This window comes from Chiroxiphia lanceolata, chromosome 9 (genome assembly GCF_009829145.1).
Source record: "Chiroxiphia lanceolata isolate bChiLan1 chromosome 9, bChiLan1.pri, whole genome shotgun sequence".
Taxonomy (NCBI): Eukaryota; Metazoa; Chordata; class Aves; order Passeriformes; family Pipridae; genus Chiroxiphia; species Chiroxiphia lanceolata.
The window spans coordinates 25176325-25641033 of NC_045645.1; the positions used below are offsets into that span (position 1 = coordinate 25176325).

The following is a 464709-nucleotide window of genomic DNA, read 5'->3' on the forward strand; positions in this document are numbered from 1 at the left end:
GAAATCAAAGGCAATACACAACAGTTGAAAATAAAATGAAAAATAAGTAATGGAGAAGGCTTTGCATTTCAACCCCCTAGTACAGCTAATCAATATACACACACAGGGTCTTTTTGCCCTTTTCCAGCCCCACTGCAGAGAGGAGAAGGCTAGAAGCACACTCAGCTGAGGCACAACAAGGCAAGGACAAGACATAAACCAAGTTAAAAGATCCACTTGTGCAGGGGCTACTGACATCTGGAGCAGCAGTGGATGCCCATTCCTTCCGAACGCTGCCACTCCATTTCCCATGCAGGCTACCCAAGCACAGAGAAGTCCTGGGTTGCTGCTAGACCCTGAGTCAGCACTGGTCTTCAGCTCTACCCACTCAGCCCTCCTGCCTCCTCTCATCTCACTCCTCCAGGGCATGGAACCAGTATGGTGGTGGTGGTGGAAAAAGGGTTATTTTCTTTTATGTCTAATGGAAATGCCTACCTAGTACCTTATCTCACCAGATCAGCTTTCAGAGGGGAAGCACCTGTACTACGTTGCTTCTGATGAAACCACGCTGAGGGAGATTGAGACAAACTGCGTAGAAATGCCCCCCAACACCTCTCCTAGACTCAAACCATGTCAGGCACAGCACCCAACCCCACCTTGGAGCAGGAGCCCCTCCACGCTGTACAGCTGCAGAGTCCCTCTTCCCCCTTACCTCACATTGCAGAATCCACAGCCAGCTCCATCCAGTGCCTGCAGTTGCTCCACTCCAGCCCAGAGCATCCCCTTCTGCTCCAAGGGGTTCATGGCAGAAAAGCTGGGAACACTCCAGTCAAAGAGCCTGTGTTGGGGCACAGCCCTGCACCTGCCTGTTTAGTCACTTGGGCCCTTAAAAGTCAGGTAGCTGCCTGAGGGAGAGCCAGTGCTCAGAGGTGCAGAGAGGGAGCACAGATCATCAGGTAAAATCATCAAGAGTGATTTCTCGGGTGGCTTCCTTTCCTGTAAACACTGTTTGATCCCTGTGTGACTGTTGGTTAGTACAGTCTCACTCGCTCTCATGTGAGACTTAAAGTTCACATTTTGGTTTACGACCACAGAAGAACACCTTTGTGACTGTAGTCCTGAAGGTCTTGCTGTCCAAAGGCCTGCAAATAGGGTGATATGGAGCTGCACAGTAGCCAAGTCATGGGGGCACAGCTTTCACCATTTTTGCAGCCAGGCAGCACAGACAGGACTTGAGATTTTAAGAGCCAAGGTGCACCAATCCCTCTGCAGACCAGCTATCAGTGACACAGGAGGGAAACAGAACATTTCTTTCTGAATAGGATTTTGCTGCCTTTGCAATTTGTCCAGCCTTTGTATCACCAGCTGTCCCAAAGAACCACCAGAGACATCATTCCAAGCAATTACACAGAAAATGTGGTAACCACACAGCACACCACCAGCTCCTGGGTCAGACAAAAGGTTCCCACAGCCTCTGTCCACCCTCTAGCACTATCCAGAAACAGATGTTTGGTGGATTATTAAGAATCCAAGCCCCCTTTTGATGCACTTTCTCAGTAACCAGAGATGAATTAGCACAAAGTCAGACCAGTTTCAAAACACACACAGCAAAATCCAAGTCCATAAAACGCCCCAGGCCTGAACAGGAACATTAAGCCGCAGAATTTAAAGCACAAAGGTAAGAGAGCAAACAGCCTTACCTGCCAGCCAGCACAGCAGAGCACAATTGAACCAACCCCTGCTTCCTTTACCCTGCTTTAAGTAATTTGCCCAATTAGGACAATTAACTTTTTCTGTGCCTTGGTCTCCACACAGGTGTGGAGGATTCCACAAATCAGAATCTCTCAGGCTAACTAATCACCAGGTGTATCAGTTTTCAGCCAGATTAGCTTGTTTTCCACCACTGAGTCTCGGGCTTTTCTCTATTGAGTGTAAAACCTTTCTATATTTTTCCCCAAGAATGGTAGTTTTTAACACTTCAACACTAAGCTGCATTGTCACTACAAGGCAAATACTGCAAAAGTTGGCTAAGGAGTAGGAGAGATGAAAGTCACCCACTTCTACCTTTGGTCTCTGCTCCTCTGTCTATTCCAGCTCAAAGACTTTCCAGCTACCTGCCACGGGTGAGCCACAGGGAGTTGCCCAGAAAAATCCTTCTCTGGGGTCACTCCATCCCAGAAAGTGGTTTTGTATCATACAAATTCAAATTTCCTGCATACTTTACCTCCTCCCCCCAGCAGCATAGGGACAAAGGGAATGGGTGTTGTGCTTAATTAATCAAACATTGTCTCTGCTGCTTCTTTGTCCTCGGGAGTGGAACTCCTCACACGCTTCCCCTGCTCCAGCATGAGGTCCCTCCTATGGGAGACAGTCCTCAACAAGTTTCTCTAACATGAGTCCTTCCCATAGGCTGCAGTTCTTCACAAACTGCTTCAGCACTGGCCCCTTCCCCAGGGTGTAGTCCTTCAGGAACAGACTGCTCCCACAGGGTCACAAATCCTGCCAGCAAACCAGTTCCAGCAGGAGCTCCTCTCTCCCCAGGTCTACTGTCCTGCCAGGAGCTTACTCCAGTGAAGGTGACTCCTACTGGGTCACAGCCTCCTTTGGGCTTCCACCTGCCCCAGCACAGAGTCCTCCATGAGCTGCAGGTGGGTATCTGCTCCCTCCTGGACCTCCACAAGCTGCAGGGGAACAGGCTGAGTCACCATGGTCTGCACTCTGCTCCAGCACCTGGAGCACCTCCTCCCCTCCCTTCTTCACCAGGTTTGGTGCCTGCAGAGCTGTGTTTCTCACATACCCTCACTCCTGTCTTCTCCTGCTGCCAGGGTACAGGTTTTTCCCCTTCTGAAATGCATTGTCCCAGAGGCAGTGTCACTACTGGGCTGAGCTTTGGCCAGTGGTGGGTCCGTCTGGGAGCCAGCTGGCATTGGCTATATCAGAGATAAGGGAAACTTCTGGCATCTTCTCACAGCAACTACCCCTGTAGCCTCCCCGCTACCAAAACTTTGCTGTGTAAACCCAATACACTCTTCTCACTTCTTTCCACTTTCCCCAGCAACTCCTACTTACCCAAATAGTACAGTCCTTTCCAAGCCTAAGAAAATTTTGTTACAAATGTCTGACTTTGTTCAAGACCTTTTGCATGCTGAGCCACGAAGACAATAGTGTACCATCTCTTGGTAAGGATGTCTCAGTTAAACAGGTTACCAATGGCAGAGGAAGAACAATGGAAGGCTGCAAACTATATCCAGATATCAAAGGATTCCCTTCTGTACGCTCAGGCCCTTTGCTTTCACATAAAACCTGAGCACTTTGCTGATGAGCCAACCTAAAACTTTCAATTTGATACACTTCATCTCACAATCAGCCCACAATGGTCCCAAGAGAACCATGTGACAAATCTTCAAAAGAACTGGGAAAGCTCCAGTCCCAAAGAGATTCAATACCACCTTGTTTGTCTGAAGCTCTTCAGGGATACAGCTGGAAGTAACACTACTGTGCCTAGTTGGTGAATAGTCTCATTAACACAATACTGGCAATAGCCACCTCTAACATTTTTTAACTTATTAGGATCTTAATCTACTTTTAGGTCTCCTGGGGATTTTACTTTTAAGATTACTCTGAATTCAGCTTCCCGCTTAACATTCTAAAGCAATCCAGGTATGATTTTGCCAGAACCCACTTTGATATGGTTATACCTGATACCTGCATCCAGAAGTCACATATCAACAAGTCTGCAGGTCTGCATGTGTAAAGCAGGGTGTTAATTTCAATTGTGCCCTTTAAACTTCCCTGCCATAGCCTTTAAGACCTCCATATATTTCATCACAGTTAATAAGCTGTCCTGACTTAAGACCCTTCCCTGTAGAGCTGTTTCCCGAGAGTGCTCATCCAGCCATGGCTGGGAGGTGCAGGATGCACAGCAAAGCAGACTGTCTCTCAGGCTACAGACCTGACATCCCTGCTCCCCCTCACCAAAGCCCTTTGAAGCTCCTAAGACCCTATGAGAAAATTAAGGTGGAACAGCAGTGGATCAAGACCACCACCAGAAGCACACAACCCCCCCCCGGCTGTCCTGTCCCTGTTCTCAGTAACCTCCACTTCCTGCCCAAGGTGGCTTGATTTCCTGTAGCTCTTTCCACAAAATAAAGAAGAAATATTTTCTGTTTGTATCTGATGTTCTAATAAGCCCCGAGCTGTTTATCACAGTTGCTGCTGATCTGCTCCCTTCCAGGTGGCAGAGAGGCGTCACGGGGGACAGCCCACCACGAGCACCTACGGGTGGAACAAGCCTGTCACCCCAAAGGTGTCTGGAATGGGGGGAGCTGTTCATCCCCTCCTGCACATCCTCTCCTCCTCCCTGGATGCTGGAGGAGGGTTTCCCTGCGTGAGAATATCACCCTGAGTGCAGCTACAGCGCACAGAGAAAGGACAATTCTGGCTTGGGGCTGGGCTGGGATCTGGTGTCTAGTCACAGGATAAGAAGGTGGGAAAGGCTCTCTGGAGGGTTCCTGTCCAGTCTCCTGTACCAGGAAGAGCTAACACGTAGAGCAGGGTGCTGGCATGTGTCAGCCCACCCTGTAGTTCCCAGTCACTGAGTTCCTGGCCCATGAGGAGCCAGAACCTCTTCCAAAGAGTGTCTTCCTGAGCTCAGGGCTCGCCAAGGGATGCTGCAAGCTTTGGAGAGAACATGCAGCCTTGCAAAGGCCTCATCCAGCAGCCACAAGCCATGACTTCTGTGTCCCAGCCACGGGGAAGCCTCATTTCCGGGATTAAGATAAACCCACGGCAAGTCTGCCAGCCAGCCAGGCACCAGTACTATCCCTCTTCAGGCTCCCAGGGACTCACAAACCACCCAAGGCTAAACCCAGCAACTTCAGGGTAGAAGGTCTTGTCACAGTTTAGATCAGCAGCGCTTGCTGCCCCCACCACCACCAAGCATCAAGGAAACTCTGAGCATCACCTCCCCCACGGCTGGGAGGGCAGCACAGGCAGTCAACACGGCCCTGCAGGAGACATGGGACAGGAGATTACACTGGCCTGCAGCACCATGGAGAGAACCCAGTCCGTGGGTGCCAGACAGCACCGCTGGATGCTCTCAGCACCATCCAGAGCATTCACCTGGTCACAGGGAATAGGCACTGCTGCAGGATCGAGTGGGCACCTTTCTCAACACTGGGATGAAGGGAGCTTTCAAAAGGTCCTCAGCTCAGCACAGGCCATGGTGGTGCCAGAGCTCTTGGGCCAGGGAAGGCTCCACCATCCTTCGTGGAAGGACAGACCCAGTCTACCCCCAAGCCCTCACCACCACAGCTGTGACTCACCCGTCCCAGTGGAAGAGTCATCTGCAGAACGCAAGTGTTTATGATTCACTCGTGGGCCTCGCTGTCTCCAGGCTGTTTTGGAACACTGCTGTCTCACAATGTGCACTGCCTGGGCAGGTGGGGGTGCTGATGTCACAAACCACAAGTTCTCCTGGCAGCACTGTGTGGCAGAGCCAAGGAACACAGGCAGGACACCAGCTTATCTGAGGGTTAGTGGTGCATGTGCCAGGGAGCTGAATCCTGGAGCTGCCCTACCTACAGCCAGGACCTGTCGTGCAGCTTTCCTTGTGTCACCAAAGAACATATTGCTGGACCTGTGGCTTCACTGAGCATGGAGACCCCTGCCATTGGCCATCCAAATCCTAATCCTCTCCAAAGTCCCTGGCTCCAACCCCTTGTTTCAGCTTCCTCCTTTACTGCAGGGTTAATGTGTGTGGCCACACCTTTGCTCTGCTTCCCTTCAGGTGAAAATGTACCCACACCATCACAAACTGCACACTGAGAGTCAGTTCAGACCAGTGTCCCCAAAATACCAGACTCTGAGACAAAGGACACCATATCTGTGAATTTAATATCCTTATGAAGTGAAAGGATTGCACTCTTTGCTCATCCAGAGTTTGAAGTGCTCTAATATAGCTCCACCCTTCAGTCAGCCCTCATACTCATCCTTACCCAGGTCCAGTCTCAAGCGAGGCATTCAGGGCATTTCCCACTCCCCAGCACTTACTGTGGCACCTCTGTGTCCTAACTTCCCTCCCAAACACATTTCCTGGCTGCTCACCAAGTCACTTGTCTGCCAGGTCCAGAAATCTTGCAGACACTGCCAGACTTCATGGGGAGGGCAGGGTATGAGTCCTAGAGGAATCACAGTGCGAGTCTGTGGCAGAAGGGCAAGCCTTTGGGGTGACAGAGACTTCTCTGTTGCACCAAGAGTGTGTTGGTAGCTGGAGGCAAGGTCAGGCTGCAAGGACCAAGCACTGCAGAGAAGCCTGTTCTACTTCTCTTTTATTCTCCCTTCTTGCTCTGAGTTGTCTCTTACTAAAAAGAGGCATTTCTTAGTTTCTATTCAGGCTTTCCTTTCCAGTCACTAGCCAGTCAATTTAATTTTTAACAGACTTCAGACCACCATCCTTTCCCCAATACACATACAAGGATTGAGGGCAGTGTATCTCCAGCAGCTCAGGTAGCTCCAGCCAGACCCACAAAACAAACAGATGTTCCCCACGGGAGTCCTCCAGCCCTTCAGGTTTTAAGCTTGACATTAGGGAACTAGGTAACATTGAAAATAAAAGCATTACATCAACTACAATACGATTACATTCAGTTTCCTTACAGATGTAAACACAACACATTTCAAGGGTGCTGCCTAAAGTGCTGGCAGCTTTACCTGCTCCCTGGCTGGCTGGAGGTTGTATTACATGTGGGCTTGCTCCATTTAAGGGGTATAAATACCTGCCTACAGACACAGATAGTACTTATTAATTATTAATGACCTCCACTTCCCACACATCTCTAGCACACAGTTGTTTCTAATGCCTCAGTCCCACGTGGTTCGCTGTCCCTGCACAGCTAGAGGAGCTGGAAATGAAGGCACAAAGGGAAAAAACAAGGGTGGAGATGTGTGGAATGTGTTGCTTTGTCTTTGTTTCTCACCATCCAAACCTCCTTCAACTGGCAATAAATTAGTTTCCTCAAACTGAGTCTGTTTTGGTGTTGAGGGTAACTGGTAATTCATCTACCTGTATTTGTTCAACCATGAGCCTTTCCAGCTTATTTTCTCCCCTCTGTGCTGTTGAGGAGGGGGAGTGAGAGTGGCTGGGTGGCCACTGGGGAGCTGGTTGGGGTCAGCCCACCACAAGTACCCAGTAGTATTTAAATTTCAAGCACTGAAATGTGCGTATATATCCAGCAAGTATCACTTCTACAGCATATTCCAGGTGAGAGCCTGAGTACATCACACATGGCTCAGCCTTACTTGCCCCAGAGAGGCACATAAGCCACTGGCCGTGTTCAGCACACAGGGGTGCTGAGAGGGGAAAAAAGCATTTCTGTCTGCATGTCTGGCAAGAATATATTTACAGCTCTGGTAGAGACTTTGGAGACCACACAGTAGCATGGAAAAGGAGGAATTCCTGACAAACGTACTGCCCAGCTGACCCAGCAGCTCCCTGCAAGGCTGAGGGTTTCCTGGGAGTCGGTATGGAGCTTCTCTGCCTACCTGCTGCCTTTGACGTCAACAAGAGAGCACAGAGATACTTCAGGTTCGCATTTTTGTGTTCAACGTGCTCTTCAAGACCACAGGAAATAGCACAACACTTTTAAAAAGTAGGTCTGGGGGGTAGCATTTTTTTTCCACTTTTTTTTTTTTCCACGGAGGAAATCGGAAGAAAATAATGACATGATTAAAAAGCAGTTAAAGAAAGAGTGAATTTCCAAACCAATTGCGTGATACGTTCTGTTAATAGGTGATTCAATGGTTCTGCAAGAGGCTTTTCACACCCTAAAGACAAAAGCAAAGAGTTCAACAGTGGTAACAGACTTGTAGAGGGTACAAACCACTAGAAAACAGTTTCGAGAAAACAAAAGAGAGCAATTTGGTCACCAAAAAAGGTCAAACTTCCAAAGAAGGCTGTACAAAGAAGCAACACTTGCTAAGTGAAGTTCCTAGAGAGTCAATTGTTTAAGACAATGAACATGAATTTCTTTTCTCTAAACCATCTCCTTCTTTCATATAACATTTTTTTCTCTCTCCAGAGGGCTCGATGTCCTGATTGGACCTGGCTGTGGGCTGGTGGAGAGGAGAGGCTCATCACTGTCACCATTTCCATACCCACTTTCGATGCTGGTCATAACCCCACCACGAGCACTGCGTGAAATCAGCAGGTTTTTCTTTGGTGTCCCATAAGGCTGGGTGCTAGGCAGGGTTTACAGGCAATGACCTGAAACACAGAGAAACGAAAGCGCTGCTTAACCAAGTGCCAATTTTAGGCTTTTTTTTTTTTTCAAATAATTCAGTGGGGCTTGTATGGCTGCTGGTATGCTCTGCATTCAGCTCCAACACTCCCAAACAGCAATCGAGCATGGCAGCCTAGAAGCTGTCTGCTACCATACTCCCATGTTCTTTTACTTCATCCCCTCAGTGTATCCTCCAGTTTCCTTCAAGCAACAGGGCTGGATTTTTGCTTACTTTGCATGAAGACAAAGGATGGCCGTGGGGAGAACAATTTTGGCTGAAGTGCTGGTGAGCACTTTCAGGGTAGGGTCCCACAGGAGAGAGGAATCAGTACTTGGAGGCAGAAGCTCCCTGTTCCCAGTGCCACCCACAGCCACTGCAAAGAGCCTGGTCCCAGCAGGGAGCTGTGCAGTTGGTGCTCTGCTCCTTTCCAGGGGTCCTGTGCACAGCACTGGTACTTCTCTTGTAGCACTGCAATCCTACCAGCTCTGAAACATGTTTAATCTGAGGCTTGGAGGGCTTTAGGCACAGTGACTATGAGGATGGATAGACTGGCACATGGATTACACCATGTCTTGCCACTAAACATCCCCCTGTGCAGAATAAAATGGGTATGGTGACAAAATAAACACTTTGAGGCAGGGAGACAGTACCTAAGGACGGTTCCAACTGAATTAAGAAACTACCATCCCCTTCCATCCATCAACAGCCTTACCTGAGTCACATCCTCCAGCCCAGCAAGCAGGATTTCCACGGATTGTGAGGAGTTTTGAGTAAAACGTTTTCTGATCTTCCATGGTTTGGACTTCTCTTTCAGGACTTCAAGGAAAGCTAAATCTTGGATATCTGTTCTCCATGTAGAAACCTTATTAGGAGACACAAATGTTCCTCTCTGATGCCTTTTTGTTTGAAATCTTCTGCCTCTGTGTTGGCATAAACCTCACTTTAGTGAGGAGAGAGAGAAACATCAGGAGAAATGCATATCCCCAGCATGAGGCTCAGGAGGGCACACAGTCCAGTTTTGACAGTTATTCAGGTGGCTCAAAAGGCCAGCTACTCCCCTGCCAGTGCAGCTTTCCAAGCTGAAGGTCCCAGGGAATTAGCTGACCAGCTGTCTTTCACTCCCCAAGAACGACCTGACAAAAGGGGACTGAAGGAGTCACCCAACAACAGAAGAAAAATGGACAGGAGACTTTTTCAATTATTGCTGAAGGAAACTGGTTATGAAGTAAGGGGGAAAGAGAGAGAGATGTGAAATCTCTATGAGGGTTTGTAAGGGAGGAGAGAGCTGAGTAATAGAGAGCATGCTGAAGAATGGGGAAGCAACTGAGACAGAGGAAAGCACATTGGGTTTTGTTATTCCACCTGGAGTTTTAGTCTCTTTGCTACCCAGAGGAACGAGTAGCTGATTTTCAAAGCAAGTGAGCCTTTACAACAGAAACCTGTGTGCCTGTTCATGTGCCTGCTGATGTCTTGGCAGGGGTAACCAGCCAGGCCAGTGCCCACCAGTATGATCCTAAAGCAGCACTGCTGATCTCACCACAGGCAGGGGCTGGGGAGCTCAGCATGTCTTCACAGCTCTGCCTGGCAGGAGACACCACTGCCGTCACTGCCAGCCAACTCCTCCACCCCAGACTAAAGTCCCACATCTCCTGTAACAGGTTATGTGCAAGGAATGGAACATTTGACTCTCTGCATTACACCAAGAGATGAATCAGCAACAAGTTGTCAAGCTTTTCATCTTCTTTTTTTTTTAATTAATTAAAATCAACAAGAAATTCACACAACTTGCCTCACCTTGCAGCAAAATTTCTTCTCTCTTTACTCATCTCATGCTCTCTTTTGTGTTGAACCTCACTTAGATGCCTAAAATTACACTTTTGTAATCATGATGTAATATAGCCATGCCAGACCACTAAGAGAATAATAACAATATCTAAGTCTATATCTCTTCCTTTTTCTCCTCTCTCTAACCACTAGACAATGCTCCTTCACAACCTGGTAAAAATTTGCCAGAGTCTGTACAGCTCCTTGGGCTGGAAGATGTGACCCCACAGGACATTGTAACAGAAACTTAGAGAGCCCAAGTCTAGCTTAAGGTAAATGAAGGAGGTAAAAAAAAAAAGGGAAACAATAATCAACCTGTAAAAACCCACTAGAATTTGTCAGATCAAACAGAAGGTTACTGCCTGAACTCACAGAATTTGAGTGTCTTCAGATATATCAATTCTTCCATTCTTACTCATATTCTTCTCCCTGGGAGGGCTACAGAAACAGTTATACATAACACCTCTCACCAGTGACAGTTCCAGCTAACCATCTAAGCTCTGAGGTTTCCGAGCCAAGAGCTGGAGATCAGCAACTGTTCCTTTTGCTTTACCTTCACTGTGCATCAGTCACCTTCCTCCCCATCATGAGTAACCACAGACTGGTAAAAAGTCAGGATGCATGGATGAGGGATGCTGGTCATAGCTGTCCAGGGAATATTTCTCCTCTCTGACCAGGATTTTGTTTGCTTCCACTGCACTTCTGCTGTAGAAGCAGCAATGATCCAACCCATACAGTGCTTTCTATAATGCAGCCCCTTCTGCCACCTTGTTTACTGCACACACTGAGCCTGCACAATGTTTTCAAGACACTGGCATCCTGCTCTCCCTTTTCCTCCACCAAGGCAGGCAAATAGGGTGCAGCATCTGATACGCATCAACCACAAAAGGAGCCATATCTTTATCAAGCACCTCACTGTGCTCGGCCGCACAGCAGCACAAATGGTTGCTGTGCAGAGCCCTGAGTTGGCCAGCTGCACATCCAAACACACAGCCATCACCTGGGAAGGGTTCAGCTGCCCACAAGAGCTGTTTGTGGACACCTTGCACTATCCCAGGTTGCTCCAAGCCCCATCCAACCTGGCCTTGAACACTTCCAGGGATGGGACAGCCACAGCTTCTCTGGGCAATGTGTGCCAGTGCCTCACCACCCTCAGAGTAAAGAATTTCTTCCTAATATCCAATCTAACCCTGCCCCCTGTCAGTGTAAAGTCATTCCCTCTTGTTCTTTCATGCCATGCCCTTGTCACAAGTCCCTCTTCAGCTCTCTGGGAGCCCCTTTAGGCACTGGAATGGGCTCTAAGGTCCCCGTGGAGCCTTCTGTTCTCCAGGCTGAACAACCCCAATTCTCTTAGCTTGACAGAGCCTAATGTCAGCATTAAATATTCATTAGGTATTTAATGGTAACAATAAGCACTCATTTCACTAAATGAACAGCTCATTAGCTAGACAAACAGATGACTTTAATAAAGCCGTTGTGGCAAAAGCAGCCTAAGAACTGACTCTGTGCTGTTTGAAATTGCATAATCCCATCACGATCTTACTTGGAATCTTTAGTCAGAGCCCACAAGCTAAGTAGTGGATTTGCTGTGAGCAGTTTAGAGGGATATTTGAGGAAGGGATCACAAAGCAGAAACACGTCTTACTGGCATCTGTGCTGCTGACTTCGCACAGTCACAGCTGCTCTCTGATTCGGGAGCAAACCTAGCGGCACCGAGCTTTATCCTGCAGGGATAAGCCAGCTCTATCCACCTCAGGAGACCCCAGCACTACTCACATGTAACAAGGCTGTCCACTCCTCTGTGACACTGTCTCTGAAACGTGCAGGTCTCCATTGCCTTTAGCATTTCAGATAAAAAGACAAACAGATGCCTGTCCCCTCATGACGTGCAGCAATAGCAACCACTGCATCCTGCCCCAGAGGCAGCTACAGTCACAGTCTGGATGAATTACCAGGTGCTGACTGAGAGAAGCCTTTAGGAGCTTTCCAACCCTTCCAACACCACACTGGCAGAGAGCATAACCTCAGTAAGACTTCCTCTGTGCACAGAATACTCTGCCTTTCTCCAAGCTGTCGGAAGCACGTGATGTGCTCAGCTAGTTTTGCTACAGAAACAGCTGAAAAGCTTGCAGGCAGGAGTACATACAGATTCCCACTCCCCATTTGGGTGTCTCACCACTAGGAGAGCAACACAGCTCAAACAGCAATGGCAAGAGGATGGCAGGGTCTGGATCCAGCATCTCCATATCTGCGCTATGTGTTTTGCTCCTCTGATATTAGCGGGGTGGGGTAGTAAGAAAGAGTCAGTCAAGACAAAAGGCCCCTAAACTTCATCTGTTTGATGTATGTTCCATCCTGATAAATGCAGTGGAACCATCTGAGTGCACCAAGGGGTGTGTGAGCAGAGGTGCAGTGTTCCCTTCATACTGGACACACCAGTAGCCAGATCACTGACAAATTTCCAAGAAATAGGCTTACCTGAAGCAAGAAACAGCAAACCACAGGCCACACACCACCAAGCTGAGAGCAGCACGGCAGAAAAGTAAATAAATGCTGCAGACTGCTGAAGAGCAGACCAACATCAGAGCTGCAAGAAGGCACAACCACAGGCAAAAGTGATGATGCAACACAGCTGCAGCCTTTGGGTCCTGCCTGGTGGTAGCGTGACAGACAGCTCTGGGGATAGAACTGCACCGACCAGACACCAGAGTCAGCAAATAGGCTTTTTCTTTTTACACCACTTCCTTTCCTTGTCCTTCAGACTGCCCTGTGAGAAGTCACACAGAGGACCACGGTGTCTTTGGGGACAGCAGTGCTTCTGCTCAGCAAAAAGTGTCTGGCTCCACTCAAGCTCAAGCCTGTGTTTTGAAATCAGGCCTGATGGTCCATGGGCTTGGGCTGTCCGGTCTGTGCTGCCCACATCACACCTCCCCAAACCCCAAATACTGATGTTTGCATGCTGGAGCCGCAAAGCTCCATGGAAGGGATCCTGTGCAGTGCCAAGCAGGCAGTGAAGTGAGATAAGGCTCCCAGATTTCTGCCATGCTGCTGGAGAAGGAACAAGGTGCTGGACCCTGATCACAGAGGCCTTAAGTGTTTTGGCCATTGCAGAAGCCCATTGCACCAAATGAGGAGAGGACAGTGTCACTTACTAGAAAAATATATCTTTATTTACCATCTGTGTTTTGCGCAGGAGACAACATCTCATGACAAGGGGGGCAGCTGACACCATGCCACGGATAGATGCCAGCATGTCACCATATGCATCATGAAAGGGGTGGCAGACCAGCTCTCCACAGAGGATCCTCACATATTGAAAGGGCAGGAGGGGGCTTGGAAATGCTGCTTTTACCTTAAGCCTCACTGCCCTGCTGTTCAGATCCTGTCAGCACATGGCCTCCCCACCAGCAACCCCCCCCCCCCAGTGTGGTCATGGTGCCACTCCAGGGTCAGGACTCCCCTCATGCCACCATTGCTTCTAGCATGTTCCTTGCAAGACAGTTGGGATGAGTTAAATAAAGGGGTTGAGGAGCATTTTCTGGGATGGGAACAGTTCAATAACTAAACACAAAATGAACATACCAGCTGTAACAGCCCAGCTTGCAGGCAGGTGCCTGTCGGACAGCAGGCACAGAGCCCCGTGCCCAGGCAGGGTGGGCAGCCATGGTCCAGGGTGAGCAGTTGTTGGCACTACTCATTCCCACACCACTCCCTGCAGTATGGCACAACCCTTGTGGCACAACACTTGCAGTCCTGGCTCAAGGGACCTCCATAATGCCCACCAGCTGTCCCTGCTGGCCCAAGCTCACCAGGGCCATGACACCACATGAGGCTGCAGGCCCCAACCTCTTCTCAGGTAGCAAGTAGTGAGTTTCAATGGGGTCTTCAGCACATCACATTTTGAGTTTGTTGGGTGTTTCTTTGTAAGGAAAACATGTCCTGTTCTCTTCAGGTTGACACAATACAGCTCTGGTGCTTCCCAGGTGTCTGCTTTCAAGCCTTTGCCAGCGGCTTGAACTCTTTCACACTGAAGGCCAAAACATGGTTTCTTGGTGAGTTTCGTGGTGTGTGACCCCGGTTTGGCCACTGCACTCAGGTAGCCCTCACACTCTAGTGTGTGTGTGAGGGGGGGCTGCTGACCACACTCCATTTCAAAGCTTAAACAAGCCGAAGAAAGTCTTGGATTCCTCGAAATTAACCAGAGCGATTTTGGAGACGTTGACGTGCACACTGTCCATCTTCCTGAGACTGAATAGAGCCCCCAGGTTGCTTTTCCGGGCCCACGTCCTGTGACCCGTGCAGTAGTTGATGCCTTTGTCCTCCATCAGCACGTAGCTGCCCGGGGAGCTCGGGTTTCTCTTGTAGACAATGTGTGTGAGCACCTGGCTGTCGCAGACATTGCCCCGGAACAGCACGTTGGAGTACACGAAGTACAGCCCGGTCTCATTGATGACAAGCCCCCGGTCACGGTACTGAATGTCGCTGGTGTAGGCATGGCCAGAGATGGGCTCCCACTCTAGAGGGAGGCCCTGCTGGGATGGGCTCCCTGGAAGGCAAAACGAGAAGGAAAAAAAAGAGGTGGTAAAGTACAAGAGTTGTGTGGGTTTTTTTCCTCAAGTCACACCCCACGTCACAAGCCTACCATTCTCCAAGCCCTTGACTGCAGCCCACCCTGACCTGGCACCTCATCAACGCCAGCCCCTTGTGACAGCTTCTGCCCCACACACCCCAGAGGCAAGCCAAAAACAGGCCTCGCTGAGAAGTCTGAATGAGGGGGAGGTTTTATCTGTGGAGCAACTTTCCACCGTCAGAGCACATGTTTTCCAAGGAAAATAGGAAGGTCTGTGTGAGGTGGACTCCTCACAACTACAACCATGACACCCTCTCACCCCAGTCACATCTGCCCTAGTCCCTGTTCCCGAATCCTGCTGGTCCCTCAGCACATACCTGTTAAGTGTGCTGCCTTTCTTTCTTCTTTTTTCATTGACTCCTTCTGCCCTGCACAAAAATAGAGAAGACATTAGCCATGTGCCCATTAGCCACAAAGTTGTCACTTGAGACCCTGCAAAGCACCCCTCTGGCCAGGCAGACCCTGTCCTCAGGGAGGCAGAGCACAGCTGGGAAAACTCTGCCTTTCCTGGGGGCCTCGGCTTCCCTTGGACAGGTGGGCCAGTTACACCAACTCAGTATGTGGATCCCACCCACTCCATCCTTCCCTTCTTATTAGCATCTACTTCGTGTCCTCTAATTTTAGAAGCAGCCCATTCTTTCCTCAAGCAAATTAAATTTTTCTATCCTCTCCCTTTTCTTCTTTACACTATTTCCCTGTTTCTATTTATTTATCCATCCCCTCAAGAAATTCAGGGTTACTACTTTTGTTTGGCTTCTGCTAAAGAACCTTTTGATCAGAGCATTGAGCATCCAGTTAAAATGACAGTTTCTCTTCCCCTAAAGTGGAAAATTTATTGATATGGGAGTTGATGGGATTCAGAACTGCCCTTTCCAGAGAATTTTGCTATTTCCAAATGCGTTTGCATTCAGTATCAGAACAAATTTGGAAAGAAATTAACTTTTCTACTAACTAAAATCCTCAAAGGGAGAAAATAAAATAAAACCTTTCAAATCTAGCAAAAATTGTCAAGAGAGCTGAAAAGCTCTTAAAGACTTGGCCATTGTTAAGAAGGATATCCTCACTGACAACATTAGCATGGAATGCAAATGAAAAAAAAATAGTTTGGAAGTTCAAAATATGATTTTTAAATTGTTCCATTGAAATTGAAACTCCTTTTTTTCCTAAGTGAAATCTAGAAAGATTGTCAGGTTCTTGTGCAAAGTTTCAATTTCACTGAAATTACATTTCTAAGAGAAAAACTCTCTGCATACAATCAAACATTTCTCAACTAGCTTTGTACCAAAAGAATTCAGGAAAAAATGAGGTGTGTTTTCAAGGGTGGGAGTTAATTCCTCACTCCAAAGAAAACGGACCCCTCTACTTCCTCCCAGAATCTTCTAAGAGTAAGGAGAGAAAGAACTAACACGTCCAGTGCCCATTTCCTTTCTCCTCCTTCACTCATGTTGTTGCTCTGTGCCAGGGCAGCCAGAGTCTCCCTTTCACAGCAGAGTACTCCTAGTACCGTTGTCACACTGGGAATGGGAGGCCCCAGGATCTGTCCCAGGAACCTTGTGGCTGACACCTCTGAGCAGTCCAGCAGGGAGGTTGCAGGACCACATCCCCACAGCCCTGAGATAAAGCTCTTTGTCCAGCCAAGCCAGAGAAATCAGCACTCTCAGAACATCAAGCTGTGACCCCTGATGAGGAAAGAGTTTGACAGGAACACTCACACCTGCTAACACAGCAGTTCCTCCTCCAAGTACATCAACTCACCTATGAGTTTCTCCAGAGCTGGAGGGATGTGTTCAGCGCTGGCAGACTGTCAAAAGAGAAGAATGACATTATCTTAGAATGAGAGCATAAGCAGTCAAAGACTGTCTTTGACAGTGGCAAATTCTGGGTGCTCACTGGGAGCTGTAAAGTGCTAAGAAATATACAGGGAGAGACCTCACAGCACTCAGGAACACGAAGACATCCAGATACATCAGTCACCAACCAAGCAGTCCCTCACAGTAAAAAGCAACCTCACATACTCTGTCACGGCAGACACTGAAGTAGCACCATCCTGTCCCTTGGGGAGCTATGCACCACCTGAGCATTTCAGACACAATTTCAAGTTTTTCCTTTTCCCTCTTTCCCCAGGGACATGTGACCAGCCAGGCAAACCTCACCTCTCTGAGTTCAGCCAGTTCCTTCTCCAGGTGAAAAATTCGAAACATGCTCAGCCCCACTCCAGCGAAGGCCAGCAGGAGCAGCAAGTAGATCACCAGGAAGTCGAAGCCCCTCCTTTCCCTGTTTTTCCCTGGCTTTTTCCTCCGGTCCGGTACTGGTGGTGGGAAAGGAGCAACAGGGGGTGCCGAGGGGCAGGAAGTACTTGCTTCAGCACAGCCATCCACCCAAAAAATCTGGGGGTACCCGTAGTTCAAGTTCTGCTGCGTGGCCGGGAGCGGGATGGGCTGGACACGCTTGGTGTGGTCCTCCATATGGCAGCCAAAAACTGCCGGGCTTGTCCCAGCCTGAGCCCTGGGGGAGCACCCAGCTCTGCCTTTGTACGTCTGCATCCCTGCATCCGGTGAACCCCCGGCTCAGATGCTGCGACTCTCTGAAAGCCTCAAGCACCGACAGCAAACCCCAAAGAGCTTCCGCCCTCGGCTGCAGGCTCGGGACACGAACCTGCTCCTCCCCCGCGAGGCAGCGGGACCAGCCCGCGGGGCTCGGGAGCCGAACGCGCTCCCGCAGCCACGGGCTGGAGGTACGAGGGCTGCGCTGCCAGTCTGGGGCTGAGTGATAGCTCATACCCACCACCAGCCATTCTTTCCAGCAGCCCACTCGGACAGAGGTAGCTGCTTTTCCGCTGAGGTGTCCTAGACCACAAGCAGTGCAAAAGGAACGACAAAACCTCTGGCAGAGGGCAGAGACAGAGCTTATGACTTCTGCCGAGGGCAGAAGGATGAGGAACCAATGCCAAGTGCAGCTGTGAGTGCTGGGGAGTCACTTCATTTCACACAGGACAAATTCCTTACCACTGTGCGTTTTGCATCCGACCTTTTCCTTGGCTGCTTCACATGGATCCTGAGTCACAGAACACAGTCACAGACACCATCCCACTGTGATAAAAGCCAATCTATGTCAGAAGAGGAAGATACAGTGAGTGCTGCAGCCCAAACAGCCCCAGCATTACCAGACCAAGCAGAGCTCAGTGGGCTGCCCTCACCCCCACTGATCCACCAGAGCACCAGCCAGGCTGAATCAGGGGACTGCTGTAATGTGGGGAACACACAGTGCCTTGGGGCACAAGCAGGCTCTTCTGACAGCTTCTGCTGCCCCTCATACCTTTGCAAATACTATCTCCAATCTCACAGTCCTCTTCTAACCTGAAGAAGCCTCACAGAGGGAAGGGCTTTTTCATCATCTCTCCAGGTCAGTGCTGAGCAGTGCAGCAGGATTGAACCTGGCTGAGTATCTCATGACTAAAGCCAGGGGCAGAAACAGTGCCACTCATCTTAGTAGAATTTCTCTTGCCTTTCAAGAAATCATCCAGAATCCAGGCTATGTTGCAAGGACCAGCACTTATAAGAGCTCATTACAAAATCCTAATGAAGAGAGACAGGGACATTTCCATTCCTCAATTTCCATTCCTCATTGACCGCAGATTTCTAAGTGGTGACAATGAGATTTTCCTGAAGATTTACAGGGGCACACAAGTGATTATAAACAGTTTGTTCTGGCATTTTCCAGAAGTGTGTATTTGTATAGTAGTGTTAAAAAACTAAAATGTTTGATACAAGAACAAACTGGAGATTTGTGGCTGAAGGAAGCGATCCCAACATACAGGCTTTGATCTTGAACATCAAAACTGGGATCTGAGAAGAGCACACTTGAATAATGTATGTACACTTGTTTCTCCAAAACAAGGGCTCAGCTCTGCCTCCAACCACACCAATAAATCAAATGTGCTGTCAAAGCCATGCCTGCACCACCAGACACCCCACTGCTTTTTGAAGATGTTCACCACAGCCCTTTGCTGCAGCAGCGATGTGCAGCAAAAGAGGTTTCAACAACCCCAACTGGCTCTTCCTTGCACTTCTAGGTTTCTGACATAAAAGACACAAAGCAACATAAATCCAACTCCAACAGTTCAAGCTGGGTTATGCCTTCCCTCTCTCAGCCCCCCAGAGCAGCATTCCCCAGCCAGCCCAAGGACAGGTCCCTATCCACTCCCATGGCCATCACAAGAGAGTGTCACACAGTGGCTTTGCCTGGAGATGATCCATTCCCAAGTTTTTCCCTGACACCGTGTTTAATGCCAACATCTTATCCCAGTGGGATTGAGGGTACAGCAGCAATCTCCCTTAAATGTCAGAAGGGCTCTTATTTCTCACCCACTGCTTCCTATTTTCAGAGAGATGCTTTTTTTAATAGGTGGGTGAGAGGGACAGACAATGAAATCAGCTAAAGCCATTTCAGCTGCATCTTTGCTTTTGAATGCTCCAGTCAAGAGCCTGCTAATACCACGTCATGGCAAGCCAATGATCATGGATATTTTACCATCAAAGGACTGTGTTTGGTGCACAATATTCTTTCAGGGACCTCTCCCTTCCACACACTGTACTGTGCTGGTGCTGCTGTCACACTCCGTTTTCCCTGTCACCAGCTTCAGATATCACCAAGATGACAGAGTCACAGAGCAGTTGGCGTTGATTTAGACAAGGTTAAGCCCTCCTAAAATATGGGACAAGGACAGCTAAGCAGGAAAGGAGGGCATAAGGACAACAAAAAGGATATCAGATTTTTCCATCTGCCTCCCCATCCCCCTCTTCAGCCAGTCTGCAAGATGCATACTCTGTTTCCAGCAGCCTTATTATGTCATTTGAACAGAAAAGAGTATTTTCAAAGGGAAACACCTTCCAGAGGCTTTATCAGAGAATTTTCCCCCTTCGCCAAATCAACAAAAAACATGATATAGACTGAAGAAAAGAATTTGCTCAGAAGAACACTCTCCATCACCACTTCACTCCCAGAGGAGACATGGGAGCTTTTACTAACAATACACACAACTGTACTAAAGTTTATGTTGACAGCAGAGAATCAGCCAGCAGCTACAAGTTTGTATCAGCAGATTTAGGGACAAAAGGATGACTTGCCTGAAATATCCCAAAGAAAGCAGGACTTGAACAATGATCCAGATCTAACACTTGACAGAAGATAAAACAAAACAAACTTAAGTGTGAACCTCTGTGTAGGAGAGGCTCTCATCATGTTTTGGGCAGAGTCTGTCTGAAAGTGATTAACAAATGTTTCCTATTACGTTAATGACTAGTGGAAATGCCAAAAAGCAACTCCTAAAAGCCCACAGGCCTGCATAATTACACCCGAGAACTGAGGAAGTTGAGACTCATTCACATTCAAAAAACAGTATTCAAAACCATGAGGACAGGGAATTGTGTCAGAAGAAAAGCCTAGAAACAAAGACTTCAAATCAAGCTCTTTAGGTAGAAAATATGATGATGGGGTTAATAAAGACAATGTGATATTAGAAAGAAAATAGTTCTGAAACTGAGGCTCCTCAGATGGACATGAGCTCCCAGTAGGGAAAGCCCATGAGTTCCCTTAGGTACCCCCACAAGAGCTCACATACAGCACCAGACAGCTACAGACAGTCACAGACAGTCCTGGAACCCACTTCCAAGTCCATGTTCAACTTTGGAGAGGCTCTGGAAGAAGTTGCAGTAACTGCTGGACAGCAAAGGGATTCAACTCTGTGCATTGAAGAGCAGATGGGCAGGGAGGGATGGACAGTGTGGAGAACCTGTACAAACAGGGGCAATTTCCAGAGTGCTCTTGAATCTCACAGAATAAAAACCTTCCCAGGGAGCCACAGCTGAAGGAGTTCCAACAAAAAAAAAAAAAAAAAGGACATGGATTTTTGACTGAACATTAGCACGGATGCTTGTAAGAGCTGCCTCCAAAGGGAGACGATCTTCATCTACTGAAGCCTTGGGGAGGCATAGAAGACATTTGAACTCACTCAGCCTTTGCAGTTGGTGCTGATGTCTTCGGGTCGTTTCTTTATTACATGCTTTTTTAACAGTTTGGTTTCCCAAATGAGGGTGATGCTTTTCATTTCCTCAGTGACTGCTCTCCTTGCTAGAAGCATTTACAGCACATCTAAAGCCATGTCTTGGTGCCAAAAGCTCATATGGGGGACATTCAGATACTCACACTTGAGCAGGTTTCAAAATCCACTGCTAACAGCTCAGGACTGGTGTTGCAGTGCTTAATATGTCCCTCTTCCAGTGAGCAAGGGGCTTTGTCCTCTCTGTCACCATGATCCCAACAGACAGCAGCCCAGAATTCAGCAAAAGAGGTACAGGGCTCTGTCCTGAGGTGGGAGAGAATCCAAGGAGCCAAAGCAGCTGAGAAAAAGAGGAATAATTAAAATATTACTCTGCTGCTTTCATTTCTTTTGAACAAGGAAACGAGGTATAGTGGTTATGAGGTAACGGGATCTATTCTGAGAAACAGAAGCAGGTCGTTTCATATGATAAAATAGCTTAGTTATGGGAGAAAATGTAACGAGGTGCTGTAGTCACTTAGAGGTTGTGAGGAAGACCAAGGAGAACATGCAGATACTGATTTCCCGTCTCCTCCCCAGTGACAGCTGAGAACTGCATTCACAAGCTCTTTATCAGTGTCTGTGCCCTGCTCCAGGTTCTCAGCACAATGCCAGGCTTTGCCCTGGAAAACATCAGCTAGCTCTGCTGGCCAATGTGGCCTAGTTGGTATTTGACAATTTTGTTTTCTTGGGAGCAGCCTCAGCCCATAAAACAAACAAACAAAAACCCCAAACCAGCCAACCAGCAACAACAAAAAACCAACAAAATCCCCCAAGATCTACATTGAGATCTTTACTGAGTCCACCAGGATCACACCTCAGCTCCAGGTCACTCAGCAAATTCAGGTCCTCCAGCATTGGTTTCATGACAGAGAGCCCAGCAGCAGGTGTGCCCATCTCATTACACAGCATAGATATCAGCTGACTTCCCAAAACCCCGAGGGACCTTCAGCTGACTTTCCTGGGATTTAACTTTGAGCTTACAGGTGGTTTCATGAGCAGTCTACACAACCTTGATGTTCCAGCAGTAACTGTAACAGAAGATTCATTACCTGCTTTAAGTTATTTTTCTGGGAGAAAAGAAATAGGGATTCTTGTTTGCTGCGAGTTTGTGGAGGGCCTGGCAGCTGGATGTAGGCTCTGACCACATCTAACAAAGGAAAAACAAGCCTCAGATTGGCAAACATTTTCCATCTCTAGGTCCACAAAGTACAGAACTAACTTCCTCTCTATTCCCTACAAAAAGTTGTACTGCTGATATGGGAGTTACTGGGTGATGCCACTGGAAAGCAGCACAGGTGAGACCAGTTGCAGCTCCCAGGCCACGTGTTCAATGTGAGACAGCAGCAAGGCAGCAGAAAGCTCCTTGGAAACTTCCTTCGAAATTACTATCCTTAAATTAGAGAAGGGATAAGTAAGAAAGATTCATTTCAGCACCCTTTCCTAAACTGAAGCATTTTCTCTAGACAAGCTCTAGGGACAGAGATTATCTTTGAGCTCTCACAAACCACAGCGATGTCTCCTGCAGCACCCAGTGCTGTTTGACACTTCGGGTTTCCAGATGAGCCACCCAGTGCCTGCTCACAGCAGTTTGTGGTCAGGGCTCTACACTTTAATTGTTCCAGATCAAGTGGAACATGTCTGTACCCAGTAAAGCAAAGCATGCTAAGCTGTTCCATCTTGCTTCATCTCGTGCTGTAACTTGGCAAAAGCAGAAGCCACACAGAGACACCTGAGTTCTCTACTTACAACACCAAACCACTGGTAGAGTTTCCATATTTAAAAAATATTGGTTTTCCTCTCTTGATACTTAATGTATATAACCTAAATGCCTTCTTCTGGCAACCACAGCTGGTAATTCACTTACACAAGGTGCATGTTCGTGACTATCCATCCCCCTGAGGAAACCTCTGCATTCTGTAGATATTTTTTGACCACAGGCTCCAGACCTGCCCAAGGTCTGAAGGACACCATCCTCACTCAGCACACACACACTGGCTTCTTGGTATTTTACATCAGCAGCTGTCCAATCTCAGTATGTAATATCACAAGATGGACTAGGACCCCCCCATTTAAGTATCCACATCACCAGAGGAATTCATTCAGCTTTAAAGACTGCCTTCATTAGAAACTATTATTCCCTATATAAAGATTATAACCAATTTGAGAGACCTGATTCCACCAAAGAATCAGATTTTGAAAGCTAGATTGCATGACATTAATACAACTGAAAGTAAAAAATTACTCAAGAGCCCACATGAAAGGACAACATTAAGCAGTAAGAACGTGATGTTGAGAGTCCTTTTTTTAAAACAGTGGTTACAGATACTTAAAAGCAGGAAGTCAGCAGAAGGTGGAAGCTGTGGTTCAATCTCCAATCTCCTGCCAGAGCACACACTCTCGAGTCTGCAAAAGCACAATCAGCTCTGCAGGTTCCTTCAGATGAGTTATTCCCATGGCACATTTCCTGTTCATTACAGGACAAGCTTTATCCCTGATACTCTTCCACAGAATGCGGCAACTCCTTAGATCTAAGTCATGCCCAGTGCTTAAAATGTAAAGAGAGCACAGGGTATTAAAGGATTGGTTTAGAAGGCATTTGGTTTGACATCTGAAACTGTTAACTTGGAAATGTGAACATGTGCTTGGAATTTCAACATTGTCAGACTGAAATAGTCAATGGCCTAAACATTGTAAGATGTTTGGCTGTACCACCAGAAGACTTTTGTCCACTGTAGCAAACTGAAAAGAAACAGCTGCACAACCAGCAAAGCCTCCCCCTCCCTGAATGTGCTACTGCTACTGGGAAAGGACCTTCAGACAACTGAGTGCTATGGTCCAGCTACCCCCTACCTGAAGCTACAAACTGGATTGCCAGAAAAAAGAAGAGGCAAATCCTGCAGAAGCAGGATAATCCTTCTTATCATGCCAGTGTCCTCCCTTACATGATGGCTCTGCTGTGAAGATCCCTCTGGGGAGCATCCAAGACTCGTGACATGTCCCATGACATGATCCACTGAAAAACTCCCCACCCCAGAGGAAGTACAAGGCATTCCCACCTGAGCTTGAAATCTTTGAGGTTTGGGGGGGGGTGTGTGTGTCTTCCCCCAGCCCCAACGGATCAAGACCACCACTTCAACCAACAGACACGGAAGCTGCAATTACCAAGTTTCATTGCTGCATCCAGTGGGTGGTGACTACACAGGTATATATATCTTAGCACCCTTATCCTTTCTTTCTCTTTCTCTCCCTTACACATTTTCTTAAGTGTTATTTTTATGCCTTAATGTTGCTATGCTTTAATATTGTTGTATCACTATAGATGTTGGCACCCAAAATGGCAACACACTTGTTTACCTTTGAAACAAAACTGTTCTAAAATAAACCCTACATATATATATATATATGTTTACAAACACCAACTATTCAGTGTTATTTCACTCTAATCCACCCCAAAGGATTTATTAACAAGAACCTGGGTTACCCTCCTCTTCTGGGTGGGTCATAACAAATGTGGAGCCTCATTCAACATTTATCAGCCTAGTATATACCTGCCAGTCTTTGGTTCATAGCAGAGAGTAAAGATGGGCTGTTTTAAGAATTCAGACATGTCCAGTTTCAGGTGATTCTTACTGAAGAGAAGAGCCCAGTGGTTGCCTGGGCAATGAAGGTACACAGTTTCCTACAAGTGACATATCAAGAGAAAGGAGTAAATAAAAGAAGTCCACATCTTCCCCCCAAAAAACCAGCCACTCTCCCCACCCCCCCCGCCCCAGCAAAACCCACACTAAATTGCTTTTTAAATAACAGTGCTATGATGAAGCAGAGTCTTGAGATACTCAAGTGAAAAAAACAGTGCTGAAGAGCCTGTGAATTCAGCATTTGGCTGCACGCAGTGCTGCTGTGCTTGACAGAAATAAGTTAGGAGGGAGGGACCAGTAAGAAGCAAACAGAGCTGAAAACTCTGGTTTGAAATATTACGACTCCCTAACCTTTTCCTTTCAGGGTCTTTTGTATCTTTGACAAACCTTAGCTCTGAGTATCAAGAGGTCATTTCATGCAGTTGTTCTCACAGAAAGCCACCATGCCCAGGGATCCCCCCAGGCAAGGTGTGAACTGACCTGCTGGAAACTTATCCAGTAGTTTCACAGGGCCACAATTCCTGAACTTTCAGACAAAACACAACTTGGCCTTCAGAATTCACCTCCCCCTTTTCTTTCTTTAAATAGACAAATACATCTAAGCTGAGTTTATGAACTTCTTACCAGGGCCAAAGGACCCCAGTCCTAGTCCTAGACTGAAAATTAAAAGAACAGTCCTTCTCAGACAATTTAAGCCACAAGTTTCATTTTCAAAGGAAAATGCCAGTAAATGAAAGACAAAGTGTTCAGATTTATTTGGAAATTCACAGTTTCTAATGGCACTACAGCTCTGTAGTTACATACTCTTGTTCCACAACATTGGATGCTGCACTCTGGTGGTATGTATTTTCCTAATCCAGGTTTGACACCCTTCTGAATTCAGGTTCAACACGTCTGGTTCATGTGCTCTGACTGGCTAATTGTGCAGATCAACTCTGAAAGTACATCACTTTAAAGTATTCAAAAACTAACAAGAAAGCAGCAAAAAAAAACCAAAGTCTTTAAATAAGTCACATTACACACAATACCCAGGAAAGGCATTAGATCTGTTAAAAAGGGTACCACTAAAAGTGCTCAATAAGTTAACTTATTTTGTACAACGTGAACCTGTAACACCTGTCAAAAGGAATAACCTTTTGTTCCACTCATTCAGAATCACACAACATTTTAGCAACCACACATCCTATAGTATCCAAATATACAATCACAGTCAAAATAAAAAACACTTGAATATGAAATACCAACCATACCAACACTGCACATTTGTTAGCCAATACAAAAGCAAACGTTGTGGAAATACCCCCAGTGAACCAGCCCGACTGCTCAGACTCCAAGGCTTTGCAAACTCAGCGCACCCAGACGGGCTCAGAGAACGGCCCAGCTGTACCAGGCTCAGCCTCCTGTTCTTCAGCTGAGCTTTCACTGAACTGAGCACAACAACAGTGAGCATTCTTCATCCACTTCCTCCAGAGAACTGCAGCAGGCCACTAAGATGACAAATGCATTCATCAGCCTCAGGTTCCACTGCACATGGGAAATCCTGGAGAGCCACCGTCACCAATTTTGCAGACTACAGCTCATATTTGTGACTGAAGGTGCAAATAAACACAGCTACCAACCCTGCTGACATATTTTCCTCAGAGTTTGCAAAACCAGAATCTAGTCAGGCAAGTCCATCTATTGGTATTTTTACAGTATCCAGTCCACATTACCGAGTCCAGCTGAAGGCCAACACATGTCCCTTTACAGCACTGTAGTGTTGCATCTTCAAAAAAAGCTAGAGAAATTACAAAATAAATCAAATGACAAACAATTGTTTCTCCCCTCTTCCAGTGGCATTATAAATAGACAAAAGGCACATAAATATGGGAAGGTGCAAGAAATAGGAACAAAGCTAAAGGAAGAGGATTAGGCTTTTATCCCTATTCCACCCAACAAACTGGGTTTCAAAAAATCTCTGTCCCAGGAACTGTGAAAAAAAACCTTTATAAAATGAACCCTGCCCTCCCTCCCCCCAAGCTGTTCTCATAGGAAATTATCAGCCTTGTAAAGCTGCAGCTTATAGCCAAGATTGACACAATCCCATCTATTTTAAAAAGGCAGAAACCAAATTTCTGAATACTTTCCAATTGGTTGAGCTCTTTGTCTCCCACTATCCTCCCACAGAATACCACAGACTGTTCTCAAACGAACAAACACTCTCCTGTTTGAGAAGTTCAGCTAGTTTTAGATGTGTCCAGACACTGTCGTGACACCAAGTGTTCCCACTGTTATATCTTTGTTTCCTTTGATTATGTCATGCAGGCTTGGCATTGACCCCGACTTAGTCTGTATCAGAGTTTTTATGAGCTTCCCTTGGTCTGAAACTTTAGACCGTCTTCGCTTTATAGCCCTCTTCTCAGTTTTTGTCTTTTGGGTCTGTCCATTGCACAGACTCGTACACGCTGAAATGCCACAAAAATAAGACTCCTCAGACTGTGATGATGTTTCGGAGCTTCCTTCGGACGGGGGGCCCTTATAGGAAGAGTGATAAACTTCCCCAATGTTAGAGAAGTCCCTCTGGTTTGTGAAGGGCTTCCTTCCTTTGATTTCCCCGTTGGCTATGGGATGCACAGGCTCTGTTGTCGGCTTAACAGTCTCTGGCTTTTCACTTTTGTATTTGCAACGCTTTTTCTGAAATCACAAGTGAAAAAAAGAAACAGTGAGGTTCTGGAAGGGAAGTGGAGCAGCCAAGACACGCCTTCAATCACCTGCCAGCACAAGTACCTCAGCCCCACCAGCCCTCCCACCCCACCCCACAGTACCTTCTTCTCTGGGGAAAACTTCAGAGGTTCTACAATGTACAGATCCTCTGGATCCACTGTAAGAGAGGAAACACACATTTAGCACTCCTGACACTGCCAGCTCTAGAGCAACACAACAAAATATTCCACTTATCAGGCACATTTTTTTCTCCCTTTGTTGTAAGTTAAGGGGGCACAACACAAACACTGGAAGTGAGAGAGCACACAGAGGAATTCCACTGTGCTGTCATGGTAGCTGTCAGTGGCACACACTTGAAAGCAGGTGGCTTTCTGATAAATTAGGCCACGGGAGAGGAGCAGAGAACATCCTTTGGGGAAAAGGAGCAGGAGTCAGCAAAAGTTGAAGTCTAAGAGAACAAACCAGTATAACAGTGTTTAACAGGCAAGCTGACCCTGACAGGACAGAAGCACGTGCACCTATCAAGGACACAGATGTTCAGACAGACATGAGACCAGTCTGGCATTCTTCCACCAGTGCTCTGGTGGAAGCAAAATCATTCTTTCAAGATGAAGCAGGGGAGAATTCAGAAAAAGTGTGTTTTTTCAAAAAAGAAAATAAAATAGCATAGGCCTTAGCTAGTCTTTATTACAACACATTCCCAACTCAATTTACGAGTTTTCATGCACTTGCATTCACAGTACAAAAACCTGTGAGGCAAGTTTGCTGCATCCAAAGAACAGTGTCAGCTGCATACTCAGTAATTACTATAATCTGCAACACTTGGTTTTGCATGACAATGATGGCCTAAGAAATCAAAATTCAGTTGTCCCAAGTCTAACGTGAATACTGAAAAGACCAGATCATTCCTCATACTCAAGCCAAGATAAATGGTCTAAATTTCTTACCACAGTTGCTAAATTTGAATCCTAGATACCTGCCAAGTTTCAAACACAGACTATCAAGACTTCTGAAAAGTAGGGCACTCAGACTTCCCACGTCTGACACTTACAAGAAAAAAAAACTACTCTGCAAGCTTGACAGCTTTGCAGATCTGAGTGCCTGCATGGATTGCTACTAACCCCAAGAAAACATGTGCAGAGCAGAGCATAACTGATATAAAAACCTGCATTGAAGGTTTTAGCATAATCCAGCACACTTCTATGAATATCTGGTAATTTGTTCACAAACCACCTTGTCCTACAGAACACATATATGAACTATATGCACACTGTGTAGCACTAAGAGTAACACTAGAAACTAGATGTACAATATGAATAATACCTTCTTTACCAGCTAGCTGAAAAGACTGTGATCTGACCAGTGGAAGAGAAGTTCTTCTTTTCAGATTCATATCATCATAGGAGGAAAAACACCTAGAAAATTCCAGAAAGCTTTTTAACACATTTTTCTCAGTACTTTGTCATATGCATTTTGCATTAAAAAGCATTTTTGGTAGAAAGACAACTGAGGTGCCCAAGACAGCCTGGCAATCAGACACAGTACTGTGTCTGCAACATGTTATCAAGTGTAGTAGGCCCAAAATGCTTCTATGAGTGTTACTACAAAGCAGTAATGGCTCTTTGCCATCAATTTTGAGTGTGCAGAAAGACAACTCAGAATTAAAGAAGATATGTCAGTACCAGCAGACTGTGGAAATACCAAAAAAAGCTGCAATAACAATTAGTTTCAAATATAAATACATTACCTTTTGGGGCTAGGGTAGTGATTGCTTTTGGGAATTTTTGAGAGGTAATCATCACAGAACTGAGAAGGGCTCCTGCACCGCTGCACAAAAAGCACCAAGCCCAGAATGAGACAAAGAACGAGTGAAATCACCAGGTAAGTCTGTCGATCAGAAACCTGCAGGAATTAGATACAATTATTAAAGACAGAATAATTTCGTGACACTACTATTTTCGTGTTTTAAACTTTAAAAGACAAATGATGTGTTCTCAAGTCACTGTCCTTCAATTTCACTTAACACTTGTTCAAATTTGAGTAATTTTTCAGAGGTTTGACGCAGTCTATGGGCTGTGCAGCACTGAAGGAGTGAAGGCTGAATCCCACTACATGCTAACACAGAACAGTATTTTACTGTCTACAGTACCAGCATTACTAGAGAAGCTGCCACCCCTTGTAAAGAGCATTCAAACCTACCTGAAGCGATATACTTCCCACAAAAAAGCATGCTCAGAAGGTAACTTCTCTGGTTTACAACTGACATGGATGCAACACTATAGCAAATCTAAGTGAAGCTTTTCATCAGTTGACACCGAAGTACTTCATAGAACACCATTATAATCACTTGATTCAATGTGGTTTCACTAACCACAGCACTCGTGAACAGGAGCTTAGCCAGCCAGGTATCAAAGAAGGAGTCACACTAAGTGTTAGAAAACAGCTTAAGGGAGGTCTCTGGCAACAGGCACAAAATTAAAAAGGTCATGTTTATGATACTGCTTGAAATCCCAGGCAGGAGAACATAAACATTTGAGACAAGACATTCTCCGTATTGTTGCCAAGATCCCCCTAATCTCCAAAGATGACAATATCCAGTGAAGAAAGGAGAAAGCTGCCTTAGCTCAGAATACAGTCATGGGGTTGTAGGGCTGTAGTAATCATTACCAATTTTGCTGTGCACGAAACAGCTCAAGCTACTCAAACTTGTAGCTAGAAGTTTAGGATAAAGCAAGCTGAAAGCAACACTACAGACAACTTAAAGCTTCATTTAAAGACTCTGGTCTCTTCAAACAGAGATCTGTTTATGCATCTGTTTCCTCTGAGTCCTCGTGCCATACTGCTGAACTGTAATTACCTCCCGTTTGAGCTCCGCCACAGTCGCTGACAGATTGGAAGCCAGCTGGGTCATGTTGGTGAGCTGTGCTTGTAACAGCTGGATTGCTTCTGTCTGACGCTGATCCTGTGTTCAAGAGAGTCACAGTCATGTTAGTGCTTGTCAGGTTCCCACTGTCATATGCACTTGTGTACAGTTAGTGTTCTTTCTGTCTGACACAGCCAGGCACTCTGCAGCCACATGACCCATCCAGCATTGTTTTTAGCCCAGCTTTATGTAACATTTTGAGTTGTCAGATAACATTTCGTAAAATTATGCCAAGTGCATTTCATTACAGTGACTTGTGCTGCCCTCATTCCAGGCAGAGTGAGCAGCCAGCTCCAGGCAGTGGCTGTAAGGAGGCTGAGTACTGCCACGTCACAGAATACACATGCACACGACCAGGCACAGCTCCAGTCTCAGAGCTGACACAGAGCTCTTGTCCCAGGATAGGCAGCCAGTCACTTAATGACAGGAGCCAGGAACAACAACTTTGGAGCTGCTCCCCGGAAAGAGCCCTAACAGGATTCTTAACCCTATGAGAAATCAAGGAAGGTGAGCAGAATATCAGGGAGGTGTTAACCAAGAGGAGACTGAGCAGCATTGATACTCTTCAAAAACCAGAACAGAAAAGAGAACACATTTGAAGTTGCCATTTTCTTCACTGCTGATGGATGAGCAAACTACAGGCCTGGGACTGCACTTCAGAAACTTTGCAGGCTTGGTCCCAAACTGTCTCAATGCCACATGCACAGCTGCTTTAGGGAATATTCAGCAAAACTGTACAGACTGTATTCCACAGCTGCTCAGAAAAGTCATGATGGCAGAGCAGGGAAAACCCACATTTTAAAGAATCAACTAAAGCTTTTGTTACATGAATTACACTTTCAAATGCAAATTTCACTTAAGCCATAACTGTACACCTCTACCTTGCTATAGGCTAGGTCTCTTCAGCAGCAGCAGAGAATTTGTCTATCTATACTTAAATCAGATATGAAAAAATAACCAAGTTAAAAAAATTGGTTTAGCCATTAGCAGCTAATAACTTTTTTCTTCAAATGCAAAATCAGAAAACAGAGCTGGGAATGGCCTTACTCTAAAACAACTGGGAACATACATTAAAATTTTACTATGGAGAAAAAAACCAGGGAAGCATGGGATGGATGCTTGTAAAAGGCAGATATACAGCTGACTTGAAAGAGGATTTCTCCAACTCCTTGCAACTCTTCATTAAAAGTAAACTTTCTTAATTAGGAAAACACTTAAATACTCCAACAAGCCATACCTGCTCTTCTGCTATTCTTGAGGTGTTCTGAAGTTTTATTATTGTTTTATTGAAAGCCTTCTGCATTTCTTCCATTTGTTTTCGGTACCTAAAACAAAGAGCATGTAATTCTGAAATACTAGTGCATAAAATTCCTCAGCTTAGACTTGTCTTCAGAAACCATGACTATGCCAGTGAAAAAATTTCTCTTTGCCCAAAGTTTTATTTAAATATCAAGTGGCATTTGCTTTTTTAAGTTTTGCACATAAAACAGATGTGTCTTTCTGTTTTGTTTTGTTTGTTTGTTTTTTCCCCAAGGTTAAAATCAAATCTATTTCAACACCTTGGAATTTAGTGCCAATTTACTGAACTTCACTCTGGAAACACTGACTGCCAAGACAGACAACACAATGTAAGTATAATGAAGAGCCCCTTCCTTGGAACCAATTCTGAAATTGGTACATTTCCCATTTCTCCTGTCCTTAAGGAGCACCACAGATAAACACTAATATAGATACATCCCTCACAGAAAGCTCTTAGTTCCTTCTCCACACTCACTCATTCAACAGGAGTTATTACAGATGGATAACATAGTAATTTAAGTGGAAGTAACTCAATAAAGAAGGCATTGTAGGTCTGTGGCATTCAGTTTTAAAGCAACAGAAGGATGTGCCCTTTGGCTGAAAGGATTAGGGACAAGATTAGTGCCTACCTCCTGGCAACATTTTATCCTTTTAAAAAACCCACAGCAGTATTCCTCAGAACAAAATAAATGTGATTGTATCTGAAATACAAAGAGGGAACCTCTGCCACACACAGACATCTGGGTCTCCAGCAGCTACCCAGGCTTAGTTACTTTCCTCAGTGTTCCATAAAGCTTTATGCTGTGATTTACACTCTACCCAGCTACCCCCATGTTACTCTCCATATAGAGATGTTCCTCTGTGTCAATGGCTAAGACCATCCTCAGACTTACCTCTGACTGAGTTCTTCTAAATAACGGCTGCTGAGAGACATATTGACTTCCAGGGCTTTTATCCGATTATTCAAGCGCATGAAGACAGATTCCTTTTGATTGGATCCATGAACAAGATTCCCATTAGCATAGCCCAGATCTGTTGAATTCTGCAATTCAGCATAGAAATCTGTAGCTGTTCTCTGTGGTCCCCCTGAGACTGGAATCGCCATTAAAGCTTCTTCAGCTGCCTGATCGTCCTCCTTTGTTTCGGCAGGCACAGAAGCTTCGACAGGAGGCAAAACAGGTTTCTGCACTTCTGGAGTGCTCTCCTTTCCTTCCCCAGCAACACTGGCTACTACATCTGCTGTATTTTCAGGCTGCAGAACAGTCTTTGTAGGCTTTGAAATCACTGGAGTAGCCATAGTCTCTCTTGTGCTCATCTCCTTTACCTCAGTGACCACACTGGTCTCAGAAGCTACAGGGCTTTCTTCTACAACCGAGCTCTCAGCCTTTTCCATTTCAGCACTGATCTCAGGTACATCCACCTGAGGAGTCCCCCTCAGTGCTACCTGGCCTGCATCTTCTTTTGCAGGCTCCAACACCACGTCTGTTGTGGGTGATGGCTTAACTTGAGAAGTAACTTCCAAGAGGAGGGACTGAGAGACAGTTTGAGGATGGCTCGGCTCCAGTTCAATTGACTCTGTGGTCTCATTACTTATCTCCTCGTGGGCCACACTGCTCAAGACAACTGCAGCAATAGACCCAGATGGTCTCTCAGCTTTGCTGTCCGGTTGCTCGGGCGGAGGCTCATCTATCGATGCAGGGACAGACTCAGTCAGAGCTGCCTGTGGCTGCTGCACATCAGCAGGGTGAGCTGGCCCTTCCTTGCCTCCAGTTTTACTGTGCTGCCGACGCAGGGCTGCTGCCACTGAGCACCACTTAAACAGGTATTCCGAAAACGTGGAAATACAGCACACTGCTGCCATGTCACAGCAGTACTGCTCTGTCTCGAGTTCAAACCAGGTCGATGCTTCTTCTTCCTGATCATCACTGGACAGCAAGGTTACTGTGGACTGGCTTGTATCTTCTTCATACTCTTGTACAAGCTGAACAATAGGACTTTCTTTAGTCAAATCCACCGCTATTTGCTCTTTATCTATCTGTGGAATATCTGTAGTAACAAGTCTACAACAAAAGAGTTAAAGACAAGATGTTAATTCAACAGTTTTACATGCCTGCTCCGGAAGACTGCAAAAGTAGGATCTTTTAGAAAAATCAGCAAGGCTTCATCTGGTAACCAAAGGCCAATTTGGAGACAGTGAGAAATTCTCTAAGGTAGCATTTTCTCCAGTGTTCTTCAGTCTCAACTTGCAAACAAATTATTTCAAGCCTTGCTTCTGAAACAGAAGCCTTCTTAGTCAGATATTGCCCCTTCCCTCACCCCTGAAAAGAGTCACCATTTCAAATATGACTAAATTCTTCCAGAGCAAACATCTTACTCTGCTGCTGTAATCTTCAAACGCAAACACAAGAATCTCAGCCTTCCCACTGAACTTCCTCAGTCTCTCAACAACCAGAGTACTAGAAAACCATACAACCTCTAAATACAGCACAACTCATGTCTTAACATTTAAGAGGTAGAATCTTGGCTCTAAGTAGCCAAATCAATTCTCAACAATTGCAATCAAGTGAAAAAAAAAAAAACAACCACCCAGAATCTACATACAGCTCCTCTTTCCAACCTAATTCTGTGTATTTGCATAAAAATTTTCATTAAGGATAGTCTAGCAAAAATATTAAGCTTCTAAACACAAATTTTTGCCTGTATAATTTAGTTGAAGCTTCAACAATACAATTTAATGCCTAATTAGTCTCCCTTGCAGGAGACAACCACAAAACCTGGACCAATATTAAGTCAGTTGTTGTGCCAAAACAAAACATGTTATAATGTTTTATTATGGAAATACATATAAACAGTAACTAAACCGATAAATTCCCCTGGTTAGTAACATTACCCTACTACAGACTTGACCAAACACTTGCTTTTTCACTTGTTTATGTCTGTATGCCATACCTGAGCATTCTGGTACCAAAGATTCCAGACTAGTGCATGTTAGTCTCTGCTAGGAACATATTAGAGAAACCCCATCACCAATCACTTACTCTGGTGAAGGAACAGGCGTTGGTTCAGGTAGCCTTGGTGCAGCTGTTGAAGTTGCAGGAGTGGCAGTGACATTTTCAGACACACTTTTGTTCCCTGCTGCAGGAAGGAGGTAAAGGTGAACATTAGAAGTCAAGAACCATCTTTGTTTTCAAAGAATTTGAAGTTTGGGTTTGTTGCTGGGGTTTTCTTTGATTATTAACTGCTCTACCAAATAAATTGCAGATGTCATTCCAAGTTATTTGAATGAAAGTGCTACTGTCAGTTTATAAATATGATATTGTGGACAGCCTCAGAATACTTCCAGAAAGAAGCAGCAAATTAGACTTTACAACTTAACCTGGGTAACAAAGAGTAAAGATCTCTGAACAAAACTGAACAGGCCTATGTGTCATCTTTATATCAGCAAATCTGGCATCTTTGTTCCACTTTTCACAGTGTAAGATAAGAATTCCATGACACTAATCAGCTGTGCCATAAAATTTGGAAAAAGTCATTTCAACATAGGTCATCCAGTTCTTCACAGAAACATTAAACAAGACAACAAGGAGAAATTAAAACTTTACAGAATTTTCATTAAAGAAAACAACATCAATAAAATACCTTCTGCTTCAGTTGACTCCTCAGTTTTGGCTCCAAGCATATTAGCAGCAATGTTCACCATACTGAGGATTGCATCTAAAAGAGACAACAGCTACTCAACAAGGACACACTCAGAGGGCCCAGAGGTCAGCAGCACTGAGCAATCTGCTATTTTGCAATACTTGCTTGAAAGGAATCACAGTATAAAGACATAAAAAAAGCCTGGTCATTCTATTATGCAGGATGCAGCTGTTCCTTTTAAAGGGTAAGTTAATAAGCTAGAAACCTGTACCTAACCTTTACCAGCTGGACCTTCTAACAACAGCAAGAAGTACTTGCTGATCATCTGTCCACTGAAACCAAGGAATAGTAAAACAAACACAGTATTTAAGCATGGAATTTGCTGACAACTTGAGTATGTGAACCTCTGAGGAAGGTCCTAAGCCAGAAATTTAAAGCTTGAACACTCAAATAGAAAAGCTCTAATAAAGACAGGCTGGCTCCTTTCTCATAATAGAATTAAACTGAGTCGAGAAATGTCAAGACTAGTGGAAGGCTGCAGAATACTTCCTATGAGATTAAACGTCTGGGAATCCCTAAATCTCCCCCTCAGAGGACCCTCTTCCTCACTGCTTGTTTAAGACAACTGATGCAAAATGGAATCCTATCGCTTTTGTCTAAGCATGTACATATAAGAAAACCACCACAGAAAAACCCACAAGCTCTACTCCTTCCAAAAGAGGAACACTGACTACCCTGCCAGAGAGGAAAGGTCTCAACAACAAGATCCACTAAATAATGACTACTGCAATGTTTCAGTGCTTTAGGAAGACAGCTGAGCACGATCAGCAACAGAGGTTTCAAACCTTTTAATCTTTGCTTCAGTACTCTAAAAAACTAACAGACAAGTCATTGTATTTTTTAGACAGTGAACTTAAACTTGCAATACTGCCCTTACAGACAGATCATGTGAATATGCATCATCAGGACAGCTTGAAAGTAGAAAGTCTGAAAGCCACAGAGAACAGATAAGCAGCGGCAGGGAAGAATTTATTGCTTTCTCTCATCTGTGAGAGACTAACATTTAGAAAGAATCTGCCTTTTGCACTGCCTATTTCCCTTTTGAAAACTGTTCTAAGCTGTAAATATTCCTAGCCATGAACTTTTTATTCTCAGGAGACAACTATTTTCTAGGAAATAGTATCAGAGAATTCTGTAGCTTTGATCCACTATAGGATGAAAGGAAAGCCTGAGCCCAGACAATGCAGCATTAACTGAGTGCAAATCTACACTACAGGAACAAATCTTCATTAACTCAGACAGAAGGAAGAGCAGAACAGTGTAAGAGCTCCTTAGAAAAAGTTGTGTGGAGCTGACACTAGCCTGAATAATTCAGCAGTTAAGAATACCATTAAAACTAAATATTCACATATTCTTAGCAAACAAACCCTACACTGGAGGTTTTCCAAAGCAAAAAGTGAGAAGAGACAGTCAAGAGCTATTAGTTCCCTAAAAAAAACACAAAACCACAGCTCTTATGAAGAACATAAGTTACATTTACATAAAGCCTTCTCAGAAACAGTATTCTCCATTCCTCCCTTTCAAGCTGTACACAAAGTAAATCTTTATATTGTCTCCTATAAATAAAGCACATTAAACACAGATTTCCAAATAATTAAGGTTCTACAGCACGTTAGTACTGGCTACTTACAGCCCTATGCAAGGTTCACATTATCTTAAGTGCTCAGGATCTGTACATACAGAAAAAGTTTTCACAGAAGAGACATCCTTAAAAATTGAAAGTTCTATTTTTAGAACACTTTAAGATTGATATCCCAACTTGAAATTGTCATTTATTCCTATGAAACTAAATAGGAATCACAATACATTGCTGCAGTAGAGCATGAAATCTGTAGATGTTGCATGACAGAATGTCATTCTACTTTGAATTAACTCACCTTGTTTTAGCACAGCAATAGTGTTTCTAATAAATCATACTCACTTGTTGCAGAACCAAGAAGATTTTTTGAAGATTTTTCTTCTCCTGTGTTATAATCCAGCAGATAATCTATGTATAAAGAAGAACACTTGTGACTATCAAAATTAAATGTGTCATAGTCAGAGAATATAAACCTCAAGATTTAACATTTCATTCAATTATGTCAGTTTGACTGTGTGAAAATAAAACTGCAGAAATAAAGCTAGAGGTCAGATACAGGAGCTCGCCAGGATTCACAAGACAGATGCAGCAAACTCACTGAGCTTCACAGAGGCTGCAGGTAGATGGTTTCACATTTTTCAATTAAAACACCATGTCTGCAGCCAAAATAAGCTCCTTCCCAATTGCATGTAGCATTGATTATAAAAACAATCACAGGAAATGGGCTATGGACACTAAGTATAAATTTGTTTTGTGTGAGTTGCTTTGATTTTCTTAGTAATCCTTGACTACTGTCAGCAGACGAAGAAATTATTGTCTATTCTGCCAAGTGAAATAGAGACTTATTATGAGCATTTTAAAGCAACCTTTCACATAGTTACATTTAAACAAATTGTTTAAAACTTAAAAGGATTGTTGGAAGAGCCCAGAACACTGTCAACAAGACACACAGTAAATTTAACAGTCAAATCTTTTATCGTAATCAGGAAACAGTGAACCACCAGACTAGCACAGGAGATGTGTGAATGGCTGAAAATAATGCACAAAATATTTGTTTACCATAATCTTCATCAAAGAGTTCTTGTCGTTCAGACTGATACTGAGAATCAGCTATTTCTTCATATTCTTCAACCATGCTAGTACCAAATACCCTATGAACAAAATTTTAAAAGAAAACCTAATATTAGCCCATTAGTTATGTAATTGTGTTACCTAATTGATAAGCACTATTACTTTTATGTAGCAAGTTAATTAGAAACACAGTAGTTGCATTCAGTTAACCAAGATCAAGCTGGAGGTATGTTTATTTTTTCCAAGTTGTATCCGCAAAGTCCACTGCAGGCTTTTAAATGGTGAACCAAAACAAGATCCTGTTTTCCATTCTACTAATTCCAAAGAGTTTTTTCCTCCTTTTTAACTCTAACTCATGTCTAGACTTCCTTCTCTTAAGCTCTCCATGAGTTCTTACAGCTCCTCTTCAGCCTCACCTTTGACTAACTTTAGGAGTACCTATTCATAACTACTTCACTTTGCATACTATATTCTCTTTGACCTGTTCTGCCAAAACCATATCAAATCAATCCAATTTAAAGCAGTCTTGTTAACTGAAAATATGGTTTGACTTATACCACTACAGAGTTCCCAAGCTCAAGACCTGTTTTTTTAGGAGCAGTGCAGAGGCTGATGGTCCTCTGAACTACAAACACACAGGTGTTTCTACTTGGATATTCCAAGCATTACTAACTGCAAGCACCTGGGGTGCCAAAAAACACAGCAGCTTTTTCTAAAAGCACTCACCAAACCTGCTCTTTTTAGTTCACCACTTGTTCCCTATTTTGCTTGGTCAGCCTTGAACGCTCATGTCCTTCTCTAAAGCTGCTCCTGCTCCCTCATGCTCCCCCCTACAAATATAAACTATTCCTTGCATATTGGAGAACCAAATAAAAAGATTCAGAACTTCTTTAAACAGACATGAAGGAGTCTACACAGCAGGCAAGTTAGGTAACTACTTCAATTCAAAATATTTGCAGATAAGTTTAATTGAAAACTAGAATTTGTTGCTCAAATACTATTGAAAAAGGCTAGTCCTCACTGCAAGGAGGTAGAAAGACAAAGCAAAACAAAAAATATTACCTTATAAGACTTAAAGGACAAAAATGTTCTGATCCAAAATGTGATATCAACTCCACCTAAAGAATAAGAGGTACTTAAAAAAAAACTCCAAAGACCCACAGAGTCAAGAGTTCATTAACATACACATTCAACCTTGAAATTCCAAGTTTTGTTTATTCAAGGGATTTGCAGACTGCCCACAGCAGAAAAGACCAAGAGATTTATTCTTGCCATGCATTAAAGTGCTGAGTTGCAGCAGAGAACCCCCCAAGCCCCAAACAGTCACCATTCCAAAAGAAGAGGTTGCTAACCTTTATGTACTTGATGAACATCTGAAGCGAGAGAAGGGAAAGGAGAAAAAAAAAAAAAAAAAAGATGTCAGTACAAAGGCTGAACACACATGCCACAGGCAACTACAGAGTTTGGCTGGGTTTAATTCAGTACTATAAATGCCTAAAATGACAAGCTGTGGAGGATTAAGTTGCAATACTACATCTGCCTGGGGTAGCAAGATTTCTTTTAGCCCTTGTACCTTGCAGATTCGAAGGTTACATGCAACGAGTGTTTTATTAAGTTATAAGTTTAACTTAAGTTATTCAATTTTTCAAGGCAGCATGATTGAAGACAGAATACTGAAGCGTGTTAAATGTTCTAAGTGTATTTTTTTTTCCCTTAAAGAGCACAGACTACAGAAAGTGACTCAAGAGGAAAAATAACCCCACATAGCATGCATTTGTGTACTGCTGCTGCTTCAAATTCAGCATAACATGCTTCAGTTTATAGAAGCACGACTGGAGAAACAGAGCATCTGATGACAGACTTGGAAGCTTCAGTTGTCTGTGTATTTCTACTGCCACATTGACTACACACTGGTATTTATTTAATCTGAATTAATTTGCAAGTGTAGAATACATTTATGAAGCTATTACATAGACATGTAGACACTACCACTGAAGGACTGTAATGATCTAAAAGTGAGACCAACTATTCCCATAAAAGCACTCTTACAAAAAAATTTCAATTGTTTTTGATAAAAGTTCAGTAGGCCACATCAAAAAATTAAAACTTCTTTGAAAAATTTTTGGACTCTTCTGTAGACTACACCCTCAGAACTTGAACATTTTACCATGCTATGTTATTCAAGGCAGAGCACTGTATCCACCAAGGGATTAAGTGCTGAAGCATCTACTGGAATTCTGGATCTTCAGTGACAAGCAAGATTCCAGCTACCTTGAGGCATTAATTCAGCCAGAAAACAGAATTAAAAATAATTGAAATCTTTATTCTGTGACTCATGCAGAATTTCTGGGTATAGAAGTTAAACAACTATCATTCATAGCTGCTTCTTCAAGAAAGCACAAAGCGTAATTCAGTAGCAGAACTACATTTTTTTTTTGGCAGCACCATAATTGGCAGACAAACACATCACTGGAGAGGACCTAAAAGGTCTATATTTTATTTGAATGTAAACCTCCACTACATCCCCATATTTTCACAAAAGCTTTTATCCCTGTTCAAGTACCATATTAATTATTTATGGAGTTTTATTCTCTTTGAGTCTCCTGAATAAATGCAAGCTATTTTGAAGGTGGAGATATCACAGCAATGCCCCAGTAGCAGTGAGCTTAAATAATTTGCCTGAGTCAGAATTATGAGCAACTGCAAAACTGCACTTTGAATCTATTGATGAGAATCAAGATGCAAACATTTAGTTTTTCAGGTTCACTTAAAACTGTACAGCAGAATAAAATACAAAAATATCACGAAAGACACATATTCTGATCTGTGCTCCAGGGAGTGAGACAGTACATATGTACGTGTATAAAGCAGGTACAGCCAAGAGACAAAATAGGTTGAGATTCTTCTAATCTTGCATTCAGGGGACAGTTGGTTAAGTCAAATAGAATAGAACATTGTCTGGATTTTTCTTCATTCAGCTATCAGCTAAGTATGCACTCGGACACAAGGCAATAGGTGCCTCCCAAGATCCTCTCAGTTACCATTTTGAGGCAGGTCAGAGGCTTGTGACTGTACACAGCCCATACCACTGGGGCCACTAATGAACCCAGGGCAACTAATGGGAAGGCAGGCTTGGATAACACATTTCTCTGGATGCTGTTACACAGGGTAAGCCCAGCAAACCCTTCCATCCCTGACAAGCATGGATGCTTCTGCAGTATTAAGTTACCTTAACATATTTTGCATACATCTGTTCATCCAGAGGAAAGCTTTGGACATTTCTCTCATCTCTGGCATGGAAAGTACCTAATTTAATCCATTTGTTTGTTGGATACCTAGAAAGGAAACAATGAAGTCAGCTAATGAAATGCAAGAACACAGTGTTTACAGACATTTGCTGAGGTTTCCCCAAACGCCTTTCCAGAGAAGGAATAATTTTTTCTTTCCAGTTGCACAGTAACAGCAATGTGTTTTTTATGGAAGGAAGAGCTGCAAGATAAAGTAGTCCCAGCACAGAAACTCAGCAGCACCTCTTCACATACTTAAAACAGTGTGCAAGCCCCCGAAGGACAAAACCCTACACTTGATCCAATTACTGAAACTCAGCCAGTCTACAATAAAGTATCTGGAACTGAAAAAAAGCCACCTCACACGAACAGTGAAGAACACAACATCTAAGTGACAGGTTGTAAATACTGTTGTAAGCAAGCAGTAAAAACTGTGAGCAAAGCAGAGTTAGAACTACACAACAGACCAAGTGCTGAAAGTCCAAATCTATGTGCTTCAAGCACCCAAAAAGAAACTGAGTTTTTAATTTTTAAGTAGGCAAAGGAAAAAAAAATGCTAAATTGATAAAATATATACACACACGAAGAAAATCCATGTAATTTCACAAAACATTACACTTTGCATAATAACAGGCATGCACAGACCATGTTCTTTGAAGCCTTGTATCTAATAATTATTGCATTTTTCATTCAGAAGGGTAAATTTAGATAACATACCTGTCACTAATTGACACCAGAAAGTCTTTAGGAGTGGAAGAGAATAATTCATGATTTGCAATGTCAAACTGCTTTACTTGGACTGGTTCACAGAGCTCAACAACAAACCTTAAAGACAAAAAGGAAATATTCAAACAAAGGGGGGAAAAAAAAAAAAAAAAGACTTTTCCTTCCACAATTACAATTCTCAGCCCTTTACTCCATCACTGTTGCAAAGCCACAAAAATGCTGTAGAGTAAGAAGGTAACACTTGTTGCTCCCTTCAGAATCACTAGTGATATTTTCCTGAATATCCAGCTTAGTAGCTCTAGATAGCACCTGCAGCTAACAAGAGCTTCATCCATCTTGTACTCAAAGGCATCAAGTCACAGAACTAAAAACTAAGGACAGCAAATATAATTTAAATCACATCTGAAATACCAGCTAGTATATGGTAAATTCTGATCACCTCTCCTAGTTATTTGACAGCTGCAGAAAGAAACCAAAATCTCTACCTAAATACTCACTAACCTTCTGCAAGATTATAATTATGCAAAACCTACAAATAGGAAAGTAAATAAAAATACCACCTTAATATTACTTCTCAATAGCAGAGCTAGATTTCTATGGGAGGCACAATAGAGCATCTTGTGCTAATTCTGTCAAAGTTTCTTACACACCCATTTCAAGCAGCAACATACCAAGGTCAAGTCAGTCCCACAGGATAAACACATTGCCATCACAATGGAAAACTGTAATCATATGAGCAGTAACCTACCAGATTTTAGTACTGCAAGGATTGAGCATATAAAGGTCCATGTTTTCCATCAAAATAGCTGAAGTACTCTGTATAAAGAGGAGGATTAGTGTTTTAAATTGCATGGTAGATACCAACAGAGCACCAAGGATTTCTTCCCACTTTCCAAAAATAACTCTGATATTAGGTATGTGGACTAATAACCAAGTTTCATAACATTCTGAGCAAGATAATATACAGGACACAGTAAATCATACTAATGTGAAGCCATCACAGACTATTTACTATGGTGAGATGTTTAATACAACTTGGCTCAGTTGTTCATTTTCTGTAATAAGTAGACTCTGCTTCCCCTTCTGAATTCACTTAAAAAGACATCAAGTCCTCTATAGCAATCCCTCTTAAAAAAAAGCACAGATCACTATTCCCCTTTTTTATAAATCAAAATCCCAATAAACACAAACATAGGAATAAAAGATGACTTCACAAATCAGTGTTCAGTTTTAAGTGTACTTTGCAGTACTTCCTGCATAACAGTACATTAAAATAATGCACACTGATAATTAGTAAATGCCTACCTTTGCCTCTGGATTCGCTGCCAAGATTTTGGCACCGCACTCTACAGAGGCGTAGTTATTCCTATTTTTCTGGACCTTTTTAGTGGCATGCTGCCCACCAACAGCAGAGGGGTGCATTGACTGACCTAGGAACAAGAAAATATTGCTACTAGAACAAACCATGCAAACAAACAGTATTTTCACTGTCAGTGAGCTTCTGCTCACTGCTTTTATATAATGAAGGCCATTAATTATGTAATTCCAGCAGAAAAATGAAGTTCCAGGCTGCATTCCAAATTGAGACAGTTTCCCTATTCAAATCTAGTACAAGATGAAAGCAGTCTCTATTTAGACCAAACCAATGAATCCTGAACTTACTCTTTTCTTTCTCCACTTCCATGACTTTCTTCTTCCATTCATCAAATGTTGGAATGTCTCCAGGGTCTTTTGGAGTTATTACTGACGTAGGGTCAATTTCTCCTGTTTTCTTAAAGTCTTTCTGCAAAAGAAAGAGCCACCGATTGTGAATATTTTTCAGAACCAACAATGAAAACAAAAATGAACTTCAACAAACAAAGCAAGCTCTCATCAAGTCAAGAGCAGACACATCACTTGCACCCATGTTAACAACTTCGTGCCAAGGTAAGCAAGCTTACAAGCCAGAAAAAACACGGGATGATTTCCTCTTGGAATTACAGATTCTTTCACCAAGGTGATGGCAATTTTTGTGGCTAAAGTAATACATTTTAAGTAAAATTTAAGCATTCTGTCTCAAACACCTGCTTTTCCTTCAAAATTTTTGGCTTTCCTCCCCCTACTAATAAGGAAAGGTTTCCCTGCAGCAAAAATCTTCAAACATAAATTTTGGTCATTGCAGAATTCCAGAGGTCCCCTGGAATTTCTGAACATCTCAGAAGCAGCAGAATGAGATGTTTAAAAATAGTTTCTTTAACATTTAATCAAAGAAATAATATTTTGGATTTGCCTAACAAAGCAGCAACCCTGTTAAACTGAATTTCAAGTCAACTTCTCTGTACAAACACATTTGCAGCACCCCATCAGATGCACAAACAGCTTTGGCTTGACATTTCAAGTGTAGAGGCCATTTTGTAGAAAATGTTTTAAAGTTAGTTCCCAAGATATCAGTGACAGTTTAAATGTGATCCTAAAATAGCAAAAAGCCATGGCCTTGGTCGTTCTTTAGCTATTTAAAAAACATAAGCTTTAGAAAGTGCCTCACAGTAAGAGCATAAAAAAGTCACACAGCTGAGTATAAAAGACCTGTCTAGCTAAATATCCCACTTTAACAGGGGTCAAGTAAGATTCCTGGGACAGAATAAAAACACACCAAACATTCTGTATTTCCTGCAACTGTCATCTTTGCCTCTAGCCATCTGCTTGCTAGTAAGGAACTTCCTGACACTGTCAAGATTCAACCCTCAAGCTTCTTTTCTACAAGCTCACTTGGACCATGCAACTTCCCTACCTGTTTTCTTTTTCAGCCCATATAAAAAAAAAAATTCTGCATCCACAGTGTCCTGTGGGAAGTCCCAGCTTAACCACCTTTACATAAAGAACAGTTCTTCTGGATTCTCCTCCAGATAGTTTTACTTGATTTCCCCAAGTCTTGTATTTGGAAAGACTTGCTAGCTCAGAAAAACTGAGTGCCAGCAGATCAGCCTTGCTGCCCTTTTCTCTCTGTTTTATACAGTGGCAATCAGGAAAGCAATGGATATCACTCATCTTTATCAGTGATGATAACCTAGCAGAGGGCACTGGGCTCCTGTGTGTATTGAGTAAATATCAGCACTGCTTACCTCCCTTTTTAAGTTCTCCGAGGCATTCAGAGCAGATTTTTGCTCATCTGCCCCTTTTTCAGCTACTGAAACTTTCGACTCAAATTCAGATTTTGTCTTCTTTCCCTTGCCATGTGAAGATGATATATTCTCTATATGTTGACCTGCAAGGCTGAAAGTATAAAGAGTATAAGGACCCATAAAAGCAGTCATATGCAATACCACACACAAACACAAATATGTAGATAAGCAAGCACATGCAAATGTTTGCTGCAAGGCCAGGACAGAAAAGAACAACTACCTTTACACTATTCAGACTCACAACCTGTGTGGATACTCACCTCTCTGGTGGACTGACAAAAGAGGAAGGCTCACTCTGAGGGTCAGCCTCAAGTGTCCCACCAATATCACAGTCAGGTTCTGACTGCTCAGCTTCACTAGAGCTGACTACAGGGGTATCAGCACGGGAATTCTCTATTGCACTGAAGGGAAAGAAATAACATGCTTTTTAGCCTTCTGATGATATAAGTAACCCTGACAATCAACCACATAACTAAAGATATTAGAAAGTTTTCATAAAGCAACAGTCTCAGAAATAATTAAGAAATGGATGAAGTATGCTGTACTTAAGGAACTGCATTCTCAGCTGTACCCATGCAAGAAAAGAATTTCCATTTTAGCTTGTTTGTCCCAGAAAGAAACTCAAAACTAGCTTCTCATCTCCCAGAACTCTCATCTAACATTTTACCAAACACTGCAATGGACAATTCTTCCCATCATCATTACAACTAACAACAGGTTCATAGTTATCTGGCTGCCAGCAATTTTCTTTCCCCTTTCAACAAAGGAAAGAAACACAAGATTGAGTTCCCTCACTAATGTTCCCAAGTCAATGGGTGGAAGTCAGAACAGAAGTTGGCTAAAACCAGAGGAGAAAAGGGGTGCTGTAACAATATACAGTAAAGCCAGGCAGACTTCCTTTGCTCTAGGTTCCTTTATTTTTTTCTTCATTAGTGTAATAAAAATCAGGTAACCCAGCAGACCATTATCCAAGCTGTAACAACAGCCCAAACTAGTTGATCTGCCCATTGCTTCACATCCTCTCTCCCAGAAAGGCTCAACACACCACATCAGACAAATCCAGAGGCAAAGATTGGAACGAAAGTCTCCCCGTTTGCTCTTTCGGAATGACAATGGGTGGAGAGAAGAAGATGGACAACTAATAACTTCCAGTTCTGACTGTCCTCTCTTCTCCAGTACAGGAATGACTTTCATATTGCTTTATGCTATAGCCAGATATAAGTCAAAGTTTTATTCTGCCCTCTAAAATTCAACATAAGCTTTCCTTAATGTCAGCAGCAAAGTAGGTTAATCCAATATCATGACAGAGCTGCCAAAACACAAATAGCACGTCAGTGACTTAAAAGGGAATCTTTCTGGTTCTCTGGCTGCTACAATTATCAACAGAAGCAGCTGCAACCAACCCAGGGAGACAATTTTAGTACCTTTCATATGATAAAGTTCCTACAGCATAACACAAAAACCTCATAGACATTCAAGACTTTTTGCTTTGTAGCAAAATCTAACAAACATTATGAATACAAGAATTTATTAGCTACAAACAGGGAGTAGTTTCTCTGAACACCCCAAAAATACCTGCATCTGAGGTGCACAGTTTGGCTCTGCAGGTAAAGCTTCACTAACTGAATAAGGCTGACTACTATACTTAAAGCTGAAAGGCTCCACATATTCTCTGTCTCAGCAGGTAAGTGAAAGTATGAATAATTATCAACTGAATAAAATATGTAACAAGTATGAACTTAAAAATCCCCTGATCTCAGGATGTACCTGACTGGCCCGAGGTAACTAATTTTGGCAAAAGGTGAACCTAGAAGCTGTGGTGTTCCCTCTCCTTTGGATACCTTGATTTGTTAGTAGCTTTACCTTAACTTTTAAAATGCACTACCAAGCTCACTTTGCACAGCAGCTGTCTTTACTTGCAGCCAGAAGGAGCTCAGATAATTTTGCAAGAAGTTTTCCTCAGACTAGGCCCGAGTACAAAAGCTACAGTCAGTGTTGTCCTAAAAAAGGATCCATTACAAAGTAAAAATAGTTTGGAATAAAATTACTTTCAGAATATTTTGACTAAGAGGCTCTGCTGTATTATTAGACCAGTAACACCTGAGGGAGCTGGACTTTGTTACACTGACAGGCCTCAGCATCTAAAACAGGAAAAAATCTGTCTGAAGATAAAAAAATGCAACTGTGTCTTTTTAAAGATCTTGTTTAAATATGGGGTTGGACTACAGCTGTTTAGAATATTAATCTGTACAATAAGAGACCATCCATTACTATTTAAAGCTAAAGTGCAGTTTGAAATATGCATCTCTCCTATATTAATTCTGCCTTTTTTCCCTGAAAATGGTACTGGCATCAGAACACTGCCCAGCATTAACTAATCAATCAGGTGCTCCAAAACAAGTTTCCATTTTCATTCGTTTCATAGGTCAAGTCTTCAGAGTTCCTCACTCCAGTATCCTCAACTGTGACTAACAGTTTTGAACTGTTACCAGATACCAAGCTGAATGTTTAAAAGAAAAAAACATCCTGTCTCTACAACCTGACAACAGTAGGATTTACAACATGTTACAACAAGGAATCACTGCAGTAGTCAACAACAGCTATAAAAATGACAAGCTAAAATGATATTCCAGTTTTGCTTTATAAAAACTGCAAATTTTGGAAGACTTGCAATTAAAGACACTGATGAAGTACCAAAAGGTGCTTAAGCATTAGCCCTGGCAGACTAGGCAAGATCAGTCAGCAAACAAGACTTCCTCACCTTTTCTATGGTAAAGAAACTCAATTTGGTAAAGCAGAAAAACTAGACTCTTAAACCCAAAACACCAAAGACAAGTCTACTTAATTTTTGTCTACCAAAATATTTCATTTTTATCAGCAAATCAGAAGAATGTATTTCCCTCAGCACACATCAGAAAGCCCATCAGAACTCTGTGAAAGTATTGAGAAGTACACACACATGCATTTTCCTACTACAGTTCACATTTGATAGCACAGCATTCCACAAAAGAAGGGACACCACACAAACTCCAGAAGGCTTCCTGCAGCAGAGGTAGTTCTGCAGTACCCTGCTGAGTAGTAGAACTACAAGTGGTCTTGACTGCATTTATATAAAAATTTGCTATTTTGTCAAAAATCTCCTCATATCAGAACTTATTTCAGATTGCTCTGTTTTAAGTTCCAAAATAAAATTCTGCAGAGTTCTTCTTTAACTGAAAGCAGGGGCCATGGCTGAAGCAGTCTCGATGCTTGTTGTCACAGATGGGAAAGCACATTTGTGAAGGGCAGAAATCCTAACGGGAAAGACCTGAGGGCTTTTATAGTACAGATTATCTGAGCACATGGGCTTTTTCTCAAAGTAGCAGCTTAGAAACTGATAATGGCAATAGTATGTCACTTCATGCAAGTACACAACTGTTTATCCACACGCTGAGTAAATGATGACATACTCCATCAGCACTGACACCATAAACCAGCAAAACAATCACATGTAACAGTCTAGTTTTATCCCTACTAAACCTTTTAACAACATCAGAGTAAGTGATAGTCTTGAAGACAAAAACCAACAAAATTTGAAGGGCTTACTTAGGCTGTGAGACTGGAGGTATCTCTGAGGTAGGTGAACTGGAAGTGTTTTCAGTGCTTGCAACTATGCTGGAGGAAGCTTCATTTACATCTGCTGAGGGTGGGTTCACAACTTCGGGCTGGCTTGCTTCACTTATGTCAGTCGACTGTGAAAACATCACAGGTGAACACACATTTTTCAAAACCTGAACAGGAAAAGCATTCATGCAATAACATCTAGTATGGAGTTCTGAAAGTTCAGTAGTTCAGATTTGTCAGAAATAAATTTTCTTTCTTCCTTAAGTGGTGTTCTGTGGTGCTCTGGGATAGTTGCAACACTCTCCCATAGTCTGCAATAACATGTAAAAATATTAACTGAAGCAGGGATGTGCAATCCTGTAGAGATAGTCAGGAGAAAACCAGTTTGAATATTGCAGCAATGGAAATAAACAGTTCTATTTGCATGTTCTATTACAATAAAATCTACTGGTTTCATCCTAAACTAAATTTTGGAGAAGGCTTCCAATTTTATCACTCAAATGGAGGTCCCAAAGTCTTCAGAAGCCTATTCCATGCTGTAACTGAATAAAGAGATTAATCACTTATGGCTTCCAACAGCTTAGTAGTCTTGAGTCTCAGTTATTCTAGGTCTTCAGTTCTCATAAGCCTTTGCAGAGCACACTCAAAATAAGGCTTAGTAAATCTGAAAAAGCATATAACCACTGAAACAGGTCAGATTAAACTCTTGCAGCAACAGAAAATATTATTAAACAAGAGCCTCTTGTCAACTGCTAGATTACTTCAAGCCATCTAACTGAACATGAAGAGGTCTGAAGGCTTTATTATAGAATTACACATCGAAACCATGCATTATGTTTTCTGAAGTATGTCCTATGTATTGTCTTGTAATCTACAAACCAGAAATATATAATCAAATAAACCATCTTTAACAGTGAGCTTTATAACATTTAACACTGAGCACCGGCTTAATGGTATCAATGGCAGATACTACTGAAGCATAACCCTTTTTCCATTTTAAAAAAAGAAATCAAATTGACAGAAGCCAGGAAGGATCAAAGCTAAAATGGACTGCTATGATCACCAAGTCTGATCTCTATAAAAAATACCTCAGTGAGAAGGTTTTTCATATTTTATTTATAAAGAGACGTCTTGAACTGTAACATCCAATTTTAATTTATTTTGGAAAAAGTTTCATTTAGTCAGTACCTACAAGTACTAAATTACTCCTATTACTTATGCACACGGGAAATGCAAGGTCTGTTAGTTCACACATTTTGTCCTTCGCTGGAAACATGAGTCTAACAGCAGTCCTGTGTGCAGGTGAAATGTGATAGATGGTTACTGGGAGCTTTAGACAATCAAAATGAAAGGCTGAAATCCAAGAAGCATTTGAAGAGTGTATGGAGACAGCAAATGAGAGAAAAGTCTTGCCTGGTCAGATTTTGTAAAGTCATTGAGCAGCTCTTCCATAGAGTAACTCTGTGTACTTGAATCTGCCTGCTCAGGCTCCAGTCTGGGACCAGCCTCTTCCCCCTGGAATATCACAGGTACAACAGCTGTAAGTACACAGTAACACAGGCTGCCTATTCTCAGTAAGAGGAGCCACCTCTGATACAGACTGAGTAATACCACCTTTTCCATCATTAAAGTATCAAGAAGTTAAGCTACATTAATCTTCAGAGCTACTGCCCACATATGTTTAAAATCTCACCTGCACAAAGACTATGGCAAGTTAAAAAAACTCAGTTAAATCTTCACTGAAAAGACCATTTTAGCATCGTCTTATATCATTCAGTTTGTCTGCTAAGGAAAGCTCATCATTCTGCTATGACTTCCCATGCTGACAAATCCTCCCTATCTCCTTGCTGCCCAAAAGAGAAGGAATGAAAAATATATCCTAAGATGACTTGCAACCATTAAAAAAATAACACGTGGCACATTTCAGATGCAGGAATCCAATCAGCAGAACGAGAGTAACTGCACAAGTCTGCTGTACCCTTTTAAAGCAACCTTCTCTTTCACAACTAAAAATTTACAGTCAAGTGCAGTGAATTCACAAAGTAAAAAAATACACAGTTGAGGGGAAAAAGTCTTAAAGCCATGAGACTAAAACTAACAAGAATTTACACTTGCCCCTCAAATGTTTTTTTTAAGTTGACTACAAAATAGGAAAGTTATTTTTGAACAATACTTTAAAATACAGCAAGAAATCTGGTAGAAATTTACATCCCCCTTGTTTTATAAGGGCTGTCTAAAACCCTGTGGCCAAATGCTGTAAGTGCTGGAGTTCAGATCCAAAATGGGCTGCTGTGTTACACAACATTACATGACATTAATTTGAGAGAGTTAAGGCATCAAGTAGAAGAGCAGGAGCTACAAACCTGGGTGGGAAAATCTTAGAGACAACAGCTAAGCAATATTTTTCCCCAATCATTATTAGCTCACAGCCTAGTCCCTAAGATGAAATAGCATCAATGGCTTGAAGAGACAACTGATCTAAGGAAAACCAACCAAGGGCTGCAGAACTGCTCTTTTCTGAGCAGGGCAGCTCCAGCAGCCTAATTAGGAGTAACAGACACATGCTTAAGATTTCTCATACACCCCAGAGATTTTCTTTAATGAGTAAAAAGAACAGTGTAATGTATGAGTTTTCACATCTTTGGGTTTAGGTTCAGAAATGTGCTTAACAATGCAGCCACATTAATAGAATGAAAGGAAGAATGCTGGAAAAAAGTAGAAAACATATACCAGTGGCTTCCCAGTGTCAAAACTTACTTGATCTTTCCAGTTTTATTACATCAGTCATTAAACTAAAGCAGAACTTTTTTTTTTTCGGGCAGCCAGAAGAACAGGACTGAATGCTATTTGGCTGCACAAAATACAGCTACCCTAGTTGTTGAAATGCTTAAGAAACCTACAATAATTCAAGGGGTCTTTTTTTTATGGTCAGGCAGCTCCCCACCTGAGTCAACTAGAATGCTCAGCACATATTTTTCAATTTTGATGTGGCATATAAAAGCTTTCTTGGAATGAGGACCACGATTAGCACTACTACAGACTGCTGGAGGATAAAACCAATACATCAATACTACCCATTTTTATCATGGGACTGATTCTTTACCGACATAAGTAAAAAAAATGAAATTACCCTGACTTTCTGATGTGACTCAACAGCTTGGGAACTCACCACACAACTGCAATATGCAGAAATTTGTAATGACTTAATCAGGGTGGGACAATCACACTCAATTTAACCTAAAGTGCTGAGTAATGTAAAAAGGGATCATACCTTGTTTATTATATATTTCACACAAATATTTTAGCTTTGTTAATTATTATTAAACAGGAGGAAAACAAAGTGATAAATACTGACTTAAAACAATTAATCTTAAACCTTCTATTTTGGATAGCAAACATTTGTGCACTGTTTTTAACACAACAAAGAAGTTACTGGCATACCATGGCCTAGATTCATCCAGGCCACCATGTCTGATACTGGTTTCTACAGAGTCACATACTCTCCCTCATGCCCACTTCTTCTAACATCTGCCACCCAAATAAAAAATCTTAAGCCACCAAAACTAGCTTTACTATTTTCTTCCCCCTCCCATCTCAAACTGTTCACTTGTATTGTTGCATAACTGCAACAAACCTGAAGGAGAACAAAAACTTGGGAAGATAACATCCTGGTTCACAGAACAACTGAATACACTAAATATCCTGGCTAAGAAGACACTGTGAATCAATGTGCATGAATCATTTTTTAAAATTCAATATCAAGTCAGACTAAGTAACTAATATGATGTATTCAGCATACCTTTTCCTGGAAATTTTCATCATCATTGGCCAGGGCACAAGCATCACCTGAAGCATATTGCACTGCCGATGGGACACTGTCTTTACAAAAGACATTGCAAACAGGAAGCCTATTAAAAAAAAAAAAAGTCAAAAATCTTAATTGAAAATTAATAAATGACATTTTAGAATTTCCTCAGCATTGTCCACAACCTTTTTTTCAGCTGTTCCCACAATGTGGCTAAAAAATACGCATATACAGTTCATAGATACCCATAAAATCCATTGGAGGACTTCACTTCAAGAGAATAGCAAGAGAAACCACAACAAATGCAGCGCTTCCAAAACACAAAACTATCAGCAAAACAGTTACTGGGGTGTTACTATGTCACAAAGTGGAAGCTGACACAAATTAGTTAAGTTACTGAAAGTTAGAAACATTGAATCAACTTCATCCTTTGTCACACAGCAATGGGCTATTTCTAGCAATGATTACTGCTAAGAAAAAACTAAAACCACGGACTAAAAAAAAAAAAAAAGCTCCTTATTTCCCTGCACAGACCATACCTGAGAAAATTCTGCACACTCAGCATTATCAAGTACATTTAAAAAAATTAGAGAAAATAAGTACACTAAAGGCCTATGCAAAAACCAATGAAAATGTACAGACAAGAGGCAAACGAGGTGCTGGCTTCAGCTACAACCTCCAGAGACATTTGTTTTGAACCTGCAGTTCTGAACAGCTTTGCTGTGCAGTAGAAATGGATTTATTTCTGTAGAAAAGCAGCCATCATCTATACAAACACCTGTACCAGAACAGCATCTTTTGTTGCTTAGAGTACACGATCCTTTCACATCCTAAACCAGCATCTGAACAGCAGAACCACCAGGCTTGGAGGCCCAAAGGCCTTCATGCTGACTTCAGGGGAGGCCAGCAGAACACTGTGCAAACTGAGCTTTCAGTGGAGTTCTCATCAACACCTGAACATCAGTCACCTGCCACCTTAAAGACAAACATTTTTCATTCAGGAAATACTGTTCACATAACAGCCAGGTGAATTCACACAAACATCCTGGAAAAAAAGGACAGAGGAGGAGACAGGTCTATAGCATAGAAAAATCTGGATACAGCACCTTAGTTAGAACAGTAAGATCATTAGTAGGTCATGATTTGCTTACACAGCTGGGATCATTCTAGTGCTAAGAATTTGAACTACCACCTTTCTTAAGGGCTTGAATATTAACTTTATTGGGAAACATATGCAGCATAGACTCCTCCATCAAGGAGGAACCCATGCAGCAACAGACCACAGCCAAGTGCAAAATTTAAAAACAGTTTAATGCATATATACATATATGCACACACAGGGGGAGCACCACTTCTCCAGGTTACAATCACAAAAATCGAACTTTTCTTGTGGAGATACAACCCTATTGCTCCTCTTTCACCTGCATCAGCAAGGACTGTCAGCAGGTACCAGCCACTAAATGCACAGCTCTCACCATCAGGAGAGCAGAAGACAGACAAGGAATTTGTGGGATCTGACACACTATTCTGGAGGCAGGCAAATAAGGTGCCCAGGTCAGTCTCAGCCCCAGATCACCTCAGTAATTTCTCTTATCTTTGAGGCAGTAGCTTTCCTCTATGCTAAATGAAAGCCTTCGAGTCAGGCAGAAGCAGTTGCAGTTACCAGAAAATAAAGAACTGAATATAAGGGTTTGATATCGTAGCGGGTACAATGTCTCACATATCCACTGAGAATGACGTATATGCTTCTCACACATCAGCAAGACAAGAGGGCACGGTCTCAAGTTGTGCCAGGGGAGGTTTAGGTTAGATATTAGAAAGAATTTCTTTACAGAGAGGGTGGTCAGACATTGGAATGGGCTGCCCAGGGAAGTAGTGGATTCTCCATCCCCGGAGATTTTTAAAAAGAGACTGGATGTGGCATCAGTGCCATGGTCTGGTAACTGCAGCAGTAGTGGATCAAGGGTTGGACTTGATGATCTCGGAGGTCCCTTCCAACCCAGTTGATTCTATGATTCTATCTTAAATTCCCATCCCCTCATGTAGTTACTTGTTTGTATTAAGTTTTCCATCAAACCTCTGTCTTATCTTAAGCACAGGATGCACATTTAAGAGAAGGAAAGAAATGTTACCAGACTTTCACGGCCTTACTACCTAGCTCTCACTTGGAAAAATCAGTTATGCAAATACTTTGAGCCATTTATATTTCTAAAAATTAGTTTCCATCATTTCACGGCGAAATTTTCTCATGCTCTTCATTCCAGTACCTCTGATCTCTCCTTCCAGATATAACAACTCCTTGGTTCTTCATAAAAAATACAACAGAAAAATCAAAAATTACACAGGACATACTGCAGCTCATCCCACCCTGTCACTACACACACACACACATGCACATCCATTTCCTATTTTGCTTCCACTAAGGGGGGCATCTCCGGTGAGCTGCACAGAACAACATGAAGACCTTCAGTGCAGAAAAGGAAAGGTATCACTGCCTGTGAATCAGCATTTTCAAACACAAGGTATATTTTCACAAAAGCATGAATAACTACTTCAGTGCTTGTACTCACAAAAAGCACTCAGCACAAAAGACACACATTTCTTGCCTTAATATACAGAGAGTTTTTGTGCAACAAATCAGGCTTTATTAGGGCACACACACCGTTTTTAGAAGAATGCAGTTTGGCAGCTCAGATCTAAGCTATTCTGACAATCTGTGTCTAATGTCTGATTTGCTTACTTTCCAAAATTCTTCTTGGTCAACTCCCCAACTCCAACATGATGCCTCAAGTCTCCCCAGAGCCCTCTAAGCTAGGGAGGGGACTGACAACTCGTTATGTATGCGTGCAGGCACCCACAGGAAAACCTGAGCCCTACTGCACCAGAGGATATATCACTCAACTGCTGCCATCAAGCTCTGACAGAGCATTAAGAACACAAATTCACACAACACCAATGCCACATGAGACCAGCCAGTCTGTGAGAAGTCAAATTAATCATCTTACCAAGGCCACCACGAGTCTTCTTTTTCTTCAGACTTTCAGCATTCTGCATATTAATTCAACAGGCTTCTTTAGCCACAGGCTGGTAAAGGATACAGCCCATGATAAAAACAATTTGCCAAAGCAAGCATTACTCTAAATGCAGAAAGTCAAACACGAGAATCTAATTGTTAATTTACAGAGGAGAGAATTCCCCTCGAGTTTAATGAACTTGCAGTGTACATACAGTGGAAGCAGAGCAGCTTCTGCCTGCACATACTAATCCATCCTTCCCTTTCTCATGACCCACGAGTAGTATTTTAATGCTGACTCAGAAACAAGCAAACCTAATGCCCAAAGAGTGCTGGAGATTAGTCACCAGATATACTGTCTCAGGTACAAGGTAGATCTTCAAAGGAAGAGACTGTTCCAAACACATAACCCACAGTCAGTGACTTACATGGATACAGAGGTTTTCAAGAGTTCCATTTTTATATGTATGACTCAAAGTACCACCTGCTATTAAATCTCATAAAGAACAAAGAAACTTAAGCACGACTCTTAGTGCTACAATTAACTGCCGTTTAAAAGCTATTTTCTTTAATATGCCTTGAATTTTTCAGCTTGATATGCACAAACCCCAGAGCAAATGCTACAGGCTCAGACAAAGCAGCAGAGGGGCGGGGGGAATCTTTACTTTTCCCAGGGCAGGCACACACTGTGGTTGCCCACTGAAGCAGAAATGCTGCTCACCCCTATCTGAATGGTTCAGTACACTCATGGCTGTAAAACTGGCTCTGTTCTACTGAGGCTGTTCTGCTTTTGAAAAGGAACGCACTGAAATTCAACAGTGCAGGTGGTTTGGAAATTGCAGAGTAGGTTTCATGTGAAAGACTGTCCAGTTCTAATTTGGCTCCAACTCCCTAAGTAATTGTGAAGGAGGCTGCAGAAGACTATCAGAGATAGAGGAGCTATTGATAACTGTTTTGACAGGCATAACAATCAAGTAGAAAGCAAACAACTGGTAAGAAGAATTAATCATACAAGTTACAGGTGAAAAAAAAAACAATTTAGCAAAATATGAAGGCAAGAGGAGTTTTTCCACAATTTGATCTTCCCAGAGAAAAACAGCCCAGGCTTTCCAAGGACTTCATATAACACTGACACTTACACAGCTTCAGTTCAAACACATCTGTCCTCTAAACAATTAATTTCATAAATTCTCCCCAAGCAAGACCTATTTTTGGACACTGGAGAGTGATGCAGTTCAGAACAGTTTACATTTGACACCTGCAAGACAGAGTCATTTAAGCGAAGGGAAAATGAAAGGAAGCTATCACCAGCACATGAATTCCAAGCCCTCCTTGCAGGCACAGGGAAAAGTCTCTCTCCAGGGCAATCCCTGATGTTTTCTGCACCTCTCCAAAGGCTGTATTACCAACAGGTGCAGATGTGCCAGTGCCCAACAGCTACGAGGGAGAAGAAGATGTCATCGTTCCTGCCATGTGACAATTCTCTACTCAAAATACTCACAGGATCAGATAGGGCTGTGCAGAGGAGAAGGGTGGGTTTTGGACCCAGGGCAGAGCTGGCCTGTGAATGGGGAGAGGGTCCTGGTTGTTGGTGAAAGCTCACCTTCCTGATAACAGAGTAATTGATTTCAGATTATTCATGTTAAAATTGTAAAAATTAAAATTATAAAAGCTGTGAAAGGGCAAGGAAGACAGGAAATGCCTTTTGCTTTGAACAAGTCCTACAGGTCTGTGACTATCACTAATGAACTATCAAAGAGAAAAAATGCTCTGCAAGAACGAGGAGCTCAGCAGATCCACAACCAAACCCTCCAGTCAGCAGTAACCTGCCTTCCAGCCACTGACAACACAGGAAAAACAGGGGCAAGAATCCTCACCCTCTCCCCAGCAACTTAATGGAATCAATCTTTCTCTCGGAACAGTTCAGCCAGGGGACTTGTATTTAAAAGGGCCTGCAGAACAAAGTAAATCTCTTGGAAAATGAAGCCCAGGCTTTTAGGACAGCGACATTACTTCAACCAGTTAATTGCCAGGCACTGACTGCTGTAGCACAATCTCCCCATAAGCTTGTCTACACAACACTCGTTTCTGCATGTGAAGTGGAAATACATATTGATAAATGCAACGAAGAACCATTAATCTTCCTTAATACCAGTAAAAAATTCCAAACAACACAAAGCAGAAAACACACCACAGAAGAGCAGCATACATTACTAAGCTAATAGTAAAAGTTACGGTGGACCTTTAAGGGAGAAAAAAAAGCTGAAAACTAGAACTACAGACCTAGACTAAGCAAGGATAGTGCCAGCAAGGCACTGATATCACCTCATTTCCTACCACTAACTTGATTCACATGCTTAAAAAAAACAACCCCAAAACAACTGAAATTGGAGCTTTTTTGAAAATCCTTTACCAATCCATTGTATTTTGCAATTCAGTGTTTAATCTTGCCCACACATTTCGAAGAATGTGCTCCCCAAACAGTTATTTCACTTACTCAGAGGAGCCAAACACAAAGATACTTCTGACAACACTGAATTCCATAGCTTCAAACAATGAGATTCCAACCACTGGTTTAAAATAGGGTTTTCAGCGTTTTAAATGCATTGACATGCAAAGACTGCAAAGGGAGGTTCCAGCAGCACCAGATACTTCATCAGATTTAACTGATTTACTGCCTGAAGGGGTAGTCCAGCCTTCAGCCACACAGGTCTCTGCACACTCTGATCTGATCTTGAGAATATGAATACACACCAGTAAGTCCTGAGGGGGGAAAGAAAGTCAGCTTTGAGCCAGGGTAAACCCAGAGAGCAAATCCAAGAAGACAGAGGGAGAACATACTATTTGTTCATGACTGCCCACTGTTGTCCTAAGCCAAATAACGGAAATGAACTTCATTCCTTTCTTACAGTGCTACCAGTATTCCTCTCATCCTCTCCTAGGAAAGGCTGCTGAGATAAGACACCTTCACGGCATCTAATTGTGCATTGTTTTGATCCAGTACCCGTAAGAGACAACGACCTACATTAAATGCATGTTACAATGTAACTGAAACAAACACAACCCTCTTATTTCTTGAAAGGAGGATCCAGGTGCCCGATTTCAGGGACTTAAAGCAGGGCAGAAGTCCTTAGCCCCCAAAAGGTGTCCGTGTGGAAGCGTCCAAAGGAACAGGCAGTTCTGAGTGACTCCTGGGAACAGACTTGCGTAACACTGAAGATTGCAGCTGATGAGAACCTCGCTCTGTTGTCAAACTCTAGTTAATATCTTTAATGCAGGAGTTTGGGGAAAGGAATACATTGTATAAAAACACAATATAACCTGATACCAACCACAAAGACTACAGGGAAAGAGCAGAACAGCCACGCACAGTGATTAAACGTTAGGGCTCTTAGAGACTGTAGTAATGTGTAACTTAGACCTCTGAAGATTTCCCTCACTGCCTAAATTCATAAGCTTGTCTACACAGGCACAGTACTGCAAGAGCAGGCTCCAAACCACCAGCTGCTCTGCACCAACTCCCCATGCTAAAAACCCACAGTAAGTGCAACACAGACAGAGTGCCAAGGAGGGAATGTTACCCTAAGTTTAGCAACATGAATTTTGCCCTAGATCATTGTAAAGCCGCTACCACCTGACTCCCAGACATTGTATAATGTATTTTTAATAGGCTTCTCACCTTTAAAGGATTTCAGCAATATCCTGATTGCCATTCCAAACCCCAGGCAAGGGATTGCCATTCCTTTGAGCACCTAAGCTAATTCTTGAATTGTTGGAACCTTTTACTAATATTCCAACCCAGTTTGTCATTCACATGAACACTTTTACTCAACCAAGCAAAAGTTCTAGCTTTGGGATGAGTCTTTCTGTTATATCAGCTCAGTATTTTCAACAAGAATTACAAGAAAGTTTTTTAGATTTACAGCTCTAAGTTACCCTGTTCCTGGCCAAAGTTTTTCACGCACAGAAATAACACCCTCTCCGGGCAGAGGGCTGTAGCACCTCCAGAGTTAACTTTAAAAGACACTGTGTGTCTTCCTCTTGAAAGAAACACAGAATCTACCAAAAGCTAGATTAATAATGACAATTAAAGACAAGAAAAGCAAAATAGCTAAAAACTATTCTGTAAAAGCCTTGCAGTAATAAGAACATCAAAGTGAAAAAGAAGAGGTTAGAGAAAGACATTTCAGAAAAAGGTCAAATTAAGTGCTACGGGGAAGCGCATTTCACTGAAACATGCAGGGTCTTATAGGTCAACACAGCAACCTCATGATGGGATAGAGGCCACTTTAGTACACAATTTGCATAACAAACAACCAAACTTGAAGTTTCTAGGACAAATCTTTCAGAAGATACTGCATGAAAGCAGTTCACTGATTTTCAAGTAATTTTAGAAGGTAAATATTCAATAATTGATTGAGCCAAGCATTTGTTTGCATAAGACACCAGAGCCCCTGCTCGCACACACCACCTTCAACTTGAGCAGGTTACAAGCTGGGCAGATTCAAATTTCATTTTTAGGAGTCCAAGAGTTCCAATGCAGCTTTTGTACCAGCCTTAACCACAGAGCAATGACACTTCCAAACAAGATACTCCATACCTAGGAACATACTTTCCATGCTGAAATAAGATGCCTGGAACAACAGTTTTGATTATATGAACAGTGCCCAAATCACTAAATTTCTTGTTATAAAATGCACACACATGGTGCTTATTTAAATATCAGCCTTCTGAGGAGATTTAAGTAGAGGAGAGGAGAATCCCATATACAATTCTGAGTCCCACCACAAGCAAGTTACACTAACAGTCCTGTACAGATCATTAGGGCACCCTCCTGCAAACACACTCTGCTGAAGAGAGGATTTCTGTAAGAGGCACATCACCCTGGAACACAAGCCTCTCCTCCCCTACTCTACCACTCACACCTTTCTGCCCTTAACAGATGCAAGCTCCAGGTTTAAGCCAGAAGTCAATAATGAGGCCAATAAATGCTCAATTAGCAAAACCTCAACTCCTGTGATCCCTAATGTGGTTTGCACGGATTTCACCTGTGCAGGAGGAGCAGCACAATGAACCCCAGTGCTGTTGTCACGCTGCTTTTCAGAGCTCCTCTTGCATTACAGCTTTCAACACACACACCCTCAAAAATGGACAAGACTGTAATGCAAACCCAAACTAGAATTAGTTTATCTCATTAAAATTCACACGAATCTGCACATGAATAGGTGGGAATAAAGAACAGTATCGAGATCCACTCTGTTCCAATGTACTTGTACCAAGGCTTTACTCCTGGCTAAGCCACTGACCCAATGTGATCTTCCCAATTTTCAGGGTACACTCATTACGGATTCCAGAGTCAGAGCTACTAGGCCAGGGGTTTTCCATCAAACCCAGCACATCTTGCTGCTAAACCACTTTGACACAAGCTGTACTTTACTGATGCGATACTCACAGAGTAACAACACCTCAATAATCCTGAAGTGCACATGCACTTATCTCCATCTTCCATTTACTCACAGTTGTAAACCCAAGGATAAGAGCTCATAAAAGCTGAGTAGATGAGGATGTGGCAATGAATGTTCCGGGATAGAAAGACAAATTACTGTAGGATTTCTTCATTAAACTCACAGTTAACACCCAGCAAGTGCAGCAAAAGCTGAGGTCAGAACAATTTACACAGGTTACTCTTCAAACAACTGTCACAGCTGATCTCACTCCTGATAGTACTGGTATTCCTGTAAGCTCCTAAATCTTCTCCACTTATAGCTCTCTATATTGTCAAACTACAAAGCACTACAAGTTTTAAACGTATTTTTTACATTATGATCACCCACACAAAGGGATTAACTAAAGCATTAAGAAAATCTTTGTAAATTCGGGACAGCAGGAGTCATTTGTCAGGCACAGTCAAAGCTCCAATCTGCACAGATGCCTATTATTTTTAGAGCACTACATTCCTGAGCCATACCTCCATCAAAAGTATTTCCCTAAAGCCATGCAGGCATCCCACTCTTCTGGAACTTGGAACAATCTCGCTGGCTCAGGTCTGTCAGAGCTGTGTCTGCTCCAGCTTCAGAAAGCCTCCAGCAGAGACAACTCTGACCCTGCACTCCCAAACCAAAGAGCATCACGTGGCTTTTACTGAAGTGACACTGGCTAACAAACCCCTATGCTCAAGCTTCTGTGTTTTTTGTACACTTCCTAATACACAATCGCATTTTTAACTTACAGGATGGCATCTTCCAGTTAAAAAACCATGTCAAATCAATGGTTTTTTTCCCCACACACACCTGATTTTTACCAATTGGTACTTCCCCACTTAACCAACTTCTTTAGGTGAGCTTGAAAATGCGTGATGGGAGACTAAAAAGTTCCTGGTTTACGCTTAATTTCAAAGAGAGAAGCAACATTTACCCAAAAGTAAAATAAAGCCCAGGTCAAAAAAAAAAAAAAAAAGATAAGGGGGTCCAAGCAGCCCTGAGTGTTCTTTCAGCAATTGTTTTTTGTCTTCTGTTTTTTTCCCCTGCCTTTTTGGTTTTAATTTGATCATCTGTTGACCACTAGTCTCACCTGTAAGGAAAGAGGTTCTCTCCTAGTAGCACTAAACCCTTTGAAAATTACATTTCAAGACAAGTAAATTTAAAAAGCCAACATTTATAACACAAAGCCTTCCATTTGCTACTCGAAGGTTCTTAACTGCTTATGTGAACAAAGGTGCTGATTTTCATTTTAGTAAAAAGTTAAATACATCACAACTTATCACAATCCAGCAACAATGAAGGAATCAATAGACTTCAAGGTTTTCCAATTACAATTCCAACATGATCATAGTCACAATGACATCCTTGCAGAGGGGATTTTAGACTCTCTAATGCAAACTTATGTCTCCTAACCACACCCCAGAGGAACACAGAACTATCAGAGATTTACAAGACAGGTATATTATTCCAAACAAGTTAGCTGGATGTGATATTCCCTCACCAATATGGAATAGGTGCCTGAACTTTTCCTCAAACTAAAGAGTTCTGTTCAAACAGTAGACTAAGAACGCAGCAAGAAAAAAAAAAATCTCTCCTGCCCATCTGCTGATCATTAAGATGAGAACACCCTCCCCAACAAATTACCTGGAGGCAGGAACAGATTATCAGCCTTCAAGGTACTCCAAGCAAGAAAAAAAAACTGCTTTCCTAATAATTTCCTAATAAGAATCCTTGCTATACAAATAGAACCTTCTGTGAGAAGAAACCCAGTTGTCCAAGGAGTAAGAGCAAAGCTGCCTGGAGACAGTTTATGGGGCTCACAGCTCACTGGATCAAACCCTCGTGGCCAGAAGCCTTTTTGTTTTAATTGAGTTTTCAAGCACTTTTTAGACTCACTTTTGTCTCCTATAAACAAAAATGTGATGACATGAACCAAATTTGCTTCAGGACTGTTCAAATCCCATAACACAAGTGTCAGCACCAGATTTGCAACTAATTCTATACTGGGAGATGCCTGGGCTCCCTTTCTTCATCCAGCTGGAATCAATGGTGAGACAAGCCAGAACTTCAAGATTATTTCTTTTTTTAAGCAGCCTATCTGAACAACCTACAGGAACCATCCTAAAGTAGTACAGTTGTGGCTGTTCAGTTTTCAATATTTGCAGTTTGCTGCCTATCAGTTCTCAAACAGTGACTCACCAAGTTCAAAGAAGGCCAAAGTTTAAGAGGCCCAGAACTTACCACACACATAAATACAGTCTCCTAATATTTGTGTTCTGGTAAATATCATCTCTTAAGGAAGTTTGAAAACAAAGTAAACAGGAGATGCTGGAACAAAACCTAGCTGAGGTAATCACCATGAAACACACTGTCAGAGGCGTAATCAATGCAAAAATAAGAAGGTTCATTACGTTTAATTCAACACAGCTTCTGACAGACTCAGAAAAAGGGTTTCAAGAATAAAGCATCGTGATCTTTCAGAGAACAGTGCAAGAGTTCAGCCTGAAATTGGAAAGGCAAGGATACCTCCAGTAAAAGCACAGAGAGGGAACAACACACGTAGGTAACTCTGAACCCCGGTGTGCGGGTTCAACCCTCACCTGACGCCGCTTGTCCGCACCAGGTGACTACTGCAGCTCACGGGGGATCGCCCTCCCGACAGCCACCACCTGCCTCCGCGCTGCCAGCACAGCAGCGCATCCCTGTATTCCCACAAACAAACACCTTACCTTCCCAGGCTGCCCGGGGAGGGCGGCGCGTCTCCCTCTCCGGACACATTCAAAGCCCACCTGGACGCGTCCCTGTGTCACCTGCTCCCGGTGACCCTGCCTGGGTGGGGGTGGAGGGCACTGGCTGATCTCCAGAGCTCCCTTCCAACCCTCACAATCCTGTGATCCCCCAGGGCCCCATCCCCGCATCCCTCCCAGGGAGCGCTGCCCGGGGCGCGGCCCCGGGGATCTCCCCCGGCGGCTGCGGCGGGGGTGCTGAGGGGCCGGCACTCACCAGAGCAGGGCGCAGAGCAAGAGGCAGGAGCCCAGGGCCAGGGGCCGGCGGGGCGGCTCCCTCATGGTCTCCCGGCTCTCCCTGTGCGGGCCGTGCAGCGGCGGCGGCTCATCCTCCCTCAGCCCCGGCGGCTCCGTGAGGGCGGCGCGGGGCTCCGGCCGTTGTCGCGCGCGGCCCCTCCCTACGCGCGGCGCGAGCGGCGGCACGCGCTGCCTGCGGGGCAACGGCGACGCCTGCGCAAAACCCCTCCCGGCGCGCGAGCCCGGCCGTTACTGCCCCCCTTACACCCCGGCCCCGCCCCTTTTACCCCCTCACACGCTGAGCTGGAAGGATGCGCGTCACCCCCCGCTTCGCGCCCGTCAGCCAATGGCCTGAGCGTCCCGCGCGCTGGCCCCGCCTCCCGACCCCGCCGATTGGGCGGTGCCCTTGCCCCTCCAAGGACCCCCTCCGTGAGGTGTCCGAGTCAGGAGAGCCGTTAAAGGGAAATCGCCATAGTGATAAACGGCGGCTGGCGGCCAAACCCGAGGCCGCGAGGCTCGCTAAAACCGTCACTACCTCCATTCCAAGAGACATTTTAAGCAACGGCGCTCCGACACGACATCTTTAAATTGTTTGTTTAAAATTTTGATCAGGCTTCTCTGCCGTCTGCTAAGCGATGAGGCCCCCGCAGGGGGAAGGCGCGCGGGGGCTGCCGGGAGTTGTAGTTCCGGATAGGAGAGTGGCTGTACGCGGCCCCGGCCGCCATTTTGAAGGCGCCCTGAGGGGGCCCGTGGTGGGCAGCGGGGTCGGGCTCCACCCCCGCGTGTGTGAGGGGCGATTAAGATGGTTCGGTGCATATTTATGTCCACTGTGTGAGGGGGAGCCGAGCACAGCCAGGGGCCAGCTGGGGAGCGCTGCTGGGAGATGCTCAGGGAATACAGAGCAGTCTGAGGGTGATGGGGGACAGAAGGGAGGAGCCTTCCCTGGCACTGGCACGTTTGGGTGAACTGGTAGAAAAACACAGCAGTTATTATCAAAAACAACAGGCATTTTGCAGGTAACCAAGCCTAATTCTGGCCATCTACAGTGTGGCATGAGGTGGGCTTTACACCGAGCCAGGAACACCATCCTTGCGGCTCACACAGAGCCGGGGGTTGGGTTCCCAAGGACAGGAGACGCGGTGGGAGCAGCGAGGCAGGACACAGCAGGACACAGCAGGACACAGAGCTCTCCCCGCCCGCGGGGAGCCCGGGAAGGCGCAGGTGGATTAGTCACGGGGATGCCACGCTGGAAACGTGCACATGTCAGGACTCTGAACGAGGAAGGACGGCTCTGCCTGCTGGGCGGGGGTGACTCACGGCAACCCAGGCAGGATCAGGGCCCTGCCGGGTCACAGATACTGTTTTCCCCAGAGCAGCTCCAGCCCCATCACCCAGCCCTTAGAGCCTTCCTGGGTGCCTGCAGGGCTCAGCAAGCGGCTGCCGAGCTGCGGGATTGTGTGACTGGAGTCAGCCAGCACTGGAAACCTCTGGAGAGTCTCTGTTCTTTTCCTGATTTTTCACCCTGTAACTCTGCGCTTTTGTTAACACCCGGCATCCCTTGCTCTTCCAAGAGCTCCACGTGCCACAGACAGCAGGAGAACAGATGAGGAAGAAGCTCCAGCTTTGTGTCCCACAGGCTGGGGTTTTAATCCCCCTCCCAGCAAACGACAGACCATCCTGTGACAGAGACAGCCTGCCCTGCCGTGCCTGAGGAGGGGGCTGTCGCAGGAGGATCCTTGCTGCATCCCTGATATGTCTGTTTGTAAAATGGGGGGATAACAGCACAGCTGTGAGCCAGGGTGCCCTCTGCCCCACACCTTGCAGCTTAGTCAGAACCACAGAATCACTGGGGTTGGAAAAGAGCTCTGGAGAGCATCCAGTCCAACCCCCTTGCCAAGGCAGGGTCACCTGGAGCAGATGACACAGGGATACGTCCAGGTGGGTTTGGAATGTCTCCAGAGAGGGAGACTCCACAACCTCCCTGGCAGCCTGTTCCAGTGCTCTGCCACCTTCCATGGAAAGAAGTTCTTCCTCATGTTGAGGTGGAACTTCTTGTGTTTTAGTTTATGGCCGTTGCTCCTTGTACTGTCATGGACACCACTGAAAAGTCCGGCACCAACCTCTTGACACCAGCCTTGGAGATATGTACATGCACTAAGGAGAAACCTGGCTCTGAGCTGCTGGGAGGGGCTGGGACTCCACGGGGAATTCCTCTGCGAGTCATGGGTAAATTTCAAAGAAACCCTTGGGATTTAACACAGGCATCTCACAGAGGAAAACAGGCTCACTGAGCCACAGTAGGGGTTATACCAAGATGAAGGCAGCCAGGAGGGTGGCTCTGGCAGTGCCTGCTCCACGTCCCCAGAGCGAGTGCCCACTGGCAGCTCTCCCAGTGGGTCAGTGGGGAGCCCAGCTGTCCCAGCACCGCTCCCTCTACTACCTGGCTGGGTCCTGTTGCTCTGGGAGCGGGCCCAGACAGTTATGGGAGTGAGGCAAGTCCTGAAAAATGCTGAGAACCCACTTCACAGCACCAGTGAGGCATGAGACAGCATCTTTGCCATGAGGGTTTTTCCAGCCTTTTGTGGCACCAGAGCTGACATGGCACGGCATGGATCCGAGGCTGTGGGGGGGGTCTCTGGGGGAGGGTTATGAGCAGAGGTACACTGGGGAAGGCCCAGCTGCTCCCCCAGGGACCCAGAGCAGGGCCATGAAAATCCTCTGTGCCCAGGGACACGCCTCCATGCCGGCCACAGGGAGCTGCCACAGCGGTGGGAAATTCCCCGAGCTGTGGGAGCAGCGGTGCATGTCCCACCTGCAGCTGCTGTAACCACACCAGGGAGTGCCACAGCTCTCCCTGCGGGGCTGGAGGGGGCAAGGCAACGTGAGCTCCAGCTGCAGGTGCCTCCCTCTGCCTCCTGCCTGGACATGACCCCAGGGAGCTGTGTAGAACTTGTCTCGGTTGTGGATGCTGCCAGAGTTATGGCACCTTCCCTTGTGAGGGAGAGCAGTGTCGGCATAGGGAGGTGCCAGACGAGGGGCACACCTCTCCTGCCTCCAGCTGGAGGACTCACCCATGGACACCTCACCCAGCAGGCACAGAGCATTTCCCCATCCCACAAACTCTGCCTGTTGGGGATGGCCAGGACCAGAGCAGTAGAGAAATCTGTCCATGAAGCATTGGAAATTCAAACAACTGCTTAGCTGTCTGCTGGGAGGGATGGTAAGCATTTATTAACCCCTTGCCAAGACCTTCCAGCCAGAGCACTTCCGTCAGCACCGCCATGGCGTGTGGCTGGGACCGTGTCCATTGTCAGTCCTGCTCTCAGGACTGTAATTCCTCCAGCCTCATCTCCAGGAGGTTTTCCCAAGAGCTGTGAAGCCACACTTGCTCAGCCCGTGTGGCTGCTCTCCCCGGCACAGCTCCTGCATGCCACGATCCCGTTACCAGCGGGAGGTTGATCACACACAGCTCAGAGCAAAGGCAGCTGAAGAGCTGTCACAGAGCACAGACCATTTCAGGGGAACCACGGCAGTGACTGGTCAGGATCCTGGAGGAAAAGCCCCCTCAAGTCAGTCCCCACCAGGCATGAACCAAAAGAGCCTGGGTCAGCCAGAAGGGGTTTCAGTGCATCACCTGTGACACACCCACATACCACTGCTTGCTGAGCTTGTTTCTCAGCCGCTGATAAGCTGAGCAGTATAATGGTAAAAACAATTGCAGATCACCCAATCTCCCAATTAGAGCCCATAATTAACCCAAAACCCAATGGACTGTGGGGTTACCCGGGAGCAAGTATTTGCACGGGATTCTCAAAGTTGCTGCATGTTTGCAGTAAGGTTTTTTGGCTTGCTCTTGGCCAAATTCCTCATGGAAAACCCCAGGGTGAGGCAAGCTGGTGGTATTCCCACAAACAGTTGGCCCTTCTAGGGCTGAATTTGAACCACTACTCACCCTGCATCCACTGGGTGGGGAACACCCCCCTGCTGATGAGTTGTGGTGCTTGTACCCTGGCTAGGGAGAGCTGGAGGTGGCCACCCAAGGGGCACCTTCTGAGCGGGAGGAGAAAGAAGGTGCTGCTGTTTACCTGTGCAGTGATGGGGCAGTGCTTGTCCACTGCACTTAAACAGGCCCTGTGTGTCCTACTGGCTATGGAGTATCTCCCAGAGACTTGGGAACTGAGGCCGTGGAGCAGTGTTTGACTTCTGGAGGGACACCTGATCCTGGGGTACGCACTGGGCTTGTCCTTCTAGCACTTTCCAGCACTTGTTTGTTGCAGTGGCTAAGACTTCTCTCCCATTCATCCCTATCTGCTCTTTACAAAGGCTTCTTGTTTTACCAAGTGTTGGGGTTTTGTTTAGGTTTTTTTTTTCCACGTGTGATTTAATTCACACAAACTCCTTCCTATTCTGACTATTGATCTTGGCTCCTTACTGGTTAAAACAAAGTAAATCTTTCATAAGCAAGTTCTGACAACGCAACTTTTGTTCCTTCCAGACACAATTTCCTGTTTAATTTCCTGACTGTTTCTTACTTGGTAAAGGAAAAGTTGTAAATTGCAAGATTGCTTCAGAGACCTTCCTCTGACTTTAGATGAACCGTTAACCACTTGCAGGAGAGAATCCAGCAAACCAGCGTAAAACTTAAAAAAATCCTCGATTTCTTTTATTTCTTCTGCGATTCTCACCAAAAGGAAACAAGCTGGGGGGGGCGACAGAGGCAGGGAAAGAGGTTGGAATAATTTTCCTTGGAAAATCAAACAGGAGGAACTCTGCCTCCAGCTGAGTTGATAATTGCTCTTTCATCACTCAGCAAACTGTCTCTGATACATGGGCTGTGCCTCTGCGGTCCCAGATGTGGGTCCTCCTGCATGGACGCTGATTCCCGCTCCCACTCCTTTAAAATCCCGAGGGACGCCATGCCGGGCTGTGACCGCGGTCACAGTGACCAGCTGATCCAGCTGCAGATTCCCGGATCACCGAAGCGCTGGCTGTGCACGGAGCCGGAGCCTCGTTAGGGTTAATTAACGTGGGCTGGCGCCGAGCAGCATCTGGCAGGGAGGGACAACGGGACACGGTGACATCCAGCAGGGGCCGTGTGACCTGGTGCAGGAGAGCGACTGCTCAGATCTCCTGCCAGCCCCAATCCTGCCTGGAAGAGCCTTGAAATCTGGCACAGGTGGCACAGTGCCACAGCTCCAAAAAGCACGGATGGAGCCACAGCCAGGACCATCTAGGACAGCCCCTGGTGTGGCTCGTGGAGGGCACAGCCAGGTCCAGGTCTCCTCCACCTGGCTCAAACACTGAAAGTCCAAACTTTAAGTAAGATGAAGAAAATGAATTGAGATGGGAATGCCACTTTTGAAAACATTTGTATTTGATTTGCTCATTTCATGTGGCTTCATTCAAATTTCAACTTTGTCTAGAAACAGGAGATCCCTGCTGGGCTCCAGCAGGGATGCCCAGGCAGGGTACAGCGGGAAGCCTCAGCATCTCCCGACCCTGTTTCAGAACCACAAAGCCTCTGCATGGCAGAAAACACCATTTCCTACAGCCAGTGCTTGGGAATGGATGGAAAATGGCTTCAAGAAGGGACCCACCTTCTCCTAGCCCGGCTGGCAGGTGTTCTGGGTACCACCTTCAGCAGCATCTCGGCTCAGAGCTGTGACACCAGTGCAGAGGCCACTGCCTGCTGGAGAAGACAAACGTGGTCGGCAGCCCAGGAGCTTCTCCTGCCATCTGACAGGGCTGGCGGAACAGGGAAAGTCCAAACGCTCCTGGCAGCTGAGACACAGACAGTCAAAATTAACTCTTGATCACATGATGGAAATGTGGTGTGGGACGAGGGGCTTCCAGTGGGGTGAACAGAGGTGGTGGGTGCCTTGGTGCCCCCAGGTTCTTCCTGACAGCTGCTGTCTGAGCCCCCCTTGGGAAAAGAAAAAGCAAATTTCACTGTAGAAACTGAGAAACGGCAAAACTTCATGATGGAGGTGTAAAGCTTTTTTTGGCCCTCATTTCTGGGAGGACAGCGTGGGCTGAAGCTTCCCCTGCCCTCTTCACCCTCTCACCCGAGGGCTGGGAAAGCACCTGATGCAACCTAGTGCTGGGTTCCCTCCACGGCCACATGCAAACCAAGGCCAAAGCAGGTGATCCCACAGGTCAGCAGTGCCAGGAATGTGCCAGGAGAGCGGCACAGCCTCTGCAGGAGCAGGAGTACCTCCTCTAGATCCAAGTGGTGGGGATGAGAGATGAGAAGGCCAGCCAGGCATACACAGTGAATGCCACAGGCTCAGCTGTTTCCCTTCCCCTTTCTCCCAACTACTAAAATAAACTAAATTCCCACCTGGCTCCATCCCCTCCCTGGCAGATATTTAAAAACAGGGAGACGAGTGCAGGGGTGGCTGATAGCAGGAATGTCACTCCCAAGGGAACATGCATGTCTTGCAGGGCTGGGCCCAGGGACCCTCCTTCCCTGTGTTCCAGAGTAGGACAAGCTCACGTTGCAGGAAGAAGTGCTCAGCCCCAACATCACACTGCTCTTCCCAAGCACATGGGCTCCTGCTTGGAGGCTCATGGGGAGAGGGCAGGAAGGGCTCCTGGGATGAATACCTCCTGTGAAATCACAGTGTTTCCAGGCTGAGGGTTAGGGTTTGAACAAAGGCTTCTCTACCAAGCAAATGGGAAGGTGAGCAGAGAGAGGAGGATCCTCTCGCAGTGCACCAGGTAAAGCAGTGAGTTATAACCTCTTTTTGACCTGTGCACACCGAATTTTTCCCCAGCTACACTTCCTATAAAAGTGTTTCATCCCCACCCCCCTCCTCATTTACAGAACAAAAATATTCCCGGGGCAGGATCCTCTCCATAGGGCAGGTTGTGCCCTCGGACAGGGAGCTTGGATACTGATACCAGTGACATCCCCACCAGGAGCTTCCAGTGCTCCCATAATGTCCAGCCTTGAGATAAAAGACCCGTGTGGATCATGGCTGCACCACCAGCACTGCAGCATGTGGACAGACAGTGGGGCCTCCACTGAGCCTGTAGGAGACTCACCTGAGCTTGCAAGAAGGTTTCCTGGGTGGTGGAAGATGCTGTGGAGGACAGGAGGGCTCAGGGGGCTGGGTGGTGAGGCCGTGAGCGGGAGCTGTGCCGGAGGGGCCCAGGAGCATCCCTCGGTGTCATGGGCTGCCCACAGCAAGGACATCGCTGCACAGGGGATGCACCTCCTGGCTCACACACTGCTGGTGGCCCAGGATTCCCTGGGACCAGAACACAGACCTGATCCAGGGAATCTGACCTGCACACAAGGAAAGAAGAGGCCTGGGAGAGCTGGAGCAGCACTGGACTGCCCATGTCCAGGCACACCCCTGCAGGGTACCCCAGGGCAACCAGCCCCATCTGCTCCAGTATCCCACCATGGAGCTCAGCTCAGCTGCAAGGCACTGGGCTGGTATCATCCCACTTTGCATTGGGGACTGAATCCAAAAAATCCTTAAATAGGTGATTGCAGGAGAGCAGACACAGCCTGTATCATGGAGCCATTTAAGGCAGGAGACAGTCTCTGGACATGGAAAAACTCAGCAGCTGGAATTGTGCCAACCTCCCCCCCGAAAAACATTCCTGCAGAGGGAGGGTTCAGCTCCAGGGTCAGAGGGGGAGGCTGGGGGATCTCTTGGCAGAGAAACGAAGCCAGAGCCATAACTGTGCTATGTCACCCCTGTGGAGCGACATGGGAGGGATACAGGGGAAGAGCCCTACCCGAGGGACAGGATGAGGTGCAGGATCCATGTGCATCCTCACAGTCCCAGGCAAGCTCAAACCTGTAGCAGACTGTGCTGTTTAGTTATTCTGAAGCCTATTTCTGCGGCACAAGTGATGGTCCCACCCCACAGAGAATCAGACACACCTGGAGGCAGCCCCAAGCTGGCAGTGGGGGCGCAGTGCCCGGGATAGTTTGATATTCGAATATCTCCAGTGGAGGTCTAGATCAGTCCCAGCTATTTCAGTCCCAGCCTGTCACCTTTTCCAGCCTTCCTTCCAAAAAGCTTTAGCAGTGTATTCAAACATTCAGAGCCCAGCAGACACTAAACAAATCCCCAGTGGGGTCCTTTTGCAAACAGCAGGGGACAGCCAAGCCAACGAGTCCTCAGCATACCCAAAGCTGGTAGTGCCATGGCATCCAGCTCCTCATTCCTGCATTTCAGCACAGGGGCTCAAAGCATTCACCATCTTACAGCCTCTCCAGAGGCCAGTGGCACTTGAGAACACGTAATCATGAGGTGAGGGAGGTGTTTTGGCACGGAACCCAGAGGGGGAATTAAGACGCTCACAAACAGCTTTTGCATCCTTGACCTTAGCTACTACTTGTCCCTGCCAAGAGAGCTCCACTGGCCACATAGCCCCAGGAGGGCTAAGAGATGACCTGGGCAATGACTCCACAGCACATGTTCCCCTCTGTCCAGCAGGGACTGACAGTGACGTGGCAGGTCCCGTGGTGGGTCCTGCCTGTTTTGCAGGCAGAGGAGTCATTCATCTGCAGACAAAGTCTGGGCCACCTGGGCAGGACTCAGCTGCCCTTTGGACCGTGGGCGGTGCGTTCACACGTGGCTGAGCACACACTGTCCCCTCCCAGGGGACACAGGGCCAGCACAGCAGTGGCAGCTGCTCCTCCTCAGAGCGCATTTGGGTCCCCCAGGCACCAAGTGGGCTCTGGACCCTGGGGGTCTTGGCACTGGGTCAGCACTGCCAAGGGTGCGGAGCCAGTGCCAGGGTGATCCCCTTATCCAATGGCTGAGCACCCCATGGGGAACTACAGCTGCTGCTGTGGCAGCTCCTGGAGGGTTTTGCTTTGCTGCCACCATGGCTGGCATCGCCCAGCATGGCTCAGGGGTGCTGCCAGTCACCAACCAGAGGAGGCTCCCACCCCTCCCTGATTCCAAGGGGGACTTTGGTGGCCCACAGCAAAGACTTCAAGGGACACAAGGAGTACCCCTCACCTATATTCTTTCTCCCCCTTCCACTGGGGTTTCCAGATGGACCCGACCACATGGAAGCAGCCTTGTGCCCCAGCCCAGCCTGCTCTTCCTGGTCCCCAGAGCATCACGGATATGCACAAGACCCCAGGGCCAAATCACACCAAACCTGCTGTCACCACTCCCAGCGAGAGCACAGCACTGCCCTGCCAGTGCCCATGGGTGTCCCTCCTCCGCGGTGGCTGTGGCACTTCTCAGGGGACCAGGAGTGGCATACTGCCCTCCCAGATTTCCTTGTGTGTCCTAGCTTTACTCCATGACTTTAGGAGAAGGACATTTTGTTAAAATCTCAAGTTCCCAGGCCCTGGGCATCAAGGCAATGCCAGCAATCACAGGAGCTGGCAGAACTCCCTGTCCCTGTGGGCACCCACTTGTGCATATGGAGGCACGCACAGCTCTGTGCAAAGGATGGGGCTAAGGGCTTTTAGGTAGGGCAGCTAAAACTTACTCCAGCTCCATCCTGTCCTGGAAGCTGCTGGCATCACCCCTCAGCATGGAGTACCTGCACAGGGTGAGCAGCTTCTCCTACCCTGTGGAGGAAGTACAGGGATTTGGGGCTGGGAGGTGGCACATTTTAGATGTCACTGTGCTGTGGCTCAGTCTGAGGCCCTCCCGAAAGGCACACCAGGAGTGTGGGGGTTACCTGCTGCTCTGCACGTATCTGGATGAGGTGGGATCCTGTTTGGAGAATCCCCTGTGGCAGGCACTGGGGTGAAAACAACCTTCAGCTCTTTCGCCTGCTCCCACCGTGACAGGACAGCCACAAACGCCCCTTCCCGAAGCACAGACAGGGCAGTGTTTGGGGCTTCTTTACCCTGGGCTGAGGCCTCTCAGTTGAGGCCAAAGTAAGCAGCTCCTCGGCAGCAAGCACCTCTCCGGGGCTGGGAAGGCTCTGATCTGAGCACAAACAAACACAGAGTTAGAGAAGACACTTCTGGCCTCTGTGAAACCTCCCTGCATCCCTTATTATGCCCCTGCCCCCTTGCTACACATTAGCTCAGCCCCTTTGGCTCAGGAATGGACAGTGCAGGAGATGGATGTCCTTGTAGAGCTGCATCTCTCCAGCCCTGCTCAGCCACGACTTCTCCCTTCCCACGTCCTGCTCCACTCTCGAGGGTGCCGGCAGGCTCTGGGAGCACGACAAGACTGAGCTGTGAGCAGGCAGGAGTTTCAGGGAAGGACACCGTGTGCTCATACCATCACACCCAGACTCCCGACCTGGCTGCTGAAGTCTGGTTTGGCCAGAAAAGCAGGTGCCTCGCTGGGCTGGAATGGGGAGCGGGGCTTGCAGCACAGGCTGGGATCACGTACCCAGCAGCAAGGCTGGACAGGCAGAGGGATGTCCAAGCACACAGAGGACCCGGCCAAATCCCATCGGCCGGCTGTGCCCTTCTCCGTGGCCGCTTAAGAATGGCACGTTGGGGCTGCAGGAGGAGAGCCCTTCGCCATGGTGTGGGACCACGGCAGGAGCATCCCTCCTTCCCGCCGGGCCGTTTTGGGGGGGGGCAGGCAGGAGCGAGGCAGCGCCCAGCACCCCCCGGCAGCAGCCTGCGTGTGGGACACGGGCCGGGGCACTCGGGATGGGCAGCTCCCAGCAGGGACTGGGGTGTCCCGTGATCCCACCCGCAGCCGCCTGCGGTGAGCAGCAGCTCCCCGGGAGCGGGGAGCGCAGCCCGGGGCGGGGGTTCCCGGCGGGGGGTGACGGTGCCCGGCGCCGCCGGACCCGAGGCCTACCCGGCCCGGCCCGCCCCGTCCCGCGGCTCCGGCCGGCAGGGGGCGGCCCCGAGCGCCCGGCGGCCCCTGCGCGGCGCCGGCAGCGGCGGGGGCGGTGCGGCCCGAGCGGGGCCCGAGCGGGGCCCGAGCGGGGCCGTGTCTGCGGGGCCCCCCCGCCCGTCCCGGGGCCATGGAGCCGGGCCCCGCGCGGCGGTGGCAGAAGGTGCTGTACGAGCGACAGCCCTTCCCCGATAACTACGTGGACCAGCGGTTCCTGGAGGAGCTGCGGAAGAACGTGCACGCCCGGCAGTACCGCTACTGGGCCGTCGTCTTCCAGTCGGGAGCGGTGGTGCAGCAGCTGTGCAGCGTCTGCGTCTTCGTGCTCACCTGGTGGTACATGGACGCCGGGCTGCTGAGCCCGCAGGGGCTCTTTGGGGCGGCCCTGGTGTCCTCGCTGCTCGGCTACGTCCTGTTCGACGCCGTGGATGGCGGGGCTGGGCGGTGGGAGAGCGGACGGACGCGCTGGGCTGACCTCAAGAGCACGCTGGTGTTCGCTGCCTTCACCTACGGCTTCTCGCCCGTGCTGAAGACACTGACCGAGTCCATCAGCACGGACACCATCTACGCCATGTCGGCCCTCATGCTCCTGGGCCACCTCATCTTCTTCGACTATGGCGCCAACGCCGCCATCGTATCCAGCACGCTGTCCCTCAACATGGCCATCTTCGCCTCGGTGTGCCTGGCCTCGCGCCTTCCCCGTGCCCTCCACGCCTTCGTCATGGTCACCTTTGCCATGCAGATCTTCGCCCTCTGGCCCATGCTGCAGAAGAAGCTGAAGGCCCGGACGCCCCAGTGCTACGTGGGGGTGACGGTGCTGTTCGCGCTGGCGGCGCTGGCAGGACTGGCCACCATCTCCAGCGTGGGTGCCGTGCTCTTCGCCTCGCTGCTGCTCACCATCTCCTGCCTCTGCCCCTACTGCCTCATCCGCCTCCAGCTGCTCAAGGACAACATCCACGGGCCATGGGATGAGGCTGAAATCAAGGAGGACCTCTCCAGGTTCCTCATGTAGGCCTGGCCTGGAGGGACCCTCTGCTGTGAGCAGTACAAAGGTCCTTGCTACGGGACAGCCATGGGCAGGAGGAACACCTGACCCAATAAAGCCTCTCACACAGCAGCAAGGACCATGTTTATGTTCCCTTCAGCATCTTTTTCCAAACCTGACTTGCTTGGGTTTGGTGAGGAAAGGAGCTGAGCCCCACAGAGCAGCTGATCCCTGCAGCAGTTCGAGGTGCAGACGAGCAGGGTGGTGTCTGCTCTGGTCATGCAGACCCATACCTGAATTTAGGGGGGGGGTAACAGGGGGATGTGCATCCCCTGAGCAGAAACACCACTTGGAAATGCACATCTGGCTCAGATGTGCCCCACGGGCCCTCAGTGTGTGCACTGCGGACTGACAGCACTTCCCCCGGGGGCTGGAGGGGAAGGGGCTGGTGAGGGTCACTGTGGGCAGGGTGGAGGTGCAGGGTGGTGGGTGCTGAGGGACCTGCAGGACTGAGCACAAGGGCACCTGGGATGGGTGTGGTGCACAGCCCTGCTCACCTGCACCCCGACAGTCACTGGTGCCAGAATAGCCTCATGACACTGCCAGATGCCACACTATCCTAAATCCTTTGGGAGAGGAGGGGATGAGAGGGCATGATGCCTTCCTCTCTTCTCTTTTTCCAGAGGCTAATGAGACCTCGTTGCAGGACCAAACCCTGATCCAGAGGGATGGAGCTCAGCACAGCGCCCCATGGGTGCAATCCCAGCTGGTGAGATGCCACGCTGCTGGGACAGCAGGGGAGATCTAACAAGATCTCGTCTGGCACCGTCTGTCAGGTGTCCGTCTGTCTGTCACCGCTCACACCGCAACAGAGGGCGCTCCTGGCAAACAAGTCTCACTGGAGGCCAGGCCAGGACAGCCGGACCCGTGCCGGGAGGGCCTCCCTGGCACTTTCGCTTTCCCTGCTCCCATCCGGCACCTTCCCTCGGCAGCCCCAGCCCTGCTCCAGCCACCCAGGGGAGCAAAACCCTCCTGAGCCAGCACTGCCAGAGGGAAGGGATGCCCATACTGTGCCCCAGCCTCACTGCACAGGGATACATTTGGTATCACCCGGGTTTTTACGAAATTCTTCTCTTTTGGAAACCCAGCACTGCAGAAGTGCAACTTTCTGCTCGATTTACCCCAGCCCTGCGAGCACCAGGGGCTCATCCTATGGAGCAGGCGCTTGCCGCGTTCCTTGGGTTTTCTCGGAAATGAGCAACCCCCGGCGGAGTCCCCAACACCTCCAGTGCTTTGTTACAGCTCCTGCCAAGTGTTAAATGTTGCTGTTGTCGTCATGGTGACAACTACATCTCATTTTAGTTTTAATTAAAACCTGCAGCAGTTTGGAGCCCGTGCTCTGGTCTCACAGGGAACACAGAGTAGCCAGATGTCAGAGTCAAGATGACATTTTTTCAGATCTTTGGAAAGGAGACTGGTTTTTTTTTCACAGGGAGGTTTCCCAGATTGCTGCTCAGTGACCATTTGACCCCGGGATAATGCCAGTGTAACGCTGCCATCCAAAGCTGATTCACAGAGCCCACTGATAGGACACAGCTCGAGTGTAAATCAAAACTCAAATCTCACCTGCCCGGCCCCTGTCTATCACTGCAGAGGCTACAAGAAAGCAGAGTTTCTGCTGCACCCATTCCCTCAAGGATAAATATTTCCTCAAAAATACTTTTCCCAAATTCACATTCTAAAACCAGCTCCGGGTTAGGAAAAGCAAACCTTGACCACCCAGACATTCCAGGTGAAGATGGGCACAGGCTGCCATCACCTCAGCCAGAGCAGGAACCCAGTGGATCACCTGTGCAGATCCCTGGGCTTTGACTGATGCAGCAGGCCCCATCCACCCAGCTCTAGGTGGATGCAGGCTGTGTCCCATCCAGCCCAGCCCACCACAGACAGAGTCATCCCTGCCCACAGCCACAGGCCTCTCTGCTCTGCCCAGCTCCCTCCCTTCATTTCCTCCTTACAATCAGTAACAGAATTCTCGGATTAGACTAGCAGAGCCTCAGTGCTCGCCCAGAGATCAGCAGGGAAAGGCTTAGCCCTCCCCCTTGCTTGCCCACACAAATACCCTGCTCTCCCTAAGCTGGGGGATGAAAATATAAATCCAGTCCATGGCCTGGATGCACAGAGGGACACTGAAAGAGGAAAAAATGCGAGAGAGCCAGGGAGAGGAGAGGAGGAGACACAAAGGCCAGGCAGGGTTTCCCTGGGACTTCCCTGACCTTCTCCTGAGGACACATGCTCTGCAGTGCTGCTTAAGTTATTTAAGCTGCTGCATAAATGGCCATTATGGGTTTGTCTACATGCCTGAGGTCAGAGTATTCTCTACACAACAAAATTTTGCCATAACTCTACGCCCATCCAGTAAGGCTGGATGGCCTTTGGGCATTTGCTACCTGAGCAAAGCATTCTCTGACAAAAGCCTACACTGAGACCAAAAAAAATAGGTCCTCGGTTCATGATGCAACCAATGCATGGTAAGGAGTTAAATGTTGTTTTGCATTACAAGCAAGTTTCTTTCCCTTAAGTTTCTGAGTCCACTGAGATCAGTCCTTCAGTGGGACATTGCATTTGATTTGAAGCTGGCCAAATGTGTGTAACTGAAGTGGCTGGGGATAAGCCTCGCTCCTGGGGGAGCCGCTGACACGTGCAGTCTGGAATCCTCATCTACAGCCTCTGCTGCAAGGAAAGGCAAGTGTCAGCCACCCACACCATGCTGTCAGGGGGCCACATCCCTCCCCATGCTGGAGACTGGATCTGAGAAGCCTGGAAAGAGCAAAGCTTTAGTCTTTGAAGGTAAGATCCTTGTATCTCTTCAATTCCCACAGCAATCACTCAGTTGTTTTCAACTTTGTGATGTGAGAGGCAACAGCAACAACATAAATCATCAGGAAACCAAAACAGGATTCTGGTCCTAACCCACTCACTGAAAAGCAGCCTTGGACACATAATGGCACCAGCTGGTGCAGCACCCTTATCCTCCTCTACCTGGCCACAGAGCAAACACCAGTGAGAGCTGGAAACAGCACAGACAAGGTTAAACAGCTTCGTCAAAAAGTCTCTCCATGAGCTGATGCTAAAGAAGACTCCAGGGTTTCCCAGTACACCAGTACCTATCTCTTTCTACTTAGGATATTTTAGAAATGGCCACCATCAACCCATGAAGTTTGGAGTCCTATTTTCAACAATTTTTTTTATCAAATATTTCCTAAGAAGGTAAAGATCTGTGCCAAGGGTTTACCACCATAAAATGTCCTAAGAAACAAGTTTGTGCCTTCCAGCCTAATGCCTGGAGGCCCTCTGGCAGCCGGGTGCTGTAGGCAAGGCCATTCAGCTAAAATATCATCTACCTTTTATTCATTGTTGGTTCATCTGTTGGTACCATGTCATACCCCAGAAGGAATACAGTGAGAACTTCCCCCAGTGCAGAACAGACTTTTAAACAACCTGGAAAAAAAGCAGCTTGTGAGGTTCAGCCTGTTCCCATTCCCTCTTACCTGAAAAGCGAAGCATGGGCAGAACCTCCTTAGGAGCTTGCTGGGTACAAACACTGTTGCTTCTGTAGTAGTTCCCCAAAGTACACAATTCCTGAACGCTGCTGAGGTGCTTTTTGCCTCAGTACCTGATGGTGATGAGTTCCACAGATGAAAGATACAGCCCACCTGAGCAACTCCATTCCTGGGACAGTTGTGTTCCTGGGATTGTAGGAGCTTCCATTTCTGCCTTTCCCAGGGTGCACCCTGCCAATCACTGTACTCTCTCCAGCTCCCACAATTCCTAGTTTAGAACATGCAGTTCAAAGGTCTGGCAAAAATGATTATTTATCTCCCCCTCCTAAGAACTGCTGTACATGGATTTGGTTTTTTTTTTGGGGTTGGGGTTTTTTTCCCCCTTTTTGCTAATACCATTGCTGTTTCCTCTCTTCTGCTCTACCAAAAGACAAAGTCTAAGTAAGAAGAAAGAATAATCAGTGAAAGTCTACTACAACTCTCCAGGCTTGCACTCCCTTATAATTTGAGCAAACTCAGTGTCTGGCATTTACCAGCTCATGCAGCTGGTTTAGCAGCTCCCTGGATATTTGAGAAGTCAGCAGAGACCTAAATCAGCTGGAACAAGAGGAATTGCCCAAATTCAGCAAAGCTGTGTCAGACCCAGCTTGAAAATGAGCCTGTGTGTTGCCAGGCCCCTTCTACACGCACAGACCGATCTCCCCCACTCCCCTGCCCCCATCCCCTGAGCAGCCTGGCTGCAGCTCCCTCTCACCACCAACTCCCCACTACCCAGAAACATCTTTTTTGTGCTCTTGAAACAAAGGCTGGACTCTGATGCCCAGAGGTGCCTCCAGTCCCTACCTGTGCAGTGCCTCCTGATTTACCTCTGTGGTTTCTGAAATATCCCTTGTTTCTTTTCCTGTGAGAAAAAAAGCCAGTAAAGCCCATCAGTTTTCCCTTTTCTTTCCAGCCTTACTCTCCCATATACTTCTCTGGCACCCTAAACAAGCACATCTCCTAAATGTTAAATCCCTGATTTTATCTTTCCCATAGGGACAGACACATTTGGAACCCCAGAGGTAGCTACTTACAGCTGTTTGAGCTCAGATGCTCCAGTGAGGGCAGCTTGCAAGGAATTCAGAGGTTTAGCTTGAAAAAAATGCTCAGAGCAGCTGCACTTTATTTATAACTGTGGAGATTCATCCATCTAGAGACTGTTGCAATCTCCTCCTTTGAGTTTCTGCTCAGCCAGGTGCTGCTGCTGGTGCGTTAGACATGTTTGAGGCCCCTGTTGGCTATTCTTCCTGCTAATGCTAAGCCAAAGCCATTTCTATGAAGCAATCCTGGTGGTTAATGAATTCAGAAGCAGTGCTAGAATCCCAGCAGAATGTCCGTCCCTCCATCCACCACCTTGGAGGGTGGGAGCCTCCACAGAGCCCAGGCAATTTCTTCCACAAGGTGTGAATGGCTCCATTTGAGAAAGAGTGGGTAGACCCTTCAGTGTAAAACCACCACACATTCCTTTTGTAGTCAGAATTTTATTTGCTTTACATCCAGGCTTATCATTGACATCTGAAAATAAAATCTTTCATTTACAAGTAGGCTAGTGCAAATTAAAGGTAATTTTGGACAAAAAAAAAAAAAAAAAAAAAACCTTGCATGTAACACAAAAGAAATGTGTGTGTTAGGATGATCTTCCTGGAACAGCTCGTGGAGGTCGCCTAGGAAAAAAACAAAAAATAACCCAAAATTCACAGAGGGGGAGATTTAAAACAAAAGGTCAAGATATAATAAAAATACACAAAATTATCTTAATTAAATGAGTTAAGAGAAAAAGGCACAGAACATGTATACTAAGGAAAAGAGCAAGAGTGAGATTAGAATCAGCTGGCCACCAGCACAGCCTCAGCTTTCATCCTCACCACTTCCCATCTGACTTGCTGGCACCAGAGAACTGGGACAATCACATCACAGGTGTGGAGGTCGCTGGTCACAGGCTTTCTAATCTTGCAGCAAATAATATCCTCTGGAAGAGCTTTTTCCCAGCCAGCTTTAAAATTCTCACCACTATCTGCTTCAAACACTGTTCTTGGAGTAGAGATTCTGATGAAATGGGGAATGATCAAACAGGATGGCCTGCAGGGTGGATTGGGGTATCTGGAGGGGACGTTGGTGGGAAAGGTTAAAAACGTGGGTGATGGCACCTGCCAAGCATAGCAGGAGACCCTTGGCAGCGATGGCCCAGTGAAGTGGTTGGAGAGGAGCAGATGCTCCTCCTGTTACCCAGCACAGAGGACTCGGCTCTGACCAAAGCTGAACCAAACTCCAAATGCCTGTAACCAAACTCCTGTGGGGTACGTAAGGTACTCCAGCCAGAGGGGACACGTGTGACACTGCTGTTCACTGAGGGGGAGTGCACACACTGCCCTCAGGAACAGCCACTGATGACACACCTCCAAACATTACAGCAACCAAGGGAATACAACGAGGGTGTTCCTGCTTTGCTCATCCCACCTTTTGCTCATCCCACCTTTTGCTCCCTACTTTCCCAAAACCTAAGGACCAACTCAGCAACTGCAGTGCTCCCACAGGAAGCTTTTGTGCCATAGAGACCATCTCCAAGCACCGACTGCAGCTACTTGGCTCATACTGATCTGAAGGAGGAACTGAGTAATCAAGACATCTGCACATTCATACACAACCACTTTAGGGGGAAATCCCTTCCAGACATAACACATACACAGGCACATTTTAACTCCAGCTCCCGCTCTGGAGGACTCAGTCTAGCCTTCTGCTTAGCTCTGAATCTCCCCAAAACGTGCTTTCCCCAGCAATGAAGTGAATCCCAGGTACTGCTTGAAAAACATTCATCCATTTCCCAGCAAAACATCTCTGCAGCACTCCAAGCCCCTTGCAAGGGAACAGGCTGAATGTTTCCCAAAGGGTTACATCTTCCCTGTTTCCCCTTTAATGACATCTCCAGTGATCCAGATGCAACACACATCTCTGATAAATCCTCCCTGCAGTCCCGACCCTGGCAGAGTGTGGAATGCTGAGATGATGGTGCGAGAGACAGAAGACCACTCATGCACATCCAGAAAGTAATAATAAAAGCCCATCAAGAATTACAGTTTATTTCAGGTTCAGAAATGCAGCAGAACATTTTTACAGCAGGTGCATGTGATGCTCAGTAATGACCATGGTTTCGGGAATCGACTGGCTGTGCTCAAAGGTCAACACCAGGAACCATTTACAGATTATGAAACCAAAGGCAGATGTTTTGTCTCATAGGAAGTAGGGCATTAACACACAGAGCAAAAAAATCAGAAAGAAATTAAGCGTTTACTTCTTACAAAAAGAAGTCATCGTTTACCCCGTCCTGGAAAAGTAAAGAGACAGCAGTAAAGCAAACGGCCGGCAAGACGGGACAGATCATAGATCAAGCAAGAGTGGAGGACTGTCTGGACGGGAGGAGCCATCGGTATCAGCTCGCCTGCAGACAAAGCAAGAGGAAAGACAGGCAGAGTAACATTCATTTACACAAGGGAGCTGTTCTGCTGGAGCCCCAGGAGGATGTTCAGTGGCACAGTGGGAGGAGCTGTGCTGCAGGGGCACCAGCAGGCTGGATGCCTTCCGGTGGCACAGGAGCAAAGTAGGTCTGCCCTCAATTCAGGAGGTTTGGACTATTTTAAGACAGAAAGACAGAACTAGCCAGTAATCTCCATATGCTAAGTGCATCATGGTTAGTGTAGCTGTCTGCAACAGAGAGGATAGTATTTTCTATGTTATGCTTTAACATGAAATGCCATAATCTATAATGTATCTCCTTTAATATAATAAATAATCTACTTTTACGAGGCTTACTCAGAAAGTGCAACAAGATCAGCAATAAAATAAACACACATTAACTATGTACATAAGCTTTTTTGTGGAACATACAATCTTAACCCTAACATGAAATCCCTTGAGATCCAAGGCCGAGAGCTATTTATGGCATTCACAAGCTCCTCAGCTGTTGGTCAGCCATGGCAAGGTGAGGTGGAACATGTTCTCTACACACAGACCCAGGCTGAGCCTAATTGCAATACTAGAGGAACACCCTCCTGAAACTTAGCAACTACGTCATCCAGATCATTATTATGTACCTCACATAAGATCAGAAACGCCGCCGTTGCTTAATTAGTGCTCCACTCCTCCCTGACAGTCTTCTGAGCTTTGCCAGAGGGAATCAAAGAAAGGGAGAGCAACCTGTCCCTTCTCTGATAGAGAGTTCAGACCTGGCTCATCCTGTATAAGTGGGTCTGCAGAGGGGGCAATGGCCAGTGTGAGAAGCCAGTCCCTCTAGCAGATCCACAAGGTGCTCATCCTGCTGTCCTTTGGGCAGGGAGGGAGTTGCTGCCAAGGCTGCTCCTCCGAGAACAAGGGACAGGACTGGCACGATTCGTCAGCTTCAGGAGTGAGCGGGACAAACAAACCCATTCCAGGCACTGCAGAGCAGGAGGAAGTGGGCCAAGGTTGGAGGACAGTACTTACTCAATTGGATGTGGCAATTTCTTGAGAAGCTCTTAGTGTTTTTCCTAGAAACAATTCTACATAGTTTATTCTGAAAAGCATATACGCAAGAAGAGGTGAAATTATCGAACTCTGGATCTGTGCTCACAGTTATTTATTAACCTGCACACCTAAAAGTGTTGCATTTAGGGCACAGGGCCAAATTTAGATGTGATCTGGATGATGATGCAGAGGAAGGAGGGCTGTGCAGCTGTGTCCCATGACCTCGGCATTGAGCACAGAAGCAGATGGTGCTGGCACCTCACTGCCTCCTCCTCCTCTTTTGGGTAAATCCACCCTTGAGAGCTTAATTTACAATTCTACTGAGAAATACAGTTTCTTGGGGGGCAGAGTTAAGGACAGTGCTGAATTGTGCTACCTACTTCCTTATGCTTGGCAGAAACAGTCATTAAAGTAAATTAAGGAGTCTCAAGTACAGAGAATTTAAAAACATGTTTTTAGGCCAGGATCTCTGTCATCTAATTGAGGCATTACCACCCTCGAGTCTTGTGCAGCCACACTGGTCTGAATCACCTCCTGGCGGTGATGTCTCTTCTCACTGACCAAAGGGGACCTTGGACAACAAAGCTGAGTGTATGGGGTATGGTGGGATAAACCCAGACCATGGTCTTGCATCCACAGCATGGATTGAGTTGGAAGAGACCTTAAAGTTCATCTTGTTCCCCCCTGCCATGGGGGAACACCTTCCACTAGACCAGGTCACTCAGAGCCCCATCCAGCCTGGCCACGAACATTTCTATCACTGAATGAATATAAAAATTTGGGATTAAAGTCACTTTCTGTGGCTGAGGCACTATGCTTGGCTTTCCATCAGCAGGCAGCTGCCAGTCAGTAACAGAGATTTGATAAACTACATACAGGTTTGCTTGCAAGGCAGCAGCATGGACTGCTATGGCTATTTATAAAAATATATCCAACAGATGCATTACAGGTTACAGCAGAGAACACTAAGCAGTGAAAAACTGTGTAGAACACAAGAAAAATCATAAAAATATATGTTTTCTTTTTTGTAGTAAAAATCTCTATGACTGTAGTTGTGTTTGTAACCTTCTTCTTCCTTGAAAGCTGATTCTGTGCACTTGGTGTTGGAGATCTGAGCCTGTTCCCGAAACAAACACCAGCCACTTAAGCAGTTTCTGAGATCACCAAGATGCTGGTGCTCTGACAAACTCCATCTTCACTGTGCATCAGATGTGACCTCTACACTCCCCAGGCATGTCTCACAAGTATGAGGTTGACAGGAAATTAAAGTTAAGCTAACATACAAATCATCATGCTTTCCCAAGCTTGTCTCTGTTATGCAAGCTGAAACACAATTTGCTGCAGTGGTGAGCACAGCTAATCAGCAGCCTGGGAATACTTAATAGGCTAAATCCCCATTTGTTGTGGCTCTTTGATTGGATTCTTCCTAACCAAGGGGCTACAGCATACTGGAGCCCTACATGCAGTTTCAATAAATACATTTACTATACTGATTATACTGAGGGCCTTTGAAACCACCAATTGCTTTGCCTAGGGATCTGTAACCATAATTGCAATAGCAGCAATTCACATTTTCTGAAGGAACAAGGCCAAATTCCTCTCTAGTTTAATTCTCTTAACTCAGTAAATTTTAAGCTTTAAGGGTGACACTGACCCTAAGTGTTTAAAGTGAAGTAATGCAGTTAAGACAAAAGGTTTTTATAACACATTAATATGTAATGTGCAAAACAAGAGGCAGAGAGGACCTCTGCAAGTGAGCAGCTGCTAAAATAATCCATTGCCAGGATGCACAGCTGAGCACTTCCAAGAAGCTAGATGGATAAAGCAACCCTAAACCAAGGTGTGCAGGACCAAGTGATCCAAAAAGAAAATCTTCATACAGGGGGCACAGGGGAACTTTATCAACTGGCACGAGAAAATATCGCAAACATCTCAAATCCAAACCAGCCCCTTGGGAAGCTCAGCTGCCAGTCTAGGCCGGAGCTCTGTGAACTGGCTCACACAGTGGACAGAGGAGTGGTAGCCCATGTCCAGCTGTGCATATATGTATATATCTGTATCTATATCCCCTTCTGTTCCATAAAATGGCCAAAAGCAGCGCTCAGTTCCCAGGATCCTGCCACACAGCACATTTATATGCACTCACATACACCCAGGGCTTCCCTTGAGTGGGAGTGTAAGTGTGAGCAAACACTAGAGGAGGACAAAGCAAGCTAGGACACGCTGCTCTGTCATGTACTGGCTCTTCAAACCACCCTTTCCCATCCTTGCTGCAGGGTGAGGCAGCTCCACACCAAGCCCTGTGAGCTTGGGCAGCAGCCTGGTCCTTACCAACCCAACCAACCTGGCATGTCAGCTGCCAGTGTGGAAATAAAGTGAAACGTGCTGTCCCACACACACCCTTCTTGTTTAACAACATCCCTTCACACTAGACTTTGGATAAGGAGAATTTATAAGAGAAGCAAGCTGCTTTCAAGGGAGACATGGAAGTGTGGGGCCTTCAGAAGAGCTTGGTAAGAAATCACATGGCTTTTCTTTGCCCAGTTTATCCATTACAAGAGAAAATTGGCATAACTCTAATTCTAAATGATAGATAACTTGGAAGGTACAAGTAAAAGCAATATTCCTTTCAGATAAGAGGAAAAAAAGCAGGAGATCAAATCAACACATGCACAAACATACACAAAGTCAAGCCCTCCATTTGCTGTAGAGGACAGTGAGCACAGTTGCCTGGGTGAAGATACGTGTCAGTAAGTTAGCTAACACCAGTTATTGCAAAAGGAAAAGTCAAGGCAGCACAGACCTTCCCAAAACATTTAAGACCTCATAAACAATGCAGAATGGACAGAGAGTATATTGGTTACTTGCCTATAGATGTCCATACATGCGACTATACATTGGTTATTGCGACAGTTATCAAGCAATTTGTTCCACATATTTGGTTAACAATGAATGACATGCCAGAAACTCCTTTTAGTCTAACAGGGATGAGTCTAACGGACGAATTACAGTGGGCCGAGTAGGTGAAGGGGGTGGTCTTCGACTGGAGAGAAAGAGAGAAGAAACAATAAGCACAAACACTGAGAACAAAGCTGGCACCTTCCGCTGTTGTTACAGGAACATGCACATGCTCGTACACACGACCACCTTATTTCCACGTACACTGAAGCACAGTATCCACAAGCATCCACAATAAGGAAGGAGGCAACGGGTTTGCCAGGTGCCTACCATGCCTTAGCCCCCTCACCCACCAGACAGCTCTTCTTGCTGATCCACAGCCTGGGTGTTCTCCAAACATAGTTACCTTCTTGTGCCACGGAAACCATCCAGGGAGGATCATTATTCCCATTTTCTTAGGAGTCAGTCCCAGCCTGGACAGCCACACAGCAGACTTACAGGAACGTTTCAGAGCACAAAACAGGACTGAGGAAAACAGCCTGCAGTGACTTCAGCTGCTGTTTGCAGAAGCAGGAAAACCTGCAGCTTCTTGCACAGTTGGGCCAACTGGAGTCACGTCAATGTGCCTGAATTTGAGGCACAAATTTCAAGCTGTATATCAATGGCCAGTCATGAAAATGCCAGTTTTGGCTGGGGCTGCTGGACTCATTCATTTACCCCTAATGCATTCCTCTATCAACTTCAGTGCTAAGGAGTCACAGATTTTTTGGGAAGGCTTATGTGTCTTTTTTCCATTTTCCTGTGTACTGCAAACACCTACTTTTTAATTCAGACTGTGTCATCATTTGGTAAGAGTCAACAGTGCAAGAGTTGGCAGTAGTATGATCTCCAAGCGCATCCCACTTGGAGTCCAGGCTGAGACCTATCCCTCCTTCCCTCCCTCCCTTATCCAAGGATGACACACCAACTCTGCTCGAGTGGCAGACAGAGTCTCTCCAGTAGCTACTCAACACTTTACCTTTTTGTGTGCAGGTACACTGCTCATATCAGTGCTGTGTGGAGGCAACTCCATCAGCATAGTCACAAAGAGTATTTTGTTAATGCTCCATTCCACCTGGGATAAAACACCCCACCACTGAGCAAGGCCTATGCAGAGTCTGAGCTGACAATACCTGTTTGGCCTTCAGCGCCTGCACCGCTCACACAGTTCTGCTGGCACTGCAATCTGTATGTATAAATTGCCCAAAGAGACTGTTCCCTAGCCAGCTATCCAGCAGCATTCCGTTGCTGCAGTTATCCCAATCCATCTCTTACAGTGCTTTTGCTCCCCATTTTCTTTAGTGGGAAGTACCAACTTTATTCTTAACCCCAGCCCAAGTCACCACGAGAGCTCACAGCTGAACCCAGGCTCTCAACAAGGTCAGGAGCCCATGGCTCTTCAGTTCCCATCAGCTTCAGCAGAGCTCATTAATGGCCCACACAAACTGTGCAGCCCCTTCTAACCTGTCCTCCACCTGTGAAAGCAGGGACAGGTCTGGCTCTGAGGAATATTACAAAGGAAACATGTCTCATTCTTTTAAAAGCTAAACTGAAGATTAAAAGAATGTAATGTGTTAATCTTCTCTGAGCTGGAACAAAATATAGGAGACAAACTTATACTTGACAAAAAAAGTCTCACTCGGCTCAAAGTGTGTCTTGAGCCACAATATTCTCTTTTGGTGAAGAAATGAGAATTTTAATCCCTAACATACAACAAATACAAAATATGCCAACTGAAGCATTCAAGTAAATCAACAAGCTAAAAAAAAGGCAAAATATAATTTCTTCATGGTGTATTTTTCTTACAGGAAAAATGTTACTGTGTTAACCATTGTTTCTTGTGTTGCTCCAGTGTAGGTCTTCTGGACCCATTTCCAAAATTTGTAGTTTCATAAAGAACCACTTCTAAGGCTCTGCATTTCTGCTGGGTTGCATTAAATTATTCCTTTGTTGAAATGCCTCACATTGCATTGTTTAGAGCTTACTGAAAACATCGTATCATGTGTATACAATTTACAAACAAGGGAAAATGCATACAGCTGTCTTCATATCAAATTTAAAAGATGCAAGCCCAAACATGCATTTTAATACCAGGTTGAATGCAGCACACTGGATTCAAATAATGTAATTTAGCCAAATTACTATTTAACACAGCAGGATCAGAAACTGGAGAGCACAGTGGGAGGATTTCCTGGACATAATCAGTCAAACCAAACCTGAACCAAAATCAGGTCTGAGCCCCATTTCCTCCCTGAACTAGAGTTGGTATTGCACTCCGCCCACTGTTTTGAACTTTCATTCAAGCCCAGTGCAGACCTAAACAGAAAAATCCCCCATCAGCTCTCCTTCCCACTCCAGAGTACCACCAAGGAGAAGATGACATCCCCATGGGGACCCTCTGAAGAGAAGCTGCTGCCCAGCCACACCAGCCCTGTTCTCCCCACAGCACTGCCCGACAAGCAGGTCTGCTCAGCCAGGGGACCCTTCAGAGCCAGCCACGCTCTCTCCCCACACTTCAGATACCTCCCAGTGGAGACACACATGTATCTGGGATGCTCTGCATACATACGCTTGCATGTGTCTTCCCACTGGGCATGGATGTCCATGAGGAATGGGCAGACCTCTCCTTAGCTCCAGCCCCTCAACGGTGCTGCCTGCCTCCCAGCTCCTTAACCCACCACACTGTGACTAGGGGAGTGGGACCTCCACCTGGAGATCACAGGTGCCTTTCAGAGGAGTAGCAGATGTTTGGGAAAGGCAGCACCTGGGAGAAGACCTGCAAAAGCACCGTTCCCTCCAGCCATGCTGCTGACAGTCTCCTGGGCTCTGTGCAGTTCCCTGTGCTGGTACTGCAGTAAGGGGGACCGTGCTCCCGAGGCCCTGGGCAGAACACAGAGTGGAGCTCTCTTGCATCATCTCACCTTCCCTGGCCACTGGCACACAGGATCAACTGTGCATGAGCTGAAGCTCAAGTCCAGGTGAAGGAAAGAACAAGCCCAGAAGTTACAGAATATTCTGAGTGGGAAGGGACCCACAAGGATCATCAAGCCCAACTCTTAAGTGAATGGCCTGTTACTAGATTTCCCCGTCAATGTGTCAAGTCATTCTGTGACCGTTTCTACACTGGGAGTAGGATTCACACCTTTTTTTTGCCCCTAATAGGAATCTCAATCCCAAAGACAGGAGGAGATGCCAACCTGCACATCTCTTGCCTCTGCCCCGCTCCTTTACACCCTGAGCAGTGGCTGGGAGTGGACGTGCTCCACGGGATGCAGAGATGCAGGATTGGGCCACCTTGAGATAACAGAGCCAGCAACCAGCTTCTGGGCACCTACAGAAAGTGCAGCTCTGAGGGAAGCTCTGAGTGGTTTCGGCACCATCGCTTCCCGAGCAAAGGGTACCAAAGGAGCGCTGCCAGAGCCTCCCAGCGCGAAGAAAGGGAACTACAGAGCGGCAGGGGGAGCTCCAGCCTGTCCGGGGACCGAGCGAGGGGAAACCGGGGAAAAACAACCGCCCCCGGATCCCTGCTCCGCGCTAGCTGCCATCCCAGTGAGTAAATATGTGACTAAGCCCAGTTCAATGTTTAGTCTGAGGCCAGCACACGATAGCGGTGCAGACGGCCCGGGCCGCGGTCCCTCCGTGTTATCGGAGCGACTCCGACGGCCCGGGAAGCGCTCCCGGTGCGGAGCCGTTTGTTCCCAGGCCCCGAAAGGCGGCTCCCGCTTCATAGAAAGTTCATCATAAAAACGTCCCTGCTGCGGGAATTCCGATTTGGTTATTGTCTACAGCATTTCAGCGGGGGTTTCGAGTTCTGGGACCTAGCCCCGCTGCCTGGCCCCTTTAACTCAGCCTTCTTGTCTTGGGGGGAATTGAGGTGGTTGGTGTTTTGGTTTGCTTTTTTGGGGGGCGGGGAGAAAAAAAAGGGAAACAGAGTTTCTAAAAGTTAGTGCTAAAGGGGCAGGGGATCATAGGTCCCCCCGGGGTTGAGTGAACGAATCTGCAAAAAGAATCAGTACTTCTAACTAGCACACATTAAGCAGACGTAAAGAATTTACCAATGAAAATTGTGGACTAAGTATGTATTTAATAACTCCCTGATGTTGCTGCAGAGACTCCTCCTTTGAAGAGCTCAGTGGGGTTCTGAATGGAGGGTAGCTCTCAACCCCATGCAAAAACTTTTTTAAAAAAGGAAAAGTTTTACATTTATTTTTAACCTAAGCAGCACACCCAGCATTTCCAGTTTTAAAAGAACTCCTAAAAGCTTTAGCTAGGCAAACGCAGAGCAAAAGAAACTAAATAAAGCAAGTCTAGACTTAAAATTCGATCAGAAACATATGAGAGTTCTTCAAGCATTTGCTTTTTGAGAAGTGCTATCGCTCCCCACACAGAGTCCACAAAATATGCTTTGAGTAAAGCATGGCTGCAATTACCCGCTCAGAGAAGATGGCTTCTCACAGCACAGCCAGCGCACTGCTAAATAAAAGGCTTTCATTTCCACTTACATTTTACATTCTTGTTTGCTTGTGACCACCAGAGAACACTTGTGGAAGGCATGCACATAACTATATTTTACGATACATCCTATAGATCTGAAATTGTGAACAGAAGTCCATTATTCTCTCCCTTTTCCATGGTCCTGGTTTCCCTATAACGCAGCTCTCTCGGAGCACCCTGATATGTTACACTGTCTTTGCAGAATTTAAGAAGAAAATACTTACACAAAATTTCTAAGCGGCTTTAAGACTGACTGCAGGCAAATTTTATTTTAGGTGACAGTAGAAATCTGGATGTGAGGTAATCAGTAAGGGGATAAAAGAGTGACTTACTTTAGGTGAGGAATAAATCTAGTTTCCGGTTTGGGTGATTATTTAGAGAGACTAAGTAGCTTGGTCTTGGGATAGTTATAATGCCTTGACTGATTTTATATTTAAACTGTTTCTCAGGTTTTCTCTGTTTCAGCAAGATCCTGAGAGAGCCACACCCCCTGCTTCTCCTGGTTGTTACATCAACCTAACTTTTATACTGTACCTCTCAACCTCCATCAGCCTTTGGATTTGGAAGAAAATCCAAACCAGAAGTGAAACAACTCTAGCCATCATGGTTGAAGAGAGGCAAGACATGGTTTGTAGATCTAATTAGTCTTCAGTCTGTGCATGCATAAAACTCTTTTTGTCCTACAGCAGATGCAGAATGGCTACTGTGGAGCCTCCCATTAACTCAGGAGCCAGAATCTCGAGTGGGAAAACCAAAAGGAGGAAAGGCACTTGATACTAGTGTCACAGGTCATAACAAAGCAGGAAAAGCAGAAAAAGGATGATGACATTAGGAGGAGTAAAGCAGGAATTATGGACAAGAATCAGGAGGAGATGATGATTGCAGGAGAAATAAGAAACAGCACTCAGTAGTGATGAAAGGAAAAAGTAGCTGGGGAATATCTGTCTGAGACGGTCCCTTACCCGAATGTAATGGTCCAAGAGAGTGGAAATTTCTCAGATTTGTTTCTCTGCTGAAAAATGTCATTTTGTTAAACATTAAATGTCTCTAGTAAGTCCCACAGGACTACTGTCAGTGGGCAAGTCAGGAATGGAAGCCCTGAGCCACACAGCTCTTGAGGGGGCATGATAGTCCTGAAGTAGTTCTCCAGCTGAACACATGTGTCAGGCTTACAAATGCACAGAGGGCGTGCTGAGACTGTACTGGCTCAGTTGTACACACAGCTGAACCTCACTATTTCACACTACTTCAAATGACCCAGCTGCACAATGCTCTGTCAGTGGAAGAATTTTTGTGCTAAGTGTAAGCAAGTTAAAGTTATTAGATTATGCTGTTTTATCAGATACCTATTTCTTTCAAGTGAAAGAAACAAAAAATAAAAGTGAATGGGAAGAATGTGTCCTTCCACTAGCCACCACTACACTGCAACAATATAAATCTCCATTAATTCAAATGCTTATACTGTTTGAAAGCATTTGGGTTAATGAGGTTCCACTGTGCGTGATTTAACTTAATATAGATACTCCTTTAAGAGGCAGTGGTCCAAAATATGATGCTTCACCAGAATAATTTATTATTTACAACTCAAGCTACATTTTCTATATGACTATCATAAATTAATGTCCATCACACACACATACAAATATATTTGTATGTTTATGTGAGCGCTGCATTTTCATTAGTCATTTCAGGGAATTAATGTGTCATTTGGAAAACTCAGCTTGAGTAAACAAAAAAAAAATTAATTCAACAGAGCGACCAAGAGAGACTATTATTCTTAAGAAACTGCGTGTTCCTGTTTGCCCTTCAGCAGGGAACATGTCAAATAAGCAAGTGTGCAACACGTTCATGGAAGACTGGCTCGACCTTCCAGAAACCCGAGGTCAGGATGGTCAAGAGGATCAAAACTGCCCGTGGAGGAAGAGAAAGTTAGGAGTGGTGAGTGATATGTTCAGAATGCTGTTCTACTTTCTTCTGTCCACAGAAGATAACAACAGAAGGGCCACAAAATCAGCAGGAAGAACATCTGATCTTTTCACAGTAGCTCAAGTCCTGTGCACTGGTCTGTGTGTAGCTGCTCTGTTTGGCATCAGACTGAATCATGTACTGTATCCCTGAACACCACATGTACTGCTGCCCATGCTGCTATTCCTACTCAGATTTGGCCTTCCTCTGCCTTTTTGCCTCTCTCCTCTTTACTTACCTTGGTGCAAGAAGGGAGCAAATGTCGTGGTTGTCACCTCCAGCTGGAGTTGCACCTCTTCTTGTCCATGACAACAACTAACGTGATTATCAGTGTCACTGTTGTTAATGTAACCCTGGAGTGCCCTCATTCAATAATGATCCAATACAGCTTGCAGGGGACAGGAGGGTTTCAAGGACAGCCTTTCAAGATGCCTGCAGGTTCAAGAAGTTCAAATCATCAATGCTTTCTCTCCATTTACTGTCAGATGTTTTCTCTTCTAGCATAAGGAAGGCTAGAAATGCACTGCTATTCGCCCACTCTTTCAGACAAGGTAGAAATTTCCTGCTCAACACTCTCGCTCTAATCCTGCACAGCCCTCATGGCAACTGTTATTAAACTACTCCATTATGAGATTAAATAATTACTGGGGACAAAACACATGTTCAGGTTTCTGTATTTCTGTCAAACATTTGCTATTGTTTGACTCTACTTTCCTTTTTCAGCTTGAGAGATGCTAAAAATAAACATCACTTCCTTCTGCTACAGTATCTTGAAGACAAAAGCTGATGCTTCCAAAGCAGGCTTCCACTGTGATTGAGGACACTTCTTTTGACTTTTTTCAGGTTCCTCTTTTTCTGCCTTCCCCTCTCTTGCATTATTTTACTCACCCTTCCCCATCACATAGGACTGGTCTACACTAAGATCCAACCTGATCTTCTTTGCCGAATTTTGAAAGTAACTTGCAACAGTCCCAATCAAATGGATCTCTCCCAGTTCACCCTGTTTTAAAAAACTTTTTTTTGTTGAATAAGGCAGGAGCAAGTAGCTTAGGATCAATGCTAAGGATAATCACAACTACCTGAAGCGCGATAAATAAGATCAAACCTAAACTCCACATACAACCAGTGATTTTTCAGGTAATTTTGTTCAACTGCCACAGTGTACTGCCCAGCAGAAAATTCCTAGATCACTGAAGATACAGAGAGCCTGCCCCTGGCCGGTGAAAGAAGATGCTGATGGGAGTTAGAGTCAGTGGCAGCAGATGTGTGTGGCACATGCAGTGTGTGGCATCCCATGAACTTTGTTTTACTCCATCTTCAGGACAGTCATCTGGAGGAGATGTATATAAAGGAAGGCAGTAACAAAATCCTATTGCTAGTCTAAAAGAAAGTCGTCTTTTTGGGGGCAGCAGTCAGTGAAGCTCCTGGAGCAGAAATGGAGACCCTCCTGTATCTCTCACAGCATTACAGTTCAGGCAGCTGAAGAATCAGTCCTTCAGTGCAAATGCCATTCCAAATTTCTCATAAGTTCCATATTGCAGAATTACAATGAAACCACAAGAGTTGCTGTATTGTTACTTTTTACATGTTCTTACAACCTGCTGTGACCTCCCTCCAATATTTTTCCTTGTTCAGAATGCTACTACTTTCATTGCTTCTGTTGTCCCTGCTCATCGCAGGGAGGTTGGACTAGGTGACCTTTTAAAGGTCCCTTTCAAATCAAACTATTCTATAATTCTATTCTATGATTCTATTCCACGATTGAAGCTCTAAGATGACCCCACATAAGATGACTGGTATTCCTCAACTGGTTTTGCACATGGCAAAACATGGCCCCAAGTAGTGTAGCTCGTGTTTCTGATGGGTGTTACAGCTACTGCCGCCAGGCAGTTAAGAAAGATTGCCAAATATTGCATTTTATGGCTTGAAAACTTTAAAAGAAGACTGAAATGCAAGGAAGACAGATTTACAAAGGTGGCAGGGAAGGGAAGGGGTAAGCTGGAAAGAAACCAAGACAAGATGGTGAGAAGGAAAGGAGGGAATACATGGGGAAGGCAGACAAATGGACCAGGCAGGAAACCAAGTGAAGGAAAAAGGTGAAAGAGGAAGCAAACAGTATGGTCAAGAAAGGGGCAGCAAAGGAATGGCAGAAAAAAGGGAAAAGAAAATAGTGAAAAAGGAGCCAGTGGAGGAGGGGGAAATGCAGAGCTCCTTTCTAAGAGATAAGAGAAAATAAATGGAGGCTGCTGCTTGAAGCAGCCAGCAGCAAAGTAACATATTACTGGGTGTGCATTTCAACAAGAAATGTACATTAGACGGGTAACAAATTACAGAGGGTTGTCTCCCCCCTGGGCAGAAATCACAGAAAGAATAACCGATATTCTCATAAGTCTTGTGATTTTGGGATCTTTGGACAGGCAGAGTTGGAAACATATGGACTACAGAAGATCAGTATCCCCTCCTTGAGGGGCTCTGGCTTTGCCTCACCCATGTAGCTGTATATTCTTTTGATCACAGACATGAAATAAAGAATTAAATTAAATTATTCTTTGGCTTTATTTTCTCCTGAAATTCAGCAGGATTTTGGAATCCCTCCATATAACACTCTTGTCTCTTTGCTTGCATGAAAACACTCCTAATTGCTGATTATACTTTTTGAATATAACCTTCATTGAAGATAATCAGAGAGGACACATGGATGCTGGACAGAGCTGTGCTCTTCTATTTGAGTGTTCAGACTGAGATCATCCAAGTCAGCATGCAAATGCTCTAAGGTGGGCACTTACTCATCCTGCTAGAAGAGTTTGGTGCAATGGCTATTGGATTACTATTTATATTCCATTAAAAAACACAGCAGTAAGCTTTTAGGGCTGCAGGGTCAAACTTTGAGGAGAAAGAAGATTCCCAGGCTAAGGCAGGATAACTCTTCTGGTCTTATATGCCTATGCACTAGGACAGATTTTATTCAGAGGATCATGTGCAACATTTGCAAGGGATCCCCTTATCATTCAACGCATTGAAGGGTTAGACATTACATTAAACCTTTCCAAAGAACTCTAATCCATAAAAATCCATCACAGAAAACATACTGAATGGCTGATATTTGGCAATCAGGTGGCAGCCAGGCAGTAATGCTTTCTGCAGCACTCCTGACTTTGTCTGGAAATTTCTAACTGTAATACTGTGAGGTAAAAGTACTTCTTTGTGCTGGTTTGGCAGAAATATGTAATGATGGCTTACAATGTAGATTAGCTACCAATACGGCAGGTCATGTAATTAGCCTGGATGGCTTAATAAAAGGTAGTGCAGAGCCCCCATCAGCCCTTTCACGCTGGCTGGCTGTGGGTTGGAGGAGATTGTAGGGACAGCATGTGGCTGATCACAAACAGCACAACATGAATTCCCTCTCCACCACTTGCCTCACATGTAAAGACCACCCCCAGCCCTTGGGGACCAGCACCACATGCCTGAGGGTGACGTGCTCAGAGCACCCATCCCAGGGTTTCGCAGAGTGGGGTCATTTATGTTTTGATGACAAAGTGAGTAATGATCTTCAGGGCTTTGTTGGGAAAGCCTCTATGAATCCCCAGTAGCACTGCAGAGCAGAACACAGGGAGAAAAGGGGAGCACCCTCCCACCCCCACAAACATCATGGGCTCTGCTGCCAGGAGAAAAAAAAATTCCAATTCAATTGCCTTCCTCGTGGCAAAGCTGAGATTCACATTCAGGGCATTTAAAAGTTATAAATCAAAGCATCCACAGTAGAACTTCAATTGGTCAAGATCAGCCTTTCCACACAGGCAGGCAAACACCCATCATGGTAAGCTCTAGTGCCTGCTTAAAGCCATCTTACCAAAGCAAGCACACAGCTGCATTTTCTTTCAAAATACTACTGTAGCCTTTTAAGAGAGCGGGGGAATAATCTAAATTCTGGCAGTGGAGAATATTTCACAAATCATATATGCTTTGGCACCAAGCCCTTAAAGCCAGAGGCCTTTACTCACAGGCTTTGCTGGGAGAGATCCACCCACCTCAAGTGGGATTAATTAAAAGAGGCATGTATCATGCAAATAGTTTCTGTTTCCTTACAGAAATATTCAGAGCACATAACCCAAAACAGCTTTAGAATCAGAGCGAAGCAAGGAAGAAAATTATTTCCTGCTCCCCTAAGTCTTTCCCTTTCCCTGTACATTAAGGGAGGAACTGTGAGAAAACAGTGAGAGCTCGCTATTTCTGCACGACTCCTTTAAGTTGTATATTATTATTCAACTAATAAAGTTGAAGAAAAAAGTTGTTTTTAAAGACAGGGGCTGTATCTCACTAAAAGGTGCCAAATTTTCCACACCAAACGTGTGCTAAGCTGCTCATTGGAAAAGGACAGTCCCAAGTCATACCCCTTGAAAATGATCTTTTATCTTAAGGCAGAACAAGAGAAAATGGAAACCTTATATTTCTTCAGCATGTCAGGATTTTCAGCTCCACATGACAGGGCCTGCAAGAAAAAGCTCCTCTGGAGAGCAAGATAAACTTTAAAATACTACTTTCTTCACAGGAAGCTAAACTATTTCCCTAGATAGGAGTGATCCCGACACTTCAAGGAATCACTGCAGAAAATTGTGATGGAGCAGTTCAAGCACAAAGCCCCAGTTCAAAAGTAAGTCACAAAAAAGCACAAGTTTCTACAAGAACTCTTCCTCAAAACACTTTTTTCCCCCTTTTCATATCTCAGACCCATTTTCTGAGTCAATTTCCTATGATCCTGCAAAGGCTGTTATTAAAACCAGACCAAGTGTAGCTGAAATTCCAGGGCTTAAAAGAAACATTTAATAGGCACAGGAGCTGGCCACACTGTCCCCCTCAGGTGATTTCCCCTGCAGCCCCTTCCCTGGGATTTCCTCCCTCGCAGTTTAGTCAGCAGGAGAAACCTGAAGTTTGGGCAGACCAGCAAACCCTTCCTTCATTCTTCAGCAGCTGAGATTTTTTTTTGTCCAAGGCTTACATAGCTCTAAAAAAGAGAACTAGGATCCAGCCCAGAAATGCATATTGCAGATATTTTTTCCACAAAAATGTCAGGCAGTCACACATTCAATTATGTATCTAGCTACAGCATTTAAAAATCACTGACCTCCTTTATCCACCAGTGCTTTTCATGCCACCAGTGGCAGTCCCGAACTGAGTCATTCACAGGCTGCTTACCCACGTGTCTTTTGTGCGCCAGAAAATTCCTTTCTGGTCTCCATCCCACCTATCACTTTGGCATGAAAGAGATGATCATCAGACATGCTCTTGGCAAGCCACCTCAGGAAAGCAGTGTCCATGCAAAACCCCGGCCGGGCAGGATGAAGGAGCCGTGCTGGCTGGCAAGGCGAGGGGAGAGGAGCCATGGTTCTCTCCGGCAGCACAACTGGCAGAACACTGGACCCCATCTCTGTCTCTAATCTGTGATTTACCCTCTGATGGCACAGAGGAAGCACCGGGGCCAGAGCCCTCTGGCCCAGCCCCAGGCTCTCCCACGAGGGGATGATCCTTGGGCAAGTTCTTCCCTTCCAGCGCAAAGCTCAGAAAGGCAATTCCAGGTTTCTCCCCAATGGCCCCTACTGCAAGCTACAGGATATCCACTAAGATGAAAGAGTGTGTTTTGTGGTTGGGCATTGATGCAACAACACCCTTTTCATAGCAAATACATAAAAATACTCCATTCCTTTGATATACCTCATTTATTTATTCTTTCTATTATAAGGGGTAATTATATTTGAAACACTAAGCCTCAAGTTTAAGTTACTGACAACTACAACAGATCTCATCTATTTAAAATAAAGTTTTTCTCCAAAGGTTCTCCTCTCAATTACCATTTTTAAAATTGAAAATGTGCACATTTTATTTTTGTTTCTATTTAACTGGCGGGTTTGTTTTTTTTTCAAACCATGACTACTTTCAAAGTAACAGTTAATTTATCAAAAATGGAGAAACCCCTTTGTTCCAACATTGCCTAATCTGCCCAGCCCCTCATAATTTAAGAAGTTAATGAAGCCCTCGGAATCAGAGGTCTTCATATATATATATATATATATATATGTATATATGAGTGATTATGTGTATTACATCATTGTGAAAATAAACATTAAGGACATTTTATCCGTATAACCCATATAAAAAAACAGTTAATGCCACAGAAAATTATAAAATATGCAAAGCCCTGGGAAGAAAAGGAAACTATGTGCTGAAGAAAATCCTGTTCCTTAACTAATTGTTTTGTACCATATGATCTACACTATGGACTGTTTTCAACTGGCTGTAAATTACTGGTCCTACAGGACAAGAATCAGACTCCTACCAGTTTGTTCCACTGGTTCTGCAAGGATTGCTCCTGTTCTACCCCAGAAGAGCCATTACTTCCTCTGGTGAGGATTCAGAATGGCACATGGGAGGACCTGCACCCCGGCACCACTTCTGGTGAAGGGGTAGGTGACCTCTCTCTCTCTCTCTGAACCCCTGTGTGGGTACAACACAACCAGAACTGGGGGTCTTAACGTAAGGAAATCAGTGTCTTCCAACTGACTGACTGGAATTTTTTTTTAAATGAAAAAAAGTCTTCCTATCGTTTCAAAAAGTCATATTTGTGCTAAAAATTGGTTCCTCAAGACAGCTTTGACTCTCTGTAGGGAATGCCCAGTTTTGCTTTGCTACAAAATTCCCTCAACAATGGCACTCAGCTTTCCAACACAGCGCAGGGTCTGTCTGTTATGCCAGAGGGAGAGAACCATGCCACCACCAGGAAGATCACACATCTTACCTTGGGACACTGGGAGGAGCCCGGGTGGGCCGGGAGGGAACCTGGGGAGGTCCTCCATGGGCTTCTCCAGCACTTGGGAACGGAGGCAGTGGTCCTGGGCGGAACGGGACCGGGGGAGCCCCCGACTGAGGGCCTGGAGATGGGATTGCAGGAGCTGGTCCTCGGCCAGATAAAGGTCTGGTTGGGGGATTGTTTAATGTCGGTCTCCTTGGAGTTGAGGGACTTGGAGGAGGTGATCTAGTGAAATAACAGAGATTTTAAAAGTTCATTAAGGTGGGGGTTTGTTTGTTGTATTTTATTTTACTTTAAACAGAAGTTAAAACCTTTTTTATGCCTATGGCAACTGTTTTTTCTGGGCATTTTCCTTTGCTGTCAGTGTCAGAGGATCACATATAATTAAGTCCCACACTTTTCCTATTGACAACATACAAGCAAAGAGGTAAACGTAATAGATTTTATTATTCGAGTTCTAAGAATGTGCTGTTAAGTGGGTTTTCTAGGACATAGAGCCTGAGATACTGAATTATTGTAACAGCTTGCAAGAAAGAGGCCTTGTGGATGTAAAACTGGGGTGACAGAAGCGGCTGCTATTTGAAGCATCAGACAAGCTACAAATCCACTGTATGGTCTCCTACAAGGCAGCTATTCCTGTCTGGTGTCACATACATATCCACAGAAGATGTATATGTGGGAAAATGTTTTGATTTCCCTCACAGATGTCATTAAAGACCTGGAGGAGCATCTTCCCAAAAAGACAGGCAGGGAGGGAGCTACTGATGCTGACTCCGTCTGCCTGTCCTGAATTTCATGGCAATACAGATTGGAGGCTCCTCACCTGCGGGCCTGCTGAAGCCACGAGTCATCCACAGGAGGGGGAGCAGGGGTTGAGACAGTGCTAGTGCTGATGTCCCCAATGATTGCCAGGGCTTCCTTCAGTGCCTGGTACATGCGGAGCGTCTCATCCCGGTGCTGCGCCTGCTCAGCCGACTCCTCCATCAGAGTGTTTTGGTCCTCAGAAGAATACAAGTGAGCCAGGAGCTCTGCGTTGATAAATTCTTTTACCTATTTCATCAGAAAAAACAAAACAAAACAAAACAAAAAAACCCCAAACCACCAAAGAAATAAACAAACAAAATCTCTGCGGGAAATACAACACCGAACAAATACAGTGGAGACAGACATACCTCAATTTAACCAGTTTCTCCTAGTTTTCACCAATTCTACTGGTCATGCAGTTTTTGTTAGGTCACATCAGGGACTGAAAGATGCAGAGCTCAGACTGAGCTGATGGTGCAGCAGCCTGAAGTCTAGCTGTGTCCCAAGGAAAGGCTGGCACATGCAGCTGGGCCCCGCAGCTGGAAAAGGATGGACTGGACCTTTTAGCAGCTGCCTGGTGATGGGCTTATGGCAATTAGAGCCACATTCTGAGACAGCAATTCACATCTGACAATAAGATGGTTTTGTGCAGTCGCTCCACAGTGCACTGGGGCCTTTTTTTGGGTCTGTCTATGAAACACTAGACATGGCTGGAGCTAACACTGTTCTACATCTCTAAGGTGACACCTATGTTTACATTTCATTTCAAACAGGCTTCCCAACAGCTCCCAGGAGTCAGCTGGCATTTTGGTCCAATTCTAAATGGCTGAGAGGTAAATGACAGTACCATCAGATATAGATTCCCCATGGAATTAGAATTTTCAGGCTTTATAACATCTGTGTCACTCATTTTCTTAGCAACAATTTACCCTACTGTAGACACTGTCTTTCATTTCCAACAACTCTGTCAGATTCTGAATATCTCATCCACACACACTCCAACTGAAGGGAGAAGTCTCCAAGTAATCTAATTTACTATACTGATTTCCTGCTATGCCTGCCCTGGTTATGGAAACCTGGGCCACATTAAGAGACATAAAAAGCTAGAGGTACTCTGATTAAATAAGACTGTGGTAAATAGACCAACTGCTGACCTACTAAATCCTTGCATTTGAGACTTAGGTTGCTGTTCTGATCTATTTCTCATCTGGTGCTTTGCTCTATAAAACTTTTTTGAGCTGGAGATACTGACAATAATACATTCCCAGGATTCTGATTACATAAACCTGAGCTCCGTTTGTGCTAGTTTAGCAATGCTGATTTAAATCCTGACAGCGAGACTGAGGCACTGTTTGTGTTCAGGAGAGGTCAGTGAGAGCAGTCAGGCTGTTCAGGCCAGGGACCCTTTCTGGTCACCCAGCAATGAGAAGGCGGCCAGGACAGACCTCACAGGGAAACAAAACCATATTGCCTGGGCTTGGCTGTCATTCCCCATTCACGTATGACAGGAGATGCACAAATTATTAGCAAAGCCTGCAAAAATTTTCCATGAGTTTCATGCTGTTTTCCAGTAGATGGTACTGATCAAGAGCCAGAGTACACTACTTTCCTCATGATTGCCAAAAACTCCACATTAAAAACAGATATCATAGTTAAACAGCATCACATTCTGCTCGATGAAATGAGCATTTTAATGGCATCACTTCAAAAAAAGAAGAAGAAGAAGTCCTAAAATTAGATTAAGGCCAGAACTGATTGTAAAAGCATTGTTAAACCACAAATATCTGTTTGAAAAAAATCAGCCTGTGACAATTATCATGAGAGGTCCCTGTCTGTTACTAGCAGGGGACTCAAGTAACTGCCTGAACCCCTCTGGAAGGGGAAGACTGCTGTGCTAAGGATGGTTCTTGGGTCAGCCTCCTGCCCTCTACAATCAGATGTGCTGTACTAGACAGAGGAAGATCTTCCACAGTAGCCACTTTCTCCAGCTTGGAAATGGAAGGGAAAGTGATGCTTACTCACACCTTTGATCCTTTCTGGAAAACAGACTCACAGGAATGGTTTAAAACGTTTTCCTTCACAGACATGAGACCTGCAGTCAAAGTTGAACCACAGGAAGCATCCAAAAGGCCAGTGCCCCAAAACTTGCCCTGTCACTCTGAAGTGGGGTAAGGTAGGCTTGTAACTTCATCAGCGAGAAGATTACAACACACATCACTGCCTCAAATGCAAACACAACCCATTCCTCACCCTTCAGTTTGGTAGTAACAAGTACTTTGGAGTTTTTCTACTCAGCTGAGATCACTACCAGCACTGCTTATGGAGCATACACTGTCTACTCTGAGACCACCCCTCAGAGAGGATACCAAGGATACCTGGGGACCATGAAATACAAACTGGAAATGTGTGTTTTGTCTGGGCATGTTTGAATTGCTAATGGTAACTCAATCCAGTTTTGTGTGGTAAAAGTATTTTCTTTTAAGGTAATCAACATCCACCCTAAGGGAACAATAAGCAATGCATTTGGAATACAATAGTCTAGGTTTAGGCCTCAAAATATGCTCAGGGACAACATCTGATTATTTTCTGTACACTGAGTTTGAATCTGATACTTTCCTTGAATTTTAAGTGCTTGTTTACGGACCCACAAAGTGGAAAGGAAGTTCTAGGAAAACTTGGGAAGTTACAATTGTCATGGAAACAAACTCCTTGGGATCGATTTGTTTCCAGAGTTTTGGAGGCAACATGATGGGGCAGCAGAAAATACAGAGTATGCTCATTAGGGGGAAGGAGGGTGTTTTCACTTATCCTTGTGGATGTATTGGACTTCTGAAGACACCAAGGAACACATGCACAACTTAAAAGGACCCACCTTCCATCACAGCTCCACAGCTTTCCAGGTCTCTGCACAACCTTTTGGCATGGCTCAGCAGTCTTAATTCAACCATTTCTTTCTCTTTTTAATAGCCCTGATTTTTTTAAATTGACATTTTAGCTATTTTTAATATAGTATTTTATTGCCTATGCTGTACAGAAACAAGTTCATTAGTGCTTCTAGCCCCACTCTTCACAGTCCTTTAAAATGCTTTGATTCTTTGCCACCAATTTAAACTGCAGGATGGAGGGATAGGCCTGAGCTCACAAGGAAGCCCAAATGAGGCCAACTGAAAGGTAGCTGATGTTTTAAGCATGTTTTTTCTGCATGCCATAGCCAGCCAGCATGGCAGGCTCTATCAATGTCACTAACAGCTGATGAGATTGAAAGTATAAAATCTTACAGTAATCTACTTCTGAGTAACACACACACTTCAGAGACCCTTAAACGATTCCATATGAGGAGGTGAGTGGCAGAAAATTTAATGTAAGGTTTCAAAAGGAACTGCTCACCGAGCTCTGCTGTTGATGAAATGAGAGCTACAGTCCAGCCCTTTCAAAAGGCACTGGAGATGGGCTAAAGTCAAAGCAGCAGGTTGCTAGGGGTGATCTGGAAAGAGCAGTGAGAACACACTCACCTTAAAAAGTCAAGACTGTGGCTGATTTCTGGGAAAAAAAGGCAGTTCCATTATTCCCATGTTTTTTGTAAAAACTCACCCATGGTTAGACTTGCAGTCTGACTCCTCTAAACCTAAAGAAGTTAATGAAATATCTCTTGCCCTCATGCAAAAATTCTACTTGTATTATATGTACCAGAAAATCCCACTGAAATTTTCTGTCCAACCACCTAACTCTTAAATGCAACACAAAGTCCACAGGGCTAATGAAATCCATCAGATGAAGGCTAGAGGTGGCTCTGAGTCAAAAGTAAATGCTGCCTTCTAACCTGATTTGCCTCACAACATATTGTATTCCTAAAGACTGATTGGTTTGATGACCTCACAGAAGCAGTGCTACTCGTAACTAGAAGGAGCTGTGCTCCCCATTAGTAATTTATATGGCAGCAGTGGCACTAATACTAAGCTTAGTTTTCAACAAGGTCCATTCAGAACTCTGCCAGGCAGCAAAGGCTGAGATCGTACTGCAGTGGAATAACAACAGTATCTCAAAGACATTTCTTTAAGCAAATCTAAGAAAGACACACACAATAAATCAACCAACCACATCTGCTCATCTAAACAACACTGTTCAAGGTTTCTAGATTTATTCCTTTAAAATGGTAACCTGAAAATATAAAGAAACCCAAATAAAATAAGAACTACTTTACAAACTCATGACAAAAGGTTGTAGGTTGAAAATCAAGGAAGCACAACTCTGCTTTGCTGCTCTCACAGACTGCCTAGATGGAGCTCCCAGTTTTACTGTACGTTCTCCCTTTTTTGGGGGGCAACCCCCCTGCCCCAAAACAACGAACAAGCCAACCCCAAACCAAGTGTGATGTACCTTTAAATAATAACTTACATTCTGACTGAGATGTACATTAATTCAGTCTTTAGCATTTTGGGGTAAGCACTAAAGGCAGTGTGCCAGCCTTTGAGAAGGCTGCAGAACTTCCCAGTACTATGGAATACTGGAATATTTTGTCTAAGAGTGTGACATTTATGGGAGTGTGTTCTCTTCGGTACACGCTGTTGCTGCTGCTGCATCCAAGAGGTGTGCTTGAGAGTAAGGGATTTGACAGACATGTTGAAATAATTTAGAACCCTGGCTGCTACTTACGTTATTGATCATAAGATGCATGATTGTTTTCGGTATCAAATCTCGGATACATTTGTTGATAATAGACATGTAGGAGTCCACAAGGTTTCGAATTGTCTCCACCTGTCTCTCCAGCTGGGGGTCCATTGAAAAATTGTCTGCTTGGCCATTCTCCTCATTTTCAGTCTACACAAAAGAAAAATAAAAAGAAAAGTCAAGTCTTTCAGATTGCAGTAAACTGGAAATATACTGGGGGAAAAAAACCCTTGACTTAAACTGTAGTAATCCAGCAATGTAACTCATACAAAGACTACCCAGAGGTTAAAATATAAAGTACTGGACTTTAACATTAATGTTCAGCATCATGAAATTAGGACCTTTAAAGTTAATGCCATATGAGACCTTTTGCACAAAGTACATTATATATTTCCAAACAAATATTAAAGGAAGTGTTCAAACAAAGACTTGTGGTGGTAAATGACACACTAAAAAATTATCACCTCAGATCACGTACTGCAAAACTTACTAACAAATCTTTTACCGTTCAGATTCAGTCACTTGACCCATGCAAGAAAGCAGCACCCCAAGTCTGGATTTTGAATTGTACCCTCCTATGGGTAAAATCCACCTGTGTTACTTAAGGCTGACTTGTTTCTGACAAATTCCATAGTTCAGCCTCAAACCTGTTGGGTGAGAATAGCACCTATATAAACAAAGGATTTATGAAGGATAACAGCAAAAGCATCAGTGGTTCCAGTGCTCAAGGCTCAGCACAACATTTGCTGGATTATATATTAGAGGTCTCTTTTTCACTGGACAGAAAAACACTTCTTTGTATGTAAACAGCTGAGCTAATTAAAGAAAATACCAGGAACTTTAACTAGAAGCTAAAAAGCCTATACTTTGCTCCAGTCTGGCCTGTATAAATATAAGAAAACCTAAAAAAATAATAGTAGCCTTTTGGTGAAAAGCAAACTGCTTTCTGAGGTTCAAAGATGCCAAAAGAAAGGAATTTCTACCCAGAAAGTACAAAGAACAATGTTCCCCAAACTCTGACATATAATACTTCTCCCTGAAAACGACCGCCAGAGCCTTGGTACCTTGAACTATAAAATCTAAACCTGTTCTGTGGATACCTGGAAGCATAAAAATCATAGAATCCCAGAAGGGCTGGGGTTGGAAGGGATCTTAAAGCTCACCTCGTTCCTGCCACGGGCAGATTCCTGCAGGCACCCCCTTCCACTAGCCCAGGTTGCTCAGTGCCCCATCCAACCCAGCTTTGAACATGAAGAAAGAGAAAGTACTTGCAAAACTGAAGAACCCAATAAGGACAACTAGTTATGTATCAGCCAAAGCCCTACCAGCACAGCTCCATTTACAGCGGAGTGTTCAGCTAAAATCTGCATATCTCTGGTGCTTTAGAGAATCCTGGAGGAGCTGAAATGAGTACCTCACCCATCAGTGAAAGGCCACTAGAGCTAGATATGCAAACATCACCAAAGAGGCTTCTCCTTGCATGAAATGCCTTCTTACTAAGCCAAAAAGGGATTTCTGGTTTCATCTCCTAATGCAGGGCCAGTTTCTGCTCATTTAGCAGTTCGTATCTACTTCTTTTAAACTACATCTTGGTCAGTCCAGTCTAAATGAAATGGGATGCTTGTGCTTTGTTAAGTTAGAGTTTTGTACCATTTAGAAACAAAACCAAGTGATGGCAAAAGAAGTGAACTACTGAAAGAACAGCTAATCTTTAAAAATAATTAGCAATGCTTCCTAAAAATCTTGGGACTGTGGAGGACACTGAAAGAACTCTTGATGAAAATAGGGTTTTCTATGCTGTAATACCAGTAGACACATACCTAATAAACCTTAATAATTTTGTTAATAAACTGCATATGTCAAAAAGTCACAAAGTGCAGACTGAGTATCTTCCTCAGCCTCTGTGTCTGAAGAGTAACTAATGTTAAGTTTCCCTGTGACATATCAAATAAATGGAAAATCATACATCTGTCATATATCTGCAGATTTTAGCCAAGCAAACCAAAAATGGCCCCTTCCCAGTTCCCCTGAATTTGACTTCTATTCTCTTTCTTCTTCACTATATAAAGTGCAGTTTTTTCATGTATCTTTCTTCTTTTGTTTTTTTTTTTTTTCACTGTTTAAATTACAGATTGCAGTAAGATTTGTAGCTGGCTAAGCAGCAAAGTGACAGATGTTTATCATTATCCTCATCAAGAGAATGAAAAGTAAAAATAGTAATTTGTCTCTGATCTTTAAGGCAAAGGGTAATAGCCTCTTGTTTGAAACTGTAACAGAACTGACTTCATACTGTTGATTTATTTTCTCTGAAATCAAAAAAGATCAATCTTCCACGAGTTTACAGTAATTTATTATGAAAGTTTCTGGCCATAGTATTCCTAATGATTTGATGTCTCAACTGAAGGCTTTTCATGCCAGAAACCATCTTGTTTGCATCGCATCAAGCAGATGGAAATCTGCTTCCAACAGATTTCTGTGCCCTGCAGTACACCTACAGGCTTTCTTTGGTGAGCTGCCCCTGCATTGTGCCAACGGCAGCATCCATAAATGAGGTTGCTTAGTAAAGCCGGGCATCACAAGGGATAGAGACGCCCTATTCCACCTCCAGGCCATTCTTTGACAACAGCTGTTTTCTCACCAAGCACCACAGTGACTCCAGGTTCAGTGCAAGCCACCCCTCAGCCCAAGACCCTGTCCCTCTGCATTCCCAAAAGGCTCCTGCGAGTCTGCTGCAAGGGATAAACCCACACCAGAACCCATCAGCGACGTCCCACATCTCTCTGCCTGCAGCTGAACAGAATAGTCAAGCTGAGCAGGAAAGGAGAATGAAGAAGTGGAAACAGGTTTCTGTGCCTCCTTTCCCAACAGCCAGGGCAGCCCCAGTCCTTTCAGTGTTCCTCATCCTCCAGCCAGAACTTGCTAATTCCAACAGCAAGTGTTAAGTGACAGCATATGAATCTGGGCTAAGTTTTCAGTCAGTTGGCTCTTGCTTAACACTGCTATTAATTGTTGACAGGAATGGAATATTATCACTTCAAACGAACACAACTGCAATTACTTTAGGGACCTTTATAAGCCTCCAACAAAGAAACTACAGAAGAAGCTGGAGCACTAAAAAACAGGTGAATAAAATTAATTCATCTTGGAAAACCCAAGTTCAGAATATCCAAAGCTACAGAGAAGCAACAGGTGAAAACACCACAGACCAAGGGAAGGTAACCCGGGAGCCAGGACGGTGCTTCCATTTATGTACACACCCCCACAGAGAGAAGGTCCTTCCCTTCTGCTCTCTGCACTTCAGAAGACTGAAAATAATATCCATTCCTCGCACACTGCTGTGGGTCTCACCTGTCTTTCAGATCTGCTCTGTGCTCCCTGCATGGAAAGGACTGAAACCCCAAGTACACACCACTGCTACTCGGCTGCTTTCCTGCATTTACACACCTTCTGCACTAAGAACGTGCTAAGGATTAACTAACGTGTCATACAAGAGCAGACTAAAAACTGCATGTGAAATCCAAACCACTTAAGTTTGTGGGAATTTTACTGCTGGCTGCAGTGGAAATAGGATTTCACCCTACACATGCATTTCTACTGGAAAAGTTTTCGATCTTCTGAAGACTGTAAACTCTCTGCTGCAACAGGAATGATTTAGTGCAGTGCAAACGGATGTGGGCAGGAGGAATTATGTGCATTTCCAAACAAAGGAGCAGCATCTTAGAATATCAGGATAATTTTCCTGACTGTAGAAATTATAAGCGTGTTGAAGAACGTCCCAAGAAAACGTAATGAAAAGTGATTCCTTTTAAAATTCACAGCAAAGCTGGGTAACATAGTGAAAACAGTCCTGAGCTGGCCACACAGAGAGTGCAATACTTCTAATTTCCATGATTTCATTACATTCAGGGCAGCTGCCAGCATATTTAAGAATGTCTTGTATAACATTCCTGATGTCAGTTCCAAGAAGGAGCATTTGTCTAGCGTTTTCATTAGAGAAGTGTATCAAGCAATTTTCTGTAATCAAAAAGGCATTCTACTAGGAATGACCAAGAGGAAGCAGACTGGAAGGTGAGTGACTCCAGGGTAAAAGCCAGAGCAGCAGCAAAGCAATTCTCTGTACACTAAGGAATACGTCCATGGCTTCAGTAAAAAATTGCTCATTTAAGAGCTGCTTTCAGATCTTTCATTTACAGATGCAAGTTCATAACAACAACCACCACCTGAAAATTTATTGTTCCCTCCAGATTTTATTTATGTTTTAATTCACAGCTGCCGAATATAGAATCTATTTCATCTATTCCTGTCCAAGAAATATTTTCTTTAATGCACGAACACTCAGCACACTGCAGTTGTCTTAAACCCCCCTGCTTTTTCCTAAATCTTTACATTGACTCTCTCTCCACTGCAGTTTGATGCTGCTGTATATATAATTTAGCTAAGATTCTCTCAGCTGTACATAGCGTGCCTTTTGCCAGAGGACTGCTGAAACCACATGATGGCTTCACACAGTGAGGTTTTCTTATTGGAAGGAACCACAAGTAAATGACAATACATTACTTTTGTGTATTTACAACAAAGCAAGCAGCAGAGAAAGAACACTTCCCGGGTAGCTTGGAAGTTGTCCTTTTCCCTCACAGAGGGTGACTTTGCCACTCTCTTCCATGCTTTCAGCATCTTCTGACTTTGTATTGCTGTTCCCTTTACTGAGCCACCCACAGGCAGCCCCTTTCAGCTGTTAGGCTTTCATTAGCAGCATTGAACTCCTCTGAGCAGAGGTTATGATCCAGCTTTCCCCCACACACACGATCTCTCTCACTTCATAACCCCTGAGAAGAATGATACACCCTAGGCTCAATTTGATTCCCAAGTATTTAACTCTCTGGATTAGCTTAAACAATCATCTACTCAGATTCTTCTCTGTGGTTACAGACATTGCATAGTACAGACCATTAGCTAAATCCTCCTGCTGAATCCCCATACTGCTCCCCAAGTACTTACATGGCTTTAGCCATCCCAAACATTGAGAATCTATGTCAGGCTCTCTTCCTGCCTTCTTCAATCAAGAAGCTGATTTGAAACTATGAGACTGAAAGGAATGATGTATTACCAGAACTCGAACAATCTGGAGTTACTTTCATCTTACAGTTTTTAACAGGTTGACAACTAATCACGTCAAATCAATCCAATCTCATTTTAGAGCAGGGGTTCAGATCTTACGGGTAAGGTATTAACATGAGATATCACATATTTCAGACCTCAGTAAAGCTTTCTGACGCAATCTCATGTGACATTTTCATTAATGGAAGTGTGCTCTCCCTGCAGTTACTGGTTGGATACTCATTTCCATAGAAAAGCTGTCAAGCTGGAAAACTTTATGAGAGGGGACTTTCATATGGGCTGTGTTTTATAACATGCTTATTAAAGCTTTAAAGCTCAGGATGGTGGGTTATAGCCTGTGCTTATTATACTCACAGATAAGAAGAAACTGGAAGAGAATGGGAACAAGTTACATGACAGGAGTTCACAATGACCTAGAGAAACAGCTTAAAAATCTAGATGAATTCATTATGAACAGAAAATATTTGACTTGGGCAGGAATAAATCAGTTACAAACATACAGCCACTTAAGGAGCAGTTCAGCAGAAAAGGAACTGTATCCACTGTGCAATATAAACAGAATATTAGTCAACAGTGTCTTGCTATTATGAAATCAGTACAAGAATTGTGCATCCAGTGCTGATTATCACACTACCAGAAATTTATGGCACGTTTTGAGAGCGTTCAGAGGAAACCACTGAAAATTACATTCAGGGTTCTGTAAAATTTTACCTGAAAGGAAAAGTTAAGATAATTAGGACTGATGAGTTCAAAAGAAATCACTTGTGGAAGGGTAGAGAGGAGTGTCTTTGCAGATACAAAAAGATGCCAAATAAATATTTGGAAAGTGTTATATGGTAAGAACAGTGAAGCACAGAAATGGATGGACTAGAAAAGTTGCAAATCTCCCCCAAAGATCAGACCGACAGCCCTCAGAAATGGCCTAGGTACAGAGATCCTGCCTTGAGGGAAAGAACTAAGCAGCCTCTTACAGCCCATCCATCCAGTGGGTGATACTGGGTGCAAAGCAGCGTGAAATTATGAGCCCATAACACTGCAACAGGAAAAGGGATTTCTGAAAATGAAAAAAAAAAAAAATTACAATGTCCTGTATTTTTTATTCTATGCAAAAATCAAGTAAAAAAAATAAAACCTTACTGTGAATAGCCCTCTCCCCTGAAAGAATCTGCATTCCAGTTTCACCATTTGCTGCCATGTTCATCTCTCACACAAAGGACTTTTACATAACCCTCCCTGTGCTGCAAGTTTTGATTTGGGGCCAACAGCTGCTTCATGCCTTTCAGAACAGACTGCTGGACAAGCAAAAGCAGAAAGAGGCTGGCATAAGGAAAACAGCACCTTTGTTTATAAAACAAATACTACTCTGGAATTTGCAAACTTTTCAAAGAATTTCCTTGTCATAACAACACATGAAGTGCCCCATATTTATAAAAGCACATTAGAAAAAAAAAATCTAGGATGTGAGATACTATTGGCACGATATTTGCTCTTATTTCAGTGTAGAAGGAGGTCAGTGGATATTGGGAAGTCGCAAACAGTAGTGAGTTACTCTGGAATTCAAGTCATGATGATGAAGACTCGAAGTGCAATGATTAGCCCCGATGATGTTCAGGCTGACATTTATTGTGTATTTGTTACCAAGTGCATTAAACACATTTCCAGAGACAGCAGCCTGATCCAGCAGTGGACATTAACTGTGAGGGGAATAGGATCATTTGCTGTGAAGGGAGGTAATCAATGGGTGGAGGCATCAGCCGGACATCTGAGGATTACAGGATTAAAGCTACTGGCTGTGGTATGCAGTCCCCTAAGAACGAAAAAAAAATACAAATCTGGGAGCTTCTACAAAAGAAGCTGAAAACAGAAAGCAAGAAAATTAGTCATCCATGATGCTGACCAGAGAAATATTTAGAGTCATCACAAAGACTAAAATAACACCTTGCCTCTTATCTCTGTTATTTACCTCCTTACCAAAACCATTCTTAGAAGGGATGAAGGTCATACTGATCACTACTGAGGATTTTTACTTGGCAGCAACTATGCAAGAGAGGGTAGCTAAAAAATTTTCCTTATCCCAGAAACAGCACACAAGACTCAGCTTAAGGATTCCTTTAGGAACAAGGAATTGTCTTATTTTACAAGATAAAAGTGGGGTAACTTAGTGCTCAGTGCATGGACAGTGGTTGGGTGAAACACATTTCCCAAGATTACATGTTAGTATAGTTTAAGTAAGTATAGTTTATGACTTAATGTGTCTGTGTGCATGACATAAGAATTGCATGTTTCTCCTCAAATGTGATCATTTTAGAAGTAGGCACCCAGAATAATGAATAAAACTCACAATTCTGTTTTTCCTAGATTCTGTACTGAACTCCTATTCCATGGTCCCCTTTCATTTCTTCCAGCTGAGATGGTAACTTCTCAGCACCCACCAGCCTGGTTGCAATAACTGTGACTAGGGGAGGAGGAGGAGGAGGGCAGTGTGCAGATCCCTGCGCACGCCAGGAGGGACAGGCTCGGAGGGGCCTTGCACTGGGGGAGCTCTGTACAGCATCCAGGGCACGGGCTCTATAAATTACAGCCTTGTCTTTTATTTTTACTTGATCTAATGCAATGTGTCTCCTCCAACTCCACTCTTTTCTGTAATTAATGGTGTCTAGGAAAATATTCTGAAATTCCCCTCTGATAAGCACCTAGACAAACTTGATGTTTCCTCTCTGAGATGCAAAAGAGGACATTAAACTGTTTTCACCCCCACATCCCTCGAGCCATGAGAAGTACCAGATCTGTCTCTGCTGGGCCAGACTAAGCCCTCGTTCACCACAAACTCAGTGCAGGACCGACAAATGATCTCCATAGTAAATGATGCAAATAAGAAATGTCAGCATGTTCCAAAATTCCTCACTTAATCTTATTGCCAGTTGTATAGTCTGGATAATCAGTAAATAAATCCCTCTAACTTTGCTCAAATCCTTAGGGGTGGAATACACAGAGAACACTTTCTACTTCATCCTCGTTAACCTTCCCAGCTCTAAACAAAGTAATTTCCTACTCTTCTTAGCGTCTGATTTTTCCACTGGCCTCTGCAACACCTGATTTAGCAGCACTGATTTCTCACTTGTGATTTCTCTTTCGAACTGGCATTGTTCTTTCACCTCACACATGTGCTTGCTGGAATAGCACAAATCAGCAAGATTTTAAACCTCCCATTCTCAAGTTTGAAGCCCCTAAAGGCAAATTGCAGTTGTGATGCCAAGGAACACAGTCCTACGTTATTTGACTTTTCCTCGGCCAGGCTGACAGCAGAGGGGGAGGGAGGGAGGAAGGAAAGGGGAAGGGAGAGGAAGATGGCATTTTAATAGCACCCACACTGATTTCACACAGTTGGATCACTGTGCTCCGGAGCGGCACCATTTCCGTTCCTTTGCCTCCCATTCAGTCAGCACTGCTCACCCAGGTTCCATGGGAAGGATTCTCAATCTTCTTCTCCCAGCATGGACCCCATCCTAGCACAGAAATCTGTCTTGTGGACACCTCCCTAGCCCGCCTTTTACCCCGAATTTTGACAGACTATTACTAACTCAAGCCTTGCAGGGACCACCCTACCCCACATCGCAGATGTGACTAAATGAGCCAACAGTCCTGCCAGGACAAAAGGGATTATCCCCCCATCTCTTGCCCCAGTTCTCATACTTTCTGTAGCACCCACAGTAATTGCTTATCTGAAAAAAAATTCGTAACAGGAACGTATGTAATTTAATTTAGCAAGTGGACATACAAGAACCACCAGCATCTTATGTTGTTAAATCTGCCTTTCCCAGATGTTAGTCATATGCAAAACATATCTCAGCCAAAGTTCTCATCAAAACATTCATTTGATAATTCAGGTCCTAAGATTCAAAGCTCTCATACACATTATGGGTTTTCCATTAGCCCTTTGTCAGGCAGAGTCACAGCGGTCTACAAATTCTGGCAGGAACTCCTACCCCACCGATCAATGATCACCACTTCCATACTCCCCATCTAAGATCCCCTTTAACTTTGCAAGCAAGAAGTGATCTGCAACATTTCTGTAGCAAAATAGCCTCAAAACAGATCAGAGGAGGAGTCTGAAAACACCAAGCACTTTACTGAAGTGTAACAAATATATCTAAACAAAAGAAAATCATCCATCCAGAAGCATTTTGGATTCATGCCACAAGAACAGAAATTAAAAATTATTGGGCAAATTATTTTCAGGGTAAGAAATGAGTTGTGAGCACACAACATTTATGACATGGCTTCCATTTTGTATAAATATGCCAAACCCCTTCTACTTATTCTATAAAACCAGTAGAAAATGAAAGATTTTTTTTCACTCCCTAAAATAAATTTTAAGAGACAATGAGATTCTGGTAAGTTAATACACATCTGTAAGCAACAAACATAAACACTTCATGTTATAAGACCACATTCTTGTTGGCACAAACCACAATGAAACTAGAAAGTTTAAGTCACTCCAACCTCCCCTCTGTGAGCAAGCTAAAAAGGGCATTAGTGATTAGGACTCTCACCTGAGGTCCAAGCAGACACCACATGGAGTTTACCTCTGCAGTTAAGATCACTTGGCTTTACTGCTGCCACAAACAACCCTAACCTCGCCCTTCAGTTGGTGATTTCTGCAATTTAACTTTTTAAATGACCTATGGCATTCTCAGTTCAAAAGGATTGATTTTTCCCCCTCCTCCTGTTACTGATAAGCAGCAAAAGGTGAAGTCAAGACTCATCTGACATCTCTCATTTTGCAGCTCTTGCGTAACAATGTACAGCCAAGGAATCCCCGTCCTCGTGGCAGCACGAGGACAACACAAAGGTCTTTCAGGCAGGGAGCAGTAGCTCCCACACACACTCCCAAGGACTGAAACTGCTTCTGTCAAGAAGACAAAAAACTGCCACACCATTAGGGCTCCCCTGTCTCCCATTCCAGGGTGTATGCCTGCTGAGCAAAGCTGGGCAGGAGGAGCCGTGGCTTAACCTACTGTCCCAATGACTGAATGTCTCACAGTGCAGTTACAGACACAAGAGTTTCCCTCTTCTTCCCCTATGGTTCTATTCAAAAATGTTTTCTGCACTAAAATTACTGTGAGACAGCTAAATCCAAGGGCGGGCATGGAATTTGAACCCATGGCCTTCTGGCTTGGAGGTGAGACTATTCCTAACTGAGCCAAAGTGACACATACATAATATGCTTTCAAGGTTTTTAGAGAGCTCTGTCATGATTTAAAAACACTAAGTCTTTGTGGTACAAACCACAGGGCAGGAAAGAGCTGGGGCTCCCTTTTTACTGCTAATTTTAGCCGATGAATTGTTTATAATGTCCTGCAAAATACATAAAGCCTTATTCTGCCTTAAGCCAAGAGAGAACAGCCTTTCAAAACTGATTCTTAATTATAGTGTTCCCCTGCTAGATGGGATGGAGCAGGTTCCAAAATTGTGTCAGAGTATATGAAGTGATAAAATGAGGATGGGTGAGCTATTTTTAAACACACTCAAAGACTTTGAGGTCAAAATCCCTGAATTTATAGCCTTGTGACCATATTAATATTAATCCATTCACGGATTATTAAGACCTGCGTGGCAACATTCAAGTACTTAATTTGAGACACCTTCTGCTGCCAAACTCGGGCCCCCCAGGGAGCCACCTTTAAGCACAGGTTATATGCCTGCTGCAGACAGGCATTTGGGAGACAAAGGGGATGAGATGCTTCATTCTCAGCCTGTTCCCTCCTCCTCTCTTTTCCCAAGACATTTTGCAAGTGAGAGGCCTTTCCAGATGGGCAGGAAGTGAGTGCATTACAGAGAGTTTGAGGAGTCTTAGGCAAAAGCATCTTATTGCTCCTTACCCTGCCCAGTCTGGAAAGCTAATCCAGCCTCAGGTCCTGGTGATATTCCCTCATCACAGTCATGTTTCCATCTGAAGAGGGCAGCTGGGCACCTGCTGCTGGGACAGGATGGAGAGGAACATTCAGCTTGGTTTAAACAAAAGTGATCCTGTCCTCTCCTACACAGTTTGTTCTCCACCACAGGGAGAGAAGCTCCACAACAACTCCTGAAACACACCTTCAACTATTTAGAAAACCCAGATTTGTAACAAAATCATTGTTCTGCTCACGGAAATAAACCATGTACAGGCATCACCTGGGAAGGACTGGCCCTGCCTTTGCCCCCACAAGCTTTCCAGCACTGCTGAGTATCACTCCTGATCTCAGGCTTGACTCATGGCAGCATCTGGCTGTGTAAAAAAACTCTCACCTGCTACATACATACTGGTTTCTTTTCAGCCATGATCAACATATACCTTTTTATTTCAAACAGGAAAAAAGCTATAAATTGAGAAGAAACCAAGCAGACAGAATTTCCCTGCTTTACAAGTCAGAGTGGAAACAGACCCTTCTCCCTGTCGTTCTTTACAGCGTACATTACCTTTAGGTACATCTTTCTCTAGAGGTCAAACCAGTGGCAGCAAAGGCTTTAGGGCTCTGAGGACACTGCAAAATTATTTGCACCATTTACATTGTTAATTTTGTAACTGAGGTAAGGTAAGGTTTTATGGGAAGCCACTGCGCAGAGACGAGCCGCTATATTGGAAAAGACTAGACGGGAGTTAGAAATATCAGAGGAAAACAAAAGGCTTTAGAGCTGTTTTCAAGTGAGGGGATTTCTTTTTCCAGTTTTTGCAATTGCATTTACCTGGGCATCACTTAAACTTGTAATAATTTTTTTCCATTTGGATTTCCATGCAGTGACATGTAACGTAAAATACTAATGAACTGTAGATGGCCAAGGTAAAACCAAAAACTAGTCAAAACAAAACTCAAATCCTTTCCTTGATTGCTTATGGATTTATAAAGCCATAAAACCATGTAATAAGTACAAAACAAAAGCCTTGTAAAAAAAAGGTTTAGTATAAAAAAAGGCTAAGTGAGCAGTTAAAAAAAAAAAAATCCAGTGTTCTTGGTTCTGTTAGTAATTAAAGCACACTCAGGTTTTGATCAAAAGGAGTCCCTGGAATGGACTGTGCATTATATCTACCAGAAGATCACAATGCACTTATTAGCATGACAGGGTCTCCCACTTGGAGCAATGCTGAATGAATCCATGTTCCTACTTAGGCATTTTGCACATATTTTAAATTTTTACAAATCCATGGTATTAAACCACGAAGTCTCATTCTCTCAAAACTTCCCTGTCTTAGTCTGAAAATCTTTACTACTGTAAGACCAATGTGGTGAGTTCAGGGATGCCTTCTCTCCTTGAAGTCAAGAGCTGTCATTCCTGTATGGATACAGGCACCCATTACTTACTTGAGAATTGCTCCTTTCAGGAACTGGGCCCAATCCATCTCCAACCACAATCACTAGGAGTCTTCTTCCCAGTATCCACTGGCATTTACTCAGACTACAACAACCACTTCCTTACGCTTCAGAAGTGGCAAAGCCAGTTTTAATGCTTGTCCTACAGATGCCCTTCACGAGTTTGATTTTTGGCCACAAAGAACTCCTGAACTTCACTCTGCACCACAAATCATCCTTCAGCTACATCCTGTACTCCTGTATCCCACTCTGCTTGCAGCAAAGCCCCTGCCAAAATTCCCACCAAGTTTAATAGTGCTGTCCTATTCCCCTCAACTCCTAACTGAGGTTAATTTCTTTTCTCCAAGTATAAACAGAAACCAGCAGGTAAAAAAGTTTTGTCTAATGTGGCACTGAGGCTGTGGAATTTACTCCCATGTGAGAATGGCACAATAAAGTCATTTGTTTAAAAGTAAATTGAAAACATTCCAGTCCTCTCAGGCTTATGACTATTAGCTTTAGTTTCTGCACAGCACTGTAGAATGTCTGGCATCAAAGACACTTTGTACATTGCACTGAACTTGCACTGGACACTGTTAGTGGACCATTAATCACTGCAAACAAAGATCCTGTGCAAACACAAAAAAACACTGGTTTTTCACATGTTCAGCATGGCCCAGCAAAGGTTAACACTGCAGCTTGCTGGATACTGCACATTTTGAGACATGAAGTGTTGACAAGCCATTTGAGAGGGTGCAGATTTCTCAATTGATAATTACATATTCCACATTAAAGAATTCTTATTTGTGCCCAGTGCTGTCTAGAATTAGACATATACCTCAGCATAAACTGGCACAATTTAAATTCAGATGCCTAAAACTGCATGTACTCCTTTACACTCACATACAGATACCACATGTGAGTGCAGGGGCACAGGTTAGTGGCAAGAAAATCTACAAGGATTCATGTGATCCAAAGTTCACATGAACCACATCAACCACTGCTGAAGAAAATGAAGGTTTATGTGAGATGTGAACAAACAAATGAACTCACCCAAGGGAACATGCCTGCATGTTTAGGAGAGCTGGAAGAGGAATAGGAATTGAACCAGTAGAAAACCAAAAAGACCTGAAAACAAAAACCAGTCAGTGGCCAGGGAAGCAGTAAAGCAGGCACGGAGGAAGGACCCTGGTCTGAAATCGCAGGCTGGATTTCAGGGTGCAATTTACTGATAACATCAAAGGAGAAAGTGCTGGGTCACAGGAACATGCATTACTGCTTCCTCATGGCTGTCATGGGCAGCTTCTTGTCCTCCAGACCAGAGCAGGGGAAAACCTGAGTCATCAGCCCTGAAGCTTGCTATTTGACATGATGGTTTCCATTGGTTTTCTCAGAGCAAAGTATTTTGGCCACCAAGCTTTCACAGACAAAAGTTCTTGCACCAACTGCCCTCAGGTGCAACAAACCTTACTGTATCATCATCACTCTTTCCTAACCAGGGCAGGAGATGTGAAAGGAGGCAGTGAGGAAATAAATCGCTACCCTCAAAAAAAAAAAAATATAAACACTGTGCAGAATCTCCTAAAAGTATCATGGATATACACAAATATGCAGTCAGCAGCTCCACTCCATGGAGTGGGTGCAGAAACACAGCGTGAAGGCACCAGCATGGTACCTTCTGTGGAACAGCGAGTGCAGCGCCCACACTCAATAAAATGGCAAGAAAACAGATGCAAGTAGAGGCTTGTTAGTCAAACCATGACTGAATGCAAGGCTTTTGAACATACTTCTAAAGAAAGACTTCAAATAAAATTTAAAAAAAGAAAAAAAAAAAAAAAAAAGAAAAGAAAAAGATGGCAGAGCATGCCAAACTGATTTTTCTGACTAAGGGAAACTTGACAGGTATTTGGTTCAGCAAAGTGACACCCTTAGGAGACTGTCAAGTAAGTTTATAGAGATGAATATTAATGAAAGATGCAGTAAAGCAACTCTCTAACAGATAAATAAATTATAATCTAGGAAGAAGAACTAGCAGCCTCGAAGGATTTCAACAAAGTGTCAAAGGGATCAGTCTTACTGAAATAAAATAGTAAACTCTTGCCAGTTAAATTTGATTCTGCCCATAAGACAAAATTGTGAGGTAGTGTCAACACAACGGAAGATTGAACATTGTCCTGGAAGACACAGATAACTTCAAGGATTGGAAAACCAGAAAAATAATAGCTCTATGCTGACAGACTAATGACAGCTGCTGTGCTGGACTGGGAGTTCATCAGTTAGCAATAACAAGGGAAAAGAAAGCCCAAAGACATCTAACTAGACATCAGATAATTCTGAGACACTGGTATGATGTGGCCATGAAACGAGCACATGTCTTGGTAGTCTCTGTTAGGAGCAGTGCAGATCCAAGAGGGAACACCATTTTGTACAGTACTGGTGTGATCTTGTCTGAGTCATTGATGGAGGAGGCCACAGGCCTTCCAGTGAGAGACAGCACTTGACACTACCCTTGTTTCCAGGGCTGCTGCACTATTTCCTTAAGAGTCAAATGTAACTGCATGTCGAGAACAAGAAGATTTTATCATCATTGCAATGAAACTGCTTCTCAACCTCCACAGGGTAGATCAGTGCAGCCTTTGAGAGCTCGCGACAGTTAAACTGAAATAACTCTGCATCTTATATGAACTACATGGCTTTCTTCCTTCCTCCCCCACAAGATCCTTGTCCATATTCCAAACCATACTCCCCTGTTTCCGAGCTGGAAAGGCCTCTGCATCAGCTCTCACATTAAGCTTGGGAGTATACCCGGTAGGAAAGAGGGAAGATATTTGGGCAGTGGTCTCCAAAAACTCCCATGTGCTCACTGATTAACTCAAAGTTGCTTCTGCTGCTTAGTGGGCCTGGGAAAAGAGGAATATGGCCTTGGGAGAAGACTTCTCTTAAACCACTGGGCTTGGAGACTCTTGTTAGACCACTTTCTTCATGAGCCTGGAGAAGCACTGCATGTTCCACAGGTCTGTGCAGAGCGATTTAGGGAGCCTCGTCAGGCTAGAGGAGAGAAGCGGTGTAAGGAAACAATTCCTGCCTTTCCAAGCATGATTTTCCCATCACTGTCTCCAAACTGGAGGATCAGTGCTCTGAATTTTCACCTTGTGTGAGAAGAGCAGGCAGTTGAAAAGGCAGGTAATAGTTGACTACAGATCTTGATGGTCCCATGGGCTGCTGGTTACAGCTTCCAGGTAATGGAGAAGGAGAGGAAAAACTTCATCCGAGACCTTAAAATTAATATTTAAAGTGATAAAAGGAAGTTGAACTGGACTATCAGTACAAAAGACACTTGAGACAGTCACCATGTCAGAGACAAGTTTCATCCAACAGAATATTGCTTTAGAATTATTGGAGGATCAAATGACACACTTGAGGATCTGCTATTCCAGCTAAAACTCCATATCCATCTAATGAAAACTTTTGGGGTGTTTATCAGAAGGGAAATGTTAGAAAGGGGTGAGAGAGAGGTGAACTCTTTAAAATGTAATTTATTTTCCAACTACCTTCCTTTCATAAGAAAAAAACAAAAAAGAGTTCATCTTAAATTACAGGCAAGCTCTCTCAGCCCCAGAAATTCATCCTACATGTTGATTAATGGTCGAACTACTAGAACTTTAGCATGAAAAATGGGCTAGGCTTCGACTGAAAATTGCCTGTAGCTAATGATGCAGTGGAATGAACATTTTCATTCCAGCTAAACCATTCCTGTTCCTGTAAAAATAAAGAAATACAATCTTGGGTTATGAAAAAGACTCAAAGAACTCTGCATACTTATTGGCTTAAAATAATGCCAGGCATCTTAACAAATCTGTAAATACAGAATATATTACCTGTGAAGTCAAACATACATCTAACTACATACATGTACACGCAGACTATAAATACCCCTAAGTGAGGTCAGGGAGCAGAACAGAGGTTGGTGTCCACAGCCCAGAACTTCTCACATACAAGTGCATTACAGAGTTACTGGATTTTAACATAGCTCCTGACTCTGGCTCAAAAATTTAAAATGTAATAAAAAAACCCCACAAGGAAGTGCAGCATCTGCCTGGCGAGGCGGCCGACACAGGCAGGACTTGCCCGGAGATCTCCCTGTGGTTCAGCCCCTGGCGCCATCAAGTTGGGCTTGAAATCAAAAGCCATGGAAGGAGGTAATTAAAAGGGACTCTGCACCACTCTGCTGCAGCCACCAAAGAGGGTGGGAAAGGATTCAGAGGTACGTAAGAGCAGGATACATCTCTCCAGCTTTAGTGATTTCCATTATGGAAACACAGAACTTCACGGCTTTTAACCTTTACGCCACTGAAGTCAACTATCAACCTTTTTTAAAATTACAGTTTCAGCACATAAAATGCAAATCCAGTTTGCCTGATGTCAAGAGCACATCCTCCCTAAGCCACAAGTAAGGTGCAGAGTTGATAAAGCACCACAAGGTAGAAAGCTGAGTAGTGGACTTAACACACAGTGATTGCCACCAGCACTTCTGCTGGCCAGACCTGTGATTTTCAAGACTACAGAACTCAGTGAGAGTGCGGGGGGGAGGCCACGAGGTTCAAACCATCCTGCTGGCTGCAGGAACAACTATTAAAAGAAATTAAGAGAAAAGTCAGACCCCAGAAGGAGCACAAGACACTGTGTTCCAACTCTAACCAGCTGAAGGAAAGTTTATATAAAAACAATCACTTCGTTAGTGACTCATAAGGAAAGAATCCCTGAGCTTTCTTCAGGGAAACCCCAGTAAATAACATGTCTAAAAACACATGAAGATGGTGTTGCCTGTTCTGTTACAATACTCAGTCCACATGATAAAGCCTCTGGCTGCCTGCAAAGTCTGCCTCGTATTCCAGCTCTTATATGATATGTCTAATGCTAACTGGGGAGAAGTGGGAAAGTAATGGTTTTTGTTACAGCACTGGAAAGTGTTCCTTTGTTGACTACATGTAGGTGCACTCTAAAAATAGATAAATGCCTGGATTTCAATGCATTCTGCATTGTTTAAAACTAAATGTTAAGGACTCAAATATTCTGCCATACTACACCCAAAGACACTGAATGAAAAGCTCGCGGCATGCACAGCCTCTCAGGAATATGTTATCAGACACACAGCAGGCTGGGCAAGAAACAGTACTCTGTCCAAGTCTATGAGGAGGTTTTTTTCCTCCTCTTTTTTTTTTTTTTTTTAATTAGCACAACATTTTGGATGCATGTTGTGTGTTTTTAGGCATATCTTCCAACAAGAGACTTTAAACTCAGTACAGTAAGTTCATAAAAGTATGAGAAGTCACAGAGGTTTTCCAAAAAATGACCAGATCCGAACATTGTGACAGCTGAACTTGGACTGACTAAAAAACTCTGCTGTTGGAGATTCCATGTAGGAATATTAACAAAAACATTCTGTGTCAAGTCGAGTTTACGTTCTGTAGCAAAACTTCTTAGGTTCTGCAGATGTCTGGAAGGATAGAGTAGAAACTTGGGAGCAACTTCTTAGCAATTTTACCTCGCTCTCTGATGAGTTTTTAGCTTGTTAAGTGTGAAGGTGAACACAGGTTAATTTGCACTGGAAAACTCCCCATCCCAAAGTTATTCCTTTGCATACTGAACAGATCATGTTTTAGCTTATGCTGCTCCCCATATTCTCAGTTGCTGTAGAACCATAGCAGACTCCAGAAACTTTCCAGGATATAGCCAGAAATTTGTCAAGAAAAAAATAGAAGGTTGAAAGCATTGAATAGTCATTCCCAAGGGACTGTGAAGTTACCATAGTAAAGCAGTGTTTTTACCAAAATGCTCAGCAACAAAAGCAGTAGCATCACCAATATTTGAACTGTAAGTTTCCATTGTCAGTTGGGCGTTGAATTTGGAAGGAATGGTGTATTTGTCACAACCTCTCAGGTATTTGTGACTATAGCTTAATGCTCTTCTACAGATAATGAAACATGTTTTATAAAGAGCTATGAAACATAAGTCTAAAGGCCACTGATACTGAAGAAGCATGAGCTTCTCACATAAAATTGCAGCTACAAATAAGGTATAAGTAACTGCTTTAAAAAAGGAGCATTTTTTAGGTCAATTAAACCATTCCAAAATCCGAAATGTTGGAATTCAACCAGATTCAACCAGAAAGAGTGTAGGCAGGAAGACTTTGCCTGAAAATCAAAAAATGCACAAAAGACGAACAGGTCACTCTGAGAGCCTCACCAGAGAAAAGATGTGTATTTAAACACTTCATTGTAAATTTGAGTTTCCTTGCTTTACTGCTATGTTGCCCAAAGACAATTGCCTGAGAATCTGGCACTTCCAGGGACACACTGTCAATGAAGGGAGAGTGAAGTAGTCTAACAGCCAAGAGATCCAGACTTGGAAGGAATAATCACGGATTATTCCAGACACAGACTCCTAAAAATGCAATTCCCTAGTGGGAAATGCATCAGAAAAGATCTAAATTTTGATGAGAAAATGTTGATAGTTATGTACACTAAAGGAAACCCATCCAGCATCCCTGAGCAAAGACACCAACCAGGGTTCTTTGAAAACACACGCTCACTCAGCCTTGGGTACAGTCCTTTGAAACAAAAGGATGGAGAACTTCATATGCATGCTTATACCTAGGATAGTTCACAAGGATTACTGATTTAAATCACTTGAATAACTGACCCAACACACCCATCTGAGCAATTTTCAATCATACTCTAAGCTGAAGTGGTTCCACCAGGTAAGGACAGACACAAATGAACAAGTGTCAAATTTCAGAGAGGAATTGAAGAGAGTCTGGGAAATAATCAGAACAGGAGAATCCTTGAAGGACAGGTAGATACTTAAAAGATGTTGGAGTGAGGTATTTTTAGAGAACAAATGTCCTTTGCTGGTCAGACCAGTGACAAACAGGTAGTTTGCCCCAAAACCCTCTGTTTCCAGAAGCACTCAATGGCTACTGACAAACCTTTAACAAAACACTCAGGACACTGTCCTGTAATTATCCACTGATTCTCTCATGTCATTCTTCAACTGCAAGGAATGATGTTCTTACTCTCAGTTTGTAAAATGGGATCCTGGTCCTCAACTGTAGCTTCTAGACAAATAGTATCTGTTCACAATATTTAAACCAGCTGCTGGAATGGCATCATGCTGTGGCTTACAAAAGACACTGTACACAGACGATGGAACCAAATAAAAGAAAGAGGACATGGGCAGAAATCACAGCCCCAGTCAGACAATGCCAGGACTGCTTCTACAAAAGGGGAACTTTGTTTCAGCAGAACACTAATCAGAGTACAGAAAAAACCCAACAGTCCCCTATAAACACACAACGCTAAGGACAACACACCCAGTCACAACAGGTGAATGTCTCGCTCTTCTAGAAGCTGATGCCAGTGATTTCCCCATGCCCATCTTCCAGCCTTTCCATGACCTAGGCTGGCTGCAGTTAAACCATTTCTGAACACGTGCATTCACCCATCAGGTAAAGAGGTATTTCCTGCAGAGCAGTTAATAACAAAGAGCACAGGGAGTGTGTTCATGTTTTCAAACTTAAAAACAACCAAAGGTTGAGCTTCCTAAAGCAAGAGCCTTGATTTTTATCACACCAAGATGGTGTTAAGGACTGCAGACAATGCTGCATTTTGTTCTCGCTGTTAACCTGAGCTTTAACATATAAATCATTAGTGAGCCCATAACCAGAAGCCACTGCTCTAGAAGTAAAGTCTTACAAATGAGGGTAAGAATTTACCTTTATGTAAGACAGTGGTTACTTGTGTGTACATACATTGGTCCACATACAAATACACCAGCTTTGATTCATGTACAATCCCACAGCTCTAGGCACCAACACATTTGAGGCTGCCTGCTGGTGTCTTTGTTCAGAGTCAGACTGCTTGGTACATCAAAGCCCTCAGCTGAGGAACAGCAAGGAACTCTGCCCATAGAGCTCCTTGGTGCACAGAGCTGGTGTGAACACTTACCTCTTGAGTTTTTGCAGCTACATCTCAGGCCACAGGTGATGAGAAAGAGAGGTTGAGCTTTTTGAGGATGCCTGCCTGTTTGCAGCTGCAAGAGTGGATAAAAGGTGGCCTCTGCCATACTGTCACTGTCCTCACAGCAGAGCTAAAGACAATCTCGCTCACGGTACTTCTGAGAATTTGTTATCTGAGTCAGCCAGATAACCTTTAATAGTTAGAATTAGAATTATGGTACAGCAGTTGTTTCCAGGCCGTGGTTGTGAACAACTACATACTTCTACACAGTGCCAGCAACACACAGCTAGAGACAACTGGCCTGTGACTGGAAAGGCTTTTATTCACTACTACATGAAGGCTCCTGATTCCACTGGAATAATATCTAGATCTGCAAATCAAGCAGTATTAAACCAAACTAAAACTTAACACCAAATTACATTGCGTAAGACTAATTTTTTTCATGGACTTTTATATTCCATGCTCTGGGTTAGTTTCTTTAGTTGATTTCTCTAAATACATCTAGGTATGCTGCCACCCCAATTGTTGAACAGGTCAAGATAATACCATGCAACAAATGTGACCAGAAAGTTTGAACATCTGCAAGTAAAGGGTCTGATAGGGGCCTGACACCTCATGTTACAGGTCACAGTAATTTTGTACCTTCCCACTGTTGAGCTTATACCTACCCAAATAATTTGACACGTTATTTGAACTTAGTAGCACATACAATGACACAGAATTCTCTGAATTACAAATAACTTGATTATAAAAGAGGAACAGCAGAGGTTGAGTTTCAAAGAAAGGAAACAGAGTAAGACTACTCATTTCTCAACTGCAGGAACAGGGGTCTTAGGAACAAGAGTATGAAAGTCACCAAAGAATTGCACTGATCAGACACCACCACATGTCTGTAGACAGCTCTTCCCACTGGGAAATCACTGTTCTGCAAAACTGGCACACACTTGATATATCAAGCGTCATACAGCAAACAGAGGACAGGGAAGGCAACCAAAGGCCACAATGGGGCTGGGAAACAGGCGGGACAGGAGCTGAGGAGTGACTGCAGAACAGGAACACGTGACATCATGGAAGGAGAGTTACGTAAGTGGAGACTGCAGCTCCAGAATGGAGGGTTTTACACACACAACATGGGACTTGATTCTGACTTGGCACATGGAAAGTAGTTATAAACCTATCTCCACAAAACAACATAGGTAGGAAAAGTTAAGCAAATCCAGGATGAGTTATGTGCCAGACCAGACATCGCATATCTTCATTTTAGTCCAAAATGGAGTCAGGAAAAACAACTCTCAGTTTCTCCCCATCATCTTGTTTTCTCTTCTAAATGAGAAAAAGGAGTATCTGGCTCTTCACCAGCTGCTCTCCACCCTCATGTCCAATGACTACATTTCCTGTTACACTGTAAATGCTATGGAACGGTGAGCCTGGTGACATTTTTGGCACCAAAAATATGTTTTGAATATTTATTTACTCCTAATTACTATTCAGCAGTAGGTTTTTGTGCAATTACTGACTTGGAAGACAAGGAAGATATTTTAGGATTGTCCCAAAGGCTTGTGATACTTGTGTGTTTCCCCTACTGTTCAGTCTCTCTCGTGGGTGACCCTATTCTGTTATGCTAAAGGGGCAACCAGACCTTTCTGACTGTAACTATTCCAAGACCTGGAGACACAGGGACTCCAGCTCTTTGGAGTCCAAAGGACCTTTCTGGCAGAGATTTGTACAGCACAGCCCAGAAGCACCTTCCTCTCCGCCAGCCAACTCTCAGTGCTCATTGACCGGGGCTGGGAAAGCATCCTTACAGGTTGGACACCTTCACTGCACCTTCCCCAGGGCAAATCTCACAATGTCCAGAATGGGGCTGATACTCACACTCCATGATCTGAAACTTCACAACCAGAGAGCTTTCACATTCCTGTAGAGCTTCAACAAAATCCCTCATCAGAGTGGAAGTAGTACAAAAAGTAGCTGCACCATAAAGAATGAAGAATTTAAAAATATTTTCAATATGCAGATGCCTTGCCAAAAGCACAGTAAAGAGCCCACCGTGAATACATAACAGAAATAAAAAAATGTTTGCTCATTTCTAAATTTCCTGGAGTTTGCTTAATGTCAGCAGCCCCATTTAAGAGCAGAAACGTAAAACCCTGTGACAGCTCTTGAACCCCCAACCCTGATCAGCAGTTACCAGCTTCGCCAGGACTGGTTTTGAAATCTTTCCGTCTGTCAGCCTGCATCTTGTTACAGTCAGGGCAACTGATGCAATCCTATGAATCCTCTTTTTCCCTATACATTTTTAACTCTCTCGTGCCAGCAGTTATTTTACTTTGACAAGAACGTGAACCAGGGCTGCTCTGTTTCTCGAGGAACATTTGGGGAACAAGGTTTTCGTCTAGTTTTTGTTTGAACTAGTAAATATTTAGGAGAACAAGAAGATAGTTTTTATGTGAAACATGTTTTCACATCCTTGAAACAGTGAGGCAGCGAGGAAGGGACTGAAAAACAGCCTGCCATTTCCTTTCCTCCCTGTGTTTTGGACTGCTGTTGACCCAGCATGTGTGCGCATGCACGCTCAGCCCCTTGGGCTGCTCCTTTACACCGTGACTGCCTTGTAAAATCCAACTCATCTGTTCGAAGCAATGACTGAAACACTGTCTATAAAATTATGGCATTTTTCCCACCTGAAAAAAAAAATTAACACTTCATTTAAAAGTTATTTTTAAACCTAGTTGGCCTGAAACCAATTTTAGTCATAACTGAAGTGGATTCTTCTTTTCCTAGACTTCAATGCCTTCCTTTTCTAAAATACACTAGTTAAAAAAAGTAAACCCAGTAAATGCAGAGTTTACACTTCTGTCTACACTACCTTGCCCTCTGACATATCAGCAGTTTGCTTTTCAACAAACCCAAACAAGTCTTTATTTTTTCTAGTTTAGGAACTTCTCCCAAACACAGACTTGAGCAATCCCAGAGCAGAACCACTCACTTCCAGTTTGAGTCTGGCTGGGGCACTGACAAAGCATCATCACAGCCAGTAACTGGCTGAGTCAGAGTTTATGTCTGGGAGATAATTGAAGCCCCTTCAGAAACATGGCTGAATTTGGAAAAGAAAGCATCAGAGCTTTATTCCAATACTGATGGCTTCTGGCACTACATCTGCATTTACATGGCAATAGCCAAGCATGATATACATGAACTGAGAGCAATATTGTCATATATGTAGGTAAAATAGGAGTATCCTGACTTCATCACGTTCCCATTTTCTAGGACTGTCTCAAGAGACAGTAGGACATCTGGACTCCTTAATGAAGCAGCTGATCTGGAATCTGGGTTTAGTAAAACTAACTCCCCTAAAGAAAAAAAGAGAGGAAGAGAATGGCTTCAATCTAACCAATTAATATGTCACCAAGACGTATTTTAAGGAATAACAGGCAAACTGACCTGACAGGAAGAGTATTTTCCTTCTCTTTCCAAAGGGGACTCTGTTTTTCCTAAGAGAAAATTCAGACTAAATTACACTGACTTTATATTCAGTGAACATTTTAATGTGCAGCATTGTCTGCACTGTGACAACTCCTCTGAGATGTGAATATAGGACTTATGTACTTCAGTTCTGCACATCCTGCAAAGGGTATCAGCAAGCACAGCAATGCAAAATAATTAGAAGGTAAGAAATTCATAGTGACTTTAATCGTAAAAAGTAATTTAAAGAGATTTTCATTTTCCAAGTTGAAGTTCCTCAAGTTTGAGCTCAGCATTTAAGTGTTTGATCCTTCAAATCAAGCAGAAATGATTTGCTAACTCAGGACTTAATGATGCCAAAGGAAAGGTAACCTTTTATATTAAAAAGTGCCATTTTGGGGTTTTGATTTTTTTTTTGTTGCTGCTGTTTTACTGCTTGAGTGCCAAGAGATCTGGAATCAAAATTTCCTAAGGACACAGCATCCACCTAATCTTTTAACCTAACAAGGATAGAAGCTCACTGAAGATAGATTTCATGAGAATGGTACAAGTTGAGATGTTGTTTTCAAACAGCAGCATTTAGAGGGCTGTTTTGAAGGGATTCCTAAATTTTTTTGATAAATGAGGGTGAAGAAGATGCACGGGGGAAGCAGCAAATCCACAGTGGTGTCTTAAGACAGTCAGAAGCTCTCAGCTCCTCTGTCTCCAGTACCTGGACTGAAGCTACAATGCCCTGCATAACTCTGGACAATTCTTCCCTCTTCCCCTGCACAAGGCTGTGGAGTTCAGTGTTAATATTAGTGAGATGTGGCTTGCCAACATGTGCTTGCTGAATGAGGTAGGTCTCCATTACCTCATTCGACATGACCCTTTACAGATTTTATCCAACAAAGCTTTTGAAGATATATTTATCTTTAACCATGTGAGAAATCTCACAGTAATGATTGTGCAACAATAAAATGTAAAAATAAAAATTATTATTAGTCTACTGATGATTATAAACTCTCTTCACTTCCCTTCCTCCCCTTTTTCTTAGGGATTCATTACTCCAATGTTTATTTTTACTTTTGTAAATCCAAGAGTGCAAAGCTAAAGGCAGAAGTATAAAAGTAGCCACAGTCTGAATGGATGGGTGAGTACAGGATCTTGACAACTGTACATAGGACAGGATGCACAGTATGAATGCCCCACTGAGCAGCACTAGGAGGAGGGTTACAGCTCTGGCAGCAACCCAGGAAATCTGTACCAGGACAGTCTGGAAGGATTATGCAGCTTTGTAGTGTAAAGTTGCATAAGAAGCTGTGAGAAACCATCATCAACCTCAGTCAGCCATTCCTCTCTTCTCCTGACCTGTTCTCAAAAACTGTCTGGCCACCTCTCTGGTTTACCCATGTCATTTTCCATGCCACCAGTGCAGAAGACGACTGTGGGATTTGAGCCTCCACAGGCAGCTGCAGGTTAGTTCAATCTGTCTAATTGGGATATGTAACCTCCAGACTCCAGCATGAATGGCCTCTGTGAAAGAGAAGGGGAGGGTGGGGGGAGGCACAGATGAAGATACAAGAATCCTTACAAGGAAGGAACTGGGTCAAAGAGAAGGATCAGGATGGTTTCCTGGAGATTTCTTTTGGAGTTACCTTCTGGCTGACAGCCTGGGCCAGAGGGAGAATCTCTCTGAACCTACAGCAAGAAATGCCCTTCCTCAGAGTGAAAGAAGAGCCAAGAGCTCTCCAATCCTCACATCTCACAGGTTTGTCCTATACCTGCTTACAGGTAACCTGTCTTTTGCCAGCAGCTAATTCTGTCAGATGCAACAGATCCTGACCTCCCAGGGGTGCCCCATAGCTCAGGGCTCTGGAGAACAGAGCTGGTCCATACAACTCCCAACCTCCAGCCCCAAGAGCTCTCCAGTGTCCAATCCATCCCCATTTCCCTTGACAGAGCATCTACAGTCCAACCTCCCTCCTCTGAGATCAGACCAGCATCCACTGCAGCAGCAAAGCCTTAAGTCAGCATGTCGTAAAGAAACATTATAAACACTGCCTTGACGTTTTAGTGTACACAGTTAACATTTACATTTCACACCGCCTCCTATGTGAAGTCCCTCTATCCATGCCATCAATACACCAATTCTCTTAACCCCTCCCCATCCAACACTAAGAGTCCCTTTTCCCAGGCAGGCCAACAAAACAGAAGATTTTTGGTGCTTCTGAGCCCAGCCACTGTGGAGACAGACATCGTCAAAAACTGGTTAAAAATGCAAAAATTAAAAGCAGACAGAAATTACCAACCTTTAGAATATTTAAAACCCACCTGGGTCTATCCCAAATACCCCAACAGCTCACAATGAGATGCTATAGGCAATATTTCAAAGGCTACTTTTAACATTCGCTGTGAAGCATCTTTTGATGCTCCAGATTCATCTTCCTATGGGTTAGTACACCAAAAGAGGAAAGAGGGGGGGAAAAATGGCACAAAAGCTGTATAACTCCTTTCCGAGGTCTGACAAACTTTCTCTGCATCATATTCCAAAGTGTGAGATGTGCAATTTCCATTCTTAAGCTCAGTAAAAATGGCGTAAAAAATCCTGGGAACCGCAGTATTATTCGTTTATCAGATCAACATCAGCAAAACTGTCTTTTTATGTGCTGCTTACTTTCAAAAAAACCCCTACCATGCATATTTCAGTTCTCCCTCTCCACACCCCACACCCTTCTGCTGCTGTCCAGCTGGAACACATCAAGGGTCTAGAAGCCAAGTCAAATGTTGACCCCACCCTCCTCCATCCATTTTAAGGCACCTTCAAAGCCAGTACACTGATCTAGTTCAGCTTAGCCAACAACACCAGCAAATCTGTTATTTAAGACTTTAGTGCTGGGTTTTTATAACTGCCCATTAATACAAGCTTTGATGTATGGTCAAAAAACCCAGCTGTAATGAGTTTCACCAGACTGTAGTAACCTTTCCTCAGAAGGTCTTTATTACTATACCTTCATAATCTTTGGGCCCAACACTTTTATAGTATCATTCTTACTGAACCCCCTTAAAAAGCAACACTCAGCAACACTTAATACTTTTCCTTCCCCAAAATTAAAACAAAGAGCCCGTAATAGTTTTTGTAGAAGACACTTTTGCACTCCCATTTTTCATAGCAGTTTGCTGTTAAGAGCATGCAGGTAATAGCTGTGTGAACCACAAGACAAACCAATTTTCATGCCAAAACCCTTGTGACAGGATAGAGAAGTAGTTTGTAAAAGGACAAACAACTTACTTTGTTGCTCCCCTTTGCAGGATGCAGCAAGGAGGAAAGAGGGGGAAAAAAAGAAATATTAGATACATTTATTTTACATGCATTCAGCCTAACTTGTCCAGTTCTGGAATTGGCTCAAACCAAATGAGGAACTGACTCAGGGAACATTCACTGAATCCCGTAGTTAGAGGGCTTCCAGGGGAACACAGGACATTTGCAAGGGATTCAAAACATTCAAAATGTTTTCCTCTCCACACAAACATTCTGATCCCACTTTTGCTTCCTTCAGTGTCAGTCAGAACAGTGCCTGGGAAGTCAGTGGACACTAATATGAGAAAGAAGAAAACGAGGCCTGAAGTGATCTAGGGATGGGATGGAAGCCAGAGGGATTTTCGTGTGTTGGTAATACTGAGCTTCCAGTACGCAAAGCAACCCACTAAACATGTCTGCTGAGCCCTGCATGACAGCCACTCCCTACAACTTGCCAATGAATGGAAAGTTTCATGATCCAAAGCTTTTTAAAACGCAAATATTGAATTTTTAGATTAGTAATAAAAATAAGGAGGAGATGGCATTATGGGAGGGGGGAAGGAGGAATGGACAGTGCTAGCAAGGTAGAGCGTGCAGAGCAAGTTACGACAAACATCTGTGCTATTATTTTAGTTTAATTGTGAGTTTTGCCATGAGCTGGCATGAACAGTGTATATTTTACAGTGGGAAGCCAGCCAAAATAAACACCAGCCTACAGTTGAGAAATAGAGTCTGGAAAGGTTAGTCACAAAGTTGTAGTCATTTAAAAAAAAAAAAAAAAAAAAAAAAAAAAAGGAGGATTTTGGATGCATCAGTCCAGAAAGCCTGCAGTAAAGTCAGCTGGTAAATGGATATGCCGTTTCAAAGTGAATTGGCCACAGTGTGATTTATATCAAGAAAGCTGACTTGCATATGGGTTGGAAAAATAAAAACACTGATTCATTGCTATCCGGGTGGCTGTCAAAGCCCACGTCCTGACAAAAGTAAATTGACTGTGGCAAGGAGAGGTGACTTGGCAAACTGCAAAAGAATTCAGGGGCTCATGGAGCAACACTAAGGGGTGATCAGAGATAGTAAGCAAGAGAGTGAATATATGAACATGAGTGTGCATCACCGTGTGCACAGGCCAAGGAAGGCAGGCAAAATTAAGCAACGAAAAGGAGCAAAGGGGTGATATATGTCCTTTAATATATTAATGAGATTTGTTTAGGCAAAAATAAAAATTATACATCTGCAAGCCTGGACTTCGCTTACAGGATTAAATTAGCAGCTGAGACATCATATTAGTGGCAGCAAGTACTGAGCCCCATTACCACTGCAATCAATGCAGCACTGCTAAAAAAAACACAACCAACAAAAAACAGCAGAAAAATGAATATTCTTAGTTGAGAGATTTGCCCTTGGTGAGAATTTAGAACAAATCTCTCTAATTCAGTGACAAATTCCTACTCTTCTTGCCACTGCAGAAGGAACCCAGCTAGGGGCAATGGCTGTGGGTCTTACACCAGGTCCTTGTGGACGAGCAGCAGAGCTGCCAATGAAAGCATCCAGCTCCATTTTCCCGTTCCCGGCTGCGCACACGCTCCGGCAGCTCGAGGGAGCAGGCCAGCCCACGCTGCAGTGCTCCAGTTCCACAGCAATACCCATCTATTTTTCATTTCTGAGCAGCAATTTTTCTACTGCTGGTGCCAAAGCCTTGGATACTCAGAAGTTCCCAGATGTGCCTCACACACGAGAGCGAGCGAGAAGGTCAGTCTGGGAAGGGGCTTGGGCACCTCTTTGCCTTTTTACCTCCGGGATCACAAAGCTGTGGGGAAGCACTGGAGTAAAAAGTTGCTGCCAATTCCTGGCAGTCTCTCATACTTAAAAACACAGCCTCTAAATCTTCGAAGGCGAATAAAAGACTGAGGGTTGTCTTTAAACCTTTTTTGTATTGTCAGAGGAAAGTGTGAAACTGAGGAGCATGCATAGGACTTGAATGAAACGCTGCTCATTTTTATTTAGGTTCCACTGGAGCTTCTAAGGTACCTGTGGCCTTTTAGATTCTGCTTTGCAAAATTCAAAACCGTAACAGCAGACTCACAGTCCACATTTGGACCTCTAATCCTGTAGTAATAAAGCTCTGGAAGACTAGAGTAGCACTGAGCATCTCTCCTGAACAGCTTGATAGACTACTGAGTGAATTTCAAACTACAGGGGTTTGGAACAATAATATTCACTCTTTTTATAATGTAAAGATAATTCCAGCTCAAAGGAGAACTTTATTTTGACTTCTTTCTACTTCTGTCTTTCAAGGAAGTCTCTCATCTTGCATCTAAGACTCCTTTGACAGACCAACTTTAAACAAAACCAAGAATTCTTTGTAAACATATTTTGAATACCAAGTATTTTTAGGGGAAAGGGAGAGACAGGAAGACAGAAGAGAAGTTTAGAAATACAACTAGTCTGTCTTATTTAAGGATAAAGTAACAAATATATGAATTACGATACAACCATCACAGAATACAAGATTAAACCAGAGGCAGCAACAGGCTTTTTGACGTCATCAATAAAACTTGAGTAAGAAAACCCCAAAACAATACAGTAATTTGTTCCTAGTAATTAATTAGGTAACTTCTCACAACCAATCCTTGAAAAATTACTTCTGACAGTCTTAGGTAGGAACCAATCTACTGGAACAGGCAACATACTGAAAAGTCAGCAATGTTTAAAAATTTTTTTAAAGGTCTCAGATACCTGGTAGGTCTCCTGCTAAATGAGTATTTTCACTACTCCTTAAAAAAAATAAATCTATCATCATCATCATAATCACTGTTTATTTCTATAATAATTGGAAAATCCAGCAGTTCAAGGATTTCTTATTTATCTTCTGATGGTACCCATGAAACCTGGTATGAAGAGAGGAAGCTGAGGCTTGTTTGCTTAAATAGTAGGAGGAGATGCAGACAGAATTGTACTGGAAGCCATGCAGGCATCACAAGTATAAAGGAAATATGAGGAAGAGAAAGATGAACAGAGAAGACAGCAGAAGACCCTGAACACAAGGGACCATGGAAAACAACCAGAAAGAAGGACAAATTCCATCAGAACCAAAGCATCGTTTCTCCGAAATCTTCCACTGAAGGAATCCAGCAGAGCAGCAGCCTGACAGCAGAAAGGTGAACTGTGCAATAGAGAAACTCCAAAAGCTCCAACAACAGGATTTTCCTGTTAGTCAGTCTTCCCTCTGGACACATCTCCTCAAACCTTCACTTGATGTAAAGCATCAAGAAATCTAGGTCCAAAAAATATGAAATGGTAGCTGGACATGTTCCATTTCCCAACTTTCTGTCATTTCTGGTGAACTAATAGAGGCTTTTTTTACTGTATCCTGTTCAATTTGCTTCACATGATGATTAGCTGAGTAAAACAGCCCTTGGAAAGGTTTAGCATGTGTTTCATACACAAAAAACATGCAGTGAATCAGTAAAATAAATATACATGATTGCCTGGAATGCTTCTGTCAGTTCTGTAATACAGAGCTTGGGGGAATAAACTCTTCAAAGCACATCTTTACCTCTAGAAAACATTAATAGAAACAATGAAGCTCAGGAAACCCCAAATTGCTCAACGCTTTTACTACACAGATCCAATGAAAAACACGTTGGAAGGTTTGGTTTGTGGTTGCTTTTTTTTTCCTGCATTGAGGTTTGACGCACAAATTGATCTTAAAATATTTCATTATGAATATTTCGCAACTGCCACAGACCAGTAGGATGAAAAGGCTGCCCTTTCTTGAGATATCTGCAGACACAGTGTTTTCCCAGATGATACAATTGTGTTTTCTGACTCAAACAGAGCAGCTACTGGCAAACTAGTGAGCTGTTTAACTTACTGAGGATTTATCAGGATAGACACCGGCTCGTAGCAGAGATGCCTTCCAGCTATCCACCTCCTCTTGGGAGTCACAGGCTAGCTCAAGGAAACGGTAATCCTTGTAAACATTCCTAGAACAAAGAGCACCACATTGTAAAACTAGCATTTTACTACTCTGTATCATGCACACAGCATTTTAAATTAAAAATCCTTTGGGATCAGAAATTACTTGGTAATTGTTTTGGACAGCAGAGTTTATGAGACAGGTGCTTGTTTAATAATTACATGGAGCACTTAAAAATATCTTAGAACACTACAGCACAGCTCTGGAAATAATAATCATCTAAAAGCACCATGAAACTACTTAAAATCAATTTTCCTGCTTCTGCCAAAGCAGAGCATTTTTAGGGAAAAAAGGCTGTTGTGATGCAAAGGACAAACACATTAGACATGCCAAAGTAACTGCACAGCTTGTGACAGATTGTTGCTGTAACCAATAAATACCAAAATAATTACTGATACAACTTGTTCCCATGTTAAGTCCTCTGAGTGCATTATGTGCCCTTTTTAGCTTTTGGACATCATTAGTAAAAGAGAGAAAAAAAAAGTAATGATAATCAGATTTTTTAAACAAACAAAACAAACCTCTGATGTCTGTCATCATAGTAAGAAAATTGGGACACATTTAAATAATACCTCTTGCAGGTAATTCAGATAATGAGACAAATACAAGGAATCACTTAATGGAAGAAAAGAGAAAAGAGGAAAAATACGTATATAGCAAGGTGGTACTTGAAAATTCTCCAATAAACAGAACAAATTTTCCCCTTACGGTTTAGCCATTAGATTCTGAATTCAAATTCTATACACAGACCTGATCACCATAAATTTGTCAGCCAACAGTCTTTTTAGGAAAGGCTACAAGCTTAGCTGACAAACGTTAGGAAACCACAATTTGCTGGATCTTAAAAGTTGCACAAGAGTCAACCTTCCATTAAAACCAGACTGTTTTCTTCCCTTAGCAAACTATGGAGGAGAGGGTTGGTGGAGATCACCCTCAAAGACAGCAATGACAAGGGGATGCAACTACAGAGGTCATTTTTGCCACATATTTTGAGGGGCAAAGAAACTGAATATGCATAGAACCAGGAAATAAAGCTATTATTGTCACTACCTAGACAAATTTCTTTAGCATTTGGGGACTGGTGGGATTTCACTGTCACACTGCTGGAACACAACCGAGTTGATGTAATTCCCACTCACAGAAGTGCTTCTCCCTCACCAACAATGTCACCAGGCAGCTCGTAGCCTTGCTTTTTAGAGGGAGTTTCAGGAAACAGGTAAAAAAAGTGTAATTGAATCTGAGCACGAACCAGCCATGACACCTAATCATTAAATTATCAGCCATGAAACCACAGTACGGCAGCCAGAGCACACCCACCTCTGAAGAGAGAGACGTCAGGTATTTTTAGCAGGCTTATAAATTGCATTCAAAACTGCAAAACAATATAGGACATACTCAGATTTCCATATGTTGGTGATGTAATTCTCACCAGTTTCAATGGCTAAATCTGAGCAGTCAGCACCACGCTCGCACTACTGCCTTCAAGAATCTGGACTGGAGATGTCACCGAAGCAGGTTTCAGTGCTGGTCAGAGGAGCACACCCGCACTTCCTTCCCAGAGAAAACAGCCCACAAGGTCACAAAGAGACATTAAAGGGTCAGATCCCACAGTTTAGGCAAAACCACTGACTGTATGAATGACTGAAAGCTCTATGGATTTTTTTTTATTGATTAAGAAATTTAAAATTAATCCTTTTTCTTCCCTGACTCCGAAAGTACTAATCCTACCTTAAGGCAAGTAATAGCCTGGATGACCTCCTCAGATGTTATTACCTTAAACTGATGACAAAACACCCAAATTTTGTTCAATTTGCAATATTGTGAAACTCTGAGTCAACATTTACTGAACAATACAAAGAACTCAATTAAAAAAAAAAAAAGAAAAAGAGAGAAGCATAATGAAATTGCCAGAAAAAAAAAATGCTTTAATTTATTGTTAGAAGCTTGTACTGAGATAAGCTTTTTGGCTAAGTTAATGAAACAGCTATAACTTTGAAAAAATAGGAAGCTGAAATGGTGAAATGGTACTCTCAGAAAAGATGACTAAAAATAACAATAGAGCAAATAAAGGCTGTAAAACATAGTGATAGGGAAGTTCCAAAAACACTTATCTGCAAGAGCAAAACAACATGACACCAGCTTGTAAAAACATTGTCTCAGGACTGTCATGTCATATATTATACTTTTTGGCATTTTGTGACTTGCTACAACAAGCGTAGCTGTACGAGCAGGGATTTGAGGCAACCGCTTGGTACACGAGGAGCTGACAGTCCTGCATTCCTGCCTCTGTATCAAGACTTTTCCTAGGTCTAGAGACACCTCATGGCCAAGCAGCTGATGCCTCCAGCTGTCTAAGGCCCTTCTCCCTGTAGTATCTGAGAGCTCCACCACTTTAGTGGAGCTAATTCTACTCCACTGCCACAGGCACGACTTTCAGCACATGAGAGGAACCGAGGGGTGCACGCCCTGAGCCAGAACTCATAGGAATCTTACAGTAAGGGATGCTTGCCTCCCTTAGTAGGTTCCTTGCTACTGGACTTCCTCTGCCATTCTTTCTTCCAGAAAGGCTGATAGGCACAGGAACTTTTCAAATGAAAAAAAAAAAGCCAAAGTAACTTCTGAAAAAAGTGTGTCCTTTTTCTGTTACCAGTGGAATCTTACAAAAACACATTAACATGTTTTACTCATTAGGAATCCACTGGCATCTCATGGAAAGCTGTAAAAACGTTCTTGAAAACAATTCAGATTCTCTGTTTTCTTCTCTCTCCCACTTCTTAAAATTGCTGAAGATATCAGCACAGAAACAGTTACTACTCAGTCCTCACCTACCTACTCCATATGGAATACTGTGAAGTCATGTTCTCATTGTCATCTCTATAGCAGCTAAATGGGATGTTATACATCAAAGAGAATGATAGAACACAGGATACTAGAAACCAAAAGGATGAGATCTCAACAATACAAATCTTATTGATATTTATAACTTAAGGGACTTCAGAAACAAACCAGATACAATAAATGGGAACATGCCTAGAAGTATTATTTCCGTGTAATATTTCCCTTGAATATTTAACATTTTTTAAACGTGAACACAGAAATGGGAAAACTGTGCAAAGTTATATGAATACACCACATCGACCTACTCTGCCTCCTCCCGTAGAGCCTCACCACTGTAATTTAATATCATGCATGAATATGATATTTCATGATATACATGAAAATATATCTATAGTGGCACTACTGGAAACCAACATAATATTGCATTTTTTCAGACCAATAAGTGAATGATACACAACTGAAAATCACAAAGAGAGAACTTTCTAGTTGCCACAGTGGAGGCAATTCCAATGGGTTTCCCTCTACAGTGGTTGCACATCAGAACTGCTGCTCTCTGAGCACACACCACTGCTAGACATCAAGATGGATTGTATCTCTTGTAATTTCTTACTACTAAGATAAGGTTAAACAGTTATCTCCAACAAACCTGCAAAGATTTTAAGGGCAACCACTGCAGGCACATTACAAACCCAGTTGACACGTGTGCACATATATTAATTCATATCCACATATTAACCATATGCATAGACAGCTTTTAGATTGCATTGGATCTGCAACATTTCAGTAGACAGGGATGTAGTGTGTGTGCATTAAATTTCCTTTTATAGAGATAAAATACAAACCAAGATTAATTGAAAAATGTATTTATTCTTGTTAATATGGGAGGAGACAGAATAGCCATTACACAGCAAAGATACTGGTGAACTTTTTTAAAATTGGGCCTGTAAACTACTTTAATCCTCCAAAGAACACAAACCCACATTTAACTTCAGCAGTTGCACTGACACAAGTGAAGCTACTCACAGACTAAAAGATAAAGGAATATATTCTTTTACAGGGATTGCAAAAAGCTGTGCTTATCTCAAATGATTTTTTTGGGAGCATCTGATCTTTTTATTAGGATGGAAGCAGATTTGAAATCAACATTAGAAATCTAGAATCAAATGCAAATTGGCCCAATTTGATTCCATGAAAAACACAAAAAAATAAATTCTTAGGTATTTCTTATTTGATTTAAATTGAAATAATACAGAATATGGGTTTCATAAATAGTCACCTCAAATGAAAAAGGGAGAAGATAACAGAATCTAGATACTCCAACTATCAGCAAAGATAACCTTAGATGAAACTGTATGTTCTCTACTTATTCAATCTGCAACTCCACTTTGCACACTCTGCTTATTCAACCTTAGTCTACCATTTTAGACACCTATAATTTCACAATGGCTGGTTTGAATATATGCACTATTTTTCAAATAGAAAAGATCTACCAGAAGCTCTGCAAATCATATACTTTGAAGAAACAAAAATGGCCATCTGCTCTGAGTTAACAGCAATGACTAACATTTTCTATCAAGGCGTACCATTTCAGATCACTCCAGTGTGAATGCTAATTAAAATTAATTACATGTGTCTCTGAAGATCTTTTTTTCGTAATATCCCGAAGAGCCAATGAGACAATCTCTGAGACAATGCCATGAAATTAACATTTAAGGATTTTGCCACCTAACTCATGTGAGTGCTCTCCCAAAAGTATAAGGATCTTTTGAAGTTCATGCACCCAAAACACACACAAACCCACACAATTTTAAGGTGAAAATGAACAGAAGATATGCTGATCAGTATATAGACAAGCCTTGGCAATGAAGTATCTCAAGTCCTATATGTAACCCAGAACAGAAATGCAGCCAAAACTAACATCACATAGGCCAAAATCCGCAGTAGTAACAGTGACTGACACTAAAATATTCCATAACTCCCTGGAGAAGAAGGTTTGATGCCTTTCGTGGCGAGGAATGGAAGCCTGTTTGGGAAGCTGCCTTGGGGCCACACAGACACAAAAGCTGCCCACAGCTGTCAGTCCCTCCCATGGAGGGAGCTCAGCTCCTGCTCCAGTGCTGCCCTTTGCTGGATGGAGCAGTGGGACCCAGTCCTTGCTGGGTCACTGTCAGCAGGGAAGGTGAAGCTGTGCTGGGTCAGATTCCCCATCCACGGCTTAGCCCACGCTTACAACACCCGCGTGTCTGGAAGGCACCACTTCTGTTTCAGATCCCACACAATCACTTAGGGAATTTTCTTCAAGTACAGTGTAACTTCTGTGTTTAAGGTATGGGTTTGGCACTGCATCTTCCTTTCTCCAAGAACCCCTTTTTGCTCAGTAATACCAGTTTTAAACCTCAATACCTGCACCACCTATCCACCACACAATCCTTTATGTGTCATGCAAAGAACACTTGTCAATAATGGCAAAAGAAATACTCCAGAAAAAAAAAGACCCAACCTTTTTCTTTTTTCCTTTTTTTTTTTTCTTTTTTTAATGGAATGGACTTGAGGGGATAAAGGCTAGCTATTCCTTGGGTTTGTATATTTTTCCTGTTCTTAAATATTGTACTCTCCAGCATCTTAGAACTTTGTTTAGAAATGTTAGCAGCTTTTTTGCTGGATTAAGTTTGTGGGGCTTTTTAATTAAACAGATTCTCTTTCTTCCATTTCGAACAGAGAGGGCTCTGAATAGCTTACAGTCCAGCTCTTCCTGGGGCTTAGCTTTCTGAGTAATTCAAAAACAGTAACTAAACATACATCTCATTTTAGGCTTTATCCTTTAGCCTGGCTTCTATCCAACACCTCCTCTGACCCGGTCTCCTTTCACTAGTTGCCTTTATTTTGGCTCTTGCCCAATTTCCCTTATATATGAATAGCAGTTAACCAGTTGTTGTCCATAACAAGAAATCCAGGATTTAAAGCTTTAGTGCATTTGGAGTTCCAGAGACAATTTCTGCTCCATCCCCTTCTAGAGCAACACTCAGCCAACAACATGCACCCAAAATATAGTCCTCCCTTTCTCTTAGCAAACACAATGTACTTTCCTGGGTCCTATTAGACAATACAGTTTCTTGTGCAATATGATTCCTGACAGAGTGTACTCAGGAGTCAGTAGCTAAAACTCATCATCTGGCAGTTCTATTTTCAGTCCTATTGTGTGTCCTCAGAACTGCCTTTTGATCACTCTCCTCTGGATATTCATCTGTTTGTCACATTAAGGATCTGTTTCTACACCGAGCCTGTCCCAGACAGTCAGCTCTTGAGGAGGGGTGGTAGGTTTTTTCCCACTGCTTTATGATTAGTGAGGGGCATTTAGCTCTCAGGAACCTACTCTTGTGAGGACAGAAAGGAACAGCTCCATGCTTTGCATCTGCTCCTCACACCCTCCTACCACAGAGGTAAAGAAAGCAACACCGTTACTCCGTTTCATCTGAATCCTGGTTGGGCGGGAAAGTGAAAAATAGGAAGAGCTGGGGGGATCTTCCTCTGCAAGGAAGGGTGAATTTCACACACCAGTTCCACTTCTTTGGCTCTAAGGGAAGGAATGAGTCTGAAGAGGAACAGAGAAAGATCAGGGACTCTCCACCAGGTGACTCTTCCTCATTGTAGGGTTGCTACTCCCAGTATTGGTAGGAAAGGCTTGAAAATTCACCAACTGACAAACTCTTCAGCCAACTGCCATTTATAACCCCAAAAATCTTCACCTAGTAGAATCTCTTCTCCCATAAAAGAGAAAGAATTCATCTCTCCAGAGCTGGAGAAGAGGTGGAAAGGAAGCTTTTTCTCTGCTTGCAGCAAATGAAGACAGTTTTGCTTTCTTTTACTCATATCTTTGCTTTACTGAAAAGGGAAGTAGTATTTAGATAGAGTTGTAATACAGTAATACAATTTATTAACAAATAAATCAGCATAAAAGTGCAACTACTCTACTGCACCAACAAGAGATTACTTTAGAGAAACCGAGAATCTAGAAAAATAGTGCCATGTGGATCCTGTAGTCAGCAGGGCAAGATCATGAGAATAAATGACTGCTTGTCCTTCTTAATTAGGGAGAGATGGAACTGTTGCACAGATCTTAAAGGGAGGCACATTTAAGACCAGAGTTCCTGTCCCGGGTTACAGTATTTGGGTAACAGAAAAAGCAGCAATCGCTGAATAATTTTTACAGGAAATACATGGGAAATAGACAAAGCATTTGGAATGAAATCCTATAAGGAAAGTAAACTTTCTGGAATGGGCAGAATTTGTTTTGTTCGTTCTTGAACTCCGCACAAGAGTCTTATACACTCATCAATGAGGACATCACAGGTTAATGTGCTGACTGTGAGTAGAAACACTGAGAAAATCCTCCCTCCTCCATTTTTAGCTCTGCCTAAGTCCATCAGTGGCTACACCTACACAGTTTCACATTAATGTTCTACAGCAGTAATGCAAACTTTCTTTTTTTTCCTATAGTTTAATTATTTTAAAATACTTTTAATGTGTTTGATCTCTTTTCCAGTCTAAAAAAAAAAACTTGCCAGCAGTTTATTGTGTAGGAGAAAAGATGGTTAACAAAAAATAGCACTCTCTTGACAGCTTTAAGTTTAGACACACATTGCTTGAACCCACAGCTCAACTTCAGCTGCTTAAAGGCAGACTCATGTAGATGGACATGGCCAAAAATTACCCAGGAATCACAGGGCACTCACTCTACTTTACTTTGTTTTCGTATCTAGCACTTCTAAGGTAAGTAAACTAGAGGAATCCATCTGCAAAGGTCTTCCATGGTGTCTGTAAATTAAGTAGATAGACTACTAAAAAACTTTAAACATATTAATTATTTTTGCTGAAAAACAAACCTAACCTCCTATTCTTTAACCAATGCTGTATCTGTTTCAGGCCAAGAGCTTTCCTTTTCCCTCTCACTTTTTTTTTTTTTTAGGTTTAATTAGAAAGTAACAGGAAAATAATTTAATTATTTCACAACACAGCCTTTTCATAAACACACAATTATGTTCATTTCATGAGAATTTATCTTCACTGTGAAATCAATCATCACAGTCTCCATTTACTCTACATTACCCAGTCACATTTGATTCCTGTCAGAGAACTGTTGACTTCTGCAGTAAATCAAAATGACAGATACTGTTAAGTTTCCTTCTGCATCTATCCCCAGGTCTCAGCTAACTCAAGATGGTTTTTCCTTCTATGCAGTGAAAGGAGTATTTTCCTGGTAACTATATTTCAGAGCTGGAAAGGTTTTCATAAATGGAAAAAATGCAGTGCATAATCCAGGAAACTATTGAAATGTACAGTATCAGAAACATATGGCTGAAGCAAATACCTATGCAGTGAGGGGCTGGGAATGAAAAAGAGAACAAGCTTATTAAAATTCTTCTCCTAAAGGGATTTTACTTGGAAATTAAAATACCTTAATTGAACATTAAGAAAGTTTGCACAGTCAAGGAAAAAAAATGCTGCAAATTATGGGGGGGTGGGGGGGAGATACAGAATAATCTCCATGCCATCATGGAAGCTGGAACAGATGATTTTGCCTTTGTTCTTTAACAATCTACATCTTTAATAGCAAAATGGTTCCATAACCAGAACCCTCAGTGGGCAAACTCTGAAAGCTGATTTCTTTCTCAGTTGCTAAGGTTTTTTTAATTAAAAAAACAACCACTCCACCACCCCCCAACAAAAAAAAACCCAACCAGAAAATACATTACTTTTTTACATGAATTTCGAAAGGTAAACCAAATTCACACACACACCCCCATCAGAAACCAGGAATCAACAAGTTACCATAAAATAAAACAACAAGGCTCCTTATTGCAACATATCTTTATCGATTCCCTGTTTCAGTTTCCCTAAGAATCTGGGATAGGGGAGAGAGTCTCTACTCGAGAACCAATATTCCTGCTTCTACTGACACATCTGTGAATTGAGGAGACAGTGGAAAGTGATACTAATCATGTTTTGACCAATGTGAGCCAGCAGGCAGAGTTTTAGAAATATCAAAAATCAGCTGGTTTACAGTAACAGCGAAATTGTTGTTGTAATTGGAATTCAATAAATATTTCTTCAAAAACAACTTCTGCCTCCTTTCAAGCTGGAAGACTGTCTCCACGAACTGCCTTCTCCTAAGGCAAAGGTATTTTGTCATCATACTGCTGTGCTGTCATGTCTTAACATGCCCATGAAGATGTAAGGATGTTTTTAGAGCAGCTTGCAGAGGCTGCTACTCCAAGCCCAAAAGGGCAGGGTTATTGCAGACATGGCAAACATTTTAGACATCTGATTTTGAAATCCTTGCTGTCCAGTGTGTATAAAGATCAAGTGAAAATGTGAATGTCCAGCTATATAACACCCAAATAAATCCCAAACTTGCCAATGGAAATGCATGCTTCTCTTGGATTTTCACAGCAGTTCAATGATTAATATTTAAGACAACGACAATATTCAAAGCCATTAGCCAAATCAAAGGAGAAACAATGAACTAAAATTAACAAATTTCTCATGGAAGGAACTTAATATGTACAGCTGATATCAGGCCACGGGGGCAGTTACCTTTCTTGACTAATGTGTCTGCAACACCAGGGTGATTCACATGTATCTACAGCAGAATCAGAATCACATGCATTTCTGGCATCTGAAAATCATGTATGTTTTTTAAAAACATAACAAGTTTTTCAGAGCTTTTTTCTGTGCTTCAGAAATGCAAGTGGTCGAGTGTTTGAAATCTTATTCCCAGCTAGTATGTGTGTGACATACTTTCAAAGGGCATCTCCCAGCAGACCATGTCCCCATCCAGGCTGGCTGAGGTGTCAGCAGACACAGGCAGCGCCTCCATGGGTAGTTCAAAGCCAGACTCACATTGCACCCTCACGTTTCTGTGGCCAGCAGAAACCTAACAGCCCAGAAGCCTCGTGCTTTGCTTTTGCTTTGCAGGAGGGAGGGGCATTTCTTGCTTCTGCAAGTTCTGGCCACTATTTCTAGCCAGTTCAGGAGCAACAACAGCTGGCTCTGCAGGGACATCTAGCCCTCATCATCTTGAACACCTGAAGGTATTGCCAAGCTTTAGTGATGTGAGGGAGAAGCAGGTGTGAAGGGACACAGCAGAAGAGAAGAGGAAAACAAAGACATCTATCCATACTACCCCTACATTTCACTTTACCTATTTTCCCGAAAAAGAACTTAGCAAAAATGTCCCTTATCTGCTAAAATGCAATTCCACTGATACAGCTATACATGCAACTCTCCTCCTCAGTAAAACAAAAAAATTTACAGCTCACTTGCACGTCTTTTGTCACATTTCCTTGCCTTATTTGTGCACAGCAATCTGAATTGGCTGTGCATGAGGAGCAGGCTCCCACAGGGCACCCGCACTACAAAAATCAGAGGATGGAGTCTGAAAGCAAAAGTGCAGGGCAAAAACTACAAAACCAAAGATTCTATTAATTGGAGAAGTGGAGAAATCTCATTCAGCAGTGTTTAAACCCAAACAAACAATCAAGTGACTCCCCAGATTAAAGACAGGCAAGATTTTCCACTGGAGAAAGTGAAAAGCAATGATGCTTTTGTGATTTACTCCAGCTGAATCTGGTCACAAGGTACAGAAGTCATGAATGTTTTGGTAAGCCTAGGTGATTGCCAAAGAAAACAAAAATAGGATCAGGAGATGATTATTCAGCCATACGGAAGAATGACATGACTCATCATGGACTTGTTTCCCCCCACGAGTGGCTGGGAGGACACTAACCTTTCATCCCATGGTTATGCAACAGCAAAGAAGCAGATAAATCAGGAATATTGAGATGTATTCAACATGGTGGAAATACCAGAACTGCTCTTATAGTTATTAAAATGCTCAACTAGATAATAATTTCATAGAAGTGTCTCCAGAATAGCACATTTTCTTACCTCTGCTCCGTGTTAAACAATGCAAAGATATGTTTGCTCGACATGAAGCTCTTTTCAACATCTCGCACTTTCAAGTTGTCCAAAGGAAGCATATATTTCTTCTCTTTCTCCTAGAAAAGAATAGATTAAAACAACAATATGTGAGAAGTCTCAAAAAAGCCTGATCTCAGCAAGCTCTGTTTAATTGGTAATGACCTTGGTACATTTGCTATTATAAGAAAATACCCAAAATTTAAATATCTGCTTATCTTTCATAGACATACCTGCAAGAGAAATGAAACCTTAATTTCAGTTCTATTTTTTCACTGGCCCTTTTAAAACATTTCTTATTACAAAAATTCCACATCAAACACATAAGCATCTACATTTATTATTCTTCATTCCTCCGAATTCTAAAAAGGAAAGGGTCAGATTTTACTAAAATGTGTCTGATCAATAAAAAACTCTTCTATCATGCCTGCATAGCAACTGGAGTAACCAGTAACATAAAATCAATCTCTACTTTGAATTACTCTTATTAATTATTTACAGTGGCATTTGATGAGCCAACCAGTAAATTTTCATTCCTCCACTGAAAAATACAAAACCCATACAAATCAATCAAAATCATACTATTATCAAGGTTTTATATGTATAATCTACAAACAAGATCAGACCCTAATCTAACCATCTTATTTCTCCAAATAGGAACGATCTACTAACTCCTGCTGTAGCCAACTCCTTGGGCAGTTTCATCACAACCCTCATTTACAGCACAATCACTGTAATTTCACCTTTTCTAAGTTCCTTCCTTCCTGTCACTCCCAATTAAGGACTAGTAACACTCCTGAGCTAATGAATCATGTAAGAACAAAAAAGCCCTCAGATTATTAGCTGTTTCCATTATGGTAAACTTCCTTGATGTCCTTGCACTGATGGATAAACCAAAGCAAACTCCTCCATTTTGCTTTGCCAACACACCTGGATGCTAAATAGAAGCGATCCAAAGACAAGAGGGGTGACATTTGCACTCTCACTACCCTCATTCTGGTCTGTTGCAGACAAGGGTACAGTTTAACAGCTTTTAAAAGTCACTAAGGTACTGTTAAGGCTGGTGCCATTACCGTGGCAGCCATGGAGTGGGGAGAGGATTTATGCCCTGGAATTTGTGCTGTGGATACTAAATGGGGTTCCCGTGAATTTGGCTACCAAATGGCTCTACAGAATTTCAATAACTCACCAAAGCTGGAGACGTTTGGATTCCTTTACAGTCCCTTATCTGCCATCGTGAAGCAATGCAGACTCGTCCCTCCCAGCCACCAGCAGAGCCAGCTGTAAAGTCCAGCACCACTGCCCTTGCTGGAGTATTCTGCACTGGGATATCCCTTTTGGGGCTTGGCTCAAGTAAGAACTATGCATGGGATTACTGTTTATTGTCTGCCACAAAACAGGACAAAGGGACAATCCAAACTAGGATTAGTTCGTCTCAATACATGTTTCCCAGAAGAAATACACTGGAGTCACTTCCAGGGCACAGAACTGGAAGGAGGCCTCTCTAGGCTGTGTGTTCTGGGAGGGCAGATGCAATTCAACTTGGCAAAGCTTCAGCAGATTGCAAAACTAAACTGGATGAGAAAGGCCTTAAGAGTGAAACTATAAAAATACAGTGACATGTCCAATAACAGCTCACTTTCCTAGACAGCCTCATACCAGGCCTCAGTAGAGGAAAAAGCATATTTCAAAAGCCTTCTGGAAAAGCATGGCTTCTACTGTCTTGTTTTCTGAATCCAAAAGTTATCAAATTCAGTATATAACACAAAAAGTATCTGATGGATTTTCGAACTACTTCTGGCTTAGCCATCCTAGAAATTATTACTCACAAAAGCTCACACATACGTATATTCCTCACCCTCTCATCTAACAACAACTGCCATGAAGGAGTCTAGTTCTGTGCCACTCTACATCTGTTTATCACAGTTCATATCTATATTCTACTTCCAGGGAATATATGCTCTCTGAAGCTTGGGGGCTGTCCCTGAAAGGACACTGCACTGTCATCCATTCAGTGAGTATTACCACCGAGATAAATAAAACTAAGCAAAGTAAACTCATAACTTACCAATAAAAAATAAATAATAGCAAAAGACGCTAAATAAAGAACTTGCAGATCAGATATTTATGTATGAAAATTAGAAGTACACTGCCTTCTAATACTGATTTTTATTGACATGATTTTGCTGTTATTAACTTATGTCCTAAATAATGTTGACAGTATTTTAGTTTTGCTGCCTTGACAAAGTGACAAAACACTTGAAAAATATTCTAGTATATAAATTCATATATTAAACTTTGTATTATAAGCAAATATGTTTTTTCAGTTGAAAACTGGACTGCATGACAATGTAAGTTACTGTATTCTATTTCAAAAATTTAAGAGAAGTTACATACAAAAAGTACTTTTTCGTCAGAAATATTCCATTTGGGCTGATTTATTCCATCATAACTAAGAAAAAAAAAATCTAGATAAGCTTAATTTTTTGCTTTAAAACTTATCTTTTGGTATCACAGAATATGCTTATAATGATTTACTATTCAATTACAAAAAATTCAAGAAGTTTCTGATGAAGTGTTTGTTCTGACAGACATTATTTACTGGCAAACCAAGCAATCACAGATGAATAAAAATAGAAACTGATGAAAAAACTATACCAAGAATCTGATTGTCTAAACAAAAGTTCCACAAGCAAGAAAGTTATATAAATGTTTGATGCCAAACTGTGAGAAAGTGTTTCTTCTGCAGCCACCAGGAAAAAGGAAATGCCTACTGAAGGCTAAGAAGTGGTTGGTATTTATTTACATGGCCTCCTACCCACATGCTGAGACAGGGCAGTTTCCAAGAAAGGGAAATCATAGGGTGCCTGTGCTGGAGGCAAACAGAGACAGCATGTCACATATGAGAGATCAGAGCTAAATACTGCCTAATTCCAGGAGAAAGGTATTACTGTGACATTAAAGCGTGGCAGCAAAACTCATTGCAATTTTTTTGCACCCCTCCCCTCACCCCAAATGGGGGAAAATATAAGTAAATGGAGAACGAGCTAATTCAACAGCAGATGAGCCCAACAACATTTCAGCCTAAGCTCAATTAATATTATGTTGTGGTAGGGCAAAAAAAGCTTCAGTCAGGACTATCTGTGCATGTTTCCCCTCCTAAGAGGCTGACAGGGTAAGAAACAGGGAATGCATGAAGCCTGGAAGGAATGGGGCTAGGCACACTTCTATGAGTGACTACATGCACATAACTGTGGGTCCAGTTTGTCCCACTCAGCATTTGTTCTTTTTTATTTATAGATTTTTATTTTTATAATGGGGCAGAGAACTTCAGCGTGACATGAGGGGAAAAACCAGCACATGCTGATCCCACGTAGAGACTTTGCCTCTCTTTTTCCAGAGTAGAGGAGAAGAAGGAAAAAGTGGGAGGGAGCATGGCCCATTCCTGTTCCTGTGACATGAAAAAAAATTCCCCGTACTCCACCTTAGAAAAACAAACTAACCTGCTGGCCTGGGGAGCCTTCCTACCCTGGAGACGATGTTTTCACCACTCCTGGGCCTAAGTAGCACTCACATCCTTAATGGACTAGTTCTGTTCTCTGACAGGCAAGTAAGCTGCCAGGAACTGACAGCATGATGTAAATATGCCATATTACAACTGCCCCTTCCTTCTGCAGTGTTTAAATGTACTAAAAATAAATACTCCTGAAGTCCAAAATGGCACAAGGGATACAAAAAATACAACAGCAGCTCCCCTTCCCCCAGCAGGGACTCAGCCAGCACTTCCAGGCTAATGAACTCCATTGCATTTTCAGCCAGGGGCAGAAACCGCTTCAAAAATTATTCTCTGCTTTTGGAACTTTTAGGTTCAGCCAGAACAGCATAGAAACCTTGGACACAATGTCAGCTAACTTTGCTTCAAAGAAAAGAAATTGTTAAATTACTTCAACTTCTTCCAGTTATCAAAGGTGATTGTCATTTTTATTTGTCACTTCAGGATGGCTACAGTGCAGCACCAGCCACAGGACAGACTCTACTCCCCAAGAAAACAGCAGGAAAGTTCGTGCAGGACAATTCAAACACACGATACTCAGATTCTGAAAGGCAGGTCTGAGCCCGTGTTGGCCTAATAACACTTTCAGTTACGTCAAGGAGAATTGGGCTGGTTTGCTCACCACTTCATAACTTTTTAGAACACCAGTTTCCACATGGAGGGTCATGACACCAACCAAAACCTGTCTATGGGGACTGTGGGGACCACAAGCTCCAAAAAAACAAGCTCCCAACTGAAAGAGGAAGCCATACTGGAATAGTTGGCACCAATAAAAACTGTAACAGTCGGCACAGTAGGATTTATTCTCTGCATCATTTGTACTGAAAGTACAAACCCCAAGAGTATTTACCATGCACTGACAGCAAATGTAGGTATCCACAAAAGGCCTCTGCCATTAGTATGAGGCATTAACAAGGCAAAAGAGTGAAGTGCTTTAAAATCATAAAGTGAAGAAGGACAGTTTTGAAATAAAGCTTGGGAACAGCAGAGAAAAAGGTTGGCATTTCTGCCTCTGAACTAGATTTCCAGACCGGCACTGTACTACTCTCTGTATTTGTTTGCACATTAATAAATTGGGGCTAATACTTACCTGACAATGCATTTTAGTGCCCTGACTGCAGGACACCTTAACGATGCCCTGCCATCAGTAGCTGCTGGCTCCACCTTGTTTCTGCCAGCAGCTACTGATGGCAGGGCATCGTTAAGGTATCCTGCAATCAGGGCACTAAAATGTGTAGGTGGAACACCAAAGCCAAGCATCTATTTGGTAAAGCACTTAAGGCAGCAGAGGCAGAAAATAATCCCCAAAAGAAAGATGTTCTATAGTACTGTACTATTTTATATGGCCAGATCAGTACCTGCATTTTACAGAGACACAAGAAGTGGTGTCTTGTGAACCTGCTGAGCCAGAGTGATCTATATTAAAGAAAGAAGAAAAATAATAGGAAGTATAAGGAAATAGCAGCAGACTGTGCCTGTTTACTCCCAAAAAGGAAAGGCTCAGACTTGTTTACACCCAGGAGCTCTCACTGGCAGTGCAAATAGCCTACTCTGATGAAAGTGCAAACTCTTAAGATGCCTCATAGCAACCTTTATATCAATACCTTTAAATCAATATCCAAGAGTTAACCATATAACCTTAAATATACTCAAGAGAATCTGACTGCGTTTCTATTTCAGTTTCTATTTCTCTCTCAGTTGAGAAAGCCACGCAGCATCTTCACAATGGTCTCTGCTTCACCACATTTGGCTTTAGAGCATACTCTGAAAAATGAAGCATGATATTCTCATACATTACTGCAAAATTTTGAAGAAAAACAACGAAAGTTATTTTATTAGAGACAACTTAGTGTGGGATTGAGGTCTGAATGTGCTCCTGGGTACAGCTGTAGAAAACATAACTCTAACGTGTCTATAAAATGAAGGAGCTGCTTTAACAGCAAAACAATGAATACATAAATATTCTAATGTTTTTATGAAAAGCACAGCAAAAGAATACTTAATAAATTGCAGATGAGAAGAACATGTTTCTTCCATCTATGCACCTCTCCCTTTAGTCTTCCTCAGTCAACTCCAAATTGAAAAACTCAAGACAAAAATGTGACAGCGGCTCAGGGTGATAAGCCAGACTGTCAGAAGAACGGAGCACACGGCACAGAGCACAAATATCAAACCTTACATTCTTTTGGTGTTAAAAGTCTCTATCTTTCGCCATGGTTGAAATAATCGGTTTCTGATACAAATCAAAGCTGAAACTGTAGCTGAAAAAAGAAAGATCTAATGATAGAATCAAGCTATTTCAGGTTTTAGTTATTTTTAGTTATTTTGCATTTGTACTATCTTTTCTAGGTAATGATGCATACTTCTGACACTTGCAATTTTTTCCCAATCTTTTAGTATCTTTTCCCACAACATATTATTAAAAAAATTTAAGAGGCTTGTTATATCTCTGCTGTTTCTTCTGAATTCAACTATGGGACCAAACCTGATGTTAATGTTAAATCAGTCCTTAGTCTGGTTCATGTTTTTCTTTCATAAGAACCAGTATTATATTTGTTTCTGCACTTTCCTCCTGCCCAAACTTCTTCAGGAATAGAACCACAAGAGTTCAGAACTCCATATTTGAAATACTTCATCCTTTCAAGAAACGATCACTGGTGTCTTTCTTGAAAGGAGTTTACTATCCTGCTACATTTGAAGACTTTGCAGAAGGACATCAGTAAAGGCTACCTGTACATCACTATTTTGCAGCAAAGGTTTCTAACTCTAACTGAGGGTTTCTAGGGAGCTGAAGTTGCTGTTTGCATTTCTGGAGCACCCATCAGAGCAAAACCCCACAGCCCACCTGCTCAGAGCTGGACAGCCCCAAATTCCTCCTTCTCCTTGCCTGGAGGGCACAGAATCCTTGCAGAGTGCTCACCAAGCTTGCCCCTGAGTGGGAGCTAACAAACTTGCTGCACCAAGCTAACTCCATGGGGATGTGCTTACACAGGAGGTACCCAGATAAACATCTTTTCCACTGTCCATCTCTCATCTCCCTCAATAACTGGGGTGGTTGAGTAGACATTCCATTGCATTCATGCAGAGCCTGAATGGCAGGATCAAATAAATAAAAAAAGAAGAAATCCAGTAATTTCACTGGTACTCCCTGTGCCTTTACATAATCAATGCATCAAACAGAAGGGTAATAGTTTCTGAAATATATAACAAAATCAATGTGATCTGAGATTGCCCCTCCCCAAAAGAGGTGTTTATTATCACAAGTGAAGGGCTGGTCTTTCACTGGTCTGTGCTGTCAGCAAAAGGATCAATCTGAGAAAGAGCCTGATGAAGAGGAAATCTCTGTTTAGCTCCTATTAGTTAGGATCTTGAAAGGTCATTTTGAATTTGGGAAATCTTGTCTGGGAAAGAAGCCAGCAATTCCTCTGAACTGAAGTGGTGCTGGCATTTAAAACTGAGAGAAAGCCCCGACTGATGAACCAGTGACAGTCTGGAAAAATTCTGCTAGATGAGTCTAGTGGCCTATCCGAAGGTAGAGAGGGGGGAAAAAAGTATCCTTTGACCTTTTTATCTCTTGCAATGAAGCCTGCTTAGGACAGCTTGTTTTTCTCTACTGGTGCTCAAGTTTTTATTTTTTTCCTCTTCACCTACTGCAGATCATCCAACAACCACAGAGGTTTGTGGGAGCGATAGTGGAAGATGAAGGGCTTTGGTGCAGGATGTCTGTGCTGGCAGAGGGCACAGAGGGACAAGGACACCCCAGTGTCTGCAAGATCTGGCTTTTTTCAGTTGAGTACAGCTTTTCATTCATGCAGTTTACAATTTTGCTTATTACACATATATGTGTGTGTATAAAAATACTTATGTATATGCACACACACATATGTTTTAGTGGTGGGATTTTTTTTATTTACGGAAAAAACCCATAGTTCTTAAAACCTACTCTCTTTGAATGGCAATGTAGCTCAGATTTCAAGCTTGAGAAGGTGATGGTCTGGGTGGATGAACTTCTCCAGTTCTAGTGATCTCTTGCATTAGGAATACTAAGATAATATGGAAAAAACCAGTAAGTTGAACTGTATTTTCAGCTTCCTGGATTCCCTTAAGTTGTACATAGAAAGAGAACCTCTCATTTATAAGCTTCCTGAAATTCCTTGTTAGGTACATGGAGAAGATGCACCTTTGGTACAGCGCCCTTGTTTTCTGCTGGAAAGGCATTTCTTAAAAGTCTTCTGGGTTTTGTACGCATTTTAATTTCTATAAAGTGAATCCTAGAAAAGCTCAGACTCAGGAAGCCACCAGATATCTTTCCTTGGGTACCAACTGAAGTATCTGGAGAGACACCACATCCGCATGAGAAAGCAGAATCCTTTTTACTAAAATTCAAATAAGAAAATATGCAATTACATAATTATGTAAAAAAAAATTAAGTAGGATTTTCTTGAGGCAACACGTCTGTCTCTGCAAGACTCCTGAAGATGCAACATAATGCACACAGGCAAATTAATTCATGGCATTTATACTGCCCTACTTGCTTGTTATCATGAAAAGCTTTCAGACAGTAATCAATTTTACTGTGGTGCAGATTACTGCAAAATGCATTAAGAAGTTCACGCCTGTGGCAATGGTCACTGAAAATATTTTGGAAAGCATCCCAGAAGTATAAGACTTTTTCCAGACATCTGAGAGAAACTCTGCTGTGACAGAGCTTCTGGTGTCAAGACTTCTCCCCTACCACCCCTCCTTTTATTTTTTTTTATAGCAGTATTTTTTGAAAGGTACACTTCAGATTTTTTTTCATGCTTTTTTTCTTTTTTATTTTTTTTAAATCAAGCCAAGATACTCGGATCATGGAAAACATTAACTTCTGAAACAACGGTCTGAAACTATCTTCTTCCTTGCTGTACATAATATGTCCAGTTTCTTAACTTCTTTAAAGGAAAACTGTTGAATTATAAGAAAAGAGCAAAAAAACCACCTGCTTACTCTATCATAACAACATATCTGGGTTTTTAATAAAATAAGTAGCCCTGGGGATGTTCCTATATTAAATCTACAAAAAAAACCTGAATACACCATAATCACAAAATATTATTTCTACTTTATATCAAGAGCATTACCTTCAAGTGTTAAGTGACCTAATGCCGTCAAATCTTCAAGGGAAGGTTTTGAGATGTCTCAGAATGTTAAGAAGATATCCTAAAATAATTACAGTGATGTGTAGGAAAACCTGCAACTCTCTGTCCTTGGAAATTAATAGCTATTAGATTGAAATCTCCCTAGAAATATTCATCAGGAAGACTGTTTCCATGAAGCTGTCCCAGACTGAAATGTCCCTGAAGCTCATAGCCAAAGCTGTTCAGCAAACTGACCTGAAATTGTCTCTATTTTGTTAACTAAAGACAGAAGCTGCTTCTTAATGTACATCACCTGCCTCAGTAGGCACAGGAAGATGAATGGGGAATTGCAGATTTCATCAAAGCAAACCCTGAACAATAAGTCAGAAAAAAGAACCTGACCAACGTGGGCATGGGAACGTGGAAAAAAAGGTTAGTAGAACATCCAAGAAAAAAAGAAATTTTCCCTAAGATCCAACCTAAACTTCCCCTGATGCAACTTGAGGCCATTTACTCTTGTCCTGTTGCTTGTTACCTGGGAGAAAAGACCATCCCCACCTGGCTACAACCTCCTGTCAGGGAGTTACAGAGAGTGATAAGGTCTCCCCTGAGCCTCCTTTTCCCCAGGCTGAGCCCCTCCAGCTCCCTCGAGGAGACGTCCTCGAACGGAAATAACCACGGACTGTTCAAGTGTTATCACTGCCCTTTTGCGTGGTGGCAGAACTTGATTAATTTAATGACAGACCACCTTTGTGAGCTCCATACAAGCTCACCTTTGTGCCCTTGCTCAACCACAGGGACAGGATAACACATAACACCAAAGCCTCAGAGACTGTCCATCCTTGTCACCGCTGGCACGTCTCCCACAGGCTCAGAGCAGACCATGCCCACATCCATAATAGATCACCCAAAGCTATGTTTGCAGCCAGCTAGAGAAGAGCACATGGCTAAGAAACAGGCAAATTAAACACTTGGCAAGCACCAACTTCCAGCACATCTTCAGTCATGTAGTATCAGTATCCCCACACTGGAGGAGACAGCCAGAGGCTTCTGCTAAGAGGCAGATCGTGTGCTGTCACAACCCAGACCTGGGAACAAAGCTGGACTGCCACTGTGAGGGGCACTAGGGGGAGTGGGGTGCTCAAGTCAGAAGACAACATCTGTCATGCTTCTGGTTGCCAGATTAATTTCCAGCAAAGCAGCAACAAACTCCCAGTCAACCAGAGACTCTATCACCATTGCTGTGAGCAACAAGCACATCTCATCTCTCAAGAGAATCAGCACCTGGGAGGAGGAGGCATTTCCCTTGCTTCTGCATGGTGGATGAGGTCTTCAGGAACTGCCAGATAAAGAATCTTGCAGATATATTCTCTGACTATCACAAAATAACAACCTAACTAACAATTCAAAATAATTTTTAATTGTTTTCTTACTTTTCTTCATATCTCTTCCAATCCAGACTAATGCCAAACCTTGTCTTTTCTTGCAATGACATTTAAAAATATGTCATTTCTCCTCTGTATAAAATAACATCATCTTTAAAGAATTCCAGTTCTCCCATGTCTGGATTCCTGCAATCAAGTATTACTCTGATTCATACCTAACACCCTCTTTTATTTCATGCTGTTTGCTTAGGGAGGAAAATACAGATTGAATACACCATTGTGTAGACTAGGAGTTGTGTTAAGATGACAAACACCTGCATTTACTTAATCATCTTTGTTAAGATACTGTCAGTTGGACTCCCCAAGAGCACAATTAGGGAAGGAGCTCTTTCCTAAGGAAAAAAACCTCCAACCAATGATCAAAATAGCTGTAAGAGCTGTCTTCATCATGCTCTAAAAATCTGCAACGTGCAGCTTGGATAGCTATCGTTGGTGAAATGATATAAAATAAGATTTTTAAAGATTCAATAACCAAGGTGTAAAGTTTTTCTCCAGCAGCACTGTCTACATGTGCTTAACCTCAGCTATTTCAAAGAACCTACAAAATGGACAATGGCTTAGAAAGCCTCCAGGAGTTTAAGAACTCTTAACAAGCAATGGTAATGCAAGAGGTAATGACATTACTGCAAACACAGAAGACAACAAAAAAGGTGTATTGAACTCTGAAAGTTGAAACGCCTGCAAAAACGTTGAATTTTTATAGTATACAGTTGTACTGCAGACAGGAAAGACAAAAACCACTGCTTCTCTGGAAGAAAGTGAAATATTTACTAGGAAACACAGCACTTCCTCAACAATGTACGTCTTGGTCAATGCTGGCTCAAGATATTGGAGGCTATGAATTCATTGGCCCTAAACTTGCAGGACACTATTATATTTGTAAAGAGTCACTCCAAAGCACTTACTCTAATTCTACATAACACTGACATACAGCACTGAATTCCCAGACAGTCAGTCAAAGTTCTGGGCAGGAAACCAAATTCCATTTTTTTTTCTTTAAACACTATGTCAAAACACTCCTATTACTTGTTACTTGTGCTTTGAAAGATATACTCCAATTCCTCCTTAATGTCATTAGCTTTTACAGATACTGCAACCAACAAGCAACTGCTGCTGAAAAAATGTGTTACAACTGCTTTCGAACACTGACATACTGAGATGGTTCCAGCGTGAAAGCGGCACGGTGACAACAAAAATCCAAGTAAAAAAAGAGGATAACTAACTCACAGATATACATACAAACTCGAATTTCAGTAAGGAATCCATAACAGTGAAACAAACTATCAAACCCCCAGCTGCATCATTTTTCACAAAGAAAGTCATTCCAGGATTGAGTCTGAAAACTGAATTCAGACAACTAAACCTGACTGGTGTAAACCATCTTACGAGCTCTCAATGAGCTCATTTCATACACAGTTAATTCTATTATCAGAGATCATTTTTTAACGTGTTCTAAAGTAATAAAGCACATTTTAGACAAACATTTTTTCCACTCATTTTATTCTCAGGACAAAGATCAAAGCAGGGAGAACAGCTTATTGCAAAGTTGTCCATGCATCACAACTTAAAAAATACAATATAAAAGAAAGAAAACATTTCAGCTGGTTCCCCTCTGCCCTCCAAAAGCCTCAAATGTATTGAAATAAAATAATGAAATAAAACATTCATTAAAAATATCCTGAGTCTGCCCAAGAACTATTAAAACATCGTATTCAGCAGTTTGATTTTCTGTAATCCATTTTTTGCATTCACACTACTCAAGTTAAATGTATATTTTAATTATTGTCTCAATTAATTTGTTTTGCTGAAGTAACATTCTATGCTCCTTTGAGGACACTCCCAAGGTTACAAAAACTAGATTGTCTACCAGTGTGAATTTGTTTTAAATGTCTAATAATACATTATACTGACATAGCTTGAAATAATGAGGCTTTATACTAATACATTACCAAACTATATAATTACCAGTAATTCCCAGAAAAAACTACATGGCAATAGACAAGGCTAAACATATGTATATTTAAATAAAATACATTACAGCACTAAAATTTACAGTTAAAAGAAATTCACATTCCCTAAAGGAAACAGAATACCTCAAATACATTTCAATCTGCCCTGAAACTGCACTTTAGAAATGGGAAGGGGGAGAAACTACTTCAGACAGGGGAAAAATACAGTTTAGTCTAAGAACACAAAACTAGAGTTTAAAATCAAATTCATTTGGCAGCTGCACAGAGCATTTACAGGTGAACCCAGAGTGCCCTTGTTTTTGTTGCATTCACTTCCATTTGCCCCTTCACCTCCCACATCTCCTGCTAAAGATGTTTGGTGCAAGAAGCGTTTTTCAAGTTTGGAACCACAGGACTAGAAAGACAACTTTGGCCACAAATTGTTTGTGGACAAAGAGCACTAACTACTTCTAGGTGCTTTTGCAGAGAAGGTCACTGTTTGTAAAGACACTGACACCGTACGTTGCACTCTTACAGAACTGGCACTGCCTCCTCCTTAAAGGTAAGAGAAGATGGGAATGCAGTGACCTCTGATATTTTCTGCAGGCATAAACAAAATCCCAGATCCTTTCAGAACACTAGGACATAAAATCATCTTTAAGAGAAGCATATCATGGAATTTTTCTTTCCTCACTGATAAGGAGGAAAATTTTATATACAATAACAGGAATATGCCCCTTAATCTAAAATAATTATATTCTAATTACCATTGGATTCTAAATTCTCTCAGCTGAACAATACTACCAGAAAGACCTTCATAATTTCATTATTTGGATCATTCAGCACAAAAATTGACTCATGTCAGGTACTGAGTTTCAAAAGAACACATTTCTAATTAATTTAAATTAGGCTACAAGTGCTCAGCTTACTCTGCAGTTTAAGAAAATCCTCACTGCCTTCACACACACTCCCGCTCCCACCCCCCGAAACAGCACTTCTTCCAAAGAAAAAAATCTATCATAGAACAGTTTGGATTGGAAGGAATTTAAAGCTCATCAGTTCCAACCCCCCTTCCATGGGCAGGGACACCTTCCTCTAGACCAGGTTGCTCAAAGCCCCATCCAACCTGGCCTTGGACACTTCCAGGGATGGGGCATCCAGAGCTTCTCTGGGCAACCTGTACCAGGACCTCACCACTCTCAGAGCAAAGAATTTCTTCCTAACATGCAATCTAAACCTACCTCCTTTCAGTTTGAAACCTCTCCCCCTCATCCTGTCACTCCATGCCCTTGTAAAAAGTACCTCTGCAGCCCTTTTTAGGTACTGGAATGGGCTCTAAGGTCTCCCTGGAGCCTTCTTTTCTCCAGTTTGAACAATCTCAACTCTCTCAGCCTGTTCTCACAGGAGAGGTGCTCCAACCCTCTGAGCATCTTCATGGCATCCTCTGGACTCGCTCAAAAAGAGCTCTTAACTACAGAATCACAACACTTGTTCCCTGTCCATCCACATCCTAAAGGGTAAGTGAGGCTGGAGTGGAGAAGAATCTATTGAGGACAACTTTAAAGTAGTGCAGAGTATTTCAAAGATGAAAATGAGAAAGTAAAAAGACTTACTGATAAGAGTAACACATGGTGACCTGGAGGAAGAGGCAGTAGAGGTGGGAATAAAGTTAGGAAAAGGTTATGGAAGAAACTGCTGCACAGATATCTAAAGTATCTGTGGACTGACTTGCTAATAGCACACAAAATAAGCAGGAAAAACTAGAAATTTCTAATACAGAATCAAAATTATTACTTAATTCCTCTAACAGAGATCTGATGGAATAATTCATCTGGAAAGCTGACATATCTTTATATTCTTGTTTAGGAAGTCAGACAGAAAATAATTGGAGAAGCGTCATCTTCCATATCAAAAGCACATGTACTGGTGTGGGGTTGGCACAACACAGACGTTCACAGAACACAGGCCAACAGAATGTTCCCAAAGGCAAATGAGGAACAAAGAACATGTACATCACCACCACCAGGACTTTCATTGATCTCTATAGAGATTCATGGTATAGGACTTCATGATAATGAGATGTTTTAACTAAGAGAGACACTATGGAAAAAACCGACCCACTGCTTGGTTGAGGGGGAAACACATCAATAGGCAGTGTTGAGAAAGCTCCAGTGTTCAATTCTTCTTCTACATTACTCTTCACTAAAATGTCTAAGAAGCAGTAAAAATGATTAAGGTTAGATATTAGGAAAATAAAATTCAGTTAAAAAAAATTAAGCATTAGTATTAACTGCAAAGTTTGGCTAAGCCCCCACCCCATTCTCTCAGCTCTCTCAAGTGCCTCGGTTTTGAATCAATATCTTAAAGGCATGAGTAAAAATTATGCAACTGATGTGTGTAAGCCTCTTATCTAAATTACATAGAAAGAACAAAACAGCAAACTCGACTTGAAAAGCACAAGAGCTCCTTGGAACTAAGCCCCTCTCTTACTCTGCTATTTACACTGCAACTCTTATCTTTGCTGTATGAGAAGACACGCAATCTTCACTGAAAACACAGCCTGAGATTCTCAAATGCTTTTGTATTTTAAGCATATTCTCTTTTCCCCTCTGCTTTACCCCAGTGCAGACAATTTTGCATGCTCTCAGCCTGCATCCATCAGCTCCTTCTCTCCAGAACTGCTTTTGCAAAGTCCCAGCTGCCACGCCATGTTCCTCAGGGAGGTGCTCGGGGTGGTGTGTTAGACACAGCTTGGCAGAGGTGTTTGAGATGGGGACACGAGACAAGGGCTCTAAGCACAGAACTAAACAACTCATTTTACTAGGAATCAGTGGCAACTTCTTATCCATGTGGGGCTGGAAGGCAACAGCATCTTGTGCTTACCCAGCATGAGAACTGCCACTCTACGGAACGAGCTGCAAGTACAAACTAAACCCAGAGAACAGAAGCAAGTCCAGCTGAGCAGGAGACTCCATCCACAGAGGCACCTTTACCTTCCACTGAAGACGTCAACATCTGGGTCTGCTCCAAAAATAAAGGCTCAAGACTCTGGGAAATCAAGCACCGTGCCTTACTTTATGCCCTCCTGGCTGGGTACCAGCCTAGCCCAGGAGTAGCTACTCAACTTTCCATTTGGCAGAGATGGGTGTTGGTCCATCATCTCAGTGGCAAATCATTTGCAGAAAAGCATCATTTCACATGTCTCACATGAAGGTTACAGCAACTTGTGCATTGTACACAGCAAAGAAGGTCATTCTGGAATTAATGAAAAACTTAGAAGTCTAAGCTTCTTGTAACTTGTTCCAATAAAGTGTTGGTTATCCCCAAATTAAGCTTGCTATACAAACTATCCTTAAACTGTTGAGTAATTTTTTTTGTAAGCGGGGAGAAATACAACTATAAATGTCTGAAGTCTTTGCCCACATTTTGACCTCAGATGCCTAAAGGCACTCGTTCTGCTCCCGCAGTGTGGAATGCCCTCCCACAAAGCACCCGTGTGGAATCTTCAGAGGCTATTTTTGAAAAGCATAATAAAAAGACATTTCTGCCTAGACTTTCTGCTGTTAGCAGCATACCTTATTGACCACCTCTGTGGATGCTCACACTTTCCACAGTATTTCATACAGATGGGATTTCTGATGTGTAGTTAGCCATTACAAAGATCTAACTGAAAATTTATAGTTGTCAACAATGAGACAAAGGAGGAAGCAAGCTTCTCTTTATGTAAGGATGTATCCATCTTCACAGGAAAAAAAGAAAATATTATTTTCATGGGGTTTACTGCAAATTTATTACAGTAATTAAACTGTCCAGTGAATCTCTGCCTGTATCAACTTATTTCCAGATTCAAAACCAGATGTAAAAACCACCTTTCATTTAATTTCATTATTCTAAGTTGCGTAGAGTACGTAGAAACAGATATTTTGGTAACTGGTTGCTAATGAGTTTTCATAACTCTTTAAAGCTGTTCTTGCCATGCTTTTTCTACAGTATTTACCAGGAAAAGCTAGTGATTAAAAAACGGTTAAAATCCTTGCTCCTCCTGCAGCAGCAAACACTAAACTTCTCTTGCAGAAAAGGGTTTTAAAAATAGGCTTAACGAAACACAGCTTCCCAAGAATCCACTGTCTTGCTGGCCACTGTCTCAGTCTGTATTTCAGCTACACAGCAAAGGGTTAGCAAACCATCTACACTGAAACGCCCATTGCCTACTCCACCCATCAGGGCTTCTAACATTACCAAAAATGTGCAGTATTTTTAACCCCTTGTGGAGCATGGGTTTAGGCAATATTGATTTTTTTTCCTTCATGCATTTCATAATGGACCTCTGCACTCTCTATAAACATTAACTACTAAATTGAAATCTTAAAGGGAAGATGCACAGTATTTTATGGGTGAGAGAGTCTGCAATCAGAGACATTAATTTGATGTTTTAATCTAAAACAAACAAACCAATACCATATTCAGTAGTATAAGGTTCTACCTGTTCCTCTAAGCACCCAACCACCACTCTGTAGCTTTAACATTAATTTCCTATGTTTGTGAATATTGTTTTCTCCAACATAAACAGAAGATGAAATCTAACAAGTCACTGACTGTTGCATTTCCTCTGTGAAAGCTGATAAACAGAAGTTTCTTTAAACAAAGCACATACTTAAGCTATGACCTCCACTGATGCCAAGCATCCTCCAGACGAAGAATTCAGTGTGATTCCAAGAATCCTTTCCTATGGATGTCCCCAGCTGCATCAGAAAAGGAAAAGGAACCCATGCAAAGAAAATAAAGTTTCATAAAGCCAGGGCGTGATCCAAATGCTGCCCAGCCGTCTGCTGTGGGGGCTGCAGCAGTCTATTAGATTTAGTTCCTCTTGAGCATCTGGCATTTGCTGCTTTGACAAACATACTGATCTGATTCAGGACAGGAATTGCTACTTTTCAAAATGCTGTCATATACACAATGTCAAAACCCATCATATTTTTTCCTTAGCTTTTTCATTATGGTAAAGTTTTGTTTACATTTAACAGATAACAAAATTGCAGACTGAAGTCTGATTTTATGTTGACAGTGTCTCTTTACAGTGAGTTTAACAACAAGATAAACAGTAAAATCAGAAACCAAATCATAGTTTTTAACTTTTCATCTTGTGTTTTAGTTACAAGAGTATTCTTTCTTGCAAAATATTTAAACCACTACCCTGAGTTCACTTCTCACATGTTAGCCAGGCAATAAAATTAAAAGGGCATTGCAAAAGTGGGAAATGAAAAGGAAAAATTTTAGATAAACAGATAGCACATTAGATATGCTTAGAAACATGTATCTTCTAAGAGATGATGTATCACATAAAAGCCACTCACACTGATTAAAGTCACAGCCTGTTTGCAGGACCTTTATCAATAGCCAAGGATCCAAGGATTGACTAGAAGTTATATAAAAACAAATGACAGAAGAGATACTGTACCCAGCCCTGTAGCAGTGACTGATCCCATTTTAATTAGACTAGAATATTCCTATTTATACAAGCCTTATTTCCAGACTAGAGTCATTGTCATCTCTTACACTGATGCTTTTTACCATCCTCATGCCATCTCCAGTCTCTCCCACTTATTAAGTGACTCCACGAATGGGAAAAACAACAAATTTCATTTTACCAGAACACAAGGGTACATCAATTCATGCTGAAATGATTTCTTTCTATGCCTGTTTCAGTGTGTTAATCTTGTTGAGGCCCAATGTTCTAGCAGTCAGTAAAATAGATGTGTGCCAGTTAAGGCACCATATGACAACACTCCCTGGAAATACTTGTTTACCCTATGGAAACCTTTCCTAACTAGAAAAGAAGGGCCCTGGTCACTTATTGAGGATTCCTGGAAGCCAGGTAGCCAAGTCAAAGCTCTTGCAGACAGACTGCATGCACATCTGCAGTCTCCATCCACAGGGCACACAGAGTGTTCTGAGGCAGATATCAGGCCAGCGTTATCAGAGTTGTGGGCTGTGCATTCACTTCCTGCTGACTGTTCCTGCTCGGATCTATGGGAGCTTCAGTGAGGGCATTCAGAGTGTAACTGCTATTCCTGCTGAAAATGGCATTAAGTTTCAGAGACATGAGATTTCAGCAATATTCTCATTCCCCTTCAGTCAGATATACCAAGGTGGCCACCATGACAAAATCCACCGAGCTGTGGAGTGCAATATTCACTTCCATGAAAAGAGGGGATATTACCTCCAGTGGTGATGGCAACCACAGGGGCAGAAAGACAGCAAGGCTCAAAACACAAGCAACAATTCATTACATGATCGAAGAACTCTGTCTACAGCATGGGCAGATGCTGGTCTGTCCCCTCAGTACCAGCAGAGAAAGGACATTATGGCAAAACAAAGCATTATGGTAATTCTTCCAAAATAAGTGTATTCAAATATCAGCCTCTCTCATTTGCCATTATAGAGACAGAAAGAATTCAAATACCATTTTCTTAAGGATCTGATCTATGACTAAGAGAACCTTCAAACAAATGGAAAAGAGGAACAAAGGAGCACATCTACCATACAATTCCCCAATGGCAGGTAATCAACAAATCAAAGTTAGTGATGCCTTTTCTCTACAGACCAGGATAAAACTGCCTTCGAAGATGTAAGGGAGGAAAAACTTCTGAGCAGAACACAGAAACGCTCATGACAACTAACAGCCTGACACACCAACCAGTTTTCTGATCCCCTTCCTAATAGTTTTTGCTTTGGTACGTATGTTGTATTCTGACTGCCAAGAAAATAATTTGGTTGCCTCAGCTAATAGAAAATACCTTTCAAAAATGAAGTTGTTATTTAAAACTACTGGAAGATTTAATAGGCTAGCTCACTCACCCAAGCAACTAAAACAAGCAATTAACAAAATGTTTCAGCCAAAAACACGCTACAGTTGTTAAGTCTGTTACTTGTAGTTAATCGAGAGAGATGGCTCAGTAGAACTCAGACATATTCTGATTACTGGTAAAAATACACATTCAAATGTGTGGGTCTGTGATGAAATGAGAGCAGAACGTGGGCAGGTTTGAGAAATGCAGATACTGCCAATCTACTGCTGAACTCAAGAGTAGTAACAGGACTGTTACTCTCACTTGCACTGGAGGAGCATCTAGGGAATATTCCAAACTGGCACTGTAAATTAAATACTTGTAACATTTCTTGCCCCAAGGGCTAACAATCCTCCTCACCATGACTAAAAGCCTGGAGGTCATCTGGCAGCCTTCCAGTAACATGCATGTTCCTCTGATGTTGTAGCTAGACCCTATTTCAAAGGCTGCAGAATCATGTCATGTTAGGAAAATGAGGTTTATTTACAAACTGATAACTGGTTTTTAAGACTTGCCTCCATGCAGCCTAACTGAAAATAAGTATGAAGTGTCAAGCAACCACACAACAAACTGCATCTGCTAGGAACAAAACAGTGCTTGGACTAGATAGTTTAACAGGCTTAAAAGCCTGTTGAAAGGAAACATCCCTCCCTCATAACTATTACTTCAAGTTCTTCTTCCTTGTCTTCAAAATCCACAGACATAAAATATCCTTTGCTGGACTGACCAGTAGTGGAAGAGTGAATACAGCATCACCTGTGTTAAGGACACAAGAGAACAGAGTGCAGGAAGTCCTGCTAAAGTGTTTTTTGTCAGCACGGTATCATTCTGCATGGCAACTCTGAACTGAATGAAGACTGCTTTCCAAGGGGCTACAAGCACAGTAGTGAGTCCTGAATTTTAGTAAGTTTATCAGCACAGGTGCAGGAGAGATGCTTTGGAACATCCTCTGATTCTGAAGAACAGCAGCAGCAACTCCACAGCACTTCAGTACGCTATGAATAACTGTAATAATACAGTATATCCTACAGCTCAATCAGCATAAGAAACCATTTCACTCAGGTCTGTACAGGTCACTTCAAACCAGTTCAGACAGAGCAGAAACGAGACCATACCTGCTGGGACACAACTTTGTTACAGTTTCACAGCTCAGCACTAAAGGCACCAAATCCCAGGAGCAAGAACATACAATGGACCTTGGAAAAGCATTCAATAATCGCTGTGGTATGCACAAACCCATGAGAGGATCCAACAGCCCTGTACAATCTGGGCTGGCTCCAAGCTGCTTGCAATAATTATTAACTAGTGCTTTGGGCAGCATCTTGCAGGTTTGTTTTTTTGAACACTGCAACTGAAGTCAGTTCTTCTTTAAGTTACACGGGACTCACTACTCTAACCAGGTGGTTGTGATTTGCAGGGTTTTCACTACACTTGCTCCTCTTGTTGCTTTTTCCCCTCTCAGCTTAAGGTTCATACCATGTTTTTGTTCATGGGTGTTTTGTTTTGTTTTCAGATTTAAGTTTAAAAGTATGAAATAACCTACCTCCTATTAATGCCATTAAAAATCACCACCCAAAAAAGGTTCAAGGTGATCTGAATGTTTGTCAAAATGAACCAAACAGAAGTGCAACAATGGTGAAGGTAGGTGAAAAATTTACATGACCAATCTCTCCACCAAGACGTACACTTTGTTAGTAAATAAATTCAGAAAAAAAGCATTAAAGACCTTTTGGAGGCTATTAGTCTCATAAATAATAGATTTGCAGTTCTCCAGTTGAATCCATGATATACAGGGAGGGGCAAGCAAACAGATATCCCTTGTGAATAGTGTGATGGGAAGTGATTATATATTTTATTAAATTAAACAGCTGTGGGAAGCACAAAGGATTGGAAAACAAGCAAACTGGAAAGAATGCACAGTACCTGTATGTCATCACAAGAGACAGAAACCTTGCCATTTGAATGCCCAAATTTGTAATATGGGCAATCTGTCTGATTTCATGTTTGGGGGCCTTCTCTGCCAAGTTTTAATAGATTTTTCTATATATCTCCTGCTTTCATTACCCAAAACAGTGAAAAAAAAAAAAAAGTCATGCTTGCTTGGAATAGAAGGTATAAAAAGGAGAGAACAATGAATTTATATAAAGCAATAACTGCACTGTGAGCATAAGCTTAATTAACAAGAACAGTTATATAGAGACAGCTTAACTTCAGCATTTAAACAAAAAAACCAACACAAATTAGGGACTCCCCCACCCCACCCCTTTTCTTCACCAAAGAGCATTCAGCAGCTGAGCTCTCTGGGCTCCAGGAAGGCTACACTGGGTAAACTCAGCCAACCACAAGGTTGAAAATGTAGCAGACGTATCATAAAAATTTAGTAATGCTTTTAAACTACTTCTCACCTCACTGGTTTGATGGTGGTGTGGTACTGTTATACAATATGTGCTGTTGCCAAGGCAACTCCATCTCACCTCAACAGCTGCTGCAGTCTCGGCGAAGTAACACGAAGAGCTGTGGCAATTCTAATTTTTTTTTTTCAAAGACTCTTTCCAACTATAAAGCATTTTCTGATGAACCTCTGGAGCTCTTTATCCAAGGACTATCGCTACTTTTCAAAAAGATTGTTCACTGCATTCTAGTGGAAACATTGTGACACTAAATTCAAAAACATATTCGCATATTCTGTTAAATCAGATTTGTCTGGCAATTTTATACCTGGTGTAAAAACAGTATCGTACCTCTGTGCTCATTCACTTTAAGCACAAGAATTTTAAATCCCTGGCAACAATATGAGCCTGCCTGAACAGTTTAGCATGTCCTTTTCCATTAGAAGAGGAGGGGGGGGAAAGTCTGACTTGGTGAAGCACAGAAAGCCTAAGTTCTAACCCATCCCTTTGACAGGAGCCAAACTGTAATATTCCTTCAACCCCATTTTAAGCAGAGCTAAAATAAAGGTCAAAACCCAAAACAAGATTTTGTGAAAAGAAATCGGCACTGAGTGCTTCTGTGATAAAGGCTTTAGTGGAGGGAGGTGGCTACAGTCTCGTGGTCCAAACCCCAAAGAATTTTTTTATTTTCATGTCCTTGGCTTCAGGGACACTGCTGTAGGAGCAAGGACTAGAAAAAGAATCAGAACATTACGAGCCTTCCCCGCAGTAAGTATCGATTGCAGTTTTTAAGAAGATTCAGTGCTATTTCTTTCTTTTTTCTCAGCCTATTTGGGTATAGAACCAAAGTAAACATAAGACAGTAGAGCAAGCCTGTGAGGGTGTTTTGTGAAACTCAGCCAAAGTTTCTGCTATTTTAATTTAGGGAGAAAAATAAGTGTTACAAAATGTCTAGGAAAAGTTTGTGCTGAGAAAGCACACAAGTGTTTAAAGGTGGGCAATGCAACTTATTAAAGAGGAAGAATATAAAAAGAGCTTCGAAATAATTAGGGAAATGACAGATTTATCTATTTAATTTTTTTTAAAATCAACAAAGCAGTAAAGCAAAAGTTGACTTCTCTCCAGTCTAGATTTTTTTCCTTCCTTTCCCTTTTCTTCTCTTCCCATCCCCGTTGTAATCGCAGATCTGTCAGAGAGCAAACAGCGGTGGCTGAGCAGAGACTCTGCACATGCTGTGACAGTCCTCTTGCACTGAAAGCCAGACATGAAACTAATTCTGTGTAACAGCTTGTTTGTTACCTTCATTTCTATTCCAACCTGCAAATACGACACAACGAAGGGCCATTTCTTTTGAGTTTTGTCTTTCAGTTTAGTAAATTCTCTCTCTATAAAACCTTTCAGGTGTCCCTCTGCCTCTTAACCAGCCTTCGCCACAAAAATATCCTGATGCACAATTTATAAACACCTGATGCTACTCAAAATTTTCAGTGCACAACACACACACACAGACAATCCTTGTGATTCTCCTCTACTATCCTGCAGCTCAAACTGGTGTAGCAAAAGCTCCAGCTGTAACATTGAAACTGCAAAGAAACTGCTAAATTCAGTGATATTAAAAGAATTGAAAACAAAACAAAACCAAAAAAACCAAGCAGCAAAGAATGTACCTAATTACCACTAATGCTGCCTATTAGATTTCATTCAGACAGCACAACTTCTTTCAAATAACCCCAGTTTATTTTTGAAAAAATTCCTTTCTTCAGGCAGGATATGGGGGAGGAGTCAATCAGTGATGTTTTACACATGCACATCTGGATACAGTCCAATTATTCCCCTTATACATTCCTCCAGTTGTTTTCATTTTGGTCCATGCTCTGGCATTCATAAATTTGTGAGATTAATTGTGTGTGAGCGTCTGCAGTCTTGGATCTGGGCATGGGTTTAGCTGCAGCACAGCTAGAAGTCAACATTAAAGAGAGCTCCAGTTCAGAAAACACAGTTTACATTTATACAACTTTGGTACAGTAAGGATTGAAGCAACCATCATCCTTACCACATGCATCAAATTGGTAAGATTAATTCAATATCAACTACATTTTATTACTGCAGTTAGTGTGAACCTCATGAGAAGTTATTCAGTGTAAATTGCAAAGGAAGGATTTTTTCTTTTTTAAGATTTGGTTGGTTGGTTTTTCGGTTTTGATTTCTTTTTTTTTTTTTTTTTCAGTTTTAGTTTTTCTTGGTGTGATTTCATTTGCCTTTGAGAATCCTACGCCATTAGAAGAACAGAAGCATCGTAGAACCTGGGGTCCAGAAAATCTAGTGAATTATGCCACTCTGGCTATGCTCAGGGTCTATAGAGTCGGCAAATCCAGCAATGTGGGAAATCCCTGTATCGGAGGTATTCCCCTGGGAAGCTCAGATTCCTTGCTGCTGTAGCTTGCTATTTACAATCCCCAGCAAAGGCAGACACGAAGGTTGTGACTGGGCTTCTGCAACGCTCTGGCTATTCCAGGCTGCTGGAACAGCCCCCTTTGGGGCCAAAGGCAAGTGAGCTTAAACCAATCACCAGCACAGGGAAAGCAAGGGGCTAAATGTTGCTTCTCCTCTCCTGGGGCCAAGGCTTCCATTTACTGATGTTTTGTATTTTATGTGCAATTTACTAACCAAAAACACCTGTTTCCTCAAGCTCTCTGCAATTTATTGTTTTGCAAAATCAGTTTCACATTACACTTCTGGTCAGTGCAGCTCCACATGAGAGCTGCACAACTGAGGTGAGGGATTAAAAAGCAAGGGGTCGAAGGCCAGGGATCCACTCCCTTGACTGCAAGCTTTCTGACCCAAATACAGCGCAGGATGCACAAATCCCACTTGTGCTCCAACAGCACAGGCAGTTCTAGGTTGTGATGTAGAAGCAAGGCAGGGTAACAAGGGAGACAAGTTCTGCCCAGTTCAGGAAGCTTTCTCAAAAGCAGTTTGCTGCTGACAGGAATAGCTGGACAGCTATAGGTTGTTTTGGGTTGGCTTACTTTTTGCAAGACAGCTGTTACCTTTTTGAACAATTATTCATCAGACTTAATGGGATATTAACAGAAGATAAATTGAATCTTCTTACAAACACCTATTTTTTTCCAAAAATCTTGATGCACTGTGAGATAGTCAATCTGGGTACACCACCATTTCAAATTCACCAGATGATAGTAATCTAAAATTTTTTCACTCCCTTACATTCCCATTGTTAATCCATCTTGTGGATTAATCTTTGAAGATCTGTCAAATCTGTAGGCTCTTGATAAGACACAGCAGGGGGAAAAAAAAACCAACAAAAACCAAAAACCAAAAAACCAAAACAACCTTACAAGCCAGAAGATTTCATATTTTTTCCCCAACAAATGAAATTCTGCTTCACTTTTCTTCACTCAGAAGGAAAACAGATTGAGTTTGGCATTCCTCGTGCCCACAATACCTGAATCTGGCAATTAATTGCCACTGCAGCGTGAGATAATTTTCTTGTCCTGCCAGCCACCACTGCTAATCCCTACAACTCCTCTGTGAATGATTTCTATGGCAATGCTGAAGGGTGAAGGTCTAAAAGGCACAGTGGTTACAGTAAGTTTATTCCTGGGGCCAGCACTGCAGTGCTCCCATCTGAAGTAGCTCACACTGTGTTACTTGAGAATCGGACCAGCTGTGAAGTTCAGCCCCTCACCCTGAACTTCCATCCACGGAGTTGCATCCAACCTTAACAGTTGCAACACAGTCTTTTAGCCTTGCTTCCTTTTCAAAGTTAGGAAATTGTACCTAAAACCAACCAAAGTTACATCTTAACTGAAATTATTTCAACATCAAGGACCTGACAGTCAGGGAATGCCAGATTTATGGCTGCACATACAACCTCCATTCCCCTCTGTATGTGTGTGCATTGTGATTAAGTATCTGATTACGTGATTGTGCACTGTTTTTCCCTGGGACTCCTGCCTCATTCACTGTGCAGAAAGCACATACAAGAGGAGAGAATTACATTTGTACAAACAACCATAAATCCACGATTTCCTAGCTTCTGACTACTTGACTTTGGAAACACTGTTCCTTTCATGTAGATTTCTGGCTGTAATACTTGTATGGCACACACCTAAAAACATTGCAACCACTTAAATGGCAGTATCATCTAAGAGTACATGATCCATTTCTGAATCCCTCTCATTCTATGGATGTAACATTCTCAAAAACTCTCATTTCGTGGTTGCACTATCATGCTTATAAAAGTCATATTTTCCACACAATAGAGGCAGTGCAAAAATTAAAACAAGCTGCAGACTGACTGACCAAGTTGTCTGAATTATTCTCTTTCTTCCTAACAATGAACTGTGCTCTCTGAGCTCCAAGTAAACAATTAAGAAGGGTGGGGGTGGGGGTTGGAGGGCAACCTATAGTAAATAGCATTTTAATTGCGCTTTTACAAAAAATACAAGGAAAATAGTAGCATGTAAAATGAGCCCCATTTTCCCTTTAAAGCTACTGGAGGCCATGGAGCTGTTGCAGTAAAAGAGAAGTTCTGAGCTGCAGGAGAGGGCACAAATCTTACCCAGCATAACTTGAAAGAAAGAAAAAGAAAGTACCTCTTACAAATTTCCAGAAACACGTCTTCAAAGGCAGCAGCAGCCTTTATACCTAAGTTAGGCTATAAGAGCATCATCTGGTTCAGTGCAACACTACAATTGCAAGAGACACCGTGCACACTGCAGCTGCTGGCTCAGCAGGTGGCACTGGATAAATAGAGATAGGAGACTTTTACTCCATAGCCCCCAAGCAGATGTTTTAGGAGCTGAAAGCACTGCTTGGTGAACTGTGGTTCCGCTTTGAAAAACAAAAACAACCACAAAAATAGTACTGAAGGGTCCCATGTTATCAGGTCTCATTGGCACTACTTTGAGAGCTCATGGAGGGTCCACGCCAACTCAAGCCAGGGATCTCTGCCACATCTCCAAAAGTCATGCACACCCTGCAGCTTCAGGTACTCAGCTAAACCTGGCTTCCCTGCCTCCTTTAACCACTAGAGCATTTTTTTACTGAGTGGAGGCAAACAGAACTTTGCAAACCACTGTCTGTGCTTTACTCTCTCATAGCTGTGTGAGCAGTAGGGCAGTGAGCATTAGATTTCAGTTTTACTGCTTTCTAACTCCCAAATAAATTGGTAATCGCTAAGGAGATTACAAGTAGAGGTGTGATATCTCTCTGAATATATGTCTCCTCCTCCTCTGGTTGCTTCCCATGCTGTCCAGTGTTTGTAGGAATCCTAAAACTTTTTCTCTGACATTGGGAAGAAGCTGGTAGAAAGTTCTGAAGGAGGTTTCCTTGGCAAATACAAGATTTTCACTGGACAGACTAAACATTTCAAGTAAATTGGGTTTGCCATTTCTATTGGAAACAGGTAAGCAGGTCTCCAATATTGGAATTCATTCAGGAATGTTCATAACATGGCTTACAGTGGGTCTTAATGGAGATGGAAACCAGAATGCAGCATTTTCCAGTTAAATGTGACTTTACTACAAAAGCAGTATGGAAGCAAGTAGAGGTTTCTGTTACTGCCATAACCACACACTGTCAATGGCCTCAATACATAACCTCTATGCTCAAAGGTACAAACAGGCTCATTCATTTTCAGAAGTTATAAGTGATAATTATAAGACAGCAAAGCAGGATTTTTTCCCCACATTCACACTAGAGCAACACCTTTGATTCAAAATATTGTTCCTAACAGTATTAGCAAACTGGCTGGAACAGCAATTAGTGAATACATAGAGACATCTTCTAAAGACTAAGCTTTAATTGCCTGGTAAGAGTGTTCAGACAATGTCCTTCACCTGCTCAAAGGTAAACATATTCAGGTACAACAGACACAGAGTGCCAATTTTGGTGATCTATATTTCCACACAGCAGAAGAAAGAACTAGAACTCTCTACTAAGCAGCCACTTAGTTAAGACTGAGGGGTTAACTAAATACCAACACCTTCATTCCTTAATCAGCTATCAAAGTCTTCAAGCACACCTACTCCAACCTTTGGATGCTTTTTTCGGCATCTAACACCTGCATTTGCACCACAAACCCCTGGAGTACTTAGCTGCTATTGCTAAGTTTAATTTTAATCACTGAACTTACAACCATCCCATGATGATTTCTGGGAAGCTGCCAATGCCATTGAGGCTCCTTATGGTCTTCTAACAACGTATGCTAAGACTTGTTGTGCCACCTGTCCCACGTGAGACAGGCTCTGCTACAGAGCCTGCTCCCTCTCCAACTCTCCCTTCCCAAGCTTGTGGTCCACAGAAATAAGAACCTGGAGCTTTAGCAAGTCTTAGCAAAATGAGGTTACTTCAATAACACACTCTCATAAGACATACTGAACAATTTTACTTGCCTCAAATTGGATATATCACTATCACTGCATACCAAGTCACAAATTATCTCAGGGAAGATAATTTGGGGTACACAAATGAAAACACAGCTATGATTTACCTATGCAAAAGAGTTAAGATTAATCTCACCAAAGATATTTAATATGGATTAGGTCAGATAAGCACATTAGGATATACAATAGGTGACAACAATATTCATTGATAGTAGCAAAGCTACATTAAAAGAATGAATCACCAAAACCTTCATAAAATATAAGGAGTGGAACATGGTGTAAAAGATTCCACACAGAAGACTATAAATTGGGCATGCATTTAATAGCTCTCCCCGATGTTACCTTCTGATACTATAAAGAAAGGCCTCATTTCTGACTTCCCGGCTCTAGAGAATGTTTTTCTTTAATTACATGCACATACCCCATGTAAAAGGAATTTAACATTAGGTTTTTGGCCTTTAGGAGACATCTTTGGTAATTATTTTCAAATATTGAAATTATGATAGGTAGTGAAGATAAATGTAACCTATATGTAAAATTCTGTGGGAGATTAGACTGCAGCTGTAATTAGGTGAATAACTCAGGCGCAGTTTCCACAGGTTCCTCTCCTGGAGGATGTTCTTTCCAAACTCAACTCCATGTGGTATAGCAAGGTCTCAGATTATGACAGATTGGCCACAAATTAACAGTTTTTCTTCTATATGACCAGTTGAGTGTAAAGCAACAAAACAACAGGAGAAGAAAAGGAAAAATAAAAACCAGTTTTCCACCAGAATACTCACATATTAATGGTTAAATGTTTAAGTGGGACCAGGCTGGGTTTTGGGAGTAAAGGGACTGGGTGCAGAAAGAATCGCAGTATTACATCTTCTAGATGGCAGCTATTAAGAGAGCACAGCTTGCAGATACAGGGAAGAGATAATGTCACTTTGGGAAGGAATTGAAGGTCCCTGAAGTAAGAGATTGATAAATGGTGATAGTATCAGTTCAAGAGACTAAGATGCCACAGGTGATAGGGTTTTGAAAACAACAGATGGAAAAATATGGCCTTTAGGCCACACGGCAAAGGACACTCCACTCAAGTTCCAAACTGAATCCAATGCAGACCAAAGTTGTCTTAGGCAAATCTTACAGGTGTTAAGGATCCAAAAGCTTATTCTCAACATGTTATCATCAATAAATACATTTAATTCCTCAGATTGTTTCCAACACTGGTGAATTACGAAGCTTCCTTCCCTCCTTTCATGAGCTAATGCTTTTTCAGCATCTCCTCCTGTGGATAGAATCATGATCACTTTGTCTTTAAATCCTCAAGTCTATAATCAAAATGAACAACTTGTGATGAAAAACAAACAAACAAACAAACAAAACCAATACAAAACCCTGCTGATTTCTTCATTATCCAAAGCACTGTACATATACATGTATGTTTAGTCTCAGCCTCAAGAGCAGCAGTTTACTCAGACCTCACACAGAGCCAAGGCCTCTCTTTGGAGTATCACTTGCAATCAGAGATGATTTCTTCAGCGATTTTTCCAGCTTGCTTTAAAAACAAGTTGATTTGAAGGGACTATTGTGGTTGCTGGGAGAGAGTGGCATTGTAGTTCCTGAGCAGGTTGGGTCCTGTTATGGTCATCCCTTTTAAAGTCAGTAAATATTGCTTTTATATGTTACTATCCCTCTCCTGTCACTAATCAACTCAAATATTTGTTTCAACTTCCATGTTATGATCTACTACAACTGCAAGAGATGTGCAATTTTTAGAAAAAGAAAGCTAATGGTGTAATAAACAGACAATAAACTGTGGTCATGAAAAGAAATAGTCACATTACATGGAGATTTATACAAGCTTGCCCTCTTGTACAGGAAATTTTCTATCAGCCCTTCTATGAAAGAATGAAACACTAAAAGCCCTGCAATTGAATGCACAGTATATTTAAACATAACTGAGACTCCAAAATAGCAGCATATTGACTTTACACAATTAAATGCCTGGTGAATCTTCAAAGTGAAGAAGGAAAAGACACCACCAAGAATATTTTTTTTTAAAATGCCCATGATTGTTTATCCTAGTCAAGGCAACAGTCTGTCAATACTTCACAGTATGCCAAATATGAAGTTTCAAAACAGGGGCTAGAACGAAAAGCTAAAAGAACACCACAAATATTTCTCAACAGGTGGAAAGCATATAAATAAAATTTCAGATAATTCAAATACATTCAAACAGCTAATTTTTCCACAGAATAACATGTTTCTCTCTAGCTAACTGGAAAACTTCAGACCAAAGACAGCATTTTCATTTATCCAACCTGAAAAACAAAGTATTTCCTATCCTTTCAAAATTAGGGGACCCAATAGAAAACTTCTAAAGACCAAACAAGATTTTGTGAAACAAAGCACAAGCCAAATATTAGTGGTAAATATTTCTGTTACAGCAGGATCCAAATGCCATAAACTTGGACTCACCTCTTTTACATGGAGATGTGGATGCACACAGAGGCAATCAATATTTTTAAGTGCTTACAGTTTAAAGATACAAGCAGAAAACATAGAATGGAACGAGCTATACCAGGCAAACATCTTTTATAAGGATTAACATAGTTTTGTTAGAATTCTTTGTTTAATTTGGGATTTTTGATGAGTGAAATATGTTTACAAATTATTCTGTAGTAATCAAAATAAGATCATACCTGCCTTGTCAATGAGACACAAGGATACAATAATTACATTCCCTGTCTGTTTGACATTTTACTACTACATAAATAAAAGTATCCTTTTTTCCCCTGTCTCAATGCATGGTTTTTTATGAAGCTTTGACTACAACTCCAAATTTATCTGTAGCTACTCTCATTGGACAAGAATCTCAATGCATTTTAAAAAAATGAGCCAATACAGGAATTAGGTATACCTAATTAAGACCTTTTGAAAAGAACCAAGTAGAAGCCAATTCCGTCCTGTATTTAATGTTTAAAAGGCAGGAATTCAGAGTTACATTCCATTGAATCACATTTCAATTTCTTTTCCTGCTTAGAATTTGAATACTCTGAGAGAACATCTGATCTGTGCAACACTGACAAAACAGCAGAAACATTCACTGGCTTCTCTGACTTGCTATTCAGTTATGCCTTTATGTGTCTTCAGGTCTTGGGTGTTAATTAAATCAAGCCAGATTTCAACCAACTGCATGACAGCATCGTCATCAGCACGAGATCTGCTGAGGCTTTCTCAAAGTCTCTCCAATTACTTTTGTGAGTTTAGTGCCTCTCTTCATGCAGCTCTTCATTGTTTAAAATGTGTACTATCATTTGATCTGTGGATTTGTACTGCTCAAAAGCTATTTTAACATTCTTATAGTTATATTTAGTATAGTAATAGTTATATTAAATAGTTATATTAGTTATATAGTAATAGTTATATAGTAATAGTTATATTAAAATAAGCCTTTTCAAAGATCTAGCAACTGAAACTGGTTCTTCAACCTTCCTTAATCCATGCAGCTGACAGGAGGTGCAGGAACACTCCTGAATGCCTGCAATGCTCCTTTATTATAGTGTTACTTTTCAAGCAGATTCAGACAACGTTATCCTTGGGAATCTAAGAAAGCTGGATCTAGGGATTCATCTCCTTTGTTAAATTTTCACTACCACCCTGACCAAATGAAAGATTCCTTACCATGCTGCTTACATTGCTGGATTACACGGCTTAAAATCACTGGACAAATGTAGGTGTTTACCACGTGCCCACACATAGTGCTGAGCACCTCGTAATTATCACCAAAGATCTCCATTTTGTACAGCTTCCAAAAAGTCCAAGAGGCAGAAGATCTCCATGACCTCCCTTTCAAGCCAGTTATATTCACAGACTGAGTTTATAAAGTATAACATATCCAACACATGGAAAAAGCTCAGATTTTTTTTAAAGTACTGTGTTCTATTTTATCTGTCCTGTGGCGCTTCTTTTCCCAGGCTGTGCAAAAAACAAGGCACTACCTCGGCGCTAAAGAGTCTCAGTGAACTGTTAAAAACTGTACTTCTGTTCAAAACTAGCAAAAAAAATCCAAACCCCGAGACTCTGAGTAAATCTACTGGACTGTTTTCAGAGATGGTGAAATTTTCCACAACTCCACAGCAGGTCAAGGATTTTTTGAACAGCATTAGAAACCACTGCATATTTTAGTTCTGTATGCAGAGTTCATCAAAACCCTCACATTGTGATGCCTACACTCCTCGTGTACCGCTCCAGTGGTACAGCTCTATCAACTCAGCAGCCTTGCAGATCTGTTGATATCATATCAATTCAATCCACCAAGACTTAAAACAACAGATGTTCCAACATATTATAAACAAATTATCTTCTTTCTACACAGAATTCTACACGAAATTATACTGCTGATCGAATCCCGGTTTTTTCTTTGCTTTAAAAAAAAAGAAGGAAACCACACTGCCTTTTATTTTAAGCTCCATACTATTCATCTAGCAGTTTGTTTCTCTCTCTTCTACTAGCAGAAAATATAATACAGGAAAAGATTTAAATGAAAAACAGATCTGTGTAGTGAATTGCATATGGTTTCCATTTTCCTTCATGCAATGTTTCATAGACAGTCAACGAAGAAATCCCTCCCACAAATCCGGATCTGAAGTCCACTTTCAGAATCTTGTCAGCACAGGAGTTAGGAGACAACTCTGTGTGCATGAAAATGCTGCAATACGTCTGTGCTCTGTCTTGTTAGGGTAAATCATTCCTAGAAAGTAACATTGGATCTAGATAATAAATCAGTATTTATAAAATATGCACACTCAAGTGACGTTGGCTGCGTCTGTGTGAACCTGCCATAGGGTTTGCTGGTTTAGGCATTCCAGCTTTGGTTCACACCACACAGCCTGCTGCATTTTATGCCTGTTCCTAACATACAGAGTTTTCCAGCGCTAACAATTTAGTTGACATTCTCCGTGCTAAACTAAACCCAGCCAATAAATACTATTTCTGCCAAAAAGCCTCCATAACTATGTCATTCCATCAACTTTCCTAGCTGATTTAAACAATTATTTCCAAGGGTTTTCTAACTTGGTTTACATAAAACTCATCTTTTCCTCCTATTTCTCAGAGCCTGTACTCTTTTTTTTTTTTCCTCTTGCATTCTCAGCAGTTCCTGGTGACATCCAAACAGCAAAGTGAGCATGCCATGTTACTATCAGACACCGAGGGAGGTTTACAAAGCAGCAAGCTCCTTCTTTCCCTAGATACTCTCTGGGGATTTACATGTCACTGGCTGAGAATGAATGATGAGCTGTTGTTTGTCATACGCGTTTGTTGTTTCCATGAGTTAACAATTGTTTGGATTTCCACCCCTTTGGAGATTGGCTTCAAGGGGGGCAGGAGTGGGAAGCAAAAATGAAACAGGAGTAGATTTGGAACACCTTCCCTTTTGCCTCCTCAAGGTAAAAAGTCCAAGTGGGAGGGGATGCGTGAGGAGGAAAAAGTTTCCATAAGGCACTGCTTGGTTAGTACATCAGAGTGACACAGCATTGATCTCTGTAAAGACAAGACACCAAAGTTTTGCAGAGTTGCAAGGTGGAAGAAAAGCCCAAGTTTAGCAAAAGGTCGGGAAACTATATATGGCAATATCTTGTCTCTGAGGGAATGGGCACAAGCATGGGATGAACACATCTCGCCTGACAGACACAGCCCCTGCTTTAAAAGGTGCTCAGCACCTGTGCATTGATTTGCCTGTTCAGAAAAACCAAGAGCATAAAGGTTACCTGTTTTACAAGTCTATTTATCACGGACACGTGTGGACTGAGAATTCTCTGACGAGTCAAAAGAAGAAAAGGAAGCTTTCATGATTCTATGTCTCCTTATATTTGAGCATAGGAAGATGAAAAATGCTACCCAGGGAAAGAAGCAGTCGGTAGAAAACTAACAAAGAATAGTGTTATACTACAAAGTCTTTGGGGTTTTTTAAATACATACACCAGGTACGTGAACTTTTTCAGCTGTAAAGGTGCTCAGCTCCATCAGGCCTGTCAAACCTGCTTGGTTGCAGAGATTTTCAAAGGTATATTTAGGCATCTCAGGCATCTATACTCATCATTTTCCTGGGTCACTCTTGAATTTACCCTTTTAAATGCATTTTCAGGTCTCACTTCACATGGATAAAGTTTGCGAATGATATTGCAAGCAGCATTAAAATCCATAAAATTGCTGCTTCTTCTGTACTTTCAACATTCCCCATATGATTACCAACACAAGGCAATATTTTTGTCCATTGTTCAACCAAAAATGCTTTTGTAAGGCTTTAGGAAAAAAAACCAAACATTTAATAAACACACCTTGAAGCTGGAGTAAAAGATGACAGAAGCTCCATTAGGGAATTAAGAGCATAGTTGTCTACTTCACCCCTAAACTTTAAGCAGTCTCCTGAATATACTAAGATTCACATACCAAATGCAAAAGGAAACCAGGGCAGAGATGTGTAATGTGAGCAATGATATGGGCAAGCTGATCTTGGGTGTTACCTGTGGAAGAACCCAGAGAGGGTCATAGGTGGGTGGGTGAGTTGTTGGTAGGGTTGGGGGTTTTGCTGTTCAGTCAAGACCAGATCCTCAAGAGGTTAAGTGCCATACATAAAAAATAAAGTATTTGCTATTTTAGGATGAAGTACTCGATTGGACAGCAGAGGGGGTAATTCTGTACATTCAAGGGAAAGTCTTTCCATCAGCAAAAGGAAGGCCTGGAATGAAGCTGTGGAGACTGCCATGAAAGGAGCAGATCAATACACAGCAAAGGCTGCTGTCAGTGAGAGATGACAGAGCACAGATCAGCATGGCAAGAACATGAAAGGAGAAAAGAGTCATGAAATATCCCACAGAAAAAGATGCTGAAGCAGTAACAGGGACTTCAAAGAAGGAACACTATTCCTTTTTGGGTTCCATGCTGCAAACGTGAGGTTATTGCTATGATTTCAGACAATAACAAGGAGGGGGAAGAACTTTCTGACCTCGGAAGACTGTAAACCAAGAGGCATCTATTGAGGTGTTCGTCATGAGAAACAGTTTTAAAGTATCCCCTGTGACTAAGATGATTCATAAGGAAAGAGACCCAAATCAACTGTTAAAAAGCTCCTCATAGGTTCTCTCACATGACTCCATCTCTCAAACTGTCTCAGTAACTTGCTTCATTTCTCTGGAACTTACATTTGAAAATGCTTAGTAATTGGAGAAAAGGAAACTCTATCACAAACATAACAAGCCTGAACCTATGTTTTACTAAACTACTGGTTAGTGTGCCGTGAGTTTAGGCAGTTGGATGTTGTCAAACACTGAGAAATATCTACCTGATCAGTAAGATGGGACACAGGTTTCTAGAACACATCTTGTCTCAACTGCTAAGAGGACATTAGTAAAGCCACAATAAACACATATCTTCCTGTACTACGTGTAAAGCAATAGCAAAGGCAAAGCACTAAAATTTTATTTGTAAAGCAGTCAGGTAAAGTAAATAACAGAGAAAATCTGTCAGCACCTCAGTTTTATCGAGATTTTAAAGTGATAAATCATACTTTGGTCAACCAACCTACAGTAACCAACACATACTGCCATAAAGGCAGTACACAACCTCTCTTTTCACTAGAGAAGTTCAAGTGGCAAATAAAAATATCTTGTTCCTTTTAATTGGAAGATACATGAAGTGATAATGAGCAATTTTAAAACCTCTCTTCCTTGGAGATACTGATAAAAAAATTATAAATATGAGGGACAATGGAACAAAAATGAGAACATTCTGTTGATCTGTTAACTCTTCTGCTTCACACATTTTCAAGAAACAACCTCCCTAAAAAATTAAATATATGTTATGCCCAAGAGCATCATCATTTACCAGTTCACGTGAAAATTTTGCAGAAATCAGATCTCACAGGACACCTTGAGATCTCTGAGCAATCAAAAGGCTTTTAAGTTGGCCCTTAATTCTAATTAAAATGTTTACGCCTACATACTCAAGATAGTAACCGTAGGTGATTAAATCTCCATAACCTACAGAAAAAGCCAGACATCACTACTCCTTGCATTTCACTGATTAATCTTTGGAAACATGATTTAGAACTCAGTCATAAAAGAGAATGAACCATGGGGGTACACTCCAAGCATTTCATGGAGCTGGAGCAATACAGCTTTGACGGTTCCCTCAGAGCCTTCACCTCTGCACAGCACAAATGACAGATCACTGCATCCAGCCTCAGGAAGGGAACTCACCATTTCACATTCAAGAACCTGGCTCGTTATTGTTAAGTCTTTATCAAAAGCAAGAAACCTCTGAATAAATTATGTTATGAACAGAAGTTTTGGCAAGACAAAGGCGACACTTCACGCAGCAGTTAATATAAAGAGAGGATAATAGTTCTGCCAAAGACAATAAATACTAGAAGAAATGGCTTTCGGTTTTAGAGGCCCTGAGCAATATTGCTGGTGTTCATTTTAAGATATGCTTCTACAACACAGTTCCCTTGAGATTACTCTTAAATGTGGAAAGGATGGATGTTTTTGTTTTGGGATCATTCACGATGCTGGAATTGCAAACCACAGGCTTGAACTAAGGTGAGACTTAACATCATTTTCCCACTAATTTCTTTCAACTGCATCCTTCTCTTTCTCGATCTCCCTTCCCCCACTAAAAATATCTCCAGGTATTACTATCGAAAATATACTCATGTAATAAATCATGTATTTGCTCTCACGTGACTGGTATTCATTAGAGTCAAAGATCTCCAAGATCTGCCCCCAGAGTGTATTATGTTACTGAAACATAGAAATAGCTGCAACACAAAATTTTGCCAGAAAAAACCCACAAGAGTAACAACAAACTGTCTCTCAGTTGGGCAGAAGAAAGAATGTTCATAAAAATATTTCTGAGAGGTAAATCAAACCCCAAATTCTAATTAGACAAAACCAGCAGTTTCAAACCAACAAGACACAGGATTTTAAACTAGAAACTTCTATAAGTATACACTTTCTTCGGTCATCCAGGCAGTTCTCTTTTCAAAGAGATTTCTTTCTAGAAAAGAATGGAAAACCACTGTGAGTTTATCCATTATATATCTTTGCCTTCCTGAAGCAGTAAACAACAAGCCCCTAAACTCACTGAAATGTGTTGTCGCCCTTTCCTGTGCAGTCATTTTGCTTTACTGAACACTACAATCACTTTGTAGTAGAAGTGACATCTTCTATGGGAGGTGCAATGATCTCCCAGTGATGTTGTAACCTGACTGAATCATTTCAGTCCAAGTGGGGAAAAAGGACACTTGATTCAGCTGCACATCTGGGTTTTATAAAGGGTCCAAAAGCTTAACACTAACATGCTTCAGGGCTAAAACACAGTTGAGGAGATCACAGCAGTCAAGAAAGAGGACAGTGTTAATCCAGGGCATATCATGCTCTTCCCCACCATTATGAAAATTAACTTAGCTCATCTAATTTTGCATCCTCACTAATTGTGTGTTGTGTATGAGTAAGCAATGACTAAGGAAATGTCAAAGCTATTCCATATCCTGTTCTTTTCCTGAAGAAAAACATGACAGCCAGAGAGGATACCTCCCATTAAGGCCATAACAATGCAAAAAGGTAGCTATTTTTTTTCAGTAAGAGTGAAATAATCTAGATGCAATCTGAACATTGCCAGTCATTATAATCATTTGCTACCACTGTGCTGAGTATACCTGGCTCCCCAAAAACAATTTAATCCAAAAATCAGTTCAGATATTCAAATATGGCATGAGAACATACACAAAGTTTAAGCTGAAAAATGCAGAGTGACCACAAAGACACCTGCATATGAAAATACCTGCTCTGTGGTACTCTGGTTATTTTCCAGCATTTTAGATTATTCACTGATAAACTTCAACCACTGGTTAGACAGGCAAAAAAAAAAAACTACTGAGCAATACAGACTACAAAGTGATGCACACATTGCAACCAGGAGGAACATAACCAGACTGCTAAAGAGGCAGGAAAAAGTGGCATCAGTACTGAACCTCCCGTTCAGTTCCTCACACCTACAAGGACAGAAATCAGCAGTGGCTCACTACAAGTGTCCACCTCAGAGGTGCTGACTTATCCCCTGCGCACCAAAAACAAGGGAAACACAGGCTCCTACACTTGGTTGTTAGGAATTTCAACTCTGTTAGATACCCAGAATAGCTGAACTAACCCTTTCCAGCTCCAGTTTCTCCCCATTCATCTCTCTCCCACAATCTCAAATGAAGTGTGTGGGAAGGCACATATGCAGAGTAGGAAAGGGGGATTGGGTAGAGGAAGGTGAAAGGGTAAATATACCAAAGCATCCAGGGGAACGACAGAGGGGACACGTAGTAAGGACCAGGGGAAGGAACAGGACTGGGAACAGGGAATACAGTGTTTAGAGGCTATGGTTTTCACCAGTCCATTATGCATTACAGGAACTACACAACAGAGGGGCATTGGGCTATAGTAAGGTCATTTATAAAAGATCAAATCACTCACTGCAATACTGAGGCCAGACTGCTTGGGAAACTGTGCAGCACACACATGTGGCTCTTAGCAGTCATATAGCCCTCATACAGCAGGCCCTACAAAAAGGGGGCTTCTTTAGCTCTGATAAACTGCTGCCAGCCTCACAGTTTTTCCAGACATTGTGAATTAATACTTAAATCAACAGATGAGGATGATGGTACAAGCTCAAAAGGAGCACCACACTTCACAGCCTGTTCTCGTAACAACGGGCACAGTTACTTAAAAGCACAAATCGTTCCTACACGCACTGGCCAGAAGTAACAAAATAGCTAAGGGGTAAAATTTCTCTTTTTTTTAATGTAAAATTAAAAAAATAATGAGTCAGGTTGCAGTGGAATATCAAGAAACAACAGAATTGCAAGACTGCATTAGGTGTTGTTCAACCCTAAGCGCTATTCCTTGGTTAACAGAACGGTGACAAACTCTACAGAAGTAAGGATCAGACACTCTTGCCTCATGAGCTGATGCTTCTTCCACTATCCCCTCTTCTCTCCCTGCATTATCCTTATCTTCTTCCTTGCACCCATACCCGAAGCATTCTGGATAAAAGTGGACAAAATTGAGACTATTCACTTGCATTTGTTCACTCTCATTGGTATTTCATTCTCTACTCACTTTGTTCACTCAGCTACAAAATAGACCCTGAAGGCAGTTTTGCAGGGATTTTTTTGCTGTGATGGCAATGACAGTCCATCTGTACTGATCCCTGTATCCTATACCCACCTGTTTCTAGTTCTTTTAAATCATGGTTTAGCTTACTGAGTGCCAAAAAGGGTTAACCTTTACTGCTGGATGTGCAAAAAATCTAGAGCAAATTACGGCAGAGAACTTTTTCTTGCAGAATTTCAAAACCAACTCGAGACATCCCACTTACTCTTCTGTAGTTCCCTGGATTGGATCTAGAGCTTTGAAAAGCAGAGATACAAAATTTACAATTGTCCAGACACTTTCTCTGGTAACTTTTTAATGTAAAAACACAGGTTAGTGGCAGTTCAGCCGCTTCACTGTGTAAATGCAGTCTGGGATGTTTTACAAACTACAAGAAGCACACAGCTCCCATGCTCACCACACACTTCATGACCATTTCAAAGATGCTCATCCCATTCAGAACGAAGAATGGCCTGGCACTACACTGCTGTCTGTCAGGAAAAGAAAACAATCCAGTAGAAATACAGCTATTTTCTTTTTCATAGTAGTCCTCCAAATAAACATTAATGAAGAAGCTGGACTTCTCAAAATCCTTACTTTCCTCCAAGCTAAAAATCACAGAATGTTCAAGGCTTGTGCAAAATAATTTAATCATCAGGTTGAGTTCACAGACACGGCAGAAAGCGTCAGCATGATGATATTCTCATGAAAAATTAAGTTCATCACTACCTTTGGAAGACACTTACAATAAACTATGGGTAACAATTTATTATTGATACTGACTCTGTGAGTGGAGATTAACTGCAACCATGAGAGCAGTCTGCCATGCTGCGTGTTGACCGGAAGCAGTTTAAATCCCACAGTATAGATGGGGAGCTATTCAGTGGATGATTTCAAATCCTTCCCTGTCTAGTCTTAACCTGGTATCAGAAGGAATGGAAACATCACTGGCCTTTTGGGCCTATTCCTTTCCAAATACAGATCAAGTGGAAAAGGAGGGATTGAGTCTAAACATCTAACCCAGATGCATGTAAGTAGCTGAACTGCCCTTAGGAAAGACAGAAAAAGTGCATTGGAGGTCTGAATGGCTTTGCACTCTATAGAGGTTCTCCCTGACAATGTTTTAACATCTTTCTGGGCACCCAGAATAACCCAAACCCCCTGTTCTTGTCCTCCATTTCTCTGAAGTTCTGCTTTTGCCAGGACACAGAACTTACAGGGAACAAATTGCCAGGCCACAATATGGTCAGCTATTCTAGTTCTATGTAACCATCTCGGGGAAAATTCACAGACTAATGCTGCTGCACTCGGCAGCAAGATTCCAAACTCTACTTCCCTCAGCCCCTGAGCCTGCTTGGGTCATTAATGCTTTGCCTCCTGTTTTATTCAGCCTATGTCCCCTTCTGCCAGTATGGAAAGAAGATCCCTGGAATACTGTCTTTTCTTGACAACATAATTTCTTGCTCTGATGACACATGCAGCAATTAATCTCTGACAGCTCCTCGCTGGGGAAAATCTGACCCGCTATACTGAGGGTCCCACTCACCAAAATCACTATTCAATCTTTCCAAAATCGTATTCTTCTTCCACAAGGCAAGTGCCAAGTGGGAATATAATAAAAAAGTCAGCTCCTACACAAGCAGTTATACGCAGACGAGGAGCCCTCCTGGTTTATCCATGGTGTGCTCTACTTTCTCCATTATAACAGCTTTTTCTTGCCCACCAACTCACTTTCCCCAACACACTGATGTGGTGTTGCTGTTTTTAAGAAAGCCAAAAGCACAGTTCACGTTAAACCTCTTTCCATAGCTTCTTCAAACTTTCACCTTTGCTAACTAAATAAGAAACCCCACCACTGCCTGGACACACACTAGCCCACTGTGATCCAAACGGGAGAACTGAAGGATGCGCAATCTGAAGCAGACATGCCTGGCCTGCCACCTCCACAAAGCAGCCTGAAGGTCACTTTTCCTTTTCATTGGACTGAGACTGCAATTCCAATTTCCCCAGTGTCCAAGTTTATTGCATTCCTTCTCCCTGAAGTTTGACTTCTGCAACCTGCACTGCACACGCCTCTAGGAGACACGGCTCTCTCAGAATGTGCCGCCAGTTAGGAAGAACCAAATCCTGCAGAAGGTATTTAGGACACCAGAGCTCACAGCACACATTTAGATTTACATACATTGCTGTCGAGGAAGTTGGTGGAGATCTACCTTTCAGAATATGTTCCAGATACTGACATTTGCTTTAGAACTCTAAGCAAAAAAAAAACCTACTGGCAACAGTTCCATACGGTGCATACACAGACCTACACACGATCTCCTCCAGGTTCGACTTCAGCAGAGCTAACTCAATCTGTTAGCTGTTGTTTTAGACCATGGGCTAAGGCAGATTAAAAAACAAAACAAAACAAAAATTTAAAAAAGCACACAACAAAACCAAGTACAACACTCAGATTCAACAAAATGTTGTTTCTCAACAAAGAAAAAAGTTTACAGGAGAACAAGGCTGGGTGCCTGTGGGGAGAATATCTTAAAATCTACGGTAAAGTCATACTTGGCAAAATTCAATAGATCTGGTAAACATCAAAGATAAAATTCAGCAGAATAATTCCACCAAGCACCATTAAAAGAAAAATGGGACCAGCAGGGTTACCAGTGAAAAACAATGCCAGGCCTAATAGCACTGATCTACCAGAAGCAATTTATTATGACACCAGAAATAGCTATTTTCACAGTGGATGCTTGAAATGAAAACTTTAAAGCTTCTTTAAGTCTTGAGCTATAGCAAAGTATTCAACCAGCCAGCCAAAATAGCTGAAGGGAAATAGGAAGGCCACATGTGGAACTAATTACTCATGTAGAGGCTATGACAAAGAACATTTCTCCAGACTTTTCATGGGGGCTTCACTTTCAGGAAGTAACTCTAATTACTGTTCAAGTCTCGGCAGCCTGCATGCCGCTGACAGTTCCAAGAAAAAATGAACCTATTTGCCCTTTTCTTGGTCTGAAATGCCAAAATAGAAAAGTACGACTAGAGTCATTAAAAAGAAAGAAAATAAGCACTGGCTTATTACATTAGCTTCCCGAGCAGAATCCTTTTTATAAATTCAGTTTTTCAGCCTTCACAAAAGAGCAAATTCTGTGTCTACATTAACTCGCTCTCTGTTGGCTGCAGTGAAACTGTACATCTTGACTTTTTACAGCTTTTCCATACTGGGGCCCACTTCCTGCCCAGTTGAAGAAAAAAATCTGGCCTGAAGATGAAATGACTGCTTAACATTACACTAAAACATCTGGTACCATTTTATACACAGACCCATGTCTGAGAGCAGGCAATTCTAGCGGTCTCACCAGCGGCACAGTGCATACCCAAACCTCCCCAGGGTGACATCATCCCATATATGGACTCTCAGGCCCAGCCCTCCCCCTTTTCCTGGTCCTAAATTCATTGCCAGATCCCCAGTCTGCTGCAAATGTGCCACGTCAAGACTGGAAATCACAGCACTTCAGTGTGTTTCAGTGAGTGCTGCAGAGTGTGAGGGAGAGCCGAGCACAACCCGTGATGCAGGAAGGCAGTTTTTCCCCGAGACTAAAAGAGGATTTAAAATAAATAAATAGACGCGTCCGGAGATCCTGCTCCGTCGCCCCAGTGTTCAGACTACCTGTTCAGGACAATGCTGTTGTACAGTAGTCTGCACATTGGTTAGACTGGGCAAGGGAAAGCAGCGGCATGGACTATTGGGGACGCAAGTTGCTATTGCCAAGGAGAAGACACTTATTGCTCCTTTCAGATCTCATATACAGTATTTTTCTTCACAGGTTTTGCACACTAGGGAATAAGAAACGCTAAGGGACACTGTGAAAAAGGAGGACTTCAGAATAAAGCGGGGAAGACATTCTGGTAAGGCCTACTTTGGAAGAACACCTGGCCTATGACCTGGCGAACCTAGGTGACTCCCCTCCCCCCTTCCTCCAGTCATCACTGCAAGAAAGATGGAGCTCTGATGGTGCACTAAAACCTATGCAAGAAATGAGAGAGGTATATTGCCTAGAGGTATATTACCTAGAGAAGTGTACAAGAGTAGAGTTAAAGTTGGTCATTTCTTTTTTTTTTTTAATTTAAAATAAAGCACTTTTTTCCCCACAAACTAAAAAGGTAAATTTAATTTTTTTTTCTACTTGTAGCAGTCAGTATAAATATTTAAGGAGTATTTAATTTATTTTTCTAGGCTTGCTAGAAGTATGTATTCTGACTAGCTCCTGTTGTGAACTATGATCTGAAGATCGATTTTAAAAAATTATTTCCTTTTAAAGTAATAAAAAAATAGAAGAGAATGCATGAATAATATTTTAAATTATTATAAAATATATTATATCACATTTGGGAAAACTGTACTTAGATTTTCATATGCAGTTGAAACTTCTTTGCAAGTAACTTATATGTGCTAATGAAAACTGGGAGGGAAACCATAGGAAAACCGACTACTCCATGGTTGGTTGCCATGTAGAATACAAAATCTTTGACTGTCAGGAAAAATTACCTCTTAAAGTTCAGGATGTGATGGGGGAAAAAAAAAATTCAATAAATAAATAAAAGGGAAAAAACAGCTTTCCATCCCGATACCTGGCTGGCCATTGCATATGACTGATCAGCACCAACTGATTGTTGCCGCTCTCATGTATACTTTGAATCGCTGATAATTCTAACATTCAAAATGATAAGTTACTTTGTCCTGAATCCCACTGATAAACATGGAATTTGTAAACGAATGCAGAAGTTTGCTTTGGTGAATTTCCAGCTGTCCTGGTAGGGGAAAAAAACCCTCAGGCTGAATGAAATCCCCACGGACAAAATAATACAAAAAGTCTGGGCTGCAATTTGATACCGGCCGAACTCCAGAGTCAGCTCCCCTAAAGTTAACACTAGTAACAAACTACTGCAACCGGAAAAAAAAACCATCTATACGGTGCTCATTATTGCCAGGAAGGCTTGGAATAGCTATACTATAAAAAGATCAGCATAAATATGCAGCCATTAGCATTATAACCAGCCAGTTTTGCAGAATGCGTGTTGTGTTTTTAGGCAGCCCTGATGCTGTACTTTATTCTTTTTTTAAATATGTATATTCTGATTACCTTTCCCATTGCTCCTTCGATAATCAATAGAAGCGCTCTTGGGGAGAGCTGGTCGCGGAGCGTTACCGTGACAGTGCCTGTTCTGGCTGCCTTAAAGCCTACAAAGCCACAACTAGCACAGTCATTTCCCTTTGCCCCTCAGCAAAGCTTATGCCTTTTGACTAAAATACCTCTTTTTTAATATATATGTACACTTAGAAGTTATTCGCCCTCTCTCCCTTTATTTTGCAGAAGATTATTTTTAGGATTAAATTAGTGGGGTTTAATCCCTCATAGTATGAGTAGATGGAATTTTTATTCTCGTCCTGCCTTAAAGCGGAGTTACAACACACAGTTAAATGTGGTTATTAAGGGAAAATTTGAAGCGACAGGAAGAAATTAAAGGAAGGGAACCGGATTCAAACTTGCATTAATATTTCTCAGTCTCTGAGTGCTGTTTAAGGCATAGCAAATCTGAAAAGTTTTATGACTTAGACTTTGCTTAAGCGGTAGAAAAATGTTTCCAAATCTTGTTAAGAAACTCGCTCAGTTCTGCTTTCAAGGGGAATGCGATCGTTGGCAAATATTTTTTTTCTCTCTAATGCTTACTTGCAAAGCTATTGTTTTTTTTTAAATAATTCTGATCTAGAAATTAAAAAAGGAAATACTATTATCCAGGGAATAATAGGCTCTCCGTGAAAATAGTGCTTCAGATAGCCTGTGTTAACTTTTGCTAAATAAGCAAGGGCAATGAAAACATACAGAACTAGTATTTCTCTTATCTCTAGTCCACTATTTGCATTAATCTTTATTTTAAATGACCTTTCTGGATTTAGGAAGTGATTCCCCTCCCATACACCCATGACTCCTCAAAGTTACATTTTTAGACTGTAAGGCTGAGATCGAGGAGGCCCCCTTGGCATGGGGCTTGGAAAGGAGGGGGGGGAAATGCAGTGTGCAAAGCAACAGATATGGAAAGAAAGCCTGTATTGTTAGGAATGAATAAGGAAGTATATCGACTTTGGCTCAGTAACCAAAACATTTTCAAAGTAAATTAAGTGATTCTGTGGTTCTTAAAGCAGTGCTGTTTTAGTTGAAACAACTTCTAGTTGATCATAATCACAGAGAAGAGATTTCCATAGTTCTAAAACAAGAGGTTTTAAATATGCATGTCAACAAACACAAGATAGCTGCATATAAATATTTCAAGAGAAAAAAAAAAAAGGCAGAAACCAAAACACCAGCAAACATTACTTTTTGCAAGGACTAGAAAAATTAGCAGGACCCAATGCATACTAAATCATAGTGAGAGTTCTCTAAAAGCAGGACTATACCAATGCTTAAGCCTGTTCTATGAACTAAATTATATACATTATTACCATAAAAGGCCCAAAGGCAGGAAAAGCAATTTAAAGCCAATATGACCATTTAAATAGGTGTTTCAATATAATGGACTCTCTTTAATCTTTAAGGAGTGTAATTTTTTTTTTTGGTGCACTCAACAAAATTAAATAGGAGAGAGGAAGAAAATATTTCAACCCTTTTGTAGCTATTCCTTTAATGTTAAAAAAAAGGAAAAAGAAAGAAGGGTGGGGGCAAATCAGTCAACTTTACAGAAATAAATATAGATCAAACAAGCATCCAAACGTGAAAAAAACTAGTTACTTTAAAAAAAGCCATGTCATTTGACATTTTTCTGCCCTGTCATTAACTTGCATGTTGTCTTCTGTATTACTATTCCCAGTGCTATTTAGTGCATCTGTATTTTCAGAGGACTAAAGCACTGCCACCCTCTCCATGCTCCTTGCCCCCCTTCCTGCACTATCACCGTGTGCCCAGACCACCCAAGTATCATTACTATATGGAAAATATTATAACCAAAATAGTAAAATACCTGTATAAAAATTCCAGGTTTCTGCATAGAATGTTAAGTTATTATAATCTTTCAATCGAAATCTGCTAAGCAGATCGGAAAATGAAAAACCTTAAACCTTAGTGTGTTGGGTTTTCTTTTAAATAATAGATTGTAATCAACAGTATAACTTTACTTTTACTTGTAAAATGCTTTGCTTCCTGAACTGTACTTTATTTAGGAAAAAAAAATGTTAATTGAAATACTATTAAGGGTCAGGTTTAAACCTACAAAAAGACAGGAAATGCCACAGTTAAGAATGAAACTTTCCTGAATAATGCTACTGTACTTCTGTACTGTATTTTACGCAGCATTGCAAAGCAGTATCTAAAAATAACAACCTTCCCTTAAATAAAAAGTCCTGATCACCACTGGAGAGAATACAGTACTCAACTCAGTTTCCAAGGTACCAATATTTAAAGTCAGATCCTTAACATAGGTTTTCTGTAAATATAATATTGGCAATCACAAGATTTTTTTTTCTGTTACAAGTATTCTAAAATATTCTCAAGCTCTTTACTGACTCAATGAGCCATCCAGACACAGCACACAAAAATGTGCTTGCAAAAAGCCCTTTTAGCAAGTTTACTACAATTGCAAGGAATTTCAGTTTTTAAATAAGAATCAAGTGGAGATAACTATCTAGTCATTAACAGCACCCAAGGCATTAACTGGAGGGAAAACAAATTTGCCTGTGTTTGAGATGTAAAGCTCTTTGCTGATTCTTTGATGAATTCTCCTTGTGTACAGTTATTAGAAAGACCGCACAAACTTTCCACTTAAGACTTTCCTTCCAGCACAACGTCCCTGGTAGCTGTTAATAGAAAACCTATTATATAAAATTATACTTTTATTCTTCCAAACTTTTTTACTATAGGTTGCCAGTGAATTTTACTGTAGAATTCTTTGCTAATTCAAGAAGGATGCATAACACAGACAGTGAGACCTAATTTTCCTCCAGACTAAAGATCTTTAACAACTAAATGAAGCAGTTAAATGTGACGAAATCTATGAAACAATCATTGTATTATACTTATTTTAAAAGTACTTCTAATTTGCCACTTTTGTTTTTCTTCAAAATGGTCAAGTGGGTAGGAAGACATCAACTTAAAGTATACTCTTAAATTTTTGTAGCTCTAAAATTTTAAGTAGGTGTATTATAAAGACAAATTATTTAATGTATTGGAATTAATTTTTCATGTCTGAATTAGCTAGCCATGTTTTGTGCTTTATTCATTTATTTAAGATATCTTATTCCACCTTGCTAGGTTCAAGGAAAATTTTATTCATATAACTGATAATCTTAACTTGTACACTCAACTTGCATATTACCTAAAATGTATATTTTTCTTCATGGCAAAATAATTATTAGAGCCAGAACACCTGAATAATCACATATTCATTTATTATTAGTCTAGTTTAAAACCTCAACACCACCCCCACCTTTAGCTTGTTGGTAAATGCATCCCTTTTATAATCAGTTTTCAGGCTGGAACTTAAAAACTGTTTGGCTGCTGTTCTGTATGGAATATGTTTGAGAAGGGTTTGAAAGCACTGGTTTGTTGTTACCTGTGGTGGCACTAGCGAGCAACAGAGATTCAAGAATACCATTATAAACCAGAAACATTTAATCTGTGCAGACAATTGATACAACCATCCTTTTCCCCTCTTAACTTTCCAGAGTGTTTTATACCTTTTGAAACAACACCCCAGTGAAGTGGCAAATGTCACTGCAAAGCTGGATTACAGTCACTGTGTGTATTTTGCATACAGAAAAATTCAGCCAAGTAGCACATCTCGTGATGTGAAATGATGCTATTTGCAGACTTTTGATCTATAGTACGGTCTATATTTAAGGGGAAAAAATATTACTGAAATTTTACGGGGTCATACAAAGTACGTATTTTGAGAGAAAGCTAAAATGAAATAATATGCAAACCAAAATACTAAAAGAAATATCACACATGTATAGCTCTTGCATATTAGCAAAACTGATATAAAATGCAACCAGTTTTCTTTCCAGCATGTTCCCTATAATGGGGTTAATGTGCAAGTGGCTGCCTCCATTTATACAGAAAGATTTTTATTTTTAACATGCCAGATTATTGTACTTATCTGCTCTTAGAAAATATGCACTGTATAAACATATCTTTTATCTTGAACTTCAGTATTTCTGTGCTTCCATGAAGAGTAAAAACATCTGGTTAAATTACTATGTGCAAGTACAATCTGCAGGCAAAACCCTGTATGAATTGCATATAAAATAAACGCTGGTTTCAGTTCTTTTCGCTTTTCCAAATGTTCAGTGTGACCAGTCTGTTGAAATCGCACCCCCGATACATGTCAGCACAACGATAACTCATGTACTGAAACGCTGCTTTTCTGAATAAAATCAAGTTCTGTTCTTGTTCTACAGCTCCTAATGCTTTAAAGTTTAATTCTGTTATGTGTGTTCCCCCCCAACAAAGCCCCCCCAAACTGGATTGGTACAAAGTGTTGCACACCAGCGGTGATGGCTCCAAGGGACTGGCTGGACGGAGTTGTCATGTGTCTGCCTGTCTACACTTGCTGTGCAGAACATCCTCTCACCTGTACAGCAGGCACAGACAGGCAGTCGCATGACAACCCAGCCTGAGGGAACAGCCACCAGTGGGAAACGGCTCTGACACCCCAGAGCACCTGCACCACCAGCTCCAGCCACGAGTCACTGGATCCCAGACGGCCGGTCAGTACCAAGCTGCGTGCTGCAACCCACCCAGAGTCAAACACTGCCTATAAACTACAATAAAACCCACTGCTGAAATTTTTACTGTGCTTCCTATAGTACTCTTTTCCTAGTTGTTCTCATTAACTCACTAACAGTAAGTTTTATTTATACGCAGCTCTGCGGCACCTCCATATGTTTTCTCCTTCCATTTAATTCCTAGGCATAACTTGAGCAACTTGCATTATTAGATTATTGCTGTATCAAACTCACTGACATTCCTGCTTGCCACAGAAGCCAAGAGCAGTCTGTTGTGGGGCAAGTTAATCCTGTAAACACATACAGTGTCAGACCTTAGAGTAACTTCTCCCCTTGCCACTCTCTCACCTCCTCACTTACTTTTGTATCTTGCTCCCAAATCTCACATAATTTTTTTTTTACAACTGGGAATAAACTGTGAAATTATAATACAAACTACGTCTATGACCAGATGTTGACAATACTATCATTTCCTATTGAAACAGAATGGAAATATTTTCTTTGAAAATAAGACCAAAGGGCATTTTCCCAATACATGTAAATTTCACATTTTTAGAAGTTCTAATCCTAGAGTGCAGCTTGGATTCCTTTGCACACCAATAATGCCAGCAAAATCTCTAGATGCTTTAGAAAGAATAATAAAATCACAGTCTGTGACCATGCCCTGTAAAAATGCTACACAACTTTACAAATGACAGCCATTTGTTTACATTGAGAGCTTTTGGGTTCACAAGCATTCCACATCCCCAAAGTTCATTTCATCCTGACACAGAAGTGGTTAATTCACAAACTTTGTATTTGCAGGTTGACTCTCAATGAACCTCCATTAATGGTACTTAACAAGACAGTAACAACTGAAAGCTAAAATGCCCAGATTTAATAATGTGTGTGTAGCTGTGCCTTAAAACGCTCCAGCTGGGATTACATGGAATACTCTACGAAATAAAGCTGTATTTGTAGGGTCACTGAACGTTCTAATCTTGCACTTACTTACAGCAGCCTCAAAGAGGTGCACAGCATTTTCATTTTTAAGTGGAAAAGCACAAAGTCATGGACCTGGTCACACAGCAAAGTTACGAACACAAGCAACTGTGTGCAAGATCAGAAACTAACCCAGATTAGTACTCCCAGAACTAATACTGTAACTGCTTTAAGCACACTGTTTGAACATCAACTGGCTATTTCCATAATAACAAGCCTAATAAGCATTCTTAGGCACCGAGTCCCTCTCACCAGGAGTAAAATCCTGTTGTATGTTTGACAGCAACGAAACCATGTCAAGAAACCAATTCTTTCTTTTGTAACACCGATATCATACAGCAAAATCTGAAGTCTTTTGCCAAAGCAACTTGCTTCAAAACGCATTCCACTGGGGATTCATCACTTATAAAAGCTGCACCTCACAAATAAAGGAAGCAATTTACATCCTGCTCATGGCACTAGCAAGCAACCACTAGCACTCAGAGTGATTTTGATGTCAGAGTAAATTCCAGACTAGAAAATGGTCTCAGCTTACACTAGAGGGGGTACACAGCCCTGGAGGCCCCGGCAAGCACTGGAGTTTTGGAAAGTACATTGTCAGAGCTCTGGTACAAAGCTGCTACCACATTCCTTGCTCAGGGGTACAGGCACAGGGGGAACAAACTCATCGCTGTGGCAAAAGGACAAAGGTGAGACCTGACTCTGCATCGTCCCCAGCTGCGATGGAGGGAGCGGTGCTGCTGTGAGGGGACTGCAGCAGTGACCAGCTCGAGAGGGAGGACGGGGCTCCGAACTCCCCACGACCCCGAAGGGCAGAGCCAGAGACACAAACACGGTTATCACTTCTCACATCCCCGGGACTGTGAATCTCACCAGGGGGGAAACATACCCGCACAAAGCCGGTTCAGTCAGCAGCTGAGAACAGGATGCGACAACTACCAAATCACGCTGAAAATGAGGAGAACGCTTTAAGGAGGCAAAACGCAATTATAAAAATTGGAATTCAGCCAGGAGATCATATATTTACTTCTTTATTTTCAAAGCCCATAGTGTCTGTTTCTGAAACAAGTCACTTGTTGTTTGACTAACAGCCAAGCTGTGGTTTCGACCTTCTTCAAAAAGTAGCTAGAACAGACCTTACTAATTTTTTTTCAGTCCTACTAAGAAAGGTTCAGTACAAAAAAAAAATAAATTAAAAATCATAACTTTGTATACTCTTTTCCAGGAAAACATAATCAAATTATACAGCAAATCTGTACTTAAGGAGGAACTTTTTCCACCGGCAAAGCACAGAATAGTACTATCCTATTATATTCTCTTGCCACTCTATGAAATTTCATCAGTGAGCTCCCATATTGGCCTGAATGAACTACTGGCATTTTCATGACTCTCAAAACATAACTGTTTGGCAATTAAGAGACATTACTTTAAAATATGTATTTAGAAATCACCCAGTGGCTATTTCTTTCCATGTACTATTCTGAGTGTCCCAGGTGACTCCCTCCAGTAGACTACCAAAACTAATTATTTATTTTTTAAAGTTGCATCACACAAGACATACCATTAGCATTTATAGGAATTTTTATATTCCGCATTAAACAAAGACCAGACTCAAAAAAGTCTAAAAAAACTACATTAAAAGTTGCCATAGCACATCTTGGATGCACCTCCAACTGCTTGAGACAGAACACAGCAAGGGGTGTTAATTCCCCCCCATCGCTTGTTTTAGTTCCAGTTACCTGTACTGAACCTAAGAAAGAAAGTTCTAGTAACCTTAAGAAAGATCGCAAAAACCAGTAGCTTCAAATTTTCAAATTCATGAAGTGACTTTTGCATTTCTTTCAAAGTATATTTCAGCAATTTGAGAATAAAACTTCCCCTCTTAACATTTGTCCCGTGGCTCCTCCCCTCTGCCTGGCACACACTTGTTTTCCTGTTACAGTAAATACATTTGAATCCCTTTAAAACTTAAATAAAAGGGCAAGGGGCAAAATCTTAAAAATTAACCTAATTTGTCCCTCAGTCTTAAGGTCTGTCCCAAAATAGCCACTGACCCAAGGAAAAAAACCAACCAAACAAACCCTACTGACCAGCACAGTTTCCACCATTAGCAGCATTACTGAGGGAACTCCCTGTGGCAAGTACCACATTCTGGATTTGCAGGACTCAGGAAAGCTCTGACTCTACGCACATGCATTGCAAGACCTCTCCCCACTGCTTCCAGAAAATCTACTGCAGTAAAACACTACACTGGTTTAAAGAGAATATGAATTATCTGCAGTTCCCATCAACCAGCTCCCTGTTTTGCTGGGATCAGCCAGTGTTGTGATTACTATCTACATTAAGACAGAAAGATTGAGTGATGTTTTACAGCTCATTTCAAACTTTCTCTTTACCTGTGCCTCTTCCATCCAATGAACTGGTTCACCCTAAAGATCACTAAATTTTTGCTGGAAATACTTAACTTAAAAAAAATTCAGAAAATAATAGGATTTCTTTTTAAATGTAACCCAATTTTTCTACAAACACCAACACAAACCTTAAAATAACCCACAAAGGCCTTACCATAAATCTGACAGTGCACATAATAATCCTGTTTTAACCTTCAAAATACTGCTGGAGTTTTGGATAGAGCACATCATTACAAACATTGTTGAAAAAGTAATGAAACAGAACTAACAAGCTTCCTACTGGTATATTCAATATAGTGAGCAACCTTGATGTCCTTTTCACCAGAGAAATGCTTTTTCCAGTTCCCATATTACTCACCTCAGATTTACTGATCATCCACAAAAGCATACTTTTTGTGAAATCTGAAAATCCATACCAACAGCTACAGAACTCTGCAGACAGGCTTTTCACCATCTCAGAATATGAGGACGAAGAATTGTTATCATTAAACCAACTGCTGTAGTTACTTTTAAAAGTAACTTTACCCAGACGATTTATGATCAACTTACAGTAGATGTGTAAGAGCAGCCCAAACAGGCATAGGAAAATATCCACAACATTTCAGAACAGCTTGGGTTTTTTCCCTTTTTTTCTTTTTTAGAGCAATGTGTGGAAATCACAGGAAGAGAGGAAAAAAGGAAAACAACAAACAAACAAAAACAGCCCCCACAACACCCTTTCCTTGTTATCAGCATTTCAACAGAAGTCTTAGACACTCAGCATTCTTCATGAATCAAAATAGAAATTCAAAGAACACAGCTAAAACCTTAAAACAATCTTGCAGTTCAAGGCTGCACAAGCTGATTTAATATTTCAAGCTGGTATCAGAAGACTGAATTAGTACTTTTCTTTTCCCCAGTAGTATAAAGTTCTTCATTCCTTACCTCATCGTCTTTATACCAGGACAAGCTTTCCGCGGTTAGAACGAACCAGTATTCCTTGGATCCTCCCTTCATGATGCCAATATTGTTGATGGTCAGCCAGCCTTTCCGAATGACCTATGCAAAGGTGCAGTCAGGCACAAGTTCAGATCATTACTCACTTGACATAACTCTGTTGCTGCATTTATTCTTTTAAATAAAGACTTGCTAAATAAAACATAAACAGGTGCATTTTTTCAGTCTCTGGCAAATTCAAGAGTTTTTACACATTCCTATCATTGAAAAAGAAAGTAATAAAATGAATATGTTTTCACTCAAAAGGCTGGAGAAAGGGAGAAGCCTAACTATCAGAATGTTGTACTTACAGCAAGTATGAGCGTGTTCAGGATCATGTAAACCTGAAGGTATTTATTTGCTGTACAACGACACATTGTAAAAGTCCATACAACTTTATATCTGACCATCCTGTTCTAGTCTAATTGCTAAGGTCATTTGTAAAGTTGGATACAAGGAACAGCACCTGGACAATGGCAAAGTGAGTGGCTTCTGCCACACATTGGGAATTTTCAAAATGGGTTGTATCGAGTGACAAAGTAGAGAGTTCTTCTACAGTTAATTTAAAATTAAGGTAGGAAGGGGTAAGGAGAGGCACGTGAGAGATGTTTTTTTTTTCTCTTCCACCTTAGGAGAAGAAAAAAGAGGAAGAAAAAGCCTAAGGAAGCAATAAAAATTGGGGGAGAAAATGGGTAAAGCAGAACTTTATAAAATAGATACAAGCCAAAGATGAAATAACAGATGGGAACAACATAGCTATAAATACTAAGGGCAGGAGGCTAAATCACAGACAGAGAAAAAGGGACAAAAGAAAACCTAAGAGGAATGAGAAGTCCAGAGGTGAAGAAAAGAGAATAATTGTGAAAACTCATTAACAGATCAGACAGAAACTTTCCACTTCATTGGAACATTTGTTTTCCAATGCAAATATGAGAAAGTAAACATTCCTTCCTATAATACTCTGAACAAGACAACAGAACTCCCCAGTCACACAGATGCAGGGGACCTCAGCCATTCTGTTTCTCTGCACAGCAACACCCTTCACTTGCCTATGAAGTACTGAGATAGAAAAAAGTGCCCAGAGAAGCCCTTCAGAATCCCCTCAACAAGTCCCACAGGCACCAACCTGTCTGGTCAAAAATGAGTTTCCTGTTGTATTTAAAGAAATATTCGAGACTGACATTCCTCTCACGGGGCTTTACAAGACCAGTAACTCCCCTATCAACAACTCACCAAGAAGAACATGGCTCATCACCATCTATTCCTTGTCATCTATGAAAGTTTCTGAATTAGAATTCACTCCCACTCACCATGTTTGTTCATGTAAGCTCCCTGAAAAAAACAGCTTTGGTTTTGCACAGAGCAAGGGACTAAATTAAATCTGATAACTAAACTAAAGAAGAGATCAGAAGTTCCTGAAAAGCAGGAACTTGTATTGGAAATGCACATAATCCAAGAGTATCAATTTAATTTCAAATAGGATGATCGTGTTTTCCCACTTACTACCAACCAGGTCAGCAGTGTAAGAAAAGCCCTGAAGACCCAAGAAAATACCTAAGAAAGCACTGATTTGGTTCTGAAGCCTCAGTAAGCAATAAGAGAACTGGACATAACTCCTGTAAAGAGACTCAGGGGTACAGCACAAGCAGATTGGATGGAACAGCCTGTTCTGCAAAGGTTTCTACAAAAGTTGGTTGGTATTTTTAATATTCATGTTCATTGGGAAAAAAAAAAAACACTATGTGGAGAGGGGCATTAGTGAGTACAAAAAGATGGAATGCTTGTCTGAGTGCAAGTTAAGGGAAACATACTGATAAGAACTTGATTACCCATCAAATCCTCATTTTATTTTACGATGTTTATTGAAGTAAACTTTAACAGGAAACAGCAACATGTATATATAACCAGTGTAATGGCCTTCAGGCAGCTGCCACAGAACAAGTTGTGGAACAAAACTAATTCTATTTTCTTTTTCTGCACTGAACCACACAAATGCAAAAGGAACAGATTTGCAGGAAAAGGAAGGAAATTAAGGCTTCCCATTCACTTGAACTTAGCTCTGCAGTAAGGTGAGCTGTATTTGTACAGCAGACTAAATACTTCACACGTGCAAAGGTGGGTATTCCCAGACTAGAAAGAAACTGAAATCAGAGGGTAAGAGAGAGGAAACTGTTGAATCACATTGTCTGCAACTGAAAGTGCAGTGTTGCTCCGTGTAAAGCTCATATCCACACACAGGAACACAGACAGCTGGGGCAGCACACCACTGAAAACTAGTTTGGAGACATATCTCAGAGAGGGTAAAAGATTTGAAGAGAGATGTCAGTGGGGATAAAGAGGTGGTTTCTATAAGCAAACCAGTAAGACACACCTGAGTAGTTGGTTCAAAAACCTTATCCATGATGAGCACTTCAAAGGAAAGGGAAGTAATACTCTCTGCTTATTCCATCCAGGCCTTTCCATCACCGTGACCATAGTGACTGTAACGTTAATAAGACCCTAAACATGTTAATAAGAGTCAAATTTTCTCCATTTGACAAGAATACATTTGTGGTAGAGGTCTCGGAACAAACTAAGTCAAGGTTTTTAAATCTGAACTATGTAAGCCATTTAAGAAGTATAATGAAATTTTTAATACTTCTAATGTAGGAAACACATTAGGTTGCACAGCTCCAGAAGACTGTCACCCTCCAGTCCAACACATCTCCCCATAGATGCAGAACCATCACTCTTTGTGGACAGAAACAAGCTGACTTGCTAATACAAACATTGGTCACTGTCTCGTAAAGGAAGGAATTTGCCAGTTGTTTCCTCAAAAATCCTGTGTGCTGAGGATTAGATCCAGCTGTCATTCCCACACAACACTGCAGGAAGAGCAGGACACCAACCTACAGCAATATCCTGGGTATGTGTTTTTCATACGTGCAAACTTCTAGACCTGGGAAAACAGACGATCCCATGTTCTCTAAAATATCCTGGGCACTATGACAGCTAACAACTATCTAAAACACTAAGAACCTGTTCCAGGGGACACCAAGAGGGAGAAGATGAGCTTAGTATGCTAATCCCCATGTTCTTTTCACAGAATTCTTCCTGTTTCCCAGGTACATTCTGTTAACTACAAAGAGCTACACTTACAAAAAACTCAGCACCAGTGTCAGAGATAAAGGGGAGAGAGATGTTGGATCAAGGAGTAAATTCAAGACAAAGTGAGATTGAGCAACACAGTTTTACTTTCCAGAGAAGCTGAATCAAATCTTAGACTCCAGCCAATTCCTAAAAAAAAGTAAGCTATATATTTTAGAAATAAGTGTTCTTCCATGGGCAATAAGCAGCTATGCTTTTCAAAGATACTTGTGAATTTTAAAAAACCTCTAGGGTATTGTTTTGTGTTAGTGTTAGGAATGTTTTATAGTACTTCAGCTTAAAAAATGAAAGCAGTGTGTTTCATTATTTTCACAAGTTCATTTGCTGGTTGGTTTGTATCTAAGAGAGACATTTCAATATTTTCTATCGTATTTCTAAATGTCACTCCGTGCAAACCGGTTATTAGTGACATGAGTTCAGGAAGGTGAAAAATATGGGCATTGCCAGAAGCTCAGGAAGACAATATTCTGACCGGTAGTTGGACTCCGTGCACAGGATGAACAAGAGATGACAGTTCCTTCCTTCAGGATCCTGATACCTAATCTGGGTGTCTGAAAAATGAAACTTAGAGGCTACGAATTTATATGAACAAGCCAGAAGGAAATAATTTTCTCATAGTTCAGCTGCACAAAACCCAAATCATATTTGTTGTTTTTACTCTCCAGGACTTCACAGATAAACAGGAAAGCAAGATTTGACACAATAAGCACATTTTATGAATTGCTGCATGACTTCTTCGTTGCATTGAATCAAATGAGGTATTTCTAAAAGAAATACATTTAAAAAAATGGAACACTTTCTGATTCTCTAAAGAAGTATTTGAGGAATGATTTCAAGATAAGTGAGGTAAGTGAAATTGTCTGGGCAGACAGAAATACAAGTGTGAAAATCATGAGACTGGCTTCTCCCACAACATTCCAGCAGCAGCACTTGTTAATATAACTCTATTAAAGTTGTATTGCTTAACTCCATTGAAATAATTCTGAACATAGAACACAACTCCCAGTACTACTCTGTCTTCCAATCACTGTCATAACAACATGTTCAATTATGAAGATTATCTCACTTTACATATTAGAGGGAAACCTAATACAGTATTTCACTGTAATTTGCCAAATGTCAGAGCATAAATTCAGATCTGTTCTGATACTGAACACAACCAAGATCTTGTGACATTGCTTCCCTATAAAACACTGCACAGTATATTACATAACTTAAAAATAATGACAGTGGCTAAAGTCCTAAAAACAGGTCTGCCTTAAAGAAAAATTTAGTCTTTAGTGAAGCAAAGCACTCAGTGATGAAAAATTTAAAAATGCTTCCAAATATAGTTAAACAAAGATTGAGATGAATAAGTCAAACATGAAGGAATCTTAAGCCAAAAAATAAGTAGTCATGTAGAATGGCAATACTCCTCTAGTGCTGATAAATGAAAATTCAAGAGCAGCATGATTCATGATGCTAAATTTTGAAACATTCTTGAATGTGCTAGCCTATGGGCACCACTTCTTTTACAGAAACACTGGCACTTCTTGAGACAACAGCCTTGTCATGATTTTTCATGACCACCTCCACTGACCATGGCACAGGGTTCCATTTCCATCTGGTTGCTTAAAAAAATTCCATAAACATTTTTTTCCTGGATCATGCAAGATAACAGGATTTAAGTATATCTGAAGAGAAGAAGCAGCAAAGTATGCTACAAAGCAGGATTAAAAGAAAAAAAAAAATAAAAAAGGGGTTACTAGGGGAAAAGTTACTTATTAACACTATAGTTCAGGTCAACCAATGGGGTCTGAATGCTACCTGTGTCCAGAACAAGTGAACCAGGTTGCTGGTGTAACACTGCAGAAGAGGCAGGTCAAACAAAGCCTTCAGACCCAAATCTCCAAATCACTTGGACAGTGACTTGAAACAGTTCACATTAAGCCTCTTCTCCAGTTACAGGGGCTACTTCAAGCACAGCAGCAGATCTTGCCACTAAAGTAAATCTCAAAACAGAATTTCATATAAATTACATATAAATGACATATAATGCTCCATAATTTGAGTGTCTTGCATTCTCACACACAGAGTATCAATTCAGCACATGGAGCAATGACACCTTCATCTTCAAAACTTTACCATGAGGGGAAATTTAAACATTAAATTTTAGTCACCAAAACAAATCTCAGCACACAACATACACAGTTAGGAGTGGGTCAGCTTTCAGGAGCCGGACCTTGCTAGTGTGCTGTGTAAAACCAAGCATTACACTGATTACTTCAAGCAAATTAGAAGACAGACTAACCTGTGGCTTAAAAAGAAACTTTGTGGAGTCAGGTCAAAGCCTCAGGCGGTAGCAAAGAAAAAAACAAACAAAAAAAGGCCAAAGATTAAGTGTGAGAGGATAAATTAGTAGCAGAGGAAAGAGGAGCAAAAACATGTTAAGAGGAATTGGCATTATCGTCCAAAAATGAGGTATTGCTGTCCTCATCTTATTTCCAAGATACACAGAAACAGTTAATAGTTATCTGCATCATTCCAGTTCAAAGCAGCTACTAAAAAGAAAAGCAACAGATTGCAAATGAGCATCCCACTATTTTGGGAAAACGTAGTGATCTTAATCTCCCAAGGGATTCAATTCAACTGCTGTTAGAATCAGTGCTGCCTAGTACTTTTTCCATGTTTAGTTTAAAATTATAACTCATATAATTTGTTGATGTGGCAACGAAACTGGAAAAGTGTATGTTTTCATCACAGATATTGCCAAAGACTGCACACAATACAGAGATTTATTTCTTGCACCTATCACTGAACCAGGAGTAACTTGTTATAAAATTAACTGCAGTTTAGACAATTAATTCTAATTAGTAATATTAAAGACATTCAAGTATTTATTTACTCATGAGGTGGAAGGGTTAGGAAAGAATTTGTCCATGATATATTGATCCTCCTGGTGCTCTGAAAAGAATGCTAAAACAGCTTTAAATATTTTCTTTCATAGAACTCACTTTTTCTATCAGAAGTAATTCCTTGGCATAAACAAAACACAAGAACAGTACCTGTACCCATAAACAGCATGTTCATTTACACAGGAGCTAATGTTTCCTTTTGGTTGCCAGAAACTTATTTGCCCACCATTCAAAAGGAGGTCCACTATGAATAGAGGCACTTAGATAAAAACTGCTTTCCAGTTACATAATAAAATATAACACCAATTAGTCATTTTAGTTTGAGGAACTCAGTAAATTATAAAAATATTAATTCTATGCAAAGTTTTCTACAACATTTTAAGTTATACTAGTTTAGACTTGTACCAGCAGGTTAGAAGCAGTTAAGTGATGAACTGCAATTATACTTTGTTGAGAAAGTGTTACAGACAAGACAGCTTAACATTAAATAGTTTAGTAGCAAGTATTTAACAAACCAATGAGTTAGAGACAAACTTTGCCCTCTGAGAAGCTAAATGAAAAAGCAACAATAAAGCTTACAGAACTTAGCTCGTACAATTTGCCTTGAAGGCGGTAGATTGGTTCCCTGAAATAGCAAATTGCAAAAATGAAGTTTTATTTCAGAAACATTTTCTCATTCTTTTCAACTCCAAACAATTAACTTACAAACATCTGTTTATTATCTCTAAAATAAAAGGTTCAGCAAAGTCCTTTATACCAGAATTAATCAAGTCTCAACATCAAATTTAAAACGCCAAGCTTTTCCTCCACTTCTTTAGAGAGAAAACATTCACTTAATTAAAAAATCATTCATTTTATTTGTGTATTTTTGAAGAGTCAGATAATTGGTCAATTCTCCTTTTATGGGACACTCCAAAGTGATGACAGTTGTTGTGTTTGACACATGTTCCGGCACAGCTAGATAAGGAGGAAATCTCTCCTCAGAGGGGAGAGACTCGTCTTTGAAGCCATTTCAGTGTTTAGACCTTCCAGGGTTCTTTTTCATTTTAATCCAAACCATATATTACATCAAAAATGCCACTCATGCTGGGCAGGCTGTAGGGGACCATTCCCTCCAAGAAGTTCTTGGATTATTTTAAGTAATGTCTCAAAAATAACTAGCAATTTCTTGGTGGGAGGAAGAGATTGAATTTCTATCCCCAAAAAGATAACTAAATTTTCAGAAAATGCCAACAACTCTTGTCCTATGAGAGCAGCAGAATAGGAGATTTACCGAAACCTCGGGTTTATGACCTGAGGGATCTAAACTCAGTGGTCACATTTGAAAATGTTGACCTTTCTCCTCCTGAGTACTGTTTGATCAAACTGCATGTGAAAACATCAGGAAGATGTTCAGTACTGGTAATTATTTATAGAAAATTTCATTGTCTTATTTTTACTAGAATATTTTATTTCCTTCTAAAGTATGTACTAGTTCCATAATGCTTTTTTTTTCTCTGTTTAAGACTTTGCAAAACCCTCAAAGTGAGCATAAACTCTCCAAGGTTATAGTAATTTTATTATTTTTATCTCATATTAAGAAGAGGACTGATCCTGCAAAGTTCTGAGAGTTCCTGGTCCACATAAAAGCAAAGAAAGAAGCAAAGCTCAGGAGCCTCAAGCATCTTGCAGAATCAATCTCATACTCTTATGTGACAAAAAGAAACAAACAACTAATGAATCTCAGTGAAAATGCTAATTAATCTGAGGCCATCAACCAATTATTCTTTGTTTACTTCAAGAAAGGCCTATGGTGCAGAGTCAACACCTTTGTGAAGGTTTCAGCAGAGGGAAAGGCAAATCCACTTTTGCTTGCTGAATTGCCCTTCACTGCTGTTAAGCTGAGAACACATGAGAAGTAGGAAAACACTATGACAAAGCACACACAAGCAAGTACTCACCAGCATTTTGGATTCTGAAAGTCACAAGTTTGCAGTTAAAACACATCGACGTGCAACATGAGAGATTCAACGCACTGCACGCCATGGGAGGGGAGGCACTAACCAGCAGTGCAAACAGGAGCAGAAATTCTAAACATTAAATGATGGTAACAATGGGAGTCAGGGGGCTCTGAAAAGTTCAGCAAAACAAGGCGATGATGACGAGTTTTATGTATGTTTGAAGCAGAAATGGTAAAGGACACACAACAGGAAGATACAGCCAAGAAAACCAAACAGTTTGGGTTAACTTGCACATGCCATTATCCATTCTCTGTTAGGTGCCTACCTGATTTCCCACTGCACTTTTGTTAACCTGACTGCTTCTTTGTTGGGCACTAAGGGAAGCAGAGGAAAAAAGTTACACTGAAGAAACTTGAACTAAGTCAGTTCCTGAGGAATAGATTTTAGTAGCAATAGTTACTTTGGATTCCAGCAGAGAAAGCTAGATTAACACAGCAAAAGAAACACAGCAAAATCATTGCATACATGTGCATATTTCAACTGCTTTTCTACCTGCTTATATTTGTCTGCTTAGAACAGAAGAGACATGCACAGGAGACAGTTCCTACTAATCATATCCTTTGCAACAACATCCAACTTGGATTGGTAAAGGTTACTAAAAAGCACAGAGAAATTATGGCTCATGTGGGTAACTTTGGAAACGTTGGCCTCTATAAACATTCAGAGGAGACAAAGAGCCATTTCTGTTATTTAGCACAGTACAACAAAATCCTCCCCTGCTGGAGGCTTCTTAATAGCTTTGTCTTGACAGTTTGTTTTGGATATTATTCTAATATTTATATGCACTTTGAGGGTGTAAATATAACCAATGGATGAAGCCGTCCCAAAGCTGGTTCAAAGTTGAAATCGTATAAGAATAGAACACATTTGAAATTAAAGCATATTTAAAGTATTTTGCTCAATTCTCAAACTTTGGTAATCCCAGTTCCTGAAACAAAACACACTCCTGTCTCAAAACCAAAGAAGTTGCCATTAATTCTAAAAGCAATTGCATTACGTGCTGGTTTGTGTTAGGCCACAACATTAAAATATTTCTGGAAAGAGGCAGAAAAGCATCCAGAGAGAAAGCTTTGGCTGCTCAACCACCAGAGCGGGCACTGGCAACAGGAAGTTTTGTTTGGATTAGATTATACCATTTCACCAGGCATTGATTAACTGAAGAAAAAAGCATCCATATATTAGATCAGCTACAAATGCTGCTCTGAAAAAGAAAGGCAGAAAGATGTGCTTGGATCAGAGCCTACAGGCCAATCCTGCCACTGTTTTGTGCACAGCTACTGCTCCAAAGAACTGCTGAAGCACCAAACTCAACCCCATCCAAATTCTGATCTTGCCCTTTGGGCCGCACTCTATTAAATCAGCAGTCCACATGCTGTCTGTGAGAAGATCCAAAAGGATATTTATTCTGTGTGCCTACTCTCTGCATTTAACTCCCTATCATCCTGATCCTTTTGCCCAAGTGACACTGCACGTCCCTGGTGCATCGTCTGAGTTGCATAAGCTTTGGGGCATAAATTATGATTAAATAATGTGCACACAGAAAACACAGCACTAACCCATCAACAATTCTGAAACACACCTGAGATGGCTTTAGGAAACTTAATTGCTATTCTTTTGGCTTGATTTTTTTTTTAAATTCTATCATTTTAGAAAGCTAATTAAACCTTGAACACCATACTAAGAAACTCATGCCTTACAGAAATAGCTCACCAACTGGTCCTCTATTTACTGTTCTAAATACAAATTACTCTTTTTGTAAATTGAAGCACACAGCTATGCCTGAGTTACACTGACTGGAAACAAACCCAAACTCAAAATTTTACCACTTGTACCGCTAAATGAAACAAACATTAATATTCCAAGATTTCATAATTGCATGAATATACAAATTTGTCCTCAATACTGGCATTCTTAAATCTCTCTCAAGACAGTTCACATCACACTGTACCTGCCTCAGGCCCTGCAATGCTGCAAGGTAGTTTGAGATGTCTTGTGCTTTCATTTTTATAATCAAGGTTCACAGGACTCACACTATTAAAACACTGCAGGTACAAGAGACGAGGGCCTAGAAGCCTCAGCAAAGGAAAGGAAACACCAGGGAATCTGGGGAATATATAGTCCAGGATGTTCAGATGCTGGAGAAGACCACATGCTACCCAAAAAATATTTATTTTCAAGTTCTAACATAAATGAGATAACAATAACATGCTTATAGTTTCAAACTATTATTTTCTTCTGTTTAGCTCATAAGTGAATATATTTTAAATTGTTCTTCGCTATCCAAATTTTTTCTTTCAGCTGAGCAGAAGTCAACAAGGATACTTTGCTTCCCACCTGTTCCAACCTAGAGCAACCTTGCTTAAACTTGCAAGTGAACTTAAGTGAAGAGTCACTTGTTAACTGCTTATACCCCGTGCACAGTGGCTGGGGATTTCTAGGTCTCAGCTGGCAAAAGAGGAAGCAGCTTTCCCAAAAAACTGAACTCGGGCACTGCAACACCTTGGAAAAGACAGAGCAGTGAGGACCATGGACTGAACTACAGGCCACAGCAGCAGCATCCAGGAGAGGAATTTTTCCAGGGGAAAAACATGCTGAAATAGCTTCAGATACACCTGGCACTCCAGAATCCAATACTATAAAATATGGAAGGTTCCAACTTAACACAAGGAAAAGTCTTTTCACAGTGAGAAGAGGCAAGCACTGGAATAGGCTACAGAGAAAGGCTGGAGGATCTCCCATTCTGTGATTTTTCCAGATCTGATTCGACAAAACCCTGAATAACCTGATCTGAACTCAACATCGACCCTCCTCTGAGCAGGAGGTTGGACTATGTGACTTCTCAAGGTCACAGCACACACCATGAATACATATGGAGTGTTTTTAGCAGGCTTTTTCCTGTCAGAAAAGGATGAAGAGAAGTAAATAGCAGGCAGGTTGTTATCTTGACCTCTAGAAGGCCACCTACCATTCCTACAACATCCTGTCATTTGTCAAGAGAACTGATAAAGATATCTAGGACCTGCAAACAACTCTAGAGAAAGTTGCTCAAATCAAACACATAAATAGTGCCTGGTTTTGCCTTCTCCCTTCTCAGCTTACTGAACTCCATGTTTTAAACCCTCAAGGCATATGGCCAAAGATGAGGATCTTCCTTCACAGTGCTAACTAGAATAGGCCAGAGTAAAATACATACGCTGGTGCCAAACTGTTGCCAGGATCCCACACGGCTGAAACCTGTTGTGATTCCAAACGCTGTTATGGCAAATAACACAATTTATAAAACGAATGTGACTGAAGGAATATTTATTCTTCAAAGAGTGAAGACATCTTTAATGTTTTTACTAGTGTCAAAATGCTGGTATGAAGTCCCCAAGGCACAAATTGCTGGAAACTGAGGGAGAACATTCTGGAGAATATTCTCACAGCCTTTTCAATTAAGCGAGGAGAACGTCAAACCAGGCCCTGCAGGGCATTCTGCTACTATTATTCTCTACAGCCAAACAGCAGGCACACTTAAAATTCAGTGACATTCATTATCCTGAGCAAAACTGTTTCACACAGAGTCACAGCTCCCAAAATATGCCTTAGCAACAATGTGGAAAGACCACCAATATTATGCACTTCTGTGGTCCTGAAATGGATGTGCCAAAGCTGCTTCCAGAGATATGTGTAATTCCAGACCCAGACATAAGCTTCAGCTTCAGTGAAACCAGGCTCGTGAACTGGGTAAAGACTCCCCTGCAAATGGGACGGAGTTCAACACTCTGTGTATTGAGAAAGAACGTGCTCCTGGCATGTCTGGGACTCGGCAGCTTGCATCTTCACTGCCACACTTCAGGACTTGTGTTCTGAATTTAATGAAAAAAGAAAACAAACAAAAAAACCTTACAGCCTCTTTACAACGAAGTCTCTATATACTTACTTTGCAAAGCCTATAAAATCTTCATGGTTGGTGTTGATGTAAGAAACCTGGATATCAATCAGCAGCAGCATCTGTTAGAGACAGGAGAGAAAAAATTATGGGTAAGGTGGAAGAGAAAGACTGAAAAAAAGAAAGGGAATAAAAACTAGAACTTTAGTGTTTTCTGCATTATTGAATATTGCTTTAACAATTGTTCAAGCCAAAAGCAATATTTTCTAAATTCCACTGCTTCTGTTTCTGTGTTTGTTTAATAAGTTAGACTACAGAAGAGCTATTCCCTCTTCCTATTTTTTTTCCTGACAGACCTCATTTTTCACTCTTTTGGTCCTTGCCCACTCCATTAAGATCAATCATACACAGGCAGAGAGAGTTTATTAATTATATAACAGATTCTAGCTCTACGTTTTGTAAGTCAAGCAAAACTCTGTCTATCTGTAGCATGCCAGCCAAGCCAGCAGAGAACCTGAACTTTAAACCTAAAATCCAGGTACCTCCATTTTCTTTATGTGCCACACAAAGAAGTGATGGGTAAGCTAAGCCCTGGCCCAGAAAATGTACAGCCCAGGTACTAGACAGCAATTCTGGTGTGCACATCTGGATTGAGGGATGGGATATCAAAGAAACAACAGAATGGTTTGTGTACTTATCACTTGCCAGTCCTTCAACAGCCCAGAGACAGAATTTGATTCAAACTCTATAATATAACTCAAGAAAAAAACTTGCTAAAATATTAGTAAAAGCTCACTGCCACCCTTCAACAGCTCCTGAAACAAAAGACTGCACTTTCCCCCTGTCTTTTCAGACTTCCATGTATCAACAGGGAGAAAGGAAGGAACCGATTGCTACCAAACAGTAGCACTTAATCTCTTCAAAGTGTATAGAATTATTTTGGTACAGCTCCTCAGACAGAGCATCACTCCCAAATGCTTCACAATTTCCAGAAGACATTAGGGTGCCTCACTTGGAGCAAAAAATAACGGGGATTTGGATCTATCTCTTACCTCTGAAAATATCTTCAGAATTGTTTTATTAATGATAACTGATAACAACATAAATAATGCTCTAAATAAGCGACAATAAATCATTTGGCCAGTTTTTGGTATTTACAGAAAGCTGGTACTTTGTGCTTGGTTCTGGGAAATAGTCAGGCATGTGCACACAACAAAGAATGGGAAAACAAGACTCAATTATTCAAAGTAACTTGTACCTTCTCCCAAATTTTGAGATAACTGAGTGTTCTAACTAGAACTCCCTGCAAGTACAAGCCCAGCAAATAAATATAATGATTTTTAAGAACTATATTTGCAGCACAGAATAAGGGAAAATAAGCAGGATGTGCTGCACAGCTCTCTAGTTTGTACAGGGACTGGATTACAGAGCCAGGAGTCCAGAACAACTTAGGAGGTCTGCCTAGCTCTTCTTCCCCAAATATTTCTGTTGTCACACTGCACTCTCCAGACAATAATTCCTGTTCCCACTTCCAGTGGATTTTCTAACATGTAATCTAAGCTTTGCAGTTTCCTGGATTTGGAGTGCTTAGCTGGGTGATGAATGCTCTAAACAAGTTTCTCCGAATTTTTGGGGGTTTTTTGCATTTTTTGACCTTGAAGGGAAGCTTGTCACTCCTGCAAGAGTATGGGTACCATTAGTTGTGAGCACTGCTGTAATTAGAGGATGGGATGGGTACATTAATAACACCTGGAAACAAAGTAGAAAAAAGGCTGGCTATTACTGTGTGCAGTTGTTTAATCACTAATGGGCACACTGGCACAGGAACAAGCCAACGCTACTTTAAGCCACTACTTAACCTTTCTGCAACAATTTTAGTCTCCTCTTTCAAAGCTCAATGGTAAAGAAGCAGTTTTTCTCCCTCTCTAAAACGTGAAGTCTGTTTAAAAAAAAAAAAAAATCTTTCATTGTCTTACTGCACTTTGTATGTAAGAACTTTCCTCCCTTACACAGTTCTCCAAACTGTCAGATCTCCTGTTTATTCTCACCTGATCCTTGGTCTTCTCTTCTCTTTCACGAATGTAACCCGCAACAATTCTTTCTGTTTCCTCACACAACCTTGGATAAGTTGCCAACTGAAACACAAAGTTAACAGACATTTACCCCCGCAGTGTGGTTCCAGTGGAATACAAACTGGGGAGCCTCCAGTTTTCCCCTTTGGAAGAAAGCAAATACTAGGAATTCTTGGGCTCCAAGTTACCCATGCTGCAAACCAAGCCTTATTTGCTTTTCTTCTGAGAAACTGGAGAGGCCTAAACCCTTAGTTTGTTTCTATGCTTTTGCTCCATGGAACATAAATGAAAAGACACTTCAGACATATGAAAACACAGCCTATCAGCCGTGGGGTGAGGTTTCTCTCTCTTCTACTGTGCCTAATTCCAAAGTGGCATTTAAACAATTTCCAGATTTCTTGTTCTTTAAAGGCTCCACCTTGTGGCAACATCTTTACATAACAATACTTAAATATAAACAGCAAAATACAACGGTAAATTTGCCCAATACTCTCAGGAAAAGCATCTGCACAATTAATTCAAGTGATGTATCTTCCAAACTTTGACAAAAGTAAAAAAAATCTGGAAACTCCCTTCAAAATATAGCGGTGAATCTGCTTCTCTATTTGCCCTTCCTGTTTTAAGAAATATCTGCTTTACCTGTTCATCAGTATAAAAAAATTTGCTTTATTCAGAAAAATGCAGAGATGTGACAGGATATTTCTCAACAACTTCATCATAATTGTGTCCACATCTCAGAACAGCTCCTGTACTTGCTGCTCTGTACCCTGCACTGAGCTGGTGGGACAGACAGATGGACAGGTGAGACAGTGAAAGTAGCCAGTTAGCTAAGAAGTGTAAACATGGTTCTGAAGAGGAAGTTGGGGGCATCACTTGACTCAAAAACACCTCCCATCATAAGATTTAAAAGAAAGGAGTAAAAAAAAAAAAATGAACTTTGCCATCATTACACTGTTTTGAGAGCTTTGCAGACGTAATTATTTGAGAGAGTGTTACTCTGTACATCAAGTGACTGGATCAGAAATCTCTTGTAATACTACAAAATGCAAGACAGGCTTTACATTATCTACCACACTATTACATTTTACTTATATTACCAAATCTATGTGCAAGCTACCTTTTTAGTGCACTTCTTGACAGTGTTGATTAACTCTTGCATCACCAGATCCACACTTTTTAAGCAAGGTCCTTTCAGCTTAACTATCTGCTTTTTAACAATGGCTTCAAATGCCATATCTGGAGTAAACAAACCTGTTCTGTGGACATAAAAAAATATGTAAGACAGTAACAAAAACATCATGCAAGGAAGATTATATTTTTTTACTGAATTGTTCAAATCTTCATTTTCAGAGCTGAGTGATAACAATCTCTACACGAAGAGACTTCCACAGAATTAAATTTGCTTCTTTCTCAAGCAAGTGTCATTCTGAGTAACAATATACAAGTAGAAATACGCTTGAAAGATATACAAGTAGAAACTACTTCCAGATGTCTGCAAGAACTCTAAAGGGTACTGATATAATGCAGTAAAGCCTCATCAGCACTGCATCAAACCTTCCAGAAGGGATGAATGGCAGCTGCAGCACTCCATGCACAATCACCTGCACAGCAAATCCATAAGAATCCTGTATCTGCACTTTTCACTCACACCAGGAAATGTCATTCTGTTATTCAGGGTCCAACATGGAGAATTTCACAGTTCACTGCAGGGTATGTGAAGCTATATAACAGATACCCCACAGAGCCAGTCCTAAACAAATGAGCCTTACTTCTCTTTCAAACACTGCTCACCAAGATCTACCTTGGCAAATAAATTATACTTAAAAAAAAAAATCAAACCATAAAAACATGCCCAAAACTATCAGTTCATTACCATAAATCAAGACCTCCCCATCAACAAGGCAAGGAAAGCTCAAATACTTCCCCACAGCTACTAATGTCAACCTTCTGAGAACTTACTAACCAAGGAACATAAGGAACATTTTCCAAAACACAAAGAACAACAAAGCTTGCAAGCAGTGCTTTCCAAAGATATTACACCTGTATAATGAGACTGGGCTTGAAAACATGGGAGCACTTGCCTGATACCATGTATGTTCTTGATGGCATAACTTATTTCTCTCCGCAGTTCCTTCTCGTTGAATTCCATCTAGAGGAACAAAAGCATGTGAGAGCATATTAGGGCAAGTTCTTAATGAAAACAGAAAATATTACCTCTCCTAGTATGACCAGAAGACAGGCAAGTTCAATTGTCAAAATAGTAATTTCTAATAACTCTAAACAAAGCATTAAGTATTTTAAAACATTTTAACACTAAGGCTACAGGCAGCAGTAAGGATTGTTGAAAATCACACACCCAGATACACAAACAGCTGGAATGATTTTGTAGCGTCGACATCGAGTAAGCCAGAAACAGGATTTGGAAGATGCTACTTTTTTTTTAGACCTGTTTTCTTGAAGAGGTGCATCTTCTGTGATTATGGTCTGTTTATCCTCTCCTTCCCACTCTACTGTTTTTCAACCAAATTTAAAAGAGGAGTTGTTTCAATTATGAAGTTATAAAGCTTTTCTTTAAGTTTCTTTTGAAAGTCAGCTAGTTGACTTTCATAGTGCTGTCACAAATGAAGGGGTCATTACCTAAGCCCAACTATCACAGAATTATAGAATAATTTGGGTTGCAAGGGACCTACCCTGCTTCACCTCTCACTATGAAAGCATAGGACTGAAAGCTGGCTTTGGTTTAATGTACTGAATATGGGAAGTAGAACACACAGAAAATGGTTATTTTCCATAACTCTAATTTTAATAGATACTAGGTCTTTGAACATAAATTTACCAGCTGGAGTGGTCTGCATGCCCCATTAACCAGAAGAAAGATGCCATTTGTGATAAAACAATAGAGAAGCACAGAAACTAGTATGAACTGGGATATAATTATATTCTAATTCATATACTTTAGAATTCTTAGCATGTCTCAGTTTCTAATCCTAGAAATTAAGCCAAAGGTCTTAAGTATAACTTCATGTAATTTCTTCCACACTTAAGAGCATGTTCTTCCAATCAGACCTTTTCTTGGCTATACTATTATCAGTATGAACATAAGAATACATAAATAAAGCACAAAGCACATCAGCAAGATGGATAAATACCTTCACTAGTTCAAAAGGAAAACGTTCATGGAAAATTCGGTTGATTTTGGCACCTCCTGAAAGTTCTAGTGTATCAACTTGATCTCCTGATCCTTCAATTCTTTTTTCAAAGTCCACTGAAAACTGTTGTACCATCCTAAATTTTAAAGGGGGTGAGAAAAAAAAAACAAACAACAAACACAACCACTTAAGTATGTCAAGTACTAACTCTTACTTGAGTACTATTGACTACTAGTGCCTGATAAAACATGTTTAGGAATTGACAAAAGTATCTTTGAACAACAGTTGATTCAGCCAAGTTGTCAATTCACAAAATCCATACCTACACACATCCCCCTGCATCCCTTCTCTCTTGCAGGACATCACACAGTATATTTTTTTCTTTCTTCATAAATGTTGTGGGTGGGGGAAGCACTGTTTATTAAACTTTATAGTAAAGTCAGTTAAAAATACAGCAGGGTACCAGGTTACATTCATTTTTCATCAAGAATAACACAATTTTAAATGATGCTATTACTTATTAAATAGACGTTTAATTATTTTTTTAACGAAGAAAAAGTGATAGCAGTCTTTTTAGTAGGATAAGAAAATAAGAGTCCTGACATTTAAGTTATAATACATAATGTATTTGAATAGAAAAGCACATCCATATTCAGATGTTGCTACAGAAACTGCAAACAGGGCAGACCACCACAAGAAAATACCCCACTTTTATGGCAAGTGGTACAATTTGCAGAGTTTATTTCTCCACAATGACCCTTGGATCTTCCTAACATGGCCATGTGGCAGCTGTCAGTACCACAAGCTCCAGTTCACTTGGTTGTGCTTACACTTCTGCAGCAGGAGCATTCAGAAAAACACACAGGAGAATTCTTCCAGTCATGGAAAAGCCAAAGGTGATGGCCCTCTGTTTGTGCAACTAAAACATCTGGAGGAAAGTCATGAGGAACTGACTTATGTCTACTCTTCTGGAGTCAGTTGTTACAAAAATAAGGAGTAAATTGGAGTCTTCAGCTGACTCAAGAAGGTCTCTCTAGTTCAGCTGATTATTTTCCCTTCTGAATTTCAGACTTCTAACTACAGAATGAATCCTGCACAAAACTCATGCATTATCACAATCCATTGCTATTACCATCTATCTCAGAATGCTGAAAACCTTTGAAATCAGTCAGAGCAGGAACGTGACAACAGTCACATAAGAGACAAGACCTAGGTACATTTTACACCTCTCTTTCCCCCTCTGCATACTTCCTCTCCTAAGAGGTACATTTGAATTGCATATAAACACAAAAGTGGCTGCAGAGGGTTAATCTTAAAAAAAAGAGGGAGAACAAAAAATGGCAGACCAGTATTGGGAATCTCTGGAAACAGAGCAGGTAAGGAAGCAGCACGAAGCAAAGCAACAGGTGCCAAGTGGTGTTCAATCTGAAACGTCAGATTGGCCTTTTTCCATAGTGCTAACTCCACAGTCAAGAAAGGGCTCTGATTCCAATTCCACATGATTCAAAGTCAGATTAACAGTTATCTGTTCCCTTCCTTTACAGTGGTGTTATCAAAGATCTCCGGGTCTTAGGTGCACAACACATGAAGGACTACCATCTATGACTAATTTTGATCTTGCCACCTTTGAGTTCTTTTGGAAAGACAAGTTCTTATATTAGAAAAAGAAGCATTCCCTACTCTCCTTCCACCCTCCTCATCTTACAGACTTCTAACACAATGTCCTTCCCTTGCTTAAGGTCATCTTTTTGGCAGACAGAAGAATGTGCCTATACAATCAGAAGCAGTTTCTTACCTTTGATCATCTCTGATGCCCATCTTTATACCTTTTCCTTGCTCTGCTTTCTCTCTTTCCTAGGATTACTAAAATTAATTTAGGGAAAACTGCTGAAATTGTAGAGTATATAAAGCGTTTGGGAACATCAAACACAGAATTCTTTGGAGTTCACATATAGAATCCTTAATCATATCCTGATCTTTAGATTTAAACCCATTAGAAAGAAGAAAAAAAGAAGTAAAACAAACCTATACAGAGCAGAAAAGCAGACAAAAGACACTCACTGCAGCAAGGCTTTTGTTTTTCTGGTTGGATCTTCTGGTCTGAAGTTTTTGTATACCTCTACTTCATGTTCTATAGAAAGCAGCTGGCTCTGGAGTTTGCTTCTGAAGGCTGGCAGAGTATCCCGAATATGATTGGTAAGTTGCTAAAAAGCAAATAAAAGTCCTTTTACATTGTTAATAAAGATGAAAGCAGGAGTACAATCATTTCCTTCTGACTGCCAAGCTTATCAGCCACGACCTGTGCTAGTTTACCAGGGCAGTTCCTTTTGATCTCTGAAGTAATGGAGGTTGTTAAAGAACAATACAATATTCTTTGTGCAGACACATTGTAAAGAGGCTCCAAAAATTCCTTTGTCCTCTCACTCACTGAGCCCTGTTACTACATACCTACCTAGTTACTCACGAAAAAGTTACACACATGACATGTGTAATTTGAAATGACCTCTCATCACTCAGTGCTGATGCCATCACTCCTGTTTTGCTGGTTTTCCTAAAGGTGTTTCCCAATTCCGCACGTGCTTGTTCAGCACGATGACTCCTTTGCAGCCACAAGAAAGAGATTCTGAGCATCCACATCCCATTGATGGGCATTACTCCAGAGGTGGAGGAAAGTACAGACATCAGAGTAGCTTCTTGGCACTTTCCCAAGTGATTTTTGCTCCCTTGTGCAAAGCATACTAAAGGAAAGAGATCTGTCCCTCAACAGTTTTATAACTTTTCCTTTTTTAAACACTTGATTTTTGGCAGAAAAAGGTTCTACCACTCAATAGTTTCAGTTTTTGTTTCTGAAAATATACTGAAATGTACTGGAAAATAAATTGAACAAGAGTAGAGAAGGACTTACCAGATCTGTGTTTAACTTACCTCACTTATTTTTGCGTAAATATGTTTTACTGTGTTTGGACAGCACTATCAATGTCTTACCTGTGCTATAAATTTCTCATGCATTGTACCCATTCTTTAATGAAAACTAAACTGGGCTTCTTGCACTATGCCCCAAACCCTTTTCCCTACCCCAATCAAACAAGCTATAAATTCAGAATGTCATATACCAAAATAAACTCAAATTTAAAGTCGTTCACCAGACTGACAGGCACAAAATCGAAAGCTGGAGTTTCCCTGGAGCACCACCTTGTGGATGCCGAGAAACTGAATTATTACCTGAAACCACAAACACTAACAGGTCCCCAGTATCTTAAGGACAAAACTTATGCAGATCTTCCCACATAGAATATTCTACACACAGTAAAAGCAACAAAAGATCAACAGTTCCTACTGAAGTAGTAGATTTTCAAAACAGCTCACAAAAACTTTAATAGTATATAAAGTAATGAAAATCAGGACAGATAAGACTGTCCAAAGTTTGTGCTTCAGTCTCAAAAGTAGGACATGGGAATTAAACTTTCAATATATAAAAAGAGGCAAAACATTCTAAACCCAGGCAAAATTGCATCCTCGTTAGGGTCACATGCTGGTCAAGCTAAGAAAGGGCTCTACCAAAAGAGCAATACCCAGAGACCCAAAATGGTTGAAGAGAACTCCAAGCCTGCTGTAGGCAGGTTCTTCATTAGGACAGTAAGCTTTCTCCTCCAGGTAACTGGGAAATAGCTCTATTTCCAGCTGAAGGAAGCTGGGATCCAACACAGTTTGGCACAAACTTATAGATATAAACCAGAGCTTTTGGTAAAAATAAAAGTAGGGTGACAAAGTGTTCTGATTACTGTATTTGTCATTTATATCATTAGTACACAGTATATGTTTATAGTAACAACTACAATAAAGTGTACATTTTAAGGTTAAAGTACAGACACAGTGCATCCTCAGGATACATGACTTCTAAAACTGTCTTTTTTTTATCCCTAATTTCTAAATTTGAGTACTAAAAATCCTGTTAAGAGAAATGTGATAAGAAAGGAATAGGATGGTGTACTCCCAGGAAGGGAAACAAATCTTATTTTTGATGTTCATATTCAGTATTCAAGAGAACAGAGAGGAGCAGAACTGTCAATAAAAGTCAGAAACCACATCTCACAGCAAGCTTTTGTATGCTACAGGTAATACACAGCTTTGTTTTTACCTTGTTCAAATTAAAACCATAAAAAGCAGGAAAGAATAAGTGAGGTTCAGTGACCAAACATTCATTTTAATAAAGCTTTTGTATTGGCCCTACCGTTATAAAACTGCCTTTCACCACCAAGGCTTCAGGTTTTACCTGGTTTAGAACTTTCTGGAGATACGGCGTTCCCATCCGATCTGCCATGTGCCTGTAGGACGGGTGGGAAAGAAAGAATTTCCTTTCTGCTAGAAGAGCTGCTTTTATGTCCTTCTTCCCATCAATGTCTTTCTGGCTTCTGTTTACAACACCAATATAACCTAAACCAACACAAAACCAACAGGTAAATCAATGCAGCTATTGCCTGAACTGCTGAATTCACCTTGACTAGAACTAAACTTTCAAATTTAGGCATTTCAGATACTGTTTACAAGTACTCAAGTGTCCTTAATGCTGTCCAAATTTTTCATTCTGTTTAGACAGAACAGATACATTTACTTTTAAATCACCAGTGCCAAAAGAGAAATATATGAAACTCTGGCAAATCTCAAAGAAACCTTTTCAAAAATAAACCAACAAAAACTCCAAAACAAAAATCAAAACACACACACAGGTCCACAGAGATAAATGACATAATATTAACAAAACACAGAAAAAATTTCTCATTTGCTGGATCAATATGCTCCATTGGAGGAGATGGTAGTTTCATCCATAAATTATAACTAGAATCAAAATTATTACTATTATTAACAGCATGAGCAACTGTAGCAGTAGCTGCCAGAACAATCACATGGAAGATTCCTGGAAGGTATCATAAATTGTTTTATAGTGAGATTACCAAAGCTCCGGTGCTTGTTGCTGTCACATGCAAAGAAAAAAAGATTCACATGTTACAAGTGACAGCAATCTGGTAGAGAAGAAAAAAATTGGCTAAAAGCTTGTGCTGACATTTCTTGCTTCCTCTGGAATATGCAGTTTGTTTTCCAGGTCCAGAAAGAAACCTTATTTTACTTGCAGGATATTTTTAGCACAGTCATCTTTTATATTTGGTGAATAGATAGCTGTAAAAGCAAAGAACTCATCAAGTCCAGCATAACCTTTGATTCATCTCCAGGACTCCCAAACACTACCCTTATCCAAACCACTTTCTGGATTGCAAAGAATACAGGCAACTGAACGTTCTCACCTCTACGAAGAGGGAGTAGTTTGTTTTCTAGAACTTCTCTCGCATCTGTTCCTTCATCCATCAGATCCAATTTTGTGATCACACCAATGGTCCTAAGGCCTGACCAGGGTGGAGACAGGAGGAAGAAGTTACTGAAGAATCATTTTGATTCAGGAAGAACAATTACAATTATATAATAACAGACATGTAGCCTTCCCAAAGCTTGTATCACACCCTACCAGCTACAACTCAAGTTATGGTATGTCTGGAAAAGAAGGGAACAGAATTGCTGAAACGCGTTCCTCAAATCTCTTTAACACAGCTCAGCATCCCTACAGTATGATTGTATAAAATTTATAATGCAAGTACCCAGAAATCCCATCAGCATCATGGCCCATTTTGCCTGATACTACAAAAATTCCTAGATAGGTACTGCTGCACTTGCTTATAGGAGACAGTGACAAAATTTCTGAAATACATTTACAGCAACATTACCAGAACAACACTGAGCTAACCCACCGTTGATGTTGAAGGCTGCATGAGAATGTACATATACATCTATTTAACACACTCTCCATTATAAAATTTCACACAAGAGTTGATCTATTACTTCCAATTATGTTCTTACACTGAGAAGACAAAGTGGTAATCCATCAATGCTTACCCTGAGGGTCCACTTCCTTCGCCAGCTTCAGGGCATCGGAGTTGGCCAGATCAGTGTTCGCTGGAGTCACAGCCAGGATGAGACAGTTTTCCCGGGATATGAACTGCATTATCATGTCTCTGATCTGTTGCTCAATATCTGGAGGCTGATCCCCTACTGGCACTTTAGTGATTCCCGGCAAATCAATAAGGGTCAGGCTTAAGACTGTACAGAAAACACAGGATCACAGAAGTGGTTAGCACACCAGACAAGTCGAAGAGGTCTACACATCCATAGCTGCAGACAAATTTTAGTCACATAAAAGCCCTTTATGACCTTTACAGGCATATAAACATTGTCAGCAGTTCAAACAAAACGCCTGACAATCTGAAAGGTATATTTGTTTCCCTGTTGATCTTTCATCTCTGAATTTATTAGTGTTACTTAATATTTTAAATGTTACAACTGGTATAAGTATCATCTTATACCAAATATCCTTGAGAGCTCTTAGACAAATGAACATGGTTTTCTGAGCTTTGTCCCACAACAAGAGCACAGACAACAGATCATTCCCATTGCATCCTTCAAATCAAGGTAAAACAGTTGTTTGGGTTGTTGTTTGTTTTTTTTTTTAAATATAGTCTTTCTCTGACCATGCTTTGAACAATGCCTCCAATTAAGAAATTCCCAAAAAAGTCAATAGCAGGTCTAACTTATATAGCAAAATTGTTTTTAAGGGGGGGGGGGTCTATTGTTGTTCTGAAGATTTAGGGGTATTTTTTACTCTGCAACTTCTTCAGAAAAGTAATAAATATGAAGAAGTTAATCCACTAAGAAAACCTGATTTGCTCTGGCATGATTTCCCCAGTACAGGCCACAGTGCCAACTAAAAGCATCCCAGCTTGTTCAACAAGCACTGGGGCAATAGAGGATAAAGCCTTCCCAAATCTTCGTTCGCGAAGCCCAGCCATGATGAATACAGATAGGAGTTGCTGAACTAAAGACTGATTTTACTAAAACAAAGTAAGAGCAATAGGTAGGAAATTTTCACTTTCTCCTGGAGTCAGAATGTTCAACCAACAAGCTTTGAGGCAGGGGATTTAGTTCAGCCCCTCTCCAGTTAGAAAAATAAAGTGCTTCAGCCAAACATACCACTTTTCTCCTGTATCAAAGACAGACTCAATGGGAAACATTTTCCCTAGACTGCCTTCATTAAATTGGGCAGATGGTAACCAGAGGAACTAACTTTGATCTATACTGGGGGTCTAAAACAGAAAGCAGTTTCAAACACCATTATTGTCTGAACATGTTTTTAGTGACAGGGAACAATAAACTTCCAGTAAGGCAGGGAGACACAGTGACTTTCTAGATCACTGATCAGGGAATCCCTCTGGAGGGTGAAAAAAGTTTTGCCATTAAGTCTCTTATCTCCTATTATTTGTCTTTACTAATGAGCTACCATCTCATGAATGTACTGGGGGAGAGACTCCTTCCATCCTGAAGCAAGGTGAGAATATTTTTAAATAAAGAGAATATTAAATGAGGCAGAGAGTCTGTGTTCTGCCCATCTCTCATGGCCAACAGCTCTCCACTGTAGAGTGGTTTCTTAAAACAGGAGAATTTGAGGATTCTTCCAGACACATACCCACTTTTGGTTCAACTTAGCCTCAGAAGCTTTTTCATCCCAGAAGAGCGAGCAGTAAAAACAAATCAAAAGGGCAATGGCTGGACAGACAGAGTTACATAATACATTATATGACAGAAGTGTAGAGGAGAATGATTTTACCTACCATGTGGAGAATATACTCTTAAATTAATAGGAATTGAAGAAATGCCTTTGTTCATTCCTGTTACTCTATCTGTTTCTGCTTCGATTTCCTGACGAACTTCATCAAAATCAGTAAATTTCTTCCCTTTGCAGTGTAGAAATTCAGCATACTCTGTGAAAAATGTCAATAATAACTCTGTTATTTCACAGGTTTATCGACTTGGACACCCACTTTCAAGGCCCTATTGGTCTTCAGATGTGTGTGCACAGAAGCTCACCATCATGGCTATCAGGAAAGCATTACTGTGATTACACATGTGAAAACCAGCCTGCAACGAGAAAGGCTTAGTTAAAAAGTCAAGTTGTCTGGAAATGATTTACTGCTCTTATCTTTAGCACATCATCTTCTGGAACAACCTGAAAGATTCAATTAGATGCCATTTACAGTAATAGAATAAGGAACAGATTGTGAATCAGATTCTGAGTTTTCATCTGATTACATTTGCCTGTAATACATCACCAAATTGAAAAGTAATTCAAGTTCTGTATTATGAAAGATTATTAGCATTTGTCTCAAACACTAACAGCCCATGTCATGCACAAATTTAGCAAAGGAATTTTGTAAGTTTTTACAAGTTCGTAATGAAAATAAGATCACTTAAAAACACTGTAATGTTTTCAACACAACTCCTCATTCCCTAAATCTTCCAGTTGTCTAAAACCAAATCACACAACTTTAAGTGTCTATAGAAATAGCTGTGATTTTGCTGAAGGGGGAGAACACAATTAATTCCTAAGTTTTCGATATCATACAACTTGTCCTGCTACCTTGAAAGGGCATTGACCAGGAATCAGGGTAGATACAGCCTAATGTGTTAGACCCAAACTTGACACTAGGTCCCTGTTTTGACTCTTGAATTCCAATATTGATACTAATTACTGCAACCTTTTGGTTGCCTGCATAACCATGTTCCAGGATTTTAAAACTGGACTTTCTTCCTTCAAAAAAAGAACACAGAAGTTGATGTCACATAGCAAGGCTGCAATCAGAACCAATGACACGAGTGGTAATCACAGGTACAGCTCACATCCTGTCCCCACGGGGTCTAAGCACTAGGACTGGAGAAGGGCTGAAAAGAGTTGTGTGTGTTCCACTTCATTTCATCCTGCAATTAAGGCCTGACTTCAAAGTTCTGTTTAGATGTTTCTTCCCCAGAAAATGTTTCTTGGTAACAAGCCCTCAAACACCAGGGGAAGGAGCTTGCTTGGTACTCAGAGAAAGAACAGCAGCTCAGGAGAACTAATCTGAGAACAGGGATTAATAGAGGACCTTATGAGTCAGTACTGAAGCCTGTTACCCAAAAGTGACTTTCTTACTATTATCAACAGAGCTTTTTAAATAAAATAAAATTAAATTAAAAAAAAAAAAACCTAAACAATAGTTAAAGCAAACTGAGAGACCAAAAAAAGAAAGACACAGAGGAGGGGAAAATAACAAATACCAACCTTTCTGTGCTACAATACCATAATCCCTCCAGATTCAAACTGTGAGGAACAGGGAAACTCACCCTTGTTAAGACAAAAATACATCATTTATTTTAAAAATGAGACCACCCACCAAAAACTCTCTGCCTCACTTTTGACAATTTAAACATTCCAGAATATCTTAGATTCTTTTTTTAGCTCCAGCAACAAAATTACAATGAATGTGGAGTTTGTTTCATTGCCAACTGTTTATTTAAAAAGTCAAGGAATATTCAAATATTTCAAAATGAAAAATAATATCGTGCACAAAATAAAAGAGCTCTGTTGCTCTAGCACATTTGAGAATTTACATTTGTCAAATTTGTCATCTTAAAGTTGGAAAACATCTACCTCATTAAAAAAGAGCTGACATACTTTTTCCCAGTTCTTCATGCACTGCTCCTGGCATAAAACAATGTATTCTTCTTAGGTTTTCATCAGATTTTCTCAGAAAAATCTTTCTAAATTCAGTGAGTAATACTTGGTGCCGAGCTGGAATCAGTTGGCTGATTCAGCTGATTGTCAAGGAAGCTTTTCTTTTTGTTCCACTTCACACTCAGGAACAGAAAGAGTCGCTCTCTGAAATGGCTTCAAGGTAATAAAAAAAAAAAAAAGTTTGTTACTTTTTAGCTGTGTTAATGCTTGTCAATGACTCATCCCTCCCAGTGGCATCTGCAGTCCCACCAGAGCTGCAGGAAAATAAACTTCACCGGGGTTCTTAACCTGTGGTGCCACACACAGCCCACGGAATGAAAATTCAAACGGACAAGCGGCGCTTTGTTTTGCTCCTTTCAGCCCTCAGCCTTCCCTGGCAATGATGCCTTCAGCCAGACTGGAGAAGCACATGCTTTAATGCAATCTTCAGTTTCCAGCTTTCATACACAGAAGAATACTAAGGAAACATTTCACTTACATTTTTGTGGGAACGGACACAAAGCCAGACAAGAAAAAATGATCCTGCCTGATGTCCAGCTTTCAAACATGTATTTTTTTTTTTTATAGAAAAGAAGTTACATTACAAGAAGGAACAATTAGATACAAAATTAAAACAGTCTTTGCATGTAAAATGCTTCCTTTCCTGCCCCCCCCTCCCCAGTTCATTAAAAGCACCTTGGATGATGTAGAATGAAAAGGCTACCATAGCATAGTTCCTTGAGTGCATCCACAAGTGATTATTTATCTCTTCAATTTTTACTAAATTAGACAAATAATACAAAGAAGTGTTATGAGACAACATCTTTTAAAAGCTCCTAATTTTTCCAGTCAGTTATATCTCCCTATGCTTTTATGATTTAATCTTGTTTATGATTTTATATTGTTATTACCAATAAAAAGCCACTGCTGTTCTCAAACCATTTAAATTACATCCACACTTGAGATGTTCCATAGATTTGTCTCTGAGCCAAAGAGAGCTGAGTGACAAGACATGGACCAGCCCTTAGAAATACACAAGAGATGTTTTGGAAAACATCCTTGATCCACATCAGGCTGAGCCCAAGACCTCCCAAAGCTCAAAGACTTTACCCTGTACAGAATAACCTTTTACTAGAGGTCAGGAATTCACCAAGATGAGAGACCAGGACTCAGAACTCAATAATCTTCCACATCTTTGAAACTTTTTGTTTGTAGAAGAAATATATCTCTGTTCTTTCAACCTTCTCCTATTGATCATGCTTTCCAAACTTCCGAACACTCACACAACCATCCTCCAGGAATTTTTCCTAAAGTCACGGAGGCAGAGCTCTCACCAGAGCTCTCTCTCCTTCACAGGACCAAGAAAAAGCAGAATTAGTACTTGTAAGACTGCATTTCTGTGATGCATCCTGTACAGTATTCACTTCTGTATTTTATAACAGCACATCAGTGAGTTACACTCTGTTAAAGATTCACCGTGAGCACCAAGTCCTTTTCTGAAAACATCAAGTACCAGCCTTTCAGTACAGAAATTGTCTTATCCCAACTGAATTCCTTCCTACTTTGGGGGCATCTCTCTTCTTTTGCAAGCAATCTAAATTCAAATTCTGCCCTCCAGTATCTTTTATATTCTCATTTGTATTTCCCGAACACAAACTTAATGAGCACACTTTATTCTGTCATCCTACCAATAATACCAAATACTGAACATGACCTGGAGGGATGTCCCTTCCACTCTGTAAACAACTGTGCATCCATCTACAGGAGTCCTTTCTAAATCATGTTCCCCAAGATTGCTTATTATATTTAAAAAAAAAACCAAGATAATTTAAAAACCCTTACTGTACCCAAGATAAGACACCACTATGCCTTAATTGACAAGCCTGACACCCTGTAATAAAAAGGTATATTGCACTGATATGACAGGGTTATCTTCCTTGATGATTTGTGTTGGCTGCTGTTCATCTCAAAATATCTTTCAGATTGTTAGTTAATAACTAATTTTCTTGATAGTGAACTTTGACTGAATCTTCTATCACTTTTTTTATATATATATATCTTTCTGAGGATGGACAAATACAGAGACATTTTCCATTCTTTCAGTGAGGGGATTCCATCTTTCCTGGCGTCACTGAGCATCAATCTGGGATCAAGGAAACAAAAGCTTCCAGGCAAAACCACTTGTATTGTATTTGTGGGTACAATTAATCAGGTCCACCATGAGCTGAAGCCCCTTTGACGGTGCTCATGGGGAGATCTGGTCGAGCCCTCCAAGCCGCTCTGCCAGACCTCAGCAGTCCCTGTGGATCAGCTCAGCTTGCCAGCACAGACAGCAGCAGCCAGGGACACTGGCAGGTGCAAAGGAACATTTGCAGTCCCTACAACCTTACACTGAGCTTAAACTCAGGCTCCAGATTGGCAGCGTTATCCCTTTTCCAGGATATCAGTCCCATGTGGGTGATGAGCCTTCCATTGGCTCAGGAATGAGTCACCAGTCCCTATCTCCTTTTCCCCGTGGTGGTGTCACTTTTTAGCTTTTGGGCTATGCACCTCAATAATTTTTTTGGTCTCTACAGCATCCTTGTTCATCACCTGAATGAGGAGCTGCCAGAGAGTGGCATTCAGAAGACAGGAGCCACTGTCTTCCTCTTCTCCTTGCAACGTGCCCATTCTCTTCCCTACTATTGGCACTGTGGCATTTTTCTAGTTTTTGTCCTTTAGGACCTCCACATGCCTTCCTGCTGATGAAGCCTCTAAGATCATTTGTGTTATCTGAAACAACCAATCTAAATTATTTTTATGATTTTTTCATATTCTGTTAGAGGATTGCTTTTGCCACCAGAGGGCAACAGAAGATGGCTATCCTTGAGGAATAGTCTTGCAACAAACAAAATTTGGATTAAAGCTCAACAACTTCAATAGAAGAGAGCATCTGCAAGACTTTAGAAAAAAACAGGATGTCTTTTAAACCTTATGTTTGCTTTCAACTTACTATTTAATTAACAAAACTCAAACAAATGTGGGTATTGTATGTAGGACCCATTCATGTAAAACTGCCCACCTCAGTAATGATTTTCAAAATCTGTTAATCTGCTGAAGCAAGAAGAAAATCTGAAATTCCTCCACAAACAGTTGACAAAATGATGAAAATAACTCTCCTAAAGCCAAGATAACATACAAATAACAGAGTTTATATAGCAGGCAATGTGCTTTTAACAAACAGAAGACCTACAACAAAGGCTTCACCCAAAACCCAAGAGCATTTTTTGTTGCCTCTGCTGTTTAAAAAACATACCACCAAGTCTCAAGAAATGTAGTCATTATTTCACCTGCAGAAGCAGGAGAAAGCACAGCAAGAGGAAGAATAGATCGCTTAAGGTTATACAGAATGTGTGGCAACCAAAAAAAAACATGAAACAAAAAGCCCACATCGCTCAAGATCTTTCTCAGGCATTTCAAGTCATTACCTTCTCAAAGCCTCCTCAGCAGCACCATATAAAAGTTATGGTAACACTGGTCAAACTTGCAGAGAGATTAGGAGTTGAAATGGAACTAACTGGGTTGGGCATATGGTATGTTATGTTGCTGCAAGACAACTGAGCACTCATACAGCCTTAAAATTCTCATCCCAGGTCAGCTGTGTGCCAACACTTATATCTTAAAGACACACAGAGAGAAATCCATCTAAAAGCCCAACTACAGGCATACATACAGCATTCCTGCTCCTGAAAAGCAGGAGTAAGAGAGTGAGAGACCAGCACTCTGCACTCACTGGGAGCTGCTGAAATACCACAACACGCCACATTTCAAACAAATGCTGCCCTGGTGAGAAAGAAGGAGCTCCCTGGACCTAACACTGCAGCACTCAAATACAGAAAGAACCAGTGTGTCTTTTACCTGAATTTAGAAATCAGAGTCTCACAAAATAAGCTGCCCTCACATCCAACTTCTCACCCAGAAAAAAAAACAGGTAAAACCCCTCCCATGTGCATCCTCTGAATGGCTAATTTATGACACCTGTCTTGCCCACCTTGTAAAACCTCAAGCTGGCCATCAGACAGGCTCCCAGCTAAGAGCACCTGTGCCTTCTAAAACTCACTTAACTGCACCTTCCCAGGTGGGACTATTTTCTTCAAACCCATTATCTAACCTGAACTCCTTCAGAGGCTGGAAACAACAGAGAACAAGCCATAGTCTTTCAGAGGACTGCAAATTCTTTAACATCCATATTCTGACTTTTTCAATGCTATTAGGTATTTCTCACATGATCAAACTCAGAGAAAAATACTCAAAACTAATTAAGACTATCTTGTCAGTTGCAATATTTAATTAAAACCTTTCTATTTGCCTCCACTATTTCAGCTGAGTACAGTATTTGCATGGATGTGGAGTGAAAATGTCATAAAGCCATTTAGAAATTGTACTAGGATCACCAAAATATGTTAGTGACTAAAAGAGGTCAAAAGGTCACTGCAAAATAGCTTTGCATTAACTGCACAGAACTTCTAAAAAAGAGGAAGTAAACAACTTTCTAAAAAAAAATAAATTAAAAATACTCCACACCTCTCATGAGATAAGTTTCTTAGTATTGACTTGTTTCATGTTACCCCAGGGCAGAGGTAACAGCTCTTTACCCAGGTGTGTCAGATCTTTCACATGTTGGGGGGCCCCTGGTAATTCCTCACAACCAATTCCTGCTGCACCTTTCCATGACATGTCCAACCCTAATAATGGATGGTCACAGTTCCCTCTCACTGTGATGAGCACAGATTCCTCTGCTGCTTCACCCCTTACTGCAATGGCTCAAAGCTAAATGAAGCTTTAATCTCCTCTGTCAATCAAATTCACATTCCAAACCATTCTCAGCCAGTTCCAAAATGCTGATAAACTATCCTGTAGTCATCTCTGAATGCCTGTATAGAAAGTGCCCTCCTCCCTCCCCAGCAATACTATAAGATTAGGAATAGCTACTTTTAAGAGAGTCTAGAAAGATCCTTGGATCAGAAGTAAGTTCTTACCTCAGCACCAAGAACCTGATACAGCCCTCCAATTATTCTATAACATTTTAGATATTTATGGCCTTCATAGAAATCAGTCCAGCATCAGCTTCCTGTAAAAGAACACTGTGCTTCTCTAAGCAGTTTGCTTTATTTTCTTTTCTTAAAATTAGTTCACAGAGATAAAGGTGGCTTAAAAGATAAAGTTATTTGGAATTTCAACACCAAAAACAACAACAGGGAACAAAGTTTAAAGAAAGTAACAAAATAATTAAAGCTTGCATTTTAAAGGTTTTGGCATCTAATCTCAAACAAGAAATACACAGCATTTCCCAAAGGGAGAAATATGCCTTGACATCCAGGAAACACAAAATTAGGCCAAAGTTCAGTTCTCCAGAATTTTTAAAGTACCTGTTGTGTTATTTAAGTTATAATGAAGAATGAATTTTCAGCAGAGAAGGTACCTATACAAACCTTATAGGCCTACCTAGAGCTAGTAATACTTTGTGAACATATTAATGAGGAAAATACCAGAAAGAGAGAAGCCATTTCAGCGTCCCCTCAACCAAGGGACAATGGTGACTTTACAGAACAGGGCAACATGGACCAGTTTAGGATGGATGTCAGTGAATAAGTATGTAACCACCTGAGGTCAGAGTATGAGTTTTTACTTTACTGTCTGTCTCCAGAGTTAAGTAATTTTGTTAGGAACGCCAGCACAGAGCCCGGTGCATTTTTTTCTTCTACTCTTACATGGTCTTGGGAAAATTAGATTGAGACTCTCCATAGCTGAGCCTTATTCTTGCATTTATTTCTGCATGCTCTGTTAGAGATCAAATGCCACACATGCAGAAATGGCAGATGTGTATATCTCCAACTAAAACTTCACATTTAATATATAGAGAACACTATAAGCATATTACACACTTGGGAATCCTGAAGTTTCTAAGCTGAGCATACAGAAACACTGAATCCAACTGTTTTTAATTTCTCTTCCACAGCATAAACACTATGGAAAATTTCACAGAGGCATTGAAAGTATGAACGTGCTTTAAAAGCAATAATCCACAAAAAAACCCTGAAGCCTAGACAGACAGCAGTCTACCTTCCTGATGAACAATGCAAAGATCTTTTAGGAAAAAATACAGAAGCTTAATTACCCCTCACACATAAGGACAGAATGAAGTTTCACAGGCAGCTCCAATTTTGTTTCTTCCCCAGTTTCATGATGGTGCATAATTTAAAGAGCATTTTTTGCTTTTAAAAGCTGGTTTGGATGCTATTTAATTACTTTTTACTATTTTAAGCAGAAATCAATAGTAAACCAGTATTTTTTGTTGCTTACATTGGTTTAGAAGCAACTACAAAAAAAATTTGGGATGATGGAAAACCGTAGCTGCTTTTATATGTGCCAGGGAACTGAGCTACACCAAAGCAGATCAAGTGCCCCCTGGAAGGGGACAAAGTGGTGAATTCTGATGAAAGATCTCACTAAGTCACACAGCTTAGTGGTACATACAAAAATATTTATATTTTTGACCAGACAAATACACAGAAGCCTTGTATTCCCCCAATCCACCTTCTGCTCTATTTAGTGCAGTGAGCCCAACCAAAAAAGACAAGTTACAAAAACAAGCTGTGTGGAATCAAATCTGTGTGCACTGGAGCAAGAGTTAAAGGCAGAAGTGCAGCAATTTTGGTGTGTTAACTAATACAGATGCAAAGCTCATCAAGAAGTGAATAAATCAAAGCTAATTTCTAAAACACACTGTATGTAATGATGCTTCTCCACTGCTTCGAGTGTGATCTTGGACTAATTCACTATGTGCTCTAGGATTTAGATGCTTCTGTTTTCCCAGACAGGACAATGAAATTAGTTGGTCCTGAGCATACAGCTTTAAAGCAGCAGGCCCTTGTTCCAGACAGTCTGGTGGCACCTTTCTTCATAACTTCCTAGAAAAATTTTTCCTCCTGTTGAAATACAGCAGCACTTTGTCCAGGCATTGACCCAAAAAGAGAAAGAAATTACCTGTTTTGGCAGTGATGAGTTGCAGGACCAATGGTCGTCTTGTCACAATTCCAGAACCTCGTGGAAGAAAATCCCTGGAAACATTAAAAAAAAATACTTACTACCCAGAAAGTACTGTCCACTTACATAAGATACTGGACTAATTTGGAACCTCCTCTATACCTTGAGCTGCAGTGAAAATGGAAAGTTCATGGGGACAGATTTATATTAAACACTCCTATAAAATAGGGCTGTTAATTCTGGTTTGAGATAGCAGTAGGTCATTAGACAAATATGAATTAAAATTAAATTACTGTCTCAGGGCATTACCAAGCCTCTTCAAGGCCATTATATATAACACCTCAAAATTCACATTGCTTAGCAAGAGTACCCAAAACCAAGCTCAAATTTATCAGGCTCTCTAAAATAACTGTGTCATCAATCTACACTTGATTTGAAGAGGATTTGCACATATGAATACACACCCCCCCACACACCAAAGCTCTGGCCAAACCAAACTGCCAGCACTCCACACCTACTCTTTCACACACTTCACTCCTGCCAGTTCAAATCCCCAAATAACCTTTCCAGCAACATATCTGCCCAGAAGTGTTTGAGTGAAAGCTGAGCACTGTGGGACAGCAGGAGGGATTGTCCTTGGACCAGAAAGCAAACAATGGAGCAAAGACAGCAACTCTGTCTGATCATGATGCCTCCTATGATCCCAAAGATAGGGAGACTCCTCATGCAACTGAAACCCTAGAAAAACTTTGAACCAATCATTAGCTGCAAAACTAATGATTAGAAATCCAAAGCAAAAGACATTTTTCTCAGGGTCTTCCCCAGCTGCCATAAGTATTAAACTCTTAAAAACTATGAGATAAGGTTAAGTGAGAGGTTTTGAAGAGTGTTCCCTTCAAAACAGCATCTCCAGAGGAATAAAACTGAGGGGTAAACAGACAGTTGCACAATCAGTGTAAACTCATCAAAATGCCCTCGTTCTTCCTGCCTTCCCAGGCATGCTGAAGTACTCTCTTGGTGCCTTGGCAGCACTGCTAACTCACCTCTCCAGCTCAGGTGAAAAGCAATGCAGCAAGTGGGTAGGGCACGAGTTTTCAGTCAAATGGCAGAGCTGGTCTGGGTGACCACACTGTCATATGTGTAAGTGCCTGGATGAAGGGTGAGGCAGGAACGTGAAGTGGCTTTGGGAGAGGTGAGGAGAAGGACAAGAGTCAAAGGAAGAAAGATACAGCCCAGTCAGCCCTTCAGTCAGAACTGCTTAGATGTGTCTGCTCAAGCCACTTGAGAGACGACCTCTTGCCTATAACTATTGTTCAAACCTTGTGCTACTTAATGGATGCCTGATTTTATCAGTTCTTTTAACGACAGCACACAAACCTACAAGGTTTAAAACAAGCCTAGAGAGTAGATCTATGAAAAATAAACCACACAAATATTCAGGATATTATTTGTGCTAATCAGAGGATATTGGGACTGAGGAGTCCCAGGTCAGGACAGGCTCAGGAATGCAACAACGGTGAACCTTCTTCCCACAAGCATCAACGAGGTAAAAGCTCTGGCAGCCTGCAGAAGAGAAACAGGACAACTCTACCTGTGGTATAGGGTCTGAAGACTTCCTTCCTAACATAACATTAAGATATCAAAAAAACCTAAAAAATATCACATATCCAAGCAGTTCTAAGGCTCTGAGGAGCAAGACCAGCTGTCAGTTCTGCCCCGCACCACTTGAGTTTGAGTGAAACGATGTTATTTCCAGCTAAATGGAGTGTTTCCCTTTCTCAGTACCTGTTAATGTGCGCTTAAAGTGGGATTGCTCTGCAAACCAAAGCACATCATGAAAGGGGAGGCTGTTCAAACACCAGCTAGCTCATTAACTTCTCTAACACAGACCTGCAGGCAAAAGTACAATTAATTAGGAATTTAAGTGATCTCTAAAACAATGATACTGCAAAAACATCAGGCATACTGATTTAAATCTGCTGCAATGCTTTACAACACTTGAGACAGCCACAGGATACAGGAATTAGCTTAAAGAGATGCCAAAGGCCTTCAAATAGGTCTATCATAATTTCAGTACCTACTAATGGAGAGAAACCTGTCTCTCAGTGAAGTGCCATCCCATGGAGAAACGGAGAAAATAGTAATAGGAACATACTCATACTTCTGTATGCCCTGGAGTTACAGCAGCCCAGGATGGAGTAAATTCATTGAGGCTGCAGTTTCACACATTGATTTTCAAGCATTTCATATCTGATTTACTTTTTTTATTTTTAGATTATTTCCCATCAAGAAGCTAAAATTAATTGCCATTCAAGACAAAGGGATCACCCAAAACAGTGTCCTCTACAGCCCCACCTGAGGCAGAAAAATCCTTCAGGGAGTCAAAGGCTGAAAAGACTTATTGATTTTCTGCTTCGGACTAAGCACACTCAGCGATAAAGAACACTGTATTAATGCAACCCCCAGCTGGATACAACACTGACCTTTCCTCCACAGCAAAATTACAGAGAAAGGTAAGACAACAATTTTCCTTCAGAACATCCTCTTAACATGTCCAAAGATGATGGCATTCTTTAACCCTCTCTAATCAGTTGAATTACTGCCTCTTCAAGAAAGCATGAGCAGAGGTTCCTGCCTGGTGAGAGGGAGAACTGTACTGATCCCATAACCAACTAAGTGTGCAGCAGCAGCACATAAGGTTTCTGCTTCAAATGCAGAGTTTGAAGTGGGAAGAAGTCAAAGAATGAGGGTAAAAAGGCACTTGCAGGGAGAAAATTTTGCCTCCCCTTAATGGGTATTTTACTGAATGGGTATTTTAGACCTATGAAAGAGACTTCGACCTCAATTAGTAAATCTGTCCACAGGGCATTTTACTTCTTTTTAAACATTTGAAATTTCAGCTTCAGTCACAAGGCAACAGCACCTGTGTGCATTCTCTGCACAGCTCAAGTAAGATACATAAACCCTAATTCTAGAAAAAAGTAATTCTTTAAACACACACAGAAATGTAAATCAAATCTGAAACGTAACTTGTATTTCTTTAGGAAAAGCAACACAGTACCACATTACAATTCTGGTAGCAGGGGAATCAGATTAAACCCTGTACAACTGCTTCTGCAGAAATGCCTATGCTGACGTCCACAAGACAGGATGCAGGTCCTCTCCTGCTCCCCTTGGAACAGAAAGCTTTGTACACAGGGTTTGTTAGTGGTCCTGAAAATAAACCCCCATATCTTTCAGAAGTAAGGGCAGCAAGAAATACAACAAGAAATACTCAGCCAAGTCTCAAAGGCTCCTTGTGACCAAAAGGACGATGCCCCTCCATGCTCTGGTGACACAATATTCTTCTGACAGGTCTGAGAGAGCTGCTTTTCCACACCTTTTGGTCAGTGTGTACAGGTATGCTTAGTGAGAGCTGGGAGAAAAATCACATCAGAGTGGAAGCAGCTGCAAATAAAACCATCTAGGAAAAGGTACATGCCTGGGAATTTGTGTTCAAAGACACTGAAAAGGGAGAAAAAAGGCTGCCTGCTGTGGTGGGGGGAGTGAGCACCTGTGAGTACAACTGCAGGAACACTTCACAACGATGAGGTGCAGGAAACAAGGAAGAAACACACTGAGCAAGAATAAAGCTGGGAATGAAAGCTGTACACCTTTAAAAGACATTCATCCTGCATTAAGAATCAAACTACTTTTGCATCTTTATTCTCAGAGCATTCTGAGCACAAAGCACTCTGCTGACAGCAGCTGTACCAGCTCAGCAACAACACCACAGTGACAGGACAGTTTGGAGACCTTCAGCAAGGCCTGGCCAGTGCTGAACGTATCAAAGGCAAATAAGAAGCCGGCAGCCAGGTCTGTCAGAACATCACCTCAATAGCTCCTAGAATGCACTCATCTGTTAGAATGCCATTAAGTACTTTCAAGAGCAAGGTATTTTCAGGGCAAAATAATTTTTACTCTAAAAGGTATGAAATTGCTCATGTCTTACTGCACAATGTAAACTGTGCTGTCTTCGCTCTCTACCGCAGCTCATTTCCAGTATCAGACATCTGGAGAAGTGTATCTACTAACACGTTTGTTTAATGCAAAAAGGTAACAGATAATAGTTTGATTTTGACTAGCTAAAACCCAGGTCTCATTAACTGATGTCAAAGGATGACGAAACAAGGTATCAATGGCCACAGCAACACTTTAGCAGTTTACAATAACAAGCCAGTCTGGGCTTTAAGAAGAGTCTTGTGGAAGAGACGGGAACGCCCTTTCAATTTTCAGGAAGGGCAAAAAGCACAGTGAAATGCTGAAAAGCAAACTAGACACAGGCTCCTTTAGTGAGGTTGTCTCATTATAATGCAGGACTAAGCTTATAAAGAAAGAACACAGATCAAACAAATAAACACAATGTGTTCCAGAGGGATTTCCAGGTAGGGTAAGAGCTTTCACGCAGGAGATCTCTACCACAGTAACAGTATTTATTATGTTAAAAAAAAAAAAAAAAAGAAAAAAGAAAAAGAAAAGAGGACAAAACAGAAGAATCCCCAATTTGTGTGAAGAGTGATGACTACTAAAAAGTTACTTGTGTTTTCAAAACATAATTCAAATTTGTTTTACTTTGCCAGTATAGGACTGAGAAATGTTCTGTACCTTGATCAGTTACATGGTCCATATCACAGAGGATAAATGCCAACTAATTTACATCAATACCAATATAACTAATTCATACAAAACATAGAGGGCATCCAGGAAATCAAATAATGGAGGAAAATGTCAATGATTACACAACAACTGCATTAACTAAAGAGCTATGAACAATTAAAATTGATAGAGATTAATTGTAAAAAAAGAAAAATCAGAACTTCCTCCAAAGAGAAAGCCTCCACGTTTTTCACAAAGGGTAGAAACAAGTCAGGCTCAGGACAAGAGCCATAGTTTTCTTACAGAAGAGCACAAATGCTACTTCATTTTGCCAACCAACATCCGTAACATTCCTTATAAAAGTTTTTCCACTAACCCCAAGCCCATTCCAAGACCCTAACCACCCCTCAAATGCAGAAAGCCCATGATCCATCAGCAACTGATATGAACAACAGTGCTGTGGTAGCATTGCCCATAGCCTTTCATTCCCAAGATTTGCCAAGGAATGCAACACAGCTTTAATTGCAATAGGAAGCAATTATGCCCAAAGTCAACAGTTTTCCTGGGCCTTTTTCCAACAGTGTTTATTGTTTCATACAACTCCAGCCTGGCACACTAGGAGCACTTGTGGCTCATCCTGGCAGCTGAACGGCCCTGTCTTGGGCAAGAGACCACACAGTTTCCCGGGAACACTTACATGTGCCTGTACAGCCAAGCACCTCCCAGTTTGTGGAAAACATACAGAACTACTCAAAAGGTTTCCATTTTTCTTGCATTTTAATGATATTTTTCTTATCATATTTAGCCTCAAAGCAAAGTGCTAAAAAAAAAAAAAAAACAAAAACAAAAAACAGGAAAAAGCGTAGTCCAGTGTAAGCCTGAGGAAGAGAGACATGAATAATTTCTAACTTCTTTCCTCAGGTTCACTTTTTAAAACCCATAAACCAAACCCAGTCAATTTATAACTGGAGGACTCTCAATTATAAAAATATACATCTGAAGACCTGTTTTGCAGATGTGTTCATTCTATCTCATCTGTTCCTGTGCTCAGCAACCCCACAAAGGACTCAGCAGCAGATCCCTCACTCACTTTTGTTCATTACAAAGCAAGGTACATCAATGGGATGGGAAATGTAATTTTCCTTTTGTGCAGAGGCCTGCTTAGGAATTAAGTACTTTCTCTGAGAAGGTTTATCACTGACACAAGACACCACTGTATTTATTCTCAGTGGCTTTGGAAGCACAATTCCTCCATCCTCCAAGTGACAGTATAAAGATAACACCAGGACACATCTTTTAGGAAGTCTCAAAAGCCTTCAGGCACTATCCCTGTTGTGCTTTGATGTTCTTAACCATGTAGCTTTTCTTTCTTCAGTAGTACAGTAGTGTACATCCCTTTCTACATCACACTGCTACTTGGCTATATGTGCTGTTCCTCTTTAGCTCCAAGTACAGAGACCAGTTCTTATTATCAGTCACCACTTGATCCCTCACCTCCTCTCAATTAGTCACAGAAGAGTAAATGTTTTTTGTTTTGGCACAATGTCTGTCCATCAAGTGCCTCCCACAGCTTTGTTCAATGGCTGCAAAACCTCAGCCTAACATTAAGGGCCTTACATGAAGATATACAAGATAAGTAGTTCCTTTTATTGAAGACCAATGATACCTATCTTAATTAGGCCTACTAGGCAAGTTAAATGCATTAGGAGGGTGTGGATTTTTAATGATCTCAGATATATTGGCTCCCAAAGCTCTATACCCATCTTTCCAGTGTTTTTTTGGAAACCACACAGCATAGATGCCTGGCATCCTCAGCATGACACTTTGGTGCTTAGTTCATGTTTGGTCTCAGTTTGCAGCAACCATTCTTTCAAGGTAAATCTTCCCTCAACTGAGAGATCATTTTAATTAACCTGCTCAAACACAGTCGAATACCAGGAGCAGTAACTACACACTGGGCACGTCTTTAGAGGGGAGAAACTGAGTATCCAGACATTCTAGGGCTGTTATCTATCTATCTCTTCCTCTCAAGTGGGATAGATAAACTTGGTGTCTTTGAGAAGCCACTTTCCAACCCACCACTGTCCTTCATCACCATTGCTGAACTACTGGATCTGAACAGCAAAGCAAGGACACCCCAATTATCCTATCCATCACTTTCAGGTAAGTACACAACTTGAATAAAGAAACATAAAAAATAAAATCTTTGAAGTCTTACACAGCCCTACAACCTAGCAGCCTAAAATGTCTCTTTGGTTCTCCTTTCCCCGACTCCTTAATGGAGTTGAGACCAATTATACAAAAATCCAGAGGGCAATACTAAAAAAAAGAATCTACCCAAACAGACCTAACTATGGGAATATGTGAGCATTAATTCTAAACATAAGAAAAAAAGGTATTTTTGAAAGGCTCTTTAAGAACTTCAAATAAAATGGCAAGGGATTTCAGTCACACTAGCGGGGCACCTCCATGAAAAATGTGTTCAGTGACAATGCTCAGGCACCGCTAAGGTGAGAAAGCAAAGCTTGAGATTTCCTCTTCATGCAGAAGACTGGAGAGAAAGCAGGCTTAGAAATCACTGGCATTATGTTTCCACTGGATCTGGAAGATGCTTTCTGTAAGAAGCAGTGGCCTTTCTGCTCAACAGCATCAGCCAGAAATTATTAAATCTCCCCCATTAAATATTACAGGGCTATGGAGAAAATCAGGGCCAAAAAGTGCTCTAGTCCCAGTGGTAAAGCCTTCCATTAAACATGATGGGAGTCAACAGGTTCTCCAAAGTATGGAACATTTAAACAGAAGTCTCAGAAGGCACAGACCTTCTTGGAACAAGTCTAATGCTGTATTTTGACAGCAGTGACAGCACCCCACATCAGTTCTGCACAGGAAAAGGCAAGTCTGTTCACTGACTGAAGGAGAGAAAATGCACCTCTTAGCACTAAAAAATTGTCTTCCACACGATAGAAAGTTTTAAAGTCTCAGTAACGCTTACAGGACTGAGAACTGCCATACCCAGCCCCGAGAACCTGCCAGGCAAAGCCCCAGGAGTGGTGAGATGAACAGTGCTCTGTTTGCAGTGATTATGCCGGGCTGTGGGCTCGCTGTACTAACAGAGCGGGGAGCTGCCAATGTGCAGCCTCGTCGGCAGGCACTGTATGCACGGTGCATCTGTCCTCCCTGGCAGGCATCCAGCACTTTGCTGCATCATCCTAATTCCATTTGTGAAAATGCCCTTTTTCCTCTTTCTCTTTTAAGATTTTACAAAAGCTTCTGCTATTTCCTGCCCAACGGTGCTCTCCATCAATTCCGAGCGGGGGTGGAAGGGGGAGAAAGGAAGCACAAAATACAAAGAGACCCCAACAATTCTCAGAATTTTTGTGTCAAAAAGAATAAAGCAGACTTTGCAGGACAACTGTATTCTCCCTAATCAGATATGTTTGCTTTTAGGAAAGGACTAATTTGCATAGGATGTTGGTGCATAAAAGCCCATCCATCCTCAGGATGAATACTAATGCAGCAAGACTCAGTATCTCGACACAAGAAACAAACTACAATAATTCTTTACTCATTTTAAATTTCTGTCAGTTCTCTAAATAGACCTTGGCTGTTTGGGTTTTTTAAAATCACTCCCAGCTGCCAAATACTATTAACAATATTTCTTTAGAAAATATTTGAGTAAAAAGTTTTCCTTCGTAATATAATCAGATATATCAGAGATAAACAAAAATCTGACTGCAAAGATCAGAAAGAAAACAACATATCCCAACACTGCAGGTATATCACCTACATGAAGCTAACTACTATATAAATAGCATTTAGCAAATAATTCACCACTGGATACACTGTCAAGACAAATCGTTTAGGTATTGTGAATCTCAGTGCTTTCCTCAAATACCCTGACAAAACAAGCTGCTGCTCTTCCTCCCAAATCCCACTGTCCTGAACTCACATCCATCAACACAGACTATTTAAACTACGGCAGAGCATACAATCAGCTGGGACACATCCTAGTAAAGGCCAAAAAACTTTGCCCCTTCAGAAGCACTGTGAAAACACATTTCTCTCTTTCGTAGTGGACAAGGTGTTAAGCTGTACAATTAACTTTCTTGGTACAAGACAAGACATTTCAGGTAATTTTGCAGAGCTGGAATGTAACTGGATTCAACTCTTGCACTCCCTCCAGATGTAGACAGGAAGACAACTACAGAAGGAAGGGGGGAAAGGAGCTGTTTCCAAAACAAGTGGTTCAAATTTCTCAACTTCTCTAGCTATTTTATCCTTTTTTACCTGCCCATTTATCCTGCTTTGAGCTTGTAAAATATGAGAATTAATATATTGTCCATGGCAGTGTAAAGTCTGTTCAGCTCAATAGTGAAATTTAATATCAGCCATGATCTCCCATCTCTCTGCTCACCAGAAACTGAATTATTACCACAAGAAAAATTTATACTAGAATTCTGACCAAAACAGTGGTTTATGCTGCTATTTCTCAGAACACCAACAAAGTCATAATGGTAGAGGTCTCAGCCCAGACTCCTGAGGCTTTCCAGCCTATTTCCCAGATCTGACAGACACTGAGGATCTTCTGTCAACATTTGTTTAGCACCTGAACAAACTAACAGGTGAGCACACAAGGGCACAACACTGCCTCTGATGGATTCGGCTAAAATTCCTCCAGCAGCTTCCAGCTTGGCTGCCGAACAGCCCCGGATCAGAGCCCATCTCCTCACTGTCACGCAGCAGAGACCAGGGATGTCTCTGTTGTTCCCATGCTCACCACGCAGAGCCCTGTCTGTTCTCTGCAGGTGAGTCACACTGACAGCTCCTCCGTAGTTGAGCACCCCCGGACATACGTGCAGTTTTAGGCATCTGCAGTGTACATAGTAAACAACATACTGAGTGCCTAAGGTGAATCTGGCTTTGATGATGCCATCTATGAGGGTAGAAATCTATCTGTATTACAGCAAATAGGAAACCTCCTGCATATCTGAAGAATGAAACCTCGGTGATTTTGCACAGGAGCTATGATGCAGGAATACCATGCTAGGTACTGAATTAAAGCTTAACTTCCACACACAAATTATAAAAGCTGACATTATCACTAGACACTTGGGTTGAAAACCTCTCTTATCTACTACTACAGTTCTCCTTTACATCCCAGAGGCTATCACAGACAACAGTGCTTGGCAGTACATCAAAGCCCAGCATGCAGTTAAATGGGATTTTGCTCCTCTCTAGTTCAATAACGCTGCCTTGTTCATCGTGGTGCAACTTGCTGAAGAAAAAGATGCAAGGTCACAGTTAAATAATGCTCATTTCCTGTTCTCAGCATATTTACACTACAGGCTTTGCACTGCAGACACAGAGCATCAAAAGGATTCCCAGTAAGCCCTTACACATAAGCACAGCAAACAAGGTGAGTTCACAGGCTTCTATTTACTGGAAGGCCTTATTACAAAATGCACTGTTTAAAAAAAACCACACCACCACACAATAAACAAACAAAAAGCAACCCAACAAACAAAACCAGAAAAAGTAAAAAAGGCCTCTGCCCCTCTGTGCTTGCAATCTAGGCAGGCATTGTTTAAGAAACCCATAAATACTTAGAGGACTATCATCAATTTGCTCGGTGATCAACTGATGGATGGCAAACCACAAACAGATCTCTCTCAATGACTAAGCTGTTAGAGGCACAAACTAAACATCAGCAAGGGTCCCTTTTTGGGATAAGGAAACACTGCGACATCTCAGCTGTTCAAAGCAGAATCCAAGACTCGGTTTTGATGCCATAGAGGAATCTAAATCAGCCATCACACAAAGCAGAGAAATGCATAACAGCAAGTTTTAGACTACAATCACAGTTATCCCATGCTGATTTTAAGATCATATGCTAACATCTTCTTTGCAGATAGCAGCAACTTAAGACCAAGTGAAGACTCAAGGCACGTGTGGATACATATGCAGGTAATGTTTAAAAACCAGTCTGAGGTCATACAGTAAATGAGTGGCAGAGAAGAGTGTACACACTTCTATGATTCTGCTGCCAACCACAGCAGCATCACTCCCCATGTTTACTGGTGAATGCCCAAACAATCACATTGCTAACGTCTATTTATCTAAACTGTAAAGCTTTGTTTGCTCTTTCATCTACAAAGGAAAGTGACTCGAGCTTGAAGCAGCAGCAACAATGTCCATCAAGACACAACAAGACAACAAAGGTGTTGGTTATTTGTTGATTTCAACACTACAAATTCCCAAGCGTGGGCTCCTTCCTGAAGGCAGCGAATATCAGGATTTATAACATTATGCAAGAGCCTAGGGAATCAGACAATCTGTTGAACTTTCAGAAGTGTCTCTGTAAAAAGAACCAGGAAAAGTTAAGTGGATACCTATGGTCTGGGGAAAAAAAAAAATAAGGAAAAAAACCACAAACCTCTCACAAGATGACTGTTCTCCTTGAAAAACTATCAGAGGAGTGCAGTCACCTTTGGTACCTTGATGGACTGAACTCCCAGTAACAGCTGCCACTTAATTCATAGCACTGATTTCTCAGAAGGCAGTCGAGACCAGACTGAGCTTTTTCTGAACATTGCTTTTTGCAGGGTTTTGAGGTTTTTCTGAAGTCTAGGTCTCAGACTTCAAATACTTCACTTGTGTTCGCTAAATACTGCAATACCCTGATCATACAGTGTGCTGAAGTTTTAGTAAGACTGTGTATTCTCACAGGTATACTTTACAGAAGTGTTAAGTGTTACTTACTGATTTAGAATCCCTGTAAACTGCTTGATACACTGAACTTAAATGCCAGAATATAGGTTCAGTGCTCCCTACACTATGCCTCATTACAGAGTACAGCTTTTCTTAAAACAGAAGAAATATTTCAACTGGCAAAATTTAAATGCAAAAAACCAAGAGAAACAGATCCTCAAAGTAGTTTTAGAGGAAAAAAGTTACTTTACATGCGTGTGTGGGGGGGGGAGAAATCAGCACATTTGTTTGCATCTCTGTTTTTAACTACTCCTTTAATTTACTTTGTATATATCAATTCTCAAGACCTGAAAAAAAAAATAAGTCCAAAATGGAGTTACATGTAAGGACAAAACTAGACCATCTGTATCCCATCTAAACAGTCAGTTTGTTCTGCATTATGTAAATGTAAGAACTTATTCAGGGAAGAAACCCAAATGAGCCACTGTCTCATTTGCTACTGTTTCTAATTAATGAAATACCCAGAAACAATTCCTGCTTTTGTTGCACCAGAGTATTTTGATAACTAGGCTAATACACTCAATACTGTACTCAAAGCTGCACAATGGCTTAATTAGTCAGGAAAAGGAGTGGCTGATTCTCATTTCCAGAAGATCCTTAAGATTAAAAAAGGATACACAGCACCACACTTCAGTTTGTATCTCCAACTGCTTAGCTTTTCACGCCTGTTTCACAAAAGAGGAGAATTTTCTGTAAAAAAGTTTTTCTGTCAATACCTAGTAGCTAAAAGAATAAAATATCTGCACCAATTTTAACTGCCTCTCCCCCAGGACGCATCTAAGTATGTGCCGACATTCTTTGGAGAAATTCTCTGCTTTAGCAGCCAGATTTAAAGTCCTGTCTCTTCTCCTAATGACTCAACACAGTCTTTTCACAACCGCCATCACAAGCAAGAAAAGAACGAGCTGAGCACACAAGAAATCGTGATTTGAAAAAGAAATAATCAGTACATATGTCATGATAAATAGCTATACAGTATGCAATGGCCCTAAGATTATCAAAAGTGTCTCAGATCAAAAAGCTGTAAAGCTGAATTATACAATCAGACCTCAGGCTCTTAAAACGAAAGTGCTTGTTTGATTATGACTGACAGGTTTACAATCAGGAGTTCACATCTCTTATAAAACAATTATTTGGCCACATGCAGTTCATATTATATTAAGCAGGGAAGGAAGTGAAGAGCTTTCAGGTTGGAAACCTAATTATTAATTTCTCGCTATTTTTAAGAATAACACAAGGTTCTAATTTCTGAAGAGGGAGGCCCTGACAAGGTACCCTGCAGTCTGTGCCTTCAGTTATCCTAAAACCCCCTTTGGATATAGGGAATAATAGAAAGTGCTTTCTCTCCAAATGCAGTTTTCAGGGATTGTTTCCTGCCATTAGTTTTCTTTAAGTAACCCTATTATTATCAAAAGCAAGATGTTTAAAAAGCACAAACAACATATAAGTTCATGGCTCTGCATTGCTCGGTAGCACAGCAGTATGTGCAGGCCAAGTACCTGTCTCCCACTGGCATCTGCTGGGATTTGTTGTTTGACTCCCCTTTGCATTTTGAATCTCTCTCTCCCACCAAATTCCACCACAAGATTGCACTGGATCGTTTGCTTCAAACACTGGCCCAGCATTTTACAGGCACATTTACTTCTCTTACAAAGAGAAGCAGGTAGGAAGAACATTTGCTCTTCAGACAATCCCATTTCCTCAAACAAGTGCCATGAGCTCCAGTTATGAACACGTGAAGGTCTAACCCACAAATGGAAATGACTGCTGTCCTCAGGTGCTCTCTGGAATCTCTGTTTCCATCTAAATATAACCAGAATTCTGAGAAGAAAACCTTCAAACACAGTCCTTGACTACCAAAAGACACTGTCTCCTTACAGAGGAGCAAAAAAAGTAAAGAGGAAACTCTCCAAATATCTTAGAGGATGCTAATCCAAATAGCAACAATAACGGACACACTGGGAGATTTGACACTGCCCCATTCCAGCTGTGCTCAAAGTCAGCCTACAACAACATAAGTAGTTCTGGGTGTCACACGATTCCTGGAGCAGGCAAATGTGCAGAATTCATCCTCATTTGACACCAACACAGATCACAAGTAAACTAATCCCAAAATATTCCCTAACTGTTGTTAGTTATTAAGGATGCTGTGTGCACCTAAACAAGCCTTGGTGCTATACTGGGGACAGTGATGGACACATGTCACTCAGCAGCTTGAGAAAGAACAGGACCTCGATCCCACTTCCAGACCATCTGCCAGCCCACAGAACTGTGCCAGAGCAAGATTCCTCAAAACCCCTCTGAAAAATTACGGCAGTGCATAAACTGGATGGTGGGTAATGCAATATCTCCCATGCTTACTGGGCTCCATAAAGAAATTCCAACTCTGATACCACCTGCAAGCTAGAAAATAGGTTTCCACTGTCCAAGTGGAGAAAAGTAATCTTTGCACAATCAAAGTCCCTATGGAAGACTGAAACAGGCACAACGGTCTAATGGCTACAGGCAGCAGGGAATAACAACCTGATCCTAGAGTTCAGAACCACCTTACCAGCCTCACTAAAGCTCCACTAACAAATACTGAGGTTATCAACCAGCAACATGTTTGTAGCAAGACCCTGTCCTCCACATAGGGATATCATGCCTTCCTCATACCAATTACAGCTATTCCTGAAGAGAGGAGCTCTTGAATCTCTGCCTGAAGGCTGAGAGTTCAAAATCTACCAACGGTAATGACTCACGTGGTAAAAAAAACAAATCCACAACCACCAAGAAAACAAACCCCAAAACCCCCCCAAAAAACCCCATGAGAATTAATGCTCACACTTGAGAGCAATGCAAGGACTCTTTTATTTTGCCGTCAGTTTCAAAGCTGTGTCATTGTTACTCTAAGTTGCCGGTGTGGGTAATCCCAGAGCAGGCAACACAACACTGACAAAGAGAAACAAGCACAGCACGTCTCTACAAGGAGACTTACTACCTCTATAAGACATATGTGGATTAAAGAAACTTGTTTGCAGAAAGCAGCTGCATTATCCCATAAAAACAGATCCTAGGGCTTACTAAAAAGAGACACAGATCATTTGCCTGCTGATCTGACAAGCGAAATCCTCTTCCGATCTCATGGATATTTATTAATCTGGTTCTGAGGGTTCACAACCAAGTTCTCACAGCTTAGCAAGTGCACATCTGCTGACCACATGTACTCACTCAATCTAGAGGAAAGGCACATGGAATAGGTTTGAAGCAACGCATTCTAATGTCATTTTTGCAATAGGCTTCAAGGTTGCAAGTAGGGAGGTACTACATATCAGCTCATGTTGAATCTCAAAAAGTTACAACTTGGAACTCTGAAACCGGGTTGAAAGAATCCAAATTCCAGATCCCATGTGACAGAGACACTCTAGTGTTTCTCAGTAGCCTGTAAGCTTTTCTCTGAAGAGACTCCCTTGCAGTGTCTGCGGGCTACACAGGGAACGGCTACGTGAGCGAAAAAGGCATTATCCTTAGCTTTCCTTCATAGTTCTTCCCAGAAACGCCCACGCCTCACTTGTGCAGCTGGTTCCAACCTCTTGTCCAAACGGGCCAGAGCAGCACAAACTGCTCACTTCCACCTTCTGCTCCAGCCAGGCGCACCCAGGCGGCTGGGCGGGGGTGCGCTGCACTCAAAGGAACAGCTCCACCTGCGGATCAGATGGAGCAGATCCCTCCGGCAGCGGAGCAATAACAAGCATCTGGGAGCAGTAAGATCAGCACAGCTGGATCCAAAGACCGACATCAGCGCACAGCCCATTACACAGCACAGCCCCTCTCCCAGATGCGTGCCACCCCAGACAAGGCTTTTCCACGGGGACCAAAATATCCTCACTGACAAGAAAGATGAAGTTACCTTTTCTCCTCAGCACACATGCTTTGCACAGCTTCATGGACACATAGATCAAAAAGTGAAAGGGTTACCAAATTACTTTTTAAGGACTTGTTTAAAGAAAAACGGTAATAATTTGACGGCCAATTGTGCTTTCTGGGGCTCTCATTTATGCTTTCACTACTCGAGAGATTAGCAGTACTGTCAACGCCAGTAGCTAACTACAGTCTCCAAGAAGAACGAAGAGGAAGAACTGACATTTAACACAGTAAATTCTGAAGCAGAGCTGAAGAACAACCGTATAGAATTTTTATACTGTATATCAAGAGCTGCTGCAGCCTGACACACGGCCAGGTTGTGGAGCGACACAGAGTTTAATATTACCTTCAGTGAAGACCTCCACACATGAAAGTTCCTCAATCACCGACACACATCAGTATTTTGACCTTATAATCCAGGCTGAGCTCGCAGCTCCGCTCCGGGAGCACCAATTCCCTCCCTCCCATCGGGAGCCCGCAGCTATTTGCGGCAAACGCAGCAGGAACTTTATCAGCACGTGAAGCCCGTGTTTACCTCGGGCCATCTCCAGAGGCACTGCCTGCCCGTCGAAAAGCAGCATCTGAACCGCCAGGCTCCCCTATTTTCATTGTTAGGAACGATGCTAATGTCGCACCTGGCGATCCTGAAGGTCTTTTCCAACCTTAACGCCCCTGTGATTCGAATACCCACGGGCGCGTCTCGACGGTGCGAATTGTAAAGCGATGGGACGGGCGGGATGAGCAGTCCAGCGCCATCACCCCACCGAAATTAGGGCTTGGGGCTTTAAACGCCGTGTGCCCCTCGGACAGCGGTAAACACACATACATACATACATATACACAAACACACACACACACCCCGGGCACACGAACGCGCTCGCAGCGGAGCCGCGGCGCCTTCCCCGCAGCGCGCACATCGCATAGCGGGCACCGCCGGGCCAGGGCCCGCCTCGCCACCCCCGCGGCAACCCCGGGAGGGCACCGAGCACACCTGGGGAGGGGATGTCGGAGCCGCGAACGGGCCCCCGCGAAACCCCCCCAAAAAAACCCGCCTGCTCCATCCCCGCCCGTGACCGCTCCCCCCCAACCCCGCCGCTGTGAGGGGGGGGGCGCGCGCCGCGACCGTTGGGAAGGGCGCGAGCCCCGGGGTCGGGGGCGCGCGCGTGTGCGCGTGTATGTGTGTACGGGGCGCGGGGGGGGGGTCCGCGCCCGCCGCCTCTCACCTGGAGACGCAGTTCTCCAGCACGGAGCTCTTGCCGGCGCTCTGCCCGCCCACCACCGCGATCTGTGGCAGGTCGAGCAGGCAGTTCTGGCCCAGCGCCGCGAAGGCGTCCTGCAGCCGGTTGACCAGCGGGATGAGCCCCTCCATCCCGCCGCCGCCTCCTCCACCCGCCGCCGCTGACAGGTAACGGGCGGCGCACTGCGCATGCGCCCCTCCTCCGGGCTTGGGGGCGGGGCCTCCGCGGGGAGGACACGCCCTCTCCCGGTGCGGGTCCCGCTGTTGTCCCAAAATAGGTGCTTTTTCCCGGTGTTTACGAGGCTGGTCCGCACACAGAGTCGAGGTGTGTGATTTATTTACACTTCTGTGCAGAAAGGGGGACTGGGTGGCCAGTCCTTTTGCCATTCACGACGACTACCAAAAGTTTTCACATTTTAGCAAACAACGGCATTAGTGTTCATCGGCTACAAGTTGCCTGGTTGTCCTGTTAATTAGTACTCTATCTTCCATGGGTTAATGATTCTCTCGTTTCTCATGCTAATTAGTCCGCATGCTCCATCTTTCTCTTCTTCTGAGCTGGTGGGATTCCTGGATTGGTGGTCTGTGAGTCGGTGGTTGTGATCTGCCCCTGCCAGAATTGCCTGTTACCCAGTCAGAGATGATTTCAGCACAGCTGCTGAGTTGACTTTATTGGTTTCTTCCTTATCTTGGTGGTTCTGCCAAATGTCCTTGTAAACCATACATTCTGAATTCTTTGTGTCCACTATCAGCGGTACATCCTTCTTCCCAAGCTTCCGTAACCTCCCCCTAGGTCTGAGCTCATTGAAACACATCGAGCCCTAAACCTTAACAAGGCAATTCTACTGACAAGTAATTTATCTTTCTAACATCAGGACATCACTTAGAGCTTGCTATTTGTTTCACGGATTAAATCTCCTTTCTTGCTGATTAGGCTTGAAAGCATACAGAGATTGAACATCAAAGAACGTCTTTTCTTAAGAGAATTTTTACATATTCCACATTTTGCAGCACCACCAAGAAGGGCTGAGCCACGGGAGCCCGAGGTGGTGGTGGGGTCCTCTCTGCTCTTTCTGTGGGGACACCAGCAGAGCCTCCTGCCAGTCACTGTCCCGGGACAGCTGCTCACAGGGAGCATCCGCAGGGTCCTCCTGGCATTCTGGACCCCTACTGACAACTCAAGTGGCTGGGTGGGCTCATCCCAGCTTTAGATACCAGCACTTTAAGTACACCCAGCTTTAGATATTTATAAATATCTAAAGAGGGGGTGCCAAGGAGATGGAGCCAGGCCCTTCTCTGTGGTGCCAACCACTAGGACGAGACACAGCGGGCAGAAACTGATGCACAGGAAGTTCCACCTGAATGCAAGGAAGAAATTCTTTACTGTGTGGGTGACCACACACTGGAACAGATGCCTAGAGGGTGTGGAGTCTCCCTCACTGGATATATTCCAGAACCATCTGAACTCAATCCTGTGCCATGTGCTCTAGGATGACCCTTCTTATGCAAGGAGGTTGGACCAGATGACCCGCTGTGGTCCCTTCCAACCTGTGATTCTCTCCCTGCCCGAGGAAAAGCCATCCGTGGTGCTGGGACCCTCAGGCACAAGGTGCACAGTTTGCCCAGGTCAGCACACTGACCATGAGACCATCAGGCTGGCCCTTGATCCCAGCTGGCCACCCCCTCCTGCTGGTGGAAGGGGCTGCAGTGTCCCTTGAGAGCCACTGAACACAGGACTGTGGCCCCCTCCGGCACCCAGGAGAGGTTTCCATGCCCTCTTCCTCAACGACTTTTGTCACTGGACTGGGAAGAGGGCCAAACTGGGAGGCCATGGAGGAGCCAGGTTCCGCTGGCCGGCATGGGACCTGGCAGACAGCTGGCTTCAGCACTTCCCAATCTGCAGAGCGGGGAATTTTGGAGCAGCCCCAGTGGCTGAATTCCTCCCAGCTCCTGCCTGCAATGGGAACAGGAGCAGCAGGAACCACGATCCGTCCCTGTAGCACGTTGAGTGTCCCTGGCAAACCTCACAGACACTCAGCCATGGGTGGAGTGCTGGCAGGTCAGACACCTCCACCAGAGCCATGGCAGGGCAGGCCCAAGGAGGTGGGTCTGGCTGAGCTGGCAGCAGGTGGATGGCTCAGGAACAGGCTGGGAAGCAACAACAAAATCCAAGCCATGTCGCTGCAGCGGGTTCAATTTAAAAATGCACACTGAGGCTGAGCTAAGAGCTCAGGCAAACAACAGAGATGAGGTTTATCTGTGATTACTGGCAGCAGTCACAACATGAAAATATCCAAAACGCAGGCTTTGGAGTCCTGCAGCGATAAAAGTTATCCTCTGTATTAAACCAGACACCGGCCTCACTCAGCGTGAAAAGCAAAACAAAAGGGAACTGTGAACATCCCGCAGGCTGACGGAGACTAATGATCTGGAGGATTATCAAAACTTCTTGGCCAGAGCTCCCAATAAGTGTGAAAAATTACTCCCTACAACAGACTAACTTATAACTCTGGAAACAAATGAACAGTTTTCAATCGGCATAATGCAGGTTTTGCTGCTGCAGTTAGACCACAGCATCTGGGAAAAGCCTTGCCATCATTTCCATCTAGATGGGGCCTGGGAGTTATTGACATAATTATGCCAATCAGCAGCATGATTATTTCTTTCCCCACTCCTGAGAAAGCAGGCTATGCCAGGAGGCACTAGAGTAGCTGCCTGGCCTTCCTCCAGTTCATGGGTTTCTACGGAGGCTGGAAGCCGGGAAGAACAGGATCACATTCTGGCCAAATCCGCCTCGTCTGAGCATCAGAGCACTGTGTGCTGCCCCCATGAAATAATTAAGATCCGTAGAAGAGCAGCCTGGCAATAGAATTGCATCTCCACAGGAGACAAATGAAGACTGGAAAAGGCATGATGCCTGAGGAGTAACACTATGCACACCTGATAACCTAAGGATAACCTGTCCTTTCCCTTCCAGTCTCTAGATTACATCTTTGTTTGCTTCCGTGATTAAAATAACATAAATTAAGAAAACCCCTTAGATTAGGAAAAGTCTGAGTTATTCCCCCAAGTCTGGGAAGTTCACAAATCAAACTTTTTGTCCGGTGAAGCAGAGTTAAAGCTGCCAAGTCACCACACTCACCCCACGACTCCATCACTTACAAAAATCCACTCTCCCCTCAGAAAAAAAGCTACAGGCAGCCAAGGGTAGATTTCCCATCTTCTGGAAAAAACACAAACATTTTCGTTATACATGCCCCTATTATCATGAGGGTGCTCATTTTTCCAACAATTCCAAGAGAGCAGTGAAGGAGAGAGGAAGGGCACCCGAGTGTATCTTCAGGTCTCTGCTTTTCCTAAATGACTTCTCCGGATGGCTTGTTCCAAACCCCCGTGTGGAGCCCAGCCTGGCTTTCTGAATTTGCCAAGATTCATAGTGGCTAAATTAAAGGAAACGGGGGTACTGCTATGAGAGACCATTGCAAAGCTTCATGTAACGAATAACCGTGAAATATAAGACCCAAAGCAGTGTCAAGGGGCCATGCAAGAAACTGTTTTCTGGGGAAGCACTGAGTGTGATCCTCAGGAGCATAGAGCTGCTCACTGGTTAACCAGCTAAACACAATCTACTTTTACCCTCTGCTCAGCTGTGCCCCACAATATTTATCATTTCATTTTACCATGTGCCAGGCTCAGCAAGCAGAGAAAACCTTTTCTGACCACCTCTTCTGGCACAGCAGGAAGGCTGCCCTGCTCCCCAGGGTGACGTGCCAACTCCATCAGCGTGGTCTGATGTCAGATGTCACCAGCAGCCTGGCCAGGGCCTCCTAGCCCTGTTGAAGCCTCCAGTGCATTTCAGATCAAGCCTACAGACAGCAAGTTTGTCCTGCCATGACTTTCAGAAAAATATATGGCAAAAATAGCCTGGCTTCAGGGTGCAGCTGTAGCATTCAAGGCCACAAACTTACCCACAGACACTTCTCCCTAAGCAGGCAGCGTGACGTTAAAGCTGAGGACATTTGGATCAGGTCCCCAGGCTGCTTTATAAACACACACCAGTGCAATTCCCTTCATGAAAAATGGGTTGTATATAAAATATCAGAGCAGAGACTTGCAGATGCCTGCAGCGAAGAGCCAGGCAGGATCCCCCTGCCGGCAGAGCAGGCAGGACCCTGTGGGGGGCAGAGCACAGAGGAGGCTGCATCCTCTCCCCAGGAAGAATTAAGAAGAGGCGGGTTCCTCCACACTTGCTCTTCTCCCCGGGGACTTTCCTCACCTCCTTATTGCTTCGGATACAAACCCAGAGTCTTGCAGAGCTTTTCAGGCAGCTGATCAGCACAGAGCAGGGGGAGGTGTAGGCAAGGAGCCCGTGCAGGGGGAGCTCCCAGGTTCTCAGCAGCACCTGGCTCTGCAGTGGAGCTGCACGAAGGTGCCAGCCAGCACTGTGCCTGTGTATCTGCCAGGAGCAGAGCTCCAGAGCTCAGACCTTGAAGCTGCAAAAGATAGAATTCAAGCCAGTAAAAGAAAGTCAGAGCGGCCGCAGAGCTATGATTAGAAGTAGTGGCTGCAGCATTTCTCCCTGTAAAGAGGATGTGCTTTCTGCCTTCCCCCTACAGCCTGGGGCACTGCTGACTCACTGATCGTGGGACAGTGACAACCCAGTCTCTGTCCCATCTCTCCTCTCTCCTGCCCTGTGACCTCCAGCTGCATTCTTTAGTCGGGTGCATCCAGTTCCAGGGTAGAAAAAGGGCACTGTGCTGCATTGCAGCCTGCAGAGACGTTTCCCAGCTGCCCAGAGCACCCCAGGAAAGAGCTGTACTCCTTCACTGCAGCCTGGCAGCACGCCTGCTTCCTTGGTCACAAAGCCAGGCAAGCCAAGTCCTTCCCCAAGGGAAGATTTCATGTCCAAAACACTCCCCATATGCTTTCACCCTCCGGGAAGTGGCTGGTGCAGCCCTTGCTGTGCTGTGACTGTGCCATGCCTGGACAGCAGCAGCATCACCAGGCAGCCAGGCTCTTCCCAGGTGAAGGGAATCGGCCTCAGCACTTAGTCCCTGCAGCTTTTATTACTGCAAAATCTCTCCCAGCTGCTTGATGTACTTTCAGCTGGTGACAGTGTGTCACCTGTCCACTTCCACCCTCTTCCCTAGAGCCCAGCCACTTCCAGTCCTTCTGCAGAGCAGGGACCTGTGTTGTGACACCTGAGGAGGTTATACCATCTGGGGTGTCTGTGTGGCACTCCACCTCTGCCTGCCTCACAGTGCCACTGTCCTGCCAGCTGCCTGCCCACACGGTCACCCCAGGGCCAAAGAGCTTCCATGGCTGGGCATGGCCAGCTGCATCCCTCCACCTGAGATCAGGAATCCCAGGGCTGACCCATCAACTCCCTCTGTCTCATTCACTGGAGTGGCAGCAGGACGGGGATGTGATGCTTTGAGAAGGATTGGGACTGCACCAGACCAAATCATCCCCAGCTGGCTACAGCCTCACACCTGAGCCATGGGATGAGTTATGCACCGGTCTGTTTTTGTACTGGAAAATCCAGAAAGGAAGAAGTCAACATCTTGGCGCCAGTGGAGGTTGCTAAGTGACAGCAGAGCTTGTTTCTATCCCGCCACTTACAGCGAGCCTACGCTGCAAAGGAAGTAAGTGAGGAGTAAGGGATGTAAACATGAGTATATTGCCAAAACACTCAACAGAATACACAGTTGCCAAACATATACATTAGTTGCACGTTTTGGCTGCCAGCAGAGAAATATTTACAACGTGTCAATTTTTCAGCCTTGGAGCATTTTACCTACAGAGGAAGATTTTGTGTATTTGCAGCACTCACGAATTTGCCAGTTTTCCAGCTGAAATTTATTTCCAGACCAAACTTGTAGCCGCAAGGACAGCTGCAACGAACTGAGATTTCATCCTTACATTGTTTCTAATAGATGGCTTTTGTTTCTCCACCAGGATGTGGCGTTACGCAGCATTTGGGAAGCACAACAGAAAGGCAGGACTGGACAAGGGAGGGATGAAGGCAGCCTTTGTATGAGCTCCTGGGGAAGAAAGGAGATGGTTTTGGTAAAATAAAGGGCATACACACAAACCTATGTCGTTGGAATTATGTTGAGAATTGCATACTAAGTTAAAAATAGCCTAAATGCAGCACTGCTGATCCAGTTGAGAAATTTGCCATTGCTAAGCTGGGTGGATAATAGATATCTTTCAAATCAGTGCTCATCACAGAGAAGCTTTAGAAACTAACTGTGTGGGGGCAGGCAGACTTCCACCCAGCTCGAGCTCCAGCCTTGTCCCTCCCATTGCCCATGTGCTGCCTCAAACACGCTACAGGAGGGGGAAAACACACTACAGGAGTGACAGGGTGCTGAGCAACAGAGGGCACCTACCCACAGTGGTAGCCTTTATCTGAGGCAGGGAGCAGGCCAGCCCTGCTCTCCCGTGCCTGGGAACCATCAAAAGCACTTATTAAAAAAAGCATCTGCTCCCTCTGCATAGAAGCAGGCCAGCCCAGGAAGAAAGTAGGGCAGAGATTTGTCCCTCTGTGTGAAGGGGAGTAAAGCAGGTGGCATGAGAGAAGGGATCTGAAGAGTGGTTCCCGAAGTAGAACCTGCTGGAAAATTAAAATTAAAATACAGGCACAGAGGGGCCGGTCAGAGGGACATGCTCACTGTCAGCATGGTTGACAGAGGGTCTCCTGGGCACTAACAGCCCCATCTCCTGCACCAGTGGAGTGGCCATGGTCCCCACTGGTTTAGGGTCCCCATCAGTTTAGGGTCCTCACCGGGGTGGGAGCCCTTGGGATGTGCTTTCCATGGCCCCATGGAGCTGGTGAACTGCAAACTCTCAGGCTCGTGCACCCTCTCACTTTGCTTTCTAAGTGGAGGATTTCCCAGATGGAGGAGAGCTGGGTCCTTCTGTGGAGGAAGGAGAGGCTGATGAGGGGCATGACATCACCCCACATCCCTGTGGGACAGGGTGCATGGGCTGCAAAGCTGGGAGACGGCTCCAAGACACGGCTGCTATTGCCTCCATACTAAAGGCTAGGTGAGATCCCTCCCTGAGCTACTTCTGGTGTGTTGTTATCTCCCTGGGCTGTGGAAAGTTGCCTGTGGAGGGTTTGCTTTGGGAAGCAGCTGCCAGAAAGATGTCCTGGCTCAGGCTGCCAGCAGCAGAAGGGAGCATGGAGTGAGGGTACAGGATCAGTGGCAAAGCATCAGAGTGCCTGAGCGGGTTTTCAACTTGCTGTCTGCAAGTTGATCCATGGTACCATGTCTCAGACTCATTTTGGTACCAGCTGTTGCAGGGGAGAAACACAAGCCTCCCAAAAATAGCTTCTGATGAATATATGAACACCAGCAGGTCTCCTGCTCTGTAACCAGCCAGGATACACCAGGTCAGGTCTTCAACTAAACTTCTCAGGGAGAGACAAAAGGAGGTGTCTAGGCTGGAATGGGGTGCTGTGGGAACACCCTGCTGCCTTTTCATCCTGCAGGAAGGCTGACCTGCACCAGCTGGGTGAGCAGTTTGGAGTGGCTAGGGGCCCAAGCCCAGGGCTGGGTCCCTGCTAGCCCAGGGGAGAGAAGGTTTGGGGTCTCAGGGTGTTACAGGTCTCAGTTCAGTGGTGATAGCTGGAGAGATGCAGAAGAGTGAAAACACAGTGGGGTCCAGTTTGGAGAGGGCAAGTGGTGAGGGGGCAGCGGTGCTTAAGGGGCAGCTGCCTGTCCCCAGGACATGTGCTTGAGGTGCAGAGGTGACTGTACCTTTTCCAGGGTGTGGGTGCTTCAGAAATTAGCCCTAGCAAAGCACTGCAGGCCTCAGAGCAGCCCTGAGCACTTTATTCTCACAGCCCACCCACACATATCCACAACCAGGCTTGGGGCAGTGCTGGGGCTCTGCAGAGACACCAGGGACACTGGAGAGGCAGAGAAAGGCAGCATCAGAGAGAAGGCACTGTGCTGGAGGGGAAAGGGGTGGTTGGAGGGATGTTTTCCCCACAGTGGGGAAACAACAGGGACAGACCCAAACCCACAGTCCTGCCAGTCCCACAGCACCTTCCTCCCCTCACCAGCTCAACGCTGTCCCTTGGGCTGCACAGCCCTCCTCAGTCCCAGACCCCTTCCTGGGGAGTCACGCTGCAGGAAGCACCTTCCCATGCCAGTTCATCCCTCAGGCAGACCCAGGCCAGCACATGTCCCCCAGGGGTGGCAGTCCCAGCCACGGGCACCCCTCTGCTGTGGGGCCAAGGCACCCACATGAGGAGCACTCTCTTGAGCAGCGTCTCAGCCCGTCCTGAGGAGCCCCTCTCAGAGGATCTTGACAGCCTGCAGCATGTCTGCCAGCACGTACGAGCTGTCCCAGGGGCGCCCCGGCTCCCGCAGGGCCCCCTCCAGCGCCCTGGCACGCGCCCCCAGCTCCGCAGGGTCCCGCCGGCCCTCGGGGCTGGGCTGGCAGAACAGGATCTCGTTGACCTCCCCTTCGATGCGACGCGTGTAGAGCAGCGGGAAGACATCCCTGAGGGTGGCCAGGACAGACTCCTTCAGCCGGGCATCACGGCACACCAGGTTGAGCACAAAGATTCCTGCAGCAGGAGGAGAGGGGTGGGAGTTCAGCCTGTGTACATCACCCTGCTCCCTGTGGAAACTGTGCCACCCCAGTGCAAATGTCTCCCCCACGGCAGCACGAGGAGTACCAGCATCCCCCCCTGGTACCCTTGGCCCAGCTCCATGTCCCTGCTGCCACATGGGTCGTGGGTGGCCACGATCTGTTCTGAGGTACCGCCTACACCCTCTGCTTCCAGCAACCCTTCCTGGCCCCCTGGGATGTCTCAGCCTGCCTGACCCAGCAGTGCTGCAGGTCACCTGCTCCACCCTGCTGGCACAACACCCAGCGAAACACTCGGATCCAGGACCCACCAGGAGAAGCAGATGCCACACAGCAATGCTGTCTGTGGCCACTATTCTCCAGGATGAGAAACGGTGGCACAGCCCCAGCTCCACACAGAGCCAGCCAGCCTGGCCACGGGGACACAGCCAGATCTCCCCTCCTACCTTCTGGCTTGAGGATAGTTTTAACTTTCTGCAGGAAGGGCTTTTCCACAAAGGCTGGGGGTGGGCAGCTCATCCCCACCGTGAGGTCTTTGCTGTCCACGTCGAACATGATGGCATCATACTGGGCTGGGGCTGCAGGAGGAAGCACAGAGAGCTGTTATCCCATGGGATAGGTGAACCACACACGATAGGGAGGCAACAAATGGGATGGTCCAGACATCCCCTCTGCCATGTTATGCGTCTCTTCTCTCTCCTGGGGTTTCTCTTTCCAAATGAAACCCGCAGCAGCAGCCCTTGATGCTGAGGGAGGCAGCAAATCTAAGGTCCCCTGCACACTAGGCAAGGACAGGCTGTGAGCTGCAGAGACCTGGTGAGGCTGGAGACTGTGACAAAAAGCAGGAGATGGGCAGGGATGGGAAGCAGGGGGTGAAAACAGCCCAGGACCTCAGTCCTCAGCATGTCACCCACCAGACTTGATGGGGTACCCAGAATGCTCCCCAAGAAGGTACCTTCAGCTGCCAGCTTGGCCACGTAGTCCAGGCCATCGGAGACGTGCACTTGCATCCGGTCACCCTGGGAGAAGCCAAACCAGCGCGTCGCCACCTCCAGCATGGAGGGGTCAATCTCCACCACGGCCACATGGGCCTGTGAGAAGTAGTCATGGATGAAGAGGGGCAGGCTGCCACCGCCAAGCCCCACCACCAGCACTGCCAGAGAGGCTCCTGCCAATGGAGAACACCCAGTGAGCCACCAGGATGCCCTGCCCCCACTGCTCATCCCACCCGCCGTCCACAAATTGCTTTGGGAAGGGTGCATGGGGCCAGAAAAGCCATTCCCCAAGGAGCTGGGGTGTGGGGACACAGGCCCACCTGCCCCCAGCACAGCCTCTCACTGCTGGCCTTGTCACCTGGGAGGGGGTCGGGGCCCCCCAGCAGGCAGAGCCCTGCGACCATGGCCTTGTGGTGCTCACAGCACAGGTAGCTCTTGTCGATGGCTGCAGGTGGCTCAGCAGGGCTGGGTTTCTTCTTGTCTTTCCTCCGTTTCTTCTGGCCTGAATGACAGGAGACACCAGCTGGTAAGGCAAGGTGGGAGACAGAGGTGCCTTCTGGGGACTAGCCATCCCCAGCCCTGCCCCACCCACAGCGCAAAACCGCTCCCAGAGCTGCTGTGGGACGAGGCAGGCAGGTCCCAGCAGGACTTTTACCTTCCTCCTCCATCTCATCTCTGTCACCCCCAAAAAAAAAAAATCAGCCTTGGCCCCTGCCCCTTCCCGGCTGCCCCAGGTACCTTGGAGAGGTGTGGGAGCCAGGAGCCGGGCCTCTGACTGCACCACGTTCCTGTTGCGGAGGAAGATGAGGCGGCGGAAGTAGCAGGTGCCGTCTCCCTTCACGTCCTCCACCACGTACTCCCCGCTCAGGGGGCTGGTGTCCTGGTGCCGCACCGCCCGCACCCCAATGTCCCCTCCCACGGACAGGAAGGGCACCTGAAGGAAGGACAGTGACTGGTGTGAGGAAGGAAAAGCTGCAAAAACAGAGCCTGGCGTTCCCGCTGTCCTGCCAATGGCTACGGAGCCATTGGACGAAGTGGACACAAGGCGGGAGCAGTGGGATGCCACAGGAGAGCTGAGGACCTGCACTGGCTTCACTCCCATCCGTGTGTTGGGGGTACAGGGAACAAACACCTCATGACTTCTTGCAAGAGCTCAGGTTTGGGGAGTTGGGGAAGGAAGGAGACAGGATGAGCAGAAGTTAAAGCTAGGATTAAGAAGAGGCTGCTCTCAGGGTTTTGGGATGCCCGGTTTTCTTGGGATGCTGGGTTTTTGAGGGGAAGGATTTCACACTGAATCTGCCTCCAAGCAAAGGTAGACAGCTGGAAGAAAAACTAGGAAGAGCTACACCTGAAGCCAGTCTCCTGCCCACCAAGGCAGCCAGCTCACACCTTGCAGCTTGGTCTCCCTTGGAGAAGAGGGATTCACTGCTGGAAAAGAACCAGCTTGTTCCCGGTTTTGGGGAAGCCAATCCAGAGGTTTGGGCAGTGGGGGCTCACCTGCTGCCGGGCAGGGAGGCCTGGCGGGGCCAGCTCCATCACCTTCCCTGACAGCTCTGCCTGGATGCCAGCCATGCCCTCGTAGTGCTGCTCCCTGTGAAGGGCCACGGTGACCAGGCGCCCAAAGCCCGCACTGGTGGCCAGCTGCCTCCGTCCCTCCTCCGTGCCAAAGAGCCACTCGGTTTCTCTGCCCTGTGGAACTGCAGAAGGGGATGCCATCAGCCTGGGCTGCTCCTGGTCCCAGGGGCAACCACCTCAACCTCCAAGAGAGGAGCCACAGGGAATGGCAAGACATCATAAGGAGGTACCACTGTGTGACTAGAGCCATGCACCACAACCATCAAGAGAGCCAGGAGCTCCCCTGTTTTGAGCAGGCTCATGCAGGAGGCTGGAAAAGCCATGTCTCATTAGAAGGGGCGTCCAACAGCCTCATGACCTGTCTCCAGGCTGTGCTAAGCCCCAGCTTTGCAGGTGTGCAGGGGGGGAACAGCGCCACTGGCAGAGCCTGACATGACTCTGTGAGGTGCAAGCACAAAAGCCAAGTGCAGCCCCAGCAGCCCAGCCCTGCAAGTCAGGACACCCACACAGAGCAGAGACGCCTTCCCAGCTGTGTTGCAGCCAGCATCGAGGCAGGAATCACCCCCTTGGAGGCAGGACAGGCAGTGTCCCTCTGCTGTGAGATGCAGCCAGCAAGCTCTGTGTCAGGTCCCTGTTTGCACCACCAGGCAAACACGTCCCACCACAAAGCCAGGACTAAAACAACAACTGAACCCCCCACAGGTGGGTTATTTCCCTCTCCAGTCCCAAACTCAACAAGGCCTGAAGGGCTGGCCATTTGCAGCTCCTGGCCAGAGCACCATCTCATTGCAGGCAGGACAGGCTGCACTCACTGATGAAGATGGCAAAGCGATTTTCCCGGGAAGGTTTCACCGAGGGGCTGTCAACCACATGCAGTGTGTAGCGAGGCTTCCCGTTCTCCTTGTCACACAGATCCAGGGAAACCTGTTCCCTGCAGGGGGTTTTGCTCAGCTGGCTGCAGAGCAGGGCATAATGCTGCCTGTCCTTCACCGCTGCCACCAGCCGCTCCACGCTCTCCACCCGCATCGGCTTGTCCTGCTCCTCGGGGCAGATCTCCAGGATCTGTGGTGCCGAGCCAGGGATCTTCCTGAATTTTGTCATGACATAGACAAAGACCGGTAGGACAAACTGCTGGTTGTCCCCGCTGCCGGCCACCTGATGGACACGCACGACCCAGCCTTCCCGGGAGAAGTATTCCACTGCTTTCTTCAGCACATGGGCTTGAGCCAAGGACACGCAGAGGTAGCGCCCTCCCACCTGCAGGACCCGGCTGATCTCGGCAAACATCTGGTCCACCTTGGCCAGAGTGGCCTCCTCTTCATCAGTAAGGAGGGCATCCAGCGTGCCTTTGTCCAGGACCACCTGGAAGTGGGCGTCAGGGAAGTCCATCTGAAGCATGTCCATGAGCAGGTAGCTCATCTTTGGCCTCCTGCTCCCGCTCCGCTCCTGCATCTGGCGGATCACGGCGTCGCTGATGTCGATGTTCACGATGTCCTCGCACATTCCCACGTCGTACATCTGCTCGCTCAGCTCCGAGTTCCCACAGCCCACCACGAGAACCTGGGGCAAGGCACAAGAGCAGTGGGATGGTGAGAAACCCCTGGAAACGTGCCCCCAAAGCACTTCATGAGCAAATATCAGCCACGGCTACAAGCCCTCTGTGAAAACCATACCCACGGCACCTGCAAAACCACTCTCCAGGCCCTAAGATGACATATTCATAGAGAAAAGTCACATGGGCACAGAAGCAATGGATCTGCTGCATCTCCTCTGGGAATGATCTGCGTGTTTTACCCCCCAGAGCTCCCCAGACCAAAGTAACCCAGGGGTCTCTCCTGTGTTCTTGCTGTGGCACACTGGGGGCTTCACATCGTCTGTGTCAACACACAATGGCAGTTTACGGTGGGACAGAGAAGCACAGAACTCACACATCAAATCACACAGAATCAATTGCATTGGAAAAGATATCTCAGATCTTCGAGTCCAACTTGTGACCCAACACCACCATATCAACTAAACAATTGCACCGAGTGCCACATCCAGTCCTTCCTTAAACATCTCCTGGGACAGTGACTCCACCACCTCTCTGGGCAGTCCATTCCAATGTCTAAGTACCCTTTGTGTGAAGAAATTCTTCCTAATGTTCAACCTAAACCTCTTCTGGTGGAGCTTGGGACTGCATCCTCTCGTCCTGTCGCTGCTTGCTTGGGAGAAGAGCCCAACCCTCACCTGGCTACAACCTCATTTCAGGGAGCTGTAGAGTTATAAGGTCACCCTTGAACGTCCTCTTCTCCATACTAAACAACCCCAGAAGGAGCCCCGGGGAGACTCGGCCCGGGTACAGGGCGCTGGGTACGCACGGGGCTCACCTTGTCGCGGGGCCGCACATACTTGTGCAGGACAGGGCACAGCTCCGGGAAGGCCCCGTACCACTCGAAGGCGCGCTGCCCGCGCTGCCGGAAGAAGCGGTCCCAGTACCGTGCGGAGCCGAACTCCGCGGGGCTGCGGGGCAGCAGCTCCATGGCCGGGCACGTTCGGCCCCGCTCCCGCTCCCGCCCCGCTCCGGCCCCACGTGGCTCCGCTCTGACCGCTTCCGGGTCCGCCGCGCGCACGAGAGCGATGGACTCGCCGCCCATTGGCTGTCTCTCCCCCGGCCGCTTCCCATTGGCCAGCGGGAGCGCGCTGCAGGAGCGCGCAGCGGCCCCGGCGCGCCCCCGCCCGGCCCCGTTCCCGTTCCCGATCCCGATCCCGGCTCCCTGGGCCGGCCCGGTCTCGGCCCTCTGCTCAAAATCCCCCGGCAGAAAGGATGACAGAGACTGAGCGGGCCGGCGCCGCCCCAGAGGCACAAACGTGCGGCTCCAACAGCCCGGACCCGCCGGGCCCCGCGGCGCTGCCGCAGCGACAGAAACAGGGCGGAAAGAAATACCGATGGGTTCTAAAGGAGCAGCTTTAATGGCAGCCCGCAGCAGAACAAAGCTCTCCCGGGGCCGTGTGTGACACGGACATGCAGGGGGGTTGGAGGGGATGATCTCCAGAGGTCCCTTCCAGCCCTAACAATTCTGTGATCTGTGGACACGGGGTGCCCGCAGCTCGGGGCACTAGCTGGGACCGGAGTGGCGCTCTGTCGAGTTGCTCTGAAGAAAGAAGGCAGAGAGCTCGCTCAGTGCTCTGTATCGGTGTGAGATGGAGTTCTTCACTGCCTTGGGCAGCTCAGCGTAGCTGCAGGGCACAGAAAACACAAGTCTCAGCAGCAGAGACACTTCAGGATGTGTCCCCTGGTCACCAAGAGCTCCCCCTCTGCTCGCTGCCTCCCTGCTTGGCTCAGCAGGCATCTGTAGTGACACGCTGGCAGAGCCAACGACCCCCATCCCGATCCAGGGGTTCCCTGTAACCCGCCACGTTCAGATCTAGGAGGAGTTTACTCCCTGGTGCCCTTCCTTGCAAGCCAATTCCTCTTGACACCCTCACCCCTGGCTTGCCCTACATAAAGAGCTGTAGGTAAACACCACTTACGTCTGGTTGTAGCCATCTGGCTGAAAGCAGGGATCCCAGCCAAAATCCCGAGGGCCTCTGGGCTCCACGATCAGCCCCTGCCATGAGAAAGCAAAAACAGGCCCCTTAAGCCGTGGTTTCACAGCAATTCCCTTGCAGCCACATTTCAAACACAGGCTGAGGGGCTGCACACAGCCACAGACCCCACTGCAGCCCCCACGGGCTCTGCACGGTGCTGTTGCTTCTTCTCAGCACCCCTCAGGGGTGTGACAAAATCAGCAGCCCCAAACTCACACTGCCCTACGTTGGCAGGGCCTTTGCCCCTCCAAATAACAGAGCTAACAACTGCACTCGAATACAGCCCTGTCAGAGGGAGATGAGGGGCTGAAGAGACCAAGGTAACATGCAGAGCTCAGCAAATACTACTCGGGACAGGACTGCAGCACCACCACCCTCTCTCTCCCTCAGCCTGTTCCCAACACTGAGAAGCTCTGAGGGTGTTCAGTGACCCAGGGGCCACTAAAATTGTCCTCAGCAGAGCCAGTGCTGTCACATATCACATCCCAGCCCTCCTCCCTCAGCATGTTCCCTTTCCCAGCCACACCACCTACGTGGGTCTGGCCCTTGAACAGCCTCACGGGCTCCTCGGGGTTCCCACTGCTGAAGGCGAAGGTACAGAGGGCGTAGGCAGACTTGTCTTCAAACCCAGCCAGCAGCTTGTACAGGCCTGAGAGAGACGAGAGAAGATCCCGGCGTTACTGCCGCTCCCTCGGAGTGCAACACACCCCCTAGGGACGGATCGAGGGAGCGTTCCACACGGCATTCCCACCGCATTCCCGGCCACCGCGGAGAGGAAGAACTACAAGAGGTGACAAAGCTCAGGCACAGGGATGCTCTTGGCGGGATCCCTCCTATGACTGAAGCCAGAGCCTCAGACCTCACAGTGTGAGCTGCAGGGCCCTGCTACAATTTTGGGAGAGGAAGCCAAAATGCAGCACCGGAGAGGACAAAGCCCACTCTGGATTAGAGTGATTAATGCTCATGTTAATGGGATTAACACTGAACTGTGGGATCAAGGCAGTCACTGCACACCAAGGAGGGGAGGGGGAGCATTAGTGGAGAGAGGTTTGCACTGAAGCCACAGGGAGCAGCAGGTCTGTCAGGTCACACTGATGACAACCAAGAAGTTCCCACAAGCCCTGCCACCAGCCTGCCCAGGTAGGAATCTGGGAATCCAGGGATAAAGCTGCTGGGGAAAACAGCATCCCAGGAAGGAGGGCACAGAACAGACTCAAGGAGAGAATGTGAAGAGACAGAGCTGGACAGGCAGGAAACAGGCAGTGTGGTGGGCAGGCAGGCTGGGCAGAACCCAGCATGGACAGGGATCCACTTCAGGGGAAAAGGAGCAAGTTACAGGCAGAGCAGTAACACAAGAGCAGTACCTTCTGGCTTGAGTTTCTCCAGGAACCATTTTCTGAAGAGGAAGGAGAGAGGGAAGATTAATTTTCGCTATTATCTCTCAGAAATACAGGTATCCTTGAGACATTTGCCTACATTTTCATAGTCCCTTGAATCCCTCTTCAATGTGCTCAGATCACCTCAGGACTACTTACCAGCAAGGGCAGACTTAGCTCTTAAAGTGAATGGGACACAGTGAAAACAGCAGTGGAGTATTTAATTTAAAGTAGTCCTGGGGTCTATGTAAATAACCCAGTGCTCACTCCTGAGCCATGCCAAAAACATTTCTTAACACAAATTGTTCACATTTTACACCCAGCTATAGTGCTGACTTGGTAACAGCCTCAAGCCTGCCAGAGTTCAAGAAGTGTTCGAACAAGGCCCTCAGACACATGGTGGGATTCCTGGAGTTGTCTGGCACAGGGCCAGGAGTTGGACCCAAGGATCCTTGTGGATCCTTCCAACTCAGGATATTGTATGATTCTATCCTGTAACCTAAAGCTTTTATGCCTGCTTAGCACAGCAGAGATAGTTTGGAAGAATTAATCACACTAACAGTTAATTCCAGGAGATGAGGCAGTATTTCACTGCAGAGGTTCCACTGTAATGCAATAATTTTTTTATCTGCTGGATTTAAACAGTTCCTATGAGAACCTACAGACACTCATCCCAGAATCCTGCTGAAAGGCTTGGTGCCTTCATTACACAGACCCCACTGTGTGGACAGGTTCCCAAGCTCACTACCACTGTAGGCACCATAGGTTGGGAGCCAGAGCCAACAATCCAGGTCTGTCTGTCTCATCTCGCTCCGTGACTTACAGCAGGGCTCAAGGAGTTAAGTCCAGCCCCTGGGGTGCAGAATGAAGATCAGGACACAGACCAGGAATCACCTCCCTGACCCTACTGCTCCTGGCACACAGAGAATCCTCCACTGAGCCCACCCTGCCAGCCTGTGCTCCTAACTCTGGCACACAAAAGAGAAAGCAACTTCCCTCCTACTTACATGTAGGGTCCTGGAAGGCCCCCCAGGGCATTGAAGCACAAGCAGGTGTCCTCTACTATAACAGGTCCCTGAACCTACAGCAAAAGCCCAAGAGGAGGAAACATTAACCCTAGAGGAAAGTCACTGCCTCCAAACCTATTTCCTTGCTCTGTCCTATCCTCACATTTCCACTTGGCCTCAAATGCAACTTTGACCTTAAAGGCAACACACACCAGACAGACACAATCCAACCCAAGCTCTCTCCAGGCAGGCCAGAGTGGCTGAGGAACAGTAGGGAAGGTTTCACACGGAGGAAAACAAGCTGAGGTGAACACCCCCTACCCTCCTGAGAGATGGGAATGGCAGGACAAGGAAAGGGAAAGCCCATATCCTGGAGGCAAGCCTGCATTTCTCTTGAGTCCCAGCTCTCATTTGGTTCTTTTAAGACACCCATCCCAGAGACAGCTCTGGAAGATCAAGCTGACAGCAAATGCTGTGTCCTGCAGCCACAAGGGCTGGACTGAAGGAGCTGCCACGTCCTCCTGCTGCTCCAGGGACACAGGAGACCAGAGGAGCCACAGCGGGGCTGCCAAAACACCGTGTCACCAGGGAGAATTCACCATCGCCCGGCCCAAACCGGGGCAATGGGAGTGCGGTCAGGCCAGGCCAGGCGAGGCTGGATGTGCCTTTGGCTTCCCTCGGGGTCGTTTTGGATGCCCCAGCGTCCCTGTTTCGGGTCCCTCCGGGAAAAGGGAAAGAGCAAAGGAGCGACCTGCCGGGCGGCTTCACGGCACTTCTGCACGGAGATCTCGTCTGGCTCCCCCTGGTACTCGGGCACTGCGGACACAGGGATCGGTGATGAGGAGACGGCCGGGACGAGACGAACCGCCGCGTCCCGCCCGGCCCCGCCTACAACTCACGGTCAATCTTCTTCGCCACCAGCGTGTAGGGAGAGGAGTCCCCGAGGATCTGCGTGACCTGCAGAGGGAGAAGAGAAGGAGCAGGGAGGGAGAAGGGAGGTGAACCCGCCCGCAGCCCCGGTCCCGCAGCCCCCGCACCTCCTCCAGCTTCTTGGCGTTGCCGGTCACGAACACGACGCTCCGCCGGGCGGGCGCCGCCATGCTGACCCCGCGCGCGGCCGCAGCGCGCGCCCGACCGCCAATCAGCGCCCGCGCCGCACCCCTCAGCGCCCAGCCAATGGAAAAGGCGTCCGCCCCGCGCCCCCGCAGAGCTCAGCCAATGGGAACGGCGCTCACCTGTGCGAGGCGGGAACTGCCAGCCCTCCGAGGGCGGGCACGGGGTCGGGCCGGAGGGTCTCGCGAGAGGCGCGCGCAGGGCGGTGTGGGTCGCCATGGCGACCTTCCCCGCCCAAGGTCCTGGTCCTTGTTTACAGCCCTGGCGTTTGGCACCCGCGGCCGGAGGATCCCCGTGCCTGTTTTCCCTGAAGTAGAACCACATGTTCGTTGGAGGAATCGGGCAGTGCGTTGTGCGCCGAGCGCTGCTGCTGTTCACCCCCACGACCTCTGGCGCGTCTCTGCGCTGACATCTGGTTTCGTGTGTCGGAGCGATCAAGTTCCGTCGCTGTTGCGTTTGCTGTTGGTGGTGCCTCTCACAGCCAGAATGGGTCCCTTGGGAAGGTCTGTGCTCAAGACAACCTCAGTACGGAGTGACTCGAGCCTCAAACCACACCCGACACTGGCACCTCATGGCAGTGCAGTGATGGCTTTGGTTGAGGCAGCTTTCCCTGCGCTGCATCTCTGGTAACTGCAGGGCCACCTGGACTCGGGAGGCAAGAGGTGTCCGTGGGGCCGGCATGGAGCCCCAGAGGCCAGGTCAGTGCAGTCCAGCACTGGTGGGGAGCAGTGCCCTGGCAAGCAGCAGCCGGGTCCTGTGAGCTCTCCCACTGTGCTACCCAGGCCCCTCCTCACCACCAGCCCCCTCAAAAGCCCCTGCTTTGCAAGGGGACTCCACAGGAGGGACTTCTTTCCCCCTGGGCTGCCCAGCTGCCAGAGACAGGAGATCTCTCCCCACCTGTGTCACATCCCTGCAGCCCCCCTGCCCTCAGGCATGGGCAGCCCAGGGTCTCACCACACAGGTCACACCTGCAAGCCTGGGAGGAGGAATGCACAGCTACAGCCAGAAGATGCCATTCCCTGTACAAAAGCAATCATGTGGAAAACAGCAGCTGACAGTCTGTCTTCTGCACTACGAGGGAATGGATAAAACAGACCCAACGCTTGGGTGAAGGAGTTGTTTTTGTTGTAGAATCTCCTTCATAACGTCTTCCAAGTGAAAACCAACCCCCAAGCTTGCAGACACTGCTGGAAACAACAACTCTCTCTGCTCACTGCAGTTCTCCCTGCCACCAGTCCAGCGTGGGACAGCACAGGCTGCAATATAAAGACCAACAGTATCAGAGGAGCACAAGGAGGACTGCTCAGTACCACCCTGAGACCAGACATTTCCAATGGTCTTTCCAGCCTCGGGGAAAAAAAAAAAAAATCTATAAAAGTTGTTTAGTAAGTTCTGTTACTGTGAAGCTTCTGACCAGGACCATTGGTTTGCTGCTGGGGGTGCCTCTCCCAGCCAGAGCTGGTCCCTTGGGAAGGTCTGTGCTCAGGACAACCCCAGCATGGAGTAACTTGAACCTAAAACACAGTTCTGGCAACTCAAGGAGGTGCAACGATGACCTTGGTTGTGGCAGCTTTCCCTGCCCTGCATCTCAGGTACAACAGTTTGCACCCCAGCCTCCTGGGAATGCTGAATGCTGCAAAATCTCTCTAGCAAAGAGTCAAGGAATTCCATCTTTCCCTGAGCAAGAGCCTGCTGCCTGCACTTGGCTGCCTGGAGTGGGCTTGGTCCAGACTTCATCCCATCAGCACCCACTTTCCAAGGCCCTCAGCCCAGTATTAAAGCCACGCTTTGACTTCAGCAAGGAACTTCAAAACCCCTTCTCTTGCCCAGACCTGGTGCCAGCAGAGATCTGGAGTCCTCACACACTCCTGAGGCACCGAGGTCCTGATGTGGGTGGCAGGGGCAGCAGCAAAGGCCGAGAGAGAAAGGCAGAGGCACTGGCAGGACTCTCCAGCAGCAGAGTAAATTAACTCACTTCCCAGTTGGCAGGACGTGGTACTCAACAGTTCAACAAGATCTGCAGCCCCCTGGAGACAGACACAGTCCCTTCTTCATCCATGTTCTTGATCCCTTGCACTTAGAGAGTAGCCAAAGGCACAGGCAGGATGATTTTTGTCTCTTCCACTGGGTGCATGATCTTAAAACCAGCCTATACTTCAGGAGGAAAAACCCAGCTTGGCTTTCTGGTTCCCACCTGGAGAGATCAGGGCTCACAGAGGGGAAAAGCCCTGTTTATATTCCACTGGGCAAACAGAGCTTATAATCACATCCAGCCCTCCAGCCTGCTGTGCTCACTCTTAATCCCATTCCCTGCATGGGGCAGCACCACAACTCAGGTGGAAACTGTGTACAAGGTCCTGGGGGCAAGTTCAGAAGAGGAGCTGGGACACAGCACTGGGAATTCTCTGGGGCACCATTTCCCCTCTCCAGTATGATTTCAAACATGTGCTAAGCAGGACAACTCTTCTTTCATCAGAAAAGAGCAAAGAGAGAACCAGGAGAGCTTGATCTTAGCTCAGCTAAAGTCACAGGCTCAGGGCTTGAAAGAACAAGGGTCCCAAAAATAAAGGGCTGACAGAAATGCCACCAACACCTGAGACCAAGGCTGGAGACAGCCAGAACCCCACAGTCCCACCCATGAATGGAGGAGTTCAGCTCCTTTTTATCCCAGCACAGGGACCCCTACAGCTCCCAAAGCATCCCAGCACATGTCTGAGAACAACCCCCATAACACTGGATCACAAGGAAGCAAAATGGGCTGGCACTGGGACTGGGACCACAACATCAAGGGAAGGGCTCTGAATATGAAGTAAGCTCATTGCCTGTGCGCTGGTTTCAGGAGAGTTGCTCTTCTCCTGCTGTGTCTGTACATAATGGTGCTTATTGCTGGGCTCTACACACACTTCTTGCTTTTGGTTAAGAAAACACAGAAATGGCCCATTCCCAGGGACTCCCGGCCGTGGAGAGCCCTGAATGTCCTCCAAAACTTTATCAGACGTGCAGAAACTCCACATGTACAGTCAAAAATAGGTTTACTGGAATGTCTTTAGTCACAGCTGTAAGCAGCAATACTGAAAACACTGAGCTTGTGCATTCCCATGGCAGGACCAGAAAGTCTTCTGGATCGTAAAACCGAATTTCTTTTTTTTTTTTTAACACGAGAGAAACAACACCCTTGCAGTTCTCCACAGAAGAGCCAGTTTCCTGTAATATATTGATATGTTTCTCTTCAGACATTTATCCCCTCTTTTTCTCTGATTAAAGGACAGAGTCCCCTCTGCCTTCCACAGCAGGGAGCTTCTTGAACAGTATTATTATTAATATTACAACTCAACCATATATACAGATAGATTGTAGTGGCAAGTAGCCAGCTCCAAACCAGAGACCCAGAGCTCCCCAAAACAGGCGATTTGGGATCTGAATCTTCTGTTATAAAAAATAAGTCTGACGGGAGGAACAGGTACTCGACCGGAAAAGGGCTGTTTGGCAGTTCCTAAAACGCTCCGTTAGAACTGGCCTCTTGCCACCTCCTCCTGCTCCTTGCTCCCGGGAGAAAAACAACTTCAAAGCTATATACAGATATCTCACTTAAATTACACAGCAGTTTGGACATCCCAGAGGCTGCTCCAGCGAAGCCTCCAGCTGCCCCGTCAGGAACGGTACTTCAGGACTACGGGTACTGGAAAACACAAAGGAACGAGCTCTCACCACACACCGTCGTGTGCAACACCCGGCCCTGCCAGGGAGCTCCCCACCCCGTTTCTGTAGAGACAAACACTGAGCAGCTGCGAGCAGAAGTGTGTTCCCAACCTCAAGCTAAAGCAATCTGCTGCCTGCACACACACTAGACAACATATCCTGCCACCTTCATCTCCTTCCAGCTTCCCAAAATTAAACCAGATGGGATTTTCCATCAGTCTCTCTCTCTCCACCCTGCTGCCAGCTCTGCCTCTCTCTTGCTGCAGGCTGTGTGTCACAAGGACAACAGGCCGTGAGGGCTTTGCTGAAGGAACATGGACAGTTGCAGAGCTGCCCCCGGCCACTTCAGTGGGAGGAAAACCCTCCAGACCCAGTGGCCCAGAAGGGCCATGCTGGGCTGCCTGGATCCCTGGAGCACATCATTCTGCAGAGGGATGAATTACTTCTGCTGGAAGAAAGACACTCTGGTCATTATTAGCTGTTTGGTAAGAAAACCAGTGACATCTCAGCTCTGGGGAGCTCCAGGAAGGGCAGAGGGCAGGGGAAGGGACCAATGGCAAAGCCAAAACAGCTACTTGATGAAAATTAAGCAGCTTAGGGGAAGAGCGTTTATAGACAGCAGGCTCATTGCAAGATGGCTGATACATGTGGAGATGCCTTTGGAAGACATTGCTTTGGTCTGAAACTTTTCCATTTCCTCCCACCAGCCTTGGCATCAGTCAGTGCCAAGCCTGGATCAATACAAGGTTGGCAGGGCAGTGCTGGCTTTGTCTGGTCAGAGTCAGCAGGACTCAGTTTGAGCCTTGCAGAGAAGGGGCACAGAGTGGCCTACAGACACCACTTAGGATGGCTTAAGGCAGAGTGGGGCCTGATGGAGTGGCTCAGGTGCACTCCCCCAGGGACAAGAGCACCATGGTGTCCCAGCATGGAGCACCATGAATATTTCAATGCCAGACATGGCTGGGGTGATCTGGAGCTACTCACCAATGATCACGAGCAGGAGAATAACCACCACCATCGCTATGATCGCCTTCATCTGCAAGGGGAGCACACAGGCATGTTACACAGGGTGCCTGGGGCACCTGCTTTGACCCAAAAGGGTGCCTTTGCCTTCCAGCATCTTTTCAGCTGGAAAGCAGAGCTTCTCCATCCCCTCCCAGGAGCAGGCAGGTAACCACTCTTCCACAGGCCCACCCCTGCCTGCTCCCATTCTTGCTCACCTTACAGTCTCGCCACCACATCTGTCTCCGGAGGTGCTTGGCTCTTTTGCTAAAAGCTGCTGCATTGTCTGATAAACTGTCTAGTAAAGGAAAGGAAAGAGGTGATTCAGTGGTGCACACACAGTCAGAGCACCCACTCCTCCTAACTCCACTGAGTTTTATGCAATAAACTCGGTGTTAGGGGAAAAGACCCAACCACAGAGTGATTCACCAAAGCCCCAGCAGGTGCCAGTGTGACGCCCTTCACCAGAGCACACACAGGACAGGTCGTACGGAATTTGCTCTGCAAGCCAGTGGACAGTGCCAGCAGACAGACCAATCTACCTTTGCTTGAAGGACCTACTAGATCACAGCACACAGATGCCCCCAAACTAACACCTCTGCACAGAGCAGCAGAAGGTGAAGGTGGAAAGAATGTTGGCAGAAAGTCTGATCTGCAGCCCAAGGCTGGGAAACACCACTCCCAAGAAGGACAGCAATACAAGCCCAGGTCTGTCATTAGGTGCTTTCTGAACTGAACCAGGTAACCTGGCCCAGCAACCAGGCAAAGAGGTGGGGAACAGGCCAGCAGAGCTGCATTTGGGATCGCACCTGATTTATCCTGCAGGTCATCCAGCCGCTCGCCTCTCTCGATCACCTTTGTGATGTTCTCCTGCATGACGTCGATGACCTCGTCCACCTGGTTCTGGACACTGGGGCAGAGCACAGAGGGGCAGAACTGAGCACCACAGGCTGAGCATCACAGCTCAGAGCTGCCCAGAGCTCACCCACAAAAACGAAAGGGCACAACAGCAGAGAGAGGTCAGTGGGATGCTGAGGAAGCCAGAGGCATGGGGTGAGTCTCCAGCAATCTCAGGAAGGGCCAGGGAACACAAGGAGCTCAGAGAGAACACTGGGAAGTCAGCAGAAGGGGTAACCCTCTGTAACACACAGTATGAAAAGGCACTAATTGCTGTTGGTGGGCAGCTCTGCTGCAGAAGAGCTCACAAAGGGGGAAAAAAGTATAAAACCCACACCTTATCTTTCTGCATTTCATAGAACCTCACACCACACCTTTGCTCGATAACTTGGGGTGAAATCAAATCAAGGTGCACTCCCCTCTCTGGAAACTGAATTACTAAAGTAAACCCACTCTGTCAGAGGCATCAAGTGGACAGCAAAGGAATGGCTGACATGAACTAAACCAAGCTATAATTCATCTTCTCACAGGTTATGCAACTCTGTGGGTAGTCACTTCAGTGAACAGTAGCCTAAATCACACCCGGAGGGTTATTAAAAATGTATTTATTCACTCCAGGAAAAAAAAAACCACACTGGCAAGAGAGAAGAATTTTCCTGGTGGAAAAATACTGCTACATTCTGGTTTGTATTTTGGAGCTAACACACTTTTATTTTCCTGGAGATAGAAATAAGAATTTCCTTGAGGCCCTGGGGATACAATACATTGTTTGAGACATACTGTTCCCAAGAAGTCAATGGCAACAGCAGGATCTTGGAGGCAACACTACACACAGGGCAACAAAACAGAAATAGCTCCAGGCCACTCACTCTGCAGCAATCTTAGGTTTGATGGCTTAGGTTGCCTCGATTAAAAACATTTAAGCACTTTAAACATATTGAAATGCATCCAGCAGTACCTAAATATGCAGCACAAATAGGCCACTTCAGCAGCTCTCCACCTTACCCTAAGCTCAGAGCACTTGGAATCACAGGAACAGCAGATCCTCCCCCATGGCCTGGGAAACTGCAGCCAAGACAGACTGGGAGCAACTGGCCCAAGGCCAGTCAATGGGGCACTGCAGAACCAGGAAAAGAGCTCTGTCCTAGCCCCCATGCTTCTAATTAATTAATTAGAGGCATAGGTTCACACTGACCCATTTCTCCTGCCTCCCTCCCAGCTGCCTGCCTCTTACTGAGCACACACTTGTGCCGACGAGGAGCAGCTGCAACAAGCAATAGTGGTCACAATGGAAAAGCACATGCCTTGCTCACATTTATCTACTGTTCCAAAAGCAGGCAAGAAAAATCATTAAAAGGCTGTTTTCTCCCCAGAAAGCTCTAGGAAGAGCTCCAGATTTTTGAATATGATGGGGTTTCCCATCTTAGCCTTTCAGGTCGAGCTCTGTAGCACCACTGCACTGCGGCCCAGGCAACCCCTCTGAAGCCACTTTCTGAGTCAACAGACTTCATATGGCACATGCTGGACTACAGCAGCACACATAAAAATTTGCTTTGTTTAGGACAGCACCAGAAAGGAACCTGCCTTCCCTGTGCTGCATCACAGAGTCCGTGGGAGCAGCATCTCCCTTGAACCCACCTACACCGTGTGGCGGCAGCTCCCGCCTTCCACAGCGATGGAGTTCCTTATCTGGGGGGGAAAGGCACAGATAATCCCTAAACACCTCTCAGCAGGAACCTACCCCGTGCCCAGGAGCCTGTTCTGAGCCACGATTTGTTTTACAAGGTATGAGGTGAGTGGCACAGCCTGATGCTGTCTGGGAAACACGTGGCAGTGCCCTGTGGAGCAAAGGGTCCATCCCACGCAGCCCCCTGGCCCATCCTTGGGACAGCAGGTGAGGAGGAGGCCTGTTCTGCAAAGGGGTTTCCTTACCTCAGCACAACTCCCAGCTCGGAGTCGCCAGCAACGCAGCTCCAGCTTGGGGTGAGAGAGGAAAAGCAGAAACATCTGCTACCCCAGATGAGCCAACTTGGCAAAACCTCTGACGCCTTAAACATCGGCTTCACAGGCAGAAGTCTACATTTGCAGTATGTAAATGTTTCTAAAATCATTTACTGGCTTGAAAGTAGAGATTTCCTCCTACAACAGATTTGTAACCAAGTTATCCTGGTACAACTAACAAGTGGGAGCACACAAGGTTATGGTGCATCCAGGAATGTGCAGAGCAATGCAACACCACCTGTATCCTTGCCAGTACAGGTCAGAGCCTGGAGAGATGCTGCTGCAGTCCTGGGACACCCCAAAGTGTTGGAGGCAAAGCGGGCAGGTACCTGACTTCAAGCTGCTGTGGCGCATGCCAGCATTTGGGAAAGACCTATGGAGCACAGACCCTTACTGCCCAAGCTGCACCTCAGCATCCCCTCCCTTCTCACTTGAGCTGCTGCCAAAACACCAAGAGCCTTTGCTACCTTCCCGAACCCTAGGCTGGCTGTTAACTGTCCCCAAGAGAACAAAACATTTCACAAGTGGAGAACGGAGGCACAGAGAAATCAAGGCTTATAAACTCCCACAAATGTTGAGGTCTTGAACTTTCATGGCACACAGATGCATTTGAGCAGCCCAATCAATACCTTTTGGCATCTGATGTAAAAGAGAACCCTGGGAAAAAACAACAAAACAAAAAACAGGAGGGAGCTGAAAGATGCCCAGCCTATGCATGAGCCCAGCAGTTTTAGAACAAATTCAAAAATTCCCACTAGTTTGGCATGCTTGAGGCTGGAAACTCAAGAAGAATCAAGAAGAAAATATTTTCTTGCTTTATTTGGCAAGAGGGAATGAATCCTCTAATTCAAAACGTATTTCCTGTCGGGGAGTTACTGGCTTTTGACACATACACTTCATGTGCTTCACTCCAGGCAGATTTCCAAGAGAAATAAAATAGAATAAATACCTGCCAGGAAAGGGAGAAAGACAAAAGCATAAAATGTCTCCCATGACCCTCCTTCCTACTAGTAACTGCAAACATGATGCTTTTAACAAGGACAGCAAACTGTCAAAGCAACAGGGAGACCCAACAGTGCTTAGCTTGGTTTAGACTCCTCTTTTCTTGTGCTTTGCTGTACCAGAGTGGGAGGAATATGCCTTTCCATTTTGCCCATACTGGTTAGGTACTGAAAACTCCCTGGGCTGGTCAGGGTGTTGGGCTGACAACAGTGCTACTGCATCCTCCAGATGCCACGAACAGGCCATGCACACGCCACAGGATGTGCTGCCCAAGGCTCCTGCTTGTCTCCAGGCTGGCTGTTTACAGCCAGCATGACACACTTCTGTTTTCCACCCCAGCCATATTAATAGTGCTGTGTGTTTTGGTGCAAATGACTCCCAAACGCCCCTCGTTGTGGCAGTAACCCAGGGAAGAGGGAACAGGATGGAGAGCCAGGGCAGATGGAAGGTACAAAGGCAGGAGGCCAGCACTGCACAGAACTGCCTGAGCCACAGCTCAGCAACAGTGTATCAGCACTGAACCATTCCACAAATCCCTGGCTTTAAGTTGCTGCTTCGTCCCAGCTGTGAGGAAAACAGCAGTCTGTGCTTCCCTGAAGCCTTTCAGTCATGGAAAGGATTATTTCCAACAATGATTCCCGTAAACATGGTCTCGGTATCACCTCCAGATGAAAGCCTGCACTGTGGCTGGGGCCCACTGCACAACCAGCCACCTCCCATGAACAGCCAGGCCCTGGGAAGCTGCTGTCAACTCTTGCCTTCAAACCATTCCTCAAACTCTCCCCTTCTTCAGGGCCTGCAGAAAGACAGAGCCACTAAAGCCGAGCCCTGGGGCCAGGGACGCTGGTCACCCCCAGCAGAACAACGAGGGAATCACAGGGACCAAGACCTGGCTCCTGGGATACCTCAGCAGTGTGCTGAGCCTCATCACCAGCACCAGCAGGAACCTGAATCCAACAGTACAGTCTCCAGAGAGCACAAACATCAGCAATGAAACAAGTCAAGCAGTGCAGAAAAAGGGGTGATTTTAGTGGTGCTTTTGAAAAGATGGCCTCTGATTAGATGCTATTGTTCTAAATAAAAGAAATGCAGGTGGAAGATGAACAGGCCACTTTCCCCTGAAAAGGCACTAAGAGCTCTCACACACATTCAGGAAAGGCAAAGAAAGGAGTTCAGCTTTCCCTTACCTTTTCTTCCTAACTTTGGGGAAAAGGATAAAAGCTGCCTTTCAGTTCCAGCCCACCCCGGGGATGGGAGGTCTCAGAGGGAGCCCAAGGGACCCCATGTGGCCTCTCAGTTACCAGAGGAGAGTCCACCCTAACCAAGCAGCTTCCAGACACATCAGGACAAAACACAGCATGGAGGGGACTGACACTTCCTCCTGCCACTGTTGCCGACTGTAATTCACCACTTTCCCCTCCGAAGTTTCCAGTGTTCCCCACAGCTGAGCCAGCCTTGAGGGTCTCTGCCACCAAATTCCACCCTGACTCAAGACCCTTTACTGCCAAGGACAACTAGGAAAAATTTCCCACCTTGACCCTCACATTCAACATGTTCCACACCTTTGCTCCCATCACTTTTTCCTCTCCCCAATCCTCCATCCAGTTTCCTTTCACGCCTGTGTTCACACCTCGATCCTCCAGCCCTGTACAGCTACGGCCTCTCTAGCTTTGCCCAGCTATGCCTCAGCTCTCCAAATGCTCAAATTCCTCCTTAAAATGTCTTCTGCTTACAGTTTTTCAGCAGCTGCCCAACCCTTTCTCTGTTGAAACCAGAGCAAACTGGCTCACTAAGAGACCAGGCATCGATTCATCGGCACAAGATCAGAAACGTAATAATGAGCTCCATGACGAGAAGTGATGAGTGCATGGCACAAGTGCTTATTAAACAAAGCAGTCAGCGTTGATGAGAGCAGAAAATAAACACTGTTCTATAACAGATGTTCTAGATACTGGATAGACATAGCCACTTGCTACCCCAAGGGACATATTCCATTCCAAGTCCACTATCCAAGCAATCTCTGGCAGCGGGCAAATCTCAGGGGTGTTGGGCATGAGTCACACCACACCTCTGGACCCACCAGTTCCTGGTTGAACATCTCTTTCATTTTCTTTCCCCTCCACAGGTGCAGTGCCATCCTCTACCTAAGCCCACACTCCTGCCTGCCAGGCCAAGACTGTGGCAAGAGAAGAACTCCTGTTTTTCCCCACCACTCAGGGAAGGCAGAAGATACTGCAATTCCTGTCCAGCAGAGGAGGATGAAGGGGCAGACATTATCCCCTCTCTACTTCATTTACTCCCAGTCAGCCTGGCTGTGCCCTAGAAGGCAAGCTTTATCCACTCTGGCTTATTCTAAGGATCAGTTCACCTCTAGCAACAGTCTCCTCACACGCAGGAGGGAAGACAGACCCCTGAAAACTCAGGGCACAGTGACCTTCCCACTGCCTGTCATGTATCTCGAGTGCCCTTCGCCCCTGCAGGTAACGTGGCAAGCAGGCACACAGACAGGCACTGCCTGATGCTGACACTGGCAGTGAGTCATCCCAGAGCTGCACTGGCATCTTCCTGGCATGGAAAACATCCCTCACGAAGAGCCACACTCAGGCTGCAAACAAGACCCAGTCTGAACAGCCCAGTCATAAGGCCCCACACAGAGCTCTGTTCTGGCTCCACAGAGACCAGCAAAGGAAACAAGGCAACACAAACCAGGAGGCTGAGAGTATCCTCCCACTTTTAATTAAGTACCACCACCACATCCCTCACAGGAAAGGGCAGGGAAAACTGGAGTCCTGAACAAGCATCATCCATGAAATGACTCCATGGGAGGAGGATCCAGAATGTTCACTCCTTTCTTCTTGCCCTAATCCTCCTCCTGTAATGGTTTCCTGTTTTCCAGCTGCCTTGACTCCACTGAGTCACTGCTCATCTCCAGGTCACCTCTATCAGGTTTTTATCTGGGGAAGAGGCCAGAGGACCAGCTGCTGCCCAAAAAAACACAGTGCTGATGTGTTCCTGCCCAACTGCTTTCCTGAAATGTTGAGGAGCATGTTACAGGATGAAGGAAAAAAGCCACAAACCAATAAAAAGTTGTACTAGTGAAGGCTAAAATTCAGGGCTCTAGAAAAAGAGCCTCACAAAAGCATGGAACAGCTCACCACCAGAACCCAGCAAGGGCTTCAGAAACTCCACTAAACTACTGTGATATAATCTTATCCCTTTGTCTCTGTCAGTGCTCAACTTCTTGACACCTTGCATCAAATCTCACATTTCCTTCAGCTGTGGGCACTTAGGGTAGGACATAACAATTAGAAGAAAGCAGGTGCAAGGAACGTTCCTGCTAAGAACTACTCAGAAATAGTTTGGTAAGATAGCAGCAGGGGCTCATAGCACTAGAATAAATTATTATCTGGGTGACACTGAGGAACAACAACTTACTGCCTGATCTTGTCATTCCTGGGTCCAAACCTGGGTCCAGAAGGCCCCCTCCTGCAGGCAGAAAAGATCAGTCAGGATGGAGGATACAATGAAAACATGTTTTTAAATGAGACTCAAAAGATACACAAGAGAGAACCAACGCCTTGTGGATGAAGGATTGTTTTCATAGCTCCCATGAGTCCCTCCCATGTCTGAGGATGCGTGGGACACCCCACCTTACAAAAGGTCACACCTATTAAGACTTAATTCATACTCAGTGCCAAGGCTCTGGGAGATCAGTAATCAAAGGTTTTGATTCCCAGTCCCAGAGCTGCAGGCAGGCAGGACATTGCATTCCCTACACCAACCGTTCAGGAACTCACAAGAAAAAGTCTTCCTCTTCATCTGAGTCTTCCTCCAACAGGTTCCTCTGCAAACACATTAAAAACAATAAGCAACCACCATGTCACATACATTTCCAGCTCTTAGGATGCAATCAGCATCCTCTGCCTGCAGGAAGGCTCTCTCTGCTCAAGGGACAGTCCCCAGCCCTGCTACCAAAAACACCAGCGTCGCCCACAGCCACTCTGCACCATCCCACCCATGCGGGAAGTCAGATCCACGCTGGCTTTGGAGGACATGGTTTCTCCAGCCATCTGATAGGAGCAGGTGTAAGCACAAAGAAACACACTGGGGTCCCCGGGCAGGGAAGCAGAGGGGTCTGACAGCTCCTCTGCTCAGATTTGCTGATCCCACTAGATGGTCCAAAGGCTGGTTTTTAAGAGCAATCCCACTGAAGCCTGACAGTTTCGGACAAAGACATTTACTAGAATTTGTTTCTCCTATCAGGGCAGCACAGGTTTTACAAACTGAGCTCAGGGCTCCCTGAAACATCTGCTCAGGGTCAGAAATAGTCAATAGGGGGAAATGCCACACTGAAGGCATGGGCCCAGGGACACAGCAGTGGTCCTTGAGGTACCAACAGCTGCTGCTTCCCCTGTGCACAAATACAGGCCCCCACCTGCAAGCCTGATGATCTTATTTCAAAGCTCCCCTACATTTCCATCCTTGCCACATTTCCTCAATCAACTTAAGCAACCCGTGAGACCACACAATAGTTCCAGCTGTTGCTTCCCACAAGGATGAGCAAAGTGCTCTGGGAACTCGGGATCCTCATCTCACTGACAGCTGTTGTGAGCTGCAGCAGCACTTAAGACCACAGTCTAAACTGAGTTTTAGCACAGTGTGACCCCAGGACAAACACATCAGGTTAAACCCGCTTTGTCTAACACAGGCAACTGCACCACTGTGACCCGTATCCACTGCCTGAAACGTCAGAGGACCTTGGCACCAGGGGAAGAACTCAGCTGTAAAGCACAGGGCGACTACACACGAGTTCCCTGGCCAGCTACGAGACACAAGAGCCAGGACATGCCCATGCCAAGCCCTGCAGAGCGGCAGGAGACCGGAGCACAGCGGGGCCTCACAGCCATAGACATGGAGCAAAGGAACTACAACAGGTTCTCAGGGCAGCCTTTCCCCCTGAAGTGGCTGATTTTACAACCCACAGGTCGGCTGTGATGCTCGCACAGCCCCTCACTGACTGAACGCCGCTGTCACAGCGGTTCGGGCTCCGGGCCCCGAAGGGCTGCGGCAGCACAGGGACCCCGGCCCAGGGACCCGCACCGGGGCACCGGCCCGGGCACCCCGCGGGCAGCACCCGCCCGCCGCGACCGCGCAGGGGCGGCACTCACCCGCTCGCTCTTCACCGAGCCCGTCACCTCGTCGTCGTTCAGGTGCCGCTTGAATTTGGGCGGCATGGCCGGGCTGGGGATGCTTGGAGGAGGCAGCGGGGAACGGCCGGGTCACCCGCACCGGCGGGCCCGGACGGGTGGAGAGGAAGGGACAGGAGGGAAGCAGACAGGACAGAACAGGACAAGACAGGACAGGAGTGGAGTGGAGCGGTGACCGCGCTCGGCTCCGGGCCGGGCCGGCGGGAAATGGCCGGTGCGGCGGAGGGGCCACTGTCACATCGACCACCTCGGCGCTCCGCCCGCCGCGCCGAGCGCCGAGCTACTGATGCATGGGCGGGGCGAGGGAAAGAGGCGGGGTCTGAAAGGGGGCGGAGCTTGCTGGAACGGGGCGGGGTCGCGCCGGGAGGGGGCGGGGGTGTGAGCGGAGGGGGCGGGGCCGTGCCCGGCTCCTTCGGCCCCGTTCCCGTTCCCATCCCCGCGCGGCCCCCGCGGGCTTCGGATCCGGGCCCGGCGGATCCTCCCCGCCCGCGGCGAGGGCAGGTCCGTCCGCCTCGCCCCCGCCGTCACCCCTGGCACACGGCCCCGCGGCCGCCGAGCCCGGCCAGCGGCCCCGGGTAGGCGGCGGGGGCAGTGCCGGTGCCGCCGCAGGCATCTGGAAGGTTTCTGCTCGCCCGCCCCCCGCCGCCCCGACCCTCTCCCCTATAAATGCGGGCGGCGGTGCCCGGCGAGCGCAGAGTGGCGGGGCCATGCTGGGGTTGTGGATGCTGATCTGGGGGTCCCTGGCCCTGCGCGGCCGCGCCGACACCGCGTTCCTGCACCTCGCCCCCGACGGCGCCGGGCACTGCACCTACTCCTTCACGGTGGCCAGCCCCGTCGAGGCCGCCTGCCCTGAGGCTGCCGGCGGCGTGCCCGAGCTGCGGGCAGAGCTGGCCGCGCTCGCCGCCCGCCTGAGCCGGCTGGAGAGCCGGGAGCGGGCAATGGGGGGCTCGGGGCCCGGGGGGGCTCGGGAGCCCCAGCAAGTGGCCGCGGCCGCCCGGCTGGAGACTGCGTACGGGGATCTGCTGCGGGCCAAGGCCCGGCTGGAGGAGGAGAAGGGGCGGCTGGAGCGGGAGAAAGAGGAGCTGGGCAGGCGGCTGGAGAGCAGCGCCCAGGAGATCACCCGGCTGCGGGCCGCCCGCTGCCCCCCCGGCAGGGACGGGCCCAGCCGTGACACCCTGCGCGCTCCCGGCAAGGGTAAGTGCCGGGGCCGGGACCCCCGGGCGGCCGTGCCACCGGCTCGCTCCAGGGCCTCCCCACGGGCGCTGGGCAACTCCCTTTGCAGCCCCCCATGTGGGGCACCCACTGCTGTGCCCCACTCTTGGGGACCCTGGTGGGCTCAGCCCTACCGGGGGGTCGCAGCCCCTCGTACCACACCCCCTTCCCCTCACTAAAGCAGCGCTGTCAGCCAGAGCCTTCCCATCCCATCACCTGCCCTCGAGCAGAGCGGGGACACGGGGCGCTAGTCTGGGGAAGTTTAGGAGTTTCACCGAAGGAAAATTAAACCACACTCTTGGAGGGGGGGGGGGCAACAGATGTGCCCTGCTGCAGTGGGAGGGGGCACCAGGCTCCTGACCGAGCATTCCGGGACGCAGCGGTCGGGCACGGAGCCCTGAGGGCGACGGGGGCAGGCAGGGCAGTGCCGGGGGCTGGCCCAGCCCCTGCTCACACTGTGCTGATCAAACTGCAGCGCCGCGCTGGGATCCGCAGCCCCTCACCTTCCAGGAGCTGCAGTCGGAGCGGACGGAGGTTCCCGTGTCCCGGCTGCTGGAGGAGACGGCGCTCGGCCGCCCGGGGGGCGCGGACTCAGGTACCCCCCACCCCCCAGCTCCGGGTACCGCCCGGCCCCGCCGAGGGGCCCGCGGTGACCCCCCTCTCTCCCGTCCTGTCCTGAGCAGGCTGCGGACAGCTCGTGTGGGTGGGAGAGCCCGTGGTGTTCGGCCGGGCGGACTCCATCGCCGGGAAGTACGGCGTGTGGATGAAGGATCCCGAGCCCGTGCCCCCCTTCACGCGGGACACCACGTGGCGCGTGGACGCGGTGGGCACCGAGGTGCGGCAGCTCTTCCAGTACGAGGAGGCCGAGCAGCTGGCCCGGGGCTACCCCGCCAAGGTGCACATCCTGCCGCGGCCCCTGGAGAGCACGGGGGCCGTCGTCTACCGCGGCGGGCTCTTCTTCCAGCCCCGCCATTCCCGCTCCGTGGCCCGCTACGACCTGCGGGGAGAGACCGTGACGGCCGAGAGGGAGATCCCTGGCGCCGGCTACCACGGGCAGTACCCCTACGCCTGGGGCGGCTACACCGACATCGACCTGGCGGTGGACGAGACGGGGCTCTGGGTGATCTACAGCACCGAGAGTGCCCGGGGGGCCATCGTCCTCTCCAAGCTGGACCCTGAGACGCTGGAGATCCGCCGGACCTGGGAGACCAACATCCGCAAGCGGGGGGTGGCCAACTCCTTCCTCATCTGCGGCACCCTCTACACCGTCAGCAGCTACTCGGCCCCCAATGCCACCATCAACTTCGCCTACGACACGGCCACGGGCGCCAGCCGGGCCCTCAGCATTCCCTTCGAGAACCGCTTTCGCTACCTCAGCATGCTGGACTACAACCCCTCCGAGCGGCAGCTCTTTGCCTGGGACAGCTTCAACATGGTCACCTACCCCGTGCGCCTCTCCCAGGCCTGAGCCGGGGCTGGGAATGCACCGGCTCAGCCCCTGTGACCCCCCCATGTGTGCCTTGGCATCTTGCTTTGCTCCCCAGCTCCCCCCGGCACGGCCGGGAGCACCGGCCTTGGACAGCCCCGGGTGAGGGAGGGGCCGCCTATGTCTCTGCTGGCACCTTCCAGCAACACCCCCCTGCACTCAAGTGCAGCAGAGAGAAATGAAGTGCTTCTCCAGAGCCTGGGGGAGTCAGAGAAACTGCTCCCCAGCCTCGGTGGGTTTCAGTTGGGTCACTGCAGCACCCAGCCCTGAGCTACCCAGCCTGGGCACCCCAAATTTGGAGCAGGGAGGGCCCAGGCAGGGTGAGGGCTGGGCAGGAGGGTCAGCCTAAAAATACACACTTTCCCTGGTTGTGAGCAGCGATCCCCTCTTGCAAGGTCGGGAATCCTGTCTCCAGGCTCCAGCTCTGCAGAGCTCCCGTGCGGAGAGCCCACAAACTCACTGCATCCCACACCAGCAGTGCCCAGGGGCAGCCTGGAGCTCAGCCACCTCCAAAAATCAGCCAGCAGGATCAGAAGCAGCAGGGAATACAGACACTCATTGCACAAGCCTTGTTTTATTGGGGAAAAGAAAGCAGCCAAGAGAGCAGGGGTGAGGAGTGCTGGCAGAGCATCCTGCAGCCGGGTGGCCTCTAGGTGCACCCAGCCCCTCCCGGCCACGTGCTTCGACTTTGCAGGCCGTGCTGGGCCAGCAGCTCTGCCCACAGCAGTCCAAAACACGCTGCTTTATCTATTTATTGTAGAAATTTTCTAGGAGGCTTTTTCTCCCCCCCTGCCCTGGCATTCAGGGCAGCAGCAACCACGTCCCCCAGGGGCTGTGTAGGGTCCTGGCCCAATAAACACTGCCCAGCACCACTGCTGCCTTGCACCTTGTCTTTCCAAGCCTCTTTTCCTAGGGGGAAACCGTAAAGCCTTGGGTAGGAAAATGCCACATTTGAGAAGCAGCTTCTGACAGAAATACACCACATGTTGGAAAAAGAAAGGACAGAGAACACAGTGGGACACTTTTCAGATGGTCACCTTCAGGAATTGTCAGCAATGCGCTTCACTCCACTGCTGTCCTCCTAACACACTGTTGTCTTAAGTGTAGCACTGTGTATTTACATATACAACATAATGAAGAACTTGGCTTTTGTATCATTCCCACGCTTTATTTTGGAAAAATATGTGATGGCTGTAAAAAGTGAGATTCACTCTATGCATAAGGGGTTTGGTGAGCCAGAGGGTGGGCAGGGCAAGAAGATCTGGGGCAGTAAAGCTGGGGCTCACCCAGGAGCAGGCAGGGGCTGTCAGGGACCCTCTGGACCCAGGAGGAGCGAGGCAGCAGCAGCCAGACCCTGCTGACACAGTGCTGAGCCACCCCAGCCGGGAGCTGCCCACCCACTGCACAGACAAGCAGGCAGTGAGGATGGGAGAAAGGCATTTCTGTCCCAGAACAGGATGGGAGGCGAGGCTGGAGCCTCCCTTCACCCCACAGCTCCCTGGGGGCGTGAGCCGAACCCCAGGATGAAAGGCAGGGTTTGTGCAGAGCCCTGGGGAGCAGCAGCAGCACCTCGCTGAGCCCAGACACCGAGGGCAGACAGCCCCAGCCCGCCCCGCCCCGGGGCCTTTTCAGGCTGGGAAGTCCATCTCTTAATTGACTACGAAAATAAATGAAGACAAGCCAGTGTACACAGGATTTCCAGAAAGCTGGGCTGGAGCTGAACAGTACAGGCTTTGGGAAAACAAGCCCTCCCCTCCTGCATCCCAGCAAGAAGCCAGCCTGAGCCCAGGGGGGTTGCTGGATCTGGGCCCAGTCACACTTAACCCCCTTCTGCTCCTGCCCTTGAGAAAAGTTACAGTCTTTTCACAGCCTGAACATTATTAAAGGGGAAAAAAATTAATTACCCCAACAAAATAGTTCCCTAATTTCTGGGAGGTTCAGCACAATTCTTTCTGATGACCAGGGTCCTAGAAAAGAGATTACACACCAAATCCCACACAAATTAAAAAAGCAAGAGCTACTCCAGCATAAATAGCCAGGGGCAAGTTACCTGATTAAATGTCATAAAAATATTCGATGAACTGGGGTCAGTGACTGAAAGCTCCACCTGGCCTCAAAGGCAGCCAGGGTGGTTTGGGGCTTTGGAGAGACACACATCAAAACTGGGTTATTTGGAGGCATAAAATGCCCAAGAATTTGCTTTTAATTAAGTTTCTGCAGAAATATTACCCTCATTCAGTTCTGTGCAAGAAACATTCCCAAAGCCAGCTGTGGAAAATTTGTCTGACTTCCTAGTTACCACAGAATTTACTTCCTTTATTACCACAGAATTTAACATTAATCCTTTCAACAGCATTTCCTTAAAAATAGAATACTCTGGTGAATGAGTTCCCATTTTTGGGGTGAAACAGGCAGAAGACAACCTCAAACCAGGGAAACATCAGCAGAGCTCAATTAACTTTACAGCACATTTATAGATCAAATGAGTGTCTACATTCACTCAGTTCCCCACCTCCTCCTTTTCCCGAGTGTTTACTGCAGTTGTGCTCATAGGTATCCTTATGAAAAAGGTGATTTACCTGCAGTGTTACCTGCTTGGAGGTTACTCCCTCCCTGCCCACTGCTTCTTTGTGGATTACAGAATCTTTTATTTACTCCATATTGCTGCAGTTCTATCCCCAAACAGCACCAACCTGGGCAAGGCTCCAGCTCTCCTGGTGGCCCCAGTCTGCTGCTTCCTGACCCACTGTGGGGCCGGGCAGCAACACCCCTGACCAAAGGTCAACCTGCCCAACTGCCCCCAACACCCCTGCCTGGCTTTGCCCTTTCTTCAGAGGTGCAGAGCCAACCAGCACCTTCTCCCAAGGCAGGACTTACTTCTCGGAGACCAAACATGAGAAGGTTGGGAAGCAAGTTTCCCCTGGTGGCAGCTGACAGTGCTGGGCCTCTCCTGAACCCCACATCCCAGGGCTGGGCCGGGGGGAAGCTGGGAAGGCTCAGACCAAGGCTCTCTCTGGCAGGAAACCTCCTGCCTTTACCCCTGGTGCTGCCGGACATCCCAGGCTCCTCGGCTCCTCCCTGGGGAACCACCAGCGCCAGGCAGCTCCCACAGGCTGGAGATGGAACATGTGGCAACCACACCCATCAGGCTCCTTCCATGGAGAGATGGGAGTGACATCCTGGGAGACCTTCGCTGCAGAGGGAGCGTGACAGTGCTGGGGGTACAGCAGTGAGCTGTTCCAGTGTTTTCCTCAGCAGCCTGCTTTCCCTTGGCACCGCTCCCATCGCGTCCTGCAGCGCTGCACCAATCACAAGATCACCCGGGGGCTTTATTTAGAGAATACTTTATTAGTTTCTGTAATCAAACCCATGTAAATAAGACCGTACATATTTCATACAGTGCGTTACCCCTGTACAAATGGAAAAAAAATTAAGTTTAACATTTCTAGACCAATATGGCTGTTAATTTCTGTACAATGCCAACTCACACTACAAGTGGGATACTTTTTTCCAAAGTTGACATCACAGCTAGAGTTTCCAAAAATTCAAATTATATATATATTTATATAAAAAGATAACCAATAGCGATTCACTAGGCATCAATAGCAGCAACAGCCTTTCCAGCTTCTGCAGTCATTTGAACAAAATTATACACATTAGACTTTCAACTCTTCCTTCCAAAAAATATAAAAAAAAAAAAAAAAAAAAGAAAAGAAAAAAAAAATCCAAGAAAAAACCAGCAAATTCTGCTACTGATGTGGTACCTGGTGCTTTTTATTAGCTTTTTCAATCATTGTCTGGAAAAAAAACCTCTAGAATAACATTATTAAAAACAGCTCCAGTATAGCACAGTCACTACTACATATCATAAGCAGGTACAGGATATCTTACATTCACAGAAGTATCATACAGTACTGTCCTACAGCTAGAATACTAGAGGATACAATTAAAAAGGCATTTATTTGACTTGATTCTACTTTCCAGCACACTGTGGGCAAGGAGGTGGTGCGACTCAGCTCTGATATGAAAATGCACCTTTGAGATAAACTCTCGTTAATCAGTAAGGTTTCTGTAGTTCTCGTGGCACAGTTTAAGTGCTCGTTGCTGTATCACAGACAGAAACTGGAACCGTTTAGAGACCACTCGCATCATATAAAGACACCTGGACAGGGGTGAACGGAACAAACCTGACTATTGATGCAACGAACCTTTCAACTCCAGGGGTGAGAGCCACTGAGGGGGCAGCGGGTGGAGAGGACACAGGTGGCCAAGTAGCGTTTTCATGTGGTGATCTAAATGCAGAATATTGTCATCCAAGCAGCAGCAGCCAGCAAAGCACTGCCTCCAGAGGGAAATCCAACACCACCAGCATCACTGTGTTATGTTAGGTTAGACCTCGCGTGGCAAAGGCAATTTTGCCAGCTATGGATCCCTCTGTTTTTTACAAGATAGAAGCTTCTTAAGTCACTAAAAACTTAACACACATTACTTGGCCCAGCACCATCTTCAGAACTGCATGTTGTCATACTCATGGGTTTATAAAAAGATAAATAGCAGCTGAAGATCAGAGCCTGAAGAAAATAAGAGAAGTCATCGTGTCAGCCAGGAACATGCCTCCCCACCACCTTCTTCCCTGCCATTGCCACTTCTCCGTGTTTCTCACCGTGGGAAGCAGAAGGTATGTAAGCCAAAACACGCGCGCACGTGTGGAACGTGCACACACCGAGAGCAGCCTTCATGCTGTCAGAGGAGACACAAACCCCCCGAGCCCAGGAGCTCAGCTGGACACCCAGCAGTTTGCACCTGTAACTGCTGATGGCTCCTGTGCCCCTTCAGGCTGCTCGGAGCCCTGCAGGGAGAGCAGGCTGCTGCCTCGGCCTTCGGGCCACAAACTCATGCCGCTGACACCTCGCCCACCCTCCCCTCTGCCCCCCTCCACGGGAACACAGCCTCTAAGATTTAGTTTCCTCGGTTTTGATTGCCTGAGGTTTGATTGGTCCAGTTCTGACAGGTTTCGGTGTGGCAGCGGGTGCAGGCGTGGGCTTCTCCTCTGTTTTGTCCTGGCAGACTCCTGAGGAGTCAGCAATTGCCTCGGGGGGTTTGCTTCCATTCTCCTCCACTTTCTGGGCTTTGCCTCCTATGGGTTTGCTCTGCTGCTGCTGCTGCTCAGAAAAGAATCTCTGGGTGGACTGAAGTACCTCTGCTCTCTGCTTTGCCTTAAGAGAGGGAGAAAGTAAGTTTACTGAAGAGAGGGCATTGGAATAAGAGTGACTTCACAAAAGTATTTCCTAAACAAAGGGGAAAGGACTGACCGCAGTGGCCAGACTTTCCTAGAAAGGCAGTGTCCATCCAGTTGCTTTCCAGATGTCACCATGGGTGCTTGGCTCCTCAGCAGTAGCTTAACTTCATGCCTAGGCTTCCCTTCCTCTTCCTAATCCTGCCCCCAGGAAAAGAGGATCAAGGACAACAGTCTGAAGCATTATCTAACATCTTTTTATGCCACTACTGTTGCAGAGCTTTAGAAGTATAAACACTGCTGACAGCAGGCTCAAACTGCAGCTCCCCCCTCAGCACAGGTCAGACGTGGCCAGAGGGGTGTGTGCAGGACACTCCCGTGGGCACCCAGGGCACTCCAGCTGTCCCTGCTCCTGCCGTGTGCGCTGCACCTCAGAGTGCGGGGGCTCTCACAGCACCACAGCCTACTCTGAGCACACAGATTTCCCCCTCCTGTGGCTCTGAACACAGACTTCAGAGCCTGCAATGGGGATGCAAGAGAACCAGATTCAAAGTTGTGCTACATGTAAGCTGAAGCCTTATCTTTTCCCACTCCAAGCAAGCACTCGTCCCAGGCAGCACAAACTACTGCCTGGCTTCCTTCAAATCCCTCCTCTGAATCCTACCAGTAACCCTGCCCTGTGACATGTTCCAGTTCCACTGTGCAGACCAGACACTTCACACCAAGCACTTGGCTTTCCTGCCCACACTCAGGCAAAGCAGGAGTTCCATTAGAGTTCAATCTTTTAGAAACTGCACAATTAAGCCCAATGCAGTCAAACACCTTTTCTTTAAATTAAAAAGGTGTATCTTAACACAAGGAGCCCCAACTGCAATACAGGCACTAAGCCATGTACCTCTCCAAGTACTTTTTTTATTTTTTTATTTTTTTTTTTCAGAAAATGGAGCTGGGAAACACAGACACAACAGCAGGGGCGGGGGACAAAACAGCAAATGCCTGGAACAAGAGGCCTTGGCTCTCACACTGTGTAGCTGCTCCAAGTAACTCAAGTAGCAACAGAACAGAAAACAAACCTGTGAACTCTGGTGTGCAAGACTGCAGCAACAGCCTGATTTTACTGGAGCCAGGCAGGGACACCTGAAATCTTTAGCCCAGATTTCAGCCATCCCCTGAGGTTAAGGTTGGATGACTTGATCCCAAGTAACCAAGTGTGACAGAGTAACTCTCATTCCTTTCCACAGTGTTTGCAGGGAGGTTCAGGAAACCAGAACTGTGTATTAGTATTTGCTATGACTGGCCAGATTCAATGCACAACACAGAGTCAGGACAATACACGAAGCATCACCTCGTAAGTTCTTTGCATGAACTGGTGGCAGAAACTAAATGGACCAACTACCTACAATTTAAGGGGTAACAAATTCTCCTACAGCCATGCATAACCAGGACCACCACATTCTCTTGCTTTTATACAACAGTGCATGTGTTACATTGAATGGCAGTAGATGAAGGAGCTCCTAAGTACCATCTATTCAAGCAACTCACTCTGCAGCAAATAGGTTGAGTGTCCAATGGTGCCCCTAGATATCCCACACTGCAGTCCTGCCATGGGAAGAAGAGTTTGCCTTGACCTGAAGGGTCCCAAAGTGCTGTAACAAGTTTGATGACTGTCATCCCCTGCTACTGAAATGCAGCCCCCCCTGTTCTGTGCAGTGCACCATGTACTGCATTCTTCCACAGAGAATTAACCACAGGCATTTCAAACCACTGGGAAATGACTCTTCAGAGTCCCCAGGGAGCAAGGCTGGCTGGAACAGGAGGGTCCACAGTGCTGCTCAGAGCTGGGGTGTGAAATGAGAGGTAACAGCCAGGGGTGAGGCTTTATCACTCATTCAATAAAAATCCAGGCTCTTGACACCTCGTTGTCACGTTGCCTTGGACAGCAGTGGCAGCTCTACAGCTGCTGACCACAGGACCACCTGAGAAAGGAAGCTCCCTACAAATATTTTAAAATTCTTGTTAAAAAACAAGGCTTAGAGAAGGTCTGTTTTCAGCTGTTAAAAGCCCAGCTACCAGCTTTGGGTCCAAAGGCCTTTTCCTGAAGCCCTGATTTGCAGACACATCCCTGCCCTAGAGCTGTCAGACTGAACTGGTGGCAGCAGCAGCTCTGCTGTTCACATACTAACCTTCATGTCTCGTTCAGCCTTCAGCGCAGCCTGGGCCTGACTGCCTCTGGCTCCAGGTACTGATCCACAAGGACCTCTGGCCACACGTGGTAACTGAGGGTGGCTCATAAGGCCTGTGGTCATCTGAGACGGCATCTGACTATGCAGTGCTACTGGCAGCCTCTGAACAGGCGCTGGGAAGGTGTTAGTAAATGGGGCTCTTATCAATGGAGGGAGCAGGTTAGGCTGAGAGAGGATCTAAGTGGGGGAAAAACAACAAGAAGAGACAGTTCTCAATTAGAAAATCCCCAACTAGATTGCACGTTGGCATTATCTTAAAGGGGGAAAGGCTGCTACTCTGCTATGTCAAGAAAACAGGCTTTTTTGCTAGGAAAAGCCATGCCTGAACTCCAAGAAAAAGCCAGCCCTGCAGTGCTGCTGTGGTTGAAAGCAGCACCAACAACTTCAACCCAGCATGTAAAAAGGGAGAAAACCCTCACAAGGCAGTGGAGGAGCCACTAGAGAAAGGCAGCCCCGGAAAGGTGATGTAGTTTCTGCTAGTGGCAATCCAGAAATCAAATCCACAAGTCCTGCAGTCCAACACTCCAAATGCTAAAAGGAAAGACAGAAATATCCTACATTTTTAGAGAGGCTACATTTCCCTAGCAGCCTGGTTAGAGACACCTATAACAGGGATGCACCACCCTTGTAAGCTGTGCTCCCTGGAATGCCAAAGCAAATCAAACCCTTTGCCATCAGCCCTGCCTTGTATGGACTATTTGACCTCAGAGATCTTTTCCAACCTGAACTGCTCCTTCAGTACTTCAGAGCTGCAAATCTGCTTTGTCTTTGAACATTTGAAATATGCACTGGGACCCTTCTGAGACACAAAGCTCCTCCCCTTCCCCAACCAAATGACCCGTTTTTGCAGGACGAGGTACATTACAGCTGCCTGGGGAAGCCAGAACACTGTCTGTTCTACATCATTCACAACTTGTATTACATTCCTGAGTGTGCACAGAACTCAAACATCACAAAATCAGCACTACTAGTTAGCAAGATCAGAGAGGTACTTTTTTGCTTTGAAATCAGCTTTCTTACGCCATTTCATTTTAAGGATGCCATTTTGTATCTCCCCATGATAAAGCCTGAGGAGACACAGTCAAGTTAGTCACCAGGTCATACAGAGAAAAAAATCTGTTTGTAAGAAGCCACCGATCACCTACCTGGGGTGCAAATTGTGCAGGAAATGGCTGTGTCATTCTCACAGCAGCAGCTGCTGACTGGAACTGCTTCTGGTAGACAATGCTGTTCATTTTATTGGACTGATTGTTAGGACTTGTAGAACTGGCCCTAAGGGAAAGAACTCCAGTTAAAATCACACTGCTTTCATTCAGAGGATGTTTCTGCCTTTAGTTACAACTAGAAATTCAGCATTGGAGGGGTAAAAAAAGATAAATCTCTTCAAGAAGCTGGTGTGAAGCTTCGTCTGTATGCAAACAAACTCAGAACTTTAGAATAAAAGGAGAAACCATAATCAGAAATATTTAGGATATGGAAAGATTCCAGGGTATGTCTGTGTGAAAGAGACCTTTCCTTAAAGTATTCATGACACAAATACTAATGTTAGAAGTGTGTTCCCCTTCCCATCCCTGCCCAGTCCTGCCCCTTCACACTGTTTGCTCTATTGTGGCAAGTTCAGAGCTTGTCACAACAGGCAGTGAACGTGTGCAGCTGCTTCAACTCTGACCTGCTGTCAAACCTTCCAAAATGCACTTGAACAGATTTCAGGAATTCAACAGAAAACACTACTCCCCCTGTTTTACTTAGCCAAGAACGTGACCCTCCGTTAAAACTTTCAAGGTGTTGAATCACCATGAATTACATGAAGCTTGAAAGATTATCTGGGGGCAGAGCAGAAAACAACCCTCAGAGACAAAAAAGACCGAGCAGTCTGCTTTAGGAAACAGGGCTTGACTTGCAAAGAGCTCTCACGCAGACTGTGGGTGATACAGTTACTCAAGGTGAAAGGAGCAGCAGGGCACCAGTGGCAGGGCCACCAGCTAAGCTCCACACACACCAGCACTGTGTGAACGTGAAGGAGGCTGCCTAGCTTACTAATTTCACTTGTGAGAAGCTTGTGGATCTTGCAACAACCCCTACTCCTTTAAAGAGAACTGCTGCCATAACTGCTGTCTAAGCCTTTAAGTGATTTTACTTAGAGCACCACAATTAAGATAAACTGTCACAGAGTTTATCCCAAAGTACCTCTTCCCTGGCACTTCAGGGCCCTACTGGTACAATCCCAGGTCATTTCACGTGACGTGTTTAGTTTCATTTAATCAAAAAATATTTTTCACATTTTACTTCAGAGCTATGTACTTGTGTTTAACTACAGCAGATGTGATGATCAACTGGAATGCTGCTCGTAAGCTAAGATTTAAGCACTGTATTTTACATCAGTGGCCCCTCACCTCACACCTTTCAGAACTGGCTGCTTATGCATGACTAGGTACATTTTCTAGCTCTGATTTCAAGGAATTCTGAGCTTAAGGCAGATTTACCGGAAGGGACTGGAGGTTGGAGTAGTACTTCTGCCAGTAACTGGTGGTGTTCCAGGTTTAACATCAATGCCACCTCCAAAGGCCTTCAGGTCCATTTCTGATATCTGAAAAACACAGCAACTGACATGTTAATTCTAATTAAAAAAATTAGATTTGCTAAGCAGCTGTTAGCTTACTTCAAGGTAATTTAAGTGGAGATGAAAGCCTCACTGCAGAATGGACTCTTATAATTAGGATAAGCCCAGCACTACAAGCACCTCTCTGTATAATTTTCCTGCACTATCTGGCACTTGGTAGTGGCTTTCTAACTTGATCCTCCTGCACAAGGAAAGGGGATTTGAGAGTCATTTCATCTATTTGGCCCGAAAAAAAAAAAAAAAAAAAAAGATGTGTTTTGAAGTTCAAATCTCATTATCTGAGATTCCCATCTCAGGTACCACATGAAAATACTTAGAAATAATCCCAAAAAATATGGAAAAGAAAAATGACATAAAATAGTCCAGTTCTATTAAAAAAACCTTAAAGCACAGCAAAATGGAGCTGTCATTCAAGGAAAAAAGATCTGCAGACTAACTGGAGCAATGAATCTTGCATGCTATATTGCAGATACACTGAACAGAATAAATTAAGTCTCTGCAACAGTGTATTTCCACACAGGGCCATGAAGCATAACAGCAACAATAAATTAGTTAAAAATGAAAGGCTGTTTTAAGCTTTCTCTAACAGGAACATGATGGAACCCTCAGAGCAGGGCTGGAGAGTCATCTAAGGACACCAATCCACTGCATCCTCATTTTTTGCTGAAATGAGCGATCATTTTCCAGTGACAACTGTGGCAGGAAACATGCTGCTTGCAAGGTGGGCTCGTAACAACTATAAAGGTAGAAAGATTTGGCCAGATCCCATCAAGCTGGAAAAGTGTCCGGTGCCAAAATCATCACATACACTCTGGGGGCGACAGGCTGAACACTTCATCTGGGTGGTCTCAAACTCTGGGTGTCATTACTGCCCAAGACATGGAACTAACACTCGAGAGAGATTTTTCTTATCACAGCTGTAAATCTCTGGAACAGTGGGGTCATTTTATACTCCAAAGTACCCTAAAATCTAGGCCACAGACTGTAGGGATTTCAGGCGCAGCTCCAGAGGCAGATTACTCCCTGAGGTGGGGAAAGACCTTGCTGTACCTGACAGAAACCTTAGCTGAGTTCATGTCCAGTGTTATCAGCCACTGCTCATCTGTAAGTTTACTCCAGCTGTTTTGTGCTGCACACTATCCAAAAATCCCAGGTGCCCGTAAATCTGGGATTCCATCTAAGACTTGTGATTGCAAGTCAGCTTCATGCATGTATTCATTGGCAACTACCTTAGCAGCTTCAGATAAAGGAGAGAATTCCCCTCTAGATATTCAAGTTTCTTACACTATTTCAGTGTTATTTCCTTACTGGAGCAGTCACTCGGAGTTTTCCTCGGCTGCCAGATCAGCTTTCTTTTTTAATTACACATCAGAGGTTCTGCCTTGCATAAAATGCTACATTCTTAATATGCAGCTTGCTGAGTTTAATTCCAGTTTAAGGTCAGAGCTGATCAGAGTCCATTGAAGCCCCTAAAACTCCACTTTGTTGCACTGGAAGCTCTTGAACCCATACAACTTGCTCTGGTGTGAGTCCAGAAACAAAGCAACAAACACAAGCATGACCAGAATCAGACACCAGCCCTGACAGTTGTTTGCCAGCTGCTCTAACAATGGTTCAGTACCATTTTCTACATGGTTTCTACATGAAATGCCCTACTAGTCCACAAAGTCACTATCAAACCAGGTATTCCTACAGTGCAAATGGACCAGTAGCTACAGACCCTCAGCTAAACCTTCACAAAACACACAGACCCAGTCACTCAGGCACTGAGTCAGTCACTAACACTGACTGGCTTTCCTGTCTTCCCCTCCCTACCTTTCAGAGCCGAGGCAGATTTTTAGATGTAAGTCAACATGCTGGTTGTATAAACCAACACGTGGCTGTGCTTCCCAATAATTTCAGTCCTGCAGATGTAGCAGTGCTGTTACCTTTCCAGTGGCAGCGATCATGCTGTGCTGAGTTCCTGCTGGGATCAGTCCTCGGAAAGGCTGGGTTACTTGTGCAGGCCTGCTCAGATTCTGAGCCTGGGCTTGTGGTGGTGTGTGCTGTAGTGGTGGTTGTAAAGACTGGGGCAGGGCAATCAGTGGCTGTGCTGTGGATCCAAAGTTGGGCAAAGAAATCTGGGATCCTGGCAGAGGTACCGTCACCTGGAAAGAAAGTGCAGAATCACCAGTAACGGAGACACAAAGGCCATTATTTAACTTTCATTAGTAGCTCTACAACTTCAGCTTTATTCAAGGCAAATGGCTTAATGAGTTCATACATTTACCCAGAGAGCTGCAAGCAAACAAGTTAATTTATTGTTCAGTCTGCCTTTATAATCAATTCTAATGGCATTTGGGTCTTTGCTTTTCAGAAACAAAGTTGCATGACATCTCCCAACGCCAAGATCCTTCAACATGATTTCACTGTATGAAGAAGTAAATTTAACTCAAACAAAAGCAGAACAAAATAGCGAGCTGGGGAGGGGACTGGATTGGCTTAGTTGTTTACTTAGACAATTTTAGTCATCAAAGGACACTGTTTGAGATGAAAACTAGATTTAACTTTCCAGGAGTTCCAACAACCAGCAGCCTGAAGTTAAAAACAACCCCAACAAACTGCAGCCTGTCCCTTGCTTGCACTTACAGGGAGTGCTGTGGGCTGAAAACACCACAGAGTGGTAAATGTGAAAATACCACAGCAGTGACCTGACTGGCAGGAGTCACTGCACGTCCTACTCTGACAATCCAGAACCTGCAAAATTATATTCTGAGTGTGACTAGAAAAAAGGCTTACTAGGATTCTGCTCTGCAGGATAACAGATTAAAAGTATAGAGACAGCCAGGACTGAACACATAATCACTAACCCTTCTAAGAGGTCCTTAAAACTTTATGCTAGATTTCCAATAGATGAGATCCAATTTTTTCATGACTCTTCTACATTTCTTGTCTTGGCAACTTTTCATGTGTATGAGGTAGGCTACTATAATAAATCAGTCCATCAGAAGCTTTTTTTTTAAGGTCACTTAAATAAAAAAACTGAACCAGAAGACAGAAACCTTTAGACAGTATCCTGTGAATATGACAATGCCTGCACACAGCTAATAAACAGTTCTTTCACAAAAGAATTAAAAATCCTTAAAATCACTGGAGGTGTTTTACAAACCTCCTGATACAGATTCCCGGTGGTTACTGCCTTGGCTGTCTTGTTTCCCTGTATCATCACCTATTTGCTGACTTCTCAATTATTTTCTACACATTTGTTATCACTGGGTTTCATCTCAGTGAGATCTGGTGGTCAACCATTAGGCTGCACAAAGCACCTGGAGTTTCCTTCCACCATCCCTGATATCTTCCCCCATAAAAGCACCATGTGCCTCAGTCAATTAGCAACACCACTGTGCCAATTAAACCTTTGTCCATCACTGGAAAATGAACTATTTAATGGAAGGATGCCAGGGACAAGTGATCAACATGAACTGTGGGCCATATAACTTATCAGCAATTCAGCTGGTTCAGGGCTGCTGCTGTAGCTCTCCTTTGCTATTAACTTGAAATTCTTGCATTCTGGAAGAACTAAAAATTCTCAGCCCCCACCTCTACCCCCACACCACAGACACCATCAACACAACGTGCTTTTAAGAAGAATACAATTTAGGGAATTTACCATGCCATAGTTTACCTGCTGGAGAGCACTGGGAGACTGTGCAGTGTTGTAGAAATTGCTCTGGCCAGGCTGTTGAACTTGCCCAGAGTAGAGATTTGAAGCCTGAGTGAGCGTAGCTCTGGCCTAGGGATAGCAAGAGACACCATTACCTTAAGAGCATTCAGGAGAGTTCCAAGGCAGTGTGGGACATCCCTCTGGACATCAACCAGTGCAGCAGAAACCACAGCATGGGGAGCTGACAACCTGAGGGTTTCAGTTTGTGATAAAGCTCTCATTTGCAAGTGGTACAACAGCCCTTTATCATCGACCATAACAGAAATTCAACCTGAAGCTCTAATTAACGACAGAAGTGTGAGGAGCCCTGTAATTTGGGGAACAAGCCTCAATTCAGAGATTATGCTAATGTACCTTTATGAAATTAAAAGAACATTCTCTTCCAAGTGTCTTAATCTTCCTGTCACCTTGACTGTTATCACATAGGTGGGCTTATCCCGAGCTGAGCAAGCCTTGATGTCCTGTATCAAACCACTGCACAAGTTTTTCATTTGGAGCATTTCCTACCTGCAGAATGTGTGTATCAATGAGCTGAGAGCCTCCCAGTCCTGAAGCCTGACCAAGCTGATGCTCATATAAGATGGGGATAGGCTGTGTGTTAGAAGTCTGTTGGAATGCCAGGCTGGACTGTGCCTTAGCAAGCTCCTGGTGCTGGACTGCTGGGAAGTTGTGTAAGGCTGTACCAGACAGAACCACTGGCGACGGCTGAGACAAACCACTCTGCATAAAAGCTTGCTGAGATCTGCAAGGGATTGAAGCACCATACATAAAAAATGCTGACAGAGCTCAACAACGAGCCACCAAAAATTAGGAGCACAGCTTATATTCTTTAAATAGAAATAGAATGCTTAGTTCTACTGAACACATTTTCACGTGAGAAAGGAAGGTTTTTTTTTTTTTTCTATTTATCCTGTACACAATATAATAGATGCTACTAAAGGCCACAGGAAAAGAAAGGATTAGGCTTTTTACTAAAAATCTTAAATTACATTTATCTATTTGCATGTGCATGCTAAAACAGTTCTTGGATAACTTAACTGTAAAATACAGAAGCTGTCAGTTCTTAGCTATAAGGTAGGATGGCAGGGAAGCACATGTGAATAGCTCCACTTAGTCATAAATAAACTGCTTTGTTCTCTTGACTCCACAGTCCAACTTCCAATACTTACAGGTTAAATCACTGGATACTGACAACTGTAGCTTCCAAATGAATGTTTTAGTTTCAAAAGAGACCACACAGAGCCTTTAATTTTAGCCAGATATCCAATGCCTTTGTCATCAACATGGAGAAGTTGCAGTTTGGTTAAATAACAGAGACCAAAGCCAGTACAGCAAAAGCACCACAGACAGGTTGTCTTAAGTCCATCTGAAATACCTATCCAAACATTTCCATTAAGAGCCACCTCGAGACTGAAGAATTAAGATTTTTTAACCAAATGCCCCTCTCAAAGCTCTGGAGCTCAGAGGAGAGTGTTTCTGATGTACAAACATTTTTTAGTTTATCATATGGTGGCTATGTATGATCCCATTGATCTATTGCTGTGGTGGCCGTGTGCAGGTTTGACACAACACCTGGGTTACACCACCTGGACTGGCTTTGTTTTGTACCTTTCCTTAACTGCAAAACACTCTTACAGTCCTACTCTGAGCACTGGACAAAGTTTTCCAGATTGTATGCAGAGGATTTTCTTCAACGCAGACAAAATTTATTTATTTATTTATTTATTTTGTTCATTTTTCACTTTTGGTTGCATTTTTTTTTCAACCAGCAACTTGTACCTCTCAAAGCTTATCCTCCTCTGCCAGAAGCATTCACTTAATCTGGAGCACATGCCAAACTGATTGTGTTTCTGCAGTTAGCCAACTGTTTGCAACAGCTTTTGTCAGCTGTGGCAGGACAAGCAATACTTGGTCCCACAAAGTCAGCCAAGCACAAAGTCAGGATACAAATGTAGTTAATTAAACTTTCTGTGGCTTCAGTCTTCTACATTGCAACAAGCAGGTTTTTCTACAGCCCAGGCAAAACCCTCCAATTAAACTTCCAAAGAAACTTCCTCAAAGTGAAACCAACAGCATTGGTCAGAATTATACTGCTGTGAGTCAGTTTTGATAGGAAGTGCAAGGAAGCTTTGGAAAGGCTTACAGTGGAAGTTTGTCTGGCTACCAATGCCAATTGGTCTTACTATTATCTTTTGTAGCAAACAGAAAACATTCTAAAACATAGCCAGCTACCCCCACACATCTGAAATTAAGTTTTTACCATCTAAGGAGTTCAAACTAGGATTTCAAAGTGTTTCATGACTCCAGCGTTGGTTTGATTAGAAAATTGCTGAATTAAAGGGACAGACTTTCTCTGTTCTCTTAGTACGAAATACTGATGTTTTCAGCTTTTTAGCCTGGATTTCTAAAGACACAACTATCATGCATAATCTGTACAAGCACACTAGACACACAATCTGCATACAGAGTTCTCAGACAAACAGACAGAAGAGATTTTGGAGAAGACAGGAAGATGAGGCAGCTGTGGAGCACAGAACACAAGTCTGCAGGAAATCAAGTTCCATAAATTCTGCCACTCTAAACCCAAAGAAATTTGCATATGCTACCTACCTATAAGGTTGTAAGGAGGAATTGAACAACTCTTGGGCTTGGGAAACAGCTGGTGCTGCTCCTAAACTCAGCTGAGCTTGGTGCTGTCCTTGCAGAGGTGCATAGATGGGGATGGGGATCTGCTGAACTGAAGCAGGCTGCATAAAAAAGGAAACATTAAATATCCAAGGACAAAAGCCACGTAGAAAAGCTACAGTTCGAGGTGTGATTTGTGTAGCATTATGAAAAGTAAACAGAGAATGTCAAATCCCAAGGCTGCATGCAGAGATAGTATTGCTGCCACTAAGAAAATTACTTTCTAGTTGAATTTTGCACTTTTCCTCGCAAATAACCAGCAGAAACTGGATGAATCATTTAGATTTGTGTACAAAACAACTGCACCAGATCGCATATAATTTTGTACTGCCAAAGCTGAACAAGCCTGCACTAACATGACCACAAACACCTTCTTTGAATATGTGCTTTCACATATATTTGTGAGTGAAAACTTTCCTCAACTTTCACGACAAATGCTTTAATTCTCTGCAACAGCAGAGATCAAACACCCCCTGTGTGCACCAGAATGAAACGGCAAGGGCAGGCATGACCTCATTTTTTTGCTAAGTCTTTAGTCCCACTCTCCCCATTGGATCATCAGTAGAACTTTCAAGGCAATATGGACAGGGAGGGGAAAACAGAGAATAAGAAATGCCCAAGTACCTGAGAAAGCCCTGGTTGAAAGCCTTGCTGTTGGGCCAGAGAAGGTGGTGCCAAACGTGCATGTTGGGTGTTGAACAGATGACTTGTATCCATATAAAATGCTGGGATTTGAGCTGTAGTACCTCAGGAAGAGCAATACAATTAGTACCTGATTCCAAACATCTCCCTGCTAGAGAGGTTTTCATCAAGAGTTAGACATGCAGCCACTGTCATTACTTCCCAGCATGACTGCTACCAGAGAGCCTGGGAGAAGACACAGAACTGGAGAGCTGGTGTCCAACCAGCTTTGGTATCTTTTCCAACTCTCCCTCAGAGTCTATCCATCTCACACAGGCATCTTAAGTCCCACACAATTTTGGGGGGATGAGCAACAGATTCTGGCCAAAAAAAGGTGTTTGGGTGAAGGGAGGGGAAGAACATGTTATAGTGTCATGTATTTAGGTTAACTCTATGTAGGATTTTCTTTAAAGAAAATATGTCACAATTCTAAACTCCTGTAGCATTTTAAGAAAGAAATCAAGACAATCATTATTGGTCTTAAATAGTGATGTACAATTCTGCAACAGAAAAATGGTGCATTAAGAGACTCAGATTTACTTTCCTCAAAGAACTAACACAGTACTATCTTTGTAGTTACTGACAGAAACTTGCAGATTTAGAGCAAGACACAATTAGTGAATATTTGCTACAGAATGCTCTACATCATTCTGTCTTTACTGCAGAGAAAACCAGAATGAAATTCAACTCTGCAGCTTCAGAACTCCAAAAAAGCAGACACGTGGCTTCTCGGGCACAAACACCATTACCTGCTGCAGACTGGGACACGTAGACCTGGGGACTTTGCTGCTGCTGGGCAATGAGGGATGGCATGCAGCTCAGCTGGGAGAAGTGACTGGCAGAAGCCAGGCTGCTTGTCTGCAGCTGCTGGGGCTTCACTTTGCAGATATTAGGAGGGTCAGAGGTGCTCGCAGTCTTCGTGCTCAGCGAAGAGGTGGTGTATGTTCCGGCTCCTTGGAGAGGACAAGCAAGGGACACGTCAATCAAAGATATTTCAAAGCCTCATCGTTCAGTTGTCCAAGTTTTGGGACAGCTATGCAAGCACAGCAACAACTGGCGAAAACCACTGAAACTCAATGCAGCTGTTTCCATCGACATGACAAAAACACGAGACAATTTTGTTAAGTTCACTACAGGAAGTGCTGCAGCTATAATGCATCTCCTTCTCAGCTACAGGAGCCTACAAAAGTACTGCAGGAGGCATCTTGGTTAGTTATGCAACAAAACACTGCAACATACAGTGGTTGAGCCCCATGGCTGAGAGACACTTTTCCAAAAAAAGCTTTTTCTCAAAGGCTTCAGCTGAGATTTGGGAATATATTCTAATATTCCAAGGCACGAAGACTTAACCAGCTATAGCATCTTTTGTTTGGTGCCAAGAACGAAGGTGGCAACCAGCACTGCTTGTGAAGAGCAGTTGGACATCTGCTCTGCCTTTTGTGAAGGGGGTTTATTATGGGTTCTTGAGGCTTTAACTCGAAAAGCAAGAGAACAAAGGGAAGTTCCAATTAGCTGGATATCAGAACTATCCTCTGCCCCAAAATCTACTTTGCTCTTTCCTTCATTCAGCTGAACAGAATGAAACCAATAAGGCAGCCAAGAGAAGTTTACCTCCTCTTTCAAGTCCATATAAGTAGCTTAGGCAGAGAGACATCTTAGTATGATTTTCAGCTGACTGAAGTGAAACAGGTGAAGTGTTTCCCTGTTAGTTAAAAGGTATTTGGGAAGCTGCTGTTCAGATCTGACATTCCATACTAAGGTAAAACTTGTGACCTTTGCATTTAACAACTCCAAAGGGAATCCAATCTCTTGAAGAACAAGGAACAATACAACAGGGTACTACGATCTCGGTGTGCGGTACCTGAGAGCGAAGTTGTGGGTGTAACTGAGGCCACAGGAATAGGAGGCATTGATGCACTAGAGAAGGAGCTGTAGGTGCCACTGCTTGGCCCAGTGTTGCCACCACTGCTGCTGCTGCCACTGCCACCTGCGATAGGAGACGCTGCCGAGGTCACTGGAGAACTCTTCTCCCCCATGTTCGGGGAATTCTCCCATGCTTTGCGTGCAGACTCCATCTATTTAAAAGAAAATAAATGTCCTCATTTATTAAGAAGTGTCAACTAGTCAAACAGTCTTCCTCTTAACAGTTCTTGTCAGTCTAAAGGCAACTTGGGCTTCATGCGAGCCTCCTTCTGAATAGGCACCGTAACCGTGCAACTCTGTTCATGCAAAAAGCATTCAGCCTGAAGTTGGAGCTTATCATCTGTTCCAACTGCACACGTGCACAGTTCATCATCTTAACACTCAATGCTCAAAAGAGAGTTCACTCACACTAACTTGGCTTGGGTTTGTTCGACATGAAGTGCAAAGACACAGTGAGCAAAAGAAAGGTAAGAAATTACTCTAAATATTTCCATCAAGTCCTTTACTTACAAGTTGCTTGGGCCATTTAAATGAAACGGCCCCTTGCTTTCTGGGTAAATCATCTGCTTTTGACCACCAAAAATATCCAATGCACACTTCAGTAAACATGACAGTAGTCAAGTTTAGATTTCCAAAGCAACTGCTGCTCAAGAAGCAATCACGAGCTGGCACAGCCAGTGCACGCTGCTTTATATTAAAGCTAAAAATGCTTCGTGCTCCTCTACTTCTATAATAATTATGAGCTTATGTCTGCACAGCAAGGGAGATGAAACTTGAAATATTCCATACACAATTATGTTCCAAAGTGGAAAGAACTATGGTTTTACTGCAGCCAATAAAATCTAATTATTGCTACATTAGATACACAATACAAAATCTAAATTAAGACACTTCTGAGGGACTACTGAAAGGGAAATATTAATGTTTCAGACTACACTCCCTAATTTAAAGGCTCAAACATGGTCCAGGGATTTCTGTACAATATTCAGCTGTCTCCAGTTGAAACCAAAAATCTGCCAGCAGAGCTGGATGCCACAGGCTGGAATTGCTCACTTTAAGTTTCTCAAGGCCAGGTGGTATCTTTAATGGTGTATATAAAGAGGCAAATACTCACCAACATGTCTGACCTCACTGCCTGGATCAAGAAAGTCCCCCCTAACTGGGACCTGCACTCTCTGAAAGTCCTCCTGTCAACCCACTCTGCTTTACATGAGTTAGGCACAGTCTAGACAGGCCAAACGTGGCTGAGGTTATTTGTCTGGATGCTTCAGAAGTGACAAAGATATCAGAGAAATATCAAAAGAAGTGGGTAACAGGTATCAACACGCACCCACGTGGCAAATGGGAGTTCTGTATTCCTCAAGAGAGTAAAGAGTGAGGAGGAAAACTTAGTTACACATTGAATCCTTCAGAGGCAAGTCACCTAATTTCACTGTTGAGATCATCTTCCCCAGCAATCATTCTTTGTTTCTCCTACACATTCTCCCCCAAACTGATTTTGATTCTTACAGACAGGGCAAACTTCAAAATTTATTACTAACCTACTGTAAATTACTTTGCTTAAGTGTATTGCATTGGCATTAAGAGAAAGTAAGTACCTGTGAATGTGCGAACAGAGGTACAGAAGTTTCTGCAATGTTCAGTGAGTTTCATGATGTCCTGGAGAAATCACTGATAGCAAAAGCTACACAATGCATTTTGTTATACCCAGGGCATGTAACAGAGTCCTGAGTTTTCTAACAGCTTTGCTTTCAGAGAGCTTCTGAACAACCTCTAACTTCTTAAGCCGAAAACAAAGATGCAAAAGAGATTGGTACACTTGGAATGTCTATGCAGCACCACCTACAGACCGGACATGAAGGAGTAAGAGGCTCTAAATTAAGTGAGGCTGGGGTTAGTGCTGTAATTTCACTGCTCACTCAGTTATGGGGAAAGGAGGAGATTGTGGTTGCTTGAGGCTTCTCTTTATTGTTGACCCACTAGTGCCTTCCCACTGCAATAATGGTCCAGTACCCAAAACCTTCGCTGGAGATAAATCCCAGTGTGCATATCCTTCAGTGCACCAAAGTCTAAGTGATCAGAAAGTCAAAATGTGTCAGATTCCAGACCAGATGCTTACACAGGAATCTTAGATGAAACCTCAGAACGTGGAAGGTCAGGCAGCTCAGTTTAAGAGGGCTTTGGACTTTCTTTTGTTCAGTTCCTCACCTACCAACAGCCCTATCAGCCAAGCCCTTAAGAGGATGTCTGTCTTAGTGAAGGTGTCTTTAGCAAAGTTACTCCAAGGAAATGAGACCTCAACAAGCCTTCCCAGAGGAGCACCTTATACCTACACCATGGGAGAATGATGCCAAGTAGTGGGACTGATTATGGTTGAGTTCCCCACTGAGTCTCTTCACAGACAGCTCTCTGTGACAAGGGATGGAGGTAAGAGGAGGTGCAAGGAACTAATCCTTTACGGAGGCAGAACCTGGAGATCATGTTCTTTTAAGAGAAGGAAGGAAATGCTTTACTCTCTCCTGCTCCAAAAGTATCTTTTAAAAAAAGCAAGGATTATACTGAAGAGGATGCCAAAAGAGCAGCTCTGCTCTGCCTGGACCAGAAGGCCTGTTGTGAAGGTGACAGTCTCAGTGTGTGCTTCCAAACAAGCTTGTTGCCTTCAGCATTTGTAAACAGAAGGTAGAGCTCCAGTGGCTGGAATAAGGAAATTAGGGAGAAGCAGTTTCCAAATGTTCAGATTTTCATCAGAAGGTTCTTCAAGGTAGCCTCAAAACATGAATCTTTGACATATTTTGTTACCGCACATCCAAAATCTATCATCCACTGAGAAACAACCAAAACCAGAACAGCAGAAAAAGGAAACTGCAGGATGAATGACATGAACACCATAGTTTGCTCCACAATGGCGTGTTGTCACACTCTTTGCAGTAACATTCCCACCTGTATTCCATGGGATTCAGATCTCCAGCTGCTAAACAGTCAGACCGCTATTGCAGACAATGCTTTCAGACGCCAGAAAGTCAGATTATGCTAACTGGTTACACAAGAATGCAACAGAAAACTAGGTTTTTGTTAAACTAGTTGTCCCTCTCCAGTCCTCTCCCCACTTCTGCTGGTCTATTGTTTTAGAAAGATGTTATACTTTCTAGGAAATAAAGTGTTAACAAAAGAAAAGCAAAGATTCAACAAGAGGACATTAATATCTATCATCTGTAGAGAACACAAGCAAGCAGCTGTCAAATGACACCAGTGAGACAAGTCTCACTGGGATTGACAGGCAAGTTTCTCCAAAGTGTTAGTTCTGCATCCAATCTCTAGTTTAATTTCTTCAAAAAATTTAGAGAAACTAAGTTCAAGCATCACTCTTCCTCAATACTATAGAAGCAGCAACAATGCTTCTACTGGTTCAGTCACCTGCAGTCACAATCACAAAGCAGATCTAGGACACCAAAAAAATGAAAAAGACCAACAACTTCTAAAAATACAGTAGCAAAGCTAGAGCCCAACTCTGTGTTAGTGAGTTATACAGTGCAGTCCAAAATCTAACAAAATAGGAAAACACCATTCAAAATAGTCTACACACTTGCTCTACACTGGAGAGCAGAAAACAACAGAACATTTATAACACAACCAAACACGTTCTGACTCGCTGATCTAACTGCCCTTCAGAGACACCGACACACCGCCTACATTTCACCATTTGGAACTTCAGCCATCCAACTCCAAACCACATTATCACTGCACCAAAAGCTTACAGCTAAGAAGAAATCAAGCTCGGCTTACCAAGCAACTCCTTAAAGCCTTTAATACCAAACCAGGCAACTTATTTTAAGCTAAACTCTCAAAAATCCTCATTGGATTCTGATGGTTTGCCATGAGCACCGTGGTACAATGCTAAAACACTGGGATCTTGGTTTTCAGGGCAGTGGGAGCCAAGACTGGTTGAGATGCCAAGTGTTAATGCAAAACGGGGTTAGAAATTTATAACTTAAATGCATCTTTTGATAGAGTCTCGTGTTTCAGCCATCCATTTATATGCAAAAGCAGTTCAGCAGAGGAAACAAAGGAAGGCTCTAAAAAAAGGTTCACCAGCAAGTTCTCCGTTAACTTTTTCCCCTGCATGCAAGAAAACGACCCTTAGAGGGATGTGGTACATACCTTGAGGGTGAGGTCGACGGTAGCGGGAGAAACTGGAGTTAGGCTGGAGCTCTGTTGTAAAGTCTCCCTCCTAGGGAGGGGAAGGGTGTGGGGCAGGGGCACCTGAAAGGCAGGCAACACACATCACATTCTAACTACGTCTACTAGAAAAAGCCCCAGAAAGCAAAGCTCAAGCTTTATCAAGTGAGCTACAATTTCTTCAAGGCTTGAGCATTTGGCAGGGAGATTCTGATAAAATAAGGTGAAAATTTGGTAGGCAGGGAAAGGCCATTCAGCAGGTGCCAAGATGCTTCTCATCTCTTTAAGAGGCTGAAGACTAAGGTTCTAAGGTGTCCACGTCCTCTGCATAAACAATCACCCATTGTCTGTTTTGGGATTTAACTTCCAGTACCATTTCAGTTTACTAATATGCAAAAATTCTCCCCAAGCCAAATCTGTCCTTTTTTGTACCAATACAGTGCGTGGGGCTTCAGGACCTTGAATTCTGAGACGTAGTTTGTGAAAAGAGGAAGCTTTTATAGACCTGCAAAGTCATAGGACCATGAAACAAACTAAACCAGATTTGCCATCCAATAACTGAACTCAGTTATTTTCTCTTTCAAAAGATGAAAGATGTGATACTTGGGGAAATAAACTTGACATAATGCTATTGCTATCTTTGCCTATGAAAACACCAATGCATTTCCTAGAAGGTTCAAAGGAAATGCATCAAAAATACTGCAGTGGTCAGTCTATTACTTCTAGCCATTCCTTTCTCCATTCATAGCACAGCTAATGGACTTCTACTGGATGAGGTAAGGCTAATCCAAAAGACAGATACTGAAGCTTTGAAGCAGGGGATGGCACAGATCCTTTGTGGCCAGGAGCCCCTAATTCCTGTGTTAGAAATTCAACTCCCACATCCACAGGGATAGGATATCATTAACACAACAGAATTCAGTCTTCCAAACTAACCACCAAAGGCACAAACCACAACACTACCACAAAAGCCAGCAGAAGAATAAGAAGTTCAACCAGTAATGCTTCAAAATGATGCTGCAGTAAGCTGAAAAGCATTTTTAGATGGAATTCACAAGACATCCTCATAAAAAAACTAAGATCCTACTGTATGATTCTTCTTTCCCCAATCAATGTGACTCTCAGCTAATTCTATTTCTGCTACTCAAACAGCAAAAATCACAAGATCCAAGCTCCCTGATGTCCCAGCACACTCAAGTCACAACCCAGCTGGTTCTCTCAATCACTATGCCACGCTCACACAGTCAGGATCACTGGCTTTGAGGACTGCAAACATCTCACCTCCACGGCAACTGAACACCTGAAAGCCTCCTGTCTGCTTTCACAAACCATTCAGCTGCTCCCATTCTATGCAGTTGTTGTGATTTCAGGCTACAGTTCAAAACTGCTTTGTTTGTAAAAGCCTTTTTTCAACCTCAGGTACAGAACTTTGCTACTGGTACCAGGGGTCAAGTCCCAACTGCTGCCAAGAACACACTCCCTTATTATGCCTGTCTTTGCTTTTTTAGAATTGTCCCTATGAACATCTCCACTTTCTGTGCTCTTTAGCTCACTGTGACTGTTCAAAAGACAAGAAAATACCCGAAGAATTCATGAGCAGGTACTAATCAAACCAAATGTCCTTCAGAGTAAGATTACTAGGTAACACAGAGCTAGTTCACATGAAAAGAACCTGTTGACTTGTTTACTGAAGGCACTTTTTGGTGCTTTAAAGAAGTGTGAAAATATTTTCCTGTCTTCAAAGTCAAGATGATCACTGCAATAGACTTACGTTCGTCACCAAAGTCTCCTCCATTTTTGTACTGCTAGTAGCCACTGTGTTAGGATGAGAAGAAGGTGTAGTGTAGTCTGTTACAGACTCCTGTGAAGAAAAACAATTCCATTAAAATATCTCCCTTACCTAAATTAAGATTCAAATTTCTTGGACAGGTGTCAGCCTTCCTACAGGAGCTGTTCACCAAGCAACAGAAGATTAGAACTTCACACCATTTTTTTTTTTTCTTAGAAGGCACGTCTGGCAATCCTTATTGCTGACTTGCTACTGAGGTCAGAAGAATTCTTGGGAGATTACAGTTTGCCTCATGACCTCACAATGTACATCTGGAGACAAGTCAAAACACAGTCTGTAAAGCAAGAACAGTCAGAGCAATGCACTGCCTGGGTACTTTAATACTGAACTGTGGTGGTGCAACCAATGATCATTTGACACCCAAGATGCTTTAGCCATCTGTGGGCACTTTTAGCCTACTTTAAAAGTAAAATATATTGGCTGAAAGCTTTCTGTAGCTTTAAATAAATACAGAAATTTCTTACTATGACAAGCAACGCTCCAAATTAAAAAGAACACAAAGGGATGGTTGCAATTTGCAAAACAGTTTTCTTTTTCCTGTAAGTCTTGTCTCAGAGAGTCACAAGATTCTCTGGATGGTGCAGGTTACCTCCTCATTTCTGCACTGGGTAGTGACTTCAAAGAAGAAAAGGACTGAGGTTACCAGTCTACCCAGAGGTTTTCCTTGAAGCTGGTCTGTCACAGTGAAGTGGACCCTACTGTGCTCAAAAAACAAGGTCCACTGCCATGACCCTTGCTGTAGGCAGTGACTAGTTGAAGATATAAAGGGCCTGAGGAAAGTGCCTCCTTGAACACTTGTCAGCCCTCAGAGAATGACCTACAGTGGCACTGGTACTTCTGTGAGCCCTGTTCAGTGCTGGTTTGCAGTTCTCACCACTGTCATCTCCTGAGCATGTTCTGGACAGGCAAACAGGTGTTAGCAGAACCTGACCCAGACACTTTGCCAGAGAAATGGTGTGATCTTGGACTAGTCAAGATCCACTCTCTAGCAAGCACTGCAAACTCTGAAGTTTTACATGTCTGAAGCTCAGGAAAGGCTCTATTGTCCATTCAGAACCAAGCACTGCAAAGGAACTGAAGGACAAATTAGCAGCAGAACTATTACTGAGTGCCTGGACTTGCCAATACATAACGATTTTGAAAGCAAAAACTATAAAATGCTTGTTTAATTGCATCCAACCAGTATGACAATAAGTTATTAAAATAGTGCACACTCAATTTACTCCTCAAGCCTACGGCAATGTCTCCTAAAAAGCAAAGCACTGAGATACTGACAAATAACAAAGAATCTTCCTTAAAAGGAGGAGCTCATTTTGGTAAATGACTAGGACAAGCTAAACCATAACAGGGTGAGAGAGGACACAATTTGCACATCAACTTACTTTTATATTCCTGAAGCAAACAGAGAACTATTTTCTCCATTTAGTTACTTCCTTTACTTGCTAAACTGGTGAAATACAAGATACATGATGCTTCCCACAATCCCAACTACCAAACTGCAAGTTGCATATTTGTACTGAATTCCAACAGGCAACTTTAGACTGGATAAAACAAAGCAAGCACACAAGGCTGCTTTAATCACAAGGGCCTTCTAATGAACTGGCTTCTTGGGTTTTTTAGGATGTGTTCCTCAGTAAGAAAAAGGAAGTTTTTACTGTAATACTGTAACATTATTAAAAATCCTTCAAGGTTTGGATGTAGTTTTTACAGGGTCTCAGCATTAAAATTCCTTACAAAAGAAATCAGATCAAGACTAATGGTAGCTTTCTCACTTTGCAAACTCACAGCACAAGAAACCCCTTTTTACTAGAATTAAACCCAAAGCACTGTACCAGCTCTGGTGCCCTCAGAAGTGTATGTGCAATGCTGAACCATCCTATAAGGGTGTTTTATGTGCTGAACACACAGACCAGACAAGGCTTTAGCTGTAAGAACACCACTCCATAACCTGCAGGTTAATAACCATCCTTCATTTCCTGGTACATTAAGTCCAGGAATCTGTTAGATACAGTTTAACACCATAATGTTTTGTAATTCAATTAAAGTGATTCTCTTGTACAACTGTTTGACTGAAAAACCCAACTGATTAGCTCATTATAAACCAGTAACAGCTAGAGCAAAAAGCTGTTCATGCTTTTTTTGGAGTTATCTACAAGTTATTTATATCTGAAGGAAAAGAACAGGCAAACCTTTTATAACTACCTACTTTTCTCTTAAGATCACAAAACCTCAAGTGACTTGATGAACAAAGGACAAGGCAGACCTCAGAGCTGACCTTGCTGTAAAGGATCAGAGTATTCTACAGGATTAATTAGCTATTTGATTTGCTCCTGATTTGCATAAATCACCCAAACTAGAGCTTGAAAGATACTCAAGATATTCTGAAAAACAGCCTGTGTCCTTTTAGACCTGATCTCTCTAAGACACAACTACCTGTGCAAATACCTGGTGCCCACAGCCAGGTACTGATCGTTCCTGTCATCTGAAAACTGCAAAGCTTTAGACATGGATAGGTGGGGAAAGGCAAGGGGTGAGGTGTGTTTCCCAATTCAGAAATGGACACATCAGATTGCCTTTACTACAAAAACACTGCAAAATCCAAGAGAAACAGTTGCAATTTCTCTGGAGAATCACGCTCATGTTCTAAATAAACATCCCACCAGTAGGAGTTGATTTACATTTATACAGTTTCTAAGGTAAAACAGTCTTGCATGATTAAATGCACATGCTCTTATCAAGATGTTTGTTTTGGAATGGATGGGGTACTCTTACAAAGCTTCTGAAGGAGGACAGCTGGCTTTTACAGACACTTAAATCATCAAATACACCACGTGTGCCTTCCTAGAAGCTGAGCAGTAATCTTTGAGAAGGATGTTAAAGAGCATCAAAAGAGAAGGTTTGCTAAAACTTCAACACCTGACACTGAAACAACAGATTTAAGATGTCAAAACTTCTTCCCTCATTAATGAGCGACAGAAAGAGTACAAAGACAAGAAAAAGCAGCTGCAATACACAAGAACTCCAAGGCCAGAGCAGTATTTGAAACCCTTTTAAAAGCCACTTAAAAAAGTAGCAAGGTTTATTGCAGGTTTATTCCTGCATAATCTAGACGAAAGTTATCTTATCCAATAAAGTTGCAGGTTGTTGGATCAACTTCCAGAGAATTAAATATAAAATATACCCACTTCTTTCCTAGAAAAAAAACGAACTTACTGATGCTCCAGGAACTACTCATGACAGAGGAATTCAAAAGCAAACAAACCTGGTGCTGCTAAGACTGGAGTATTTAGGCCTATTATTAAAGGCTTCTTTTAGTAAACACTTAATGAGGAAAAATTATATGCAACACAAACTGGAAAGTTTCCTTTCACTCTGGTCCTCCTTCCAGAAGACACAATCTTGGTGCTTTAATTCTGTGGTAGTTCAAAGAACCCTGGCAACCCGTGTTTAACTAAGACTAGAGAGGCACAAAATCCAGACTCTCCTTTTGAAGAACTCATCCTTTAAAAATACAATTGTAGAGAGTAAATTCTGCTGATTTTAGTAGAGCTAATATTTGATTATATTGAGTTAGCCTGCATAACAGAGATAGGTTTCTATTCTGTGTGTGGCTTAGAAAAAGCATCTCCTCCCACGTTGGGCTCTGGTCACAGGAGCTGATAAGACAGTAAGAAAGCACAGGATAAAGACAAACAGCCTTCTTACCAAATACCCGAGCAAGCTGGTGTTTACTGCTCTACACCTCTGTTTCTCATACAAGAAGGGCACTTTGTCCTTTTCTGGGATGAACATAAACCACTCACTGCTACTTACAAGATGGAAACAGGCAGGAAGGATGAGAAATCCCAGCACTGAATTTTCTCAAGTATTTGCCATTCCACTCAAAAAATCAAGTTTACAGCTACCATGGTTGGACACAAATATCCTCCCTAACACTATAACAACACTTCACTGAGAGAATAGAGCATCTTGTGCTTGCATGGCACCTTGGCAAAAAGCTGCCAAAGCTGTCCTGTGCTTTGGTTTTTTCCAACTGCGGGTGACAAGGATCAATTGTGAGTGGTCCACATTTCGGATTCTTCAACTCTTAATGGAACTTTAGCAGAGAATCAGTTTTCCTTAATGGCATCAGATGATTCCTGATTAAGACTAGGATGACTGGAACAGCACACAACAAACAGAACTGCTTCTCAAACATACAAGAAGCATTTTTCCCTTACTAAAGAAGGTGTAACTATTAACTAGTAGCTACTCAAACTGCACGGCTCTTTTACATTTGAGAATTTACATAGCTCTTGCTCAAGACACAATGCTGCAGTCCCCACACAGGCCCTTAGGCAAAAAGGAGAGCACCTCTGGGGATGTTTTTTCAGCCAGTGCTATCAATGCACCACAGCTCAGAACTGTAGTGTTCTACAGCTCATTGTTCTGAGCTGTAGAACAATGAATACTGAGAGAAAGTCTCCATCTCACTGTTGAACAGTTATAAAGAAGTCAGGGTAGTTCTGTGCAAACTACTATGACGAGTCCTCAGTATCCTGAAGGAGTTCTGCCAGGGATATCTTGACAGTGCCTAATCCCAGAGGACCTGATGAACAGACCCTTTAGGTAAATGGAACAAGCCTTAGCCAATGCCTTAGCACATTCCCAGTTTAGATGTTTCTCTTTTCACAGAACAGCACTTATTTCACAGCTACAGGTCATCTATGCACTCAACCAGCAATCATACACACTACTGCACTCCAGTTCTCTGCTGGAAGTCATCTTGCATCCATCACATTTATCTGAATTTACAGGCTCTGCCTACACCAGGCTCCAGTGCCACTCTCCACAGCAACACTCAGGACTGACTGCTCCCATCCATACGGCAGCAGGACAGTTTAAAATCTCGCCAGCTGGTCTCTGCACAGGGTGTGACAAACAGCATGTCTCCTACCACTCCTGCAGAGCTGTTATTCAAGCAGTACTAATGTTTCATATCTGCTGTTCAGCAGGCTCAGCTGTCCAGGTAACTACCACCAAGTGGCAATTACCTCACTGCAATCATATTTTACATACAGTGCTCAGTTATATGTCAATGGTTTTCTTACCTTTGTGTTTGTTCCAAACTCTGGAGCAGATACAGATATCATCGTTCCTATTTCCGTGCTCAGTTCACTCGTTGCTTTGGTTTCCTTTGTAGTGACAGGTTCTGGACTTCTGACAGAGGTGGGAGATGGCTTCTCCTGTCCTTCAGGCTCTCCCTGCTGGGCATCCTTCACCTTTCTGTTCTTTAAAGAACGTTCTTTCCCAATAGGACCAGGCTTATACTCTTTGTTTTCTACCGGACTCAAGTCTGGAAGCTAAGTTAGTGTTAACTTGTCAGTGATGTCTTCCCTGCTATGTCCTATCCAACAAGAATACTCTGACATGCTTAAAATAACTGTTTAAATATAACAAAGCTTTCCTGAAGGGTAAGCATTTCCTAACAGAAAAATCATTTTACACTATGTTCCCAATACGTCCATGAAATATGTTAATTTTGAACATTAGTTATTGAAACCATTGTTTTTGAGCAATACATTTTTAATGTGAAGTGGTAGAGTTCAACTAAAATAAGATCTAGCTAAAATCTACACAGGAAAGTCAGCTTGACTGTCCTTACAAGAAACGCAGAAAAAAAATACAGAGAAGCACAAAATACAGAAAAGCAGAAAAACATACAGAAGCCACATGACTGTGTATACACACAGGTTATTTTCATTTCAGAGAATCAGGAATTTACAGGGTCCCAGGAAACTAGAACAGAAGACCCTACCTTCATTTAAAGTTATCTTGACACATGGATGTTGGCAGCATTTTTCCCCAAGAACTGATCACTAAGGGAATATCCAGAAAAAATAAAACACCTACGCACTAGTGTTGCCTTCCATTGCAGACACCACGGTTGGAATAACTGCTGCAATTCAATAGTTCCTTTATGTGCAGCTAAATAAAGCAAAATGAAGGGCCTTAGGGAGCCTGAATGCTCTGCTGTTTCAATAGCCATGTCCTTTCTGGCTTCACTACTGAGCAGATCAAGAATTCCTTAAAGGCAGTCCTTAAAATCCTATTCCTCAAGCTTTGATAGTGGAAAGACAGAAGCTGCTGGTATTGTCCCTATAAATACAAACCAGCTGTCTCAGCAGTAGATGAAGACTCTACAATATGATGGCTTTGGAAGGGTGGAGTTTCCCAAAGGCATTTGGTACCCTCAGGAGGCCAGCAGAGACTGGCTTTTGTGGGGGAGGAAGGGAACAAAGCAGGAGCCAATGCCTGAGCTCTGAAATGCTGCAATCAGGAACATCAGTCCCACCTCACCCAAATAATTTTTGCCCTAATAGTTTACAGAGGTTGAAATACTTCCAGGCACTTCAAGGTCACACTTAGGCAAATTGCTTTGTTTCAAGTATGATCCTCTTACGTTGCCCATATTAATTCAATACCAACCTCCAATCCTGGTTGCCCATATTAATTCAATACCAACCTCCAATCCTGAACATAAGCTTGTATTTAGGCTTCACAGCAAACAATAACACCACGGGGGTGATGGGTGTGTAGGAAATGTTTGTTTGTTGGGATTTTTTTTTTTTGCCATCAAGACAGTTAAAGGATTACAGCCCCCTCATCCAAAAGTGCAAAAAAAATGTTAACCTCCAATTAATTTACCATTTAGTCACACATGTCTTTCAATAAACCTGCAGGGTTCTTGATAGCTATAACCAAGTAGAAAAAAGGAACTTTCCATGCACACTCCTTATTTAACTTTGGAGTTCAGCATCTGTAAGTGATTTTATGTGGGCAGTTTTAAGCATGCTGCAGTCTATCTGAGATATGGGTTACTGCAATTCACCAGCAGTTTTAACTACTGCATATTGTCTGCTGTATGGGTTTTACAGTTTGCAATAAAAGCCATTAATTGCAACATCCCACTCAGGGTCTCATACAGAAGAAGTTAAATTCATTTTATGTGTGACCACACTTGCAGATTTCAGCTCTTTTTTTCTGGGAGGGAGGAAAAAAAATAACCAACCACCAAAAACCAACCAAGAAACACAAAGAAACACCCAGTCTTCTTGAAAGACAAAAGGGCTTTAATTACACCAGGACTGCTGCCAAATCTCAGACATCAAGAGAGACTGAAATAGCCGATTCTAAAAGTCACCAGCCACGTTTATCTGCTGGAACTGTCTCTTTCTGGGAGTTAGAAGCTGGTGCTGAGTGGTAGTGATGCACAGATTACTGTGCACTGGAGGTGGAAATAACAGAAATGCAGATTTCATGAATGTGAAAGATCCCCAAGTGTAATCTAAATGACAAAAGGAGAAGGTATTCCTCCTTATGAGTGGTAATAATAGAAATACAAGATGGTGATGATCAAACAGAGCCCCTAAACCTATAGTGGCCCTAAACCTATGGAAGGCAAGCAACAATTATTTTCTTAAACTGAGATAAGTTAAGTTTGATTACCTAATTCGTATTACTCAGTTTTAGGAAATATAAAAAGGGAATGCACTTTTTATGGGTCTAGTCCTGACAGAATGGCTGTTCTATTCTTTGTAACCTTCTTTTGGCTGAACTTCTCTAAGTTTAGAAGTTTGTACTGAAATGATGACCTTTTACCTTTTGTGCTTTGATGGGTCCAGCCCGAGGCTGTTTCTGTCTTTGCTCTTTCGGTTCTGGTAACTTGTCTGTGGACTTCTCAGAAAGTACAGGGCCAATTTCATTGTCACTGCCACTGGAAGCTGGGGCTCCAAACTGAATAGTTTCTATACCAAGATCGACTCCACCTTCTTGTCCAGGCTTTGTCCCCTAGTTAAAAGGCAAACATTTAACTCATTATGAAAAATTTCTGTATCAATACAATGACTATGGTTCAGAAAACAGCACAGAGTGCTTAGCTGAAAACCACTAAATGGGTACTTTTATCTTCTGCCAGCAAAAGTATTGTTTGTGACTGCAATAGATTTGCAAGAATAAACAATGTCTGAATGTACACTTCCTCCTCCTCAAGTACTGTATTGTTTACACAAGCTCAAGAAAAAAGCAGTGAAGAAATATGTAAACACAGTCAAGATCAAGAGGCACAAATACAGTATCAAAATGTCCAGGGTCAGGTTCACAACATTCTCCTGAAAGTTCAACACTTAATGTTCAATTCCAGAGGAACAGTAATAAATTTAAAAATATTTCCAGATCTGTTATGCAGTTAAAATGGTCTCCTAAGACAGCTGTCTCACATTCCTGCAGTTTAAAACAATTAAGACCAAGAAAGTAAAACCACAGCACTTTAAATGTAAAATTTAGGACTATGCAAATACCATGGGATAAGCAGAGATAATACAGTTATAAAGCACCTACTGCTTTTTGCATCTCCAATTTATGGAACACAAAAAACCATTTAGTTCTCTGGAGACATCCTGTTTGTCTACACTACTGAACTCTACACAAGTGTTCACATGCAAACCTCGCAATATTTTTCCTCAAGAAACGTACTGAATAACAGTTATCAATAAAATCTGGGAAAGGCTGAATTTTTATCAACAGAACACTTTTTTCCATGCACTAGCCCGTGTCCCGTGTTTCTGCGCTATCTCCTGACTGCATGGAATTTTACACATACTAGGCACACCTGGATAAACTGATAATCTGTACCCAATTCCAATGAGATCTAACTTGGGTAAGCTTCACACACAGTTACTCTTCTTCCCTTACCTCTGGAGATGTAGCTGAACCAAAAGATGTCAGAGGTTTGTTCCAGGCACTGACTGAAGGTGGCTGAGGTGGGCTAATGGGTCCCACTGACAATTAAGAAAAGAGTTAAAAAAACCCTCAGTGTTGCTAGATGCATTCAACTAAAGGTATCAATTGACTGAGAATTAAATTACAGATGTCTTGATTAAATAAGCTTTAATTAACCTATTCAGCAGTTAACTATATGCTACCAATTTAGCTGCTTTCAAGTGGGGCAATCATCATGTCTGGAAGCATGACCAAGCCTGACAAAACAGACTCCTGAAGGGAGTGACAGTTTGCTCATTGCTTGTGAATGAAGAACATGGTAACATAAAATAATGAGTAATATTATACTGCAAAAACCTCTTCTCAGCGGTTACTAAGCTGCACTTGGGAATGCTGCCCTCTATTCCCTGTGCAAAATACATCTGCAGGTAAAAAGACATCCAGAGAGACAGCTGGCAATCATCTTTCTCTAACTACAATGTTTGCCCTCCCCCCCCAAATCCAGAAGACACCACTTACATTTTTTAGAGATGTCATTCAGAACTGCTGTGGGAGGCACTTTGCTGTCCCACAGTTCAGTTCCCAGACCGTTGTGAGCCTGGGTGTTCTGCAGGACTTTGCCTGACACGGTGTATTCCGTGCTGGCTGTGCCTCCTGCAGCCTGGCTTTGTGTCGGAACAGGAGCTTGTGGCTGAGCTGGAGACTGTGCTGGACACGGGGGCTGTGCCTGGGCTTGAGCCTGAGCTTGTGCCTGCTGTGCAGCTGCAGCTGCTGCCTGTTGCTGCTGCTTTTTGGCAAATCTGGGTGGGAGCTTGGAATTCTGACCTCGGCCTTTTTCGCTTGATCCTTTTTTGGTCCAAACCTGCAAGCAGAAGCCCATTTTATTCTTACAGCTGACAGTCTGTACAGACACCAACTGTTCATTGCAAAAAGCAAACTGATTAACCCAATCTTGAAGAAGTTTATTTTTTAAGGAGTATTTAATCACAGTAACAACAATTTCTCATCCATTTTCCTTTTGGAATATACAAGCAACAGGATAAATCTTTATCACAGTATGAAAAATGGTGTTTTCAGTTTGCCAATTCCACCTGCCCGACAGTGCCCCATCAAAAAGTACAGAATCTCAAGATGGCTAAATGAACGTTAATTTTATTTATTCTGAACAGTTTTAATATTAAATGTAACTATAATACAGCTTCTTTGGAAGGAAGATTCTGCACACTTTAACAACATTCCCAGTACTGCAAGTAACATTTTCCCCACTATAAATGCTGGTCTTGTACCTGCACTGTTTGTTCTTCCTTCTTTCTGCGCTCTTCATCTTGCAAGCGTTTTTGCTGCTTCTTAGACACCACTTCTGTGAAACCATCATCATTCAAGTTAGATTGGGAGTCTTCAACTACTGTCACTTCAGGGTGATCATCAATGATCACAACACCTATAGGAAAAGGAAAGGTATAGATGCTGCTGTTTTAACAGCTTCAGGTGCAATGCACCAAGCCAAAATTGGCTTTAGAGTGGAAGCGACTGCCCCACAGACACAGATGGGAGCCCTGATCAATGGCAAACTTCTGCTTGCCAAGTGCTTTGCTGCTGAGCTTGAAGACAAGGAGTTAATATTTAAGAACTTGAAAACTAGAGGTTCCAGTACTAGATTCTCCAGGAAATATGAACTAAAACATAATAATGAATAATGAAAAACCTTCCTGGATATTAGCTCTAAGCTTATCAGTGACATCCCCCTGCCCTTAACTTATGAAGGTTAACTAAATTATGGAATGTGGTGGAGAACGGTATGAATGACAAAGTCAAGATTAGATGATTGTAGAAAATTGTTTTTATCTGTACATAATAACATACAATGACATTTGCCAACTTTCAGAGGCACATACATTAATTAGATATGACAAAGGTAGCAATGCTCAAGTGTACAATTACTTTGGTGTTCTAAAAAAAAAAATCACCCTTTTTCATAAGATTTCAAACATATAGCTCTATATGCAACAAAACTAGCAGAACTACCAAAAATTATCAGCATATTAGCAATACATACTTGCGTAATTATTAAGATCAAATTGAGACAAGGCATCCACTTTTTCCTTAGGCTTCTTTGGACCAGCCTTTGGTTCTTCTCTCTTTTTGCCACTTGCATCCTTGGTGCTCTTTTGTCCTGCAGCAGCAGCACCTCCGTCCTCCTGATGTACAGAGCTGCCATTGGCAGGGTCGACACCAGGCACAGGTGCTGCCTGCTCTTCAAATGGTCTGTATTGGAAAAGAAATTCAAAAATTAAGTCACAGAGAACATTCATATCCCTCTGTAGGGTTGTAAGAGTCTACTGTGCAACTTCTTAGTAGGATCCAGACTGTTACTTTTCAGCTCCTCAATGAGAAGCTCAACAGCAAAAGCTGTTTTGGGGAAATACCAAATGCCTTGTCAAACTTCCCATCAAACTTAGCATACAGGAAAATAAAGTTTAATCTAAATGACAAGCATTTCTCAACATGCTTGTCTGTGTTAGGTGACTGAACTAAAGTGCAATGCAGCAATTTATATATTAACTGCAAAACTGCTCACACGAACATTTCTGCTTTCATCCAAATCTCAAGAATCACAGCTCAAGTCAGAAAGAGCACTGCCATTTTTTTAATTAGGTATTTTTAGCATTGTGCACACAAGAACACTGCTCTTAGCTTCGGGTTCCAAGTGTCTGTATACAAACAGACAAAATAGAAAGTACAGAGCCATGGGTGCATGTGTTAGTCTTACCCTCTTTTCCATCAGTCTACAAATCTAAATCAACTGCTTATGATTTTAAACCACGAGAGGTCAACAGAAGGCCATGATCACATGTGGTTCCTCACAGGAGGTGGTACTCACCCTCTTTTCCCACTTCTGGGAGGAGGACCACTCCGCCTTTCACTCCTGGGCCCTGAGAAATTCCTCCCTGGTTTAGCTGGCCCATTGTTGCCACGTCTGTTTTGACGGTCTATTCCCGGCCGCTGACTAGAGAAGCTTCTCTTGGCTATTTCCCTTTTTGGAGCTCCGGCGTTTTCTCCTGCCTTTGCAGCCACCTGTGCTGCTGCATCTGCTGTTTTCTTCTCATCCCTCTCCCGCCTCTCATTGAAGTCGCTGCTTTCCGAGGCTGTTTCCCACTCTTCATTTGCCTGATCCGAAGAATTCTGGTTGGACAAGTCTGGTGTCTTACTTCCTGACACATCCAGAGCAGGGTTGGAGGGCTCATTAACTGCACTAGTAACTGTGGCACTTGTTGATGAGCTGGTTACCACCTCATTTATCTTGGATGCGGCCTCTCTCTCCTTTAGGCGCCTGAAGCGTGGTGGTTTATCTTGCCTTGGAGGCCGAGCAGGCCTTTGCCTTCGTGGCCTCTCTCTATTTGGATCAAACTTTCTCTCAAATTTTGGAGGTCTTTTATCAATTGGTATAGGACCATAATGCTCATTCCGTCTTGGAGGCTCCCCATCTTCTGGTTTAATGATCTCTGTTTGCCTTGGGTTCCACTGATTGTCTCTGTAGGCTGGTCTCCTGATTGTGGACGGACGTGGAGGACGCCCACCAGGATCCCGGCCACCACGTCTGTACATTCCCCCTCGGCCTCGTCTAGAAGGTTCCCCTTTAGGGAGAAATCCTGGTTTGGGTTTGTTGTCATCATCTCTTATGTATGTTTTCTCTAGAGATCTGTTGTCTACCCTGATATTGTTCTCGGGTTTGAATGACAGGGGCTTTGGAGGCTTCTTGCCATCAGCTCTTTCTTCTCTTTTCGGGTGCTTGCCCTTGATGACGCTGTCTTTGTCTGACAGCAGAGTGTCACTTGCGCTCTCGTGCACTTCGCTGTCAGAGTCCGTCTCTGAACCGTGCTGGCGCCGCCGCTTTGGGATTACCTCAAAGTCAGAGCTCTCGCTACGAGTTTCACTCTCTTCTCTTTGCCTAACAGGCCCTGAAGGCACATGGTCTGTTCTAGGCTTAGGATCTCTGTAGTGTGGGTACTCTCTATTATGGCCTCTGCTGCCCCGACCACGCCCTCCATAAGAACCCCTGTAGCTACGGCCTCTGGAATAATACTCGCCGCGACCTCTGCCTCTGTATCCCTGATCTGGGAACCAGTCTCTATCCCTGGCCTCCTTCCAGTATGTCCTAGGTGGTAAGCCAGGCTCTCTCTTTACTGGCCTGGTTTCTAAGCGTGGTTTCTCCACAACCTCCTTGCTGACCGCCTTCTCAGGCTGCTTCTCTTCTTTCGCAGCAGGAGTGGGTGGCTGCGTGTGGGGCTGTGGCTGTGCCGCCAGCGGAGCGGGCGGAGGTGCAGGGATGGCCGGGGGAAGCTGGGGAGTGGCTGGCTGGGCAGCTGGGAGCTGCTGCTGGACTGGGGCTGTGGGAGGCTGCACCACAGCCTTAGCTGCAGGCTCGGGCTGGCTGCCCTCCTGGCTCGCCGGGGTCGGAGCAGCATCCTGGGTTATCTTCTTAGCCAGAGGAGCGCTGCTGGAGGCGCATCTCTCCGGCTCAGCCTGAGGCAGTGGCACTTGAGGTGCTTCCTTTTTGTCACTTTTTTCAGGTTTGCTTGTTTTTTCACTAGCTATCTTTTCTCCTTCTTTTTCCTTTCTCTGCTCACGCTCTTCTCTCTGCTCACGCTCTTCCTTCATATCTCTAAGCACAGGTTTTTTAATAGGACCTGATCTTCTGACTGGTCTATCACCACCCTCATCTCTCCTGCCGTAACCTGGCCTAGGACCCCATCTTGTTTCAGACTTAGGTTTGAAAGTTTTCTCAGGTTTTGGTCCTTCTGATGTTCTATTATTGATCAAAATTTCTTTTTTTGGTTTGATCTCAAGTCTCTCAATTGTCTCCTTTGCCTCGACAGGCCTGTTGTTTAATTTAGGGATATTTGCTGCTGTTTCATTCCTCTGGTCTTCTGATTTTAGAGAGTGGCTTGAACCATGGGAAATGCTTCTCTTTAGTGAAGAGTGACTTTCCCCCACAGGCACCAATTCTTCTGGAGAACTACGTGTAACTTTCTCATTCACTCCTTCAAAATTAACTGCTGTGTTAGATGTGTCAGTTTGGAGAGGTGGTACATCTTCCAAAGGCCTGCTTGGGAATTTCTGTACCTCTACCTCTCCTGATTCTCTGAAAAATTCTGTCTTTGGATGAGAGTCCAGCTGGTTGTGTTCTACAGGATAAGCACTGGCAGGGACAGCAACTCGTTCTTGCTCCAAGTGTGCTTCAGACCTAAGCAGAAAGCAATGAAAAATGTTAGTGTGGGGGAAAAAAATTTACTTGTACATATACTCACAAATCAAATAATTTTCTATTAAGGATTTGTGTCAGCTCTAGGAAGTAACAGGCAATAATTTTAAATGAAGCCCCCAAGTACTGCCCAGACATCAACAGAGCAAAAAGGATTTTTGAATACTTTTAAGACACAGAGGAAAAGCTTTCCTGACCATCCATCAAGCAGGAAAGGTCAGAAATGACTGTCCTGCTTTATACCACTTGTACTTAACACACCACTTTTGAAACAAATATACATCAGATAGAAATTCTCTAATATGGGGAGAACCGAGAGCAGATGGAGAAAAGGACAACACTGCAGGAGTGTTCTACAAAACTGAAAATTCAAAATATGGCAATCACCATTCATCAGATTAAGCTAAGGGTCCTAAACCAAGGGGTAAATTGTCTTTCCACACTGGACTACAGAGCAGGGGTGCCTTCTGTTCCATACAACAGTACCAAGTACACTGCATCCCCCAGTCACAACTCCCCTTTCAAGTTGTGTGTGAAGAGCAACCACAACCCAGTCAGTTTAAACTGTGTTTTGCAACACGTTACACAGCCAATGAGTCTGTGTGACTGGGAGAGGTGACGTGCAGTGGCACATAACTCAGGCTTTACCTCAAGTCATCAGGCTCTTCCAGCACTTTGGGAGGAGAAGTAGATTGCTGAGACTCTGTGTGGGGGTAGGGGTCTGACCCCCACATCATGCGGGGCTCTGACAGAGGCACAGTGTGCTCCCTTGCCGAGCGAGCCATGTGTTCAAACGAATCCGAGCCAGCTGCTGATCCCTCCATCTGGTCTCTTCTCATCAGTGGCTTGGGAGGCATAATTCCTGAGGCAGAGTTAAGTTCAACAATTGAAACAAGTTTAACAAAAGCAAAGAAGCCCACCTCAATACAAACAAAGGAGGTGCAAAGCAATGCTGTTCTCTCCTCTCCCACTCTCTCTTCCTTGACCCTCCATTGTCAAAACCAAATGTCTATTCAGTGCCAGCTGACCTCGGAATGACTAAATCATACTCAACACCCATACCCCATGGACCAACAAAAGGAAAAATCTGTCTACTTTCATTATAATGGGGAGAACCAGGTCTGCAGACCTTCATGGATGAAGTTTCTGCTGTAAGATCTCAATGACAAAAGGCAAGATGAGTGTACACAAAAGCGATCTTTTGTATTCCATTAAGGACTCCAACTCTCTTTCTTTTGTAACATTTTAAAGACATTCTGTAGTTTTGACTGACTTTGCTTAGCCTGCCATTTTCTCTGTTCATTCCCTGCACTCACTGAGGATATCCATTCCCTTGCTCATTAGTTGGGCAGGTATCTCTGTTACATTACATGATAGACTTCTATTATTTATGCCAAACAGCTTTCCTAACTGCAAATCGGATGGCCATTCCACAAATTAAAAAGGACTTTTTAGTGCCAGGAATCTGAAACCACCAACTTATTAAGACTATGGAGTTGCTAGTACGTCATACAAAAGTAACAAAATTTCATGGGGTTTTGAGAAAGCAATTTACTGCCAAGTGCTAACATGTAATGAAACACAAATGGTAAATACGCTCTTTCAGTTTAACCTAACTCATGCCAGCTTTACTATCTGTAACAAAGTAGAGGTTTATGCTGACATTCTGAATCATCTTAACTGTCACTAACATGGTTGCAGTGTGATAGCTGTGATTTTACTTTATAGTCAAAGGGACACACTCTCATACGACTATAATTTTAGTCACATATGATTAAAATTTATTTTGTCTCAAACAATAAAATAATGTCGGTTTCTTCTTAGAAACCCACCCATTCACTAAACAAAGTGTGGCCAGGGAGAGACTTCTATTCCAAAACCAAGTAAATTCAACAGTCAAAGAAATGCTTCCAAGATTTACCAGGATGAATAGGAGGCATGTCCATTGCAGGTCTTCCTGACATCATCCGTGGGTCCATGTAGGATTGCATCATGAGCCACCGTGGATCAAAGCCCATGGAAGCCAAATGCTGAGGATGTGGCTGCATGGGCTGGTAAAGGGGTCTGTGCTGGGGGGGTGGGACAGGGCCACTCGAAGGCTGGGAGGGAGCAGACTGTGGAAGGACACTTTGCTGCTGCTGCTGCCACTGCTGCTGCTTCATTTGCTCCTGCACAACAGAAAACAGTATTACAGTACTTTCTGTTAAGATGAAGACTTGAGCAGAACTCAAATAACCCTTGTAAACAAGTAGTACAATTATCTCTAGGACACTAAGCATTTCTGAGTTAATTGCAAACATTCATCAGGATGAACCAGGAGTAAATCAGACTGGACGATTTAAAATACGTACAGCTTTACTGGTGTCCAGCTGAGATACAGAACAACCTATACTTCACGCATGTCATTAATGCAAAGAGCTCTTCAGATCACAGGACCCAAGTTCAACTCACATTTGTGAGTGTCAAACCCTTTTAGGAAAAGCTGCAGAAACAATGATCAGTCATCAGACCCCTGGTTCCACAGGCAACCAAAGCACAATGCCAGTGTGAGCCAGTTTTAAAACCTCTCTTGCCTTCTGCTCACTTTTGTACCTTGAAGGTTCAAGAAGTGCTTCATGGAATTCCTGCCAATACCATGGATGTTACAGAAGCTGGAAACCAACAGCTTAAGCTTTTTGTAACTCCTATGGTCATGTTCTTACTCCGAATGAAGCAGAAGACATTCTTTAAATGAGCTTCCATCTTTTAATGAACTGGTTCATTACCTGCTGCCTCTGAAATCTTGGTGGCAGTGATTTCTGGAACTGTTTAGAATAGCCTGAGGAAACAGCAGGACGAGGCTGAGATCCCGAATCCGGCTCACTCTCATGAGTCACCTGTGAAACCTCTTTCTCATTCCGACCACTGTCTTGTCGAGTAAAGACTGCTTGATCTTCTGAAAAACAACAAAAACCCCACACGAGGGAGACAAGAGTGAATCTTAAAACTACATTTCACCACAGTGTCTGATAAAGAATGTTGTCCTAAAATGTCTGCCTTCTCTAACATCACAGGCTCAGTTTCCAAAACCAATAAAAGCAAAATAAAAAAGTCAAGAACAAGCCCTCAAAGAGACCACTATTGTTAACAGATCTCTCAGTGTCCCTTTTAAACTCAAATACACTGGGTAATCAACCACTGACATTTAGGCTGTACCTATAATGTGATTTAAGAAGTGGTACATCAATGATACTACAGCGCATTTGAATCAACTTTTTTTTATGAACCAAGGCTTGGTTTAGAATAACATAAAGGATAACATAACCTTACTAAGCACAGTCTAACGGATCTGTTGTGGCATTCAAGTTCCACTACAAAAAATGTATCGTGTTTAAATAGCTGCCCTTTGTGTCTACTTCTCTCAGCTTCCTGAAAGAACAAAACAGCTGAAATAATTTGCATTGCTTTTTAAGCAACATGGGTGACTCGCTCTTCTTTAGGAAGAGAAGAAAGCCTACATTTCTATCTGTATTCCTCAAAGTCCAGCCCAAATCACAGAACTTATTTTATTCCCTAATCTTTTGATGAGCTGGGTAAACAGGCCTAGCTCAAAGGACAGTTATCAGATGTAATGTGTGGGGAAAATAAATGGTCTAGATGCACTAGGTTAATTAGGTATGCAAATTAGACTTCTAGACTACAGCTACACTCTGTGACTCAGCTTTAAGAAGGATAACTCCTACTTGTGTGCAAGGATACCTTTTTCTTCCTTGTTATTCTTGGTTTCACTTTCTTGTTTTTCTGCTACAGGTGTTGCCACAGGTTCTACAGGCTCAGGAACCTCATGTGCTGGTTTCTCCTCTTCTTTCTCTTTCTCATTCTCCTTCTCTTCTTTCTCCGTCTCTTTTTCTTTCTCTTTCTCCACTTCTTGTTCTTTTGCCTTATCCAGTTTCTCTTTTTCTTCTTTTTCTTTTTCCTTCTCCCTTTCCCTCTCTTTTTCCTTTTCCTTCTCCCTCTCTTTTTCTCGCTCTCTCTCCCGCTCCCTCTCCTTTTCCCTCTCCCTCTCTCTTTCCCTTTCCCTCTCCCGCTCCCTTTCCCTCTCCCTCTCGCGCTCCCTTTCCCTCTCCTTCAGAGGGTCTTCCCGGGAGGGTTTTGTCACGCAGCCGAATTTCTCATTTAACCGTTTTAGCTTTTCAGCACAAGCTGCTTTCCGCTGCTCTTCCATTCTCCTTTCTTCCTCTTCTCTCCGCTTACGGGCCCGCTCAACCGCAGCCGAGATCTCTGACTGCTGCCTTCTCCTCTGCTTCCAAATCTCATCTTCATCTGGTACTGGTTTAGGGGGAAAGGGTCCCTGCCTTCCCATCTGGCGATCAGGGGGAGGAGGGTGCTGCAATAGGAAAACCAGTGAAGTTGAACACGTGTTACATCAACAGCCAGCTGAAATATTGTATTTAACTATCTGTCAGCACATGTATCTGCACAGCACAGACTTGGAAGAAAAAGTAAGCCCCCATCTTCCTGATCCAGTTCAGACTCTCACAACCTGAGCTCAGAAAGGAGACGTAAAGATTCAGCTGGGCTCACGTCACCCCTCCTCACCATCCTCAAGGCAAAGTGGCAGCAAAGATGACAAACAACTTTTAGATTCGGTTACAGGCTGCTCTAAATCTCAGAGACTCAGGGTAAATCTCAGACAAAAATCCCCCAAGGAGCCAAAGAATTTCAAGGTAGCTCAGGATAACAGAGATTTTAGTTCACATTTCATTTGGGACTTCATCTCCCCATCTGTCTTGGCAGTCAGCCCTCAGCAATGTTCCCATGCTCCTGTCCTCTCTAGTTCTCAACTGGGGCTGGATAATTAAAAGCTTTTGAAATTCTTGTCCATTCACATGCTACTTACAAGATGGGGTTGTTTTACACAATTAGCATCATGGATGTGCTAGGGTCCCATTCCTACTGTCCCCAGGCACTATGATCATTTTACTTGTTAAAGGAAAGGTTTACTGTTATTTGAGGCATATTTTTACATTTCTTAGTCTAAATCTCTCTGCCACAGCTTTAAAGAAAGCATTAGAGAATTTAACTCAAGGAAATAAGGACAATTTCAACCTTCCTTACCGGTGGTAGAATAGATTTTGGAGGAAGAGCAGGGCCACCTCTTTCATGTATAGAAGGCTGTGGTGGACCTCGATCCTGTTGGATCAAACAGGTACCAGGATTAAGCAAGTTCATAACCACAGCCACACTGACAAATTTTACATTTATTATTTTCTACTGCTTTAAGATACTACATCTAATAAGGTATCTGCATTCAATAGAAATATGCATGCAAAACAAAGGCAAAACCACTTTCATTTTTTGTACTGAGAGCTAAACAACTTAAGAATTCACACATCCAAATGCCAGAGTTTATGTTAGTGCACCGTTTTCCCTCAGATTCAATGGAGCATCAACCCTTAAAAAACACTGTGATCTTTATATACAGAGAAAATGCAAGTAAAACCAATCCCAGTTCCTCCATCATCATTATTACCGGCGTCAAGAAGAAATATTTCTAGGAAATTTTCAAAGCCAACAGTAGCTTTTCCTGGTATTGTGAAATGAGTGTTTTAAGGTGTTGTGAGAGACCTTAAAACACTCGTTTCATGACACCTGGGGAAAAAAAATTAAAATAGGGCTGTAGCAGGCATAAACTGAGGTGGTTGCCAAGCTTCCCCTAACAGAGGAAACCAAAAATGGCTGAGCTGATGAATTCTACACGATCTGTATAAAATCTATTGGCCTGAGATGTGAGAAGTGAGCTCACATTACAGCAAAGTTGCCCTCACTCATGTTCGTAACCTTAATTGACCTGACAGTTTGGAAAGACACCTGAGTCGGACTCTCCTGACGAGGCTGCTGCCAGAAGAGCTGAAGAGAAGAGTGCACAAACCTGATCAAGCTTGCCATAAGACCCTTTGGTTGCTGCTGTGGAAACCTGGGTGGCAGACTTAGCACTGGTCTGTTCTTCTGCTTCCTTCTGGTCATCGGGACTCTTGGAATCTTTTGATGGTGTCTGTTCATCACTATGTGCAAAGAAATAACAAAAATGGAATGTGTACTCCACACAGGTATTTAGTGATTTATCTTCTAGCCTCAATGGTTCTTAGCAAAGGTTGCCCAGAGCAAGGATAATTCCCACTACATACCCAGCTGACTGGAGTCTGCAGGCAGTCATGCAATTTAATACAGTATTAAATTACTGGAATAAATGTTATTGCAATGAGTACCTGCCCTAGTTTCATTCAGTCTTTCCAAAAGCTAGGCTAGTTAAGTGACATTTCACACCCAGTTGGCAACACCAACTCACCCACTTTCCTTCTCTTTTTGACTACTTCCTTGCTCGTCATCATCACTGAAGTTCAACTGCTCGGTGTAATCCACCTCACTCTGAGCACCTGATGTGAAAAAAATGTTCCATTAATCTTTCAGAAACATTCCATGTACAAATAGCAGACCATTAATCTGATGTTCTTACCTGCCCAACCTTCATCAGCCTCAGCATCCAGATTATCAAATTTATCAAGCTCTTTGAGTTCACTAGCACTAAGAATGGACGGGCGCTCAATGGGTTCTGAGCACCAGGAAGGTGGGCCTCTTCCCCTTGGGCCTCTAAAAAAGGAGACAGAAGCAAAGGCCACTATTTATCCACAAATGACTAGATATAAGGTCAACCTGTATGACAGTTATTTGAAATATACAGTACTGTTCTCTCAAACACAGTATAAATGTGAACTCTCCTCTACATGTGTGACTACCACAATTCAAATTACTGCTACACCACCGGAGGGTTCTTTGTGAAAGAGGAATGCTGGATGCTGTAGCCTTGCTTGCACACTTCACAAACAACTCAGACATCGGCTGACAGCAGAAAACCACATGCCTTGTAGCTTTCACACAACACACTGCACAGATCTGGCATCCTTCTCAACACCCATTTATCCATCCTGGAGATATTTCTTTATACTTTTCATGCTTTCCCACTGTCAAAGATTCTGTACCATCTTCCTACTCCTATACTCAAGTTCTCCCAGTCATCCCTCTCAACCCTCCCTATCCTCCTCCTGATCCCAATAACGGATCAACTGTCAGTTTGTACCCTACTGCCCACCAGATCCCCTATTTCCTCATGCATGTGCACAGTCCTCCTCAACTATGGAAAAATGCACAAAAAGGAGGAAAACTAATGTTGTAACACATTAGATTTGAGAACCAGGAATTAACTCCTTTCACTGTAACAGTGGAAGAGTCCTTTTACAGGCAAAATACTGGTTGAAGTTTCAAATGTATCCCCAAGTGACTTTTGCTCTTACAAATCAAAAACCCTGTAATGTGCAGAATTTCCTCAAGTTTTGCAGTTGAGTTGTCAAGCACAAATCACTCCATGGCACTGCTCCACATAAGCCAAACTTGGGAGACTAACCAGTGGCAGTTCTTATGCAGTGTATAATCATCATCGAGAGAGTGCAAATTTCTTTATTTTTTTTAAACTAAGTCCCCGAGTTCATACCCACACAACAAACACTTACAAGGTTTCTTACCTGCTAGGCTCAGAATTGGGGAATCTTGTTGGACCTTGCATGGAAGGAGGATATGCCATTCTAGGATACTGATTAAACATCTAAAAAAGTTTTAAAAACAGGAGTCATTCGTTAAAAAGAGTATAATTGCACTAAGCATACTGAGAGCATAAAAAGAATCACAATGGAAGTAAAGCATGACTTTTCACTCAAAAGACAGTTTGCTTAATATCAGAAGTGCGTGACATCAGGACACAAGTGTTAATCAAGTCCTGACAAGTTCAAACTTGGCATAGCAGGAGCAGCAACAGGTAGCCACATCCTCTGAGGTGCTGGTTTCAATCCCACCCTTCCAGCAGAACTGCTGAGTGTTCCAAGGAGGGAAGAGAAAGGGGCATAAGGAAATCACACCAGCCAATAATCAATTCCTGCCGCTTAAAACTGTTCATGCAGCCATCACTTACATAAGGTGGCATCATTGCTCTGTACTGAGATGAGAGGGGTGGCTGCTGCTGCCCATTCAGCTTGGGTTGAGGGACCTGTGGCAACCGCACATCCCTCTTGTCTCCTGCCTTCTGGCCATCGCTTTGTTCTGCTGGTGTAGCATTGCCATCTTCCTGTCCCAGAGCCTTAGCTTCTTGATCTGTTGGAGAACCAGGAGAGTTGTTCTTAGTACCCCCTTCTCTCCAACCAGTAGCATCTGCATGGGCAGAATCAGTACCAGAAAAACCCAGAGTAGACTTCATATCACAGATTTACAGACAGGGATGATGAGAAACACACTGTTCCCATCCAGTTCTCAGTGGCACAGAGATCTGTGCAGACACACCTTCATACCTGGTACTGAAACAAGCAATGGCCAACTGAGGAAACAGAAGCTGCTCCTAATCCTCTTCAGCCCTATGTCCAGCTGTGTTCCTGAAGGATCAGCTCTAAATTCATGGACTGCTCTAGTTGTCCTACTCTACCTTCCAAAACACAGTGCCATTTAGGAAGGATTCTGATTATAGCACAAGAGGGAAACCAGATTTAGCTGTGCTAAGTGGGCCACTGTTGACTCAGTGTGAAGATGCTGTCAAAGGAAAGATTAAGCTTCCTAAGCAGCAAAGGCCTACAGGAAACTCTCGAGCAGCTCAAAAAGAAAGATAACACACAGGTATATGCCAAAGTGAAACCAGATATCCAGAGTCTGGCTTGTATCTCTGCCTGATAAGAATGGAATAGAAGTGATTAGGGCTGTACTTCTGCGTGTGAATGTCTAGCAAAAAGTCCAGGAAAAGTAAGGGATTTTAACGACCTATCACTTGTGCCAGGCAGTCCATTCTTTTAGGAGTTTCTGCCTACAGACTAAGGGGTCAGGACAAAAAAAAAAAACCATAAACAGAGTACTCAGCAGCAGTTCTCAGATCCATGAGAACCAAAAGAAATTCAGACACACACTGTAAATAGTATGCCTTTAGAGGCACAAACCCTTTAAGGAGTGATAAACTATGCTCCTAAGTATCCATTACAGTTCCTGCACTTATCTTTGCTGGGGAGCACAGCTGCTAAAGGGGCAGTACTAGCCAAGTCATTTAGCTTTCTGCTGTCAGACACGAAGGAAGGGCTTAATATAGCACATACAGTGCTGCCCAAAACTGTAACTGCCTGCAGGAGGCTGGGACTGACACACAGAGCTGTTCTCCTCAGTTGGTGTTGGACAGATCTCAAATTTCCTGACAATTTATTCTTTACACCAAAATCCAGCAAGGACCTGAACAGGCACATGGCCCCAGTCTGCAGGACCTGACAAACAAATGAAGGAAAGCCAGGGCATGTAACACGGAGTTAAGGGAGTTAAGGGTTCCCTGAGAGCCCAAACCCTCTAAAAGCAGTTCACCTTGTGCCTTGTACTGGTACAAGACAGTGCTGCCCACAGTGCAGGACAGGACCCTCAGTCCATCAAACCTCATCAAAAGCAAACTTCTGAGGGAGAAAGGAATCTTGTTTTCCACTGGTAACAAGCACAATCCCAAATGCCTCCCTGTTACAAGGATCTGGGGAAGCAAACCACGCTTCTTCCCTGAGAGCTGCAAACCCAACACAGTTATGGGTTGTTTTCAGTACATCTAATGCCCCACAGCCTGAACAGATCCAGCTGGTCAGAGCACTGCAGCCAGGAACCAAAGATGCCAATGCCTTTCAAAGTACAATCCACTCTTTGGGTATCTTGCAGATTAAGTTTTCATTTCAGGATTTTTCAGGCTCCTCTCTTATGAATATTAACCATTTGGGGACAACCCTAATGACAACTTATACAATTAGTTAATATTACAAGAATTCTTTAAATACATATTTTAGTTGTTGTGACATCTAGCAGCTGGAAGTAAGAAAAACACCAATATTGTGCAACTAACAAGTGTTCCTCAGAGCACAACTGGAGTACTGAGCAGACTGGGAAAATGGGAAGTGAAAGGATCAAACACACTACCTTCCACACCTCAGGAACACAGTAAAGCAGAGTAAAGCCTGAAATATCCATTTCTTCAGTGCAGGAGTGTGTTGATTAAAACAATATATTCATCAATTTTGTACAGGGCCCAATTAATCCTCTAATATGTTCCACACCCATGCAGTTACACAAAAATTTGCAGCACACGCTTACTTTGTGGTCGCAGGTTGGGTCCTGATCCATGGAGCTCTTCAGGTGCATCTTTATCTTTACCTGACTTTTCCTGATCCCCAGCTGCCGGCAGACTGGGAAATTCTTGCTGGAAATAACTATTTACTGGAAGAGGTGGACCTACACAGCAAGATATTCACAAAGTCACAACTTTCTGTAGTCAAAACAGTTCAGAGAGCAGTAGAAGCCTGTTCATCCTTCAAAAGTGAGTGTTAAAGCCACATTCATTTACTGGTAATGTAATTCACATAAGTAAAGAGCAATCCTTGTAAAGTGTTCACGTTTGCTATCAGAGTTGTTAAATTTATTAGATCAATTATCACAGCTGTTGGGGCTGAGAAAAATCCAGAAGCACCAGAGAGGAATAATGGACAATGGAACAAGGAACACAGGGAGTACCTGAAGTTCCTCGGCTCTGTAAACACTTTCCCCCATTCCTTCCAGACAAAGGTTTCCTCCTTTTCATTCTACAACTATAGTGCACCCAAGAATGGGCAACTATGTTACTGCAATGCCTTTAAGATTAATTACTGTTCTAATAATAAATCTTCAGGACTTTAAAAGGCCACAGCTTTTACCTTATGAGAGAAGTATCAGAACTGTAGCGTTCTTGATTTCTAAAAACCCTTGACACTATAACTCAAGATTGGAATTTAAGACTTCTGTTGTACCTGGTATGGAAGTCAAATATACAGGTTGTCTTCCTCTGTAGAAGGTTTTGCTGGCATCTACTTTGCACCAATTTCTTCACCTCCCCATTCACATAATGGATAGACCTATATCAGCAGCACTGTAGTGCCCAATAACTGATTATCTTGCTGAGGGGAAATTTCTGTTCCAACAGCCTGAATAACACCCTGTTCCTATACCTCTCTTTACTACTGGCTGCTAAAAGGCATATGGTATTAGCCTACAGAGATTACTGGGCAAACTCACAAAAAGGGATCTGAACACATGCCATCCAAAAGCCCCCATTCCCCAAGCCGTGCTTTTTTTAACAACTAGAAAAGCTTTTTTCCCTCCACTCTCTGAAGGAATCATTCCTAACAATAAAATGCAGGGATTTCAGTGGACTTTGGTTGGGTTTTTTCCACGATTAGGAGTCAAGCACAGGATAAACTCCTTACTCTGTACTTTGTAAAGGCATGACAGTAAATGCCACTGTTTATCCTGGTGCCTACAAATTGCCTTGAAATCTTTCCATTTTCATTGAATTCACATACTACAGATCACATTAACTTGTCTTTTGTTAATGGACACTGACTGTTCATGTTCCCATGCAGCTGCATCCAAAGACTTGCTCTTAAGAGGACTGAAAACCACCCACACTAACCAGATGACCTGCCAGGCAAGGGAGCCCCTTCCCAGATCCCAGGCCATGCAACATCCATGAGTTTGATGAATCTTCAAAAATGTTTTCTGCTCAAGTCTACACTGTGAACAGTAACAATGTTTTAAAGGCAAAGTAACAGTATCAGTGATCTTGATTGTGTTTAAGCTGGTAATCTGAAATAGCCAGAATGTCAGCCAGACGTTCAGTTCAGACAGAACTTAAAAAATTCAAATATATTTTGGCAGCATTTAACCCCAACTGTCAGCCAATGCCTGAGCTGAAAAATTCATGCTGCTGTTACATTTCAGAAGTCCTTCCTTTCTACATGGCCACGGACAGGATCAGAAAAGGGTTTAGTCTTGCCTCACTCAAGTTTTACGAGAGCATGAGGCAGTGGCTGAGTGACTGCTGGAACACTCACAGGGCATCTGGAAACAGTACAGGTCCTAGGAGCCAACTGCAGCTCAGGAAAGCATGAGCACAACAGGTGTACCCTGAGTTTCAAACCAGAGGACAGCAAGCAGCTGATGCCAATTCACATCCAGTATTTCTTCTGGAAACAGCAAACCCGCTCCTGCATTAATTGAATGAAATGAGGGTGCCATCTGGGCTTGGCACACAAGCTGCCATGGTAACTATGAAATAATTAGCTAAACGCATTTTGAAGCCACTGAGCCGAATCACTATTTCCTGTGTCATGGAGATGATCTTATCAGCTTATGCAGAAAGGCTGGTGTGCAGATCACTTTGCATCAGTGTGAATTCCTTTTTTTTTATTCCACAGAAATCTTGTAAAAGCTTATAGGAGAAAAGTTCCTATATTTGACAACGAAAGAAACACTGAACATCAGAGAGGAGAGCAAGAAATGAAGAATGTAGGATTGTCACTTCTAATACTTAGTGGGAAAAAATCCCAAATCATTGGATATGTGATGTTAACAAACTATAGGAGGTCTAATAAGTGACCTCCACGCAATTTAGATTTTACTATTTTAAAATCTCTATTCAGAAGAGAACTCACTTCTTCAACTTGAAAGCCTAAACTCCATTTTACAGCCACAGAAAGTCTGCAATACCCAAATTTAAGGAACAAAACACATTGCAGGGTATTTTTCACAATGGAGACACAGGAATTCTAAGTAACCTCTCACTCTACAAGCATTTAAAAAATCTGCTGAAGATTCAGTTCTGATCTTACATCTATAATGTAAGATTAAGTCAAGATTCACACCAATGGTAACAGTTCTCCATCCTTTCATACAATTATGTTAAACAAACCTTTTAACTTTTCCCCAGAAAAAAACTACTTGAACACTATCACTTTGATACTAAAATAACCAAGGAATCTATAAAATAAAGGGAAAAGTATTGCTGTAGTACATGTTAAAACAGAAACACAACTACACACACTTCACACAAAATGATCCAAAATTATGATCAGGATTATGACCACCAAGTGTTTATGACTCTCCTTCCCATGCCAAAAAGTGCAGATGTTGCAGGAACTGACTGTGATTCCCTCTCCTCACCACAGCGATTTCTGAGGTTTTACACTGCCACCACCATTTCCCTGTCAGTTCAGAAGAGGTGACTACCCCAACCCTTTACAAAGCAGTCAGACCTGCTGATAAATCCTGCTGCAGCTGCAGTGACCAGCCACTGTCTCACCTTCCAGCCTGGAAAAGTGCTTCCACAACTTTCCCCAGTCCCAACTGGCCAGGTCAGGACTCAAAGGACTGCTGGGTGTGGAGGTCTCTCCCAGCAGCATTCCCAGCCTGCTGGGCCAGGCAAGAACCCTCCACCTGACCAGCACTTACCGTCCTGTCCACCTGGCTTGGTGTTGGCCCAGGATTTGGCAACAGGAGCTGCTTCTGGAGGAGCAGGAACAGCAGGTTTTGGCTGTGTCTGCGGCACGTCTGGCTGTCTGGAATGAAGAGGAAAAGCACTTGTGAATACAAGAGGGTGAGCACAGAATAAGCTCGTCAGGATTGCAAACAAGTGAATGAAATGAGGGAGCTGTGCAGCTGAAGAACCAATAACTACTTTTCCGCAGAAAAAGCATTTTCCTACATCAAAGAAGTTGTTATAGTAACAGTTGAAAAAAAAATTGAATTAATTAGCTAATTCTTTCAAGAGTCCACTTCCCAAAGTGGAGAGGAATGAATGAAAATGGCTGGGCAGAAAATACAGTCAGGCATGAACTGAATTATAACTTTTAGAGTAGTGTATTGGACAATCAAAAAACCATCCATCTACCACCATCGAAGGAAATTATTTGGAATAATGTTCCCTTGCCTCAGGAATTACTAGAGGAAACCACTACAAAACCACCATGAACTGAGAGAAAGAAGGCAAACACATGTCAGAAACTTGAAGTAAAAGGAACTGATAAGGAAAGCTAAAGGCATCATGAAAAACTGCCTGGGTACCAGGAACTGGAGCCGAGAAGCTGAAGCCTTAAGAAATGGTCTCAGTCTCACCACCTTAACAGTGAAGAGACATAAGCACTCTTTTTGTCCAGTGTAAAAAAACTAGACACGTAAGACTTTCCTAGTCTGCAGATTTAGTGATATAGTTTAACTTGGTTCCATAAAAGCTATTTCTGAAATCTGCATATTCAGATAACACAAGACCCACAGCATTTGTGTCTACAAGTCAAGACCTCCAGCTCATTAGCAGTGACTTTTGATAAAAGAGGAACTCTGGGGCAAATCCTGTAGTCTAAAAATCACTTTACTATACCAGTAAAGAGATAACTAGTGCAGTATCAAGTCAAGTAACTCACAGGAAGCAACTGTTTTACACAGATCCTACAGTAATCCTAAATTTCTGAGGGCTGAGAAGTCAGTTCCATTTGGGTTCTGCAGTGATCCACCCACGCCCTACACAGTAGTCTGAGAACTGACACAGAAGTAAACATCATTTAAAAAAATCATTACAGAGGAGAAACACACAGGTTTCTCACAAGGACAACCAAATGCAATTTTCATTTGTTTCAAGAGATTACTGTGATTAAAAAAAAAAAATTATCTTTTTTTTTCCTGTTTCCACTTAGTTGTACTTTCTTACAGCTGCACATTTTCTAAGCAGATTTTGGGGAAGCTGTAACTGCCATGGTTATACTTTGTCACACACAAGGGAAACAAGGAACAAAACTGTTAAAGAAACCATTCCTTGCATTCCTACCCTGTTTCAAAACCAAGCCACTTAGAATTTTATTTATCTAAGTACTGTCCTATAGGTGTGGGTATGGATGAGGGAAAGAACTCAGCTAAATTAATCAAATCAATACACAACAGGCTGCACTGTCCAGGAACAAGGGACTGAGGGAATACCCACAGAACGAGTCACAACTCAGGAAAGCAGTAAAAAACCTAAATTACAGGGAACACCTCACTCACGTGAACTCCAATGCAGTGATACAAGAGACTAAAGCAAACTCTTATCAAGATGTTCCCATTACCCACAAGGCTTGTGAGAGGAACAATAAAACACTCCACATGTAAACTGCAGCACTTCAAGCATGTTGAAATATCAGAGAAATAGGGGAGTAGTTACACAAATGGCCTGAAGACTTGAGCAAACACTTTAGATGGTCCAAATTAGGAGAATCTACTCATGGCCTGGGCATACACACCTGCTCCTGGGAGCAAATCCCTCCCCCTCCTTGTTTTACTTGTATGGGGTCTTCAAGGCCTTTATCAGAATAATACATATGCAAACACAAAGGCAAAACACTTCCAACTGCAGATAAAGGACAGTCACTTATTTTAAAACATAACATCAACTACTGGAATATAACACATGCAGGAGGCCATGGAAAAGCAAAGATGCAGAAAAAAATGTGTTTTAGTCAAACAAGCTACAGATTTAACAGGACAAAGTGCAAGTGACCTTGCAGTATAGGAAGATGTTGTTAAAGTATCAAGCAAAACACGGGGCAGAAAACTGTAAATTTGCAGTTTCAAAAGCTTAAAATAAAAGACTGAACACAACTCCTGAAGTCTAATAGCTTTTCAAAGAGATGGCAAAAATTGACATTTAAATGTAAAAAAAGTACACAAATAAATAAAGGGATGGCAAGATGGGGAAGAAAAGCTTTAAACCTCATCTTTTGCTTTCACGAGTGCTAAAAACATACAGTCAGTGCCTCTAGCTTCAACTGTTTTTCAGAACAATCTGTATGATAAAGAATTAACATTTAAACCTTGCTTCTACGTATGTAGTGAGAATCACATCCTATTTTAAGCTTACGTGGCAAAATATCTGCTTTGTAATACTTTCCAAGTAGAAACTGAAAAGTTGTAGCTTCTATTTTCTTCAGCTGTACAAATGTGAAACAAATTTAGCAGACGAAACTGCATTGAGCATGGGAAAGTTATATTATACACAGCATAAAGTGCATCAACATTGCCATCACTTCTGTTTTGGTTTCACAACATATTGGAGGAGTTTGAAACAATAGTACAGTTTAAGACAGAAAATTTTTTAAGTCTGCAGAATTTATGGCATTCTAGCAAAAAATCCTGAAGTGCAAATATCAAGAACCATTAGAAAAATAAAGCAGAGATTCAAATAAATGTATATAAATCAAGAGTTTCTGCGTTTTCTGTGCCATAGCTCAGCACAATCACAATTAAACAGATTTTTGCATACTTTCATGAATTTGAATATTATTATTATTTAGCCGCTGTGCATCTCAGGGTTCCTCCTAGAGTTTCAAGAGAATTTTATTAAAGGTGGTTACACTGATCTTACAAAAATATTTCCTTTAAGCAGACATCAAAACTTACACAGAGGTAGCCACCATGTGGCTAAAGGAAATACTCTTCCCTCATGTGGAATTTTTAGGTAGACCACTTCCATTTTAAGTGTGAGGGGTTTTTTTGTATGTGTGGTTTTTGTGGGTGTTTTTTTTTTAGCTATGCCCCTAACAGCAAAATTCCTCCTCACAAAAATTAGTAGTGGTGCTATTTCCTCTCTGGCAGCTACTCTGAGGACTTTATCAAGCTCTGGGCCCCTCAGTTCAGGAGGGATGTCGAGGTGCTGGAGCAGGTCCAGAGGAGAGCAACAAGGCTGGTGAAGGGACTTGAGCATAAGTCCTGTGAGGAGAGGCTGAGGGAGCTGGGCTTGTTCAGCCTGGAGAAGAGGAGGCTCAGGGGAGACCTCATCACTCTCTACAACTCCCTGAAAGGAGGTTGTAGCCAGGTGGGTCTCTTCTCCCAGGTAACCAGCAGTAGGACAAGAGGGCATGGTCTCAAGCTCTACCAGGGGAGGTTTAGGTTGGATATTACGAAGAAATTCTTTACAGAGGAGGTAATCAGGCACTGGAATGGGCTGCCCAGGGAAGTGGTGGATTCTCCATCCCTGAAGGTTTTTAAGATGAGACAGGATGTGGCACTCAGGTAACCACAGGGGATCAAGGGTTGGACTTGACGGTCTCAGAGGTCTTTTCCAACCCGGCTGATTCTATGATTCTAAGTCTAGCCAATTCCTCCCCAGGCCCTGCCCATCCCTAGTTTTGGGGAAACTGGAGAGAACTGGCACAGCAAATCAAGGCGGAGCTCATTGCTCTCTTACTTTTCCTCTTCGTGCTGTTCTTGTTTCGAAGCCCATCCTGTGCCGTCTTTAGGCACAATGTTCACATTGGGGTCATTGCCTTTGTTCTCTGCTTTGAGACTGGGCAGGTTGGCTGGGGGAGGCATCCTCCTGGAAATAGCAACTTTTCCAAGGCTCTGTAATCCATGGCGTGCGGCAACTGCAGGGCAAAGCAGAAAGGACAAGTCAGTGGGGCTGTTTGGCAGACAGGGCTTACGCAAAGCCACACAGAAACGTCCTGCGAGGAAGTCAGAAAAGTTTCAGAGTACAAGAAACAGAAATTCAAAATGCTTCATAACTGAATGTTTTAAAAAGGCAATTGGAAATACTTGGTTTGGGAGAACTTGAGTACTTTTTGAACAGCCGTTATTCCAGATTGAAAAGGATATATGGACCCACCTTTACACACAACGGTGACAGAAAGCTAGAGAAGCCACTTAAAATATGATGCTGATGTCTTAATATCCTTCAATATTTCGTCAAGCATAATTCTCTTGCTCCTTTTGGAACTTAGTGTACACTGATGAGTCCAGGAATACCCACATGGGTCCAGCCCAGTTCTTTTTTGCTGCCAATTTCAGTTGGCAGATGTTGCCCTCACAAAAACATTCCTACAAAGTGCATTAACTCCAGACTACGAGCATAAAAAAAAGCAGTACAAAGCTAATGCACCACAAAGGACACTTAACCTACCAAGTAATCAACTCAGGTGAACAAGTACAAGTTACTGCCCTGGGCAAGCTGCGTCATCACAAACTACTCAGTTTCAACCTTTAAAAACAATATTGTGGCAAACTTTAACAAAGTTTGAATTTACTTTCCCTCTTTTACCCTCAACTTAGGCTACACTATGTCAAATCAAATTCAAAACCTTCAGAATCTCATTCTCCTCTGGTTCTCAATCCCATCAGTCACAAAAAAGCAGGTTCACGGTCACCTTATTGGAGGTGTCACTGCAAGTTTCACCCAGTGTTTGTCCACAAAACAGACAAAGCACCCGACCTGAAAACAAGCATTGCCTTCTCCTTAATCAAACACTTCTAGTACCTCAAACCTCACTGCAGTGAAAAGCACAGCTGGGGAATGGCATCTCATCTGCTGATAACAAATGGAGCCACGGCTATAAACCAGTTTTTATTTACCTACATTCTACTTCCTACTAGACTGCAAATGCTGTCTCTGAACTGACACTCTTGTTTACAGCTAACCAAAAACTATAACGAATGCTGCTTTCCACAACCCTTCCACTTCACTGCTGGACCAAGCAGGTAAGAAACAATCTTGCTGTGGTTAAGTGCTCATATACTTTGCACCCTTAATTAGCACTGCAGTGATGATGAAACCAAGAGAATGCACCACTGCAGACAGTTCACTCACCTGTGGTTTTCTGAGTTTCCAGTGACTTTCCCTTGTAAGTATTAAACAGACTGAGTGTTGCATACTTTGTTTTTCCATCCTTTGCTTTTGTACTCTGGCCTGACTTTTCCGACATTTCGCTGGAAACTCATCTAGTCTGGTACCTCCTGTTCACTCCTCAAAATTTGCCTGTAAAGAAAACCAACAGAAAAGTAAAACAGTTTGAATATAAGCCAGCATTTAAGTCAGAGCTCACAGGGCAGAAGTGGACAGCATATTTAACACCACTAATGCTGTTTCACTTCAGCATACTGGAGATGCCAAAGAATGCATTAACTCCAGAAACCTCTATCCTTATGTAACACTAGGAATTCTGAACTATTTCCATCTCTACAATTTGAACATCACAAAATCCCGAGCATCAGCATTTAATTAACATCAAACACTGCAGAAGTGATAAATACCATCTATGATTTCACTACAAAACAAATAATTAAACCCCAATCCTAATCCCCACAAACATGCAAAGTTTCCACCAGCAGCTATTTCTCCACTGGGGAAGCTCAATGACTTCACCCACTCCCGAAGCCAAGTGCTGAGACACCATTAACTGCAGTACAGTATTTCTGGAATTTGCTTTTTTTCCAATTAAAATCATCACAAACACAGCAGCCAGAGAAACTAAATACACAGAGTAAGACTTTTTTGTTTATCAAAACTAGGAACACGGTAGATCAGACAGGGAGGGTGAGAATCCCTTAAATCAAGAGTTACACTGTTGTTCCTGCAGCAGTAAATTAGAGGGCTGTTAGAGCAGGTCATCTCTTTCCTCCTTCCTTCCTCTGGAATAGAAGGCCTTGAGAGAAAGAACCCAGTAATTAACACTGATACTTCAGTACAAGTTCTCAGAAGGAACATGCCAGAGTTGCTGTTCATCACCAGGCAGGAACACAAGGAGCATTCACTTAACCAGAACATTACTATACAGTTGATTTAACACTCCAAAAATCCTGCTAGCCTCTTTACAACAGCAATTTTTTATATATTTCCATCTGAATTCCAGAATAGCTATCTATGTATGCTCAAATACCCCTGTGTTTTGTTCTAAAGCAGGCAGCAAGAAGCAAGACATCCTGCTCAGATCTCAAATCCTCTGGTGATCAACAAGCTCCAATGTCAAACTCAGAGCTGCAGAAAATCTTCAAAAGGAACTTGATTCACATTCAAGGTGCTCATGAATTAAGGAGAGTCTGCAAGGACAAGCAGCCTAAAGAACAAAGCCCTTACTTAGTCATGACAGACATTAAATAATGTCAAAAGACCATGGAAATATTAAGCAATGTCAAAAGACGGTGGAAATTTTTTATATAGGAATGATAACATTCCCATCCTCCTCTGCCTTCTACTTCAATTTACAAGCCATGATTGAAAAGACGAAAAAATTAAGATGGCAAATAACCTTGGGGTGGTTCAGCTTCAGCATAACTTGGGCCAGATGCTTTTCTATTACAACCCACGCAGGCTGTTGCCAAGGGGACAGTCTTCAGCTTCCTATGGGGCCACATACATGGCTAAGAAATATATTCTCCCCTCACGAAAAGCCAGTAACTCCCAGATTTTTTTTCCAGATTAGTCAGCATTTGGCTATTTCAACAGCAAGTGTTACACCAACAGTCATTCTTCATGTCATCCAAACCCATGAAACACAGGATGGAAGCAGGGTGAACCCAGCCCACCAAGCAGATCACAGACCTCAGTTTGGCTGTTAGGCCATCCCTCATCTATCCAAAAAAACACTTTGACACTGCAAGGTTCCACTGGAAGCCACAGCTCACTACTCAAACTATAGGTGCAGGGAAGGGAAAACCCACCCAGCCTGACACATGAATTCTGACAAGCTTATCTTTGGAGTTATCAGTCCAGCATATTTCAAGCAACCATTCACTCTGCAGGCTGCCTCAACACTTATTTGCAATTCAACAACATGTCAAGCTTTGCCCATCAGGATTATTCACGGCCACAGAACTGCTTTCAGCCAGTCTGGAGACCTGAATCCAGGAAGACTAGTTTATCAAGCTGGAGTCTAGATCAGACATTAGGCTACTCTTCCATGAGGAAAATCAGTTTATCATAAAGTCTTCAGTAAAATGTCTGTGAATGAAGCTGGCAGATTCATCCCTTCAATTCTCCTGTTACTCTCTGCTCCCAGACTTGTATTTGTGATAAAGAGTCCACCACAATCATCCTGGAGCATCACAGAAGGCACTGCGCAGATAATTACCAGGAACACAGGGCAGCAAACAAGCTTCCAGGTGAGCATGTATGGAGTCCTACATTATAATCACTATGCTCACATATCCTTTCAAGTGCAAACAACTCATATACAGTTTTCATTTGCAGCAAAAGACTCATCCTAGTCAAGGATTTTGTACACATGAAGTAGCTTCACAACTGTGAATAATCTGGAAGCTGGCAAACAAAGCAAACCAAGAAACCAAACTAAAAAAAAAAAAAAGGAAATAAAAAAAACAAATCAGGTCATTTCTTACCCCTCAAATTTACAAAGCCCTAACAGATGCAGACAGAGCAGAAAGAAGTCTGAGAATGGTTTAAGATAATGTTTTGTCATATTTTCCAAAGCCTGCACCTCTGGTAGAGATGAAACATGGAAAATCTTAATCATAACTCTTCTTTACAGAGCAAGACACACTTCATAGGTGGACAGACCTTAACTGTAACAACTGTTCTTTCTACATTTGAGAGCTTAAAGAACAGGAGACAGTAACCGCGTTCCCCAATAACACCTTTTTATGTTAAATTTACAAAAATTAGTCTGCTCATTACAGCTGAGCTCTATGCCTTTGATATTACTGAAATTCATACTGTTTGACAAGTTTTTCCAAACTTATACTACAGAGAAAAATAAACTGAATATTTCATAATGATTAAAACATTTATAATGATTATGCATTCCTCAGCAATGTGACTTGCAGAAATAAATCAAGCATCACACAGTGTTCTTTTCAATTAGGCAGGTCAATATATTCATATTTAACTAAATTTAGACCTGATACTGGTTGCCAAAGAAGATAATCTCGCAAAATTAGACTTTAGACCAGGTACCCAAGCCAGGGATGACAAACCCTCCCTCTAAAGAGCCCATGTGTCCCTCTACAAACACTCCTGCCAAGTCACACATTAAACAAGCACCCAGTGCCATCCAACAACAGTTACGAAGAGATAATTGCATGGTTTTGAGCCACATGAAACTATCCAGCTCCAAGAGCTCTGCCTTTTCATCCAAACTTTAGTTGTACATGCTACATTCCCATGCCAGAGCACTGGAATCACTCCTGTAGAACAACCTACAAGGTGTTTTAACACAGGACATGTTTAACTTGTGCACAGAATACATTGGCAAGTCCCAGGTTCACCAAGTGACTCTTAATTTGCCCTAACAGTGACACATTCTATCAGTGAGGCAGCTGTTAGTCTGGACTCTCTTAGTGCACGGCAGCACTTTAAGGACTGGACTAAGTTTGGACTCACTGTGCTGTGAGTAAGAACAGGAGGCAGCTGCACACACCTCTGAACAGCAGCGACACAGCAAAGATGTCAGAGCTACTTAGCAAAGTTAAATAACCCCCCCGGCAGGGAACAGAAGGACAGGGAACAGCACAAGCAATAATGGCAGTTGGCAGAGCTCGCTGCACTATTAAGAAATCCAAGCAAGTCAGCTGTTCACTCTGAATGACTACAGTTACTATTATGCATAATTACAGAAGGCACAATGCCCCCAAAATTCTAGAGCAAAGATTACCTTTCAGCTGCTCTGCCACGTTATCAAATGAGTTAAGTGACCTTCGCTGTGGCCTTAAGATTTTAAGGTTAAAATTGTTACTGTAATTTCTGTACCAGACTATTTTTCAGACTCCAACTGGCTGGCTTATTTAGATCTCACATTGAACTTGGAAGCTTGTGTACAGAAAATAGCACACTAAGTAGCTGCCACAAATTCTAGATATCCTGGTCTCAGCTAAGGGATATTTACTTGTAGCCTCTTAGATACTGAGAGCTGGTACAGAGGAAACTGAATGTGGTATAATTCACATTGTGCAATCATATTTTTAAAATGCCATAAAAACCCATCAAACAAACCCCCCACACATTTAACAGACCTTTTCCACTGGCTCTCCTGATTGCTTCAGAATTCCTCAAAATGACTTGTTTTTGAGGTCACTTTTGAGGACTGGAGCGATGAGAAGTTTAAAATATCTAACAATTTCACTCAGCAATTCTTGTCTGCTTTCAGTCCTTCTCTGCCACCACACCCATTTCAGTACTTTCAGTTGTACATTAAATCAGTTTTACACACATGCAGAGTAGAACAGCGTTCTGTGTAAGCTACAGTATATTTTTCTTGGTGTAGTAGTACAGACAGACATGAAAAGGGGAAGAAAGCTGTGAAAAGACTCAGGTAGAAAGTCTACTTTATCCATGGGGTTTTTTTTGGCAGGGACAGATCAACTCTCACTATTGCCATGGGAAAGAACTATATTCTTTTTGTTATAGTCTTCCAATTTATACATTTCTGCCTATGTTTGAGACACAGCATCCACCATTCTTCCTCAACTTTGGGAAAAAGATTACTACATTCTGCATTTTTCAGATACCCCATCGTAGCTGGTGGAAGCACAGACAACCAGATGACAAACTCTCTCAACCCATATTTTATACACTGCATTTTTAAACCTCTAGCCAAAAGAAGTCTGTATTTTTAACACAAGTGTAACATGTGAAGACACCTCTTCAGCAATATTACAGTGGCTTTTAATGCAGTCCCATCACCTTGAACCCCTCATCCCACACCTGCTGAGCCTACAAGGACACAATCAGTTAGGACAGGCAACCTGTACATGAGCTTCCCAGAATTTTAGTCTTAAAAACACTAAGCAAATACTGGAATAATTCCCACAATCCCTATGCAACCACAGGAGGACATCTAGTACTTGTCACCTCCACTCCAATGGTTGTATTTGGGCTAAATTTGGAGAAGGATGAACACCACTCAAGACTCAAACCTGCTAAAGATTTCCTAGAACCTTCAACTCTCAGAGCCTCAAATGCCCATCTGTGAAGTGGGAAACATCACCAAAAACACTACATGAAAGTTTATTCATAACTGGGACACATTAGCACCTCTCTCAAAGCAGAAACCAAGAAACAAATCCAGACAGATTCTATTTTAAGAACAGTAAAAGTGGTTAAGGGGCAAAAACCATCATATACAAATCTGTTATTTGCATCCAGCCATAACTTCACTTTTCTAAGAATAGTTTTGTTTCTGGGACACTGAAGAATGTGGTTCTGGTAAATTCTGAAACTAAATACAACAACTAAAAACAAACAAACAAAAACAAAACAAAAACAAAACCCCCAAAACTTTTGCACCACATATTGGTGCAAAACTGGTGTTAGAGACAGATGCTCCCAAATCAGTGTTAGTAATATCAAAAAAACTTCATTGCACGCAAAAATGTGGCATTAAAAATTTCAGCCAGAAAGGAAAGATTTCATTTCAACTGTAAGTCTGGCATATTTAGATTCTAGTACTGAAGAAGTTGCCTCCTAACTGCAAAACCCAAGGATAATCTGCAGCTAGATATTAAATTTTGAAAACCAACTGTGGATGTTCAGAAAATTTAAATTAAATCAATTACAAAAACATAATGCCACGCTAAAACACAGAAAAACAGAAAACTGGATTCAACATACTTGGAACCCAAGAAAGCCTTCTTCATGCTTTTTGTAACCCATTATCAAGGAAGCCTATTATTTTAAATGAACACTCAAAAATACTGTGTAATTATTGAATACACTTTTTTTTGTACATGGTTTTGCACAGAGAAGGCTGCACATAAATAACAAATGGAATCCCAATTAAACACACTGACTTCACTTTTCTGATGTGGATGTTTATAAACCATACACAACAACAATCTTTTATTGATGATTTTATAACTTTCAATCGCCCAAAGTGTCACTCTGGGACCAAGATTTTCAGGTCAATTTTTTATTTAGGAACATAACAACAAAACAAATAAACAAAAAATTTGGCCATTTATCCCATTATTAAGAGTTCTTTAGAACTTCAGCACTGGTCAGCTTAATACAACACGAACACAGGCTTCAATAACCTCCAGTAACACTTCAGCAGCAAAAGTCTCTGTCAAATCAAAGTACTTAATAAAGTCTCCAACGTCAGGATTTCCCTCCCCCTCAAGACTAATCTGCACCAAGGTTCATTGACAAGGAGATTTGCTGCTAAGCAGGCTGAAAATTGCAGTAAAACTTTGAGGACTCCTGAGCTTTTATTTCATGTACCTCAGACATGGCTCTATGACCTACAAGACTAGAAGCTCTCAGTAGATCTCACTACAGTTCATTCTTGAAGGAGAGCTACACTAAGTTTTAATTTCCTTAGAAAGCCTTGCTAATACACTTTTCCACCTCTAGATTTTGGGCTGACTGGTTTTCAGCAGAGCTTGGAATAGGGTACACAATGCACAGATTACATTGGTTCCATACAATCTGTGGAGATAGGTGGCCGAGCAGGAAAAGAAAATCCTTTAAATCACCATCTCTCCTGCACCCATCACCTCAGCAGGAAAACTCCAGCACAGGGTGCTCCCTGAGGCACTAGACAACCTAGAGAGGAATACTGTTAATGGCCACCAAATGGAAAAATCAAAATTAATTTCTGCTCCTTAGAACCAAGAAACTCCATCACAAGACAAAGGCTTTGCTAGTTTGATTATTCTTCAAATTACTCCCCTTTAAAGCCTAAGAAAGTCTTTCCAAAACACTACCAAAACTAAGTATGTCAGGTGGAAAATGGATCATGATACAAGAGAGCCATTTTAGGGAATTATCCCACGGATGCATCTTATTAAAATGGAGTTTGTGGATGCCAGAAATGAGCATCCACAAATAGGACTGCGTCACTTCTAACAGACATCCAGCAACAGCTTAAATAGAACTACTAAGCTAAGCAAGGAAAAACAACCCAAATTAGCCACCCACAAAAAAGTCTACACAGAAACTAACTTCACCACAAAGCATATGTTAATCTGAATGAGCCATCTATGGAGCAAGGAAATCTGCTGCTGCCTTAGACCAGGAGGCAGCTTGTTGAACCAATTTTTTGGGAGAAAGACCAGTCACCTAAAATCTGGCATTTCCAGCAGGACAACCAGTAACAAACCATGACAGCTCAAGGAATTTCTGAGAGGAGTGTTTTAAGTCTAACACAGCACTAATAGTAGCTACACTTTTTAAACAAACTTTTAGGACACATATTGTAGAAAAAAATGAGCTTCTATGAGTTCTACTTGTTTCTTTCCACTGCTAAAACCCCACAGACCCGAGGACAGCAAACTTCTAATTTGCTCCTATCCACAGATTTTAATACATATTTAACTATATGTGTGTGAATATTTCATTAACGTGCACAGAAATCACATTCCTGTGGAACAGCCCTGCCAAAAGCAGCTTCATCTAATCATGATCAGCGTGACTTTTTAGATGTGCCCGTACAGCAAGGGATTAAAAAGCCACAGACAGGATAAACTCACACTGGTAATAAAACTGCCAAAAAAATGGACTAAATATTTTCATGTGTTACACAGCTGCTTCCTTTCAGCTAAGATCATTTCTGATATCTGTACTGTCTATGAAATAATCTCCTTCTGAAGTGACCTCAGGTAAATGAGAGATTATGGATCTCCCCCTCACTGGCAGAATGATGCCAGTGCAGCTATTCGAGAACTCAGGGGGGAAAAAGGACAGTTTTCATTTCATCTAGTTTGAGTAAAATTGGTTTTCATTTTTATATTCAGAGTATCAAATAAAACTGTCCAATTTTTTGACAAATACTATCTAAATATTACCTACAGCAATACAATTACCCAGGCATTCAATGCTTTCAATGTTTATGTATGTCATTTTCTTCCATGTTTTACACCAGTGGCCCAATTTTGGTCTCCAGCTTTCTACTCGATAAGGGAAGCTGTTCATCAACACAACTCTTGGATTTACTTTTGTCTTTTACAAGGAAAGAAGGAGACAATGCAGAGGGGCACTCAAGCATAAATACAGCCACTCTTATGAAGCAAATCCTGAAATTAGTAACTAGCTCCCCAAAAACTGTATTCACTTCTCAACTACTGCACATGCAGAGGATATAATACCTCTGTCTGCTTTAGCTTTATAATTACACTTTCAGTATTTTCCTTTGTATTTTAATGATAACTTTACAATTAAAATAGAAATAGATTTTTAAAAGTATCAATTATCAAAGTCGAGTATCAAACAAGTTCAAATTAAGAAACTCCCTTCAATGTATTTTGTGTCTGGTAATTCTTCGAATTGCCAGAGGTTATAATGAAAAATAGTATAAATATCATCAGACAGTTTTAACATAAACTCCTCTACTATTGCCTACAAGTTCCTGGTCTGGAATATCACGAGACATCACCTCCATGTTCCACCATTTGTGCAAAGCAAAGCCACACAATAGTTTCCCCCTGAACACCTAAAGTACAGTTAATTAAAATTAAGAACTATCCAGCTTGTGATTAAAATAAATACACCAGCTCCCTAGAAGCCATTCTTGGAATGGTTTGGAATATTTACATAACAATTCTGAATTGAATATCCAACATCTGCCGTGCCCAGATTTCAGAAAATTGATCATTTTTTCAAACTGCTTTGCAACACAAGGGACAGTTCCTTAGGCTAACATGCTGGATTTGCATACAATCAAATACTAAAGAGAATGGACTCAAAGGCTGAAGCTCTACACCAGCTGCATGCACCACAGGCACCATAAAATGATGAGAACCACAAACCCACCGTGTGCCACCAAACCAAACGCTCACTGGGTTCAGTATTTCCCCCTCTTGGAAGGGTCCAGAATGATCTCGGTACAAACAGAGCAACCTCAACACTGATCCAGCAAATCTTACTCTGTCTTGCTTTTGGAAGGTTGCATTTGTCCCAGATAGCTTCCCACTGCTGATGGCAGTGAAGGTGGAGTCATGCTTGAAGAAACGCTTCTCCACATGTGTCTGCCTGCAAACTCACAGAGCAACAACTGACAGGCTGGTGGAATGAGCTCACAGTGCTCTCCAGAGCAATTCCCACTTCAGGCTGAGGCACAACAAGGCAGCAATGCAAAACAGATCTTATTTCTCACTGATACAGGAATAAAAAGCTTCTAGAAGCTGAAAAGACTGTATGACATGAGAACACCACAGTTACTACACTAAAATTTCACCAGTGGGGCAGAGAGACCAGGCAAACACAGCACAGCCTTCCCTGGTATTCCAAGTGTCCAGTTCATTCATTCATTTGTTCTATGTGAACCAAACTAGTGGAAAGAAACTTAATGCCACAACCACAGCTCAAGTGAGAACAACAAATATGAATAAACACCAATAACTGTACTAGGAGCTTTCCTTCAAGTACCAGCCCATTTTCAAGTTATCAAAGTACAGCTTCTTTGCAAGAAAGAGTTTTTCAAGATCTTCCAGTAGAGACTGGCAGTGTGTGTCACACCTAAGGCAGAACTAGCACACCACAAAGCTCGTGCACTAACCCAACACAGCTACTCTGGCCGTGTGCTGAGAATACTCAAACATAAATCACAATTTAGATGTTTTGCTACAGTAATGAATATGTTTCAAAGAAAAATGTATCCTTTTCTGCAAACATAAGATCCAAAACTTCTTTGCAGGTCACTTTTAAGGCAGGCTATTTTCTTCCTTCTTAGCCTGACAATGTCTTTACAAGTAATTTTTGACTTCTTTGTCACTAAGCGTTTAGCAGATGTTTTGCAAGACAGATTTTTTATTTTCCAGTTTCGTGCAGTTGATTAAGAAACTTTTTAAAACTGTAAATTTTTAATTGAGGCAGGAGTTTTGAAGTTCTGGAAGGAAGCCAGGGCCAAAAAAAAAAAAAAAAAAAAGAAGAACAGTTTCTATAGAATTAAAGAGAGCATCCTAATGATATGCATTCTCATTACTTCTGGGAACAGAACAATGTAAGTGCTTTCATCCAATTAGCTTTTCAACTTGCAGATGCCAAATGAGACTTATTTTCAAGATTTGCAAAACCATTTATTAAAGAAACTTCCATTATTTGGAAGAATGAGAAAACTTCAAAGCTCACGAAACTGAATTGCTGCCTATTTGAGCAAAAGATAAGGGAATAAATTAAGGCAAATTCTTGCAGAAACAAGCCATGTACCTGCTATCTAAGTATAGGATTCAAATAGTAGGTTGGCAGGCAGCACTTTTCTCTGAATATAGAAGACTAATGTGACCTGTCTTACCTATGAGAAGTCTTTTTTTAACTGAAAAAATTACAACTATCCACTAGGCTTCTTAATAATTAATTTAGGTCAGTTTATCGAGACCACAGCAGCTCCCTGTAAAGGCATCTGTTAATGATTAAGATCACAAACAGTCCCTTAAAAAAATTACACACTTAGCATGCTGTGACAAGAACCACTTTGTTTCTTGCTCATCTGGACCACTCCATGCAGAAGCCTGGAAAGGCAAAAGCATTAGCAAACTACTGTCCCTACACACAGCAAGTGAGGTGGGGAGTCTCCTCCTCATGGCATCCTGAGCAGGGGGTGCTGTGTCAGGCTGAGCACAGGGGAGCAGAAGAGAAGTCCACGGCAGCTTCACATCTGATGACACATCTGACTCCAGTGCAGGCTGAGCAGTGCTCGGAATCTGCTCCTCTGCTGCCTGGAATAAGTTACCAGAAACAACAGCTGAGGTGAACAAGAGCTGACTCCTCAAGTCGGTCTCAGTGTTAAGTCGGTGCAAAACACTTCCTTTTAGGAAGCTGATGAAAGAAAATCAATGAGTACATGAAAGCAGACCAGATTCCCGACAGATGAGCAGCAGAAGTTGTAGCCACTTACAGCCAATGCCCATCTCTCCACTGTTCCATTTTCCCCTTTCACTTTAGGTCTCTTACAGTGAAAGCCCCTGCACTTCTCTACAAACTCTCAAACAAAGCCATCTGGACTGGTGGACTATTTTCAACCCTCCCCACCCACCCCATGTTGACATGGACAGTGAAGGAGGGCAGGACAGACTAAAGAGACAAACCTGAAATCACTCCTTGCTGTGAATAACTCGAGGAATCTCTTTCAAGGCTTCCATTTTCTGCTCCTTTACCACAATTTCCAAGTCTCACTGAAATAATTAACATTTCTTGACAGAGGAAGTGACACCTTTTTTCAGCGTTCTTCCCAATGAATTTTGAGCAGTGGATTTCTCTCCACATCATACCTTTCTGAACCTTTAAAGTATCCCTGACCTCAGCTGCAAATAAATAAAACTTTTATACAGAACTTGTTCTTCCAAAGCCCCTATTCATACGTTAGCCCTTAAATAACATAAATAATTACATCTAAGTTTTTTACTTCAGAAATTTGTTTGAAGTTGCTTTGAAATAATGTTCAGGCAAGCTGCTCTGTTCATGAGCTCTTTCAGAATATTTTGGAAGTGCACAAGAACCACTCTAAGGCTACATCAGTAAGAATTCTCATTCCTCTTTAGAACAGATGTGCCAAAATTAATTCCCTCTTCTCTAGCTTTTTTCTCCATTTTTTTTTTCTGTTCATCTTCTCAAGATATTTTTGGTGTTGAAGGGTCCAACCTGATGGAAGTATTCATCAACAGTAGGAATATACAGAATAAACAGTTTTATACAAAGTCCTGTACAGCCTTAATGTGACAAAAAAAGTGTTCCAAATAGTTACTCTAATCGTTTATGTAATAACTTCAGCTATTTGTCACCACTTTGCTCAAATCCTCTGTTGCCTGTAACTCCTGCCATATTCCTAACCAGACTCATGTACATCAAAAATAAACATAGTTTCTCCTCTGTATTTCTCAGCATATTTTTAAGGCTTTTAAGACACTCCCACTGTGCCAGTGAAAACCATGGTTGCCAAATGTACCACTTTTAACATATCACTGACAGCATCAATTAAAAACTGCCAGTCTGGGGCACACAGAGGTGGTGGAATCTGCTCCTTGGTCTGGTCCAGCCTGGAGAGCTCAGAGCTGCTCACAGCCTCTTCTACCTGCTGCCCGTTATCCTCTGGATCTCTGGCTACATGCTCTTCCCTGTGACTCATTAGTTTCTTGGAACAGTTTCCTGTTCATGAAGAATGCTCAGTATGTAAAAGATGCAGCTGCCAACACCACACAGACAACAGTTCTGAACAGCACTGGTTAATTACACTGAGGGTCAACTTCTGCCCTCTGCTTCACACTGGATTCAATCGTGTCTTGTTGGAAAAAGAGGAAAAAAAAGATGAGAAGCTAAATTAGAAAAGCCTTATCAGCACACCCAGCTTTATGTATCTGCCTTTCAGCATTACAGAACCCATTTTCCATGGAAGTTAACTTGCATCTGCCAAATGGCTGCAGATGAAGTTTAACATCTTCACTTGCTCTTGGTTCTCTGTTTATTCTGCTTAGGGAAAAAAAAAAAACCCACGTGTCCCTTGATACTTTGCTTTCAAGATGCAGTAAATAATTCAGGCTCAACACATTATTACAATACTTACCAAGAAACTTCTCCTTATCCAAAGCTGTGTGTGCACTACAAAGCTCAGAGCTTCATCTGTGGCATGAAGAACATCTCCTAACTCCGGTGACTCCAGCCAGTTAACCACACAGATATGCCACAGGTCAAAGGCAAATTTTTCTTACCAGATACATCTTTCCTACAGACTATTCACACCCACTGCAAAGAGAAAATCTTATTGTTCTCCATCATTAGAGGACTTCTGTTGTGCACCTGTACCTAGTATCTTGTGTGGGAAGCACACACTGCCCTAAACACTACTATAAAACAAGTCCTGTAAATACAATGGTTTTATTTTATTTTTTTTTTGCAAAATGAAAGCATCGATGTATTGATATTAAGCCCATGAGGTCCTTCCATGGTTATCTGGTTACTTTGAAACAGAAGAAATATTAAGTCCTAAAGCATAGCAAGTCTTCAACTGGGAGAAAATCACTGGCTTCTCAAACAAAATGAAGATGTTCCTGCACCTCCACCTTAGAAGATTCCAAACAGTTTAAGCATAACTTACACCCTTGCTCCTGTAAACACTCTTTTAAAATTGCGACTGTAGACTTAAATTGCAAGTAAAAATTTACAAACAATAAAACCTAGGAATGGTCACATGCTTACAAAATATTAATTTTAAACCAAGGTGTAGCAGTTGACATGATTTCAGGAGGACAGACTGAAAAGGGTTGCTCTTCTAAGCAGAGCAAGTTTGATTTGCCAGCTTAAGCAAGCACTGCAGCAAAAAACAGGCAGGGCAGTCATTGCTGGAATACAAGTTACAGCCCAACTAACCCAAAATTGAGCAAGGCTGCCATTTCACTTAGGAATGAGCTGTACATTGATTTAAATAGATGTTTAATGACCCCTCTTCTCTCAGTTACCCAGCCCCGGGTGATGCCACAGTTCTTCAGCAGTACTTGTGCATTTGATGCACCTGAATGTAAAGTGCAGTAGTTCCTGTCTCTGATGCTCTAAGCCTCTGAAAACACACCCCACGTCATTTTCAAGTACACATCAGTTAAAATTATCACCACCACACTTCAGATTGAAGACATGTAATGGTGAATCCGCACTATAATTTTACTGTTAATCAAGACAGTGTCAGATAATTTAAAACATGAACAATGTGAATGTTAAACAGCTTCTCCCTTCAGTATGTGTTTGCAATCTGTAACAGACTAGCTCGTTAGCATTTACTTAGAATGTTATGTAATGGCTGAGGTATTTGTAATAAAAACAGTCTATTTCTGTTAGCCTGCTCTTCATACACATAAAAGCTGTCTTCATCTGATTTTTATTAGGACTTCATCTTCCTCTGCTCTTTATGCATTTTTAAAGACTCCTGTGCACTCCATTTTTATTTCACCAGTACTCACACAGCATTATTCTCTCCCACCTCCCCACATAAATTTCAGCCTTTGTTTTTACATCTGCTTTCACCCATAAGCTTCTACCAGGTTTGGGAAACCCGGACCCAAAGAAACAATGAGGGCATGAGGCTGAGCAAAGAAAAAATTTCCTGCAGAAGGTGAACTGGTTCTACCAGTAAAACACCACTGGCAGTCCCGTCATCACAAGCCCAACATCCATCCTCACTAGTGGAAAGGTGGTGCATTTTCAGGGCGGAGTTTTTTCCCCTCAAACCCTCCACTACTGCAAAGTACCTCTGAAAGTGTCCATCTCCTTCTCCAGTGTAAGGAAGAAGAGTGGTTTTCCTTCACTCACATCCCCAGTCCACCACACAAGGGTTTATTCCTCTACAAGAGCACACTGTGCAAGGGTTTAATTCTTCTGCAAGATTTTTATCTCCACATTTTATCCACAGCACCCTTATATGGTATTCAGTCTACACTTTCCACCCTCTCTCCACTTTCACATCGCTCCCGTTACTCAGCCTGGAAAACAGCCTGGAACAAAGGGCTTGCACTTCCAGCCAGGTAGGACACCTGGCTGAAGTCAACTCCATCCACTGTAATTGCTGCTTTGACTCACATTCCTTCCCTTAACTGACACACAACATTCATTCAGACAGACCAAAGAGAGCTCCCTTCTGAATTGCATCATCCTTCCCTTGCTCATTGTGGCCTGTTTCACTTTCCCTAGTGGACTCCAGGATGTGGGGAAACAGGGCCTAAGGAAGACAAGTCCTGTAAATCTGTACCATTGAACAAGGAGCCCATGTTAAAACTGAACACTGATGTAACTATTCTGCTCTACAGAAAACCAGGATTCCCATCATGGGAAGGCTAAATGAGAGTAAAGAAACTATAAATTGCTACTAACTGGCCAAGACACAGAATATTTATATTAGCAAAACTCACAGAAGCAACTGTGTATTCATTTACACATACTTCATAAGCTATTATTTACAGAAGGAAAGAACTTCACATGAGAAACATATACAGACACCAAGGCAGTGTTTTAGGTGACAGACACAGAGGTCACAATCCTGGTCTCCACACACTGGGACTGACCTATGAGGGAACCAAATCCTCACTTCAGTTCAAACAGCCACTTCTCAAGCACACACCTCCACCAAACTGCCTTTCCACTGAACATTCACCAACTTCAAACAACTCCCAAAACTGATTCTTTAGACCCAAGGAGACTGTTGCAGAGTTGCAATGAGACACCACAAAAATTAACGTAGGAGAAAAATTCTCTGGACTACATAATTCAAAGAAAACCGACAGCCATATCCAGCTCCTCACAGTCAGTATTTAAGGGTAACCCTTTTGCTTCTCACCCATGGACAAATGACATCATGTCCTGTTTCCTCCCCCTCCAAAAGCAGTTTCTTGCCTGAGCAGAGCTCTTTTAAGACTAGACACTGGGTAGGCCTGGTGCCTCACTGCAGAAGAGGCAGAGCTATGAGAAATTCCTTCTTTGGAAATAAAGCTAATTTCCACTGATGTACACATCTGACTCCAGTAAGCAGATCAATGAGGAAAAATGGTCCTTCACCCATGACAGAGTTCAAGACCTCTCACAGAAGAGCAAATTTACAAAACACACGTGTCAGACACAAAAAGGGTAGAAAACCCACAATGTTCCATTCAACAAGCAGCACCACGTTCTCACGCACGCTCCCCTTCCCCATAAAGAGGTCGTGAACTGGAAACTATCTGGGCCATTTTTAGCCCCAAAATGTCCAATCCCTGCATCCCTCGCTGATGGCTCCCACCACCCACTGCATTATGGCCACTGCAGACCAGCTGCCTGAATTTCAGCCGTGTCATCTCCTCACGCTCTCACCATCCCTTAAGCTCTACCAGCAAGAACACCTCCGACTCTGACCATCCCATCCCTACAAATCCTGCCCCTGGGAGCACAAACAATACCTCCCCCGAGCGCCGCTCCGCTCAGCCCTACATCAAACACCCCAGGAACCGCCTTTTACTGGGGGCGAGCAGTGAAAGAAGCGTGGATGCGTATTTCCGAGTGGGAAAACCCAAGCGCCGCGCCGTGCATGTGCCTCCAGTGCCCTGCGAGAAAGCGCTGCTCTGCCCCGCGGTCCTGCAGGAAGAATCACGGCCACAGAGCGAGCGCGGACGCACGGAGGGGCCGGCGCCTTCCTCGAGGAACGCCCGGAGGGGGAGAAAGAAAGAGAGGGAAAGAGAGAGATGGGGAGGGAGAGAGACCTGGAGCCGTTAAAAAAAGGGGGGCGCAGGAGGCGGGAGAAGGCAGCAGCGGCCCCACCGCAGCCGCCCATCCCGGGCGCGGCCCGGGCTGTGTCCGGCGGGGCGCGGCCGCCCCGGGCGCCGATGCGGGGCTGCCCAGCGGCCCAGCGACCCCCGGCCCGGCCGCCCGCCCCGCTCCGCCCGCCCGCAGTGCGGTCCCGGGGCGCCCCTCACCCGCGGCCACCCCTCACCCGTGGGCCGCGGGCCCGCCCGGGCGGAAGCCGCCCCCGCCCGGGGCCATGCGGCGCAGGCCGCCCGCCTGCTTCTGCCGGCGCCGTGTCGCGCCACGGCCCCGCGACCCCACAGAAGGGGTGCAGAGGGGCGCTGGCGCTTACCGGGCGCGCAGCGCGGCGCTCGGCTGCCCGCGGGTGCCGGTGTCGGCGGGGCCGCTGCCGCTCCCGGCGCCGCCGCCTCAGCCACTTGCACACAGGGGCCAAGATGGCGGGCGGCCAAGCCGGGCGCCAACGACGTCTGACGTCACCGCGCACGGCGCGCACCGCCCGGCCCCGCCCCCCGCGCTGCCGGGTCACGTGGCCGCGCCGTGCCGCAGTCGGGCGGCAGCGCGGGGACGGGGGCGCCCCCTGGCGGAGCGGGGCCGAAGGCGGGGCCGGGCTCTGCCGACACCGGCGGGACCAGTTTGGGTCCCTGTCCCTGTTCTCATCCTGGTCCTCATCCCGGTCCCCTTTTGGGTCCCCATTCCCGTCTCCATCCCCGTCCCCGGTCCCCATCTCCGTCCCCATCCTTTGTCCCGTCCCCTTTCCGCTCGCCATCCTGGTCCCCGTTTCGGTCTCCGTCCCCGTTCTCATCCCAGTCCCCAGCCCCAGCCCAGGCCTCATCCTGGTCCCCATTGCCATTCCCGTCCTCATTCCCATGCCCAGCCTCATCCCGGTCCTCCTTTGAGTCCCCTTCCCTGTCCCCATCCTGGTCGCCCCTTGCCTTCCCCTTTTGGTTCCCATCCCAGTCCCCATCCCGGTCCCCACCCCTCTCTCCCTTTGGGTCCCCATCCCAGTCCCTATCCCTTTCCCCATCCCCGGCCCCACACGTGGGACCAGCAGCACCCCACAGGAGCTCCATTGCGGTGGGATGGGGGACAGATGGCTCAGCCCATGCTGTCCCCCAGGGAAGTGGCTGCAGCCTGAGGGCAAGCGTGCAGCAAAATCCCCTGATGGAGGCACCCGTGGGTGTGTGGGAAGGCTCTGCCTTCTGCCCAGTAATAAACCGTTAATGAAACCAGCAGAGAAGACCCAAATCTGTGAGGTTCATTTGTGGCTCCCCTCTTGGTGTCCCAAAAGTTACCAGACAAATAAAAAGCTATCTACAGTTCATGTTTCAGAAAATCTCAAGGCGTTGTGGGTCTTGCTGGAATTTTATGGAGGAAGATCTGGGTCAGCAGGGGGAGGAAGGAAACCTGGCCTTGTGCCCACCAGTTCATCCCAAAATGGCTCTTTCAAAAAGCCCTCTGGAGATCCAACCTGGTGCTGGTGTGGAGCGCAGCAGGTTTGGGGTGAACGTTCCATACGGCCCTTGGTGGGTGTGAAACATCAGCAGGAGGTAGATGGACACCAGACATTCCTGGCATCCAGGCTGCCATCAGTGCCAGGCCACCACCTGGCAGCGACACGGCTTCGCACCGTCCCCAGCTCACCTGGGGCTGGGGCTCACCAGGTTTCTCCTACAGCTGGGAAGCTGCCCAGGGCCTACAGCCCAGCTGGGGGTGTTTAGAAAGGAGGAAACGTGCTGTGAGAGCCACAGGCAGGGCCAGGAGGCACATCCAGCACCAGCCAGATGAGCGGCCGGAATCTTCATCCACCACACGAGTCCTCAGGGGCTTCAGTGTGCGCTGCCACTGTGTCAGGATGGCATCTCTGGCCCCGCTCCACGCCCCTCGTCCCACCAGCCGGTACTGGTAGGGCGTGCAGGGCCCAAAGAAGACGGCCAGGGCCAGCCTGGGGTCTGTCAGGAGCAGCCTCAGCACGCTGGGCTTCACACCAGCACAGGCAGCGATTTCATCTGTGTAGCCGATAAAACTCATCTTCAGGTTCTCCCTCTCGGATGGATTCCTTCAGTAGGACATAAAAAATAAAAATCAAATGGAATCATCCCACCTCAGTTCCCAGTTCCACGGAAAGCAAAAGCTTTGGGCTCAGGCAGCATTCAAGCCCCAGTCTCTGGGGTCGAGCTCCCTCAGCCCCAAATAAACCTAAAGGCACTGAAAGAGCCTCCGTGGAGTTAGTCCCAGCAGTTACCTGGGGCAGGGAATAGGCAGAAGCTTGTTTTGTCTCTAGTTGTGGCCTCAAAACCAGTTCTAGCTGAATACTGCCTTTACTTTGTAATCCTATGTCCTTCCTTAAGGTTCACAGGTGTGTATTTGGCTGATTTTGAGAAGCAGAGATGCAGACTTTCACAGATAAGAATGCCAAGGGGACTGGGAAAATCTGGACGATGCACAAAGATTCCCATTCTGGAAGGGACCTCCAGGATTTTTCTGCTTGAGGTCTCACGTCCCTCGCAGGAGGGAGGACACGTGCTGAATCTGCTTCAGCAAATTTGGGACACCCTGAAGGTTGTCTCCCTTGCATCTCAGGCTCCCATATTTCTGTGTAACATCGTCATGGTGCAGTCACTGGGTTCCTGGTCATAATCCCTGTGGCTCTGTTTTGTCCCAGCTTTTCATAAGTGTCCCATGAGCCAGCCCTGCTCTGCTGGCAGACCCAACCCAGCCTGCACCCTGAGATCCCCTCCTTGCTCCCAAAAGCTGCTGCAAGGCAGGCAGCACCTCCATCACCACCCATCCCACATCCTTGAGGGCACGTCTCAACCTCCTGTAAAATCCCAGTGCCAACAAGGCAGGATGTTACAAGAGCCTCGTGTAATATTCATCTTGACCAGTTAAAAACTGACACAAACCGTCCTCCACCCACATTGCCTGGCTTCAATGGGGTTTCTGGGTGGGGCTTGGCCCTGAACCCAGTGCTCTCCACTGCTTGGATTTGGGAGGAAAGAGCCACGAGATGGCACCCTCAGTCTGGAGGAAACCAAACTTCCATCTTGATATGCCAGGAATAAGGACATGGCTTGGAGGCCTGGCAGAGGGGACCCGCGGGTCTTGGGTCTTGTCATAAACTGCTCCAGAGCAGCTTGTGGTGTCTTGGTCCATTACGCATAAAGGAGCTGCAAGAGCATTTCCCCACCTCACTACAGGTTCTGAGGTAATAAATGCATCCAAGAAGAGTTGTGTGTCCTATGCAGGTCGCTCCCACGACTGCCACAGAGCCCCCCTTTCCCTGGGGTTATCCCGGCACACAGCACCCATCACATCCGGAGCACAGGAGCATCACACACCTTTTGACGGGAGGCTTCTTCTTCAAAACATCAGCCATCATCCTGCTGGCAGGAGGGAGCTTGTTCCAGCCTGAGAACAGAGAAACCAGAGACCTTCAGAAGCACTTCAAGCTGAAAGCTCATGCTTGCTGGTTACAGCAGCACGCCTGGAGCAGCAGGGATACAGGGATGCAGTTGGCAGACAGAGGCTACAATGCCACTGATGCTCATGGCCACCACAGAGCTGAAATGTGCCCCAGGCTCTGTGGACAGCAAGTCAGGCTGCCCCAAACCTCCCACCCCAGCAGACCCCCCTGTTTCCTACCTGCAAAGATCCCCGTCACCCAGCGAGCCTGCATTTCTGATCCCACCATAATCGAGCCGGTCAGCTGGACCAAGCCAATGATGGCCAGCGTTGGCTTTTCCAGCTGGGGAGGGAAGATACGTCTATAGAGGGAACGGTTGTCGTCAATGAGGCTGCGAACTGACTCTTCAAGGAAGGGAAATGGAAAGGTGTAGCCCGTGGCAAAGAGCACCACGTCAATGTTTTTTTCTGTTGTCCCATCTTCAAAAATGGCAGAGCTTTCCGTGAACTCTTTCACACCTGGCTTCAACACAACAGTCCCAGAGAGGAGGCAGAACGGCAGCTCTTCATTGATAATCACCTTAAATTTGGAGCTTACGGGGGAAAAGAAGGTGTTAGCACCTGGGCAGGATCTGAGACAGCTTTTGTAGTCAGAGTTCCCCTCCAATGGTTTGCTATTCCACAAATATACCCCAAAATTAAAAATTGAGCATTTCATGGTATAAAGACCTCCTGACCAACCAACAAAACAATCAGAAAGAAATACCTTTTGGTGGAAGCCAACCCATAATTTGTGTGGTTAAACCATGAACTGAACTTCCGAAACCGGATCCTCCTTGTGAAGGCTGATGGGAGAAGCCAGTCAAGAAAGTGGTTGAAGCGGGTGGTGCCGACCATGTCACAGGGGAAGCCATCGTTTGAGACCCGGCTCATCACCCATGTGTGGCTCCTGGCACTGAGGAACACCTGGGAGAGAAGGCAGGTCTCAGCCTCCTGTCCAGGCATCTCGTTGTTGGTTTTGCTCTTAATGGCAAATCTCATCTCAGCACTTGGGAGCTGAGAGGGTTATCCTGAGGGAAGGAGATGGCATCCAGATCAACCAAACAGCTTGTGGCAGCTTCTACAAAGTTCCCACAGCTGCTGAATGGCCACTCCTCAGGTGGCCCAAACTCTTCAGGAATCACAAAGCTTTTTCAGTTGCCTTCAATTGAAAGTGGAATTTATTTAAAAACCCAGGAGCAAAGCTTCCTGGGGTAACTTAAGCCCCTGGCTCTCCTGGTCCCTGGCTGAGCTCTGCGCTGCTGCAGAGTTGTACCTTGGCAGCCACATGGCTCAGCTCCACGGAGACGTCACCGCCAGTGTTGCCAATGCCGACCACAAGGACCCGCTTTCCCCGGAAAGGCTCCACATCTCTGTATTCCTGGCTGTGGAGGTACTGGCCTTTGAAGCGAGTGCCAATGCCTAGGCAGAGAGGGGGGAGCTTCTCCTACTGTCAGATACATTTAACTGTCCCAGACCCTCTGGAGTCCCCAACCTGCTAACCCCCAACTCTGATTGCAGCTGAAAAGCCCATGGAAGTCTTGGCTGCCTGGGTGGTGCCACCCCTCTGCACCTCCTCTGCTCCGCTTTGCTCTGCAAATCCTCATTCAAAAGCCTGGCTGCATCTTTACTAGGCATTTTTGCCATTCCTGTGAATGGCCCTCACCATTCCAACAGGGTGAGGATCCCACTTTTCCCAGTGTAAGGGCTTTGTGGAGCAGACAGGCTCTAAGAGGAAAATGCAGCCGAGGAACCCATGGGTGCTGGGCAAAACCTCAGGGGGCAGCTGCAGCCCACCCCACTGCTGGGACAGGGCTTACCTGGGAAAGACTCCAGTGGTAAGTAAGGCTCCTGGTAATGGCCGGTGCAAACCATGACAGCATCGAAGACGTGGGACTCACGGACACCGTCGGTCTCGGTGACCACCTCCCACTGGCCAGAGCTGGCAAAGTCTGGGCGCCTTCTCACACTGAGAGCTGTTGTCTTGCACCAAAGCCAAACAAAACAGCAGACAGAGACCACGCTGTGTTTTGGAGATATGCCTGTGAAGGGCTGGGGCTGCTGGGGGCAGGCTGGGTCCCTAGGGAGCTGCATGTCACCCAACACCATCAAATCCCACCCTGCACCTTTCCCCTGGTGATGGCATTGAGGGGGGAGATGCAGCCCATGTTTAAGAAACCTTTAAAATCCGAAGCTAAAGGCTGCATTTAGGATACAGAAGGCATGTAGTCCTCGTGGGATGGCACCTGGCACTGTCCTGTCCCACCTGGGTGATACCCTGGTATCTGCAGCTACTGGTGGGTCTTCTGCCCATGGTGTTTGGGGTCCCTGCTCACCTTGAAGCGTATGTGCCTCAGGAGGTCGAAGTGGTGGGCGTACATCCGAAAGTACTCCAGGAGGAGGCCGTGGGGTAGGTAATTGGGAAAATCCTCCGGGAAGGGGAAGTCACTGAAGCAGGACATCTCCTTAGAGGTGTTGGTAATGACAGAGCGGTACACGCTGACTCTCGTACCATCCACGGAGTCCTGTGTGAAGCCAGTGGTGCTGTTTGAAGGTGTGCAGAGAAATACTTTCTCTCCCCAAAGCATTTGAGTGTTTTTCCTCTTGTACTTGATTATAAAGAATTAACCAGGACAAGCATCTAGTGACCATGGTTTCTGCTCCCTCTGTTTCCTTCTCCAACTTGGAGTCGGGGGAGACCTGTGCCTAGGACAGGCACAGTCTCTGAGGGCATGGCCACCCTTTTCTCTTTGCTGCAGGCAGAGCATATCCAAGAAAGGGGACAAACCCAGGGACAATCCTCCCCGTGCGGGTAGAGCTCACTGACCGTGTACCGCCAGACCCCCCCGATGTCCTCGCTCCTCTCGAAGCAGGTGGGCTCCAGCCCCTCATCCAGGCAGCACTTGACAGAGGCCAAGCCACCGACCCCGGCCCCGATGACGGCCACGCGCCGCACCATTGCTGTCCTGCAGCGGGGAATGGGCCCGTGGGCAAGCAGCTGCAAACCAAACAGCACAAGAATTAGCAGAAACACCAATCCCTTCTTCCCGTCCCTAGAAAAACACCCCTGGTCTTCTCTGGCTGCAGGTGCCCTCAAGGAAAACTATTCTTGGAGAAAGCCATGGCCAGCTCTTGGCTCAAGCGCTATGGACAAATGCTGCTCGTTACGCTTTCTGCTGTGCTAAGCCCACACCGAGAGTCCAGCAATTCCCCTCCTTCATGCAGGGAAAAGGGAGACACTTTTAAACCTCACTGTACTGCTGCTTCATTTTTTATTCCATTTCCAACCCCAAACCAGGGCACGCAAAGAAGGGGAAGGGGCTCGCAGCTTCTGCCCGCACAAAGTGATCCTCCTGAAACGTTTGCAAGAAACAATTTCAGCTAAGATGGCTCATTTTCATGCTTTCCTTTCTACTTTCCCATTAAAGAGCAATCTCTTGAGAACAAAAAGGGTTTAAAAAAGAAAAAAAAAAAAGTGATGCCTGACTGAGCAGGAGCGAGGCACAGCCATTCACAAGTTAGACAGCACCGTGAAAGCGCGGCTGGGATCACAGAGCACACAAAAGGTAAGAAACCCGGGAAACGCGGGTAATAAAGGCGAGGAACTCAAGGCCCCCGGGGTGTGTAAACTAGCTGCACCGAGCTTGACTGGAAAGCAAAGAAACTAGGAAAAATGAACCCACGTGAACTTTGATTAGATAACAAACACTCCCACTGCAGAATCTGCAGAAAGAGTAATTCATAACTTTTTTCTATCAGTTTTGTGCCAAAAAGTAAGTTAACATAAACAGGAACTGGAGGAAACTGAAGAAAGACAGGGAAAAATGAAGGAGGTGCAAAAAAAACCCCTCAGGATCCAAAAGCCCAAACTGAGCCACTCCCTGATCTGCACGAACAGGGCAGGACTTGCCAACAGTTGCCTGCCCCCTGTCTCTGGAGCCTCCTTTGGTTTTGGAAAAGGGTAGAGACATGCTAAAATCAGCCTTCCTTTCCAGTGCTGGATACAGACAGTTTTACTCCAGAGAGTCCCTGTAAGACCCCTCTCCCCCCGCCAGCAGGGAGGCAAAGCCGGTGGCAAATGCCAAAACCCCGGAGAGCTGTCTGCCCCCTTTGGAAGCCTGCAACACCCATCTGGAGAGAAGTGAGGAGCAAACCTTGCAGGACAGTGCCGTGCCTTCGCTGCTCAGGCTTCGGCCGAACTTTGCTTCAAGTTTCTCCTGCCGCAGATTTGAAGGGAAGGCTGAAGTCCAGGCAGGTCGCCACGGCTCTTGCACCACTGACCTTTACGCCCGCATTGCCCCACCCCGTGTGCTTAAACGCACTGGAAGAAAGCTCTCAACATCCCCGCGGCGGTGCTGGGTGAAAATCCAGACTATAATCCCAAAGGGAACGTGCTTGTAAGGGCTCCCACGCCTCAGCTGGCCACTGGCCCAGCCCAGGCAGCAGCCTGGGGTTGTCCTGATTCATCCCTTCCTGCAGTGCCTGTGCCTGGCAGGCGTTCACTTGGCACGCCCAGGAAATCAGCAAAACACACTCTCTTTGCCAGCTGACGGCATGGATGGGGGACATGGAGCACAGTGCAGAATAATTTTGGGGGGTCAGTGAAAGCCCTCACAGCCTCAACCTTATGAGTTGCCTGTGGCACTGGGTGGCACAGCCCCAGCTCAGACATGGACCCTCCCAGCTCTTTCCCTGCACACAGGCAGACGACATGGAGGCACCTGCAGCAGGCTCCTGACACAGCTGATAAAATTTTATTCATTTAAAGTCTCCACACACATGAAAAAAGCCCTAGGATTATCCAGTGGTGAGGAATGAAGGAAAACAAAGCCAGGAGTCCCAATTTCAGTGGTGACAAACCACAACCAGGGCCCTTTCATTGGAAACATGCACCAATTCAACCCAAACTCGGATTTTTGGGTCATAGGTTTTAAGTTTGGGAAAAGAGACAGCCTGACCCGCATACCCAGCCCAGATAACCCCTCGCTGGACTAAAGACCCTGGTTCTCAGGTGAGTTGGAGCAGGGCTAGTCTTATCCTTGCTGCATCCTGGCTGGCACGATCCATACACAGTTATGCCATAAAGCCATGCTCTGCTCCCAGCAGTGGGCAGGAGAGGAGAGGAGCAATAGACACTGGGGGAAAGCTACCATCCCCAGCTAATGGGGTCTGCAAAGCTGTGCTTGGGGGTGAGTTGGGGCAGAGAAAGGTTTGCGTGGCAGGTTGAAGCATAAAATTTGTTCCATCTGCTGAAATCCTTTTCCTCCCATCCCATGGCACACTGTGGAGATGTCTGACCTGAGATAACATCCCCCGTGACAAGAACAAAAAGTTAACAGGCTCTAAAAGCTATTGTAAACCAAAAATTATGGCAGCCAGGAGTAGGAGGAACCCCACCACAATCAGAAGAGAGGGGAAAGAGCTGGAGGAGCCAGCAGGGACTCGTGTTCTTGTGGGCTTCAGGGTCCGGTCCCACTGGGTGAGGATGGCCTGGCGTGCCCCCTCCCAGTGCCCAGGACCCTGCAGTCGGTACTGGTAGGGGGAGCAGGGGCCAAAGAAAATGGTGAGGGCCAGCCAGGGGTCTCTGCAGAGCAGCCCCAGCACACTGGGCTTGGCACCGATGAAGGAGGCGAGCGTGTCCATGTAGACCAGCCACTCGGTTTTGAGGACTTCGTCAAAGGACAGACCAAACCTTAATGAATCAGAGAAGAAAAACAGGCAGGAGAAAGATTGGTGTCAACAGGGCTGAGAGAAACTTGAGTGCAAGTCCTCTGCACCCCTGTTGTTATTGCATTCGAATGCAAGCAGGTTCTTTTTAGGAAAGGACTGGGTGTAAACAGAGTGGGAACCTTGGCTTGTCTGGACCCAAATCCTGTCCCTTATACAGCACATGTAAAGGGATGCTGGCTCGTGTCAATCAATCAGTCTTTCAGTTCCTTGGCCACAAGTTGCACCTGTTCCCCCCCTTCATCTTGGTGGATCTCTGTTAAAAGATTTTGTCAAAGCAGTTTTGGGATTTTTTTGGAATCTAGTTTTCCCTTTGCTCTCTGCAGGGAAGTCATGTGCAGCATGAGAAAGGCAGAGCCCTTTAGTTTTCCTCACATTCATTTCCATCAAGTATTGCAAGAACACACGGTGAATTGGAAAATTGCTTCCAGTTCATCTTCTCAGTAGCATTCAGAGTTTTATGTCCCACCTTTGGTGGCCTGAAAAAAGGCCATGTGAGTTTAACCTCATATTGTAGAGCAATTCTTCTGAGCAATTCTGTAGTTCACTTTTCTATCCCTTTTCTCCTGCAGTGATGTAGATGACTGGATTAATACACTGCCCAGTTTCCTGGGTTTATCTCATTCATACCCTAATATTTCTTAGCCTTTTACCTGCCTGGGAACCACACAGTGGTGTGTTTAGATACCTGTTCACAGTGAGTCAGGTCTCCATGCTGAGAGATGAGATAATTTGTGTGGACACCTCGGGCTGGATTTTTTTCCCCTTCCCAGTTGAATTACCTTGCATTTATTACCATTAATTTCTCTGCCATTTTATCTCTCAGTCCCTGGGGACCCTGGCACACTTCCCCAACTCCTAAGCAAGCTTTAGGCTTAAGTACCCCAAATTCATTTCTTCCTGCAACCAACAGGCAAAATACCAGTGTCAAATCAAAGGTTATATTGGCTCAAGTGAGCAAAGGGGAGGCTGGATCTGGGCATCCCCCCTTGCCTCTGCCATACACACAGGGAGCAGCTGCAGAGTGTGAGCCTAGGTGTTGCTGCCCCCAAAACTCCAGGGATTTTTCAGTCCACAAAAACCCCCCTTTGAGGCTCCAGGGAATGACTTACCATTTAACTTGGTTTTTCTTCTTCTCATTTACTTCCTTCTCCATGACAGACTGAGGAGGCAACCGACACAAGCCTAGGAGAGAGAGGAGAGCATCCTCCAGAGTTTAGCTCCTGGGGAGACTCGTGAACTCATTCACTGATGCAAAACATGAGAATCCCTGCCTCTGTAGGGCAGGAAAACCCCATTGCTCAGGTTTAGGTTGTCACTGGCAATTCTACCAGAGACCACTCCTCCACAGTGGGGCAAATTCACCCTTACCTTCTCCTGCTCTTACAGATTTGTGCTGTCAAGGCACAGGCAGGTGACATGGAGTGAGATGGGCTGTGCAAGCCCCAGAGAGGATCATCCCAAAGAGAAACTACAGAGCTTTCCCTGGCTCTGTGGAGAAGCCTTGATATAGCCCTCCCCGTGAGCCCAGTGGGAGGTTGTTGTTATTATTTTTATTAAAAAAAAACCAAACAAAACCCCAGTAGGTTTCTTTCCTCACTCATGTCGCTGCAGCTTAGCAGAAGTGAAATAACTTGGGAGGTCTGAGCCCTGAAAATACTCCCCTGTCCACTCTGAAATGAGCTTCTTAGCTCTGAGATCTCCAAGGACAGAAATCCACCTTGGTAGAGGGACGAGACGCGTCCAATCTGAACTGTATTTTGGTACCCAGGAGAGCTCCCGTTAGCTCTCCTACCTTTGAAGACACGGGTCACCCAGCGTGCTTGCATCTCTGTCACGGGCATGATAGCTCCAAAGGGCCTAATCAGCCCAATGACAGCCAGGGTGTGCTTCTGCAGGTGGGTTGGGAACACGTATTTGTAGAGGGATGCGTGCTTGTTTTCCACCTTGACGTCTGATTCCTCTAGGAATGGGAAGGAGGCGTTGTAGCCTGTGCAGAAGACAACAATATCAACGGGCTCCTCTTCAGGGCAGTTGTGGAAAACAACAGAGTTGGCCTTGAACTCCTTCACGCCTGGCTTGATGGTGACCCTCCCTGTCAGGATGTAGCTCGGAAGGTCGTCGTTCAGCAGAGGCTCTCGCACCAGGCACCTGTGGAGAGCAGAGGGGTTCTGAGAACAGGAGACTATGAACAAGCCCTGCCGGTGCCCTTGCTCCTCCTTCCCTTGGGCCCACCAGCTCACGACCTCCCAGTGTCATCTGCTCTAAACAAACAGCCCTGCCTCCCCCTCTCCAAACACTGACATGTTCAACCCCTGCACCAGTGTCACCCTGTCCCATAGCATGAGTGATTCCTGGACACTTCCTGCCTTCTTCCTCCACTCAATTGCTCTTTAAACCATCTCTTTTCAGAGCTGATCCACACTTTAAGCCTTTCTTCTCCTCTTTCAGCAGGGAGCTTCATGAGGAAAACTCCTCTGGTCCTTCCTGGGTTTTTCCAGCATGCTCAATCTCTCCCCACCTAAGGGGGTACAGCTTATCTTCTCCTGCTGGGCTGTGAACTCCTGGTTGGAGATCACCACAGTCTGGGCACTGGTTGATGTTGGTTGCTGGAGATCTCCCCCTGCCCACACCACCATCAGCCCATCTACAGGGGTTGGCAACCGCCAAGTACCTCTTCTCTGGCTGAAGGCCATAGTTTTCATGGTTGAACTGCTGGTTCACATTGTAATTAACCCATCCCCATGAAAGGGGCCCAGGGAGGTTGTTTCTGATCAGGCTCATGAAGCGAGTGTTGTAAACCATGTCCCATGGGTAGCCATGGTCAAACACACGGCTGAGCAGCCAGGCACCCCAACGGGTGCAAATGGTCACCTGGGAGAGAGCAAGGAATCAATGATTTGGCTGATGAATTTGCTGAAATTCATGCTGAAAAGTAACTCAGAGGGGCACGGCACAGACAGCTGCACAGTGGAAAAGCAGCAACAGCATCTTTAAGACCTCTTGGCTGCTGATAATGGAGGTAGAACAGGAGAAAAGAGGAAAACCGGCTTTCTTTCAGGGTAGGTTTTTGAACAAGAACTTCAGGTTCAAAAGGACTGTTTGTGCACCACGTCCCTGCGGTGACAGTAGACTGAGCTACTGCCCCCCACACCTCCCTCCCCACACTCCTGGGGTGGCTGGGTAGCGGTACCTTGGAAGCTACACGACTGGCCTCCACCGCAATGTCCACTCCGGAATTGCCCATGCCCACCACGAGGACACGCTTCCCCTGAAACACGTCGGGATGCTTGTACTGGCGGCTGTGAAAGGACTGGCCTCGAAACTTCTCGATGCCTTGGGGAAAAAGAAACGAAGCTCTTAAGTATTTGAGCATTTGTGGGTTTTGTTGGGAGAACTGGCGTAGAAACAATCCAGATGGCAGGAGTAAGGAAGTGCAATCACTGGCCACCCGGGACTCGGGGAGGTCCAGCCCTCCATCCCATGCACACAGAATTGGTGCTTCCTCTCCAAAACAGGGCCTCATAGACAAAGCTGCTGAAGCACGAGGATGTGTTGCTGTTTGTGCCAGGAGGTTTGGAAAGCAGAATCAAGTAAAGGAAGAAAGCAAGCATTTTCCCCGAGGAACCTCTAAACGTCCCCCCAGCCCCTGGAAGCAGGTAACCACAGGCAGCCCTATACTGTACCAGGAAAACAGTGCAGGGGGAGGGATGGCTCGGACAAATTGCCGCTGCAAACCATAACAGCATCAAAGACATGCGATGCCTGCTTCCCATCCGCCTCTGTGACCACATTCCACTGGCCCGTGGTGGCAAAGTCGGGGCGTTTCCGGATGCTGACAACAGTGGTCTGAAACATGAGAGTGAAGCAAAGTCACCACTGGCATCCAGAGCGTGTGGGGAGTGGGTCAGTGCTGGGGCACCCGTCACTCACCCCGAATTTGATGTGCTCCCGGAGGCTGAAGCGCTCGGCATAGCACCGGAGGTAATCCAGGAGCCGGGCATTGGGCAGGAACACCGGGAAGTCCTCGGGGTAGGGGAAGTCAGAAAACGCTGACATCTCCTTGGAGGTGTTGCTGATGACTGATGGGTAGAGGCTTGGCCGGCGGGCCTCGATGTGCTCCTGGCACGGCACCCCGGGTGCGTCAGCTCTGCACCCGGGGTGGGGACTGTCCCCCACTCCCCTTCCTCTGGTCTCAGGGAGTGCAGCCAGGAGAGGCCAGCACCCAGCAAGCTCTCACACTCCCTCCCCATCCACCAGAGCCCAGCTCAACCCGCTCCCCACCTGCAAAGCTGCAGCTCCCCAAGGAAGGAGGACAGGCACCGATGGCTCACCGTGTAGCGCCAGAGCCCCCCGATGTCCTGGCTCTGCTCGAAGCAGGTGGGCTCCAGCCCCTCGTCCAGGCAGCATTTGGTGGCTGCCAGCCCACTGACACCAGCGCCCACCACGGCCACTCTCATCCCTGCTGCCTCTACTGGGATTCCAGGCTGTGAACAGGGCTTAACCTGGGAGAAACCCCACAGACAGTCATCACACTCTCAGGGAGCAGCTCCTGGCATATCCTCTGTAGGGGATTTCTCTATATGCCACCCCCAAATCTTCATTTCCTTTACCAGCATTCTGGGCTCTTCATTTACAAGTGAGATTAAATATCTTTAAATCTTCATTTTCTCCTTTTTTTTTTTAAATTTAATAAATTCATCGACTTTTACAGTGTACTCACGAGGCTGATTCCAAACTCCTGCAGTTTTCCTGGAAACTGGCTTTGAAAGTATGTAGTCAAGTCACAATTCGCTGCCAATTTTTGTTTACAAGCTGAGTTTAAACTATCCTGCCTTATTGGTCTTGCAAATACTTTTATCTTTGGATACCTGCCCTGCCTTTCTCAGGATAAAAAAAAAAAAAGAGTCCAGTGGGACTATTCAGTCTCTGCATCTCTGGCAGGGTCCTGTCCCACATCACCAGGGAAGATGCTACTGACTTTGACAGAGCCACCAAGGCTGATGGATGGGCTGCAGATGTGGCACACCTTGGATTTAGGATGCTTTTGTGCCTGTTGCAGGGCTCCAAGCAGCTCCACCCCGGGGCTTGAAAGGCAGCAGTCCCTGAATGGACATCCAGCCCTATAAAGTTCCCAAAGCTGCAATGGGGACGATGAATCCAAATCCTTCTTGATAGTCCCAGGCAATAAAACAAGAGATGATGGCCAGGCTCCATGGCTTGGGCTGGATGTTGCCAGAGCAGGGACCCTCACACAGGTGCCTCAGGGGTGCTGCTGCAGCCTCTGGTTTAACCCCAGTGCTGGCAGGGAGCACCCTGCTCCACTGAGTTATTAATTCAGCACACCAGGATGTCATTATGGGTAGCACTGGCTCCTCTGCGCAGAGAAGCACTTTCAGCTTCCACGAGACACAGAGGATAGGGTATTCATCAGAAAAAAATAAAAACAAAAAAATCCTTATTAAAAAAAATGGGGTTAGGTACAGTGTTTTCTAAAAAACACCATATTCCCCAGAACAATTTCAACTTCCAATCATAAGGCAACACCTAGCGAATACTCTGCTTCTCAAGGCTGGAATAAAAACTGGACTCGTTCCTGTGTAAATGAAGAAAGCATTAGCATGAGTTGCTTGCTGTTAACTGTTTTGGGGAAGGCTTTTTTTGCATGGTGGGAGTTACCTTATATCACAAACACCTCCCAGCTACGTATCCTATTTTATTCCCTACCTTCTTGCACAGAAGGTGGAAATAATACCCAGGAAACACTGTCTCTGCTCCCCTGTGCCCATTTCTGCCACACTTTCCACACTCTCCCTGCAAATGCCCATAGCAGCCAACCTCAGAAGTGGGATAGGGAGGGAAGGGAAGGCTTCTCAGCCCCCCAGGGACACTTACCTCTCAGCCTCAGCCACCTGTGCTGCTGTCTCACCTCTGCCGCAGGGAGAGAGCCCCTCCTGGTCCTGATTTATAGGCGGGACTTGGCACTTTGGCAGAGGCAGGGGAGGGAAGGCACGCGCCCACCCCACTCCCACGGCGGTTGCACAACCAGGGTTTGCAGTGGGAGGTGTGGCTGGACTCTCCTACTGCCCTGTGGAGTGAGCTGGACAGCCCAGCTGATGAGCCCTAAGGGGGATTGAGTGGGTGGAAGGCGGCAGAGCAGTCCAGATGTGTCCCACAGTCGTGCCAGGAGGATGTGTGCAGGGGCGGCTCCAGCTGTGGGATGTTTTCACTCGCACCGCCTCCCTTCCAAAAGGGAGCTGAAGAGGCTGACAAACAGCAGGGTTTAGGCAGGACTTTGCACCCAGGGCACCATCGAGTTAAAAAAAACAAATAGCTGGTTTTGTGGTCACTGCTCACGGGACACAGAGGCTGCATTGTGCCATCAGCCAGATGTGCAACTGCTAGTGGGCAAGAGACTCCCTATGGCAACTGGGAGAGTGTGAAATGGCCACAAATATCAGTGTACCAAGGTCCTAAGCACAAAAGAGGGAAATACTGGCCTAAATATCAGGCCAATAGGCAAGACATAGAGCCTATCTAGGTATCTCCCAGTAGTAAATGATCATGGAGATGAGAGGGATAGGGATGGCTTTGAATAGGGCTGTTGTCCCAGCTACTCAGTACATTTAGGGGTGACTGGCAAGAAAGTATGATATCCCTGCAAATGAATACAGCTAGGCACAGAGACCATGGAGAGAGGAGTCTCTCAGATGCGAGAGGAGTGGGTCTTTAGGAAAACCTGTGATTATAAAAGGACAGTGCTGTTTGTGCCATGGGAGTGACAGCAGGCAGCTCACTGGGTGAGCACAGGGGACAGTGAAAGCTGCCAGCCCCATCAAGGCATCACCTTGTCACTGATAAAGGCACTCCCAGAGCTATGGCCCCAGATTTGATATCAGCTCTTTAAGCAGTTTGAATAACCAAGGATTCTGCAAGGGAGAGGGAGGAAATCCCACCCAAGGACTGCAGAACAGAGGGTGGTAAGTAAAGTATCCAGCATAGATGGCTGCTCTGACCCCACGTTTCGATCTGCAGAGATGTGAGATGGGCTCAGAGCCAGGAGCTGAAACGATAACTGGAAGTAAGATGCACATTGGTAAGAAGGAAGGTAATTAGCCATAGAAAAAGTCTGCTGAGCTCTGTGGCAGAGCCAGGCACTTGAAGAAAAACTGTTTGGTTCGTGGAGGAACAGGATTTACCACTCCTGTGTCGAGGTACTGTCAGGAGTGCAGCTGCCTGGGCTACCATCCATCTGCTGCACCCACAGAGACACATCAGCCTTCTCAGGCTTCCCTACCCCAGACAGGTGCCACACAGTGTCTGGCTCCAGGGTTTGCCCTTGGGAGCACATCAGGTTCAGAGCACGTGCCCATTCTGGGTTGGCTTTGCCAGCCACGCTTCAGCACAGCTCAGTGAGTGGTATCGGAGAGCGATGCACTTGGAGGGGCTGGAGCCTGTGAAATCAAACTCATTCCTGGGAGTTCAGTTTTCAGACCCTTCTCAGTAGCATGAAGAAACATCCAGATTTGCTCTTCCAGGCAAACGGGACATGGTTACTGAGGCAAATGGGCAACAAGTCTTGCACATCTTTGATATTTTGGGGATTTGTACAGGTTACGTCCCCCAGCTCTCTCTCTCACACTGGACCCTTCTCCAGATGCACAAAACCTTGCACCTGCAAAGATACTTGCCAGTACTCGGCAAAGAAGAGTAGGGAATCCACATAGGCAGATATTTTGTTCTGTATATAATCCTGCTTTTCTGAGTTTCCCAGGAGGCATTCAGGTGACTCGCAGTTAGAAGGACACTGTGGCAGCATCCCAGAAGTGGTGTTAGTGCTTTTAGGAGGGCAGTTCAGGGAAGTCTGCTAAAAGAACAAGTTGTATTTTGGAGAAGGTAAGCTACTGGCATAGAAAAGAGGCGAGATGCCTTTGCTGCAGCTGCTTACAATGGGGGTGGCTCTAATGAGGAATCCAGTTCAGAGGTGCAGGATGAGATGCAGTGAGTGATACAAAGAGTCAAGGGTAGAAATACCTCCAAAGCCTCAGTGATCTGCTTCAGGACTGTGATGTTCCCCTCCGTAAATACCTCTGGCAATGGTCTGGCCCAGGTGTGCAGAACAAAGCATTAGTGGAGATGGACACTCGATAGCAGGGAGGCAATTACTGTAATTATGCACGTGCTTGCCCAGGGCACTGAAAAGCCCTTGGCAGGGAAATATAGGAAAATTCTTGTTGCTTTACTCACCTCTGCTGCTGGTATAGCAGGGAATAGTATTCTGGGATACCCAGACAGAGCCATAGAGATCCCTGTGCCCATTTCTGATGGGAGGGGAGATCTGCTGCCACCCCACTGGGGACAGAAGAGGGACCCTGCCACCGCCATTGCCCAGAGAAACTGCTGAGGAAAATGGGCTTTCTCCAAGGGTTGGACTGAGGCCAAGTGAAGGCACAAACTTCAAGGAACTGCTTTACCACCTTCCCTCAAGCCAGCCTGGGACACCAAACACCTGGGTTTGTCCACGTCCTCACATGCTGGGGGCACAAGCCCCATTAGCTTCCAGGGGTGTATCCATCATGGGGGATCAGAGGGAATGCTAGGAGCAGTAAGTATCCAGTGGTGGCTCAGGATGAGAACTGGGAATGGGATATTCACACCTGTCTACTGAGAAGCCCCTTCTCCCCTTGAGGAGCAAAGCTGCCCAGCCCTGTGGCACGAGCCTGGGCTCTACAACAGGCTTTTCTCCTTAAAATAGAGGGAAGGAGAAACTAAATAGATCTATTAACTCTTAACCAAATGGGAAAACTCACCTTCTCTGAAAAACTCTGGCACCACTCTTACAATCTCTTTTTAAAATAACACTTTAAGCCAAGGAAGGGCAAACCTATGTAGAAACAAGTCTTAGCACAGCCTGCTTTGCTGTTTTCTAGGCTTGTGTCAGCTGCTTTTGGCATGTGTCATAGTGAAGGGGGAAAAAAACAAGGAAAAAACAGTGGAATTTCTCGTTAAGCCGGTCTCCAAGCAAAGTGGGGTGCTCTCCACTGAGAGCTGCCGCTGCCACGCACACTCAGAACTGATGGAATGTGGCATTGGGCTCATCAGTGAAACACTTAATCTTCCCCTCTCCAATATTATCACTGCCTCCCCTTACTGACCAGAGGCTTTAACTGACTTTTCTGCCCTGCACGTGGAGGTGAGGCTGCCCCAAAGGTGGCTACTGCCTCCCACTGCTTCCTGCGAGGCTGTGGGATACAGCCATCCATGAGGTGGGGGGGGGGGGGCTGCAAGTAGCTACTGGTAAAAAAATCTTTCCCCTACTTAGAGCCGGGATTTTGCCCTTAAAAAAGCTTTTGTTTCACCTCCAAGGCAAAAGAGAATTTCCTCCTTAAAAACAAAGACAAACCCAAAGCAGCAGGGGCTGTTGATTCATGTTTGCTATTCCCAGAACATAGAGGATAATCCCAGCGACAAACACTGGTCAGACACTCACATTTCTGTTTTAATCAGAGCTAGGTAGGTTCAATATCTTGAACTACTCCTGAAACTTCACAGAAACACCACTGTTAAGGAGACCCAAGGATGTGTTGGAGCAGACATGGGCTGTAGCACTGACTATGGGAGAGGGATTTACTTTCTAAGCAAGGAGGTCTCTGCATGGAGGGTGCAAGTGTTTTGCTCCAACATACTCGGCAAAGCTTAACCTGATTTAATAAGTCACCATGTTTCCTAGGCATGTAACCTTGGAATTTGTCAAGAGAAGACTGCTACCCTTGTTAAATCTATTGTGTTAATAAAGCCTAGAGAGCTGTAGTTTTCAACTTCTTAGGTTTGGAGGTTTTAAAACCCACATTTAAGAGCTTCCCCAGACAGCTGCTAAAAACCTTCACAAGAACAACCCTGATGGACATATACACCCTCCACTGGTCACCACATCCTTGTGCCAGGACTCAAAGTGGATAAACATATATGGTCCCCAAGTGCCATGGGAGATGGACCCAAATAACATGCAGCACTAGGAAGGACTTCAGACCCTCCTCAGCTCATCTGTGCCACACCTCATTGTTAAGAGATCTGTGTCTGTCATTTCACAGGTAATAAAACACAACTGCTGCAGAGACTGTCAGAGCAAATAGGACTTATGGATAAGGTAAGTTATAAGCAAAATAATCCTAAGGAAAAGCTGTCTGGAGAGCACATGGTTAAGTCATATACAGCACGACCAGAAGCTGCCTTCCTACCACCACCAGGTGAAGTCATCCATCAGCCTTCAAGTGCTTTCAAAAAATCACTCAGTGCAGGTGACCCCTGTCCGTAAATATTGACTGAGCTCCCAGTCCAGGCACTTTGAATGCTTCCAATTCCTGCCACCTCTCCAGCAGATGTGTGCCTGTGGCTGGCATTCCCATCCCTCAACATGGGGACATGGTAGCACGCCTAATTCAGGAAGAGATGTGCCCCTGCACCATCTCAACCTCCTACCTAGGAGCACTTTTGTGCATTTGTTCCCAGAAATCAGGGGTTTTCAGATGACAAAAGCCCCAACATTAAGCAAGGCTCTACTGTCAGACCCTCAGAGGTTCCAAATTTCCAGCACAGGCAATGTGGGAGTCTGTAAGATCACATCAGCTGACAGACCTTCTTTCACCTCCAGTGGCTTCACCAGTCCCTAGGAGACAGGATGGGAAGGAACCTCAGGAACATCTGACCCATCCTCTCCTTCAAAAGCAGCTCTAACTGACCTGCAGGACTCTGTTTCCTTCCTCTTTTAAAAACCTCTGGTTATGGAGACTCCAGCACCTCCCACACAACCTCACACTTGCTTTTGGTGGGGCCACCAAGTTTTCTTTTCTCCCCGCACCAGAGACAAGCTGTTAGCTGACATTTGGGGATAATCAGCAAGACTCTGCAGCACCACCTCTCCCTCCATTTAAACAGGAACTGATCAGTGTGACAGAGGAGCTCTGACTGGCTCATGCCTTGGCTTGCTGATTGCTCTGAGAAGCTGCTGAGCTCTCACAGGTGATCCTGGATTGTTAGCCCCTGCAGATTAGCCCCTCTGGCTGGTATTTCCTATTTATAGCCTGGAGGAGGACTTCTATGAATTCAAACATTTGTCAAAAAACAACACCAGGAGTGATGCACAGCATGATAGCACACCAGCCCATGGCCCTGGCATGGGGATAGAAAAGGTCAGCCCAGGGCAGAAGAAGGGGAATAAAGGTGGAGGAAGAGTTAATAATTTACCTGGAGTGACACTAATATCAAGCAACCGAAAGAGGAAAATACCATGGACTTCTTGACTCATCATTTCCCACCTGCCATTTTCCTCAAAAGAGAAGAAAAAACATATCTTTTGGTATTCCCCTCTCCTCTCTGAAAATGGGAAAAAAAGGACAAGAACTGCAGGTGTGGAAAGGCAGCAAAAAGGAGAAAAGTTAAGGTGGTCAAAAATCCCTGTAGGGAAAAAAAAAAACCCAAAAGCTTCAACACTTTTAATGCTCAACATCTACAACCTCTTGATGGACTTCTTATCATATGCTACAGTAAAGCAAGAAAAGAGTGTGCACAACATCCAAAGGAGCATGAACAGTTGGGAAAAAGCAGTCTCACCTACAAAATCCTGCCTTCTGCCAGCCCGAAGCTGCCTTGCAGCAGTGGCACGGCTGAGAGTGGTTCCCTGCGACGCTCAGAAGGGTCACAGCATGACAACAGGGATCCTGCCGGGGACCACCCGCAGTGACAGGAGCCACAAGAGGTCGATGGCACAGTTTGCCTCGGTGTGTGCCGTGACCCCAGGTCCGTGCACAGCTCGTTTGCAGCTCTGTGTGTCCTGGCTGCCGTCGGGGCTGCTGCACCGGGACGTGTGCATTCCTTAACGGAGGGCAGTTGGTGGATAGGGGCCATGGGCCACCACAGCTTGTCCCTGTGCAGCCCTGTCGAAGCTCCTGCTGAGCAGCAGCAGCAAAGCAGAGAGTAACAAATCCGTTTTTGATCCCTTCCCTGCCTGCACAGGCTCCCCAAGGCAGGAGCCAGAGGGATGCTCGGCACGTAACCTGTCTGCAAGGCTGGGCAGGGGCTTGCCTGGCTGCTCATGCTTTGGCTGGACCAGGCTCTGCCAGACCATGGATGTAGCACAACATCCACAGCAGAAGCCAGATGCTTCCCCAGGGAAGCGTTCCAGCTGAAACAGCTGGAAACAGACGGATTCCTCACTGTACCCGAAAGGAATAAACCTCAGCACAACGCCTTGACCAGAGAGCTGCAGCTGGGCTCCCGACTCCGTTGGCAGCCAGGGATGAACCAAACTTGCCGGAGGCGCCGCTGGCCCAGCTAGGGAGCAGTGGGGCCCCGCGCCCCACAGACGCCCACGACTCCCATGGGGCCAGCGCTCATCCTCTCCTCCCGCATCTCCCGGGCTCCGCTCAGCCCTTTGATGTGCAGCTACATTGTTCAACCATCTTTGAAGTCTGAAATGAGAAACACCCTGTGTGGAGGCTGGGCAGAGCCCTCCGGAGCTGCCGGCAGCGCCACAGCAGCCACTGTGGCCACCGGCTGATCGGGGGACAATAAATCCGCAGCTGGAGCGGCACAAAGCGGGGCCGTGCACAAGAACGGTCACCTCGCATTGGCTCGGCACTAATTGCATTGAAGCGCTTTCCCGGCCCTTGTTTTTCTTGGAGCAGCTAAAGGTCCGTTTTTCATTTGCCTTTCCACACCCTTCTTCCCCATTTCTGTTTGTGAGCAAAATCCTTTCAGGAAAGGGCTACAGGACCGTTCCCCATTAGGTTTGGGGCTGATGAATGGAGCACCCCAAGGGGAAGTTAACGCCTTTTGATGAGGAGCAAATGTAACAATATCTCTTCACTCTCCTTAACCCTCCATCAGACCTAAAAGTTGGTTTTGCCTTCCCCTAGGGATCTGTTCTGATCCGCAGCCTTTCAGTGGAGGTGGGAGCTCCAAGAGCATCACTCACCCTCAGCTTCACAGCTGACAAGTCATCTTCCCAGACAAGGACAAATCAGCCATGCTTCCCATTAAATGTTTTTTAGGCACAGCATTTGCAACAAGATACCACATCTCAGTGCAACTATCTCAAATACATCTCTCCACCCTTTCCCCCTACACTGCCACCCAGTCTAGGAACTCGGTGTCCTGCAGACCTCCAGTCCCTCTCCATGTGCTCTCTGGGATTCCTCCTTCAGGCAGAGCCTCTGTCTGTCCTCCCTCTTTTTTCCTCTATGTATTGTTTCCTAGAGGTGCTGCCTGGATGCAGGCAAGACCCTTAGAGCCCCAGAAACTGCTGAGAGCATCAGATGAAGCCTCATGGGAAGCCACAGCCATCCCATTGCAGCATTAGCTGCTCCAAGGTGCCTGGTTTTCAGGACAAGATCATCCTTTCCTTGGGCAAACACCAGGTGTAAAGGCACCCCATGTTGACCTGGCTTTTGCTCTGCTCCAAGCCTTACACAACCCAGCAGGGAGGAGCAGAGACCAGAAGGACACGTGGGTGAAATACCTTCACTGTACCCCCGGTGAAGCACAGCCCTGGTCAGCAATACATGTGCCATGCACAGAGTGGTTGCTGTGCTGGCAGCTATTGCTGCAGCTCTTCTGGGCCCAGACAGGTCACAGACATGGAGAACCCACGGGATCTGCTCACAAATGCAGGAAATTGTCCCCAGGGTTACTCCTCCCTCAGGAAAACCCCTTCCCCTGGGCTGCTTCTCCTACCCATGCCCTGCCAGTATTTTGTCAGAGACCTCCCTGGGGAAAGAGCTGTCCTCTGTCACCAACATGCAAGCCTTCCTTGCAGCCCCAAGTCATGGTGAGGTCCCAGACTGGGATTTCAAGGTTTGAGCTGGTTTTTTTTTGGCATAAAGAAGAAACACGGCCTTTGTTCAGCAATAGGACATCAGCAGCTCAAGCCTTAGCACAAAACTGCTCCAGGGTGCTTTGTGATCACACCTGCCTGGAACAGGTTTTGTGGATTTAACAATTACATAATTCCTGCTAATTAACTGTGCTTTCTCTTTTGTCCTTGGGAGAGAGGCAGAAGGCATCTGGCTTAACTGCCCTAGTTATGGGGGCAGTGACTATCCCCAGAGCAAACCTCCAGGTGCACACACTCATCCTCACCTCTTGCCTTCCAGCCCTGGGGGCATGGGTGAGTTCCAGGTTGCCGTCCGTGGGTTCAGCTGCTGCGTTTTGCTCATGTGCCTTATGGTAAGGCAAGGATTCCCTCCTTGCTTCAGCAGACAAATTTTCCAGAGGCTTAGAACATTCAGTGGGACAAAGGCTGCAAAAGAAGGAAGACTGATCAAGCCCAGCACCTTCAGTGCTGTATTTCCATGTGGGCAGCTCTTGTCCCATCTCCTCCAGTGGAGATGAGATCCAGGGTGCAGATTGGTGCAAACCCAGCATTTCCAAGCCCTCCACATGACACCGTGATTACCCAGGGCTGGCAGGATGAGAGAGTGCTCAGGAGCCAGAGGAGATGGACTCTTGCAAGCTGGACATCTTCAGTGCTTGCCTGGCTGCTTTCTCCAAGGCAGAGAAGGACCAGAATGTCCCTGCCAGGTCCTCATGCTTGGCCTCCCCAGGGCACAGCACAAGCTCCCTTTTCTCTTTGCAGGCCACCACTCCCCAGCAGCAGGGAGTTAAGTTGCCTCATTATGGTTTTAGGGCGGTTAATTGTCAGTTTACAAGAAACCCATCTGAAGAAGACAATGTCCCTTCTGCTCTCTCAAAGGCTGCTCCAGCCCCAGGACCTGCTCCGTGGATGGTCTCTGGGTGCAGCAACCTGACTCCCGAGTACCCACCCAAGCTGCAGGCAGGGTGTTTGTAATGATTTCTCCTCCCTGAGCACAGACTGGTCAGGGACATGGTCATTTGTGTGGGACACCAAGGCAGAAGGATGTGGGTGGGATCATTCCCCAGTTCTCCCCAGCCTGGGGACAGACCAAATTCCAAAGTCTCAGTCTGCTCCCTTTTGGGAAGGTTTGAGAGGTGCTCCCCACACCAAGAGCTGACCAAGCTGGTGAGAAGGCTTTGGTGGCCACAAGAGCTGCTTGGGAGCAGGAGCCAGGGAAAGCAGGCTCCCTTAAAAACCAACCCACAAGTCATAATCCTGGCCAGGCAGATACTCAGAGCTTTGTTTGCAGATGATTTTTGAAATAGAAGGGAGAAAAAGCTTCCAGCCATGGAAAACAGCTCTGGGGAGAGATGGTCCTGCTGCCTCAAGCAGGTTTGCTCAAGCCCCAGCTTCGGGGGAAAAGCTGTTAAAAAGGGGCATCAACTTTCTTTGCAGTGAAGGTTTCTATCCTTTATGCCTATCGTGAAGGTAAAAAAATTGGAAAAAATCGACCCTCTTACATGTTAAAGAAAAACCTAAAGTTCAACTCGAGCTCCCTCTTGTGACTCCTGTATTCAGGCTGCTCTAAGCCTGGCTTGGACAAAGCTTTGCTAAGAGGTATCCTACTGTCATTATGGGAATATCTATAGCTCCCAGTCATATATTAGAATTACTTAGCACACATATAAAGCAAAATGTATCCAGATGTTTAAACGGGCATTGGCATCACACACATGATCCAGTTTGTCCTGTTTCTGTGCCAGGAAACCTGGGAGAAACTCTGAATCAACAGGTGAAATACTACTGCCTTTTCCATTCAAAGCCCAGATCTTATCACACAAGAGTACACCTTGCATTCGGGTTTTCATATCCACCATCTCATTCCAGCTGGCTCTGCCCTTTCAGGATGCTAAATCACTGCTGCCTCAGGGAAAGCAGCCCAAAGGAGCTTCCCCCACTAGCCTACAATTTATGTGCCCTGTAGATTGCTTTCCCCAGGTTCTGTTTGGTCACACACCCCATAACTGTGTGAGCTGGTTTATGTATTTCTATATTTTATAACTCCCGCATATCACATACTCAAAAGCAACATCCCTACTGCTAAGGTGCCTTTAGGCTTGTATTATTTATTCCACTCACCTCCACAACCACGGCTAGTCCAGAATTCCCACTCCTCACTCCCAGACAGTCCTAATGATCAGACGGGTTGTGAAGCAAAAGCACTGAATTCCTCATGGTACAAAGTACAACCCTTTGACCAGCAGTGGGTGCAACACAGCCCCCTTGGTTTTGGGACCTGCACTTAAACACAGCTACATCTGCCCTTTTTCCTCCACTGTACATCTAATGAATAGGAGCTGGGAGCTTTTGGGTGGAGAGGACCTGTGGCTGTCACTTCTCCCTCTGTGCCTCCCCACAAGCAGACCTCAGCTCCATAAACTCATGAGTCCCTTGCAGCCCAGGAAGATGGAAAAAAACCATCTCTGCATAGCAAACCACCACTGGGGCTGTTCCCCTGTGGTTTGTTGCTCCAAGAGCTACCCTGTTCCCAGATGGATGAGCAATTCTGTTGGCTGAGCCCATCCCAAGCCCCAGATCAGAGGGACTGATTTCCATCCATGCCAATGCCCTTTCCCATTGTCTTCTTGCCATTGCTCTGCCTGTTGTGCAAAGCTTGCAGAAATAACCTCAGAACAGTTCCTGGCCTTTTTGCTGTAGGGATATTGCTAAATCATATTATTCTTGCTGTCATGCTAGAAAAAAAATTATCCACTTCAGTACAACCATTAACAATAATTAGTGCTCAGCTGCACACACAGTCTGGAATAGGGGATCTGATTTTCTGCTCCCAGTCAATAAATCTCTCCAAGTGCACAGGGAGCAGACAGCAAAGTGAGCAATCACTCATTTCTGCTCCTGTAACTACTTTTAAATGCCCTGCCAACAAGCTTGCAAGAATATTTTCCCCCGTTCCCTGTACCAGCCCTTTCTGTTCACAGCCAATATCTCCTGCTGTTGGATTTCCCCGGATCACAAGCTTGGGAGGTTAAGAGCCAGGCACTTTGGGAGCCTTGACAGATGCAGCCCTAAAATATTTGGGTACCTAAGGTAGAAAGGTCCCCAGTCTCAGAGTGGAATGCTCCTGACCCAGACCCAGCCTGCTGGGTCTGTGTAACACCGCGTCTGGGATCCAGTTTGTGCTGGGAACTGCAGGGCTGCTCCAGTATCTTCTGCTACTGAGGCTGCTCCCTTCCCAGCACATCCTTTACATCTCTGGCTGCTCAGCAGCCATCCAAAAAACCCCCACAATTTAACCCCCTGCTTCTAAAGCCTCTCACTGCTGTACAGGAATTTGTTCACACTGCTTGCTCCCAGTGCTTGGCTCTCCCACGGAGCCTGCAACTCCCAGCCCTGCAGGCAGCACCAGGCAGCGTGGCACCACTACCTGCTCCCACATGGTGATGGGTTTGTCCTCTGCAGGGATTTTTAAGGAGTTGGTGGAAGATGTTGTCTCCAGGTTTGAGTTAATTTGCATGGAGATATCAATTAACTTACCTGTGGAATTTTTAAGTCTGCCTCTGGACTCAGAAAGAGCCTGGAGCACTCCACGAGAGATGCAGAAGTTTGTCCTTTATGGGTTGCTCTTCTCACACCACCTCTGCATGGGTAAGTCAAGGGTCACGTAACAGGACAGCGAGGTCTGCTGGTGCCTTTCCAGGTTAGTACAGCTGCTGGGTCTGCAGGCTTGGCCTGTTCAGACTTGGCCAGAACAGCACTGCAGCACACAGCCCACTCTAGCAGGAACCATCCAGCTGGAATTTACTCAAAAATCGTAGCTCACTTACCCTAGCTTAGGGAGACATCCCGTCCCTGAGAAGAAACAAACACCAAACTCAGTAGAAAGAGATTCAAAGTGGACCTTTCTACTCAAAATTAAGTACAGAATTGAATTTTGGCTCGAGACTGCTCAAAGAAAAGAGAGAGGTCGAGGCTCAGCTTAAATGGGGCTCCTGGGCCTTGGCAGTGGATGTGGGTGGGGGGGTCCCAGGTGAGTCCGCTTGGGGCAATTAAAGCCCATCAGTGCCTTCAGGGTCTCATCACTTGGACTGATGAGGTCAGTTCCTCCCTTAGGCTGGTGTAGGTTAAAGAGCAGGTGAGAAATATTTTGGTAAAATAATCCATCCCTCTCCAAAATGGCCCAGATGCAGCAAGGGATGCATATGGCAGGAAGGAGGAACAGCCCCAGACTCACTACAGCATGGATGCAGCCACCTCTCTGTCCCAGCTCCAGGCTCGAAGGGCCCAGTGATCCAGGACACATCCAGGCTTCTCAGTGCCCACAGCCATGATTTTGAGTGAGCCCAGAGCTGTGGGGTCCGGACTGGGGGAAACCTGGCAGCTCTGCCCCAAATCCCACTCCATGCACAGCCCAGGCACCAAACACAGGTGGCTGGAAAGCACTGGAGCAGACATACACCATTCCCCTCCTTCCTTCACCTGCAGGCTCCAAGCACCAGGCACTGCCTGGGTACCAGCTTCTCCAGCAGTGCCACTAGATCCATGTCAGTATCTCAGCACCCCACAACCCACCTGGGGAGATGTGATGGCACCTGACTCACTCCAATTTGCTCTATAGCCCCTGCCCCTTGCTCCAGAGGCTGAGGTTTTACTGAGCTGCCTGTGGTCCAGCACAGAGCTGCCATCCCTGGGCTTGTGCCAGGGTGGGAGGAACGGGGTGTCCCACCCCCACGCTGGCTGAACACCTGAAGCCATCACCCCATAAACTGTGGGACAATCCCATGTCCCCCTGGGTGACATCATCACCCACCATCTCTGGGAAGTCAAGGCTCATCAGCATCACCCTCTGAGCTTCTTGGAAGCGGCCCAGCTCCAAGCTGGGGGAAGAAATCTCAAAGAGATGTTTCTGGGCTGATTAAAGTTAATTAGCTCAAATGATGCCTCCGAAGGGAAATGTTTCTTATTTTGGGTTCCTGCCGACTTGGGCCCAAGCCTGGTTTTCATAAGGCCAGTAAGTGCAAACAGATAGGGAGGGCCTGTCATTGGAAACAGGCAGTGCAGGATATAATTAAAGAAGTATGCACTGGCGTGGCAGGGAACCGTTTTCAATTACTGCTATTTCAAGAGGATTAAGGGGAAATATTTTAAACAAGACCACTGCAAAAATAGATTTTGTTTGTCATTAGCTTTGAAATAATATTTGACTTTAGGGCTGAAATTTCCATGTGCCAGGTCTGCCTCTGGCGGCGCTTTCGCCGGGGGCTGGGAAGAGGGTGATTCACAGCAGCATGGGAGCTGGGAGCAAAGGTCCCTGTGTACGGCCCTATTTCCACATGGGAAATAGCCTCCTTTTTCCCTTTGGCCAGTTTTTTCTCTGTGCCAGCCTGGAAGTGATGCACAGGGCAGCCTCAGAAGTGAGAGAACGCTGCAAAGGACTTATTTAGCTACCAGAACTGCACTTGGGGTGTTCTGGGGACACATTGCCACTGCCTTTGGATGGGAATGTCCTCCTCCCACAGAGGGAGTGGTGGCTCCATTGGTCCATGTGCTTTCCTTGGCCAGGCTGGCTGTATCTCTGACCCTGGCGATTTGCTGCTGTATCTCTGCACAGCATGAGCTCATGGGTGTGAATTTGGGCTGGCCTGTTTTGCCAGTGGCCACACAGGTGACCTGGAAGATGCTGTCACTGTCACAAATAGTAGTGCAGCCCAGCCTCCTTCCATCTCTGCCTCTCCCAGCCCAGGTTGCAGCTTCAGCAAGGGGAGGAAACTGGAGCTAATCCCAGGAGTGGAGCAGCAGCCCTGATCCTTGCTGGGAGCCCTTCTCTGGGTGCAGGTGTAGAGCTCTGCACAGGGCTGGAAGTGGGGCCAGAAAGGCTAAGATATGTTTGCTCTGCTTTCCCTCCCCACTTTTCCTGACAAGACACATGCCTGGGTGTGTGAAACCTGTGATCATGTGGAGCTGAAGAGAGAGTCGGTCACACTGTAAGCACTGTCATGTTCCCAGGTAGGACAGGGACTACCTCACCCCGCCACACACATCTTGGTGCCAGCAGTTGTGGAACACCTTCTGAGACACCTGTCACAGGACAGACAATCAGGAGGAGTCAGCTGCTATCCATATGAAAGGATCCCATAGTCATACAGGTTCAACACCTAATTATCAGGCAGTTCAGTGAAGGTCTCCAAGCTTAGTCTGGCATGTGCAGAGCAGGCATGTTCTCCCTGCAGGGCTTGCCTTCCCAGAGCAAAGGGTTGTTTCTCACAGCACCTGGGCCAGTCTGGTTTCTGGCTCCCCAGGGGCTCCTAAGGGCCACTGTGTGAAGTCAACAGCATGGGAAGGGCCTGGCCACTGTGTGGTGAGAAGGGCTCTCTGCTGACATTTGCCCAGGGAGCTCATGAGGCACAGAAACACTGGTCTGAGCAGGATCATGAGAAATCATTCCTCTGCGCTATTTACAGCAACCAAGGACATATTTTTCCATCTGAAAACACCACAAGGAGGATGTTTCTCATGGCTGTTGAGAAAGAGGGGTTCACCTTGGGGAATAGCATGGGTTGGGGTGTGTAGGCTTGGGGCAGTGAGGCAACACATCAAAGAGAGCCAGGGACACCAAAAAGGGAATTTGGCCACTTCCATGTCAGAGTGCAGGGCTGCTGGCACCAGCTCAGACTCTTGTGTGTGAGAGGAGTGTCAACAGACTGCTGAGATGTCTAAGGAGCAGAGGCACCAAAGGATGGATCGTCTCCAGGGGCATTTCCAAACACATGGGCACTGGGTCCAGAGCACACACGACAGCTTCTTTGGCACATAAAGAAGCAGATGGGTAAAGAAAAGGCTGGAAGAGGTGGGCTTCCTGCAATGCCAATGGGGCTAAATAACCCAAAGGGGTACCCAAATTACTTCACATCCCCAGAGCTGCAGGCTTCTGGCAGCACAAGAGGCTCAGGGGGCTCTGTCTTGTCCACAAAGCCTCCAAACACACTGCAAGAACTGGTGAAAATGAGAAAAGAGCACACCAATCCAGACTGGGGCAAACAAGCCTAGATGCACGGAGATTTCATGCTATTGGCAGCTCTTGGGTGGCTCCTGGGCTAAAAGCACTTGGGATGCACTGCCTGCTGGTGGGGGCACAGGGCTGACCTGAAGTCCCTGGAAATGTCATCAAGGTCTCCATGAAAATATGCTGAATAACCTACAGGAGAATTGATTGGACTAACAATTAAATCTCTTCGGATTTTACAGGGACTGGAATACTGCATGTGGAAAGGAGCTATTTCTCAGCCTTCTGCCTATGCTGCTCTTTTTGAGCTACCCATTTTTCCCCCCAGCTTTGCAGACATACACCCTCATTATTTTTGCATATCTCTGTTAGCTATGCTTTTGCTCTGAGCTTACAGCAGAAGGTGCACCTCCTGGTCCCTGTTTCCCAGGGCTGATGGCTTCCTCCCAAGTGCTTCCCAGCCATTTACAGGACCACAGAGCATCACCATGACCCCTGCCAGCACCAATTCCTCCTGCCGTGGGGTCAGGCAGCCTCTCTCAAAACTCCTGTGAGCTCTCCAGGAAATATCCTGTGGAGAACAAAATGAGATGTCAAAGACCAGGAGGATTTCAGCTCTGTCTGACCTCTGGCAGGTCCCCAAATCTGGGAAGCAGAAAAGTGTTATGAAAACACTCATCAGAAGGCGGTGAGAAATTAAACAGAGGTCACTTGAACTCCAGCCCTGAGGAAAGGGGTCAAGCCTACAGGGTAAAGCCCAGCTGGATGGGAGGAAGCCAGCAGAGTTTTTTGGAGGAGGAACTGCTGGGGATAACAGGTCTGGACCCAGTGCTGGATCCTGCTCAGTGGGGCCAGCAGTGCCTCTCCTGCCAACCCCACGGAGCAGCTCATGCCTGCATGTGATGCTTAGATTTTGGGCACGGATTTTTGCCCCCCAGCTGCAGCACTGTCAGGTGGTTTTACTAGACAGGGCACAAGAGCTTCTTGCCCATAAAATGCAAACAGGTTGGGCATTAATAGCATGGTCCAGCCCAGGAGATGGGCATGTGGGTCTGCTCTGAGCAACCAGGAGTATGATGTGACTCTCCTTTTAACACTTATTTTCGGGCTTGTGGAGTGGTCTTCTGACTGCTATTTGACAGCTTTTTGCAGATGCCCAACTTCCACTTTCGTCAGCAATTGATTTTTGGTTGTTTCAAAGGGACTTTTTCTCCCAAGAGAAACTTCCTTTTGAAAACAGTGTCCCAGAGCCCTTGGGGCACTTGCAAGATGTTTCACTTTTATACCATAACCTTTAAAGAGCCTTTAAAGGAGAACATAAGGCAATGGATAGGACCCCTTGAACACATTAAGTTAGCAGCAATCCTTGTGTTTATTTTTTCTTCTTTGGAAGAAAAGTCCTTTTTCACTTTCAAGCACTGAGAGTGGCTGCTTGCACCAACTGAGGTCACAAAACGTTTTGATTACCTGGCTCTGCGTATTTTGGATATGCTACTGAGCAGGTTAACTGGTGGGTTGACCTCTTGAGATCTTCCAATAATGTTGCAAATATTTTTTGAGAGGAGCATGGCATCGCTGGAGATGAAAGAGGAGTATTTATTGGGTTTGACGGCTTACACGTGCGAGTGCTCACTTTGAAATTGTGGCCTTTTGGGGTTGGGATGGGTTGACTCCTAATAGGATGCTGCTTTCTACCTGAGACATCCCAAGCAGGTATTTGGACCACTCCTGAATCCAGCCCTGGAGACTCTCCAAAGACAGCACCTCCTTGTACATCCCCCTGGAGGTCGCTCCATCCAGGTCCACGCAGGTCCACCGATGGGCAGGCGGGTTTGTTCTCCCTCTGCTTCCAGCTCCAGCTTACTCGGGAAAGATCCGCATCCTTGTAAGAGCTACTTGGGAGATTTATAGCTCAGCTGGGCGGCCAAAGGCAGTTCAGAGTTTACATAAACGCTGGGCACGGGCCCAGCTCTGGGTGCTGACTCAGGCACCCGCCCATGGACGCTCCCACGTCACTGGATCACATGGACCATACGGAGCAGCCGTGCTGATATTTCACGCATTCACGGAGTGTAACAGTCGCTGGAGTAGCCAAATCATGGAGCTGCACATCCTGGAGGGAAGGGGCTTTAAATCTTCTCCTCCCCAGCCCCTGACCTCAAGCAAACACAATGTAATTGGGTTGTCCCAGTTGGCAACGGGCTTGATTAATTTTCCCGAACGGAGACCTCTCCGGATGGTTGCACAAAGAGGCTCTGCAGTCCTGGCTCAGCTTCCAGGGTGTGCAGAAGGAACAGCTCCTGGGAAACCTGATCACAGCCTGTGAGCACTCACCAGGCACCACCGACACCCAGGACACTGCCATGGGTAATGGTGGGTCAAAAGGCTGATGCAGAATAAGTCTCACCTGCACTTCATGGGGAAAAAAACATTCTCCACTCAAGAAAAAGTAAAATATGAGAAGCAAGGGAGACTCCCAAGATGAGGAAGGAGGGTATCCTTGCTGCAGCTGCTGAATGAGAGAGTAACAGGAAGGAAATGCTGTAAATCCTTGCTCTTAGCTTATAGATTCATGACTATTCCAGCTCAAGACAGGGATGCTAAAGTACAGCACAGAAAGAATTTTTTTTCTTTTTTTCCCACTGAAGCTGTCAAAAAGCTCCATTATTTGTTACTTCACCATAACAGTACATGGTGTTTCATCTTGTACCTCACCGGGTTTTCCGAGCTGCCTGCTTCTCACAATCCCACCCTCCTTCCCAAGCATATGTATCTCTACTCCCCTCCTGGGAAGCTCCCTTCTCTTCACTGAGAAGTGGGAGCTGCAAATGCCATAGCACCATCTGGCTGCAGCAGGAAAATGGTCCTTTCTGCAGCAATTAGTCTGATGCCCCAACTCCCCACCCTGCACCTGAACAGACGCTCCTCTGTATCTGCTCTTCCTGTCCATGTTTCCATTCCTGGAAATTAAAGGCACAGCCATAAGCCATAGACCTGTTTAGGACTTGTTGTACAAATGTGATAAACGACTGCTCAGAAAACATCTCTGCTGCTCCTCATATGCTCCTTGCCTGCATTTTAATAAGCTAATGCTTGGGAATAGTTAAGTAGCTGCCTTGACTTGTTTAACTCAATAGCCACAGACATTTCACTGAGCTGATGTGGGATTTATGTCTCAATAATGCAATAATGTTAGGTAAGCACTGTGGTTTTGGGTAGATTTATGTCCCATCAGCAATCTGAGAGGGATTTATGGGGCCTGTCAGAGGTAGGGTTACGGGAAGTGCCAGCAGGGCCATAGAGATCACTGAATCTTCCTGCTCAAGGACAATGCCCTGGAGAGGCCAAGTTTAGGAGTGTTGTAAACTGCTGACACATTGCCCTGCTAATATTTTTTGTTAATATGACTAAGCACGAGGGCTAAGGCAGCTGCCTGGTGATGGAAAACGTTTTGTAATGTGCTTCCCTTCTTCCAGCTCTGTGACAGGCAAGGAAGGGTGGTCTGGGACTCACCATGGCCCAGCCCCCAGGAGGGAGACCATCCCCATCACCTACCTCATGCACTTTCCAAGGGGCTGCTTCCTTGCAAAGGTTCCCAACCAGCCTGGAAGCAGCAGCACAATGCCTGGAGCAGGGATGAAACCCAGGAGGCAGCAGTGGAGATACAGGACACCCACTTCCAAAGGATGGAGAAGGACCACGTCTCCCAGTCGCACCCCAAACATTTCGCAACTCTGCTCTTTAAGTGCAAACAGTGAGAGTCTGGGACAAGCTGCATCACAATCAGTCTTGAGTTCAGTGTTGCAGGTGGCTTTTCAGAGCAGTCCTGCTATGACAGGTCCTCTGTGCCTGGGCTTTCCCAGGGGATGCTGGCTAGGAACAAATCCTCCTGTCTAGCAAGTTCAGGAGATCTTTTCTCCGCTGGGACAGCCCTGGAGAATTGCTTTTCCTTAAGTTCCAGCTGAAAACATACTTCTTAAGACAAATTTCTTTGGGTTGAAATTGTTCCCTCCTGGGTCCAAGCCTAGACATACATCATTGACAAGATTCATATTACTAAAATAACCATATTAAAGTGATTGACTTCACAAGAAGCAGGTGCTGGAGGGAGAAACAAGGCTCTGTAGCAGAGCTGCTGACCTGAAGGACCATGGTGCTGGGAGCTGCATCACCTTTGCTTTCCAGCTTCCATGGGGGTAGAACAAAACAGGGCAGGTTTGATGAGAATTAAGCCGGCTTTAGATGTTTCACTCCTGTCAGTTATCGGGATGAGTTTGGTCTTTACTGCTGCAAATAATAATAATACCAATTTTTCTGTAAGGAAGCAGCACCATGACTGATTCAGTCTCCTCCAGAGACCAGGACATGCTTTGGTTACTCCATTCTACAGCCCTTTTTGTTTGAGGGTAGTATTTATTGGTGGCAGAATTGTCCACATATCCTTCCCTCAGCTGGGAGGAAAAACCCCTATTATATGGTTGGACACATCCATACAACATCAGGATGGATACATGCAATGCTGAGATGATGAGAGATGGAGTAGAGCATCTGACACATCCTATAAACGACCAAAAGGAAGTGAAAGAGAATAAAAAAGTCAAAAATCCCCCTCCTTGCCAGCCAGTTCTTGGAATAATTGCTCCGAGCAGGCCCTGGTAGCAACAGGAGTGGGTGCTCCTGGGTTCACAAGTGGAACAACCATACTTTGACACTTGGCTCCTTCCAACTCATTGTTAACATAGGAATTGTCATTAATCACCAATCCCTGCTACTCATTCATAACAAGACATGGACAGTCCTGCTACCATCCTGACCAGCACCTCAGCATCTTCAAGCTTTGCTTTTTTCGTGATCCATACCTGAATGATATCCCAGGGAAAACAAGTACAGGCAGAGTCACACAGCATCAAAGAAATCATGAGGATTAGAATCCATTGAAAAAGTGACATTTGAGTACATAAGAGTTTTGGAGGGGACTTTCACATGTTCAGTCTTCTCTGAAAGAGTTTGGATTTGTTTACTAAGAGTATTTTTCAGCCAGGAAAAGCTTTTTTTTTTTTCTTTTCTAAACAATTCCTTCCAACTCTTTTTTTTTAACTAGGAAAGGTGAACAAAAACATGGAGAGAAAGCAGCACTATTGCTCAACATCTTCCCCCTGTAGGTTTCAATAAAGTTGATACATGCAGCAAAATTCACCTGAGGTTGCACAAGCAGCAATGCCACCTCCTGGAAGGGAAAGCTGTTACACGGGACTCACCCTGCACAAACAGCTTCCTCGGGCTGTGTGCAGGGGTAAACACATTCCTGCTCATACCCACCTTGGCCTCCTGCACTGCAGCATCAGGGGCTGGAGACTGACCACGGTGTGAAGGTGCTGCCAGGGCTCCCATCCAGCAGGAGGAGAGCAAACCGTCTGGCACCATTAGCGGCCTGTGGTGTGGGGTTTTTTTTAATTAGGAAAGTAATAACTTTGCTGGTTTTTCTATTCCAATCCTGTTCTATTCTGAGTAATGGCTCTTATTGTAATAAACAGGATTGCAGCCTGGACTTGAAGGCTCGTGACTGTTGATGGGAAATGTTTCGTTTCATAACAGCGGCTGCAGCCAGCAAAGCACGAGAACGTTGGTTTTTGTTTTTGTTTTTTTTTTTTTTGCAGGAACATGGGAGCTGCTATTTTTAACTGTTCTCCCCCGTATTTCTGGTGCTTGGATAAAAGATGTGCCAGTTGAAACACGTTGCAGCAACATGCAGCATTTAACTCCATCTGTGCCGTGGAGAGAGGGTGCACAGGGGTCTGGTGGGGGGCAGTGGGATGACCATGCTCATTGTAGGCTGATAACTCCTGCAGCTTTACAACACCCAACACCAAGGCCATCATCATCAGGACATGACATGGCACTCTGTGCACTGACACACAGCCCCAAAGCACACCTCTTGGTGCCAGCCCTGGGCCAGCACTGGGTGAGAGCAGGCTTTGTTTGTGCAAAGCGCTGCAGACATCCAGAGATGGACATGAGAGCCTGGGCAGAGCAAGAGGTGTCCAGTGAGGATGGTCACACGGTGGGTGGAAGCTGCCCAGGTGTCAGCCAATACATCCCCCCATTTGTTGGCATCTTTCTGCCCCCACTGGGAGGGCCCTTCCCCTCGAACAGGGAGCAGAATTCATGCTCACCATCTTTCCTACCTTGTCTCCTTTGGGATTATAAAGCCCCATCCAGTGTCATGGCTTCCATTCCTAAATGCAGCACAGATCCACTGAAAAAAACCAGACCTGATGAGGCTGGAGAGGCTCTGACACAAGGCTCCAGGTAGGTCTAAGGACTCCCAACCAGGGCACCAGAGATTTTGCAAACCCAACAGCATCAACGCAGACAGAAGTGGCGTTTAAGTGCATAGTTGGTTGAAACCACGTTCCTCCATGTCCAACAAAAATACATTCTTAATAGGCATGGAGCTAAGTGGAGTCACCCAGAGTTATGATTTCCTTTCAGCAGACATTTAATCTTCAGGCTGTCACTTTCACTCAGGCCATGCTTAAAACAATAAACCCCAGAGAAGCCACCCTGCCCCCCGTCAACAGCTGCTTCTCCTCCACACACTGTGATGGAAGCCATTCATCACTGAAAAAAAGGGGGAGGAAATTAAAGACAGAATATTATTATTTATTATTCGAAGATGCCATTTTTGGCCAGCAAGCTCTCCTTGGTACAGCAAGGTTGGGCACAGCAGATGCTGACTGGGGAGGGAGAAGTCACCCTACGGTGTAGGGGATGTATCACTGCTACACATGCTCAGTGCCTCCAGGACCTTCACCTCTGGTTTCATGTGAGAGCCAAGTCACTGTATTGAAAGGCATCCCCCATTTGCCTCCGAAAACCTTCTTGGACATTTGCGTTCCATCAGTGAAACCCCACCTTGACAAATGGTTTGCAAAGGGGGAAAAAGAAAATCAAGTATCATGCATTGCCAAAAATAAGCAGTAACCACACCACTGTAACTCCCAGCCCTGATTTCTGTGATTTTGGGAAGTCCATTCTCTTGGGTTTCTGGCCTTCGTGCCCCAAGTCTCAGTCTGGATGGCACTGTGGGGTCCTCATGGCCTTAAAAGAACCAGATGATGGGAAAGTAGAAGGCACGTGGATTATCCTTTGAATCTGCAAGGTAGTTTTGTCTGTGCACACATTTATTGTAGACATGACAGGCAAGATCCATCCCCCTGGGCTGACCACAGGGCTCACTGTCAGTCTGAGGAGACACCTAGAACTGACCCACAACAGAGATGCTGGAGGAAACAGCCCACGTTCTGCCAAGTTCAGGATGTGGAGCGTCCCACTTGGACATTTCATTTAGGGCACAAAGACAGGCATTGCCAAAATGCAGCAGTTTTCTTGGAGTGGGTTTTCCAAAAGCTCAACATGTTCCACTTCAGTAAGGCTGGAAAATCTATCGTGTCAGCTCTCCTGCCATGCCTGCACATACTTGCATTTTCCTGGCAGTGTATTTAGAGATTTCCACTCCATAGCCTGATTTGGGATGAAGTCAAATATGTGAAATCTTGGAAGCTGCCACAGGAAAAGAAACTCCATTTTTCAACCAGCTTTAGATACAGCCTTCAGCCACGGTGATAAATCTTCTGCCAGCCTGGAGAGCTGTACTTGCCTCTTAGATCAGGACTTAACATGGTCCAGAAGGTCTTTGTCCTGCAGCCAGGTCAGGGAGGTGCTGCTGTCCCACCCCTCTGAGATGGGCTGAAGATTCCCACAAGACACTGCTTTGCTGATGGGAGGCAGCAGCAAGAGAGGGCAAGTGGCAGAGCTCCCTGGCTCCCTGTCCCACCCAGCCCTCATGAGCCAGATGAGCAAAGAGATCAACTTTCCTCTAGATACTCCTGTTCCCTGAGGGTCCCATATCTACAAGACTCACATCTCCTTGCTGAGGCAAGGGAGGAAATGATGGGGCTGACTTGGAAGAAGCTCAGTTCCCAGTTCCACAAAAGGACCAGACTCAGCTCAGTCACATCCACCCACATGTCCACTGAAGACTCTCCATCACAGCTCCTCTAGAAACCACTTCTAACGGCACTGCTACAACAGTCAGGCAGTTTTGTGGGGTGCAAATCCACAGGCAAAGCACCGGCTGTGGGAGTCACCTCATTCCACTGTGGGATGGACCTGGCTCACCCCCCTGGGCGAACACACACCTTTCTGGTTTGTGCTGAGTGGTGCTTCCCAGGCAGGACAGCTCCCACCTGAGCTGACTGTCCTGGGGAGGAAGAAGAAGAGACCCTTAGCTGTCTCACACCCCTCACAGCTGGGGATGAAGACCACTCTGGAGCTGCTTTAATCCTGCCTTCACTTTTTATTTGCCCATAGTCCACATGTGTCACCAAGCCAGTCCCAAACCTGCACATGGGATGGACGGAAAGCCACTGTGCCAGCTCAGCAGTGTTATGAGGACCCACTTCAGAAGCACGGTGTGACTTTTTACACCTGGGGACAGGTTTTTCCTGAGAGCATCCACAGTGCCAGCCCCATGATGGGAAGAGGGAGCAGTGGTGTAACCTCACATCCCACTTACCTTGAGGAAAGCTCACTGCCTCCCCTGCTCCTTGGGGGAGGAGCGCTCATCTCCTTCACACATGGCTGCTTTTTGGGAAAGCAGGACTGATCTCATCACCTGGCCACTGAGATGAGGGGCTCTGTGGTGTCCCAAGATGGCTTTATAGCCTGGCTAATTTCAGTACCCTCCCATTTACAAGGAGTGCTCCACCTGGCCCCACTCTGAAACCACCTCTGGGCTGGAAAAGAGCAGCTGTGAGACAACATCTGGCATTGCTCGGACAGGCAGAGGCAGGAAGCAAAGCAAAACAGCCTCTGTCCAAGACTGCTGAGGGACTCCAGCTAGACAGAGAGCAAAATTTGGCCAAGACGCTGGAAAGAGTAACTCTAATCTTGAGAGTTATTAAAAAAGACAAAGAGGATGAGATACTATAAGATGCTGATTGCCATTTGTCACCCTTCAGCCTGCTGTTAACTCCCACAGCACCTTTTCCTGCCATGACATGGAGATGTTGATCCCCCTGCCCCACCAAAGCCATTTCAGCTTTATCTTTAGAGATGGAGACCCCCAGGCTCCCTCCCAGCATCACCCTCAGGACTCCACCACGTGAACTGGGAGGCTGCAGGGGAGCACAGGGCACAGCCCAACCATTTCCTAACCCCATCTTAAGAGGGGACAGTCCCTTACCTTTCAACTTCATTTTAAAACCAACACCTGGCTCTTGGATGACCTGACAACCTTGTCAGGGTTCCCCAGTTGGGACAATCCCAGTAGCCCCAGAGACACCCTCCTGCCCAAAAGCAGATATCAGGGGTATGGAGGAAGGTTTGGGCATAGCATATGGTCCTCTCCAGCCCTCAAAAAGAGACTGCTGGCCTGCCTTTCCTTAGAGAAAGAGACTTTTTTTTGGTTAGACCCAATTTCTGAACATCCTTGAGCGCACACTGCATGTGCCAACCACCTGCTGGTAGGAAACACAGGTGCTGCCGGCTTTGAAAGGAACTGGGGTTTCCCCACTCCTGTTCTCCTGAATTTTGCTGCCTCATGTTATTTCCTCACTTTTGCTGAACAGGCAGAAACACACAAAACATCTGACTTGAGCCACACTTCATTTAGAGGCAGGAAAAAGTGTATTAGGCAGCCAAGGGCAGAAAAAGAACTGGTGGGGAAGCCACAAGAGAGACGGTGGTGAGCCCAGGAGCAGTGCTAAGCCCCAAACTGAGGCTGCAGAGACCCAACCAAGCCACTGGGCAGCTGCTCCTGCTCACCTGGGATCTCTCTGGAGGAGCAGAAGTGGGGAAAGGTGAACAGTAAAGCCCCCATGGGTAAACCCCCAGGCATAGAACCACCCAGGGGCTTTCCTTGTCACTCAGCTGTAAGCAGGAGATAGGACTTTCCTGTAAAGAAGAAGCCCAAGTGAATTAGGTATCTCCTTCCGTGGTGGGAATACTACACGTGTAATGCATGTTCAGGAGATCCTGCAGCAGCTGTGTGTGGGAAGCCCACCATACCCTACTTCTGCCATGGTTTTTATTGGTCCTACTGGAAAATCCAAGCCAAACCGAGAGCTGGAGCCATCAGGTGAGGAACTACAGCACAGCAGCACCAGGGGGGGAGATGGACACCTACCCAAAGGGAGCTCAGGTGAGCCAGCTGGAGGTCTGGATGGACATCAGAGGCTTGTTTCAACTCAGTCCAAGCCACTCCAGTCTCAAAATCAGCTTGGAAGCAATGCTGTTTACAAGCCTACTTATTTTGGCAACCAAGAAATAGTAAGTGAGCGATATTATTATTATTTCAGCTTCAGAGGAGTGAATGATCAGCTTTGCAAGGAATGCAAGTTTGGCTCGCTGCTGAGGGCTTTGCAGAGATACCCATCTCCTCTTAAGGGGGTCTCTCTGTGGACTGGGCTGCTGAAATTTGACTGCCCATGGAGGGTCAGAAGCCAGATCAGCAGGGAAACAGGAGGCCAGCCCAGATACACTCCTGATTCCCAACATTTGGCTGAAATTCAAATGAATCACTTAGTGACCAAGGAGGGAAGTCACAGAAGCCCACCAGCCCCAGACACCCAGCATCCTTCCCCCACCCAACTGCAGCACCCAGCAGAGACCCAAACACTGAAGCACAACTCACCAGCTCCAGCCCAGCTTAGTGTCTTCAGGCAACAAAACCTCCCCTTCAGCTCCTGCCCCATCCCTACTTTAATAGCCTGCGCTAATTAGCCCTCATTACCCTCTGAGCTCCTTCTGACCACCTCCCTTGCTTTGCAGTGGAGGGATTTCCCTAATGAGCCTCCCCCACACTCAATCCTTTTCCTCTCATTTGTTGCTTCCCCTCCTCCCATCCTTCCCTGCTGGTTGCCCAACTCCAGCACCCACACAGGGATCCCCATCCCTCCCTCACCTCCCTTCTCTGAAGTGAGACCCCCCTTCATCCCTCCTGCCCCACATTCAGCCCCACCTGGTGTCTCACCAGCCCAGGGCTGTGTAGGGAGATGGGGATGAAGCCACAGTGTGTCCTGCCTTTTCTTGAAAACCATCTCTTTTAGCAGAAGTCTTTGTGGGTGTTTCCTGCCTTATGCTGCTGCTGAATTTGTAGCTGCCTGTGCTGACAGAAGGATCCTGTGGTTCAGGCAGGGGTCTGGACACAGCATCCAGCCCTGCCTGACTTGCTGGCCTGCACAGAGTGTGAAGCAGAGGGGTCCCCATCTCCACTGTGGTCCCCTGATGGGTTGCACGGTGTCCCCAGGACAAACCTGCTGGGCAGGCAGCCCCAGTCCCCCTGTTTCCCCACACAAAGCTCCTGCATATTCCCAACCCCAGCCAGCACTGTGGGACACCTCAGGGCAGCAACACAGGACACAGATGTGGCAGCTTATAGAAAGGACTGGGGAGTCTTTTCCCCCTTTTATTGAAAACGATCATTTCTATTCTAGTGTAAACACTGTACATTTTACATCACAAAGCAAGAGATAATTTACAGGATACACTTCCCTCTGTCAAGCTCCAACAGCCTCATCAATCATCCATCCCTGTCATGCTCAAAAATCCCACTTAGAGAGAATCAGCCACCTATTGAGAAAGGGGGAGCCTGAGAAAACAGCATTTGTACAGAGCTGGTGAGAGAAATGTGTCTCAAGACTGTTTTCTCCCCAAATGGTACCCAAAACTAGTGATAACTGTGGTAACCATGGCAACTTCCTAGCGCTGCAACCAAAAGTCTACTAAAACCCTGGAGAACTCCATGCTTTGAGGATAAGGACCTTGATTTGCACATATATTTACATGTTTTAATAAAATACAGATTAAACATACACAATAATAAAATTTTGCTTTGGCTTGATAGACAACAAGATGCTGCCTGTTGGCTGAGATCACCAGCAATTAAGAAACAAACACCAAAACCTCCCCCTTCATCCAGCTGGACTCTGTTTAGTAAATCCATGTAAAAAAACCAATTATTGGGTCACCCATCACCCAGCCCAAAGGTGATGTAAAAGGTCTCATCTGAACTGACAACAGCCCAGTCAGCTGAGGACATCCCTGACCAACCAGCCCGAACCGAGGCAAGACCCAACTCAAACTGGGAAGTCAAAAGCTTGCACAACCTTCCCACAGGAGCAGCTTGTGCCAGACAATTCCATTCCTCACATAAATATAGTGAGGAGGCTGAAGGTGGGTTTGCACAGATGTTTATGTGACCCCTTCATGTGAACATCACAGTGTGGGGATGGGTGTCTTGGTCCATGGATGGGTGATGGGGTACCAGGAGCTTCGTGCTCTCTGAACTGTCTCCTTGCTAACTTCAGAAAGAGGTGTCTGTATACAGGCAACAAAAATAAAGCTGCTCAAGGCGATTTTCCTACTGCAGAAAAGGTGGGCAAAGACAAGGGGAAAGCCAAAAGGCCACCAAGACACTGAAGGAAAGAGCTGAAACTCGCTGAAGGAAAGAGCTCCAGGGTGAACACTCAGGGAAGGCCAGGGGAGCTCATCCAGGCCACTGTCACTGCTGAGATGTTGGTGGATTGTGGGGAAGGGTAGCAAGGTAAGGAGAGGGGAGAGCAACAATTTAAGGCACTCAACAACCAGGTCAACCTCTGAGTAACATTGCATGGCACCGTGTCCTTTCTGCTCACGCAAGACACGTTCTTCAGTAGTTCCTCTGTTTGTGTAGGCACAGCAATCAGGAGTGAGTTTCTAAGTGCAGGCTGAAATTTCCAACATGATCACTTGGCTCTAGGAGCTGGAACCACACTACTCATGATAGAAATATTTAGAGACGTTAGGTTCTCCAGACTGCAGAAAGCCAAAAAAAGGGATCAAATAGAACATGATGGATTTCTTAAAATGCAGTGCTTGCCCAGCCTCCCTGTCCCTGCTGATGTTCTGGTTGTGACTTTCAGCTTTTTGTCCTGATCACAATTTAACTTCTTTTTTTTTTTCCCCTTCAAAAATACCCATACAGGGAGAAAAAAAAAATTCCAGCAGCAACACATACAATCACAGGTACAACTTACTCAAGTTTGGATTTGGGGCTAATACTCTGCTCAAATACTCTGGCTAGATTTCCATTCATCTTCTGCCAGTTTAATTTTCACCTTCACTTTGAAGAGATTTCTTTCTCATTTCCTGAACATGCTGTTTTAGTCTATCAAAGCCCACTGTCAGACATCTACATATGCCCAGCGTGTCTGCAGCAAACCAGGGTGGAGACCTAAGCCCCTCTACCAGAACTCTCTCTCATAACTGAGTTTCCTTCTCCTTCCCTTATAGTCCAGTCTGGACCACGGAGTAGCTCTTCTGCTTTCAGTCAGACTATTCCATGGCAAAGTTTGGACACAAGTGCTATTGGTCATAAATAACCCCCTGCCTCCCTCAAAGAGGCAGACATCACCAGCAACATAAAAGATCCTAGTTTTCCTCAGGATGTTTGTATGGAAGAAACCTCTTTTGTCTTGCATCTCCTCTACTCCTCATGGAGAGAAAAAAATTAGGTCCCAATTAGAGCCCAGAGGGAGGACAGCAGGCAGGGAGAGCAAAGGAGAGTGGTTAAGGCTACAGGACAAGCCTCACTGGGCAGTGTTATGGGAACTGGGGGGAGATAAGGTCTTTGGTGGGATGCTGAGACATCACTTGTCAGAGGGGCCGGCAGAGACTTTCCATAGGGATGTCCTGTGCTCTCAGGAACCATGTGAACCCATCTGATTGGAGAGGAGACCCTTGTTGTATTCTAGGAAGCTGCAAATGCCTGTGGGGAAAATCTGCAAAGGAGTGTGGCTCCCTCCAGCACCACTTCTGTGGGGTTTTCACGGGAGGACGTGAGCTGCCACTTCCAGCACTGCCCAAGGCTGCCGGGCAGAGCTCTGACAAGGGTGAGAGAGGCTGTGGCTGGAATTTCAATGCCTGGCTCCAGGGACCTGGATGCAGCACAAACATCCCAAACATTTTCAATGGATTTTATTTCGTTTAATAAAAAACACCAACCAAGCTTGCATGTATTATCTTATATATATAAATATATACAGTATATATAAAACAAATGCATCCGGACAACGCCTTTCCCTGTGGCACAAACTGTAAGGCATAGAAAGGAGTGTCCTAACAGTCCTATTCTTGGCACTACAGAGCGATCCCTCCGCTGCCCTCCCCCTGCTCACACACCCACGTTGGTTTTTCTCTCTTCTTTGGTTTTTTGAGGCAACAGTGCTGGCAATACCCAGCAAAGCAACAAAGTGCTCTGAAGCTCAAGGAGGTCTTCCTCACACCTTGGAGTGGTCCAGGCAACCCAGACAGGATGAATCCATCTCGTTGCACTAACAGGCTTCTCGCAGACTATCGCTAATGGTGCTGCCTCTGTGGTACAGGGGATGGAGGGATGAGGGCCAGGTGGATGCAAAGGAAAGTGGTGACCAAGCAACTTCTCCACGGGTGAGCTGGGGCAGCAGGGAGAGGAGCGAGCTTTGCATCTCAGCACGGTGGTGGTGGGACTTGTCCCTGGGCTGAGACTGGCAGAGGATTCTTTTTGCAGTCCCATATAAAAATGGAAACCAACAAGGGTGAGACTGTCCTTTACTGAAGAAGCTCGTAGTATATTGAGCAGAAGCAATAAACCCAACAATAACAAGAAAAAAAAAATGGTGGCATTATCCCAAAAGGAAGGAGGAACCTTGTCACTCACGAGCAGTTCAGTTTGCTCCCCATGTTCAGTTCTGGGCGAGGGTTGGCTGTTTTTCTTCTTTTTTTTTTCTTTTTTTTCTTTTCTTTTTATTTTTTTTTCTTTTTCTTTTTTTTTTTTTTTTTAGTTCAGCACAGACGAGTTGCGAAGCAGGACGGGTGCTGTTGCATTTTCTCCTTCTGCAAGGCAGCTGCCTCCAGTCGTTAATTGACTGTGGGCACCTGATTCCTCTGTAAACTATATTCCTTTGCCTTCAGTCTCAGGTTGGCAATACTGTTGGCCATGTTCATGCCCTGTGCTGGGCTGGCGTTGGTACACGTAGCGGAGTAGGTGGCCATGGCACTGTGGGATGGAAACAGAAACACCACATCAGACGTGGCCTCAAACCCTGGGATTTCCACACCTGTGGGATGAATTTCTGATGCCAGCAGGGAATTACCACTCCTCTTTATTTAACACCCCTGTAAATCTTTCCGCTGCAGTTCACTCACCCAGGGACAGACAGCCCCAAAGCCGCTTGGAGTCAACAGGAAAATTTCCACTTCCTATTTTCTAACCCCCCTACAAAAAAGGTTTACAGTGAGGTCAGCCTGCCAGTTAGACCATTGTCCTTAAAAGTATTCCCACTGGAAGCAGTGTCTTTTTGATGAGAGCAATTTTTGGTTTTATTGGTTGTGAAATCACGTCACTTCTGAAACACGTTACATTAAAGAAACACTCTGGGAAAAACCCATTTCAATAATTGTGATGTTTTCTGGTTTCAGCCTTTTGGAATGAAAATTTCCACATTTTTTTTCCCCTCAAAACTTCAGCTGATCATAAAGAGCATGCCCTAAAGGTTAAGGGAAAAAAACCCAACCATGAAACACTTTTTCTCCCTTCAAATAATGACTTCATTCATGAAAACCATCAATTCTGACAGTAGAGGCTAAACTAAAACCTCTGACTCTTTTCTTATCCTACAAAAAAAATCTGTGAATCTGTTTTCCAGACCACTTGAAAACTTGTTTAACCCACGTGTCCCAGGGATTTCTGTGAAAAGCAACCCCCCCACCCCCAACCCAGCACGCTGTCTGACCTGCTGCATTTCCTATACACGTATCCACAGATCAAAACCAGTTGACCATCACCACACGAACTAGGGATGACCATTTAACACAGACAGTGTGTTCAGGAGGAAACCACAGATGCTCTGCTGGAGGTAAGCTCAGGTCTGGTGCTGACCTTTTCCATCTGCCTGCCCAGGTGGCTCATGGCTGAGGCTCTGGAAAACACTCCCCTCCATCCACAGCCCAAGAAAGAAGATGGCTTGGTTTTTCCCTTTTTTTCTTTCTTTCTTTCTTTTTTTTTTTATTTCTCCCAGCACTGAGTTCCATGACTGGAGGAGTCTTTGCAACACCAAGTCCCCCTTGAGGGACAGGGGCATTTGCTGCACAGATCCAGGCTGGAGGAATGCCTGCTCATCTCAAAGCACTGGTCATATCTCTGACCTTGTAGAGTAGAGCTGACCTGTCAGGAGTTTAAATGCCATCCAGTGCTGCCTGAATCCTCAGCCTCCAGGAGATCCAAACCAGGGAATACCAGTAGGTCCCATCCCAGGCCATATGACTCCCATTTCTCACTTTAAAATCAAGGAAAATAACTTCTTCAGTGAAGGACTGTCATCTTTGCATCAGGACCAGTGGAAACACCACAGCTTACACACATGGAAAGGGCAGCTGAGATCCATAGGATATAAAGCTGCTTGCACACCCACCCAGAGGAAAGCACTGAATACTCTCCCCGGGAGAGCAAACATGCAGGACTCTCAGAGTCTCTGACAGCTACTGGAAGAACATGGAGGATGGACAATAAAAGAGACTCTGCCCAACTGGGGCTGCAACAGCTGCATTTCAGCAGGATCCAGGATGTGATGGACCGGTGTGCCTGGAGTTCTCCCCAGCTGGCTGCACCCCCTCAGCTCCCTCTCCATGGCTGGGCTGGTCACTCTCCTCACCTGTAAGTCAGCACCATGTCAGAAGCCGAGTGCTGCCTGCAGAAGTGTGCAAAGCCTCACAAGGCCTAAAGCTGGTGGCTACTTAAGCTCTCATTCCCACCTGTTTTCATAGTGTGTATCTCTCCCATGTTTTTGTGCTGGAAGAAGAGCCTCAAGGATATTCTAGATTAGATAAAATAGGAATTTTCAGTCTTGGGTGTAAAACTGTCCCCATTCAAAAGCAGGCTGCTGCCCAAGTCTGGACTGAAACTCCCAGGAGTCTCTGGCTCCCAAGTCCCCAGAGGTATGGGGGAAATTACTGGTGCCAAGTGAAACCTCTGCTAAACCAAAACTCTTCAGAAACACCCTCTTTTAGCAAGTTATTCTACCAGGAGCAGTGCACAGGAAGGCTGTCTCCGAACATCAGAATAGTTTGAGGGTTGCTCCAGAGACTCTTCAGGGTCTAATAAGGTCTGAATTCACCCCGCTGGCCCTTTCCTCTGCCCCATTCAGGCAGAGACAGACTCTCCTTCCTCCACTCAGCTGTCTGCTTTCATGAAACACAGAGGAACATCATGTTTCTGAGTCCTAAAATCCTCCTTTCAAATATGGTTTTCAATGGCCCGTGGAGTCAAAGGTTGTTGGAGTGGGAAGTGCGGGCTGACAGCGCGACTGCAAGTCTTGTTTTCTTAGGAACCTATGCTAAAAAATGTCTAAGCAAAACATTTCAACTTCAAAAAAATAATAGTATCTACTTGGCTGTCTATGTGACACAGATCTGCAAATAGCTTTGGTTGACCTGTGGCTGAGTGTATTTGGAGAATAAACACGCTGATTGAAAACTTTCCCCAGATCTAAGAGTAAAACCAGCACCGGCGGCACAGCTCCGGGCCCTGCTCTCAGCCCCCTCCTGGAGTAGCCATAAATCAGGGGCTGGTCCAGGGAGATGGGGAGGGGGTAGAGGGCCATGCAAACACTCCACATGGCTGGAGCGTTTCAATATTATTTCACCAAGTGTCCAGAATTTTAATAACCTTACTCAGTTCAAAGCTTTAATGAGGCTGTGACAACTCGGCCCAGGTGCCCTTTAAGATGAACGCTACTGCTAAGAGATGATGAGTAGGAACAGAAAGCCTGAGGAGCATGGAGTGTCTGAGAGTCCTGACCACTTCACACTGCAGAAATCAGCTGCTCTGTCCTCTGCCAATGCTGGGCAGTGGGAGGGTGACAGTCCATCCTAGTTTGACATGTCAGCCAGGGGTGACAACTGTAAGCTGCACATATCTCTGCTGAAACATACTGGCTTAAGACAAGGGGAAGATATCAGAACAGTGAGGATGTGTCTCTGCACTGTGGAGAGGCATAGCCAGGTCTGGACCTCAGGGGGGAAAAAACCCAACCCTAAGGCTTTCCCTTCTGCCTTGCTCTCCTTGTTCTCACATCCCAGGCACCTTGGGCTTCTCATTGCCCAGAGTGGCCCCAGACAGCCCTTCTCAGTGTACCCCTGGAAGCTAACTTTTTAGGGTCTTCTCCTAGAAGCCCTTATGAAGCCCCCTGTGTAAACATCTCGGGAGGGTTGATCTACTTTTAAAAATGTGAGAGGTAGAAATAAGTCACGAGGATTCAGCAGGGATGTGGTACTGTGACCAGCACAGTTTCAGCAGGGTGGGGAAGGAACTTGCTTCTCTTCCCTGATCTCACCATCTAGATGCTTCCCTAGGGTGCTACACTACGTACTACTTCACAGAAAGCCTTAACCACAAAAGGGGGGTTTTGCCAGACAGCAGTCCTTGGATAAAATCCAAAGGATAAGGGCTATCTCTAAGACCAAACTAGTGGCTGTCAAATGCATCCTTTTCAATGCCTGACTTGTCCTTCTGGAGCTACAGGGGGGATGGGGAGGACCCCGTGGCACTGAAGCAAACAAACCATCAGGAAGGCCACGTGTTCACAGGCCTTACTGTGCAAACAATGTTTGGGAGTAAAAAGGGGGTCAAGATGACCGAGCAAGAGAGGTCCTGTGCATGGCGTGGCTCCTGGAAGCCAGTAGGAGGGTGGCTGTGACCAGCCCAGAGGAACAGGAAGAAACCCAGCCAAATGCTTCAAGGTCCTTACCAACAGTGAAGGCACTGTGCTAAAAAACACCCACCAACCTCATTTTTAACTGCCTATGAGCCAGCTGGCTCCCCACAAACCAACACATCCTGTGGATCTTATGTCCACACCCAGTTCCTGCTGGGCTGTGAATGGCACGAAGGAGGACAGGGAGGCCCATGATGTGCATGGACATCCCAGATCCTTTGAGACTGGGGTTGCCACATCTACGCTTTTTTCCTGTCACCCCTTAAGCAGCACTGATCACAGGACATGGGCTCTGAACATCAGTCTGTCACCTGGTCCTTGCTGCGGGCAAACCACAGCACAGTACAACGTTCACACACACACTTGTGCTCAGGCAACTAGAAAGAAACTGCTCACACTGAAGGAAGGAATGGGAGCAACACGCAAGGAGTGAGTTTCCAGCCCTTCCTTGCATCCCAACCAGTGACTGCCATGGGACAGCCACAGAACTCCCTCTTCTGGCCACTGTGTGTGGCTGAGCTTCCCCAAGTGCTCTGCCCTCACCTCCCCTGGATCTGTGCCCCGTGGAAAGGTTTCTTCCTTGCTTTAAACTGGATGCACGTGGGAAGCAAGTGCAACTCCTTCTGTTTCTATGTATCTCTACCTGATCCTCTTTGGAAACTTCCTGAACTGCAGAGAAAGGGACCACCAAAAAAGAAGCTGCCAGAAAGCCACAATGATGCTGAGCTGAGCCCACCTCGTAAACCTGGAAGTGAGATGGGGTGGGACGGGAACAGGTAAGGAAAACCAGTGGGGTGGTCAAACAGTTGTTCCACGTGAATATAAACAGCCCATGAGAGCTGTCTGGGGGCCACTCTCAGGCTGCTCTATACTATGCCAAAAACTGGCCAGCCCAGAGGGGTTGTTCACTCACCTGTAAGGCGAGGCGGTGCCCCAGGAGAGATAATCAGTGGGTCTTGGAGCTGGGCGAGGTACTATGGGCTGCTCCACGGCGGTCACGTCCCCTGAGTAGGATTTGAGCAGAGAGGCGTTCTTGCTGGCCAGCATCGCCCTCTCGTTCCGGCGGAACTTGGCTCTCCGGTTCTGGAACCACACCTGGGGCGGGAAGCACACAGACCCACCAGCCATCACAACCAGCTCTGCTGTGACACACTCCTTCCCCACACCACTTGTGCCCTCGGGACTCTGTAAAAGCTGGCTGCTTTGGCGTGCCTGTCCCTGGGAACTCCAGTGACAACACAATCCTTATAAAGCCCTCACATGAGGGATTGGTTCAGTGAGGTCCCTGTGGGACCAGGTCTGCCTTGTGCTGATGGCAGCAAGGCCTGGGAGTGCCGTACAACACACCATGTTCCACGGTCTGCTCCGACCTTCCAAAGGTACAGGCTTGCAAGCTAAGGGCTGAACAGCTCAAGATAACAGGAGCAGCCTGAGCATTCACCATCTTGGCCTTGAGAGAGCCATATGAACACGTGTGACTGGGCAGGTGGCACTTGTGGCAGCACAGCAGGCTTCCCAGTCCTCCTCAAGGCATGTCACACTTGGGGCTGCAATACAGCAGGACCCAGAAGCTTGGTGACCCTTGTGTGCCCCACAGGCCTCAAGGATTTTTGCTGCCTTACTGGAATAATGATGATGATGATCCCCCAGGTGAGGTGTGCCTGGATACACGGCGATTACCTGAACTCTGGCTTCAGTGAGGTTGACTCTGCGTGCAAGGTCTTCCCGTACAAAGGCATCGGGGTAGTGTGTCCTCTCAAAGACTCTCTCTAATGCCTGGAGCTGGCTGCTGTTGAAGGTAGTCCTGTTCCTTCTCTGCTTTCTTTTCTTCTTCTCTTCTGAGTTCAGCTGATCATCTAGGAGAGACGATCGGAGACATGAAATGCTAAAAAGGCAAGAGCCCACAGCCATGGGGTGGATAATCTCAATGGTTTCAAGATGGAAAGGGACTTGCACAATTTCAACACCACACATTAACCACATTGTGTTAGCCTCCATTTAAATAGGAGGTGGAAAGTCCACTGACCCCAAGCATTTATTTTCCAACTCGACTGCATTAAGATTTGTACCAGCTCTCTCAAGTTACCCTATTCCTCAGCTTCCTTATCTTCAAATTAAAGAAACAAAAAAAGTCCAAAATGTATCTCCCCATTCCTGACAGTCCTGGAAACCTTTTCTGACTGTAAAGAACCATGAAACCCTGTTCTCTTGGCTTCAAATTTCCAAGGATTGCCCTGACTGGGATATAATACAGATCTCTGGGGTAGCACAAGTAGCACATCAGCTCCTACTGACTGTCAGAAGGTGAGCCTGTCTCTGCATAAGGAAAGCACAAGGAAATGGCTTTACTCTAGGTTTGACTATAGCCAAGGTAATGCTGTCCTCTGCAGCTCTGTTTGGTTTAAATTCTCTTATCCTCTGCACATCCAGACCGGGAGGCATCATTTCGGGCAGAAACGGGGAGCTGTGAACAAAGAGGTGTCAGACAGTGCAAATGAAGCATGACTGATACGGGCCTGAACGTGAGACAAGGACAAACGCCAGTTTCACTTGTATGCTGGCAAGCCAAGGACATAGAAATACAGTCAGATAGGCAGGGATAGTATTGCAATTGGGAAGCAAAAACCCAGTAAGAGAGAGACTGAGCATAAGCACATTGCATACTGCTGAGTTTGGAACAGTTGTGCCCTCTCCAGCATCCTCTGTGCCTTGCCCAGCCCAGCAAGGTGTTGAGCAACAATCTGTGTGTCCCATAAGAGCATGTATTGTTCTGTACCTGGTTTGCATTTACTCAGCAATAAATCAATACATCTGGAGTCACAGTTATCACTGCTGTCTGTGCCGACGGTCACTGGAGCAACAACAGAGCTGACATAACTATGAAATGGCTTTTCTTAGCAAATATCTGCTCTGCACCATCTCTCCTTTTTCCAGGGCTGCTGCAGAGCAACATGTCCTGTACCAGAGTATGTTCACTCATCACAACAGTCACAGCCCAGCAAACACTTCAGTTACTGTGGGATGCCACACTGAAGGAAGTGGAGAGCAAGGCACCAGCCTGGGAAGGCAGGAGGCCACTGCTGCAGCCATAAAACAGTCCTGTGCAGGCTGCAGGACTGGCATGTCGTTGCCTTGTACTCATCCCTCCAGAAACATCAAGGCTTCCCACGCTCCTGCAGCCTCAGCCTTCAATTTCCCCAAGCACAGTGGGACAATGTGAGTGTGGTCCCACTCTCTTGCGTGGCAGAGCAGCAGCTACACCTGGGGGGATCTGAGGCAATATTCCTGTCATCATACATTAAAATACATTGATCACTGTATCTATAAAAATGCACACGTGAGTTAATTATATTTTAAGTTCATTACTACGCACCTTGGCCCAGATGACAGTCAGCCTCACCACTGAGAGTCAAAGGGCTTGACCTGCTACATACAGTGGCAGAACATCCTCTCGACAGTCATTCCTTTTGCCATATACAGATATGACAGGTCCCCTCATCCTCCTGTTCTCCAGGGGGTATGTAAGGTACAGGGAGAAGCTGACAAGGAAATTGAAGTCTATGGTTGTTGTCCTCACCACCTGTTTGTGTTGCTTTTCACAGCCCATCTGGTACCAGTTACTGCACCTGAATGCCTCTGGAGCAAGGCCCATCCATTTGGGAACAAAAGGACATTCCTCTTAAATTAAAGTAGGTTTTTCAAATTCCTGCAGGTTTACAGTGCCTCCATTCCCAGTCCTCCTCCAACAGCCTGACAATCCCCAGCAGACTCCTTTCCAGCCCAGGGATTCCTGGGTGCAAAAATATGCCCTTGGTTCTCTTGTATTTGAGAGGAAGCGTTTGGAGACCAGTTTTTAACAGGCACGTGGAATCCTAAAGCTGAGCTGGGAGGGCAGGAATGTGTAAGACAAACGTGTGTAGGAATGCCAGGGAATTAAAACAAGGCTACAGGTGAATCTATCCTGCTTAGGTGGTGGGAAACAAAGCGGAGAAGCAGAGGGATGGAATTTAACCACTGCTTGTGCAGAACACCCTGCACACACTCCTACCTGCTGAGGGGGTAATGCTGTCACTAGGTCCGTCCCTTATCAAGAAGGAAGAAAGTCCCACACGTCCATCTCTTGACTCACCATCAAACCCTTCATAAAAAGGGTCAGTTATTTCCCCCTGGTTCTGCTGGGGAGCTCTGACATAGTTGTGCTGCTGTGCACCTCTCAACACACCAGACAGTGAAGACCAAGCCTCAGGGCACCAACGTCCCTCAGAATGGCACAAACATCGCAAGACCAGCTGCCGTAGAGGCAAATGTCAACATCTGTGTCTGGCCTCCTCCAGAGTTATCCATTTAATACTATTTTCTAATCTAAACCCTGCCTATGAGAACCGTATGAACAAATCAATAAAGGCCTTTGGGACCCCTTGGGGATCCCCTCCAGGCCTCTGAAGCATCAGTTTCTGCCCAGAAAACTACACCCGGCTGGAGGGAACCCGAGCCCGAGGCCGTCTGGCCGTTGCTCAATCCTGCGTGACAGCTACACATGAGGAAGGGTGAGCACATCACTCTGGGGAGCAAGAAGAAGGGCCAAAGTCTGTAAAACACTGGAGAACAAGAATTCCTCCTGCCAAGCACGTTAACACAATTTGCCTGGTTTCCTCCCGGCGTAAAGCGAGACGCCGGTGATTCACAGCTCACCTCGTAACTGCTGGGCCCAAAAATAGCAGGGCCAAGGAACGGAAAGTTGTCCAAGGAAAGGCAGTGTCCGTGCTGCAGTGACTCACGGTCGGGTCACTAACACACCTCCAGCAGCGGCTGGCACGGAGCAGGGATGTGAGTCACCCCCTTTTTCCAGGACATAGATGGATGGAGGGGATCGAGAGTGAAGCACAGCCTGTGACAGGGGGGTTGGGATTCTTGGGTTCTCCTTTCACAGCACCTCCTCTGCAACAGCACAACACAGCCAGATCCAAATGTCTACAGGAGTGACTTGGGTAGCAGGGGAAAAAACATAACAGTATTAGCCCAAAGCATGGGTGGGCTGATCATTCCTTGCATCTTGCCACGCAGACATGCCATATGCTGATTACAAACTGCTAAGGAGGGACTGCAGACACCTAAACCCCAGATGCCTGCAAATGTCACCTTGCTCACAGCACACACCGGCTGCCTTCAACATGTCAGCAGGGGATTTTTTTTTTCCCTGACATTATTTCTTTATCAGGAAACAACACTGAACACTGAATAATGGTATTCCTAAACACTGTTGACAGCACTAGCGACTGGAGTCAGCAGAAACAGAGAGGAAAACAACTCTAAAGGTTTTTAGATAGGTCAGAAGTCTTTCATCAACATTCTTTTAATCACAAAAATTTTATTACAAACAGTGCTCTCAAAAGCTGCTCGCAAATGTGTCCCCCAGAGAGATCGAAATGCACGCTCTCCTCTCAGGAACCCAATGCTGGAAAATCTGGGAATTTCATTTCAAAATTCCAACCCTTCATGCTGGGTTGGGGGACTTTGCTTCCTGTTCCTGCGTTTGTGTTTTCCTGCACTACCCCTACATTCATCCATAACAAGCAAATCCTGGTGTCCTACACAAGTGCACTGAAGCATTTTTAAGTTTTCCTAAAAGATATATTAGGAAATATCCTATTCTTTTCTCCTCCTGCAGCGAGGCAGATCCACTTGCCTACACTCCGATCTATGCTCCTTACTGTCCCCCAGTGCCTATGACTATCACTGGGGCACCATGAGACAGCTCCTCTTGGGATGCCACACTGAAAATACAATGTACTATAAACAAAACAGAGTTGAGAACTAAATGTCTATGTACAAGTTACAGGACTGGTGTTTTTTGCACCAATACTTGCAACCGCAACATATTTTGGATTTCCAGTTTGCAGGAATGCTTGTGCATACTTGCTTTCATTCCAGGTCAGAACAAAAACTAATTTCCAGATGGGATTTACATTGTGGGGGCAGTTTTGAAAAGTTTTGACCGGTTCCATTAAGCCCAGAACCAGCTATTGCAGTACATTAATTGGATCCCAATTGAAAGTAAATAACTGGATTTAATTAAGTGAGGGACGGAGACATTTAACCACAGTGTCATATACGGTAAGGCAGGAAAGATTTGTCACACCAGTTATATAAACTGTAAACTGAGAAAGGATTCCAGGAAGAAAATAAGGAATCACACTTTAATCACAGCCTTCAAAATGAGAGGTTACCACTAAAGTTTGAGCACAGATTTAAGAAAAAATGAGAAATTATTTCACAGTGAAAAAGAATAATAATCTATAAAGGTAGCAAGTAAAACCTCTTTTAAAATAAAAAAATTACTGCAAGCCAAAAAACGAGGAAGTTTTATTCAAAGCGGTAGAGAAAGAAAGGAAATGGGAGAACAGAAAGGAAAGGAACAGAGGTTTTTATTGGGTTTAAAGTTAAGTTTTATGAAGTTTGAGTGGAAGTATTTCCACGGGTCACCCCGGGCTCCGGGCAGGCTTCTCTCCCCAACATCAGACCTCCAAACAGTTACAGCCCTTTGCAGACTCTGCTTTGCTTTCGATTCACTGCAATGCTCCAAAACACTGCAACTCTTTGGGTGCAGGGCAGCTTTGTCAACTTGCATCGTAAAAAAATCAGAAAAAAACCCCCAGATCCAAAAGGTTTAATCAAAGCTAAAACCAAGGCACTAGGCAGGGGAGTGGGAAGCAGGGATGGGGACATACAAAATCCACCTGATGCCAAAGCCCTGCTCCAACCAATCTGACACAGGTCTGTTGTCTTTGCCAGATGTGAGCAGGGACAGAAGAAGGACACAGGGAAATAGAGAGATAAGATTTCACGCCTGAAGTATCTTTCTTAAGCCTCCCAGGACAGAACAAACTCCAGTTCATACGTATTTCCATGCATGAAAAGTATTTTCAAATGAAAATAAGGTTTAACCTCAGGATACACAAAAGCTACACGGACAAGTTGCTAAGTACCTGCAGCAGCCATCACAAATGCAGGAAATACGAAATGACACTTAAAATAAAACTAAATGTGTTAAGGTAGGAGATGCCTATTAAATCACATCCTGAAGCTGGCCCTGGTGACCAGCAATACCAAGCTCTGATAACAGCAGGGTTATATTTGTGATTACAGGTCAGGCTACAGAGATTTCTGAACTATCATTTGCCTCTCATTACGCAACACCAGCTGAGTTTTTTCCCTAACCTTTGCTGTTTGTTTTTTTTCTCAATGCTCAAATTATTTCAATTATACAGAAAATTCAAATACCCAAAGTTCCAGTCCTGTTAACATCACCAGGAACACAGAAAAAGATATGAAAATAAAGAAACAGATGCTTTATCTCTTTTAAAAGACTTTGCTTGTGATTACCTCGTAATTAGGTTCAATTTTTGCACATAAATAATAAGTAGTTTTGTGCGAGAGCATGAAGCTTCAGCAAGGGGATACCGAATTTTTCATACAAAACCTGAGTTTGAATATTAAATGGAAAAGTGTGTGTATTTTCAGCACTACCCGTGGGACTCTGGCAGCTCCTCTCCGAAGTGTCTGCAATGTGGAACCTATCAGGGTAATTTTTGGCTGACCGCATACAAACAATTACATATCATTACAGGGCTGTGAATAGCTTTTGCATGGATAACATGCCTACGGTCTCCTGTTGCACTTGGCTCTGCCTGCCAGACCAGGGGAGCTCACTGAGGTCCTGCACAACCACGGCTTCCCCAGCACCCACGGCGTTACCCTCGCTGTCCTCCATCAGGACAAGCACTCGAGCAGAGGGACCTCCCGCCTGCACCGTGACCAAAAGGGAGATTTTCCTGTGGGATTCGAGGCGCAGCTCCAGCCAGTGACTCTCACCCACCAGGAATGAGGTTCTGGGGTTGTCACCTTCCTGGTAGAGAGTCTCCAGCATGCAAACAGCCTTCACCTGGACTTACTGGACACTGCAGGGACCTTTCCCTGTGCTCTGCTCTGCACTTTTGTGGGTCTGCAGCGATCAGGTCCCACTGCAACCCCCATCTGCCCTGCTCCTGATACACAGACAGGGCAGCGTGAGCAGCCAAGAGCCCTATCCTAAGGCAAATGTAAACCCAAACTCCTTTTCAGGGTGGTTTCAGCTCTGGTGCTCTGCCTCTCATCTGGTGGCAACCTGTAGAGCACATGGGCAGTTACAGCAGCTGAGATGTGCATCCTCCCTAACCACATAACGTTACCACTTGCTGGAGCTGACAGAAGAAATGATGTCCAGGGGAATAAAAGAAAAGTAATCATGATCCACTGGAAATCCAGAGAGTCTCCCTGGAAAGACATGATGTTAAGTGTTAATTATTGGAAGAACAACAATTGTGGGGGCATAAGTATACATCCTTCTCCAGAAATTGGTACCAAGCCACTGAAAGTCCCCCTAGATCCCACAGACTGGTCTGAGTTCTGCTGTAACAGCTCTACTTTTATATTCACTAGGGTTTTCCTTCTGGGCATCCTACAGCTCATAAGGCACATGGCTTAGTCCTGCTCTTCTAACAAGCCTTTCCGCCGGGTCTTGGGGTCAGAGTGTTCCCATAATACAATAAGCACTGTATGGATCTCATAAGCTCAAAGGCACAGTATGTTATGTGTTTGGAATTCCTTGTATGCTTTTATACTTTGTTTTACATATTGTAATTTTTATATGCATTACCACATTGATCCTCGGAAAATTAATTTAAAAAAAAAAAAAAAAGATACATAATCAAAAGCAAACACATATTTTAAAACTCCGCCAGCGGCAAATCGTGTTCTGTGAGACTGCACTTTGTAACTGACAAAGAGAGCAAACCACCAGACCGTGGCGGCGATCCAGCGGCATGGATTTACCAGGCTCGGGAGGGGACAGGATCCAAGGGGGCTGTGTTCCCCCCCGAGCCCCTCGTTATATCAGCCCGACGCCGCAAAAGCACTGGACCCGTGACAGAGGAGCAGAAATGCAATCACACAGCCAAACCCCACCAAACCCCAGCACCACACCCCAAGGTATCACACCCCAAACCACTTGCTGCGATGGTGCCGGTATGACCACCACACCTTCCTGGAGAGCTGGAGCCCCTCAGCCTTCACAGCCCCTTCCTCACTCCTGGTTAAGACCCTGGATCGCTGCGTTTGGCAGGGCTGAACACGTGTGAACTCATGGCTTTGCAAGGTCAGGGGCAAGACTTCCAAGCCCCACATCCTCTTCCCATCAGCTCCCCTTCCTGTGCCATGTGTCCTGATGTTTCACCTCAGGAATGGCATTCATGCAGCCCAGATCAAACTTCCTAACCTCCGCCCTGCTCCACTGGTATCTTCTCATTTCCAAAACCGCCTCTCAGTGCTCTTGGCCCTCTCCCTGCCCTAGTTCATTCCAGAAAACATCTTTCTCCTCTCCTTTCCAGCACCCTTTCCCTTCCCTTCTGCAATGCCTAGAAAAGCTGAGCTGCGCAATGCTGCCCCCTTTAAATTTAATGTATATATCCAAACCAGCACATCAGCTCAGTGTTTTTCTTCAGAGTCACCACTGCTCTTAAGCTTAACCCTGGAATTAAAACTTCCCATGCAGGAGCAGACTGATGCACCAGGAAGGCCAGTATCCACATCCACCTGGATACACACCACCAGCTGCCCCAAAGACAATGGCAACAAACCATCACTGTAACCAGGCACAGAGAGGTTACTCATCTATTTTCCACAATCATATCCCCCTGCAGTGAGCTCCAGAGGATACACATTATGCAAAAGGCACACATATTATTTCCACCTGCTTCCCTGTTGGATTCTCCTGATGTCCCCTTTTCTTTACATACAGAGGTGACTCCCAGCCCTACAGCTGGACACGAACCACAAACGGGTGTCACCTATGCCCCAGGACCTGAGGATCAATGTGCCCTTTGATGACAAGCTGCTGGGACAAGACTTTAACAACAAAGCACAGAACACGTTAGGGAGACTCCTCCACTGCAGGGACCAAGTGTGGGGTGGATTTGGATTCCTTAGGAGTTCTTAGGAGACAGCAAAGATGATGTTGCTAGGGAGCAACTAGGGTTGCTCCAGCCCTTTGGGATGGCACATTTCAGTCTTATCCAGCCCCCAGAATGCTCCCTGCGACCAACACAGGTAGAAACCACCTCCATCCTCTTCCAATGGCCACAGATTCAGCAGGTTAAACCTCCTTGATAGTACTCAGGTAGAAGGATGTACCAGCCAGAAGTCACAAAGTGGGGACCTGGCATGCCCCCTCCCACTGCACACCCACCTGAACTCTGGGCAACACCGCTTTTATTATATTTCCTCATGTACTTAGAAAAAGTGGCAAAAAATCCTCCTGAACTTCACCTAGACAAACTTTCTAATAAGGAAAATCAGATACTTTTGCAAAAAGCTGACAAGTACCAAGAAAAAGAAAAGGGGGGTGATATGCCAAGATAGAAAAGGGGTGCTTTGGGAAGGACTTTTTTTCAGTCCATATATACATCGCAGACGAATCACTTGGCATTTCGGGCCTTTCAGCGGGCTCATTTCCAAGCACTGTGGCAACCACAAGAGTCTGCAAACATTCCCCAGCGACCTCCCGTCGGCCCTGGGAAAGACTGACTCAAGCTGACCAGCTTCATGAACATCTCCACTTGCCCAGGTCCCCACAGAGGCCCACTGTGCTGCTGGGAAGTGCCATTATTGAAAAGCCTTCCCGACTGGATCTGGAAATTCACTCGGACGTGTTTTTTTGGTACGTGGGACCCACACAAACAGACTGACAACGACCTGCGGGATGCGAGCGCCAGCTGGATCACCGGCAGGCAGGGACACTGTTCTCAATGGATATTGCATCTGTTTGCTGTTGAAATATCCAGGACTGAAAGCTGCATGGCACGGAATGACTGTGCCGGGACCACAGGGCGCCGCGGGCCAGGAGAAAGGGAAGCGCAAACGATGGCGAGAACATGGAAACCAGCTCTGCAAAGGCTGAGCTCCCCTTTCATGAGCATCCAAGAACAAATGAGTTTCAGCGAAATCAGACCACCACCACCATCGCCTCTACCAAGCAAACTTGACTGGAGCCTCCACAAAGCTTTGCTCAGAAATCCAGCTTTTGACTGCTAATGCATTTTATGGGTCCCTCTTAATCACAACTGGAAAAACGACGGCATCCACGATCCAGAAATAAGAGAACTTGAGCCCAGCCCTCAGCATCGAGCCCACCTGCCTTTTCCAAGGGCTGGGTATCTGACCGGGTGGGGGATAAAGGACCTTGACATCCTGCACTGCTTAAGGGAGGAAAAGGATCAGAGCAGGTGGGGCCATTTGAAAACAACTTTCTCTTTCCCAGGTCCACAGAGAAAACCTGCTCTTCTAAGGCCAGGGGACATGGAGGTGGGACAAGGCTACTGCGGATCTCTGGGGGATTTTTGCTGGACATAGGGACATTCAGTCAAACAGGAAAGCAGATGGGAGAGACCAGCTTGCTCCACACCCCAGCTCTGTGGGATGCAAAGAGGAATCAGGCTCAGACCCACCTCCATCCTTTCGCCTCTTCTGGACGGCGAATGCATTTCACATTAGCTAATAAACTGCTACATCTTATGTTCCTTAGCCTGCAGGAATGATGAATATTTTGGAATGTATTTTGAATGGTTCCTTGCCAGGGTCGAACAATCATCTAGAAATTTTAAATCAAAAGGCTGAAAAATGGAAACGTCTGTATTTCCATGGAGTTCACCGCAGTTTGAAAAGCACAACTCCCAGCAGAGGAGGCAGAATAACAATTGTCAGAGCTCTTGTGAATTGAGGCAAACAAGGGATATGTGGGAAACAACGATCCCTAACACAGAGTAAGAATTTTTGCCTCCAGGTGATGAATATATTACAGAATATCTGCTTATTCCTGCCCTTAATCTGCCTGAAATAAATGTCAGATACTCTAACCTGGAGGATCAATTTAAAGGACCTGTACAGAAATGTGGGATATTTCAGCCATAAAACACTGCTTTCGGTCTGGTGCAGGGTTAGCAAACAAATGCTGCTGTTCTAGCACAATTTAATAGAATTTAAGCCTTTTTAAAGGCTCCAGCTAATGAATCACATCCACTGCCCCACCAGCCACATCCTCACCCAACACAGGAGTACCTCAAAATCAGCAAAAGGTTCGATGTCTCACCTGAATCGGTTCACGTCGATCATCAGCCGCCAGGCAACGAGGGCTGAGCAACCTTGGATGGAAAGTCTCCATGGATAAAGGAGACCATAAGTGGTCTGGTCTCATCGGAGCAGCCACAGATGGAGCAGGTCCAAGAAATAAGCTTCCCTCTCCCCCGTAGAGATGGGCTGTCTAGACACATTGGCAAGGCCGCGCTGCCGAGCTTGCAGGGCTGCATCCTTCTCATATACACCCTGTCAAATACAGCAAATTCCTGTCCCCCAGCCTGTTAGCATGGGCATTTTTTCAAACTTCCTAGTGTCACTCATGTCCAGAAATGCCAATTATGTTTAAGGAGAAATTTTTAAACAGATTATTTTTTCTTCCCCTAGGAAAACATCTTGTGATTTTTTTATTTTTCTTTTTAATCAATCCTCTGGCAAAATCATTGGCCGGTTATTTCATTATGTGTGTTTTTACTAACAATTAAAGTAAAAATAAAGTAAGTTGAGTACAAAGTACAAAACATTTTTAAGCCAAGAAACACTGGTATGTGAATATGAATTGCAACGTAAATGTAGAAAAAAAATGTTCTCCAAAAAATAAAAAGACTACTCAAGAAAACCTATAGGAGTTAGGTGATGCTTTTCACTAGAACTACAACGTTTGAGAACATATAGAGAGAATATGCCTAGCCTCAGGGCCACATTCAACACAGTATGCATGTGCAGACTTAAAATAGTCCAGATCAAAGCCCTCCTGAAATAAGTAAATGACCTTCCACCGGATTCAAGATTGCAGGGCTGATTAGTGTGTGTTATACAGATTTCTCCATCATCAGAGATCCTTAAGACAAGCTAGAGGAACTTGTGTCAGGGCTAAGGTAGGTTGAACAGCATGTGCGAATTCCACCTGGCCCTGGGGTAAAGGTGGACTGATGACACAACTTCGTCAGTTCTCTACCAGACTCACATCTCTGGAGCCCTCACCACTTTCCCAGCTTGATTATTTGAGGAGATGGCAACACAGCCAGCAAAAAATCAAAGCTGGGGACGGCAGGCAGGGTAGGATTTGGCAGCCTGGGAAACTCCCTGGCTCCAGCTTGCTAAAAGACTGTGGGCAAGACAGCCTGCTCCTCTGTGCCTTCATTTCCTTCCTTGCTTTGCCTCACCCATCTGTTTAGACATCCCACTCTGGAAGGATGTGCTCTGCCACTCTCTTTGTTCGTAACACATCTGGCAGACAAAAAGCAAATCACTGCAGGATAAATCACAAGTGGGATGCGCTGGCATTACAATCCCATCATTCATGCTGCTGACTTTCACAGCACAGAAAATAAATTAACAGCAAGTAATTAAAACACTTTCAGTGTATGGTATAAAGGTACATAGCAGCTACTTGATTTCAGTTACAAATGGTAGCTGGTGTATTTGTGAGCACTGCAGATCCCATTTCCTAGCCTTGCCTGGGCTAACAGGGCACAGAGCACAGGGCCCCAGATCACTCTCATCTCAGGCCCTGAACGTCTGGGTTGATTTAGACAGAAGCAGGAATGGGATGGGCTGCCTCTGCTTCACCAATAGCATCCCTCAAGGGGACTTCTGAAATCACCTCCTCCCTAGGAAAGAAAGCTCAACTGCTTCTAGCTGTTCACAGAAACCTTGAGAGCCTTCACATTCACCCAGGAAATCTCTGCCAATCTCTCTGGTCACAGGGGCAAGTGCGCAGGTGACTCCCTGTCAGAGGTGGCTTCCTTCCTCCTCATGCAGCCCTTCATACATCTCCCAGAAAGAGGTACCAGGGATGGACAGCATGGCTCAGGCTGAACATCTTCTCCTGCCAGTCCCAGGTCCCAGCCAGGTGCTGGACATGCTGAACTGGGACTGGTGAGCAGCTGTGAACAACCAGACACAAAGCTCCTGGCCACGGGCCACCCCCAGCCTGCATCCCTGTGGACACATCTTCCAACCAGCCCCACATGCCAGCTCACTCACACCAGCTCTCCAGGCTCCCTTGCAGGCACAAAAATTGAATTCAGACAGGAAGACTGAGATCCCAGCATGGCAATCCAGTGTCCAAATGTGACAAAAACTGTACCTGCAGCCTGGACAGAGCCTGGATTTTCTGGGATGGGTCAGCTGCAAACACACGTCCACGGTGAGGGATGCTACAGAGTGGTGTTGGGTGAACTGAAACATCCTCCATGCAGGTCCTGGATCATGCAAATTGCTATGCAATGACCACTGCCATGTGGTGTAACAGAGATCAGTGCTCTGAACCCCAAACCAGCTCGGAGAGAACTAAAGCAGAACAGTCTGGTCCTGAAATAGGCCCTCTTTTTCTTTAAAGTACAGCTCATTAAATGTTTGCTGGAAAAACAGAAAAGCATTTTCCACTGAGAGGAGGACATCCAAGAAAAGCCCTTTCGGACACAAATTGGCAAGAGACTCCCAAGCATTTATCTTCAGCATAGAATGTGCTCTGTCAGGAGGGCTGTAACTAACAATACGCTGAAAAACATGCCACAGACTTCCCCTGTATTTTATTTGGCACTAAGGGGTTATTCCTCAGCACAAAGTATTCGCAACTGGCACTGGTTAAGCGAGAAATTACAACCTTCAAAAGACCTATTTAGTGTCAGCTGCAGAAAGTACGGAATTTGCCATCGGCTTTGATGACAACAGATTATGCCCCAAAAAACGCTGCAAAGGCGCTCAGCTACAATGTGCAGCACAAGCTGCCAGTTCAGCAGGGGGATTGGGAATTCAGTGCTTCCTGCCCCTTCTCAGGAGGCTGCTGCTTGCTTTAGGACTGGTGACATCCCTCTCCCCAACTCTCCAGCTCACATGCCTGCCAAGTTCAGCCACAGGGCTTGGGACAAAGCAAGCTGATTTCTGCAGAGGCTTTGCTGAGCCAGGCTTGTGCTGGCTCTAACCAGGCTGCAAAGAACCTTCTGGCCACACAGCAGCACGTTGCTCCACCTGAGCAAGATACCCCAAGCTCGTTAACCCTACAGCTCATTACTGCTAAGGAGGAATACGAGGAAAGCATCCTATTCCTCCCGGTTGGATAGTCAGCTGGGACAGACTAAGGTCAAGCATGGAGAGTGAGTTACCTGGCTCTGCTTCCAATGTGGAGGTTTGGGAGCTCCATTACATCCTGATCCTGCACAGCTCAGCTGCACGCCAGGAAAAGAGACAGCCTCACTATCCCTGTCCCGCAGGATTATTCCCACCTCCCCAGAGGAAGAAAGAACTCCGTCACCGAACTCCCCAGGCCCTCAAACATTTTTCCCTTCTGGCTTTGCAGAGTGCTCCAGGAAAGGAAACCTCAGAGTCAAAAACCCCTCCTGGTGCTTGCTCAGGACGAACACAGGAGTGCTCTGAGGAGAGCGTATGCACGTGGGGAAGGGAAAGGCCGCCCCTCAGCTGGGCCAGCGTTATCTTGAGTTAACCTGGAAAAAGCGACAGGGATTCTCAGTCCAGAAACAATCTCCACCTCAGCTCTCGGAGGTGGCTCCAGAGAGGTCAGCCTGAGCTATGTGTTCCTGCTGCAAACCCAGAGCCCGTTCAGAGAGCTGTAAAACGCTCCCGGTCCCTCCACTCGGAAACTTTACTGTTTCCTTCCCCAGCCCAAGTCAGGGGCACACAGCTGCAGCAGACCTACACAAACAGGGGTTTACTGGGCAGAGATCCTCTGTTTACCTTTCCCTAGATGGATATTCAACTATTCATAGAACCTGTGCAGCAACAACAAAAAATAAAGGGGGGAAAGGAGACTCTTTGCAGCCAGCTCAGCCCGCAGCCGGCAGCCTGCCCATGTGAGCCACACACTTGTAAAACCCAGAGCCTCTGGACCGTGTCTGCAGCCTTTGAGCTAACTCCTACTCCTGCAAGCCCATGAATTTTCACCTGGCTTGAAATTAGGTGTGTCTGCGAGTCTTTACTGGGCTGGGGAGGTAGGACAGCTTTGCTGTGGCTGTGCCCCCCGGCGCTGCTCACGCACAGCCAGAGCAGACAGAATGAGACCAACCCAAACGTTCATGGACTGTAAGTTGGATCCTTTGAGAATCACACAGTTGTCTCCTTAAGAAAACGGCACTGAGACAGGCTCTGGACACACTGGGCCTTCCCTCAGTGCACCCTCTGCTTCTTTTTAAACCTCAAAGCCGGCCGGGTCTCATCCTTCTGCCTTATACACACTGCCAGATATGTGGTGTCTTTTTTAATCTCAGGTTTTGACACAACCCCAGAATCTGGAGTCCAAAATAAAAATAGAAAAAAAAAAAAGAATAAATTAAGAAATGAAGAGCCACAGTCCTTCAATGAGTCACAGCAATACTGAGACTGGACTTTGGTCCTGCTGTACTGGCACGGCACATTCAGGCAGTAAGTGACATTCTCTGGGCCCTCTGTTAGGGAGCCAGGCAAAAGCTGGTGGTAATGGTCTGTAATTGGCCCGTTATCCCAATTTAAAAGCTGAATAGTGACAGCTAAACTCACCTGCAGAGTGCTTTGATGCTCAAGCCACTTGCAGTCAGATAACTAATTACAGGCTGAAATGCCCAACTTGAGGCAACTGCACGGGAAAATTTCAGCCATTTCCCGCTCCAGCAGTCAGACAGCATGTTTGACTGGAGTCCTGGAGTCCTCTCCTAGCTGTCTGTCAGGGAAAAAACGGCCCTTTAAATTTACTCTCCTTACACAGAGGCTCATAGGGAGACCGAGCCAACACTGTCAAATGATTGTACCGGAATCATGTTTTATTTCCCAACATCTGACGGGAAGGAGTGTATCAAACCGCATGTCATCTGCTGCCATGGGCTCATTCCTGAACCAGCGCCTGCTGAACTCACAGCGGATGCAGGGACCACTCCCAGCTTAGACACTGCTTTTACTCAGCAGATAGTTTAAGTGCCCCTGGTGAATAAAGATACTTTCCTGAATCAAAAGCAATAGGAAGAAAAACCCAGGTCTCCACATAAATTAAACCCAAGTAACATTTCGACCAAATCAGTTCCCAGCATTAGACGGATTGCAGGAGATGGAGATGAAAAACCCCTTTCAAGCTGGAGAACTCATCCCCGATGAAAGATGGACGAGTTACTAAAACAAATATTACGTTTCATTGTGGATAACAGGAATCTGGTCCTGCCTCATGTGAACAGGGGAGCAAAAGTGCTCCCAAGGATTATCATTTACACACAGATGATTTCAAGTCCTCTTGCTTGCTGAGCCCAGGCTGTGACACAACATGCAGGTTTCACCCACAAACCCCTTCTGTTGCTCAGATGTTTGTTTTGCAGTTGCTCTGGCAGTTTAATTGAATCTGTTACCTGGTCACAGAGTTTATAAAATAGTAAAATTCTCAGTCCTGGGCACAGATGGTATCCTTTCCTGGTTACCTGCCAGCCTATGGCCAAACTCAAGAGTTCCATCCTCACTGCCTTCCTTGGGAGACCTGCTGCTGCACTCACCCAGAGCCATGTCCAGAGAGAAGGGTGCCCATATCCACCTGAACACACATCTACCCTGTATTTCCACCAACACTGGCTGAAACAGGCCGGGCTGCCCCAAAACAGCACCAAATCCCTGCAATTGCCCAGGCGGCTCTGGGTCATCCTCTCCCATCTGGCAGTCCTCAGAACCTGAGCATCAGCCTCTCCTGCCTTTACCTACAGCCTGTGTCCAAAAACTCCCCATGGCTTCTACTTTTCACACAGAAAGGGCTTTGACTTCTCTCAAATCACTGGAGAAAATAATCCTGAGAACGGTCAAGGCTTGAAAACCAAGCTCTTGAAAAAGTTACTACCGATAGTAAGCAAAGGGGTAACACCTCCTGTGTTTGCTAGAGCAGAGAATATGTTTGCATGGCACAGATCCTGCTACTGAGCCATTAAGTCTCCTGCTGAGGGTTTGCTTTAAACTGTAAAATAAAAAAAGTGGGAAAGGTTGTTGGAAAACCCCATCAAAGATCTTTTCCCCTCTCCTGGTTTTCCCTCCTCCCTGCTCCCTGTGCTGGCTGAGTTCAAGGCAGGCTGTGTCTTGCTCAAAGCACAACTTGCCACACTGGAGCGAAGCAAGTCGAAGTTAGCCCTGGCCCTTTGAAGTAGCCACAACAGAGAGGACATCCTCTCCTCAGGGATGTGCCACACGGGGCTGGCCCAGCCACCGGGAGAGCAAAGCCAACATGGAATGTGTGGCAGGAGAGAGAGGAGGAGGAACCATGGGGCAGAGCTCACATCAGCCTCCAGCAGTAGCTGTGCATCTGGAGAGGAGACTGTGTCCTCAAACGGGCTGCTCTGGGTACCAAATCCCTTGCAGGTGCCTTCCAGAAGGGCAGCCCAGCTTTCCCAGCTGGTTTCAACTGGCTTTCCAGAGAAAACGCTTACAATGCAACATGCTCTTTGCCTCTGATCTCTCTCTTTGAGTAGCTGGCCAATTTCAACCACATTTTGACGATCTGAACAGGAACTGTGAAGATAGTTCAGCTTTTAAAATTTTCTTGAAAACTTGATGGCTCAGTAAAAGAAGAGAAGATTACCAATGCCAGCAGCAAAAGACCAAGCAGCTGAGCGAGACCAAGCTTTTACAAAACACTCCAGAACCCAGAGCAGGACATTGCTGGAAGGAATATCCCAGCAGAGCTCAGCCTGGATTGCTCCACGGACATCCCTGGTGGGGCACAGCATCAGGAGCATCATTGCCGACAGCTGCCACCTTCACATCACACCCCCTCACCTTCCCCAGTGAGGCCAGAAATGACTGAGCAGACCAAGCCCCACATTTTGGTCTCTTTTAACTACTAAACCCGGATGAAGCAGCAACGGAGACAACGGGGAGTGCAGCACCAACTGCATCCGTGTGCCCTGTGCAGAGAGGGCACAGAGCCCACACTCTGTGGGACCCCGGCCACACCACACCGTCCACCCGTGTTTTGCTGCCGTTTCCAGCTGTCATAGACCTTCCTGTGGGCTCGGACCAGTAGATGGCACCAGAATAACAGAAAAGCCCCTCGGTACCTCGCCAAATCTTCCCGCAGCATCACCTCCGAACACGACTGGGCACCGGACACTGGCAGCAGCTGATGGCTTTTGTCCCTCTACTTTTAATGCCTGTTTGGAGCTGACCTCTACCGAGACTGCTAAAAGTTTTACCAAACAAATTCATGGAAGAAAAATAAAAGAATGTCAAATTAAGCGATTTCTTTCCTTTTTGAGGCTTATAAAATCACTTCTTCCCCCCCCTCCAACATAGATGCTACTTTTAAATAAAAGAAAGTATTTACCCAAAGCATCTGCTTTCTCCATAATTGCTTTAATTCGGAGGAGGTTTCCTCTGTCCAGCTGGAACCAACAGAAGTTCCCTGCCTGCTACATTTGAACAGAACCTGCATTTCTTGATGTAGAAGCAATTCACTCAAGAAGTGCCTGGCTACCTTTTTTAGGTAGGAAGGTCCCTGTCTTTGGCCATTGTGACCGTCGACATTGTTGAAGGAAAGACCAGTGCTCCCTCCCCAGCAGCTTCTGCTCTACACTAAAGACAACACCCGTGACCCCAGCAGGCTGAGCATCCTCTCATCAATTCTCTCCAAACAAGCAACAGGACCAGCTCAAGTCAGGGTGGCCATTTCCCCCAGGAGGTACCTGCCTCTCTCTTGCACATGGGGTGTGCAAGGATTTTTCTCTTTACGAAGAGGCTGCCCTAAAACAGGATTAACAGCCAGTGCACACCCTGCAGCAAAATCCAGCCACGTCATGGTCAGTTTAGAATGACCCTGTTCCCACCCTGTGGTACCTCCTGACAGCCACAGTGGACAGCCATGTTTTCAGAAGGACCTTGGCAAAGATGATGGTGGTCTTGAGGGATGTTCTCTGCAGCACAGAGAGGACTCCCCCAGTTCCCATCTCAGCTGTGAACAAGATGCACCTGAGCACCGCACAGTGACACCAAACACCTCAGAGCCACGGCCACAGCTCTGCCTGGGGGAGCTTTAACGTACTCATGGAGGCACCAGGATTTTTTCAGAAGCTTGAATCATGCCTGGAGTCAATCTAGGACAAATTCAGAGACCTTCTGACTTTTCACACCTGGACTGAGTTTTGAATGTGGATCAGCCCAGCAAAGTCTTAGAAGGAGTTTGATTATTTTGATCTTTTCCCCACATCCCCATTATTAAACATACTGAGGGAAAGCATAATTTCTCCAAACCAAACTGTTTGCCAAACCATTTCTCGGCACATTTTTTTTCTCCATGTCCCTTCTAGGAGCACATTTGGAAGCCTCTGCAACCCCATACTCCGTGGCCAACATCCATGATCACACTGCCACGAATGCTGAGCATTGGTGCTGGAAAATGACCATCCTGGTGGGGTGGAGGAAGGGTCCCATCCCCCTGGGCTCAGTGGTGGAGAAGAGGATCAGCCACCGGGGTTTCGTGCTATGAACATTCCTGGGGGATCTGCCCTTCTCTGGCTCTTTGGATGTCGCCGGTTTTGCAGGCTCTTCCCTGGTTGGCAACAACTGAATGTGCAGTGGAGTGCAGACACAAGCAGATGAATGACAGCTCTGATCATCCCAATCCTGCAAACCCTTTTGCTCCCTTCCCTTGGTGCCAGCCCCGCACAGCCACCTCTGACCTTCCCAGGGAGCTCACCCGTCCGATTCAGAGACGCTCTGTCCCACGAGGGTGCTGAGCATGTTTACCCCCCTCCCCACCACTGATTAGATTTGCAGCTTTCCCTGTTTTCCTCATTTTACCCAAAGCCAACAGGGTTGTGACTACAGGAGATACCATTCACACAGACTCTCAACCTGGCCAGCAATACCAGAAGTCTCACACAAAAGCCTCTTTCCTTCAGAGCCACAGTAAACTCAGAAGTACTGAAACACAAGGGAAGGCTGGGCTATTTCCATGTCTGATGTCTGCCCTTCACAGCTCTGCAGAGGCTTCCCCATCTCTGCTACTCCTAACAGCAGGATTTGGAAAGGGGGATTGTCCTATAAATGTGTGGCAGCTGGTTCACATACGGGCCTGAGTTACGATCAGAGATGAGGACATTGCTTTCCTTTTGTGTTTCTTGCTATGTTTTGGTTTAAACCTGTAAACAGACTCACACCAAGTGGGTCTGTGTCCTCCATCTGGTCCTGTGATCCAACTTCCTGGCAGGAATATCCCTGACATTGGATTGCTCAGGAATGCTGCAGCATATCCATCCGTCCCAGGCCCAGAGCTGAGCCCTTCAGTTTGCTGGTTTCTGTGTGAGACCCAGCCATAGCATTTCACCCAGTTATCCCACTAGGGAGACCAATAATTCAGTTTAATTCTGACAAAAGCAGCTTTTCCAAAAGGGCTTCCAGACATTCATGGATGGAGAAGCCAACGCTCTCCTTCAGAGTTATTTCTAGTGATTACACAGCATCTCACAGTTAAAAAATGCATGTTTTCTACCTCCTTTGAATGCATGTCTGGCTTTCGCTCCCAGCCACTGGTTCCCATTCTTACTTTTCTCTGATGGATTAAAGGGGGAGGGGGGGAGGGAAAGAAAACTACTTCTTTCTAGAGAGTCACGGAAACAGGGATTCAAATCCATCATCACGAGTGCCTGGAACAACTCTCGTGATTGCACGGCCTGAGAGGGACAGCGATACATCACCAAATCAAAAGTGCTCCCACTTGGAGTGGAGACCAGGGAAGCACAGCAGAGAGCAAAGTCCTTCTGAGGATTCCTGGAGAGCAGTGCCATGGGTGTAGCAAGAGAAGCTGAGGGAATGGGGAGCCTGGCAACCGCTGCCAGAAAGAAAACCAGGATTTGCCACCCAGCCGAATTCAACCCTCCGAGAACAAGGCATCCCCTTCACTTCCTTGCTGTAACCTCCAGGCACAGGTTGTCTCTGGCCAGGGGACAGACACAGCACTCTCAAAGGCTGACATGAACCTGCCTACATTGATGAAGGGCAGCTTTCTGGGGCAGTTTTCCTGCTAATCACATCTCTTCCCCATCCATGTGCTTTCCCTCAGCTGAAGAGGTCTCTCCTACCCCACAGGTACCCCAGCTGAACACAACACAGCAACTCACCTGGAACATGGGGGAAAATTGGAGGCAGCACCACTGTGCTGGCCAGGACAGATGAAAGTCAGGGTTAAACAAACAGGCACATTCCCACTAAAGTCACACTACCACTGAAACTGGGGGGAAGAACTCCATTTCCAAGGCAGGATGAACTCTGCTGTTTATTCCTTCACATGTTTGTCTCCATCAGATCTGTGCTTGGTTGGGGTCTCAACAAATTCTCACACCAATCCCTTCCAAGGTTTCTCTATACTTTTTAGACCTGGGAGGATTTCCCTGCTGCCTCACTTACATCTCCCTTGCAGCAACAGCAAGTTGGTGGGCTTGGAGATCAGTTCACATTTGAACCTGAGCACCTATTAGCACCTCTTCTGTCCTCCTGAACTGGAGCTGGAGCTCTCCTTACTGCTTTTCTTCTCTGGACTTTTTCTGACGCAGTTTTGCATTGGGCAGGAGACTTGATCCCAGGCCAGGCAAGCAGATTTGCAAAAGGAATGGAGCCACAGCAATCCAGTGTAGGCTCCTTTCTCCGAATTCATCCCCCTTGGCTCTTGACACCAGCAGATCCCGTGCCGCCCTCCTTTACAGGGCACTGTGTGGAAAAACACTGCAACGTGATGGGGGGGAAATCTCTGTCACCTCATCAGAGGAGCGAGAGCAGCCCTTCCCCCAGTAAGCCAAATTTCTCCACTGGGAATCACCGGTAGAGACGAGATGGATCCATCCCATCAGGCCCCCACGATCCTCACAGTGCTGTCCTCTGAGGGACCAGCTCTGCCACAGCTGGAGGGCTTGGCTGGTGGCAGGGCATTGAGCAGAAGGGTTAGCACCAAAATAGGTCATTAGCAAGCGACGTGGGGTTCTTCATTCTTCTCCGGGCCCTGCATTTTCCAAACGGGAATGCCTCAGAAAACCCAGTGGGGGGGAAGAGGAATTTACAGTTCCCTTCCAGAAACCAGCCTTTGTTTGTTTGATCGTTTTTTTAAATGATCGAGTAACTTGTGAATGCATTTTCTGATGATTCCCACATCCTCCCAGCTGGAGAACGGTTCATGAACAGACTCCAAACTCTGTAAATGAGCTTGTTAGTCATAAGTCTTCAAACAGGCTTGATAAACAACTTTCAGCCTGCAGGATATTCATCAACCATTCTGTCTGCCCGGTCTCCTGACACTAATTTATTATTTACAATGAGAGATCTCTCTCCTAAATCACAGGTGATTGTTTCTTTTTACTGATTAGCTGAGTTTTCAAATTTTTTCAAGGAAAAACAATGAAAAACAATCACAAACAAGCAATGTGCCGCAAGCACTTATTCCTGAGCAGTTCTCTGAGTTTCCATGACACGTATCAGAAGTTTTCCAAATGAAACAAACTGCAAGTAACAATCTTTTTGGCCAAACCTTCAAGACCAGGCTATAGCCAAGAAAAAGAGTGTGACTGTCCCAGCCAGTCATTGGGAATTTCACTGCCTGCTGCCAAACGCTCCAGGGACCTTCCAGCTGACCAGCACGTGCTGCTCTTCGTATCCTTTGGGCTTGTGGAGAGCCCAGGCACCTCAAGATGTTCAGGAGGTTCAAGTCCACATGCAAAAATCTGCCACTTTCACCCCATGGATGGGTTCACACAGCAAATACAACTCTCCCCAAGGGCCTGGGGTGCACTTAGGTGCATCTGAATATAAGGTGGGCTCCCTGCAGGAACAAACTTGCTGGAAGTTGCTCCAGTTCATGGAAGGGCATGTCTTCCAATTAATTAACATGGAAAGTGGTCAATTCCAGAGGCAGAAGCAGATGAAATAGTAATTTACTGGGGGTGATGCAGAGGGAGGACAATCTTTCCAAATCACTGTTTAACACATAGACCCAGGAAACTCCAAAGCTCTTAATTAGGGGCCAGGATCGTACCCAGTCACACTGTTAGGAAAACTGAGGCATGGTGAGGTGAACCTGCTCAAGTCATAGCAGTGAGCATACAGAAAAAAAGACTTCAACACCCTGCTGCCAAGGCACAGAAGCATTTTGGAGCAGTAAGAGACAGGCTAGGTCAACAGACTGGGCCATCTCGACTGACGTTTGGAGGAAAAAAAGCCTGACCATCTCAATTGAGATTTTGGGTGCAAGCCTTTTCTGAGTAGGGTGCTCCCAGCATCCACACAGTGTGCCCTACAAACCCTGCCCTGCAGTTCCCCCGAAGCAGAGTGGCTCTCCCTGCCACTCGGCAGGAGTGGGGGGAGCACACAGAACAAACACCCTCCTCAGCTGCCTTGTGTGTGTGCATAACATCCAGACCTGTGTTTCCACTGCCACCTCAGCTCCCCACCCCTGATCCCTGGAGAGGAACAGACAGACTGCCATCAACATTCAGAATGATGGCAGCAGGATGCAGGGCTTGGGCCTGGACTGGTCTTGAAAGTTTTTTTCTCTCCCTCACTGCAAGATCACTGGTACATTTGCTCTGTCAACCTGAAGCACTCAAGACGGGACAGGCAGCGCTACCAGCTTGTATCCAGAGACAAACACGCTCAGGAAAGAGACACAGACTGGTCACCAGCTTTCTCAAGTACCATCAGCATGAGAGTCATCCACCCCAAGCAGGAACTCTGCACTGGATTCCCAAATCTTTGCTCTGTACCTTCCATCCAGGGGTAAATGTGATGCTGCACAGGACAAGGAAGGACAACTGGCATGAAGTGCTATCAGCATTTCAGGCCACAAGGTAGGGAGAGCACTGTAAATCTTTATGGGAAACCAGCCCAGACTTCATGGGGACAGGAGCCGCCTGCAGAGCCACCAGCAAGGGCAGCCCTTTGCAGCACCAGGCCAGAGCATTAACAGTCTGTTTTCACTGTTACGGCTCAGGCACTTTTTCCTTTTAAAGTCCAATCCATCCCCGCAGAGCCTCGACTCCGCTGAGCTGACACAGAGAAGTGACTGCTCTTTGAAAGCTGCCTTTTTTTTTCTCTTTCAAATGTGGGTCGTATTAGTGACACTTCCAAAAAAAGAGGATGATTTCCAGAAGCACTGAGCAGATCTTCACAGCCTCACTGACACATGGCTGCAGCTCAGCGCAGCTCACCCATCACTCATTCAGCAGCCACAAACACAATAAAACCAAGAGCAAACTAAACTTTAGTCTACTAAAGATCCCCATGGGTTCAAAACCTACCCAACTTTGACTGGTCCAGCACCTACACTGGCTACAAGAGAGGGTTGGAAGCTACTTGGATGCTGCCTTCTGAAGCCACCCACTCTGCTCCACCACCACCAGGCACCCTGCTTTGATCCCAGTGTCTCTGCAACTGCCAACCCCTTCAGAGCTGGATGCCATCGTCCTTTTCCACGTCTGCCCGCTCAGCAGCTGCTGCTGGCAATTGCATCTTGCCCCAGTCGTGCAGGACCACAGATAACTTTGATTTTACTTTGGTCAAGGAGGCCACAGGAGAAGTTCATCCACTGGTGGTTTCCAAGCAGGAAGCAGTGTCCCCAGGCTCCCGACGAGTTCCAGCTCCCAGTGCAAAGGCAGTTTTGCTGCCTGAGCAGCTCATCAAGAAGTGGAGAGGGTCCCAGCCAGATCCTGAGCGTCTCTTTGGATGTTTGCCCTGCCCAGCGGTCTCGCTGACTGGCTGAGTTTCTCCTGTAGGAAAATTTCTCTAGCCAGAATGGGGGAAAATTCGGGTAGAATATGAACTGGTTGCAGCAATAGGATGTAGTGAATAGTTAAGAGCACAGCTGGCTCCCTTTACCTCTCTTCTAACCTTCCCTTCCAGGAACACAAAGCACCAGGATGTCCCGGGCTGCCACCCCAAGGCAAATGTTCATTTCATATGGGCACGTACGAAATCCAGACTGTCTGGTATAGTGCTTTAAACACTGGCATAGCCTTTTCTCAGCCTCTGGAGGTGAGAGAGGAGCCCAGAAAGCAATGTAAGCTGAAATAGATGCTCTCTGGCTTGCTCATCAGGCCTCTCTTCCCTCTTGGCCTTCGCAGACTCATCTTTGCAGATGCCAGGCTTTCCACTGCAGGAGGTGGCCCTCAGCTTTGGCACCACTGCTCCCTTCCCTTCCCAACCAGTGTCCTCCAGATGTTCTCATTTGAAAGAAACTTCTCTTTAAGTTCAGTTATGCCTCCACAGTCCCAGCAGACACACAGCACAGCTCTGCTGAGCTCCCACTCCCACCTCACAGCATCTTCCAGGGCTACACAGCGGAGACCAGTTGGGTCCAGCAGAAAGAGTGTAGGAAAGGAGAGAACAGGTCAGGTACATACCACACATTTACAGGTCAGTGCAGGAACGACAGAGGTGAGCAGGGCCAGTAATGTAGGAGCAAGAACTGCAGGATTGCCCTGGGGGACCCTTGCCCCCCTGGCTGTAGGACTGCTGCAGTCACAACATGGGATGACAAAGGACAAATCCCTCCGTGCCTGCGCCACAGGGCTGGTGGCACCTGTGTCTACACGTGTGAGCTGCCACTGACAGAGTGTACAACACAGCCTCTGTGGAGACTCTCCAGTGGCCAATAAGAAGTTGAATTTATCCTGCATCTCCCCCTCAGGAGGAGGCACTGCTACCATCCTTCTCCACACCCCACCAAACTGCCACAAAACTTGCTGGGATTTCACCGCCACTTCGAGCTGTCTGTTCTCCCACTAGAGCAGTCAGTGGGTTCTGAAGATATTTCCCATGTGTGGCGACCATACAACAGGTTTTTCTTGGGGGAACCAGACCAAAAACCTGCTCTGCCACCCAAGCACAAGTTGAAACCTTTCTGTGCCCTGTGCATAAAGCTGCAAGGACAGTTCAAACAGTCACATCAGAGCCTTGGACAACAGCTCCTCCAGATGGACTGCAATGATTCTCACTTCAAATCTCCATAATCCATCCCAAAATCCAAGCCTCCTTTAGGAAAGGCGAGTAGGGTGGGGAACCAGCAGTGCAGTGATTCATCTTCCCCAGAAACAGAGGCCCAAGTCTGGAATACTGTGACACTTGGTAAATATTCGTGATGTACTTCATTATGCAACAGAGGCCCAGCAGGAACACAGCTCCCTCAGGGCTACTTAATATGGGTTTCAAAAACGATTAAATATATCATAAACAACTTGCAACCAGGAATAAACACCTATAATCCCATCAAGTCATTCTGGTGATGTCAAAAACCATGGGAGTGAACCCAGTTACCAGGGGGGAAAAAATAAAATATATCCTTGAAGGAATTACGATCCTGTAATTCTGTGCCTGCCTTGTCAAACACTGAACTCTCCCAGTCTCTCCTGCTTTATAGTCTGTCCGTGCTCTTGCTCTTTCCTCCCAGGCTGCCTCACACCACATATTTTGGTGCGTGTTGCGCCTCTGCCGAGGGGCAAAAGGATCGTGCCCCTGACTGCTGACAGCAAAACCGTTTCATGCCTGCGCAAAAATATTCCACCGGCCGAAAAAAACTAAGTTTTTTGCATGACTCAAAGGCTGCTGGTCAAGTCTTTAAACGCTAATACTCATCAATTGGCACACACATAAACGGCCCATTGAGTCGCATGCAATGACTCGTGTGAGTAAGGCCTGCACAAATTAACCTTGAGATAATATTTTCCCATGCAATCACTGCTTTATACATCATCAAAAAGATGGAAAATAGACCGGCTAGCACTGGAAACTCAGTGCAGATGACAGAAAGCTGATGTTCATTAAAAGCGTTCTAGCAGTTTAGACCAAACCTTTATAAGTTTTATGAGAGATTTCAAAATCTAATTTTCATGGAAATGTTTTCATTACATTAAGGGGGGAAAGAGGGAAAGTAAGAACCTTCAGCAAAATCTTTTTCAAATTAAAAAGTTGGAAGCTCTGTGTGGATGGATTGAAAACACAAATACCATCAGCAAATTATGAGACCATGAGAACCAGGAAGCAAAACTGATTATGATCAAAAAAAGCGAAATTCCCAAACAAATACAAGTCTCTTTTCACCCATCAAAAGGAAAGTAGCATGGCCAGCACTCATAAACCGAGTCAGCTCCCTCCTCAGAATTCACAGGGTTCTTTTTCTTTGTTAATAACAGTACACTGAACATTTTTGTTCGCTTTTTAATGTCTTCTTTTTCTTCAAGAATCCAGGTATGTGGCAGTCACATTTCCATCTCCTGCCTTCATCCAGAAGCCACAGAAATTTACGTGAAAAACACAAAACGTTTCCCCACCTCAAACTATGGGATTAAGGGACGTAAGAAAAATACCTGACGCTCTGATACTCAATGAAATAACCGTGCACCAGCCATCCTGAGACCGAAATTAGAGAGAGATGCCCAAAGAACATGAAAGGAAAGAAGTTAATCAAACTTCTAACGACTGCTTGGCGTTAATTCCTGTTACTCAATCTTTACTCAAGTGAACACAAAGCCCCCAGGATATGGGCAGTACAACTGGCACGCACAAAGACTACTCTGGTAAGAAAAAGCTGTTGTATTTTTCACGCAGATAACATAAACAAGCGGCTTAGCACTGATCTGATCCTCGCTTTTCCCACATCAGTTTCTGGAAGAGGAGAATTCTGGAAAATCTTTCGTGGCAGCATCCTGCGAGGATGCTCCCCACTGTCCGTGGGGATCGAGGCACCCGCCGGTTTCCCCAGCTCACCCGGGTGCAACCTGTGGGCACCAGCAGCCGCTTGCTGCCTGCAGACTCTCCCTTTGCCCATCAGCCTTGCAGGACAAGGGAAAAAGAAAATAGCTCCTACAGACTGAATTCATGTACCCCACATTTTTCCCTCCTCAGCATCTTCTGGGAATAAGGGCTGTGATTTACTAACAGAAGAGCCCCTTAGTACTTCGAGATAAAGGGAAGAAAACCCTGCAGTTGTCCCCGGGCGCTTCCTCTCATGTTCATCCTTGGGAACTCAGCAATCCAATGAAAAACTTTTCTTTCACATTTCAAAGCGAGGGCAGAGCTTTTCTACCTCTTTTTACGAAGGCGTATTTTTTGGTGAAGGATGGGGAGGCACAGGAGCACAGACGACCTCAGGATCAGCAAAAAAAAAAAAAAAGAAAAAAAAAAAGAGAGAAACAATTCTATATTTACACACACTCTTTTACTCCTGCAGCAACCTCACTTGGTTCTGATTAAAAAGAGGCAATTAAAGCAAAAAGAACAGCCATGTAAAGAACAGCCATATGGGAGCAGAGGTCCTTCAGCTCCAGATCCTGTTTCAGATGGCCAGTACCAGCGGAGTCAGAGGGTATAAACCCAGGCATCAATGGAGAGTTCTTTGCCCCAGCTCATCCCTTCTTCCAGTCTCTGTGCCTTGCAGCTCCCCAAGCTGGTCGCTGCCTCCAGGCACTGCTGCCATGAGGAGCCATCCTCAGCCCTCCCTGACTTGGTCACGTCCTTGCTTGAAATAATGTCTAGTTCTGATCTCTGCAACATCTGCCCCATCACCAAACAACGCGCCGGCTGAAAAGGCCCTTCCTCGTGCTCTCAACCTGCCGCCAGAGAAGAGGGGGGCTGAAGCCACAGAGATGCTCTGCTTGACCCAGCCTGAGCAGAGAAACTCACCTCCTCCCGGCTATCCGGCAGGGATTCTGCTTCCTTGGGAAGGAGCAGCAGTGCCGAGGGGTCACGATGCCTGCTGAGACAGAAGAAGTCATGGGGGGACTCAGGCAGCCTGTGCCCCAGCCTGATGTGATCTGCCAGCTCCCAGACTGCCATCGCTTTTATACTGAAGAGAAATTAAAGGACAGTAATAACTCCAACATGCAGAACTCAAGGATGTACTGGACCGAAGCAGGGCTTATTCACTCCAGCATAACAATTTTTCTTTTGATGGTCACTCTTTCTCCACACCATTTTACGAGCCATCACCAGCAAGACCCAAATCAACCGACCAAAAAAAAAAAAAAAAAAAAGCAGAGGTCAAAAATGCCATCTTTTTAAAAAAAGAGCAACTGGTGAACTAACCCTGCTCAGAGACACAAGCTCTGGGAACCCACAGGCCACTGACAGGTTTCTGCCACCCTCAGAGGTGGCACAGGAGCAATAAGAGTTCCCAACCTTTGCTGGGAAGCTCTGGGAATCCCCTCAGCTGAGCTGGGACCTGCATTTTCATCCCAGTTTTAGCCGGAGTTAGCGAAAGCCCTGCTACCAAACGAAGCGTTGGTTGTGTCTTAACAGGTGGTTTTGTGACAAACTGGAACTCGGATTGCAAAGTCCTCCCAGCTAAGCAGCAGAGGTGGGGAGGTTTGCCGTGAATTGTATCAGCTTTTAGGGTAAGGTTTTCAGAGCTGCAAGTCGAACTGAAGTCAGTAAGAGTGACAGCTTCACAGCACCACTGAAAACTCAGCTCCGTTGACAGTTCTCCCTGTAAATATCACAAGCAGAGGTTCTCACACGAACGCTGTTTTTCTCTTTTTAATAAGAGAAATGTTTTCTCCTGAGCCTCTTTCAAACAAAATAGCGGCAAAATATTTCCTTTGATCTCAAATGCCCAAATAAAACCTTCTGTCATTTCTGCCTCAAACTTCTTCCCTTAATTTTTGATTACAAAACCAGCGCCAATAATTTGGCTTTTCACTTCAGTTTGGGACAGAAATCAGTGGCAGACCAGCTGATTTTCCCCCAGGCTGAAAGAACATTTTTAATATTCTTGAGACATTCCACAATTTCTCCAAACGGCTTTTACCTTCTCTCCCTTAGAAACATGGAGAATAACCGAGCCCTGTGTTAGCTTTTCCACTGAACCAGCTCTCATTTTTCACCGAGAAAAGTTCATATCCCTGTTACACTTCCTAGCCCTGGCACAGTCCTTTTCCTACATGGATTGCAAAATACTTCACAGAGCAGATGCAGTAGGTGGGGAAACTGAGGCACGGAGACCTTCGGGATGTGCTAAACACATCAGTGAGAGAGCCAGAAAGCCCAGATGACAGCTCTGCCCAACAAACCTGGTAGAATTTATCCCCCTCCTTTTTTTTTTATTTAGTTGCTTACTTTAGAATACTTTCAAAACTTTCTAATTCACCGCAACGGCATTTAAAACTTTTACAGCACTCAGAGAACTTCTAAATTATTTGAAGCTGCAGTTTGGTCCCGACTTGGCAATGCTAGCTAGAAAACAAGCCCTTGGGCTGGTTTTTTTTTTTGGTTCTTTACATGCTTTAAGAGCAAGGTCGGTACTGGAGAAACACAGCCCCTCTTTTCCATACTGACCGAGCTGGCTCCATAAAGCTCAGCAGTAGGTAAGGGGTAATACCAGGACTAATTCGGAGTAAATCAGGAATAAATCCAAATAAAATATGATAAACGAAACTGGATGGGGAAATGGAAGAAAAAGAAAAAGTTGTCTATGTAACTTGTTGGTTAATATCTTGGGGACTGTCCTGCGGTTCAGGGAGCTGAACCGGGATGAGTCGCAATCACTGCCTTCCCCACTAACATATACACCTTTAGAGCCAGAAACTGCATTTTTCCGGGTTTTTGGAAGGGAAATTTTTTAAAGCCATGCCCCAGCGGCGGTCGGTCCGGCTCTCGGGGAGACAGGAGCAGCTCCGGCGGCCGCGCACCGCTCGCTCCCTTCCCGACCGCTCTCCCGCTCCGGGAGGATGCTCCCGCCGGGAACGGCTCCGTCCGGGACGAGCTCGGGGATCCCATGGGCGCTGCTGCAAGGAGCGGCTCCTTTTTGGAAAGCTCTCCGCCTCCCCTGCCTGGTTTCCTTCAGGATACCGGGAAAACCACGGCGGATCCGCGGGGAAAACAGGGTCGGAGGCGGCTCCCAACGAAAAAATAAAATAAAATAAAAATTATGAAAACGAAAAGCGAACGAAAATTGCAATTGGCATTTTCGTTCGATTTTCGTTTCGTTTTGTAGGAATCTTTTTCCCACTTTTCTCCGGGAGCCGCGGGGCAGCCCCGGGCGCGGGATGGGGATTCCTCGGAAGCGAGACCGTGTCCGCAGCCGCGGCCCCTGCGCAGCCCACGAGAGTCCCGGCGGAGCGGCCGCAGCCGGCCCGCACCCGCAACGAAAACGCGGCCAGTCCCCGCGCCCGGGGATGCAAGTTTTTTTAAGAGAAAGCAGAGGAAGGATAAGGGCGATTTACTGGCCCTGCACAACCCCCTCACCCTTTCTGACAGCGCTGCGCTTGGAAAATGCCGCGCAAGCCGGCGCCCATCCCGCTGCCCCACAGCCGCTCGGCTGCCGGTTCACGGCTACTTCACTTCCCAAGCTCGGACCCGGGACGGGCAGCTCAGAGGCAGGTCGGCCACTCTGTCCTGCCCTGCCCGCCGGGCCTGGATCAGGGAGAACCGGGGCTTGGCGGGGAAGGAATTGGCGGCTCCACTCTGGAGCCCCGCACGCACCCTCGGGCTGTTTGCGAGCCGCGATGCTCCGGGCAGGGCGTCGGACAATCGTCCGGACTCCATCCGAATCTCCACGCAGCCTCCCGGTGCCCCGCAAACCACGACGCCGGTCACCGCTCCGACGGGCCGGGCGGATGGATGGGATATATGGCTGGCTGGATGGAGCGTGGCTCAGCCGCCCACCCTACCTCGTCCCGTCCAGCCAAGCCCCGTTCTCTGACTACCCCGGCAAGGAACGGGCGAGGGGGCTGCGCCCGCGGGCCCGATCCTGCCCGCCTCGGCTGCCCGGGATGTTCTCCTCCGGCTCCCGAGGGTGCGGGAGCCACGGCACAGGACCCGACGAGCGCGGCGCGGCGGCGAAGGGCAGATCGCCCCTTTCCCGGGACGCGGCTGGGAGAGAACAAGCGTTTTTGCAGCCGACCAGTGCCGGCCCTGCCAAGGGCTCCCTGCACGCCTGGGAAAGCGACTCGGGGAGCGGGAGGAACCGGTCCAGGCACCGGCCGGCGGCTCCTCCGGCCCCTTCCTCGCGGGAGCCCCCTCGGGGCCGGGACCGGCCACCGCGGCTTCCCCGACCCCTCGCCCCGGGGAGAGATGGAAGGGGGGAATGACCCCGCACTTACTGTCCTGCTGCGGGGTGTCGCTGCCGCTGGTCAGCCCGGGGGACTCCAACAAGCTCCGGCCGGGCTCGCCGCTGCCCTCCTCCGCCTGGGCGGCCACCATGTCGCCCGCCTCCTCCAGGTCCAGCAGGTGACTCACGGAGAAGTTCTTCTTGGCTTGTAAATTGTCCAGGCCGGCGGGGCCGTCGAGGCGGGCGGGCAGCAGGGCCTGCCTCTCCATGGCGTGGGCATAGCTGGACGCCATCGTGCCGAGCGGGGCTTTTCTGCCCTCGCCCCCCGCGGGCGCCCACCGCCCCCGCGCCCCCCCAGCCGCCGGCCCTTCGAGGGGGATGCGCACGGACCGGAGCGGGGGGAACGGGACGGGACCCGACGGCGGCGGGTTGGGAAGCCCGAAGGGGAGCGGGCAGGGCCGGGCTTAAAACATGCCGGAGGGGAGAGGCGGCGGCCGGCTCGGGGCGCCGGGGCGGCGGCGCGGGGAGCTGCCGCCGGCCGGGAGGCGCAGGGTGGCTGTGGGGCCGCTGGGGCGGGTGCGCCCCGTCCCTCCGCCCCCGCTGCCGGCGGCTCCGCTCCCTCCGCCCCTGCGCTGCCCTCCCCTCCCCTCCGCCCCGCACTTCAAACGGCGGGGGCGGCTCCGCTCCGGGCACCCGCGGGGCCCCGCCGGGACGTGGCACCGGGACGGGGGTGGCAGCGCGGGCCCCGCCGCGCTCGGCAGCTCCTCGTGGGGGGCGGCTGGGGGAGCCCCCTGGGAAGGGGCGAGGGGGCGCGCAGGGGGGTGTGAGGGTTCTCCCCCTCGTCAGCCGGAGCTGCACCTGGAGGGGAGGGTGGACGCGCCCCTGGGACGGCTCCCGGGACTGGGGAGAGGAGCCGGGAGGAGGGAAATAGCGAAAATGAGAAATGCAGATGAAAAGGTGACCAGGGGTAACTGGAAGAGAAAGTGTGAACAGGAGAGAGGAGAGGAGAGGAAAGGAAGAGGAAAAATAGCAAAAGAGGAAGAAAAAGTGCAACAGAGAGCTAAGAGAAACAGACCAAAAGGAGAACAAAATGAAGAGAGCAGAAGGGTAAAAAGAAAAAAAAAAAAAGGCAAAAAGAGAAACAGCAAAAAGAAAAAGAGGATTCACTCGGAGGCCAGCAAGCAAAGAGGTCCCAGCAGCCTGCCCTCGCCCGGCTGGCCCCCGTGGCCACGCACAGGTAGAGGTGCTGGGAGGTACCCCCGGACCTCGCCACAGAAGGGCCCCAGGGCAGCAGGGCTGGCGGCACAGAGGGGCAGGGTCCCGCCGGCCAGGAAAGGCCGCTGCTTCCCGGTGGCTGGAGCCTGGGCTCCGAGCTGCCACAGCCAGCCCAGAATTTCCATCCCCCCTGATCTGGGGAAAGAACATTTGATGCCATCAAAGGGCTCCAGATTGAAAACAGATGTGCTTCCCTGAGCCTCTCCATGCATTTAATTAAGGCACAGGCATGGAGGAGACATTTTCATCATTAGTTTGCTTTCAGCCCCCCCCCTCTGGTCCCAGTTTACCCTTTGCAGTCTCAAAGACCCAAATGAGCGTGGCAGGGCTGCAGGGCTCTGCTGTCCCCAGCTTGGAGGGTAAACAAAGCTGGCGGGCACCGTGTGGAAAGGCCAGAAAAAGCACTGGGACAAGGTTGTGTGAGTGCACAGAACTGTGTGGGTCTAAATAGACCCAAAATGCTGTGTGTGCATCTATGTAAGCAGCAGTGAGTGCCTTGCTGTATGTGTACCTTATTGCATACTGGTGTGCTCCCTTTTTCTGCATCTGAGGGAGCATTTGTGCATGAAGTCCTGTGATATGTGTCCACATGTTGGATGGGGAAGGAGCTGTGCCTTCGCATGGGTGTGTGAAGCTGTATCTGGCGAGCTTTGGTGTGCTGGCATCTTCTACCCTGGCTCTCAGGGACTCCAGCTTTAGGCAAGGCAGGGTGGGTGGTTACCTCTACACACCCTTGTGGGCTGCCCGGAGCATGAGATCCCCTTTTCTGTCTCCCAGATACTTGGCTGCCACCTTCTTGGCCAGCTGGCTTTTACCCTCTTTTCCCCTGATCTGCTTCAAATGGATGTTACAACTGACCTGGCTGTTTTGAGTGGGTGCTGCAGAGCCCCAGCCACAGACATCCCTTTCCACAGGCAACAGGGTCTGCTCTTACTCCAGACAACCTCTGCCATGGAGGTGACAGCAGGAGCCACAGAAACCAGAGCAAGAGGTCTCTGTGCCACCTTCACCACTATCCTCACTGACATCTCTGATAAGAACTTCTCATGTCTAAGGGCATCCTTCAGACAACCCTCCCTTCCAGCCTTGGCTTTGGGAATGCAGCCCAGTACCAGCAGACAGCCTGGAAAGATGGTGGGTGGAGGCACATTGGTGCTGAGGGTGACCACATCAATGTGTGTGCATCTGCTACAGAGGGAGAGTCTCACCTGCAGGGCAATAAAGGGGCTCAGCTCCAAGACCAGCTGCTGTGGCTTTACCCTGAAGTGAGTCCTGGGTGCTGCCCACACGTACAGCACCCACAGGCTGAACACCAACATGGGATGCCAGAGTCACATCCTGAGAGTGACCTAAACACCTCCTTTCCTGGGTGCCTCCTGCAACACTATTGGATTTCTGTGACTGGGTGGGAGGGACAAGTTGAACCCAAGGGAAACTCTTCCAGCTCTGTCTGTCTCAGAAGAATGAAGACAGGGAAGAGTGGGAGGCCTCCAAGACCACACAGAACACTGCAGGGCTGTTCATCTTTCAGCTTGTTGTGACCAGACAGGCCCAATGCCAAGGCACACATGTGGAAATGAGTGTGGCAGGAACCTCCTGGGCTCTGACAGGTATAAGGAGGTGCATAATTGGTCCATCACTTTTTTCTCATGTGACTTAAGTGGTTCACAAAGTTCATAAGCAAAATATAAACAGAAAGATGAGGAGACAGAGGGGATGAAGTCAAGGGGTCCCAGGGCCCTACAGAGCTGCACATCTCAGTCTGCCACTAAAACAGAAGTAGGACCATCTTAACAGGACAAGCATGGAAGATCCCTTCGTTAGCAATTTCCCTGAGCTTGCTTCAAAGTTGTAGAAAACTTCAGGTCAGAGTACAGGCAGATATTATCACCTTACCTGATTGCTCAAGGATATTGCCTCCTAGTGTTCAGTGTCTCCCCCTCCATCGGCAATGGCAGATAAGGATGGGACACTTGTCACCCATCTCAGGTGCAGCAGTTCCTCCCTGTACAGCAGCCAGCCCATGTGCTCACTCCGGGGCCTCCAGGAGTTCCTGCAGAATGAACAGTCACAAAGCATGAATGAGCCACACCATGGTCTGCTGCAACCCAAGGATCTCAACACACTTCTGTTTTTCAGATGGGGAAACTCGTGCAAAGGCAACTTGTCCCCAGGATCAAACTCAAAGCAGAAGTCATGGGATATCCCAGTTCTCATGACCCTGAGACTGGGAAGGGCTCCCATGCAACAGATGGCCCATGACAGCAAAGGCACACACCATTTCAACATCCCACAGGCCCTCAAGTAGTTGGTTGGACATTTCCCACCTCACCACTGGTCTGGTGTCAAGCTGAACAGGCAGCTCCCCTTTCCCACCATCCTCCCATTCCACCTTCCCTCTCCAATGTGCACCTGCCTGGCAGCTGCTTACAGCCCCATTCCTCCCCTTCCCAGCTGTCCAGCAAATGGTTGCCTCCTGCTCACACTCCCAGCAAGGCAGGAACCTCTGAGCCTCTTCTGCCAGGGGAGAATAGGAGAAAGCCCAAAGGTCCTGAAACAGCCAGAAATCTGCCAGGTAAAGCACCCACAGCTGAAAGGTCAAGCCTCACACCACAGACAGCAGCCAGACCCCAGGGTGGCCCTTCCTGCTCCCAGAAGTGGTTAATGTTTTGAAGGATATCAGTGAGACTCACCAGCTGGAGCCCTGCTTCAAAACCCATCCCCTGTGCTCTGACCATGTCCGACCCTCAGAGAAGGTGAGGCAGAAACCACAAACTCTCCCTAGTTGCATATCAAGAAGGGGAAAACCAAAGATCTGCATCTCTGCAGATGACCAGCACATTTTGCTTTTGCTTTCTTTTCTCTTGGAAAATTACAAGCTCAGCCTGCAGTGTCAGTGAGAAAGTCCCTAACTTGGGTATTTTTGTTTGATTCTTGAAATTTCCCAAGAGACCCAGCACTGGCAGCTCCTGTGGTTCCCACCTCCAATATATGGGCTGCCCAAGTACATCATAAGCCCTCAGAAACATTCCCCTCACCTTCACATCTGTCTGAACAGGAACTTTATAGTACCACAGTCTTGGTGACAGTTTTCAGGTACAACAGACAGGACCTGACAACCTTCCCAGGGGTCTTGTAGCCAACAAGAAACACTTGGAGCAGATGAGCAGCAGTAACATCCTCAGGGCAGCTCACACTGGATGTGGTTGGCATTACTGGGATGCAGGAAGGCACCAAAGCACTGAGTAAGCCAAGCCTTCACCTGCTCTGCTCCTACATTCAGCTCTCCTGCACTGACCACCACGTCACATGCCTTTCCCAGCATAGATGACCTTCTTCTTTCAGCTGCCCTAAATACCTTCTATTCCACGGGAGTTTAAATAAAAGAAACCAGGCAGAAGAACCTGTGACACCCAGGTGTGGGTCCTCAGCTGTCTAATCATATCATGGCACTCAGGTGAAGCATTTTGCTCAGTGAGGAAAAGTACTTTGGGCCTCTCTCTTCCCTACCTTATTTTCATGAAACTTGTCAGCATGTAAAGTCTTAGAACCCTCTTTTTGATCTGCCAAATTTGTTTCATCCTAGCAATTAAAAAAAAAAAAATGCAGGAGGGCAGTGAGGAACAGGAGCTGACAGCCAGAACCACTGCACAAGGTTGTGCCTTTAGGAAACCTGACCAAAATGCACATATCATTTATTCCTGCTCCATGCCAGGTGCTCAGCTGTTCTATGACATGCTGGGCACCCTCCAACTCTGCTCTCTCGAGGACCTGGATAGGTGTGAGCAGTTTAGATGGGTGACTCAGAGGGCAGGAGGGCACAAATGATGCTTACTGCTCTCCCAGGCCCAGAGCAGCACCTACGTTAGAGCGAGTGCTCCAATACAGACCTGCACTGCTTTGCACCCTGAAACCTCTGCCACAGCTCCTTAGGGCAAAGCTGATGAGAGGCATCGATTCAGAGCATCTCTCTGTCTCTGGCTCATCTTAGGATGCATCCACATTGTCCTGTCCAGTGATATCCCCACTGCTGGACTCTGTTGCTGATGCCCAGGTGCTGGGGATCCAAATCAGAATCCTTTTACCCCGAAAAGTTCTCCTCCAGTCATTTCATCATGCTGGTTCCCTTTAATGTCTGGTCTCAAGCCCTTCTACACTTGCTCCAGCCAGGGCTGGATAAGAACTCCATGGAGCTGGAGACAGAGAGCACCTGCAGGAACATGTGTGTGCACGAGGGTGTATGACCTTACACGTGTGGGTGAGCATTTGGGGGTGTGTGCCCAAATTTGGGTCTGGAGCCAAACCTCCCCCCACAAACTCCTGCTACACACTTGGCCCAAATCCCTCTCTCTTCTTTCTTCCCCGCTAGAGGTGCATTGTTACATCTGTGGGGGATCAGGTAGTCCACAGTCATTCCAAGCTGTAAACTCAACATCAGGGTTTCTTTTAGTTCCAAACATCTTGATATCATCTGGAAATGCCATGAGCAGTTTATAATTAGGGTTTAGCATGCAGATTAATACCAGCAGCTCCAGGGTGAACAGACCATCAGAGTCTAATCAAAGCTTAAATGGGGCAGCAATTTAGTACTGAGATTTATTATTCCACTGCATAATATTTTGAACCAGGGGCTGAGTTCACATCACACACAGTCATTCCTGGAAGTGCTATCACATCTTCAGCCAGAGCAAGGTGGCTTGTTACTGGTTCATGGAGGTGATAAATACTAGACTTGGGGAGCTTATTTAGGAATATTGCAGAATTCACTGTACAAGATTTAGAACCTGAGGCTGGTTGCACACATGCCCAACTTTGCCCCAGCCCACACGAATGGTGGGGCAAAGCCACACACTTGTATTGCTTTTTTGATGTGTACCAGGTTTAATAAGGGAGGTGCCCCAGGATACCAGCTGAGGGGTTCTGTTTGCCATCTCCTCTGGCCATGTGTGGGTGAGGAAGGATGGAAAGGTATGAGCTACTCAAGGTGGGGATAAAGCTGCCCCACAGCAACAGAACCATCCACTGGGAACTGACACCAGTTGAGGCTTGGTGACATGTTCAGCCAACGGCTGGGGAGGGAGTTCTGGGCCAAATGCAGCCAGGGACAACTCCTCCTGAGTGGTATTTCTGCAAAGTCCTATCTGCATGACCCCTGGGAGTACCCCAAAATCTCAGAGGTTTGATTTCCAGGGTAGGGGCAGCTACTGTGCAGTACCTGGGTTGGAGTTTTCACTAGCAGGACTCCTACCTTTTCCAATCTGCCTTGCCCAGACCTACCCCCACCCAGTCAGGGCTGGAGCCCTTCCTTTGCCTTGTCATTTATAAAACACAAGTGGGGGAGAGGGCTGGGGGAGTGGAAATTTGTTCATCAGTTTGTCTGTACACATCCCAATTTTTAGATTTCAACAGTTGCCACCTAGCTTTCAACAGAGATGACAAGCACATTCACCAGCTGCCAATGGCAGGAACAAGTTTCCTATTTTCTTTTTCCATGAGCTTTCCACCAAGTGGAAGAGGGGCTATGAAGAAGGGCCTATCCTAATCTTCAGCCTAGATGGTCTGTGAATCTGAACTAGAGTCCAGCTATGCCCTTCCCTGGTTTTGCTCTTGCCAGGGATGCCTTGTGGCCATTAACTCTGCCTCTGGACCCCCCAGATCAGCACCATGTCTGAGGTGCAAGGAGCAAAAACACCTCCTCACCATGGCTTTGTGCCAGTGGCCACGAGCCCGTGAGCACAGGGTGACAGGGCACAGTCCTGCAGGTGGATGATGCTTGTCTTCATTGCACTGAGCTGCTCCATCACCTTGCAGGATTTCAAGGGAGCTCCCTGCCTGGTAAAAAAACCAGCCTGTGCCCCTGTCAGGTTGCCTGCAATGGCTACCTGGTGGCACTGAGACGGCCACCAGGAACTCCACCCACTCTCCCCCTGCCCCGGGCAGGCCAAGCTAAATTAGGGCTAAGCCGCATGTTCCCAAGGGCTCAGACTTGAGCTGGCTCCAGAGCCGGCTGCGTAAGGAGCCGTGGGTTTGGATAAGCCAGCCGTTTAACCGGGGTTTTATTACCAGGCAGGGTAACAAAAGCACTCAGAGGTCACCCGGGAACTTTAATCAGCACCGAGGGTCACTGGATAGCAGGATAGGAGGGAGGAGGGCAGGGCCCAGGGCATGCAAATAAATAAATAGATGTATTGAAACCACCTCTGTTCCTCCAAGTGATCTCCTCTCTCTCTCCCCTTCTCCAGGCACACACTCTCTGCTCCTTACAATCAGACATTCAAGTGGCCCTAATTTCCCCAGCAGAAACTCCAGGATCTCCTGCAAATTTAACTAAGAAGTTTATCCACAAGGTTTGGTTGGGTTTTTTATTTTAAATCCCTCACTGCTGGAGATGAAAGTTCAGTCTGCTGGACTGCTCTTGGGCTGGGTATCAGATATCCCTAACCCCGGAGAGAAAAAGCGTCCCACCAGCTTCTCTCCCCTGCAGGAAAGGAAAAAAAAAAACACCACCTCCCATAATCAGAGTCTGGGCAGACAAATTGGCACCACTGTTTTCGTCTTTGCTCCCTCCACCCCCCCTTTCTGGAAGAGGACTAACCCTTCGGAGCACAGTCACAACTCACAAATATTTGTGGGTATTATATTGCAGGAGGGAAAAAAAATCCAAAGGAAGGTAACTGTTAAAAGCTTAGTCCCTCTCCCATGGAAAGCAGCTTTATGCACGTCCATAAATCTCCTTTGTAAGTGGCCATTAAAATTGCGTCTTGTTTAATTTTTTTTTTTTAATCTCGTTTAAACACTTTTTCTCATCTTGCAAACGAATGATGTCATTGGCAGGCCCAGTAATGAACATGAAAAAAAAAAAATCAACTTTTTGATGTTTTGGGGTTTCTCTCTAAAAGCAAAGCCTTCAATACCAATCTCCTAATCCAGCCAAATATTTAAGCATGTGCTTAACAACCAACTTGTATTTAAGTGCCTTGCTCCCACATCTGTCCACACTCATCTTCGTGCACAAATGATGTGCTTCAAGTGAGGAGCGTGTTTAAACTGTGGCAGGATGGGAGCCCCTGGGTCTGGCTGCTGAGCTGTTGAAATGCTCACTGCATTGGTAACACATCGTGACACAGATCCCACAGCAGCTGCACGTGGGTGCCCTGACCCACTCAGTGATGGTCACTGGTCCTCCCTGTCCTTCTGCAATCCTGAGACTGATGTCCTCAGGGGACAAGGCTTTCTCCAGATGCCACAGAACAAGATCATCATGAGCCTGCACAGCCCCGTGCCTCACAGATACACCCTTGACACCCAAAACGTCGCTTGGTTGAAAGGCTCCCTGCTGGACTACTTCTGTTGTTTGGGTTTGGTGTGTGGGGCTGGGGATTTTAGGTTTGCTTTTAGATTTTTTTTTTTTTTTTTTTTTGGAAGCTGTTTTAATGAAGCGGAAGCAAAACCAAATAGCAGGCTGAGCAAACGGGGGAAAATAAATGCAAAACTTGAAAATGAATAATTGGTGTGTTTTTAATTAAAAAGAGGTTAACTGTTTCGGGGTGAGGAGCGTGGGTTTGGGTTGACACCGTCTGAACCCTGGAAGGAGCACGTTAAACTGTTCACCATACTGCGGGTTAAGAAAATGGGAAATAAATACATCCCAGCCCCTTGGAAAACTAAACCATCTTTAGGGCTCAGCTGTAAACTTTCTTCAGCAATTTATTAGAGTTCCAGAAAACACTTGTTGAGTAGCCTCGGCCCATAATAAACATCAGTCCTTGTTTGTTTGTTTTTGTAATGGGAACAAAACCACATCTTTTTCTTTCTCAAGTGGATAATTTAATTACATGGCAAGAAACACATTCATTGTCCAGAGTACCCAGAGAAGATTGCCACGACACTTGCAGTTCAGTGGTGAGGAGAGCAGAGCCAGCTGATACCCAGAATGGTTTCAGGGAAGATTTCTTTAATGGCACCTCCACTCAGGCTGGAGCTGATGGTAGCACTGGGATTGTCATCACAAACAGGAGGAGGAGATGGGTGCCTCTGTGTAAGGCAGGTCTTACTGGAGCATTGGAGGGGAAAGGAAGACTGGATGAAAGGGAAGGAGGGACAGGGAAGGGAAGGGACTTGTCTGGGCCACACAGCAGGTCCGGGATGGCAGTGGTGACTGAGCTGATCCATCTGTTCTCATGCTTTCCCTCAACCCAAGCTCCAGTCTGAAAATATCAATGTTTTCTTCTAGAGGCTGAACTACTTCAACATTTCCTGCTCTGCAGGTCGTCACCTCTTCCATGGGGAACTTGTCCTGGCCTCAGTGGCAGGAGGCAGATAATGGCAATGATCACAAGAACATCTGGAGGAGATACCTTGTGAGGACAGGGAGTGCTTGTGAGCATCCATCCCCTTCTGTGCCCCCATTTTTGGGAGCCTGCCCTGCAGAAACAGAAACAGGAGTTGATCCCTTACAATTGATTCTTGGTGAGTTTGGTTCACCCATGCCCTGCATTTGGGGCACCCTGGCTTTGGGTTTAATCCCAGAAAAGTCTCCAAGCTGAAATAGCTGAAGGGGGGAACCATCCAGACAAGCAATTACCCAGCACTCTTTCCCAGGGACAGCCCAGCAATTATGGTCAGCAAGAAAGAAATCTGACGGCTGTCGAAACACAGACCCTCGTTCCTCCAAGCTCTTCTCGAGGGGGCACAATTAGATGATGTGATTAAAGCCACGTCAGGAGAGCCAGATCCACCCAGGTAACTCCTCCGAAGCCAATGGCTTGAAACCGAGGTGTTGGTTACCTGATTTGTAGCAAATCAGGTAGAAATCAGCCATTCCTCTCCACAAAACTACATCACACCCTTGAACAGCCAAACCTCCTTCTCTGACATGTCTTTGAGGGAGATGAAATCCATATGGCCCAGAGACTGAGCGCAGGCTAGGGATGGAAGGAAGGACAGGAACAGCATTTCTTCAGCACAGAAGACAATGGAAATGTTTCCACTGATTCCAATAGGTTCTGAGTCAGCGGCTGCAACCAATTTTCCTCCTAAATGGACTTCCATATGTCTAAAAAACTCTTGCAAGTGCTGGAATTTGTTACAGAACAAACCTGTACTTTATTACTCTGCTCCCTGATTCCGAGTGTTTCTCCCTTTAAATTCCTTGGTCAGCCATTTCTGGGCTTTGGGGTTCGCTTCTGAGAAATGCATTCATTTCTAAAGCCAGCATTTTCCGTGGAACAGGCAGAGTCTCCCCTCTCTGCTCCCACACTTCACTTTGCCTTGCTGGGAACTTGTGTCTTCAGGTTCATCAGAAAAATAGGTGCAGAGGAAAGCACAAGGAGGAAATAAAGTTCACCAGACCTTCTCTACTTTACAGATTGCCTCTAAAACACAGAGCAAAGCTGGTTTTTACCATAAATTTTCCATTTACCACACCTCTAGAAACAGAAGAGATTTTGCCCTCTTTGTGACAGGAATCTTTTAACTAAAGATTTTTCTATTTCTTTCTTTCATTAACTTGAAACAAAAATTGGCAGAAGCGGACTTTTTCATTTTCATCAAAAACTGCTTTGTATGGACAGAGAGTCACTTTCCTGCCCGTGATATCCATGCTCTGTACTACATCTAAAGGAATTTAGGAACCACTGTACCGCTTTCAACAGTGGTTTAGGGACTACAAGGGACATTTGCATGATCATATCCATTTTTGAGTGTTATCAGTAAAGGTTAAGCAGCTAAAGACCGTTTATCTTGCCCTGAGGTGTCAGTGAAAGCCAGGCTTTCTACAATGTCTTGAAAATACAGCTTAAGTTTGATTAAGTTCCTAAAACCTAAAAGAATTTTTAGAACTTACTCCTAATGCTACACAGAAATGGCCATATATTTTCTATTATCTATTTTCTATTTCCTTGCAAGAATGAGAACACAGGAAGAAAGTTTCAAAGCAACTCCCCCAACAAACATCCCTAAGGCCCCACTTAATTCATAATTTTAAGAAGTTTCTAAGTTTCCAAAGTATTTTTTAGTTGATGTTAACTTTACTTTAAGGGTGTTGGTTCAAAATGAAATCTCAAAACATTTCATTAGAAAACAAAGCCAAAACACTCGGATTTCTTTTTCTTCCTTTGCCAGAACAGTTCGTCAAACTGATGTGAATTCACAAACATTTTCAGCCAACCTAAAGCACAATCTTTGGCAAATACACAGTTTGCCTAAAAAAAGAAGCAGTTGTCTCATTCTAAGAATAAGGATAAAATCCATCCATGATTTTAAGTGCTCAGACTGAACAATGACGGAGTATTTGCCCTGATGATAGAAGAAAAAAAAGAAATACATTTTGCTTATTACTTTACATATATATTTATATGTACCTGAAATTCATATAAACACACAGTCCTTTCCGTCCAACATGAATGTTTTCAACACAGAAAAAGTAAAGAGAAGAGATTTAGTGCTGATTAGAACAAAAGTTGCACTGTACCTTACAGATTTCAGCATGTCTCATTAAAACTGGGCTTGCAATATACATATCCTTTAATAAATAAAGCTTAAGGTACATAAACACTGCAGCGGATATAAATTATTTTAACCAAAGTATGTAGGGAAAAAAAAAATTACTGGAACACCATGATCCAGGGCATTTTACAGTAAATTGGACTTCATCAGCGGTTTTGCATTTTTATTTGATTTTGGAGTTCCTCCACTAAAGCTGTAAGTTTTGTAGAGTTTATTTCACACCTTGTAATTTAAAACGTTACACTCCATCGAAATTCCTCTCAAAAAAAGGACCCGAGTAATTAATGTCTTTGGGCTCAACGTTCATTATATCCCACTAGTGTGAAAATTCATAAAAATAAGACATGGGATTAGGAGCTTAACAGCCTCACACATTTGCAGAGCTGCTGCATTGGCAAATATTTCCCTGCCCTTCTGAAGAGCAGTGCTCTCCTGGCTGCTCTCCTTTGTTTCCTTGGATCATCCGAGTCATTAGAAAGTGCATGAAAAGAAACCTCATGTCCTGTGCTCGTATTTTTCTCTTGGAAGCAGATAAATAAAATAGGTTGGGGCCATTTCTTCCCATGCTCTTCTATTTTCTTCATTTGGTGGCAGTGTATGTTTTAACTCCTCATGGAGACAATGGGAATTTTGGCCACTGGAAGCAAGGGGACTTCAAATGCCCTTGGAAAGGAAGCAAGACCTGGGTTTTGATTACTGAGAGCTGAATTGCTTCCTTCATGCAAACATGGTTCCAAGGAGGTGGGACAGCTCCGGGCTGAATCACAGGCTCCATTTTGCCCTCGGCAGATCCACAGATACAGGGGGTGAATTTGTGCAGCAAACAGCAATTTTGACCAGAGTTTAATTTCAGAGGGACATAAACCGTTCACAAAGTTGGGCTGAATTTGACAAGTACCTTTTGCCAAAAATCCAAACAAAACCAACAAGCCTAATACAGGAGGCTCTTTTTTAAACTTCAAAACATTTCATTCCAAAGTGTTTTCAAAGCAAAGGGGTTGACTTCACGTAGGTGTTTCTGAAATGAGCCTTTTGGAGGTTTTATTGAAAAACCCGACCTCAGAAAAAAAATGAAATTAAACTGTAAAATGGAACATTGTGTTTCAGATCAAACGCTATGTCCTAAGTTGACTCAATATTTCTCGTTTATTTTATCTTTTTTTTTTTTTTTTTTTTAAGACTGTTTTGGTTCAAAACAAACAGAATTGCTTCATTCCCTGGTCCCCTCCCCCAGCTATCTGAATGTGGCCACAGTACAAAGCATCCTTTATCCACCCAGGTCGCAGTCATTCCCCCCCAGGACAGGGCTGGCCACAAACCCTGAGGAGTACATCAGCACAGCTCTCCCTTCAGCTCTGGCTACACAATTCCCTTCTTAACGGGGCAGTTCTTATTGTGCTGAAGTTCCTTCCAGATCCGGTTCACTCATCACGGCTCCCTCTATAGCTGACAGTGAGAAATTCCAGCCCAGGATCCTTAGGACCAGCCACACTCAGAACATGCCACTTGATTTTAGAGGGAACCGAGCTGTCGAGTTTGGTCTCAGAGATACCTTAAGCGAGGGGATGTGAAGTCTGCTACAGATCTATTCTTGGGCAGAAAGTATCAGTGGAAATTGCTGTTTCCATTACTGCACAGGGCTGTGGAAAGGAAAACCTCTGTCCAAGACAGATCAGCTATTGCATCTGTCCTGGAAATTAATTTGTCAGCAGCAGCAGCAGCTGGGAAAACTGCAGCAGCATTCAAGTGCTTCGCTGATGTTTCAGGTTGCATTCACATTACCTTTCTGCCAAGTGCTTTTTGGCTGCACCATCACCAGTCCAAGGAAGGGTTTTTCAGGAAGATCTCCAAAGAAGAAAAAGCATGCCAGAAAAAAGGCCCCTTAGATTTTACTCTGCACATTTCTAAGCAATATAATTAAAATAACTTTTAGCATCCTAAATGAGGCTTGCACATTTTACCCCATGAACAATCCTTCTAACTGAATGCAGTTGACATAGACTTTAATAAAAGAATAAAAATTCCATATATTCTTTGAGCTTAAAGAAAGAAACTTGCAAGCTTGATCTGGAGGCTGTGTTGCAGCCTCCCTTTGCTCTTCAGCCCTAGAGAGCCATTTTGCTCTCAGAGCAGGACACCTTTGCAGAGAAAGGGCGAAGGGATTCTAAGGAAACATCAAGGAAACATCTCAGATGGATGAAAACTGGGAGATCTCTCAGCAAAGTTATTCTCTGGTTTGATCAAAAAAATCTGTCATCGCGTACTGGGGCTGGTGAAGAGGTGATAAAATCATTCAGCTTTGGGACATGAGCAGTTCTCTCAAATTTAAATCAGATGGAAATGGAGTCAACTTGTTTGGAAAAGTAGTTCAGCTCTCAGCAAGGATTATGACTCTCATAATTTTCTTGTAGTTGCAAATTGAGCGTGTTTCAGAGCTCAAATGCAGCAGTAAACAAACACCATTATCTTGCATCATAGCCCTGTCCCCTCATGAGGACAAGCACCACAAAACCTGGAGCTGGTGTCCGTGCGAGCATGCAGGGATCCAGTGCTTTGCCTGCTCTGAGGATCTCTCCATGAGTTGATGCACAAGCATGAAGATGAGTCACAGATGGCTCAACTGGAAACTCAACGCAGATCTGAACAAGTTTTGGATGCTTCCCACCACGCATTCTTCACTCCCTGCCTCACTGCAGAGCCTGCTGCGCAAATGCTTCCAAGGGGAACACAGAGAAAGGGCTGTGCCTTGGGAAGAGGAAAAACCATTCTCCTGGAACACAGTTGATGGGGTGAGAGGACCCAGCTTTGACTGTAGCAGTGGAGTTTCCAGTTAGACCCTGGGCTAAACTTCTGCTGCTGAGAGACAGATTCTCCATCACTGCAGGGCGCAGAAACTATGAGACAATTTTATGTCAGGACACGCAGGGTGGACTTGGTTGTGGCTACGAGGCAGAGGACATGTTGAGATCCTTTCCAGTTCTGTCATTCCAGAATGGGAGGTCATCCCAGCTGTACCTTAATCTTGCTTGGAAGGTGCACCCCAAAAGGACAGTCTACAGTCCATGAACAGCAATGTAGCAATGTAAAGAATAACACTAATACAACCTTTCAGCAGGAGCAGAGTCACATTTATTCAGGGAAACATCCCCGTGAACATCACACAGACCTCCACAGTTAAGCAGTACTGAGACAGAAAGTTTTGTACCCAGGACACAATTGAAACTGCTGTGACCCCATGCAGCAAAACACTGAGGCAATGTATACCACTCTGCCTAGTCAAATTTATCCTCTCAATTGTTATAGTCCAACAGAATTCATGCCAGATGGGGTATCATATGTCTTCCTGCAGCCAATGTAAAATGTGAAGCCAATATAAACACTATATACCATGTTCTAGCTAATTCAATACAAAGCAACAGTGTGCACACACCTGACCTGGATCAGATTTGTCCTGCCAGGTGATTTTGCAATACACAGCCTGAGTGTTAATGAGGTGGAATCCTAGCCCCATCTATTGCCCTGACAAGCCCTCACCTCGTGTTTCCTACTTAAAGAACCCTCATGTCAGTTCAAGCTCATGTGCAGCATCCAGAGACACTAACACCATCCTGGCAGGATATTCACTGTGAGTTTTCCCACTCTCAAGCAATCAAGGCTACAAACACAGCCTGTAAGGAAAGATATTTATGCCTCTTAGCAGAGATGCAAGAAGGAACATTGATGTTCAGCCCCACTGCAGAAAACCACCCAGCAGAGGAGTCCCAGCCATCAGCTCTGAGCAGTGGATGAGACAAGCAGCCCTTGATCTACTCTTGGCAACAGAGCCTGCTCATAGTCAACTGTCCCGGCTAGTGGAGCTGTAATTTGAGGCAGATCCCCAATAACCTGGGGCTCTACATCATGCAGCACACAAATCCAGCACACCTGTGCCCAGGGTTTCTCCCACCTTTGGCTACAGACGTCACACAAGCCCTCCATATCCCATCAGTTCCACTGCTCACCTAGCAGTGATCTTCTCAGCTAGGGCTCAACATGCAGGATGTACCAAGGCATCCCTGTCCTCCAAAAATATTCTCTTGTGTTTTCTGACAGTCCTGATTCTTCAGAGTCCAAAACTTTGGACTTAACACTAGAGACTGTCCTCATGTCTCCTGGCCCTGAGATCGAGGAAGAGTCTCGAGCTGCCACGGCCCCATCTCCTGAAGGCTGTGCAATTGTCAGCTGAGGGCTTGATTAGGCTTGACTAAGTTTCTACAGCAGGAGGGTGGCAGTGCCATGCTGACCCTTCCTTACACAGAAACACATCCCAAATGCACAGGCACTAGCACAAAAAGGGAGTGGCTGCTCACTTTAGGGTTAGCTGGTCATTTCTACCACAGAAACTACTGTGTCGGCATCTGCAAGTATTTAAAATTCTCAAGGTTTCTTGTATTGTTGTATCTGCCTTCTGGGTTTTCTTTTTCGAGCCTCTCTGTTAGATGGTGCTGAGTTTTCAAGCTTTTCTCCACAGGGATGAGGCCACCAGGGGGGCCACAGCGTGCACAGCCAGACAAAGCTCCGTGGAGATGTGATGTGAGCAGGGTGTGGGGAGGAAGCCTTAGAAGGAAGAGGGAAGATCTGTCTTCTGAGAGGTTTCAAATGACCCTGATAGAATCTCTAAATTGAGAGTTTGGTAATACTGAAGGGGTGGAGAGTAAGGAAAATTTTAGGGAAGAGTAGGAGAACTTCCCAGTCTTACTTTATGTTACTGATAGCAAGGCTGTGTGTGAACAGAGCACCTGAGCATGGTGGAGGTGATACCTGAGCAGACACGCTGGAGGATTGTGTGTCAGGTTTCCATCTGGGCTACACCAATGCCTGCCTCAACACTGATTAGAAGAAGCAATCCCACTATCAGGAAAACAAGAGGACACAAAATTAGCAGAGGAGCCTGGGGAGGTATTGTCAGTGCGTCTCTTCTAAGGAGATGGCCCTGACAGGAAGTTTAGGCTCTTTACTTATGGCTGGGAAAAGCAAACAGAAGAAACACAAAGAAACATCAGCTGTTGCTCGGGTCCAAAGCAGAAGCAGGAATCTTCAAGGCCAAGCAGGACTGGGAAAAAAAAAAGCTCTGAGTTGAATTAGTTGTGTACCAGTGGGCCCTGTAAGAGAAGCCAAGTTTCTACCTTGCACGGATTCCCCGTGCTCTGGCGTGCAGCTGAGCCCCTGCCGTCCACAGGGTGGATGTTTTAGTGCCTGGCTCTTTTTAACTGGCACATGTTAAGAGCTTTGAATTAACAGGTGCATAAAAACTGTCAAAAAACACTTAGCTCTCAAGACAGTCTGTCGGTTGTATTAAAAATATGGTTTTATGTAACCACATTCTCTCAACACTTGCTGGGTATTACGGCATGGGAAAGTCACTCGCCCTCTCCAAATGAAAGCGGCGATGTTTAAACTCTCCCACAGAAGAAAAAAAAAGAAAGAAATGAGAAAGGCTACAGTTCCTCTGATCTTGCCAAGGAATTGCTCCTGTTTTCCACACCAAAGGTTGACTTTTTCCAGCAAAACAGGACCAGCCTAAAGCTCCAGACTAGGGGCAAGCACCCCAGGAGGTCAAAAGGCCAGTGTCTTGCAGGCTTAGTGAGGTGGAAATGAGGGATTTTTGACAACTGAATGGGAAGACGTCTCACTTGCTGACTGAGGAGGTGGTATTTACTGTAAGCATGGTCTGGGATTAAAAAAAACCCTCAAGATTTTAACAGAGGTTTAGAGCTAGGAAAAAAGTCCCTATTTGTGCCCATGTTTCAGAATAGGTTTAGAAATAGTTTTAGTTCTTATTCTTCCCTCAGTCATGAGTCCCGAACATCTGGGATCCCAAAACCAAAAGCATCGGGTTTCCAGAGTGGAAAGAGTTGTAAGAGACAGGTCCAGAAGAATTTTTAAAACTCTCGAAAGCATTTCTGAAACCAGCTCCCTTTTAAATATGTGGCAAATACATTAAAGTGGGCTTTGGATTAAAGTTTTACTGCCTCTTGATAAAAGCCATTCGCACCTTTGATGTGTTTGTGGATGGCAGCCATCCCAAATGCCTTCCCCAGGCCTTGCCCCCATCAGGAAGTCTCCCTCTGGCTCTCTCCAGGCATGCCCAGATGGGCTGTCATCTGTCACCTCCCCAGAGGTGACCAACTCAGAACAGCCGCTCTGGGGTTACAGACACAGTAGGTGAAAGCAAAGATTTCTGAGTGCAAGTGTAATGGTGAACGTGGATAACCCTGGAGCCTGGGAGAGGTGGGTAGAATGGCAAGAAATGGGCTTCTGAAACTGGCTGTGAATTTAATCTTACTGAGTTTTAATTCTATGAATCAAAGTCCTTCCAGTATCACCCTGTGCTCACCTACCTTCTGCTCAGCCTGGTGGCTCTGCGGAGCCCTGGTTATTTGCCTGGCCTGGAGGACAGATGGGTCCACGAAGTTTCTCAGCAGCTGTTGGAAGGAGGAAGGGAAACTGTCTGAAGGACAGAAGGAGAAAACTTACTGGTGGCTTGGAAGGGTTTGAGTAATGAAAGGCTCCAGTGTGGCAGGCAGCTGGGGCAGAGGAGACTCAGTAGTCCTTGAAAAGCACATCGTGTCTCCCCTCTATGAAAAGCGGATAGAGCTTTGGGAATGTCAAGGCCAGAAAGAGCATCATGAGTGCCCAAGTCCAACTTGCCAGGCCAAGGAAAGTATTTTCCAATAGCTTCATAAGTTCTGCCAGCAAGAGCATCATCCCCAAAAGATTCACAGAGGGACTGTCACTGACAGTAGCAGATATGCTGAGCAAGTCCAGGAGCAGGAGCCTGCCTGCTTGGCAGTGCTGTTTGCAGAACTGTTTAGTGTCAGTGAGACTGATGAACACTCCACAGTACTTAGGGGATGCAGTGGGATGTCATGGAGAAAAGTCCATCGCTAAATATTTTGATTTGAAGAGCAAAGAAAAGAAAACAATTGGCATTTCAGCAGATGGGGGGAAAAAAAGATCTGGAAGCAAGAAGAAAATCCTGCAGAGAACGAGGCATGATTTTTTACAACAGCTGCAAGATGTTCTTCTTGGAGGATCAGGGAAGCACGTTAGGAAAATGCTGGAATGGACCTGGTTCTTTATGAGCACATCCTCACGCCAAGTACTATCAACTTCTCTGCCATGAAGCAAACCACCAAAACGTGGGACCAGCTGCAGCTCACACGACAGCCAAGCCAGAGACACAACCTCTGGGAGACCATCAGCACCACAGACAATGGAATATGCACCATCAGCAACCAGTCATCACCTAAACAGCTACAGAACTATTCAAGATATGATGGAGGGTTTGGGGTGATACTCAGAAACCTACTCCAGATGCAAATGGAGAAACTTTGAAGACGATGATGTCTGAATTGCATTAACCCCTCCTTGGGACACAGGATCTGTCTACACTGGAATGGGGACAGTGATTGGAGCCTGCAAAGACAGAGCTGTTTCACTCTTCCGAGCTCATGTGTTCAGATACACTGACAGCACTACCAACAGCTAAAGAAAAGCAAGAAACCTTGCATGGGGAAGTTAGAGGCCCATTATTCAGGGATGTATTTATGGCTCATGTTTCACTTTTATCACTCCCAGAGCATTTAAGGTCTGTTTGGGTGTTTTTTTGGTGTCTTACTTAGCTCCAAGCCTTGAAAGCTGACTTAGGGAGGGCCACAGCTTCAGCCCAAGCATGGTCTGGGGGAACAGTGACTCCGTTCCTTCATTCTGCCATCTTGCCACATCCTCCCCCATTCTAAAACATGCAGCAGAGTGAAGGGATGTCCCTAACACTGCAACTTTCCCCTTGGATGATTTATATGCACTTCAGTGGCATCACAAGGCATAAAACGAGTTCTTCCATTTCTCGAGGTTTCATTCTTTGCTGTGAGGAACCTCCAAGCGTTTTTCTTGCTGTCTGCTGAAATGGATCCCAGTGCTCCACTAGAGCACTGGGCTGACCTGGGTACAGGGCAAGCTATCCCATACTCATTATCCAGCAGTCTCCAAAAAACAGCACAGCCCTTACACGGTGGAGCCCTGGAAAAGGGAGTCACGTGTTCACTACCCAGCTCTAGAGGACAAACGCAGTGCCTGGCCCCCACACGTGCTTTCCACTCCCAGATATCACATCCAACAGCATCCCTGCTGCTGCTGGACTTTCCGCACTCATGCCACCACCCAACACTGCCTATTCAGCAGGACACTGTCCCCATCCCCTGGAGGTGTGCCACGGAGTGCTGAGGCAGTTCAACCTCTGCCACACGTGAGGGCTGCTTTGCTTACTGCCTAAGAGCAATTCCTCCCAGCTCCCCCCCTCTCGCACACATGTGCCAGGTGTGCAAACCAGTTCAGACATTAAAACCCACTGCTCAGCTCTAGCAGCACGGAAAAATAAAATCACTGGCTGATCAGCCAAACAAGCAGGTGGGAGTGGTACAGACAGAGGCAGGAGAGACAAGGTACTAAACCTGCCCAGCGCTCCCAAGTGCCTCGTTATACTGATTTATGTTTAGCTAATTGAGAAAATGACTCTAACTACACAATCCAGGCCCTAATTCAGAAAGGCCAAAGCTTTTTAGTGTCTCTACCTGCATCTTAAAAGGCATGATTTAAACCCTGTAACTAACAGGCTGCCAAAGGCAAGGATTTGAAGGATCTGATGTCCTATCATGCCGAGGGGGTGAGGTTTGGCTAACTTCTCTCGTTACTTGGTCTTTCCCCACTGCTGTACCAAGCTTGCTGCTGGGACATAAATCAGGGGAAATGATGAAGGAAACCAGTCTCGTGCCCCATCAAAGGAGCCAACACTCGCTTTAATGGGACCATGCAGGCAAATCTAAATAGGGCACTTAACAAGCATGTGGTTTCTGTGATACCAGCTCACATCTACACACTGTTTGCACTGCCACTGGCAAAACCCTTTGCCCCTTTATGCACCACACCTGCTTGTATCCATGGAATTAGAAAAGGGATCATGATACAATGCCAAAGTGTTGAGCATAGATTTCTGGGTTGGATCAGGCCTGCAGAAAAATTTTAGCTATCTCCCAGTAACTGCATGAACCCTTGTACACAGTTATGGCATGTACAAGAGCAGAGCACAGAGACCCAAGACACTGTGTCTACAAAGAGTCACACAAAAGTACCAAACTCGGACCAGGATCCACAGATGCTCAAAGATCCCACATAAGGTCGGGTAAAGCTCCAGTCCTCAGGCTGGGACAAGCCATATCCCAAGGGCCTAATCCAAATTTGAACCCTGACAAAAGGGTGTTAGGAACAGAAAGCCTATAGATCCTACTGTCCTAAGCAGAAAATACAGAACACAGGGAATCCTAGCAAGGGAGGGAATTCAATGGAGCTCTGCCCCTTTCTTTGGCTCCTGAACTTTGCCCAAGGTTAACTGTTCCATGACCAATCCTCTCTAGCATGTTCTTCATGCAGCTGGTCAGGAAACACAGTACCCCCAACCACTAGACCAGTCACTACATTTCCTTCTTACTGGTTTTTCCTCATTCAGTTCAGGTGGGATCCAGGCTCAAAGGAAAGACTGCACGCTTCACAAAAGGTATTAGGAAGACAAATGGCTGATGGAGAACTTGAGTCCCTCCCCACAAAGCTACCCCAAGCTCAAACCTCTTGAGAGCCCAGCTTCATCTGGCTGGATACACAATCAGATTGGGGGTTGTCCAAGTGTTTTACACCATGCAGTAGACATCCATGGGAACCCCAGGCTGAGTCATGACCATCTGTGCTCATTTAAACATTCCTTGACAGAGGAGGGAGTGCTAATCCTGACATCCTGGCCAAAATGCAACACGGACAATTATACTGTGCTTCGTAACATTCTCACAGGGGTGTACGTTGGTGTTTTCCAGTTCATCCCATAATGGTAATGTGTTGGTCCAACACAGAAATGGCCACGTTGCCACAGCAGAATGCAAGTCCCCTGTGACAAGCCCTGCAGTTACTGTCAGACATCACATGCTGCTCTATTTTCCCTGCTGGGGGTGTTCAATCCCAGCGCGCTTCACACTCAGGCTTCTCCCCCTACCTCTGCAAGAGGTCCTCACTAAAGATCTGCCCATTCATTCTTGATCTGTGCTGAACTTCTTACTTTTCTATTCTTCTGAAGAGATATAACACACCAGTGGAGTGGAGAGCACACTTGCCTTCAATGCACACCTGCCCTTAGTGCACTCCAGGGACAGCAAATCCAAACACTCTAAGACACAGCAGCCACTACAAAGGGAGAAACGGCTTTTGCTTGGAGAGCCTCAATTCCAATGGTTCTCCTTCCTTCAAGGAAAAACAAGTTAAAAAACCCAACCCTTCTGTTGCATCAAAATCATCTCCTGGCATTTCTGACCAGCACACATGTTGTTACAATTACGACTGGACTCCCTGGCTCCGGCACAGGGGGAATGTTAAACCGGCACACTGGCACCCATCAAAACATTTGAGAACTTCCAAAGTGGAACTGACACCACGGTAGTGGTTTGTATCACACGTCACAGAAAGGCTTCATAACTTAGATCAAACAATTTAACTCCTGAGCTCCCTGTCCAGCAAGAGCAACCAAACGCTAGGCTGCTGTTGTTATCCCACATGGCTGTTTCATGTGGCTCCCAGCCAGTTCACTCCATTTTGCAAGCTCAGAAGTTAAAGGCAGATAGAACTGGCCAGAACTTCAACAAGGGACTCACCAGAGAACAGAACCTGCTGATTCTAACAGCATCTTCCCTCTCAGGCAGAAACAGCACCAGCACTATCAGAATGGTACACAAGAATTTTTCAGCTTTTAAGCAATTTTGTTGGATATAAACTTACTCCATTCTAGGAAACTCATATTCTTAAGCAGTCGTCAAAAAGATCTTTGGATTTGTAATTTTTTGCCATTTTCAGAGTTCAAACAATAATCTTACCTGTGACAACAAGGTGCAACGAGTAAGACTAATTTAACCACATTTTAGCCTATTAGAGAACCACAAATTATATGCAAAATGGAGTGCGTGTGATTCCAGTAAATACCATTGCAACTCAACTCTTCTGTCAGAAGCTCTGCTGTGTGTCCCCAACGAGCTTAACACAACTGCAATGAGGAACAGGATTTTGAATCTCTTGAGGAACAACTGGGGACAGCTGCAGAGGATGGAAATGAGAATGGTACAATTAAATTATTACTGCACTTACTGGTATCCAGTTCTGAAAACCATCATCAGGTTGCTACAAGCCGTCCTGCAACTGCAGACAGAGCAAAGGAAGTCACTCACAATTTTCTCATAATAAAATCAAATCCTCTGCTTCAGGTCTTCCAGCAAAATAACAGTGAATGCAGTATACCAGCAACCACAGAGCAGTGCTTCATATTTCAAATGATATTTTGGAGTTTTCTAACTTTAATCAACCCCAATTATGAGCGGCTTCTCTAGAAAACATATTTA

At 45.0% G+C, this 464709-nt stretch overlaps 12 protein-coding genes and 3 long non-coding RNA genes across 40 annotated transcripts; 4 read left to right on the forward strand and 11 right to left on the reverse strand.

Annotated features, from left to right (window-relative positions):
* Nucleotides 1-7943: 7943 nt before the first annotated feature.
* Nucleotides 7944-10038, forward strand: LOC116790700. Its single transcript, XR_004358460.1, has 2 exons — nucleotides 7944-8186; nucleotides 9918-10038. It is a non-coding gene; the product is annotated as an uncharacterized LOC116790700 (long non-coding RNA).
* Nucleotides 10039-13379: 3341 nt separating this feature from the next.
* On the reverse strand, nucleotides 13380-24549 carry FASLG (Fas ligand). 2 transcript variants are annotated; one of them, XM_032697062.1, is made up of 8 exons: nucleotides 22051-23099; nucleotides 21863-21960; nucleotides 20918-21111; nucleotides 17719-17802; nucleotides 16867-17258; nucleotides 16469-16514; nucleotides 15031-15081; nucleotides 13380-14629 (listed from the first exon to the last, which is right to left on the reverse strand). In XM_032697062.1, exons 5-8 carry the CDS (start codon nucleotides 17254-17256, stop codon nucleotides 14235-14237), a joined length of 882 nt encoding a protein of 293 aa, XP_032552953.1. In that variant the 5' UTR covers nucleotides 17257-17258; nucleotides 17719-17802; nucleotides 20918-21111; nucleotides 21863-21960; nucleotides 22051-23099; the 3' UTR covers nucleotides 13380-14234. The 2 variants fall into 2 exon arrangements, with proteins under 2 accessions (XP_032552953.1, XP_032552951.1); XM_032697060.1 differs by lacking the exons at nucleotides 20918-21111; nucleotides 21863-21960; nucleotides 22051-23099 and adding an exon at nucleotides 24362-24549.
* A 633-nt stretch (nucleotides 24550-25182) lies between these two features.
* Nucleotides 25183-63995, reverse strand: SUCO (SUN domain containing ossification factor). 3 transcript variants are annotated; one of them, XM_032696582.1, is made up of 24 exons: nucleotides 63804-63971; nucleotides 52302-52410; nucleotides 49916-50017; nucleotides 48485-48630; nucleotides 45160-45300; nucleotides 44840-44990; nucleotides 43401-43521; nucleotides 43044-43168; nucleotides 42487-42554; nucleotides 41730-41837; nucleotides 40955-41060; nucleotides 39078-39098; nucleotides 38788-38843; nucleotides 37714-37805; nucleotides 36997-37062; nucleotides 35016-35090; nucleotides 34415-34511; nucleotides 32270-33436; nucleotides 31315-31402; nucleotides 30012-30116; nucleotides 28902-29056; nucleotides 28487-28569; nucleotides 27256-27311; nucleotides 25183-27124 (listed from the first exon to the last, which is right to left on the reverse strand). In XM_032696582.1, the coding sequence occupies exons 1-24, from the start codon at nucleotides 63866-63868 to the stop codon at nucleotides 26678-26680; spliced, it is 3750 nt and encodes a 1249-aa protein (XP_032552473.1). In that variant the 5' UTR covers nucleotides 63869-63971; the 3' UTR covers nucleotides 25183-26677. The 3 variants fall into 3 exon arrangements, with proteins under 3 accessions (XP_032552473.1, XP_032552472.1, XP_032552474.1); XM_032696581.1 differs by having other exon boundaries at nucleotides 28478-28569; nucleotides 63804-63970; XM_032696583.1 differs by lacking the exon at nucleotides 39078-39098 and having other exon boundaries at nucleotides 26678-27124; nucleotides 28478-28569; nucleotides 63804-63995.
* Nucleotides 63996-70666: 6671 nt separating this feature from the next.
* Nucleotides 70667-74554, reverse strand: LOC116790985. 2 transcript variants are annotated; one of them, XR_004358576.1, is made up of 3 exons: nucleotides 74047-74554; nucleotides 70871-73746; nucleotides 70667-70773 (listed from the first exon to the last, which is right to left on the reverse strand). It is a non-coding gene; the product is annotated as an uncharacterized LOC116790985 (long non-coding RNA). The 2 variants fall into 2 exon arrangements; XR_004358575.1 differs by having other exon boundaries at nucleotides 70871-71114; nucleotides 73493-74554.
* Nucleotides 74555-74682: 128 nt separating this feature from the next.
* Nucleotides 74683-75748, forward strand: PIGC (phosphatidylinositol glycan anchor biosynthesis class C). Its single transcript, XM_032696598.1, has one exon. The coding sequence runs from the start codon at nucleotides 74753-74755 to the stop codon at nucleotides 75629-75631; it is 879 nt and encodes a 292-aa protein (XP_032552489.1). The 5' UTR covers nucleotides 74683-74752; the 3' UTR covers nucleotides 75632-75748.
* A 4907-nt stretch (nucleotides 75749-80655) lies between these two features.
* On the reverse strand, nucleotides 80656-250919 carry DNM3 (dynamin 3). 11 transcript variants are annotated; one of them, XR_004358574.1, is made up of 23 exons: nucleotides 250739-250919; nucleotides 234210-234283; nucleotides 225268-225417; nucleotides 223499-223702; nucleotides 222856-222954; nucleotides 221829-221989; nucleotides 219617-219759; nucleotides 217556-217691; nucleotides 216488-216555; nucleotides 215524-215662; nucleotides 214383-214469; nucleotides 212386-212456; nucleotides 208729-208777; nucleotides 207059-207088; nucleotides 200372-200485; nucleotides 147353-147462; nucleotides 136463-136574; nucleotides 132580-132591; nucleotides 105362-105526; nucleotides 100728-100954; nucleotides 99893-100129; nucleotides 93338-93531; nucleotides 80656-80870 (listed from the first exon to the last, which is right to left on the reverse strand). XR_004358574.1 is itself a non-coding variant. In XM_032696591.1 (22 exons), exons 1-22 carry the CDS (start codon nucleotides 250882-250884, stop codon nucleotides 80834-80836), a joined length of 2571 nt encoding a protein of 856 aa, XP_032552482.1. In that variant the 5' UTR covers nucleotides 250885-250919; the 3' UTR covers nucleotides 80657-80833. The 11 variants fall into 11 exon arrangements, 10 of the variants coding, with proteins under 10 accessions (XP_032552482.1, XP_032552484.1, XP_032552479.1 ...); XM_032696591.1 differs by lacking the exon at nucleotides 93338-93531 and having other exon boundaries at nucleotides 80657-80870; XM_032696588.1 differs by lacking the exons at nucleotides 93338-93531; nucleotides 207059-207088 and adding an exon at nucleotides 205860-205865 and having other exon boundaries at nucleotides 80672-86746.
* A 51-nt stretch (nucleotides 250920-250970) lies between these two features.
* On the forward strand, nucleotides 250971-256850 carry LOC116790986. Its single transcript, XR_004358577.1, has 2 exons — nucleotides 250971-251077; nucleotides 256711-256850. It is a non-coding gene; the product is annotated as an uncharacterized LOC116790986 (long non-coding RNA).
* On the reverse strand, nucleotides 256417-264490 carry EEF1AKNMT (eEF1A lysine and N-terminal methyltransferase). Of its 3 annotated transcripts, none has more exons than XM_032696595.1 (9): nucleotides 264302-264490; nucleotides 262745-263492; nucleotides 261855-262054; nucleotides 261096-261291; nucleotides 260716-260859; nucleotides 260318-260530; nucleotides 259809-259940; nucleotides 258231-259339; nucleotides 256417-257630 (listed from the first exon to the last, which is right to left on the reverse strand). In XM_032696595.1, exons 1-8 carry the CDS (start codon nucleotides 264452-264454, stop codon nucleotides 259065-259067), a joined length of 2061 nt encoding a protein of 686 aa, XP_032552486.1. In that variant the 5' UTR covers nucleotides 264455-264490; the 3' UTR covers nucleotides 256417-257630; nucleotides 258231-259064. The 3 variants fall into 3 exon arrangements, with proteins under 3 accessions (XP_032552486.1, XP_032552487.1, XP_032552488.1); XM_032696596.1 differs by having other exon boundaries at nucleotides 260318-260453; nucleotides 260678-260859; nucleotides 264302-264487; XM_032696597.1 differs by lacking the exon at nucleotides 256417-257630 and having other exon boundaries at nucleotides 259229-259339; nucleotides 260678-260859; nucleotides 264302-264487.
* Nucleotides 264491-264861: 371 nt separating this feature from the next.
* ITPA (inosine triphosphatase) lies at nucleotides 264862-269061 on the reverse strand. The gene is made up of 8 exons (XM_032696376.1): nucleotides 268923-269061; nucleotides 268785-268842; nucleotides 268637-268701; nucleotides 267886-267959; nucleotides 266867-266898; nucleotides 266036-266151; nucleotides 265446-265522; nucleotides 264862-265151 (listed from the first exon to the last, which is right to left on the reverse strand). Exons 1-8 carry the CDS (start codon nucleotides 268983-268985, stop codon nucleotides 265031-265033), a joined length of 606 nt encoding a protein of 201 aa, XP_032552267.1. The 5' UTR covers nucleotides 268986-269061; the 3' UTR covers nucleotides 264862-265030.
* A 2952-nt stretch (nucleotides 269062-272013) lies between these two features.
* VAMP4 (vesicle associated membrane protein 4) lies at nucleotides 272014-283082 on the reverse strand. The gene is made up of 7 exons (XM_032696624.1): nucleotides 282768-283082; nucleotides 281397-281443; nucleotides 281035-281085; nucleotides 274509-274609; nucleotides 273918-273997; nucleotides 273682-273733; nucleotides 272014-272677 (listed from the first exon to the last, which is right to left on the reverse strand). The coding sequence occupies exons 1-7, from the start codon at nucleotides 282831-282833 to the stop codon at nucleotides 272649-272651; spliced, it is 426 nt and encodes a 141-aa protein (XP_032552515.1). The 5' UTR covers nucleotides 282834-283082; the 3' UTR covers nucleotides 272014-272648.
* Nucleotides 283083-283294: 212 nt separating this feature from the next.
* On the forward strand, nucleotides 283295-285778 carry MYOC (myocilin). Its single transcript, XM_032696623.1, has 3 exons — nucleotides 283295-284000; nucleotides 284494-284613; nucleotides 284702-285778. The coding sequence occupies exons 1-3, from the start codon at nucleotides 283514-283516 to the stop codon at nucleotides 285484-285486; spliced, it is 1392 nt and encodes a 463-aa protein (XP_032552514.1). The 5' UTR covers nucleotides 283295-283513; the 3' UTR covers nucleotides 285487-285778.
* Nucleotides 285779-288832: 3054 nt separating this feature from the next.
* PRRC2C (proline rich coiled-coil 2C) lies at nucleotides 288833-359899 on the reverse strand. Of its 8 annotated transcripts, none has more exons than XM_032697119.1 (34): nucleotides 359815-359899; nucleotides 343152-343319; nucleotides 341757-341934; nucleotides 337994-338100; nucleotides 334826-334963; nucleotides 332646-332824; nucleotides 332203-332282; nucleotides 331140-331273; nucleotides 330972-331059; nucleotides 330555-330687; nucleotides 329741-329815; nucleotides 328382-329009; nucleotides 327409-327575; nucleotides 326565-326811; nucleotides 325292-325505; nucleotides 322262-324625; nucleotides 321437-321645; nucleotides 320667-320821; nucleotides 319900-320242; nucleotides 319354-319439; nucleotides 318262-318450; nucleotides 315711-315962; nucleotides 310543-310632; nucleotides 308754-308855; nucleotides 304534-304747; nucleotides 303422-303625; nucleotides 302616-302728; nucleotides 301917-302053; nucleotides 299814-300048; nucleotides 299253-299375; nucleotides 297532-297750; nucleotides 295467-295570; nucleotides 294129-294255; nucleotides 288833-290720 (listed from the first exon to the last, which is right to left on the reverse strand). In XM_032697119.1, exons 2-34 carry the CDS (start codon nucleotides 343264-343266, stop codon nucleotides 290457-290459), a joined length of 8013 nt encoding a protein of 2670 aa, XP_032553010.1. In that variant the 5' UTR covers nucleotides 343267-343319; nucleotides 359815-359899; the 3' UTR covers nucleotides 288833-290456. The 8 variants fall into 8 exon arrangements, with proteins under 8 accessions (XP_032553010.1, XP_032553012.1, XP_032553011.1 ...); XM_032697121.1 differs by having other exon boundaries at nucleotides 320667-320740; nucleotides 327409-327578; XM_032697120.1 differs by having other exon boundaries at nucleotides 299268-299375; nucleotides 327409-327578.
* An 818-nt stretch (nucleotides 359900-360717) lies between these two features.
* On the reverse strand, nucleotides 360718-367540 carry LOC116791288 (dimethylaniline monooxygenase [N-oxide-forming] 4-like). Of its 2 annotated transcripts, XM_032697127.1 has the most exons (10): nucleotides 367079-367540; nucleotides 365752-365922; nucleotides 365261-365449; nucleotides 364745-364907; nucleotides 364201-364346; nucleotides 363652-363851; nucleotides 363126-363478; nucleotides 362822-362891; nucleotides 361125-361539; nucleotides 360718-361002 (listed from the first exon to the last, which is right to left on the reverse strand). In XM_032697127.1, the coding sequence occupies exons 2-9, from the start codon at nucleotides 365881-365883 to the stop codon at nucleotides 361152-361154; spliced, it is 1641 nt and encodes a 546-aa protein (XP_032553018.1). In that variant the 5' UTR covers nucleotides 365884-365922; nucleotides 367079-367540; the 3' UTR covers nucleotides 360718-361002; nucleotides 361125-361151. The 2 variants fall into 2 exon arrangements, with proteins under 2 accessions (XP_032553018.1, XP_032553017.1); XM_032697126.1 differs by having other exon boundaries at nucleotides 360718-361539.
* Nucleotides 367541-367659: 119 nt separating this feature from the next.
* On the reverse strand, nucleotides 367660-374941 carry FMO1 (flavin containing dimethylaniline monoxygenase 1). The gene is made up of 9 exons (XM_032697128.1): nucleotides 374547-374941; nucleotides 372986-373156; nucleotides 372585-372773; nucleotides 372338-372500; nucleotides 371845-371987; nucleotides 371326-371525; nucleotides 370447-370802; nucleotides 369764-369836; nucleotides 367660-368616 (listed from the first exon to the last, which is right to left on the reverse strand). The coding sequence occupies exons 2-9, from the start codon at nucleotides 373109-373111 to the stop codon at nucleotides 368274-368276; spliced, it is 1593 nt and encodes a 530-aa protein (XP_032553019.1). The 5' UTR covers nucleotides 373112-373156; nucleotides 374547-374941; the 3' UTR covers nucleotides 367660-368273.
* Nucleotides 374942-404369: 29428 nt separating this feature from the next.
* PRRX1 (paired related homeobox 1) lies at nucleotides 404370-441980 on the reverse strand. 2 transcript variants are annotated; one of them, XM_032697084.1, is made up of 4 exons: nucleotides 441513-441980; nucleotides 409999-410174; nucleotides 409232-409413; nucleotides 404370-404603 (listed from the first exon to the last, which is right to left on the reverse strand). In XM_032697084.1, the coding sequence occupies exons 1-4, from the start codon at nucleotides 441751-441753 to the stop codon at nucleotides 404465-404467; spliced, it is 738 nt and encodes a 245-aa protein (XP_032552975.1). In that variant the 5' UTR covers nucleotides 441754-441980; the 3' UTR covers nucleotides 404370-404464. The 2 variants fall into 2 exon arrangements, with proteins under 2 accessions (XP_032552975.1, XP_032552976.1); XM_032697085.1 differs by lacking the exon at nucleotides 404370-404603 and adding an exon at nucleotides 407769-407820 and having other exon boundaries at nucleotides 441513-441753.
* Nucleotides 441981-464709: the final 22729 nt, after the last annotated feature.

Coding starts and splice junctions, on each gene's coding strand:
- FASLG (XM_032697060.1), bottom strand. CDS start 17,256: ATGCAGACGTACAAAGGCAGAGCTGGGTGCTCCCCCAGGGCTCAGGCT. Junction 16,515..16,866: donor AACTGGCTGAACTCAGAGAG/GTGAGGTTTGCC, acceptor CTCTTTTGACAG/TCTGCCAGCGCTGAACACAT. Junction 14,630..15,030: donor AAAGGCAGCACACTTAACAG/GTATGTGCTGAG, acceptor TTTGCCTTCCAG/GGAGCCCATCCCAGCAGGGC.
- SUCO (XM_032696581.1), bottom strand. CDS start 63,868: ATGAGGGAGCCGCCCCGCCGGCCCCTGGCCCTGGGCTCCTGCCTCTTG. Junction 44,991..45,159: donor TTTGTCAGTCCACCAGAGAG/GTGAGTATCCAC, acceptor TTATACTTTCAG/CCTTGCAGGTCAACATATAG. Junction 27,125..27,255: donor AGTTTTCCCCAGAGAAGAAG/GTACTGTGGGGT, acceptor TTGTGATTTCAG/AAAAAGCGTTGCAAATACAA.
- PIGC (XM_032696598.1), top strand. CDS start 74,753: ATGGAGCCGGGCCCCGCGCGGCGGTGGCAGAAGGTGCTGTACGAGCGA.
- DNM3 (XM_032696584.1), bottom strand. CDS start 250,884: ATGGAGGGGCTCATCCCGCTGGTCAACCGGCTGCAGGACGCCTTCGCG. Junction 212,457..214,382: donor AAGAGAAGACCAAGGATCAG/GTGAGAATAAAC, acceptor TGTCTCTAACAG/ATGCTGCTGCTGATTGATAT. Junction 147,463..200,371: donor CCTGGTATAAAGACGATGAG/GTAAGGAATGAA, acceptor ATTCTTTTCTAG/GAGAAAGAGAAGAAATATAT.
- EEF1AKNMT (XM_032696595.1), bottom strand. CDS start 264,454: ATGGAGCTGCTGCCCCGCAGCCCCGCGGAGTTCGGCTCCGCACGGTAC. Junction 263,493..264,301: donor ATGTGCGGCCCCGCGACAAG/GTGAGCCCCGTG, acceptor GCCTTGCCCCAG/GTTCTCGTGGTGGGCTGTGG. Junction 260,860..261,095: donor GGCTCCCACACCTCTCCAAG/GTACCTGGGGCA, acceptor CCTGTCATTCAG/GCCAGAAGAAACGGAGGAAA.
- ITPA (XM_032696376.1), bottom strand. CDS start 268,985: ATGGCGGCGCCCGCCCGGCGGAGCGTCGTGTTCGTGACCGGCAACGCC. Junction 266,899..267,885: donor GGCCTTCCAGGACCCTACAT/GTAAGTAGGAGG, acceptor CTTCCTCTTCAG/AAAATGGTTCCTGGAGAAAC. Junction 265,523..266,035: donor TGTTCAAGGGCCAGACCCAC/GTAGGTGGTGTG, acceptor TTCTCATGGCAG/GGGCTGATCGTGGAGCCCAG.
- VAMP4 (XM_032696624.1), bottom strand. CDS start 282,833: ATGCCGCCCAAATTCAAGCGGCACCTGAACGACGACGAGGTGACGGGC. Junction 281,444..282,767: donor GCTCGGTGAAGAGCGAGCGG/GTGAGTGCCGCC, acceptor ATGTGTTTGCAG/AGGAACCTGTTGGAGGAAGA. Junction 273,998..274,508: donor TGACCTGCAGGATAAATCAG/GTGCGATCCCAA, acceptor TTCCTTTACTAG/ACAGTTTATCAGACAATGCA.
- MYOC (XM_032696623.1), top strand. CDS start 283,514: ATGCTGGGGTTGTGGATGCTGATCTGGGGGTCCCTGGCCCTGCGCGGC. Junction 284,001..284,493: donor CCTGCGCGCTCCCGGCAAGG/GTAAGTGCCGGG, acceptor ATCAAACTGCAG/CGCCGCGCTGGGATCCGCAG. Junction 284,614..284,701: donor CCCGGGGGGCGCGGACTCAG/GTACCCCCCACC, acceptor TGTCCTGAGCAG/GCTGCGGACAGCTCGTGTGG.
- PRRC2C (XM_032697117.1), bottom strand. CDS start 343,266: ATGTCGGAAAAGTCAGGCCAGAGTACAAAAGCAAAGGATGGAAAAACA. Junction 332,283..332,645: donor GAGCAATGATGCCACCTTAT/GTAAGTGATGGC, acceptor AAACTTTTTTAG/ATGTTTAATCAGTATCCTAG. Junction 329,816..330,554: donor CTTATGGCAAGCTTGATCAG/GTTTGTGCACTC, acceptor TTGATCCAACAG/GATCGAGGTCCACCACAGCC.
- LOC116791288 (XM_032697127.1), bottom strand. CDS start 365,883: ATGGTGCGGCGCGTGGCCGTCATCGGGGCCGGGGTCGGTGGCTTGGCC. Junction 363,852..364,200: donor TGAGCCATGTGGCTGCCAAG/GTACAACTCTGC, acceptor CTTCTCTCCCAG/GTGTTCCTCAGTGCCAGGAG. Junction 361,540..362,821: donor AAGAAGCCTCCCGTCAAAAG/GTGTGTGATGCT, acceptor GTCCTACTGAAG/GAATCCATCCGAGAGGGAGA.
- FMO1 (XM_032697128.1), bottom strand. CDS start 373,111: ATGAGAGTGGCCGTGGTGGGCGCTGGTGTCAGTGGGCTGGCAGCCACC. Junction 372,501..372,584: donor GGGAGCACATCAAATTCGGG/GTGAGTGACGGG, acceptor CTCATGTTTCAG/ACCACTGTTGTCAGCATCCG. Junction 369,837..370,446: donor GGTGACCCGTGTCTTCAAAG/GTAGGAGAGCTA, acceptor TCTCTCTCCTAG/GCTTGTGTCGGTTGCCTCCT.
- PRRX1 (XM_032697084.1), bottom strand. CDS start 441,753: ATGGCGTCCAGCTATGCCCACGCCATGGAGAGGCAGGCCCTGCTGCCC. Junction 409,414..409,998: donor TCACTGAAGCCAGAGTTCAG/GTAATCGCCGTG, acceptor TTCCCGCCCCAG/GTGTGGTTCCAGAACCGGAG. Junction 404,604..409,231: donor GGCACCGCCTCGCCTTACAG/GTGAGTGAACAA, acceptor TCCATCCCACAG/TGCCATGGCCACCTACTCCG.